Raw genomic sequence first — 461599 nt, forward strand, 5'->3', positions numbered from 1 at the left:
GCGAGCAGCTCAAGAGTTAATAAACTTCAAACAGATGTGACCAACGTGTCAAGACATGAGAAGTACGTGGTATGGATGTTTATAAGTACATTGACAGAAGGCATTCATAAAAGGTTATAAACTGTGGTAATAAGCAACCCATCAACTTGTTTGGACTCTAACATTTGATTAACCATTTATTAAAAGGTGCAGTAATCATTTATAAGCCATAAGTGGGACTGAACGTAAAGTATGACTCCTTTTATGTTAATAGAGGCCTCAAGAATTTCCTCTCCCTTCCTGACATGTTTTGGGTGGTTAAAGGCTAACCCTGGCTGCCAGGTGCCACAGCCCCTCCTTAGTGGTGTGCATTAGCTGGATTCACTCCAGGAGCCTCCCACTCTCCTGACACCCGTGGAGGGGATGTGGGTGTCCACACTACAGGTTTGTCAGGGCCCTGAGATTCTGTTCGAGGAGAGTCCTGAGTTTGTTCTGGCCAGGCTCTGGGTGACCTCCACCTGGAGCCAACCATCCCTTCAGAGACTGGCAGCAGGGAGGGATGGACAGAAAGGTGTTTGCTGCCAGCAGTTCAGTGGGCAGCAAGGGAAGCCTGGCAGCTCCGCAGGAAGAGGAGGGCCATCAGATGCAGGAAGAGCTCAGGCTCTTCTCCCAGGCTTTCCTGGCAGAGCCCAGCATGGGCCCTGCTGCCCACAGGTCCCCACTGGACCCCAAAGGAGGATTTGTGGGGGGACAAGTGATCACCAAGCACTGAGCTGAGCAGAGTGGATCATGAACAGGGAGACTTCAGAGGGGTTAAAACCTCCTGCCTAGAGATTCTGGAGCCCTGGGGTGCCCAGGGGAAAGAGAGAGCACACAGAGAGCTGGGAACCCATTCCCTGCATTCCCCATACAGGAGTCTGTTCAAGCCCCAGGCTTCCAACGCACCAGGATGAGATAAAAATGCCTCCAACACGAAAGCAGCTTCATCCTTCTGTCAACAGGACCCTCCTTTTTTGTTTGCCATCACACTCCTACCCCCAGACATGTCGTGTTTTCCTTCCTGGTGTCTTAACAAAACCTAAACCCGTAATTGCTCCCATTACACAACCAGGAGTGACAGTTTATTAGCAATGCTTCCTGACCTAATTTATACCATTGCCCTCCTGCTTTTCCCTTCACTGTGGGCAAACAGACCTTTAGGCTTTCTGAGAGGAAGTTGAACCCCAGCAGCAATGAGTGCATGGGCCACAGCTCTGGAGCAATCCCATGCCCTCACCTGCCTCAGTTTCACCCAGTTGCACCAAACTGGAGCTCCGTGGTACCACTCAGCTTTGGGGCTTTAGGTTTGGGGTTGCACTGGGCATGGCAACCTTGGATGTTCTGCCCTTCACAGGAAAGCCCAAGAACTCCCTGGCAGGGGGCTTTTTAGAATGTGTGTAGCACTGGATCATTTGGCTGGAGCCAACTTGAATTGCAGGGAACATGTAGAAAATTAATAGGAAGGCTGAGAAATTGATGTGAATATTGCAAAGATTGCACCTTGTTCTGGGCAGGGGAGAGTGGCTGAATCAAACTGCAGATGGGAATGGAGGTGGTGGAATTGTATCCTGCTCCAATTCTGTCTCCAATGACCAGATTTTGGGCTGGCATCTTCATGTCCCAAGCTTGTTGCTGGGCTGGCAGCCCTGAGGAGCTCCATCTTTCCTTCAGGGAAATGCCCCACTATGGTGTAGGATACTGTGCCAGAGATTGATGCACCAGGGAAAGGGCTGGTGCAGAGGGAGGACTGGGCCACTGGTAGCCACCTGCTCAAGGCAAAGGGCTGCTACTTTCTGCCCTGGCCTTGGGGACAGCCAGGGGATATGTGTGTCCCTGCACCCAGGTGATGGTGACACAGCAAAGCAAGAGCCCCAGGGCAGGAGAGTTTACATGGCCACTTGGGAGGTTGTAAATCTTGGCATCACCACTACAACGCAGATCAGGTGGGAAATGGCTCAAAAAGTGACTTTTCTACCTGTGGCACAGCCTGGGCTTTGGGCAGTGCCAGCCTGGATGGACTGTCGGAGCAGCCGATGACTGCCAGCATCACTTCCCTTTTCCTGACCTGTGATGGGACACTCACCACACTGGGTTCTGTCAGTGTTTGCTACCATCCTTTCCAGACCCCTTTTAAGATGAACGAGTTACTTTTAAACCCATACAGCACATTTTTCAGAATGCAGTGGTGAGGCTGCCCCAGAGCTCTGCTGAGGAAAAAGAAATGTCAGGCAAATTCCAGGGATGGTGGCTCCCCCAGATGCTCTCACCAGCCATCCCCTGTTAAAGGCTGGCCACTGGCAGCCCGGCTCTGGCACCATCTCTCCAACTGGCAGCAGAAAGTAAAATGAGACCAAGCCGCATTTTTTCCCCTTGTCCACCCAGCAAACTTTTCAGCTTTTCTGCCAGGTCCTGTCCCCTGGGTCTCGGGGGAAGGAGGGGGAAGAGCGGAGGAGCCTGTCTGGCCGCCAGTCTCCATCATGCTCAGAAAAAAGAATAAGAGAAAATTGTGCTGGATTTTTTTGTTTGGTTGTTTTGGGGTTTTTTTAATATATATGGAGGTTTTGTGGCTTTGACGCAGTTTCCTGAAAATCCTGCCTCATCCTGCCAGGGACTGAGCAAATGCACATCCCAGCCCTCGGCGTTGGGGAGAGAAGGAGGAGAAGCCAGGGAGGGAGAGAAGAAAGCCTTTGCCAAACTGGCCTGACCAGAATGTGACACAAGAGCAGGAAATGAGTCACGCCGGCAGGGCAGCTGCTCCCAGGCATTTGCATAGAAAGAAACCCCACCAAGCAGGGAACTATACCAGCCCTTGTCCGGCTCCCCACGCTCCAGCCCCGCAGCTGCTGGACCCAGCCCCGCACTCAGCAGCACCCCAAGCTCAGCCAAGGTGGTGAGCCCTGGTGCATCATCCTTGCTCCACAGCTGGCTGGCTGCGCACCCCTGGATTTGGCCAGTCAACTTCAAATTGGGCTGTTCCACCCCAGATTTGCTTGAACCAAAGCAGAGCTCCCCTCCAACACCCTGACATGCAGTCCCCCTTGGCCAGCATTCAATATCCACTTTGGCCCATGCTTTAGGCAGAGGAGGAAGGGAGAAAGCCCTTATGCATTTATGCCCCAAGAGGAGCCCCAGTTATGCACCCATTGCACAAGGGTAAGGCTCTCCCACGGGGCCAACAAGGGCATCACCATTCCTGCACCCAGCACACCATTCCAGACCTGTTCCCAGCTTCCAGTGTCAGATGTGGGTGTTGCTGGATCCCACTGCCTGGGGCTGTGCACCAGGCTGCACACCCTACTTCTGGTCCCTTTTTATTAATGTCAGAGGACAGGACGTTTCCCTTGCAGATGCACTACATACACACACATGCATATTCTCCCAAAACGTATCAGGCTGGGAGGATGCCACAGCAGGCAGGTGACAGTATGTGAGGGACAAGAGTGACTCCATGGGATGGCTGGGCACAAGTGGTGCATGTTGGTGGTGTGCTCTGGGCTAGGTCAGCAGGGGATCATGGGGACCTCTGTGTTGTGCCTCTTCCATGGGGCTGTTTCCCTCCCCCTCCACCCCAAACAGGAACAGGGGATGGCCATAAGCAGACAGATTTAGTGTTGGAAACCAGACTGTTGCACCCTGCAATTTCCTTACCTCCTTAAAACCAGCTTTAAAACTTAAATTTCAGTGAAAGCCTTCAGCATGTTAATCACATGGAAGAGAGTGGAGAGAGCATTCTGCATCACACTGAGCCACCCCACCAGCCTGACATGGAAGGAGACAAGGGGAGTGATGGTTTTTCTCTGATTGGTTAATTGAGTTATAAATGACTCAAGAAACACAGCACTTTGTGTTACTTCCAGAGGACTCAAGGCTTCTGGGGAAGGTGCAGGGCAGGGTGCCAGAGCCTTCAGGAGTGTTCCCAAGAGAGGGTGGTGGCAGACAGGGATGGAATCACATTAATAGCCAGCTGCTCTGTTAATCTCTGCAAACACCCTCCCTCTACCATCAACTCAGCAGGGTCTCAAGCCTTAAACACCAAAATGAATTTGGTACCTTGGCTCTGCGGAGCAGCCAAGTTCATCCCTGCTCCCAGGGACATCATCTGTACCAGGCAATGCCACCTCAATGCCAGATACTAGTGACAAGTGCCTGAGCATCCTGGCTCTGCAGGGCTCAGAGAGATGCTGAGACTTTACTGGGGAGTCAGGGGGCAGGCAGTGGTCTTTCCAGAGCAGGACTAAGGGCTGCTGAAGGGAGACCTCTGTCAAAGAGGAATGATGGCCTCGCAGTGTCTGGGAAAACTGAGGCTTGGAGGAAGTTGAGGGAGGTACACGAGGACTCAGCTACAAACCATCTCTGTGGCCTCTTGGCATGGTCTGGGACACCCACACCAAGATCCTGGTGGAGGGGAGAATAAAGCATGGGCAGGCTTTCTGCAGCTGGCTCCTGCTGGTGTTCATCAGCCACCCAGCACTGTCAGGAAGGTGTTTGGGAGCTGTGTAGGCAGAGGGGGCCCTGCCTACAGCCTTCCTCCAGGCAGCTCCTGCTGGTTGTGGAAGAGCTGCAATGCCCAGCCTGGCTTTGGGGCTTCCCTTGCAAAGGGAGTTTCTCTGGCATGAGCAGAGAGGTGGCATCATCCAGATGTGGGTATGATGACAGAACGCCAGTCCCAGGACAGAGGGATTCCCAGCCAGGATTAGGGTGCCTCTTTCAGTTTGGCTAATCCCCATCCCATCCACCTTCCACTTTAAAGTACTGGCAAATACCAACCAGCTTCCCCAGCACAGCCACAGTGGGAGTACAGAGGGCCTGGGACACCCCTGAAGAAGAGCCCTGTGCTGGCTGGGGTGGGGATGGTGGCTGTCACTGAAGGCTGTCTGGTGCTGTGTGTGTTTATAAAGAAGTGAGAGTCATGAATAGTTTTGCACTGACTTTTCAAGGAGAGGTTTGCCTCCACACAGCCTCCGCCAGTCGGCTGCGGTTCTGACACATCTCACACTGCCCTGCCCAGCTCCCACCAGTCCTGGCTGCCCTGGAGGAGAGGTACAGCCCACGGGCTTTGAGGCCTGGCAGAGGAATTGATGGCAAACCGCTCCCTTTTCAGGAATCGGCGTTTGAGCCCCAGGAGCTCTGGAGTGGGTGTGCACGAGTGGAGGGGGGTGGCCGAGGGGTGATACAGGGTGAGCCCCAGTCCTGCAGCAGAAGCCGTCACTGTCTCCTTATCAGAGTGTCTCTGCCTACACACGAGGGGTTCCTGCAAAACACAGTGCGGGAAGACCTGGATAATCTCTACAGTGGGAGTGGTGTGGAATGCTCATCCCTCTAGCAGGCTGCCCCGGGTGGTCCAAGGCACTGGGGATATAGGGTGCTATAGCAGACACTACTGAGTGGTGTCTCCAGACGTTTTGGTCGGTAGCTTTGAGGCTGCAGATGGGGAATTCCTGCTAAATCCCTCCCAGAGGCAAACTGCCATCAGAGAGCGTCACCCAAGGGTCAGGTTTGGGCCAGATCCCAAAACTGCTGACTGAGCCTTTGTCCTCTTGCCACTCCACCACAAACCTGACTGTGGACCCTGAGCATTTTTTGATGTAAATACTTTGTTTTGAGCCATTGACATTCTCGCCAGTGGGAAATGGATTTACACCAGCAATGTGCTTTATTCCCAGCGGCTTGGCACATATGGCAGGGGTTAGATATACAGTGTCCCACGAAACAGCTGCAGAAACATTTGGTGGGAGAGCTGTTAACAGAGACACCTCTGTGCCCCAAGCTCTGGCATAAGGTGCTGGGGCTGCCGGTTTGGGAAAGACCCCAGGGGACAAACGGCTGCTGCTCTGCACAGGGAGGAAACGCACCTAAATGGTCCTGTGCAAAGTAACAGCCCATCTAGAAGCCAGCCAAGAGGGCATAGGAGGCTCTTGAGGGCACTTTTCCCAGAATATTCTAAGTTGTAAGGGACCCACGATGATCATCGAATCAAGCTCTTGGCCTGCACAAGACATCTTCAAGAATTAAACACCCTCAGTGCATCTGAGCATGTTTTCCAAATGCTTCTTGAACTCAGGCAGGCTTGGTGGTATGACCACTTCTTTTGGGAGCCTGTTTCAGTGCCCAGCCAGAACCTTTTTCTAATATCCAGCCTCAATGTCCCGTGACACAACTTCAGGCCATTTCCTCGGGTGCTATCCCTGGTTATCACAGAGAAGAGATCAGTGCCCACCCGTCCTGTTCCCCTCGAGAGGAAGTTGTATACAGCAATGAGGACGGTGCCCAGCACCAGCTGTGACTCAGATGTGCACTGGTTCCTGGGCAATCACCCTTTTTACGGACTGGCACCCTGAACAGCGCTGGCCGTGAAGGGATGCTGTTGGCCAGGCAAGGCGGCCCTACGGCCGATGTAGTGTCCACACGGGACATCGCACCCTCGGCCCCCGCGAAAGCAGCGCGGAGGTGTCGGGCCCCACCGCCGGCCGTGTCCCCTTTACGGCGGCGCGGGGCGGGGCGGGGCGGGGGCGGTGCCCGGTGACGCGCGGGGCGGTCCCGCGGCCGGGGCGGGGCCGCTCCCGTCGCAGCACAGCGGCAGCTCCGAGGCGGCGGCGGCAGCGCCCGGCGAGACCGACCGGCACCGGCGCCTCCGCTCCGCCCCCCCACCCCGGCCGGCTCCCGAGCGGGGCGGGGCGCTCCCGTCCGCACCCCTTTCCCCGGTTGATCGATCCCTGCGGCCGCCGCCCCCATGCCCGCCCCGCCCGCCCCCCGCCGCCGCCGCCCCGGCCCCCCGCGCCGGAGCTGAGCCCGAGGCGCCGCCCCCCCTTCCCCTCCCCGCTGCGGGGATCCGCGCCCCCACCCGCCTCTCTCCTCGTTCCCCCCCCCCCGGCCGCGGCCGCCTCCCCGGGGGCGGCGGGAGGAAGCCGGGGCGTGGGGCTCCGGCGCCCAGGGCGACCCCAAGATGGCTGGAGGCGGCGGGGGCGGGCTCGGGGGGCTGTGCTGAGCGGCCCCGCCGGGACGGGACGGCTCGGCTCGGGCTCGCCTGGCCCCGCAGCCCCTCCGCAGAGCCTCGCTGGCCAGGCGGAGGAGGCGGCTCCCGGGAGAGGGGTTTTTCTGGTGACTTTATTTATAATTTCTTTTTTTTTAAAATACCCTTTTTTATTTCCTGGTTTGTTGTTTGGGGGGGTTTTTTGTTGTTGTTTTGTTGGGGTTTTTTTTAAATTTTATTTTTAACGCGCTCCCGGTCTCCGTTCTCAGCCGGGCAGCTCAAGATGGCTGAGAGCTGACTCGGCTCTCCCGGAACCGCTCGCTCCGGCCGGCTCCTCCCGGCTGCCCGCCGCCGCCTCGCCCCTTCCCGGCGGGGCCGCGCCCGGCAAGGCAGCGCTCCGCCGCCGGCTCGGGCACCGGCCGTGCCCAAAGCATTGTTACCGTCGGGGGCTTGCGACCCCCGCGCCCGCCATGAGAGTGGGCTAGCACCGACCCCCCCGGGCGCCTTTTTCCCCCCAGCCGTGGTGGAAAGTGGGAGCAGGTTGATTTGGGGTGCGCGGGGCTCCGAACCCCCCGTGGCAAAGCCCGTCCCCTCTCCCATCCTTCTCCGGGAGCGTTGGAGGAGCTGGGCGGGCTGTGCTGGGCTGGGGTTTGCTCTGAATGACCGAGCTCTCCCATTCAAGACCTCGCAATCTCGAAGCAGGCGAGAGGGCTTTTTTTTCTTCTCTCCTTTTTTTTTTTTTTTTCCTGTCTTGTCTTTTTTCCCCTCTTTCTTTTTTTTTCCCCTGCTGCTCCTCCGATTTAGAAGCAAATCTCGGGGGCCGCAGAGAGAATTCGTTTTTCCGCCATCGTCATCGTCGCTATTATTATTATTTTTTTAATCTTCCTCCTTTTCCCGTTTTGGATCTTAACCCTTTGATCTGTTTCCTTTAAAAGACTCTGATTCCCAACTCCCATCAGGGGGAGAGGGAGGAGAAATACAGGGAAAGGAAAAAAAAAGCCCGAGCGAGTCGCTGCCCTCAGCTGTTGGCCAGGTTTGGTGGGGGACAAAAGTCCCTTTAAAATATTGAATGTCAGTTGCAAACCTAAGAAAAGAAAAATCTGATCCGGAGTGCTAAATTTAGGAGCTTTATATGGAACTTGGACTCTGCTGCTGGATTTTGTATGGATTTTTTTCAACCTTTGGTAAGTTTCAGTTCACCTTCTGGGGTAAAAAGGAGCAAATGGCTTTTAGGGGTGGTTAGGACTTTGGGCTGTAAGTCCAGTAGGATCGCGTTGGGATTTTTTTAACCGTTTGCGTTGTTTTTTTAACAAAGCGATGGGGACGTTGCATTTTCTTGCCGGATATTCCTAGAGTGCTGCTCTGTGGTTTATTTTATCCCCGATTTTAAAATCTGTTGCGGTTTATTATTTATGGTGCGTGCTGCGGGGAGGGGGGAGCTTGTCCGTTCACCGTCAGCCTTCCCCTTTCAGGGAGGACAGACCCCGGCGTCCGCCTCTAGACCGCACTGAGCGACCGAAGCGGCTGGGGGGAAGCGTCGACAGAGCTGCCGGCAGAGATGGCCGAGAATTGGAAAAACTGCTTCGAAGAGGAGCTCATCTGCCCCATTTGCCTGCACGTCTTTGTGGAGCCAGTCCAGCTGCCCTGCAAGCACAACTTCTGCCGGGGCTGCATCGGGGAGGCGTGGGCCAAGGAGTCGGGCTTGGTGCGGTGCCCGGAGTGCAACCAGGCCTACAACCAGAAGCCCAACCTGGAGAAGAACCTGAAGCTCACCAACATCGTGGAGAAGTTCAACTCCCTCAACCTGGAGAAGCCCCCCTCAGTCCTGCACTGCGTCTTCTGCCGCCGGGGCCCGCCGCTGCCTGCCCAGAAGATCTGTTTGAGGTGCGAGGCTCCGTGCTGCCAGTCCCACGTCCAGACCCACCTGCAGCAGCCCTCCACGGCCCGGGGACATCTCCTGGTGGAGGCAGAGGATGTGCGGGCCTGGAGCTGCCCCCAGCACAACGCCTACCGCCTGTACCACTGCGAGGCCGAGCAGGTGGCCGTCTGCCAGTTCTGCTGCTACTACAGCGGGGCCCACCAGGGACACTCGGTCTGCGACGTGGAGATCCGCCGCAATGAGATCCGGGTGAGTCCAACCATCCTGGACACCCGGGTTTGCCCTGCTTGGGGACCACCCAGCCACCCTCTTCCCTGCCATGTCTGTTCCCCTGTGTTTGTGTAGGACCTACACAAAATCCATCCTGGCACTACTTCTCCTTCCGCTCGGGGTTCCCCCGTGGCAGACATGTTGGGTGGCCTCCCAGCCAAGCTGTGACGGAGCCCGTGGGCGCCGGGGGGGTTCCTCAGGAAAGGTGTCTGTGCTGGGAGGCCTTTGTAGCTGGTGAGCTGTGGAACCTACGGTCCATTAGGTGTGCGCTCTGCAGGGAAGGGTTGTGGTCTTGGGCCAGGAGTGTTTGGAGGGGCCATCTGCCAGGTTTGTGCTGGGCTATGCAGCTATTTCGAGGAAGGCAGAAGAGCTGCCTGCATCCGAGGTCGAGTCACCCCAAAACTGGGCTTCCTGGGAGGACAAAGCGGCTGCAGGAGCGGACCCTGTCCATTGTAAGGCCTGTGAATGTCAAACTGCCTGCTCTTCCCACTGCCTCCCACTGGGGCCGGTGGCCGCCATCCTCTTCCCCCCTGGCAATGGAAGAGCTTCGTGTCAGAGACCCGTGACGTGTCAGAGACCCGTGACGTCTCACTGGTGGGGATTCAGTCTTGGGGTTTGGCCAAATAATGTGATTTTTATTAGGGGACACAGGGCTGCCCCTCTCCCTAGAGCAGCTTGGGCTGTTCAGCTGGATTCGAGGGAAAGCGGGTCTGTATTTTGCTCTTGGCCAGGCCATCTGGCAGGAGCTTTCACCCCTGGCTCCCCACCCTCCAGTTCCTGGCGGGCATTTACCAGCCCTGCGGCCAGCCCTGCCGTGACCCTTCTACCACCTTCCCCCTTTTCAGGGCGGCCCGTCCGCTCCCCCTCCGACCCTTCGAAAGAGGCTCGGCGCTTGTCTGCCGAATAAATATTTAACAATGAATTGAATGGTGATTACTGTAAAATGGGGATGATTTCCTGTGTATTTTAATGTTGCCAAAATGAGTCACCATTTAGCAATAAAGAAAAAAAGAAGTCATAAATAAAAATTGCAGTATAATTACTTTCCAATTGGATGGCCAGGCCTGGGAGTGGGGCGGGGGGGGGGGAGTGCAGCTCTGTGTAGAGGGGAACTAGCCTGAGCTCACAGGGAGGTTATTTTCCTCCCCAGGTTTTTTGGGGGAAAACCAGGGACCTCCGCAGAGGTGCCAGCAGCTCCGCCACACACGCTGGAAGGGGAAAGACCCAGTCAGTCTTTTGGAGAAGCGCTTTTCTGCTTCTATTTATAGGGAGTCATTTTGGTTTCCCTCTGCCAGGGTGGGGAGCCACCTCGGGAGGGCTGTGCAGGGCTGGGATGGGGCTCGCATGTGCATCTCCCAGGAGCCTTAGCCAGGGACCAAAACTATTTTTCCAGGTCCTTTTCCAGGACACTTTGATCTCATTTATTCCCGCTCTTGCTGCATGTTTTTTTTTGTTGTTGCTGCCGTTGTTATGGCTGGATGTTCGCCGCTTCTTGCGGATGCACGCTGCTAATGACCTGGCAGAAATCTGCCACCAGCTAGGCTGGATTTTGGCCCTGGCTTGAAATTTTAGGATATGTGGCCAGACACCAAAAGTGTTAGACGGCTGTATCGTTGAGCCACGGAATTATTTTCTGACCTTGGCCAAATCCCTCGGTACCTCCATCGCCGCGTTATCTTAATTTCCTTTCTCTGTGATGATAAGCTTGTCTCTTCCCGCTGGGCGCGTGGCTTGGTTGGGTGCACGGAGTCTGGGTCAATGAAGGACAGCGCCAAGCTGGGGGACGGTGTGCCCAGAGGATCCCCCGTATAGCTGAAGCAGTTCTTCCATGAAGTGGCTGGGGTAGGGATGAGACCCTGGGAAAAACACCCAGCAGGTTGCCAGCCCTTGCTCCATGGCCATGGCTGGGTCTCCGGCTGAAAGCTGCCCGTCGCCAGCCAGCAAGGAAGGTGGCCTCGTCGGCTCCCGAATTAAGGTGCATGAGCTCAGCTGGTGACGGCTTCCCGCCTGCGGGAGCCGGGCCCGGGATTCCTGGCTGCTTGCTCACCCTGCAGCAGCGGTGAGCCGCACTTGGAGCATCCCAGGAAAGATGGACTGGGACTGGGGGGCAGATGAGTAACGCTGGGCTTGGGAGGTCCGGGGGAGGCCCCATTGTGAGAGGTTTGTTCCATGCGTGGCTTGTGTTCAGAAAGCCGTTAATTGAGAAATGAGTCAAAGTTGGGAGGATCAGAGCCCTGACCTTGGTGTGGGGGACTCGCAAGTGTGGGGGTTGCAACGTCGACTCGCTGTGGAGGGGGTGGCCCCCATGGCCAGGAGGAGAGACCGGAGCCTGCAGACGTGCTCCCCATAAACTCTGCTTTTTTAGTATTTATTCCTCTGCCTGTGCTGCCAACCCACCTCGAAGGGCACCTTACCCCTGGTTGCAGACCATTTTGAAGGGGAAGGGGGGCTCAAAACTCCTTGGGGACAGCACCAGTGCTTTGTCAGCTGAGCTGGCAGCTGGGGCAGAAGTGCTCCGGCTGGGTGAAGGAGGCTGGAGATGGGTGTCTGCTGGAGGAAAGGGGGTGTCTGTGCAGTGTCTGCCTGAAGTGGAACATGGGCCTGGTGGGTTTGGGAGAAGGAACCGCGTTCAGCGTTAGGTGCTGCACAAACCCGCAGAGCCCTGGCTCTGAACTCCACGGTGCAACTGTAATACAAACAGTAAATAAAATATGTGGTTAATCTTTCTTTCGTGGGCGTATAAAGCGCTTACCTCCCCTTCCCCCCGTGAGATGTTTTCTCCTTTGTTTCCTGTTTTTGTAGCGCTTAAAGAGGAGAGGGGGGGAAGAAAAGCCAACAAGGCACCCTCTTTTCCTTTTTTTTTTTCTTTTTTGCTTCTTGTCATTTTGTTTGTGTCAAGGTCGCAAAATGAAACATTTTTTCTTCCATCTTTGCCTTTGCTGCCCCAGCCACGTGCCTCCCGCCTGCACGGGGGAACCTGCTTCTAAGGCTGAAAAAGAAAGTTGCTCCAGTGCGAGGTTGATGTGTTGCTTTTTATTTTTTTCTCCATCCAGAAAGGGGAAAAATACATTGCTGGGGTTGGAGTTTGGGTAAGAAGTCAGCAGAGACTCACTTGCAGGGTATTACCGTGGTTGCCCTATCTTTGTGTGGGACATGGCTGGTTGAGGCCAGGTACATCTGAGCTTGCTCAGAGGTTTCCCAGCTGCCTTTCCTCAGCTAGAGGTGCTACCAGTGGAAACGGGCTTGGGTAGAGAGGCTCTGCTTCTGTTTTATTTTGGGGGAAGGAGATATATTTCCCCCCTTCCTAGCTTCCTAGAAATCCCTTCACATTCTGAAGATTTCTGGTAGCTTTGAACATTAAGGGGGAGAAAATACGTTGTGGTGCTGAGACCTGGAGGAAAACATTGGGAATCTTCCTGCAGGTGTGTAGGAATGGCATCCGGCATTGTCCATGGAGCAGTGCATGTTCAGCAAATCCAGGGGGACAGGGACTGGGCTGCCGAGTCCCTCTGCAACTCAGTGGATTTGGGCTTTCTTTCTTGGCAGCACCCCACATAAGGGCAACTCACATGCTTTCTAAATTATGAGAATGAGGAAAGGTGAGTGCTTGGTAGCACAGGAAGAGATGGATCTCAAGTCTCTACCAGAAACTGTGTTTCTTTGCCAGCTTTGGCCACCACCAAGTCTCACGTGGCATCCACATGCTGCCATCTATGCCAGGGATGTTTCAGTGTGGGACCAAGGGAGTCCCACCGGTGGTGAAGCTTGGTATCAGCTTCACTGCCAGCCTTCTGGCATCAACTGCTCTAGGTTGTTTTACTCTGAAACAGGTTTGGTAACTTGTGATGGACTGGATTTTTACAGGCTTACTTATTTTCCAGATGACTTGTTTATGAGGAGCACAGCACGCAGCTCACTGCAGGCATTGTGAGTGCAAGTGCCCAAGTGCTTGAGTGCTAATTTAGCTCTCGTGGCTGTAGGTGGTGTGGCTGGTGCCTGGCAGGCATTTACTGTGGCACTCTGAGCATACCTGGGTCCCCAGACAACTTTTGCAGCAGGTCCTACAAAGCAGGAGTTGTGCAGCTTCTCCCTGCGCCCTCCATCTGAACTTCCACCAGCACCCCAGAGCTGAACTGCCAGCCCAGCCCAAGGGTTAGGTCAGCCTAACCCAGGTCTCTCCTTCCCTGGCTTTGCTTATGCCCTGATTCCTGCCCAGAGGCCTCAGGAATATGGCACTGTGCTCCTGAATGTGGCTGATCATTGTGCCTTGGGATGCTGTCAGTTGGTCAAGCTGCCATGATGAGCACTGACTTCTTAAGCCTTGGGCAGTGGCAGAAATCCCAGTATCCACCTAGCCTGGCTTCCTAGCTCTGTGCCACTCAGCACATCGATCTGTCAGGCTTTGCTGCTCTATGTTGTCAGGGGCAGCAGATTTCAGTTCAAGATGTAGCAGCCCAAGCTGCCCTGGAGAGGTCTGGGGGGGCTGAGCCTCCCGTCTGCAAACCCCTCTGGGTTTGCTGGCCAAGCAGCAGTGGATATCTTGGCAGTCCCAGATCTTTGGCTGAACTGGAGCAGTCTCCTGCCTCCGCAGGGTTTGGATTAAGGGCTTTTCCCCGCTGCTTTCCTGCTAAGCTTGAGCATTTTCTGTGCCCTTAGCCCGTCAGGTTGCCAGTGGTTGGTTCCTCCAGACCTGCAGCTGCAAGTCTTTTATGTAGAGTCAATCCCAGAAGTGACAGCAGAGATGGAGTATGGTGGGAGGCAGCCTGGTGGGTTGAGTGGGAAGGAGGAGACTTGTGTGGAGGGGATAGCCTTGGTAAAGGAGTAGGACAGGGGCTGCTGTGGAGAATGCTCTCTTCCCATAGGGGACAATGCAGTCGGGATGGGAGCTGTCGGAGAGTGAGGTGGAAAGAGGTGGGAAAGGAAAAGTTCCCCTGAAGACCTTGAGCTCCTTTGCAAGGAATAGCAACAAAATGTAGCCCAGGCTTACACAGACCCTGCTCACCAGACTGCCCTGGCTTACCTAGAGCTTCCCACCTTGAAGCTCTCCCTCAGCAGTGACTTCAAGTGAGCCCCTGTGACGGAGGATTTGTGGTCTGGTTTCTGAACTAAAGAGGTCTAAGCCCAGCTTGTCTGGTGATGAGGGCATAATGAACTTAGCCCAGACCCTTGTTTAATCTAAATCTATCATATGATACTTATGTGAGCATCATGTGTCTGCTGGCATGGAGGTGATCAGCCTGCCGTTCTCCTCAAGCCCATGAACATGATGGAGAGGGAGAAGTAGGAGTGACATGAACTGCAGTGGGACACCCTGGACTTCTCTCCACTCCTCGGCCTCGTGCCTCACACGTGGAAGTCTGGGTGAGCCCTTCAAGGAATGCGCAAGTCCCAGGACTGTCCTTCCCTTGTCCCATCCCCTTGCTCTAACAAAGCACTGTTCTCAGGGTCTCCCTTGTGCTCATCCGGGCCTGGTCCTGCCAGAGGGGCATCCACAGCCTCTCTGCTGCTTTGGTCTTTGCCTCTGGAGCCAGAGTTGCCTCTGTCCCCATCCGAGCTGGAGGAGCAGAAGAGGGTCTGGCGAAGGGGGTGGGAGGAGAAGGCAGATTTCCATGTCTCACAAAGGGCACAAGCGATCAGATTCGTGCAACTGCCCAAGAATAAAGAGGCTCTTACAGTGCTGGCTGCCCTGACCTCTCTCCTCTGTGCTCCAGAGGACAGTGTGTGACCACACAGGGATTTCTTAGCTGTACTTGGGAGGCGGGCAGCAGGTTTTCTATCCCCAGATCTGTCTGCAGCTTGCCTTGCAGCATATTGGCCTATTTTTTGCTCATTACCTATCTGTTTACTGGAAGTCTTGGTACATGGTGATAATTTCTTCTTTTCTTCTCTTTAATTTCATGTAATTGTTTTGGGTTTTTTTTTCAATCTGACACTGAAATGGGGCTGAGAGCAGCACTGCTTCCAGAGCAGGGACAAAAGTAACCAGGAAACACAGGGCAAGAGAGGAGGGATCGACACCGAAACAATGAAATAGCCAAGCAAGGAAAGACTGAATGCTCAATAGCACAAGCCTTTGCAGAAATGCCTGGCTAGTGCAGCATTTTATAATCAGCTTCTGTGCAGGGCTGGCCTGCAACAGTAGTGTGATGGGGGAGGAATGCTTTGAATTAGCTGGATGCCAGAATTAATTCTGTCAGAATTCAAATGTACATGTATGTACGGATTTATAAATAAACACTTGGAGCAGGATTCTGCTTTGCCACGCAGGCTCTGGGGCAGAATCTGGTCTGGCCTGGCTTTTTTGCTTTTTAAAAAAATAAAATGCTATGGATCTGGGATAGGTTCTGGTGACTTTGTCAACTTCTTATATTTATCAACAGCCCATAGGCTGAGGAAATGCTGGTTGGGTTGAAGTAAGGGGGCTGGCACAGAGAACTCAGAGCTGCTGAGCTTGCTTGCAGTGATAGCCAGCTTTCTGCAATGAACCTCTGTTTGCTGGAAGAGAAGGTGAGGCACATGCTGGGGGACTGAAGATGTGAAATGTGCAGGACCAGGGATGTCCTGTCCTTCCCTTTTCTCCACGGAAGGACAGAGGCAGCCACCCCTCCTTTTCCTGGGAGAGCTACAACCAGCATACTTGGGAATGGGAGCAAGAGATATCTGGTCCCAAATACGGAGGAAGGGATGGTTATTCACAGGCATGAGACTCTGGATGCACGCAAAAGTTTGTACATATGTCCCCCAGATGAACTCGGGGAAGAGGTTCCCAGTCCCAGATCCTTTCTGATAAGGACAGCTTCAGCCTGTTCTCACCAGGGCATCGTGGTTGTCCCTCTTGTGTCTTGTGATTCACTTGTGATGGTAACATGAGCAGAAGTTCCCAGCTCAGCACAGTGTCCTGCACTCTGCAGCGGTGCCGTTGCACTCCAAGCACAGTCCAAGTCATCCGTTTGCTGGGGTGATGTACCAGAACTGTTAAAAAAATACACATTAATTAATTACATTTCTCTGTTTCTTCTCTTCCCCCTACCTGTCCTTTTTCAGTTTCTTGCTGTGTGGATGCTTTGATGGGGGGGCTGTCTCTGGAGTGGGCTGGGGAGAGCTGAGCTGTGGATGGCTCCAGATGAGGCAGTTGGCAGGGAGTGATGTTCCGGATGGCTGTGTCTCTCTGAAATATGAGTAAACATTGTCAGAGCAGCCGACTGTGTGATCTGGGGCTTCGGGAGGGCTGATCTGCCTTTTCTTCCCTCCACCCATCTCTCCCTCTTTGGATCCCCCATTTGTTCAGCATCATCCAGTTCTCCTCTCCCTGCCTGGGTGACCTGGAAGTTTCATCCTAGAGCTGTAGCTTCGGAGAAAGGGAAGGAAAATCCCACATGTCCTAATGGAGGCAGTGTTTTCCCTTGCCATACGACAGCTTAATCTAAACCCTAATTTGAGCCAGTTATTGTGTGGCTTTAAAACCCCATCCCCTGGAAGCTAGTCTCCCACTCCCTTCCCTCTCAGTCAATGCTGGTGGTGGAGCTCCAGGGTTTGGTGCTGGGCCACACGCAGACACAGATCGATCACACTGGGGGGTGGGTTGATATTTCTGTGGCAATGGTTTTTATTGCTGGTTGCGGTTGTTGGGTTGTTGGTAAGTCAGGGGGGTTGGCGTGCACTGTAATGGGCTTGTGCGTGTGGCAAGGGGAGAGAAAGGGTAATGTGATTGCATCCTTCTGCTCATTATCCTCCTGCTAGAAGGGGGGGCTGCATCGCTCTCCCCGTCTGAATCCATGTGGAGCTGCCGCCTCTGCGCTGGGAGCAGGTTTTCCCTGCAGGTGAACTCCTCTGCGCTCAGACAAAGGGCTGGGGGTGCCGGTGCCTCCCTTTGTTCTTTTCCTGTCCTGGTGCACCCGCCTCTGATGGCAAAAAGCCCCTTGAAGCGTGCCTCTCAAATGGATGGAGCGGAATAAATGTGCTGCGAGGTCTCTGTCCCCCTCCCAGACCCTTTGGGGAGAGTGCGGGGGCGGGTGCTGCGCTCCCCCTTCCCTCTGGTATTGTGCTAGCCCCTTAGTGATGGGGGTGGCCAGATCCAGGAGGGAATTACTGCAGCTCTCCTGCCACAGCTGCACTGTTGTGGCTGGGTAGCTGAGGCCTGTGAGCTCTGCTTTGGTCAGAGGTAGTTTGGTTGTAGGGGGTGGGGACAGAGCCTGCCCCCATCAAGGGAATGGGAGCACATCTGGGGGCTATTTTCCTGCCTCTGCCTGCTGGCAATCCTGCCCAGCAGGGCATCTGGGCAGGGAACTGGAAATAGTGCCTGATGTGAAGACCACCCCTTTCCAAACACATCTCCCGAGCATGTAAGCCCAGCAGGTAAAGCCAAGGCCTGTCCTCCAGCTAAAGAATTTGTAGCTTTCTACTTAGAACAGGGGAGAAAAGGATCATTTTAATCTCTGCAACAACCTAAAGTCTGGATGGGGAAGTCAAGGTATTACCCTAAATTAGAGATAAGCAGAGGTGGGGAGACCTGCTAGGACTCAGGAGGTCCATGGCAGTGTGGGGAAGCAATCCTGGAGACTGGAACTTTCTTTGCTGATGTCCTTGTAGAACGTGGACCCTGCTAGCTGCCCCCATCCAGGCACTTCCTCCCCTGCTCCTCCCCAAGGCTGATTCCTGCTACAATCTATGAATGCACATGGTATTAATCTCCATTTACCAAAGTACTTTTCAGCAATATGATAAATGAAAACAAGGTGAAGAACAAAAACTAAACCTTCCTCTCTCTATGCATTAAAACTGCCCACTGGAGCCTTCCTCAGGAAATACTCCTGCTTCCCAAAACATAAGAGCTGGTTTCACAGGGACAGGAGGCATCTGAAAAGCCAGCCTGCATGTATGTGCTGCATCCAGTAACTGTTGACAAAGGCATTTGAGGAAAATCTTGTGCTTCTCAAACAGTGGGGGCTGGGAGTGTGTGTGAGTTTGGGTGGAGGATGGAGGTACCAGGAGAAAGGGAGCCCTTCATCCCGTCTCTGCTGGGTCTGGTGGAGGGGGCAGGCACTGACGTTTTGAAGGTCAAGCAGAAGTCACGAGCTGGCCATGTGGCAGCTGTGCTGGCTGGCAGGTAAGGGGAAGCCAGCACAAAACCACGATAGCCACCTGGTTTTTCTGTGGGTACAATCTCACCAGGGAATGAGGAGCTACTGTTGTTGGTCCTTTCTGCTCTAGAAAATGGCAGTGGGTCACAGCTAGAAATGGCTTCTCTGGTTGTACACTGACTGCTGGTGCTGCTCCCCCAGTCCCTGTGCAGTTCTCAGCACATCCTATAGCATTTGTGTCTCCACCGCATCCTCTTTGAAAGAGGATAATGAAACTGAAAGGGGGAAGCAGGGCACACTAGAGGCACCTTGGAGTGCCAAGCTTGAGAAAGCAGTGCTGGTCTGCTAGAGACCTGAGGAGCTGGATTTTTGAGTCTGAAAATGAAATGCCAGGTAGGCAGAGAGTGAAAGACACCTTATGTGAGGATGGAAGCTGAGTGTCAAATATGGCTCACGTGAATCAGCAGGACTGGAGTTGTGCAGAGCAGCTCCCCATGCTCCCTGGGAGGATGGAGCTGACTGGGGTCCGAGCTGTCAAGCTCTGATGGCCGAGTCAAATCTGAAAGATAAATGATACTTCAGGGGCCTAAGATCAATAATGTCAAAGGCTGATCCGTAATCAGGTGAGATTAAAAACCAATGACAGGCCTTCTCCTAGGAGCAGAACTCAGCACGTTGAAGGAGAGCAGCAGGGTTTGCTACTTTACAGTTATTCCCTGGTGGTACCCACATCCAAAATCCACCTTCCCTGGCTGCCCTCTGCAATATCAGTGATTTCTCTTTTCAATCAACATCGACCACATCCTGCAGGTCCCCTGCAGCCGAGTCCTCTTCACTGGTCCCTGTGCAGCTGGTCCAGAGTGCTCCTGTCCTTGAGAGAGTGGCTGAGTTGGAGACAAAAGCAATGTCATCTGGTACTGGCCACCAGCCTCTTTCACTGCCTGGGGGTGAGCTGGGACTACAGGAGGTAGAGGAGGAGAGGAGATGCTGAAGCAGGAGGTCATATTGATGCTGTGGGTACCATGATATGCTGTGGTTTGTAAAGATGCTTGGCTTTGCAGAGCATACTGGGGAGAGGAGTTTGAGAAATGAGAGTTGCTGATTACTCTTGCCTTTGATCCTCAATATGTTACTTTTATCTGTATTTATCAATTAATGGGTACCATAAGTATTTAGCCACCCATGAGCAGGAGACAGGTTGGGGTGCATGCTTGGGCTGATTTTGGGGGTGCTGATGTTCGATCTTGTCATAGAAGTGGTTTTTCTCCTGGTTGAATGCTAAGCAGGGAGCTGTGTCCCCCGGTTGGCAACAGCCACAGCCTGGCATGGAGGAAATGGAACTGATTCATTTGCAGGAGCAAATTAAAGTAAACTTGAGTCCCTTTATTTCAGTGCATTCTTAAAGAGGTACACAGGGTACAGGGCAGGGATATATTGTGGCTCTTGTGAAGGGTGCTAGGAAATACGATGTTGCCTCTCTTTCCCGGGTGCAGGGGCAATTGAAGTAGAAGGGGCCATGTTGTCTCCTGCTGCTGCTCCTTTTACGCACACAAGGAGCTGTAGATGCCGTTTGCCTTTGCCCCGGGCTCTTCTTCCCCTTCCTCCCCACTCCCCCACCCCTTCCCCGCCAGGAAGCCTGGCCTTTGTGTGAAGTGATGCCTCCTGACATCAGCCAGGCTCACGATTTCCTCCGCAGCGGGGAGGGTGAGCGGGCAAGGAGAGGGGTGCCACGTTCCCCAGAGGGTGACGTATGGTCTGGTCTTGCTGGAGCACAGGGTGACAGCACTCCCGGGGTGGCTGTGTGCCCATCTGGGATGTTGTGAGGAGGTGGCTGTCCCCAGCCTTACTGGTATGGTGATTCGGTGGAGCTTTTCCCGCTTGTGCTGTTCTGCCTGAAAACACCACGCCAGCGTGTTGCTTTTTGCTGCCTAAAACTCTGCTTCAGTGGCATCTTTATGGGACCCCTCGAGGGATGCGTTGTTCGGCTTTATGTAGCTGAAGTTTGACCAGCACTGGATGCAGCATCTTGCTCTGGGGTTGGCATCGCAGTGCCGTGGAGGGGCTCAACAGCAAGGCAGGAGCAGGCCTGATGTCTCCTGCAGGTCAGAGCTGCACCGGAGCTCTGGGAGCATCCTTCTGTCCATGCAGACACGTCACCTCAGAAAGGACAGGTTGCAGGTCAGCTGCAAGGCAATTTGCGGGATGTGCACTCCTGGCTTCTCCTTGGAAAGGGGCTAGTGCAACACATGGGAATTGGCCAAGTGCCTGCCAACAAGAAGCTGGCTGGCTGGCACCTTGCCAGGAGTTTGGGGGCCTTGCATCACTTTAATTTGAGATGTGTTTACTGGGGATGGCATTTTGCAGCTGGCTGGCTGGAAACTACAGGTCCCAGCATGCTCCCTCACGTGTCCCCCAGAGGGAGTGTGGTACCACGGGGATCTTTGTCTCCGTGCTTGCCACTTTGGGGTTTTGCTGTAACTGGGAAGGGCTCTGATTCAGCATCGTTGGGCAGAGCGAGGCTGCAAGACATGGGACTGGTTTTTGCCTTCTGTTTTCCTATCCTTCTGCCACCCACTTGCTCAATGCAAGACCAGGTTGGCCTTTTTATGTCACCAGGCTGGGGAGGGGATCTGGTCCTATTCTTACTCATTTGCAACGTAAATATTTTGGTCCCGAGTACGTTGCTGGGAGCTGGGTGTCACGTTGAGGAGCATGATTCATTCATGCTGTTGCTGCTCGGAGCACAATGAGGCAGCCTTGGGACCGGTCCCAAAGATTTCCTGTGATCGCGGCTGGTGGGGAATTTGGGACGTCACGTTCGAGTAAGTCAGACCCCTTTTTGCACAATTCCTGCAAGCCAGGAGTACTGTGCCTGGTATATTTGGGATTTGCCGTCCCCAAAGTGTGTTTGTTGGGGGTGGCTTGCATTTCCACAGGGAGAAATAATGAAGAGTAAGGCTGAGCTCCAGTTCTTGACTTCTCCAGCTGCTTGCGTGCAGAAAGAGTTGCAGGGTGTAGGGCTTTGTGTCTGGTTCCAGCCAGCCTAAGAAATAAAGGTACAAAGCAATGCAAGTTGAAAACCTGCTTCACATCAAGGAGACTCAAGGTAGAGTTTCTCCAGTGGGCCAGAGCATTCCTGTGTGTTTTAGAGAGATGTGGGACAACCTGGGGTGAGATGCTGGGCAGATGGGCTGGAGCAGTGGAAGATGCCCCTCCATCCCATGCTTCCGCTGGTGATGCTGTGCTGCCAGAAGGGACCTTTCCTGTCCCACTTCGGTCACTGATGCAGGAGGGGCTGCACCCTCCACCCCAGGACTGGTTGCCTCTGTCCCCCCATGTGTCACTTTGTCCTCCCGATGCCGCTGAGAGCCAGGTGTGGGCAGCGCCTGGATTTGTTCTGGCATCCTTCGTTAGACAGTGTTTGTTCATGCTGCATTTTTCTTTTTGCTGGCTTGTTTGGACACGCACTGGTACATTCACGGCACTCAGGCAGTAACGTGAGTCTCTTTCCCATTAGGAAAGGGGCCAGGATTTGGGGGGGCTGGGAGGGTGGCTTAAGCAGTAGTTTTTGAGATATTTCCTTCTGCTGCCACACCCTGCGTGAAAGAGCAATATCCGCGGCTTCAGCTGCTATCGCAAGGCTCTGAACGTCTCTCTTTTAATATAGATTGGTATCATTTTGCATTTTAAAGTAAAAACACGCTGCAAGCTGCAGACAGCTGTCGGTTGGCAGCTTTGTTTGAACATCTGGTATTGCTGGGCTGCTGTTCAGCGTGATCTAACTATGGGATTCATAAAGATTATAATCCGGGCTTTCAGATTCTCAACAACCACCTCACCAAAAAAAAAATTGGGAAGAGAAAAAACCCAGCAGGGAGGCAGTGGAGGGTGCTTGGTGTTCAGCAGACTGTGGTCCTGGTCACTGGAGTGGATGGACTCACTCTACGTTTCCTTGGCTGCCCACAGGTGCTGACAGGCTGCTTCCAGCCTGCAAAATGCCAGGCACTGGGGAGCTGTAGAAGTGCAAAGTCTTTTTTCCCCTTCTGTTTTTTCCAGCTTGTGTGCTGAATCTGGTCTCATACTCCTCTGGGTGGTGTCTGGCGCTGGTGAGCTGAAGCAGCAGATTCTGCTGTGGCTTTTGGTAGATGTTTGTAACAGTTGTCTGCAGCAACAGGACTTGGTTTCTTTTTCTTTAAGTAAATGATGGAGGAGCCAAGGCTCACAGTAAACGTCTTGGCATGTCAAAACCTCATTTCCAAAAGAAATTGAGTCCACTTTTCTTGAAGCAACTGAAAGGTTGAGATAGCCACCTCTGTAAGCCCCATCCATCCTTCTGCGAGTCAGGCACTTTCCTTGGCACCTTGGAGAATTAAGCGACCTCTAAGCCCCTAACGAGTTTTATAAATCTTGTTAGTTGATCTGCATTTTTGCAAAGCTCTTTGAATCCAGCCTATTGGCGCATAAGTCACCTTGACTTTCTTCAAGGCTTTGACTCCCAATTCACTTTCAGCTCCATTTGTCAGTTGGAGGTGCACAAAAACGTCCTCCTTATCTTTATTAGAGAAAAAAAAAAAGCTGCCTGGAGAAATGTAGCTGCACTTTAGTTGGTGCAGGCCAGTAATAGAGGTGCATATAAACCTGTTCTGCCCTTGTTTGTGTTGATTTAACTTACCAGTACAAATTAAAATAGCCTTGAGCGGTTGGAAGTTTAACTAGATCAGTTGGGAGGGAAAAAAATAAAATCATGTCCTTTGAATCAAAGGAGCGTTTTCTTTCTAGTGCTGCCTGAGTCTGGAGAGGTGCTTTGTGCAGCTGGATCCCTTGTCTTTGGCTCACCAAATGAGACACTGATGGGGCATGTGGCTGCAGGTCATTGCCAATGGTCTCATGGCCAGGACATGGGTGCACATGGGTATTGCTGCTGCTGCTCTGCTCCTCAGAGGTATCTGAGTTCCCTGCAAAACCTGTTTATGCTTCCAGATCCTTGTGCCAGGCTCCCTGCAGAGCAGAAGCTAGAAATCAGGGGGGTGGGAAGCCAAAGGAGCTGTTGTTCAGAGCTCAGGGCTTCCTGTGGCAGGACTCAGCCTGGTGAGTGCAGAATGGAGGTCTGGGCAGGGGAGAGGCTGCTCAGCCTGCACTGGGAGCAAGGCTGGCTGTGTTTCACCCCTGCAGGGAGAAGGCTCTGAGATCACACAGGCCAGCTGGATCTTGAATCCAAGATGTTTATTTGGAAGGGGGAGTGAGGGTTTCTCAATTTTGCAGGGCTTGCAGATGGGGGTAGGTTTGCTGCCAAGCAATAGGATGGGTCTTTGCAGGATGGCTCCTTTGTAAGGCAAACCATCCCCCCAGCCACAGTTTGGGGACAACTGGCTGAGTCCCTGAGATTTTGTCACATTAGGAAGATCTTAGAATTCAATAGAGCTAGACAAGACTGGGACAGCAGCAGATCGAGGCAGGATTGGGGGTGCTGCCAAAGCCTATTGAATTTTTTATGGGGGATACGGGAGGAGCAACTGAGAAATGATATGTCAGAGCAATAGGGCTTGTGTGAGAGGCAAGACTTTGTGATTCAGCTGAGTTTCAGCACTGAGTGATCTCCCTTTGCTGCCCAGACTGCCACCACTAGAGCTGGCAGAGTACTTCTGAGAGCCAGCTGGGGGAGATGATCCCACCAAAGACAGACTGCTCTTTTTTTTCTGGATGAATTTTTTATCTGTATCTGTGGTTGGGAAGGGGCAGATGTATGAAAACAGACATGAGAGAGAAAATTATGGTAGGGCCCCCCTAATGTCCATATAAATTGATTGAGGCATTTGAGAAACCACAAGCACAGAGTGTGCTGAAGGCAGAAAGGGCAGGACTTATTACGTGATCTTTTAGGCTCTGAAAAACTGTGAAATCTGGTGAATCCCACTCAATACAGCCACAGGCCCCAGATTTTATTTTCTGGCACGGTGGAGATGAAGCACAAGGCAGACTGGTCATGGGGAGCAGTTGTGCTCCAGGTGTTGGTGTCAGTCTGAACTCCCAAGTGGCTGGAAACAGTTGCTCAAGGCACTTGGTGTCTGAAACGTTCTGGATGTCACAAACCCCTGCACTTTCCCTACAGTGTCCCAGTGTTGGTGCTCCTGAGTTGGTTACTGGACTGCTGGCCAGTGTTCACACCCAAGCCTGGGTGGGGATCTCTTCTCCCTCCCTTCCCAGCAAAAAGAAAATAAATTTCTTGAGTTCCTCACTGCCCTGAGGGCCTGGTCACGCCTGCAGCCCCAGCCCTCAGAGGTGGTCTTTCCATCTTGCTCCTGCACCACCCAAATGCATCTGCTGTCCCTGTGGCATTGGGACACGGCGCGGGAGCATTTTCACCAATGGGGTGCTGTGTCTCCTGCCGGATACAGGGCAGGAATTGGCTCTACTGGCCAAAGGCACGGTCACAAATTAGGTTCCCTAAGGCTCAGCTTTGGGACCAGTCTTGTTTAATATTAGGAAAGCTCTACAGAGAGATCTGGACAGGCTGAATCAATGGGCCAAGGCCAGTTGTATGAGGTTCAGCAAAGTGAAGCACTGGATCCTGCACTTGGATCACAACAACCCCACACAGTGCTACAGGCTGGAGCACAGAGTGGCTGGAAAGCTGCCTAGCAGAAACAGGGAATCATGACCCAGCAGTTGTCCAGGTGGCCACGAAGAAGAAGGCCAGTGGCATCCTGGCTTGTATAGCAGTGCCATGGCAAGCAGGACCAGGACTGTGATCATCCCCCTGTAGTCAGCACAGTATCTCAAATCCCATGTTCAGTTTTGGACTCCTTGCTACAAGAAAAATAATTGAGGTGCTGGAGCAAGTCCAGAGGAGGGCAACAGAGCTCATGAAGGGCCTGGAGCACAAGTCCTGTGAGGAGTGGCTGAGGGAGCTGGGGGTGTTTAGCCTGGAGAAAAGGAGGCTCAAAGAGACCTTACCACTCTACAACTGCCTGAAAGGAGAGTGTAGCAAGGTGGGGCTGGGCCTCTTCTCCCAGACAACAAGTGACAAGGACAAACCTCAAGCTGCACTAGGGAGGGTTCATGTTGGGCATCAGGAAGAATTTCTTCACTAAAAGGGAATGCCCAGGGAGGTTGTGGAGTCACCATCCCTGGAAGTGTTCAAGAAATGACTGGACATGGCCATTAGTGCTAATGGTTTAGTCGACAAGATGGTGTTCAGTCATAGGTTGAACTCAAAGATCTTGGAGGTGTTTTCCAATCTTAATGATTTTATGATTCTATGATTCTATGATTCTATCACCAAGGCTCATCTTTGTCCTGTGGAGCCAGCAGCATCAGTCATGACTCGCTGCATGCTCGGCATGCAAATTAGCTTCTTGTCCTGGTATTTGTCTTCCTGGTGCATTTCCAGCTCCTTTTTTCCTCTTCTGCACATGTTGTGAATGAGTCTTGAGCCTCATGTCTGGCAGAAGCAGTTTGCCCTGCTTTCACTGCCTCTTGTTGTGCTTTGCATGGAGGGAGCCTCTGTTTTGAGGAGTACATCACCCAACTGGACACCCAGTATGAGGAAGGCTCCTTCCTTCGGGACTTTCAGGGCTGCTGCTAGAGAGGTGGTGTGTCTCCAGCCACTAGCCTCGTCTCTCTGCTCCTTAATCTCCCTTATCCTCCTTTTCCTCTGGAAGCAAATCTTCATCCCTACTCCAAGGACACTGACAACAGCGGCAGCTGGGCCAAGGCTTGAAGTTGGAGTCCAAAAACTGTGGGTAGAGCCTCAGCCTCTTTACTCCATTTGTGTGAGAGGCACAGCATGAAGTAACCCCTGTGGCTGTGATGAGCAGGGGGATGCACAGAGGCCCAGGAAGGTGAATGAGCCTCCTGAAGGTCGCTTCCTGACACAGAATAGCTCCCCATTTCCTGGCCTCCAGAAATCCTGCTGCTGGTCCCATGCAACACAATACCATGTATTTTCTCCTTATTACCGAGTTCTTCCTTTCTGCTGGGAAGGAGCTGGCCCAGGCTCAGGCACTGGCACAACCCTGTGGTGGTCCAGGATCTGCTGTGGTACAGGGATGTGCAGGGAAGCGTGGTCTGCCATGCACACTGTCCTGGGATGCTCCTTGAGCCAGGTCCAACCCGGTTCTGCTAAGCAGTCATGAGTCATGGCTCCATGGGAGCATCCAGCTGCAATGTGCCAGTTGTGCTGCAGGGATGCCTTGTGCTGGGTGGGCACAGGAGGTGGGACATGGGGCTGTGCCTGTGGGTTAGCCAGTGGAGATGGGACATGGGTCTAAGCCTGATGTTTTTTTCTCTAGGGAAGGCTCAGAGGCCAGGCAGCATCTCACAGGGTGATGTGGACAAGCAGGAGGCATCTTCACCCACTCCAGCATGGGAACAGGATGAAGAGCTGCTCTTGAAAGAGGCACTGTACATCCTGTTCCCCCAAGCTGGCACTGATTATTTGGCCTTCAGCCCTTTTCTACAGAGCACCAGCTCTCCTGGTGCTCAGGGGTCCCTCAGGGCTGGAGGGGGGGGGGGTCTCTTTGGTGCCTGTTTACTGCATGGCTGCTGCTTCCATCCCTTCCTAGCAAGGGCAGCTATTAATATCCCAGGCTGTTCCTCCCCTCTTCCTTCCCCTGTTGAGGATAAACCAGCCTGATCTCTGCACAGGGAGCACCGTGAGAAAAGCCAAAGCCTGGGGCACTGTGTGTGCTCCGGGCTGGCCAGAGGAGGCAAGACCTCGTGCTCTGGCTGGAGACCTTCCTTTCTGCCTGGTGCTTACTGTAAATGTGTGCAAGATGAAACCCCAACCAGAAAGCATTTCCTTCCTGCCCCTTTAAGTGGATCAGCCTCCTGCAAGTGTTGTGAGGGCTGTGGGGAGTTTGAAGGAGCTGGTTTTGCCTGGGTCTGGTCAGCAGGAGGCCACCAGCAGGGTGAGAGGGATGCTCCAGGGGGTTTGGGCTGTGGCAGCACATAGTGCATGATCTCATGATTTGAGATCTTGTTTTGGGGGGCACTATGGTGCTGTGCCCCAGATGTGCACAGTGTCGAGGTTCTGATGTGTTAGCAGGTGGGGTGACACTTTCAGGAGGGATGAAAATAGCTCATTGCGTAGGTTTTTCTCAGAAAACAGCCCAGCTGACAGTGGAGCGAGGCTGGGGAGAGGGAAGCCTGTGTGTGGGAGGCCTGGGGAGGGGAAAGGTTGCACTCGCCTCCTTGGTCCAGGGCTTTTGGTGCATTAAAATTCAGTCACTGTGACTTCAGGCCCGTCTCCAGCAACGTGCTGGGACATGTGTCTCAATGGGGGCTCTTGATCCCAGTCCCTGGGCTGAGCTGCAGGTGTCTGGAGCCATTCCCACAACAGGCATCTGCCCTTTGTGGCTTCCTCACTCCGGTTCCACCTTCCTCCTCCTCCTCACCCTTCCTGCCCCTCATGCTCCAAGCTGCTCCCTCCGTTCTGGCTTTCCGGTGACTGCAAACAATGTCCTTATTCACTCAGTGGCTGGGATTTGGCGGCGAGGGGAAGGCCTGGGAGCAGAGGAGGAGGAAGGAGAGAGGCAGAGAAGTGAGTGTGCCTGTCCTGGGCCAGCTGTCCAGCTGTGGTTAAAGGTGCTCTGTGGTGCAGTCTGCCTCTCTGCTCCCCCAGTTTCCTATGGGAATGAGGGCTGTGCACTCCTGCGGTTTGTCCACCTGCCCTGCTGTAGTACCCTCCAAACCCACAGGCAGTTTCAGCTGAGTTTATTGGGGATTAGCATCCTGCAAGCATCCCACAGGTCAGTGTGTGGGCACTCGGTTGCTCTTGCAAGGTGAATGGCCCTGAAGGATGCACAGTGCATATTAGACATCAGAGAAGCTGCACAGGCTCCATTTGCCCTATGAACACAGTAAGGCTTTTCACTGCTCCAGCTCTTGTTTAAAACCACAGCAGCTCAGCAGGTCATGGGGCACCGCTCTGCCTCTGGTGAAGCTGCCAGGCTCCTTCCTGATGCTGCTGGGAGTTGGGCAGGGGCTGGTGAGCACTCGAGCCCCCAGGGAAGGGGTCCCAGAGGCTCTCCCCTGCCAGCTCTCCCTGGAAGGCACACAAGGGCCCTGACCAGCGTCAGAGAACACAAGACCTTGGGGCATGTCATGGGATTTTGCTGCCCAGTGCTGGCCCCAGGGCAATGGGCTTCTGAGGGCTGCAAAGGGAGGATGAGGGGAGTGCTGAGCCTCAGGCAGGGCAGGGCTATAATCTACTGTTACTGTGGGCTCAGCAGTGACCACTGGCTTAGCTCTGCCCTTTGGGAGAGGATAGCGTTGAGACCAGCCTAAGACAAGTCAGGGGAGACATCTTGCCCACAGATTGCTCCCTGCCTGAGAGGTCTTGGGTGGGTGTGAGCCCCTTCCTACGCGCCAGTGCCCCCATTTACAGTGGAGGTTTTCCCAGCTAGTTGAGCTGCACCTGTGTGTGTAACACATCTGAGGCTTGTGGTGCTGCAGCCATGCAGTGGCTCTCGGATGAGAAGCATAGATGCCCTTTATCATCAGAGCTGTTAAACTCTTTATTATTATCTTCCTGTCTTGTGGCTGCAGGCATTTAATGTTGCAGAAGTTCTCTGTTGGGACTGCCTTGTCCCCCAGCAGACAAATCCCCTTGCTCTGCCTGGCAGGGTGGATATGTCCCATGCTGGGGCAGCCACTGAGTTCAGCACATAGTCTGTGGGGACTGAGCAGGAGGTGCAGTAAGGTGCAGGCAGGTGAGTGTGGTTTCCTTGGTGGTGGTTTCCTCCCAGCAAGTGCTGTGGGTAGCAATGGTCAGCAAAGCCTTCCCCCAGCACAATCCCACGGGGACCAGCTGTGTGCATCCTCTCTGCAACAAGAACTTGCAGTGCTTGCTTTGCTTCCTGCAGAGATGTCCCTCTAAGTAGTGCTTCACTTCCAGTGTACGACCTTGGTACCCCAAACCCATCTGACTTGCCACAATGGCTGCTCAGGAATCACCCTCCTGTGCCTGCACAGGAGGAGTGCACCTTTGCTCCTGAAGGGACATGAATGATAACGTCCCCTCCTTTGTCCTTCCACCTTTGGTGGTTCAGCTTCCTTGCTGATTGATGCCCATGGCATGTTTGTGAGCTCCCTGTATGGGCTCAGCTCTACTGTACCCACACTTCATTTTTTTCCATGAGGAGGGGGGAGATTATGTTCATCTCCTGCATAATAAGCTGGTGTCCATGAACTAACCCTGTCTCACTGGGGCCTACCAGGGTCACGGTGGACCAGCTACTTACCCAGCCACCGATTAATTTATTAATTAATGAGATGAATTCACTCTCAGCTGGTGTTGGAATAAGAAGCATTTTTAGCATGTGTTTCGCAAACTGGCGACGTGTCTCAGAAAAGGCAAACTGGGATCAGAGTTGCTCACAGCCTGGGAAGGGTGCCTGTATGGAGGGAGCCTCGGCTCTCCCAGCATCAAGGTCATGCATGAAATATGAGAAATTACCCCGAGAAATTCTGATCCTGGAGGAGGAGGAGTTCATGACTTCAGAAATGCCAGATTTGGGAGGGGATGGAAGGGGAAGGGATATATTTTCCTTTTCAAAATACTTAAGGAATTCAGCCTGTGCTGCATAGACAGTGAGATTTTGCCCCTCGGTGCCAGAAGGGGTAGTTCATACCCGTGTGTCTTGTTAAGGTTTTGTTGCCATGGGTGAAAAGCCCTCCCATTCCACTGCAATCCCAGGCACGTACAGTTTTTAACTCACCCTAAAATCAGGAGAGTGGCTCAAATATAAGGTTTAAAGAAACCACTGCATGTCCTCTATTCTCTCTGATTTCTGTGGCTTTAGGTTGGATTTTGATCACTTTTTCCAGTTGTGAGGGTATATTAAATTAACTTATATGTATGAAAAGTTATTTTTACATATGTTTATATGTATATTTCTGATTTCACATAATTGCATGATTCCTGGAGTGGAGCAGTCTGAGGTTTGTTACAAAACACAGAGGTTGGCAGCTCTGCCACGGCAGCTGCAGGGCGGTGGTACGTGCATGTCTGGGGCTGTTCGGCCCCTCCCTCGGGGGTCCCTCACACCAGTGGGGCTGGCAGGGTGGCCTCTGCCTGCCTGGCATCTGCCACTGATAGGAAACCCTGCTTTCCCTGCAAGAGCATCCTGGCAGCACTGGGGGGAAGGGCAGTGCTGCCTCGGGTATGTCAGATACCTGATGGGTACGATGGAGTGGAATGGGGATTTGGCCTCTGTGCCCAGCGAGCTGTCAGCCTCGGATCCTGTCCTGTGTTTTTTACCCACTCCTGTCCCAGCTGGCAGACAGGGAAGTCATGCAGAGGATTGGGCTGCTCCTGGGGGCCCGGCTAGACTTGGCTGTCCTGCTGGTGGGCTGGTGTGGGATGGGTCTGGATGTCCGGTGGAGATGGCAAATCTGTGTCAGGGAGGGAGGCGGAGGGAAGGGCTCGGTGCAAAGCTTGCTGTGTCCTTTGGCTGCCCAGAGTGGGGCGTGAGCAGCTCAGCCTGCGCTGCACGACCTGCCCAACTCCCACAGTCAACTGGCCTCCTGCAAACAGCAATATTGGAAAGGCGGATTTCTCTGGAGCCCAGGAGCAGGCTTGTTTTCTTCCACTTCTCAGTCTGCCTGCATGGGGCTGTTGTCTACCTGCTCAACAGTTCTCCCTGAAGAACTTGGTGCTTGACCCAAAACCCTGTCCGAGCCCCTAGAGTAGGACACAGTTCCTGCCTGCACCCTTGGTTCTCCAAAGTTCAAGCAGGTGGTGTTGCACTTACTCTCCACTGTGTTAAACCTGGGAGTGGACTGCAGCCTCCTGATGCTGCAGCAGTACAAATAACAACCATTTTACAATGAAAAAAAGGAGATTTTTAATATATGCCTCAAATCTTTCTCCACGTGGATGCTTCCAGTGGTGCCCTTGGATGCTGCAGGCCCCTGCGTTTCTTTTCTGTATGCACATGCAGCAAATGTCCCCCTGTGGGCTGGGGGTCTGCATTGCTGTGACTGCCCCTCGGCCCTGTTTCAGTGGATGTGCTGTCTGTGTGTCTGTCTGCATGTGCCTGGATGGGTGCACATGCGTGGGCCCCAGGCATGCATGTGGAGTGTGCCTGTGAGTGGGAAGCTGGGTTTTTTTAGCTCCTCGTTATTATTAGTGGTAGGAGCCCAGTGACAGTAAGGCTGGAGGTGCCCGAGACCTTAAGAAAAACAACAGGAGGGAGGAGGCTTCGCATTCCTGCTCCTGAATTGAGTCGGAGGTGACAGCCTTTCCCTGCAATGCAATTAATCCCGGCAGTGCCTCTGCCACCCTCCCCCTCCCGCCTCGTCCAGGAATTAATTACTTGATTATAAATTCCCGAGTGGCAGTTTATAATAGCAATAATCCCCTCGAAATTCATTCTTGCTGCCGGTTTCTTTCTATCTCGCCCCCGTCGTTGAGTCTCTAACACCACATCTCTGTGCCAGGCGAAGCCGTTCTCCTCACTCCACTGGCGTCCTGGCTTTTCCCCCAGTAAACATGAAGGGTGAATATTTTGAGTTGTTTTAGAGGGGTGTTTTGGGAAGCCCTGCTCCTGCTCACAGGGATGGCAGTGGATTTCTCATGGTTGGGAAGCATGCAGGAGCGAGGCGCTGGCACTGATATCTGGGGATAAGGTTTTGTCCCAGATATTCGGTGGATGGCCCAGGCCCAGCCCCAAGGAGTGGGGCTGGGGGCTGGCAGTGTGGCGGGGGGAGGCTCCGTTCCTCCTCACTCTGTCCCTCCAGATTACACTGACGCTGGCTCTGGGGCTTGTCAGGGAGGGCAGGGAAGGGAGAAAGGATTTGGTGTGGCGTATGGGAGCGCGAGGGAGGTGGTGATGTCTCGCAGGAGCCCGCTGGTGATGGGTGATGGGCCTCAAAATGGTGCTGCCTTAGTGGGGGATGAACCTCTCTGTGTCCCCCCCACAGTCTCCAGGGCTTGGCCCTGACCCAACCCCACTGACCGGGCTGCAGAAATGTTACTTGAGGTGCTGTCCCCATCCAGGGGACCCAACCCAGCCAATAACACAGCCCAGCATACGCAGCTCCTCTGCCGTTTCCGCCATGGAAATAACCGGGTTTCCAGCTCCACAAACTCCGGGGCTTTCAGCCTGCCAGTGGCATCCTGCTGGGAAAAAGCACCATCCCTCCTGAACCACGTGGGCAGAGCCAGTGTGGGCAGCACTGATGCACACGTGGCCGCTGGGCTCTGACAATGCTGCTTTCCCCTATCTCTGCAGAAGATGCTGATGAAGCAGCAGGACCGCCTGGAAGAGCGGGAGCAGGACATCGAGGAGCAGCTCTACAAGCTGGAATCGGACAAGCGGCTGGTCGAGGTAACCAGTCCTTCACCCTGCTACAGCCAGTCCCGGGGACTGTCACCCTATGGCATAATGGGGACAAACTCCTGGAACATAGGGACCAGGTGGGCAAGGAGGAAGGCAGACATGCAGGGGAGGAGTAGCTGAACAGACTTCCTGCCTCCATTTCAGTGTTGTCAGTCATCATTTTGGGAGACAAAATGTGCTTGGAGCTGCTCTGCGGCCTCATGGGTCCTGGGTTGAGTTGGGATGTGAGGAACAAGGCTGTCCTTAAATATCAGATGGCCTATCCTGTCCTCAGCTCAGCTCAGCACAGCCTTTCTCAGGAAGGGAGTGCTTATGGTCCTTAAAGCCCTTTGGCCTCCCAGAGCATGAAGGGAAAGGCTCTGGAACATGGAGTATATCCAGCCTGGGGTGGGGTTGGAGATGAGGATGAAGATGGGGATTGGTGGGATTTTTCAGGGGAGCACACTTCTGTTGGTGGTGTGGCAGGTTGTTCCTTGGCATTGGGTCTCTGGAGCTGATCCCCACACAGGCCCCAGGGAGTGCATCAAGGAATCTGCTGATCCAATCAAACCTTCAGTGTCTGTGTTGGGTCTCTGGCACATAGAAGTCCCATGTGGTAGTTGACAGCAGGGTTTGAGGTGTCTGAGCGTTGCAGGAGAGCAGAGCTACTTTCAGTTTGCATCCTTGGGACTCCACTGCAGCTTCGGATCAGCAGAGTGCAGCTTTCAGGTTGCATTTTCCACTGCTGAGAAAGGACCCAGGTGTCCTGGGACATCATGGAAGAGGTCAGAGGGCCTGACCCTGCTCCTCCCCCCAGGAGAAGGTGAGCCAGCTGAAGGATGAGGTGCGCCTGCAGTACGAGAAGATGCACCAGATATTGGATGAGGACCTGAGGAAGACCATGGAGATCCTGGACAAGGCCCAGGCCAAGTTCTGCAACGAGAACGCAGCCCAGGTTCTGCACCTCAATGAGCGCATGCAGGAGGCCAAGAAGCTCCTCAGCTCTGTTCAGGTCATGTTCGACAAAACTGAGGATATCAACTTCATGAAGGTAAGACAAGCTGCCCTTGCCAGGGTGGGATGAGGGGCTGTGGAGAGGTTTGGTTGTGTGAGAAGAATTGGGTAGGTGTGGGGTGTGGTGGGGAGCAGGATGGGGACATTAGCAGGGCTGGCTGATGCCTCCAGAGTGCTCAGCAGTGGAAGAAGTCAAGAAGTGGGGCAGGCTCAGTGCTGGCCTCAAATGAGGAGGTGCCACAGCTGGAGATGGGGCTGGAGCTGCCCATGCAGGGGGAAAGAGGGCTCAGTGCCCATGGTCAGACTGTCCCCTCCCGGGCGGCCATGGAAGCTGGCACTGAAAAGGGGGCATGGCTGCCATGGCAGGGATTTGCCTTACTGACCAGAGCTTCTCCTTCCACTTCTAGAACACCAAGTCTGTGAAAATCTTAATGGACAGGTAAGCACAGCGGGACAGACGTGTTTGGGGGAAAGGGCGTGCTCATGTCCACAGGGGTGGCAGCAGCACAATATCCAGAGGAAGACCAGGGCCAGGGATGCTACAGGGTTTGGGAGAGGCATGTGCCATGCTCAGCTTCTCCCTCTCTCTGGGAGGATGAAAAAATCCCCTCGTGCAGCCATTGAATCAGGTCCTCCCCATGGACTAGGGGAACCTCAGTGTTATGCTTGTGAAAGAGCAGAGGATGGGACCAGCTGGGCTGGGGTACAGGGCTCTGTCCAGCTCCGCTGAGCAGAGACAGGGCAGGGGGTTAAAGCTAGCACTAGCAGAGCAGAGGTGAGCTGGGATGGCCGTGCAGTGGGGACATGGACTGCAGAAGGTGTGCCCTGGCAGGGGATGTTCAAGCAAAACTGGACAGGGAAGGTCCTGCCTGTCAGAGACAGCCAGCTTACTTCTGTCCTCTATCCTAGGGAGGGGGTTTGGCTCCAGGAGGGTGTGGGGGGAGAAGCTGTTCCTCTCCTGAGTCTACCTTGTAACTCATGCCACTCTGCCTGCCATCCCCAACAGGACTCAGAACTGTACAGGTGGCAGCCTGCCTCCACCCAAAATCGGCCACCTCAACTCCAAACTCTTCCTGAATGAGATCGCCAAGAAGGAGAAGCAGCTGAGAAAGTTGCTGGAAGGTGAGTGAAACCTGAGGGGTGCAGGGGTATGGAACCTCACTACATCCTGTATCCATAGCTGGCTGTCCTGCAGATCCCAGTACAAAACGGTGGGGAGAGCTCTTTGGGGCAGGGACCCCTTGGAGCCCCTCTGCAGTCAGCAGGGGTGTGGAGAGCCACAAAGCCAATTCCCTCTCCCCAGCCAGACTCTCCAGAGCATTTTCCTTGTCTTGTGAATTGACTGTGTTCTGGGGTTACACAAAACCCTGAAATGCAGAGCTTTTGGGGAATTGACCATTGCCAGGAAAAGTCAGTGAAAACATGGGGGTCAGCATGTGGGCACTGACAGCCAAGAGCTGGCGGGGTCCTGCAGCCTCCAGCCAATGCCTGGGAGCAAACCACGTCCTGTGAAGGCTTCCTAGTCCTCTCCTTGGGGAATTCGTGTTTATCCCCTAGGCTGTCCCACTCTGCTCCTGTTAGCTGTTAGCTCCTGTTATGTTCGTGAGCTGTTTGCAGAGCAGTGCCCCGGGCTGCTCTGAGCCCACTGGCAAGGGCCCAGAACTGAATCTGCAAGTCCACCTGCACAGGGCTGTGTGTGTGGTTTGCCACTGATGGGGCGGGCTGGGGGACCCTCCACACACGTGGGGCTGGAACGCAGGTCTTTGGGCTCCACTGCTGCTTCACATCAGCAACTGGAGCACCCTGGAGCTGTGCCATGCTGCTCTTAATACAATCCCCCTCTCCTGTTCCCCTCCACAGGTCCTCTGAGCACCCCCGTCCCCTTCCTGCAGAGTATCCCCATGTACCCCTGCACCGTCAGCAACTCCGGCGCGGAGAAGCGCAAGCACTCCACCGCCTTCCCCGAGGGCAGCTTCCTCGAGCCATCGTCCGGGACTGTGGCGAGCCAGTACATGAGCCAGGGCGCTTCGGCTGGCGAGGGGCAGTCCGCACAAGCCATGGTGCCTTGTAGCTCCACACAGCACATAGTTGGACTTCCTAGCGGCCCGCAGCCGGTGCACTCGGGCTCCGTCTTCAACCCATCTCACTACTCCAACACCACGTCATCTCAGCAGTCCGTGCTCTCCCAGTACGGCGGGCGCAAAATCCTCGTCTGCTCCGTGGATAACTGTTACTGTTCCTCGGTGTCCAACCACAGCGGGCACCAGCCCTACCCCCGCTCGGGGCACTTCCCCTGGACAGTCTCGTCGCAGGAGTACTCGCACCCGCTGCCGCCCGCCCCCGCCGTGCCCCAGTCGCTCCCGGGACTTGCCGTGAGGGAATGGATTGACGCATCCCAGCAGCACGGGCGGCAGGATTTCTATAGGGTCTATGGCCAGCCATCGGCCAAACACTACGTCACCAGTTAACCATCACACTCTCCGGAGAGTCCTGTTCGATGACGTGTTCAGAGAGAAAAGTCTGGTTTGGTTTGGCTTTTCTTTGGGTTTTTTTTTTCCCCCCTTTTAAATCAAACCCGATTTTTTCCCTGCCTCGCGCCCCTCCAGGATTTTGGGGAGGGTTGTTCTATCATATTTCTTTTTTTTTTTTTTTTTAATCCTTTAAAAATGAAATAATATTTTTTTTCATTTTAATGCCTTTTTTTAATTTAATTTTGGAAGTCCTTCCTGCCCCTCGCTGGGTAAACACGAGGGAGAAATTACCGAGAAGAAATTGATGGGGATTTCAGTCGGACATCTGGGTCTGTGCTTTGTGCTCTTCCTCACTTCTCTCTGCCTTTGGAAAACTTCAGAAGGGACAATGGCACCTTCTCTCTTTCTATTTCTCCGAGTTCATTTTTTCTGGTTTGGTTCAGTTTTTCCCCTTTCCCAACCCCTTTCTTTCCCTTTTTAAAAAGAAAAAAAAGAGAAAAAATCTATCATTGATTCAGTATGAAATGATACTTGTAGATTTTGGGTTTGTTACTTTTTTTTTTTAAAGGCTGATTTTTTTTTTTGTGTTACAAGGCCACTTCTCATGCATATTGGCATTTTTTTCCTTCTTTCAGAGATTTGTAAATACACAATGGCAGGAAATTTAATGCACAAAAAAAAAGGGAAAAGAAACTTTACAAAAAACCACAAATAAATAAATAAAAAAAAAAAATCTGTTCTAGTTTTCAGGAGGGGAAGCGTGACCGAAACGCACTCCCCTCCTGCATATCGCTGATGCAACTTCCTGTAACAAGCACTTTGTATAAAAAAAAGTGGACTTCCTGCTATAAGGCACAGGTATTTATTCTGTAACCGATTTTAGACATACACACACACACACACACACACACACACACACGCAAAATATTCAAATAAATGTGATCACTTAGTGCAAATGCCTCGCTCTGCTGCAGCTCTTCCCCCGGGAACGCCAGCTCCGGCGGGAGGCTCCAACCTGCTTTTGGAAGGAAACGCTCCCCAGTCCCGCAGGGGTGCGGGTGATCACGGGGGTTTTCCAGAGGGGCTCTTCGGAAGGAGCAGCTCGGCAGTGGGGCGGCAGTGGGGTCCCCACCAGCACCCATCCCATGTCCCAGCCCCGTGGGAAGGCGTGCTGGAGATGTGGCTCTCCACCAGCTCCCTCCCAGGCAGCAAGGATGTGAGTCAGGCACAGAGCCGGCCAGGCCGCATCCTGCCCCTGAGCTCCAGAACAATCCCCATTGTGGGATGGGGACTGGGTTGGGGACAGCAGCTTTCCTGACTCTGCCAGCATCCACCATTCCAGCCATACTGCTGCCCTGGCACCCAGCACTTGAGCCTTCATCCCCACCTAAAGCCCCACTGCTTCCTGGGGCTTTGTGCATGCTGGCAGCACCCTGGGCTGGTTTAGGGACCCTCTGTGCTCAGTCAAGGCTGGGAAGGGCAAGGAAGAACCCTTTGTCCAGGACATGCAATGGGGCTGTGGGCTGGCCTGGCTGAGGCTGTGCAGGGGCAATCTTTATCTGAGGAAAATGAGGCTGATGTCATAAAGCAGAGCAGCGTCCGAGAGGCAAGAGGGGTTTTCCACTGCTCTCTTTGGGTTCAGCTTGCTTTATTTTTTTCTTGGTTGCAAAACATCCTTAGTTTAGTTCCAGTTTGGATTCCCCCTGTGCCATTTTAGTGGGAACTGGGAAGGGGAGAAAGTCTCAGTGAGCTGAAGCAGGGGAACAGTGGGTTCGAGGGAGGGAGACCCTCTCACTAACCCCCCATTCCATTCCAGCAGAGGTGGAAGCACAACCTTGGACAACTTCCCAGGCAGTGTTGGGTTGGGGAACCAGCACCTCCTGCCCCTACATGTTCTTTTACACCCAGGCCACAGAGCCTGGCACCTCAGCCCTGCTGTCCTGCTGAGTTCTTCCCAACTCTGTCCTGCTCAGGCTCTTCAGGAAACCCCCAGTTCATTGGGATATTTGGAGGTTTGCTTCTCAGTCAAAAGCAAAGCACTCCAGTGTGGCAGGCGGGAGCAGGATGCTCTCTACCTCACAGGGATCCCATGATCTCTCCCCTCCATGTTCACAGGGCTGGCTGCTGGGGGGTAAAGAAGAGCCCCGGGGTGATGGGGATACCGGAGACATGAGTAACGTCCCTCCCTGTGGAGGAGGGTCCCCGATGCACAGCCCGGGCCACCCCCATCCCAGGGTACTCCCCAGCCATGGCCCCTATGTTTGGTGCCTCTAGGTTTGACTTCCCAGCTGTACTCCTCCTCATCATCATCTTCCTCCTTGGCACAGCTGCCTTCTCCTGTGACAGCAGCAGCTGCCAGCCCGGGCATTAAAGCACCTGTCACCACCAACTGATGGGGGGACACAGGCACAGCCCCCACCCTGCAGGGTGACCCCCAAAGATTAGGACTCTCCCCACCATGGGCCACTCTCACTCCATGTTTTCACTGGAGGGACCAGCCCCAAAGGAGTGGATGCCCATGCAGAGCAGAGGGGCCACAGCCCCTCCCTTGCCCCCCCATCCAGGAAGAATCCCCTGGTGGTCCTGGGTGCCCCAGCTTCCAGGACCACCAGTGCCATCCAGCCCCACGTGCTGCTGGTGGTGAGGAGGAAAGCAATGGCCCCATGGGGTCACCCCATGGAGCAGGAGGAGGAATGTGTGCCCATGGCCCTGTTGGGATATTGGTGTCTTGGGAGGGGAAGCGCTGATGCTCGGGTGCACAGCGAGGTTTTATTGATGGATGGCTCTGTCCGGGGGATGGGGAGAGCAGGGGGAGAGAGGCACATCCATAAACAGCTCGAGTTGTGAATGGAAAGAGACGGATTAGGAGCCAGGTGAAAACATGTCACACGGCGGAAAGAAAAATGAGCAGCTGGGCCAGACCAAATTGGTGTCTGATGAAGGACGTGGGGCCTGGTGGAAAAAGGATCCTGGGGCTGGCGGTGCTGCACGGGGGAGGCTGATGGGGAACAGCTGGAGCTGGACACGCACATCTGGTGGAGCAGGGTGAGGGGAGAGGCAATGGCTGCTGTAACCACTGTGCCACTGGCCACTGCACTCAGGGCACAGGGCTGTGGCTCAGCCCTTGGACCGGCACGGCAAGAGGGGCTGATGATTCAATTTCAGGGTGATCCTGGGAAAGGGAGCACAGCCCCATGGCCCAGCCCTCATCAGGGATTTACCTGGTGGGGTTCAGACTCTCCTGTGCCAAGGGGTCCCCAGGTAGAGGAGCCACTGCCTCTTCCCCCATTTGCATACATGTAAATAAGCAATCAACATAATGAGTGTGAATGCAAACCAGGCTTTCAGTTTGCAACCAAGTCCTATTTTTAACCTTGGAAAAGGGTTTCAGCAGGAAGCTGCAGGTCCTGTCCTGGTATCCCTCAGCACATCCGTCCATGTGGGTGCTCATGCTGATCCTTCACCCCAAACAGCCACCACTGGGTCAGTGCCTGTTGCACTCTGTTCCCATTACCAAAGCAAACAGAAATCCCACATCTTTGTGGAAAGCTGGACCACACCACATCACACCCTGCCTTGCAGGAGCCTTTTCAGGCAGCTCTCCCACCCACTGAGCCCCAGGTCCTGCTTCCAGCCAGGGCGTGCACCCCAGGAATGCCCTCGGCACCTTGGGAGTGAAAGCCCCATGCTTAAACATGAGGGTATATTTAGACAGTGTCAATTTAAGTTTGCACATCAACCTTATAAATATGAAAGCCCATCTCCATGAGATGTTTAAGATAACTCATCAGCCCTTGGAAAATATGCAGGAATATTAATTAGCCAGATTTGGGTATTATCTCATAATGAATAAATTAAGAGACTCGCTGCCTAAGATGAACCACTGGTGTTCCATTGGGTTTTGTTGCTTTCTTTTAAGAAAAGTGTGTTTCTAAGATAATTCACTCATTTTAACCCAGGCTGGCACTGAGGCTCAGAGGATGCAGCCATGCCAGGGCCAACCAGGGTGGGACACAGCAGACTACTCCTTTCCTGAAGGGACCCTAAAAGCTGCTGTTTTACACCCCCTGGTTTGGCCCCAGCTGGCTGCATTGCCTCTGGACACAGAGGGACAAGGACAGGGTTAGAATCCTGCCCCAGCTGCAGCAGCACTAGGCCCAAGATGGAGGCAGAAAATGCAGCTCATTTCTCAAAAAACTTATTTTTGCTTCTTCCCTTCCTGCCCTCAATCCTCACCTCCTGCCCTCCTGCTCTGTTCCCCTGGCTGCTTCACTCCCTCCAGCTGGGCCAGGATAGGAACTTCCCAGTTGCTGTAGAAACCCAGATGAAGGACACACTTCAAACAAAAATGCCAAACAAGAAATGGCTTTGTGTGCGCCCGGATGGCCGCTTTTCCTTGCCAGGATGCGGTGGCTTTGAGGCCCTTCTCTGGGGCACCCTGTGTGGTCGGGGAGGGCTGTAGGGACAGGCTCCCTCACAGCCCCAAAAGTTTGTGTTAAGCAGTGAACAGAGGCTGGGGGTCACTGGAGATTGCACTTCAAAGGTGTCCATCACCCATGGAATGCTGCAGTGCAGTCACTGGGGTTTTGACATCCCTGCCAGCTCTAGCACCATCTCCCCCTCTGATCTTACAGCTAAGACACCCCTGGGACACCAAGGGACACCACCACCTGATTTGCAAGATTTTGGGGTGGTGGAGCAGTTTCCAGCTGGTGGGAAGAGCCTCGGGGCTGAGAAGGGGACAGCCAGGCAGAGGATGCGGACACCAGCACAAGCCTCAAGGTGCAGGTTGGAATGGCCTAGGCGGTGGGCCAGGAGGCAGAGCCATGTCCCGTGGGCACAGGGAAGTGTTATGGAGGAGCAGGGTCGGGATGGACCAGCCAGCAGCGGCTGTGGGCCGGAGCCGTGCCGGGCTGGGCCGGAGCCGTGCCGGGCTGGGCCGGAGCCGTGCCGGGCCCCCCCGGCGCGTGGCGGCTGGCGGGGCCGGGGCGGCGCGTGGGTGCGGGGCGCTGCCGGCTGCCGGAGCTGCCATTGTTTGCCTTCAATCAAGATGTTTCAGGCAGAATCAAAAGCACCAACTGGGGAAATCATCATCACAAAAAATCTTGCGCCTGCAAAATAGGTCAAGTAAGACTCCAAAGAGAGAGAGCGTCTGATCTGCATTGCAAGGAAGAATAGCAACAGCTGTGATCTCCAGTATATATGGATGGGCTGGGGGGGGATAAATATATATATCCATGCATATGTATAACCGCTTACAGCTGTTGGGCCGTATGTTCATTAGGGCCAACTGTTTTGGAGGCAGAGGGATCAGCGCTAATCGGGAAAGGGAGTTTATCATCACATTCAGAGGCAAAAGTGTCAGGAGCAACTGCGGCCCCCCCGCCCCGCAGCCCACACCAGCTGTGCCGCCTGAATGCACCCAATTCAGAGCCCCTCCCAACCCCCCCGGGCTGTGAGAGCTGCGGCTCCTGCCCCAGCTCCCAAAGCAGCCGCCAGCCAGGCCCAGCTCTCTGCCCAGTCACAGGCCCAAGCGCTGTCCCCAGGTGCAGAGGGGTTGCCGCGCCTGTTTCCCCATTCCCCAGACCAGCTCTGCAAGCACACGCCACCGACCCGGCCCCTTCGCTTATCCCTTCCTGTCTCTGGCCTCACAGGTGCCAGCTATAAAAATGAACCCAAAATACATATAAATCCTCCTGTCTGACATCAGGGAGGGTGATGGAGCCAGGGCAGGACAGCTGGCTCAGCCACCCCAAGACGCTGGGCTTTGTCTGGTCAGTTGGGACCCAGCTGTCGCAGGCTGGGGACAGCAGTGTCCCAGCCCACAATGATGCTCTCGGCAGGGGGGATCCACTGTCTCCAACAGTGTCCCCCCTCGGCACCCAATCTCCTGCCCGAGAAGCATTAAAGCTTGCAGGCTGTGGCTCCTATTGGTAGCATAAATGTTGCGAAGCCAAGCAGCAAGGACAACTTGTATTTAAAAATATCTCTCATTCAGGTGATTTACTTGCAGGGCGTTCCTGCCAGCTCCTAATGCAGCTCAGACTTGGGGCCCAACCCACGTGCCAGCTCCCCTTCCTCCAGGTTTATTTACTTGGGGCTGTGTTTGGCTGCCCGGCTGTGCCGCCCCGAGGGCTGCAGCTCAGAGGCGTGTTGTCACGTTACAAGCAGAGGGGCTCCTTCCAACCCTTCCTCTTCTGAATGTGATTTTTTTTTTTCCTTTTCCCATTAAAAATGATACAGATATCCATCTCGGTCAGGCAGCTACATAGGAAATCCAGAGGGGTACCCCCCCACACCCTGTGCTGTTTCCAGCAAGCCTTTGACAGCGTCCCCCAGCACGGGCACAGCCTGACCACGGCTTTACAAGAGTTTTGCTTCCAATCGGTGCGGGGAAGGGAAATAAGTGAACAGATTGCAATAAAAAATCCAACAAGCCCAATTTCAGCCAACTGAGCCCGAAGCTGCCATTTCGACAGGAGCCAATCACGAGGCTGCGGTGCGAGCTTGTTTCCACTTAAACAAAACAGAATAAAATGAAAAAAGCTTCAGCCAGCGCCTGGGTGGGTGCCCGGGTGGGTGGGCTGGAGCACAGCCGTGGCCATCGGTCCAGCTGCCCCACTCCGACGGGTCCCAGCAGAGCAGGCCGGGCTGGGGGATGCCAACGCGGCTAGAACGCGGAGGCTGAAATATCCGGCTCTGCAGCCACAGACCACTTCTCTGTGCTGATAAAGGCTGGCGTCCGGGGGTGCGAGGCCGTAAACAGGGAAATACTGGTCAAAGAGGAACAAAAATCTCAGTGTTTTTTTCTCCTGCAGGCTGCAGATTATTATTTTCCTTTTTTTTTTTTTTTTCTCCTCCCCACACCCAATCCGCTCAGTTCCTTGTCCTTACGGGAGCACTAAATTCATCATGTGGATGTGAAGCGGGGCTTGTGCGGGGAAGGGACCCGCGGTTGGCTCGAGCAGACGCATGCAAGGTCACACGCAGCCTCCCCATAAATTACCGCGTCCCACCGTAAACAGCAACAGGAGAGGGGAAGCGCAGCCGCTTCGGGGGCCGGGGGCCGCAGGGGCCAATACATAACGTTGTGACAAGTCAAACAACTCTCAGGGTGTTCACTTGCCAGAGAAATATTTTTCACATCCAATCCATTAGGCAAACAAGATGAAAAAGTATTTCCTAGTTCGCTGAAAAAATACCAGGACTGAGTATAAAGTGTGCCTTAAAAAAAAAGAGAAAGGAAATTAAGTGTGACCATCTATAATGTTTTTTTTCCAGTGGCTCTGACAGCCTTCCAGGCATCCTGACTGTGCAGGGAGCTCATGCTTTAAAGAGTTCTAACAGTTTCTCGCTTTTTGGCCCATCTGGGTGTTGCAGGAACAGTAATGAGTCAGATTAGTTGGAAAGCAACAGATTTGCTTCCCTCCCTCCTAACCCCCTCCCAACCCCACTGCACTGAACCAGACCTAAATAGTTTGCTGCTTTCCTTTTTCCCCTTCCCTTTTCCTGCCAGGTCAGCGGAGAATGTGTTTCATGACATGCTTTTTTTAACCTGCAACACAATTTTCGAAAAAAGAAGATCCTCCCAGAGTTTCCCTTTCTCGCTGGCTGACTTCTCTGATAATTTTGGAATAGTGAAAATCCAAAGGAAAAAGGCTTCTTCAGCAGTTTTGATTGCTTCTAGTAACCATTTGTGGTGGGATGACAGGAGCAATGGAAGAGCAGCTTTGCAGCCTGACTGGGGGCTCCTTGTGAAGAGACAGTCCTGTCAGAAGATGAACCTGCTGAAGAAAAAAGGATCACCCCCAAACACCACTTGTATTTCTACTAAATTTTAATTTATTTCTTTTTCTTTTTTTTTTTTTTTTTTTGTGACAAAGACATCTAAATTATACACTGAATAACAACAAGACCAGATATTGCAAATATCCCTTTTTGGTGAAATACAAAAAGGGAACATAAAAGAGCGAGCTTGCGTGGACCTGGCTGGCCCAGGGAATGCAACAGCCATCACTTTTTGATTTTGGAGAAGAGCATGATGGAGTGGGCTGGTCTCCGCCCAGTACACTTCATAAAAAGAGTCTGGTGACCAGTTACAGTTTTGACAGAGAGAGAAGTCATTAACGTGCAAGAAATGTTACAGGTAGTGGGAAAAATGGGAGAAGGTTGCAAGAGGCTTTGGGAAGCATTCTCCAAGGGCAGGAGAGACAGTCTCCAGCAAAGCTGCAGTGCAGGACATGGCCACAGCTGGGGGAGGACATGAATCCCCCACACCCAGCACTCGTGGTCAGAGCAGGAGCTTGGACTCAGATTTTCTGACTTGCCCTTGGAGAATTTCACTTCTCCAGCACCTCTCCCCTCCAGGGAACACAATGGTGCAAGAGAGGCTCCTTTCATCTCTCGCAAAGGTAGAACCAGATTTAATGATGTGAAAGTGAAGCACGGGAGGGGAATTAACCCCTGTGACAAACATCCCGAGGTCTGTCTGTCACTCGGAGCCTTTAAATCATGGCTGGGTTTCTTTCTACCAGAGGGGCTCTGGTTCAGCCGTGAGTCACCACGGCGGGGTGGGGTTTAACGGGCTGTGGTATGCGGGAGGTCAGGAAAGAGGAACACAGCGGTCCCTTCTGGCTTTAAAAATCCAGAATTGATGCGACGTGTGGCAGAGCTCCACCCATACCAATGAGACGCTTGGTTCCCCCAGCCTCACTTTAAAGGAGGGTGAAGCTGACAGCGCTGGAAGGACGGAGCCCTGCGTGTGCCACTGCCATAAACCAGGGCGGGGCTGAAGGGCTGCCAGAGGGGCAGGGGCTGCATTGATGGGTGGCAGGCGTTTCTGGCTGGCCCCAGACGCTTGTCCAGGTGGTTTTTAGCCAGGTGCTGATCAGGGCAGAGAGCCCTGCAGAGGCCATAGCACATATAAATACATTCAGATAAGGAGCAGCAAGTAAACAGAACCTCAAATCCTTATACATTTTCACCAGGTTGCACAGAGAAACGTTTACAATACAATGAACATTTGCAGCCATCACTGCAGGATGATATACTTAAGACATGGTCATTTAAACCCCTCACCTCCATCCTCCCAGCACAGCTCACTCTATCACAGTCTTCCTCTCTTACCACCTAGCACAGGAAAACCAAATTAACTACCGGGTTACAGGTGACACTGGCAGGTACCGATGCACACAACCAATATGTGTGGCTACAAGCAAACATAACAAATGAGCCAGCAAATGTTTCTGGATCCTGAGTTCAATAAGGCAATTTTTCCTTCCCAACTAAAGTGATAGGAAAATTACTACATATTTATTTTATACACATTTCCAAGTTTAACCAGCATGAGACTTAAAAAAAATACATTACTCTCCTGGATGCTTTTCAGCCCCAGGAAGCCAACTGTGGCACTGGTGGAGTGTCACAGACTAGGTTTGCCACTGCTAAAAGAGTAGGGAGCCAGAAAGCACCAACTCAAGTCATTTGCAAGTGTGAAAGATCAATGCCTGAGCCCCAAAGGGTACTTTACCCTGCCTTGCCTGGGCGAGAGGAGAGATACCCAAGCATTTCCCTCTGCATCTGGTAAGCAATGTAGGCAAATCCAAAGCTTGGGGACTATCTGTCACAAAGCTCTGCCACTCAGCCAGCACAAGCCTGCCCACAGGAAAGGGTTGCAATTCTTTACATTGCTTACATCAGGCAAATGCATTATTTGCAAGGAAAAGGTGATGCTGGGATGAATTTCTCCTTCTTGGACTGACCCAGGAATATGCCATGCTCAAATGTGCAGTGTTCCCGATAAGCCTGCGCAGCTGGGGAGTTACCGAGCAAGCTGCATTTAAATGAACATCTCATCTTATGACTCCTTAGTCAATCCATGCAAAGCCGGAGCTGTGTCACTTTGTGTCATTAGCGATTGCTTAACAGCTCACTTGAGTCCACTCTTCCCCCCCACCCCGCTCCCCAGTCGTCTGGTTTTTAAAGCAAGGCTCTGCTATTCCGGCATGCGTGTCCTGCCTCCCTGCTGGAGACAGATGCACTAGCAGGGTGCTGACTCACGGACGCAGGCAGATTAAAGTTGGATTGCTAAAGCAGTTGCTGTCCCAGCTGTCCCTGTGCCCCCAGCCACAGCAAAGACAGCTGAACTACACACAGATCATGCCTGAACTGCTACTGTACATCCTGATGTATGGGGGGACCGGGAATGAGCCCCAGATGATTTTAATATGCCAAGCTGTAACACGTAGGCGGCCAGGGGCTGCTTCAAGTACAGTGCAGATGTTTGTGCCGTGAGCTAGAGATGTCCAGCGGAAGGGAGGAAAAAAGAGCTGGGAGCTCCAGGGGTGTCAGCCGTCTGCCTGGGTCCATGAGTCAACTCGCTGACGCGTGGTAAAGCCACATGCTTTAGTACATGCAGCTTTCCCCATCCTGCGCGACCGCCCGTCTCCAAGAGGTGGAAGGGGTAATGCAGTCCCCAGTCATTCTCTGGCCTTCCGCAGGCAGGCAGCAAACAAAGCTGGCAAGCAGGGCAGTGGGATTATTTTACCATCTGTGCGTTAGAAACTGGCCCAGGAGTCACCAAGCTCACTTCATGCAGGACATGGCTATTTTGGCGTGCTAATCGCTCCCGTTCCCTTGTCAGTTTGGGGCTAGATTTGAACTGGGGAGGAGGAGGTGGAAATCACATTCTCTTTCCTGTTTCAGCAACTGTGTCCTTTTAAAGGGAAAGCAGTCCAGGGAAGAATGAATACTCGTTTTACAGAGCACTTCCCATCTGCTGTTCACCAGGATGCTCACCCTCCACCCGGGCACCAGGCTGGGGCACCTCAGGCCTTGGACAGCTAGCCTGCCATGGGGCAGTCCCCCAAGTCCCTGGAGGCACCAAGCAAGGCATGCTGAGGTGGTGGGGTAGGAGAATACATTTTGCACATTTCAAAGAAGGAAACCTGGGACCTGATATCTCATTCTAGAAAGTAATCATGGACTTAATTGCATTTTCCTGCAGAGTTGCCTTAACATCAAGGGAAAATCAACAGGGATTGTTCAACATCAAGACTAATCTCACATATGGAACTTATTGAACAGAGGAACAACGATTTTGCTGGCTCAAGGTGAAATGCTGGGCTAAATTCTCCTTCAGCTGCGAGAAAAGCCCTAGGCACACTCATCCTGCATTATGCCAACTGTAAAGAGCTTCAATTATACACATATAACCCTTCTCTCCCTTCTACAGCGGTGTCGCAATGCAACAGTGCCTCGTTATCATCAAACTCTTCTTTTATGGCTATAGGAATATGTGGAAGTCTTCTACCCTTGTTACACAAATGACTCCTTAGCAGCTTTATTTTAAGAATCTACCCACAACTGGTAACACAACTGCATTTTATCTGTCACTGAGGGGAAGCTGTGACTGACGCCCGAGCCTGTCCTCAGCAACTACGCATATTAGGGCAGCTCCTATGCATCTAAGCCACTACTGTAACTCACCACTCCCTCTGCTCCACACTGAATCCGTCTTGCTTCTGCTTACAAACTTGCTTGCTAATCAGACATTTAATACTATTTAAGCATAAGGAGGAAATATGTAATTCCTTTATTGGGATAAAAAAAATTATACTAAATAGCAGGTCAAGTTCCAAATCCAGCAGTAGGTTTAAACCGATGTTGCTCCCTTTTTTCTCTTTTTTTTTTTTTTTAACAGCTGTAGCTGTGCACAGATGGAAAAACATTTGGTCAGAAAGCAGCAAATTAGTGTTTTCAGGCTAGAATTCTGCTCCCACCGCTCCTCCATTTCCATGCAGCTCAGAACGCTTTACTTCTTCTTAGCACTGACATTTTTGCACACCCAGTTCATGCCGTCCTTCAGACAGAGAAAGGTAATGTTAGTCAAGCAACGGGAGGAGGAATTCCCCCAAGCCCACCCCACCACCATTCTGCAAGCACCGTGTTCTGCCTCCTTATCGACCCCCTGCCTGCCCTTCTGTCTCCAAAACCACTGTGGGTTAAAAAAATAAGTGCTTCGTTGCTTGGTAGATGTTGTCACACAGAGGTTATTAAATCTTTCATCTGACCATAAAAAAGTATCATCATCTCATCACGTTGCTATGTGTAGGTCCTTCGAGGAAGGATCACTTTGCAGTCAAGGTACGTCAGTGGCAGATGAAGGCTCAGTTCCAGGTTTGGCTACAGATGATTTGTGTAACCTCGGGCAAGTCATCTTATCTTAGAGACTGGATTTTAGGGGACTGTTTGTTATACAGTCAGCCCCCTGTTAAGAAAACAGCTCTAATTCTCTGCTCATCTGCAAGCCTTGAAATCCAGATCCATGAAAGTCACTGCAATAACCAAACCCTGCTCCTCAGGGCCCCCACAGAAAATGGTCCCCAGGGATCCCACAGGGGTTCGGTGAGAAGCTATGTGGCCATGTTTTTAAGAGGCTGATATACTCTTTAAGGTATCTCTTTAAAAATGTGTGGATGACTTCTCTGGCCAGTGCCAGCAGGATGGCAACACTTGTGCCGTGAATACCCGATTTGTGAGTTTATTGCTGAGATCCTAGAATGGGATATGCTATTGAAAGCCAAAGCAACACTTCATCTGCTCCTGTCACTTATATGTTAGGAGACGTGCACAATAGAGTGCAAGAAGCGCAGTCTCCTCATATTTGTGTCCCATCAAATCCCTTACCTCTATCCTGCCTATGAGGTGTCTCTCCCAAAGGCAAAAGGTAGGGTTTGGGGGATGAGAGGGGAGCAGCACGTCTTTGTGTTTGGAAGTCGGGCAAATGTCAACTCAGAGTTCAGAGTAGAGGGATTTCACTGTATTATGTTCAGTGGTCATTTTTGTATCATTATAACAACAACCTTAGTTAGACCGTAAGAAAGGTCAGTGCTTTTGGGCAAACATCACTGCGAGCCCCACAGCAGCAGTATTTCTGGTTTCCTATACCCTTGTTGCCAGACTGCCAAAAGACTGCCAAGGACCTCAACTTCCCCAAGGACAGATAGCCCAAGGCAAAGTATGGCAGGCCCTTAGGGTGAGCTGACACTCACTACCATGCCTCTATGTTGTCCCTCAGTCACAAAGATGATGGCCATGTCAGAGGGGAGCTAAAGAGTTAAGAGAGAAGAGAGGGAGTCCTCAGGGCTTAATCAAAAGCAGAGAGGTTCTCACTTGAAAATACCAATTCACCTTGATAACTGCGCTATGTGACACTTCTTATCTGAAGGGGAGCAGCAACTTTTGAAATCAGTCCTTGTTGCTGTGTTAAATAAAGAATAAGTGAGCCCAGTTTGTGCTGGGGTGCACATGAGGTCCTACACTAATAACACTTCTAACTCTAACCTTGGGGAGGGTTGGTGTCTCCAGTTTCATTTATTTATCTCCCCAGCAGAGATCAGTGTAAAACAAATTGTCTGAAATCCTCAGAGCAAATGGGAAAAGATGAGCGGTAGATTCATTTTAAGGCCTGGTAGCTTTGTGTCTTCCCCTTTCAATAACACTGATAACGTAGGTGTAAAACATGTAATGCCTTAAGCAATCAATAGCATGGTTTAAAGCTTATCACTTTAGAGAGAGAGGGAGCGAGTGATTCCCAGCATGAGGAATGCCAGGGCTTAACAATGGGGCTAGAAGGAGAGGTGTCAAGCCTTTGACTTGATTGTGTGCTTTAGAAATCTGCATGATTGCCTGCAAAGAGTAAAAATAAATAAATAACTAAAAATGCTCCCACAATGATTTCAGCTTCCCCTGCCTCGGAAGCAATAATCACATTTGCACACATCATGGCATACAAGGCAAGCAGAGCTCCTCATTCAATTTGAATGTAGGTTTATTTGCTGAACCAGAACAGCTGAGACAGCTTAAAGTAATAAATATCAGCTGACACCCTCTGCTATTCAGCACAGTAATCCCAGAAACAATACATCACTGCAAAACAACAAACATGCATCCTATCTTCTACCTAATCTGACCACAACCTGAATTCACAGTGATTAAAACTCTGCCTCTGCTGCCATTGGGGAGCTCGGCAAGGGGAAAGGCAGACCATTGCAGCACCAGCGCAGCGAGGGTCATAAAGCAGAGTTTATGATGGGATTTACCATGGCTGGGAGCCTGGCTGCATGAAGCATTTAACGAGGGCAAAAGAATGACATAGCAAAATGCAAGAGGAAAGGTGAACTCCAAACACGCTTGAAATACGTAAGTAGGTCACCAAACTTTTAAAGCAGGAATAGATTTTTAAAACTCTCTTTGGCATGAGTAAATTGACAGGAAAAATCACATTTAATTGTAAATATCCCCCTGCCTGAGAGTGATAAAAGGAAAATTAACATGTTCAGCTGTATCAGAAAGGTGTATGTGAGATGCCTTCCTCAGCTATGTCTGCAGCTTCTGGTGCAATTTTTTTTTTTTTTTTGGGGGGAGGGGGGTTGGGGGGGGGTTGTTCTGCAGTGTCCCCAGATGCTTTGGAGAATACCAAACACAATGGAAAGCAGAAAAACCTAAAAGGTACATTTGCAGTTTTTCTGCCTATGGTGTGAAGCAGGACAGAGCATTGATAAGATAGAGAAATCCAGGGAAGCTGCTACAAACACAAAGAGCTGCAATGGGAAAGGCACATGGGAAGGAGTAAAGAGTGCTTGAAAGAGTCAAGTCCTCAAGGAGTCAACTGTTGTCATCCTTTGTCCCTGCACACTCTGTCCCTGTATCTGCATGTTTAAAAGATGGTACTGTGAAGAAAGTATAATCCCTACAGTAACATTTAGATCTTGACAGATGTCCTTGTGCTGTTTTGTTGAGACACAGAGACATTGGCAGGTACTCTGAGGATCGAGGCGGATACAATATTAGTATTCCAGCCTCAAGTCAACCCTGGGAAAACTTAGCCAGGGAAAGATTTCAGATCTTTCAGCTTTGCTTCTCTTACCTCCTTAACAAGCAGCTAGTAAACTTTACTAAAGCAAAGAGAAAGAACCCCAGGGAAGAGGATAAAGTTCCTTGCAGAGAAATGCTGCTCACACAACCCCGCCTTGCTGCAGTCCCATCTGCTATTGTGCCAAGGGAGTTGTACTCCAGCGTCCTTTGGGAAAATACTGGTAGAGCCTTCCCTGGGAGAAATAAAAAGTCCTGCTTAAGATTAGCCCACTGCTTGCTCATTCTCTGCATTATCAGCTTTGAGGCTATGGGAGTGAAGTAATCTGACTTCAAACACAGTGAACAAGTCCTTTCCACCCCATAAAAAGCCTCGCAATTTCTGCTCCCCTGCAAGCCCGGGATCAGGCAAGGCTACAAACTTGTGACCCCTAATGTGACCTTAAGGACAGAAAAGCTTAATCCTTTCATGTAATCCTCTGTCTGCCATAACAAATTGGGTCAGGCAAGTGCAAAATTCTCCATCTCTAGCATTTTTGGTATGCGTTATTTTAACTGTCACTTTCTTCTCCCTCTGCACAGCCAGGACTGTGTCTTCATTATCTGTCATTTCCTTGCACCTCCAGTGATCATATAGGCTGGCTCTTCCAGGCTCCTGCCAGTACATTATCCATTGGTTTTTGCTTGGGTGAAAGCTTAGTTTCTCGTCCTCTGAGACCTTGTATCCCCGATGCAATACTCTAGACTCCCTCCTTAGCCTACTTAAAAATCAGAAGACACTGCGCTGTAATCTGGAAACATGGCTGCTTTTCCTCAACATGCACATGCTCTGCCTGCCCCAGGAGAGGTGCCATCATCAAAACTGGTTTTAAATCACATTTACAAATATCTCCAGAACCTTGTTAAAATGTAGAAGATCCCCATCCAGCCTGTCTTGGCTAAGACTAAACCTAAACTCTGCAGATACCACATTGGCAGGGATAGTCCTGCTCTGAATCTTGCTCTTATGGAAGTGTTGAATTGCAGTGTAGACATAACTTAGGTATCGGGCTTCATTCTCAACTGTGTTGAAACAGTCAGGGAGGAGACAGAGGCTCAGCCCTTCCCACAGTCCTTTGGGCCAGATGGGCTTTGGCATAAATTAGAAAAGTTTAGTGGCTACTCTCAGTTTCACTGGCTTTTAATGGTCTCCAGAGGGTCATTATGTTTGGGAGACTTTGGACACAATACGCTGCATCATCAGTCTGGAGGACAGTTCCTCAGGGCAGGCTGAACTCCTGTGGACTTGATTGGAGAATCTTGCTTCAGACAAGAAACAAGCTGCAGAGCACACATTGGTCCCAAGCCTTGAGTCATATTAAATATCACACCCTGGCCCCTAAATAACACCTCAGAAAGAGAGGAGGCAGCAAAGCAGAGAGGTCCTGTTTGCTTTCATACCACCCTGGCTGGCCAGGGTGGAATGTACACAGCTTCTGCACACCAAGAGCTACAATTTGAGATCTGGTACCAAATACAACCCCAAGAGAGCCTACATGGCACCAGAGAGTCACTGTGAGGCAACAGCTTCCTTATGTTCCTCTGCAGACGTCAGTAATCACCTCCCTCACTTGCTGTACTCTGTGCCAGGGTCTCAGTGTAGGTTGGTCAGGACTCCGTTCCAGAAGCAGAGCTCAGATGGCTGTGGCAAGGAGAAAAGGCTTTCCTGCTTCTTAACTGGGGCTGAGGATAAGATCAGACCCAAGCAGACATTTTGCTTGAAAAAGCCTCGATGGCACCATGAAGTCTGATTAACAAGACAAGTGCTGCCCACAGTTATAGTCAGGAGGTAATGAAGTCTTCAGCTGGCACAACAGGGACTGCCAGCTGGCATCCAGAGACACTACATGGAGTTTCCAGTTAACCTAGTCACCTCTCTTCTGAGCCTGCTCAGGACAGTGCTAGGCCCCTTTTCCAGAGTCCCTAATGGTTAATTTTAAAAGAGAAGATGACTATATAGATTCCCCCCTTAATTAACAGTTTTATTAAATAACCCATTTCAAATAATAGTTAAATTCTCTAAATTTATATCATTCCATTAAACATAATCTAATCTCATTAACCTTGAAATCCCCAGTCTTAACTACCCAGTTCTATACACAATGGTGATAGCAGCTAAACTAATTAAATGACCTTCAAACTATTCCTCCTTCATGTATTGGCATTATTTATCTTTGCTCATTGCTCTTCTTTCAAGCTATCACAAACATCTACCCATATGAACTCTGTTCCTGCATGTGCTCACTACAAGATATGCCACCACTCTTCCTTGCAAAATTCGCCAGCAATGTCTCCAATTCTACTCCAGCTAATACATTCCATCACCTGCAATGGTTGGTGTGCTTGTTCCTTGGCTTTCGTTCTTGAACACCTGATGCTTCCTTCCCTGTCTTCATTTATTTTGCTGCCACTCATCATCATTTCTCAAATAAGTCCTTAAAGCAATGACCTGAGATTTAATGACACATGGAAAGCTCCTGTTCTGAGCCTCTGGTATCTGTGGCCCTGGTGTACCACAATCCTCAAAAACATATTTCTTAATCTCACTCTTTAAACAAGTTCTTTGATTCTCCTAAAGTTTGACTTAATATCTCAAGATTGAAGACACCATTTTTTCCTAGGCTGATCCGAGTTTAGTTTAAAAACCATCTCCCCAAACATTTTGTTCAATTTGCAAGGAAAGGGAGTGCTTGACATTCTTGCTGTCTGATTTGACAAGGCTGAAGTTATGGTTGAAGAGAAATATAGAGGCTCTTCTTCTATAAGCTATAGAGAGTTTGCAACTTTCCTGACTTTTCCGCAATAATAATTTATAGAATAAGCTGCAGTATTTAGGGCAATGAGAGTGACTACAACAAAGTGGGATGTTATCTGGCCTGCATCTAAACTAATTTGTCTAGATAAGCATGATGATACATAGGCCTGCAAATACTTTTATTTAGTTCTGGTCTTCTATTTTCTGGAAGTGAATGCAGAAGCAGATTTCATTTCCCTGGCAGAGCGTATTGGGCTGAGTATTTTACACTACTGGATAATTAGGGATGTGCTGTGCTTCAGAGAGGAGGCACAGTAAGAAGGTGCTGTCAATAGAGAAGTGTGCAGCCCAATCCAGAGAGCCCACAAATCTGCCTGAGAAGGAAGCACATTTCCAAGCTCAGGAACAGAAAGTGACACTTTTCATAATTTACTTCTTCCACATCCAACACACATCTCTTCAATTTCACCTGTCTCTTAACTGCACCATTGCAGCTGGAGAGCTCCCTTGGACTTGCATAACTTAGAAAAAGACCTGAAGGGGGGAGGAAGGTGACCTATGTTTGCCTGAAATCCTGTCAACTGCAGCCTCGTTTTCCTGGTCAGATTTCCTTGGATTGGAAACTTCAGAGCAAAGATTAGAGATGAAGCCGTTCACAACACTGTTTACAACATAGCTGAATTTGCAGCTTAGCTAACTAAAGGCCCTTTAGAGAACACCACCTACTACATTCAGGTTTAAAAATCAGGTTGAGAATTTTAAATCAGAACTGCTGTACTGGATCAGACCAATGGTTCATCCAGGCCAGCATCCTCTTTCTGGCTGCCAGGGGAAAGACCATGTAGGAACAGGATGTGCCTTACTCTGTTCTTCCCTCCCAGTTCATGGCCCAAGCTGTTCCTCAGTCAAAAGCTGCCTCTAGATCTTAGTGGTCAGTGATTGCCTGCACATCCCTCCTTCAGAAATTTATTTTTCTGATACCTCTTTTTTTTCCTGATACCTTTGATCTCCTCAACATCCTGTGCCAATGAGATCCAGAATTTAATCATACAACTTGCAAAGAAGCACTTATTTTTATTTCTTTTAAACCATTTTCTGATTATTTCATTAGGAACGCTTTTCCTCTAGCAATGTAAAAATAGCATACAGTCTTTTTTATACCTTGTTTTATAAATCCTGAAGATGTTCCTACTCTTTGTCCTCTCTCTCTTCCAAACTGCTAGTCCTAATTTATTTATTATCCCTGTATACAGATGCCATGCTGTGCTGCTGATCATTCCTGACAGAGGATCCTCAAATCTCTCCCAATTCTAAGCAGATACATGGACCATATATTTTTCTGATTAGGGTAGTTAGGAGTCTAGAAGAGGTTACCTAGAGAAGATGTGGAATTTCATGCTTAGAGTCACTTATAACTTGACTGGACAAGACTCTCAGCAACCTTCTCTAGACTCACAGCTATCCCTGCTTTAAACATGAAATTGGTCTAAAGATCCTCTGAAGACCCTTGTACCTAATTTTTGTTGGACTTCATGATTCTATTACTACTAAAACCTTTTTAAATGTTGCAGAGGCAGAAATTGAGGTCATGTTCAAGGTATGGGCTCACAATGATTTTAAACTACTAAAAAGATGTTTCTTGTTTGCTTTCTTGTAATTGTCTAGCATTTGAATTTTCCTCTCTGGCCTTTGACGAGCTCTGTTCCCAAGGATCTGCTTCTGAGTAATGGCAGCTAATTTTGAGTCCATAGTCGTATGTGTATAATTAGGATTGTTGTTTCTCATGTGCATTATTTTGCACTTGTCAACACTGAATTTCATCTGCCATTTTACTGCCCACTCAGCATGGAGGGCTGCTTCTGTGACTCTTCACACTCAGCTTGAGATCTGACTATCCTGAACTGCTCAGTAGCATCTGCAAATAAGGTTTTACAGAAACTGCAGTGAAGATAAATGTCTTCACCATTCTGTTTCTTTAAATATCAGTGAAGGGAGTACTCAGATTTCAAGCTCTGCAAATACTTCATTAATTCAGGAAAGCCTAAGAGTGAAATAAACAAACCTAGGTCCCATTTACATTACAAAGAGCTACTATACTGCAGGAACTGACTACAGCACAGGAGCCCAAAACACAACTATTACAGTTCAGTAAAGGGACACAGTGCAGACCCCTCAGTGTGTTTTTGCTGCCCCACATGTTAACATTAGAAGTGGTCATTGCTCTATGTGCAACTCTTGCAATTCTCTGGATCAGAAAAATTGATCAGTTTTTCTCCCTGGTGCCTTAGTTTTAGTAAAATGCCAAATGACATCAGTAGCAAAGGTAAATCAGATTTCTAGAGTGCACACTCGTACCAGTCAAAGGGTTAATAGTAAAAGACGATTTGTTTTGCGAGAATGATTAACCTGACAGCAGTCTCTTTAAAAGAAATCAATGTCTTCATCTGGGCCAGCTAAGGGCTCCTGAGTGGGGAGGCACCCACTCTCCCCTTTACCAGGGATGGAGAGATCTCAAGGGCTCACAGCTCTCCCTTCCCTTTGCACATGACCCAAGACACGCACCCCCCACCCTGCGTTTTGCACTGCAAGGCTTTGGCTGTGCCGACCCCCATCGGTGAGGCAGCTGGTCCAGCCCCACCCTGCAGATCAACAATCTCTTACAGATGGCCTGCTGGCACAGCAAGCTTTCTGCAGAGCCTCACCTGTACTCCCTCTCCCGAAAGAGCTGAACAAGACTGGATCTGCCAGACTCTGTCCCGGATTGTGTGTAGGTTCAGTCCCTCGGCAATCTCCGAAGCAGGGGCAGCAGTCAGCAAATCTTGCTTGTTAGCAAATATGAGCACCGGGACTCCACTAAGCTTTTCTTCATCCAAAAGCTCAGCAAGCTCCTGTATCATTTACAAGAGAGTGGGGTGGGGGGGAAGATGGTGAGAGGGAAGGGAAGAAAACCTTCAACCACCAGTGCTTGTCTCTAATTAGAAATATATTTAGGGCAAATGCTAGAAGAGTGTGTTCCAGTGAAACCTAGAGCTTATTATAAGAGAGCAAAAATGTATACAATCATCTCTGCCCAAGGTTCAAAAGCTATTTCTTCCAATTACAGGTTAGAAAAATCTTCATTTTGGTCTGAAATTAGCAGTTGCCTTAAAGGCTACAACTCTGTGTTTTACTAGTCTCTGATCCCAGGAGACCAAAACTCATGAAACAGCAAAAAAAACCATGTAAATTGCCAGTATGAGGAATCTGTCTTAAGTTATTGCCTGACTGACATTTGTACCTGAGCAACCGTTGACACTGGCCCTGATATTTTTGCTAATCAATCATGAATTTCAAGGGGTTGTTTGAAGTCTTAATCACTGCAACTTAAACAGGAGAGGACTTCCCCACCCCTACCACCCTCCCATAATGGAAATCTCCCACAGGAAAGTGCTGATGCTTTGGAAGGCATTGGTTAGCTGAAGACAAGCTAGATCAGCCTTAATAGCTGTATTTTAGCTCCATATGCACAGCACACATTGGGGGCATCTTAAAAAATGGGTTTGTTCATTCAAAACCAGTTGACTCAAAAAGATTTTTTGAATAGCTCAAATCTGAATCTGCAGTGGATCAATGGTGGCTGAAATACTTCATGTCTAGGTTGTGCAATGGTCCCATGTGAAACCAGCACTCAGTCTCAAGTCACTTCCCTATGGGAACATACAACAAACTCAGCAGAATGTGAACCTGTAGGGACTGCTGGCATTGCAGACAGATGAGTACAGAAGATTTTTGTGGCCTCCTTATTTAGCTGGAAAGGTCTCATGCATTCAGATAATGTTCTAACATCTTTTATCCACTGAATAGAAACTTCTGGATTAAACAAGTGTACTCAGAGAAATGCTAAACTGCATTGGAAATACAACTCCATCCCCTCAAGAGCAATATTTGGTTTGGAAGCCAGGATGAGAGGATGGAGTTATAAACAGAACTGGATGGGAATTTTTCAACAAAATAGGTCTTTCATCTGACAGAGCTGATTTATTGAAACCAAAAGTGTTCGTGGAAATATGAGGAGGGGTCTAGGCTGACTCTGCCTGACTCAGGCAAGTGATCTAAGCTGCTGCTTCCTTTCCATCTCTTTTGCCCAATGAATATTTAATTACTGATATAAACTGAAATAGCTCCAGCAGGGGAAAGATTCTCTCACCCCTAGAACAACCGACAGTTCTGCTGTTGGGGTGTGTCCATGAGACTTGAGAGGCAAAAGATCAAGTCTCTCCTTCAAATCAGACAGAACAGAAGGCTTTAATCTACATCTTCCATTTCTGTGAAGTAAATCTATTGCCGGCTATTTTGGGATGCCGTCACTTTCTGAATTTTACACAACAAAGTTTAAAAATCCTATTTTTGTTTCAACCTAAAACAAAAAATGTTACAAAATATCAGAACTTTGCAAAATGGAAATCTTATTTTCTGGCCAGTATTAGTTAGAAAGTTCTTAGCTTTTTTTTTCAATTACATCCAAAAGATGATCAAGTCAATATGATTTCCATTTCAGCTTTGTAAATAAGAAAATAGGATTCCTCAGGGTTTTGGTTTGGCAAGGTTTAAAGGACTTAGAGAAGTTTGTGCTTTCAGTATTAGGCTCCATTTCCTATTATTGTATAACTTTAATGAACACTGTTCTATTTAAACAGAATTAGGCTACCTATTTTCCTTGTTTCACATCTACCAAAATAATCTGTATTGATGTTGAAAGGCAAGTCTCTTGAAATGCAAATTTTCTTCATAAACAACAAAATCCTCTTCCTAACTTTTGTGAGCAAGGGGCACTCAGAAGCACTGAGTTACTTCAAAGGAAGCTGGGCATAAGTAACTTACCTGACCTGTTTCTTCAAACCTCTTCCTATCTGCACTGTCAATGACATAGATCTGAAAAAAGAAATTACAGGAAAAGTTACTCTTCCCAGAAGACACTCTTCACGGTAGCACGTGATTAAGTGAGCTGAACCTACTAATTAGCTTTTGGGCACAAAGATCATTGCTATTATTTGCAGCAAGTGTTGACAAAACTTCATGATGTTCTGAAAGGAGAGGAACCACCTCTTTTAATACTAGGGGAGTGGACAACCATGTGAGTAGAGTCAGAAAGGAGTTGGCAGCAGTACTGGGCATGCTGTCACCATCTCCATAGCACATATTATCTGAAGAGAACAGGAGACTGCTGGTATTGTTTCAGACTTATTGTTACAAGTCGAAACTGAGCATAGGAGGGCAAAACCTGGGGAGCCAGACATGGCCTTTCATCCCAGCCAAGTGTACAAACACTGGCCTGGTGTGACTGTGCCGTGCTGCCCTCTAGCATCACGTCCTCAATAAGCCACCAAGGCACACAATGGTACTCAGGGGACACATGAATGTGTTGGGGACATTGAGTTTGTCTCCATCAGGCCATCCTACTGCAGCTTCCTGGAGAGGATGGTTGGGTATGAGGGCTGGATTCAGCCTGCAAGACTCCATCTTCAGCTGCCGTCTGAAAAAATGGGGAACCTCAGTACAACATGCAGGCAAGAATAGACTGGTATCCATTTTTCATTGCTTGATACGTGAAGGTTTTTGAAGAAGGATGCTGGGACAGCAGACAGGGACAGGACTGGTAACAAACACTGAGCATTTTGCTTCCAGTCGCTGCCATTCCCCATCAGTAGTGATTGAAGCTGCTAGCATGTCATCTGCATGCTCTTTGGTGGCTTACAGGGAGCAAGTGTCAGCCTGGTTTTCAGGGAATAGATGAGCACAGCACCCTGCCATCAAGATAAATGGCATCCTTGCAGGCAGTCTCAGCACAAGACTCCATGCTTTCAGGATAATTTCGACCAAATAGTAGGGGGAGGGAAGATCTCTAGCAGCAATATCTATTAAACTATAGGCACTCTCTTAATGAGCAGCATTTGAGTTGTTTGAAATGGGACCAAACACGCAGCAGGAGAATCTGTATGCGAGGCCTGAGGAGGTAACCCAGCAACCTCCCAGCCGCTCTGCAGATCACTTGGGGGCTGATGTGCACTGACAGAGGCTGGGGGACACGCGGCAGGGTGGACGCAGCTGTGTGGGGATGCGTCAGCAGAGCACGCACCCGGTGCCACGTGATGGGGAGCAGCCCGTGGGCACGGTGTGACACACAGCCCTCTCCCTGCAATGTGATCTCAAGCACGTGCACCAATACTGGATCAGCTGCACACGTCCTCCCCACCCCTACCAAGCATCCACCCCTATGCATCCATTTGGAATAGGAAATACAGACCAAAAGAAAGGAAGAAGCTGCAGGGCTCGCAGTTCTGCTCTGGGGTGAGACTGGACTGTCATCTGTGCTCCCTCGGGACAACTCTGGGGAAGTCCACAACACATGAATGCAATGCTCAAGTGTTGCTTGTGAACTGAAAGGTGGCACCTTCCATACTACGGTGCTTCTCTAACTGGCAAGGAATAGCTCTGGGTCCCATCCAGCCAGGCTTTCTCCTGCACCGCTTATTCCCCACTAGGGAGCTGTTTTGCAAGATGAGAACTAGAGACAACAGTGCTTGGGGCAAAAGCCACAAAAGCACAGCACAGAGAAAGTAAAGTATGTGCCGAGTGCCTGCTTCCAAACCAGCAAGCACTGTGCCAAATAGCTGCAGGTGCCTGTCTGAATATGCAATCAGCCAGATATCCACACCTTATTTGCCTGCATTAAGCTTCCAAATATCACAGGTGTGTGATGCAAGACCAAGCTCTCATTCAAAGGCACCTGCATGGATTTGAATTTGTAATTACTTCCTGCTTTTTAATACTCTTTAGAGGGTCCTTTCTGTTTTATGCAATACAGTTTAGGAGAAGAGAGAAGCAGGGGGTCCTGGGAACTGTAGTGTATCTCATGTCCAACCTCCTTTTATGGCCAAGGCCACACAAGAGCCTGTTTTTGGCTGTGGTGCTTCGTTAACAGAGTTTGCAAATTTGAACACCATATTGGAGAATGGAGATTTGAGAAAGAAATTCCTGTAAAGGTGGGTACCTCCTTTGAGAAACAAGCCAAAACACAACCTGGAATAAATGGGTTGGGCAGAAATTGCAAGTGATAGGACTAGATTAAGAAATAGCATGAGGGCTAAGTTGGCTCAATTTATAAATGCACAATCTGCACCAGGTTTGTCAGAGGGTAAAATTACTGGCTAAAACAGGGGTGGGGACTGGCAGAAGACAGAGCGAGCCATCAGCATATACGTGATCCCAGTTTTGGTGTGTATGGAAATAGCAAAGCACTGCCCCAACATGCCAACATCTCCCACTTTGGGACTGGGTGTCAGCATGAAGTGCAGCTAGGGGAACTCAAGTCCATCTGTGCAGAAGCTATTTCTCTGAATTCACACTGTTGCTTCCCCCAGACTGATTCTGCTTCTATCCACCCATTTTCTTACTCACATGAAAATAAGGGGTTTCTCTGTACATTGCTTTAACTGGGGTGAGAGAGGGGCGGGAAAACAACTGCTTTCATCTCCTTCAGTCCTCAAATTCATCTTTATTACTGCACCTCCCATGCAGCACACACTGGGAAAGGTGGAAGCTTACAGGCCAATGTAGCTCATTGTCTTTGCCAGCAGAGCCTTCCAGATATTGTTTTGTGGTTGCACAGCCTCTGCAGCCTGAGCACCTGCCACAGCAGGCAGAGATCCCAACGCTGCTGCTTTGCAGGGCTGACCTTGATCTGCACACTTACCGCCTCCCCACCACACACAGCGCCAGAGCCTGGGCTCAGTGGGCACAGTCACCTCACAGTCACACCATGTCTCTGTCCTCAACAGCCACAGAGGAGCACAGTGTGTGTCCTGCTTGTTTCTCAAACCCAGATCTTACCCCATGGAAAATCTCACAGCTCCTTTCTGCAAAAGCAATCCACTGGGTTTATGCAGTGGTGGCTGTCCTCGAACTTTAGATTCCAAATAAACGGTCAAAAATGAAGATTGGCAAAAGAGAGTATCAAGGGTTTATTAGTCACATTTAAATAACAGCTTCATTTGGACAATGTTTTCTAAGCCTGCAGGCACAGCCAGGCCTTTCAGGACTGGACACGAGCCTTGGTGAACAATGCTATTCCTGCTTGCACTGATCCTTCCGTGCAAGTGCACTGAAACTCCTGACACGTTACTGAGTATGTGTGTGACAGGAGGGAGGAATGGCGTCTTTCTAAGAGAGCTTCCCACTTTCCCATGGGAGCCTGCAGACCTTGGCTTTTCTCTGTTCCCACAGGCAATATTGCTTGGGGCAGAGAGAGGCCTGAAGCCCCCAGTCTGCCTTCATCCTGGCATATGTGGCTGCATGCTAGAGGTGATCTTTGAAACTAACCAAGGCAGCACCTGGAGGGTCCCAGGGCAATATGCTCTGGCATAGAAAAACAAAGGTCTTGCACTGTAAATATAATTGTAGTCATCTGTAGCTAATTGTAAGGTAATTACAGCTCAGTTGTCAAAACCATTAAAAGACAGTCTTATGATTAAAGGAGCAAAAGAAAAGACAATGGGTCTTTCTGTGTCCCTCAGTCAGAAGCTTTCCTATCTGATGCCAGACAGAGCATTTAATTCTTATGCGTCAGTTTCCTCACCTATAAAACAAGGGCACCATACTGACCTACCTCTACACATGATGCTTAAGTCACTAATGCCCATGACGGGCCTTCAGACTCTCCAGTGAAAGGAGCTATAGATGGGTAAAGTACATGTTATTAATGTTCTTTCATTTGAAAGAGACTGAGATGAGAGGAAAGGAACTGGCTATAAACAGCACCATCCTGTGAAAGTAAAAACATGCAACTGAATGATTTCTGCAAACATAACTGTATTTTTCTTACTGCACTCAACCAATCTTGCCATTTAGCTCAGAATAACTCCTGTTACAATGGCAATGGTGTTGCTGAGGGCTGGGACATTACATTACTTGTTTCTGAATTTCTGGCTGAAACCTTGGAAAGCCATTGCATGAACACAGCATTCAGCTGCAGCCAATACTCACAAGGATATCAGTGTTTTCAAAATAGTTCCTCCAGTATGGTCTGATCTTCCTCTGTCCACCTATGTCCCATACATTCAGTTTGAAGCCTTGAGACTGTACACTTTTGATGTTGAAGCCCTGGAAAGAGCAGAAACAAAGCCACATAGAGCATAAACCTGAATGGCTGGAGCATGTTCGTAGCCAGACATTAACACCTTATATATCCCATGCCTGCAATGTGCAGTGAGATGGGGTGGGCAGCCACAAAGATGGATCAGCTGTGGGAGAGGTCCCAGCATAAGCAGCCGCTAAACCATCAGTTTGTCAATGTTCTTGGGTCAAGGGTTGATGCTGTCACAGCTATGGAGACATATGATGCAGTTGGTACCCTGAGAGGGCTCAGCAGGGTGGGTGCAGGAAGAGGTGGGAGAGCTGCAGATAAGGAGAAAACAAGGGCACTGTGAGAAGCAGGATTGAGCTTGTGAAAGCTGAGTAGACAGTCAGAACTAATATGAAGCAAGAGGTCTCAGCTCAATTCGACACGACACAGCTAATGCTGGGCTTAAAAGAGCAACAGCTGCACGTCTGAAGGGTCCATTTCATCAATTAGGGCACCAACTGAAAGTGCATTCAAGTAGAAAAACAGGATGTGGCGTGGGCTGGCAGTGTGCTGCCACACCACCCAGGGACCAAGGCTTGGAATTAGGGTGCCAGAGCTGGGAGCTCTGGGAGGCAGCTACAGGGTGGGGGGAAGCATCTCCCATAGCTCTCTAGCAACCTCCTCTGGAGCAATGCTGCAGTGCTGCTGACGGGAGCCATCACTCTCCTCCATCCCCAAAGCTCAACAAAAGGGCATGAGAGACATTAGGGAGGAGCACTGGTATATGCAGAACCCTTGGAGCTGGTTGGGTGAAAGATGCAAAGAGACAAGGGTTTGTCCAGTGCTGCAGCATCCACTCTACATGTCCCCTGTTTGGCAAGGACAACAGGAACAAAGTCACATCCATGCAACCCTAGCATGACTCAAAAGCCTTTTGCAGAACTCCACAGCACTCATCCACTTTTGCACTACCTGACCGATCTGGTCTGAAGCTCTCTGGCTCCTTCAGCAAGCCTCGTCTTAGGCAGAAAAGATACAAACTTAATGGTGCACCAGGCTCCAGTTGCTCCCCCTTTTACTGAAAGACTGATGAATCATTAATGCTTTGTGTAAGGTGGCAGGTGGGACCACAGGAACTCCCTCAAGAAGGAAAGGCTTTCCTCACCTGTGTTGGGGTGATGTGGCTGATGTCCTCTGATGCCAGCTGTTTCAGGAGTGTGGTCTTGCCTGCATTATCCAGTCCCAAGAGGAGGATTCTCACCTCCTGGTCTGGGGTGCTTTTTAGTTTGCGTAGGATTGACAGTAAACCCTAAACGCACAAGAAAGACCACAGCTGTTATTTCCTCAACTCTCGCCCTCCATTGTCATGCCCTCCTCCCTCGAAAAAGATTCTGTCTGATAGTGAGTCCCAAGACACCCTGAATATCTTTCTGCAGTCCCTATTCCCATTTCGTTTCTTACTCCTCCCTTTGCCCCTATTTTCTTCCACCTCAGAATATCAACAAGGTCTCAGACAGCACAAATGTCATGCAGTGGGGTGCACTGCTGGCTGCACTGCTCTTGTCACACAGCTGTTTGGCATTCCCTGTACCAGGGAGACAGTGTCTACGTGCAGAAGCTGCAGACCAAGTCTTTGCAAGCTCTTCATTACCTTTATCAGAGGGAAAACTCCATTAATTTGATCTGCCTCCTACATAACTGCAGGTTTCTATGTACCTGACATTGGTTCTTCTCATAGTAACTCCCTGGTCATCTCAAACCCCATTTATCTGTCTAAAACACGCTGAACCCATGGGGCACGTGCAGTTCTGATTCTCAGGATGTAGCACTTAACAACTGTCTCAGATCACCACACATCCTCGCTAAGAAAAGCACAGTGGATTCCAGTCATTAGCCAGGCTCAGCTCTCTGAGCTGACAGTATCACTCAGGATTAGGAAACAGAATATGCAGGTCAGCTCATTTACAACCATGCACCTTACAGCAGCACACCCAAGCTTTTGTCAGTGCCACCAGTCAGAGACCAGCACCTCTCTAAAATGGCTGAAAAAATATTCTGGATCCTGGCACATAACCAAGAGATCCAAATCACCCCACTTCCACCTGCCTCTCACTGCCCAGCCTACCCAGAGGAGAGGGATAGTTCCAGCCAAGCGGACAGGAACAGGCTGTGACACCAAGAACGCGTGGGTGTCTCTTTTGGGCACACTGCCACGCTGCTCTGCAGCCCCTGCATGTCAGGGACCCCTCCTCAGAGCCCAAGCAGCACACATCACACTGAGATCCTGCCTGGAGACATAGGTGCTCTTGCTACTAATTCATCTGAGAAAATCCAGGAAAAAAATACACCTACAGCCCATTCTGAAGCCCTCAGCGTTCCTGTTCTGTCTCTCCCAGATAATTCCCTTGTTGAAGCCCACTAACACCAACAGCCAGGAAGAAAGTTCAAATATCAGCAGAAACCTAAGCCCATGGGGCCCATATCTCAAGCCTTTTTGTTCTCCCAATAGCAAAATGGAGACAATGCTTCTTGTCGACCTGCAAGGGTGTAATCAGTTAAATGTCTTGAAGTGCTTTGTTGCTATGAGGAACTAAACCCTCTAAATATTCCTGCTGAGAGCCAAGGACTATTTGAGCCTTGAAGGTTGCTCCCGATCCCCTCCAGATCACAGCAATCAGAAACTTGTCCTCAAGATAAAGAGCTGCACGTCGCAGTACAACTGTCACCGCTGCAACGCATCCCCCGTCTCCAGCAGTGTCCTTCTGCCCACTCGGGGAGAGCCCAGCCTCCGCCATTCAGCAAATGCTGCTTCCAACTGCTCACCTCACTCCCAGGTGGGAGTGCTTTGGAAAGGACTCAGCACTACAGGTTGTGATGCTAAAGCTTTTAGTAATGCTCAGAGATTCAAATGCATGTGACATCTGATCCATCTCTGTGAGCATTTTCCATTTCAGAGTAATTTATTTGGTTTCTGTTAAATTATCAGCTACAGCTCAAAATACATGTGTAGTGTGTAAGAAACAGGGAGGAGAGAAGGAACTTAGTAAAACTGGGTTCTAAAGGTATCTGTAGAAAGCTGCAGGATTGCCACTGTTGCTGTGCTTTTAAAAAGCACTGTGGAAAGCTGAGGTTCAGAAATTCAGAGCTTGTGCAAGCAATAGCAAAACTGCAGTCTTACTGCCCAATAAGCAGGCTCAAGATATCTCCTATTTCATAGGTGACGGGCAGGTAAAAAACTGGGAATCCGGGCCCTGTTCAAGAGCTGTGAATTGGAAATGGGGTCTGCTTGGTAGAGTGCCATGCCTGCTCGGTACAGGCAGAGGCACAGGCACAGTAAATCCCCAAACAGCCTTTAGTTGAAGTGTACAGGTCTGTTACACCACATGCTGGGCCCTTAGGGCCAGATGTTCACAGCTGGCTCTCACCCATGGGCCCATGGCTAATGAATTTGAAGGGCTGTGTTCAGTGCAGCCAGTCACTGCAAGCCCTGCCAGCCCAACAGCTCATCTCCCTGGCCGCAGTGCCCAACCCATGTTCTGCCCTGATGATGGTCTGTACTTCCACACGTCCGAGGCAAGAGAAAAGGAACAGCAACAAAAATACCTCTACTGGTTACTTGTTTATATGCATGTCCTAAGTGCCCTTGACATCATTAAAAAGCACAAGTTAACTGCATGACTAGCAACACATTTTCTTTTCACCTGCCGTCAAATTTACAGTCGTGTTTGTTGGCTTGTAAATCCGTGGATTTCAGCTCAGTGTGGACAGACTCCACAGGAGCAGGAACTCTAAAATTCACACATTCTCCTTCCCTTCTAGGGTAACACTGAATTTCCCATTCTTATAGACCCGACCCAAAGCCAATGTACATCAGCCAAAGCACTACTGCCGACTTTGGAGAGCTCTGAATCAGGCCCTATTATTTTAGTTTATTGCTCACAGTTAAAAAAAGAAGCTGTTGAAATGCTAATCCTATTCACAGCTCCACTTGCTAAGAGCAGAGCAGTGTATCCCAGAGCAGATCAGGATTAGGTGCCTTTATATTTCAGAATTCAACTCCAAAATACTGAGCGCAAAGAAATGTATTACAAAGTATTTCTTATCTACCACGGAGCAATTCTCATGGGTCGGGAAGAGGAACAGTTGTAAATGTTAATAGAGCTTCTCCCATTGTAGATGGATGCTATTTCTGGGCTAGTATGACAGCCTATGAGAAAACGATCAGCATCGTTCCATATTCTACTCAAGTGACACTGCTGCATGGCTGATCACAGGATTATCGCGGGTAGCCAATAGAAGAGAAGATATATATAGAAATAAAAGTATTCTCTAAGGTATAAAGTAAGCTGATTTAAAAGGCTGGAAGACAAGCAAGCCAACATAGAGAAGTGGACTTTATTTCAGTAGCTGCCGGCATAGGTTACATGGTCAGTATATACAACTTAAATCAAGAGCCAAATAATAGTATTGGTTCCTGTGACTGTTACTATTTTGTAAACAGTATTTAAAATGTGAATCCAGGATTCTCCCTGTAGTTAGCAAAGATTTAAAACTAAGGAAAGCCATGCCTAGATTGGTTTCTCATTTTTTTCTTTTTAATTTTTTTAACTGGCCTTATGAGAACACTGGCTAGAAAGACAGAAGGCATTTCCTGACAGCTTAGTAGACTGGAAAAAATAACTCAGCAGAGTTCCCTGCTGCATGCCACCACTATGTGGGACAAGCAGCCCCTGTTATACACACACACTGATGGACAAGCACTCCTCTGCTGGCAAACACAATGCTGAAACTAACAGACTAAGGACAGTCAGAAAGCAATGCCTTCGTATTGATGGGAGATGTCAGGTAGAAAGCCATGAAATGGGAAGATCTGGTGCAAAGGGGATGCACAGAAGCAACAGAAGGAACAGATTTTTGAAGCAGGGCAGGTAACAAATGTCTCATGCTGGGACTTAGCCAGTAGCAAGAAGGGAGGATTCCCAGGATGCCTGCATGGCAGCCACGCCAGGGGCATTCGCTCACTGGAGTGGTCCAGGGTGAGAAGCAGGACAAGTCTTGAGCAGGCCAGGGTAGACATGAGCTGGCTGAGGAGCCGCAGAGACACCTCACAGGAGTGTAAGGGCAACGTATCAGCTGCACAAAACTAGGCAGACTGCGGCATCTGTAACAGAGAAGGGAACTGCAGATGCTGCTCAGATAATGAACAGCACAGCATGGCAGCATGTGCAGCCTTTGGAGAAGGGCAGCCAGAGAGAGCAACCTCAAGGCTGGGCACAGTCAGCCAGCAACGATTTCTTGGTCACCTCTGGGTTAAGCAAACTATGTCTTATATCAGATTGGCTTGTTTAAAAACATCTTTGTCCTTGGTGGAGAGGGTTTTCTTTACAAGCACCACGAGGAGACAGACTGATGGGGTCAGCACGAGGAGACTGTATTTTCCAGACAGTGAGCGGGGACATAGAATAAGAAAAGGAGACTCCTGACAATTACTCTGAAATCAGAGTGGGGCATTAAATTTGGAGATGCAGCTAAATGGGTAAGAGCACTCATAAACACATCGAGCATGAAAGAAAAGCTAACCATCTTATTAGCATCCTTCAGAAAACAGGGATGTGTGGTTTTATGAAAGTATATTATTGCTAGGTTTAAAATACCTACCAAATTATCAAAGGACTTTCAATTATAGCTGCATGCAGTAATCCTATTCTCTCTCTCTCAAAAAAAAAATCCTACATATATAAAAATACAGTGACATTTATAGTCCTAGCTAAGGGTTTTGTGGGTTTATTCAGTTTTAAATCCATACTGTATATGGGTCTCTTGAACTAGTTGATGCATGTAACTACATCCTGTACCACAGAAGCCACTGAAAGGAAGATTCACTTTACAGGCCAAAGCAAAAATTGTTTTGGGACAAACAGAGCATTGAGATAATCTGTTTAAGTATTGTATCAGATTGGCAGTATAAAACCATAATGAAAGAACAATTTTCCCTTGTACTGAGGGCTGGATACACGGGGCATGGATAAAAAGCGTGGCCTGCAAGCTGCTGCAAAGCACAGTTGATTCTTATTAGGAAAGAGAAGTAAATGTATTCTGTTTGACTTTATTAGCCACAAAGCTCAGATAATGAATTTAAAATAAAACCACCCTCAGTCACCACCAATTGCTTATCTACTAGATGTGGATATTTAGGTAGAATCAATTCACTTCACCAAGATGCAATACAGCCACAAAGCTCAGCAGCTCAGCCTGCCATTACGACCGCATCTCCCCCATCTCTACACCCCTGCAGAGATGCCCTCTTCCCCACTAGTGCAACCACAAATCACTTGTATTTATCCTCAAGACTCATCTCAGCCAAACACATTTGCCATTGCGATTACAACTCAGGTCTCCCCACAGCTCCCCAGCACTGCTGAGCTCTATTCTCAAACTCTGTGACTTTCCTACAACCGTGGGAGAAACTTCACAAAATACCCATAAAACCAGCCCATGATTCTTCTGCTAATTCCTTCTCTGCCACACCTACAATCCTTGATGAGGTTTAGGCAGCAAACATGTCAAGTTCAAACCTGTCTTGGATTCTACTTATTCGTATCAGTTGGTTATCTCTCACTCCAGACAGACCATATTTCCACGGCATGGGAGCACCTCCGTGCTCTGCCGGCACAGCACCTAGCACAGCTTTGGGCACCAATTTATTCACTTTCAATTAAACAATATGGTAGCAGTTCACTATTTTTGAGGAGTAAGTTAGAGGATACATGTGACGATTTAAGAAAGTCACACAGGAGGAGCTGACACAGGGAAGGACGAGGGGCTTAGCTGAGCCAAATATCCTGCCTTGCACAGTGGATATGAGGCTACATTTGTCATCCAGGGTGCAATCCTGAACACACAGAGCTGGAGGAGGGGAGTCCTTCCTGACAACTGCACTGATTAGCTGGTGCCCTGAAGAATGACGTCTGATTACCTTTATCTTCGGCTGCAGAACTGCAAATGTCACTAATGGTCATAAAATCATCCAGTCTTTTTCAAAATACAACCGAAGTAAATTAATCTATTGAGCACAGTTTATTCAATACTTCTTACTCTGGCAAAACTCCCAAAAAATCATTTGCTTGCTGCATGTCTCCACCATATGGTGTCATTCAATGCAGACTTTTTTCCTGCATTGAAATCCAAAATTTAATGGAGTCAAGTCACCTACAGAGTTTTTCCAGCTCAAACCTACTAATATAGTTTTCTGTCAAAGAGGTCACACAGCACTTTCCAGTTTGATACATAAACCAATACCAGCATGAATCCTCCTTTCATAATTAAAATCAAACTCCTCTGGTTTCAGCAGGTTTGAAAGAAGTATTTTGCCCTGTGCAGAGAAGAGCCAATGCCCAGCATTGGACAATGTCAGCAGTCTCTGTCTGGTTTCAGAACTTCAAGGTCTTGGCCAGTAACTGATATACTCTCCTATCTGCAGGTGATGTCTCATATCAACCTCTCAGCAATCAGTAAAATAAACCAAAAAACATGACATTGAACTGTACTGAAAACTAAAGCAATGAAACACATAATCCTTGAAAGCATTTTTTTATGGGGCCATCTTTTAAATACAGCCTTACTGCCAAGGAACAAGGGACAAAAGAAAGAATTTCTTAGGTATGAGGTACACCTAGAGCAGGCAAGACACAGATGCTGATTTTCCTAGAAACATGAGCTCAAGACCAGGAGAAAGATGCCTGGCTATGCATTTAGCTATGCTGGTATTTTATCCTCTTCACCAGATGTGCTTTATGTCAGCTAGACACACTGTGACTCAGTTTCCTCAACTATAAAACAGGGCCACACTTTGACGAATCTGGTTTTGACACAATGATGTCATCTTCAATCAATGGTTTTAGAAAAACACTGGCCATCCTCTGGCCCCAGCATCTATCAATAACATACCATGTCTTTTGGTAAAGATTGTTATTACAGTGACAAGGAAGCCACAAGCTGTGCTTCACACAGAATTTCCTAAACTTTGGAAAGCAGCATATCCTTTCATGTAGCAGCCTCCCTTTGCCCTTGCCATGCACCCACTGCAGATGCTGCTTAACGGTGCCAAAGACTCCAGCACTACACATCTCTCATGCTTTGCAGTTTTATGGCTCATCCTTCCCTCCGTGCTCCAACTACGACCTTCCACCAACCCTGCCCCACAGCTGTGAGAAATGCTGGTTCTGCTCTGCAGAAGAAGACACTTCCCCTCTGTACTTACTCACTTGGATGAACACTGAAATAATTTAAACCTCAGCATTAACCCTCTTATCACTGGAGCTGGAGCAACCAGTTGTTGAGGGGAGTTTAAGGGCTTCCCAGTGCAATCAGGACATGGCAGGAACATGCTCAGGGGCAGTTACCACAGCTCAGATGACAAGCAGTAAATTGTTACATCAAGCTGTCTGGATGATTTCTGACTGCTGACCCACACCCCCAGGCTTCCATAGCTGCTTTGGATATATTTGCTGCTGTTTCAGAGTTTCTACCACAAATGATTATTCTGTTTTAGTGAAAGTTGAGAATCTAGAGATAGTGCATTGCTCTCCAGTCCTCTGCCCAGTCCAGCCAGCCCACCAGGCACCCCAAAGTGCCACCCACCCTGCCTGAGAGGCTATAATTCAAAAAACAATTTCAAGAAATGGAAAATAGACAAAGAGGCAGTAAAATGTATCAAATAACATGAACACTGGAGAACACTCAGTCCATCCTCTCCGCACACAAAGAGCCAGGATAAGAGCAGCCAGATCCCAGACTACACCAGTTTATCAGGACATCATAGGGCAAGAGCAGATCTGGCAGCTGCAAGCCAAATGTGTCCCACAAAGCACTGTACTGCTGAAGGCAGCTGCTCTCATCTTTACAGCAGATGTCCATCCTGTGATGGCTTTGGTGTTTGGTGTGACATGCCCCATCACCAATTCATCTAAAGTAGAGAAGATCCCACAGGCTTTATCTCAACTTCCTTTTCTGTGGCCCAGCAGGTAGGGATGCAGCCAGAATTAACCCATCGAAGACGACAAGCTGCCTTTGGTGCTCTTGCTTACACCTCCTCCCACGCATGAATCCCTCTACTTGCATGAATCCAACTTGTGTCCACAGGGGTCCTGGACAAAATAAGGCTCTGCCCTTGGGAAAGCTCCTTCCCCATTGCTATTTCCTTCTGCTTGTTCTCTCTCCTCATGCAGCGTCCTCATGAGTGGCTCCACATCCACGGCAACTCTCTCTCACTACCCCTCACCCACAGCTCCAACCCCTCCTTCCTGTCATCGCTGCACTTTGCCAGCATCCCACTTGTCTCACCCCAACCACTCTGGCATCTAAACCCAAATTGTTTCCAACACCTGGATGACCCTGGTCCATCATCCCATCTCCTTCCAACCTCAGTTTAGACTGCACTACACCCTCACCACCTCTCCTGTCTCCCAGCATTGCCCTCCACCCAAGACACCCATTTTTTCCTTCAGTCCATGTTGCTACCTCTCAAACAATTTCTTTCTTTCTCCAACACTTCTTCTCTCCCTAGGATCTTTCTTTCTCTCATCAACATAAAACTCTACTTCCAGTCTTTCCCACAGTTTATTCTTATTTCTTCTTTTCAACCCAGACTATACCTCATCTTGCAAGCCCATGGCAGAAAACCCCAGAGCACATAACATCCCAGCAAACTATCCTAGCCAGCCAACTATTGACAGAGTTTTCCCACTGACTCACCAGACTGTCCATCCCACCCAGCTGGCAGTTTTCTTTCAGTCCCTTTGTCCTGGCCATCTCTGAACACCTAACCCCTTCATCCAGTCTCTCTCTGCCATGATTGAACTCCCCTTCTAAGTCTAAAAACCAGCCCTTCACCTTCAGCAAGCTATCTTCTAGCTCCCTCAATTCCTATAGCCAGAATTCAAGTCCTAGAGTGGCCTCCTCCCACCTTGGCTGGGCTGTCCAGTGCCCCTTTAGAGTCACATCTGCTCTTAGACTCTTCACAATCTCTGAACACTGCCTTCTATCCTTGCCTGGCCCTTCCATTACTCCTTCCCTCCTCAGGCCACTGCCATCCTGGTTCCCAGCCCTCCCAAGCAGCCACCCCTCCATCACACCTTCCACACCTTGACTGAATCAATTCCAAGCACACCGATTGCATCCCAGTGAAGACCCCCCCCACAGATCTTGAGCCTCCCAGCCTCTGTCTAGACCTGATTCACAGAATCAAAAAATCAATTCGATTGGAAAAGACCTCTGAGATTACCAAGTCACACTTATGACCAAACACTTAGATGTCAACTAGAGCATGGTACCAAGTGCCATGACCAACCTTTCCAATCCTTCCCTAAACACCTCCAGGGATGGTGACTCCATCATCTCTCTGGGTAGCCCTTCTGTGAAGAAATTCTTCCTAATGACCACTCTGAGCCTCCCCTAGCACCGCTCGAGGCTATTTTCTCCTGTCCTGTCATTTGGGTCACGTCTATCTGGGAGAAGAGGCCAATCCTCACCTGTCTACCACCTCCTTTCAGGTAGCTGGAGAATGATAAGGTCATACCTGAGTTTCCTCTTCTTCAGACTACACAATCCCAGCTCCCTCAGCCACTCTTCACAGGACTTGTGCTCCAGGCCCTTCACCTTTTTTGTTGCCTTTTTTGGTACACAATCGTCTTTTCTGTGTCCCCCATAACGTCTGTATACTGCCAGGGCCCCAACCTCAGCCAGGGTCTTCCACGGCTGGAGGCCTCAACCGTACCCTATTCTCATCCCTTCGTATGGGTGCCCAAATCTGCACAGCCCCAGGCCCCCGTGCCCGACTGGACACCCCAGGTGGGCACTCGGACTCCGGCTGGCCCCATCCCTGGGTGAGTGTCACGCAATCACAGGATGGCTCAGGCTGCAAAGGACCACAGTCAGTCATCTGGTCATCCTTGAGCACATGGCACAAGATGATGTCCAGATGGTTATGGAATATCTCCAGTGAGGGAGACTCCACAAACTCTCTTGGCAATCTGTTCCGGTGTGTGGTCACCCGCACAGCAAAGTTCTTTCGCGTACTCAGGTGGAATTTCCTGTACATCAGCTCGTTTCCTCCTGTCCTATTGCCCGACAGCACCGAGCAGAGCCCGGCTCCGTCCTCCTGGTTCCATGGCCTTGGCACCCCCTCTCATGGCCCAAGGCCTGCCCGTGCCTGCCATGAGCCCGGCCGGGCCCGACAGACCCTCCGGCCCCCACCACCGCACGCTCCGCGGGGGGATCGTCCGAGGCCTCACGCACCCCCGGCCCCCCTGGTCCCCGCCTCGGCCCGCCCCGCTCCGCTGGCCCCGGCCCCGCTCACCCCCACCCCGCTCACCATCCTCGGCGCGGCCCGGGGTTACCATGGGCAACTGCGTCACACCCACCCCGCGCGCCGACGTGCCCGCGCCGGGGGAGGAGCCAGGAGTGGGGCCCGCCCATAGACCGCGCATGCGCACGAGGGGCCCCCTTCCGGCCAGGTGGGCGCGGCCGCTCGGGGCTCTGTGGTTGGCTGAGGGCGGCCACGCGCCGGAGCGCGGGGGCGGGTGAGCGACACGTGGGCGGGAGGCGGGAGAGGGGCCCGGGACCGCAGGTGGGACACGTGGGGACGCGACGGGACGGGCAGGGCAGCGGCGGGGGTGTGCCGGGCCGTGCCGAGCCGTGCCGAGCTGACATAAACCGTGACCGAGCCGCGCTAGAGGTCTGCCGGGGGCTGTGTCGTGCCGGGCCGAGCCTGGGGTGTGCCGAGCTATGCTGTGCCGTACAGAGAAGGGCAAGGAAATTGGTGAAGGGTCTGGAGCTCAAGTCTTATGAACAGTGGCTGAGCTAGGAGTGTTTAACCTGGAGAAAAGGCTCAGGGAGAACTTATTGCTGTCTACAACTACCTTTGAAATGAGCTTGTAGCCAGGTGGGAGTGGGCCTCTTTTCCCAGGAAACCAGCGACAGGACGAGAGAATATAGTCTGAAGCTGTGCCAGGGGAGGTTCAAGTTTGACATTAGTAAGAATTTATACTGGAAAGAACTGCCGAGGGAGGTGGTGGAGTCACTGTCCTTGGAGGTATTTGAGGAACGACTGAACATGGCACTTGGTGCCATGCTGTAATTGACATGGTGGTGTTTGGTTATAGGTTGGACTCAAATGATCTCAGAAGTGTTTCCCCACCTAATTCATTCTGTGGTTCTGTGCTGTGCAACAGTGGGCATGTGGTGCAGCACCCTGGGGAGCACGCAGGGCAATGCCATGGCAGTGCAGAGCAACATTAGGGGGATGTGCAGGATGATGCCGTGGGGGGCACAGCACAGTGTGGGGGTGCTGTGCTCTGCACACGTGGGGGCTACAGAGTAGTGCCCCTGTAGGAGTGCCTGCAGGGCAGCCTCGTGGAGGGTTGAGCTGGGCCCTACGGTGCTGTGCAGCACCATACTACCCCAAGGAGAAGGTGCCAGGTGCTGTGGGGTGCAGCACAAGTAGGGCGACCCCAGGCAAGCAGGGTGATGTGTGAAGGAGCAGCCTGACTGCAGTGTTCTGCCGACAGCAGGAGTGCAGGGGCCTCTTGGGCTCAGGGTTGCTGAAAGTCCAGTTGTCCTGTTAAACATAAACCTGCCATGGCTCTCACCCAGATAACTGCTCCTGTAGCCGTGGCAGGCGTGCACTTGATGAGCAAGCAAGGCAGGATCCTACTAAGCAGCCGTTTCCCCCTGCCCAGACCTGTGCCAAGATGGCCACAGTTTCCCTTGGCTTCAACATCGACTCCCCACGCTGGGACCAGAGCACCTTTGTGGGGCGCCTGAAGCACTTCCTCAACATCACCGACCCTCGGACAGTGCTCGTGCCGGAGGAGGAGCTGGACTGGGCTAAGGCCCTGGTGGAGGGCTGCAGGTGAGGGGCAGGGGTACAGATGGGGCAGGTGCCATCCCTGTGTTCATGGCCATCCCAACCACTGTGCAGTGTTGCTGAGGGATGGAGGCAGTCATTCTCAAGCAGGTATGCTGCGATGTAACATCTGTTGGAGGTAATTCTGGGGGGAGTTTCCCAGGCTTCTCCCAGGAGCCTCAAGCTGTGACATGCATCCTTCTGAGGAGATGTTTCCCCTGCCTTTCATGTGGTGCCTGGAACTCTGTGCTTCGGCAGTGCTGGGTGCTGACAGGTCTGTGCAGCTTCCCCTGATAGGCTTTGGGCTTGCAGGGCCGGGCTGGTGCCACCAGGAAGCACCCAGGAGCAGCTGCTCTATGCCAAGAAGCTATACGACTCAGCCTTCCACCCTGACAGCGGTGAGAAGATGAACCTCATTGGGAGGATGTCCTTCCAGGTGCCGGGGGGCATGGCCATCACTGGCTGCATGCTCCAGTTCTATCGGTGAGCTCCTGGGTACACCAGGTTGGGGACACAGCCCTGACAACCCCCAACCCCTCTCAAAGTCCCCAGTGGCCAGAGCACGGTCAGTTTACCTCCTCTGGGGCTGGGTGCTGCCCAATGCATGTTCATGGCTGCTGTGCTTGCCTGTGTCCTGTGGTCAGGCCCAGTGTCTCTGGGCTCTGTCTCCAGCACCCAGCCTGTGGTAGAACCATCACAGATCCTCTTGGCATGGGTGGGGATGGTCTCACCTCACCCTGAGTTCAGCTGAGTTCTTCCAAGAGCCCCTGTAACAATTAATACAATCAAATCCTACTTGGCTTCTGCTCTTGTGGCCCATAGCAGTCTTTCAAACTGAGGACCAAATGTGCCCCTTGGCCAGGCTGCTTCAGTATCCCCAGCCCCTGCTGACAGCTCTCTGCATTTCTCTTCTCCACCCCCCTGCATTCCAAAGCATGCTTAGACCCACATCTCCCTATGTCCCTTCCTGCCCCATGTCAGTGTCCCTGGGACACCATTAGAAATCCAGGTACCCTCATTCCCCAGAGCCACTTCTGTCCCTGTGTGTCCCCTCCTTGCTGCTCACTTTGATAAAGGCTTATCTCAGCCCAGCAGAGGATGGATGCCACCCTGCTGAGAGCTGTGTCTCCCACCCCTGCCCAAATGCCTTGCAGGACTGGGCCTCCCCTTCCTATGTTCCCCAGGGCAACCAGAACTCTTGGGACCATTTCCCAGCTCCGCTACTGGCTTGTCACTTTGCCACAGTTCCTCAGTTTCCCTTTGGAGACACTATGATGAGTGGATTGCAGGCATCTTGGCTGTCTCCCTTCCAAGTCTGGCCATGGGCACAGGCCAGGTGTCCCTGACAGCCCTCAGGTGCCCTCCTGGTCCCTTCCCTCTGCAGGACGGTGCCTGCTGTGGTTTTCTGGCAGTGGGTGAACCAGTCATTCAATGCCTTTGTCAACTACACCAACCGCAATGCTGCCTCCCCCATCTCTCTGAGGTGAGCAGGCCCCACAGGATGGAGTGTGTCCATTTGAAGCACTCTGTAGAATCCCCCTATGCCGTGCCTTGGGCACAGAAGGAATAGGGCTGAGTCAGAGTTGGTGATTCTGTTGTCTCCCTTCTTTGAAATTGCTGTCCAGGCAAATCGGGGTGGCTTATGTCACGGCCACCAGTGCAGCCCTGGCCACTGCAGTGGGACTCAACCTCTACACCAAGGTATGCCAGGCCAGGGCCAGCTGGGGCAGCTGGGCACATCTTGCTCTCCTGTGCTGATGCCAGCCTGTTTCCCGCAGCGAGCCCCCCCCTTGCTGGCCCGCTGGGTCCCCTTTGCAGCTGTGGCTGCTGCCAACTGTGTCAATATCCCCATGATGCGGCAACAGTAAGTGTCACGTGTGGCTGGGGCGCTTGAGGGACCCAGCTCGCTCCAAAGGAAAGCTGGTGGCAGCCGGGCTCCTGGGCTGCCTGGCCTCCCTGCCTTGGATTCCCATCCTGGGAACTGGAGGGAGGTGAACTGGGGTCTGTGCATCTGCAGTGCTGTGTCTGTGCTGGAGGGTGCTGGGTGGGATGGCTCAGCTTCCACCTAGAGCAGGAGGGGGATTTTTGGTTGAGGATAGCTGTTCTGGAATCTGTGCTGGAAGATCCCTCAGACCCAAAGATCTCCTGCATGTCGTGGAAGAACCCCAGTCCATGGTATCCTAATGCTGGGACACCCCAGATGGGGTCCTTGTGGTGACCTGTGGCTGCTGCTTGGGATTCCCCACAAGTCCCAGCACAAGGAGCTCGGATGCTGTGTGAGGGACTGTGCCCTGGCTCAGACAGACAGTGTCTGTCCCTAGCACGGCCAGATCCTGCTCACAGCTGTGCCCTGAAGATGGCAGCATCGGCTGGGCTGGGGACCGCGGTGCCCCGGGATGCTGGAGCCCCGTGCCCTGGGGGCATCTGGGGCTGCTGTGCATAGAGGACTCCCCTGGCACCCACTCACCCAACTGCTGTGTCCTCATGCTTTCTCCACTCACGGCTGCCTGTCCCCTTCAGGGAGATCATCAATGGGATCACAGTGACAGATGAGAACAACAACGAGCTTGGCCGCTCCAGGGTGAGTCTGAGGATGTGGATACAGGTTGGGGCACAGCACAACCAGGGCTCACCTGCTGATTTTCCTTGCAGAGGGCGGCAGTGAAGGGCATTGCGCAGGTTGTGTTCTCCAGGATCACCATGGCAGCACCGGGCATGAGTGAGTGTGGGGCAGGAGGGTGTGCAACTGAACTGGGGACTCTCCAGGACCCACCACCTTGCCCTCCCCTGCTTCAGTTTCCTTCGTGAAGAAGAGGGAGGGTGACCATGCATCCCTGCACATTTGCTCTTCTCATCCAGCCATTCCCATCAGAGGCCCCCAGCCCCCTCCATGCCAAACCACAGCCCAGGAGACAGGGGTTGCTCCTATGGCAGTTTGGCCCTACAGGGATGCATCTCGTGCTCTCTGGCCCTAGCCCCTCACCCTGCAGCCTAGCACCCCCTCTGCTCCTTAGACCCTTGACATGCTGCAAGCCAAGAAGGAAGCACAGGAGCATGAGGAGCACAGACCATGCTGCCCAGGTGATGGATATGTGGGTTCTTGTGTCAGGTTCTTGCTGTCAGCAAACACCCAGTAGCTCCCAGCATAACTAGCTGCTGCCATGGCCTCCAGGTGGGTGGTCCTGCTGGGACAGCCCTGCAGGCTGGCTAGCAGGATAGCTGTTCTGGGATCTGGGCTGACCTTTGCTCTCTGTGCCTAGTTATTTTGCCTGTCATCATGGAGCGGCTGGAGAAATTCACCTTCATGCAGGTGAGTGCATGTTTCTCCTGCCAGTGAGTTCTGTGGTGCCCCAGCCCTGCTTCCCAGCTGCTGATATGCTTGGGATCAAATGGGAAGTTGCAGACCCTGGCTTGCTTTGCTCCCTACTTCAGTCATTGATACACCAATGGCCTCTCAAGTGGGGGAGGCTATGGGAGGGTGGCAAAGTTTGGTGCACACCAGAGGTGTTGGGCATTCAGCCCTACTGAGGGGAGAAGTCTGCCCACTGTGTGAGTGGGTCTTGTGGTGAGGCCAGGGACTCATTCCTGGTTGTTCTCTTGCAGCGGATCCGGGTTCTCCATGGGCCTCTGCAGGTGCTGCTGTGCGGGGGCTTGTAAGTATCTCACTGCTCAATCCCCTGTGAGTGCCTAAAGTATGGCTCCAAAGGGATGCTTGAAAAATACCTCTTTCCCAGAGGAGACTGCAAAGCTGGTTACCTTTCACCTTTGGCTTTCTGCAGTTATTGGGAGTCATGGGGTGTGAACCCCTCTTGGGATGAAATCCCTGTGGCTGGAGGGCAAACAGGCTGAGATCCCCAAGACTAAAGCTCTGCTCTTCTCTGTCCCACAGCCTCCTGTTCATGGTGCCAGCAGCCTGTGCTCTCTTCCCTCAGCGATGGTACCTGTTCCACTGTTTCCCACTCCTTCATGGGATCTCGGGAGCCTTCCTCCTCCCCTAGTTCTTCTCTGCCCATCCCAGGAGAAGCATGATGGGCACCCATCCTTCAACCCAAGGCAGTGCCTGCCTGTACATGCAGGTGCCCAGGGCATCGAGAGCATGTGCCTCCCCTGCTCTATGAGCTCTGTGCTGGGAGCAACAGGACACCCAGCTCCATGGGCAGCTCTCTGCCTTCCAGCACTGGGAGGGAAGGGTGGTGGGTCCTGCCATGAGCCTGCAAGATTCTTGGGACTGCAGAGACCTCAGATGGCAATGGGGAAGGAGGGTGGCTTGACTGGTAGTTGGGGAGGAGGATCATGGCTCTCAGTGTGCATCCCCTCTCTCCACAGCTCCCTTGCACTGGCTGACCTTGAGCCAGAGCTGCGTGACAGTATTGTGGCCAAGCACGGGGACAAAGTGCCATATGTCTATTTTAACAAAGGACTGTGAATGGAGACTACCTCAGGAGCCGTCACACCTCTCTGGCCTCCTGCCACTACCAGTCCCACGACCCCTGAGCAGAGGCACAGCCCAGCACAGTCCAGCCCAGATCTGCTTCCCCACCCAGCACCTTCTCTGCAGCTTTTTTCCACTGTAGAATCAAGATCTGACTCTGTGTGTCCAGCTTGCAGCACTTTGGCTTGTCCTGAGCCATCTCCATCTGCTGCTGGCCATGTCCCAGCCATCCCATGTCCCTCTTGCCCTGAGGGATGCCAGTATTTCCTGTGCCTTCCTTTGGTCCAGACTCTCTGGGCCTCACTGGGTTTGGCCCCATGAGGCTCTCTCCCTTGGGGCTCAGAGCATAGTTCTACCTCCAAAAGCAGATATCCTGCCATTGTACCAGCAACCAAACCACATTCCTGCCTTAAACCACTACAATAGCCTCTTCCCAAGAGCTGGATCATGTCTTGGCAGGTGTGAAGGGACCTGTTCTCTCTGCACCATGAGAGTGACCATCCCAAAGTGCAGAGACCAATGCTTGGACTATACATTCCTTGCTCTCAGGTTCAGGTCCTATTCACTCTTTGATTGCCACAATCCAGAAAAGAAATAGCTAATTGTTTTTAGCTCTAATTTTTTCATTCCTCTGAGCACTGTCACCCTTGTCCTACATCTCTGGTTCCCACAGTAGAATCATGAAACTGCAGCTTTAGGGGACAATTGTCTCTGTCCCCTCTTTGATTTGGGGAAGACACAAAAATCACAGAATTGTTAGGGTTGGAAGGACCTCTGGAGGTTGTCTATTCCAGCATGCCCCTGCTGAGGCAGGGTTACTGGAGCGGGTTACACAGGAATGTATCCATGTGAGTTTTGAGTATCTCCAGAGAGGGGAAACCACAGCCTGCCTGGGCAGCCTGTTCCAGTGCTTTGCCACCCACAAGGTAAAGAATTTCTTCCTCGTGTTGAGGTGGAACTTCCTGTGGTTTAGTTTGTGGCCATTGCTCCCTGTCCTGTTGCTGAGCACCCCTGAAAAGAGCCGGGCACCATGCCCATGACACCTGCCTTTGAGACATTTACATGCATTGATGAGATCCCTCTGAGTCTTCCCTTCTCCAGACTGAACAGGCCTGGCTATCAAAGTCTCTCCTCATAAGAGATGCTCCAAAGCCTTCATCATCTTTGTGGCTTTCCACTGAACACTCTCCAGTAGCTCCTCTTTCTCGTCACAGAACTATCAAGGCATTAACACAGGCTCTGAATAGCAGCACTGCAAACAACAGAGGAAGGTTGAAAAATAAATGCAGTGATTTTTAAAATACAGCTGTGAGTTGTGCTTCTGGCTGGTCTCTGTATCTAGTTCTCTGGACTGGGCTGGTATGTGGGTCTCATGCTTGCCCTGGAAGGGAAAGGTGTGGGCTTTGTGACCCACCAAGCATCAGGGTGAGGGTGAGCAAAGGAGCCAGGAGAAGGAGGAAGAGTGTAATGGGTGGCATGAGCTCTGAAACCCTTGGGAATTCAATGGCAATCTTCCCCAAGAGGTTCTTGGGTCTGCAAAGTCCCATGGCAAGTGACAAAAGGTGATAGTGTGGGCTCACAGTGACACTCATCTTCTTGTGGGGCTTGGGAGGATGTCGCTGGGTGACCCCTTCTACACCCATGGGTGCTGTTTATCTTCATGGCCAGGCAGAGTTTCATGATGCTATCTTGGATCTGCCATGAGGCCTCTCCCACCCCAAAGGAGAGCAACTTGAATTTGCTGCAGCCTAGTTTAGGGGAGAAAGGAGCCCAAGTCCTGGACTAAAGTCCCTGCTTTTGATCAGCTGTATCCAGGCTCTCTTTTGCTGATGAACATCCCTTGGTGGGACAAGTGCGTTTCTAACAAAGCCACATGAAGTGGCTTCTCTGAAAGCCCCATGGCCCAGTGGATGATCCATATTCCTTCCTCCAGTTAGGGATACATGTCGGATCTCTAGGGCGGCAGCATTCTCACATCAGCCACGTGCCTGAGTACAGACACATTACCCACTCTGCTCCTTCAGAGAGAGCAGCCAAACCCGAAAGGCACTTCACTACAGTCCTAATCTGTATCCACAGCAGGTTTGCTTCTGTCAAAGCTGCAAAAGGCAAAGGATAATGTCTCCAACCACATGTAGCTACTGCTAGAAAACTGTAAAAGAGCTCTGAAATAATTAATAGCAGAGCAGAAAGTAGGAAAACATGTTCAAACTTGTATATCTGTTCCCTGGGCATTATTAGATCTCTTGTTAAAGCACAATTAAAGTAATAGATAAGCACATGAAATGAAACACATGTCACTCCTGTTGGGAATGGAGAGAAGCCACAAGGAAATATCTCTGCTCTCTGCTTTTCTTAAGCTCCTTAGCTCATGCTGCTCTTGTCCTACACCCAAAACAGCTGTGAGGACTTTTAGAAAAGTACCTGTAACAGTCTTTTGGGTCCAAGGTGCCTCTGGCATACTTGGGATCATGGCTATGTTTGTAAAATTATGTGCTGTAGCATCCCAAAACTGCCCTTTCCCTGTTCTTGTTGTTCACCCTTCCTGCCTCGGTAGTTTGGAGGGGTCCTGGCAGGGCGGGGAGCTCTGTGGCCAGCGATTCTGGGGCAGCAGCCACACGAAGCCAAGCTTGGGACGATGGCAGCAAAGCCTCAGCTGTTTGGCCACTCCTTTTTTCCTGTCCCCAGCCGTACTAGAGGGGCAATGGAGCACAGAGACCCCCTGAAGTGCTACTGCCATCTCACATTAGCTTTTCCCCTGCCCTGGGGAGCGGGACATGGTGCAGTTTATTGCTTATGGACTGAGTAAGAGGTTTGCTCTGGGCTTGTAGAATTTCTGAGCCATCTTCAAGACAGACCTTCCCTCCCACCTCCCTGAGCTTATAGCAGTGGATTTCTTCTTCAGATCGACATGGATTTATGCCAGTTGACAGTTCAGCTCAGCAGGGTTTCTCGGTTTCTAGCTTGTAGCTGGAATCTCCCCCTGAGGATTCAAGTAATCTCAACAGCTCACATCATTCTGGACATGGTCACTGTGCCTGCCAGCCCTCCCCAAAACCACAATAAGTCCACAACCTGCCTTGGTCTCACTGAGGAGCAGAGGATTTGCTGCCAAGCTGTGGCCAGCCTGGCCTCCGCTTCCCATTGCAACAGGAAGGAAACCTCATTGCAAAGAGTCAGAGCCAGACGTATCCCTGCTTGGGAAGAGCAGCAAGTGTTAATTGCTCTCCAACAATGAGTCATACCTGATCTGGGCTTGTCCTGTGCTCCCGTGAACTCCATGCCTTTTCCCTGCTGTGCCTCTAATTTCAGGGCTAGTTGGGAACAGGAATAAAGCTCCTTCAATAACTGTGTGTGGCGGAAATGTCAGTGTTCCAGCATGTTTACGACCTCACTTCAAATGGCAACCACACCAAAGATGTCACGTTGGTCTGCAGCAGAGCCTGAACAGAGGCTGGGGAGGCTGCTGGGTTCCCTTAAGCACTGGCAATGCCAGCAGGAGGGCTTGGCCAAGGGCCAGTGGAGGCCGGGATTTGGCTGCCACAGGAAGAGGAGCGAGCATGATGAAGGTGTGATGGGTGAACGGCTGCTGGCCCACATTAGGCAGCCCGTGGGTGAGCTGATCTGGATAGAAGAAAGACAGGGCAGGAGATGAGCTGCTAAATCAATTATTTTTCTCTGGCCTTTCTCAATATGTTATCTGAGCATCTGATGAACCTCATCATGCCAATCTGGCACCTAGGCTGTCTGGCATGCTGGTAGTGGCAGTGTAGAAACCCTCTGATACTGCCCCAGAAACATGGACTGTCTCTCCCGAGCTGTGAATCAATATCAGGTGCTGATGCCCCCACTCCTGCTGGGTGTGTGCACGATCACTGTGTGGGGACATGCTGGGACACAGCGGCAGTGGGAGATCCCTTCTCCATACTGCTTTTGTCTCCCAACGGTGCCGGCACCAACACATTGCTATCCACTGGACACCTTGAGTTCAGTGCCACGCTGCTGCTGCCATGCCACACCCCCTCCATGCCGCACTTCCCGGTGTGCCCGAGGTCCGGGAGGGCTGTGGGGTTTGGGACAATGTGGGTGCTCTGGGGAGGAACGAGGCTGAGCAGGGGTCATGCTGAGCAGGAGTAACCTGCTGAATGGAGGATGAGTGCCTGGCGGCCACAGGGAGGCTGTGGCTGTGGAGGAGGATGTCTGTGAACCCCCTTTTCGCCCAGTTGTGCTGACAGGGCTCCATTGCGGTTGTGTGTGTATGTGTCTGCAGCCCCCTCGCTCCTCTCCAGCCAGTTCCGCCACTCACAACATGGCGGCCGGAGTGAGACCGCAGGCTCCATCCCCGCGGTGCCACACTCAAGATGGCCGCTCCCTGTTCGCAGGCCCCGCCCCTCCCGGTTTTGCCCTAAGCGACATCGTGCTGAATCAATGGCAAGCCGAAAGCCGCGTCGGCCGCCCAATAGACGAGTGCTGAGGGCGGGTCCGGGCGCGGGGTGCCCCTGGGCTCCCGTCCCGGGCCGCAGTCGGGCCGGGGAGGCGGGAGCGGGGGGTGGGGGGGATGGCGAGGAGGCTCCGCGCCGCCATGGCCCTGCTGCTGCTCCAGGCCCTGCCCGAGGGGCTGCCCGCCGGCGCGGAGCCCGCCCAGGTACGGGGGGGCCGCTCGGAGGGGTCTGGGGTCGCGCCGTGCCTGCCGAGGGGCCGCGTTCCTGGGAAAGGGGGCGGCTGTGAGTGCGGGGGCTGCGCCGGCCCTCAGGTGTGCACACCTGGCAGAGTGTACATGAGGTGCCAGGGGGAAGAGGCGTTTGGGGGCCCGCCTAAGGTTTGGAGAGCCCCGTCACCTGAGTGGAGCTGGAGGAGATGCAGAGCCCTGGGTCTGGGGGTTCCTGTGTGCCGTGCGGATGGAGAGCTGGTGTAGGGATCCAGGCACGGGTGGCAGTGCCGCTTGCAGGGGCTTTGTGCGGCAGAGTGGCTGCAGGACTAAGGAGAAAGGTGTTTGACTGGACACCGAGGGAAAGGTGGCTGTAGTGAGGGCGGGAGGCTGGAGCTGGCAGGTGCGCAGGGGCCTGCGGGTGGAGGTGCAGGTGTCTTTTGGGGGTGGTGACAGGGAGCAAGGTGACCTGTGAGGGGACAGGGTGAAGGAGGTTTGGAGTGAGCTGGAGGGTGGCAGTGCAGCAGCTGGCCAGAAGACGTGGGTCAGCAGGAAAGTGGGATTTGTGTGGTGCTGCCCAGAACAGGTGAGCTGGTCTTCCTGTGGCAGGAACAGTAGAGAAGGTTCGATGCAAACCTGTGGGCAGCGGGAAGGAAGAGGGAGCGTGTTTCAGCTGGGATGAGGGGAACCAGGCCCTGTCTTTGTAGGCTCTGACCACCCGGTTACTACTTTTGTCATGCCTGGAAAGGGTTTTAATGAAGTTGGCTCCCTCTTTTTTATCCTTTTACTCTGTTTCCTGTCTCTGGTGCAATATGTACTGTTCACATCTCCAGTGGTGGTCTTGAGTCCAGCAGTGTAGACACCTGTAACTTCTCCTATCTTGATATGTATGTTCAGTGACACTCACCAAGGACTGCACTTGGCCAAGCAACCTGTGCACGACCTGGATCTTAATGGCTCATGGAGTCAGCATGTCTTTTTCACCCTGTGGAGAGCATGGATGGAATATGATGACTTCTGGTTTGATATGTTGTATTCTGTATAAAGTACAAATTGCAGTTTGCATTTGTTGAAGGTCAGAGATAGTGAGATGCTGATCTGTGACTGTAGGTCACAGGTGCCATGGGGTGCATTGTGCTTAATGTCACAGGGATGCAGATGGATGTGTCCTTCTGGAAGGCGTCCACTAAAATACTTCTCAATACTTCTGCAGAAGAAGGAGGTGAGGAGTTTGTCTATGATTACAGATGTTATGCCTCTTTTGAATTCTGTTCTTCTTTTCAAGGTGTTGAGAGCACCAGATCTACTTTAAAAGCTGTGTTTTTTGCTGTCAGTAGAGCCATCCCAAATCCCCTTCAGCCACAGTGAGGCTAAGGCTTGGCTGTTGCTTCCCTACGGAGCCATTTGCAGGATTGTGTTGAACTGTGTGTTTTCCACATTGTCTCAACTGCCTTTAATAGCTGGAAGTCCTGGTGCTTGCTCCATTTCACCTGCAGACCGAGGTACATAAACTAAACGTACAGAAGCACATCTCAGAACCATTTTGCTCTCTGGTTGTTGTGGTACCCAGCTGTGAGCAGTGGTCAGGTGGTAGGATTATCTGTATGGTAGCTGTGAGTCTCTACAACCCTATACATGCTAATAAAAATGTCATACCTGCTCTGAAGACTGTGCAAGATGCTCCCTGCCTCAAGCAGTTTATACATTAGTCAAACGAATAGGAAGTAGAAAAGGCGAGTGTGGAAGCAATTGTATCTCTGGATTGCATGTGGAATAGTGGCATTTGTGACTTGTAGATATATTCTCTAGTCAGTGCACCAGAAATAATCCTAAAATAATATGTCTTGAGTGGTACAATACACGAGAGTGGGGGAGAACAGCTTTGGCTGCCTACGTTTTCTTTAAGAGCACTTGGATAGAGATGCATCTTTTACTCATTTCCTTTCCATAGTTTGTCTATATAAAACTCTCACAGCTTTTTTTAGATCTTAAATGTATACTCTGTCTGTCAAAAGGCTGGTGTTACCTCACTGCACACTAGAGATTGACAGCTGCCCACTCAAAAACCAGAGTGGTAATGTAGGATCTTGAGAAATTAGAATGTAACAAAACTTCATCTGCTTTGGTGTTGCCTTAGAGCCTGATTTCATCACAGTCAGTTCATAGAGAAGATCTGCAGCAGGGCAGTGCTGGACTTGGAAGATCTCTACACCAAAGGTTCTTGTGTTTCTAACTGAAACCCTGATAGCATTTGTCTCTTGTCCTCTCCCGAGTGCTGTTGCCCTTGCTGCCTCCGGTGACTTCTGCCTACTTCTATATACCTTGCAGACATTTGCTATGTCCTGATTGCCTCTGCTGTCAGGGAGAGCTTCTTGCTCAGGGTCTGTGTCCCCTTGCCTGGAAGCACTGTATCACAGACCTGGTGGTCTACGGCTGGGCTGCAAGAAATGTGTCCTTTAAATAATTCAGGAGGTGGAGCTGTACTGCCTAGCACTGAACAAACATTCAGGAGAACACACTGTGCTCTGCAGGAATGTCTGATTTTTCAGGTTAAAATAAGTCCAGGCTGCCCAGGATCATCAAAGACCTTTCTTCTAACTAAGGTGGATTGCTGAGAAAATTATAAGCTATTATATTATCTTCTATGCAGAGTTCAAGTTTATCTGTCTCCACGACTATTCATTGCAGTTTCACTTGTAATCGGAGTGCAAAACTTTGTTAACTCGAGTGGAAGCATTTATTAACAGATTACAGGCTGAAGTATTCCAATTATGTTGTAATAAAATCAGGATAAACATCACAGGAAGAAGAAATCGAGCCATGTTCAGTAGCAGCTGTAGAAGCAGAGTCATAGCACACCTCAGCTATGTGCTAGCTCTCGGTTTGAGGAAGAAGGAAATAAGAAATTAATATATTTCAAATGAACTGGATAAAATTTGTAATGAAAAACTTCAAACATTAATTATTTTTCTATCGTAGTTTGTCTCCACAGGGCAGAATAAAGGTTATTTGACTGTCTCAACTATCTATCTGCTTCCCATGCCTGCAGCTTAATTATCACATAGTTTTCTCAACTGTTGTTTTCTTTAAAAAGAGATTTAAGTGAATGTTAACTATGTGACAAGTCTGTGGAATCCATCTTTCTCTAATAAGGTGGTTTTGAGCCAAATCAGGCAGAAGCATATTCTTCTTAAAGACCGATTCCATCCCAAATTAAAAAGTTTGCTTGAAGTTTGCTTGTGACTTGTGGCATGATTCATCATATGTGACAAAGAGGACAGATCCTTGCTTTAAGGAATAACTCGGCGTGACAGTCACTGTGGCTAACACCTCTGTAACACAGAGTTTCTGTCCAAGGCTGTGACCACAGCTCTGATTGCACCAATGTGGAGTTACCACGCTTCATCCAAGGCTTTGGCTGGATTCACGCCCTTTCGGAGCATCACTTCAGGTAGTCTGAACTGAACAGCAAAGTTTCAATTCTCATGTAACAGGCTCCTCATCTCTAAGTTTAAAGCAACGTTTTTGATTGAGGTAAAGGTAATTAGTTCCAACTGTACTTCCATGTCTCCTGAAATGCCTCAGGTTCCTTCAGGAGGAGAGCTGCTTGTGTAACCATAGGATGTATTTTGCCTGCCATATCTTTGTGACTCTTAGTTTTTAGGCTTGCTAATATCCACAATTTTGGCAGGAGGCAGCAGAGATCAAAGTACGTGGTGTACTTGCTCAGAACGGGAACTTCTAAATAACTGCAGGCTGCGTTAAGGACTGCTTTTTCTGTGATGATTATACCAGTGTGAACTCTGGTATTTCAACTGTATAGCAAGCTTTCCTGCTGATTAAATTTTGTTTGAGAGTGGCACTCATAATTACACAAAATGCTGTAAGACTTTCAACTTGCATCTCTGCAGCTGGGCAGCAGATGGAAAGCCTGGTCTGAAAATGTCCAGGGAACCCTGCGGAGGAGAGTGGCAGATTTCTTCATCGAAGTCAAGGCATCTCTGTGACTGAGACCTGTCATTGTATTCTGAGAAATTCCCTGCCACCCTGCAAATATTAGTTAAAATATATATATAGCACCTCTTTAAGAATGAACTTGGGCAACTGTTGCAGAGTTGTGGGGTGCCAGAAGGGAACTTGGAAGGTTTAATCTGCCGGAGTTGTTTTGCTGTGGTTGGAGGTGTTTCCATCCTCCCAGCCTGTTGGGCCAGGTCAGCCCATCTGGCTAGTGGGAGCATCCAGTACTGCGTGTCCCTGAGCACTGGCTCTGCTGTATGAGGTGCTGCTCTGCAGCAGGGACCCTGCCCAAAGTGGTGATCTGCCATCGGCCCGTTAGGGAGGCAGAGGATGGATGCATTCAGTGTTTGGCCACATTTCAACAGTAGTTATTCAGACCTGGCTAAAACACCCACTGAACCCTCCTCCCTTTGATTCCCAGAAGGCTGCTCCTCTAAGCACCTTCAACAGCTGCTTTTCTGCTGGCAAAATGGAAACTCTGCTCTTTTATATGTCTCTGTCAGCCTGTATGAACTTGGTATTATGTTGACGTTCACCTTCATCTTTCTGTGGTTTTAGAAAGGCACTAATATTGATAATAGTTGTGTTTCTTTATGACCCTCCATATGGCTATCCTCTGAGGTAATGGGCAATATATTTAACAAATGCAAATTGCCCACCTTTTATTTTTGCCTTTTTTTTTTCCCTTTAAGTCACATTGGGAGGATTGGCAGGATTGAACAGACTTTTGCTTGTGGCAAAAAGCTGTTGTTGGGCTAATGATCCTGTGGCCTATTTCTCCATGCAGTGCTGTCACTGATGTGCCCTGTGGTTGTGGCTGTGCCTATGTAAAGGTTTTCTGGTTAGGCAAGTCCAGCAGTTTCAGTAATGCCGACCTGCACACGGCCTTTCATTCTCCTGACAACATGTACCTGGTACCAGGTTTGAGGATATTCCTCTGGTCTGAGCTGCCCTGCTTTACAGGGTAAGAATCTGCACTTTCTGGTTAGCTGTTTAGGAATCCTCTGAGCTTATTAATGTGTGTAACCAATGACTTTATGGCTCTTACACAGTCCTGTCTTGCATTTGTTTCAGCGGGTTCATGAATCCAAGACAAGCAGGCAAGCTGTGCTGCTGTTTTTGCAGTGTGGGGGAAAGGACTCAGCATATCAGAGATCTTAAAAGCTGTCTCTGAGGCAGGGCTGGTGACAATCCTGGAAGGGCCATTAGTCATGGCAAGCAGAGATGCTCATTGCACGTACCAGGACAACCTGATTGTGCCAGTTTTGGTCTGTCCTTCTGAGTCAGAAAAGAGCTCAGGGTGAGGGATGGTGTTATTGTTTGAGTTCATTGAGGGATGCTGACAGGGAAGTTTGGTCCCTCATTCCCCCTGCTGTCCTGTGTGAATAGAAAGCTCACAGCTAAGAAGAGACATTTTGAGATGCCAGCGCTTGCTGGGTGCTGTGGCAATGGAGCTCTGATAGGTGATTGTGTGGCTTTGCCTGTGAAGAGTGCACGTAACAAACGTGCCTGAAATAACAGCTGGCTGGAGAGGACAGGCTTGCCAAGCAGGAATTGCATGCCCCTACCTTGCTTGTTAAAAGAAGTGTGTTGGTGTGGCAGTCACAAATGAAATTTTTTCCATGGTTTCAGCAGCAGATGCTGTTTGACTGCAAAGGAAAGCTCAAGGTGCTGCAGAGACCTCCTGTTTATCTGCTTGGACAAGGAAAAGCTTGCTTCTTCTCTAATGATGTGATTATCAGTGGGATCACCACCTCTAGTATTATTTTTAGATGATAGCTGTGGTCTGTGCAGTGGCTTTTGGAACTGCAACAGAGCAGTTTGCATGCAGGGGTTTGCTAGGTGCAAAGTGAGGTAGGTGATGGTGGCAGACTGATGCAGCAGGACAAACCATTTAATGCTAATGCTCCTTGGCATGCTGTGCCCTGAACAACACCTGCAAAGAGAAGAGAGAGACTGTATTTTGTGTGGAGGCAGCTTGTGGTGCTGCTTGTTTGCAGGCCTTCTCTGCTGAGCCAGTATCCATCCACCTGGCATCATGCAAGGTTGGTCCAAACTGGCTAGAGGAAAAAAGGATGTGAGAACTGGGTTGTGTAGGAGATTCAGATGCAATTTTCTGACAGTTCCTTCTTCCCAAGCACTTTTATACTGGCATATTGTAAACCAAATCCAAACACTGACAGTGCACAGGAATCTTATAAGGAAGTGGCTGAGAGATCCTCAGTGCAGATTCCAAGGGGACAGAGCTTTGGCCAGCAGCATTTTAAATGTCATCTTGCTGACAATGGGTTGCAGAGTTGTAGGTGGATATGGCAAGCAACTACCAGGACTGACAAGTTGCGGGATGCTATATTTAGGGAAGAGACAATTTATATTTATATTTAGGGAAGAGACAACAAGGACCTTTCCTTTTCTCTTAGAGGATCAAGACCTTGTGTTCCTGACTGCAGTCTTTAGGACTAGTAGAGGAAAGAGTGAACCTCAAGAAAAGAAAGATTTGCTAGCAATAAAGAAGAGGATTCTCCCATCTTTCCTCTTCTTCATTACTATGAGGTGGAAGTTTGTTACTTGTAATGGTGATGTGTTTTTATTTCATCTCTAGTTTCGGTATGTGCAAGGCAGTAATAAAAATTTCAGAGGCAATTCGAGCGGAGGTCCATGGGGTTTGGTTTTTTGTGTTTGGGTTTGGTTTTTTTGTGTTTTGGTTTGGGGGTTTTTTTGTTTGTTTTGTTGCTTGTGGGGATTTATTTTTGAGATCTGGGAAGGAACATGGGAAAAGCAGAAACTAACCCTCTCTTGGCTCTACTTCAGGCTGAGGGAGCTTGTCAAGATACTGGCATTTGCTAAATGTCCTGGAGAGGGAGAGAGAGTGACTTGAGCAGGAAAATGGATTTTGTTAATGAAAGAAGATAATTCACGGAAGAAGGTGAGCTTTATGTAGTTATCAGTGTCCATCTCCCCATCCATTTTGAAGCTACTGATCAACTTGAATGAAATTTGATAGGAAGATGCATAAAATTTCAACAGAATTCTTGAAAACAGAGAGGCATAGAGACACCTTAAAAAACCAAACAAACAGGGAATCACTGAGTGAGAAGCTACACTAGTGAGCTTATTAGCAGTGGGAAATTTGTGAGTTGGGTTGACTGACTTGATACATGCCCTACCTCTTACCCAGAGCCTCTGTTGGCACTCACAGTTTGTGAGCCTGCAAAGTCAGTCAGCCTTGTGAAACACACTTATGGGAGGTTAGCTCCAGTGGTTACAGAGCTACTTTTATTTTTCATTTTGTCTCCCATTGGCTGAAGAGCAAATTGAAGTTGAAAAGGTTGATAAGCTGTGGAAACAGCTATGAAGAGTGTGTTTTGCCAGGAATCTGACCAGCCATCCTGAGGTTTCCCTGTGTAAAAGATGTCAAGTGTTCCTTTGGAAGCAGGGAAGACACTTGACCATTAATGACTGCCTGCAGACAGTGCAAAGGCTTTTTTGTGAGCAGAACTGATTCACTCTTTTCTCTTGTCCAGCATGCAAATATGACCAGCAAGTCAAGTACTGATGTCCACAAGACACCTTCTTTTTAACTTATTGTGGAATCGGAGCTCATAATCAAGACAGTCTCAGATAATGCTTCCAGTCAAACAATGGTGTAATTGTGACAGCCACACCAGAGGCCTGGTAAAGAAAGAGTGCAAAATAGGCAGAAGTCATCTTCCTTGCTAAGTTCTGTATTCTTTACTCTTTGTAATAAGCTTTTTGTTTGTTTACACTGTATAAGGAGTTGCTTGTTTTTTAAAAAAAACTCTTTCTCTGTTTGGGATCCTCTTTAAATCCCAGGTGGTGGATGACTGCCAGCAGGAACCCACGGGAACTGCATGTCTTCTGTCTCCAGCAGAAGATCAGGCCATCCTGTTGCATAAATTATCCTCTGTGACAGCCATTCCATTGGTGGTGGGCAGAAAATCTCCCCCACAGGGCTAGCAGTCGGTAAAAGCACCTTTTAGAGCTGAGCTAAGCAAGAATTTGGAGTAACTGCTGTGGAATGAAAGGGTTAATTGGGGGCTGAGATCAGAATGAGCCAGGAGGTAAGGGAAGGACTGGAGGAGGTGGTGGGCATAGTACAGAGGTGTTGTAAACGCTGAACAAAACCTTTGAAGAAGGCAGAGTCTTCAAGGCCACAACACTGGGCTGACTTCATCCTGGGCTGACTTCATCACATCCTGTATATCAATTGTAACTGTAAAATTACCAAACTTGCCTCTCTTCTTGGGAGAAGGAAAGAATTTTCTTCAGATAGGATCTGAAAGACCTTTACTCTGCTAGGAATGCATGTAACTACCTGAATGCATGTGAAAGTCGTGACTCATGTCTGGGTCCCCTGTGTGATGAATTCCTCCTTTTCTTAGTCGTTGCCTCATTTGTTGTTTGCAGACTGCTTTTCAAACAGTGAATGCTGAAGAGGTGGAGGAGGGTTATACCTGTGTTGCCTTGTCTTCAAATTACCTTGTCGTTTTGACTTCTGTCTTTTCAGAAGAACTTCACAAACAGCTTGCATTTGACTCTCCAACCTCCTGTGATCTGCAGCTTAGCTAAAACAGGCTTGTAGACATTTGTCATTGCCGATTGTCTCCATTTACTGACGCTTAGCACTTGGACTCCAACAGAGCTTATCTTCAAATCGCTGTGTCAAGAACAAGAGCTCTTCTTTTCCCCAACTATTTTCCTAGCTATATTGTTTTATTTTTATCTCATTGTTTTGCTCCTTTTCCTACTCATCTCACATACTTTGTTATTAATATCACTCTCATGTTTGTGGCTTATTGTTTTTACTGAGTTTCTTGCTTTTCTGTTCTCTGTATCTCTATTTTCCAGAGTCTGTGATGATGCTAAACCAGTGGTTAGGCTGTCAAAGCAAGAGTTGAGAAATTTTTCTCCTCAGACCTATTTTGTGCTCTTAGGCCCATCATTTCACTGCAAAGTCCAAAGATCATCCTGCCAAAGATGAATTCAGGAGGTCTAGAGCAATTGTTTTCTGTTCTAAAACTTGCAGTCTGATTTCTCTACTTGGACTAGCTGGAGAAGCAGTCCTCCTTTATTTTCAGCATGATACATATTTTTTGAGAAGCATTACGCCAGGAAAACTTTAGTTTAAGAGCCAGACGAATCTGTTGTTGCCTTGTTTCACCTTTGCTGGCATGTAACTTCAGGCTGGTATGAACTGTAAGAGCTTGCTGTATTGCTGGTATGGATGAGACACAGCCTAATCTCCTTTTTTCAAAGCCTTTAATAGAGCAGATAAACTTTGGGGAACACAAAGTGTGACAGTGATGGTTTCTTGTCTGTGTTATGTTATCTAACAGTATAGAACCAAAACTCTTCTTGCTGTAATCCTACTCTAAAAGATTTTAGAAGTGCAACCAAAGGATTAAATGCATTCAGTGTGTCCTAATAAAACAGGACTAAATCTGTGTATGCAAGGCAGTGAACAGTTTGGCTTTGGCTGGAAAATGTAGAGGTCTTCAGGGGAGGAAAGCAGCACTAGACAAGATGTTTACAGTGACCTGGCTGGGTGGTGTGGGCCCCTTGCATCTTGATCTTTTGGAACCAAACAAATGGAGGCTGTATTTGTGTGTACGAAGCTGTGTACCTTGCATGAGTGTAATCTGTAGGCTGGCTGAGTGCTGCTGTTGATGTCCCTTTATCATTACACAGAAAAAGTTAATTTTACAATTCTGGAAACCTCAAGTTCTAGTGGCACTTCACAAGCTGGGACAGACTCTGAAATGAATGACCCTAGATTTTGTTTATTTGTATTCTTGTGCTGAGAGTTCTTATTATCAGTGGCTCTTCTCTTGCACAGGCACTGCCTGCAGCAGTCCTTCTGAAGGCATTTTCCTTTAGGACAGGGTGCAAGGTAAAACTTGCTTATGATTTCAACTAGTCTCTAATTAAAGATCTGGTCTTTAAACATACTTCTTTTATCTGGTTCAACCCAATAACCGGTTCATTTACTCGTCTTGCACTGCTTCTGTGTTGGTCAGCTTTTTCCCTGTCCTGGCAGCAGACATCTTGCATATGCTTCAGTCATGAGGGCTCTTGAGGGTGAAGTGTCTTGCTGTTTACTTAACTGAAAAGATTAGTGCAAAGGTAAACAATGGGGAAAAAATAGATTTTTTTTTTTGATTTAGCTGTTGTTGTTTGTCTTGGTTTTTTTAGGGTGAAATTATAAATATTATTAGAAATATTTTTTAAAAGCTCCAATATATGCTCCCTTTGACACACAAGTAGTTTTGCAAGAACTCTTCAGTGGTGATCCTGGCTTAGCACATGATATTAAGAAAGTAATTTCACATTTCTCATCTACAATGGTGACATTAAAATGGCACATGTACTATGAACTGTATTTTTTGTATCAAAATACCAGGGGATTGTGTGGGTTGTATAAATACTGTGTCATTTTCTTCTTCAGCTGGATGTCTGGGTGGAAGCTTTCAGGTCTAAATTATTAATTGTTAACTAAGAAACACTTGCTTTTCTTCTGCAAGGTTTTGGTCCGAAGGTTTTTAATGCCCTCAAGTACTATGGTCAAACTTTATCTAATTGTCAAGATACAGTTTTATTGTTCTTGGCTTCTTCTGTACTTGAGTGGAGACTGTTCTTCTATTTATCTGGAAAGCATTAGTGTAAATAATCAACATGTGAAGACAGATGAGGATTGAGCTTTAGTGCCCCTCACGAATTGCATGTGCTCTGTTTACTGCATGGAAAACAATTAGTTCAAGTGAAAGCTTTTCCTTCTTTGCAGATGAGTTAATTGGTTCTGAAGCAAAGTCCAAACATGGAATTTTTGTATCTTATTTCCCCTTGGAGACAACAGCACGCAGAGCTGGAGATTTGGAACCAAAGCAGCAGGTTCAGTGAGCAGTGCAGTGGGAGAAGCTCGAACTGGCTGAAATGCAAATGTAGAATCTGAAAAGGGAGTGTAGAACCCAAACTGGCAGTGCAAACTGTTTTTACAGCTGCATTTTGGCTTCTGGATGCTTAGTACAGGGTAGTCTCTTTTCTAGGCTTTTGGACTTCATATCAAAATGTTCAGATGGCCATGAACCATGAGCCTGCCATGCATACCTTGGGAGTGAAAGGGGGGAGGGAGTCTGGAGCAGGTTGCCAGCAGACCCTGATCATTGTGAGATGCTCTTGGGCTGGGCAGGCAGAGGAATGACTTCCAATTGCCCATGAGTTGTCCTGGATGTCATCAGGAAAGCTTGCCTTGCTTTCTTTGGTGCCAGGAATTTGACTGTCCAGCTGCTGGGAGGGCTCAGACATCTGTGTTAAGTTCTTTACAGGATGAGATACCCAACCTTTCTGCAACGAGTAAGATCATCTGATGTGTCTAAGGAGGTTATTTTATATGTGCACACTGAAATGACATCCTTAATTTCCAAAGAAGCGTGTGTCTTGCACTCTTCCTATTTTACATTTCACTTTTCATTTGGTGATGAAATGAGCATTCTAGTTTAACTTGCTAGTTCTTTAGTGCTAACCTGTCTTCTCCCCAAGTGTGTGGACTTTCCATGGAGTAGAAGTCTTTCAGATAATCCTTGTCCTTCTGCAAAGAGGGAGCAGGCTATTTCTGTGTGGGTGGTGGGTGTTCGTTCTTGCATTTATTGCTGTCATTAAAGTGAGAGCTTGTTCATTCTGTGTCAATAACACCTTTGATCCTCTTATATAAAGGGAACACTGGGTGTCCTGCAGAAAAGACCTCTTTAAAGTGCCTTGCAATGTTATGCTTCTACATGATGGTTAATAAAAGTTCATAAATCCATGCTGCACTGGAGACCAAGTACAGTTCTCTGTATTGTATTCTGCAGCACACACGATTTATTCTCAGCTGATTGACCTCATGTGGACTTGTGCATGTGTAAGTAGCAGCTAAAATCAGTGGTCTGAGCACTAATCTGCAAGTTGCAGACAGTAGGTTATTTAGTGAGAATGCTCCACAAGCCTCTTGCTGCAGCATTTTCATTCAAAAAGGTCAGTTCCATGAGTTTGTGCACAGCTGAATTTAATGTTCTTTCTCAGCAAGGCAGGCCACACTGGAGAGTGCATAATTGTAATAAATACAACTTTGTTCTCAGCTGAAAAATCCATCTGAAATAAATTTTTCCAGCCCTTCCAAGAAATGCTTTTAGTAAGATAAATAAAAGCAATTCTTGCCGATTTTACATTCATTCAGCAGGAATGTTGGTGGGTGTAGGGTGCCTCCACTTAAGCCACTCATCACAGTGCCTTCTGGGCTCAGTCATATTCAATAGCTGGCTAAGGATAGCACTTGCAAATTGGGTTTCTCACAAACCAATTAAACCCAAGTTCATTATTTCTTACTTGGTTTGAATCCTGGTTATTATTTTGAGTAAAATTGTTCTTAGCAACAAGTACAGAGAGTTCAGTTGCACTCTCAACTCAGAAAAACTTTAAACAATGCTTTGATAGGTACATCTGGTTTTTGGGATATGCATGTATTTTATACAAGCTTTTGTGGCTTATTTTCTGGTTGGCACTTCTGTGTAGTCAAAGAAGATTTGTTTTCTTCTGTGTTCCGTTTCGCAACAGTGGAAATACTGAAAATGTCTCAGCCTAAATATGGAAGGAAAACTAGGAGTTGTTCTTTTCCTCCAAAACTTCTAAGCAAGTACGTTAAAAAAATCCCCTCTTTGCTTTCATCTTTCAAAAGACTAAGCAGAGTGTGAAATGTCCTATCTTATCTTTCTTTTGTTTTTTTTTAATCTAGGTATAGCAAAGAGCTCTGCTAGTTGATTGGCATACTGCTACTGGTAGAAGCTGAATTTTTGCATAGTTCTGAGTTCATGTTCGGGTCTTGTTACCTTTGAGGTTTCAGAGGGGCTCTGCAGGATGGTCCTTAAATATCTTTTTGCTTTCCCTGCAGAGACTTTAGATAAGCAGTTTCCAAACTCCTCCACTCAAAGCTACGACAACGTTTAGTTTAGGAGCTACCTGGTTCCCAGTTGTTCCTACTATTGTACAGCTGGTTGCTGCTGCAAGGTCACCCTTCTGCAGGACTCTGCTGGGATCTATGAGACTGCAAGGGAGAAAAGACTCACATGGCAGTGTCAGTCGTAAATGAAAGGTAACACAGTCATTCTGCTCTTGTCCTGAATTTTGACAGCCCTCTGCTGTGCTGCTTGGGATGAACTAGCTGCAAGTAAGCTGTGGTACCTGGTATCTATCTTGTCCTATTTTCTTTTCACTTTGGAGAGAGGGAAGCATGGAGGCCTTTCTAAAGAAAAGAAGAGCCTGATATCTAGGAAAGAAGAGACTGTTGACTGCAAAGGGAGAAAGCAGAGGGAGGTGACTGAAATCTGAGTACTCTAACTTCATTAAATGCAAGTGATAGTCCTGGACCTGATGATATGGGGTGGAAACTCGAATTTACTTTCATTCACCTTCTGTGTGCTAAATTAGATAGTCATCTCTCAATGACTTGGTATCTCTTCAAGCACCACTGGATTTCCATTGACATCAGAGAATGATCCAAGGGGAAATATGCTCTCTCTTGCTAGACTGGACTTGTACCTTATGGTCACATCCATTTAACATCGATTGGGAGCAGTTTTAGTCAGCACTTAGATCATGATGGTCTGCCTTTTTTTCTCAATGTATTGTTTTCTCTCCTTGCTTGTCTACTTTATTCCACTGCCTTCCTTCTCCTGGTGCAAGTCTTTGTATTCTCTGTTTTTATCTGTTGAAGCCATCAGGACTTGAATACTTGGTACTTGCTAATGAAGCTTGCTTGTCAGTGAGAAGGCATGGGAAGCTCACTTAAACTAGGATCTGTCCAGGCACCTTGACCCTATGGGCAGACATGGTTTATTTTAGAAAGATTGTCTTAAGTTAGAAAATTAGCTTGCTTTCAAAATGAAAACACACATTGATCAAAACTTGAATTTCATGTGGGTTGTGTAAACATGTAATTTGGGTTGGATCTGGGCACTGGAAAATATGTGACACTATAGTCCAGGAAGTTCCAGTGCAAGAAACATGGGGAACTTCAGAAAGTCACATTAACTGTCTCCTTGGGGAAGTGCCTCAGAAATCCTGACCTCTGTGTTTCTGCCGTGTGTGACGCCAGTGGAGATGATCACTTGAGCAGTTGCAACATTCTTGTATACATGAGTTTGAATGACATTATGAACTGTGGAAGGAATAATGCTGTGCTTCCCAAATCGCTCTGCAGAGACTCTCCCTGCCCCTGCAATGAGCTTTATCATTAAAGCACAGTCTGCTCCCATCAATGCCATGTTTCCTATGGTCAAATCACAGAAACCTTTTTCTAGAGGTCCATGCACTTGAATTTCTAGGGGAGATGGCTGTGGTGCTCTCTGAAACCTCTGCTCTTTGCCAAGCCACCATCCAGTGTGTGAGGTTTTGGGCTGACACAGATATCCTGTTCCTATTCTCATCCACTAAAGGTTTCCTGTGTAAGATGTTAGTTTTACTCTCCTCTTTATCAACCCTGACAAAAGTTGTTATTTAAATGTTGCTCAATATTTTCAACATGATTTTGGGATGACTGCTAATTCCTTCAATGCCTTGTTTTGTTTTAGAATTTCTAATCCTATTTTTGATGACTAAGTTCAGTTGCGTGGTTTCCCCAGCAAGGATTAGGGTTTACTGCTATAGGTACGTCATCCTGCCTTTGAAGCTGCTTGCTCATGCTTTCCTTGGCAAGCTCTGGCAGATGTGCTTGGGAACAACAGAGATGGTATCTTTTCGAAGCTGTAGAAGGGTTAATTGGAGCATGTTTATGAAATCAAGTTGCTCACCCTTACAAGCTTTTACTGTGATCTTTTTGAATGCTTTTGTAATTTATATTACATTTTTCTTTCCTTTCTTGAAGCTATTTTAATGCTATGTGTGATATTGTAAAAATTACCTGTGATAAGTACCTTTTCTTGGCAAATCCTTGATTGCACACCTCTTGGATGCCAACTGGAGAACGTGACTGTCTTCATGTGGATGGCCTCACAGTTTGGTGTTTTGGGATGGCTGAAGGATTGTAGAGCAGCTGAAGCACATCTATAGTTCCAAACCCAAGCAAAGGACTTTCCTCCTCCAGCAGGCAGATTGCTGTTTGTACAGATGCTTCTTCTCAAGAGTCTTTTTGTAGGATTGGTCACACTTGTGACTGAGTTTGCATATGTGATGGGGAGAGGGGCTGATGGGCTATTCATGGGAGTATTATTTTTCGTCAGGGAGATTAAAGATATTGCTATTGATGAGGAGATGGCTTTGCAGATTCTCCAGTGAAATGGAGCACCTGCATATATGCAGTACTTTTTGAAAAATGTTACACAGCATCTGCTCTCTGCTGGGAATTGTTAATTGTGCTTTTGGCTCTATCTGCCTCACTGGCACATGTACCATTGTGAAATTTTTACAGCCAAATAAAATATCAGAGAATGGTTCTCTTCAAGAGGGATCTGATAGCTGTTGCCTCTGAAACCAGGTGAGAAGCATGTGCTTGCCTCACTGGGACCTGCTCTTACCTGCACTGCCATAGCACCAGGATATTGATGCAAGGCTCCTGGATTGCAAAGAGCCTGGATAATTCTGGTAGGGTAGATGTTACAACGCCAGGCTCTGCAGATGTACATGATGCAGTTGAACAGAATGTGAAAACCTTAGTTTCTAGTAAGTTGTCTCAAAGTGGATTTATTTGTGCATTTTCATAATAAATGTGTCTTCATTTTTAGTAAATTTCTAAAGCCATGACAGAGACTGTTGGGATTTGTTGTGTTTACTCCAGCGATTGTCCAGCAGTGAATGCAGAACTTTGCAAGTACTGGCTTTTGGTACAAATTCATGCGTTGTAATTTGTAATACCAGGATCTTCTAGAAACACAGAGGAATCAAGCGACTGTTATTTTTATTTTCTTGCATGTTAAAATTGTACAAATGTAGACTGTTACTTCTGAAGATTTCATTTCTTCCCAAGGAAGTATCATCTCCTGGGATTTAAGTATTTGCTGATGCAAATCTCTGTGATCACAGTTAAAGAACTGAGTGTCACATCATTAGGTCACCAGTTCAAATCTAGCCCAAAGAGGTAATGGGGATTTTTATACCCCTAATGCCTTTCATCAGGATTTATGTTTACTTGTTAAACTAAAATTGGAGCATCTGCTATTCAAAATTATGGTTCAAGTGGAAAATAAACACTAGAAGCCATTCTTTCTATAGCAGAAAATCCTGCTTGACTTGTGTATCTGTATATGCTTGTCAGCACACATGGAGGTTTAGCAGGAATAAAGGTTGTAGAGAAATGGATGCTTTTAGTCAAGTCTAGTATTTTTGGTATGCTTTTCTATGACTTTTTAATTGAAAGAGCTTTTGAATAAAATATAGGAGGATACAGACTTTGAAGGCAAAGAGATTTTGAAATTGAAAATGCAGTGGAAGAGTATTTTGAATGGCAACTGAAACATTTTGGATGAAGTATTTCTGAAATTCTTCCAGGCAGCTGCTCTTCTAAAGAATGATGGTTGGTGGATTGGTTGGTTTGCTTTTTTTTTTTTTTTCCTTTCTTTCTTGTTTGTTGCTTCTAGCATTCATGTCAGAATCATTGTACAAAGCTGCAGTGCTAAATCTGACCTCTAAATTCAGGTTTCTGGTCAAGAAGTGTGGAGTGTAACATCTGGTAACATTCAGTGTAGAGCAACATCTGGTACTTGTGATAACACATTGGACTGTACCTTAGCCAGGCTGCAGAGAGCTTCAAGGGTTCAGTTCAGGCACACAAACCCTTACAGCTTCACGACCCCTCTTTGTTGAGTTGTTATGCTGAAGTTGGGAAATCTTGCAGTCTCTTTGAGATGTGTTGGGATATGGAAAGCCTCACTAATCCCTGCAGTCAGGGGCTGACCTCTTGTGTGCTGCGATCTGCTTGCAACCACCTCTTTCTTCCAACCTTTTCCAGAATGTTTCCTGAACACTCTGTGGCTTGTTTCAGGGACCAGCTTGGCAACATTATCAGGAATCAATAGCTGGAGTCCTTCAGGAAAGAAGTTGAAGATGCTGAAGTGTGAATTCTGGTGTCCTGGTTATTAGAATCGGTTAGCAGAGACATCAAGATGTGAAAGCCAGTACAAGTGTTCTTTTTCTTTGTGCTCCTGAGTTGAGAAATTAGGATTTGAGCTGGCTTCCCCACCCCGAAGGCTGTTGCATAGCTTTCCATGCATCTCATGCCATGGGAGATCATTGGTAATTTTTGTCAGTATTTTGAGGTACAAAGAGCAGGTTGTGAGATGTGGAGACAGAAAAATTAGATAATTAATGGCATGGAAATAAAATTGCCTGTAGAACTTGAGTCATCACTGTGGCACTTTGTTATGAGAGTTCCAGTCCTGTGAGTCTGGAATATATGTTTTCATGTATGGTAACTCTGTAAAGAGTCTTCAGTCATTTGAAGGTCTAAGTTCTTGGCACTTTGGGAGAAATTATGAGATCGTTCATTTTCTATCCTGATACCACTTATTGCTACCATATTGCTGGTTATCTCAGAGGCTGTTGACAATGTATTTATGGCTTCCTACTTTGAATATTCAGTTACAATCAAGAATGTCAGAAGCATTGAGTACATGTTTTTGCATCTCTTTTGATGCTGATTTTATAAAGGTAGTGTTGAAGTTCTGTGTTAGCAAAGGAATACCAACCACTAAACTATTTCTGTCGGTATTTTAAATCTTTACTTTTTGGCTTGTAGCTGATATCAGCCAGAAATGATGCATGGCTAGGAATTTTTCTAAATTATCATCTATCTTTTTGCTGGAGACCAAAAGAGGAAAGTTACTGAAGTGGAAAGAAAACTTTTTTTTAAAGTCATGAGTCATGAGAGGATTGGCAAGTTGCAAGGGAAAATTTAAATCTGGTGTTTGCTTACTGTAGTTAACAATGAAATCCTCATTTACAGAAAATTACTAGAGTGAATTATGCTTTCAGTCTCCTTGATACTGTGGAAGAATAAAAGAAAATAGAGTTTTCTTGGTTTTTGAATTTATTTTTAATATAGATATTTGGTATAGGACATGGGTAAATAAAAGGAAGATGCTTCTTTTTCTGACAGTTCTCCAAAGATTAACCCTAAAAATATGGTCATCATCAACAATTACTAGTTTTCTTAAACAGTATGATTTTGTATTTGTTTTCCCTTATTACATGCAAGTAACTAAATCACAGAATGTCCTCTTCTGAAACCTGTGAGCCTTTAAGAGTTATGGCTGTTTTGAATATGTATACAAATATTAATACACTGAACTAGTATGATGAAAATAAAACACGTCAAATCTTCTGTGCAATGAAAAGTAATAGGTGTTCTCTATAAACATTAATGACTTACTTTGTTTCCGATAGAGTAAATTCTGTTCTTATTCTTCTAGTAGAAAAAGAAAGTATAGAAAACAGTGAGTTTGCCAGACCGGAAGCCCAGTACTGTTTGAGAATGGATGACTAGTTATTTGGAATCCCAGTTATGTTTTGTGTAGAGGCCATAATTTGTCTTGCACAAGAAACCTAGCTATTGTTAAAAAAAAAAAAAAAGTGTTACCTGTCTTTTTGAAAATAGATGAAATAGATTGCAGAAGAACATTTTTGTCAATGATAAGTAATCATAAACTTAGGAGGAGTGAAGGCATCGAGTACAGCTGAGCAAGACTGCAGAAAATACAGACAGAACCTCTTTCCCCTTGCTTTTCAGGCTGTGAGTAGGACCAGAGAACACCTTTCTTAAGGGTGGAGCAGGCTTTTCCATTCCCTTTGTGTGTGCAGTTTCTTCATGTAAGTCTTGGTGCCTGGCTTTCATGACACAGACTGGGGGCCACATGGAGTGAAGCTGCAGGTTGTCACCAGCGCACAGCCACAGCTCTTGCACTCCTGGTGACAGAGGAGTGTTTAGATATTAGTGGGATTTGATGTAGGTCAAATCGAACATGAGAATTTCAAGGTGTCCCCGGGCAGATTTTTGTCATGTTGCCAGATGTGCTTTACTGAAATGTTGCATGTAATGAGCAACCTTTTGTGATTGCATTGATCAAGATAGTACCTTGGGTGTGTTCCTCATCCAAGGGGAAAAGTGAGGTCAGTGAGAATTAATGTTGTGCTGCAGCTTAGACTGGAAAAGAGGTACTTTGGTATCCTGGGAGGAATAAGTCTCGGACCTTCTGCTGTGGGGCATTCAGTCTAACATGGCATCTTAATGTTCTGTGGCAGATGACTTTTCCTGCATTCCTTGTTGGGCTGCCCTACTTGTTCAAGTGATGACCAGCTCTGTACTTTATCCTCTGCTTTTTCCTCTGGCAGGCAGTCCTTTCTGTTGTCCTGGTAAGTATGCTCCAGCGTTGCCTGCCATCTCCTTTTGGCTCAGAATTAGCTGCTGTGCTCCTTGTAGATGTGGTCACGGGTCCCACCCTTCAGAAAACTGGAAGCCATCTTTTAAGTCACCTCCACAAGCTTTTTGAATGTGATGCATAGCATGGAGAGCCATTTGGATGTTGGTCTTTCAGATATTTGGATATTGTGGTGGGAATGAAGGCAACCAGAAAAGCAACCGGCAGGAAAATCCTTCTGTCAGCTACAGCTGCTAGTAGCCCTAGAGGAATAAAACTGAGATGTTAACTCCTCCACCTTTCAGGTTAGATCTGCTTGTTTGTTCAATGAGTGACGAGTATTATGTCTCAGAACATGTGCAGAAGTGGGATGGCTACATGTAGGGCTCTCAAAAACTCAGAGAAGCTGATGTTGGCATGCTCATATTCTATACTGACACAGTGACATTGCTGGTAAATTGATGGCAAAACATAAAATCTTCTCTTTTTCTGTGCTCTTCACAGTTTGACACTCCGTAGAAAGTTTATCTCTGATCAAAGGATATTAACAAAATCTTTATCTTCTTGGTTTTACAAACTTGGCTTAAAAATTCTCTACTTCAAACTTGGCAAACATTGCCTTAGTATGCAAACAGTGAGGATGGGATAGGGGAAATCACTTGGCTGTTGAAAAGCTACATATGTGAAAGTCACATGGAGGTTTCAGTGTTTTATTTATAATTCTGCAAAGGCCTCTTTTTATTTGAAAAATAGGAGAGACCAAATAGTGCATCTGGAAAGCAAACAGCTAGATTCTTCCATGAGTATTTTCAACACAAATAGTAACTTCACAGATTGTGACACTCTCATTTCCTTAAATACTTGTTTTCAGCCTTCAAGATGTATAACTGGTAAAGTAACATTGTGAAGAAAACTGTAACTCCTGCAGCATCTGGCTTTTAAAATTCTAATTGTGGAGCCTCAGGAGATGCTTTGTTTTAATTTAGTAAATACATACTGAATTTCTAGGAAGGTAACTTGATTTGCAATAAGCATACCCAGTGAGAACCATATGCTTTTCATGTTTGTCTTTTATTGAAGGATTAGAGTATTTATTTCAAAATCTTTTTCAGAAGAATACTAGTTTAAACATTACCATTAAGTAATATTTAAGTATCTTTTGCTCTTTCAGATTTGGCTGTATATGTGAAGAGACATTTCCAAACACAAGTCCTTGGAAGGATTTTATTAGTTAATAATGCAACCATGAGTTTTATGTCAGCTTGATTTTAAGCAGTGTTTTGCTGATGCCAGTATAAGATAACTGTATTATGTGAAACTGCTTGAACAGAGCTAAAGGAGCAATAAAAGTGATCTGCCCAGGAGGCTTTAGCATTCTCCCTCTGCTCAGATTGCTGAACATGACTAAGTCTTTGCAGAATGACATCTAAGGTTACACTTGGAATCATTAGGTTATAAACAGTCCATAAAATGTTTTACATACTTCATGTTAATATTCCTCTGAAGATCAAGGTTCCCTGGGGAGAAATGAGAATATGCACCAAAAACATTCTCAGTCTTGAGGTTTATCCACAACTTCCCGGATCACTAAAGATCAGCTGTCTCATGAAGACATTATTGCAGAACAAATTTTGATGCTGCTCTGCGTGTTTATATATGGGGGGAATCTACTGGGTAGATCCCGTTCATGTTTTTGCTGACTGGCTGAGTTGTAAATTACATTTGAAGATCTTTCTAATTCTAATTTGGTAGATTTATATGAACCTTCATGTTCAAGAATATTTTTTAGCCCTAGGCTGTGTTGGGAAAAATACATGGTAAAAGTGTTCAGATCTTGACAGAATGTCTGAATTTGTGCTGTTGAATAGATAGGGGGTTTCTTTCATTTCTGTTCATTCCTAGTAAGGCTTAGAGGCTTTGGGGATGAGTTCTTGACCTTTCTTGAAGATTCCAGAGTACCTCTGAGAGATCTGACCCACTGCGTTTGTTTTGCCAAAAATAAATCTGTCTCTAATGTGAAAAAATGGTTGTTCCTAGATACAATCCAAGTAAAGCTGGGTCTATGGGGGGACTGTTGAACTTGGGAAAACAGTCTGGTCTTCTGTTCTGGATTTAGTGTTGACTGCTGATAGTGAATGTTTGGCATGAACAGTGGTGCAGCAGCCTATGCTCCTTGCCTATGTGGTCAGCTGACCTAGGGCAACACTGAAATTAAACAAAACCTCCAGACCTCCAACTTGTTCTTCAGAAACGAATCTAATTTCATATTCCACTATTATTTTGTGAAATACTGGGATTTATAGACCTGGCAGAATGGCTCTGGCAGAGCTATCACATTACAGCAAGATCTGGGCTCTCAGTCAAACCCCTGACTTAAGTGGCATTTCTCATACCTAAGGACGCAACTCACGAGGGATGTCCTTGGCATCTGCATGCATCAAAATTTCTTCCAGGTCATCCAAATGAGAGCAAAGAGTGGAGGACTTGAAGAAGAATCTCGTGAGAACTGCTGTAAGTGTCAGACACTCCTAAGCTAGCTGCAGTTCATGGACTGTAGGAGCCACTAGTGCATCTTTCTCCTCTTGGGAAGTTTAGGAAGAAGAATTTTCCATATGTGTGTTGAGTTTTTGGAGGCGTGGCTGTTCCTCGGGGTAGTTCGAAAGCTGTCTGCAGACAATTCAACAGCATCACTTTATGCTAATGAGGGTTGTGTTTCCTCCAGCCTGCCTTGAAAAGGGAAGTAGAAAGGCTCGGCTGTGCAGAGCTACAGGACTGCAGAGCATAAAACAGCTCAGAGACTTTTCTGTAACAGAACAGCTCAAGAGTAAACTAGCTGCATGTATGAGAATTAACCCTTGTCCCGTGTGCTTTGTCTGATAGCAAAGCTGCTTGATTTGTCTGTTATGGATCTGGTTTCCAACCTGAATCCTTCAAGCATCTCTGAAAGTCTCTTTTGGTGCATGGTGGATGCACTGAATGCCACTGGTTCTGCTGGCTTGCTTTGGCAAGTGACAGTTCCATTTCACTAATAGGTTTTTACACTTAGAAAAGATGGGTTTAGCTTTTTCGATTTTGCCTTGCTTTGAATTTCCCAAGAATTTTGGGACATTTTTGATGATCACTTATTTTCCTCACGGTGACTTCAAGTCAGTGTGAGCTCAGACTGCAATAGATTGTGCTCTATGTGTTGACACTCTTCAAAGATAAAACCATGCTGTCAGTTTATGCTGAATTCTTTCCACAAATGGGGTATATGTGGTAAAAGTTCTTAACATTTTTCTTTTTCATGCCAGACCTGCATTTGAAAAGGATTTTGAAATTTATTATCATATTCATTATATTTTGTTGATGTTAAAACCATCTACTAAATCCAGCCATCTAAAACTGAAGGGACAGTAAAGACTTAATTGATGGTATAATTTACCTTTGGTGTAAAAATTGTATTGCAGCTAGTAAGGAACACACAAAGGCTTAGGAAAAGGTTCTGCAAAACAGTGTTAGATATAAAAAAAAAGGAAAAAGAAAGGAATTGATCTAAAATGTAATGAGTGAAGCGAGTGCACAATAACTCAGTAACTGATATAGACTGAAAGGGTTTGCAGCTCCTTTGGTTCTTGAAGGAAAAAAACCCAAAGAGTGCACAAACTGCTGGCTGTAAATCTACACATATGACAATAAATACTAAATGTATAGGGGGTTAGATTAAAGGAAAAAAATAAGGAAAATTTAGAAAATGATGAAGTGCTTCAGTCTCTACTGAAGTACCAGAATAAATCCCTGAAGGTTTTATAAGCATCTCTAAGGCAACAGGAAATGAGCAGTGTGGATTTATCAGGAACAACCTCATGGGAGGAGGCTGATGAATTTAATTTGGTTAATTCAATGGATGTTTTACAGCCCAGCCCGAGTGAGGCAGCACATTGCTTATGGGATACTGAGTGAGGATCTGTGTTCAGGAGGGTCCATTAAGTGATGAATATTTGCTAAGAAGTGTCTGTGGTGGTGACTGGGATCCTGGAGGGATTTGTTCTGCCTCTATGCCAACAGTTTGGGAGACAAAGAGAAAACACTTGAGATGCAGATGGAAGATTGTGTGTGTTTTTTAAAACAGAAGAACAACTTGAAGAAATAGCCTGAAGCCTATTTCACATTTCCGCAATTAAAAATTCAGAGTACTTAGCAATGGAAAAAAGTGAAATAGTCTGGGATTTTGGACCAGAAATTGAATGCAGTTCTTTCAGTAAAAAACTCACCAAATCTTTAACAGAGTAGAATTGTCCTATACAGGTATTTTGTAATAATCTACACTAGTAAGTGATATGCAGCATTTTGGATCCCACATTTTAAGATGGGTTTAAATTTCAGACTGAGAAAACCAGTAAAACTGTGATTTAATCCTTGAAGTCTAGGAAATAAAGACTTCTTTTGTCTTCTGGAAGCAGCTTACAGAGGAATAGAACAATTTTTCAGGTGAGCTAAGTTAAGAGGATCACTGTGATCAGTCATCTTGTTTTTAGTGGAGGAGAAAAAAACTACTGCCTTATCTTGCACTAAGGCCTGAGTTAATGGGAAAGAACATCCTTATGTTTAAAGGGCATCGAGCACAGGAACACATCCCGTGTTGAGGTAGCGGGTACACTAGTGATTGCAGTTGCCTTAAGAATAGGTTAGAGAAATGTTGATATTTTGGGTGCAACGAATCATTCCCAGAGCAGTTTGACAGCCTGGTGCCTCTGGGTTTGCCTCTTTGATTTTCAAGCAGCCCTGACTTTTGAAGCCTGTGTTAAGGAACAAGTGCTGAAAGGACGACAAGTCTGATGGTCAGTCTGTAATTAAATCCATAACTAAATTCTGCTCACAAATGTTGCTGTCTGTCCCCAAGTTCTTTATGTATTTTTACCTGGAAGATGTCTTTTCAGTAGTCTAATGAGTTTACAAGGTGCAGGCTGGGACTCTGAAATTAAATTGGTGGTTAGTTTTCTCACTTGTTTCCAGGAAACAACCCAGGAAGGGGTGTCTTGGTGCTCCAAAGGAGATGTTCAGAATTTGTACTCCCCTTCGGGGGGAAATACTACTGTAAGAGCCTGTGATTATGTCAGAAGTATTCCTAAAAGTTGAAGATATTCCTTGTCTTAGAGTTTCTTCATTCAATACTCACTCACAGGGCTGTGAGCTTTCTGAGTGCTGAGGGTGATACATATTGTTCACCTTTTGGGGAAGAAAAGGTTTTGCTGGTTTGGGGGTTGTTTTGAAGTTTTTCTGGGGTTTTAAAAATTTACTGTTTTACTGTAGTCGCTCTAATTAGCACCAACTATTTTCCTGTAAAAATGTAGGATGTCAACCAGGTTTTGATCTGGTTTGATTTTTTTATACTGGTGCATACAGACTATTTGGTTTATGCTATGGGAGAATTGCAAAAGAAGCAATGGTTGCAGGAGTAAAAGGTCATTGTTTTTGTGATATAGAGCACATGCATGTCTGGGAGCCAGGCCTGAGCAAGGAGAAAAAACAAGTGTTTGGTCTTCTCTCTTTTCCTGCAGCCTGCAACCTTGCTGCAGAGAAGTGCATGAAAGAAAGAGGTAAAACCGTGTGGCTCATCTGGTCCTCCTGCTCTGCGCAGCCTGGGGAGTGTTCACTTTATCTGCCAGTGGAATAACAAGCGCTAATGGAAAATGTAGCAGTTTGAATAAGATAATGCCCATAAAGGCAGGCTATAGTTATCAACGTTTCTTCCCAAAATAAAGCTCAATTAAGGTTTTAATTACTACACTCTGGAATAAGCTTATACACACGTTTTGCATACACCTAAGGGGAAAAATCCTACAGATAGCAGGAAGGGGAATAAGACCCCAGGGTGTTAGTGGTATCTGCCCTTGAAAGGACAAAGCCACCTGGCCAGCAGGTTTGTCACTGAAATTTAGAAACTGGCTGTGATTCCGGGTGCCACCAGTGCCTTTAATGCTTAAGCAAAGTGCAAACTGCGTAATGCCAGGGCCGGTGCTGAAAGGCGACACCGGGACATCGCTTCCTCCCAGCTGCCTGCTCCTTACGTAACTTGGGGCTTCCCGGGGCAGCGGGATGGGCTGAGCCCCACAGGAAATACTTGGGTAGCCGGTGGCAGTTCTGCTAGGCGTAGAAAAAATAGCGATTAATTGTATTCTGAATCCAATGGTTGTCGTTCCTCAGGCGTTGTCCCGGTTCTGTGGTATGGGAAAATAGCCGCAGAGAGAGAAAATGAAGCAGGATGGTGAAGCTGGTGATGGGAGGCACTGAATTGTTGCCCCATACACTTGGTTTGAACCAGTTTCATCTGCACCTGGAAACCAACATCTGTCAGCTCAGGTTCATGTACAACATGTTTTCTGAGGGCCCCCTCAAAACATCTGCTCTCTGCTTGGCAGAGCAGCAAAGTGTGTGGCCTTTGGGGGAGCTTTTCTTGTTTTCCTGGTAAAGATGTTGGTCAAAACAGAACCCGTTCTGTAATAGGAGAGAGATTAGGCTTTAAGGTATTTTGTATTTATTCTCTTAAACAGATACAGGTAAACTCAACTTGAACCTGCCCTTAACCATACACAATGCTGATTTTTTCCTTACTTTTGTTTACTCATTTTTTTCTTCCAAGTGCTTGGAGAGATCATAAGCAATGCAGTAATTCAAGTTAGAGGAGACAATCTTTTGTTTAAAATGAGACTTTCTGAAGTGTTTTTTCTGTAAAAGTTGCATTTTCAAGCAAGTTTTTAACAGTGGTGTTTAAGACTGAATAGCTCTCATAGTTTTGTTTAGAGATTTAAAAGTGATGTCTTTAATACTGTTTTGCTGTGATCTTTTAAATGCTTGTGGTATTGAGCTTTCTTATTAGTTAAACTTGTGATTTCCTTTCATTCTTCATTTTGGTTGTATGAAGAAATATGTGATCTTCAGTGCCCTTCATTTTGGAAGAGGAGAAGTCTTTGTGCTAGTCAGACCACCATGCCATGTGGAGGGGCTTTCCTCATGCTTGTGCCACAAACTCCAAGCCTCAGCCTGCTTGTAGTCATATGTGAGAGTTTGTGTTTCTGCTAGACAACAGAAATCTTGCAAAACTCCAGGTACTTCACAGCTCATTGGGTTAATTGAGAGATTTTAAATTTTGAGAATACCATATTGTGATAGTCTTGTATTTTCTAAGAGGAGGAAGATTACAGTTAAACCAATTGTTTGTAGTTTGAGTAGTGCAAACCCAGTCTCCTGCAAACCAGAATCTGTTTATCAGTGATGTAGGTAGCACAGCAGGGCCTGGAATGCAAAGTCCAGGGAGGTTCTTGAGGGTGCCCATACGTAGAGAGCAATTGAAGGACATTTGCCTCAGCCTATGCAACATTGCTCTGCAGTGTAACTTTACCAAACCATAATATCCTGCAGTGTGCTCAGAAGGAGGTGGCTGCTGATGCCTTCTTTTCTTTTTTTTCCTGAAAGATTTCCCAGAAAATCTGTTCCTCCAAAGAAGAGTTCAAGCCATGTAGAAGTGGTGTTCTGCTGGAGAAACGTAATCTCATTAAGTTCTCAGAACTTAATGAAAGAACCTCTTTCTTGTAAAACAAGCTGGGATTTGAGAGGAGCTTTTCTAAACTTCTTCAAGATGTAAACTTGTGCTCAGGAAAGGCCAACAAACTTAAGAGAGATCTGGCCAGACTATATGCATAACAGATCCTCCCAGCAAAGTCTTATGTGATGATAAAGCCTTTTTAACCAATTGTTTACCTCTTGTCAGGTTAACCAATGCACTGTTCCTGAAGCAAGAGCTGAGTATCTTTGGGCAATGAGATGCCCATTTGACACTGTTTCTGAGCAAGCCGTGAGGTTTAGATTTATAAGAAAAGCAACAGAGGTTAACATCAAATTAGCAGGGATACCATCACTTCAAATCACAGGCATCTGCATGTGTGATTGCCTATCATGTCTGCTATCTGTTCATATCTCTGTGGGTGTTTCCCATAACCAACATGCCTGTGCATCATGTGTGGGACTGGATTTTATCTGAATATTGGCTTTTCACATAGTGGCACTTTGTGAGAGTGCAAAAAGGGCAAAGGGCAATTAACTTGCTTGGATTTTGTCTTCTTGCTCATGGTAATGTAGCGCAATTTGGCTGATCCCTGACCTTGTGCACTCCAGACTTCTGTCGTAAGTATATCTTGGTAATAAAATATCATGTAGCCACCCTTATCTTCAACAGATTTTGTTTTTGTGGTCGGTTCTTTATAAACACATTGGCAGGCTCTGAGAGTTCATGCCCTGCCATATCTGCAGCAGGCCTTGGCCTATGTAGTTGGGCCCAACAGCAGCAATGCTGCATCCCAGATAATTGCTTCATGTATAAAAGTATCTTTCTCTTCCAGGATCTCTAAGTTAAGACTGTCTGCTGTATGATTGCCTATTGACTTAGCCTATGATGAAAAAACCCATCTTCTAGGACCCCAGAAGGCATTTAGAGCAGTGCTATGCCATGGAATCTAGAGGCAGCAGAAGAGTAAGGAAGATGAAAACCTTAAAGTCAGTTCTAGTCACCCCAGCACTAGTGTTGTTAGTTTTGGCAAATCCTGTCTCAACAGTAAAGCCAGCTGCCATTTTGGCATCAACACAGACAGACTTGGCATGATCCCCTCTGGCATCAAAAAAATGCTTCGTGGGAGCTGGCACCAAAGCTGTGAAACAAGGGTAAGTAAGGCCCAAGGGAAACGCCAAGCAGACATGAGATGAGCACTAAAAATAGTGAGTTGCTGTCATTTGTAGAGAAATGAAATAGCACTTGTAAGAGTAGGGCATCCAAGATCTCCATCAAGGTTGTGCTGGTAAGCATCTTTGGGGACAATGCACGTCTGTGATGATGTGTCCAAAGGGCACACACGGGCTGTATTTTTGGTACCCACGTGGTGCGAGACTCTAAAACTAGAACAGACGCTTACCGTCTTGATTCTGTGCTTAGGGGATCCTGTTACTGTCTGCAGACTCTGCCTTCTTCCCTGTCTGGAGCAGATTGTCTTCTCTTGAGCCATTACCAAAGTCCTATTTGCATACATGGGCATCAGGAAGACAAGAGCTGTAGTGCCAAAAAGCAAGGAGCCAAGCTGGTGTCCCTGTACCACCCCAGATACACTTGCCCTCCTGAGACGGTCTCATCAAATATTTAACAGCTGAACTCCCCACTCCCTCCTCCTGCTCCCCCTCCCAGAAGGCTTAGAGAAAGCTGAGTAGGCTTTACTGTGACTTCATTACCCACTCCAGACTAAAAGTGAAGCCTGACATCTTCATTTGAGCATCTCAGGTGCCCAAAAACCTGGGAATGCTAAAGGGGCAGAATCAACCCTATCTGTTTTGAAGTACTTAGTGTCACTTCTCAATAGGGCATTTTCAACCCTTTAGTCCCTCTGTGCCTCAGTGAAGAAGGACTTTGAAGCTTTTTAAAACCTTTGGGCTTGGATGGCAGTTGTGGGTGTTGAAGGAGTGGTCATACAAAAATAGATGATTCACACAGACCTTGGCATTACAGTTGCACTGGTTTTGCCACAGCTCCATTGCTGTGAAGAAATGCACCCTGAACCTGTGGCTGCCATTTTCTGCTTCCTGGGGAAACAGCAGTGGGAACAATGTCACTGAGGGCTGGAAACCTCAAGCTACACTTACAAAAAACTATTGTGGTCTCAGAGAAGAGCCTGGGCTTTTCATTGCCACCACTCTCCCATCAGCTGAACAGCAGAGTGGGTAGGAGTGTCTGAACAGCCTGGATGTGGTTGCTTTTATCTCTTCTGTCAGATGGGTGTTGGAGAGGACTCCTTTTGGGTATGTCCTCCACAACCACCCCTTGTCTGCTCCCTGCCCTTTCCTTGAGAGCCCGTAGGATAGCTTAATACAGAAGGCAGCTTCAGAGGAGGGATTGCTTGCTGTATAAAAGTGCAAAGGGAAGTGCTTTACTGTTGGCATTTCTTCACCCACAAAGGAGCAGTGAAGAGGAGGGCAGGGTCTCACTGAAATAACAGATGATGGAGTGGGTAGTGGCTTCCTCTGTGCTGCATACTACTTGAGTTCAGGGCTTACACATGGCTTTTGGGTGGAGATGTGGCACATTTGTACTTGTCTCCTTGGCTGACAGTTGCTGTTTGGGATTCAGTTGGAATCGAGAGTCAGTTGGAATCAAGCATGAGCTGTTGCTGTTGGGGCTCTCGGTAACACGGAGAATATTTTGAAGTGCACAGTCTCATCCTCCCTGGTTAGCCAATTACTCAGAGAGAAAGATAGATAACACCAGTGAGGTTGAAATGCACTGTCTCTACTTGCTTGACCTACTAAGCTGCAAAAGTTTTCTGCAATTCTGAATCACTGAGCTGACAGAAGTGCCAGCCTGTGGGGAAGAAGCACAGCTTCTCACCACTGCAAGTCCTTGTGCTTTGTTGCACATTAAAATTTATTGATCCATCAGACTGGTTGCAGTGCTTGGTCACACGCCAGTTCCAACATGCATGGTGTCTCTTCCTGAAATGATTCTTTGCTTTCTCCTACAAAGATTAAGACAAGATTAAGTTTGGCCTGAAAAATAGTAAATGCCATGACTCCAGTGTTCTTGTTTTGTAGTGGAAGTGTATGTGGATTAGGGGACCCACTTTACCCCACTCCTAAACAATACAGTAATACTAGACAGAGTGAAAGGCTTGTTTTGGGCCACTCGTCCCCTGAGCAAAAGAGTAGATATTCTAGATCCTGCAGGTACCGGGAAGTTACCAGCCTGACCTCCTCTTCTTGGTCCTCTGGAATTTGTTGATGGCATTCTTGGTAGGCGGTGCCAATGCTGTATGTTACATGAACCCGGGACACCTGGTCCTCACACTGGAAAGTCATCATGTTCTTGTAATGGTATCATTCGGGTGGGGAAGTTGCCTTCACTCTTCAGGGATCTGCAAGTGCACAGATGGGCAGACAGAAATGGTTTGTAGGCAGATTTAGCATTGCATTACTGTTCCAAGATTGGTGATCTCCCAGTGTCTCATGCTAGTTTTGCTGGCAAAGAAGTCCCTTTAGAATATATGCTATCAAGGCAGATAGAGCTTGTTGTTCCTGGATATTGTCTTACTCTAGAGAAACAGAGATCTGCTTTTACACCTTTCTGTATGTTTCTTTCCTTTTTCGTTTCTTTTTTCTCCAAGCCATCTCCAGGAAAGGAAAAGATAAAGTCACCTTCGTTGAGGTTGCTTTCTTCACAATGTGTTTTGAGTGCATGCCAGGTCTGTGAAGTCTCAGTCCTAGCACCCAGAGCTGCAGGCTGGCTAACAAGAACGGATAGCTGGTGCTCCAGAAACCCTTCTCTTACCAATGTGAAAATAACAGACTGCACTGGGGCAAAAGGAAGAATAATTAGACAAAATTGTTCCAACTTTATGGTCAGCCTATGTATGTAGCTGCAGAACTATGGTATTAAAGTTTAATACAGATGATATTACATATCATCTGTATTTACTGTTCAAAACCTCTCTCTGCCTAGGATTGTAATAGTGGAGCAACTGAGAGCAGCCTCATGCTTCAAGCCTGACAGGTTTGAGGTGCACAGCATCAATTTCTGTTGCAATCGTGTTATCATAACTAGATCTCCTCAGGGTGTATCAAAATGAGTACTGTACCATGTTTGGTTACCAGACCTGCTTGCAAGCATCTCCCATCAAACATGGATAGCCCAAACAACTTCCATCATGTGCTTCACTTCCATGTTGTATCTGAGTATTGGCCTGTGAAGGTACTGAGCAGCTTCCTTTGCTGGACATTTGGGGCAGATGCCATGTTGTGGAGCAGTATTACAGACTGGTAATGCCTAGAGGCCTTTATTTCCTCTTTTCTGGTAGAAATCTGATGAAGAAGCAAATTTTGAAAGTAATGTAGATCCCATATTCTGTCCTGACATTAGTCCTGACTTTTCAGAGCCCTCAAGAGAGTCATCTACTGAGGAACTGTGTGAACAAACACACAAAACTTGTGTTGGTTTTGTTCATTATATCTTGGATAGATGCACTTTTGTGTAGCCTTTGCAGATCTTAAATTCCAGGTTTGTATAAAAGAAGTGAACCCATGCTGAGCCTGCCTTAGAGCTGCTCTTGCTTTCATTAAAATAATTATTATCTCAGCTCTGGTTTCCCCCAAGCAGAGAGCAGTAGAAAATTAGAAGGGTTTTGGAAATGGGCAATGAGCAGCTGAAGGCTTTGGGAAAAAACTTTACATTAAGAGGATAGAGAAGATTGATATCTTTTATAAGAAGATAGCTAACAGGTACAGAGTAATGAACGGGTGAGAAGATGGATGAGGACTTCTGTTACCACCTGCTAATAATATGAAAGTCAAATTAGAAGGTGGTGAATTCATTCTTGATGAAAGAAACTATTTTTTCACGACCACCATCTGTGAAATTCACTGTCCCCAGGCAGAGCTTTGGGGCAAAAACTTACGAACTTAAAAAAAGAGGAGGGGGTAAAAGAGTACCAGTTGGTATATACAAAGCAATTGTAATGATTAGGAGAACCTAGGTATTTTGCGAAGGTTCTAAGGGTGTTGATCAGACTTTTATAAGGGTATGAGCTACCTTGTCCAGCTCTTTTTTTTTTTTTTTTTTTTCTGTCCCTCTACAGGGTTTTTTTCCGTAGTCGTCTATAGCAGAGTTGTGGAGCATGTTACTGGCCGCTGTCACTCAGGGACTGCAAGAGAGGGTGGCTGCTCCTGCTGCAGTCGAATGTGGTAATGCCTGCTTGCAAACCACCTTTTTTGTGTCAGTCTTTCCAGGATTGCTAAATTCACACATAAATTAGGATGCTTTTGCTTTTCTGCCAAGTGACTGCTTTTGATAGTCCTTCACAACTTGTCTTAGATCTGGAATGACGCTTTGCCTTTTGAGTGTGTGCTGGGACAGAGGCGGGTGGTTAAAGTTAGATTCCTTCTGACAGTAGGGATTTAGAAACTGCTGCATTGGCTCAGCCCTGGGTTCTGCCTAGTCCAGAGCTCTGGATAGCAACAGCCAAAATCAGATGTTTCAAAGGCCACTGCGAGGCCACAGAACAGATTACTAAAACAGAAAGCTGCCCTTTTATATCACTGGTGTTTGGCCATAGAATTGGAAAAGCAAAGGTTGAGAGTTTGTTTGATCTAAGAGCACAAAAACTGGAAAATCCCATTGCCTGGCTGATGCTAGTTAACGCTGATGTTTTGTATCCTCCAGGAAATTGCTTTCTGGCTTGTTTTCTCTTAGGAAAATCAGAGATGTGCTTACCCTTAAACAGCATTTTTGGATGGTGCTTTTAAGTTGGTGTAAAAATAAGTAATGCTTGTGTGTAGTCTCACAGCCCAGTTGTGGAGAGGACACACAGAATGGGGTTCTCATTTGGGAAATCACTCTGGGCTGGACTGAGAGGAGGAAGCAGTGGTGGTTATGGGGTGGTTGTAATATGTGTAGAATGGATGTCTTTTTCTGACACTGCTGAAATCTGTCTAGCTGTTGGGTGGCAAGTGGTGTCTGTTCTGCTTTTGCCTTTTTTTGTTGTTGTTTTGTTTTTGTTCCTTCTTTAATTTTTTTCTCCTATTTCAAATTAGCATTTGCAAGAATTTTATGTGATTTCTCTCTCTATTCTGAAGTACTGAAATTACTATTAAAGCTGCTACTAAAAAAGGCATTCAGTGAACTCACTATGGAAAAAAGTATATTCCATTCCTTGTCATATATTTTAATGTGTTGGGCTCCAAAGCCAGAGAGGCCAAAAGCCAGGGGAGTTTGTCCTCTGTCAAATATCCATGGAACTGCTGCTGGGGCATATGGGAGTGGCGATGGTGTCCCAGTCCCCCCCCTCCCCCCAGACAGACGAGGACAGCTGCTGATTAAAGAGAAGAAGGAAAAAAAGATGTTGCTGAACTTTCAAAGTGGAGGTAGAAAAGGGAGTTAAATTTAGATTACCTTCTGCAGTGTCATCTTCTACACCACTGTGGAACTTGCTGTACTCCTTGCTTGGGGGAGGACAAACAAGACATGCCATCCTGGGCACCAGATGATAAATTTGTTTATAAGGCTTAATTGCCCCTTGGCATGAAAATGTGAAATGAGCTCAAGTAGAATGAGAAACCTTTTGACAGAGCTAGTCAGATTTTCCTTGGGGAGAAGTGGATTTGAAACTCTTCCTATCACCTGTCTGATGCTGGAGGGGTCCAATCCTGATCCTTCTGAAATCAGGGAAGTTGTTGCTGTTTCTTTAGAGGGACAGCTGTTATCTGGAGGGGCTGGGAATTGAACAATGCTGTGAGTCAGAAAAAGTGGAACTGTGGTGGCAGGCAGAAGGTGGCATGGAAGTGCTTTGGATCTGTGAAGACTACACCCAGGGTCTGGAGGTACTTGGAGAAACCATGGTGGTGGCTTCTAGGACTCCAGTGCTGTCCAGCAGGCAGCATCAAACTTACTTTTCTTCTCAGAAATAGATTAACTGCCTATTTTTGCTTAGCGACATTTAATAATCGCCACACTGTTGTCTCATGACAACATTTTCAGTAAATTGCCCTCCATTGCAGCATCCCTTTAGCAGGGAGGAGAGCATTTTTGCACTTCTGTTCCACCTGGGCCCCTTGACAGGTCCCATTTGGCCTGGTGTCACCCCGCAGCTGAGCAGTCTTAAGGTTCAGGGCTGCCTTTTTTTTTTCTTTTTTTCTTTTTTCTTTTATTTTCTTTTTTCTTTTTTTTTTTTTTAATGTGGTGCGACGCGTTTATTTTGTTCGTGTTGAGGGTTTGTGTGTGTGCGTTTTTGTGCTGGGAGGTTGTTTTTAATTTTAATTTTTTGTTTGGTTTTGGTTTTGTTTTGTTTTTTGGGGAGTTTTTTTTTTTTTTTTTTCAGAACTGCCCGACCTGATGTCATTTCCCTATTGCAAACACCCCGGCTGGGCTGCGTCTGAGATATGTCACAGGGAGTGGGAGGAGGAGGAGGGGGAGCCAGCGAGTGCGTGCAGTGTCCCAGGACCCTGTTTATTTAGCATTCCCAGCTGAGGAAGCCCTGGTTTAAATAAGATCGGAGGAGCGGGCTGCCCACAGCAGATGAAGAAATGGTTGCTGTGGGGCTTTAAATTCCTGCCTTCCCATGTGCTGGCGTGGAGGATGAGCCTGCAGAATGCCTTTCCTCCTGGGTCTCAGACAGGTAACCAACCGGCTTAAGTGCGGTGGGAGCTGCTTGCTCAGGTGGAGGATGTGACTGATTACTTTTATTTTTATTTCCCTCACCTCTAAGATACGATTTCTGACTTTCCCAAAACGGAACTGTACAATCAGCACTTCCCCACCCGTGGTGTGTGAGCAGAGAGCACAGTTGTGCGAGAGACGCTTTTTATTAGCAAGGAAGGGGCAAAACTGAGAGCCAGAGATAGAAACTTCCTTGTTGTTGTTGGAGGCTTTGCAGCAGGGAGGCTCTTTGTGTCGTGCTCCTGTGCAGTTTTTGTTCGGTTGGGTTTTAGGGTGCTTTCCACAGTCCTTAAAATGGAATTGCATTTGCATTTCTTAAAAACATGCCAAACTTTGAACTGTTTTCTTGTACAGGCATTATTTTGTATGTAAAACTGTGGATTCTTAAAAAAAGAAGAAAAAAAACACCCCAGAAAATACCCAGAAAGGGTATTTATATATAAGTGTGTTTGTGTGTGTGTGTCTCATCTCTAACAAAAGTCACCAAATGGAAAGTGGCAACACGCTGTGACCCACAGCTTGGTGATTTTTAAATTGTTTTGAGAGTTTGAGCTTGAACAAGAAACTTGTTATAATTTAATAGTTGGTAATATCGAGTGGAATGAGAAATGGTAGCAACTGCCCAGCTGCTCTCTGCTGGAGGAGGTGCCAACTATGTGTTCCTAGGCTAGGGAGAGCAAACCCTTTTTTTGGTTTGAGAGGCACGTCTGTAAGGGAATCTAACTGTAAACTCTTTCCAGCACTGCTGTGATCTGTAATCCACAATAAATAAATACTGAATGATACCAGAGTGCTGCTTGCAGTTTCTAATTTAGAATTAAGAAGTCGAAATTGGACCATAACATACTTTAAACTACCTACTTTCAGTTGTTTAGCACCGCTAAAAGACTTCAACATGCTGCTGAGTAAACAGTGCTGTCTCTTTTTTTCTTATCAGTTCGGTTTTGGTGAAATGCAGCTCTCTCCCCACCCCCACACCCCCCATCCGAAAACAGTTTTACATAAGAAACTACCTCTAGCACAATGACCTTCTGTGATTGGTGCAATAGCTATAAATAATAGTTCACTTGTTAGCACTCAGGCAAAGAGATTTGCCTTAAAAACTCAGAACTGAACCAGAGGGGGAAATTCAGGCACAAAGGCTGAATAACTTTTTAGGTAACTCTCAAACTGCAGTGAGATGTAGCTGCCTCAAATGCTGGGATTGCTTCAGACTCACGGGTATGTTTTTCTCTAAAGTTCCTGTTTTTAAAGAATTCATTTTGTTTTAGAGATGTGTTCAGTGCAGTTGGGGTGCTGCATAAGGTGTAAAAGTAGAAGTTAGGTGTAATTTGGCTTCATTTGCTGGAACAGTGAACATCTGGTTGTCTCAGTGGATGGATGGTACTTTTTTCTCTGCTGGTAACTTTTTGGCATTAATAGAGGCATTTACAGGAAGCAGGAAAAAAGGTGTTGCCTCAAGAACACAAGAGCAAAGTTCTTGACTATTTTTATCCACTGATAAAGGATATAGTGAGAAATAACTACTTGAACTTTTCTTAGTTTTAATAATAATTTTTAGTCTTAAAAAATTAAATCTAAGTATTTGTAATTGTGTTCTTCATGCAAATACTATTCAGTAGTTTCTTTTTCCAAGGGTTTTTGCTGAACAGTGCTCTTTAATTGAAAGTGTGGGAAGAATTCAGGAACATCTCATCACCTCCATTGTTTTTTGTTTTGTACTTGGTTCATTTGGACTGTAAACAGTTGGCTGTCTGGGATGCCCTTTGTTGTTCTCACTTCAGCACAAGGGATGCTGATCCTGGGCTACAAGCTCAGGGCAGAGGTGCTGAGTGGGGTGCCCTCCCATGAGCTGTGTGATGAGGATGGAAGGATCAGAGGGAGACCTTTGGCTCCCCAGGACCAGCACCCTGTGCTCTGCACCCCTGGACTGCACTGAGCAGCTACTTTCCTTGGATCTGCCTTCATTTTTTTTGGAGCCAGCAGCATTATAGCATTACAGATGGACCTGGTAAAAGTAAGGTGTCTGGTTGATTTTGGGGTTTTTTTATTGTTGCAGTAGGGATGATATTTCAATGCCTAAAAAGCTAGGTCAGCACTATCTGACATCAGTGCAATGTAGGTGTTTAAACTCCCATCCAAGGAAACATGATTGTAGAGGATCTCTGCTTTTAGTTTTAGGAGAGCACCTCCTCCTAAATGTGGAGGTGGAAGCTTGAAGACATTCACCTAGTTCACTGCATAAATAAATTAAATTTAAAAAAAAAAAGAAGTTATTGGATTCCAAACCTTTTCAGTTTTAATTTTAACTGCTTGAGGTTTTCGTCATGGTCTTCTGTTTGGTGGTTTAAACCAACAAAATGCAAGATGGCCTCCGCAGAGCTGTGATTTCCTAGAAGTGTAGAAGTGTGTATCTTTAATGTGAGAGGGCTGAGGAGTGCAGCTGGGAAGCTTCTAGCAAGGGGTGAGGAAGTAAACATATTAAAACGCGAATGTGAAGTTGTTGGAATCTGAAATTGAAACTTGCAATAAACAAAAATGAAACCAGCTCTTATTGAAATATATCAAAGTGTTCATGATCTGTGAAAGGATAGTGTCCCTTTAAAGATAGTTGGAGTATTTCTTCAGCATAAATGGATGCAACAAAGCAATTTATTCCTCAGATAAAGGTTAATAAAACCTTGGAGGTTCTGCATCTGCTGGGGGTGAGGATGGGTCTGCTATGGCTGATTAATCATGGTGATCTAAATATAATTCTCCTGATGCTGGCATTAGCGAAGCAATAAATGCTGTGGATTAGAATTCCCATTTTGGAGATCTTTATTGAGCCTGAGACAGCTCAGAGGCATCATTCCTCCCCCACTTACTGTACTTTTAAGTGTTTGGATATTTGCACTTACTACACTTTTTTTTCCACATTCAGCAAAACAACATTTTTGGTGGTGACTTCTGAAGAAGCGTCCAGACTTGATTTATTTCCTGGCCTCAGCTGTCTGTCATAAGGCAGGCTTACAGGAATCTGTCCCCTGTTGTGCTGGCAGGGCCTGGCACGTGAGGTTCCCGTAACTCCCAGCACTCAAAGCCACTTTCATCTTCTGCAATCTTACGTGGTTTTGTTAAACTGAACCCACCAAAGACATGACACTTGGCAGATGGTGGATTTTTGCTGTTATGTTCCAAAGGACTTAACAGGTGTAATGTTTGTGTAGACAGGAGATACCTGGAGGTGCAGGCTCAGCCACACTGGTGTCTGTGGGTCCTGAGTTGCCCTGGTGATCCAGGGTTCGCCAGCAGTTCTGCCTGTCCTTGCTGTGATCCCACTTGCTGTCCTCTGAAAGGATCTAGTGAGTTTTTATTTAATATTAAATGTGATTAGGAACTGGGGGGCTGCTGGCAAATCAGGAATTGTAGTAAACTCTGTGATTGGACATTCCAGCCCAGTATTTTCAGTAGCAATTTTAACATACTACCACTTGAGTGCCTTATCTGACAGAGATCATTTTCTTTGGTAGCTCTGTGTTTGCATTCTCATGAGCTGTTGCTGATGCACTTCGCTAACCAACACTAGTGATAGTCTGATATGTGGGATTGAGTAACAGCCAAGTGGGAACTAATAAATAGTGGATATCAAATAGTTGTTTCTGACATATTTAATATACTGACAACCACTTCCATTCTGTTACTCAGAATGCTTAAAGAATATATGTGGTTCAAATACTAATTGTGAGTTACTCAAATACATACTTCAGTATATTTTTCTGAGGATAGTGTCACTTAAATCTATCCTGCTTGTTATGGGTGCGGCTGGATACTGAGAGCAAGGGACTGCTGCCTGCGATTAATGAGATTAGTGAAATAACTAGGTCAGGATTTTGATTTATTATTAAATAGATGCTTATTACCAAAGTCCCTATGAGAGCTGTGAAACCAGAAGGTCTGGAGTGGTCACAGGTTGAGCCCAAGTCCTGTTAAAACCAGTTGTATCTTGCCCTTCAGCAGATGCCGTTTTGGCAGTCTCCCTTCACCCTGTTGCTGGGGCTTTTCTCTGAGTCCCTTTGTCTGCCTCTTATTCAGATCTTTACTCACCCCTGTCATCCTGTTGTTATTCTCTATCTCTTCCTGTTAAAATAGTAATTTGCTGCATAGTGCCTTCACAAATGCTGTAGTGAAGTTTGGAAAAATTAGGGAATTAGAGTAGGTCAAAAAAACTGATGATCCTAGGAGACAGGAATGGCCTATAAACTGCTGTAAGTAAATGCAAGTCACATTTCCAAGTGTTTCCCAGGATATTACCAATGTTAGGATGAATGGATACTCTCCCAGTTTGAATGAGACATAGAGGCCATATAAAGGTGCTCATATTTAGGGTAATGAAGTCTGGATTTCTGTGGAAAGAGGAGACAGCAAAAAGCTAAAATGGTTATTAGATTTCATGATACTGGCCACTGCTGGTTTTGGTTACCTGATTAATGCCAACTGAGGACTCAACTTTTGTAGGTGGTTTGCTGCCAACTATGCACTTCTGAGTGTGGGCTGTGGTGTTTGTTGCTGCGGTTGCACATATTAATTTTCAGCTTGGAAAAGAGCCATGCTGGTCTGGAATTTGCTCATCTTCGTCTTTCTCCCTTCTGACTTAGCAGTATGTGCCCAGGTTAACTGCTGACTTTTGAGAGTAGAAAAGAGAGAAGTGCCTTTTGATCCTTTTATGGTGATGGAACTCAACTGTCAATCAGTTATTTCCCTTCATTTCCAGCATTGGCTTCATACACGATAAATCCTTACAGATTTACAACTATTAAACCCAACCATTTGCTACTAAAAACCTTTACAAAAGTAGGGTAAGGAGGTCTCTTCCATCTTTCCTTGCAACGAGGAGCAGCTTAGTCAACCTACAGACCTTCATGAATGGCTCATGTCTTGATTGTGCCCCAGATTTTGACCTTTAATTTGTCACAGAGACCTCCAGTAAAGGTCTAATACTAAATTGGAACATGAAGAGAATAATTGGCTTTTTTTCCTTGGCACTGACATTATTGTTTGCTGTGGCTTCAGATGTGACAACATACAGCACTGCCTTGAGTTCTCTTATATCTACTACTGCTGGATATTTTAAGTACTATTTGTAAAAGCATTTGATGGCAAAAGTGGACTACTACAGAGTTGTGGAGTTGCCAGTATGGTTGTGAGTTTATCACAAATGCCATATATCGACAAGAAAATAAGTTAAAAAAAAATCTTATTCAGTGTTGCTTTATAAAGTTTATGACATGTGAAAACTAATTCAAAATGCCACATCTTGATACAAAGAGACTCTCAAAATGCACCAGGTGAGGTCTTCCCAGCTCAGCCAGTTTCATGACAAAGAGCCTTTACTGCATATCACATATTCTTTGTGTTGGACTGGACTGAGGGTGACCCCAGGCTCCACGTCTGCAGAGTGTTCTCCCAAAAGCTCCTGGCTTTTGTTTGTCACACACTGAGTGATTCCAGTTTCTTGGACCAGCTTTTAAGATGATACCAGGAGGCAGTGATGCACATGCAGCCTAGGGTACATACTGATTTAAAGGACAAAGTGAGTCCCCTGAAACTAGCTGGGAATCTCCTAGGCTTTGCAGGTGGGAGATAATGGATGGCATGTTCTGGCTTCTTAGATGTGAAACAAGACTATTCTGCTCTAATGGAGCTGAATGCTCTTTGAGAGCAGAACCATGTAGATCCTGCTTAGTAATCCTGCCTGGAGGCATCTACAGTTAGCTGAACAAAGGCTGGGGGGAAGGGATGTGCTTGCTTGCCTGGACAACAAGAAAACGAGACTCTCCTTCAGCAGGGAAGCCCACTCTGGAATGTAATAGCCACTGGCTATTGGGGAAGAAAGTGCTTTTGGAAAGAAACCCCCTCCCCCTTCCTTGTTTTCCTAAGGCTACCTTAAAAATACTCCAAAACCCTTCTGTAATTGTTCAATAAAAACTCCATGCTGGTAAGAATGGCTAAAAATTACCATTACAAGTGCTGCTCGCAATGGAAATTAAAAACAAAGCCACATGAATAAAATTTGAGTGGTCCAACTTTACTTCTATGAGAGTTTTTTCCACCATATGTTTTTTCCTTATCTATCAAATTACTCTTTCAGCCCTGTGTCTTGTCTATGCCTCTTAGTGTGAAAAAGGAAATAGCATGCTTTCATAGCACAAGTGCTTGAGATATTGTTTCCAGGAGACATTTAGACTCTAGATAACTGTACTGCTGATATATCTTAAGTAGTTAGTTTGGCAGCCTATGACACAAAGAATGCATGGGAGAAGGAAGTAGAAATAATAAAATGCTGCTGGTATGAAAAGTGCAGCCTGATATTTAAATAGAAATTGAAGTCAGATCAAAGAGCTCGGAAGTAGGTAGAAATTTCCTAGCAAAGAATGTCACAGTCTCTGTCATGGCCAGGGTGGCTCTACATAACCTCTTCCTTGACTTGCAAAAAAGGAACAAACTGTACAGTGGCTCAGTTTTTCAGAGAAATGAGTCTTGACTTAAAAGAGGAAAGCAGACTGAAACACTTATTCCAAAGGAGTCACCTGGTAACATATCCCAAAACAATGCTCTCCTTGTGCTGGAATCTTTCCCTACTAGAGTTCTCTTTGTGAAGACCTGTTGCCTTTACCTTTTATCTCTTTCCCTGTGGCTGCATAACCCAGTATTAGAGCTAGCCATGCTCTGAGCAGTAGTAGGACCATGTGACCTGCTGGGATCCTTTCCAAACCAAATTATTCCTTGATTCTGTGAAACCATTTGGAAACATGGGTGACAGTTCTGGGTCTGACATGTGGCCCCCAAGTCTGACTGCTCCATGTTCCCAAAAGGCTGTTGGTGGCTGGGCTGGCAGAGGGCTGCAGAAAGGCTCCAAAATTAGCTGCTTGGACTTGAGGAGCATGGCTGATGGTTGGCACTGCAAGGGCTTCAGAACCCCTGGCTGTTCTGAACTGGGAGAGCTGAAAGCCAACCGTGGGACTATTTGAAGGTACAAGCACGAGTGCATTAGCAGGGAGGAGCATTATCTTGTTCAGTGTGTAAAGAAGCTCTGGACAGTAAAAATTAAACACTGCTCTAGATGGGAAGCAGGATGTTACTTGAGACTTGAGACTCCAGGAACAACCTGCAGAACACCATCCTAGCTGCTCAGGATCCTCTGTTGAGAATGTACTGACCCACCTGTTGGCCAGTTGGGTTAACAAGGAGCAGCCCTGCACATAAGCATGTGTGGAAAAGTAATTTCAAATATAATGAGGTTGGCAAGAGTGAGTCAGTAAGTTCAAATAAAAGGATAGTGTAATGAAAGTCTCTGAAATAGGACTGCTGCAAGTTTTTAAGTGGGAAGAATATAGTTGAAGATGTTACAAGTTGCTGCTGCCCAAAGACACTGGTTTGTTCCTTCTTGCTACTCTTTGAAGCAGGCAACACTGAATGGATAATATTTTTGGGGAGTAAACCAGAAGTAGTTAAGGATGGATCAAGTGTGATGATGCAGAGGAGATCATGAAATGGCACTGTGAGGCTCTGGTTTTTTACCAGCTCCCATGTGATTCATTTACTGGTTTAACAGGTCACATTGATCTTTATGTGTCACAACCACAAACCTCAGCCAGTCATTCTCTGACTTGAGCATTATCAACAAGATTGCAATTTTGCAATGGTATATTAATTTCTCAATTCTCTTCATATGAGAGCCAAAATCTATGCTGTTCGTCAGTTACATTTGCTCTGCAACGCCAACAAAAATGAGGAAAAATGTAAATAAACTATTAAGAGCAGATAAGAGAATAGATGTGTCCTATTTCTAGTTCTTTTGCTGGTTGAAATTACAGGTTTTGGAGTGAATACCATGCTTGAAGCAGAAAATGCTGTGCTAGCTCAGCAATGTCTCCTAATAGTTGCCACCAATTAGAGATGGAAGCACTTCCTTACCATATAGGAAAATTATGTTTCTACTGTTGGCATGCCAGCATCTCAGGACAAGAACCAAATGTTTGCTTTAGCTGCCTTTAGTATATTCATCTCTTCCTGAAAAATAGAGGCAGGTACCCCTCCAACTTGTTGCCTCTGTGGGTGAGTTTTAAAGGTGCTTTTTAGAGCCTTTTGTGGAAATCATGATATCCATGGAATGTAGGGAAGCAGGACATCATATGCTGAGTTGTGTTTGCTGAATTGTGCCCTCACATGATGAAAACCCTTTCAAAAGTAGGTGTGACTTCTTGGGAGAAAAGTGGCAGCATGGGGTCCTTCCTGTTGAGCCTCAGATAGCAGGAGGTTGTTGTGCTTTTAGAAGTTACGTGGCTGCTGTAATTTGGGTGCTCAGGTGAGAGACCTGTGTTGGGGAGATGTGGCTCCAGCCAGGGTGCTGTGTGGTGGGAAAGTGCTGGTGCCCCTGCAGGTCCCCAAATACACTGAAAACTTAGTGAAGGACTCTTCTTCGTTGAAGCTGCTGCCTCACATCACTTGTTCAATGAGGTGGTTCAACATTTGAAATGCACTTGGTATTTGCATGTGTGGCTCCATAGAGGTTTGTCAGAAGTGTGGACATGGTGCACTCACATAGAAAAGAAGAACAGTGCAGTTCAGCCTGTCCTGGGATCCACAGATGTGCATCCCTGTCGCCTGCTGGTGGGGTTTTGTTGGGCTTTTGTAGGTTGGTGTTTTCTTATTTGCAAGTTGATACTTCCAAAATTATTTTTTTCAACACAGCTTTCAGTATAACCCTACCCACGTTTTAGTTTCCTTGTAATGAATTTCAAGTGAAAGAAAGTGAAAATAAAAACTTTGTTACAGTGGTTTTAATTAAGGTATGTTAGTTTCTTAAACTCCGTTGAGTTCTTTGAACTCCCAGGTTGCTGCAAAACTTATTAGAGGATGTACAAACCACAGTAAAATCCTTTTGCTTTCTTGTATTTTGTACTTTTTCCCAGCCTTGTTTTCAGACTAGCAGGAAAACATGGGCTTCTGGGAAGTGATGCAGCCTGTGGGGAACTGACACCTCACACCACAGACCTTTTCCATGTTAGGTGTCTTGAGGACCCACTGGGTGATACACTACAGCTGATTTGGCTCTGCTTCTGGACTGCTTTGCTATTCCAGGAAGAAGTTTTACAGGAATGCTGATCTTACATAAAGCACATGGCTAATTACAAAGGAATCATTTTAGATAGGAATCTTGTAGGAACATATTGTAATTATCATTTAGATCTAAATGAATCCAAGCAGTCTTTTCTCAAATTATAACGTTCCCTTTATGAATGCTTTTCCTCCACTTGGCATTCAGCCCTAGTAATACGGTGATATTGTGTACAATGTGGAACAAATGTCATATCTTTTAAGAGAATGCCTGGCTCCCAAAATGTGGTAACTTTTAGTGGAAAAGGAGAGGGATGATGAGACAACAGCACTGACTAGATGCTAAAACAGTGTAACTCATGGGTTTGAGATATGGGGATTTTCTTCTGAGTGGTCTTTTGTGTTTTTTGGTGGTCCTTAGATGTCTTTTCACCTTCTTATATATTTTAGAGTTTCCAAAGACCATAACTTGTACTTTTCAAATGCTTTCAGATCATTGAGTAAAACATTTGCAATAGATACTGACAAAGCATCTTAAAAGTGTGTCTGTTTAATTTTAGGACAAGGAAACCTGCATGGGTGTCAACAATCAAAGTTACATATGTGAAACGGGCCACTGTTGTGGACAATCCCAGTGTTGCAACTACTACTATGAACTCTGGTGTAAGTCCTTCCGTTTTGTATGGCTTCCCTTCCTAATCTGCATGGCTCTCATACCATACTGCAGGTCTGGCTTGTGTCCCATGGGGTTTTATATTCAGCCCTTGTTGTGCATTGCCATTGCATTTCACTGCAGCACAATCCAGAGCTGATGTGATATGACCAGGAAATAGGATTGTCACAGTGAGTGCCTTCTCAGGAGTAATGGGTCATCCTGCCACTGTTGTTTGCTCTTCTCAGTGATTTGGGTACTCAAGATGGCATTATACAGGACTGAGGAAACTAGCTTGAGGGAGAAATTCTATACACAGAACACCAGAGCTTGACACACTCAAACAAGGAATTAATTCAGCGTTTTTCATCTTGTTGGTTTGGTTCTTTGCAAGCACAACAGGTTTAAATCTGTTACATCTTTTTAAAGATGTCCTTTCAAGGTGGATGGCCAGGGTGCTTATTTCTCTTTAGGACTGTTCAGAGTCTTTGCATAGAGAGAGTATTGGGTAAATCCTGTGGGTTTGAATGCTGTGCTTTGAGGAACACACATTGCCCATTGCAACCCCTCTTATCTCCTCTTTCCCAAAATGTGAGATGTAAAAATATCCAAGTTTCCAGTGAATGGTTGAGTGACTGTACCTGCTGAGTCCCCTTAGATGGCAGCAGGCAGGTCAAAGCAGAAGGTCAGCAAAATTTGATTAAGATATATGGAAAAATGGAAAGTTGACAGCATAAGAAAGTAATGAATGCTGAAGTTCAAGGAGAACTTAAGCTTTTTCAATCTGATAGTGTCTTCTTTCTTGAGGAGGAACACAAAAGGTTGAACATTGATGTTGTACTGCCCCGAGCCTAGGCTGGCAGGGCATCTCTGCTCCTGGAATTTGGAAATGTGGTGCTCCGAACATTGTACCCCTACACTGGAGAGTGGAGATGCTTTCTTACCACACCCAATGGTATCTTCTAGTTTTTATGCAACTGTGCTTTCTACTTAATCCCTCTGTTGTGCCCGGTTTCACTTTCCCATAGTAGCTTGTGTGTGGAAATGTGTTATACATACAAAGACTCACTTAACTTGGATCCAAGGACAGGAATAGCTGACACCTCATCCTTTGGTCTAGAAACATGCTTTTACTTCTCAAATTAGCCAGTGAAGTATGAAGGATGTGGTTATATACTGAACAGGACTTTATAGTAAGCATCTTCAAGACACACTGTGCTCAGACTCCAGCACCTGCTGTGTCGATACTAATGGCAGGATTTTAATATATTGCAGACCTTTTACAGCAGACTTATTTTCCAAAATGTCCAAACAGTTCAATAATCAATTCAGGATAGGGGGCCAGGGGCAGCTCCAGAGACCATAGCAGGCTGAGAAACAGACATGAATATATTGGAGCCTTGGAGTGCCTGGATCAGATTGTAGCAGTCAGCAGCACAGGCAGGACAGATGGCAGGAATTTGTTCAGACTGGAGGGGGATGCACGGACAGAGCAGAGTGGGGAAGGTCAAACCCGGTTTTGCGTTTGTGTGGGTGGGAATGTAGAGGAAGATGCTTGTGTGCAAAGGCTTACAGGCTCCTTGGCAAGCAGGATCTAAATTGAGCAGCAGCATGTAGTGCAGCTGCACACTGGAGCTGGTGGCACAGTCACCATTATTTCTCCCATGGACATCTTCAAAGAGAGGCCTATTTGAATTGCATACAAACAGTCTGGTCCAAGCAATAACCCCCTGCAATTTTAATGGGATGGTTTAGCTGTCTTCGTGCTCTTAGTATGGCACAGACTTCTGTGCTTGGCAGTGCCTGGCTGCATCATAAAAGTTCTTGGAAGGAAAAATCAGATTTTGTTAGAAGGATGCAGAATATTAAAGGCTTCTTTTTAGAGTAGACTCACAAGTCACACTGAGATCATGGAATAACCATGTTGGTCTCACACACTGATGGATGGTTCCTTGGGAGAGATAGAAGGAATGTGAACACACAGAAACCTGCCTCACAGAGAGCATCGTGTACCACACCAAAATGAGGGGAGTAATTCAAACATGAGACCTGTTTTCTGGGCATTTGCAAATTCAGGCAAACATCCAACACTGATTTAAAATCAGTTAATGTTTTCAAAGCTTGCTTTGCCATTATGAATGGTAGGAAAAAAGTTTCCTTTGGATGGGAAGGAGTCATAGAGGGAGCACATCCTTTAAATGTGAACTCATATTTTAGAGCTTGTGAGCTTAGCTGCTCCTCAGGAGTTTTGGAGTATCTTTGATAGGTAGATATGTTGAGGCACTCTGAAGGCCTTCAAGGTGAAAAGTGGTGATAGTAAATGCAAGTAGTTTTAATATGAGCAGCGGTGAGTGACTGCGTTTTTGCTTGGGAACAGATTAGCTTTTTAAAAGTTAATAATAACTTCTGGTTAATGAACAGTTAACATAGCAGTACCTTTTAAGTATGGCTTCATAGTTGTTCTGTTTTGATTTTAACCAGCATATGCATGTACTGAAGTAGCTTTTGAGAAGTTTTTGCTTCTCTTGACCTTCTCAGACCACCAGTGTGTGTTTCAGACTTTGATGTGCATGAAAACAGACCTTGCTAGTCCTGCTGAATTAAATCTTGGATTTATCTACCACCACAGCTTTGTGGGAAGAAGAAGCAGAGGAGGGTGGCATTTGAAATGGAAAAGAAAACTAGCTTTGCTGGAGACATGCATTCTGAAACATGATCCTGTTTTGTGGCTACTTGGAATTTTTCCTGTAAAAAGGACCTTTTTTTCCTGTTTAGGAATTTGAGGGAAGTTTGTCTTTGAAAATGGCTGATCTCAGCAATTCTAGGCAGCAAGAAAGATTGTGGTAATTTTAAACCAGTCGTTGAGGGTAGTGGAATAGGATGTAAAATCAAGGTATTATTTTGTTAAAGGGTGGAGTGGAGGAATGGAGAATATGATATGCCAAGCAGGTGGACAGCCTATGTTTAAAATTAGATAACAGCCCAGTTCAGATTCCCCACCCATCTCTTATTAAAAAAAAAAACAACAAAAAAACCAGTGCTGCCTTGCCAAATAACAAAGCTATATTCAGATGTATAGATAGAAGTCTAATAACTATGTAAAGGTAGCTGGTAACATGGTGGAAGAAAAGCTGCATTATGTCTTTTAATTTTCTTGGAACATAATAATAAAAAATAAAACGGAAAAATTTACTGATGCGTTTCCTCACATAGGGAAAGATGTTTGGATGGTGGATGAGCTGGATCAGCATTTTAATTGAACAATTTATTTTGGTTCCCCAGAGAACGCATGGTCCCCAAGGGGGAGAATGGTAGCAGCCAGTGGATTTTGCTTCCCAACAGTTTTTATTTAGGTCTCTATGATGTGATTGTGATTTGCTGGAGTTTTCCAGTGTTGGCCTTTTTCCAGGCCTGACAGGTGTCTTATTGCTTAAACATTTTCAAAATACAGGAGAGAAGGTAATCGAGGAACGCAGTTCCTGTGTTTTGCAGGCTAAGAAGTAAGGCTCAGAGGTTCTGGATTTTCCCAGGTTTAGGAGTATAATGTGGACTGAACACTAAATCCAGATCTCCTGACATCCATCCTCATGTCTCTCCTTGCCTTTGGAATCATTAAATGATTCCAGAGGCTCTGAACACAGCAAGCAAAGCTGTAAAAAGTGCATTTAATTGTGTGGTTGGAAAAATAGTACTCTGTGCTTCAGGAATCATGGGGCATGGAAACAGGCAGCTGCTCACTGCTTGCAAAAAGCTGCAGGATTTAGAAGTTCGAGGGCTTAGGTGGTATTGGGTCATTTAGCTACTGTACAGCAACCCAGCATTGGCAATGAGTGAATGTTCTTATATTGCTTGTGCTTATTTTGTTTCATTGTCTTTTTTAGCAGTGATACTGAGCCGCTCTGTTTCTGAAAGAAAGAAAAAAAGATCTTGAATGTTTAGGTCCTAGTGGAAGGGTTGTACAGGAAAAAACGTTCTGTTTGCAAGCAGCACGGTCAATATTTTTGCTGATTTTGAACATTCTGCTCATCTCTGCACGCTTCCCCTTGGAATCACTAGACAGCTCTTTTCCCAAAAAGCATGCTGCCAGAAAATTCTGGCAAGGATCCGGTTAGCTGCTAAAACTAAAGCAACTGCTGTACCATGTACATATTCCAGGAGGTCAGCTTTATAATAGGAATTCATGTCCAAGAGTTTGCTGCAGTCTTCAAAACACTCAGTCAGACAATGGTCCAGTGCCATGTTTTCATCCTTATCCCATGTTGTCTTATCTCACATTCTTTTTCAAAGAGAGATTTTTGCTGTTCCTTGCCTTTTACTCAGCCTTCTACGTGGTTGTACTCGCTTCTCTTTCCTAGGTGTCTCAAACTCCCCTTGGGCTGTTCCTGCTCAGCTATGCTGCAGCAAATAACCCTGCCATGACAGAGCCTCACCAAGAGTATAGGGCAAACAACAGATGTCACAACCACACAGAAACTCGTAATAAGTAGGGTCACTGAGGGAGTTATTTCCTGATTTCCTTGGACTTCTTGTAGCCTAATCCAGGCAGCCAAATCACCTTAAGTTTGTTTTGGTCTGGCTCAGTAAAATTCCCAGGTCCAAAGCAGAAGGCAAGCTGTCTGGCATAACATAGCTATACAGATACTGACTTTTGCCCTATGTGGCTGCTTCTACCTGTGCTGTGTTAAACAGCGTGGAAAAGCAGGAGAACATCCTGGTGTTGTTTCACCCCCTGCCCTACATACCTCCAACCCAGCTTGTCACAAGTACCCCTAGATCTGTTGTTCCCAGGTGTTTCAGGACATGGTCTCAGCTGGATGTTCACTCAGGTCTCTGTTACTGTTCAACGTGCATTTTACCAACATAGATCTCCTGGGAGGGACTGGACTTAGAAATGTATCATCTGGGGCATGGGAGCAATTGCCCTTGGAAGGCTCCCTCCCTGGGAGAGAGGCATAAAAACAGTGTCTGCAGATTTACTGCCTCACGTTGACTCTCATTGCACGATAGGCAAAGGATTTTTCTGAAACTTGTGTTTATCTTATCTCTTTATGGTGGGTGTACCATATGTAGTGGGCACTATTCTGAAAACTAAAAACCAGTTGCAGTTAAAGTGCATCTCTTTTGTTACTAAGCTTGGGAGCAAGCGAGCAGGAGTTGGAGATGTCTTCAGCTTTTTTCTTTTGCCATTGTACTCTACAAATATTCAGTAAGTTTTTCCTGCAGTGAGGTCAGGCTGGGACTGCAGTTCCAATAACTTAAACTAACATAAAACTGTCACTGAAAGTCACAGTCTTTCTCTTGCTGTTGCTGCTGTGTTTGCCAAACAAGTTTCAACCTGCTCTGGTTCCCTCAAACCAGTTCAGACCACATTTGCGCACAACTTTGTGCCGGCACAAGAAGAGGTGGAGGAAGCAGCAGGAGGTGTGGTTGAGACAGGCAGGAGAGGATCACGTCATTCAGCAGCTTCTTTTATTCCTTCTTCAAATGTTCATGAGCCTATGGCCTGGATCCTTCATCTGGCATTCTTGAGCAGCGGTGTTGGCTCATGCCTGCAGTGCCAGAAGATGATGTGACCTCTCTGCCAAAGGACATGATTAAACCCAAGGGCATCCAGGTTGTGGTACCAAGTAAATTTCTCTTCCTTTTTTTGATTATAGTGTTGGCCCTGCGAAAGACAATTTTTATCCAGCCATGACTGACTGTGAAGCCACCATTTGGGACATTTCTTAGTCAATGAAATTGTCCCACTTCTCCTTCTGTTCAGAACCAGCTCTCATGGAGTCAAAGCTATTACCCAGATGTTTGTCAGGCAGACACAAAGGCACTTTGCAGTATGTTTTGGCTTGCTTTTAGGGGATTTCCTGCCAACAGAGCCATGGCATTTGCCCAAGTTTACCATGAACTTGAGGGCAAATTTCTCTGTTCATACCCTTGGAACGCTCCAGAAAACATTTTCCATTTTGCACAGGATAAAAGGAGCTTCCCTCAACGGCATTGCTGATGGCAACATCCCAGGCAGCAAACACAGTACAGCATCAAAGCAAACATTGCTCCCTTCTTTCTTATGAAAAAGGAGTGCTCTGGTTTTTTAATTCTTAAACTGTTTTATTCTTACTTATTTCGAAGTTTGAGCAGAACTATGGTTAGTCTCCTATAAGGGGTTTTCTTGAAGCTTTAAGCATGTTGTTTCACAGCTGGTAGGAAACATCTCTGGAGTATGACCATGTGATGGGTCTCCCTTTCCCAAGAATGTTGTAAATGTAGCAGCCTTCTCTTTCTTCAGTATTTCCTCTGGTTGTGAGGGATGGCTTTCAACCATCTAATTCCATTCCCAGGTGTTTCTGCAGCTCCTATCTGACTTCCTGAGCTTTGTGCTTGTGAGAGGCTTACATCTGAGCTTACAGATTGGTGCTGCTTCTTTTACTTTTATGAAAGGTTTTGGTGCTCTGGCAGGGAATTCTCTTGACAATAATCAGCTCCTTGGCTGTGTCTGTTTCACCTTTGCTTGCATCATTATCCACCTGTAGGCATCACCAGTGAATTTAGCAAAAAGTAGAGCAGTGTTTCACAGGACTCAGTTGTTTTTGGGCTGGAAAGTGTTGCAACTTCTGACTCTTCCATAAAAACCAAGAGCAAGTCTGAAATTGCCTTCGAGCTTAGTGGTCTCCTGTTGCCTGTTTTACCAGGTACCAGACTGGTACTTTGCTTCTGCTCAGGCTGTCCATCAGAAGTTGTATTTCCAAAGTCACTGGTTTTTATCTGTCATGCTGTCCTCAGATTGCCACAAGCTTTTGTTCCCAGTGGTCACTGCCAGGTCGCTGTGGAAAATACTCTCAAATCAGACATTTTATGGCAAATTTGGCTCAGAATGTGTCTCCCAACCATTTTTCCTTTTCCAGTGAGTGCAGTGGTAGCTCAACACAATGCTGCTGAAAAAATTACCCATTTGGGAAGAAGGTACATCTTGAAGAGCAAGAGGAGGGCATTTGGCAACAGTGAAGGCTTTTGGGGACATTGAAGACAATCAGCAGCTCAGTTTTACTTGGCTTTTAGCAGCTTCTTAACGCCAAACTTTAGTTGCTTCTATACCTCTTACCCATTTTCAGCACAATTGGTGAATAGGCAGAATTGGTACCTGTTTTTACCCCGAAGGAGGTGTTAGTGTGTGCTGCTGTGCCTGGCTCCTGTGTTTCCTGCTCCTGTAGTGTTGTCTTTGGGTGAATTTGCAGTTACCCTCCTGCCAAATGAGCTGCTGGCTGCATAGGCCAGTGCTCTGCTCGGCTCACCTCCCTGCTGCTGGTTTAAAGCCAAGCCCCACCAGGTGTACAAATGCACAACTCAGCCATGAACATCTTCACTGTTTACTCCATACTTTTAGACATAATATTTACAATTGCACTTGGCCTTGGAGCATAGCTTTATTCCAAATAAATGACCATACTATATATTTTCTAGGCTTTTGCAATTTTCTGTTCTGCAGCCAAAACTACAGCTGTGCCCAAACTCCTGGCAAGGAGTGTTGTGGAGCTTTTTATGGAGGCCCTGAACTCCCAGCACCGTGCTAGGCTTGCAACCAGAGCTGCACCCAGTCCTTTTCCCAGCACTGGCACCTCTGCCCAAGTGGCACCCAGGAAGCCCCTCGTGTGCCTTAGCTCCCATGGGTGTTCCATCCTGTTGTTTCTGATGTACTGGGGGCTTTCCAGCCCTTTGGTGCAGATGTGCTGTTGGGTGACAAGGTGGGGAGACAGCTGTTAAAGAGGGTGCCAGAGGCCAGGCCATCAAATGGCTCTGGTGGGCACATGCTGCTCATCTCCTGTGATCATCCAGGCAAGTCCTCCAGGCTTGTGCTGAGTCCTCCATCCAGGCTCATGCTGAGTCAGGGGTTGAGTAATTCCTAGAAGCTCTAGGAAGTGTCAGCGGTTAATGAAACCAGGCAATAATGTGGTATTAGTGGGTTCTTTTTCTGGAAGTTCTCATGAAAAACAGCAGATCTCATCCGCTCGCATTTGCGAGCGTGCTCAGACCCTTTACAGGAGAATGAAGGTGTTGTTCCTGGCACAGAGGCCAGATTGCAATCCTCTAAATTATGGTGTGTTTACTTAAATGCCACCTGCGGTTTCAGTAGGATCCAACATTAATTTATTATCCTAAGCTGTTGTATGTTGTTACTGCGTGTTGTTAACAGAGTTGCCACACCTTCCCAGGAATGGCTGAGCTTACTCTGACCCCTAGTCTGAGCTTGTGCATCAGGTTGTGTGCAAAGCACTTTGGGACTTTTTCTTTGGGATGGGTAGAGAAGTTTTCTAAAGGAATACTTCTTTAATCTTCTGGATGTGGGCTTGGGTGGGAGCAGTTATTCCCTGCAGAAATATTTGGCCGCTACAGCTGAGATTGCTTAACAGTGGCAGCTCTCCAGGACATCTTAACTAATTAAGTGCTGCTTGCTACCATTGTATCTAGACTCCTTGGGAAAGGACATGATCAAATGTGTTAAAAAGCATCTGTTTTCATAAGTGTCACTAAAATCCCTGGATAGCTGGGTGTAATTTTCCATTGTTATTGAACTCATGATCATGGACTGCTCTTCGAAAATAAGGAGTACTTAGAAGATGAACTGCAGGCCTGCCTCAGTGCATGGTGGCATGCTGTGCCAATGACCTGGTTTTGATGAGTGTATTCTTACTTCCTCAGCAAGCAAGAGCCAAGGGACCTTCTCTTAGCGAGAAATAAAGTGTATTTATTGCTGAGAGTCTTCAGACTGTGAGACAGTTGAAGTATTGCATTTATGTACCAAGATTTTGGCAGTGATAGAGGCTACAGGAATGGTTGCAAATGTTTGGCTTTGGAGGGAAGGGTGGACTGGATCAATCCTTTTAGTTTATATAAAAAGGCTTTTTTTAGAAACAAGAGGGTATTTGGAGGTCAGTGGCCACATTCTCATTTTGGTTTGGGAAGTGCAGAGAGCATCTTGATTACTTTGTCCTTCGCTTCTCTGCAGTGAAGATCACAGGCTCGTCTCTGATCGTCGTGGTACAGCTGAGCAGGCTGGCCAGAGAAACTACCCAGGAACCTTCATTTTCAGCCAAGAAAAAAGAAAGGGGAGGGGGGAATATGTAACACCTTCGTTTGACAGCAGGTTTTGATAAGTTTGGTGGTAAGGCAGGTTCCAGTTGATTCGGGAAACAGATTGCATAAGGCAGGAGAGAGATTTCAGTTTACTATGCCAAAATACATGAGGAATTTGGGTTACGACACAGGGAGGTGAAAGTCCCCACTCAAAATGCTCAGAGACGTGATATGGCACATCCAGTTCACCTACAAAGAGCCCAGTGCAGGTCTCTGAGATGGATGATGCAATTGATTGCCCTTTGTCCTGAGCCAGAGCAATAGTCCTTTCATTCTTCAAATTCCTAAACTGTTCACCTTTCCCCACCTAGCTCTTAGCAGAGAAATTAGCAGGGGATACTGAAAATATCAAGGAATTGTAAAGGCATGACTAGAGGTTTTTAGTGGAGAGAGAAGAGCAGTTTGATACCACAAGATAGACTGGCCATCCTGAAAATGGGCTGTGGCATTAGGAATCTCCATTTTGACTGCTTGGGAGTAGTGAAGAGTGGCAGAGCTGTTACAGAAAGAAAAACAGTGTTGTGATCTCTAGCGAGGAGTGGCTGCCAAGCCTATGTGTTTTTAAAGAAGAGCTGTCCCAGTATCTTTAGATGCAAAAACTGAGCTTAAAAGAGATAGAGCATGCAGAGACTACGGGTAGGTCGAACTGTGGTCTGCAGTTGCCGGAGACAAAAGCCTAATCTGGAATGAATGTTCCAGCTTTTTGAAGTGTGTCTCGGAAACATTTAGTAGTGCATGCAAGTGAGAAATTGGTAGAAAGGAAGAGTTATTCCACATGTTGGAGGGCGTGGGTAAAATTCAGGAAGTGGTCTTTTAAAATTCCCTTTTAAGGAGCAGTGTACATATGGTACAACAGTGCACAGGAACCAGCCATGACCACAAACAGAGCAGAAGTTAGGTTTCTTGAGGATTCAGAGAGGGAGGCTAGTTTAATTTAATTTTGGATAATTTAAGACTTTGAATACAAAAATAAGTTTTAAAAATATTTTGAGACATTTATGAAAAAAGAGCATGTTTTTGTTAAACATAACAATGAAGGATTTGGGCTGGAAATTAAAGAGCAGTGCAAACAAAAGCAAAACATAGCGCTTGGGGTTTTTCTCTTCTTCTGTGGTCAATCTGCAGAGTGTCTTTTGTGTCTTGATTGTTATTTTCAAACCGAAGTGGCTGTGGGAGGCAAGCTCAATGCTATTCACAGCTCTGCTCATTTTTGGCTAGAAGAAATGGTAACCAAAGGGTAGGAGCAATGGAGGGGGGAGCCCTGTCTCCATATTTGGTTCTTCTCCAGAGTTGTACCTATTGAACATGATTCACATTGTACCAAAGTGTGTTCAGAGTTACTCATTTCTGGCAAGGCTGTTGGAGTGGCAGTGTCCCACACAGGCAGGAAGGTCAGTGTTGAAGCCTCCTGGCCTAACACATATTTCTGCCTTCAGAGCAATGCAGGTTCAGATCCAGGCTTTCAGATGATCTTCTCCATTGGCTTCTTGGGGTTTCCTGGGTTTGGATGCAGCTGTCACACAATGGCTAACACTTGCTCTCCTCTGCTGCAGGGTTTTGGCTGGTGTGGACCATCATCATCATCCTCAGCTGCTGTTGTGTTTGCCATCACCGCCGCACCAAGCACCGCCTCCAGGCGCAGCAGCGGCAGCACGAGATCAACCTGATCGCTTACCGGGAGGCCCATAACTACTCAGCCCTGCCCTTTTATTTCCGTATGTACCTCACCCTGCAGTGCCTGGAGACTGTGGGGAGCATGGCAGCAGCGAGTTTCCCGCGTTAGGTGGAAGGAGGGAGCAGTAATTGGGGTCAGCAAGAGGCTGTGGGCAGCTTTGCTGCCTAACCATGGTGTGCAGAGAGAAGATGGTGTTGGATGCATTTGAGCCCTCTTGAGTCTGGAGTTGGACCACACCAACTACAGCACCTTCACACCACCCCTGAGTGTGGTGATTCCCTGGGTGTTCTTCTGCAAAGGTTCTTAAAATACCTCATTCAGGACTTTGTGGATATTCCTCCTTTCCAGAGCGGACTTGCTGCTGGTGGGACTGAGGTGTGGGAAGTGACTTCACAAAATTTGATCACACAGACTGGGAGAAAGTGGAGTCTCGGCAGAGACTCTGCTGGCTCCCACCCTGTGCTGTGGTTCCCAGGCCACACTACTGGTGAGCAGCCCTAGGACTTTGCATGAAGGAGCTGTTGCCTACAACTCAGGGAAAGTACAATCACTTTGTGCTCTCCTTAGTTCTGCTGTGCTGTGCTAGAACAGTAAGTCCTCTTCTGACTGGAGGTACCACAGCTGAGTTTCCTGACAGACTGTTGAATTGTGTGTATGAACTTGCTTTTTTTTTTTAAACTCTGGCAGTCACCTCAGAAATCATCCCCAACAGCCTTTTCCTCCCCAGCCCCAGGGATATGCAAATGCACATGGAAAATTGCAGTGCTATCCTTAAATGTTTTCCAGTGTTTAAGTACATTCTGTCTATATAGACTATTTTGTTGCCTCTTAAGAAATAAACAAAATTTTTCATGGGTTTGAAAGGCTGTAAGTACAATAAGCCAAACTCTTTTGCCAGTACTGTCAATTTATTCTGACTGCACCAGAAGAATTGAATCCAGCATTAAAACAGCAACCAAAAGCCAGATCTCCAAGTTCCAACTGCTCAAGTCTCTTCATATTTGCACAGTACTTTATGAGACGAAATCTTTGCTCTTGAAAGTGAAAATTTGGCTGAGAAGGTAGTGTTGGAGAAGGTTGGGGAGTTGTTCTCTCCAGTCAACAGGCCATCCCCCAGTGTTGTTTATGGGGCTGTGTTGGGGTACATAGTCCAGGGAGGTTTGCCTGGTAGGTATAGAGGGAGCCAGGAGATCAGGCTGCTGTTCCCAGTTGTGTCCATCTCCTCCTGTAATGGTGCCCTCCTCTGCTTTGTTTGCTGCTTCTCTGACACATGATACGCCTCATCTGGGACAAGTTCTCGCACCCTTTTGTAGAGCCTGTTGTGCTGTTCAGTGGGAAGGTGCTGGCAGGTGACAATTGCCATACTGACCTGTATTAGTGACTCGTTTCCTGAGACAAGCTGCTCCTGAAATAACTTCTTCTCCTTGCCTCCCACTTCCAGGGTTTTTGCCAAACTATCTGCTACCTCCCTATGAGGAAGTGGTGAACCGACCGCCGACCCCCCCGCCCCCGTACAGTGCCTTACATCAGCAGTGTGTCCCAGCAGGCAGCAGTAGCACAATCCCGGACACGCCCAGAGCCCTGCAGACAGCACAGAGCAGCTCTGCAGCACCCAGCAGCAATAACAGCAGTACTGACAGCACCGGGGCGCCCGGCCACGGGGACCCCGAGCCCTCCACCACCGTGCTGGGCGAGAGAGCCGTCGCCAAAATGCAAAGCATGGAGCCCTGCAGTACCAGCACAGGAGCCGAGCTGGTGGAGAGGGCCGGTCCCGATAAGGATACGGAGTGCAAGGAGGAACTGCTGAAAGGTTACAGCTCTGAGAGCTTAGAGCAGAGCAGTGCCATTCCCGACGCCAAGGACAAGACGCCGGGCAGGCAGCGCCGTTTCACCGGCGACTCGGGCATAGAAGTGTGCGTTTGCAACCGGGGTCATCACGACGACGACCTCAAGGAGTTTGACGGGCTCATCGATGACGCTCTGGACGGGCCCCTGGACTTCTGCGACAGCTGCAGCGGCCGTCCCCACGGGGATGAGGAGGAAGGGCTTTTCAGTGCCACGGAGGAGCAGCACCGCGAACACAGCCACCACCACCTGCCCCGGCAGCCGGTGTGTGTACTCTTGAACACAATAAATGAGCAGGACTCTCCAAACTCTTGTACCAATAACTCTCCCAGCTAAGGCGGTGGAGTGGAAGGGAGAATCGGGGGAAAAAAAACAAATAAAAATGGAATAAGAGGATTAAAACTTTAACAGGAGGAAAAGGTGATACAACCTTCTTTTTTTTGTTTATTTTTCTTTCTCCCCTCCAATATAATATGGGGACTAGACCTCGAAGGCCCAGCTTGTGGGGGACGGGTCACTCTGGGTTTTGTTAATTGTATCTGCCCTGCTCCATGGAGCAGGGACTGATGTTTCTCAATGAGACCTTCTTAAAAATGGAATTTTTCCAATGGTGATTTTGGTGATGGTTATTAAGAGTTTGTTGGTTTTAGTTTTTTGAAACACTGCTTTATCTTGCAATCAATAAAACTCAGCAAATCTCACCCTGGGAGGATACCAGATCACCATAAGGCTTCAACCTCCAGGTGTCTTCCCAGAAGCGAGCAGCTTCTGACAGTGCCGGCAGTCAGTAGCCCAAGAGTTCTGGTTTGATATAGTGCTCTTGAGGCATTGGGGATTTCTTTTCATCTTTTTTCCTTTTTTTTTTTTTTTTTTCTTTCCTGATGTTAAGTTTCTCTGAAGCTGGTGAATGCCCAAACACATCAGCCCTATAATCTCTGGTGCTTCAGTGTTTAAGACAGCAGGTAGGAAATTTCCCACTTGAAGCTGGTGACTGAAGGACCAGTTTCTTCGAGGAGTGTTAGTCTACCTTAGGCAGTTTGAAAAGAAAGGGTTTGCAGAAATTTGCCTTTATGTGTCATTTTAAAATGCAAGTGTGTTCCTTCAATGCCTCCAAGAGCACAGTTAGCAGTAGAATCCAGGCAGCTGGGCTGCCTTCCAAGTACTGTGGTCTCCGAATGACCTTTTCCTGGTGTGCTGCAAAAGGGCTTGGCTTTATTTTTGTCCTTTTTTTGCACCCCGATAGCAGCACACTGGAGTTCAGATGACAAAAGAACAGGGCTCTCCTTGGCCAGCGTGCCTTCAAGCTTTAGTGATGCATGTTGAACAAATGGAGACGAGAGCTCCGTCCATTGCAAAAGGGATGATTTACCTTGTAGATGTGGAAGACCTGTGCAGTATTTTTTTTTATCCAAAAGTTTGGTGCGATTCTAATGATGACCACTAAAAGAAATGAATGTCTGTTTTCTTTCTCTTTCTTTTCGGTTTTTTTTTATGGTGGCAACTGGCTACTGTATAATGTCTGTGAGCGTGTGTGTATGACTGCAATCCATGCATGCGAGTCCTACTGGTAATATGAAAACCTGCTGTAAGACTGCAAGAAAATTTACTGTAGCTTTGCTTTAATAAACAGTAGAGATTTTTGTTAGTAACAACCTGAAGGAAGAAAAAAATTTAAAAAAAGGAAGAGCTGAAACTAACATTCCCTAGAGTGCTCGTGTTGGAAGAGAGCACAGTTCAGACTATGTAACTTGTTCTCGGGATTTCTCCCCGTCCATTTTATAATTGTGGTCGTCCAAGTCATTACTGTTATGGGGAAAAAAATCATTGAAACCTGAACTTGGACATACTCAGATCTGATTGATTGAAAACCAAAATCAGTTTTAACTAAGGTGGAAACCAAAATATAATGCCTTTTCTGATAACTTGTCCATGTGTATGTGTATCATTTTGTGAGCTAAGAACAAGATCTGTCTTTAGTTTGTGGATTTGTTTTGTTATTCTACCTGGAGATGTGTTGGCTGGCTACAGAGCAAGGGAAGTGGTGCTCATGCCAGCGTTTTACCTCCACGTTTGAGGAGAGCACTCTTACCTTACAGGGTTTGGAAGAATCTCCTTCGCCCATCACAGCCTTTCTCTTCCCTCAGAACAGTTGATAAAGACAGCTCTTCAGTTTGTGACATGAAGGGCTTTGATTTGGATTCAAGAGACCTCATTCCTGGATGTCTGGAGCCTGGATACTTGGGTGAGTGGTAACAGAGAGGCTGTGTGTGCCCCAGAGCCCAACTACCTGGGGGCTGGTCACTTCCAGCTGTGTATGCTGACCACATACATCTTTTGAGAAGACATTTAAAGATCCCCAGTGCCACCCCCAGGAATTCGGTACGTATTGGCACCCAGTTTTGTTCCTCGCACCACAGAGGAAGCTAAAAAGTCACATAAGTCTGTAAGGAATGGGGTTTACTGTTCTAAGTCCTGAGGATTGCCCTGTGTCAGTGAGGAACCCTTAGCCAACATTTCTGTGGCACAAGGAATCTCCATATTTGCTTTCCAGCCATCACATCAAGGGCGCGGGAATCCTCTGGACATGAAGGTAAGTACCAGTAAGCCAAAGCTAATGTTTCTAATTTTAAAAAGTCAGGGAGAAGCAGTGATGTGCCTTTTATGACTCCTGGAGGTTTTTTTGGGCATTTAGAGGCCATAAAGAAAGAAGTGGGGCACAAACCATATTTCATCAGCTCACAAGTGCCTGAGGAGCTGGACTGTTAATGGCTTTCAGTGCTTCAGGATTTTAGACCTGCAGCCAAGGGTCAGCTGGTATGGGGAGAAGGAGTGGTGCAGGGCAAGACGTGCACAGGTGAGCTCCTTGAATATACCCTGACTGGTGCCTCTTCAGGCAGGCAGAGGACTCTCAAAGTTCCAGCTTTGGAGCTTTAGAAAGGAGCTTGACCCTCACATGTATCCCTGTGTAGGAAGCCAACATGGCCCAAAGAGAGCTCTTCTCCAAATGCACACTGTGTAAAATGCAGGAGGTGTGAGGACACAGGCAGATGTGCATCTCCTGCACTGGAGCACCAAACCCCCCCCATTCCCAGCTATAAGGGGTGTTTTATTGGGAGTCATGAATAAGTAATTTCAAAACTGAGTTGCAATAACGCAGCAGGTTTGACAGCAAATTAGTGTCAATCTAGTGCTGGGTGTTCTGCTTTACAATGTGCTCTAGGTGTGGCTGCCTGTACTCCTTGAAGTCTGTTTTTGCTGGAGTCCATGGCAGTGTGGAGCTGCTTACACAGAATGTTTTTGGCCACTGAGACTGGCTCCAAGGGCAAGGGCCCAGCAGGTGTCCTGGTGGGCTGGGCTTGTGTTGCCTGGGGAAGGTGAAGAGCACAGTGTGGTGGCTCAGCGAGAGCGTCCCCTGGGCACAGCGGGAGCTCCTGGGATCAGTAGGTACTGCAGCATCTCCTTGATGTTCCCAAGGGACTCTGCAGCTCTGCAATGATGCAAGCACCGGTGTGATCTTCCTGCCACGTATCATTGCATGTTTGTACAACCCTGTGGATGGGTGTTAGCTGAAGATGGAGGAGGAGGGAATTGTATCTTGATGCTTACTGGCAGCCTGCTCTCAGAACTTTGCCTGCCTAACTGGAGGCTAAGGAAAGCCGAGGTGCAGTTAAGCCTCTCTGTTACACAGTCATTAAAAGCTTTCTGGGGCAGGAAGCCTGGAGAAAAGCAGAATGAGCAACTCCACTGCCAGGGTGAGGCTGTTCGCCGAGCGATGGGAGTTTTGGGCTCCCTGGGCACCCTTCACCACCCGGGGATGTGAGTCAGGGGTTCTGAGTTCCTGCTCTGCACAGCCTGGGCTCCCACAGCCGTATCTCCTGTGGTTCTCTGCATGCCCTGGCTGGGCTCATCCCAGCCTGACCTGCTCCCGGCAGTTTGGCAGGGAGCTGTGGCACAGCTCTCGTGAATAAACTCCTTTGCTGGTCCTGAATGTGGTACTCCCCAAAGGCTGCTGCTTCCTGGCCCCCCCAACCACTTGTGCACCCATCCCAGGAAGGCTTTTGCAGCTCTTTTCTCCTTTTTTTCGTTGGTTTGTATAGGAAAAGCCTGGACCAGGCCGGGAGAGGGTGCAGACAAACAGCCCCTGGCTCAAGCAAGCCCCACAGCATCCCACAGTGGGCAGCTTGGGAAGGCCAGGATGAGTTGCCTGTTCGTCAGAGCTGGTTCCCCCATCCTTGCAGCACAGATCTGTTTTTATCAGATGGGATGGGTGCCCGCTGCGGGGCCGTCGCGACGGTGGTGCAAGCGCTGCAGTCTCTGTGCCGGGGGGGTCACAAGCTGCCGGCTTCTTTCTCGGTTTGTTTTCGACCAGCAAACAGCTGTGTCCTGAGGTCTGTGCTTACTCAGCTCTCCCGGCACCATGCCCGCTGCAGAGCCCGCAGGTATTCCAAGCGTCTCCTGCTGGGCTGGCCGTCACTCTCCGGCACAGCCCAGGGTCAGCTGGTGTCTGGTGCAAAGAGAAGCCTCAAACTTGGAGGCCTTCTGAGCTGAACCCTGTGGCGCAGCTGGGTCAGCCAAGAGCTATGGGGGTGGCTGCGCCCCTCAAAATGAATTTGTGCCATGGAAAGGCTCAGGCTTGCTCTGCCCAGTGCCCTCAGCAAGCTGCACATCTGGTTCATAGTGTATTCCGCCCTTACAGACCCCCTTTTTCCTCAGGGAGCTGGAGCCAGTGGCCCAGGTGAAGCTTTCTGGTGGAGCCAGAGGTTTGGGTGCAGCAGCACAGCCCCGGAGCAGCTGTCAGGATAGAAATACCAGCCGGGTGATTCAGCAGTGCCTCTGCCCGATCCCAGAGCAGGGAGCAGCTATGCCGGGGGCTGTTTACCAGCTCACTAAGTGCCAGGCAGCTGGTTCTGAGCACTGAATCTGCCCAGCAGCATCTTCTCCCCGCAGGAAGGAGGTGGGCTGAATGGGGGGCAAGACACCCTGCAGCAGGGCCTAGCTTGGGGTGCTGAGATTTGCAGCACATGCTGGTCCCCCAGCACAGGACAGCACATACCAGCCCTGGAAATGGGGAAAGTGGATTGCAAGAGGCTGTGGCTGGAGACATTCTCCAGGTTGGAAACATCCCTGTTTCAAAGGTCCCATTTCTGTCCCAAGGTGCATGCTGGTTGTTAGCACTTGTGTGAGTGCATTGGCAAACAGCAAGGTGTCAGCCCTGTGTTGATTCTGTTGATTCCCTTACCAAGAGCAAAATCAAATGGCTTGGCAAAGGGGCACAAATGTGCTGGAGGTCCTGTTGATGCTCCTGGAGGCATCACAATGCGACAGGAGACTGGAGTGGAGCCTTCCTGCAACTGACAGGATCTGGGGCAGGGGAAGGACAAGGTTGCATGGAGGTCCCAATCCCCAGGGAAGCCCAGAGCATCATGTTTTCCCAAAGCCCATTCTTAGTCCCGTCCCCCTTCACCCATACAGTTTCCGTGTGTTGTAGCAGAAGTGGAGGGATTGGACACCCAGTGGCACCCCTGGTGTGATGGAAACAGGCAGGAAAGCAGGAAGGTATGTGGCGTCCAGCCCTTAGAAGCCATCAGAGACTCTGTGCAGCAGCAGTGAGGCTGGGCTCCTGCTGTGCTCCCTCTGCCCAGCTTTTGGTGGGTCAGCTGCTCAAATTAGCTTGGGGATTGCCCTTGGGACAGGTATGTGCGTGGCAGTTCTTCCTCCAGCTCCTCCCTACCACCCTGAGTCCCCAGGGAAATGGACCGGGAGGGGAGAGGATGCTCCCGGTGCTGTGCCAGGCTGCAAATGCAGTGCCATCATCATCACCTTCATGCCACAGGCTGACAGGACCCGTTTGGCATCGGATGCTGGTGTGAAGGGGCTGCATGAAAGCCAGGTGCTGGGGGTTTGAAATAATTCATACACACTGAGCAGGAGGTTCAGTGGTGGGGAAGTTTATGTCTGTTTTCCTGCCTGCTAGCAAGAGAGAGGGTAGGGAAAAAATGAGGGGATGTGCAGGGCTGAGGTGTCAAATTGTGCTTGGGCTCTGTGGGGCTTTCCCCTCTGCCTTGGCTGCTTTCCCTCCAGGGGCCCTGAGCCATAGCTGTGCAACTATTTAGTTAAATATTAAGAGGTCAAGTAATAGAGAACCAGAAACCTAATTACACGCTGCCCTCCATGGCACAGTAGTTTTTGGCAAAAGCAAAGCAAACACGGCCCCTTGCGTTACAGGAAGGTTGTGCTGCTGCTGCTGCTGCTGGAGCGATTGCCAAAATCCAGCCAGACAGTGAGTGCTCAGGACAGTGAACAGGCAGGAGCTGCCATGCTGCTGCAGAGAGGCCACAGGCTCCCAGCTGAGCACAGTGCTCCCAGCAAGTTGTGGGGTCACCATACATCTCACACTTAACCCTGCCCTTCATCTCCTGCCCAAAAAAATAGCTGGAGCCATGCTGTGTTGGGAATAGCTTTATCTGGACAACCCCCCAGCCACGGGGCAGCCTCTGTGGTCCCACCCCCCAACCCCCCTGCCTGGGATCCAGGGCTCCTCTCCATCATGAGGCCACTCTCCAGGCCTCCCTCAGCCTGGCCTTCACCTGAAACTTCTGCACCTGCAGCACCACACCAAACTTGCCCTCCAGCGAGGGCAGGGGCTGGTCCTCAGGGCACTCGAGTGTGAACCTCTGCAGCACCCAGGCCAGGAAGAGGAAGAGCTCCATCTTGGCCAGAACTTTTCCCAGGCAGACACGGATCCCAGCTCCAAAGGGGAGGTAGCTGGGTGAGGGCGAATGGATGTGCTGGCCCCGCTCATCCAGGAAGCGGCCTGCAAGGGAAAGGGGCACCACTGGCATCAGCAGGGTAATGCCTTCCTTCTGCCTGAGACCTGCCCAAGTTCATTGCACATGTGTTCCTCCCAGGAGTGCAGGAGCAGAGAGGTGCAAATGCCCCAGACAGGCAAGAGCAGCATCCAACCTCCCAGCACCAAGCTTCCCCCAGGGCTCAGCTTCTCCTGCTGCACCCATCCAGCCATCCCCTGGCCCAGGAGAGGATGGGGATCACACAACCCACCAGGATTGAACTCCTCAGGCTTGTCCCACTCCTTCTCGTCGTGGTGCACTGACCAGAGGTTGATGATGACCCTGGCACCCTTGGGGATGGAGTATTCCCCAATGCTGCAAAGTGGACACAGAGTGAAGCAGTGGCTCCCTCCCCACAGTCTCTACCCATGAACTGGATGTACCCCAGGGAGGTCTCACCTGGTGTCAGTGAGGGACACATGTGGGATGAGCAGGGGGGACACGGGCCGGATGCGCAGCACTTCACTGATGGTGGCCTCCAGGTAGGGCAGCAGTGGGCGGTCGCTGAGGTGGGGGTGACGCACCAGGCCAATCTTGTGGTCCATTTCCTCCTGGATCTTCCTCTGGATCTGGGAGGAAAACAAAGACCAGTGTGAGAGCCCAGGGAGCAGAGTGCCCTGTGCACAGCAGAGTACACCCAGCATCATCAGCATGTCCTGTCAGGTTGTGTGGGGCAGAAGTGCCTACAGCCTGATACTGCTTATCTGCAGAGCCTGAGTTCTCTTTTGGCACCTGCCTTCCCCAAAGCCCCATGACATCCCTGGAGGGATACTGGAGGGAACCCAAGCCCCCACTGTAGGGTGCAGACCCTACCTCAGGGTAGTGGAGCAGGTAGAGCACAGCCCATTTGAGCACAGTCGTGGTGGTCTCCACACCAGCCCCAAAGATGTCCCCCACCGTCATGAGGAGGTGGTCGTCAGTCAGCTCCAGCCCTGGCTCTGGAGGGCTGCTGTTCTCAGCACTGAGTCTCACTTGCAGGAGGGCATCCATGAGGTCCTTAACGGTGTCTCCACAGAAAGCTTCCTGCCGAAGGACATGCATGAGCCCAGCTGTCCTGGGCACAGTGTCCACCACCCCAGCTCCAGCATCTCCCTGTCCTAGCCCTGCTGGCACCTTGTGTTCAGTGAATTTCTGCTGGAGCAGCTGGTCCCGGACCTGGAGGCATTTCTTCAGCAGGGCCAGGTCCTTGTTGGGAAATATCTGAGGGAGAAAAGCACATTGCAATAGGCTTTACCTCCAGCCCCTGCAGGCTGGAGGGCACTCTGTGCCCACCAGTGTACTGGCTCTTGTGGGTCACCAGGACAGAGACTCTCCTAACGCAGGGGGCTCCTACATGACACATCCCAGCTCCTTCCTCTCATCTGAGGTGAGAAGAATGGGCAGTGCCCATGTCCCTGCTCACCTGGAGCCAGGGGAAGATGTCCACCAAGCTCTCCTTGGCCACGGTGTCCACGATACCCTGGCTGTACTCCAGCATAGCCTCGAACTCGGGGTCCCCACGCCGGTATGAGGAGTTGAAGCAGAGGGAGCAGACCACATTGGTGACAGCCCGTGTGAGCTCGGGGGCCATGTCCAGGGCCGTGTCCTGCACAGCACTGAGTGTCTCGCACAGGGATGCAGCCTCCCGGCAGACTGGTGTGGAGGAGAGGCAGGCCAGAGGGTGATGAGGGAGTGATGATTAAGTCAATGGGGTGAAAGGGGAAGCTGGGAGCTGGAAGGAGCAATCCCCTGCTCATTCAGGGTGTGCAGCCTGCAGAGGGCACCCCCCAGACAGGGCTGGGCTCTGAGGGGCTGGGATGGGCAGAAGGGACAATGCTGGGTGCTGGGGAGGAGCAGAGAGAATGGAGATGTGCAAGGATGTTCTCCTGGGTGGAGTGGGGAGCTGGTTCCATGCCTCAGTTTCCCCATCTGTGAGTGAGTGGAACTAAAGTTCAGGGTAGAAAACACATGGAGAGGTGTTGGTAAAGTACAGGGATATAAGGAGGGGGACAGAGCCCTTGCCTGGCAAGCTGAGGAGATACCAGGGGGCATGGGCTGATCCACTCTCTTTCCTTGGTTCTCAGGGAATCAGGGCACTTAAGAAGAAAAAGTACAGTGTGGGAGGGAACCACAGCTGGGAGGGAGCCTGAGGATGGAGGGAGGCACTTACTGATCCTCTCGAGGGCGAGCGAGCCCTCCCCGAACATGGAGAGAGCAGTGTGCACCAGCTTGCGCTGGAACTTCCAGAGGGGCCCGTAGCTGGCGAAGGCGATGTCCTTGCCCCCCCGGGACAGCAGGTCCGTGGTCACCTGAGGGACAGGCAGTCCCAGGGTCACTCTGCTGCAGGGCAGCACCATGGGGCATGGATGATCATCTCACCCCATCCCAGAAATGATCCAAGGGGATACAGATTAATGCAGGCAGGCAAAGCACATTTTGTGAGCTTTGTTTTCCCCCTGCCAAGGACTGATAAATAAGTTTGGGGACAGATGTGAAGGTTAGGGGCTCTAGGATGCCCAGGAAACTTAAGAGATGCAGGGAACTTGGTAGTACCCGAACCCACATTCCCGTGCCCCAGGGATGCAGCCAGCTGCAGGAAAAACAGGCACCCTTGGGATGGAGGATGACAGGGCTCGCCCTGGGAAACAGGGTCTGGAGGGACTGCCCTGCCCTTGGCTTGCTGCAGGCAGGATGGGGATGGAACATGGACCCTGCTGCGTGCCTGTGTCTTTCTTGGGAGCGTCCCCCGCCTCACCCCACACCACAGTGGGAAGGGATCCCCAAAACCTGCTGCCGACTCACGGTGCGGGGCCGTCCTGCGAAGTCTTTGCCCTTCTTCAGCAACACCTCCCTTGCGTGCCGGTAGCTGTTCACCACCACCACATAGTGGGAGCCCATCCAGAGGGCGTAGAGGCTGCCGTAGTGTCCCTGCAGGCGCCACAGCCGCAGGTGGAGCTGGGGGTGCCCGGCCAGCTGCAGCAGGCTCCCCACCAGCGGCAGGGCTGGCAGACTCCGTGGGCGCCCCAAACCCGTCCCTGTGGCCATCGCCAGGGTGTCCCGCCGGCGGGCCAGCCCCCAGGTGCAGAGCAGGGCCAGGCCCAGCAGCAGGGCACCCAGCAGCGGCATGGCGGGCCCGGCTGTGGGCTGCAGCGCGCGGGGGGCCCTTATAGCGGCTGCAGGGTCGTCTCCTTGACTCTGAGGCGGGCTCGGCTCCTTATCGGGGGACAAGGAGGGGGGAGCCGGGCGCTGGGCCCGTGGCCAGCTCTGCAGCTGTGGGCACATGGCGGGGGGCGAGGGCAGCAGGGCCACGGCCACCCTGGGTGGCCATGGGGGAGCTGCTTCCAGTGCGCTGGGGGCCAGGGGATACCCAGGGTCGGATCCGTCCTTGGGGTTCCATCCCTAGGGCCCTGTGGTGGGCCAGGGCTGTGGGGACAGCTGAGCCCTCGAGGTTTGTCCTGGGTGCTGTGAGCACAGCTGGAGGGGTCTGACAGGGAACTGGAATCCATCCCCAGCCTGGGAGCGCCTCGACAGATCCGAGAGGGAATGGGCAGCACTAGAAATGCTGATAAGCCCGGAGCATCCCTGATAATCAGCTCGTGTCAGTGCTGGGAGACAAGGGTAACACTTGACTGCTGGGCAGCCTTCGGCAATGCTGGTCAGCCCCTGGTACCATTGGTCAGCGCTGGTCACTACAGGGGAAGTACTGGCCAGGGCTGAGAAACCCTGGGCAGCGCTGGTCAGTGCTGGGCAGCCCTGGGTAGTGCTGAGAAACCCTGGGGAGCGCTGGTCAGCCTTGGTCTGTGCTTGTCAGTGCTGGGCAGCCTGTGGGTGTGCGTGCCCGAGGCGATGAGGTGTCCTGGGGGAGTCCTTTGGGAACAGAAACTCCTCCCGGCAGTGTCCCCGACCACCACGGACTCTGCGCCTTCCCGAGTCTTCAGACCCTCGGCGCTCGCCGTAGCGGCTCCCGGGGGTAGGCGGTGCGGACTGCGGGCGAGGTAAGATGGCGGCGGGGGGCGCGGCGGATGCCCAGGCGCGATTTGGCCACTCGGTGAAGGGGCTCCTGACCGAGAAGGTGACGAGCTGCGGCACCGACGTGATCGCTCTCACTAAGCAGGTGCTGAAGGGCTCCCGTAGCGCCGAGGTGAGCGGCGGGTGCTGGCAGGCGGCCGATTACAGGTCCGGAGCGGAGCTGGAAGCGGGGAGGGCGGCGCAATGCATGCTGGGAGCTGTAGTCTGGGGAGAGGACACATCGTCTTGTCTGGGCAGGGACAGGGACAGCGGGACAGGGATGCGGGCACGGCTGGGCACTCCTCGGGACTTCGGCGGTGACAGGCGGGAGGGTGAGTGCCAGCTCTCCAGGGTGACAGGTGGGAGTGGTGCCTCAGGCGCTCCCTATGGATGTGCTGTCACGGCACCGCGGTGATCCCCGCACGGTGTCACCCCGAGTGTCATCTTGCCAGCCATCACGGGGGCCTCGGGAAACGCAAAGCTGCAGTGTCTCAGACTGGTCTGTCTGTTTGTCTTGTAGCTCCTGGGTCAAGCTGCAAGAAACATGGTGATGCAAGAAGATGCCATCTTGCACTCGGAAGATGTGAGCTGTGTTCTTGTGCTCGAGCAGCAATGTGTCTAGGGACGGGAGGAGAGGAGGGTGGTAAGAAGAGTTTGCAGCCGTGCTACCGGAGCCCTGGAGGGAAATACATGACTTCAGGCAGCAGGACTGGTGGCCAGAATAATTTAGTGCTTTCTCAGACTCATTGTCACTGAACTCCCGGTGTCTTGTAGGCTGGCCAGTCCTCAAGCTGTGCCCTCTCTGACAGAAATCTTGGGGGACTGTGGCTGAAACAAAGCCCACAGTGTCTCTGCCTGTTACTGGGAAAGGAGAGGAAAGTGTGCCACTGCTGACACATACCAGTCGGGATGTTTTGGAGGCAGTGCAACAATACAGTGGTGGCTGTGCTGGAGGAACTCCCCGGAGCATTAGGACAGCTTGCACTGTGATTTCTGTGGACATTCATTCTTTTTGTGGACATTCATTCATTGTTTTGTTCTCCACAGAGTTTAAGAAAAATGGCCATAATAACTACTCATCTACAGTACCAGTAAGTAGGGGACACCAGTAAGTACGTCTTTTCTCTTGGGGACTGAGTGGATCCTTCAGTCCTTCTATGTTCTCCAGAGAGACTTTGCATGAAGCCACCACCTTAGACTGATCTCTCTTTTTCAGTTCTTCAAAGCTGAGCAGGTCCTGGAGCTGGAATTTTCCAGCCCTCTTCAGGCTGTTTTGGGGTGGGAGCTGAAATTTTTGCCTCCTATTTGCCATCCAGTGTGTCTCCCATGAGTGTGTATGATGCACCTGGGACTAAGAAGAAGCCAGTGCTGCTTCTATCCCCCAGAACTTAATCCAAAAACACCCTGGAGTTTTAGCCTCTTGAGCCCTTGTCCAACATAACATAAACCACGACTGAGATTTTGTTTTTCTAATTCTCTTTTTGTCTTTCCTTTTCTCTTCTAGGCAAGAAGCAATTCAAAAGAAGTGAGTTCTGGGAAGACCTGGGGAACATGCTTGTAGGGATGGAAAGGGGAAGGTGATGGAGTTGGATGGGGGAAAGCAGAATGGAAAGGTTTTTGCAGCTGCCTTCGAGGCAGATGCTGGCCAAGCAGGATAACGCTTCAGTATTGTGAAGAGATGGGAATTTGAGTGAAGAGATGGAATTCATGCCAAGACTTCCTTTTGTTTCACTGATGTGATAGAGCATGTGAGGCTGCTTGTGAGAGGAGATGAGGATGGTGGGAGCAGAGCTGTGTACAGCAGGGTGCATGAAGTGAGGTTTACTTTGTGGGGACACGGGGTGGGGTGGGAGACACCAGAGTTTCTCCTTGCTGTAGTGTCAGCTCTAGAACTGCTCTGGTCCGTTGGGCACAGGTAGCACAGCACAGTCTGGGAGCAGATCTCACCATGAATCTCCTCTTGCTTGGTGCCTAGTGTGGAGCGCTCATCAAACCTTCAGGACCAGCTGAGTCACTTGCTGAAATGAAGGGAAGCCAAAGGCATGAGGAAATCTTGACCAGCACTGAGGGAGTGAAGCGTCCTCTCCCCTCCAGCCCCTGGGCTCAGAACTATATCTGGACGATGCTGGATGTGAGCTGGGATATGTGCAGAGTCTCTGTTTTATGGGCATGTGGCCCCTCCTGTGTGCCTGCATCCACACCTCTGCTCCAGAATGCTCACCCATGCACCTGCACCTGGCTGAAACAAACTTCCCTGAAATTTTGCTCCTCCCAATAATTCCTGTGTCTGCTTACTTCCCATGTAGCGTGAGGTGCTCAGCCCACACCAGCACGTTTGGCAAGAAATGCAGAGTTGAGGCATGGCGTTTAAATGCAGGTGCCTGCAGTTTGCCACTGGGCTGTATTTAGCCACAGAGGAGGCACAGAGTGCAGTTTATTTAGGGCATTTTAATCAGTGCGAGCTGCAAGTGCCTGAGTGCATGAGAGGTGCTTCAGTGTAGGCTGAGGTGCCAGTCCCAGCACAGGATTACTGAAACAAGGAATCTAAGCACACACATCTGCCAGTGGCCTAGCTGGACGTGGTTTGGCCATCATCCTCCTCAGAGGTTATCATACTTTCCTCTCTACCAGAGTTTGGAACATCATTGCTTTGCCAGCCCATATGTGCTGCATTCAGCCTTCAGCTGCATTCCTTTTCCTGGGCTGCTGCTTCAGCTTCTGATGAAGCAGCCTTGGCTGTGGTGTATGTTTGTATCTGGTTGGGAACATATCCAAAGCCCGTCTGGGAAGCAGGCAGGGGAGCATCACAAGCTGTTGTGCTCAGTTCTCTTCTGCTCTCTTGAAGACTAGTGACCTGTTCACATCCAGGAACAACTATAAATACTGTGTCTTGTTTTTGGTAAGTCACTTAATCTGGAGCACTTGAAGTGCACGGGAAGCACTTGTTTCCTTGAGTGTGGTTTTCACCAGCTGATAGGAGCAGACAGGCTGAGAGCTGACACTGGCCTGCCACATTCCTTTTGGAATGCTGCTGGAGTTTGGCTCCTGTGCTGCAGAGCCTTCTTGGGCTAGATTTCACCATCTCTGCCAGTATTTTTGCCTTGGGTGACATTCTGACCCCAGCTTTGCAGGTGCACTTTGTGAATGAGAGTTTTCCCTGTGACTTTCTTGCTGGGAATAAAAGCTATCCTGAACACCACCAAACTGCAGCAGTCTGTCCTGGATTCTGTTGCTGGTGGTCCCTGTGCATCAGGGAGACTGTTTAGGGTGGTGGGTCTCTGCCTCCCACGATCCCCCATTCCATTTCAGCTCGAAGGGCTTTACAGAGGCAGTGTGACCTTGCTGCAGGTGGCTGGTCCCTTCCAAGGCCCTGTCCTCAGAAGCTGCAGCAGTCCTGTGGCATTAAATTTGCATCTCCCTGCCTTTGGAGCAAGCAGAGACAGGGCTGCACTGTGGAGGTGCAGAGCTGTTGGGGAGCAGGCAGCAGGGTGGGTTTTGGGGGTGTGGGTGCAGCAAGAACCATGAATGATGGCAGTGTGCTCACCATGGGAGTGGGGCCAGCAGCCCTCGCTGTGCCTGTGTCCTGCAGGGCCATGTGCCAGGGGCCTGGGCAGGCAGGAGCTGGTGCCAGGGCGGAAGCCAGGCCCAGGCAGTGTGGGATGCTGGGACAGCAGAGGGTATTGGGGAGGAGCGTGGCCAAGGCTGGGCAGAGTCCAACTGAGGCGCTGCAGCTGGAGGCAGTAAGACAGCCCAGGGCCTCTGCCGGGGGTGCTAGAGCTGTCCTTGGGACCAAGAGCTCTCTGCAAAGTAGCGGGGGGGAGGGATTTACCCTACAGAGATGCTTTGGGGGCTCATCTCTCCAGGACAGCTGGGCCTGGGTTTTTTTTGGAGTGGGGGGATGTTGTCAGATGCCCCCTGGAGCATCCTATTAGACTGCAAATTTGGGGGGGTTCTCAGGGTTCTGCTGGGGAAGAGCAAAAAGTACTCTGGTATCTGGGGGAAAAGGGGGATTCAGAGCTCTTGGGAGTGGTGCCCATCTCTGTGGTGTCAGTCACCAGCCCCACATTCCCGTTGCAGTGGCAACTCCCTGCGGAGAGCAGATCCACCAGGAGGTGCAGGTGAGGGGCGCGGATGGGAACTGGTGGAGGGATAGGGCAGTTCGGCAGGGGGTGTGTGCCTGGGCTGTGCCAGAGTTCCTGCTTCTATTAGAGGATAAAGCTTGTTTCAGGGCCCAGATGAAAATGCCAGGTGCAGTTGGCAGCTTTGCTCCTGTTCCACACAGGGATGGAGGGCTGAGCAACATGGCATTTCCCTGCCCTTGCTCTCTGCACCCTTCTCAGCCAGGGAAATGGTGCTGCGTCTGCAAAGTTACTGAAAATTGGAATTAAATTCCCTCCTGCACAAACACATCAGTGCGTGTGAGCTAAGGGAGCTGGGAAGGATGAGGGCAAAGGGATGCCTGATCTTAGTGTAGTTTTTGGCTGGGTGGAAACGAGACTGCCAGTGCCAGAGGACATGTGGGCATGTGCAGGCCGAGTGCAGGCATGGCCCCCATGTTTTAGAGCATGGGGAACTCCCAGGGCTCAACTTGGCACAGTTTAGTGGCTTCTGTCCTTCTCATCTCAGGATTACTATGGCAAAGAGCTGCAGAAGTCAGAGGATCTCAAAACCAATGCGTGCATCACCTCAGCCAGGCCCCTTCCCAAGATGGTGAGAGATGCTCTGGAGCACATCCATGAGGAGGTGGTGGCCAGGTAAATCCCAGGTTCTCTCCTCCACTGCCACACCCCATGGGCTGCAGCCCCTTCTCGGCTGTGCCACGGGACACCTCCACCCAGCTGAACTCAGCATCCACCCAGGTACTATGGCTGTGGTCTGGTGATCCCTGAGTGCCTGTCATCATGCCGCGTTCTGGACCTGGGCAGTGGCAGCGGCAGGGACTGCTACGTGCTGAGCCAGCTGGTTGGAGAGCAGGGCCACGTCACCGGGATAGATATGACCGAGGGCCAAGTACGGCACTGATCTGCAGCTCCCCCTCATCCTCCCAGCAGCTCCCCCACGACATTCCCTTCCTTCTGCCAGGTAGAGGTGGCGAAGAAACACATTGCCTACCACATGGATAAGTTTGGCTACCGAAAGCCAAATGTGGAATTCTTCCATGGTTACATGGAGAAGCTGGGTGATGCCGGACTGGCTGACGAGAGCTACGATATTATCATGTAGGTGCCGTGCAGGGCACAGTCACCCCCACTCCTGCTGCTTCCTGGGGCTGTGGGCTGGGTCTGCATCCCAATGGGTCACCTGCTTCAGAAGCACGTGTTAGGAAAAGGGAAATCCCAAGCCAGAGTCTGGGCTAGAGTCTGGGAATATAAACTGCCCTTTTCATGGTCAAATTGGTGTTTCCAAGCCCTTTGTGAAGCGATGGGATACACAGCAGCTGGTGGTGCTAAGTGTGCAAGAGGGTGCAAATAAGCCTTGGTCTCGTCCTCCACAGCTCCAACTGTGTGATCAACCTTGCCCCTGACAAGAGGACTGTGCTGCGGGAGGCCTTCCGTGTGCTGAAGGTGACGGTGGGCTGGTGCCTGTGGCAGCAAAGCAGGCTTGGGGTAGCCCTGTTGTTGGAGTGCCACTGAGAAGCAGCAAATGGGATCCAGCAAGGCGGGGATGCAGGATGGGGTCAGGGGAGGGCATCTCTGCTGAGGGTCCCAAACAGGGTAGGAATAGGGGGTTCCCCATTCTCCCTGCCCTTTTTGTTCCTTTGCTTCCTGAGGTCTCCCTTCACTCCTTGCTGCCTTACAGCCCGGGGGAGAGATGTACTTCAGTGACATCTACGCCAGCCAGCGCTTGAGCGAGACCATCCGGAAGCACCGGGTGCTGTGGGGTGCGTAGGGCTGTGGGATGGGGGTGACATGGCATGGGGGGACTGGACCTTTGCCTCCATCCCCCATGTCTATGATGTCCTGTGCCAGGTGAATGCCTGGCAGGAGCCCTGTACTGGAAAGATCTGTACAGCATTGCTGAGGAGGTGGGGTTCAGCCCCCCATGCCTGGTCACCGCCAGCCCCATCACCATTGGCAACAAGGAGCTGGAGGCCATCGTCGGTGAGGATCCAGCCAGGGCGTGTCAGCTCTGGGAAGCTGTGGAAAGTTCTGCTGGGATCTCAACCCAGGTGTTCAGTGCTCAAGCCACCAACCTCTCCTTTGTAGGCGACTGCCGCTTTGTTTCTGCAACTTTCCGCCTGTTCAAGGTGCCGGGTGGCAGCTGGGCCGGGCCAGGACAGGTCATCTACAATGGTGGGATTCTGGGGCACGAGCGAGAGCTGGTGTTTGATGCCAACTTCACCTTCAAGGTTTGGGGAGGCATGCTGGGGCTCTGTAGGGAAGAGTTAAAGCCGATAAAGCTGCTACTCAGCAGCATCCTCTGTGATCTGGGGGGCACACTTCGGTGGAGGGGATGGTGGGTGGGAGCCAAGGGGCTGTGTAAACCCAAGGGAGTGCAAATGTAGTGGAAAGGGAGAGAGATGTATGCACTTCTTTGTGGTAAAGGTAGAAGCAGGACATCCATGGTGGCTTCCCAGAATGGTTTGATGCCTGATGCTTGGGTTTTGTGGGTGTTTCTTCAGGTTTTGGGCCAAGACGTGCTCCTCCTTTCACTCTCCCCATCATCTGGCTGAGTGGCTGGAGTCCCCTGGGACACATATCCAGGACCCCAGGCCTGCAACTATTCCTCTATGCCCCCAGGAAGGAGAGGTGGTGGATGTGGATGCTGAGATGGCTGCGATCTTACAGAGCTCCAGATTTGCAGATGAGTTCCTGATCCGAGCTGGCAGAGCCAACACTGCAGCACTGCAGGGCTGCTGTTCCAAGGGAGTGAAGGTTGGTAGAGGGCAGCTCCGTGGCTGGGTTGAGGAATTGGGACATGGGTGACCCACGCCATCAGAGTTGCTATGGGGTATCAGAAGGGCTGTGGCATGATACCAAGACACCTGAGTCCTTCTGGGCCAGGCAGGAGTTCATGCAACACCAAGAGTGATGCCTGGTGCCTGAGTCGAGACAAATTGTACCCCTACCCAAATTGGAGCCCTCCAAAGAGAAGTCTACTCTAACCACCCCAGCATGTCCATGTGGACTGGTGAGGCTGACAGCTGGACTTCCCTGAGGTCTCCCCTGAGGGAATGGCTGTACACAGCCTGCCCCAGGGACATGATGGCCCATCCCCACAGTTTCTTCCTGCCCATTGCTCTCCCGCCTGCTGATGGAAGAGCAGATTGGCCCTGGTTGCCAACCCTGACCCTGCAGCACAAAGCATTCTATCTGCTGGAAGCCTCTCTCTTCTCCTTGGTGGTCTCTCTAGCCTGTAGTTGGGCCAGGAGAGACAAGGGAGATAACACCCTGCAGCTGTGTATCCCTGAAATACAGCCTTGTACTTAGGAAGGAGAGATTTTCTCAGGTCTCTGTCCAAGCAGGAGGCATTTCTCAGATAAAAGCAGAGCCAAAGTCCCAGACAAGCTCTTGGCTTCTTCCTTGCCGCAGGGAAAAGCAGCTGGAGTGACCCAGGAGCTGCCCCCTATGATAGCTAAGGAAGGTCTGCTTGGGTTGCTCTGCTGACAAGGTTTGAGCCAGGTGCCTCTTGCTTCCCACTGGCCAGATCCTGCCCGGGGTTTTTCTCTGTCCTTCAGGAGAAGATCCGTGATCCCTTCCAGCTGCTGGAGCGACTGACAGCCCCAGGTCCTGCCTGCTGTCCTGGTGGCACTTGTGGTCCCCCAGAGTGCTGATCAGTGGCAGGTGGTGTCCCCACACCAGTGTTGGAAGTCAGCGGGGCGAGAGGACATGGCTCCAATAACATCTTCCACCAGAGAGCAAATACATGTCTGAGCTCAAAGGCTGTGTGCTTGTATCTGCCACAGGGCTGTGGGTGCTGTGGGTTGTGCCTGGTTGCATTGAGGACCTGTCCTGTGGGTCCCCTCACTGTGGGGCTAGCAGTGGCTGCTGGCTTGGGTGCACAGGCAAGGACAGTCTCTGTCTCGCTGCCCTGCAGCCTGTTCCAGGAGATGGGGATTTCTCTCTCTTTCCCTGTGCAGCATCAGAGATTTCTGTTTTCCCCTGGACTCCATTTAGTTGTAAAGCCCCAAGTCCCCTGTAGGCATCACACCTGCAGTGTTTTGCAGGGAAATAGAGCAATTCTGAAAAAGCAGAAACACATCCAGCTGCATCCCACAGCAGGCAAAGAGCAAGGTGAAAGGGCTTTTAGGCTGTGGTGGGAGGTGATGGGCTGCATTCCTGCTGTCCAGCATGAATCCTACAGGACCTGGCCTGCACAAGGTGTTTGGGAAAGGCTGAAGGCTGCTGAACAGCTAAACTTAGAAATAAGGGACCATTTCCACCCCTCGTCACCCAGTGATTTTCCAGGAGGGACCAAATTTACTATCTCTGATATTTAAGCATCATTTTGCTGTGGCATGGGGCAAGTTAAGAAGCAAAGCCCAATAAAAATTGGGTTCAAAAAGAAACAGGGATCAGTGTCAAGGATGCTCTGCTGTAGCAGTGGCAGAGGAGGGTCCAGGTGTTCAGGACACCTGAAATTGTTCTGAAATTGTGTGGAATGACCTCACCGATGGGACCTTGGGAGGAAGAAGCTGTTTAATACACACACCCCACCCCAGTCCTCTTCCTAGATTACTTACAAAGACTTTATCCAAATCCCCAAACATTTCATCCTGGGAGGTTTGCAGCAATTAGGTCTTGCTATCAAAGACAGCCTTCCCAGTGGGAGAGCAGGTGGAGCAGGGGGGATCCTACCTGCAAATCCCTTCATTAAAAAGACATGAGTCCCTGGCGTGGCCTTTCAACTTGCCTGGGAAGAGCTGCACCCACAGCGAGATCCCCGCTCTGTGCATATAGAAAAAGGCCACAGCTCAAATGTCACTGCATTTGCATAGCACTATGTTTTTCCCAAATTCTCAGCATGTCAGGGAGGAAGCAGCTAAGAGAACTCGACTTTGATGTGGCTCATTAGAGGTCCTCACCTGGCTGTGGATGCAGTGATGTCCTCTCTGCCTGGCTTTACTTGTGCATGCACAGCCTTGGGGTTTTCAGCCCCCAGTGTATGAAAAGAGGAGGTCCTGCAGCTCCTTCCCATGTGAGGAATCCCAACATGATCTGTCCAACACCCCAGTCTGTGCATTTTGGTGATTATAGAGATGGCCCAAATCTTGTTCCCCTAGTGTGAAGCTCTGCAGCACTGGTGTCCTCACTCGGTAGGCAGAGAGGGTGTTGTGATGGCAGTAGCCAGAGGTTGTGATGGTCTGATTCACTCCGAGGGAAAAGGGAAGGAATTCCTGAGTCCCTGCTAACCCTGTGATTAGCAGGGTGTCACTTAGGTTCAGGGACACCTGTCACCTTCTTAGGGGAGCAAACCGGAACTCCCTTAGGATAAGTTGAATGAGCCCAGGAAAGATTGGTGACTACAGCCCCAAAACACTGTGCTCTGCTCCACCCTGTATTGGGTTGCCCTGCACAATTTATTCTTCCATTTTCCAAGCACTTAAAGAGCAGGGAGGCTGTTTTACCTCCTCTAAAGGGTGTCAGCCACCACAAGCCACATTGGTTGCTCCCATGGCTGTTCGTCTCTGGCTGTCCAGGATGCTGAACTGTTTCCTGGCTCCCTCATCCCTGACGGACATGGAGCAATGATGGCCGGGTGTGGGGTGTGTGTTGCCTCAGCTGAGATTGCGGCACAGCAGCCGAGCCTTGGAACCAGCCGGGCTCTCAGGGCGGTGTTACGGCACACGGTAATTTACAGGTGCTTTCATGAATCGGGGCTCCTGGCCCTCCATGCATCCCTGAACTGAGGATGAGCGCAGCGGGACAACTGGGGCGGCTCTGGACGTCCTCAGCGGCTGCGCCAAACCCCCCGGCACGGGGCGGCGGAGCAGAGCAGAGGTAAGGGAGGAGCGCGGCCCGTCCGTATTCAGTATTTAGTGGTTAATTCCGCTCTCACAGGCGCGACACAACCGAGGAGGGGGCAGAGGGTGCCCGGGGGCCGCAGTGCGACAGCTCCATTTCTGAACGCCGCACGGTACTGCACCGGCGGCGGCTGGGGGGACGGGCACGGCTGAGAGAGCCGCCCCCGCCGCAGCACATCCCGGCGGGAGGCACCGGGATGCGCCCCGTCGGGCCGGGCCTGCGAGGCGCGGCGGGGCCGCCAGGGGGCGCTGCGCGACCGCCGACGGGGGCGACGCGTGGACACGGGGCGGCGCTCCCGGGCCGCTGAAGGGGACGAGAGGCGCGGCGGGTCCGAGGGGAGCGGCGGTCGCCGTGGGCCGGGCGGGAGAGGAGGAGGAAGCGGGATCGCCCGGCCCGTTCCGGCCGCCCGTTGCCTCGGCGCGGGCGCTCCCGGGGCCGCTCCTGCCGAGCGCCGCGCACGCCGGCCGCACAGCACCCCCATTGGTCGCGCCCCCCGTAAGGCTCCGCCCCCTTCGGCCCTTAGCGCCGTCGCCATTGGCCACGGCCGCACAGCCGGCCCCGCCCCCGCGCGCCCGGCGTACACACCGGAGTCACGCGCCCCCGGGGCCGGGGAGAGGGCGGGGCGCGGCGGGGGCGTGACCTGTCTCTGATTGGCGAGCAGGCGGGCGCTGATTGGCGACGCCGGGCCGAGGCCCCTCCCCCTCACGGCGGGCGGGGCGGGGCGGGGCGGGCGCGGGTAGAGGCGGCGCTGGTCGGCCCGGCCCGGCAGTCGCCGCCCGTCGGGTCCCGCGGGCAGCCGAGCCCGCGCCTCGCCCGCCGCGCCCACCACCGCCGCCGTCGGGGGAGCCGGGGCACGCCGCAGGCGCCGCGCGGTGATGCGGGGCCGCGGCGGCGCCGAGCCCTGACTAAAGATGGCCGCGCTGCCCGGTGGGAACATGGCGGGGGGCGGCCGGGGGGCGCGGGTGCTGCTCTTGCTGCTGCTCGGCGGCTGCCTGGGCCGGCGGCCCCCGGCCGCCGCTGCTGCCGCGCCGCCCGCCGCCGTCGTGCCCCCGCCGGCAGCGGAGGAGACGGTGATCATCGGCCTGCGGCTGGAGGACACGGACGACGTCTCCTTCATGGAGGGGGGCGCGCTGCGGGTGAGCGAACGGACGCGGGTGAAGCTGCGGGTCTACGGGCAGAACATCAACAACGAGACGTGGTCGCGCATCGCCTTCACGGAGCACGAGCGGCGGCGGGGCGGGCGGGCGGCGGCGGGGCCGGCGGGGCGCGGCGGTGGCGGGAGCGGCGGCGGGTCGGCGGGCGGCAGTGGGGCCCCGCAGCGCTGCGGCATCCGCACCTCGGACATCATCATCCTGCCGCACATCGTGCTCAACCGCCGCACCTCGGGCATCATCGAGATCGAGATTAAGCCCCTGCGCAAAACGGAGAAGAGCAAGTCTTACTACCTGTGCACCTCCGTCTCGGCCCCCGCCGCCGCCGCCCTGGGGCCCGGGGCTCCCGGAGGGCTGGCAGGCGCCGAGGGCCCGGCGGGACCCCCGCCCTGGGGTGAGACCACTTGGATCTACCATGACGGCGAGGACACCAAGATGATCGTGGGCGAGGAGAAGAAGTTCCTGCTGCCCTTCTGGCTGCAGGTCATCTTCATCTCGCTCCTCCTGTGCCTCTCGGGCATGTTCAGTGGCCTCAACCTGGGCCTGATGGCCCTGGACCCCATGGAACTGCGCATCGTGCAGAACTGTGGCACGGACAAAGAGAAGAACTACGCCAAGCGCATCGAGCCTGTGCGGCGTCAGGGCAACTACCTGCTGTGCTCCCTCCTGCTGGGCAATGTCCTGGTCAACACCACGCTTACCATCCTGCTGGATGACATTGCCGGCTCTGGGCTGGTGGCCGTGGTGGTCTCCACCATCGGTATCGTCATCTTCGGCGAGATCGTGCCGCAGGCTATTTGCTCTCGGCACGGCCTGGCCGTGGGCGCCAACACCATCTTCCTCACCAAGTTTTTCATGATGATGACCTTCCCGGCCTCCTACCCTGTCAGCAAGTTGCTGGACTGTGTCCTGGGCCAGGAGATCGGCACGGTCTATAACCGTGAGAAGTTGTTGGAGATGCTGCGGGTCACCGACCCTTATAATGATCTAGTCAAGGAGGAGCTCAACATTATCCAAGGAGCCCTGGAACTGCGCACCAAGACTGTGGAGGACGTGATGACTCCCCTCCGAGACTGCTTTATGATCGCTGCCGAGGCTGTGCTCGACTTCAACACTATGTCCGAGATCATGGAGAGCGGTTACACCCGCATCCCTGTGTTCGAGGGCGACCGCTCCAACATCGTGGACTTGCTCTTCGTTAAGGACCTGGCTTTTGTGGACCCCGATGACTGCACGCCACTCAAGACCATCACCCGCTTCTACAACCACCCACTGCATTTTGTCTTCAATGACACCAAGCTCGATGCCATGCTGGAGGAGTTCAAGAAAGGTGGGCTCGTGCCAGTGGCAGGTGTGGGGTGGGGAGGTGCTGCTCGGTGGTGGTCAGCATCCACCTGCTTGCAGCAAGGGATCTCCTCAGGGAGCTTTGGGTTCCTGCTCACAGAAGGCTGTGGGAAAGTGCATTCTGGGCTGCGAGTGACGGGTATTTAGGTATCTGCCAGATCCGCTCCTTCCCTGGGCCAGAAAGCTGATCCACGGCTGGGATGTGCCCCCAGCCTTTTTTCCTCCACTGCACTGGGATGTGTGTGTGGGCATGGTGCCAAGCAAGGTTGTTTTCCTTCTTGCTTTTTCCACTCATCTGTCTGTTATAGTGAGAACCACTGACGGGAATCTGCGCCTATTCCTTGGCTGTGTCTTCTCTGTGCTTTTTCAGCTGGCCTGATGGGGAGGAGTGGGTGGGCTGCTTGGGTGCCTTTCAGGCTCAGTGCACACACGTGCTGAGATAAACAAGGCGCTTTAGCTCCATTCATAGGCTCAGCCAGACGACCTCAGCTCTCTGCTCGTGTTCCAGTTACTTTGATTGACACTTTGATCTTGTAACTCAAATAATTTCAGTGTCTTCAAATATATTCCAAAGCACCTGCTGGTGCTGCACTTCAGAGTTACAGCTCTTTTTCCCCAGGCTACCCTGTGCTTCAGGACCACAGGCTCACCGGAGATGTGACCCTTTCTACTTCTCTGGTGTAGCTTGTGTATCAGAACGGGACTGAGGCTTTCTGCCTCAATCTCTTGATTGTAGGTGGTGCTGACTTGACAAGTGCATCTTAATTCTAGTTAGAAGCTGTTGCTTATGAGAAAGGGAAAAACATCTTTTTTTTTTTTTTTTAAATCTGTTCCTTTCTGCAAGCCAAATAATAATGCTCTGTGGCCTGTGCAGGAGGGGGCTTTTAAAGTGGTTGTGAAGTTGAGAAATTTCAGACCGTTTGGATGTGTGGACTCCTGTGCTGGAAAAAGGCTATTTGGAGTGCCACCAGACTGTTCCTACCCAGGGAGATCTGATCAAATCACCACGGAACAGCTCGGTTCCTGGGGTTGATTTGCTTGAGAGAGGAAATCTAATAGGGAATATTTGAGCTTACCTTTTATTAACTGCCTAAGTTACCTTGGAAAAAACCTTTGTGCATTGATGAATGTTCTTTACAGGTAAGTTTAAATTATGACTGAAGTTTCAGTTGCTATTTTGTCCACATGCTAAGCTCTTGTGTCATGGCATTAGATCTTCTTCATCCTGCTTAACTCAGTTTTGGGGATTTGGAGGGTTACCTTATCTTTATTTCATCTTTGTAGGTAGAAGACGGACATACTCCTTCTTTTTACTGATCAGTGCAGCAGTGGTTATCTTTATCTCTTTCAGCCTATGTGTAGAGATGGGGAAGTCTTACTTGGTTTTGAAGGTGTTGAAGGAGAGATGAGGGAGAGCCTCCCTCAGCTGTGGTTTCTATGCTGCAGGATCTGCAGCTTGGATGTGGGAAACTCAACGATGTCAACTGTTGGCTGGTTAAGGTGAATTTTGCTGTATATGTGAGTAAAGTGTGGTGGTTCTTCCCCTCTGTCCCTGTTGTTCAGACTCCAGATAGCACAATAGGGTTCTTAGCCTGTAGTGAGACTTGTGGGTGTTCTCTAGTTCTGTATGCAGCAATGTGTCTGAAGAAATGCATGTTATGTTCGTAGTTTATTTCCCTGGTCTGAAAGGATGGAATGCACTCCTGTGTGTTAGCATAGCAGTCCTTTTATTTAACAGCTGGGAGAATTAGTTATGTGCTTTAATCCGGCGAGAGTGGCTAAGCCAAATTCCTCCTTAGAGTTCCTAAAACTGGTGCTTAAAATAGGCTGCTTAAAAATTCTCCTGGGTGGCTTGGAAGGTGCAGACTGGAGATCACTTTCCCTGGTAGCCAGTCTCTTGCCTGTGCTAGGAAACATCCAGTAGCACAAGTTCAGGATGATCTCCTAACGTGTGTGTTCCCTCCTGAGATTGCTGAGTCCTAGAATAGTCTCTGTAGTTGGGAATTAATTCAGACTAGTTTGAGCATACTTAAATGTTTACTCCAGAGTCACTATGCTGGTTGGTCTGTATGGGCAAGCCCTGTGTTAGGATCAGCTTTGTCCTAACTGGTTTCTCTTTAAAAAGTGCAGATATAGTGGAAATAAGTGGCTTCCTTTGTGTCCTTTGAAATGAATGTAAATAACTGATAGCTGGCTTGATCTGGCATAGCGCACTGTCTTTTGCAAGAGCTCTTCCAGCTTTCTTCTTCAGAGCAGCCTTGCCAAATTCCCATGAGAATGTACAAATTAAGGGTGAGAATCAAATTGCATGTTGCTTTCCAGTAGAGTGTTGGAAATAAAGAAGTTTACAGTTTTTAATCATTCCCTTCCCATCACATTGATCTTCTGCCACAGCCGTCTTGCTTCAAAACTCCTAAGTGTGTCCTTTTTGATACCCAGGCCTCTGCTACCACTGTCGGGTGCAACAGGCTGCTCATGTGATAGTGCTGTCAGTTAATACAGTTATTTGAGGAGAAAGGATGGGGTTTTTTCTTGTAAGTTTGGCAATTAGCTGAGTAGGTGGGGTTTTGAAACTCATATTTTCAGCAGAAGCAAAGCCTTCTTAACCTGAATGTGGAATGGAGGTTTACAAAGAGGCAGTTAAAAGCCAAACACAGCGGGATATATGTCCTTATACTGTTGCAGAAGATGAAATTGGTAATTCTCTGGTTGTTCTAGTGCTTAGGCTGAACAGCTGGAGGATTTGGGGGTGGGCCTATCATTAGCATTATTTGATCACAATTGCAAAATAGGTATCTGTTTCAATTTCATGCTGCCAGGCAAGAAACTTAATTTTAAGAGAGCTTCAGCACATTCCCACCCCCTTGCTGCTCTAATCTCCTAAAGTGTGAATAAACATGATTCCTGAAGCAGTCCACAAACAAGCTTCTCCTTTAAAAAGCACAGTTTACTTGAAAATAAATAAGTAGCTTTTGAAATAGGTGTGATTTTTCTGTTCTAAAAACAGACCTTAAACTTCTACAGAGCTGTCAAATCCACCTGTGTACAGGTTGAGCAGACTGAGTACTTAACTTAAATTCAGTCATTCAAATTTAATGCAAGGGAGTCTAAGGTACCTTTTCTACTGGCCTAGGAAAGGACCTGCCTGACTTTGCTCAGAGCAAAGAGGTATCTCATTTGAAATGAGTTCACTCCCAGCTGATCCAATATTGGCCATTGCTATAAAGTGGAGCAAGGCGTTACCTGTTCCAGGACTTATTTGTGTTGTGGTTCCAATTCTGCAGCAGGGATTGATTGAGCCACAGAGTCATTTTTGGAAAGAAGATGATGAACAGTCTCCACTGATCTTTTTCTTTTCGACATGTGTGTGGATCTGCTTTTTAAATTTTTTTTCCCTTGTTTTCTGTTGCTTTTTGACAGTCTCCCTAGGTCTCTGCTTAAATGCTCTCTGGCACTTGCTCTTGGTGTTTTTCACAGGCAGATCTCTGTCTGTGTGATCCTAAATCCAAAGCATTCTATTTCTAGCTTCCTGTCTGCTGGAGCTACAAAAATTCAGCTTGAAAAGCCTCATGTTGTAATACTAATATTTCAAGATTGGCCCACTTTCCGCCAGCCATTCTACAGCTGTGTTCCTGGTGGCCTGGATGGCTTTGGAGGGCAGCAGTTTCTCAGTTGGAGTCCTCCTTATCTGGGGACTTTGAGACAAATGTTTTGATCTTATTTATATCTGTTTCCACTATTATTTTATACTACAGATCAGAGCTTAATAACCTGTTGTAAAGAAGCCACAGTAACTGTGTGGCAGTTCTGAGCTCTCATTTTCTGAATCACATGGCAGCCTTGAGAAAACTCTTAGATTCCTTATTAAAATCATTGCCAACTGGACCTTAAAAGACTTTTTATTTCTAAAAACGTTGTCAGATTTAGCTTGATGATACTTTGTTCAGGCTCTGTTGGTCTTGTGTTGTCAGGTATTAGTAGCACGTATGTTTGGTGGTTGATTTAGAGTGGACATTGGGGAAAAATGTTGTCCATTTCTTTCCTAGTTCCTCCTCCCCCTTGAAAGAAAACCAGGTCCTAGCAGCCTGAAACATAAACCCCTGACTTTTGAGTGTAGAGAATACCTAGACCTACTTTTCTTTTGAGCACATAGATCCTCTTTTGGAAACAGGTAGGATAGCAAGTAATTTGTAGCCCAGGGATCCAAAGTTCTCCATTACTATTGTTGGTTTAAGGGTTTTTTCTTTTATTAGGCCACTTGGTCTGAGGGGCTTTTCTTTGTTATTAGGGCATTTATCTTTCTGGTGCAGCTCTAATCCAGGTTTGTAGGTGGCTTCTTTCCTGATTCCTTTCAAGTTTTATGACCTGCTGAATCTGAGTCCAGTCTTCCCTTGAGTAGCTTTGACTTAGTAGGTCTGAATGCTCACTTTCTAGTTTATCCAGCAGGTTGTCTGTCTCCTGGGCACTTTTTCCGTGTAACCCTGTGACTGCAGCATTACGAGAAACTGGAAGAAACTACATAAATCCTTTCTAGGATTATGAAAGGCACGTAAAACTTCTTGGAAAACAATATCGTTTTCAAGGCTGCTTAGCTAATAAAAGGCACCTCCTCTGATCCTTTTGGGGAAATTCATATAACAGAGAGAATGTTGAGGAGGTCCAGTGTGGAGACTTTTCTGTGTGAAGAGAGTAGGGGAGTGGTAGGTGGGAAGGAATTTGCCGCCAAGAAACAGAAGTCTTAGCATGCTATGCCTGCAGATTTATTCCCTGAACAAAAATTGCACGTGGGGGTGGGGGTTGCCTCGTGACAAACTGTTCCTTGGCTGTCTGACAGCGCAGCACCCGCAGGTACTGCACTGCCAAGAGCTTTGCTGGCCTTGCAGAGCTCCTGGGGGATGCGTGCTCGTTCCAGCGGAGAGCAGCGGATGTGGGTTACTGCAGGCAGCCCTCCTGCTGGTATGCTGAGGGAGAGGCTCCAAGGGGAATGCATCAGGGAGCAGCTCCAGTTCTTCCTGGGCTCCCTGCTGGGACCATTTTATGGGGACCAGGAGAAGAGAGGCTACTAGGAGAGCAGCCTTGGTGAGGAGCCCAGCTGTGGAGTCCTCCTGCTGCTGAGAGTTGGAAGAAACGTATTTCAGGTGGCTGGCAGGGAGAGCAGGAAGTGAATTAAATGGCTTGAGCAATAGAAGTTTGAGTTTGATGCCTGTGTTGAATATGATCCTTTGATTGCTTTTTAACCAATTTGACATTTGACAAACACAAGAAGCTGCCTTTTTCTCCCCTCAGCTGTTTGCTCAGTTAGCAAATGCTTTCCTGTGTTGAAGCTGGTGGGAGTGAATTCTACCACAAGTGAGCCATGCTCCTATCTGCTTTCTCTGTGCCTGTTATCTGTAATAGGCACAGATGTAAACTTCAGGTCAGTCTGTTCAGCCAAGGATTTCACAGCCAGTTTTGGAGCAGGATAGACCAAAGAGGCAGAATATCAACTTCTGAGAAAATTCATTAGTGTAGGAAACTGATCAGGTAGTTTAACCATCAGTGTCCTTCCAGGTCTGAGATTTTTTCCGAGTTTCATTTTTTTCTCTGCTGACATGAGGTTCTGAGGAGCAGAACATTTTCTCAGTGAACTTCAGTTGACTCTGAGGGCATAAGAACAATAACAGCGAATCCTCTGCAGTAGGTCATTTCTGACAATGGCTGGGGCTGCTTAGAGAAAGTATTAGAAAAGAGCCAATTTATTTTGTTCCCCACGGAAGCTTACTGATCTCATCAGGCTGTGATTCAGGAAGTTCTGTGACTAAAGATACTGTCTTTATTAAATAGCCCTAGATGCTTATTTCTCTCTGTGAGCAAGTCTAATCAACACTAAACCTTTGTCAGCTCTTGCACAGAAACATCAGTAGTGGGTGTCTCCTTCTGTAGCTGTGTAGTGCTAGTGGCAGAGAGAGGTGAATCTAGAAGTACATTTCTGATTGTCAGTTCTGTATGAAGCCATCCAAATGAAGGTTTTGTTTTGTCATGCTATGGTATCACTGTAGCTGGTAATTTAGGAAATGAGGGTGTGAGCCACCTCATACTTCATATGTGTTATGAGCCTGAGTGTCCTCCCTGTTTTATTGAAGGAATCATTAAAATGGGGGGAAGTATTGTGGGGGTTATTAGGCAGCTTAACTTGGACCATCAGTGCCATTGGACTGTGACAAGATCTACTCATCTTCTTGGTGTTGTCTGGTGTCAGATTTTTGTCTTGCTCACTTGGAGGGCACACATCCTAGTGCACAGGGGTTAAGACCTGGAGGATTCGATGTCTCAATACTTAACCTCTTTTAGACATTTAATGTCTGCTCAATATTAAGAGTCCTCAGTCAGTCTTGCAGCAGCTTAATCAGGATCAAGTAGGACAAGAGAGAAAGCAGCGGCCAAGCAGTGCTGAGTGAGTCTGTAGACCACCAAGCTGTGCTTTTTTCATTAATACTTAACAAGAGCTCACTTTTGCATTTGCTTATGTGCCTCTACAGAGCTGTAGTGCAATTGCCAGTCTAGGTAGGCCAATGGCACTTCTACTGTTGAGTCCCTTCCAATTTCACTAATGGAGCTTGTAAAACTAGCCCTCAACATAGAGTACTCTGAACCATACCCCAGTGAGTGCAACCTGGCACTCTTGTTAATTTGACAAGGTCCTGAATTACAGCCTACCAGCTACAAATAGGAGTGTAAATACTTGGTGCTAATGAGCTGCTGCCCACAGCACATGGCTAACAGTCCATACCAGGTGGTTAATCCAGCCTGGCTCCTACCAAGGTCACTGAGTCATTTCAGGACTATCAAGCAATGAGGTTTTGTTTCACTTTTTACCAATATATAGTAATAGAAAATGAGACACATAAATCTGTCATTAACCTTCTTCTGGAGGAATGTACCTTTTCCCTTGGCTAAGAAATCTGCATGGCCTAATAGTTGGTAGAATAAGCTGTACTGGGAATAAACAAGGGCTAGGTGTGATGATATACAAAGCCTCTGTGAGAAGGACATGGAAAGAAAGACTGGTTAAAGAACTATAGGGGGAAGAGATGACCTCATCACTTTCAGGTAGGTGGTCTTACAGAGAGGTAGATGTAGGGAAGAGAAAGGAATAGCTTGGAACAGGTGAGGTGTTCCTATAGTGTTCTAAATAGCTTTTTGTACAACACGGAGTAATAAAGTTCTGATTCTGTAAAACATGTTGTTATGAGTTGAGGCAGAGGAACTGAAGTTTACCCAGAGCTTCTTAAAGAAACCCCCAATTGCAAAACCAAACACCAACAAGAAACCCACCAAAACCCCCTCTAATGTTATGACTCCAAGATACCAAACCATACAGTCTTTCACTAAGTGGGCTTAAAAAAAACAGGTTCCTATTTGACACTCCAGCCTGAAACACAAAGTTGCAATAGCGGAAGGAGAGATGGCAGTGGCATCCATCATGCTTGGAGAGGAACTGAATGTTCTTTTGACTTGTCACTGGAGTTGCATGTACCAAATGTTCTTAACACAGTGGGCAGGTCAGCTTGTCTTTGCATTCTTGGTTCTCAATAATTATGAAACTTTGATTTCCTAAAAATTGTCTCCATTAACTCTTTCCCCTTTTTTTTTTTTATCCTCTTTTACTTGAAAGTGTTTTCCCTGTTTGTGGCTTTGTCAGTAGTAACTCTGAAGGGTCATAGGTAGGGACCCTTGGGAATTTTTGAACCATTGTTACTGTGTTTTCTGTTAAAATTGTCTGGGAGCCTTCCAGAGTTTGGGTAGACAGTTTTCATTGAAGTGAAGAATAGCTTCTAGGATTTTCCACACTTCCAAGCTGTCTGTGGGGCATCATATAGGTTGTTTGCCTTTGAGGATTGGGTTGTTGTAGTACACAGCCTGTAATGCCAGAGGTGTTTCTTTGTCTGGAAAGAATGCCAGAGGTGTTTCCGTCTGTTGGCTGGCCTGTTGAAATTGGGATTCTTACACGGGTGTTTGTGGTTGTTTTTGTGATTTAAAAGCATGACTCAGACTTGAAATTCACCTACTGGTTATGATACCTTCTTGAAAGGACAAGTGAAAGAATACTAGAAAAACAACTTGTCTTGTAAACAACTTGTCTTAAAATATCCAAGCCCAAGATTAAACAAAAAACTCAAAGCAAAGAAAGCTTATGTGGTTGGGATTTATTTGTGTCTCTTTACATTGAAGCATTTCACTTATGAATAGTTTGGTATAATAATTTCAGTGTTTGTGAAACAAGAGCCCTTCTCATCAAGAAATTGTATTTTGAAGGACAGAGTAAGTGTGATACCTGTCATTATGGGAGCTGAAACCTGATGGTTGTGGAGGCTGCAGGAGTTTACAAGTTAACAGGACTCAGCTGCAGTTACTAATTAACTGGGCAAGAGCTTTGCTCCAGCCAAAGGCACTGGGGCCCAGAGATGAACGCATACATTCAGCACAAAAGACCTGTATAGTTTTGTTTTCTGTAGTGCTTTCTGTTGGGGTTACACCATTCTTCTGCTGGCAGTCCCAAAAGGAGCCACTCTTTAAATGAGAGTGGTGTGGTAACATTGCTCTCTGCAGGGTGAACTGTGCCCTCAGACTGGGCTCCTACTTCCTCGAGGTTCTTTCCCACAGCAAGTGTGAATGAAAGTTGGGGTTTTCTTTACAGTGAGTTTTTTTTATGGTGGTATAATCTCTTATATGGATGTGACAGAGCCTTTGGTGACAGCTGATCTTTGTGAAGGTGAACAAGGCTTTCTTTTCCCCATTTGTCCAGGGGTAATAAGAGCAACAAAAATGCAGATTCTGCCTTGGTTGGATACCCTGCTGCCAACAAACAGTTTTAGGAAGGATCTTGCCATTTCTGGTTTTCTTCCAGGACTCCACCTCCAGCTTTCAGAAGATTGTCCTGCCTACCCTTTGCACTGGGGGGTTCAAAGTGCAGCCTGCAGGACCCCTTTCCATGCAGCAGTTATGTGAGGACAAGGACGATCAGTTGCCTGCTTTTATTGCTTGTGAATTGCTTGTCAGCAATTTCTAGGTTCCTACAAATAAGAAGAAAAATCTGCCAGTGTGAACTTGTTCTTGATAAAAATTTACAATCTGGCATTGAAAGTAGGTGTGGCTGTGGGTTTTAGGCAAGCTGCAGGCTTAGTTCTTCCTATCTTACCTGGGACATCTTTCCATTGGAAGGAAGAACAGCTCTTACAGTTACAATTCCCATACATAGCAAGTGCAGGCAGGGACTTTCAGCTGATATTACAGGGCATCTAGTAAAGAGGCTACAGTTCAATTTTTTTTTTTTTTTTACTTGTTAAAGTAGGCCAGAATTGCAAATTAGAATTATTCAGTACCTCTAACTTGAACTCCAAGGGGTATCACTAAGTTTTTGATTCAAGGTGGATAAATTCATGTGATATATTTTGCCCTGTGAATTTGTATGGGGATTTTTTTCCCCCTGCTGTGTAACTGAGGTATGTGTACAGATAAGCTTTTTGGGTTTTTGACTTTAAGATTTTATTTAAATATCTTGATGCAGTGTGTGGGGATTGGGTGAGGAAGGATCTCTCAAATTACCTTGAAGACTCACTGCATTACGTCTTTCTTCTCCTCTAGCAGAACAGAGAAATAAGAGATGCCTCACTGGAAGCTGGGGCAGTGGACCTGTGAGTACCTCACCATGTAGACTACATGGTTGTAGAGGTTTGGGATTTATGCTGTTTTTCAGATGTGATCTGTTCTTGTTGTGTGCTGGTTCCCTACCCCCATGGGGAATAACTTTTATCTTCTTGTTGATGTTCTAATTTGCCTGGAGCTTTTTGGAGTGGTTAGGTTTGAAAACACTAATTTCAAAACAGTGAATTTCAAGAACTTCACACTGCTCACAGGGAGTATTTTTTTTTCCTTCTCTTACTGTTGAAGGATTGCTTATACTATGTGGATGGGATTTCTCTTAGAGAAATCAAGATCCCTGTCCAAATTATTGCCTGTATCTCTCTCAATAAAAATACTGTACAGTGCACTTCAGACACAATGTCAGCTACTAAAGGCTTGAATGCTCATTTGCAAGAGAAATGTGAGACTTGCTTATATGTCATGTAGAGGAAAGGCAGTTTCTGCTCCTTCTGTACAAGTGTGTTTGTGTTTTCCTGTGACCCTTACAGGGATCACAGCAAGCCTAAAGCTCTGATCCCATATGATGGACCTAGCCTTTCCATCATAATCAGGACTGACAGTTTTCTGGATCTTTCTGTTCGTTTGACAAAGGCCCAGAGGGGATTTGTGATCCCTATACGAAACTGCTTTACCAGTAGTATGCTAGTTTAATTCAGCTTGCATTGTGTTGTCTGAAGGCTCCCAAGGAGAGCCTGGAAATGGAGAAGTTGCACAGTTTACCCTGTAGGCACTGTTGGTGGAGGGTGAAGCTTCCCAGTGTGGGAATCCCCTGAGGTTTGAGCTTGAGGAAGGCATCTGTGGCAGTGCAAAAACTTAATTACCCACTGGATATAGGCTCCAAGAACTACAGCAATCTGTTGCTTGATGCCAGAGTTGAACCTGTGAATACAGTTGTAGTGTGTGCAGTCAACGAGCAAGCAAGTAGCTTTCTTTTTTTCCTGCTTTCTTCAATGCCCCTGGGGTTAAGGGTGGGGATGAAGGTTTCCCTGTGCTGTGTGATGCACCACGGATGGGAATCCCAGTCTCTGCTCCTCCTCTCTGCATGGGAACACTTGCTGTGCATGGGATGAGAGGTCTACCAGGAGAGCTCTGATGTCAATGGCTCTATTCTAATAATGTTGTTTTTTCTTTCCAGAGCAGCTGCTTTGAATTTTCCAGTCTTTGCTGTAATCTTTGAACAAGCTTTGTTTTATTATGAGAGAGACACTGCAGAAGTGTGTGGGGTAGAGTGAAGACACGCATACATTTTAGTGTTGAGGGCATTTTCGTTTCTGATTCCTGGCCTGGAAACTGGATTTAATCTTGTTGCTTGCCTGCTGTTTGAATGTGGTCCAATGGTAAGAGGCTTTAATACATTTCTTCTTTGCAAATCATCAACCTCACATCTTCCAGTAAAGGAAAGAATTTGGGAGTATAGCTTCCAAGATTATAAGCCTTCTCAGTCCTATGCGATGCACAGGCTCCAACCAAAAAGTTCCAAGGAAAATACTCAGGGAGAAGTTGTCTAGCTGCAATTTCTGATGGTTTTGTGTTTAAACTATTTGGCTTTCCAGAGACATCAGTACATGCTTTTTTTCAGACAGATATGCAGCCATCCTGGAGCTAATAACTATGTGGACTATCTTAATCCATGCATGTCTTAGAGAAATTAAGAAAATATCTCATACCAAATTTGTATGGATGATGCTCTGTCGTTTGCCATTGTTCCCACTACCTGATTGATCTCTATCTGGAAACACACTTGAAAGTATTGGAGGCTGTTTCTAGGTACCCTGTTTTTTACTTGAATGCATCTCCTGATCAAAAGGAAGTTGAGTGCCTTGAGCAGTGCTTGAAAGGTTTAAAGGAGGATGCTGAGCAAAGAGCCACCATGAAGAAGCTGGTAGGCTTGGGGATTTTAGTGATGTCTGGGTCTGTTTCCTTTGAAAAGCATGGGGACAGCAGTGTCCTGTTTTTAGAGTGAACGTTTAGGAGGGAATGAAATGCTTTAAGCTCCCAAGATTCTTTTGAGAAATGAGATTATTTTAACCATCCTCTCCAGTGCTGAATTGGTAGTTGTGACAAGGAATGAGTGTGTGCTGTGATTAAAATGTACTCTCACAGTTAGAGGCAGCATGTAGTTCCTGGGAGGAAAAACTCTTGCTGTGGTAATGCTTGTGAACAATTCTCCTAACAAAAGGAATTCTCATCTCAGTGTTTTCTGTGACTTTGAGGATGACTGGGACATCAAAAAAAAACCCTTTAAGATAAGGCTAGATGCAAAAGTTCTTACAAATAGGAAAAATTTTTTTTTGGATGTTTTTGTTTTTTAAATCCTAGTAAAACTGAGACTTAACTTTCCTATTCCTGCATTTTTTTCTTCGTAATGAAAAAATGACCCAAGAAAATCAAGGCCATAACTGCTTCAAGTGAGTTGAGAGCTGGGCGAGGATAAAGTGATGAGTTTTATCTTTTGGACTTCCTAGCACTGTCCAAAGTTATAGTTGATGGTGATGCCTTCTTCTGCTTCAATTACTTTGCTATAGAATAAGGACTCATTTTTATCCCTTTCCCTTACATCAAATTAATTGGTTTTGTGGGAGCCAGTATGTTTCAGCTTGTCTACTGTAATTTAGGTTCTATAATAGGAGTTTGGTTTAATGTTCATGTAATAACTCCTGCCCTGAGTTCCTTGGCTGTCAATGTCTTCAGCATTTTCACTCTCCTTTTTCAAATCAATGTGTAGTTCTTCTGGCACTATTTTTTGGCAGTAGATGAGGAAAGATAGAAAGAGACTAGGTAATAGATGAGATGAGGCCATCCACTAGCAAGTGTGTAGAGACAGTTAAGGTGAATGTCCCATGGTTAGGGCTCTGTTCTGTGCAGCTTTATGGCTACTAAAATTGCTGCTGCAGAGTTCCTTGTTGGTGCTTTCTTACCTCTTACTGACACAGAGTCGTTTGATATGTTGTTTTTTTTCTCTTTACTGTGTCAGAGATGCCTTTTATCCTTTGCTGCTTGACTTTTGCTTTCAGACAGTTTTAAACTAATGTCCAATTTAGGATTAATTCTGTACTAAATATTTCTCTGTCTTTCTGGGCTGAAAACCTAGTAGGCAAGTCTTTAAGTGACAAACCTGTTAGTGCTTAAATTCCTCATGAACCAGAAAGTCTTGAGCTCTTAATCCTGGTGCCACTGGAGAGTTGTTCTTGCACCATGGGCAGGTCAGTTATACCAGAGGATAACACTGCACTGTTCCTCACTGCCACCCATTCCAAGCAATGTTCAGCAACTGGCTGAGAGGGATGCAGTGACACAGATCCAAGTCTATTCTCAGTGCTGGTGAATCCTATTCATTTGGGATAAAAAGGATGGCTTAGTTGGGCAGTTCCTTTTTTCCATGTGGGGTGATGTGATGTGGGGAAAGCACAGCCCAATGCGTATTTTTCAACAGTTAAGGTGGTGTGCAAGACTTCTCCTTGTGATGGTCCAGCTCTGCTCTAGGGTGGTGCAGGCAGGCTCCTCCATATGCCACTCAGTGTGTCCTGCTGTTCCCGAGGGTGTTGACAGACTGGGTTCTGTCACTGCTCTGGTGGTTTTTCCCTAGGGTGGTATTACCTCCATGACACAGAATTGGAAGGAGCTGTGTCCTGATGATACCATTATCACTCTGTCTCTTTATTGTCTCTCACCATTGGTGACTGATGTCTGATTAAAGTGTCTGTTAGTGCAGAAGCTTGTGGTTGACTCATAATCCAGGGCACCATTTTTTTTCTGGCATGAAGAGATGTGCTGTGCTTGTGATCATAATGACCTGGCTCTTTATTGTTTTCTTTGACATAGGAGATAGGAATAAGAGGGAGGAGCTGAGAATTTTCCTGCTTGTCCCATTCAGAAAATGGATGTGACTGGGACAGTGAAGGCTTGATCCATTTTCTCATCCCTTTCCCAGGAGTTTGGCTTGTGCAGGGAAGGTTGGGACAGGGATTAGTTCATTCTTGTTGGTGATAAGATGGTATGATTAAATATGTTGGCTCCCTCATGAACCAGAAAGTCTTGAGCTCTTAATCCTGGTGCCACTGGAGAGTTGTTCTTGCACCATGGGCAGGTCAGTTATACCAGAGGATAACACTGCGTTGTTCCTCACTGTCACCCATTCCAAGGAGTCTTCAGCAAGCTGGCTGAGAGGGACTTTTTGACTCACTAAATGAAGAGGTGAGTCAATGATAATCTTCAGTAAAGTGCAAATTCAGAAGTGTCATTGAAACAAGTTACTACCAAAAGTAACAGAAGTAGATTTCTAGTTTTAGATAAAAATTTTTTTTTCCTTAATTTTTAATCCCTTTGTGTTGGAACAGGGAGCCAAAAGGAGTGATGGTGAGACTAGGTAGGGCAGCCTTTACAGGCAAGGAGATGGGAGTGTTGCAACCTTTGAGTTGTTAACCTTTTGAAGTGGCATGGGGTAGATGTCTCATTACCCTCGCCTCAACACAGGCACGTTTTATCTGTGACATACCAAGCAAATTGCCTTTTGCCTCAGAGATGGTGCAGGGCTGTTAAACCTGTTTGGCTTCGAGGCAGTCATTCTGTGGATTCTCTTTATCTGCCCCTGTGAGGGTCAGGAGGCCTGCAGAGGCCACCCTCCTCTTCCAGGTCTGGTGCCTGCTCTGCAGGACCAGCCCTTGAGGCAAAATCTCCTGTGTTGGGTGAAGTTTTTTAGTAAGTGCTTTCAAAAATAGCATTAGATGGTCCCTCCAGGGTCAGATGAGGGAGCTGCAATGCTTGGAGGAAATCTGCAGCCTCAGTTAGACAAACCATGGGCTGCTTTGCCCAAGTATGATGTTTAAAGATCTAACTAGAGAAATTGTATGTTAAACTAGGTTTGCAGTTTGATTTTAAATTTGATGCTGAATTCTGGTAGCCAATTGTCATCTTTTTTCTTATTTCCCTATCAGAATAAGCTGTTTTTAACATAAATGACTAACTGCATTAGTGTCAGTCAAAATGTTAATTTCAGCATGAAGAAACAATTGATCTGAATCGTGATCACTGCCAAAATGCATCTGTGGGTACATGTTTCTTAGTATGTCACATGTCTATAGCAGGTGGCAATAATACTGAACAAAGTGGTGAGCATTTCTGTTTGCTTTTTTTTTTCCTCCCAGCTATTGCAAACTCCTGTGAGATTGCTGAGACAAGCCAGTATATAGGGGTGGTTGAGGAGAATCCAGAAGCCCTGGGAAGAGAGGGAAAGTAAGAAAACTGCAATTGTTCAATGCATGGGAGAAGTTTAAAGTGTAAAATACAGAAACTTAAAACTATCCTAAAAAAAAAGGGTAAAATCTAGTGATGAGAGTAATCATTAAAGTGTCTGACCTCCCTCTGCTGCACTTGTCACAGCTAACACGTTCCTGCCTTGCTGTTTGTGCTTGACTGTGTTTTTGGCATGTCTCTGTGATCCATTTAATGTTACCAAAGCAGGTACCCCATAGACACAAGCAAAAGAGCTTGCTTCTTACTGTTCCACCAAAGGATAGGACTCATTGCCAAGGGGATGGTTCATTTAGCAGAGCAACTGAACTAAAAGTATGGAAATTTTCAGGGTTGTCACTTATAACTCTTCCTTTTGGATATTTTCTGTGTTATGGACACAGCTTTTGACTGTGGGCATTGATCTATTGGGAATTGACTTGTGCTAAGTTTAATGTATGGGAATCTCATAATGCAGGTAACTGCTTGTTAGGGGAAGTTGAGCTAGACTTCAACCTGTAGAGGGTTATTGACTTGATCTTTAATCTGTCAGCTCATTCTTCACTCCTCTTCTCTGTTTGGATGTTGTAGTTTTGAGATGTTTTTGGAAAGAGTACTGGGAAAACTTGCAAACATTTTTCAAACAAAAGATGGTTTGTCTTCATGGCTGGGAGGGTTCATTTGGACACTTGTGCTGAATTTTTTTTTTTTTGTTTGGAAAACTGAAGTTCTTAGAAGTTAGATGGCCTTGGCTTTCTTTGTTCTTTCCTCTGTCTCAGACATCTGTATCTGCTCTCTCACCGAGCTCTTTATCTTACTTGGCTTTTCTGTGGATGCCTGGAGGCCTTGGCTCACATTCTCAAGAGTGTCCACTGGTTCAAGAAGCCATTGCTGCTATCAAATTACCTTGACAGCTGTTGTCCCATTTCATATTTGCCATCCCCTCCCCCTGGCTCCCTTGTGATTTTTGGCAGAAGCTGTGGCTATTGAGCAATAAAACTTGGATCTGAGAATCATGTTGCTGGTGGGAAAATGAGGTGAGAGCATACTAGTTAATGCCTTGCAACTTGACTTCTTGCTGATGTATAATCAGTAGCATCTTTATTTGAAAACAAAACCTACCACTAGCTACTCTGTTTGTGGATTGAGTGGATGGTTCATTTACTGCTCATCTGGAGTTGAGCCATAGGTGCTGGTCTCTTAAAATAGCACACTCTATACCAAGATGTTTATGACCAGACAAGCTCTTGATTTGGAGTCCTTGACAAGTGCCTACGCTTAAGGATTGCAGAACTTGGATGTTCGTGTTAATCAAAGTAAACCATAAGGGCACAACATCTTCATCTTATTTTTATCCATTCTGCCTGTATGTAACCTGGAACAGAATTCCTGTGGTGCTGTGTAGTACATATTAGAGATGGCCCTTTATGGTCTTGCTTGGATTTGAATTATTAAAATACAGTTTTAACGTTTGTGGGCTCTCCTCTTGTGTGTGTTTGGGGATTTAATTGCCATTTGCTAAATGCAACACAAAACACTTTTGACAACTGATGGAAATGGTGATGATCTTGGGGCCAACCATCATAAGAGAGCTGCCATCTCTGCAAACCTCTCTTTTCAAGATGTTTTGTGTTTCATTTGTCAGTTATTTGAAAAGTTGGCTGATGCATGGCATGCTTTAATCTCTGCTGATCATTCCTCTTGTCCCTGTTGGAACATGTCAGCAACTAAATTTTGTGTAACATACTGGCAAAATTAGGAAGGAAGGAGAAGATCTTTAATTTGGAAAGATGACTGTCAGAAAACAATTAATGTATCCGGAACACTCAGATGAGAAGAATGCATATAGGAAAAACATATGAAAAATTCTTGTGCTTGCAATGTGTTTGATTTACTTGCTGATAACATCAGTGTGAAATGTAAAGCTTGTAAAAGGCTGGATCAGAGCAGCCTTAGTGCTTGTCTTACAGCTCCTAAATTGCTGTGCCAAAGTCAGAAGACTCAACTCCTACTGAAACATCTGCTGCCCTGTTTTTTAGTGTCTGGGGAGAAGGGTACTTGAAACAATTGGTGGCTGGCTCTGCTGTGTCTGAGTGAAACCATGAGTTTGGAGTGGCTGTAGGTGTGAGGGCTGGGGCCTTGGTGCTCCATCATGGTCAGAGCCAGTGGATTGTGGCTCATGATATGCTCCCAGCATCTCATGTGCTATGGAGTCCTCTGGGCCTGAAGAATGGCTGGGCTTGTAGTGGGTTCAGCTGTGAAGTCGTGGGGGGGAAGCTCAGAAAGCAAGGGGTTGAAGAAGATGTCCTCTGATTTTGGAAGATTGCAGTTACATCAATACCCCCTGGAAAAGGAGCAGAAATAAAGTAGAGAATGGATTACATCTAGATGAAAAAAAGCATGACGCTGTAATGTTTGAGTTGCAGGGTGGGATGCATGGATTTTCTGTTGACATGTGGGGAAATAACATTTTACTGACTATCCTTTCCCCCCCCCGAGCGAAAACAAACACTCATAACGCCTCAGTTTGGTGCAAAACTTGATTTAAGCAGGGTTTTGTTTGGTTTTTTTGGTTGGTGGTTTTTGTTTTTTTTTTTTTTATGGGAAACAGTGGCAATTTATCCTCCCTGCCCCACATTCCTGGCTATCCTGGCATTCAGCATAGGTTTAAATAAGATGCTCCTTGGCCTGATCTCCCCATGGAGGTTTCAGAAAGCGCTGGAAGGCTTGAGCTTCCTGCGATCCCTGGCATGTCTTCCGTTACGCAGCTACGGTTATTGTAGCAGTAGGGGACTTGTTAGTTTTCCAAGTGCAGTTCCCAGCCAACGTGTCCGCTCTGCGGTGTGGACTCCTGCATGTTCAGTGTTAAAATAGTTCTATAGCTTTCAGGCATCTTGCATTTCAAATATGGGTGGAGAAGCAAGTGTTGGCCTTTAAGGCAGGGGTTTCAAAGCTTTCTGATATCAAAGGCCATGTTGACAACTTGGCAAGCACTTGTGGGCCCAAGTGTGTTAGATCTTTAGGATAGGAGCTGACTTGCTGCAGGCATTGGAAAGGATGTTTTGCATTGTTTAAATGTATTGTCAGGTGTATTGTGTCCTTTCTCTACAGTGTGTCTGCTGAAATCTCTCCTCCTTTTGTGCTAGGCTCAGCTCACTTTCCCAGTAGCCAGGGAAGGGGTTAATTTGCTGTTACAACTCACTCCAGCTTGTCTCTTGCTGTCCAGTGTCTTCTCCCTAAAACTGCTCGTGTGGGGAATCCCATCTCAGGAGCCCTCCGCTGTAGCAGCTCTGGGTGGAAGGAGTGTTTGGGGAAAGCTGGCAGGTCACAGGGTGGGAGGATGCATCTCAGCTGTGAACCCTTTCAGCCCTCTCCTGGGTGTGGGAAGCAGGTAGCGTCCTGCAAACTTAGGAAAGCAGCTGGTTCTGGCAGGGCAGAGCTTGTCTATCCTGGTCAAGGTCTCAGAGGTCTTACCAGGTTACTTGCTGCTTGTTGACTGTTTGAAATACCAGCATGTGTCGCTTCCGCTCTGCTCTTGTGCTTCCCAGCCTCGCTGAGCTGCAGCTCTGCCTCCTTGCGTTGGGTGCATTACCTGCCTTGGTTTGCTGTGGGATTTGAGCATCTTTGGGTGCTAGACGAACACTCTATGAGTGCTTACTGCACCGTGCTTGCATGTATAAGAAGCTTAATTTTCACTTCCTATGTGAGGCAAGTGAACTGCAGAGGACAGTGCAACAGCACAATGCAGAAAGATAAGTTCAGTGCATGGAGACATGCCAAAACTTTTCTTACCTCAGCCCTGTTGCAGGCAGTGTGGCTTTGAGGTGTGGAGTGCAACCAGGTGAATTGTTTGAATCCTTATGTGGCTCATGGATGGAACCTGTGTCCCACACTGAGCTCTCGCCGCATGGCTGGCTGGAAGGAGCAGAGCTGGCACGGATGTTTCAGCTTTTAAATGCAGTCACAGGCTTTGGTCCGAGGTGGAAAGGTACTTTAAGTGCTACATTGTTTTGCATGAAAGACTAAACAACAAATCTGTAGCAGTGTGGAGGAGAAGCCAGTTTTCCTAACTCCTGGTCATGTGCTTTCACCACAAAGACCCTGTTTCTTCTTTTACTTAACTGAAGAATTCCATTAGATCAAAAGCTAGTTAAGGAAAATAGAGCCCCATGTGGTCCTGTGTGGTTACTTAGGCAAGTGCTATTTTTAGGAATCCCAGTTGAGTAAGCCCTGGCTCTTACTGATGTTAAAATCCATGGAAGTAAAATTAAAACTTCTATCTTCATCTCAGCTGCATGTAGGCCACTAGGCCCCAGCCATCCGGGTTTTTTTTTTTCCCCTCACTTGTGCCTCCCCCAGCACATTCCCTGCCTTGCGGGGATTTTTGCCTTTCCAAGTGAGAGTTAATCAGTTCTTTGGGCGTGGGAGACTTGGAATAAGGCAGGTAGGAAGTAACGAGTTGTTCCCCTTGCTAATGAGCACTTGCCCTCCAGTCCAAGGGTTCAGCCTAAATCTGCTCAGCTTCTCCTCACTTCAGCTTTTGTGTCCCAGTTTCACTGATCTGCAGATGCTTCTTGCCCTTACCAAGAGCAGAGAGCCCACCAACAGCAAAATGTTCTTCCTTTGTGGTGCTGCTGAAGAATACTTTTTGCTCACAGAGTTTTGTACACAGACCTGCCTGATAACATTTGGGATGGTGGGCATTGATAGAAGTAATACAGTTTGTTCTTGAATAAAGGCATAAGAATACAGTTTCTTTTCCGGAAACAGTTACCTGATGGTGACCAGATACCTCTTCATGACTTCATGCCCCAGCTTGCAACATGCAGAGGTTTCATTGACTGTTTTTGTCAGTATTCTGGGCAGAAAAGTAGCAGAGAGGTAAGGCAGGAAAAAGAAGCTAAACGCTGGGGAGGCTTTGGCTGTGTGGCACCAGGAGAAGCCTGCTGAATCTTTTTGAACTGGCTGAAAAGGCTGAAAACTGCAAGCACCACTATATTTGATTAATGCTGTTTGCACAAATTATTTTCCATAATTTCTTTTATCTAAAAAGTGTGAGGAAAACACTCTGTCACAATTTTAATGCCCTTTTTAAGAACCTGGAGATGTAACGAACTCTTGATTCAGAAGTGAAAGTGAAAAGTGTTTTGAGTTTGAGAAGACCCTGTGTTGGTTGATAATTTTCTCCAGGTTGCATGATCTCTTTTTGAAGAGCCCTTTGTTTAAAAACAACAGCAAGAGCAACGAAAAAACTTCTGAAGTCTTGTGTCAGAGCTAAATTCACTTCATTACTGGAATGTATGGAGAAGAAGCAGCAATATTCTGTGAAAAATTTGGGATCCTTTTAAATGCTGAGCAAGTAACTGCTGACCTTTTGAGCCTGGTTGACATGAACTACTTGCTAATGTTTCATGTCAGGATGGGAAACTAGTCAGGAATGATATTTGTCTGTGTTGGCATAAATGCAGTTAGATGGGCAATTTTTTCGTAATGCTTCAGTTTTCTCCCTTTTGAGACCTGGCTTGAGTTTGGCCAGCAGAAGTGTGATTTTCCTGGTACAAATTCCATGTTCCCTTGGGTGCCCCAAGTATGTGTGATGTGTACAGAGGCCACAGGTGATTTGAACTGAAGCAATTCCCTAAAACAGCACCAGGAAAGTATTAGTCTCAGAATAGTTGTGGATCAAAACATCCTTGATTGTGCTTAGAGTATGGCATGTACAGAGCCACACTGCTGTGTCCTGGGTAGTATGGATATGGCTGTGTCAATAGATAAGGCTCAGGGATATTTAGCAGATACATAAAGATTTGTTGGCTAAATTATTCCTTTTCCTCATGTGTCATCAGCTCTTTTCAGGAGCTGTGACAGTCAATCACTTCCATAGGGCAAAAGGGTCATCAGATCAGAATGTGAAATTCTCACATGCAGAAGAGAGGTTCTTGTGACTGTTGGGGATTGTACTTGGGACCCCCTTTCATGCTGGGAGCCTTAAGTCTCTTCCAGGATACCAACTTCCCACTGTTTGCTTCATGTCCTGTAATGCTTATTATAATACTCTTATCTATAAAACAGTTCTACCTAAACTCAGCTTTTTGCTGAGTACTTGTTCACAGAACCCTCAAAAGGAGGATGTGGTTAACTGTTCCTCAAGGCTAGAGTAGTTTTCTGTCTGGAGAGTTTGGGGGCTTTATGACTTCCTATCAAAGAATGGAAACACAAGTACATAATCCTCAATTCTTTGAAAAATATGGAGTAGTTAATGCTTGACTGCCCTTCACGTGGTCTGGGGATCAGAAGCAGCATCAGTATGTCAACTGCTGCAAAGATCAGCTGGACAAAGCTATAGGATTGTGAGCCAGGAATTTTTGTCATAAAATATTGATCCCTTACCTTATGGAAAAGGAAATTGAGGTAACGTGTTGTTACTACAGAGTCTCCTTGCTGCAGCTTAGCTAAAGAACAGACCACTGCCACACTGCAGAATGGAATTAAGGGATGTGATGTTCTACAGTGACAGCCACTGAACTGACTGGCAAGATGTGACATCGAGTAAAGTGAACATGCATAATGCTTCTCACTTTCGTCCTTGCAACTGAAGATGAAGACATGCATTTCTGATGTTTTCAGTTTGTCAAACAAACTAGTTTTGTAAATGTGCCTCTACCCCTGCCCTCAGCCTCACACTTTCTGGCACTGCAATGAATGACCTTGCTGGCTAGCCTGCAAGTCAGTTTTGTTGTGCATTTTGCTTCCCTCCCCAGTGTTGTTTCCCTAATAGTATTTTCCAGTGATTTGATGTTTTTTTTCTTAATTATTCTTCGATATCCAAATCCTGTATTTAGTGTGTTAAGTTTGGGTGTGTTTTCACCTGAAAATCCTACTGGGAAATGGGGTGATCTCAGTGTGCATAGTAGGGTGTCTTTACTTTTAAAAAAGATCCTATTTTAAGGACTTCTCTCTTGCAAGAGGCAAGAGAGAACTGCGTTTTCAGAGCAGTTAAATCCCAATAGTGTTTTAAAATTATTTTCTTTTGGCAGAAGTGTGTTTTGGTTGTTGTTTTTTTTCTTTTTTTTAAACAGCTGTAGAGTATTAACATGTAGTGTTTCAAAGCAGAGTGAATGCAAAAGGTGACTGAATAGAGATGTGTAGGAGCAGTGGTGTTGATTCTGTTCATATTTGATGCCAGCCAAAGTGAGTGGAGAGGGTTAGTCCCCAAAAAGTTGCCTTTGGTTGATAGCTTGGCTAATCTTACTTTGCTGTTGTCCTGTTTCCCTGCTGTGGGAAGGGAGTGACTGTGCTGCTTCTGAGAGTTTCAGGGGTATGAGAAGGTGTGCAGAAGAAGGGCTCTGCAAGAAGCTAGCAAAGAGCAGCTCAGCAGCAAGGGTTTAGGTCTTGCACAACCACCTATTGGGTAAAGCACCTACAGGTCTTATTCCTCAGCAGAAGAAATAGTGAATATTAAGCAGAGAAGACTGTGTTAAGAATTAAAACGTTAAAAAAGATTGCTTTGCTTAGCTGTGTGCAGGGAGAGCTGACTCACACCAACCTGTGTTACAGCCTGCTTTGAGTAGAGCAGTTGGAAAACTGTGTCACTTCAGCCCAAGAGAACTGTAAGAACAGAAGTGTGGTAATATATTAAAATTACATCAAAGGCTCTGGGAGATTTTAATGAGATCAGCCCCATATTTATTTTCATGGTTAGGAACAGAAATAACTGAATCATGTCATGGAAATATTCTGGAATGAGGAGATGTAACAGCCAAGACTGTCTGTAAGCTGGTCAAAGGATTTGTTAACTCCAGGCAGGCTGCTTTACTTTTAGGGTAGTGAGAACCTGCAGACAGAGGATTTAGGCAGAGTAGAGACTTGGCCAAGGTCCCAAAATGTGAAAATCAGGTGAGCATGGCAGAGTGCTCTTTGCATCAGCAGCAGGGCTATATTCTCTCTTTACCATTCTCTCTATTAGCTTGGACTTCCAGGATGGATGGATACGGTGGGCTGGAGATAATTCTGGGAGTGGTTAGGCCCCAGCTCCGTGTGCCAGGCTGCTGCAGGGATAGCTTACCCCAGCTCACCTCAGCTCCCAGGGCAGCTCTCAGCTCAGGTTTTCCTTTGCAGATAACCAAAGGGGCTGCAGTGGGGTAGCACTGCCAGTTGTTTCAAGGCCTACATTTTCAAGGGTGCTTCATATTGCAGGGGAATTGGAGCTTTTGTTGCAGCCCCCAGAGGGTGTCGGGGACCACTGCCAGCTTATCATCTTCTTCTGTCTTCCTTCTCCCACTCTAGCTCTTGGCAAAGCTCTAGGCCTGTTGGTACTCATGTGCCTGTCGTATGTTCAGGGTGCTGCAGGACATCTGTTGCTGAGCTGAAGGTGTACAACTTTATGTGCATGTGTCAGCAAACCTTTCCTAATGGTTGAGTTGGAGAAGATTTCTGCACATTCACTTGCTTTCCTCTGCTTTCTTGGGGCCATGTATGCCACTGCTAGTACTGCATGCACTGTGTATTTGAACAAGCAGGAACCTAAATATTTTCTCCAGGTTTTGCTGAAGGAAAGAGATTTTTCTTTTTTAAATGGCACGCTTTTTTTTTTTTATTCTCTTTGCCTATAATGAAGGGAAATGTTACTCTGCTGGCCTGAGGTTTGTTGGAAGCAGGGCTGCCGCCTGTGTGTGGCTGTGATAGGGATGAGCATACCTGCTCTGGCACTGGGCTCCAGCTGTAAGGTTACTCTGCAGCCTGTGGGAATTATCTTTGTATGGAATTTCAATGGCAGCAAAGGCTTTAGGCACTGGAGCTTGGGTCTTACCCTTGTAGTTTTGGGGAAATGCATCAGCTCCCATTGGACTGGATGATGGATGCATCTCAGAGCAGGGAAGCCACAGACTGAATCAGCAATGAATGGCATTTGCACCTCCCAAATTAGTGTTGAGACACTGGTGGCTTGCAAAGATTTAGATGGCTAGGCTGGAACAGTCTAGTCTTCCCATTTTTAAGACAGGTAAGAGTATGAGAAATAGAGTCCTGGTAAAGTGGAAACCACTTCTGTTTTCCGGGTGACTAAGCTAGGAAGCCTTCAGGAAGATTACTTCTTAGGAAGAATTTTTAAGGTCCTGTTTGGAGAAAAAAAAGTTCAGTTTTTTCTCTGGCATTGTATTATTGTCGTTCCACTGATTTTAGAGTTGAGCCTCCATGGTACCTGAAAAACTATCTCTTTTTGATAGCTAACAATATTCTCGGAAGATTTACTTGGTTTTCCTGCCTCAGTCTGAAATGCACTTCCTGTTGCCTTCAGCCACATAGCATCTGCCATACTAACATTGTATTTTCTCCAGAGCGAATTATATTCTGAAACTCAGTAAAGGCACAGAAGAGTTGCATGTAGTGACAAGTCCTTTTATAAATAAATAGAGAAGTTGCATTTAAATAGTCCTTCAGAACTTTGGTTTTTTATATGTCAGGAAGATGCATATAATTTAGGGGGGGGGGCAGAGGTCAACATAGCTTTTCAACAAGTAGATAGCCAAAGAGAATGCAGAAATTTGTCTTTAGCCTTGGTTAAGTCAATGGAGAAAGTCTAAATATGTTATTCCTATTTATTTTAATCTTCTCTCCCTTTTGGGGGGGATATCACCTCAAGTGAATTTTAAAAGGAAAGCAACGAAATTCTGTCTCTGAAGTAACTGCTCATGGCATAATGCTTCTATTCTTCCAAAAGGCAACTTTCTTAGAAAACTAAGTCAACCAAATGTTAAAACTCAATATTATTCTGCAATGCTTCATAGTGTAACTTGGTTGTCTGCATCCACCATAAACTTGTGGTTCAGTCACTTTTAAGGTCTCAGTGGACTTATCTTGTGTATCTGATAGTGGTACTTTTCTTTAGGCATGTGGCATGTTAAGAAGGCTTGAGACAATTCTCTGATCTCTTTCTCATGCCAGAAGTGATACCTGATGTTGGTCCTGCTATGCTTTGTAATGGCTAACATTATACACTGAATTATACCTCATTGGGCTCTATATTGCCTGGGAGAGGGCCTGGGATACCTGTCAGTCCATAAGCATTTAGGTCAGTGTAAAAAGAATAAATGACAGACACTCTGCCAGAGAATGAGTAAATATGGGGAGAAAGGAAGGAACCTTTTTGAAATGTGACTTGGCTCTAAGTGCTACAAATCTTTAGGTACCCATTTTCTGTGGACTTTGAAGGGAGCAGTGCATCCTGAAGTGGGTTTGATACTAAGATGTTTTTGTGGAGCAGTGTTAGCCCAGGTCCTGGTCTTGTACATAGCCACGGAAGAGAATTCCCTCTGAGGACTGGATTATCTTTCTTTTGCCTTCTTCAGATGCAGACACTGTTAGACATTGTAGTCGGACCCTGAAACATTACTTTAATCTGACTCATGTCCAAGAGGAGATGCTTTTCAATTTCAAAAATGTTTTAATTGCCTTCCATATTGTCCTTTTTTGGCTTAAAGGGAGTATTTAAACATATGACTGCCAAAGACAGAGTCTCCAGGCTCTTCGAAGTAGAGCATGAAGGTTTTCTTAATGCTGAAGATGCTGTGTTACACTTTGATAGAGCACAGTAAAATGTAACTGCCTGAGATGAGCAGTTGCTTCATTGTGCATGACAGAGCAAATCAATTTTCCTCCCATTGCTTTTCCTCTTGGAAGATAACATGCCAAAATAGTCAGTACCCTGTACTGTGAATATTCTGGGATAGACAGATTGTTCACTGAAGTTAGTGGGTTTTTTCCTTTCAAATTTTTTTTTCTCTCCTCCAATAATAAATAATTTTGTCTTTGGAAGTCTTAGCACAGGATTTCAGATATCATAAAAATGTATTGTGGGTTTATTCCTTTACTAAAATATTTTTATTGGCTTTTTTCTCTCAGCTCAAATATTTTCTTGAATTTGGGAATCCAATAGTAAGTGTGGCTGCTCAAAAAGGTTTAAGGTTGTTGTGGAGAAGGTTTGGCACAGCCATGTATGTTCTGTCTGTAAAGAGTATCTTCTGGAAAACAGAGGTCTTCCTCATTTTCTAACTTGACAGGATTATACAGTGATATAGATTATTAAAAGTTGTGGTGGACTGGCAAACATAATGTTCCTCAAGGAGAGAGAAATGAGATGCAAATCACTTCAGTCTGTCAAATTTTGCACTGTAGAAAGAGCAATGCAATCTAACATGAGTCACTGTGAGTTGTAAACAGAGGTAATTTGAGTATGGAAGCTATCAGTGCATGCTGAAGAAAACAGGAAATTTTCTGAGTTTTGTGGATGTGCAGGGCTATGCAGAGCAGCATTTCTGCAGGTGATGGTGTTTGGTTTTCTCCATCGTCCAGCCTACCAGGGAAGGTATTGGGTTTCCAGGAAGGGTTGAGTATTTGGTACTTGGAAGACTGGCTCTCTATGAGGGGTTGTTTTGAACAGCCAAGAGAGCACCTGAAAAATAGGAGCCATAGAATGAGAAGGGACATTCTTGAAATCTGAGAAGTTAACTTGGCTGGTGGTACAGCTACCTGCCTGTGTAATTCTGGTTGGCTGGGATTTTGGGTGTTGTGGTTTTGTTTTGTTTTGGGTTTTTTTCATCCCTTCCTAAAATAGCCCTGTTTGTGCTATTGAAAAAGGATGAAATAATAAATCTTCCTCACAAACAACTTCTTGCTTTACCTGTGGTAGACACCAGTTTGACTGCAGCACAAAGTTAGGGAAGTGATCTGAAATTCTCATAAAAAAAAAAAAGCATGATCAAGAATATTATTGAATTAAACTTTGAGTTATGAGAAGGTACAACCTAAAATCTGACAGTTTGAGTAATTGTCACATAGCTACTCATAAAGGCTCCTATTTAACAGTAACTTTCCTGGATGGCCAAAGTGCTACTGTCTATGCCTGCAGATGTCAGATTTGTAATAATGAAATCAGAACCAGGTGTGTCACAGGTGTTGGGACCTTAAAGTAACGCATTCAAGGCGTTGTCTTGGATTGTTCTGTAAGACATATTGCATAACTGAGAGTGAAAATGGTGCATAGGAGATGATGGACAAAGGGATTTTTTTTTATGTGTTGACCACTCTGGGTTTTGATGTGTTTGTAAAAGATCTGCAGCTGAAGGCAGAGCCACTAGTGATCTGCAAGCACAAAAGAGACTGGTGGTTAAGATACATTTAATCTGTGCTGGCTCTCTGGGCCTAGTAGGCTACAGGATGCTGTTGGCTCTCTGATGAAGAACCTCGGATGAATTTCAAACAAATCTCAGAGATTCTGTGAAGGCTTCAGCCTAAATGATGCATGCTTAACAAAGAAATTAAAACCAACTGGACTTCAAGGACTAGAATCTGGTGTGTTACAATGATGCTGCATATTCTGATATTATTAGATCTGCTGAAAAGGGGCAAAGTGAATAATGCAGGAGTTGAAGTGTCTTAGTAAAAATATGTCTCTTGAACACTGTCTTATTGGTCTTTCGATAGTTGACTTGCTAAATGTGTTAAATGATAGCATTTCAGTCACACTTTTTTTCCTAGATTGAGGTAAGGGGAGAGGCATCACTTGGTTTTCTTGGTGTATGAGGTTTCATAGAGACTCTTTTTAGATGAAAATGAAAACATGCCTAAACATGAGATGAAAAGATGTTACAGAATGTGACATCTTTTTAGTGATGCCTTTGTGGTCAAAATAACAGCAGCCAGTGGTGCAGCAAAGGACAATCTCTGCTACCTCCACAAAACTGAAAAACTGAGACATCAGTCAAGTGACTTATCTCAACATAAAGCTTACTTTAAAAAACTTCCACTTTCGCAGGTTATTGCCAAGTGTCTGTTTTGAAATACCTGAAGCCAGCAAAACTGCTGGAATTGACTATGGACTAGTTAGCCCAAAGTGAAGGCAAAGCATGCATGTGTATTGTCCAGTCAGGCTGATGGTGTTCTGGTCTCCCTTTGTGATGCTTTGTCCTTGTAACCCAGTTGGAAGATTTCTGGTGGAAAGAGATCCCAGTGCCCTGTCTGTTCAGTTAGCTTATCAACATAATCTTTTAATGTTGCCTTCACCAGAGAAGGACCAGCACAGAATGAGGATAAAAGCTGCTCACCATTTGTTTTATCTGTAGCCATTAATTAGAAACTGATGAAAGAAATAGACTTTGTTTCAAGGCTGATTCATTCTTCATAATTCAGGCATCCTGAATACAGAAACACTGCTGCTCTATAGCCAAGTAGAGCACACAACAGAAACTCACATAGCTGGATTTGTTCACCCAGTGACTGAGGATTTATACAAATTATTTAGATGCTGTGCTTCTGGTTGCTTGTAAACAGAGGCTCTTGCAGGCATTTTGAGGGTTCATGCTTTATGTATTTGCATGCCTTAACCCTCCAAATGGCTGGTGGTATAACTGTGTGCTTAGAGCCTTGGGGGTTTCTAAGTGACTTTTACTATTTATTACAAATTACTTTTCCTAAATCAAAATAATTTTGAATCCTAAGGGTGAGGGAGGAGATGAACACATTAGTGCAATATGGTTTGCATCTTATTGAGGTGTGTTGATAAGACTTCTGCTGAGCTCTCTGGTGTGTAAGGAAGGGATTGAGTATGTGTCTTTCCCCACTGGTATGCCTTGTCTAAGAGTAGCAGTCGTTGTATTGAAAGTCTGCTTTGTGTGTGTCCACAGATCAGTCACGGTGAGGATAACTCCATCATGTGCTCTCTAATTACAGTGATGCATTCAATATTTTCCATCCCTTTGTAGCCATATAGGAGGGGAAAGTAGACAGTCTGTCTGACAGTAAAGGAAACTCAGGCTTGGAAACTCAGCATGGCATTATCATGGCATCCTCTGTGGCTCATCTGCTTTCAGCCCTGACTTCTCTCTCACCATTTGCCTGCTACCATTGCACCCCGGATTTAGTTGATGAAAAGTATTTGTAGTGGAATGAGGCAGAAGTGTGAAATTACCTTCTGTGTCCGCATGAAAGCCACTGAATTTCCGGGCTGTGTTCTCTTCCTGCAGTGTGGGGCCTCTGGACTTCTGAGTTCAACCAGTCTGGAAGGATGTTTTTTACTGCTGGGTGTCAGAATTCTTCTGGAGAGGTTAGATTGAGAGAGATCAGAGGATATCCTATGAGGATGCAGACACAATCTAGTCTGATAAAACATTATCTGAAAGAGACGTAACCTGTTATCCTGGGGAGCCTGTCTGTTTTTACAGGCTAGAGAATGGGTGCAGCTACTGTAAATGTGGATTTTGAAGATAAATAACTAGACTTGATACTTGCATGGGTTATATATTGATTCTGTTTCACTTTCCTCACAGAGATACCCTTAACCCTAATACTTGTTCCAGTTCTGGTCCCAGGGGCACTTCACAGAAGTTTTTCATGTCTATGAAAAATATAAAAGCAAAGCCAGGAAAGATGTGGTTTCTTTAAATTGAGGATAGTCCCCCAACAACCATTACTCTCAGCAGTCATGGTCTCATTGCTGCTTCTTGACCTGAGCAGAAGCAAATACTGATCTCTCTTAGACTAACATACCACCTGCACAGCACTCAGCAGTTCCCAATACACCCTTGCAACAAAGCCTGCTGCTGCCAGATTGCTGAACCCTGTCAAAAGTTAAGTGTGATCAATTCAGTTGGGTAATTCCTACTGGAAGACTTTGAATCAGATGGGGGTTCTTCAGGATGCCTGAAATAATCTCTGCTTATATTTCCTCTAATTTTTTATAGCAGCATTAGGAGCCTCTTGGAATATGATTCTCATCTAATTCACTTCTGTGCCTCTTTCTAAGACTAGATAAGGGAGCACAGAAACTGGCACAATGTCATAGAACAGTTTGGGTTGGAAGAGGCCTTTAAAGATAATCTAGTCCAACCACCCTGTAATGAGCAGGGACATTACCTTTGTTTAGCTGTGCTGATACATTTTTTAAAAGTATGTATTGAACTTTACTTTTCATAGCCATTAACTCTGTCCTTTCTAAGGGCATCCATTGGGGTACTTGGTGGTCACAGACATCCATGTCTGCTCTCCTGCTCCTCCTAGTGCAGGGATACAGCCAGAGGGGACCATGGCCTGCAGAACCACTTGCTGGTTCAGGCAGAAATCTAACTCATTGGTTCTCCTTCAGGATACTTTCATAAAGGTGCTTTGCTGGGTAAGCAAAATGTTTTTCTGAATAGGCATTTATCCAGTAAGCACCCAAAGCCACGATGCAGAGAGTACTGTGCTGTGGCAAACAGTCCTGGAGGTCAAGGATGTTCTTTGGGTGGATACATTGACAACTCTGGGCCTGCAGATTCAGCAACTGTAGTGAATTCAAGTGGTCACCATAATGTGGCAGGAAAACTAAGCACAGAACAGAAATACAACTTTTATTGGGCTAGCATAGAACAGCAATGTGATTTAAGGGGGAAAAAACTCCTTTTCCTCTCCTTTGAGTCTCCTGTTATTTTATCTGTGTGGTCTCAGTAGTGCAGAACATGATTGAGGATTAGAGAAACTGTACACCAATGATTCCTTCTCAGGCCATTGAGGAGGAACTAAATCCTTCTAGGGCTTATAAGCAAAGCAGCATTGAGCAGTGTCCTCTTCTTATTTCATGTTGGTGGCTAGTATAAGTTTAGCTGGCCTATGAGGGTGGATGGGAGATGTCACCTAGTATACAACTTTGAGTTGACAACCCCGTGGGAACTGGAGCTTCTTACAATGGAGGAAGACTAGTGGGAAGCTTTATTGGATGCTGTTGATGTCACTGAGAGGGCAGGGTCTCTTTCTTGGCAGGAAGCATGTGTTTGACCTTTCACAAAGCTGTGGTCTTCATGCTGGTCATTAATTCCATTCCTTTTAAGGCAGTGGCGAGATTATCTTGATGTCTGAACCTTCCTTGGCTCCTGCCGGATAGCGCTGACCTGGGTGTAGTCTGGAGCCTGTTAGTCTGACTGTAACTATCTTCCCCTGGCAGTCCATCGAGACCCAGTGTCTGTTCTTGTATTGTTTGCTCTTGTCAGCTGTCTCTGTAGCTGTCAGGTTGTGTTGACACACCTTTCCTCTTCTCTTAGGTGATCCCCACAGACCAGTGTTGAGTAACCCTTCTGCCCTGAGACTGTCTGACGCCATGGTACTTTCAATATTTGAAACTCAAAGAGGTGCATAAGCTAGACCCGTCACTAACCTGTTCCCTCTCCTCTGTTTTGTACAGGTGTGCTCTAAAATTCATCCTCCATAAGCTCTGAAAACTCCTCTGTTAGATGTGGTGTATTCCTTGGTGTACTTGGCCATCCAGGGAGGATTAGTGTGCTTCTCTTGTCCTGTGTTGGAATGAGTCTTACTTGGAAACAGATCAAGTGAGTTGTGCATGTAGAGAAGATGGAAATTGGGTTGAACCCTATTGTCAGGGAAAACCATTTTTTCTTTTCCTCTGAGCCATTGGCATTCAACTGTCCCTTTTGCAGCAGCAATGTCTGCATAGTTCTGCCATGATCCCTTTACCCCCAGCATTTGAACAAAATGATAGGAGGTCAAGCCTCTGGGGTGGGTTGACAGAGGTGACAAAACCTGTCACCAAGACAAGCCTGTTTTGTTCAGATGACATGCAACAGTCCCTTGAAATGACCATGGTACTGCAGCGCCCCTTGCTGTGAGGGGAATCTTCTTTTGGTTTTTTTCCTATTTGAAAGATTATCTCTTGGTATTTGGAATATTCCCAGACCTTCAATGTATTGTCTTCTGCATATAATTATGTGATAACAGTAACAGTTAACACTGCTTCCTCAGAAATTGACCTCTGCAGGGTCTGAGTGAGGGTGAAAGTGCATTTTGCATGTTTGCATCCTGTACAGTGCAAGTAGCTTCTCATATGACTTAAACAGCCAAGTGGCAAAGTGGAGGTTCAGAGTACAGCTTGCCCCTTTCACAGCAATTGATGTCTGTAAGAAATGTTTAGAAATTACTTTAAACTTAAGCAAAAAGTTCCTGATATGGAAAAAGGTACTTGCCCCTCTCTCATGGCAAATACTCGGAATCTTGCTCCTTTGGGGCATGATTATTTAGTCATTGCTAGAAATTCTTTGGCAACTGTAAAATGGTGTAGCATTGCAGGTGTCATGGCTAGAATTAGGAAGAAGCACATCTATTAAATTGTTACCATTCTGGAAAGCAGCTCAGCAGCCTGCTTTGCAAGTACTGACCCTACTGACTTCACTGTCCTTATAGAATAAGTTCAAAGCTGATAACATGGATGCTGACTCTGAGTTCCACAGAGATGACTCGGACCTGACTTCAATAAATCATCAGATAAAATTGATATAGTGGCTATAAATAAACACAAATACATTCTACTTAAAACAGGAATTCAGAATTTGAATCCAATTCCTTATCTTGAAGCTTTGCCAATATCCTAGGTAAGTCTAAACAGAAATGTTAATAAATATTGCAGGTATAAATTGACTTTAATCCTGGGTACAAAATGGACTATTGAAGGGGGGAAAAAGCAAGTTGCAGGAACTTGGAGGTTACTTAGAAGACATCTGCTTATTGGAGAGGTGGAAAATTACTGTGAGGATATTCAGCTTTGGTATTCTAAGGTGCATGTGCTGTATTTGGGGCAGGTTATTAGGGAACCATCATATGCTCAAGGGTTTTCATGGAGTTACATGTGCAAATAATAAATCCATCCATGGAAATGACAGGCCTTAATCCTGCCCCCAGACTTGCACAGCCAGTCAGGCCTCCCATAGGAATAAAGAAGGTGCTCTTGATCTGCAGACTTCATAATCTTCAGCTAAAACTATCTGAAGTGTCTCACTACTCGAGGTTTTGTAGTCAGTCGACTGCCTCTTCATTTATAAAACATGGCAAGTAACTAACTCACCTTTTCTCTTTTATTTGGAAACAAAGTGCAGCATGTAACTTGTGCCTTGTATAGCATGCAACCGTGTGTCTTAATTTTTGGTGAGTATTGTTTAAAATCAGGCCTCTGCCAAGCAGTTACAAACTTTTTTCTTTGCCAAAACCACTGAACTCCATAGACAGCCTTCAAGCAGCTCGTCAGCCACTGATTCTTCCTGGTATAAAATATGTTGACTAATGAAGTTAAGCTGAGGAAAAAAGAAACTAACTGAAATTAGGAATTCTACTGGAATTCTACTTAAGAATAACAAGGAATTTTTTTTTGGCTTGTCTTACCTGTTTTGTTATAAGAGAACAGTATCAAATCCGTAGCAATGTCACCAATTTGCTAGACTTGATCATCTACTTTACATGATCTGCAAGCAGAGCAAGAAGTCACTCAAAAGCAAAGCAGTCTTAAGTGATGACTTCTGCATAGTATCTGTGATGTTAAAGAATGAGTTCATGTAATAGTTACGTTAGAGCTCAGAATGGAAAAGGTCTGGCAGTCAGCTCTGCAGGTTAAGGATGCATCTCCTTAGCTTACACCCTCACTATTGATAAGGAATAAGCAGGGAAAACTGACCCTCTTTAACTATTTATTCCTGCTCTTTATCTTATAAGACTTCTTTGTGGCAACACTCTGGACTTACTGCTCAGTGAAACATTGCCTGCAGGCTTGTGTTGTGTAGGAAGGTAGGGGAGGGAGAAAACCTAATGTATTCAACTCTGTAAGACATTCTCCAGATGATTGAACAGCTTGTCTTCATCAGCTTTTCCAAATTGCCCTGGTGCTTCAGTGGTAAGGTCAGTACTAAGGACCGGAAAAGTGCTGATGAACATATTAAGATTTGCATCTATTCTAAGCCCTTTGGAATAAGGGAAGCTTCTCTCTGCTTCCAATTTTCTGCTCTTTCAAACCACTTGGAGGGAGTTGTCAGCCATGTAGTCATGTTTAGAACTGGGCTAGGGTCATGTTCATGGTTATATTCTGTTGGGGCAACTTGCGAATTAACCCTGCTTTGATATCCCACATCAAATAGGAGAGCATATTTCAGGCCTTTCTGAACACAAGTACAGCAAAGCTCCTTGCCTTCTTTTTCACTAGGGCTGAAAATCTGCAGTGACAGAAGCCTGTCCCATAACAAGGTCGTGTTGTGTTTCTGGCAGCTGGTAGACTGGCTCTTTTGGCCTCTCCTAAGAGTCTGGCGATGGCTAAATTTTTGTCTGACTTGAAGGAATCAATACTGATATTGTTTGAAGACTGTGCACAAGAGGAAGGAGTTGATGCATCTTCACCCTGATGCTTCTGGACTGATTTCACATCAGACATGTAGGTTCTGAATGCAGCTGGTGTGGGAGCTGTGTTAGAATGCTCTGTAGCCTTGCTGAAAAGGAGTTTTTAATTTTACACTTGTGAAATTTTCATGCTCCTGAGAAGTAAAAACAACACTTTTTTTCACTGGATAATGACCAACAAGCTTGTGTGGATATTAAGTCTTACTCTGAAGGGAACATAGCAATGCTGTGTCTTAAGCAAGAGTTACCACCTGCTCTTCTCCCTCCATTCCCACAAATTCCTCTTCTCGTAGAGAATTAGATCTGGTCACAATGCATGGAAGCCTTTTAGTCATAACTAAAGTGCTGCAGTGGCAATTTCTGTTGTGGCTGTCCAAGCTTATGCCATTTTGACCACCCAACTCTCAAAACACTTACATGTGAATCCTCCAAAACACTTAGAGCAGTTCATCTTCATAAAGCAATGGCTATTGATTAAAAGAAAACGAAGTCTGAATGTACCAGTGAACAAGATTAACTTTTTAAATTTCAGAAGTGGTTTTTTTTAAAGGGGGGGGAATTTGAGTCAGTCAACTTATATTGTGCTTAAGGATCTATTTTTAAACAGAAATAGCCACATTAGTATTCGTTACTCACATCTGGTCTGTTGTCTCTGTTTTGTGCCCAAACATAGCAGCTTGTTCTTGTGAATTGCTTGAATTTTGCAAGAGCGAACTGTGGCTGACTTTTTTTTTTTCCTGACTCCTTTTCTTCATCCAGCAAATACTCAGCAACAGCACCAAAGTACAAATCAGACCCCTCAGAAAAGCACTGCTTCTTTACAGCTTGGCAGCAGTGATACACAAACCAGCAGGAAAATAAAGATGACCTTTGAGATTTGATGCTAATAGAGCATTGTCCTGACCTTGTAATCCCAAATTTCAGAACAAATACCTCTAGTCAGCCTCATTGTTAATTGACACAATTGCTGCTGGTGTGATCTAGCAGTAATAATCGTCTCATGATGGGTTGGAACATCTCTGCTGCCATCCCTGCTAATTGGGGCTGGGTGAGCAGAGCACACCACAGGGATGTGCTGCCCAGCAGAGCGTGTCCCAGCACTGACAGCTGCTCCTGGGTGATAAGAACACTTCACTTTTCTTGGTACCAAAATTGCTGAAAGGCACAGTCCAAGGGGTAGATGATCCTGTTGAATTTTCTCTTTGTAGGTTGACTGCATAGTAACATAAACACAACAGCTGTTAGTATCTGCAAGCAGTGTGTTGAAACTTCTATCCATATTGATTTTTATAAACCAAATTATGTTCTCGTTATGTGTGCTGAGCTTCCAGCAAGGCATGCCATGCAGCTGCTTGGCTTATTGATCCCAGTCACAGCCTGATGGGAGCAGACTTCCCTAGTGTACAGGCAGCAGCTAAACTTGTGCCACATACCTGGGTAATGAAGTTTCTAACTTTGTCAGATCTCTTATGGAGAAGTCTCAGTAAGTAGACAAAGTTCTACCTGGTTGCTGATTTAAGAGCCATGTTGGCACTTCTATTTTTAAATCTAAAAGACTTCAAATAGTAGAAAACTTACTGTACTATCTGCTGGGGCTGTAAAGAAACTTGGTGTGTGAGAGAAACTGAGGAAAAATATGTCTGGAAATCTTTGTTATACTTCTGGTACAGTAGCTGCATCTGGCCTTTCTGCCCCTGGAAAATGAACTTTAAGAGTCCTTTAAAAAAAATCTGTAGCTCTCAAATCAGCTTGTTCTTCCTGGAAAAGGCAGCATTTAGATCGAGTGTGTGTGTTGCACAGCACCTCTGGGTGTATCCTGCTGCTGCTGCCAGCCTGACCACAGGTGATGGCTGCACTGGACGTCTCCAGTTTTCCGTGAGACACCTGGGTGTGTGTTTTTTGTGTTTTGTTTCATTTTTCCTGCTTTGGCTGTCTTGTCTCTTCATCTTCCTTTGTGTTGTACAGGGGAGCAAGATGTTTTATTTTCGAGGGGAAAGGAAAGGGGAAGGGGCAGAACTGAGGTTGGTTTATCAAAAAGTAGCCAGAGTGTTCAAGCTTTGCCACCATTGCACTATTTGCTGTGCCTGGTTGCATTCCCACAGCTTAACTGAGACTGTGGCGCTTTTATTAGTAATTAGCTCGTTGTGGCTTTAGGGCTTTCAGACACGAGTAGTTGTTTTCATTGGGGGTATTAATTATGAATCACAAACCTGTAAACAGCTATAGCCAAGAATGTGCACGTTTGCAGATATGACTGTTTTGCTGTTCAGCCCTGGGTTAGCTCTGCACTGCCCTCATTGTTGTTGCAGAGAAGTGTATGGAAAACATGTTTTTAACCTCCTAGATGCTATTGAATTCCTGCATAGCAGTCTGTAAAACTGTGGGAAAAACGGCCTGCTCATTTGTTTTCTAAGCAATCTGATTTAAATATGATGGTTTGAATGGATTGAAGCAAGGACTTTGAGAGCCCACTTCTCCAAAGGCCCTGCTTTAAGATCTTCTTATAAATACACTTAAAATTATGTGATTTTAATCTTCTGGAGGAGGAGGGAAAAAGAGTGTTTACACTTGGCAGTCTTACCAGCCTGGCGTTACTGATGCTGACTTTATTTCCAGTGTTGTTTTCCTGATTTGCTGCAGGCAGTTCTTGACTAAGAAATCAGACTAAATTATCTGTCGAACTTGATAACAAGACTTCCTTTTAATTCAGTGTGGCTTAATTTCTTGTCTTTAATGTGGGATGAACTTGCTCACTACTCAAAGATGTAGGATCCATATATACCAGGAGTCTTGGATGGTTCCTGTGGGTGGTCAGATTTAGAAAGAGTGGATGGCAGGGACTGGGGTGAGAGTTCTAATAGAGATGAAGACATACCTGCATTTCTGCGGTGGAAATGTGACCCACGTGGTCAGATTTCTACTGCACCTCAAATAACCCAAGCCATGATAACTGCTTTTTATAATTCTCTGGCCATGAATTATGAGAAGGCAAGAACTATTTCAGTGCATGTTTGAGTTGTTGTCATCTGACAAATGCTGCTATCTGGGGAAGAACAGTACTGCCCTTTGCTAGCTCTTCCTTCATCACTAGAAAAGCTGCATCTTCCTTTGTTAGACCCTGCTTCATGTGCAGTCCGTGAGAAAGTCTGTACTAGATTTAGGTTTTGAGGGACACCAGAAGACTTATTTGTGGTGCTAGGCTTACATTTTTTCCAACAGATTCCCTTCTCCCTCCACTTGGTCTTCTCTTGTTTTTTACTAAGAACTCTCCCAGTACCTGTGTAAGAAAAAAAAAAACCCCAAACTAAAACAAATCTGACCTTGACAAATTTTGTAGAGGTAATAAAAACTGAATCATAAGCTGGCTTTTGAGAAGTAATTTTCTTGGATAGATTATTGAAATGCTTTCATTATCTTTTCTTTAAATATATTTCCTAGTGGGTTTAGGAGGAAACACAATGTGTGCTACCTAATTTGGGGTTTATTGCAAAGTATTTCTCTGGTTTGCATTTATGTGAAAGGCTAGGGTAAGGTGTTTTTATCCAGTTTTCTCTCCTCCCCTTCCAAGTTAAGAAACAGATGGCCTGATCTGTGTAATGCTTTAAGTGTTGGAATTGGCATCAGTGTCTTCTTAAGAATTATTTTTAAAAAAACAAAATCCAGGAAGCATAGTCTCTCTGCTCAGTGTGAAAGCTGGTCTGTACAAAAATAGCAGGCTCACAATATATGACTGGGATGATTCCCCTGACCTAAATAAGGAAAATTATTACCTGATATTTGGAATGTGGCTTTGGTTCCAGCATTTCCCCCTGCTGTCAGGCAGTACTTGTACCTACCTTCTCCTGCCCTGCCCCTCAGCACACACTTCTCAGCAGTGTTGCAGCTTCAAATGTCTGAGTACATCTAAGTCCTGGCTGTTATTTGAATGGCAAGGTTTTTGTTGAAAGTGGGGCTGACTTGATAGGTACACATGCACCAGGAAGGAAACTTATAGAGAGTTGTTGATGATGGAAGATAATCTAGGTATAGAGGGCCAACCACGATTTTTAATTAAGCCTAAAGATTTGTTTGTTTTTAAGTAAATATTTCCTGAGTATAAAGATAAGGTTATTGCTATTCTTAAACATGGGCAGTTGATTAATTGTTCTTCACAACGTGATGGAGCCCAAGCCCAGCAGAGCATAGATTTTTATTGTTTTCTATAATAAGTATATTGATCTCTATGAGTGATATTGTTGGTGAGGAAGAAATTATCAAAACTGAAATCTGTTTAACACTTGTTAGGTTTTACTGGTGTTGTCTTCTCAGATAATGAGATTCTAGATTGGATCTCAGAATCAAATCAAGCTTTCTCTGTGCAGGGTAGCCAAGGAGCATTTCTGTTATGAAACAGGCATAATTACTGTGGTGAAGAGAAAGGAGTTAATGATAACAGATCCTAAAACAGTGTGCTCTGATAAACAGTGAAGATGTTGAGCAGATCCTGGTGAAATATCTTGGGAGTGGCCTTTGTTTGCATTTGAATTATGATTCTTGGTAGTCTTTGTGGATGTGTTCATTGCTTTTGAGTGAAATTGCTGTCACACTTCTAATTTTTACTGAATTTTTAAAACCTTGATTCAGCTTCATATTGCTGTATGGAAATGTTTGACCCAAGTTGGCCAGTGACTAGCCAACAAAATACATTTTGAGCCTTCATTTGCTCTTACCATTTTCATACACTATGAAAAGAACAGGAAAAATTCTATGGGCTAATTTCTGCTAGTAGCCAGACATCACCAGTAGCCTATGAACTGAATTGTTGGGGGCTGGAGGAACATCCATTGGAAGCTGCTGACTGCTTGCTGTGTGCTTCTCTTCCCCTGACATCTGCTGTTGGCCCTGGGGAGAGAAGAGTTTTTGGGTTGGTGCAGTCTTTGATCACATTCCTTACAGCTATTTCTACAGAAAACCCATCCAGCTCTGCTGATGCTGTGGGCATAACTCTGCTCTGTTACTGTGGATTGGCAGTGGTGCTGTGTGCTCCTTAAACAAGGCTGCGATGGTGGTGCAGGTGGAAAAGAGGGATGGTTTGCTCATTGTTGCATTGCTGCCTTTCTCAAGGAGAACACGGGAAGATTACACAACTGGAGCAGTGTTAGCTGCTTTCTGTCCCTTAGGATGCCTCTTTAGCCTACTAATCACCATAGTTTGTCACTCCCTTCTCATTGCCATCTGTGGACAGCTGTCTTGCTGCAGCTCCTTCATCTGTTGGCATTTCCTTAAACAAGGAGCTCTGTGGAAAAGTGTTCATTTTATTGCAGCCTCCTTTAAAAAAGGGATCTTTGGCACATTTCTTGCTGAAGGCAAGCAGTTGTTGAGCAGAGTGAAAGTTGTTTGATCTTAGTTCTGTTACAATATGTGCTGCCCTGAGATGTTAGGCTCAGAGCAACACTGGCTTTTGTTTCTTGTGGCAGGTCTACACAGGCAGCTCACCTAGGGGATAAATAACATCCTAATTGCAACAGAGCTTGACCCCTGGGCAGAAGTGGTGCTGGCTGCCTTGTGTCACTTCGAGGGAAGAGTTTCTATATAGGCATTTACCCAGCGGAGTTAATGAGCTGTGAACACGCACCTCCCCTGATAGTTCACTGCTTGTGTCACCGCAGCTCTGTTGCTCTTGTGTTCGTCCTAACTTCCTCAACTCTCCTATCTTTGGGATCACATCTGCGCCACTATTCCACTTCTTTGTCTATCTAAGTGATCATACTTGTTTGCAAGAAACACAGATTTTGGTGTGACTCAAAGTCAGTTGTAAAAATTTTTGGTTTACGTGCGAGAAATCCCTCTTAGTCAGGCAAGCAAACTTTTACCAGAGTTTCAGACATTCTGTAGGTCTAATTTTGTCACTCTCACTTTAGGATAGTAAGTCATTAGTAAGTCTTGCTGAAACCTGAAATAACTTTGCTGAAGGTACTTAATGCAGATGTTTATCTGCTATTATAGTTCAGGCCTAGTGGTGATGGTCATCCACAGTGATGTGTGCTTACATATGTGGAGGCTTTCAAATGATCATCAGATCTCTGGTATTTTGAAGGCCTCTTTGTGCAATTTTACGGACTGTGGTGTTTTGCACAGGAATTTGTCTTTGGGGGCATAAGGCTTTTGTGTAGTTTTTGGGGTTTTTTTGCAGATAGGTTAGTAATGAGAAGACACTTAAGGGGCCAGGGAATAGCTTTTCCAGTGGAACTAGTATGTTCTAATGAATCTTGTTCATGGAGTGTACTTTAATCTCATCAAGCATAACTAGCAGGTCTGGTTTGGCAAAATGAACTATTCTGCCAAGTCTTTGAAGTCACTAATGTTTTTTTCCCTTCTCTTAATGAACCCCATTACACTTTCCATAGTCTGACTGTGCATTTGGTCAGGCTGCAGTGCCAAAGGGAACAGGGAAATGCATCAGCCATTGTGGAATAGCAGGACCCAGAGTCATCTAGGATCCAGGAAAGGCATGATCGAAACCAAGAATGCTTAGGAAAAGACGAAGATTTTAGGAGCAGATCCTCTGTGAAGGCTCAGAAGGAGATAGAGGTGTTTTGGGTTTTTTTTTTTTGTCTGTGTCCTGAATTAAGTATATGACATTAACTTTCAAGGAATGATGAACTTGAGAGGTCTTTAATTTTACAGTCAATGCGAACTTTTCACTGAGTCTTTTGGTGTGGACCAAAGATGAACCATGAAATTCTTTAGCAGGACAGGCTCAGCTTTTATTCTGTTTTGGTGGAGAAGTGGTTCTTGTGTGAAGGCTTTTGCTGTGGAAGTTCATAGCTCTTTTCTAATAGGGAAGTTTTAAGAGTGTCTCTATCTAATTAGCCAAAACACTTTAATCCTCCTGCCAGACTACCTGCAGGTAAGCCTTCAAGCAAAGTACGTGTTGAATTTCAGCTGGGAGTAGGTGTTTGGAAAAATTAAGACGATAAAGCAAATATGATACATTGTTCTAATATACCAAAAACTTATTCCCTTCCTCCTCTTGTTCTCCAGACCTTCATTTTGGCTCTCACTTACTGTTTGGATTGTGCTATGTTTTTGCAGAATTGCTAATTAATTCTCTAGTTGAATTTACACCACCGTGACTCTTAAGTACCTTAATGGGAGCTACTGTTATCTCTACAACAGAGGAAAGATTCTTTCCCTCTCAGCCCACCCAAATATTTGAGTTCTTTTAGGAGGGCATCACAGCTGTTCAAATTTCAGTGGAAAGGTGCAGTGCTACAACAGTTTCTACTTAATTTCCATAGGAGCTACTTTCTAATGCTAATTTCACGCTTGATAAATACGGTCCCCTGTTGCCTAGGCAGCAAGTTACGGCACAAATGTTCATTATTGCACTGCTGGTTAATGAGTCTCTAGTGTTCTGAAGAAATTAGAGCCAGAATTAAGTGGGTTTACTCACTTTAATCTTAAGTCACCCCCAGCCTAAGAAACCAATCTGCAAAATGTTTCCAGTTAGATGTAGTACCCAAGTGCAATAGTGACTGAGAAAGCAGAAGAACTCTCAGAAGTGTTTGGTACAGCGCCACCAGAGTAAATGCACTCTTCTACCTTGGTTGTTCTCTTCAAGGTCTGCTGGTTTACAAGGATGTCTTTGCTCTGAGCAATAAAATATGTAAAATTCTACAGCTGAGATACCAGAAATACACTTCTTGTCAAGGTTTGTAGCCTTTCTTAGTGTTGTCTAGCTTGGCCCAGCGAGCCTGACAGTCTCTAAGCAATTTCAGTCATATTTTGGTGTGCTGACAGAGCTTTGTGTCCTGTCATTCCCAAATTTACTGCAAAACAGATTAGGGCATACTTGATTTAATGTCTTGAGGCAACAGTAATATTTTCCGATATGAATGTGTCAAAGTAGCTTTTGCCAGTAGCTGGTTTTGCACCAAGTTCTCCATTTCCTTTTTTTTAGAAGATCTAATTTGTAAAGATTTGTTGAAGTTGATTCAGTTCACATGTAATTAAGACAAGAATTCCTTGGTGTTCAGTTGGTTGAGAGTGGGCTCTGCTTGTTGACCTTTTCTTTGGTGACTCAGCATGGAGAACTCAACACTTCCCTGCCAGGCAGAGACCATTGTTAACTTCTATCTCATTATTATTTTTCATTTAAAAGCTAATTTGCTCTTTTGCCTTCAATCCCTGTCATACACATTATTCCAACTGTTAAATAATATGAAAGTTTGTCTTTGGCAGGCTGCACATGTCATCTTGCCTTGGGAAATCAAAGGGGAAGATTACATAACAGCTGACAGTGAATTTGGCTCCAGAATGTCATTAAACTAATGAACACTGAGTTTTCTTTCCCAGCCACAATATTCTTGAGTTCAAAACTAAAAAGTCTTTTAATGTGTGATCTAGAGTGCATGTAGGTGAGCTGCAAAACTTCAGGAGCTTTCTGATCCTACACTATAAACCAGAGCATAATCTTTGGTTTAAGAACTGGAACTACAATCCAGACATATGGAAGTTAGTTGTTCGTAAGTGAATTTAGAATAATTTAATTTTCTTTTTCTGTCTCTAAAGTTACAGATCCCTAAATTTGATGTGGGCTGGTATTTGCTCTCTGAAGGACTCCCATAATGTCTATTTGAATGCAAGAAAACATTGTCTTTATTTGTGCAAAGCTTTAAAAAAGAATTTAGGAAGAAGAAAGGCCTGGTACATCCACTTGCTTATTACATGCTTTTAAAAACTCACAAAGACCTTACAATGAAATTCTGTTGCTGGCATATGTGTATTAATTGAAACATAAAGCTTTGGCCTAGAATTGCTAAATTCGCCTTTTTATCGTTAGAGATGCTTAATGCTTCTGTAAAATTAAAAGAAGGGAAACAATCACTTTCATTTGGTTTAAAAGCATAGTTTTGGGTGAAGCAACAGTTTACCACGTCTTAGAAGTTTTCCATTGATATTTATTGAAATAATGTATTTGACTGCACATATAGCTGGGGCTACAAGATCATAGCTCTGTTTGTTTGCTGCGTTAGAAGTGCTGTAACTGCTGTAACATCAATACAAGTCAGAACTCAATTTTGTACAAAAAAAAAAATTCTTGCAGTGCTCTGTTGATTCTTGACGTGTTTGAAAGTCTGCAGTGGGCAGGAATTTCCAAATCAGAAGAGGATATAATAGGATGCATGGGTGTGCACTGCTGTGTGCAGGATGCTGTTTGCTGTAATGCACTTGATTACTCCTGCTTAAGAGAAGAATCTTGTTTAACACATAAGTCATGTTATAATTTTTGTTGCTGTCTATTATGAGAGAGAATACTCAGTGCATTTAGAGGCATTTTCTCTTTTTGAATATATGAGAACAAAATTGAGATTCTGGTACTTAAAATGAACCTGTTCTGAAGCAAGCCACATGCCTGATATGAATAGCGATGATGCCATGGAACAGGTCCATTAACCTACGAGTCTGAGTAGTCTCTAATGTGAGAGATTTGGATCTTCATGTCTGTGCATTTCAACAACTCTCATATGAACAGAGAGTAACTTTGTTTGAAGTGGGGCCCTTGTTACTTAGCTCAGACTTCAGACTTTTCTTACATAGCAGATAAGTCTATTTTGCAAACTAATTAGGATCTCAGGGCAGATGAGATGCTTGAAACTGCTACACTTACATGTATACTGGCTAGTGATGCCCAGATATCAAGGGCAGATAATGGAAAGTACTAAATAAAATAGTGTCATCAAGGATAACCAGATTCGTTAAAAACAACTGGACATTTTAATTTGGGTAAGAAGCCTGATGGAAAAATGTAGCCTATATGTAAGTCACAATCATTGTAAGAATCTGTGTATTTATTTTTGGATGATGGGGTAATTTTCTTTAAAATGTACCGTCTTTTCTCTTAAAGCTGTGGCAAATTTTTCAGGTTTCCTATAGCCGTGCCTATTTGTTGATCTCATGGTGCCTTTGAATTTGGATTGAATTTCTTTCCATAGAACTTGTCCCCATTCCTGTTTCTCCATCGAGAAACTGTTGTTTTGTGCAGGATCAAGGCAAGTGACTAATGTTCTCTGAAAATCTATTCAGAATCTGCTTAAAATTAAGAGCAAAATAAGCAGCACATGCTCCTTTTGGATAACTTGGTGCTTGCAGGCTTGTGCTGTACAGGCAGAGTGGGTCAAGCTGGAAATGGGAATTACAACTGAAAAATAGATGGTCATATTTACTCAGTGTTTAAACCTGCAATAAATCTTTTTTACTGTTCTGCTTGCTTTGTATGCATAGCCTACCCTGCTCAGTATTCAGAGGCAAAAAGTGTATTAACATTTAATATAAAATGCTTCAATCTGGACATAGTGTACAAGGTGCTTGCTAAGTGTACAAAATGTTTTGTTCAGTGTTCAGGGCCACTGCCACAGGGAGAACAATTCCAAGTATACAAAAGCAGTGTGTTAAGCTGTGATAGGCTCCTCAGCCACCACCAGCACCAGGTTAGTGAGTCCGGGTGGCTGGATGAAGTTGGGTGGAGTCAAAGTCACGTCTTGGTGTCTTTGCTGAGGTGTTCCCAGGTTGCACTGTGTGTGCAGTCATACATCTCACTACACCTTCTCTGCCTCCAGGCACCTGTGGCTGCAGCTTTCCAGCGGCAAAAGCAGCATCCTTGTATTTATCAGCATTCAGCTGACTTATTTTCCTTGAATCCATCCAGTTTATTCTTTTAACTCATTTAACTTTATCTCCTCAGTATCCTGAGACACTCTCATCCATGGCTTTGGTGTATGTGGCTGCCTACCTCCTTCATTGTTTTGACCTTTTTGCTTTATTTTAAAAACATGAGAAGAATAGGAGTACATTTGGAAAAGCATTTAGGAAGGCAGGATTTGAAGGTAATCTAAAGTGCTATCTTGGCTCAAGGTAGGTTCAGCCTGCAGCTAGTACAGTGCCTGCTTCTTTAGACTTCTGTACTGGCCAGCCAGAATACCTTGTTAATCTGTTCTATTACCACCAGATGTGGGGAGAATACTATTTTAGAAATAATTGTAAGCTGTGCTTTAAACAAATATCCAAATGTGGGTAGTTTCAGTGTCTTAAGTAATTAGTTACCATCGTTGTACTGATTCAGTCTATGTGTAGTTACGTGACAATCCTTGACTTGTCTGGCTGAATTCCTGTTTACCTCCCCACTTACTAAATGAACATTTATTTTCTGAAAAGAAAATAAGCATTATCACTCTTTCTATTTATTTCCTTCCCCTCCTTTTCCCTTATCTTTTAATATCAATGTTCGTTAATGGTGTGCATTGATTTAAAAATTCTTCTCCCTGCTTAGTCATGTATTTTCATTGTATTCCTCTAGGACTTCGTGACTTGTCTTTAAAAATGCAGACCATAAGACCATAGTTGAAGGGAGTATGACACAACCTATAACAAGGTTTAGCTATGTATTGTTTGACAGATGATGAGTTATTTTTATACTAACAGTTACAGAGAGAGCTAAGCTGACTTTCCTTGGGCTAATCTTAAAAACCCAAAATACAGGAGATTCCTTGTGCTGAGATTTTCCTGACTGCCATAGGCCTGAAGCTATCAAGTCCTGTCTACTTGTGCTAATCTGCTGCTCTACTTAAGCTAACAAGCTGCAGGGTCTTGCAGATCTGTCCTGGGCTGAGTTGTCACTGTAGCCTGTTTTCTGCTTTAGACATGCTCTTTGCATGTGCCCGATGGATACTTCCAGTCCTATATAGGATCTGCAGCTGGGAGTGTGGTGTTGTAGGGCTTGTCTCTTGGCTGGAAGCAGATGGCGATGATAATTTGCCTTTTTCCCTTGTCTTTTTCTCCCAAGACTTTCTGTTTTGGTGTAGTTTTCTGATAAACTTCAAAGTAATGACAAGTTTAGTAATTTATGGTTGTTTTCAATCTCCAAAGGGCCCTCCTCTACTTCCCATCTTGTAGAGTTAAGAGCAAACTTTCTGTGAGTGTTATCAAGTTCATTTGGCTCTTGCTTTGCCTGGCACCATTCTACATTTTTCAGGGTGATGCTTAGTAGCTTTGAAACCAGAGCAAGCTCTTGCTTTGACCATTTTTGCTGTGGTTTTTATACCCAAGCTGCATTATTGTCAGGGCAACTTAAATTATGTCTCATCTTTCTATCTGGAAATACTCTTCTGGTGAAAGTTGACACTGACTGTTTTATCTAGGTTTTCTGAAGAAACACATTCTATCCATTATGGATGTCTGCCTTTTTTTTTTTTAATTTTAAATATACTGTGCTCTTTGTGCTTTTATTGCTCACCTTCTCTAGTGTTGTCCCTAAATGATATGGGCGATCCGAGGATACTTTGACCTCTGAGCAACCTTTTCCTTCTCTGTGGATTTTGAATGTGTTCTTTGTAGTAATTCTGCTGTCAGGATGTTATTTCATCCTCTGGCAGCTACTGCAACATTAACTATGTAAACTTCTTTCAGTGTCAGAGACACATGGGCACTGAATGCAGAAAGGAGAGGTCTCAGGTGCTTGTAAAAGAAAGGTGATGCTTGGCTGCTGCATAAGCCAGGTTATATTTCAGTAGGAAAACTTGCCTTGGACCAGATAAGTTCTGATATCTCTTGAGCTATTTCTGAGGCACCATCTGACCACAGTACCTCTCCAGTGCATGTTGTTCTCAGGCAATTGAGAGCTCCCCTGATTTGATGTGTGTACTTGTTCTGCTGCTGCTAGGCTCATTACCTGGCATCTGAGAGCCACACTGAAGGGATTGATAAAGTCAAACCATCCATGAGGGCACCTTTGTGTTTATTACAGCAGCAAGGGTCAGTTTACCTAGAATAAAGTATTGTGCTGTAAAGGTACAGGATGAAGGTAATGCCTGCCTTGACTCCTCAGGATGCAGTCTCGGAGGTCAGTAATGTTTGACACCATAGCTACAAGGAGGCTTTTTGGGAGTAATGGTTTTCAAAATTAGGGATGATGGAGGCCCATGAAGATTGGTTATGTGAGAAAAGAGCAGACAAGCAAAGATGAGGATGCTGCATTCAGTTAAAGTAGAAGAAAACACGAAGGTGTCTGAATTGCTCAGCTGCTTTCTGGCTCTGTTTAGCTTCTCTCTGCAGTGTCCTGTGGCTGGGAGAAGATGACAGGACAGCCTGATGTCTTATATGGAGCTGTAAGTCGGTTTCACTTGTCTCATTCAGAGTCCAATGATAGCTGGAGTGAGATGCACAATGCTCCAATGCAGAGACACTCAGGTCTGTGGTCTGTCTGGGCTAAATGTGCAGTACCAGGGACAGCTTTCAGTGCAAGCATCTGATCTCATTTTGCACAAAGGGTCACGTACATCTCACCCAACTAGGCTCTGAACCTCATGTGGCACCTAACCTGGCTTTACTGTGCCTCAGGTCTTGCAAGCATGATTTTTTGGTGATAATACAAGGCTTGAAAGATGTCTGGAGCAGACTCTTTAGTAACTATTTGTGCAAAAGAATACAGACTGGACTATAACCAACCTTCTCATTCTGGTCATTCCATTTCCAGAAGTAGGTTAGAAGTAGGCTGGAATGAATGTGTGCCTTGTCCAGTTCCTCCCCTCTTTTGCAGGGAGAAACTCTGAGAGGGAGGGCATGAGATTGCTGGAGCTTGTTAACTTCATGAGGGGAGGATCTGACCTCATTGCTACCTCATCATGGGGAAAAAACAATATAGCAAATTTAGTGACCCTCTGGAAGGAAATTGGATTTTTCTGTCTAGAACTGTGCTGAGGTTGTGGCTCTGCCTTGCTTCTGCCAAATAAGCTCAGGATAACTAATGAACTTGAGCAGAAACCTGCCTGCAGGAGCTGCAGCACTTCTTGTATTTTACTGTTAATATTAGATTGCTTTTTGCAGCTCTTCCCTTTCAGAGGTCTTGTTGCCATTTCTATTCTGTTTCCTACACCTTTTATTTTTCCTTGCATTTTCTCTTCTCTAACCCTTCCTTTTATATACCTCTGTTTGAGGTTTTTCAGTTTGCCAGTGCCTTATTTCTGTCTTGTGAACTTATTCCTTTCTGCATGTTGCCTGCGTCTGTGTGCCTTTGTGCTGTACAGTGCTGATAACAGTGGGACAGGCAGAAAAAAAACAACTCTGGAGCTGTAACTGTGGTGCTTAAAAAGCTGAGGTCTCATGTTCTCCTAACATAGAACCAGGTCGGTATCCCTCCCTCCCTCCCTCCATTATCCTGGTCCAAGACATCCCCTTTTCCCCTCCCCTGCCCAGTGCAGCTGTGATCCGGTGGGTGAGCAGGGCTGTGTGATGCTGCAGGGGGGAGTTCCTGTGGCAGCTGTCGTGTGGCCAAATGAACAGAAATCTAGCTTGGTGGAGGAGTAAAACCTAGTCATCTTAGAAGGATCACAGTCCCAGTTTAGGGGCTACAGGTATGTTCTACAGCACAAGAATTTAACAATAATGACTAGAAATCCCTGAAATATGCAATTTCGACTATAATTGCTTGTGGTTCCTCTAGCTTTTGTGGAGAACTGCCATTTGACAGCAGCTGTTTTCCATGGAGAAGTCCTGATGTGTATTCAGGGAAAAGCATCTCCTGTTGCAAGCTCTCTACTGGTTTGAATCACCTGAATCACCCAGGATTTCAGAGGGAGAAGTCTCGACAGTGTTTGTGCTATCTGTAAGTGATTTTATGAGCTCAGATACTTGGGAAATGGGGGAAGCATGGCAAGTGCAGCAGAGCTGTCTCAGGAGGCTGCTCACTCCTCTTCCCTGCTGCCTTGGTGCCACTGCAGTGACACAAGAGTGTGCTGACGCAGAACTGGTGGCCAAATGCTTCTTTCCCTTGCTCTAGTATTAATCAGCTGTAAGTTGTGGCTGCAGACCATAGTCCCTGCTCCAGCTTGATCAATGAACAGCTTTCAGGTAGGGACTGCCAGAAGAGAGATAAAAAGAGAGTTACAGGGAAGAGGCGTGGAGAGAAATTCCTGTGCTTTCCTTTTTCCTCAAGGTTTGTGACTGTCTGGACCCACAAGCCACCAAATGCAAATGTTCCCAATCTACTGAATCCCTTTAGGAGGGGAGGAAAAGAAGAGATGACTTCTTTCCATGGTGAAGGGGTACCATGGCTTGGGAATGCTGCTGTGTCCCAGAGAATGCAAACCTGAGCAGTGCCTATCCAGCTTACCTTCCTGCTGCCTGTGAGAAGGGAGTCTGGCCTGTCAATAATAGCATTAGAGTCACTTTATTAAAAAAAAATAGTTTGGGGGGTTTTAAATGCTAATTGTCTGTTAGTTTCCAGCTAATTGCTTTCTATAGTATTATGGATGTTAGCTGTGAAAGGTTGGAAGAAAAACTCCTGACTCCATCTTCTTAGCATCTTGGTCTGGAATTGCTTAAGTGGTTTTGGTGCTACAGTTTCCAAACTGCAAAATTAGGCTTATCCTCATTGTCACGAGTTCTCTATTTTATCCAATGCCTTTTGTTTTTGTCATGCAAAAACCAAATCACTATTCAGTTTAACTGAAATACAGGAGATAAACAGCACAGATGGTGGCATAAGTCAGGTCTTGGACTAGCTGAATTTTAAATGTTACAGAGATACAATTTGAAAACTTTTCATAATAGATAAAAATAAAACAGAAATCCCACTCACCACGGACTTACTGCATCTGATCAAACATTGCTGATCAGAGAGTGAAAATGGTGAATATCCAAAGGACCTGCTGAAGTTGTGTGATCTAGTCTGGCTGCTTTATCGTCCTCTTACACTCTGGCATATTGGGTGCTTTATCTGGACCCCATGTCCTATAAGGGAGACATTGCACTCTCTGGAGCTGTGGATTTTGCATGTGGGGAAAGATGTGCTGGAAGGACAGGTGAGGGTTTGTGTGTTTTACTGTAATTTTGCCTTCACAATATGCATTTGAATGAGTGCTTAGAAGTGTCCTGAAAAGGCATAGAGGGTCATCAATGGCAGTTGCACGGGATGGATGTGGAGAGCATTGAAGGCTTGATCTGGTGAATATTCTACTGAAACTGCTGTCTTGAACCTCCCTGGAATAAATACTTGATGTGAACAGCACCTTACACTTAAGGTTATCAGTTTCCACTTCTCTGTGGTGTTGGGTGGCTGTCCTGTGGCAGTCTCTGTAACCATACAACATGATAATTCCTAACTCCTTAGGCTTGCTGTGTGTAAGAGTGAATGTTTGAGTGGGCTCTCTGCTTGTGCCCAGGGCTGGATTTGACTGGCCTCTGGAGGAACAGCACGACCTGGTGCTTACACCCGTGTCAGGGGGAACAGGAGTGTGTGCTGCAGGAGGAGGTGCTGAGGCAGAGGCTTGAACTTCAGTCCTGCCATCCTCATGTCTGTGAACCTTGTCCCTAATTATAACCCGAAAACCATAATGTGAAAAGGCTGTACAATCAGCCTTTTTGTCCTGGTCTGTGCCTGATAGATTGAAATTAAGGTACTGGTAAATGGGAAACCATCTCTGCAGCTGGGTTCTGACCCTGTCAGACATGCTTATACTCACTCTGGTTCTTTCTCAGAGCTTCTAGTAAGTGCAATATTGGAGGCTTCTTTCAGCCTTAAAATAAAACCTTGACTTAAGGGAAAACTTTGCATCCTAATTGTGTTTTCTGATTAGTCTCGGCAATAAATATGTTAGAGACTGCTCTCCCAGTGTTCAGGGCACACAGCAGCCCCAAACTGCCTCCTTCAGCCTTGGTGACTCATACAGAAAGGCCAATTCCCAAGATTTCAGTCTCTTGATGTCCTTAGAAAACCCCTTAGGTCAGTGGCCACCCACACAATCCAGTAGCCAAATGAAAATTGAATTCATTATAAAAAGATTCTGTTGCTGAAAGGCCAACAGCAGACTAAGGGGTTTCTTGGAAATGTGTTTCATACCTGTTCCATTAGTAGCCTGTCTATTTAGCCTTCTCAGGACTCTGAAATTCAGGCCAAAAAAGGAGCACAGTGTTCCAAGAAAATGAAGGAAATTGGGCAATGCTGATTGCTGATATATGCTACTGTCTCTCTGGAGGTCCTTTTGATCATGATAAAAAGGTAGGAATTTTTTTAATCAGCTTTACTTTTTGTAAATCTTCAGACTTAATTCTTTTTCCTCTGCCAGTCTAATTGCAAAAATAATAACAGCTCTTTTGATGGATCCTGCGTGATTCTTCTGCTTCAGGTAGTCTGATGCTCTCTGATATTTTGAAAATACTCCGAATGTTTATAATTGCAGAATTGAAGAGAATTCAGTACACAAAATGAATATGGAAATGAGTCCATAGTTTGATAACTGGTGGTTCATTTGAGAGGCAATGGAGAGCAGGCAGTTGCCTACAGGAACTATGGGCTTAGGTGGTATCCAAACAGATGCTAAACCTTTCCTGTTCAGGAAAGAGGTGGTGGCAGAGGAGTGTGATACGTGTTGGCATATGGAGCTTAGTGAAGTAATGTAGGGATTTTTGATAAGGGCTGGAGGAACAGCCTGCAGGTCTTCTTGGTAGCTGTTTTGGCTCATAACTTTTTGCTGGTTCACTGATCATGTAACTATTCACTCTCCTTCCCCATCTTAGAAACTTACTCCTGTGTTTGTAAAATATTTCTACATATGTACATTGATGCTGTCCTACTGTTTTTTCACATTTTGGGGTTTGTCTTATCTGCCTACTGCAATGCCATAACACAGAATTATTTTGCACAGCTTGCTGCTCTAAGTGATACTTCTTCATTTCATTCTTTGGTGGCTGCAGCAAATTTTTGAGAGTGCTGTCTGGATTGTGGTTTTTTTGTTTTACCCTTTTCCCTTTTTTCCCCAAGAAATCTTTTAACATGTGTTCCTGACAGTTATTAATAGAATTATAGAATGCCCTGGGTTGGAAGGCACCTAAAAATCATTTAGTTCCAACCCCTCTGTTATGGACTGGGATACTTTTCAATAGACCAGGTTGCTCAGAGCTCCATCCAGCCTTGAACACTTCCAGGTATGGAGCATCTACGGGTTCTCTGGGCAGCCTCTTCCAGTGTCACCACCCTGAGACTAAAGACTTTTTTCCTAATATCTTATCTAAACTACTGTCTTTGAGTTTGAAGCCATTTCCCCTTGTCCTGTTACCCCAGACCCTTGTAAATAGTCCCTCTCCATCTTTCTTTTGGGCTCCCTTCAGATTCTAGAAGGCTGCAATTAGGTCACCCTGAAGCCTTTTCTTTTCTGGGCTGAGCATTCCCAATTTTCTCAGCCTTTCCTCGTAGGAGAGGTGCTTCATCACTCTGATAATCTCAGTGGCTTCCTCTAGACGTGCTCCAACATAGTCCTTGTCCTTCCTGTGTTGGGACCCCACAGCTGGATGCAGCACTGCAGGTGGGGTCTCACCAGAGTGGAGTAAGGGGCAGAATCCCTCCATGGTGCTTTGGATGCAGCCCAGAACATGGTTGGTTTCTGGGCTGAGTGCACATGGCTGGCTTGTGTCCAGCCTGTCACCCACAGCACCCCCAGCTCCTTCTGGGCAGGGCTCCTTTCCAGGTCCCTTTGGATGGCATCCCGTCCTTAGGTGTGTCAACTGCACCTCTCAACTTGGGGTCATCTGCAAATCTACTGAAGGAGCACTTGATCCCTTCATGTGTGCCATTAATGAAGATATTAAATAGCACTGGTACCAATACAGACCCCTGAAGGACACTGCTTGCCTCTGATGTCCATCAGAACTCTGAGCTGTTGATCACTGTCCTCTTTTGTAATGTTCCTTTATGGACAGCTTCCCCTCTCAATAGCAACCTGTTCTGGTTAGTTTTGACAGGTTAGAGGCAAAACCTTGTTGGTTTTCTGGGCAGTCTCCTGACAGGGTGAGGCTGTTTTCTAGCGAACAGCCCAGCTGGACACAGGCTCTACAGGCAGGAATTAACAGTGCTCATTTAACAGTGTTAAAGATCACTTTCCTTTACTGACTATCTCATACTGCTTCTGGCTGTTGCATCTTTCAGGAGGAGGATGAAGCCCATTGTGCTCTGAAGGGCTAATGGGTTTGATCTGTGAATAGTAAATTCTGGGGATTAGTGGATGGGTTAAGTCCCACTACTCAGCCCAATCACCTCTAATCTTATTACAGTGCTCAGCTGATTAAAATCAATGGTGATTCTAACGGGGATACAGCTTTACCTAACCCATTTGCAGGTCTTCATTGACACAGTTTTGGAAGCTGCCCTGTGCTGTGTGATTCACTTTGTTGCCCTGTACCTTACACAGTTGAACCTTTCAAGAACTTAGTGTGTAAGCGTCACTAATAATAGTATTTAATTGACTGGAACAGGGCTTGGATTTTACCCTTCTACCTTCCTGTAATAAAATCCTTGTTAATCGGAATATGTTCCCATGGTTTCTCTTGAAAACTTAAAATCCTTGAAAAAAGAGGAAGTAAGTGTATTTGTTATGGGGGAGAAACTTGCTGGCTTGCCCAAAATCAGTGCATCTAGAAGATTAATGCATTTAAATAGCAAATGAAACACTGCCTGTGTTTACTCTCTTCTGTTACTAATAACCCTGGGATATGACTGATCCGATTGGTGCCACGTCCATCAGGAGAAAGTCCCAGTGCTAAATAGTGCAGTGGATGTGACAGCCTGTTAATGCTACATCGTTACCTGGGGACAAATAATCCCTTGGATAGCCTGGAAGCTTTCAAGCACCTGTGCAGCCTTGAAGATTTTCTTGGTTTTGTTACTTCTGCAAGCTTGTGGATGCTGCTCAGTGAAGGTCTGTGCTCAGGTGAATTGGTATTGGTGCACTGAGAAGACAGAAGAACATGGGTTTGGAGGAGACTTATCTGGGATCATAGAAGCATAGAATGATTTGGGTTGGAAAGGACCTTGAAGATCATTCTGTTCCATCCCCTTGCCATAGGCAGAGTCACCTTCCTCTACACCAGGTTGCTTCTGGCCCCATTCAGTCTGGTCTTAAACACTTCTAGGGATGGGGTATCCATAACTTCTCTGGGCAGCCTGTTCCAGTGCCTCACCACCCTCTGAGTAAAGAATTTCTTCTTAACATCTAAACTAAATCTCTCCTCTTTTAAACTATTCCTCCTTATCCTATCACTGTCTGCTTTTGTAGGAAGCCTCCCCCTCCTTTTATAGAAGCCCACTTTAAGTACTGGAAGGCCTCAATGAGGGGTCCCTGGAGCCTCCAATTCTCCATGGTGAATAACCCCAATGATGATGAGCTAGCTGCAGAGTGGAAATAGAGTTTGGATCCCCTGACTCCTATGCTTCATTCCAATTTCTGGACCATCCACTCATTTTTTTTTTTTTATGGCTCAAGGCTGGGCTCATACATGCAGTCACTTTAATGCTGTAGAGCTCAGCTGTTTGGGAATTTTAACTATGGCTGATATCCACCTCCCACTTAATTTCCAAAAAAGTTAATGGAGTTACACATTCCAGTCTTTGTAGCCAGAGCTTGGTTTCCTGCAAGCTGCCTGGCTGCTGGGAACAGGGGTCCATGTGCTGCCCAGCCTTTCAGGAATGGGAAAGGATTCTTCCCTGAGTCAGAACTTCTCTGGGGTTGTGTAAAAATTAAATTTTGATTTGTAGGGACCATCACTCGTGATGCAGGAAAAAAAATACATTTTTCCAAAAAAAGCCCCTGAAAATCTCTCAAGGGTCAGTGCCATATCTCAGTATTGGATATTGCCCTGTTGCAATCATATTCCTGGAATGCTCTGCCACCTTTTGGCCCCACTAAGACTTTTCATTTCAGTGTTGAGAGCTGAGGGTAACAGAAGAGATACTACACACTTTCAGGGTGGGTGGGACTAAAATAGAACCTTTTCTGCCCTTCCTTTTCACCCTGAGAAACCCAGCCCTCTTTGAGAGGTCAGACAAGTCAATGTCTGCCTATTGAAACTTCTGCTGGAGAGAGACCAAGGGTGTTGAATGCCATCTTCTTATCTTTCATTCTACATCAAATGTTTTCAATGTTGTAAATCGCTACCACCTTCTCCACATCACCTCTGCCCATTAACTCTGTTCCCTTCTTGAAGTGGGCTGTGGATGTCTGTACATCAGCCTGTGTGTAGCTGTGCCTCATGTCCCTTCTGCAGCAGAACTGAGTGGGGCATGTTAGGATTCTGAGTTTTTTTATAAGCTTTAACTTGTCTCAATTCAGACGGATGCTGAATCTTACCAGTCACCCTGTGTGCCCAGCAGTTGTGTCCGTGTGTGTGTGTGTGTGCATGCCCATATGTTGTATATGATCTTACATATACACTAAGGGTCTTTTCATGAAGGGTTAAACATTTATTTGTGAATTTAAAAATTAAATTCAGTGCAAGAATTACTGCTGTCTTCCACCTTTGTATAGCCTAAAATCCCCAGGCATTGAGGAACAAGTAGCTTTCTTCTGGCTGATAAAGAAGAATCAGTTTTGCAATGATATAACTAACTCATGCCTTGCTCTGTGCAGTGATAGTATTGTGGAGAAGCTGCTGGTGAAGCGAATTTTAGGGCACTGCAGTCAGAATTATGGCAGTCAGGTATAAAAGTGACCCTTCCCATACAAGTAAGTTGTGTTTGAACTTGGATTTCCTAATTCCAAGGAGACGTCTGTTGCAAGCATTAGAGGAGGACCCTGGACAACTTCACCATGTCCCTTGTACCTTAGAAGATTATATTAATCAAAGAATTTGGTGCCAGAACTCACTTTTCTGCCAACTGCTAATTGCTGGGCACTTTGCAGCAGTGATCGCAGGGAGTTGTTGCCCACTGGGGTTTCTCCATTGTTTCTCCCAGAAGCTGACGTAAAATTAACCAAGGTACTGAGAATGAGGGCAGCATGCTTGGGAGAGAGGGGGGAATTATGCAAAAACCTGGCAGATTTTTTAGAGAAGAGGGATCAAACTAAGGAGCTTTACCAACACGAAGCAGTGTTGGGGTCACTGACCTCTGCCAAGATGTATGCCAAGTCTGTGGCTGGCTGCTGGCCTGTTGTATTGTTCTGATGGATTTTTCTATATAAAGCACTTTTTCATTAAAGAATATTTGTATTGCATTCAGCTCAGGCTGCATAAATATCTATTATTTAAAAAATACTGAAACTCGAATCTTTCATGTTGTACTTAGTAGGATTTTTGATCGTGATCCAACCTATTCAAATAGTGGTAGCTGTCTTAATGAGACCTACACTCATTAAATAGTCCATGTATCCTGCTGAAGTTTTAAAGTCATCAACTGAATTTGTAGAGGTCACTGGCTGAACACTCAGAAACAGAACTTGTTTGAAGTAGTAAAGCAACTCTTGATGACCATGACATCATAGGAGACTATATAAAGGAATACAGAGAAGCTATTTTGATTTCTGAATTTTAATGACTAAATGAAATCAAGTTGGGAGTTGAAAAAGCAGGGTAAAAAAGTAAGAGAAGTCCATCCATGAATAAAAGAGTAGGACTGAGATGATGGCATCTGCTAGTTCCAAGAGCTGATTATCATATGCTTCAGACAAGTTCCTTCCCTGCAGACAAAATCTCCTCTTTGATGCAACAGTTTTAAAATGTAAATCATGTCCAGGTGAATTTAAACATTTAAAGGCTATTTATCTGATGTAGTTAAAACATGAATTATTAAAATAAGCTTAAATGTTGTAATCTTTTGCATGTAAATTCAAGTCTGCTTTCTTTCCAGTTTGATACAAATTTTAAGTTTAAAAAACCCATACAGTTAGCACCATTTCATAACACAAGAAGTCATCAGGAGGAGTAAGGTGTGCTTATCTTGTTCCTTAAACAGATGTGTTCTGTGTGATCACTGAACCATCTGGTTCAGGACACTGGGAAACAGAGATGGATGGTTGCTCAGCCTGTCCTGTTGGCTGTCCCTGTTGCTAAATCTGAAACCACAGCTAGAGGTCTCCCAGTAATTTTAAAGGTCCAGGATGTTTGGATGTTTTTAACGCCACCCAGGCTGGTAGCAAATACTGTGCATCTATGACAGAGAACCATCTGTGTTTCTTTAGTTTGAGGAGAATGGAGTTTCAGTTCCTGAGGTTCTTAATAGGAATTTTCATTCTAAGTTAGATACCTCTTTTTCCCTGTCTGAAGTTCTGTCTAATTAGAGTGGCTGATGCCTTGTGAATTACTGAAGCCAGAGCCACTGCTCTGCAGTCTCTGAATGCAGCTCCAAAATCCTGGTTTCAAAATAGGATGAAGCATTAGTCTCAAACTGTAACAGTTCATAAAGTACCTGCTAAAATCTTGATCTGCTCAAACTGTGAAGCCAAAGAAAATAAGATGCTGTGTAACAGGTCCTTATTTTAAGGACTGATGTGTTTTTTTCATTACCTGAAGCACTTTAAATGATCCTGAAGAGCACTGCTACTTTTCCAAGTTTATCCTACATCTCTGAGGAGACCCCTCTGGACAATCTCTTCTGTTATTTCTCTTTGCAGGGAGGAAAAGTTTGGAAATTGTGGTTCCACACTGGGTTGTGCCTGCTTGCTGTGTTTTGGTTCTCAGTGGATTAGATGAATGCTGTATTGTAGAGCATGGGATTACTGTGTGGGTGCCTTGGAGGAATATTTGTGCTCTATTAATGCGTGTTTACATCTTGCAGAATGAGCTGCTAGCTTTTCTGGCTGTGGGCATCCATGTTTCACGCTGGGGATATGATATCTGGAAGACCCTAAACAAAAAAGCCACACCAATGCTCTGAAATCTTTTAATTTGTTCAATCTCCTTTGGGGTCTTGGCTTGCAAATTTAGGGGTGTTGAGCATTAGAATCATGCGTTGGAACCAAAGCCTAAACTACTGCTGTTATTCCATAGGACATGTATAAGTAAAACTTTCTTTCTCCTCACTGGGCCTTGACCAGATGCTGCTGCTGTAAGAGCCTGTAAGGACTGCATCTTTGCTCTCTTATCTGTTGTTCCTGACTTGCCTGAAACAAACCTGTAAGCTCCTTTCTTTTCTTTACTTGCTGCCTCCATTCAAAATTTTGTCCACAAAAAAAAAAAAAAAAATTGCCTAGAGGCACGAGTATAAGTGCCCTTTAAATAATTTTCTTCCCGGTGACACCAAAGCAACATGTCTGCAGCTTTTTCTACTCCTTTTCCTGTGTGCTGTCAGACCCATAGCACTCTGCTTTGTCATGGGGTAAGAATGTGTAGAGGTCAGTCACTGCATCCCAGCTGAGGAGCAGGGGACTTCCAGCTCTGGGAACGCAGCTTCCTTAGGCACTCTGACACGCCTTTAGTAACCAGCTCATTAAAATCGGGGAGAGCAAGTACATGGTGGGATTTTGACACGTAAGATTGATGTAACGAAATTCACAAATAAGTGCCCATTCCTGTGGTCAGTTGTGTATTTAATTACTGAAAGGACAGCCTGTTTAGCAGGAAAAAACGGGGTTTGGAATTGTAATATTTTTCCAAATTTCTTTTGCAGTGTATGTACTTCCTCCCCATTCTGGGGGATTCCACACTGGAGCTTTTTTACTGAAAGCATTGAGTGTGTTGTGAGTGCTTATGTTGTTTCAAACGTGTATCTGTACAGCAAGTCAATACATCTGTTGGGTAAAAACGGCCCCATGTTTATTTCTTAATTTTAATGAAACAAAGACTGGTAAATTAAAGAACTTTCATGACTGAAGACAACACAGAAAACTGCTGGTAAAGACTGCTTACTGCTGAAAGCCTGTCTTGTTGCACAAGGTTAATTTCTCACTTATATATCCCTGTTTGGGTGTTTTGGAAATGCTGCAGAACTCATAACTTCGGTGAAGTTTAGTGATGAAAACTCTTTTTCCGTTTTACAAAAAGATCTCATTTTCCAGGCTTCCCAACAAATCTTGAATGTTCCCCAGATCTATGAAAATGATGGATCCCATGAGTTGAATGAAAACATTAGTTAATAAAATCGGATTAAAGTTGATTTAAAACAGGACCCTGTAATTAGGAAATTCTTGCAGAGTTGGGTGAACTTGTCATTGTAACATCCTCAGGCTACAAGCAGGGTTTGACAGCCCTGCTGGGACAGAATTTGAAGTTGTTAAGCTTTACTAAAACAGTTGTTTTTCTGACAGCTCAACAAATTACATCCATAAAAGGCAGCATGTACAGATAGATATTGTGGACTGTCCTGACTGTGGTCTGCTTGGCACTGTTTTTGTGATCACCTGTTATATAATCCCTGTTTGAAACTCGTTCTCCTCTGTGGATGGAAGGAAGTGAAGGGCCCTACTTTTGTATTCCAAGGTACCCTTTTGCTTCCAAGGAGACAAACTACTCATGGAGTAAAGTTGGGAAGTACTGCTAGACTACTGTCCAGTGTCTTTCTCTAGATGGAATTAAAAGGATATCAAAGGAACAGTCAGGAGATACAAACATCTATTTTCATAAACCTATTGCAGCTGAAATTAGAATGTAGTCACCCATACGTACTTTCAGTAGACATAGTGCCACTAATTTGTTCCTCCTCTCAATATTAAGAGTTCTTACAAAGAAATAAAAAGGCTAAGGTTAGTAATGACAAGTTCTTCATTTAAAGAAAGGCATAAGAAAAGAAACCTCAGTGACGCAAAATTCTTTCAGAGCTGATGTAGAGCCCCCACTGTTAAAATGAAGGTCTTAATGCAGCTTTAATGGAGCAGAAAGAAATTCTTTAAGAGTGGTTTTGAGTAAGAAGATCAATGCCAAATGCATTATTGGACTTTATGAGCTGCTTGAATCTTTAAGGTGCTCTGAAAGGGAAAAGCATGATACAAGGTTAGTCAAAATTACTTGAGAAAGTGCTGCCTTGCTGAAATGTGTTCATTATGTTCCTCAGCTTCCCTTTGAAATTCTTGGTGCTTTACATTCCAAGGTATGCAATGGTTTGGTTTGGGTTTCTTTTTATGGGCTGCAGGAAGATGTGTTGGAAGTTACAGCATGATTTATTTTGGGTGTCCATACAAGGGTATATCCTGCTATGGTGCTGTCAGCTTTTGGCACAGGAGATCAGGGCTTGGGGCTAATGTGCATAGTCAACATGCAAATAACAGCAGTGAGAATGCACTGGTGAGAATGCAGTTATAGCCCCAGTGAGCTCCCTCTGTCTACACTCTTTTGGGAAATAAAAATGCTGTTTTCAGTCTTGCATGATGTAAGTCTCAAGCTTGTACTCAACAGATCCTAGCACCATCTGTTGTCAAGACACCTCTTGATGGCAAGAGTGAGACAAAAAACCTGCCCCAGTAGCCTGCATTTCTGTCAGCTTGGTTATACCAATATCACTGTCTGTAGGCTGTAAACTGAGTCAGGGGATAGAATTGGATTTAAAAAATTATTCCCCTCTAATGGTTATTTTTGAGTGTTGTTCATTCCCCATGCCCCTCCACAGCTCCCGGTACAGGAGCAGCAGCAGGGCCATTGGCACTCCTCTTGCCAGGAAAGCTGATATGCAGAGCACTTCTGTCTCATTAAATGACATAGCCTCTATTGATGCCTGTCACTCACTGCACAATCCTTCAGCTTTGAATTTTATAGCATAAATCCTTGCTGTCACAGCTAAAGGATGAGGGGTGAAAGCTAGAAGCAGACTCTTACAGCTTAATCAATGATGCAGCCCTGTGGGGGCAATCAAGCTGTCAGTGTGTCACAGTGGGTCTTCTGTACTGGGTCACATCACCCTTAGGCATCTGGAAAGAGCTGGGCTGGTGCAGCAGGTGGTCATGGTTCATGCACATATTGCTGTTCCCTGGTGCAGGCTCCTGGAAGTGATGTTTTCTTCTTCTTTCACTCTTTTTCCTTAGACAACTTTTTGGAGGGGAAAACTGCAGTTACCTGAGGGGCAATTGTGAAAGTGGCTATGATGTGCTAAGGAAGGTGGAAGAGGCAGCAAGGACAGGGCACACAGGAGTATGACAGATTTGTTACTCTCTGGTAACTAAATGGGGCAGGGAAGATGCTGTACTAGGGTGTGATTCTGATCACTGTTAAACCCCTGGCAGATAAGGAACTAAGGACTGCACTATTTAGAGCCATTGATGGACAGCAAGAGCTAAACCGGCTTTTCAGAGCTTTTATGAAGGGAAGTTGGGTTTTACAAGCAACAAATTATTGGTGGTAAGCAGCAACAGAATAAAAGGGATTACTTATATGGCTCTGTAACTAGTTATAGCATCAGAGGTAAAGATGAAATGATTGGTTTTCTTAATGAAGAGGAGGTGTTAGTGCAGTTTCCTGTTTGTCTGAGCTGAGAATTTTAATCTAATCAGGTGCAGTGAAAACCAGAATCTGACAGAAATGCAGAAAGCCTTTGTGATGGCGAGTGTTCAACTGTAAGATTAAATACCTTGAGGGAAAATGTGGAGTCAGAAGCAAATAAATATGGCATCTGAGTCAGTGATGTATTGGAGCTGAGAGAGTTGAACTCTGAAGTTACTAGAAAGGTAGATATGGCCTCTGGTGAGAGGGAATTGGTCTTGCAACACAGTAGGTACTTAGAGAAATCTTGGAAATGGCTCAGTTTCTGAACAGAATTTAGGCTTAAACCTGGGGTGGTGCTGCTATTCAGCAAATCTCAATGCCAACAAGGAGTAGAGGGGCCCATACTGAGACTGTGGTCTGTGCATAGACATTGACAAGCACTTAGGGAAAGTGAACCCTTTAAATAAACTGGTCTGCAAGCTTGGTATCTTCCCCAGAGTTTATTCAAGAAACAGCTTTCTGCAGCTTTGCACTCAGTTGTTAATTGCATGAGATCATCCTCTACCCACTCAGGGCCACGAGAATGCGCTTTCTGTTAAAGAGGCACAGTTTTTTTGGTATAAGCTGAAATAACAGGTTTTGGATTTGATAATTTCTGAGAAGCAACTTTCACATCTGGGGGGGGAATGCAGAGCACTTCTAGCTCCATCACTTCAAGAATCTGTTATCCATATATGACTCTCACCAGCTGTAGCTGGTGATCCTGCCTGCTGCCTTTGGATTACCAGTGTGAGTGTGGGGACGGAGAAAAGAAGGAATTTAAAGCTTGCCTTGTTTAGCCTAGCTAAACAAAGGACAAAAATCAATATATTTGTTCTCTGTAATGAATAAGAAGGCTAGACCTGAGAAAAGAGAAGAGCCGAGTAAAGAACAATGTTAGAGCAAGAATGAATTAGTCTAAAGTGGCTATGGATGTATTTCTGCTGGAGGTGTGGGGAAGGTTCTTTCACCCTTACAGCAGTCAGGTCTGGAATGGCATGGCAGTCAGTCATGGGAACAAGATCACAGCAAGATGGTGCTTATAAAAAGGGCTGTAAAGCAATTTGTCTATAGCAAATGCCACATAACTCATCCAGTCCTGCTACTGTGTGAAAAGGTAAGATAAAAGTTCTAAATAGTGTTTAGACCAGTGTTAGCATCTTGGAAAATGGGGAGTAGAAAATAGATTTTACTGAGGGGATGAGCTGCATACCCAGTTAAACCTCCCAGACAAACACAACCTCATTAGGGCTATGCTTGACTGCATATTCATTTGTGGCATTTGTGATTAAATGCTTAGGAAGACAAGACTCTTTTAGTATTCCCTGGTGAGCATTTGGTTCAGGCATTATGGTTTTGATGGAAAAGCAGCTGTTGACCAACAGTTAATTTAGCTGTATTGCGAAAGAAAGAGCTGATCACAAGCAGTTGATAACAAACTAAAAGAAGAGGATAAGCTCCAATCACTCCTACCAAGGAGGAGCTGGGAAATGCTTTCACTTCCTCCTCCTCTACTACCTGCTCATAAGCTCCTAGCTGGGAACAAACACATTTTTTGCTGAGGCTCAGGATCCTGGCTAAGTGAATAGCCTGTCGTGTCTAATTATTCTTTAAGAACTAGGATGAAATTTGGGCAAACTGAAGGTGATGAGACACAAATATGTAGGGTAGTCAGCTGCTGTGAAGCATTCAATTACAATGCCTTTGGGGAATTTGATTGGAATAGATTTTTGTATTCTATAATGTGTGTGGTATTGCTTTATTAAGTGCAGTTATTATTTGGCCCCTGACCAGTGTTGCTAAAGCTTCTTAAAAGAAGTGGTAGGCTGTGATGCTGCTACCAGGAGATCTATAGATGTAAATGTAACTTTATACCATGTCTTTAGATTTTTTGAAATTGAGCAGGGTTATTTCTGATCAAGAATACTCTCAGAGCAGTGAAGGTAGAATGAGCATTCCCCCTCATTTTACTCTCTGTATAGGGTCGCAAGTTTAGCCAGTGCTGATGTTGCAGACACAATGCTGATAGAATTCTTTTCTAGTGATTGAAACTGAGGTTCTGATTGCAATTTGTAGGCGTTCTGTTAATCCTAACCACATACTCTTCTCATTTTTATCATAATTTTCTTTTGTAGTTTCAGTAGATGGTAATCTTATTTTCATTTCATAATGATGTGGTACACAGCCTAGACAGACACCATTCAAGAAACTTTTGCCTTTGATGTAGCTACAGATAAAAATACTATCATCAGGAGTATTTAAGTGCCTGTGATGCCCTGATATTCAACGAAGTAGGGCCATCTCTAAGGGTCCCTTTAGTACTTTCTGAATTTAATTTTCTTTTCAGGGTCTCGAACTCAACACTTAAAGGCCTTGGCCATCATTATTCTCTTTGGAAAGTTGCAGGAATTCTCTATGTGCATCTAAGGGCGAAGTTTCACCCTTCACTAATGAGAATCAAAAAGAAAAGGATTTCAGTAGTTATGGTAGGCTGCGATTAAATACTTACCACATAAATCTGTGCAGCTCAGAGGCAATAAAATCAAGAAGCAGCCGGTGAAATATAAATATACTATAGATTGAATTTGTTGCTAATATTCATGAGCCTGTTTGAGCCAAGTGCTTTTTTCCCTTTATGCATGCCTTGGGAAGTGCCGAAGCAATGAGTTATTCCTCTTACCAAGAGCAAAGGGTAACATCTACCCCTGTATTTTCTAGTCAGTGTGTTTTTATTGGATGTAAAACAGTTGCAGAGAAAGTAATAGAAATACCACATGACTGAGAAAAAGGATTCTGCAGATTTTATTGCATTCATCCAATTACTGACATTGCAGCCCTGACTGTAAATCTTTGGACACAGACTGGCGTCTTGTGAGGTTTCTCAGTTGCCTCCCTTAGGAATTGCCAGACAAGGTCATAACCGAGGTCTGTTCAACCCACCATCCTATCTTCAACAGTGGTGGGGACCAAATGCTTCAGGGAAACGTGGAGCAAGGATTTCTATGTGTTAGGACTCATTTTCATATTAGATCTCGTCCTGGTCTACAGTATAGAAGATTGGATGTACAAAGCATTATGATCTCTCAATGTTTGATGCTGCTGATCCTCCTCAAAAGACCTTCTGGATGAGAAAGTGGGAACCTTGGAGGACACTCAGCTCCTCTTTGGTGACTCAGCACGAATCTAAAATGTTTTGAGCTTATTTTTCCTGAAGGGGTATTTTGGATAGTGGTACAGTGCCATCTGTAGGGAAGTAGTTAAAGAAGCACAGAAAGACATAAACTGGAGTGACTGTGTAAGAATACAGATGGTAAAGGATATGTCCACCTGCTTCCCATTCAGCCACTGTACACTATATTATATACACGCTTGTATTTTAGTGGGAATAAGCTACACTTGTGCACCCATTAGGCTCAGTGCTGCTTGTTGGCCCCAGGATACCCCATGTATGAAAGTCTGACAGCCAACCTAAACTAAACCAAAAAGTGAGCAGAAGCTGAAGAGTTTATAAATGGGGCTGAAAGTTCTAAGTACCCGGAGTTTCAGTAGTATTTTCTTGTGTAGTTGATTTAAGTGAAATACTGGTGTAGCAAAAATGTAACTTCTCTGCCTGGGTTCTGGTGTGAGTTTAGCAAAAGCATGTAAGTACTCATGAAAATCCATAGATGTGCTTTGCATAGACTGGCAAAAAAACAGGATTATGGCTTTAAATATCCCTCGCATGGCCATGCAGTGCTGGTGATACAGTCTATGACATTGCCTCTGTAGTTGAGCCTGAGCACAACCCACACATTTCTTTGATTCCCTTTGCAGGTCCATGCTGAGTGGGCACCTGAAGGCTGTTTCTAAGAATTTGAGGGGTATAATAACCCAGGGGAGCAAGTTTCACTTGATGCTGCTGGGACAAATATAGATGATGCTAAATGAAGAGGAATGCAGGCTGAGATTATCTGCAACATGGGAAATAAAAATTGCTTTGCAATCATAAGTGACAAAGTTTCTCTTTCAAGAATATCAGCCACCTAAAGAACTTCACCTTTCACCTCCAATATGTATGTATGTAGGAAGGTTAAGATGGTACTTCCCAGACAACGTGCCTGTTTTTTTTTCATTTGCTCAGATGTCATCTCTCTTTTCCAGTTGTCTTTATATGTGAGGTTCTGAAAACGCATGTCAGATATTACCCTTGTATCTCACAGATTTGTTCTAACAAGAATTATGCAACTTTTCAGGCAAGCCCTTCAGACTCCTGACTGTAGGCATATGAAGTGTTGGTATAGAGATTTAAAAACATTTAAAATGTTCTTTTGGTCCCAGTGTGCTAAGCAGTGTCTTAAATGCTAAATGCCCTCATCACTTTGAGAGAGGGCTCTTAACAAGGGCTGGCAAATGACAAGAGGGAACTTGCCATCTTAATCTGGGTGCCCAGTGTAGCTGTAAAGAGGCTGCAGAGTAGACTCTGTGGTCTGCAGCAGAACCAAAGCATTTCAGGCTGTGTGCCTGCCTGATTAAATGCAATTACTCTTAGTACTGAAATGGCATTTCCCATGCTGAGGATGGAGTTAAGTACCTGCACAGGTGCTGCCTGGACCTCAGGTTTCCTGGCTCTCCAATGTTTGATGTGTTGGAAATGGCAGTGCTTCCCCCTTGCTTGACTCCTGCTCTCTGTCCCTTGGACCTGCACTGAACTGGCACATTTTGTCATGACTGAATAGCATGTTCTCTTGCCTGACATTCCTGGAGCATTGGAGGTGGTTTTAGACAAGTTTCTTTCAGAGCCCATAAATACTTTCTCGTGGATCCTGTGAGGTAGTTGAATGTTTGTTTTTCCAGACCTCTACAGGATCAGCTGAAGGCAATAGCTCTTCATTTCCTTTTCATTTATCCTAAGGTCCCTGATAGTGGATTCTTCCAAGGGAGGAGTTTTGCACCTTGTATATATGCAGAGTAGTGTTCTGAAGGAAGCAGTTGAGTGAAAACCTTTACTCCCCAAGTAGAAGGGACAAAACATTAGGTAGGAGCTCTTTGGATGGGAATGCAGGGCTCTTTCTGTTGACAGAAGTCTGCTTATGCTTTGATTCAGTTTCTTCAGGAGAAAGAGGAAAACTGTCAGCTTCCAGGAAAGTAAAAGGCATTTTCTAGCTATTCTTTTGATGCTTGAGATTACCCAAAAGTTACTGCTCTGACAAGGGTGCCTGCAATATTGTTAACGCAAAACTGCATTTTAGTGAGGTCTTGATGTTGAGCAGTTGGGAATATGCAAGCCATGCTGAATGATTCTGTCTTCTATCTTAGTTAAAAAACAGCTTAGAAATTCTATTTTAAAGCATTGATGATTCTGTGTTTTAATGACAAATCTCACAAAGTTAGGTTCAAACCAACAAGTCGATATTTAAATAGACTATTTTTTGAAAGCCAGATTTGAAGGTAACTTGGGATCTGCTTGGGAAAAGGGTTTTTCTTCTCTGTTACCGAGTCACACCTACCAATTTTCTTGTTGATGGGATGTTTTATAAATGAGTGTTTTGGAAGAGAGGGTCAGGAAAGTGTCAGCTTAAGGTTTATGATGGAAACCCAGTGACATCTTGGCTCTGGAGGGACTCTGCTGTTCTTCACAGTGAGATTCAAGGAGTGTAGATTCCCTGGTGGGTCAGGGAGAGTGGGCTTCAGCATCCCTCACCTGAGACTGAGCACGGGGTGGGCTGCAAAGGGAGGGTGCACCTGCAGATGTGGACGGGGTGGAGTCCTCTGGCTGGAAGGTCACTGACTTCTTCTCGGAGGCTGCGTGACCGCTGGGAGCAGAACAGCCGTGAGCTCTGAAGCCTCAATGCCTACGGAGATGGGGGAAAAAAAAAGTAGTGCACCCTGACGCCAGCAGTGCAAGACTAAATGGCTGTGAATGGAACAACTTACCAGCAACATTTTCCATTTGCAGCTCCATGTTGAGGTAATTAGTCCAAATGAACTCAAACTGCTGGAAAACTGCAAGAGCAATGGAAAATAAAAAGGTCACTATGCATTGCAGGGGTTAAACAGCTGGACTTGAATACTTGCAGTGCTCTCTGCATTAAGGGGAAAACTGCAGTCATTCAGTAGGTCTAATAACTCACAAAATAACTTCTGAGATGCTTATAACTTTTGTGTGCTTCTCTTAATTTCATTGCTTGAATCAGAATTGTTTATACTTCTCCATAAGTTTGCCTTTAGCTTCATGGCTGGTGAAAATTCGTCAGGGAAGAGTTCAGTCTACCCAATAATTATGCATGTTAGGTCCTGGTTTCAACAACCATGCCAAAAGTAACAAACAGCACAGTGGCCCCTCTTCAGCACCCTCTTCCCACCAGCCTCATGGCAAATAACTCTATTTTTAAAATAGTTTAAAATATTTTCTAAAAAGAGGACAAAGCAGTATGTGTAAGTTGAAATTTTCCATTATTTTTTTTCTCAAAGATTACTTCTTTAAAATGCCAAAATTGTGAATTTTTGCTTTGAAATTCTGTTTTGGCTTAGTTAGAAATCTGGTATTTAGTGCTGGTAAGGTGAACAGGGGAACATGTGTAGATGGGTATGTCCTGAGTGTATTTTTCCTGAGTGTAGAGTGTTTCCCACGGAGGAGACTAAGCTCACAGTTATCAGTTGATGCTGTTGCTTTCTGAAACTAAGAAGAGGATTAGAGTAAAGAGGCTTTCAGTAACTGAGCATAATTGCACTAGAGCCCTTCATAGTAGAAATAGAAAACTGCTGATGAGAAGTCCTGAGGGGATAGGAAGGGATATTGGATTGGGAAAGCAAACTTATATGTGCACATACTCTTGCTTAAAATCTGATTCTCTCTTAAGTCTACTGAAAGGAAAGTGTGAGCATTTGTATTGTTTCACCTACTGTGCTGTTGCTCTCACACAGACTGGAGCCTTTGCTTTGCTATCTCTGTTTACCTGGGGATGTGTTATTTTTAGAGAAGTGGAGAGCTCCTGGTTTTGTCCATTTGATAATTCTTTCCTTTGTTTAATTTCTGTCTGTCCTTTAATCCAGTGCAACTGTTTTTACCACTGTAGATGTGTTCTTTACCATGAGCAGCTCTACAGTTTTCAGCCTGAGTACTGAAGACATTAGAAGCGAAGAAGTGATCTACAAGCCCTCAAGTAGAGCCCTCTCTTCCTTTGTGTCCTCTCACCCCTCTTCAGTTCACATTTGTTGCTAGGAGGTGGAGTTTGCACCTTGTCTGTGCCTTGGTTCCCCCCCTCCCAACATGTGATAGGCTTGTGACAAGCAGTTCTGATCATTTCCAGTGAGGGATTATAAGGAGAGCAAATTCATATGCATATTCAATTTCATAGAAACATGGAGGAAAAAATCGGGGGCTGTATCTATAGTCCTGTTAGAGACAAGTGAGCCACGACAGATTTCTCATCACCTCTTGAGTGTTCTTACAGCCCTAAGGCTCCTCTTACAGGGAGGTGTTTCTCCCTGAAAATTTACCAAAAAAATGGAGCCAGAGCCAATGGTGGTGGTTTGAACTGTATTTCCAAGGGGCTCTCTCTCAATAGTATGGGTTTTCTCTCAGAAGGTCTTGTTCTAAATTACTTCTGGCAGCTGCAGCTACTCATAAGTCAGAGAGTCCTTAATGTGTTGTAGTTGATCTTTCAGCTTGTTAGAGAACAAGGACTTGCATCCTTGCTGCTTGCAACAGAGCAATTGATAACCACTTGATACATGTCTGGTGCTCCCAGATACTAATATAATACAGAAAATTCTTGGTAATGGTTAATTGCAAGCTTACTACGTGCCCTTCTTTGAAGGAACAGTAATAAAAAAATAGCGTTCTTGTATGTGTAAAGTCATCAATTTGAAATATGGTTGGTTGCATCTGTATGTGTATTCCTACTCTTGGGTCCTCTTCATATTTTTATGATTTAAATATAAAATTATTTTTTGTGTGTGTTGTTGTGTCCCACCGTGGCCACCCCAGTACTTTTCCATACCTATTCTAGTGGTGAGTCAAAATGGTGATCTTTTTTTTTCCAGATGAGGCAGAACCCAAAACTTCTGTTTTTCTTTTTTTCCCAACACTTTGAGAAATGTCATTTGTTGAGGTGGGGAAAAATGTTTTGTGTCTACTAACAAGTAAGATGTGAGACTGAGTGAGTGAAAGTTCTTTTAGGAAAACAGTTGAATCTTATACTGACTTAAGTGTGATAAGAAGGCTTATCTCTGCATGCTTGAGAAGCCACAGCAGGTCCGGGGACTTCTCTTACCACATTTGCATTAGTAAGGGGCTGTTCCATCACTCTGTGTAAACTAAACCACCGTGACTGACCAACTCTTCTTGCAAGAGGGATCTGTACACTCCTGCCTTTGAGTTCATGCTCATGCTGGTACAAGTTGGGATGGTGAATGAGCAGTCCTGCAGGGCACATGTCACACATGCAGTCCTTTTACCTCTGTGAATTTGTATCTGGGCAGGGAGTGAGACATCACCGTTCAAGGACATCAGTGTGGCTACAGTGCAGTGTATCATTTCCCTTCATTCAAACCTTCTCTGCCTAGAGAGTTGCAAAGAGAAATATTGGAAAATTTAAAAAACAAAAAGCATATTTCTGCATAATTTTGGGTAATCTGGCTGATAACAATTACTTTCTCAGGTGGGATTTTCTAACATTTTCTTGTTTGAGTTTAGTGGATGTGCCAAATTTTAGCTACTCTGTTATGGAGGAGAGAGTATCTCTGCCTCTTCTTCAGTAATCTCATTCAGTGAAGTTTGATTTGTTTGGTTTGCTAACCTAGTGCTGTTACACAGGACTTGCACTTCATAGAGCAAAAGCTCAACAGAGGGATTAATGAACTGGGAGGATCCCGGGGCTGGCTAGCTATCAGTGACATGTTTGTAATTCCTTCTCTCTCTTTACTTGAAAATCCTACAATGGGCTGTGAATCCATGTATGAGCAATGTCCAGGAATATGTTGAAGGGGGGTAAAGCAGAAATCTCTTGCCTTTCATTTTAGGCTATTGAGTTCCCTTCTGTGTTGTCCTCTTCAGAACTAGCAGGCTAAATCCTTATACTTGGCATGATGTTTGTCAAAACCCCCATACACAATCTCTTCTTCCTGCAGATCCAACTCTTCTGAGAGATAGTCCCTTATCATAGAAGAGTCTGGCTTGGGACGTTTAAAGGTCATGTAGTCCATGTAGCTAAAGAGCACAGCAAACACCAAATTTCCTGCCTGCCCAATGTCCTTCCTGCCAAGCAATGATCTTGCATTGGAGTGGAGCAGGGATGGTTCACTGGAGAGCCCCTGTAGTGAGGCTTGTGCAGCTTTCAGTCTGGTACTCTGTGTGCTGGGGCCTTCTCCCATCAGGAGCCACAGGTCACATTCCTCCCCAGCTCTTACTCTAAAGCAGGGGGCTTTGTTCGCCAAATAAGTGTTTTCAGGCAGGAAGGAATGTTTTATGGAGGGGATTTACCTGTTAGTGGATTAGGCTATCCCAGAGTCAGTGGCCTTGCCAGCTCCAAAGAACCTGCCCACTGCTGCCTACTTTGAAAGCTTTTCTCTCTTGCCTCTCTTGCAACCACACTCTGCAGGACTCTGCTGCTAGTGGGAAATTTGCTTGTTTCCCCAAAGTCTTTAGCAGGTAAGCCTAGGAAGGGTGCTGATCAGGACTGCTGTTTTCAGGGATGTTATATCTTCTGGATGGGAGACCAGAGCCTAGCTTCAACAAGACTTTAGAGCACGTTGTCAAATCTTAAGTTGTCCCAGGACCCCTGAATGACTAACCATCAATTAACTCTGACCTCTTGTGGTTTCAAAATCTGCATCCAAATGCTGTGGTTGGACTCTGTCTCAAACCCCTGACCACAGTTGCTATTTTTGAGCAGGGATGGAAGGCTGTGATCTTCTGGAACTCATTAGCTTTCCCCATAGCCGCTCTGCCCAGCTCCTTCCCCATCCATCAGAGACATTGCTGTGTTAGCGTGGACAGCTCATCCTGTTCATCCCTGTTGTGGCACAGCGGGGCTGTAGCTTGAGATGCCTCTGCTGCCTTTGTGTGGTGCTAAAGCCTCTCCAAGTGGGCTCATTGACTTAGGAAGCAACTTCCAAGCCCAAACTGCCTGGTCTTGGCGTTCTCTTCATTTACTGTGGCTTGCCCTTCCTCTTCTGTTCATGTTTTTGTTTTTCTTGGGAACATCCAGTGGTGTGTTTGACCTCCTATGGGTCAGGGTAGAGCTACAGGCGTTCCTGTAGCTCCTTGCTCAGCAGTCTGGCTGCCCACACCATGCTTGTTTTCCCATGGCAGCTGACCACCTGCTGATGTCCAGCTCAGCCTCTCCACCGTCCGACGGCTTGGCAGAAACCCCAGGGGCTTTAGCTCTCCTTACAAAGCGCTAACTTGATTATTGGACTTGGGATTAAAATAAAGGCTCTGGGAGCACAGCACAGATCACAGTGTTAGTCCACTGAGATGTGTGCCTATCAGCAGGGGTGTGTTTCCTTTGGGTTTCATATTGGATTAGAAATGCTTTCTTTTGGGGGCCAGATTGTCATTCTCAGACACCATAGTCAGTCTTACTATCAGCTGATGAAGACTGAATGTCTAAAGGAAGTCCCAGAAATAGATGCGTCTGTTTCCAAAACAAAACCTTTTGGTCCAGAGAAAAGATACCTGCCTCTTGGGAAAGAGGAGAAAACTCCCATCTCTCCTACTTGTCTGTGCTCAAGGTCTCTTGTCCTTTGTCTTTGACTTATTTCCCATCGCTTATCATTTACTAGAAAAACATTCCAGCATCTGTGCAATGCTAGACCACCAAAAAAGATGAAGAGATGGATGCACTGCTGCTTCTCTATTTATAGGAAGAGAGAGATGAACCAAAAATGAGATGGGAAAATTCAAATCTTTAAATACTCTGGGAGAAATGGATGGAAAAAGGGCTGCTTTCATTGTTCACATGGTCCAGGAGACTTTCTCGTGAATAGCTTGGCATAACACCATGGGCAGCTCACTCATATGACCAGGGAGATTTCTGTGTACAAACCCCTCTCTTGTTTTGATGTATCTTACTTGCTTCAGCAAGTAACTGCTACAGCAGTTGTACCTTCTTGTCCTAGCCTGTTCTTAATTTCCATCTTTCTATGCTCATCCTCCAGAGTAACTCACATACCACTGTTACTGATTGTTTCACTCATATTCATGCTCTTCGTTCTACCTTAGTTTTGCACATTTTCATTCCAGTCATAATTTCATAGTCCCTTAAACATGGAATATATTCCATATCTCCTTTGAGAACAGCAGAATTCTCTAAGACATCTTTTTTTCCTGTCAGATCAGTGAAATCTCTCTCGAGCCTACTTTCTTGCTCTGTTTCCCCTTGCCATTTTTGAAATTATTTCCAGGAGTACCACAGTCTTCTCTTAGACCTTCTCTGCTAGTCAAGTTTTGCTATCCCTGGTGTTTGGAAAAACACATCATCTCCTGTATTCGATGGAGACATTGCTTTAGTATTTGCTTGCAGATCAATGGTTGCTCTAGATTAAAGATTTGGACCTCATGCTCTCTGCTCTGCCATCAGAGGTGTTGGCTCAGACCCATTGCAAGGGAAGAAGGAAGTGTTTTCAGTCTGGGCTTTTGAAAGGGTGTTTCGTGGCAAGGTGTTTAAGTGGGAGGTGTAAGGGGAGAGTGTGATGTAGCCTTGAATGAATGCAGTGAGGAATTTAAGGCACATGAAGAAGGGTGGGAACCTTGTCATTGCAGGTGAATGCAGGGTGGCCAAGAGCTTCCCATTTGTTCTTGGACCGTTTTAAGTGTCTTTCCCCTGCACATCTAAGGCAGCATCAACCTCAGCTGTGCTCTGTGTCACAGGCTCTTTGACACTGCTTCTTTTGCTCATAAAACCTTTCCTAGCATTGGCTGCAAAGCCTTCCCTCAGATCTCATCTCTTGTGATTCTGGCAGGAAGCTCCCATTTCGCAATGGCCACGCCACCAGGCCAGCTTGCTGATATTTATATCTAGTGGAATGGCACATGTGATGAAACACATCAGTGCTTGAAACAATCATACTCTCCCTGCCATCATCTTCTTGCTCTTTCCACCAACTGCTCCCTTGCTCCCAGTGAGGCTGGGGAATGCTGGTCTCTCTCCTTCTTGCATTGCTAGGGCTCCCATGTGGATTACTGTACAGGAGCAGGCAAATTACTGGGTACTCTAATGAGCTGGGGCAGAGATGGTGGTTTGAGCACTGATTCAAATGCTCCCACAGTGGAAATAACATGAATCTAACTTGTAATTCTCAGAGTTCCTCCCCTCCATTCTCCTTCTGTGATATTTTGTTTCTGTTGATAATTCTCTAAATGCTGCCTTTAACAAAACCACTGTCTCCAGTCCCTGATTTCAGTTTCGTCTTTCCTTAGAAACACACTGGTGTGGGATCCAGCACTCAGTGTCCCTCTCAGGGTTGTAATTGCTCTCCCTTTCTGCCCAGGCTCTCTGGTGATCAGCACTCCATGCTCTCTTTGGCCTGCAGCTCCTCTACTCTTGAGTTTCATCATTTGACCACTCCATGATGATTGGTCTCCATGTTCATCATGTAACCTCAAGCTAAAGTCACAAGGAAGATTATCTTTATTGTTCAGGGACCTGTAACAATTTGATTTCAGGCTTTTATGTCTTGATTATTGTGTACTGTAAAGATGATTGCTTAATATTTTCCAGAAAATTATGCAGTGTGGTGAATTTATTTTTTTTAGCTTGCTTCCAAGGACTATTTCAGATGTCTCAATAAAAGGTATCTTAAAAACAAGAAACCTTTTTTCAGTAGAGCGCTCAGTGTTACAGGGTTCTGCATTCCCACTGAGCATTTTTAGCAGTCCATAAATTGAAAAAGGTTGAAGACCATTGTTGCAGTCAATTTGGCAAGTCATTTTCTTTGAGCTGTTACACTGCATAAATATTTTACTGTCCTGCCAAGAGCTGTTGTTCTGCCAGACATGTCATCATCTCAATGAATAATAGATCTGAGCTCCTGATCACTTGTGGTCCTAAAAGAACTTGGCGTTCCTGTGAAGCTGAGTAGATGTGCAGTTCCTGGTCCCAGGATCTAGAACTATTCTTATTCTATGGTCACCACACTGATCTAGTCTTGGAGAGTGCTACCATTGCATTGTATCCTGAATAGCTGAACCTATTATATAATTAATAATTTCCAGCCATCAAGGAGGTGATAATGCTGTGAAGTGGGACAGAGATCTGTAAAGTTTTGGTAAGAAAACCCTGACATGTTACTGCTTCATTTGCACAGTTGAGTTTTATTCATCCTCAGTCCTACTGGCTTTTACAATTATTTGATGCAACAGCAGTTACAGGGGAAGAGAGAAGACAACATCAACAGCTTTTTGGTAAGAAGGGGATCCAGTTGTCATGGAAATAAGCAGGTGAGATGCCACAAGCCTTTAAAGATGGAAAGAAATATTGTAATTTCTGTAAAGCCATCTGCCACTCCTGCTGCATGCAACTATTGCCTGAGTCCCTTCACTAAGCTCCACGAATAGTGTTTTACATTAGTTTAATTTAGGAAAAAACCTTGATCTGCTAATTGTTTAGGTAATGCAAGTGTTCTTTTTATTCATGGTAGTTCTTGTGGAACCAATACAAAAGTGTGTGACCTTTATTGCTGAAAACTCTCCTTCTTACCAGGGTTTTGTACTCGTCAAGGAGTGCATTCAAGCAGGCGGTTTGGGCTCTGTTCAAACAGGCTCTTGTGACAGTTTCAAGTGCTGAAGTAGGTAGGATAGTGCTTGAGCAGATGTGATGAGATGGGTTTGAGAGCGAGGGTATTCTTCATCCATTTTACTAATTCCCCTGGGGGCATGGAAAAAGTATTTAGATTTTATCTCTTTTAAAAGATATCTCTCATATTTTCTGCTTTCGTTTCCCTCAGTTTAAAACACTGAAATGGATTAGTCAATTTTACATTAATCTTCTGGTTGAATGCAAGAAATGGGGTGTTTGGGACACAAAACCATGAAGGAATAATTAGAGAGTAGAAGTCAAACCTTTCAGACTTGTGTAAATAAGTCTTGACGAACTTTTGTCACCTTCATGTAATTACCAAAGTACATTTTTTTTCACACAGATAGGGCATTACAGTGTGGAGCACTCTCAGAAGGGCAACACTTGTGCTAGTCATTTAAAATGCTTTCTCTTAGGGAAGCTGATGGTCTTCTGTTCCCCAGAAGATGAGCTTTAGAAGAGCACCCCGGGAAGACCTGTTTGTGTCTCTCTTGTGGTTCATGATAGATTTTATTGGAATGCTGGAGGGGAAAAAAAAAAAGGAAAAGAGTGAACTAGATGTCTCTTCAGTGAGAGCGTCTTGGACTTGTCTCCTCGTTTGTTTATTTTGTTGTGTATTTCTTGTGTCAGAGAAGTTCTCAAGGGAATTTACCGTTCAGCATTTCATGCAGAGATTATCATAAATCCAAGAAGTTTTTTTCTGCTTTGTGTACTTTATGGCAAAGCTCCCTGGAACTTTAATTCTTTTTGTTGTTGTTGTTGTTGTGTGTGACTTCGGTTCCCTGAACTAATATTAGTTATACAGTGAGGAGACATCTATATATAAACATGAAGTTTTGTATGTTTCCATATATACTCATGTTTCTATATATAAGCAAAATCCTTTCATAGGAATATTTAAAAATATGTGTCACATTTTGTTGTGTATTTTATGGTGGGAAAGTGTAATCGGAAAAAATGCATTTAGATCTTGTGGGACAGTAAGGTAAAATAGCTACTTGTGTGAACCAGATCTTTTTTTAGACGCAGGGACTACAGAAATAGCCAAGTGATAGCCCCTCTGTGAACTCCAAATGCATTTCCTTTTGCCAGGGCTCACTGGTCTGTTTGTCTAACCCTTGTAAGGACAGGGATGCAGTGACTGTGGCCAGGACAGGGATCTTCACAAATGAACCTGCTGTATGTTGAGATGCAGAGCACTCTTAGATAATACATAATCCCTAATATTTAGACTAAATGTGTATTTGAGCTCTACTCAGAAATACGTGGTGTTTCAACTAAATTGTGCGTGGTACAAGGTTGGGGTTTATATAATAATTTTTATTCATGGCTTTCTAGTAAATTTGTTTGGGTTTTGTTTTTTGCTATTGTGAAGGAATGACAACCTCTTCCTGCAAGTGGAAATTGTACCAATATTTTGAAGTTTGTTGTCTTCTGTCGTTTGGTGACTGGCATAGGGTCTGCACCGCTACTGCTGTGAAGGAGGCTGCTTGAGGGGATTAGTGGAGGTTTTTTTGTCTGGTTGTTTTGACTTGGTTTGGTTGGCATTTTGTGTAGTTTATTTTTAATCAGTTTGTTGTTTATTTTTTCCCTTACCTGTCTTAGTCCTCCATAGCTTTAAAAGTAATTGATTTACAGAAGTCGGTAATACCATGTTTCTGTAAGTTTCATGAAAATGTGATTTGTGGGTAAGACAGGAGATTTTGCCTATTGCTCCCTCTGAGGTAGAGATGAGAGCTCAGCCCTGACCTGTTCTGTGCAGGCATCATCACCTGGCTCTAGCTACATTTGTGGAGGGATCTTTCTTGAACAAACAGAAGATGCAGGAAGAAACTCAAGGGCTGCAGACCCCGAGAAAAGGTCTGGCTGAGAATCTTTAGTTTTCCAAATTCTAGTGTCCCAGTCTCTGGATATTTTCCTGTGAACCACATACAGTGACAGACATCCGTTCTGCTGTTGTTAATATGCTCCATAAATACTGTTGTTTATACAATAGATTTAATTGCAAGTCCTCAGAGCCTAGTAGACTGGTTTTCTGGTTGGGATTTGTGCTGCTGTGGCGTACCCAGCAGTTACAGAAGATAACAGTGCAGCATGTGTATTGTATGTTGCGTGACCTCGTTGTCCATGTCTCTTCTAGCAGAAGTTTGAGCTGTTTTACTTTAGCATTTATTGGGATGTAGAAGAATTCAGCCTAATCCTAGCTAAAAATAAACAAATGCGAGGCAGAAGTCACGGCAGTAGGACACTGTTTCTCTGAGGCCATTTCCATGGTCAGAGTGTTGTTTTAGGGGTGCTGGTATTGCATTCTCAGTGTGGGCATAGTTTCATGGGCCAACCTGTCCAGATTGCTTGAGTTTTAATTCACCCTCTGCCCTCACAGGGGATGCTAAACTGCCCTATACCAGTGAGTTCAACCATGGTAATTGAGGTTGTCTCCAAACCTAGTGGAGTTGTGCTTCACTGTAACTCTTGTGAGTGTTGCAGGAGTTGTTGAGTACATCACATGAATGGATAGAAACTGTATGCATCAAATGATTCACACAGACACTTGTGAGCCCTTGCTGTCCTGAGATACCTGGATGCTTTTACACGGTGTTAGAGCTTAGACAGCTCTAAGTATTGGGCCTAAGCAAAATCAAAGAGATACTGTAACATGCACATTTACAAACAAAGGTGAACAGTCTTAAAAAGACAGTAGAGATCTGTCCCTTGTCAGAGGAGGTTAAATGAAGAAATGTTCTGCTTAGATCAATAACCCCATTCCCTATGACACATTACGCCACAAAGCTTGTTCTGGAGTAAAATTGTCAAAATAAACAGTCTCAGAAGTCAGGGATATTAAAGCTGGTATTTAGGTTATTTGCAAGCAAATACATTGAGATTATTTTTGGATGGGGCTTAGATAATGATAAAGACTTCTGCAGAATAATAAAGAAAACAGGACTGTCTCTACTGCATCTTCTCTGAGCTAAGCATCATGAAAGAAATACTATTCTCATAGAATTCCTGTTATGTCACTAAAATATTACAGCTCTTCACTTCATGTAAATATTTGACAGAGAGAATTTGAATAATATTGTAATGTAGGTGTGAGTCACATGTCATGCCCTGTCATCAATACCCAGCAGTTGGAAAACTGATCCTGATTTAGTCTTCTGGGGCAACAGAACTCTTCATCACAGCAAAAATAGCAAGTGGCAAGTTCACAAATTCAATCTCTCTAAGACTCCTTTTTCTCCTCTTAATTTATCTCCAGTGTCTTGCTCAGGGACAAGGTTCTCGCTTCACCTTATCTCCAGTTCTCTCCAGTGGCTGTTGCTGATGGAGCAGGGCTTTGCTGTCTTATCTGAGAGGTTTCCTTCCTCCTTCAAGAGCTCTGGACAAACACAGCCGGTATACCAGAGGGCTATGCAGGGTGGCCCAAAAAATCATGAATTAGATGGTTGTTCACAAATGGAAACTTAAAGAAGTTTTTGTATCAAGTCAGTAATTAAAAGTATTAATAGCATAATTGCCACAGAGATTGATCTTTGAAGTTCCCATTTCCCAGTTCTGTAGTACCATTTTTCAGGAAATCAATTTTGCCTTATGTGGTTGAAAGATGATGTTGTATTACTAATTCACTTGAAAATCTTACATTTATGAGTAATTGATAACTCCTCGGAGCAAAGCCTGGCAATTTACATCTGTTCTTGGAAAAGAGTAAGAATGCATTCAAATGTACCATCAGGATTATCATTCTTTCAAACAAGGCAGTTTTCTGTAATCTTTCCTTTTCCTGGGGATGATGAGTCAGCAGTGAACCAATTCTTTCAGCTTCTTTGTGTGATGGGCTTTAAAAGTAACACAAGATCTACTTAAATCCTTAGGAAAATGCAAAATTAGGGGCTTCCCCCTTCTCTGTATATTATTGTATCATTATTTTGCAAAAAAACCTGCAGTTTGCAGACATTTAGATATCTGCGATACCCAGTTCTGAAAGCACAGGTGCTTTTCTGTCCTTCTGCTTTGGTGTCAGACAATTCCAGTATGTCTTTGGATGGTTTAAATTACTTCCTCCTCCCTCAATATCCGTAACAGTTGCTGTGTATGTGTTCTTGATGAAGAGGTATGGATCTGAATCCAGCTATGTCATTAGCTAAAATTGCACCAAAGCAAAGTGAAAATGTGACCTATGAAAGCTTAATCAGTTGCTCCTGTGAAGTTCTCGGTTCTGTAACTTTGTGTCTTGGCACTTTTCTACATTTAGCTGTGCCATACCTTTCATTTTTAAGTCACTTTAAAGCCAGAGGATATTCCCTGTTCTTGAACTTGCTGGCAGTGTAAAGCAGTTTTGTGGCGGCTCTTCTTGCAGCGCTGCCCAATGGGACCTGACCCAAACCAGAAGCCAGTGGGCAAAGGTGGCCGTGTTTCCTGTGCCTGCAGGTTGCTGCAGTGTCCTTGGTGCTCTGCTGCGTGGCTCAGGAGTTGCTCTGTAATGGCAGTGTGTGAATCCCTGTGCCTGTGTTGCGTTCCAGAGAAGCGAATGTGCAGTGTCAGAGCTCACGTGGCCCCGCTCCTGCGCTCGTGCAAAGTCAAGGTCACTGGCACTGGTTGTGTTTTAGGGCTCTGTTTATCCCACAGCTTCGGGCACTGTGGCAGTGCACACACCTAAATGCTCTTGGGCTTGTACCCTGCTGGATGAAGGTGGTGTCACCAATTGAGAAAATTAACAGGGTAGCTTTTCGTTAATCTTCCCCTGGCTTCTGCCAACTATAAATTTGAAAGCCTTGCACTGAGCTTGAAAAATCCGAGGGCACCATCGACCAGGCTGGGTTTGGAGCTGCTGGAATTGCAAACTGCATGTGATATAAATGGCCTGAAGTAAAACAAGTCATTAAAATAGAATATTAATGAACTAAGATGCTGGTAACACAAGAACCCTTTTAAATTTATATCCTAAATAGTGAACTAAAAGTGAACTATAGGAGTTGATTATGATAATTTAAAAAAAAAGGAGAGTATATCCAGCCCCCAATTCCTTTCATGACCCACAGTCCCAAGATGCTGCTCTTCCTTTTCAGCTCATGCTCTTTGCTCTCAGCATGGTTTAGGTCCTTATGTAAGCATGCTGGCCTCAGCTAACCTTCTCCTAATGTTCAAACATGTTTCTGTTGTGCCTTCTAGTACTTTACCTTTGTCGGATTTAAAATCCCATGGTGTAGATGCCAAAATCTAGCAGCTTCCCTGAATTATACCCAATCTGTTCTAGGAATTGAGGGAGGCAGGATTAGTGGATGGATTAGATCAGTAGGATTTTTGGCTGCAGTGATAGAGAACAAGGCTGTTTTTTCTGTCAGTTGTTATGCTTTGGTTACCTGAACATCAAAGTCATCTGAGTTAATTGTTGTTTTGGATTGACTTCTGTTTTTGTTGCTCATAAACATACATCTCTTGATGTTCTTAGTGGATTAACTCTTGGTTTGTGGTAGCAGCCTGTTGGACTGGAGGAGACTAAGGAGGTGACAGATTCTCTCCTGAGCCCTTATACAAAGGGCTCAAGAAATTGTCGCCCCTAGGGGAAAGCAGAGGAAGTTGGGATGGGACAAGCCATAGCAGCAATGCAAAGCTGCAGGAGGAGATGCTGAACAGCGCTCATTGCTGTGGATCCCAGGCTGAAGGATACATCTCTCAAAGGATTCAGCATCCAGCCAGCAGCCAGGCTCCACCGATGCCAGAATCCAGGACCTCTTCTCTCCATCTGCTGGACTGAGGTCTGGGGATGACCAGGAGCGTGGAGCTCAGCAAACCCAAGGTTTTGCACTCCCTCTGCTGGCTGCACTTCTGTCAGCCAGTGCCTGCTCTTCATCCCTGAAGGAATGCTGAAATCAGTGGGACAATCTTGAACAAACAGGGAAGTAATAAAATTAGCATGGTTCCTTTTTAGGGTGCTTGAACACTAAAAAAAATTCCTTGTTGATCATGTTGTGGAGGTGTGAGTCAGTAAGGAGATGCATTTCTTTCACTTCTTTCCTAAAGGTCATTACTTGCCTTGGGAAGTGGGGGCACAGGGGAAATCACATCAGCATAAGTGACACTTTAGTATTTTTTGAATCCATTGTGGAAGACTTGAACCGTGACCAAGAATGACTTCAATATTCTGTTTGCTTGCCTTAAATTTTATCTGTACTTTTTTGTTCTGTGTCAGTCCAAATAGTCCTAGGCCTCTCTCCAGATCCAGTATTTTCTCTTCTTGTTGCCACCTCTTCTTTCAACTTTATTTTGCTGCACTTCTGAAGTGGTTCCTTAATTTTGTTTTTAAACTTCCACTCTGTTTCTCGTCTCAAGCCACCAGTGTCCTGGTGTCACAACCTTGAACTCAGGTTAGAGCCTCAGACTGGTGTCCAAAAATACTTTGGTTTTGGGAGAGGTTTCTTTCTCAAGTGTTAGGTTTTCCTTCTCTTCCTCTCCTACTTTAGGTCCAGTGGATACTTCTCTAAGACAGAAAAATGCTTCTAGTTCTGGGAAGCAGCTTATGTTTGTTCATTTACTAGGCTGAACTCAGAGTTCTGGCCAGCACTGACAGCAGCCCAGCTGGTGATGTGCATTTTACATCCTCGTGGTCCCTGGTTTTTGTTAACCCCAGCTATACTCAGCATAAATTTCCTACTGCAAAAGCACTGCCTGACTGGGAAGCATTGCCATGCTGTTCATGCTAAGGGAGTCATTAGTAATGTTCAAGGAGTTTCTGAAACTTTTTCACTCCACTTTTCAATTTTTTTGTCATGCCTGCCTACACTTTGTAATAGTTTTCCCTAAATATTCTCACGTCTGATTCTTCCCTAAGAGTTCTGTTTTGACAGCAGAGCTCTGAGTTGAAATTACCTTTTTTCCTTATACTCAAGTTATTTCTGGTTCCCAGCTAATTTCTTTTACTCCTGCACCTATGGAGACTTCCCAGCTTCTGATCCGAGTTGGTTGCCAGGTTCAGTTCAGTTGCAGATAAAGCTGCAGCATTCTAGAGCTGTGCTCTCATGTTTAGAAGCAGCAGCAAAGCAAATTAAGTTTGTTAGTGTGTGTCTCACCAAGGTCCTACCAGAAGGGATTGAAGGGAAGGCAGCAGCAGTTGAGTTGCAGTGCCTACACTGACTGATAGGCTGGTGTAAATGGAAAATGTTAGCTCATCTCTCCTTCCATCTGCCACAGGGCACTGGAGGATTACTGAGTCCTTTCTAGGAGCTTTGTCCAGTCAAGTTTTCAAAGTTGCAAGTTACTGAGCTTCTGTCGTTTCCCTTGGGAAAGTATTCCTTACAAATACAATTCACTGTCAGGAAGTCATTCTGAAACTCTCCCTGATTTTTTTGCTTTTTTTTGGTGTCCTCCCACTAAATGGACTTTAACACAAAGAGTCTATTTAAAGTGCTACTTTTTTATTTTCCTGTGAAGGCTGCTGCAGTTTCTAGTTAATGTTTGTACGAGTTTGAGCTCTCTGGTTTAAAGGAGAATCACTGTATTCCCAATGGTTGTGCTGCTACTTTCACTCATTTCCTTTGAGGGTCTGGATGATTTTTCATGTGGCTCTATTAAAGGAACTGTTAGTTATCAGGTTCCCTTCCCAAATATATATTAAAAATTATATGTTTTACTGCTGAAAAGAGCAGGATCTAAAAAGCCTAGTCTCAACCTAGATTATGTTTTTGCAGAAGTTTTGGGTTTCTCTTGATTCTGTGAATGGTGGTGTGTTATGAACCCAATGACAGTGTGCACCAGTTTGTGTGTGTGTGTTTGGAGAAAGTAGCAGTCTGGTTACCCCATTAAAAATAATCAAAGTGAAAAAGCAAACAGCATGAATACAAATTTCTGCTAATAGAAGGGAGATTTAATGTCCTTGAACTGCTGGTGCAGAAAAGAAATTTTGGAAAACACTTTTTACTTCGGTATAATTGCTTGCAAGCCAGGGCTACTCCAGAGGGAGTTATTTTTAATGGATAAATTATACAACACATTTTAAAATTGATTGTTTTGAATAATGTGTTGTTGAACCTGTGAATCTCACTAACAGACCAGTGTTTACCTTTCTACAAATCAGTCAAAACAAAAACAGTCCCATAAGTAAGCAAATTCAAGGGCAGCTAAACACCACCTGGGATTTTTCTCCATGTCATTGAAGGCATATTAAACAGGCTATGGCTTAATGTTCCAGGGCACTAACCAACAGCAATCACATTACTGGTTTTAACAAAAATGGAGACTAGCCTGATTCTTGTTTTACCACAAACTGACTTAATAAGAATCTTCTGTTTTATAAATGTCTACCATAGCTTTGATTTAACACTGATTTTTCTTTTTAATTTTTTTTAAAGGAGACCAGGGGCCTTTAGTGAAACCTGCTGCTTGCAGGGGTGAAATAACACCTAAAAATCTTCCCAGTTACTGAGTTCATAAACCTCCTTTGGCAGAAATAGAGGCCTTTCAAGTTGCCTACTTATTGTGTAAACTTACACACATCAATGCAGATTATGGCTCGTTGCTCAGAGCCCCCAAGTTACACCTTTGGTGTTGGATCACTCATTCCTGGGAACCTGTGTTTACTCTAAAGCTATGGCAGCAGTATTCTAATTTTCTGCAGCAGTCTGGCTAGTAGTATAATTTTGCTATTACATTTGGTCACATACAAGGCCAGATTGTGGCACTCCAGATCAATTAAACTCGCTGTCTTTGTATATCCTTATGTACTGAAAGTTGTGCAATTTTTTTAGGAATTCAGGATTGAAAATTCAGCAATGAAGTTTGGCCTGGGATTTCAGTCAGACCTCCCTTCCAAGTCTCTTAAAATCACTGGATAATTTAGGTAGGGACTTTTGGAGGTCATCTGGTCCAACCCCCTCTTTGGAGCAGGCCACCTTTGAAGCTGGCTCAGGTCACTGAGTTTTGAATGCCTCCAAAGTTGGAGATTTCACTGCCCCTCTGGGCCCCTGTTTCAGTGTTTGACCACCCTCGTGAGGAGCAAGTTTTCATTATTTAAGGAGAGTCTCCATGTTTGAAATTTGTGTTTATTGTCTTTTGTCCCATCAGTATCTAGCTGAAAGGACTCTAGTTTTGTGTCTTCTGTAGCCTACTGTGAGGTACAGAAACACTTCTAAGTCCTTTCTTTTAGCATTTTCTTTGCAATACTCAACCAATGCAGTGCCTTCTGCTTTTCCTTGCACATCATGGGCTCCAGCCCCAGCCCATCTTAGGATCCATCCACCAAAACAGTTTCAGTTTCTTGATGTCTTTCTTGTACTGGAGAACCCCAAACTGAATTCCAGTGCTACAGGTGTGGTTTCACAGGTGTCAGATAGAGAGGAATAATCCATTCCCTTGACCTGCCAGCTGCAGATGTGCTGATGTCAGCACACAGTTCCTTTTCATTGCTGCAGGGACACGCTGCTGACTCCTGTATTGTGTTCACCCAGCCAGTACCAGCACATGAGGTGGTTTTGTACCGGGTTTGTGACTGTGAATTTGCATTTATTGAGCTCCATGATGTGTCTGTCATCCCATTTCTTCTACCCATGTGCCTGTGGGGAAGTGACATGTCAGAGTGGGGTGGGTACAGCTCCATCCAAATGGCAAAACTCTTTATGAGTCAAGATCCTGTGACTGACCAGAGCAGATCTTGAAAAGAGATGTTTTAATTTCTGGTTTGAACTGCATGACAGTGTTCTTGAGGTCCCTGCTCTAGATGTATAAATGTCTCAAGATCAAAGGGAGAATTTTCCCCTACGATATATTTTCCAAGAAATTGTCATGGTACAGTAAGAGAATGAGTATTTCAGGCATTTCTTTCTTCCATTTCTGTTCTGTGTGGTCAGTAAATCACATGGATTCCCCGGAGCTCATTCTAGTTCACTTACTCATGCGGATTTAACTAAGCATCTTCATGTTTCTTAATTAGCTTAATAAATTAATCAGAAGTTCTACAGAGCAAAATCTAAGCTGAGCAGCAGAGTTTTAAGCAATGGGATGAGACTGGATTTATGTTTACCAAAACTGCTTGGTGCTTTAGTTGTCTGTGAAGGTAACTGAGATTAACGTTTGTGTCAACTGGTGCCTTGAGCCCTGTACAGGTATCAGCTCCACACAGCCCTTGGTGGTGTCACTGTCACTGTACAGGGGGGAAGCTGAGGCAGAAAGCAAATGCTGCCTGCCTGTGTCCACAGAGGAGCTGTGGGTCACACATCATGTGTCTGCCTTTGTTGGCAGACCTGGCAGTTTTGGAGCTGCCCACTTGCTAAATCTCATTGTATCAACATTTAAAACAAGGGATTAAAGAAGCATTAATGTTATCTACAAAGTGTGGTTAGAGTACAGAACTCCCCATACACCTGTTCTCTCTATTTAATTTCTGTTTTGCTCTCAAAGCCCTAGGAATATTATATGCAGTCCAGATTTTCTTATCTGCTGGATGTTTACTTTTTTCAGCCCCTTACAGGATCTGTACTGTATGTCTTTAGCAGTGGAAAATACAAGCTGAAACCACTCATTTTCAGTTGAATAAAATAGTATGACAATTGCCAGTGGCCTGATAAAGTCTTTGAATAAAGCTGTAGCCAATTTCTGTTTCAAACACTCAGAGGAGTCATTATTTTACTTACAGGCCACTTTTACAGTTGAGCACATGCTGTGTTGTGCTCTTTTACTATGTATAAAGAGGTCTTTGCACTCCTAGCTTTTCCCTTAGCCTTTTATGTCTTGATTATTTCCATGCGTGCAGGGTATTTTCAGTCTTCTGTGGTGAGAGGGCAGCCAGTCTGGGAATGCATCTTCATAACATCTCCATCACCACCTCTGATGTGTGTTCCACTGTCTGCTGATTTCCTGCAAGTTATTGGATCTGGGTCCAAATTATCTTGCAAAGACACAAGAAATGTAATTTTCGGATCTGGTCTGTTTCATCAAATAATTTCCTAAGCATTGGAGTCAATAGAAAGGAAGGAGAAAACATGGGAGCAAAAGGCAGCCTTTTAGGGGCAGCTTATTTGGCTTAAATTCATCTGACCCCAGCAAAGTGTTGGGTTGATGAAAGTCTGGAACAGGAAAACTTGACAGTCAGGAGGGAAGAAAGGTTAGTATGACCATATGTGTGGATAATTTATCTCTTCTTGGCAGATAAATTCTCTGTAACATGTAGTTTATTTAATAATGAGCATAGAACTGAGAATTGATGCTACCCACCAAAATCCAGTCATGATGTTTCGATGTCCTTGATACTTTGGGTGATAAGTAAAAAACCCTTAAAATCAGAGATTATGGCAGGACCAGAAAGAAGTGTTTCTGGCTTTCTTTTTCATTGTAGAAAGTGCAAAATGTCTGATACCTCTCCAAATTGCCTGTCTTATCACCTCACTTTGCTTAAGAGAGCAGATGCTGGTACAGATTTTGGTCACTCATCTCACATTAGGTGCTATTGCTTGGATCAGAGTCCTGCAGCTGCTACATGGGGAGAACATAACATATTTTAATAATGCTGAATTCTTGGTGGGGACCACTCTGATGGGAAGGGCCTGCAATTTGTTTTGTGGATGAAACTTGTGCACAACTTCCCATTGTATTCCAGCCTCTCAGGTCCTTCCCCAATCCTATTTTCATAAATCTCAGATGTTGCTTGTAGATGTGTTCAGGACTCCACTGTTAGAAAGATTGTTCCTTTCAAAATTTCAAATTTCATCAGTTGGTTCAGCATTACCATAGGCAGTGCAGAAATGGAGGAAAAGGCTGGAATTTGATGATTTTGATCAAAGCTGAAACATGAGTTGATAGCATTGTCTTTTGGCATTTTTGTTTGACTGGTTTGTTTTGTTTTTTTTTTAATTTAACTCACCCGAACATATCTTACCACTTACTAATATGTGAGAACAGATATCCTGAGGAATTGGCACCTGAATAAGCATGTGCTAATGAGCTGCTGTGGTCTGTGATAGAAACGGTTCTTGAAGGAGCCTTGTCTTTTTACTTGAAAGCAAATATACTAATATCTCAGCAGGCACTGGGAAATAAAGCAGAATATTTGTTTTGTCTGTGTATTTTTTTTCTTTTGTGCTGCAGTTCTTATTTTACATTGTTATGTTGAAAGGATATAATTGGAGTAATATATTACAGGGCAATTGCAGTAATAATAGTGCTTAAATCTTTCATGTTTTTATGAAATCACTTTAATGCTGTTCATTGAGTAGTAGAAAGAGCTGGAAGTCTTGCAAGGAATGCAGAGAAATAAAACCCATAAAACCTGGCACAGTAAAAGACTTTCAGTACAATACGAATGCTGATACTTTAAAAATCACAAATCATCTTTCTATTAATTCACTGTAGAATAAGGTCTCCTCAAGATAAGACTCAGCAGTGCTGTGTAGTTGGTATTTAAAGTATGTCCATCTGCATCTAAACGAGTAGCTCCAAGACAATCAGATTATGCAGTAGTTACTTTGGTGAGAATATCGCCTAAGTGGAATGGAAACTTCATTTTGAGTCTAATATTAGACCCTGCTTTGGAAAATTCCTTTTAAATGATCACAAGCTGGGAATAGCAAAAGAATTTAACTTTCGACAGACAGCATTCACCAAGAATTTGTTTTTAACTGCTTATGTTGGGTCCCTGGGAAAGCAGATGTGAAAACTTACCAAAGTGAATTGACTTGACCTGATGCAATGTTTATATCAGTAGTTGATAAGTTTTCCTCCCTCGTCTAATTTGTTCGGGATATTTTCATTCTTTAAGCATGAGTAAGTCTGGGTTGGAATAGTTTGAATGCTTGTTAGTCTAATAATCTGAATCTTAAAACAGGCAGACATTATTGCCTATAAAGGGGTCTAAGCAAAGTTGAACTATTTTGGGGATAAGTATACTTTTTGAGACCAGCAAAAAAGAGTGTGAGATGTTGTTTATTACTTCCTGATAGTTCAGAAAGCATATTGATGTCTGTATATTTGTACTGCAAAATGCCACTTATATTTGGTGGACCCTTCGAATGAATGTTGTTATTTATGCAGCTTTACAAAGGGCTGGTTTTTCAGTGGTAGCTGGAGAAACTGGCAACCAAAGGTATCAAGGCCAATTTGAAGGGTCATAATGATGGTATTCTTACCATCATCATTCCTATGGCAGAAAAGACTTTAGGAATTCACTGTGAATGATGCACAGCTCAGGAATCTTTAGAACTACTGCTAGATCTCCTCTTTGCTTTTCTCTTCGTTGATCAGACAGTTGCTTTGAATATTTTAATTCATTACTTCCTAAATAAGGTGTCATCAACCCATATGGAGAATACAGAAATAAATTATTTTTGAGTAAGAGAGGGGAAAAAGAAGAGCTGAGGGATGGGGCTGACTTCTCCCTAGCTCTGTCCTGTCCCTATGCTTCTCTGGTTTGGTCATTGTTGCTGATTTTTCCAGGCTTGAGGAAAACATCTGTGGGATCTCACTGTAAAAGAGAGCTCCAGCCTGGCCTTCCTCTGCCAGTGCATGAGACAAGAAGCAGAACAACAAAATAATATGATGAATTCAGTGCCAGGGTGACAGTTTTGCATGGAAAGACATTAGAGCAAGAAGACTGAAATCTTTAGCTCTCTTTTAGGGCATAAGGTGGATTTATGTCATGCAGGAATGTGTATCTCAGGAATGAGATTGTGATTTTAAGCATCTGTTAAACTTTGCCTCTTTTTTCATAAAGCCTGACACCAGCCTTTTTGTCTTTTTATTTATACCTGCATGTCTCTACTTCTGCTATAATTTCTGATCCTTCAGAAATTTCTAAAATGTCTAAATTTCTGATCTGTCTCCTTGCAGGCAAGTCTCATCTGGCTATAGTGCAAAGAGTAAACAATGAAGGAGAAGGTGATCCCTTTTATGAAGTCCTGGGAATTGTCACTTTAGAAGATGTGATTGAAGAGATCATCAAGTCTGAAATTCTGGATGAAACAGATCTATACAGTGAGTAGAAATATTTGCAATTTGTTTATAAATGAGAAGAAAGACTCCATCTAGCAGCAATTTTATTTATAGCTGGTTTTTGAGAGATGTTATGTTGCTGATTTAAAATCTCAGTAGTCAAATTGTTGAGGAAGTTTCCTGAACAAAATGACCTGCAGATCCCTCAGGTGTTCAAAGTAATTTTTGTTTCTGCAGCATGGGAACCTCCTTCCCTTTAGGCTGTGTTAATTCAGAAGCAGGACAAGTTTCTTTATTTGATCCTTTTACCAGGAAGGTTTACACATGCAACAATCTGCTCTCTCCTGCCAGCTATTCACCACTGAGGTTTGTTAAACTTTTCATTGCAGTGCTCATGATCTCCCACATTTTCCCCTCTTGTCCCTCTGGCTCAGGGACCTGTAGTCCATGTACTACCATAGTTCAGCAAGAGGCAGGCAAATGCCATGCCTCAAGGAAGAGGAATGGGGTCTCTTAAGAATATCTGTCACGCACTGAGAAATCTTGAGAATGGAAAGTCTTCCTCAGGGCTGAAAACCAGCCTGTCCTAAATGCCTTCTCTTTTTATTACTCAGCACAGCTCCTTCTTTCTTTGTGTTAATGTCTCTTGAGGGAGATGATGCTGCAGGTCAACCATTACCTGGGACTTGAGAGATCTGGACCCTTTTCTTTCCCATATTAAAGCTTGGCCAGTTGCCCAAAGTGTCTGTTTCTCCCCCCATCTGCACAATCTGGCCTGTGCATACAGGACTTCCTTTCAGTCATTCTTCATCTGTCTTATCTGTGGTTTGATCACTTGCTGGCAGATGCTATTTTTCACTATGTGTTTGTGTGCAGCACAAGGATGTCTCCAGATTCTATTATAATAGAAATAATAATTTTAAGTATCTCCAACACTGTTCAGCTTTCCTTTGATTTCTTTCTCTTTCCTGATGGAAGGGATTGGAATGTTTCTACAGCGTTTTTTCAGGCCAACCCAAGCATCTTCTATCCTCCCTCCAAGCCAAATGCCCAATGAGCACTTTATACTGTGGGATAGACTTACTTGTTTTTGCCCGAAATGCTTTCAGTACCTAGTCAGTATTTTATGAGTATTTATGTACCCAAATGTTCATGTAAATCACAGTTGTGTTTCACCGTGTGCTGAACAGTCTAATTACTATGTAAATCACAGAAGTCCAGTTAGTATTGATTTCTTTTAATACCTTCACAAATGAATTGTTGGGCTAATCAGTTACAACATAATGCTTTTGCAGGCTGAATTCAAGCTTCCTTTTATACTCCAAAAAGATCCTAGATTCATCTACCTTTGAGATATTTACATGTGTCTATGAGGGAAGACACTGCATATGCTTTCAATTTCCCCCCCACCTTGTTTATTAAGAAAAAACACATAGATCATGCTATGTTGTTCTTCAGGACAAAAAAAGCTTTGCCCATTAATAGGATGTTAGAGGGCAAGGAAACAAGAATTTAATTTTAATTTTACTGCCTGAAGGCTTCCTATATTAACAAAATAGAGCTGGTGAACATTGAGTTCACTTGAAACTCTCCTTCCTGGGATAATTTTTTACTATTGAAAATTCCTCATTCAGAACAGGAAGGAAGCTTCCTAGGCTTCCTGGAGGTTGCAGGAAATTTCAGGAGGTGGCTCCTGCTAAGTACCATGAAGAGCTTCAAATTTCTTTATTAAGCACTGGAGATTATTCCACTGTTTAGACTGAAGGATACTGTAGCAGTAAAGGAGAGAGCAGAATTCCCAAGAAGCTGTGAGGATCACAGGAAGTGTGAGAGAGTTTGGGCAGCCAACCTCCAGTTGGTTTGGTGATGAGAACATGTATGAGAACATGAGTTTACTGAAGGTACTTCATTGTCCATGATCAGCTAAGGCAGGTTATTTTTGGTATTGGTTTCACAGTGTCACTGTTAGTAACCCCACCTCTGATTCTGTTCAGTATTATAGATGTCTGGCTTGCTCAGCTCAGAACAAGTCAGCTTGAAACCCTTGGACTGGTTTGCTCTGTACTAGGTGTTTACTTTAAAAAAGAGCTTTTGAAAAATTCTGGCAGCATTATTACACTTTGTTCTGAAGTTTTAAAAATGTTTTGTTTTGCTTTGATGGAAACTTGAAATACGATGAAATGGCTGACCTTGTTGTTGGAGCTGTGCCTTTCTGTTGTTTCCATGAAAAAACATTTGAATTGTGTTAAAGTGGCAGCAATCGTATATTTACAGTTTTTGCTGAAAACTGCTTTCACTGCTGAACTCTGCAGCTGAATTTCTGGAGGGTGCCAAATAAATGTGTGGTATGTCTTCACGTGGCTCTATTCTGCTGTCACTTGCAGAGATGTTGGGAGCAAGGAGAAGAGACAGCAGGAAAAATTGTTAAATATATCTGACCCATCAACATTTGGGTAGACTGATTACTTCTGAGGATGAAACTTTGAGGATACTGAAGGGGTGGAGAGATGATGTTTCTGTCATGGCACATGACACAATTCAGCCCATGTTATGTTGAAGAGCTGCCAGTGTGTTTGGCTCTTAGTACTGGAAAGTTGTAGCATTTTTTCGTGGTTGGCACACTACAGGAATCTGTCCTGTGCTGCCATGGCTCTATTATGGTGGGAGAGCATTTCTCAGCTTTCTCAGATGCCCAAGAGAGAAAGCTGTATGTTCTGTGTTAGACTGCACAGACTGTTTGTTCATTCTTCTGGTCCAGGTTTGTCTGGTGGGCTGTCTTATTTAGCTCTTTCTACTTGAAGATGAGTTTCATCATCTTTTTGTCTTGTCTGGAGGTCACTGCAGATGTCTTCTCTGTCACAAAGACAAAAAGCACAGGAGGAGAACAAGGACTTTACCCAGCAATTGCCTAGGTGCATTTGCAGTGCCTGTCAACCTGCCTGCCTTTCCAGCTGAATGGGTGATATGAGGTTTGAACTGCCTGTTCTGTAGCTGTTTCCAGTTCATGCAGGCTCCTTCGAGGAAATTCATGCAATAATTCATCATGTTATGCATCATGCATCAACGTTTAGGATTATTACAAGAGGTATCATAACTTTAATTTTGTTTTGACCACTCATCCTCTGGAGTTCTCTCCCTCAGCCCAGAGTTCATGGTCCAGCTTGTTGCCTATGATATGAAGAAGTCTAAATATTCCCAGAACCTACTGAAGATGTTTGCAATATTTGTAGGTCTCTCACCAGAAGCTGTAGTGAGAGAATCCCTTATGCATCTCATTGTTCGTGTTGCAGAACCAGTGTCCCAGCACTCTGTAAGCAGAGATCACTGCAGCAGACCAAGATAACTTCACTGCCCACATCTCCATCTCACTTACCAGAGAAAGGACACACAGGAAATACCTGGTTCAGATTCAGTTACATCGGTCACAATCCAGTCCTTGGTTCTTATGTCTTACAAGAAGCTCAAAAGTTGTTTGGATAACAAAGAACAATTTAAGATCATCCCTTGCAAAAATAAGCCAAGATAATGGCTTTAAGTCATGTGGCTCTGCTATAACCATGTAACATTTTTCTTCAGGGAAGATTTTTGGATAAGCTGCCAAGACAAAAATTGGAGTTGAAATTGCCCATCATTTGAGTTAGAGCCTAGGTCTCTTACCTTGATGATCTTTCTGTTATGGACAGAAAGATTTAGAGCATCTTCCCACTGTGTGATGCTGGTCTTGTTTACATGTACCAGTAGTGCAGTGTGAAGCCTGCAGTGTTACAGCACTTTCAAAGGAAAAGCACAGCTATTTCCCTATCCCAGGGCCAACACTTGTACTTGTGATTTTTGCCTCCCTGAAGAGAGCAATGATGGAGCTCCTTGTGAGAAAACACCTCAGATACAGTGCTTTAAAAATAACATTCTCTTAGCTTTTCAGGAAAAGCAGTTTCTATTCTTCTGATCTCTTACAAGAGATAGGACCTAGTGAGAGCTTCTAGGTGACTTTTTTCCAATTAGTTTTCCATTGCTTTGGTATGTATCTGTCCTTTAGCTTCAAGTACAGATAAGGTGTGTCTCCAACTATATTCCTAAGGCAGGGATTGTTTTTAGACTGTAGCCACTCCCTTCAGTGGTTTCTATTCCTGCTTTTAAAAGGAACTGCAATCTCTGATGTAGTCCAAGTCTTGGGTAAAGTACTGCTAGGGTAAGAGGCTTCTGCTTTCAAAGAAGAAAAAGGGCATGGGTCATCATTGTTCTTCTGCATGTGCCTGGGAACAAGTATCTCAAACTTTCTGATTTGCACTGCTCAGAGAATACACTCGATATATCTCAAATAGATAAATTATTGTCAGTACAGTATTGCTGTTAAGTCTGTGATAGTTCTCTAGTGGAGGCATGTTGCTGGGAAGTGAGGATGTACTCATGTCTAAAAGACTAGGTGACTTGAGAAAATTTAGAAGCCTGTAAATTACGGGTATTGTGCATTTCCAGGCCTCGGACTCAGCCACTCTGAGCCTGATGTCATCTGTAGCATGTATTTGGACTTGTAAAGGGCTCCAGATCTCAGTGGCTTCCAGTGCATCGCTTTAATCATCTTTGAATGTATAACTCAAAATCTGAACAAGTACCTGGGAGTATGTGCAATTTCAAAGTGTCAGCTTCACCTATGCCTCTTTGTGTGCCTGCCCATATCCTGTGCTGTGAATCTGTGTGCCTGTGGTCCCTCAGAAGCCCAGTCATGTTACACCAGTTGACTAAGTGGCTGATAGACAAGCAGCTGCAGGATCTTCCTCCTCAAAGGCCCTAGAACCTAAGCCATGTCTCATCTCTGAGGGGCTCACAGGAATTGGCTCAACACTGTGGAGCTCAGAGCCGTCTGATAGTATTCTGCTGCTTACAGCCACTGCCACCCTACATGTGGTGTCACCAGGGAAGTGCAGCACCCTGCCGTCTGAGCAGAGCCTCTTCTCCCTGGAACTGATGTATATCATACCCCACCATACCCATTAGCTGTCCACTTACCTGTTTCCTAAACATTTTTGGGGCATCAGCTTAGGGGGTGGATGGTAATTCCTGGGTTGCCTGTGTCTCTTTCATGTTGCCTTTCATAAATGGAAAATCCTTACTACAGAGCCTGTTTTAAGACGCAGATAAACCAACTGGCAAGTTTTTAGCTGAATAAAAGAGTCCAGGATCACTAGCAGACAAATACCCATATCTGAACTTCTGAAGCTATTCTGTACTTTATTCTGGCTTCAATACCTGTAAAGTGGCCAGAGATTCCCACCTCCAGGCTGTACACCTTGCCAGCTTTTTGCTGAGGTTTGGACAGGGCAAAAGAGACTGCATGTACCAAACATTGGGAATACTTCAGTCAAAGGCATGCAGATTTTGCCACAGCTCTGCAGAGTCACTGAAGCCAATGGTGCAGCAAAAGAAATAAGTCACTGTCTATTTCCTCTGTGTACGTGCAGGGAATTTTCTGAGGAATGTATATGTAGAAAATAAGTATCACAGCTATGCTTGTAAAACAACACCTTTTGATGTTTAGTAGTACTGAGCAGGACTTCTCCCCACCTGAAGTGTAACATGCAGAGCTGCTCTGCAGTCAGGTGTTTGCAAGTAGAGACTTTCCCCTGACCAAGGTGACAGAGATGTGACAGAGGCTGGGTTGCTTGGCTGTGCAGGACATTGCCCCGTGGCCACACAACTCCTGGTTGTCTGTGGTTTGGGCTGTGTGATGCTGAGCTGGGCTTTGCAGAGGGGTCTGCCTGCACCGTGTGGCCACCATGGCTGACTCTGGCCAGCGCGGTTCGTGTTGGACCTCGTTCTAACAGAAATCGCTTCCTTCCTTTCTTCTCCCACCCTCCCTTCCCCAGCTGATAACAAGACGAAAAAGAAAGTAGCTCATCGGGACAGGAAGCAGGACTTCTCTGCCTTCAAGCAGACAGACAGCGAGATGAAGGTTAAAATATCACCGCAGCTCCTCCTGGCAATGCACCGGTTCCTGGCAACAGGCAAGTGCGGGTTATCTCTGTGTGATCGTGCCAGAGCCTCGGAGGCAGTTTGTCAGCAAAGGCCGGTGAGGTGGGTGGGACAGTACAGGCGGGAAGGGAGGCTGGATTGTGGGGTGACAAATAATGCCACTGTTGTGTTTTTCTTTTTAAATTCTCTCCTCTCCTGTGTTCAGTGTCGGCATGAACCCTCTGAGACATATACCAGGGGTGGACCAGTAACTTTAAATTGGTCTGAAAGGTAAGGATGAATGCCAAGTGCCGCACTGCATGTCTAGAGTCCGTCAGATTAACGACTAGCAAGTACACCCCATTAGGAAGAGCTCAGGGAACAAACCAAAGAGGACTCGATACCACTGGCCAGCTGGCTGTAATTGCACTCTGGCGCCTTCTCCAGAAAGAGATGCTGGACTTTTTGCAGGAAGGTCTAAACCTGTTCCATGAGACTTTATGACTCCAAGTGAAAAACTCTCCTGACACATTTAATTCAGACTGCACAGGTGGTTGAACTGTACTCTTTAAAATGGATTTCTGTCTGGCTTGTGTGACCTCCGTTGATGACTTCAGAGGTTTCAGAGGACAGTTGTCTCCATCCCAGAACACCTTGATGTTTTAGCCCTTGAGTGGGCAGTCTGGCAGAGAGACCAGGGCCTTGAATGGTTTCTTGCGGCTGGTATTGCCTTTCGTCATAAACTCGATCCTTTCACCTCAGAGATGAGGCCTTTAAACAGGAGAGCTTGTGGAAAAATGCCTTCCTATTGCTTGTGCTGTCTCTCTTTGACATATAAAGACTTGCCACGTGCAGGCCTTTCAGACGGTCATCTTTCGCTGCTGTGTTCAACGTAAATTCGTGGGTGGAAATTATAAAGTTACTTTGTCTGAAGTTTGCCAGCTCCACTTGGAAGTTAGTACTTCCCCTCCTCTAAGATGCAGTAACTGCCTGCCTAGATGCTCCTAGTCTGTCTTCATGCTTTATTTTACCTCTGTGACTTGAAAGAAATATGTCCATGATCGGTTATCACATCTCAGCTGAGGGGCAGTAATTCCTTAGAAGGCTCGGACTCCTACGGCTCATGTGCACATGAGCGTATCCTTGGTGAAAGGAAGCAGTTCAACAGGAAGATGTGGATTTAACAGCAAGCAAGGCGTTGTTCATGTAGTGTACAAGATTCCATGGAGTTCCATAAACACCTGCTCAACAGACATAGTCTTACAGTGCTGCTTCTCTACTTGTTTTGTGGATGGAAGGATTGTGTAGCTTAAATACAGGTCTGTCGGTGAAGCCACTGCTAAAAAAGATGGAAGCTACAGTTCTGCTTTCTCTGTTCTAAATTGAGAATAGTTTCTTTAGCAGATGATGGGTTGTTAATGGTCCTGTTATGAAATGAGGTGTTGGGAAGGCTTGTCAATTTGCATGTGTAATTCTCATCGTCCCTGGCTTACCCACACAAGGATGAGCTTTTCTGCTTCAAACAGCTCCTGTTGGAAACACCGAAGATCAAGTGGATAGGGATTGTATTCTGTGTGCCAGGCATTAATCCCACATGGTTTGAATTGACCTGTACTTCTCTCACTTTGAGTAACTCTTCCCATATGAGCCATGGCAGCCTCTGTTGTGTCTGATTTGTGTAGAACATCTCTCTAAAGCAACTTTTTAGGCCCCAAGTAGTAATTAATTATTTTTTTATTTTAATCAAGTGCAATAAATTCAGTGACTTTAATAGCTTTTAGGGAAGGAAAAAACAATTTCAAAGGTTCTCTGTGCCCCAACAGTAAAACTCTTCTATTTATACAACTCTGTGACTCAGAACTCTCAAGAGGGCAAGACCATCTTTTTCTTTTCCCTTTCAGATGAAGACATGATTTTTGGTTGTTTTGAAAAATACTTCAGTAATGGAAGTTGAGGTGTTACTGTGTTTTTTCCCCTCCTTTTACAAATCTAACAGTCTCAAAAGACAGGAAACCTGCAATTCCATAATGGATCTCTCTGCATCTATGTGTCTTTTATAGACAAATGCTTATTAACGAGTATTGCTAACTTCTTGACAGGCATCCGAGATGTAATGCAAAGTTGTATCTTGTGTTATAGAAGTAGAAGCATTTGGTCCATCCCAGATGTCAGAGAAGATCCTTCTCAGGCTGCTAAAACATCCCAACGTCATCCAGGAGCTGAAATACGATGAGAAGAACAAGAAAGCCCCGGAACACTACCTCTACCAGAGAAACAAGCCCGTCGACTACTTTGTTCTCATTTTACAGGTCAGACATGTGATTGTGTAGATACGTGCAAAACCTTTTATCTCCTGATATAGCCCCCTCTATACCTGTTCCAGTTGTTGAAGTTTGTCTTCTTTCAAACACAGGAGGGGAACTATGGCTCCTGGGAACTGCTCCTGCCTCCTTTATGACCTTGCCAACCTTGAAGAGTTCACTCAGTTGCTTTCACCCTCAGTTAAGGCAGCTGTGAAGGATAGAAAGCACTTCCCACTTTCAGTCGTCTACCAAAAGTTACTTACTCTTTCAGTGTCCCGAGGATAGACAGTGCAAAAGAATCCCCATTGGCATTGCTTGGAAAATGGGGTGCAGAAAATGCCACTTCATAGGAATTTGGCCAGCATACTTTATCTGCTGTGCCTTTTCCTTTTGCAAAAGGAGGTGTGGGGAGTTTGATGGTTTAGAGAAATGACATTTTTCTGTGAAGTTTTGAAGTCTGTACCTGAGGTGTAGTGAGAAGCACAAGTTTCAGTGGGGGCCTTGTGCCATCTACTGAACTGATGTCACCTCCTGCTACAGCCTGGCAGAATGCAGACCCTGGGAGCCCTGCCATCCAAGCCTTTATCCTGCCCTGAGATCCCTGCACTGCTGTGACTTTTAGATTGGAGCCCTGGGTGGTGCGTGAGGACTGTGTTCTGTGTGTTCTGTGTAGGATTGCTTCCAGTGCTGGCATCTCCCAGGTTTTTTTATCAGTCAGGAATGGTTGAATGGTTTAGGTAAAGCTTTACACAGAAATTTCGTTTCTATCTAGCACCATTTAAACAGGAATAGTCCTTTCAGAGAGATTTTGCTGGAAATGTTCTTCTCTGTCCTGCACAAATGAAAATCAGTTTTGGTTGTAAAAGCACAGGCATTGTAGCTGAAATTTTAGCACACAACTTGAAATCTTAACATGGCCTTTAAAATAGAAAAGGGGAGGGCACGAGTTTAAACACTCTGTGATAAACAGCTGTGAGAGCACTGGGATATTATATTCTTATGTTTAAAAATTCCTTTATTTTTCCAAGAGTTTGAGTAGCCACTGGTAGCTCTTTAACTGTTCTTTCTTGCATGCTGGACTGAAATATTCCAACGGCAAGATAATCCTCCTGATGTAATGCTGCAAAGATGCAAATGGAGGACATGGGGATACAAAAGAACAATCAGTTCTTTCTGAGCTATTTTGCAATCAATAAGTATTTAGCAAACACAACATGCCAGGTCTATAATGTATTTGGAAAAGTGGGTGTTGCAGTAAATACATACTACAAAAATGGTAACAAAGTTGGTTCTGACAGGATTAAGAGGGGATAAATACTCTGCTTTTTTATTTAAATGGATTTGGACTTATTCTCTTACATAGAGGGACCAAGAATGCCTTCACAGTAAATGCATGCCAGTAAACAATTAAATGTATATTCTTCTTGTGTGTAACCAGTCTTTGGGTGACAAAGTGGTACCTTTTGGAAGGCTTATAATGAAGAAATAAGCTACTTTTGTGTTGTAGAGTGAAATTGGTTTTAAAAGAGATTTATATAAAGCTGTTGCTTGTGATAGCAGGAAAGTAGATGTGTGAGCTGGGCACTCTCTTCCTGCTAGGCAGATTTTGTGTTTTGTGTTTTTTCTCATCTGAGACAGATAAATTGACTTAGTATTGGGGCTCATGCAGGTTGAGTTCATTATCACCTTTTTCTGCCCTTGTCCAGTACTGTAAATTTAAAGGCATGATTATTTATTTTTGATGGGGCTTAATGAAATAAACACTTAGAAATAAATTCTACCTTTTGGCCTCATTTTCACCCAATTGTGTTCAGATGATGTTCAGTCTTCTTAGTACATCTGGGATGGGCAGTCTGTCTCCCCTTCCCAACCTTGCCAGAGGAAAAGAATTGCAGGTAATTATGTTGTTTGCCTAAAATTCCAAATTTTGTGTTGTTCAGCCTGAAAGCTGGATGAGATCTCTTCTGTGTTCAGTGATGTGCTGTGAGTCTCAGTGCAGTAATGATGGATGGACATGAAAAACACGCCCCACTAAAAAGACAATTATTTTTGTCTACTTGTGTACCAGAGTGACTGGGATGTTTTACAGCTATGTTCGATGTGAGTTCTGTTCGGGAGTCCTGTGTAGGACATAATTTTATACATTTGGTTGAGCCCACATCAGAAACAGATGTACTTGCATGGTAGTGTAGTTTTGTACAGCTTGGGAAGCACTGAGTGTCTTTTGTAGGCAAGACTCTGCAAAAGAGCAGGATCTTAATGGTGCTGGAATCTGTAAAACTGCTGGAAATCAAGAGCAAAGTAGCCCCAAGGCTGCTCCTTCAGGGATAAGGGCGTTATTTCTGTGGGAATCTCATCGGTGTAGGCAGCCAGCCTCCTCACACATTATCTCCCATCTCCCTTCCTGTGTTTTTCTTAGAGGGAGTTCTGTGTCAATGTGAGCTGTGCCCCAGGATGTCTAGGTGCTTGAAGATCCCAGATGACTGTGCTACATTTAAGCTTGTTGTGCTACTGCAGGAATATTTTTTCACTTTGCAGTAAAGGAAAACATCCTGGCAACACTTGGAGCAGGGCAATAGTAACAACCCAAAGCTTTGTGGTGATCCTGATCCTGCTCCTCTGCAGAGACTTATGCTGGCCACAAGGCATCAAAGACCAGGCTAGCTCTGGGCACAAATGCCTGTTGCCTTTCAGGGTCTGTGCCTGTTCAGGCTTTGTTACAAACTGCAGGGACCGTGACACTGCTTAGGGATGTCAGGCAAAACTACCTTTCAGGGCTCAAGTCTGATCTTGTGCCTTGAGACCCATGGTCCCTTTTAATTGCAGCTGTCTCTCCTTTTCCTTAACAGGGGAAAGTGGAAGTGGAGGCTGGGAAAGAGGGGATGAAGTTTGAAGCTGGTGCTTTTTCCTACTATGGGGTGATGGCCCTCACAGCATCACCAGGTATGTCCTCTTATCTTCTGCTTCTGGAACAGTCTGAGCTCCTGCACAGGTCTGCCTAGCTGTGTCTGTGGGGCTGATGGGATTGGCACCTCCTTGCCAGCACAGCCTGCCACAGTGTCCCTGGGGGCACTGGCCAGTGGCAACGCTGGCACTGACTGCAGAACCCAGCAATTGGCAATGGTTTGCCAGCTCCCAGAGCGAGTGTTGACTTTAGCGAGGGATGTGGTTGGTACTGGTGGAAAGCTTTGTAGTTTTGCTCGTGGCAGAGTAACAGGGAGTGAATTAACGGGAATAAATAATTAGTGGCAGAGGGACATCTAGTGGTGCTTGGAGCAACCGCCCGGTTAGATTGGGGATGGTTCTTTAGCAGTCTGTGCCTAAAGCTGTCTCAAGAGAAAGGATGGAGCAGTGCCAGGAAAGCAATTGCTCCTGTTCAGCTTGTGTGAAAATGTACCTGAGAAATCAGTAAGGGGGAAGAGGTGGTGTCTAAGGGTGACACCAGCACACAAGTGGTAGCCACATGAGCCACCACCTTGCTGGCACAGGTCAGGGAATTCTCATATAATCCACCAAGAGTTGGCTCCAATGCTACATTTCAGCATTTGGTGATGTATTTTACTGCCAGAAGTGTTACCACTTAGATCTTGACCTCAGCTGGAAATGTACAGCCCTGCTGGGTGAGCTGGGGCACTGGAGCTGGTGTTGGCCTTCTGCTGACACAAAGCCACTTTTTCAGCTCCAGGGAGAGATTTTTCTCATGCTGAAATTGTGTCCTGTCACAGCAGGGTTTACATTCCACTTGAGAAGCAGCTTGTGTTAACTGTACACTCAAGAGTGCTCTCTTTACATGTGTGCACCTGTGTGTATGTACACTATCAAATGGTGGTGGAATGGAAGTGGTTTTGTGAGTTATGAGTGTAACCTTGTTAGACTCTACAATCAGCAGCTGTTCTCTGGACCTCTGTGAGCTCACTTCTACAGGCAAGAATAATTCCTTAATTATGTGCACTTTAATTTGGTCAGTAGCTTTTACTTTTTGAGACTTGAGAAATTTTAAAGCATGCAGAGCACTAGTTGGATTTTATCTCAGTAATAGCAGCTATGTTCATGAGGAATTGGGACCTGTGTACAACTGCATCATACCCTCAGCTTCTACAATATGGGCCAGGCATGGAGCCAGGGTGATCAGGCATGGTCACTTCTACCAGCCTTACACTTGGAAATCACCTGTGGCATCTCTGTTTTGCCAGCATTGTTCAGTTTGAATGTTTACATGTGTTGTTGAGTTTTGGGGTTGGTGGGGGTTTTTTTGTTTTTTTTTTTTGTTTTGTTTTTAATGTTCCTAACCCTCCTCACAACCATGCCAGTTGCCCCAAGTCCTATCAGGTCAAATGGTCTCCTCTTTGTGTGCCCCGAAATCCATCTTTAATTTTGCCATGTCGCACTTAAGAAGATGCTCTGTTGTAAAGTAATCTTGGCCATTCTTGAATTTGCCTTCAATTGGTTGGCTTTGTTCTGTTTTTTTTACCTGCAGCAAATCCTTCAGTTTGTTGGTTTTGCCTCCAGGTTCCAGGAATTTATTTTATTATGTCTTGTGGCATCCTGAGATTTCTATTGAGATGAGCTCATAAAAATAAGTTCCTGTTGCTCTGTGTAGACAGGAAAGCTCAGGGAAAGTATAAGTTATTGTGGAATGACATAAAACTACTCCTCTTCTGTGTGTCCCAAATAAACTATACATACTTGCTCTCCCCACCTGGAAGATGAAATCACTAACAGGAGAGTAAAACACTAAAACCAAACAACAACAACAACAAAAAAACTCCACAAACAAAACCACAGAAAATAAACAAACAAACAAAAAAAAGAAAATAGTGAAGCTTTTTTCTTTAACTACAGCTGGGGAAGGATTTGCAGTAATGGTGAGCAGTACAATACCCATCTCAACAGGGATGAGCTTGGAGAATCACGGCCTTGCTTGATATTTTACTGGAAACTATGAAGTATCTTTTGGTTTTATTTCTGTTATTTGACTCCCATAAGGAAGAACACTTCTGAATGTTTTCTGGCTTGTTTTGATTCTTACTTTCCAGGCTGGAGTGGGCACCCCTGCTCCTTTTGAACTATTTCAAAACACGAGTGTACCTTGATGGACTGCTTGGTACTGGATAATAATTTAAAATAGCAATGAAAATTATTCACTTCAGTCCAATTCCTTGGTCTTGTTTTTTGGTTTATTTGATTGTAGATTTTGGTTTTGCTTTTGTTTTAACCCTTTGCTTTTTCACAGTTCATTTGCAGTTCTGGTTTTAGTTCATCAGTTTGTCAGCTGGCTCCTTCCCCTGTCGAATGTGGATAGCTGCCACCTTTCTGGTCGTGATCTCATCCTTTTTCTCTCCCTCTTCTAGTTCCCTTGTCCCTGTCTCGTACCTTTGTTGTCAGCAGAACAGAGTTGTTAGCAGCAGGTTCTCCAGGTAAATCTGCATGCTTCTATTTTCACCATTCTTGTGACTGCCCTGATGCCATGAAAAGTCAGCTGCAGTCTGTATTTGTCTGACCCCTTTGCTCGTTAGGGAGAAGTCCAGCACAGAGTTGTGCCTCACAGGTAGGTATCCTGAACTTTTGTTTATGATAACTGGTCAGTTATCAAAATGGGAAGAACTAAAAACATGTTTAAGAAAATGTATCTGGTAATGTGTGCTTGTTCTTTTTTCTCATATGAACGCTGGTGGAAAAGCAAAAGGGGAGTTTTTTTAGAAGAATGTATTCTCCCCCAAACTGAGGCATAAAGAATTCTGAGGAAAATGTGTTTGGCAGAGGAGAATGCCTGCTGCTAAACTGCCATAAAAGGAAAACTTATTTTAAAAAAGTATTCTATATTCTCTTATGGGTAAATTCTATGGTTTGTATACAGTCTGGTCATTTCAATTCCTGGAAAGCTTTGAGCTTTCTCTCAGTGAGGTTAATACCAGGGACTGGCACAGTGATCTGCTGAGTGGATGGATTTGCAGTGGAATGCACAAGAAGGTTAGGAGGATTTTCTGGTTCCTGTTGTGCTTAAGACATTTCCTTACTGTATCACCAAGTTGACTGGCACAGAAATTCTTTTAGAGAGCAGAGACCAAGAAGGGAACAAACTGGGCCAAAAAGAGCTCTGAGACGTGGTTGAAAGATTGTTGATTGGGAAGCATCAAGAACTGATCTTTGCAGACACTGCATGCATGGAGTGGTTGGGAAAAACTCAAACCCATCAAGAAAGTCTGTCAGAAGAGCAGAATCCTAAAATAGTTTGGGCCACAGTGAGCATATGTCTTCCTTTTGAAGTTTTTTCTGGTTTTTTTCAGTCCTTCTTCAGAACTAAAAGCAAACAAGATAATGATATGCATATTTAAGTGAAACATCTCTTAAACATTAATACATCTCATGCATTTTATACACTTTCACCATCTGCTTTCTGTATTTCACCCTCTTTCTTTAACTTTAGAAAATATATTTCATCGTTGGTCCCTAAGTTATCTTCATGCACATTCTGAGCAAAATATAGGTTGTTGCCTTGCAGGGGATTTTTTCCTGCCTCGTTAAAGTTTCTTGCTGCTAAACACCAAAGAAGGGGGAGAAATTTAATCTTTCTTTAGTTGAAGTACCTGATGGTTCTCCTTTAAGCTTGGCAACCTTTATTATCTTTCTTGGCTTGGTTCTTTTGTTTTGCCAGGTCTTCTTTTTTTACTTTTATTTTTCCTTTTCCATTCTACAAATAGATACACGCTTTGCACAGGTTGTTTCCAGTATAAATGCCAAACATACTTTCATAGCTTTTTCCCCAGTTAAATTTAAAAAAATTACAAATATAACAAGGGGAAATAATAGTGAGAACAATCTCCTTTGTAAGGAACTGATAGTGGAAGCCTGGTCACTGTGGCAATGTGGTTCCAGTTTTGATGAAACACAGACCTTTTGTGGGGTGCTTATGAAAATAATCCTGTTGTTTAAACACAAATTCATAATACACTTGTACTGATGTCCTTTTTGTGGCTTGTGCTCTTTATCCCCTTTATAGAAAGGTGAGGAGTGTGGGAAAAGCTGGGTAGAGAAGCTCTAACATGGACTTGCCTGGTGTTTGTCATCTGTTCTTTCTGTACCTTTGCTCTTCATTATCTTCTCCTTCCCTGAACTAAATGAGATCCAGAAATCATGTTGTTTCCCTCACATTTTCAGAAATCATACCTTTTTGTTCTGTCCTTTTGTGTCACCTCTCCCTTTTTCTTTTCTTATAATGCTTTGCCATGTTGGTCTATATCCTTTGCTTTTTATTGGTAATGTACTATAAGGTCCCTGGTGGAAGGAAAAGGCAGATGCAAGTCACACTAGTGTAAAGTTGTTCCAGATGGAAGCCTTTATCCCAAGCAGCAATGATGCTGTTATTGTCACACCGAGCCATATTTTGTGTATACAGAGAGGTGGGAAAGAGGACAAATTCATTCAGCCTTTACAGTTCCTTGTTCTCTAGTGGGGTTTTCAGCATCAAGCCCTGTGTGCAGGTAGAGTTTCTGCTCCTGGCAGCAGTTATTGCAGTCTGCTGTGGCTTTCAAGTTGGCACAGAGGAAAACCTTGCAAGGCTCCGAGTGCTTCCCCCTAAGCCTGCACTTGGTGTTGCCATAGGGTCCTGCACTAATTCCATAGTGCAGAAATGGTGGGGAAATTATCAAGTTGCCAGAACCTGTATTTTTTTGTCCCCCTTTTTAAAATTGCAAGAAAGACAAAATCAGAAGTATTTTAAATAGGGAATAAGAATCAGGGCAATTCTGTATTCTAAAGTGTTAGGTTTAGGAAAGGCTGGATTCTGACATGTGGAACAGGCTGTGTCATTTGATCAAGGAGATATTATATTTCTAGTGATTAAGTGGCAGAGGTAGGGTTAAATTTAAGGGAGGTTGTTGGGATTTTTAAGAAATAAAATTATATGTAGAAAAGTCTTCAAAAAAGAATTTGAAAAGCTTGTAAGGATATTTTTGTGGATTTGCTCAAAGAGACTTTGTATCTTAAGACTATATGAAAATGATCTTTCAGCTTGAGAATGGGGATCATGTGGTGAGTAGCATAGTTTACATCAAGTTTGAGTTTGGGCTGGCTGAATGAGTTTTAAGTGCATTAAGATCCAAAAATTCTCTCATCCTAAAGATAGTTCTTTGATCAGTATGTACTGTGTGTGTGCCCAGGGAGCAGCCCTTCTGCAGGAGGGCTTGGAATCTCTCTTAGGATGTCTTTCTGCCCCCCTATCTTCTGGGTCGCTGTGTGGGTGGAGGCCACAGATGCAGAATGTCTGTGCTGTCCCAAAAGCACGTTTCTTTTAGATAGACTGTGTCCAGTCACACTCACAGGGGACAGCTGCAAGGTCTTCAAGTGAAACCCTGCAGGACTTAAAGGACAGTGCTGGAAAATGATGTCTGTGTTGTTTTCCTTTCCTGGACATATTTTTCTGTCTAGTGTGGACTATTTTGCCTGTGTCACTGGCTGGCATGTACTATATAGAGTTTGTTTTCCTTCATTGAGGTTTGGCCACTTCAAGCACTGAGAGGAAATGTTGAAGTAATTGTCATGTGCACTGCACTCTAGTCCACTGAGGACTCTGTTACTCCTACTGAAAATATCTGCTTTAGCTCCGGGAAAAAGGCATATGTAGGTATCAGACGAAATAAAAGGGGATAAAATTCAGCTGGGATTGACTGTGGATGAAAGTAACAATGATTAAGACAAAAAATATATTAAGCATAGTCTGACTATCAAGATCTCCTGTAAGGGAGCCTTGGGAAGTTCCTTTCTGTGGTGGTTTCTGCTCATCAGCTGAAGCACTGTGTTCTCAGGGCATGTCTGTTGCAGCATAAACAACTACAGGTTTGTTTAGGGCATGCTTAGTGATGCTGGCTACTAGCTCTGGACTGAAAATGTACCATTTTTCAGGATAATTTGGTTGTTTAGCCACATATCTACTTATGAATTGATTAAGCATTTGCAGTTGATTTGTGCTACATCACCATTTATTATGTCCCTTTGAAACTGATGACTTTAAAAGTTTTCTACTTGATTTAAGAGATCTCTTGCTCTTGCCTGTTTCTTAGCTGAAAACAAGTCTCCACCTCGGCCCTGTGGCTTGAATCACTCAGACTCTTTAAACCGGAGCGATCGCATCGACGCAGTAACCCCGACGTTAGGGAGCAGCAACAACCAGCTGAATGCATCCTTCCTCCAAGTGTATGTTCCAGACTACTCAGTGAAAGCCCTCACAGACATTCAGTTTGTCAAGGTAGGAAAAAAGCTAGAAAGGCCCTGCTGGAAAGTCGGGTTTGGCTGGTAGGATGGAGAGCCTGGGGAAGGGAATTCCCTCTAAATTCCTCAGTGAGTAAATAGCATTATGAAAGCAGCTGTTTAAAAATTACTTTAAACTACTTTTTTTCCAATACCTGCTGTCCACTGATTTGTCTTCACTGTTCTTCTCATTTGGACTTGTAAGTAGGTTGGTCACATAATTTTCTGGATTTCAGGTCCTTTGAGGAAATATTTTAGAAAATAACCTCTGCTTTTAGTCAAATCTATCCTTGTGAAGCTTTTGGACCCATCTGAAATGGAGACCCTTCATTATCAGACACTGTCCTTTTCTAAAGGATGAGACATTTACTGTTGGTTGCAGTTTTTATTCACTTCTGATTTTGGTTTCAGTTTGGGGTTCTTGATCTTACTTTCCGACTTGCCATCCTTCTTCTGCTTGGAGAAGTCTTGGACATTTCTCTTTATCTTAACTTCACATGTGTTAGGCTCATGTCTCATACTACCAGTGAGTTGCTGCATGAAATACAGCTCTGTCCCCAGCATGGTGCATCCCACGCTGAAATGTGTGCGAGTCCTGTGGGAGAGGAAATGTAGTTGAGCTGAGGAACAGCTAATGCTGGCAGCAATTCCAGCCCAGCTGGGAGTCCAGGAAGCTGATGTCCCATGGCCAGAAGTTGACATTGATGCTTTTCTTAAATTAAGTGCATGTTCACAGTTTGTTTGTATGCAATTCAAGTGATTTGTGAAGTTAACTTCTGTTAGTTAATTCAATGTCAAGAATGTGGAATAGGGTAGACAAACTAGAATGCTTAACTGAGTATTCCATATCCAAATTTTAAAAGGAGAGTAAAGTCTTGCTTTGAGATGCAAGTGTACTGGTCAATGGTTCAATCCTTCAAAGATTATATCAGTAGATACTTATCACTGGGCAAGTGATTCTCACTACAGATTTCAATGGCTAATCTGCTGTACAGAGCAGCTGCTCTCACCCTAGGCTGGTTTATGTGGAGTCCTTCCAAATCTCACTGTGTTCATACTGAGGCTAATGAATGTTAATGAAACTGTCCTGGTATCTCTACAGTCAGACTTGCACACCTCTTCTTGCATCCCTCTGCTTTACATGTAGGTCAGAGTACTCAACATTACTGTTTTCACTGTGCCATATGGTCATTCATTCAATTAATACCTTGTAAAACTACTCATGCATGTTTGGATTTTGCTTTTGGAATTGTAACCAGGTCCATCTGACTCTGTCCATTTCCAGTCCCTCTTCTTGTGCTGCTACTGAAATTTTTGGTTTTCTAAAAGTCATTTCATCTCTTCCACCTTCCTGCCTGCCAAGATCACTCACTGCTGTGGGCTCATGGGGCTGCCAGTGCACGTGTGTCTTGCTGCCTGTCCTGGCTGAGAAGGTTGACCTGGAGGAGTTCACAGGGCTGGTTGCTTGTGGCTCCAAGAGGAATTCTGCCCTCCACCACCACATGCAGATATGTGGGGCTTCCCTGTCCCTGGGGCATCGTGGGTAGTGACACTCTGTGCTCTAGGCCAGCTCCTGTCATCACTGTTCTGCTGAGTGCAGACAGCTCTTGCAGAGACCAGTGGAAAACTTCATGGGTTGCTAATTTGGACTCATCTCTGTGGGCATACCAGTGTTTTCTAGAATCAAATGTCTTTATGTATAAGGCTGTAGCTCCTGCTGTGTTTGCTGGCCTAGACAAGAGCAGCAATGCTTGTACTCTATACTTGTACTACAGAGCTGGCTTGACTCTATAGGGACACTTAGAGCCTCACCAGGAGCTCACTGAAGTTGGGAGAAAGACTTCACTGATCTCTGGTTCTGGTCCTAAAGGTATGCATGGTTAGAGGGAAATGGAGGTCTGATTTAAAAATCTCTGCATAGGAATAAGTGCCTGCCTTTGAACAGCATGGTGATTGCACAGCACTGTTCTTCCACCCTCCCTGGAAATGTCACCATGCTGTGGGTGTTGAGCTGGGATGCTCTAGGCTTGCAAAGCACAGGGATGTTTTATGGAAACAGGTAAAGAGGGGTTGAAGTGTGGTCATCTGGAAGGGGAGGAAACTTTGTCTTCTCAGTGTGCTCCACAGGAGACATTAGAAGTGTGACTGACTTTTTTTGTTTCTTCCCTGTTCTTGGAGCAGATCTCAAGACAGCAGTACCAAAATGCCCTGATGGCATCCCGGATGGACAAAACACCTCAGTCCTCGGACAGTGAAAACACTAAAATCGAACTGACTCTTACGGAGCTGCACGATGGTTTGCCAGACGAGACAGCAAACCTGCTGAACGAACAGAACTGTGTGACTCACAACAAGCCCAACCACAGTATGCACAGTGAAGGAGCCATCTAGGAGCTGACTCCCCACAACCCACCCATCCCATCTCCTCAGCAGGACCAGCCCTCGCTCCTTGCTGCCTCCTCCCCGAGTGTGAACACCGCTAGTGCGTGCTTGCAACACTGCTGCATCCAGTGTTCTGAGACCAAAGACTTTTGCGTCCGTTCTGGGAGCAGAAGAGGAAGAAACAGGAAGAAAGGAGCAAAGAGCAAGAGAGACTAAAGACCCAAACGTAATTTGGGAATGGTGAGCCACCCTTGAGAACAATGAAAATTCTTCTTGCAAAGTAGAATTATGTTTATTTTTTATCTGTACTTTTGATCCTTATTGGGTTTTTCCTCCTCAAACACATATGGGGAAGTTTAAAAGCTCCTCCATTATTTTTTCAAGAGAGATCATGTTTTTAAAAAGTATTTTGCAGAGTTTTAAATTGTTTCTGTCCCTCATGAACCTCAAATGGGCTCTGTCATGGTTTTGTAAAATGGCTCCAAATGTCCTTAGGCCTCTTCTCACCCCTGTGTGGTCCTTTTTGTTGCCCTGTTGAAAAAGTTAGTAACTGGTACTTGTATGTTATTTGTGTCCTAAGAATGAGCAAGCTTCAATTAACCTCTGGTTTCAGCCACCTGGAGGACCAAGACATGAGGATTATTACATTCTTGCAGTTAATTTTCAGGGAAGGAGTGGTTACTTTGGTATTTAATAATGTTTCAAATTTCAGAAGGTTTCTTTGTTAAACAGGCAAAAGCATTGTTACACTTACAGTTTTGTAACCTCCAAAACCTTTGTGTATGTTGAAGATGATACTGGGGGGAAGGAATTAATTAGCAAAATTGCAGTCTGGTGAAATGAAAGCTGGGTATGATATTCCATAGTGAAGTAACTGGGTGATTTTTCATTGATGTTCTGACAATTGCATGGTGAAGTATTGTGTGCACCGTGAGACGCCGAGTCTTTAAACACTGCCGTGCTGTGTGTGCACCGTTACCTTGGCCAGAGCAGATGGTCCAGCCTTTACTAAGTATCAGAACATCAGTGCCTGTCCCCCCTGTAATCTCTAATATTAACACAGAAGTTGCTGCTACAGTTACACCCAAAGTACATGCTCCAGGTGACATTAAACCTCTGCCAGTGCAAGGATGGGCGCTGCTGAGGAGCCAGAACCATCCTCTCCTCTCCAAGAGCTGACAAAACTTTCCAGACGCGAGTGTATTGCACTTCAGGGATTCAGAGAGGTTCATTTCCAGGCTGTTCCCAGCCACATTCATTCCTTTGAGTGGATTTAGTGCATTTCCTTCTCTCTTGCCCCTTTTAACAGCCATTGTAGGGATTACCAAGGTAGCAGAGCAGAGAGCCTCCCAGCCGTCTGCCACCAGTGCAGGGCAACACCTGCCTTGGGCAGCAGAAACCAATTCCTCCACCCCAAAAACCTTGATGCAGAGTCAGTATCAGCAAGAGGCATCCTATGGTGGTTGAGCATCACCCATTTCCACAGATGGAGTCCAGGTCCTCAAATTAAAAACAAGAAAGTTGTCCCCTTCAGTCCTCTCCCCTTCCAATGCTGTCTCAAACAAAATGTGAACATTGTCCTCAGTATCTGGATTGATAAATCAGGCTTTGTGGTTTCTCTGTTTCAAGACCCTGCTATGACCCCTGGCTATGTAGCATTTCCCTTTCTTTATGCATGGATGATCTCTTTGGGGATACTCAAAGAAGCCCCCAGCCCCAAATGCAGCTTCCAGAGCTCTCTGTGCCTGCAGGCCTGCCCCTCCTCTCCTGCTCACGGGCTGTGAAAGGCACTTGCTGCAAGTTCCTGTGGTCCATCTGTGTGCTTGGTGGCTGGAAAGGTGCAATATTCCATTGCAGGATCTCCCTGTGGGAATTGGAGTGTGTGTGGTGTCAGAACCAATTGGGTTTGCCTCTCTCCCTCCTCCTCCTCTCTTTTCCAGCTTCAGAAAGCAGCCCTAATTTTTGCTGTCCACCCTGGTGGGAGCCACCCATGAGGATGAAGTCCCTGCAAAGGACACAGAAATTGCACAGTGTCCAACTTGTGCACCCAGTGAGGAGGAAAGAGGCCCTCCAAAGCCTTGCTCTCACATGTAGCTTTTTGACTTTTTCCCATCTAAAAGTGTTTCCTTAGCCTCCATCCCACCCTTGCTCTGATGTGCACCAGCCCAGCACTGCTGAGAGCACACGGCTTGGTGGCAGCATGGGCTGGCCTAAGCCTTGTGCCTTCCCAGAGAGCTGCCAATATTGCACCTTTCTCACGGAGCAAAATGTCCAGATGTTACAGCGTTTGCAGTTTTTATCTAGTGTTGCTGAATGTAAAAGTTTGTTTGACACGGTGGTGAACTTGAGATGCAGTATCCGTTTTGTCAAACCTGCCAAAGGAGGGAAGGCTCAAGGCAGTTCTTTCCAGGATGAGGTTGCTCGCTGGATCTGACTTCTGCTTCTTATGGCAGGTTAAGGATTTGTTTCAATGTCTGTTTCCCTTTTTAAAAAAAAAAAAAAAGAAAAATGCAAAAAAAAAAAAGCGTCAATTTTTCCAACCAAAGCCATGTGATCCCAAAGCAAATACCTCCTGCTTCTGCCCATGCTGCACTGTTCCAAAATTTGCAGGCAATTTTTTGCATGACTGTTTTTCATCATTTGTACAGATCAAATAATGGAAAGTGAAGTAATTTCACTTAATTTCCATAAAAAACAGTTGATTATAGATGTGTTTCATATGGAAAATACATACCTGACCCAGAAGGGTTAGGAGCTGCTACTACTAATTAGCTTGAAGAACAAAGCATGGTCTTCTCCCTGGAGGGGAAAAAAATCCAGTCTCCCTGTTCTCAGGGTATTTACAGTTTTACTGTTTAACAAATGCAAGGGGTTCCCAGCTCTCCTGATGGGAACCATCACAGCAGAGGAGCCCCGTGCCCAGCTCAGGATTCCTCTGAGCCTCGGGACGGCTTTTGCTGCTGTCGGGCTTGGCTCTCCTGACTGCAGTGGCGGGGCCGTGGTACCTGATCCGTGTCCTTGCAGGGGTGTCCTGCCCGAGCAGATCTGCCCCCTCTGCCTCGTGGGGCACTTGGGTGCCGTGCTGCAGGGCTGTGGGTACACAGGGCCGGTCACCACAGCGCAGGGCACCAGCTGGTGGCTTTGGGAATCGTTGGACTTGACCTCAGACCTTGGCCAGGCTTTGACTTGTAGAAAGGATACTGCATCTTCCTATGTCAACTCCTGCTGCTGCCTTTGTTCCCCTTGCCCGTCTGCCTCTGGGTGCAGGCAGCAGGGTGGATGATGGCCTGTTGGCCGGGGGAGGCTTGGAGGGCATCTAGCCATGGTTTCTACTGTCAATACAATTTTGCACAAGAGTTCTTTGAAGTGAGGTTTTCAACACTAATATCTTAAATGCACAACTGTGAATTATATCTTTTACACTCCTGTTGGTTGAATTTCCTTTAAATGAAATGAACCTGAATCTGTTGTAACTATGATTTATTTTTTTAAATTCTGTGTATTGCCAAATCTTTGTAAAGAGTGAAGGAATGTTCTTGCTTTCCAGTGAGAATCTTTCTCCAAATGAGACTGACTCTGGTGATGTGGAGATCATATGAAGCACATTAGTTCTGAGAGGAGAGGGGCTCGTGGAGTGCTTAGCCTCAGCCACTCTGTGCAGCAAGCTCAGACCCTTCAGAGTTTATAAAGTGCTGCTTGTTTGATTCCCAGCTTGTCCACTCCCTGAAATCCCGGTGCAGCTGGAGACTGCTGCCCTGGAGGAGCTCTGGTTAGGTTATCCCACAGTGGAATGAGGAATGCTGGCGCAGGGTGTCTGGGCTGGCTGGTTTGGCAGGAAAAGGTGCTTCCCCCATCTAGATGTATCAGGAGAGAGGAAGCTCCACAGGGCAGATCCTTCTGCTCCAAACCTGTATTATGTGTAGTTCCCTCTCACATTGTTTTTGTCCCTGTAAGTTCCTGCTTCAGACTGAGCAGGAATGGGATGATGCTGAGACCTGTGTGGGGGCAGCTGGAGCTGGCTGCTGAAGGTGTGCAGTTCTTGGGCCTGTTGGAAGAAGGGTTAGCCACTCATTCACATTGTGCTCGCTTTTCTGTTCCTCCTCTCTTCTCCTGGACTTACTTCCCTTTTCCTCACCACTGGGGGCTTTTTTGTTTGTTTTTCTTCTTTTCTTTAAGTGCCTTTTTGTGTGGGTGGAGCTGGCAAGAGTAGGAGTCTCAGAATAAAGCTCTTTGTACTCGGACCTGGAGAAAGCTCAGGGCTAGCAGTGCGAGTTGCCCCGATGGCCCACACACATCAGCCACTGCTGCTTCTCAGCCTTCAGGGCCCAGCTTTGATGAGGATGAGATTTGGCACTGGTGGTGTCAGGCTCTGGTTCAAATCAGCCCAAAGAAAACCAAAGAGGCAGCTTTGTGTGAGGGACTGCTTGGGCAGCAGTGGTGCTTCCTGTGATCTCTGCAGAGCTCAGCCAAGGGGTTGTGGGGGTGCCCATGGCAAAGAGCTGCTTATGCATTTATCATAAGCATCCTACACGATGGGGAACACGGCCACATTTTCCAGGACCCCTTGGAACTTGCAGCTTCCTTGTGCAGAATAACATTCTCTTTAGAAGTTATTCCCACATGAGAGATGTACCATATTTTATACAATATCTAATACACACATCTGTGGTTTTAAATCTAGTACCTGTGTACCAATTGTCAAGTTACCTAGTGTCTGGATTACCAACAGAAAACTGGGGCTGGGGGTGGGAAAGGATGCTGCAGAGTACCTCTTGTGATGCTGACTTGAGGCTTCATTCCAAAGGTGCCCACCCAACATTGAGGGGTCCCTGTGTCCACGCTGTGCCCTGTCCCAAGGCAAGAACCCTGGCTGTGGTGTGGTACAGCCCCAGATGTGCTGCCTGTCCCACCACCTGGCTCTACACTGGGGCTCTGCATAGACCCAAAGAAGTACCAGTTCCCTGGATACTGAGGGTTGGTTTGACCCAGCAGTGAAAAGATGAGCTTAACCAACACAATCAGGGATCTTTCCATGGCACGAATGGGAGAGCAGCCTTCATCTGACTTAGCCAGCAGGCAGGACAGGCTCTGCATCACAGACTGGGCTGGGCAGCCACTCTCATCTCTGCACTGCTGTTACACTTGGTCCATCAGCTGCAGGTCTCTTGTTGGTGTGATGTCTGTGGTGATTCTGGCCTCGCTCCCATGTGTGGGCAGCAGAGGGGACCTGGACATCCATGGCTTCCTGCAGACCCCCCTCAACAATCCTGCTTGGTGTCTTCCTCTTGTCCTGGAGCCTGGCTTCATGCTGGGTTATGTTCCTCTGGGTTCAGTCTCAGGGCTGCATCCAGATGAGATGCTGTTGCTGTGGGTCCAAGGCAGTACAGCTAAGCTTTTCTATCTGCTTTTTTTCCTGAGCTTTAGGGATGGGAAAGGGTTGCTGGAAATCTGGCTCCAGCCAGTGGCATGGTACAGGTGGCAGATGGAGTTGTTTGGTAGGCTGGTAGCACTGAATTCAGTCAAAGTGACGCTTTCTTGTTGTTGTCCTGAGGTCAGACTCTATATCAATTCTCCACGATGGAAATACGGTACTCAAAGCTGCTGGTCTGTCTCCAGCTGAAAAACATCATTCTCCTCTCAGGTTTTGCCTTTGGGCTCTATTTTCCTCTGAGCAGGGCTGATCACTAGGATCCTGCAGTGGATGGTGCCCTGGCTGCTCTTGCTCATTAAGTGTAGATTTCTGAGTAAGGAAGTGCTTGGTGTTTGATCCTTCCCCAGAAGCAGAAGTTTGGCTGGACTTGGCAGAAGTGGCCTGTCGTGGAACTGGGCTATAGGTTTGTCAGCTGTTGTAAGCCTGAAACATGCAAAGGCTGCAGGTGGCTCCAGTGTTCCAGAGGTGGATTTGATTTCTTTGTTGTTCTCTCCTCCAGAAAGCAGTGTGGCAGTTGGTTGGTAGCAGGATTTGCTGGGGAGGAAGGGCTTGTCCCAGCATTCGGTGCTTGGTGTAGCAGTCCAGCATCCTTTCTCAACTGTTTGCTGATCACAGAGCTTTATCATAGGAGGTGATGTTTTATCCTCTGGGCATCACTGTTGAACCAAATCCTTCCAAATAAAAGTGAAAAACTAGTTGGTGTCAGGTGCCTTTAGTTGGAAGTGCCAATATGGAATGCATGTCCCAAAGATTACTGTGGGGGGTGTGAGGGAGTCCTGATGAGCTCCTCTTCTCAGAAGTGACAGACTGGCCAGGCCAAGATCAGCTCTAGTATCATTCCTGCTTTAAAATCTCAGGTCCAGCAGGCTGGGCTGGGCTGGGCTGGCTTGGCTGGCAGGTTTTCACCCAGGGTACGTGCTCTGTCCTTCTGCATTGTGCTGGCTTGGATTCAGCAGTGTGGCTTCTGTGACAGCTGTGTTCACACTGGCCACAGCTGCTCCTCTGCTCCACTCACCGGCCTTTAGCTGAGGGTTCAGGAAGGTGAGAAGGAGGGGCAGCAGTCAGGAACAGGCCATGCTGCAGCCATTCTGTCTTCATTTCTCACATTGAGCGTAGGAGATGCTGTCCAAGGGACTCTGCCTTCCTCGGAGATCACGTGGAATTTGGTGAGTGGAAACCCACCAGGATCCCAGCAGCAGTGCTGTGATCCCATTTGATCCATGATCTCCTGAGCACAAGGATGGTTCAGGGTCAGGCCCTGCTGAGGGACTTCAGAGTTTTTGGCATATTTTTTCTCCAGCAGAGCCAGCCTTGACTCCTGAATCACCAGGCAGGTGCCTGGATGCCAAACACAGTGACTCTGAAACCCCAAATACTTGATGTGTGTTCCTGGAAGCCCTGAGCAGCTGGTGCTCAGCAGCCAGAGGTCTCACACCAAACCTTTCTCCTTCCTGGCTGCCCTGAGCCCTGTCCTGGTTGCTGCTGGCTTGGCCTTGGTCCCCCCATTCCAGAGCATGGTGGCTCTCCCTTTGCAGTGCATTTTCATGGCTGTCTGATCCCACTCCAGCCAGCTCTTCCCTGTGTCTTATTTGCCATCATATGTGGTCTTTACGAATTGTATCATATTGTACATGACTTCGGGTTTCCAGAGTTGTAGTATTCTGACTACAGTATTTCCGTGTGTGTACATAAACCTGAATAAGCACAACTGAAATCCTGAATGAAGTGTATACGTTTCATATACTGATTGTCATACAAATTAATTTTATAATTATTCCAATTTTGTTGTAGATTTCCAATCTTTCCTATTTATTTTGTACCAGATTTATTTGTATATTTTGTGATTTTGTTTTAAAGCATTTTGTTTATTTCTATTCTTTTTAGATAAATGATGATTTTTTTTTTCTGTTGAACATTCCAGTTTATGCATTTTTCCCTCCTCTATGCTCCCCTCTCATTTCCAAGGGGCAGATTTTGGCATGTGGGTGGTGGGCTGATGTCTGTGATCCTGTACCCAGATCTCTGCTACATTTAACAGTCTTTAATCTCCACTTCAGCTGCCAAGAGCCACAGAGAGGCCAGATCTTGTTCCTCTAGAGGCAGGTGTTGCTCTTCGCTTTGGTGGGTCTGGGCCTGTAAGTCCTCAAACTGGGGAGGGCTGTGCTGGTGGCTTTGCTGATCAGGGGCTGGCTGGGAAGCTGGTGGCAATGGCAAGCAGCTGACTTTTTGAAGTTCCCTCAAGGGTGAGGGTCTTTTTCTTTCAGTAATAAAAACCCCTTATTTACAACCTGCTCTCCATAGGTCATGTTTGTCTCGAAGTGTAGATGGCGTCTGTGGGTTGTGCGTGCTCCTGCCAGGCGGGGCGTGACGGGGTCTCCAGTGAGGGATGTGCCTGGGGACAACGGCAGCTCCATGGGACGGGTGAAGTTTGGAGGAGTGAGTCAATCCATCCCCCTGCACTTGGGTGCTGCTGCCTTCTCCCCTTATGCTGGGGTTTTGGCAGTGGAGCCGTGTGGAGCCTGCAGGAACAGAGACATTTCTGAGCAGGAGAGCAAGCCTGTGCTTAGTCCCTTGCCCACCATCACCTCCAGCTCACACTGGTGGAGGAACAGCCCCTTTCCTGTGTGTCAGATACAGCCCTGCCATGTGCCCATACTGTGCTTCTGCCATCCCTCAGCCCCTCTCCTTCTCACAGCTCTTCCACCCAGCTGCTCTCCCTGCACCATGCTCAGCTCTTGAGCTGCCAAGCCCTGGGCTGGCAAAATGGGCAGCACAGCTCAAACCATGTGGGGATTTTTGCTGCACTCAGTGCAGCCTCTGTCCCTACTTCTGTGCTGCAGGATGGCTCCCCATGATGGACAGAGTGGCAGGTCCTTGAGGACTCCTGTTCCCTGTGTGTGCCTGTCCTTGGCAGCAGGTGGAGGATGGTGGGATGCTACAAGCACGACATGAGTAGAATTAATGGGGAGGGCAACTTCGGGGCTGGCTCTGGTGGTAATGAGCAGTAGGAAGGAGGAGCAGGATAGAGAGAGCCCAGGACTTCTGGAAGGGAGGGTGTAAGAGAGCAGATCCTTTCAGGGAGGTGGAATGGGTTTTGGCTGCTAGGTCCAGGCCGCTGTAGCAGCAGTGCCCAAAGCTGTACCCAGGGCTCTGTGTCCTCAAGGCTCCAGCAGTACCTCCTGCCATGGCCAGGCTCTGCAGCCTAGTGCCCCACAGGGCTGCTGTCCTGGAGGGAAAGTGCCCTTGTGCAGATCCAGGGTAGAGCAGTGGCTCTGCAGTTACAGAATTTCTTTATTGGTGTTTGCTGTGCTGGGGCTTCAGGCCGGAGGTTGGAATGGCTGCTGCTCAGGGACTGGCACAGAGCTTTGCACCCTCCATCACAGTCAGGCATATCCTGGTACCGAGCTGGGCTTTGCTGTGCTGGGTGAGGAGGTGCCATAAAGGAAAAGGAGCTGGGAGCAGCTCTGATAGCTGTGACCTGGTCAGAAGTGGCAGTGCCCAGCCCTGGTGTCTGCAGGCCTGTGGCTAAGAGCCTTGGGTTCCTGGCGCTGGTAGGTTTGGTTCATGCAGCCCCTGTGAGCCCTCTCAGGCTCTATGGAGCAGAGAAGGTGGTGGGGAAAGTGGAACAAACCTGAAATCAGGTCAGTGAAAGCTCGGGGGAGATCTGTTCCCCCCATGCTTGCCTTGCTTCCACAAGGCTTTTGCTGCAGGAGAGAGAATACTGCTGGCAGGCAAAACCAAAGCATGTCTGTCCCTGGGCTGGGGGACAGGTTGGAGAGAGAGCAGCAGGAGCTTTCCCTGAGGCCCTGCAGAGTGATTGGTGACACAGGCACTGCCAGGTCACCAGCTTCTGGTTCAGATCAGCCATGGGCTGAGGAAGGTGTAGGCTGGAAACTTGAGCTGTGACTGTGTCTGCAGTGCCAGCCAGGGCAAGAAGCTTCACCCTGGCTCTTGGTCTGTGGTTACCTCAAGTTCATGGAGAAGCCAGGATGGATAGGATAGTACAAGGCCAGGCAGAGCCTGTGTGTCTGTCAGGCTTTGCCCGACATTTTCCCACCATGAAGTGAGGGTCAAATACTTTCCATTGCTCCAGCCTTGAAGACTCTTCTCCCCAATCTCAGTCAGAAATAGCCCTGGGCTGGGAGTGAGCTATTTGTGGTGACCGATTGGGAAGGAGGAATGCATGGAGCTCCCCAGACCTCCCTTTCTGCGCCACATGCCTCCCCCAGCTGCTGAGCTAAAGCTTAAAAAATTCAAGTAGCTATACTTGGAGAAACAAAGTTTAAACATAGCTGAGCCCAGCATGGCCTTTGGTGAAAGGGCTCGGGAACAGCTCCCTGGAACCCTTCCTGCAGCCAGCCTCACTGTGGGTACAAGTTAGCTCCTCTCCAGACCCCAAAACTGAGGCGTCAGGGACTCAGTGCTCTGGAGTTTTCAGCAAGCCCTTAAGTGTCGAGTGTTGGCCACCAGCTGTTGCCATTTTATCATTCCTTTTCTGTGTGGCACTTTGGACCCTGGTCCTGAATATCCTTCTGTGGTGGTGCTGATGGGGGGACCTCCTCAGGTCTGGTTTGGTTGATGGTGAGGAGTTTGTTCGTAGGGAGGGTTGAGCTCAGCAATGCCTGGGGTTGCCTGTCTTAGCTGGGCACAGCCTTGTGTGGCTGTGTGGGTGGCAGCCTTCCTTAGGTATTCTTGTCTATTTAAACAGTTTTGCAGCTCCTGGTGAGCACAGGCCATGCTGTGCCTTGCTGCCACCCTGGCCATGTGTCTTGCAGGGGCAGGAAATGGTCCTTGGTAATGTCTGTGGAAAACAGCCCTGGCAAGACACAGTGCTGGAGGTAGTGGCAATGTAGGGATGTTCCCCTCCCCACCATGAAAAAGCCCCTTCTCACTCTCTGTGTCCAAGACAAAATGTTTCTCTGCCCTCCCCATGCTTTCCTGGCTGATGCAGATGGTGATGACAGAAGCCTCATGCCCCACCATTGCTTCCTGGGGCAATATGAGGACCTTACAGCAAAATCCACTTCCATTGCTCCTCAGTGCTTCACATGACCAGTTCCCAAAGATGCTCTCACTGTTCCCCAGTTGCCCATCCTGTTGGAACCCCATAGACCAGTCTCATCTCTTCCCACCAACTCCAGCACAGCCCTCATCGTCTCAGCAACACACCACAAAGCACCAGGCACTTCTTAGAAACATCATTTATTGACTTGAACAACTGCCACTGGAGCAGCATTTTCCTGCTCAGATGTTGGTGATGTGGTTTTTCTTCTTTTATTCTCTACTAAGGTACTTCAAAATGAAAAAAATTAAATGAGTTTATGGTACTGAAACAACAGTCAAATTCATTACAAGAGGGCCCTCGTTGTAATCCCTTTGCAGCGAACGGCAGAGGCTGGAGTAAGGGAGGCTGCACCCATGACTCAGAGGAAAACCACAGGGCACTGCTGCCCAGCTGTATGCCAGTTCCATGCCTTCCCTGGGCTGGCTTTCAGGCACAAGGACTACCTGCCCATCCCTGGACACCCCCGGTCCCCACACAGCAGCCGTCCCCCTCCTTGGCCAGGGACGCAGCCTTGCCCACCCCGGCCGGCGATGAGGCTCCGCTTGCTCCGCACCAGACCAAAGACCAGGGCAGCTGCTGGACGGCCGGGAGCTTCCCACTCCCACCCTGGGGCTGGCCCTTGGCCATGTGCTGTTTCCTAGTTAAGGGCAGGCCTATGAGGCCTGCAGCCCCCTGGCACAACAGGCGCTTTTACTCCAGATGGTGGCTGGGGTTGGTTTTGGGATGCTTCACTTAAAGTTGAGAGGACAGAAAGGTCAGGAGGAACACAGAGTAACTAATGTAATGCTAAAGCAGCAGCTTCAGGCTCCTGGGTTAATATTTACTGCTGAAACTGGAGGAGTTGAGAACAGAGTGTGCAGCTCAAATGTTTGAGAAATGCCCTGGAAATTATGTATCACATGCCAATGGTGAAAGAGCTTGGAGACACTGGGAGAGGGTAACAAGCAGCTACAAGGTGAAACGGGTATTGCAGCAGATGTGCAAGAGCTGGAATCTCACTGCCAACCATGATGGCTGGAGGAGTCAGACCACTTACATAGAGAAACCCACATCAACAGAAGGTAAACTGAGTGCTGGAAGGCACAACACCACCCTGGCTAACATGGGGAGGGGGGATTACGTAACCCAGGAGCAGAGGATTAAGGGCAGCAACCTAACAGGCAGCAGGATTTGGATTATTTTGTCTCCTGCAGGGCCCAGCACATCCTGTCTGCTCCACAGAGAATGTAACAAATGCCAAAAACCGTTCACAGGACACTGCTCAAATGAAAACCAAGTGAAACATATCATAGGAAAGGCAGAAACATGCAGCATCCCAAAATGTAATGGGAGTAGCATGACAGCACAGGCGGGCAGTCCAATCTGAATGCACCACCCAGTTAGAATCTATCAGCTTTTTGAACCGTCTGCAAAACTGAAAACAAGGGTCTCCTCCTAATTAGTGTTAATTTGTTAGAAGTTTCCAAATACTTTCAAAATGTGCCTTTGCAAGAATCACACCCCCCAACCCATCAAACCAAGGGCCCCAACAACAGAATCCATTCCTGATCACTGCTAGAGTCATGGTTTATCTTCAGAAATACTTGTTTTTTTCCTTCTTATTCCTCTTCCTCCTCTTCCTCCTCCTCTTCCTCTTCCTCATCATCATCTTCATCGTGGCAATGTGTGATTTCCTGAGGTGCCTGGGGGAAGAGGTTGGGTGGTTTGATCTCACTGATGGAACGGGTCAGTTGGTGCCGCTTGTAGTCGGAATCTTTGAAATCCACCGAGGTGCGATTGCGTGTGGCCATCGGTGACTCCTTCTCATTGATGTCGACGTGCGTGTGCTCTACTGTGGACTCGTGTGGCATCTGCACATGGAACAGAGAGAGGAGGTCACAAGGGGTGTCCCAGTCCCAGGCTGCTGAGACACATGGAGAGCAAACCTCAGAATGTGACCATTTGGTCTACAGTCCATCAAATGTCATCAAACCCTCCAAGGTGCTGTTGCGTCCTGTGGAAGTGATAATGGACACATTATCACTTTAGGGACCCCTGCTCACCTCCCTGAGATTGCAACTCACCAGAACGTGGGCAGCTCTGAAGAGGTAGCTGAAGGGGTAGTAGAGGAGGTTGATGAAGGAGGCTGCATAGAGGTCAGCGTAGCGCATCACCTGGCTGGCAAACAGTGTCTGCCGAGAGCCGCTGCGGAAGAGGCTCCCCATCATCCCATAGCACATATCCATGTCGTGGGTCACTTTCTATGGGGAAAGGACAGGTTAGATCCTGGGCCAGGCAGGCAGCACCTCAGAGCCACAACACTGAGGCAGAGCGCCCTGAGGGCTGGGGGCTATGTGAGACCTGCAAGGATCTCCAGCAAGGCTTTCTGTGCTTGTATCCCGTGACATCAGAGCACAGCTGAGCCCCAGGTAACAGAAAGGAAGGTGGCAGCAGGCTCAGGGCCAGCACTGCCCTAAGCTGGCACCCCAGGGCTGGCTGAACCAGAGGCTGCAGCAGTGAGCACCCTCAGCCAGTGCTGCTTGTGGGCGTAAGGAAAGGGACCCTATTCCAGACCAGGCTGCCTTTCAGGAGAGCCAGTGACACCAGAGAGCTGAGACAAAGTGGCTTTGCCAAGCCTGCTGTGCCCACCCAAAGGCAGAGCAAAACATTTCAGGACTGAGCAGTGGGGTTGGGTTGTTAAGCCCTTTGGGATCCAGAAGGATGAAAAGGGATTTTGATGATTGGTACCTTAATGCGTCTCTGGATGGAGCTGATGTCGGGGCGTTCATTGCTGCTACTGTCCAGATGCCTAGTTACAGGCGAGAAGGTAAATACATGGTGTGAAAAGTCTTTCAGAACCAGATGCTGTGGGATGGGGCTCAGGGGAGGGAGGCTGGTCTGGAGGGGAAGGTTGGTCTCGTGGGCAGAGCCCAGGCCCGAGTCAAGACTCCAGCAGCAGTGCCATTAACCCAACCCCAAGGTTTTGTCATTGCTGCTCATTAGCTGGGAGAGGCAGCAGGAAAGTTGTTTGAACACTCACTTGTACAGCTCAGCCAAGAAAATGTCCAGACTCTGCAGCTCTTCAAAAAGGGCTGGAAAATCCAGAAAAGAAAGGGGAAAAGGGTAAGTTTAAACTGTTGAAATGAGAAGTGCTGAAAGTGAACTTACTCCCCTGCCCACTCCCCTCGCATGGCAGCAGAGGGGCACTGGAGCAGGGACACTGTGGACGCATCTCATGGCAGGGAGAGGAGTCAATCACATTCTGTGCCATGGGAAGAACTTTGGGCTTGCTTTCGGGTTGGCCCTTTTGTTTTCGAGGCTGAACCTTTGCAGCTCTCACCAAAGCCTTCCAACCAGCCATGGGGCAACTTGCATAACCCCCAGCCCTATTTACACACCAAAGGGCAAACCTGGGAGAAAAGCAGGAGCGCTGGAGGATGGGAAACACACAGCACTTTGGCGGCAGAGCAGCAGAGGGAGTGGGAGGAACGAGGAGGAAGCAGCTGGTGAATAGGGACTCCCTGCAGATGGGAGAGCAGTCATGGCTCAGGCATTACAGGGAGAATAACCCAGGTATTGTCAGATATTTTTTAACATAGAAGCCAAAGCCACAGCTCCAAATGTGAACAGGGGGAGGAGGTTCTGAGGTTATTGATGAGGAACAGCTCAACCCCACCCAGCTGCAGCTTCTCCCGTGGTCAAGGCAGCACTTGGCTGATTACACAAATAGCCTGAGAAAGAGCACAGGAAAGGCCTGGGACCCCAAGGCCAGCCCACAGAGAGGCACCCCAGCTCCTGCCACCAGCATCCAGACCCAGTGAAAAGGGCCAAAAGGAGAAGTGGCAAGCCAGGGTGATCTCTCCCCTGCACCCCTAAGCCCTGGCGATCTCAGGGGTGCAGCATCAGACAAGCAAGAGCAAAGCCTGGCCAGGGGCTTGCCCGGCTCCTGACCGCTTTTGTCTGTCCAGACGTGCAGCTCCTGCGCCAGCTCGGGGATCACCAGGAAGGTCCGCCAGCCCTGGCGTTTCTTGGATTTGAGGATGTCTCCAAAGATATGGTCTCCGATGTACAAGATATCCTTCCCTTTGGCCCCCAGCAGGTCACAGACTGTGTCCGAAGAGCCTGAGAGAGGAATGGCATGGCTCAGAACAGTGAGCCAGAACAGGTGCATTTTCCTCCCAGAAACCTCCATCGCTTGACCATGGCTGTCCTGGACACTGCTCACCTGCCTGGGAGTTCACCCAGAAGAAGCTTTTGCCTATGCACACCCCTACATGAAAGGCAGCAACAGAAGCCTTGCTGCATCCCCTACCATATGAGAGTAATGGAGCCTTGGGTGTCACGGACAGCTCTGTAGCCACCCACTGTCCTTCCCTGGCTTGGCAGAACCTTCCAAGCGTGTTCACACTGGTGGCAGCACCTTTAAGTACAGCTGGGGACACTGCACTGGGCCAGCTGCAGCCACCCCTCCACCACAAGCCCTGCAGGCATTTCCCACACCCTCTCTGGCAAGGAAGAAAACGACATTTGAGGAGGAATGGGCCCATCTCTTCCCTGCACTGTGCAGCTCTGATCACGGAGATCTTCTGCTGCAGTGTGCAGAGGGCACAAAACAATGCACTTTGGGAAGCACAACCTTGCCTGGCTCAAGTTCGCTCACAGCTGGAGTGGCTGAAGGTCAGAGCCACTCCACACAACAAGAAGGGCTCCTGCCTCACCTCCCGAGTACACAATGCCGTGCTGCAGTGGGCCAGTGTAAGTACCAATCTTCAGCTTCCCGGTCACCTGTGGAAGGAGGTGTTGTGTTAGTGCTGAACTGCTGATGGTCTGGATCCTTTCTATATTGATACCATTGATACATCACTCTTTGTCTGTCTGTCTCACTCCCAAGCAGCCCAGAGGTGGCTTTCCTACTGCCACCTGCAGTATGTTAGGGAAGCCAGCAAAGCCTTGAGGATCATGATGGGGTTGCTCAGGAATCACTAAGAGGAAATTCCAGCCCACAACCTCTAGAGTGGGTCCTGTCCAAATGCTGCATTGTTCATTGTCCCTGAGAGATGCCATAGAGAAGGTGCAGGAGCCCTTCCAGCCACGGAGGAACCTTCCACTGACCACTCACCGTGTCCACTTGCCGGAGCACAGTGCCTTCCCCAAAGAAGAGGGGTTTTCGTGCATCCACCAGGATCAGGTCGAAGTAGGACTGCCATGGCCGATGGGCACTCCCAGGCTACAAAGGCAAAAACAAACCCCAGAATCAGGCATGACACAAAAAATCACAGAGAGTTTAACTGGAATGCCACTGTCCATATCCATAACCTTGTGACACCGCTGGTCCATCAAAATCCCTCAGCTCATGCCTCTTGTGGGACAATGCTGGGTTGCCAGCACCATCTCCTAAAGCATTCCCCTTTTGCCACAAGCCCATCCTAACCCAGTCCAAGCAGTGGGGGCTGAGGACATGGTGTGAGACAGGAGAACAGCACTGAACATCCCTGTCAGGGCACAGCTGCCATGTAAAAAGATGCTGTAAATGACACCCTGCCACTGTTCCTGAAGGTGACATCCTGCACAGATCCAGACACATGCAACTCCATGGCTTCACCTTACAAGGCCATGCTGTACTTTTGCCAAGAGTGGGAAAATGCCTGGACTCTATTCCACAGAGCATGGCTTTGAATCACAGCCCTGCCCAAAGGATACTGAGCCCTTTCTGCTCCATGCTTCACACTTTATGAGATCAAGACCACAGCAAGGGGCTTCTTTAGCTATCAGTTGTGGTGAGTGTCTACAGTCTCAAATTTCCCTCCTGGCTGCCTTCTGCTTTTAATGCAGTGTGAGAACACATCTTTTGAACATGAGATAGCCTCTCACTGGGAGACTGAAAGAGCAGTATAAATTTGTATCATAAACCTTTCTCCAAAAGTTGCAGGGCTGAGTTTTGACCTCAGAAAAACAAACAAAAAAAAAGCATGATTAAAATTTTTGAGTTATGATAATTAAGGCACAATCAACCATAAATGTTTCTGCTGTTTTATTAAACTACTTCCTTTCCATCATGGCTCTTTTTGACAACATCTAAACCACTCTGCATTATTTCTAAGAAATCTGGCTACAAAATGCCACAGTTGAAATGTTTTATCACTGAAATAATGTTATCATTAGCACAGATTATCATTTGAGACCAGATGATACCCCTTTTCCCTTTGTTATATTGTATTTGCTTTGATCCCATTCAAACAGGACACAAAACAGCAAGTGCATTTTAACCAGATTAAAGCAACTAATCCCATGCAGAGGATGAAGCAGGATTAAAATGCTTTCTAGCTACACAGATAATTAGGCACATCAGTGTCTACTGCAACTGCAGTCTAGAATTCACATACCTTTGGTCCATGTGGAAAGTCAAACAAGTAAGTCATAATTTTCTAAAAGAGAGAAATAAAGTATTCAAATACGTGCTTTTAAACATGCATTTGTGTAGTTTATAAAAGCATACTTTTCTGATTTTTATCTTTCGGATTACAGAACTTTATTTTTAGAATTTACACAGAAGTCAGCATAAGATTTGTAGACAAAATGAATGGAACAGGACAATGATTGGAATCAAACCAGTAGTTTTTATAATCAAATAACACAGTTGGGTTATTTGAAAATTCATTATCAGAAAACTGCACACTGCTTCAGGAATATCTTGCAACGCTTTAAAATGGCATATAAATCTTTGGATTAGCAGTGTTGCCAACATCCTGATATTCACCTGGAGCTGAAAGTAACCGTGTTTATTTATCAGCTTAGCAGACAGCCCCTTCTGGGTCTCAGACCTCTCCAGGATCTTGGTTTGGTGACCTGTCTGTACTCAGACTATTTATCTCACTTGAAAGGGAAAGTCTGCATTTTGAAGGATGCTAAAAACCAAAACTGAGTATCACTTTCCCTTACAGCCTTTAAATTGCTGAGGAACTGAGTGAAGCACAGAGGAACTTAAACCAGGCCTGTACTAACTCAGTGCTAGAACCAGGACAGCAAAAGATGACTCAAGACTTCATCTGCATCCACCACTAACCCTTCCTACACCTAGATTAGAAAACACACTCTTCTCCACCACATGTCCCATCAAAACCCATCCAAACGACTGGCTGGCTTATGCTCATTCCATGATATACCAACCCAGCAATTCGAGCAGCACTTACATCTGTGTATTTATAGTCGCTGTTTGTGACGAGAAACACCTTCCCCACTTCATTCATGCGGCTGAGCAGCAGTGGCAGCTTCCCCTGGAAGCCAAGGGGAACATCCAAGTCACATACAAAAGTTACAGACATTTATCATGGGAAAAACACTCAACTATGATCCCACCAGACAAAAACAAGGCAAATCAAACCATCGAGCAAGCAAACTCACGTGTTGTGCACTGGCCAGAGCCAGGACAGCTGCTGATCCATCCAGGTAACCCCTCCAGAGCACAGCCCAGGGGAGGAAGGCGAGGGGGAAGGGCTCAGCAGGGCTGCAGTGCCTTTGCCAACCACAGTGCCAGGCACCCTGTGCTGCTCCCACCGATCTGCTCCAGCTCCAAGTCCGTTCCCGAAATGGGCCCAGAGGCAGGTGAAATCTGAGCTCACGAGCCACAAGTTGGAATGCATTATAATTCCAACCTCAAATTAGGGAGAATTTATTCCTGGGGCTATTTTTATTGAATCTGAAATCTCAGTCCATTGCCAAAATAGCTGATTACCTCACTGAACACTTACCTAAGAATTCTGTAGGCGTGTAACTAGAAACAAGGTTAACTGCTTTAAAGTGATAATCTACCAGAGAGCTCATCTAAACTAAAAAATACTTACTCCATAAGTGGTCCAGAGGGGCCTTGCACACTGAAGAGGTGGCAGGAGTAAGGGAACCACTGCAGCTTGCTCAATTAGATGTGCTGAATACACATTTTGGGATTATCAAGAGACCAGCCACTGGTGAGTCTTTCAGGATCTTTCCCTCAGTCTCTCATGGCTAAGTGTAACTTTTTTGTCATGTGGCTAAAAAGATGCTCTACTGTTGCTTTTTATAGAGAGGTTTGCTTAGGCAAAAAAACATGGGCAGGGAACACAGTTGCTTTCACCACTGAAAGAAACAACATGAGCTTTGCCAGTGTGTTCACCTTGATAATATTTCCTCTGGCTTTTGTATTTTATGTATAAAACTATGCACATAAATACAAAATCATATGGATCACTGGCTCAGAATAAAGGCTGCATCTGAACTTTCCACTTTGTCTTTGGTTATTACAATAGAAATCACAGCCTTATCCGTTTTGTGATTTAGTAAAGCAAATCAGCATGTTTATTTCTTGCCTGCTTAGTCAGTACTGAATGTCACATAGCACAAGTAAAGTAACTTCACACTTACATCTTTCACCACATACTTCTCCAGATTCTCAAGGGTCTTTTCCTTAAGTGATCCCTGAAATAGAAACAACATAACCCAGTGAGGTCATGGAAACTTATGATGTAAGAGACAACAAAGTAATGCCAACTTTCACACTTTAAAATGCTGTGAAAGTACAAACCAGGGCGAATCTGAACCAGTGATTCTAGAGATGAGAGGCTTTGAGTAGCAGGGACCATCACAAACTCTGTGATCCATCGATTCCCTCACCATGGTAAATAATCCACTTCAACAGCATTTTAACCCTTTCAGAAGGGAATACAATAGAAACAAACAAAAAATAGATTTGCCATACCAAACAAGACAGTTAATGATCTGTCTCCAAACTGACCATAATGCTTTAATCAAAGGCCAACTCCAACATGTATCACACAACACTGCATAAGGAAAGAAAAATAGATTCCTGACTTCTGCATGGGTAAAAGGACCACCACAAGTACAACTGTGAGCAGAGTTCTCCTGTGATTGTTCTCCATCCCACCCAACAGACTGCTTGCATGAAGGAGAACAAGAAAATCAGGTCTTTAACCATAAGTTAATGCTCACAAAATTATATTCTAAATTTGTGCACAAGTGTGTGCAGAAGATGAAATGCTTCTCTCTAATTAGAGAACAGCTGATCTATTTTTCTCTTTAATGCCAGTACTTTTTAGACAACATAGGATAGTGCCAATGTAAACATTGGCAGAACTTGCAGTAGAATACTGCTTTAATAATTAGGACAATGTACAAGTTGTGGTCTTGAAGTGCAAATACCCTCGTGGCATCACACTCTAAAACCCATGAATTACAGTACAAAAATGAAATTTGGGTACAAGGAAGCCAAGCAGATATATTCCCTTACTAGGAGGGCAGTTGAGATCTTGTCTTACTCGCCCACAACTGCAATCTATTGTTTGCTCGCTAGGCGGCAAAGCAGGGCCCTTGTCCAGAGCAGAGAGAACATCTGAACTCGGGAGTGACAAACCAGCCCCTCCAACCCCGTTACAATCACACGGAGTTCTTGCAGTCACCTTGTAATGAACCCAGTCAACAGCATCTCTGACATCCTGGAACATACTCCTGAAGGACATGAAGAGGTCTCCATCCTTAAATCCTGTTTCACAGCTGTGAGGAGACAGAAGAGACATTCTAGCAGCCAGTCACACCAGGTAAGAAGCATACCAAGAAGTTAGACAGTTCAAAATGCTGTTTGCAGCTTGTATTTTCATCTTACCATCATGGTTTCTTATCTGCTACTTTACTGCAGCTCAGACTTGAAAGAAGGTTACAACCACAGTTTAACAGGAGCTGTGTGTTACCCAGGAATGTCTGTGCCTCCACAGCAGTACTACAGCTTTCTGTGACTGTAACTCTTACTTTTCACCCACAATACAAGAAGATAAAAAGACTGCAGAAAATTGCAAAAATGCTGTTTGCAGCATTCAAGAGAAGATGAATGAAAAGAGGGAATAAACAGAGTGGTGCTCCTTCTCCCTCTTTCTAGCACTAAAGAAAGGAGAGTCCTGGAAATCAACTAAATGTAATGCTGCTAAGAAGAGGAACTTCTATGTTGAACACTTATAATTAACATTAGAAATTACAAGATACTCTGGAGGTATCTTTGAGACAGCATGACAGCTTGCATCAGAAGAAATCAAGAAGGATTACACAGAGCTGTATTTATTATGACAGCAATCATCGTGCCTCTTCTGAGAAAAGGTACTTCACCTGATGGACTGCTAGCATAAACAGTTCCTCTGCTCCCAGGTGAAATCACATTAAAACTTTGCCTTCCACTCAAATATATGCAAAGATGACCCACCACATGAGATGATGAGCAGCCCAGCAGCATCACATTTGCCAGTTCAAACCACAGCTTGTTTTCATGCTTATATGTTTTTGAAAGCAGTAAATGCTCAGGCTGCACAAACAGCCTTTTATACTACACTGAGCACTTCACCTCTAATGTGCAATGTCCTTTATTGCAACATCAAGCACTTGTGGTAACAGGCTGAGGAAATTCAGCCTTCCAGTTACCAGGCTCCAACGGACACAGGTTCAAAATGAACTGAATGGTGCCTGTAATCACCTTGTAAAAAGTATGCAGTCCTAGAAGCTGCCCCAAATACCAATGTCAGTCAGTATGTTGGTACTGCTGTACCCTGTGAAGGAAGCCTTCATAACCGGCCTCTGCTGCACACACAGATCAACTTAGCACCACAAAATTATACGAGGTCCACCAAAACCACTTGAGGGGCCTCCACTGATATTAAGAGCAGCTCCATCTGTGCTGTATTGCTCTTGTATAAAATAATAACAATCTTAGTGTTCCATCATCATCTCAAAGTGGAAGGAATACAAACCTCGTGTACCGGTCACAGTTAGTAAAGAAATCCACCAGGCAAGCCAGCAGGTAGGTCTCTGCAAGAAAGCAGAGTGAGATTTTTAAGACAAGGATAACATCATACAGCCAGCTAACTTTAGACCTTGTGCCCAAAGGAAGAAAATTCATGTAAAAAAAACCCAAACAGAGAAGCAGAGTACGACATCAGCAAAGCTTTATTGACTCAAAAAGCACAGAAAGAGGCCTGTGTTGGCTCACATCACTCACCTGGTAGATTGAATAATGTGTTCAAAATGTAAAACCTATCTGTGTCATCCCTCTGGATAAATTTATTTGGATATTGCTCCCGTGTTTCAGGCCTGAGAATAAAAAAAGAGGAGAAGAGTGAAACCACAAAACATAATGAAGATAAAATGTGCTGACCTGCAAAATGGAATTGTAGCAGGGTCCACTAACCAAAGTCTGCTGTGCTTTAATCAACACCCAGCTTCCCCACATGCACTGTTGGCACAAGAGCAGAAATGCATCCAGGGGTGTTCCCTGGGCCATGCTGACTCCAGCAGAGACAGGACAAAGCTCTAATTGCTGAGCCAGCAAACTGAGCAGAGCCCACACAGGGACTCAGAGTGGTCCAGAGTCCACAGGTCAACCTTAAGCCCCATGCTGCCAGCTAGGAAGATGCTTTAAATCATCTGCACTTTCATCGTTTGCTTATCTTAAACTCTCCCCCATTTTCCATGTGTTGCTCTCCACTCTCCCAGCAGATTTTAGCCAGGGGCATGCAGGGCTCTGCTGAAGGCTTGCTTGGGGCAATTCATCAGCAGGGTGGCAATGACCGAACTCATATCATTATTCTGGTCTCCTTAACTTCTGGAGCTACTAAAGATCATTTTATGCTCAAAGAGGAACTTGAGTGCACATATAAGGGCTTTTTTCTAATTTTTGGAGTCCTGATGCAAGGACTTAGAGGCCTGCAATAACAAGGTTTGTCATCCTGAAGCCCCTGAGCTTGCCTTGTCTTCCATTCATACGCCCTTGCAGAAGCAATGTGGAAAGAGGGATTTGCTGGGACTCACCAGGAACATGGCACTGCAGTCCTTTCTGCTTCCTAAAGCACCTTCTCTGGGACAAGAAACACAAGCAGCCAGGGAAGGCTGCAGGAAACGGCGTGCAATGCTCAGTTCTGACACCCTCAAAGGTCAGAAACACAAAGGGGTAGAGCAAGACTGCTCCTACCCCAAGCCAGCTCAGGCCCTCACACTTTCTTAGCAATGGCTGTGGAGCTGACAGTCTCATGGGGCACAGGTCCACATGCAATGGATTTGTCTTGACTGACAAGCTGCTGATGTTAAACTGTGGCAGGACAGGTGAACAACCCTTGAATGATCCCATCAGCTCTTCCCCACAGCACACGTTCCTCTATTCCTAGCAAGCTATGGATGTGCCTGCAGTGGCACAGCCCTTTCCCTTGTAAACATCAGGGCTGTTGCTGTACCTGAGACCCTCAATTCATCCACATCCTGGAGCTGTAGGAACACCAACACAGCTTCTGCTGTTAGCAGAGTCCCTGCAACTCCATATACAATGGGTGCCCTGAGGATCGCTGACACAATAGAGTGTATTAAGTGAAAAAGAACAGCCAAGAGTCTGCACTCACCCTCTGAGGAAATTAAAGCCATGTGCACATACTAGGAGGTTCCCATAGGCATCAACTTTCAGCAAATTTCCATAGTGGGTGTCAAACACCAGGCCTCTGTTAAGAAAGCAATTTAGGATGTGAAAAGCAAGTGCATTAAGGGGTGACCATTTTAACAGCAGCTAGAACAGCCCTAGAACACTTTTGCTCACTTGGCATGGGGCATCAGAACAGAGCTGGTGTTATGATGCAGATGGGGTCCCTACTGTCCCTTTTAGCTGGCAGCAGGTGAGCAACCAGAGCCCAGCATGGCCAGGCAGGAGAGACACCTGACCTACTCCCCATGGCCCCTGAAGTGTTTAACCCAAGAGGCTCAGCTGTGCATCTACCAGTGAGCTGTGGGCTCTTCCACAGGGTCACAAACCTGACACCCTTGTGGGGCTGCAGGGAACAGTGAGGTGTGATAAAGGAATTTCTCTCTGCTTTTTCATGGCTCTGTCACAGACATTACCAGATGGGGCGTGTAACCACGGCACAATGCTTTGGACATGCCCAGTTCTGACTCTGACAGAATTCTGTCTCATTTATCTAGCAGCTTGCATCTGGAGAACACAGCCTTCCCACAAAGACATCCCTTCTGTCCCCTTCCTGGGATGGAGGTAGTCGATTTAACAGAGCTCTCATCACAGGTTTGCGAGGGCTGCGCTTGTTACAGGCAGGGGCACAGCCAGCAGCAACTCTTGATGTAAAACATGCTGAGAGGAGGGAAAGAAGGAGGCTGCCAGACTGAAACTGGAACAAACCAACAGACCCTCTGGTCCAGTCTTTTGTAAAGAAACTCCAAAGCAGTCAAAGAAGCAAAATCCAGCAAAGGCACAAGTGGAAAGAACTTGAAGGTGCAGAACTAGATCAAACGCTGTTCAAAACGAACAATGCCCTTTTTTATCTCTCCCACCAAAAGACAAAATATAGAATTAATAACTTTGCACCATCAACTTAGTGCAAAGTCATAAAATCAGTAAGTTACTAAATCAAATGCTTTTGACGTTTGACTCATCTTGACAAAAGAACTGGATTGGTCCCACTTCTATTCTTGTTTACTGTCAGCTTAATTTTCAGGATGTCTTATGCACAACGACACTGCTAATTAAAATCATTAAAGAAAAATGTTCTGAGACATCCCGGCAGCCTCTTAGACAGTAATGTCTCCTTCTCCCCCTGATTCTGATTTCACTCCCAATCCAATTGTGTCTCTGCTGTCTTTGCTTTGAAGGGCTATTTTTGGACCATGTTTTCAGAAGGGTTCTTTTATTGCACACTCCTTCATTGCTGGCAAGGGTTCATGTGAGCAAAGGCCCCTCACATACTGGATTAGTCTTTTCCCTTTCCCATGATGTGTGGCCAGACACTGGCTTCACATCCACAACTGAAAACCTGGCCTCACATGTCTCCTGTGAACTTCACGGAACAAGTATTGGAGGCCTCGAGCAGGCAGGGTCAGTATCTGTTAGTCATTTACCTGGTAGGGAATGCAGGATCATACACAAAATTGAGCAGCTCATGAGGGTATCCAATGGAAACTAATCTTTCTACGGTCAGGTCAAATCCAAGAGATTCGTATTCAGGGGATTTATACACTGTACCAAGATGAGATTTCAGTTAGAAAATTTGAAAACAGCTAGGGGGTTAAACAAGAAGGCAATTAAAAGTAATATACCCATTCTCCCTCCTCCCTCCTCCACATACCATTCTCTCCTTGGATGCCTGAGGTCCCCCAGCCCAGAGCAGGGCAGAATTAGCTCCTGCCCCAGGGCTGCAGTGAAGCAGAGCTGCAGTTTGAATTTCAGCAGCAGAGTGCACCAGAAGAAATATCCATCAGTTTATCATAGCTCTCTGCATCAGGAAGAATGTATTTCAAACAGCAGCTCCTCTCTCTGCAGTCCCGTTAGGCAGATGCATGAACACTCCCTGTTCCATCTGCTCCAACAGGGCTTGGTTTGCTGTGTTTTTTGCAAAGCCGATAAAGAAACCAATAAATTGTGGGAGCATATGTATTGGAGGTCATCACTTCTGTGCTACTGTTACTGCTCTGGATACAATCTCAGGGGAATTAATGTTTGCTGCAGACTAAATTAGCATGAAGGTAGAGCTGTCAAGTTAACATATGATTTGTTTGTTAATAACACCATGTGGTACTGCAAAAAATCTGTTCATTATTACCCTTGTGCATCAAAATGCTACTTTTTTAAGCAAGCTCACTGCTCTCACATGTCAGAGGAGCTGCTCATCTGGGACACACATCTTCCCTTCACTCCATGCAAAAGAAATGGACTTGTTCAACTAAGTCATTCCTACCATGCGGCCTCGCTTCTTCCTGCAAATGACCTTCCCATGTACTGAAAATGTAACTGTTTAATCAGATCATTAAATTACATCTAAAAGGCAATCAGGACAGATGGAAATCACAGGGTTTCTCTGGCAGCATATTTACCCTCGCTGCATGTCTGCAGAAGCCCAGAAGATAAGGGGCTAATGTGCATGTTTCAAACACTGAGACAGCTGGACAGTCCTGAAGCTGACCAAGGATTGTTGGTAATAACAGCCAGGGATTGTGGTAATAACATGTTGTGAGAAAGAACAGGATGTGGCTGGAGAAGGGGGTTATGTGGAGGTAAGAGCAGCACTTTTCTGGGGTAAATGTCCTTGTTCTGGCTCCCAGAGATAAGCACAGCACAGGTCAAGTGAAGAAATGGGGTCGAGAAGTGGGCATGGACTTTATGGGGGAGATCAAGACCACCTAAGACCCTCTGATCCATTTTCTGAAAGGTCTGGAAGAATGGAGTGCACATGGTAACTAATTTCCATAGAAAGCAAGAGCCCTGTTTTCAAGGTTGGGAAAACTCATCTAGGAAAAGATACCCCCACAAAGCCCAGGCGTGCGTGTGCCCCAGGACACTGGACCCCATCAGTGCTGCTGCCAGGACTGCTGATCTCTTTTTCTCTCTTTCTTCCTTTCTCTCTCTCTTCCCCTCTTTAATCTTTTTCTCTCTTCCCTTTTACCCTACCCCTTTATCCAAATCTCACTGCTGTGTGCTTATACTAAAAGGTCAGGGATTAACATACTAATTTTCATGTCAAGTGTAATTTACTAATAAAACTTTGTAAGCTTCTGTGGACCCTCTGACTTTTGTTGTTCCTTTCAACCATGAGCATCTACAAATCCTGGGTGCTCCCTTGCACTTAGAAGTGAAACACCATAATGTTGCTGTCTTAAACTGGTCCTAAGGTAAATAAATACAACCCTTGACTGCAGTGAGGGTTACCATGGGTTCAATGGGTCCAACTGCCTCCAATGCTTGAATATTTCAAATTTAGCTGAAAATGTGCCAAGTTACACAGTAAACTCATAAGAGGATAGACTGCTTTTCCTGAAAGAGATCTAACACATCTGTGAGCCTCATGATATATATTAATACACATTGTCTATACTGCCCAGTAATCACCAGCATATATATACACAGTGGGATACAGAAGTTTAATCTGAGAGGGGAAATAAAATATATAAAATACTAAGAAAAATATCAAAAGGCAAAGATTTTAGATGAAACAAGACTGTCAGAAAACTGAGATCACAGTACCCATGACAGAGGGCTTCTGTTCCTCTTAATAACCTAAAAAGCACCAGAATCCCAAGAGTTAATGTTCCCCATTAAGCTAACAGCATTAAAAATGTAATAAGCAAACCTGTACCAGTCTTACACAGATAAGTAAAATCAGTAAAGCAGTTATCAAAATCTCCAAGCAATATTATACCAATGGCAAACATCAACAACATGATACAACATTCAATGCACGTAGTCTTTTCTATCCTTTAGGAAAGGAAGGATTGATTGACCTATAGATAGGAATAAGCAATCAAACAGTACAGCTAATGAAGAAAGCAGTGACTGACAAGGCAATTCTGGGGAGTGAGCTAGAGCTGGAGGGAGCAATAGGCAGTTAGGTGATGAACAAAATTGTGAGAGTGACACCAGAGCATCATCTGGAACAAGGAATTCCTCTGTTTCAGGACAGTAAAGGCACTTCCCAGGGAAAACTCTTGTAAGTACACGTGCACATATTCTCAGAATGTGAAAGCTCTGCAAAGCTCCCTGTTAGGAGAAACAGACTCCAATCCCCAGCTCTGTCCATGAAGCTGCTGCACTCCTCCTTCTTAGCCTCCTGGGAAATTGACCATGCTACCAACTTAATCCATAATACATCACTTCCAAACAAAACACTTCTCCAAGGAAACCTTGGTCTTTCTGAACTCACCAACCATGGTGATGCAGCCCAGACAGGAACCTGGGCAGGAGCACACTGGCATCCCCTCTGGACAAGGAGAAGTGATTCATCAACAGCTCCAGCAGAGCCTTTCCAGGGAAATTGTAGGGCTTTTTGATGAGCAATCTGTTTTAAGTCTCCACCAGGGAACAGCTGTGTGGGACACAAGGTCAGCTGCTCACAAAATATCCTCACTCAATTTCTTTCTGCATTTGCCTCTCCATCTTAGGAAATCACCACAGAACTCCTTTTAACTCTCCAAGAAAACAAGCTGAAGCACCATTAAGAAAAAGGAATCAACCTCAGCCTCCATCATCCCAAGTCTCTGATGAGGCAGTACATTAATTAGGATTAATCTACATGTTTCTTTAGGGGGGACAGTTATTCCCCTTACCTCTCAAGCCCTAGATTTTGCTTCCTTGATGTCTCTTTGAATAAAATTAAACTATTAGCTCATTCATGCCTCAGATCCCATCTCTCTATTTTTCTTCTACTCCACAATATCTGGAAAATGAGAGCCTTCTCCTTGACACATGAACTAAACAGAGACACAGGAAACTGGATTTGTGAAAGGGACAATAAATGTTCTCTAGTTACCAGCATACTTACTGTTCCAGATAAACTTTCCTTTAATTAGACACACAGCTGGGAATGAGAGCTCCCTGAGCCCTCCCTGACAGCATCCTACACCACAGCACTGGCTGCATCAACTGGAGCCACAATCCCCTGACATTTCTCACAAGCCTATTTGAGTAACTGGAGCTTCCTCTGGGCAAACAACAATCCACCTCTTCAGATGAAGAATGGACAGGCTGACATCACTGCAACTGTGTGGCAGCACATTTGGGGAAGATGCCCCAATTACAGGTGTTTCTCCATTATTTCAATATTGTACTCAGGGCTGGTTGTTCTCTCTCACGTCTTCAGGCAGCCGTGAGGAAACAGAGTAGAGAGGACGGATCAATACTTTTTTTTTCTGCAGCTGCAAGATGAAAACATGGTTTTAAACTTTGCTGGAATATCTCCTCCTTCAGACCTGGTTGCTGAATCCTGGTACCTCTGATGGAGATAGTTTGTGTGTCATGGCAACGTCATGAACTCAGCTATTTGCCATCCCATGCCCAGCTCTTTCACCCAGCTGAGAAGGGCCCAGTCTTTGAGCATTCCCAGCTCTGTGACAGGGGAGGAGGCAGAGCCACAAACACATTTTTACACTGTCGTTGCCCAGAACACATGGGATGACAGTAAAACCAAAGCACGTGCTACAACTTGTTCTGATTTATTTTTTTTACTGCTTGATGGCCATGTCTCTGCCACAAAGGCAAGTCTCCAGCTCCAGAGGAATTGTTATTTTAATAGTACTGTTCCAACACAGGCAAATGCTACAGCAGCACAGGGCAATCAGCACCCAGTGCTCATGGATTATGCAACCAGGGTGGAAAGAAAACAACTGAAGTTTTTTAAAAAACAGAAGCCAACTTCCTCTTAATACCATTACTTGGCTTATCAATAGACCATTAAAAGGTAAAAAGCAGTACCCCAGAGTGAACACTGCAAGCCTTCAGGTCTGTGATGAGTGAGGGCATCCCTGACTGACACAGGACGTGCTAGGAGGGAAGCTGGTCTGGAATGAGCAGGGGTTGTGCAGTAAGGTATGCAATTCTCATGCATTTGTGTGGTTGTGTTTACCTTTGCTGCCAAGACACATACAGTTACAATTTTATAGCCTTCCTGAAAAGGAAAAAAAAAATAAAGAAAAAAAAAAAAATTCTCTACAGAGGCTCCTGCTTATGCAAAATGCTGCTGCCAGGATTTTAACTCACATGAGGCAGATGCAGATTCAGAGTGTCACTCCAGGCTTGACGGAGTTACACTGGGCTCCCCTGTTAAAGAAAAAAATCAGACTGATTTTAAAACTGCAACAGCTCTGTGCCATGTGGGACTGTGTCTGCTGGAGCTCCGTCCTCTGGCAAGCTCAGAAGCTGGCCTGGCAGTTATTCCAAATACACTTACAACTGATTTATAGAAGAGGCACAGTTGGTAATCGTGCATCCTGCAGGCAAAATTCTGTCCTCATATCCACAAAGCAGTCTTACATCATCAGCTCAGGGATAATTAGGAGAAAGGGGCTACAAGCACATTGCCCAAGTGATACAAATCCTCCATGTTCCTCTCGGACACAGAGCAACTAATTCAAGAAAAGGTCTAGTGCTCTTTTTGGGGCTTTGCTGTTGTGGTCCACTCCTCAGTCAGTGGTAAATTACTCCTTTCAGGACATTCTCTCTCACACCATACAATGCCTGCACGAGTCAATGCAGGATACTTGGGAGACTGAGTCAGGAGCTACTCTGGGAACCTGAGAATAGAATTTTGCCCTACACCTTGAAGGTGCTCCCAGTGAGAGCCTCGCACACCGGGTCAGTCTGTGGTGCATGTCTGCATTTAAATGTACACTTGGACACGACTTTGCTTGGGCTTTCATGGGCAAAGCACCGCAGGATAAACCAGCACCAAACCTGCACAGAGCTGCACTGCAGTGCTCCCACTGGCAAGCACACACAGGGAGAACACCAGAGATATTTTGCAACTTACAGGTATGCACGGAGTAATCAAGAATTATCTTTGAGATCCAATTTGCACTAAATACAAAGCTGAACTGGTTGGAATGATGTTGCAAAAATGACCCACAGAAGTATGCAGACCTCCTGGAAGGCTTCTCTGAAAATAAACGCTTAAAGCCTGTTTTGTTTCAAAATGAATAGCTGGGGAAGGCTGAAGTGCATGTGATGGCTCTGTTAAGCTGTGGAGGAGAGAAAGCCCTTTAGGGGCTGCTGGTATCTTCCCTTGTTTCTCCTACACACACAAATTCAGGCAGGGGAGCTTCTCATTGAAGATATAACACGGTTTGTTCCAGGGCTTGCCAACACTTCTTGCAGGGTACACATGGATCTTGGGAGAGAAGCAGGAGTTGAAGCTAAAATAATCACCCCTTTCTGCACTGCTACAGTTGTCTCCCATTTGTGAGATTTGTGTCTCAAACTGCACACCTCCAAGCAGTCCTGCCTGCCATTTTATTTCCAATCACTATGGATTTGGTATTGGTAAAAGCCCTGAATTTGGAACAGTGACAATACACTGATTTCCCATATCACCAAGGCAGCTTTGAGAAAGCAGCTCCCCTTCGCCAGAACCCTCATTTAGGAAATGAAAAACAAGCTCAGGAGGTTGCTGCAACAAAAGCCTGCAGGGAGAGCAGCTTCTCTAGGCAGAGAGGCAGAGCCAGGACCACTACATGATGACCTGAAGTATCATTTGCACTTCCTCTGGTTTTTCCCCATCTGTTACTCCCTTATGACACCCTACCACCTCCTGAAGGAGTTTCATCCCTTCCATCTGCAGTTCCTCACCTGCCTTTCCTCCCAGCTGGAAGGCAAGAGCAGCCCAGGGAAAGGTGCTTGTGATGTCCCCCAAAACAAACCCACATTGTCAGGGCACTGCAGGGGAGCAGCTGCTTCCCGCAGGTGGTGCATCCCTGCTCTGATCCCTTGGGCACACACTGTCTCAACTCCTTCCTCAGGCAGGTGCTGAGAGGACTGTGCTGTTGACTTTCAGGTGTCCAGATAAGATCAGTATTTCTTAAACTAGAGGTGATGACCTCCTCCAAAAGGGTTGCAAAAAGCTCTACCAAATACTCAATCTCCACAGATGTTACCCACTCTCTGGTGGTCACACAAAGACAGATAAACCAAAATGTAGACAGATAATATACAGGGTTTCACCTTTTCTCTGAAGCACAGGAAATGCAGCCCAACTACTTTGTGTTAAGTCTTGATGAAATGAAAGTAAATAACTAAAAACAGTTTTTTTCAGTTGCTGCTTGTTCTCTAGTGAGTAAGGCATGCAAATCAGGCAGTTAGGGACATACATGGGCAGGTGGAGAGCTGGTATCCAGAGTTACATGTCTCAGGCACAACATGCATAATTAGGCTTGAACAAATATATTTCTGAAATTACACAAACCTGACTTAAAGAGCAGGGTCAAAATGTTGCTCTGAATTGCACCACAATTAAGTAATGTGTAGTGGGTTTGGTTCGCCAAATATGCAAGTATGTATTAGGAATAGATTTATATCAGTGTTGTACTGACAAAAATTGCTTAGTTAAAGCCTTGAGGACTGAGATCCCCTTTTACAAACCCATTCCCTGTAACAGTACGAATATCTATGTATCCTGCCTCAACAATGTCTATCAAATGAGATCCTAGTGTCTCAGAACAGGATAGATCTATCCACAGAGCTCTCCATTCTGCCAGTATCTCCTCTGCACATGGCCCCAAAGCCAGGCACTTAGTGTCCACCACACTGTGTCTGTGACAGTCACCCCTTCACAACAACCACACCACTGGCTATTTCACACAAACTCCAAATACTCATCCCCTGGCACTTCTGATCACCTGACCTGTAACTCCAGCTGAGAATCCAGAGGGAATCAGCCAGTGACCAGTTCTGGAGGTGTCTGGGACACTGGACTTAATTAAAAACCAAACCCCACTGAAATAACAATACCAATTAAATATACTTCTAAATATTGGGCAAGCATTTCACATACTGCCATAGTATGAGGAAAGTCTGTCTCAGCTGTGGGACCAGAGTTTGCAGATCCCCAGAAGTAACCAAGTAATGAGGAATGCTATCTGACTTCTACACACTGACCCTCCTTTCAGGGTATCTTATCTTCAAAATTTGTTACAGAGCAATGCCACTTTTCATACACAAGTGGAAAAGAGGAGGATTTCTGCTCCAGCATGTGTTACAGGGCCTTTTCTAACCAGGCAGGTATTGTCAGGCACTGCCACTGAAATGTAACAAAAGGGGAATGCTAAGGTTTCTCAAGCTATGCTGCTCTCCATGTTAAAATAATTCATTACTTACACAGGAAGGAATCTGAAATGTCATGTTTAAGTTTCACACCTGGCTGTTAACTACCCTCAGTTTTGACAGTGCAGTCAGACTGCTCAGCTCTGATGAGAGCCCAGACTCACGCTTGGCTTGCACAGCCTGGCAGGGTGCTGTCACTTTGCACTGGAAATAAAGCTGAGGATTTTCTTTCCCATGAGAAATAGAAACCCTGCAGAGGTACCTGTACTGTGGGGCGCTCTGTAGAAACACTAAGCTGGCTTGGCAATCCCAGGAATGGGGGATAAGCACAGACCTCCAGATCCCCTTGCCTTGCATCTCTCTTTCCAATGACACATCAAGTGTTACCTCCAACTCCTGCCACAGCCACTTGAAAGCATTTTACTTCACAACATATTCACGGGACATGAAGGGAAAAACACTCCTATTTAAAGCTCTGGTGTGTCCAGCAGCAGTTTGGGTCATCTCTGCCCAGATAAACATGTGCCCTGTGTGCAGGCAATGGAGTTGAGCACCTTCGTGCTGTGCTGGCCTGGGAGCTCAGTGCCTGTAAACAAACTGACAAAGTGGAAACGTGCCTGTTTGCAACCACAAGAAATCCCAAATGAAACCCATGGGACGACTCATATGTTTTCAGTTAGGAACATGGTGAACTTCTGACTTGCCATTTGTTTATGAACTCAGCTGAACTGTGACCATAAAGGGTTTGTCTACAGTCAAAATGAGTTGAAAAGCAATTAGGAACAGACTCCAGTCCTCTTGACTCCTGGGGTTTGATTTTAAGCACTAAACCATATATAAAAATGCACAGTACTATGGAAAGCAGAATTACAGCACTTAAGCCTATATTTAAATTGACTTTTCACAATACCAAACAAACTGAGTAGCAATTTATTATCTGAATTTTTAATTTCTCAGTCCAAATGAGAAGAAACTGCTGCTATATTGAGTATAATTTTTCACTTACCTGTAGTAACCTTTTCAAACACAGAAGTGACCTGTGCAGTAAGACAAAGCCTAGCTTTAAAGCACAATATTTAATGTGCCTTTTCTATTTCACTAAAATTTATGTATTTATAGTTATCAGCAAACAATACCTTGACAAAACCTCCAGGTGCATCCCAGAATAGTTTTCTATGCTTAACACATAAGATGCTCTGCCCTGTGTGAGCAGCCATATCTTGCACAGCACCTTCGTGCCCACAGATGTTTTTGACAGTAAATCTGATAACAGAAACTAAGGCAAGAGTCACTAATCATCAGAGGGTTGAATCTTTTGGATGTGAGCTTCACTGGCTGCACAGCACCCTTTTCTGATGATGCCAAACACGGGGCTCTGGGTGGAAAGCAGAGCTCCCCTACAGAGCAGCACCAGGGCTCTGCAGTCCCCAGCCACAGCAGAGCCCATAAAGCAGCGATGCACCCGCTGCAGCTTAACAGCAGTGGAAAATTCCTTACCTCTAATGCTCCTGCAAACATCCCCAAGTGCACAGCACAGCTTTCAGCTCTAAAACCTCTAACCTGGAACTGTATCAGCTCCTCTTCTTCTGCTGTGCATGCTAACAGGGTGTGTAAAGACAGGATTTGTTGTTACTTCAAGGACTGAGACAGCACTGTATGTGCAGCCTGGCTGTGATTTGCTGGGTCTATACTTCAGGTTGTTTCTAGTGCTGCATTTTTATTTGTATTAAAAACAAGTGTTGTCAAGTATCATCAGCTTTAACTCTCCCCAAAGTAGGCTTATTAGTGCTCTCATTGGTAAATTCCAGATATTTTTAGCTCTCTGCTGCTGCACTTTGTTTGCCTTCGATGTAACAAAGATTTGGGTTGTTTGAATATGCCTCAGAGGCTGGCAGAGCGGAGCTTAGTGTTGGAAAGATTTCTTCTGCTGAATAAAAATGAATGGCTTGAGGTAAGAACAGCAGCACTGAGGTCACATTGTGCATGTTGAGAGAAGCAACTCAGACAGACTTTGTATTTCAAGGAAACTTCAGTTTGTCTATTTTAATAGTTGGTACAACTTTCCTTTGCACTGGATTAATATTTTTAAAATTACTACAGAGCCACCTGTTCTTTCACAGGAAATTTTTAGTTTCCCTGACACAAGAGAATGCTTTTTGTGCTTAACAAATGGCCCTCACAATTTACCTCTCTCAGATACAGCCCACTGTGAGTTATAATCCCATATTGGAAATATCCCTGCATTTCCATGGAAACAAACTATTGTGCCAAAATATGGGCTTAGTTCTTCAATAAAGACTTATGAACAGTGAAGAAATAGTTGCTTGGGCTTCAGGTTCAAACATAATTTGCTAGCATCTAGAAATAAGAAGCAAATTACTTAAAGGCCTAGTAGCATTAATACAATATATCTAAGGCATTTTTCAGGTTTATCAGTGTCCAAACAGATCCAGCCTCTTATTTTTCTCCATATTCACTGAAGAGAGTGAGCCTCCAAGGCTACACATTTGTTTAACAGCATGCACCTGGGCTTAGATGCAGTACAAGTGCCCATGCTGGCAAGAAGCCACATACAGAAGATTTTCTGTACTGCTAAAATAAGGCATTCACAAAGCAATGGCACACATGTGATCTCAGAGTTAAAGCCTTCTGTACTCTCAGCTTTGGTTCCTCCTACAGAGTAAGCTGTTTGAGTCATCACAAGGGTATTTGCAACTTAATAGTACTTCTGTTGTGCTATTAAGATTACTAGATAAGGGGGTCGATCAGATTGAAAAATGCCTCCCTATTTTCATCGTCTGGCGAGACGAGAGCCTGCTTTGGTATACTAACAGCCTGCTGACCCAGCTTGGTGTTATCATCATGTTTTTAAGAGCAAGAAAACAGAATATAGCAGCTTTTGAAACTTTTCTTACACTGTGAAGACTTTTTCTTTCGGCAGCTTCTGTTTATCACTCTGCTTCTTCAAGAATCCACAGACAGCAGATTAGCAGTTTGTCAGTCAGTGATTTACTAGGACACAGCAGCAACACATGCTTTCTCCACTCCTCATTCCCAATGCCAGCATGTGAGATCCCACAGCTCCAGATCTCATTTGCTCATTACACAGCTTTAAATGGTCAGGCTCTGAAGAGCAGCAACACAAAGCGAGCAGGCACAATAACCACTGCACTGGTATTTGGAAAGACATCCAGCTCAAAGCATACTCGGAACAATTTGGCTTCTCCATCTGCCTTTAGCTTTAAAACACCAATGGCTAAACCAGCCTCTGAAATCTGCAAAATCTGCACCTGTCAAACTGGCAATGTGCAAATGTGAAAAGGCAGACAGCAGATGTGTAACAGTCAGGCCATCTCCCGGTCCTGGCTAGGAGAGTTGGAAGGCTTCTCCTGCACATCTACCAATTCCTTTCTCCAGTCACCACATTTCTGTATGACACAAAGAACTGCATTATCCAGCAAACTGGGAAAAAAGCAAAATTGTTTAGTATCTCCCCAAAAGAGCCTCAAAGCCTGTAGTCCTTACAGCACGATGAAACTAAAGGCAATCATTTAACCTAAGCAGGAGAGCCGTTAGAACATTTGCATTAGAGTTCACCACTAATAAACAGACAATAACAGCACCTGAACTGACATTCAGATATGCTGTAGTTGTTGACATTACAAGCTCAGTAGTTTATTCACAAGTATTCAGTTCAATCTTTCATGTATTTATAATTTGTTTTTCATTTGTGCAACCCAGAAATTTTTTCATACAAGGTACAAATTCATGAGTCACACTTCTCCGTTGTGCAAACTGAAACACAGAAACCTGATAGACTCAGCTACAGTAAAAACAGTAGATGGACTGAAGAACCAGTTCTCAATTCTGCCATCACCTTTTCTCCCAGATCACACGCAGCAACAATGCAGTTCTACCTTCTGGCTGAATGTATCTTTTCCAGAGTCAACAGGTAAAGAAATGCATTTAAAAATAAGACAAGTGTGTGAAAAGTTTTCTTCTTGCAAATTGCAAGGATGGCTTTGACATGAACACTTACCTGAGGAAAGGGCAAAACCTGTTTATGCATGCTGCACTTTGGATTGAGTTGGGAAAGACTAAAGCTGTCTTTCCCATATCTTTTCCCATGTGATGAGAAGGGAAATGCTACAAGCTGAAAGCATAAGCAATTTTGCAATAAAATCTTTGCAGTGCACCAAACCTTGGCATTAAATTGGCAACGTTTCCAGGACACAAGCCACATTCCAATCAGGTTATGTTGCATTAATCACATTTGCACACAATAAAGCCAGTATTTTTCAAGCCTCATTTCCCCTCCTTTTTTATTGAAACCGTTTTCAGCAGCCATTGATAATTTCATTATCAATTTCTGGAGAACATAGAAGCAGCAATGAATTAAGCACAGGAAAAGCATTCCAAATGAAAGCATCCTGTCTACTGATATTACCTCTTATCTACTTCAGAGACAGAAGATAAAACTTTCAACAAGGCCGTAACTTTTGGAGAAGAACAGTAGTCACAGAGGAATCTTTTCAAGCACAATTGAGTTTGTAATTCTTATTATCCCTCTCCATCTGCCAATGGCCCAGTGTGAAATTACAGGCAGTTTGGGAACCCCACTGCTTTAGCTCTGCTCCTGTCAAGGAACATCTATCCATCACCTTGTGCAGCCCGTCCCATTTAAGAGCTGGTAATGCCAAGGCCTCCTGTATTATTTGGATCCAGATCTAGTAATTAAGTGTAGCTCACACTGAGTAGGAAGCAGCCAAATAAAATGTTGTGTGAAACCGATCTCTCTCTGCTGCATTTCCAATGGGTGTCACCAACTCCTCAGGCTCATGTGAGTGCCACAGTGAAGACTTTCCACTGACATACCTTTATTTTACTTTCTGCATTTACCAGTAAACACAAAACAGAGAAGGCTTTGAATCTTTTGGATTGCATGCAACATTTTCCTTTACCAAAGCACAGGCAGTTTTGACAGTACTGGTGAAAAAAGGCAGGCAGACCAGAATTGTTACTAACTGTTGATCTTCTGGCTGGATGAATAAGCAGAGATTAATCATGCAGATAATAAATGAAACTACTATTTAGCAAACAAAAAATAACTAATAAAGGATCTTAAATCTCTCAAATTTAAACAGGAATTGTTCAATAATTCTCAGTTCTGCCCTGACAACAAATTCAGCCCTGGGTGTAATGCCATGGCTTCCCAAGGAGCCAGGGCACCGTAGGGAACTGGCAGGGCCCGCTCCCAGGCTGGCAGGCAGCAAGGTCAGAGGCAGGGAATGAAGGGCTGCATAACATCACAGAAACTTGTCTTAACCTCCACCAACAGCAAGGGCTGAAATAGCTGATGACTCTTGCTTATGTCAACTGCTGCAGCACTTTAAACAGCAACTACTTAACGAAGCACACAAACCACAGTCAACCCCTGCTGTTCTTCCTGCTCCTTCCACTTGCCTCCCAGTAACACCTAGCCTTAAAAAGTGTTATTTTATGCACTAAATGTGATTCCCAAACAGACTGAATAGGAAGGTGACAGTCAGTTTAACACAGATTTCTGTGCCTCTAGTATTAGTGTATTCAGAACATTAACCTCGGGAGATTTGGGAGTTTCCACACATGTAAGAGATCTTATTCACCCCATAAGAATACAACAACAATCCTTTATGGGAAAACAAGAAATCTAAAACCTATGAGAGTTATTTCAATTTGCTTTCATTTTATTTTCCCAGAAGTCAAAATTAATTCTAGATGTAATCACCATGATTACAAATTCAGCTATTTAAGGTCCATAATTTCTCGGAAGAAAAAGCTAAAACGTTCAGGCTCTTCTACACAAAAAGACTTTGTTTGCCCAACCCAACCATTAACAGTATTTCTCAACCCTATGCAAGGAAAGAGACAAGCACAAGCAGGGAACACAGGAGCTATTTACAAAAATTCGAAGTTTAACCCAGTTTTGGCTTGAAAGCAAACAAAACCTCTGTGGAAATGCTGTATCAGACAGCCTCGGATTCTTTTAAATTCTGAGTTAAGTGGTTCTTTAATGTAATAACTCGAAGAAATACTACTCTATAAAATAACACATGAAATTGTACTTTATGTGTAATGTAAGATGATGATACTAAAACTGCTCTCAGCTGACATTCTCAGACATGCTGGTAGAAGAAGACGATCACTGCAGCGTGTGCATGGTAGCTGTTACTATAGACTTCAAAATGGAAATGCCATGTCCCTTCCAAAATTAATATTATTCTAGACAGAAAAGATGGTTATGGTAAGTAGATCTGTGTCCTTATATTCATAAGGTGCAAGAATAAAACTGTCTCAAGGTTCTAAAGTTCAAAATACATTAAATGCTTCTGACTTTTCTGGTACTGAACCACCTCCTAAGGAAGACTTTTGGCACTACCAGTGGTCATTGATTTGGAAAGAAGATGAGACAGGAGTACTTCTTTACAAGAGAGGTAATTCAATGTGTATCAAAATAATAATTCTTCTGAGCTGGCAAATGTATGACTCCCATCAGTCTATTTCTGATGTGAAAGTACACAACAGAAGGGGATGTCACATACAGATTTTGGCAGGGTCAATGACTCTGCCTGCCTTAAGTTTTCAATAGGAAGATTGTGCTTGGGATATTTTAAAAAACTTCACAGAAAAGTGGCCTAGCGATGTCTGAAAGTACAAATGCAGAAAACTAGATGATACTGGCTAATGATACTGGAGAGGCTTCTGTTTTTCCCTTGGCCTATTTACGTGTTTTGAATGGTCTCCAAAAGGCTTCTGCTCAGCATGCACCATCTGCTATGCAGATACCATTTCCAGATGTTAAATTACACATAAACTGGCTTTCCACATTGTTTTTTTTTCTTTCTTTTTTTACTCAAGACAAGTAGCATCTCCATGTGAAAGAGTGGGTAAAGGATAATATGAGTAATCAGAAAATACAACAGGGTCTCATGAATGCACTGATTATAGCATATTACTGTAATACTTCACTTGTCCCACTTCATTATCATTTCCAATTAATTTATTATAATTGTAATCATATTCTAACACTGCACTCCTTAAAGACTCTGCAGTGGATAAGTATTTTTTCTTGTATTCAAGCTATAAATAGCTAATAGTGGTCAGAAAATAAAAGCCCACATAGAGAGGAAAGGATGACTCTAAGACATAAGTAAATAAACAGGTAATTTCAAAGATTAATTTCCAGTTTGAGTGGAAAAAAGGGAAATAGTACTTACCAGTCATAATGTTTTTGATCTGCAAAAGGCTTTCCAACCTAATCACATTCTCACAACTGCTAGTGAAATGATCTGCAACTATTATCTCTGTTGTACCATGGAAGAAGTCACAGGACAGCAGCTTACTCCAGAGGGGTCCAGATTTTCAGTTTTCTGCTCAGACCACTTCCCCTTTCTTTTTCTGCCTCACACCCTGTCACTCAACTCCTCCAAAGGCACTGACTTTGCCTGCTTAACTGGAGCACTGTAGTCTTTCAGCTTTGGAATCCCCATATTTTTATGTCCCCGGTACTGCTTTAGGATGCTTGAAACATTCACATTTTTTCCTTTCATCAAATTAAGCATAATTTTGTGGATAATAAAACATTTGCTCTATGTTTACAGGAACAAGGAACATTTGAGTAAAATGAACAGTGCTGAAGTTCTCTTTCTGTCAGGATGAAAATTAGCAACAAACTTCATGCTCCACACCAGCCCCACTGGGATCACCTGGGTCCTTGGAAAGTGCTGTCCCTTCCTTTGCAAAAAGTACAGAAGTTGTTTTTCTGTTACTGAAGTGAAACCCACAACTTTTTCTTTTCCTTTTTTTAAGCATTTATTCTTGAACAACTGTTTTTCATGCACCCCTTAAAAGCACTGCTGTAAAACTGTCACAGCTGGGAAGCACAAACAGAAAGCAGGTGCCTGCAGTCACATCCAGCACAGATTAACAATGATACATTTCATTACTTAAAAAGTGGCAAGAACTTTAAACAGATGTATCAATAAGGTGTGGAACAACCAAACCTTTCCATATGTAACAACTTCCTTGTAGAAAAAAGAACACATGGAACTGATCTAAATATAAACTACAATTACCTGCCACGGTCTCCAAAACTGCTCCTTGCAGTTGAACCATGAGCTATGGAAACCTTTCTGCCCTTCACTTAGCCTCTGACCCCCACTCTGAACCTCACACTGTCCCCAGCCACATTACTCATCTCTCGTTGCTTCCCAGTACACAGTAACCAGATGACCACAGCTAACATGCTGCATTAACCTATTATTAGGTGACCCTGACACTCTACCTCACATTTTCTCAGTTCATATACACAACAACTTTATTAATGGTGATAGGAACTTTTTATCCATAACCTTGGAAGTGGTAAAGAGGAAGAAGTCAGGATGATACATGACATCCTCAGTTACAGCCTGTGTGATGCTATAACGTAGGAAAGTGCAAGTGAGCTTTTTATCTTTTCCTTCCTTAAAATGCATAACATGAAAGTCTGACTATGAAGAAAATGTAGCTTTATTTCCTCTCATCAAAAGTCTCAGGGAACTTGCCTGTTGAGTATCTGAAAGATGGAGAAGTCATGCAAACAATTTTATGAAACTAAAAGATCTTATGCAACCTCCCAAAGCTTATCTGTCACAAAGAATGGGCAAAGCTCTATGAATTAACTTGTTCAGCTGACACAAGGCACTCCTCCTGCCATGCCTCTTCTTGAAATGGGTCACTGATGTGGCTAACCCAAAAAGGGGAAAGAGGAAAACCTATTCAAAAATTACTCTCCCAGGACACAGGAGAACCTACTGGCCAAAGGTGTAGCCTGCTACGTACAACAAGGATGAAAGAAATAATCTTGTTACTCAAAGTCAAGCATGCACTAGGGGTATTGTCAAAATACAGTGGAATCTAAGGAAGCAGACTTATTAAGCTTTGGTTTTCTCAACACCCATAATCACTTGAAACTGTACCAAACTAACATGGCTTGTGACCAAATACAGCTTGCAGATTAAAAATTTAAGGGAAACTCCTAAAATGAAATTGCAACGAATAGTGAAAGATACATTTACTAATTGAAGCAGCACCTGTTAACTGGTGCTCAATCAGCTTTTTGCTGTTCTTTGCTCAGCAAGAAACAATATTTCAAACCAAGTCAGTGTTCAAAAAACTTAAGAAGATACTCACCAGCAAGTGTATAGTCCATATCAAAACCAAAGCACTTTATTTTTTCCATGGCTAAACTTCTGTTTACAAAGACCCTGAAAAGAGAGAAGAAATATCACCAGAGGTACGAGCATTTTCAAAATACTCACGTTTTAGAACAAACACATTCTGCCACTCTCAGGATGTCTGGCTTCCATAGGTAAAAATCAGCAAATATACCTAAAAACAGAGTCAAGTTTCATTTTTTGCAAGTTCTCCTGAAGCAAAGCCATGACTTTGTGGAATTATTCTAATTATTGGTATGCTGTCCAAAGACATACACGCATGCATGCACACACACACATGGCCTTCCATGTGACCTTCAAAAATTCCTAAGAATACAAGTGAAAAACTCCTGAAGCAGAATTCAGACCTCAAAGGATATGAAACTGGACACAGTAGATGCAAAGCAATAAAATTTGTTTTATTAAAACAAATTGTTGGTAAGAGGTAAGAAGGAAAATAAAATAATATTTCTATGAATAAATTCACAGCATTTGCTTCCTCTTTGAAACTAGACCTGGAAATTCAAAGGAAACCCAAACAGATTCATTTTCACATTTTCACCAATACCATTAAAAACATTTAAAAAGCTCTGAAAAAAGCAATTGAGAAAAATTTTCATACACAAGATATGCCATTTCTATTGTGAAATTTTTTATTTATAACTCCTCTGAAACTTGGCAGCTACTATTTTGTAAATTCCACTTTTACCATTAATGCTTATTACAAAGAGACTCTAGGCTGAATACTTCCAGGACCTTTTAGATGACAACATTAATACATGATATCCAATTTAGTTCAAGTAAATAACATAGTAAAGAAATAGGTCAGAGAATACAACAAAAGCTTTTCTTGCTTCCTGTTCCAACTACGACAGTAACTAAGCTGCTTATGTTTCCCCAGAACTTTAAATCATAAAGCAGATCTGTAATTCAACAGGACTTCTTTCCACTGCCTTATCTGAACTTTAAAAATGAGAGTCAGAACTGGTCTGCGGGAGGGAAGCCGAGCTTTTCAACACCCATCTCAGACCGAAATCGCATCCGCTGCTCGAGCTGTGATGCCAAGACGAAATTCTCCCATATGAGAAAAGTCCCAGAGCCTTCACTTGTACTCTGATTTCAGCATGTGAAAATTCTCCAAATATTTAGTAAGTGCACTGCCCTCAGCGCAGAGATTATCCTCTTAAGGATAATTACTCCGCTCTTAAGACGCGGAATGGGCAGCGCTGCCGGGCCGGAGGCGCGGCTCGGGGACAGCGAGACACAACGGAGACGGCAAGCGCAGAGCTGAGCGCTCCTGCGTTCGGAAAAGCTGGGAAAGATGGAACGAGCCCCGCGGAGAGGCTGCTCCTACACTGGGAAAGCTGGAGGAGCCCCGTGGAGGTTCTGTTCCTACACTGGGAAAGCTGGAGGAGCCCCGCACAGGTTCTGCTCCGCACGCACCTTGGGGCAGGTGCGGGCACAACGCGCCCGTCCCGCCGGCCCTGCCAATCCGCCACAGCCCGGATCCGAACAGCAAAGCTCCCTCCAGGCTGCTGCGCTGTCCTCTTACCTCATCTCTCACCGACGTGCTCCTTGTTCAGCTCGCAGCAGCCTGATTCATCTACTTGTCTGAATCATATTACAGAATTCCTTTAAAGCTTCCCTGGTACCCATGCAATTTTGCTTGGATCTGATTTGACTTCAGAAGATCATTATGCCTGAACCAATCCTTAAAATACTGTATATCTTCTTGGACAGTGTTCTAGAAAACACATCTGTGGCTAATTTAACCAGTCACTGGATATTGTTGTTGTTCCACAGAAATCCACTTGGAATACAGTTTCTCTGGCAATAGTACACTTTCCCCCTAACCTTGCACACTCTCTCTGGGAGTCACTGTTTCCTGGCAAAGTGCCTGCCTTTGACAATGGGGCTTGTCACTAAGGGGCCTCGGAGGTTATAGATGACCCTCTTTTCTAATAGATTTAAGTACTACCTAAAGAAGACAAAGTGATAGGATGAACACTGGAAACTGGTTAAGAAATGCCTTTTGGAAATATGAGATGGGCTCCTAACTCACTAAAATTCTCTCCTGAAATAGCTGGCTTTTGAGTAGGTGGAGCAAATTATCTGAATCTGCAATCTGAATCCGTGTTTGTCTTTTAACATCGAGACAGTTCTGATTTACAAGAGACCAAGGAGAAGCAGTATTTAGTACTAAATACAGTCTGATACTTTGTATAATGCATATGATTACGTGCTGCTGCTGTCAGGAAACATTATTCATTAGCTAATTCAAGCATATAATTTCTGATCCCATGTTTGTGCAGCTTGTTTCTGAGAATGCAGAGCTTTAAGAAGGAATAACATCCCTCTAGGAGACATAAGCAACATTTTTGGTCTAACCTGCACAGTCCAGTTTTGCTCTTGCCTTTAGGCTTAATCCCTGCAGCACAGTTTTCTGACTGCCTTTACAGGACATGAGCAAGAAGGGAAATTTAAAGATCACAAGACCATTTCAGAATTGCAACATTTGGTAAGTTTCCCAAATGAGGACAAAACCCCCAAGTACTCAGACACAGCTGAATGCACTCAGAAAAAGGGTAATATGACAGTGCCTGTGAAAGGCAGAAACAAGGGAGCTGTGACCCAAGGGATCTGTTCCAGTCCAGCCTGCTGTGTTTAGATGATGATGACACCAAACTGACCAAAAGATGGAAAGATCTCTAAACTGATAGATTGTCACCCCTTGTTTTTCTAGCATTTAGAAACTGAACCCAAAACCAGTATACCTTGTGACTGAAGATCTGGAAAAGTTTTCTGAACAAAACCAATAGCACCTATTAGTATATTTTTGTTTCAAAATAAGTCTTCTGACTGAAACGTGAACATTACCATAGCAGTACCCTTTGGTAACAGCTGGTGAAGATGCCTCTTTCTCCACTAATTTGCACTTATTGCCTATGACCTATAAACTGCACTGGCAGGGTCTAATCACACCCCAGCCTGGCAGATTGCAAAGCATCCTACCAACTGATCTGATGTGGTAATTACTTCACCGACCAGTGCTGGAGTGAGACAGAGCAAATATTAAAAAAAGCTAAAGAAGGCTATTACACAACATGTTCAGGACAGGAAATGAGAACACTTCAATCAATTTAAACTTGCATAAGCCTTGGCAGATTAAATGCAGACTAAACAGTGGCAAAAAGAAAAAAAAAAAAAGGACCATTTTCACTTCTCTTGTGAAGGCACAGCTAGATGTTGCTTTCTTTTGTAGGCACTCGGGACCTCAATTTTAAATCCTGATAAAGAAATCTCCCATGAACAGTGCTCCCCTAGGCACAAGGGAGTAAGTAGCTTTTTACAAATACTTATTCCAGAAACTGACTGGCTTAATTCGTGGTTTTACTCAAAGTAGTAAATATCTGCAGTGTCCTAGAAACTAAAATTAAAAGCTGAGATTAAATGTCTTGTACAGTTTCTGGCAAGAACCAGGTGCTTCTCAGAAGCTGCAGACTTTGCCTATTTCAAAGCTGTTCTCAAATTCTAAGTGAAGGTGCACTCAGCCTGACTACAAGAATACCAATTAAATCATAGCATCACAGAATGGTCTGGGGTCAGAAGGGACTTGAAGGATCATCACATTCCAAGTCCCTGCCACGGGAAGGGACATCTTCCAACAGATCAGGTGTCTCCAGGCTCCATGCAACCTGACATTTTATCTGTTAGCTACAAAAAGGTAACATCTCCTCAGAACAAATGCTATAGAGACATTACAAGAGTTGTTTTTAATGACTATAAAGCAAGAGCAACTGAGGGCCCTAAGAACCTCAGGCACCTGAGGGAAAAGATCTTCTGGTCATGAAAGGAAAGGATGAAATAAGTTTTTTACAGCTCATCCAGATGAACAAAATCAAAGAAGCTTCCAGATTACAAACAGTAGAAATAATGTCAGAATAAGACGAAAACTATAATGATCTAACATTTTTAGGCAAGGAAGTTTTAATGTAGAATAATTTCTCCACTTGCCAGAATCAGAAGAAATCATACTCTCCCTTCCCCTGAATTTGTTTTTTTCCATTTAGAAAATAGGCACTTTAACTGGAAGCACTAGAGTTAAAATTTAAGCTGATCTAAAAACTTAACAGCCCTGGGCAGTAAGACAAAACAAACTGCAGGCACAGCATGAGAACACCCTCTGCATTCCTTGTGCTGAGGCAGAGGTGAGTATTGCCTAAAACCAGCTCCACATCTGGCTGCACCCAGAGCATCTTCTTAAACAAGACACTGCCTTTCTCTTGCCTTCATTCTTTCCTCCTGATGAAAACCCAAGGTTTACATTTCTGCTCTAAGGAATACCCCCGTGAGTCTCCTGCATTTTGGACTCCCAGTGCAGTGTGGCTGGAGTGACACGAGGTGTGGAACCTGTGGGGAAGGTATTCAGGGACCATATTCCAGCTCCATGGGATCCCTAAGCACAGCTGGGATTGGGGGAACAGCACCTGGACTTGTTCTGGCACAGATCTCCACCTCTGGAAAAACAGACTTGAGGAGCTGTTTCAGGGAAACCTCAAAGCATGTCTCCTCTCAAATGAGTTCTTCCTCAGAGATTAAACCCTGCAGCTTGGCCACAGCAGAAGGCTCTCAATGACAACAGTATTTATTTTCTTTTTGAGCTCTACAGATTGTGCTGGGTAAGAGAAAAATATGTTATATTGCAAGGAAGAAGGAACTGCTGAGCATGCAGCAGGGGAATCACACAGTCCTGATAGCCACAACTCTGCAATTCATAGTGCTTTATATTTGTACAAGAGAACTGATCTTGGTTTTGTTACTGTTCTTGTCAATCAATTTTGAAGTAGGAACCTAAATCCCAACTCTTCTCAAGTAACACTGGAGAAATGGCTTTATTTTATTTGCACAAAATCTCTAAATAATTGTGTGCCCTTGTGCCCTGAATGAAATTTGCATATATAATAGTCTATTATGCATACATAATAGTCTTGTAGTTTACAAAAATAATCAAAATGCACAAAACTTTACAATTAAGGAGGAACATGGCTCACAATTCCTCATAGCGAGGAAATGAAAATGAACAATGTGAGGCAAGGTTTCTGGAACAGAGCACTTTGTAATAATTTTCCAAATGTGTCTAGAAATACCTTGCAGCAATTAGCATTTTTCTGGGCAGTATGTTTCACTGGAAATTAAATAAATACAAAGAAGATTGCAACACTGCTGAGTGGAACAGCAAATACAGTGGGAGCTGGCTAAGCATGACCTACATGTGTGTTTAAAAAAGCCTGTGGTGGACAATTGGGCTTGAGCCAACCACAAAACAGGGCCTAACTAGCCAGAAGGCTCAGATTCCCGCTTACTCAGGGTTTAGGAACTTCGGTTAATCTTTACTTTATGAACAACTTCCATTTTTTAATAAGCTAGAAGAGTTAAAAAGAAATAATGGGAACTAAATGGATTAGCTTTTAATAGTCTCCCACGCCCAAGTTCCCCGTGGCCTCTTTAGAAAGGCAAATAATGAAATAAACATCCCTCTACTGTTATGACAACTCAGTGTTCTCAGTATGACTGGCTAGTCCCCAGATGTGCTCTGCTTGGGGACTTGTGTCACTGCATGACATTACAGTTCTGGTCACAGGTGACTTCCACCAGCAGCAGCAAACTCCCCCACTGACCTTATTTATCTGGTACAAAGCATGTGAGCAATCTAAAGAAGACACTACCATATCATCAAAATGTCTCATCTTTGGATGCTGGATGTTTTGGTAGCTGCCTTAGAGAAGAAATAAACTGCTTTAAATTTTTAGAACCAATGAAATTGGTTCTTTTGCTAAGTCCTGCCTCTTTATTTTTAATTATACCATTTTGGTTTTATTTTTTAATTCTAGATTTTTTGAGTTATATTTTTTATTCCTTCTTCAACCAAAGATGAATATTCTGAATATTTGTAATTGCATTTAGAGACAGTATTTGCACTTGAGATAACTTTAGGGGATGAAATAGTATCAGACAGAGGAAACAAAAGAAAGGCATAAAAATTTCCTGGCCACTTCTAGTAACATTTCCAACACCAAGTCCCATAATTTCACAAATCTAACTGTCCTTGCACAGTTATAGTGACATAAAACTGGAAAATCCAGTAACTGACTGGAACTTCAAAGCATGATGAGGCTGTATCCAGAAACACAACTACGAGCACTTCCCTCTGAAATTCCACAGGAATCAGATGCAAAGAGATAGCATTGCCCATTTCTGTTTTCATTGTTTGGGTTTTCTTTCCAGGCAACAGCAAAGTGCAAAGAAGCTCACATATGGATTCCATCCCAAAATAACACTTGTCTGCTCCCTGAAACTATTAAAGCTAAGGATCATGGGACATTTACAATATAATTTCTTTATAATTATTTTGGTAAGTGGTGTGCTTTTTTATAAGCTCACCCATTCTGCAGACTTGACACGCCCTCTCCCTCCTCCAGTGTCTAAAGCACTAAAACAAAACAGAGAGAGCCACACTGTGCTGCCCTCTGTCACACACAGGTCCCAGGAGGCTGCTCAGACACACCAGGACAGACCACGGCCAGCAGAGCCTCCAGAGCTGCCCAGTACATGGAAACACCACGCATGGCCTGTCCAAATGTGTTTCATGAAAAGAGCACTTTCAGACTGGTAAAGTCAATTAATTAATCATTTTGAAGCAACTTTAAATACAGCCAACTAAACAGATGAACAGTTTCAAGTCTCACAGCCTTGTTTATACAACATTTCCACCTGTTTGCAATCACTGATGATCCAGTAACAATTAAGTGAAGAAACAAGATTAGCAGTGAATAGCCCAGAGTCTACAAATTTGAACAAGCTAAAGTACATCTTTAATCCATGAAATCAAAACAACCAATTGTCAATCCTTTTGCTTTGTCATTATTAAAGTATATACTGTTTTTTAATCCAGAATCTCAGTCTTTAGTAACAGCTAAAATCACTTATATCATCACCATAAGGTGCTCTGAAAACAAACTGAAGTACAAAACTATGAAGCAACTTATTTAATACTCTATCAGCAGTCAGTAGGAGAACTAAGATTAGGAATCATGATGACACATGCCCTGCACTAGCCAGTAAACAAAGAGAGCAAGAAAAAACCCCAATAATTCAAACAACAACAGAAGCCCCACATTCAGGATGAGAAGTCTCAAATTATTCTGATGCAAAATGGTAGAAGCATCCCAAAGTCAGTATGTTTAACAAAAAAGGCCATTTCAGCCTTACTGCTCTGTTAAGCCAAAACCACAGATAAATAAATATAAGTGCAAATACCTGTTTCCTGGATCTTGGTAACTGTCAGTAACAAGAGTGGATGGAACACCAACTTTTTCCATTATTTGCTTTAACTAGATGGGGTTGCTATTTAAACCCTAAAGAGCTATGTGAGATAATCCAGAGGGTGCCTAGATGTGCTCACTCCAAGTTAAAAAATAGACACTAGGGCAATTTGGTGGCTCAGAGTCAACCTAGTTCTTGCCTAATTACAATCACATTAAATGACAGCACTCCTCCAGCACAAATGATCTAGTGATTATCCTCTACCCGGAAAAGTCAACAAGCAGCACACGAGGGAGGTGGCCTCACAAAGCACACACACCAAGGAAAAGCCTCCCAAGAGCGACACATCCATTTTATTTCCGAATTAAAATCTGTGTTGCCAATAGCACAGTAATGCAGTATCCTCTTACCAGTGACCTCTGCTAGAGAATGAGCAACATGTAGCTTGCATATTAATTCATCTTCAGAGCTCACCTCCAACAGGCGCCAGCAGTGTTGTGTAACAAGGTCTGACAGCAACACCAGCTAACCAATAGCTTTGTTAAAATTGTCAGAAATTCCTTGAAGATAAAACCCCACCAATTCTCCTCCCCAACGGATTTTTCCAATTCTGTATCTACTAAAATTTGATTCTGAACCTTCTTGCCCATGGCATTCAGATATGACTATGATATAGTCATCATACTCTGAGTCAGTATGCACTGCACCAGTTAAACCAGTCTCAACTGGGACTTCTGCCAACAATTATTATATGTTGAACATCATCCATCAAATATGATACAATTAGAAATGCAGCACCTGAAAAAACACATTCCAAGTAAGAATGACCACTGTAAACTGTGACTATTAGAGTGGCATCTTCAGAGGTAATTTTTAAAATTTTTTAAAAGTTTCATGGCCACGAGAACATTTATATATATTTATTTTTAATGTAAACTATTTTGCTTTTGGAAGCTTTCACTCTTATTTCATCTGAATTCTTTCATCTGCATTCAAGCATATCAAATATGGTGTACCTCATGAGAACAAGAATGTTAAATTGATTGGTCTAAGTATCTCCACTGGTATTTAAGTAAGCATGAAGCAAACAGTGAAACAAGTTTTTTAAATTTCACACTTCAGAAAACTAAGCATGCCTAGCAGCATTTAGAAAATCTGCTGAATGAGTCTGAGTTCAACTAGGCTTTCACCATAGGTAACAAAAGCTAGTTTACTTATGCTCATCTGTAAATGTGGCACAGCTGCCTAGCTCCTCCAGCCTTTCAGATTGGGTCCACAAAATAACTTTGACCAGCTTTAAGGTAACAAAAGTATAATAGGTTTAAATTCAATGTTCTAATTGGTATTGCTTCTAAGTCACTTTAGATTCATGTTTTCAATAATTTTTCCTTTAGCTGCTGGAGTAAGAAAAAAAAAAGAGTCCGAAAAAAAAAGACTGAAAGAAAAAGAGAAGAAGAAAGAAAAGAATCTTGACAATGACACTTTGTATTTTCTATTTCTGTTTTTTCATAACATTTGCAGTGCTTCAGCAATATCCAAGAGTCAGAGCATACCTGAATCTTAGTGAAACAAATTTACATCCTGCAACTCATGGCTGTGACCAGCACCTGTATTCTGCATCTGAAGCATTAATAAAACACTAAAAAATATAATATCAAACACCAAGGTGAAATAACTTCAGTCATACACTATCATGTTAAGTTTGCACTTTTTAAAGTAGCATCACATCTGTTAATACCACGACCATGAAAAGTACCAGAAATAGAAATCTGACAACATTGCTTCTGGAATGAGGTTGTTTCAGATTCTCACAATACTGGATTATCAAAATAACTCCCATGAAACTGGTATACCAAAGCCATTAATAGCACAGATTTATACTACAGTCTTGGCATCAGGTTCTCTCATTCTCTCCCATTCCCTCCCTCTCTCTCTCTTTGAAAGAGGATAGCAATTCCAAAACAATATGTGCCTCCCCTTAATGTATTTCCAATGTTGTGCTTTCCATTAAAATCTGAGATGCTAGCAGCATTCCTGCTTGGTATGTTTTGCATAAGACATTTCTAGATGCTAAAAACAGGTATCTAAACTTTACCACAGACTAATTTTGGGCTACCAGATCTCAGCTCCTAGTGGGAAACCCTTTTTTACATGACTGTACTCCCATATTCCATAAGGAAATTCTTTCTGAAAGTAAGGATTTCTTACACAAGTAAGGGTAAACATGATGAGGATTTGAATGTATGAGCTCTTAAAGACAAGCACGCCTTCCTTTGGATCCTGTACAACATTTAGCAAACTGTCAGCACTTAACCACAACAAATGTTAAGGAAATACTTAGAAAAAAATATAGGCATTACTCTGACTTGATTTCCATCAATCTGAATCAGGAGTAACACAGCTAAAGTTTTAAATAAATTTATGACACAAAGGTAAACCTGTCAATGACTGCAAAAAGGTGAAGATTTTTTGACAGGCAATGGTATAAAATCCCTCTCTTCTTACATGCTATATATAGTTACATTCATTAAATGCTTCCACATCTGACAAACCAGCTGACAAGAGAGATTCAAATAATGCCACCACTTAAGACTTGTTGCTCAAACATATTCACTGGAAATTGGAAAGCTTCAGAAATGCAACACAGGATCCATTACTTAGCCCTGGACACTGCAACCTGCACAACCTGGCAAATCATATGATGAATTAAGGCATTTTTCTCAAATTAGATTCCACTTGGAGAATCAAAAGATATCTAACAGTTCCAAACCACTTCCCCAGAAATACCACCAATGTGAATCACAAATGCAACATGGTATTTAAGCCTGAGGTTGAAAAGCTTGACTTCTTTTTCTGTTTCTACATCAGACACACATTTCCCCTTCTGCTGAATATCCTCTGATTATCACACTGTATGACTTCTCAAAATAACCAAGCTAAACTTTGAAGATACACCTCCCACAAACAGAATACTGACAATTACTAGATGCTGCTGTTTTTAACTCTGTAGCAGTCCAGACATCTGATAAGGATACAGACTTCGTCTTTTATGCCCTATGCTTGGAACCTTGAGAGCTGTGGACTAAATTCTTGGCTCAACCAAACCTCCAATGTGATCTTGTGAAAACAACCTAGTGCCTGCACTTTGATTCCCAAACTATAAACTAAGAGTGATAACATTTGAAATCTATCTTCTTTACTTACTGTAATTGTTTTACAGCAAAGATGGTTTTAGGTACACCTAATAGTGAAAAGGCTGGGCCCTTACCTAGTGCTCCTGCGTGCTCCTGTGGTCACACAGTCACACTAGGTGTAATTCTCAAACTATTTCTGACCCCATTTGATTTCCTCCTTATTCATATTTGTGCATTGCAGTGTCTAAGGCTCTGCTTTCCCAGTGTGCACTGCAATAATTATTATAAAACCTCTGCCACTGAGTATTTATTGACTTGAAAGCTTCTATCCAAAATCTGACTTTGATTAATCTTTGCAATAAGAAGCATATCCTCTCCCGCTCTAGTATATGTATCTCAACTCAGCTGTTTGCAAACTCCTGCAGGCCAATACTGTGCTATCTCCTAAGCTCTCTTCTACCAACACTTCCACGCAGAAGATAAGAACAACCTTCCTGTTTTACTAACAAACAAAAAAAGAACCCCAAGAGATGTGGGGTTTATGTTTATTTTGGAGCTTACCGGTGATAGGCTTCCCGGCGGTATTTCTTCAGAGCGTGCCCATCCATGTTTGCAGGGAGATCTGCTGCATTCTGAAGTCTGTCGCTCCATGAGGTTGTCATCTTCAAATGCTTACTTCTTTCTGAAAGAGATAGAAAAGCTTGCTTAAGTTCAAGGTTTGTTTTGCCAGAAAATTGTCTGTTTCCTGGTATGAAGGAATTCCTGTGCCACTCAGGAAGTCCTGAGAAGTACCCAGTGGAATGACCTGAGTATGCAGGTCAAGTAAGATACTGCTCTTTGAGATGTTAAAACAGCGAGCTGGGAAGGCTGTTCTACATGGCTGCAAAGATATTCCTATCCATTGTGGTGAAAATGCATTTACAAACAGAGACTGCTGGATCTCAGGAAACTGGAGTTTTTGAACTCTCTGTGCTTCCAGGCAGACTCCCTGGAAAACACTACACTGGACCTATAACCTTGGAAAAGACTTGTAAATATAAAAAATGAGTTAGAAATCACAAATGTGTAGTAGATTAGATGTGTGTATTTTCACTGGGTGATGGGTTTTAAATTTGAGGTTTTTACAGTATAGTGGTAGTTAGGAGACAAGATGGAAAATTTTAGGTAGTGTCTTTCTTTCTATTCATCTTCTTCTCTTCCTTCTTCTTCACGGAACTTAGGTAATTTCCTTTAGATTGATCAGTTGAAAGTCACTCTAAGGGTCATAGGAATCTATTATTGGGTCAAAAGTATAAATAATATAAGCATTAAACTTTTATTAGTCTGTTTAGCTTTAAAAAGCCTTGAAACAGGCTCAACTTAGAGCCATTTTTCCTACTTCTAGCAAAGAGCTAGAAGTGCTGCTATGCTTTCTGTAAATTTTGATAAGATATAATAAACATCCAAGTCCAAACACAAAAAACTGGCTCGATTGCCTTTCTAATAATCCTGGCTCCAAACAGAAACAAACGAGACTAATGACAAACCACTAATTAGTGGTGCAAAAGCTCAGCACACTCTTACAAGAGACCTTATTTTCATTGCTGAAAAGGGGTATTTTTGATGCTAAAGTTACCAATATGCATTAGCTGTAGGTGATGGAAAACTCTTTAATACATGAGATAAATTCAGCAGTGTAAACCGTACAAGCCCCACTGGGACTGACCTTGCCACTTTTACCACAGAGTGAAAACAAAGAGCCTTGTCCCTGGCCATTTGATCTCTAAGCAAAGACAGAGCTTCAAACTGATGCTAAATTAGCAGAAACAATTGGAAGGAAAGTAGAAAGATGATCCTTTGTCCTCTGCAGGTCACACACATTCAGGCAGAGCAAGAATGCGCTGCAAACCTGTAACATGAGCGATGCAAATATTCACCAGCAGATCTTCACAAACATGAGCACCCCTTCTCAAGTGCTGGCTGTGACAACCAAACCACAGACAGTCTCATCAGGAGGGTCCTGCTGTGAAGAAAGAGGGGCACCTTTCCCAATTTTGTTATTAGCACACTGGGGCAATCCTGCTTGCCTGCTCCTCCAGCCAGACACATGTGCTGCTGCATTCCCTGGCACAAGGTGGGGTTATGAAGCAGCCCCACGGTGGCTCAGTTCAGCTCACCAGTCCAAGTCCTCCTCTATCAAAATCAACTGACCAAAGGTGAGGAAAGGCTAGTACTCCCCACTGGTCAGCTGAAAACCAGGCTGAACCAGCTCAACCTGCCACAATGCTGTCATTAGAGCTGGTGGGGAGAACAGGGTGGAACACACAACCCACAGTGATACCAAATTGGGTATTACATGAAACCACATTCTTGTGTAACCCACACAACTGCACTGCAGGCCTTGGCTCGTTTGCTCTTTTTAAAAGAAACAAAACCACCCACAAACTACATGGGTAATGATACAGCAACTACATCTGGACACCTCTAAAATATGACTGCATTCATTCTACAGAAAGAAATTTAATGATTCCACCAAAGCAGAGAGCAGAACAAGTGTTCAATCCAGCACTAGAAGTCACAGCACTCTGTGTCACAGGCATACTCCTCAAGGAAATCTGTATAACTTTTTCATTTTAAATTCTATTAAAGAGCAACAGTTCCAATTGTCACAGCACTTCTTAGTATATTTATGTACTAGCTGCTGGTCATAAACATCAAACAGAGAGCAAACAGCTTGTCTGTAAAAAATACGTTCCTCCTCCTCTTCCAGCATTCTGTGCTTGTCTCCAAATCACTAGAACCAAGGTTTACAAATGCATCTTCTGCCACATCCTAAAGGTCACCAAATTCAGGCCCTGGCAGGCAGCCCAAGAGACTGCATGCCATTGCTGAGAGCTCTCCCCCTGAATTCCCTGCAACACACCCAGGAGAGGAGGTCACCACAGCGAGGGGGTGACAGGCCATTCCAGCCAGCCACAACTTCCACAACAGGGCATGCAGGGAGAATCAGCTTCCAAAATAGCCCCAGCCACAGCCATCAAGGGCTTTACAAGTAATTACCAGCTATCTATTTAAGCTGTACCCAAAGGTAGACAGAAGGCAGCACAGGACACAGAACTCAATACCCTCAAGCACCGACCTGTTCCCATTTCACTGGGAAGGCAGGGCACTGCCTGCAGCAAGGCTCCTCTGGGACAGCAAGGGCTGCTCAGGAGAGGAGCAGTGTCCCTGCAAGGTTCACACACTCAACCAAGACATGCAGCAGAGGGAGTGATCTGGTAAGACCTCAAGACAGCGACCTACAGAAAGGGCTTGTGCTCTCTGAGTGTGGAAAAGCATCTACCCCATGGACATTTTAAGATGGTCCAGATCATCACCACCTTGGCCTGTTTTAGCCTAGAGCTCCAGATTCAGATCTGAGAGACATACTGAAGGCCTCCAAAAGGCACGTTAAAAAGCTCTGAAAAAACCTGTTGCATGGCTGGCCTTAGATAGCTCTGGGTCTAGTCTTCCAGAGAAGTCCAAATCTAAGCTCCTGCTGTTTAGAAGGGGTACACCACCCAGCCAGGCACATATCAAGATTCAAAGATTTACACCCACAGACTATGCCAGAGACACTGTGTTCTGCCAGCCTCTTCCCATTTCTTCTGCTTCCCATCACCACAACACCACAGCAGATGCTGACACAGGTACTAAGCCAGGACTGCTTCCAGAGGCCATCCATGCCAGACATCTGACAGCATACACTGACAGTATCCTACAAAACACCCTAAAATCCAGATAGCAGAAGAATTTTAGTAGGCTACCTTTATAATATCCATTCTAAAATAAGGAATCAGTGAAGCAGTTTGAGCTCCTGTGTATTGAAAACCCTCCTCTACAGTACAAGAAATCAGACAGCATCATTTTTTGTGTGTTGGGATTCAAAAAGCTGAGACTTGAGGAAACCACAAAAATCAGAGTTTCCATAATTAAGAAAAGAAGGTCTGAATTATTTTAATAATCTAGCAGTATTTTGCTGTAGATGCAATCAACGCAGTTTGCAGGCAGGATAAAGTTTGTAGACAGAGGCAGTATCTTTTATTATTCCAACTGGTATGGCTGGAAAAAACAGACAGGCTCTTGGGTACACAAGCCTATGTGAGTTTTCAAATTCTAAAGGTTCCTCTAATGAAAAATATTATCTCTACCTTCAGGCTTTGCCCTGATTTATTAAAATATTTCTTCTAATGTTCACACAGCATTAAGTAGCAAAAAAATATGCTACAGGTTTCTATTACACATATTCAAAGGCAGGCTTTCAGCTTAGCAGGCTCCATTGACACTGTGACAACAGCTTGCTGCCATGAAACAAAACAGTGACAACTGACAAAATATATTGTGAGGGATCTTTGCCACCTGAAAGTCTTACTCATGCAAAAAGCCTCATGGACTTCACTGAAATTATTCTATGCTTCAAAGGCACAAAAATAAGCCTGCTTGCATGGGTAAGAAACCTGGGACCTGGTCCCTGAATGCAAATTCCCTCTTCCAAAAAAAAAAAAGAGAGAAAAACAAGAAGGATAGAATCACTCCATACACTTGTAAGCCACTGGAATAAACATCTAAGAGAGCAGGCAGACAGCCGGGCAGGATTCTCAACTCCAAGCAGCTGAAATATGATGCATCTTTCTTTAGTTACAAATCTATTTTTGCAATCAATAATCTGTAAATAGTTTCATATAAAAATAGAAATCTTTACATAGATAAAGCATGTCAGAACACATCCACATAATTTATTGCAAACATGCTCCTTGCTTGTGCTGTCTTAATTAAGCATCTGATAGCATTTATGGTACAGGATTCCTTTTGAAAAGGTATTTAAATCTCAACTGCAAAGTTTTGATACAGTTGTTGCCTAGCACGTATGTTTTGGTCCAAAAGAACATTAAATTTTTAGCATGTATTTTGAATTAAATCTATTTGTCAGATTTTAGATGGTTTAAAGTATTATCCATACTGTATTTTTTCAAATATTCATATAAATTAAATAAAATGTTCCAAAGGATTTCCCTTCAAATTTTACTGTTACTTTTAAAATATTTTTGGGCAGCAAATAGTTAGAAATTTCTGCACCTGATAATATCTGACATGTTCATGCTAAATGCACTGACTGCCTCTCTTTTTTTTCTGAGTTCATCTTGACACTTTGATGATGCAATGCCAAATCAGAGACACACACACTAAAACACAGAGATGAACAAAACTCTGGTGACAATCCCACGATTTTCTGGAGATTCTCCGAGAGCTTATACAGCTGGAAACAAAAGCATCCCTAACTAAAGCCAAGGTTGTAGCGTACTCACACTGACTCACCGTGCACTGCATCTGCCTCTCCTCACGTGTTCTGCCTCAAGAATCATTAATACCTTGGCAGCACAGCCCACACACGTACGTGCACAGTGGAAAGCGAATGGAGGGAAAAGCATCACACCCAATGCTCATTCCTTAGGAGCTCTGTGTCTAGCCAGAGGCTGTGGGAGTACAGACGAGTCTCGTGACGCCCTTGCCAAGCCTGGAGCAGCTCCTGGCTCCCCACTGCAGCACTGCTCCACCTCGAAGTGTTTTGTGAGGTCTTAGCAAGGGAGGAGAGAACCATCCTAAAATCCTGAGGACCAGAAAAAGCAAAGGGAGCAGGAATAGGGCTGGCTTATTCGTGTCAAATTCCTGGTCTGGGTCATGACACAGCCTCACGAACAGGGGAGGGGAAGGGAAAAGCGATCTTTTCTGCAGCTTAGAGGACCATCCATGTCAGGGTGGTTAGGAAAAGCGAGTGATTCACTTTCTAGGAGCATTCCACTAGAAGGGCAGAAGTAGCTTGCATCTTGCTCAGGCTAGACACTTGGGACAGCAAGCACTGAAGGAGGTGAAATCCACACAGGTTAGCATTGCGCCTCCTCCATCCTCTGGGATGAAAAGGGGCCAGGACTGCGCCATCCCCCTCAATGGCACCTCCCAGTGCCACTGTGTGCCTAGCAGGGGCTAGGCAGGCTCCTGGCCTCACCATTCTCACACCTGCAGTCCCGTTCACCATAATACATACATAATACAGGCAAGGCAAAAGTGCTGTCCCCATTTTTCAGCTAAGGATAGCAAGACACAGAGAAGGTAGTACCACAGAGCAAATGGGAATCAAATGCAGAAGCACTAATTCCTCAGTCCCTGTGCTAAAAGTCAGAGCTCCTAGTGCTGTCAGGATGAATCACAGATACACTGCATGTTCCTAGCACAGTATACTTTAACACAAACTCAAATTTCAATACTTAGCATCAACTGGCAAACACAGAGAGGTCAGCCTGTACTTCTGCGTGACAGAAGCCACAGAGCAGCAGGCTTCTGATGGGCTCCAAGAGACAGGGATTGCATGGATGCCAAATGATGCTCTGATTTTATTCTGAACTGCAGCCCTAGACACTAGCTCTGTTAGTTCACAAAGCTCCTTCCCTACCCTCACAGCCCTGGGATGACAATTCAAACCACTCTTGTCTTTTACTGCCAACACTTCTTCTTGATGGCCAAAGGACAACTGTTTCCAAAAAGTGTTTTTAATTAGCGATGCTTTTGGAAAATTACTGTGTCCATGACTTGAGAGATAAGCAGTGATGCTTGTAAATTATCTAAACCAGAAAACTGATTTTTTTTTTCTCCCTTCCTTGTGCCTAAAGTTAAGTTCTTCACTTGAAGATCCTCCATTTCAGTGTGGTTGACTATCTGACAGCAAGGCTTCACGTTCATTATGGCAGGATGGGCAAAACACATCCTTCATATTAGAATATTAAATTACTTCCAAGACACACTTCAAAGAGTACTCTCATCTTAATGGTAATTAAGGTTGGCTTTAAGCAGGATAATTCTGTATACTGATTGTAGGGTATTAAAGAGGTAGAGAGTTGCTGTTAAGAGCCTGTTAAGGTTAACCACAGACATGTGTAGTCAGTTTACAGGTGCCGCTTGTGGTATCCAAAGACCCACTGGATTACATTAGATTGATAACACTCTCCTTGCTCCATGAATCATACTAAACCTCCCAGCCTACAATCTCTAACGTTGGCTCTGACTCTTCCTACAGGAAGGGGATAGCAGTTACTCTTGGACGCCACCACAGCACTTACATCATGAAGCTGCTTTTTCAAGAGCATGCTTTCAGTGAAATTGGTAAAGCATTCCAGTCATAGGTTCATCTGACTATGGTCTGACTGACAGACAATGGTATCTCATGGACTATTTCTGAATAGGTAAAATATAAGAAAGGAGAATTCTACTCATCCCATTTATTATGGGATTTGATCTCGTTTTAGGTTGAACTTTATCTCCGTTTTAAAGCCAGATGCTAAAGTAATGTCCGTGTATCAAATACGTTATAAAATATATTTAACATAGCCCTACTTATTTTACACAGATTTTTTTAATCAGAATATTTCTACTGACAAGCATACCTATAGAGTGACTGTGCAACTCCTGGACCTCCAGCAATACTCCAGGACCCAAATGAATTAAACACATTAGACTAAAACTCAGAAATACATTAATCTGGAGTTTCTTCTTGAGTCCATCCATTTCTATCCAAGGAGTTCTATTCTTTCAGGAATTCCAAACAGCACTAGTTCATTAAAATATTTTAAGTATTATTTAATTATCATCAACATTATGCATGATTAGAATAGAATTTGGAAAATGATGAAATCTGCAGTGCAATTCTGCAGAGCAAACTTCAAACCTGACCCTTTCTGAGTACCATGAGACCATCCATTCTCTTCATCTATCTGCAAATTAGTTTAATGCCTTGAAACAGGAACTCCATTCTCCAGTGAGCTAACAGGCATATTTTCTACATTCCATATAGCTTGTGCTTCCCACTATCTCTTCCAGACCTAGCATATTAGTTATTTCCAATTTACTGCTTCTTACACAAAGAGCTTGTCAGGGGTAATGGTATTTCTCCACTTCTCTAACTCTAGTGTGCTCCATTCTTGCAGCACTAGAAAAAAAAAAGAAGGACAAGGACCATACTTAAGGAATGTGAGACTTGATCCAGAAGCACAAGAGCTATGCCACAGAGAAGAATTAGCAAACGTGAACTCTCAAAGAAATGCTGCAGCTGCAGGTCAAATATGATCCTTAGATGTACAAGACTACCAAGCAGGACTCCATTGTCTCTCTCTGCCACTGACACAAACTCTGCTGGAAAACTGTCTTCAGCCAGCTTGCCTTCATTCAAAATGACACTGATTATACTGAGAAAGCAATAAAGCTGGGAGAGAGAGTAAGGCTGGAGTGGAAGGCTGCCAGTGTACAGAGAGTAGCTCTGCAGGTGATTTGAAAATGGTCTAGAAGCATTTGCACACAGGCAAGCAGCCTGACTGTGGAGGGCTCCCAGACTAGCAATGACAGAACAAGACCCCGTGACTGGAAGTTAAATAAATCAAACACCACCAAAATATGAACAGAGAGGAGAGTTAGCAAATTTCTGAAATACTTTTTCCATCATGAGAGGGCTCTAAATGTAAAGTGTGGGGGTGTTTCAATCAGCCCTTTTTTTAACAGAGTCAAGAATTAATGCAGAAAAGTCAAATGGTCTGAGCTATACAGCAGGGCAGTCAAACAGAGTATCATGCCTCAGAAGACTCTTCCTCACCTTATACCCCAATGCCTCAGTGGATATAAGGCTGAGGCACAATCAGTATTCAAAAGAAACCTCCAGAGAGTGGTTTCACATGGACAGAAGGTGAATGGATAAACAAAGGCTCTTCAGAGTCAACACCAATATAAACCATGCACCCTGATGGCTCTGGAAAACTCTCTTTTCCTTGGGAAAAGGCCTTCAGCAGCCTGCAGCAACCTCTGCCACGGAGGTTCCCAAACTCCTGTCCAATTGAACACCTACCAAAGGCAAGCACAGACCCGGCTACAAAGATGTTCTCACTACCTTTTGTTTCCAGCTGTTAAATTCCAGCAAGAAACACGTAACATAATTCAAACATTTTACTCACATTGTTTATCCTGTAAGCAATTGCTGTAGTTGCCCAGAATCCTGAAAGATTAAAAACTAGAGGTGAATGTGATCCCTTTGCTGTAATACAGCTCACCCTACAGAAATTATTTATAGTATATTTATTTTAAACTATTTATCAGTGTTCCCATATATTTGCTTTAGCTGAAAAATTGTGCAGTAAACTTTGGTGCCAATGCCCACCACAACAGGAATTCAATGTTTGAATGATACCTGCAAATACTATCTTTGCTACACAGATGAAGCCTGACAGCGTGCCAGCCAAGCTGTAGGTTAACATAAAGATCACAAAAGGCAGAAATGTCAGCATGGAAGTATACACACTGAGTTCTGCAAATCAGAAAAGGAAGTCAAGATAATTTTTTTTTTATTCCAACTCTTTTTTTTTACATCAGAACAATGTGCTGGCAAGAACAGACAAATGTAATCCTCGGTACTCAGCAGGCAGAGCACTTCTCCCCATTCTCAAAGGAAACTGCCAGTTTCTTTTCCCTTCCCTTGTCATCCCTAAGTAGTATCACTGATGCTCAGCCTGTTCAAGGGTCTATTCCTAACTCAGGACAGCTGAACACCGTGTGAGTCACAGTTCCCAAAGGGACGAACAAGATGAGATGTGCCATCCCCAGAGAGAGAACTGGAAAGCCATCTCACCACATACCAATTTCAAACCAAGGAGCAACTGCCACTCTAACCTGCTATTAAGGATCATACAACAGTAGCTCTTTCAGCAGCAGATCAGAGTGTTTCAAAACAATGATGCTTTTCATTAGATTCCACTGTGTTTCGGGAAGCAAACACAGACCTAACAGGCCTTTCCAGAAGCATGGGAGCAACTGACAAAGTATTTGAGATGCACAAGCGGGCTCAGTGGCACAGTCATTCTGAGAGCATGCAACCAGGACAGCTTGGATAATGCAAACAGCCAAAAGTTCACTTCATCTACTGAACACGGAAGCTGAGGGAGGACATTTTTATTGTCTTCCCTTACTGACTGAGCTTACTGGTAAAAAAACCCTTGTCTCTGAAGACCACATCCCTGCTTCATTAATATTTTATGGGAAAAGCAAAGATAGTGAAACTTCATTTTAGCTTTTTTCTAGTCTTTAAAAAGAAGAAGGATGATTTTTTAAAAGACATTTGAACTCTCTTCATTGCAGGTTGGGCCCTCTCTACACATTTATGGGCTACACAAAAAGATGTGACAGCAGAATCAGAATTTGAACCATCTCTTCAGGCTGGAAATATGAACTCACATCTCCCTCCAGCCTCAGCAGAAAGCATTCCCTGCTCAGCCCCAGTGAAGAGAGCCAACTGGCTGGTCAGCCTGAGTCCCAGGGCTCTAGACACAACACTTGCCAAGGGACATGCTGCTGAGTAAAGAACTGGGGAACACTGGCTCCTCCCTCATTAAAAAAAGGGATTGTAAAAAAGCACTGAGATCAACAGCTGAAAACAATCCAATAATTCTGAGAACTGCTCTGTCAAAACCAGTGAGAACTTTCTTTCCTTGCTAGGAGTTTTCTTTTCCAGTGCCATTCCCTTCTCCTCCCAGCTTCTTTAAGGAAAAAGCTGACCAAATGCTCATATACTAACCTGGTCTCTCTTCTTTTTGAGAACTTACCCAACAATAAGAGATAGATCTTCAACAAATAAACCCATCTTTCAAAAAAACAGGTAACTGTGGAACTATGCCAGACATAGAATAATATCCAGCAAAGCAAGTGACTTCATACACAAAAGTCAGCCAATTTTCAACTTGCTATTTTTTCACAAACCCCAAACCAAAATAATGAAACTCTGCAGCTGTAAAGGGCACTGTGAATATAAATACAGAGATAATTTAGTAAGGAGGATCCTGATTCTCTGCTATCCTAATTTATGGGGCTTCAGACACATACTAGCCTAATACAGACTTCCTGCTTTCATCCATAATAATGGTTACCCATCTCCCTTCCAAGAAGCCTTGCCTGAGGCTGATCCAGCCTTCCAGGTAAGAACAGTCTGTGTGTAGGCTCAGCTCATCAAAATCCACCCTGGGATAGCTCTCATACTCTCCTCAAGTGCTCACAAAGCACAGAAGTACAACCTCCTCCTGCTCTGTGCTCCTCCTAGTTGAGTACCTACAGGTACCCCTGCCCTGCAACCTGTGACACACAAAAGTCCTCTTTCTTCCCAAATCAGAGGCTGGTACCTAGCACTCACCATGCAGCTCACAAGGCTCACCCAAAGCCTACCCTGCATTCTGTTCTCAGCAGGCAGCAGGTCCCTGCTGACATGAAACAAGCCACACAGACCTACCAGCCCAGCAAGCACAAAGATGTAAAATCGGGGAACGTGAGGATGGTACATGCTTTGAAGTGCTCTTAACATATGAAGTTCTCCTCCTCCCATAAAGAGAACAATTCATTACTTTTCTGACCTGTTTTTTTAATCAGAGGCAAATATAGTAATTATAGTCTGCCTGATTACAAATGAAATTACAAATCTGTCCTAAGGGCACAATACTGTCCCCACCTAGATGCTATCAGCTCCCAAATCTCATTTAATCTTGACAGATGAGTAACATTGAGGCACCACTACAGGAAACTCTACAAGTAAATTAATTTTACAAACACTTTCTTCAGTATACACAAGCTCTTCCAAAACACTGCTGATTTGTACAGCTTTTGTTAGGCATCCTGTGACTAAATTAATCAGTAAAATAACTGAACATCTATGATGACTTGTGCTCTTGCTAGGTTTCTGGCTTCTCTTTGATAACCTAACTGACTCAGCTTTATCAAGTGATTCCAAAGACCTACATTAAACCGTTTTCCAACTGAATCAAGCTCTTTTCTTTGGAAACTTCTTATTATCTGTCCAAGCAAAACACAAACCACTTAGTTAATTTGGGGAAACAGCCACCTTTCCATGGGCCATTCAATTCCCCAGGTTTTAATATTAAATCAGTCCTGCTGACAGAAGAGACTGTTCCCTGGCAGGAGCAGAGGAGGACACAGGGTGTTGTCTCTGCATTTGTCTCAGCATAAGCAGTTCTCAGAAGGAACACCATGAAGTGACAGATCTACTTCATCAGCTGCAAACTGGAAGAAACCTGCCAGCCTGAAGGGTGAGAGAACATTAACAAACAACTAAGAAGGCATCATTAGCACATCACCTGAGCTGAGAGTTCCCAACACTGAATCTTCCCTCTGGCCAGGACTTCTCTCTTCAGGGAGTCTCAAGTATCCTGTCGATGTAAACTTGCAGATACATTCAACAGGGCAGTCTTGTCCTGCTGCAGATGAGCAAACAGCTTGGATCCCCTGGGTTCTGAGACACCTTTAAAAATATCTGTCCCTAGCAGAGCAATATGAAAAGCCCTGATTCACCCAGGACTTATTTTTCAGTGTATTACCTGACCTGCTGTAGCCACTAAAAAAAAAGAGCTGACCACACGCCCAGCCAGCACAAAGCCTCCTGGGCAGCCACAGAAATGCCTCCTCCTAATTGCTTTCAAATCAGCAAATGAAAAACTCCCAGCCTTGCTTTGAGCGTCACAACATGAGAACACAGTTCTCTACATGTTCTAACCTTTCCAATATTTGTTCCTGACCCCACCAGCACTCATTGATTTATGAGGCCTCACAGTGCGTTTTATTACTGTCTTTGTTAATATCTACTCTCTACATGTCTGTGAAGAAAAATGTGGTAGATGAGTAAAACACTGTTAGTTTTTCATCATCTGTTCCCTCCTGATTGCTCAAGTTCAGCAAGCAGAGTATTTTGGCCTTGGCTCACAAAACTGCCAGTGCAATATTGAAAGAGAAGTTAAAACACATGTAAAACGAGAGGTTAAGAACCTACCTAATCTCTTATCACATAAAAAAAATAAATAAAGGAAAGGTTAGATTGCAAATGTGTTATTAACTAATTCTTAGAAAGGCTACAGAGTTATTTTGATCACATGTGAAAAAGTCCCCAAATTACTGAAAGCTATAGATGGACACTCCATCTCAGATCACAGCAAGTAACTCTTTCCAATTTGTATAAATTTGCTCATAAAATATCACACACATCTGCTGACGATTCCAGGAATGACATTTTAAACATACTTACTCCCTATAAAGTGATTCTATTCCAATAGCACTATAAGGACAAATCTAATAAACAACAGAACATGTGCAAGACACATTCTGCTCAGAATGTCTGCAGTCACCAAGTGGTTAAGGGTACATGGAAGCTAATGCCTTCTAGAGGCTAAAATCACATAATTAACTTAAAAGGACTCAGCAGAAGATCATCTGGTATACCAGTCACTGCTTAGGAGAGACACTTTTGGAAGAGCACGCATTTTCAGATAGAGAAGATGAGGTCTATCTCTACTTACCTGAACCACTCACAGCTCTAGACAAAAATGCTCATTTTTATCCTTTTTCCCTAGCAGAGCTCTACCCAGCCCTGAATGCTTAAGTCTTGCTTTTAATTACAGGTAGAATACAGCGATCTGCTGACCACTTCTTCCTTCAGAGAGACCTGGCTCACGCGTTTGCATTTTCCTTTAGTCTATGCGTTATATTCCTTTTCTTTTTTTTTAGACAAAGGTAAGCAATGGGGAAATGCAGCATTCCCAAACACTGAAAGACTCGAGACAGGCGGTTTTGCTGACCTGCCCTTAAACATCACTGATGCACTGACTGATACTTGCAGCATGAAGTGGAAAATGAAATTTGACTCCTACCTCAGTTTCCAAACAACAGAACTAACAGATGATTTAGCAGTCTGGCTTGCTTCTATGCTAAATTCCTCTTTGCAGCTTCACTCAGCCACTGGTATTCAATGATGAGAAAGCTACAGGAACTGAACTGGAAGAGCAGTTTCCAGGGTCAGTCTCAAGTTAACTGATGCTCAGAACACCTGCAATTTATGGTCAACAGATCTTTTTTTTTTTTAGGGAATGAACTCATCCTGACCTAAAGAACACACTGAGAGTAACACTATAAAAGTGGAACTGAACAAGCAATGAAAAAGAAACAATTACACAGCTATTATAGGCATCTATTCTTAAAAACTCTCAGGGAATACTGCATAGGGTGTCAGAAAGGACATGATTTAAGTAGGATAATTGGGACCAAATTTTACAGCCCTTTCCTATGACTTCAAAGGCCATCTACATCTTTGCATAATCTTGAAATGGAATTGTTTTGTAACATCTAAAAAGATCAGCGAGAAACATTTGAAATACCTTTGCCAACATGTTTAGCTGTTCCTTTGGGGGTAAAAAAAAGGTATCTTGGAGACAGAGAAAGCAAACAAAATCAACATTAAAAGATTATTTATTTTTGATCGCAACTGTTCTATTTAATGACTTCCAAAATTACCTATGCTGCCTGCCCTTTGGTAGCACTTATTCTTAGATGTTGTTATTGGTAATTGCAGTGTTATGATTACAAAGCTCTGGCATAAACCTCAGGACCTCTTCTGGGTTTCTAAGAGCAGAATATTCACATGCTCTTCTCTGACCTCATGTTCCTAATTATTCACTGTGCTTGCCTATATGTAACTCACCACCAACTGAATCAACCCAAACACCAGCAGATTTCAGCTAGTCTAGAGAATTCTGGGGCCTTTATGCTAAACCATCTTCAGTCTTTTGAACTTACCTTCCTTTCCAGGTTTCTTTACAAAATGACTACAAAGTTTCTCTTGTTATACACCATGGCCAGACACCCTGCATTTGATGCAAATACCAAAAGGAGCATGGTCCAAGCAGTCAAGCATAAACTGATTCCCATCCACAGCTAACATTCTCCAAAGGAGATAAGGAATACTGATTTCAGCAGCAAACACTGCCTGAACAGCTAAACACTTCCTCTTGAACCCAGTGGACACAGCAGTGCAGGCAGCAGCTGCTGCCAGGGAAAAGGCAGCAACTCACACAAGAGAGGGAAAACCCATCCAGAAGGTCTCACAATCCAGATATGGCCACCACAACTGCCAAAACTGGACCATACCAGCTGGAAAATATTTTGGGGAAGTGCACCTTCCCGGAAGGTTCAGTGAGAAGTTGCTTCCTGAAAATCTAGGAAGAACGTACCTTAAGAGTTTTCTCTATTATGCCAATGTTAACAGGGAGAACTACAAGGCCTGGGTCAAAGCCAGCTAATCCAAAGGCCTGCTCTTAAATACACAGTGGAAAACCACTCTACTTTAGAGCCTCCTGGAGAAACATATACAGGAAATCTCTGTTTTACTCCTTCCTCTGAACCAACTGTGCCAAGCAAGGTTCAACGGTAATCTTGTAGTAACCACATAAGCAAAATAGCAAGTCTTTGACAATATCTGAAACACAGTTAGGAGCTGTGAATACTTTATAACTAAATTAAGCTAAGTTTGGACCACATAATGACTTCAAGGAGCTTTTGTTTTCAAATAAATCACTTGTGGTGAAAAGAGCCAGAATGGCAGTTACAGCAACCACAACTGCCTTCTTATTTACGGCTGGGTACAACAGGAGCTGCACTAGAGTACACTGCTTCTGCACATCTGTTTCTACTAACTTCACTTTTGGGCCACCTTCCAATCTCAGAAGAATCACATCTCCTTAGACCTCCCTTTCTTCTTCCATCCACCTACAGAAGCTCTGCCCACACATTTTTCAGTTTCAAAAGAGAAACCAATAGGTTTCAGTCCCAGCATAAAGGTGTCTCATTACTGTGGCTCCTGTTCTCCACATCTGACGGGCTCACACCTTTGCAGAACTTAAGTCAGTTTGAGCTGGAATGATGCACAGGGTAAGAACCCACTAGTTTTCTTCCTCGGTTGTTAAGAGAAGCATGCAGAAGATCACAGTGGGGTCTCCAACCTCCCCAGTTTACTCAGAACGGCGTCTCTAGTGAAACCACCAAAAAAAGGCTGACTGTGCCGGTAAATCCCACAGCAGGTATTCATGCCCAGAGGATGATGAATTAAGGTCACTAGCAAGCCACAAGTTTAACCTCTACCATGCTGTACCAGACTTGAAAAAGTGACAGGACTAAGAGTTCTGGTACATAGCCACTCACTACTCCTATGTCTGGGGACCCAGTTGTCCAGGAAATAAATCTGCTTTTGATTTTATAGTATGGTGCACACACTGTTACACATTCAGGTAATAGTAAAGATTCAACACAGACTGCCGTGGGTTTTTTAAGCTGAATTACTCAGGCTCCCTCCTTGATCTCATACTGCCATATAAAAAATGTATTTTTCCAATTATGGCTTCATACAGGCAGGTCTCCCCAGCACCTTTTTAGCCCTGCAAACACATGCATGAGACTTAGTAACTACATTTATGTAGGCAGGTTTAGATTATCAGCTGCTTACAGTGGCTACCTTTAAGACCGATGCAATTTTTTCCAGATGCTGCTTAAGGTCTGTTTACCATACATAAAGTTCTATTTATTGTATGTGCTGGATTCTCTCTGCAGTTGTGTTAAAGAAGCAGATTCATGTTATACACATGATCTCTGTGTAGAGTGCAAAGTCTCAGGTTTTAGGAACCATTCCAGTTAATAAGTCATCATGATTAAAAAACAAAATACAGCTCATTGCTACAAGCATCATAATCATGACACATAGTAATTTCTTTAATAGCACAAAACAGACATTTTAAAATAGGAAATATTTATATCAATCTGTTCTTCGAAGATACTCATAAAGAATAAGATTCAGCACAGAATAGCCAACTCTTGAAGACTTGGATTGTGGCCATTTCAAATAAAATTCAAATTATAGTTGTGCTGCTGACACTAAATAAATAAAATTTTTAAAGCAGATGCAGTACAGACAATAAGTGAGGAATTCCCATACACTGACTTGGAAATATCTCTTTCCAAATACATCCCAAAGAGCCAGGCAAGGCTTCCCCTCCCGGGCACATTCTGTTCAGTTTTCTCTCCTATTATTCTCACTGCTGAAGAAGCCACAGCTGTTTTATATCAAGACACCCAGTGTTTGTGGGCCTGGTGCAGGGCAGGCACTGCGAGCTCATCCCAAGGCACATCACTCAGGCTGTGTCCTGCTGGGTACAGCACTATCCTCAGTTTCCCTTGGTAGAGCCAGAGTGCCCTGCTCTCTTCATGGCTTTACACAGGATGCCATGTATTTCTTATCCTGAGGTGTCTTTCAAAGGAGAGAAGACAAGGAACAGGTCTGTGGAACAGCGAGCCAGTTCCTATGACAACTTTCCACTGCAGCCTGGCTAGAGACCATTAATCCACTTTCCCCAGGCCAAGCAGCTTCTCCGTGGTAACGCTGCTTTGTGTAGGATTGTCACCAGTGCCCAAGCAAATGGCAAATTCCAGGGTACTGACCCCACCCAGACTCCCTAATTCAAAATTCCCACAAAATGATGGGCTCGCTGAGTGCAACTGCATGGCCGCACTACTGTCTCTTGCTCAAGATTTTCAGGAAAGAGCTGTGGTCAGCCTTTCTTCCTGCACCTCCTCTCAAGTCTGTATCTATAATTCCTGAAGGATTCAAAGGTTGCAGAGTCTCTCAGCTTGTCCTGGAGCACCAAACCTGCTCTGCAGCCAGCCTGCGCCATCCCCAGATAACAGCTCACCCACCCACCTATCACTTTTCAACAAGCATTATTTTATTAAGCTGAACTGCAAGTAAGAGTTATGATGTGATTAAATAAAGTTGTTTTTTCAATAAGCATAATTTAAACATATTCTAAGAGTTTGCTTCCTTTCTACTTCCAATGCAAAATAATAATATACCTGTATATTTTTGAAGGAAATAAAACACTCCTTTCAGTGTTCCCCAAAAAGCACAATACCACGTTTACCAGTAAACACCATATTAAGCGTTCTGTTAAGAAAAAAAAATCCCCTGAAAGTTAAAAAAAGTCTAGGATAAATATTTCTAGTGATTTTAAGAAGGGTCTATTAGCTTTCTCTTCAAGTTATATTAGGAATAAAACATGACAAGGAGTGACAGTTCTAGGGGGGGATATTATTATCATCATCGTTGTGACGATTAAAAATTGTCTACAAACTAGAAATTTGCCTGGGAAAGTTTCAGCCTGCGTCTGATTTTCACTAGCGTATATCCTAGAATCATCCCATAACACTACTGCTACCAGTGCAAATATACTAACAGGCTGCTAATTTCAAACCTCAGCTGAAAACATCTCTCTCATTCTTACAGCTTTTCTCCCCATTTCTCTCTGCAATTGTACTTAATTCAATGGAGCGTTCTAAACACAGTTCGGTGGTGCATTAGCCATACAATTTGTTTGAATGACGCTGTACAGAGTAAAGGTTGTATTGTGCTATATAATGAAACCACGTCTATGCTTGAACAAATCCCAACTGCTGTTAATCAAACCAGCAAGTTCCTGAACGATCTTTTGGACACTGGATTAATGGCAATAGATTATTTTAAATAGCAGTTCTACTCTAAAATATGTTTAGGTTGACACAGGCTGACAGGGACAGTAACAGACTTCCTGAGCTAAGCTGATTGATTTGCATGTAAAATACTGAGGTGCTTGCTCAGTGCTGGAACTACCAAATCAGCACTTGAATCGAAGATAAAAAAGCAGTTTTTCGTTTCGTTTCTGGTTTTCAGTGAAATCACACAGCACCTGAAAGGACTTAAAAATCTTCATATATTCAGTTAAATCACTAGTGACAAATGAGTATTTGGATCAACACATTTCAGTTGGTGACAATGTTACTCTGAACTGATAGGGAGACGTTTCTAAGTGACTACTTAGGGAGCATTTTGCAATCTTTGACCAATAAATCTTACAGATCTAAAAAAAAAAATATTTTAGAACATGAGTGATTATGGCTTGGGAGGAATGCTCTCAAGACCACATCAAAGAGGAGCCTTAGCATTCAGCTTGGCAGCCTTTAGAAACATTAGCAAGGGAATAAACTTCAGGGTTTCATAATCTCAGTGGTTCCAGGAATTTTCAAAACTGTCTGTGCTACAAGAAGCAGTACTGTCATATTAAGTCATATGGTCTATCAGAGAACCAGTGTAGGTTTGTTTCCACCACACATTTTGCAACGTTATTTTTGGCATGCAAGGAGGGATTTAAAAAAAAGAGCAAGCAAAATGCGAGGAAAGCAATCTTGCACTGGTTTGTTTTATTTATTTATTTATTTACGTGGTGCCTCGGTCCTGGCTTTGGGTTATCAGCTCCAGCCTGACGCAGCCGGACTGCCAAGAGCAAGTCAAACGGAACGGAGCGGGAGCGGTGACAGCGAAGCCTCGCCCCGACCCAAGGCTGCCCGGGACCGCGCTGCTCCCTCCGCGCCCAGGGACGCGGCAGCGCCGCTCGCCGCCTCCCCGGCCGGGCGGCGGCCGCCCCGGGGGGACCTGCGGGCGGGAAGGCGCCGCCGGGACCCTCCGGTCCACGTGGGGCGGAAGGAAAGCGGAAACGGAGGCACAGGGTGCCGGCCCCGGCCCTGCTCGCACACACCGTATCGGGGGCTCGGGCGGCGGAGCGGGCACGGAATCGCCGCCCTGCCGCGGGCGGGGGCAGCTCGGGGGGCTGAGGCACGGCGAGGGGCTGCCCTGCCCGGGGCGGGACGGGGCGGCGGCTGCTGCAAGGGCAGGGCAGAGCGGCGGCGGGCGCTGCCCCGGGGGTCTCTCCGCGCCGCCGCGGCCGCGGGCTCGGCACCCCCTCACCGGGGCGCGCGCCCGAGGGAGGGGGAGCTGCCCTCCCCCGCCACCCGCCCCGGCGGTCCCCAGCGCGCCCCCGCCCCGCGCGCGCCCCCGCCCCCCGCGCGTTCCCCGCACCCGCCGCGCGCGTCCGCGGCCGCTCTCACCTCCCGCCGCGCTCGGGTGGAACTGCCCCGCACCAACTGCCGCAGCGCCCGCGCCGCCCGCACTGCGCAGGCGCCGCCCGCGCCCCGCCCCGCCCCGCCCCGCCCCGGCCGCCGGCAGGGAGCGCCGACAGTGTGCGAGCCCCGTGCCCGCCGCACAGCCCGCGGCCCAGGGACCGTCGGCAAAGTGCGAGAGCGGCAGCCGCTGCAGGGGCGGCGGCGGCGGCGGCCGCGAGGATGAGGGGGAGTCTGGAGCGTCCCCGTGTGAGGATACACTGCGGGAGCTCGGCCTGTTCGGTCTGGAGAAGAGAGATTGAGAGCGGATCTCATTAATGCATGTAAATGTCTCAAAAGTGAGTGCCAAGAAAATACTGCCCGGCTCTTTTCAGTGGTGCCCAGCGACAGGATGAGGAGCAATGGCCGTGAGCTAAACCACAAGAAATTCCACCTCAATATGAGTCACAGAACCACAAAATGGATCTGGTTGGAAGGGACCACAGTGGATTGTCTGCTCCAACCTCTCACTCTAGCAGGGTTATCCGAGACATGGACCAGGATTGTGTCCAGAGGGTTCTTGAACACCCTTTGTGAGGGAGACTCCACATCCTCTCTGTACCTGTACCAATGCGTGTTCACCCACACAGCACAGAAGTTCTTCCTCATGTTCAGATGGAACTTCCTGTGTATCAACTTCTACTCATTGCCTCTTGTCCTATTGTCCAACACCACTGAGCAGAGGCTGGGTCCATCATCCTGACACCATCCCTTCAGATATTTGTACACATTAATGAGGTCCCATCTCAGTTGCCTTTTCTCGAGGCTCAACAGGCCTCAGGCTTTCCTCATAAGAGGTGCTCCAGATCTGTGACCTTCTCTGATGAGGACAATCTTTATGCTGAGGGTGGCAGAGCATTGAACAGGCTGCCCAAGGAGGTTATGGAGTCTTCCTCATTGAAGATATTCAAAACCCATTCAGATATGTCCCTGTGTCACATAGTCTGGGTGACCCTGCCTTGTCAGGGGGGTTGGACTGGAAGATCTCCAGAGATCTGTTCCAACCCTAACAATTCTGTGATTCAATGTGGCAACTCACAGAACAACCACATAGCCCCTCCTCAGCAGCTTCCTCCAGGGCCTGGCATGGCTCCAGACAAAATCTCTCGGCCTGCACCTCCCTGGCCTGCCTGAGCTCCCACAGTTCTGTCAGCCAGCCTCAGTGTTGCTGTGAGCCACATAATGCTCATTTTCAAAGTCTCTTACAAGGCTACTTTGTGTTAGTTTGCCATTGAATTACAATACCTTGAGCAAGGAGCTTATGGAAGTACAGGCTTCAGTATCAAATAAAAACTTAGTCACTCTATTTTGACATCGGTTCCCCATGCTGCACAATGTTTATTTATTTTTAAACTGAGAGAGCCAGGGGTTCAGTTAAAATGATGTGATTAATAATTGATACTTTGGGGAGTGTGTCTGCAGCGTGGGCTGGGACAAGGTTGGGGTTGGTGTGTGCCCCATCTGCTGTCAGGAGGGTGATGAGGAGGTCCCCAAGCATCTCGGGTGGCAGAGGGTGATGACTGGGGGCTTGGGGGACAGTGACAACAGCAATGGGCAGGTGTGTCCCATCCCAGTCTATCGTGAGCACAGACTATATCCCTCATACCTCCAGGCATGGCCATTAGGTTGGACAGGCTGAGGGGATCATTGTGCAGAGCAGAAACTGCCCTGTGACCCATGCTGGGTCAGCACAGCCACAAAAACTGCAGAGCAAAACAATCATCCCCAGAAAAACAAGCCTCCCTTTTTCTGTCTGTTTGTCCTGACCCCGGAAGGCTAGAAAAGGCCTCACATTGGGATTCTGGCACCTCAGGTTGATCCCTGCCAGTGACAAGGGTGATGGCAGCCATCCATCTACCCCACCTCATCCAGGCCCATGCTGCTGTGCCAAGCCACTGAAACACTCATTCAATCTCTTTCCCGTGCCTCAGTGGTAGTCAGAGGCTGGGAATGCCTGTCTCACTCTGGCAGCAGGTCTTCTGTCCCCACTTCCATGATGTTTCTTTTATCTCCCCATGGACTCGCTCAGCATTTTGTATTGCCCTCTACCCTGCTCCAGGTGATAAGGCTCTGCCACCACCCTCTGGCACAGGGACAGGCAGCTGGGCAGAGTTTTGCTGACTTGGATGCACTTGGCCCATTGTACCTCCCCAGGCTCTGGCAGCCTTGCTCCATCCCCTTCCAAGGGGAAATACCCAATGGCAGCAGGACTACTAGTTCTGGCTGTAGCAAAGCCCATTTTCGGTGCCAAGCCTCTGGCGAGGAGGCACTGCCTGCCAGGGAAGCTCAGCCTGTACTTCTCAATACCCTGGGACATTTCACAGCACCTGCACTGGGCCCCCAAGCAAGAGTTTTCCCTTGGAGATGCAGCCACCTGTATTTGTCATTTCCATGCATCCTCATGGCAAGCCCCTCCTGAAAAGTCTGTCTGTGCATCTTTCCAACACATAACCCCAGAGAGTTACTGAAGCCAAGAAGGATGACTAAAAATGTGAAATGGCATTTCTGTGAATGAAAATTAAATAGACGAAAACCTTTCATACTAGGAAAGAGGTGAAGTGGGATAAGGCAGAGGCCTGAAAAATTCTGCACTGGGAGGTGGGTGGGGAGAAACCATATCCCAGCTCTTCTACTGTGTCCCACAAGGCAGGGACATGGAATGAAATTAGCTTGCAGCCACTCTGAAAAATGAAAAAAGATGTTTTTTCATAGAGTGCATTATCAGACTGTGGATTACAGAGCACAATGGCATGCAGGACGTGAACTTGCACTGATTAGATAAGGGCCAGCAAACAGGGATATGACTTCTGTCTGGGAAGCCCTAGAGCTGCAGACAGACAGAACCAGAAAAGTTATACCAAAGAAGCATTAATCTCCCACTGTGAACTCCTGAGTTAGAGGGATCCAGTACAACCATCTTCCTATTTTTATTAGTGTGTTTGTGTGTGTGCAATTAAGCAAATGCATCGATCCTCCTTACATGAGTGTTTACCACTTTCATGTTTTCTCCCTGACTTTGCTGCCCTGAGACAAAGAGCTCTCCCTCCTGCCACAGACCCACCTATGCCACAGGAGATCTGGCAGCAGCCTCCTGGAAGACACAGGGATCTGCCTTTTTCTCTCTGTTGGCAATCATTTCCGTCTCATGAAGCTGCTGTGGTGAGGCTGGGTGGTGAATCAGCTCCCCAGAGCACTAGTTTCATGGGCTGTGCTGGCCAGGAGGTGTGTGTCCCATTGCTGTGTGTGCACAGCTCAGAATATGGCTTTTTCCTGTGACTCACAAGCCCAGGCAGATTGCAGCTCAGGAGATAAGTGGTTTAATGAGCCTCGTCAGCAGGCAGATGCTGTGCAGAGAGTATCACAGAGCTTTAAGGAGTCCTTCTGCTGTCTCACATACAAGACTTGATGTTTGAAGTAACTAGAAGGTATGGAATGGTCCTGGGAAATTTAATCCCTAATACAACCCGTCGTTGTTTCATTGGTGCAAAATTTTTAATTATGGGACTGTTTCTCTGGTTTTCTACTTGTTTTCTAGCCTTATAAAATTCCTCCTGGTGCCATGTGCCTCTGTGTCCCAACAGTTACTCAAGTGTCAAGGTTTCCTGATGCTGAACACATCACAGGCACTGCTCTGCTTTTGGTTTGTGCCCACTTGTCCAGCTTGTCATCTCTCAGGTCTGACATGCCAGTGTACAGCTTTTCTCCAGCTATTGAGTCACAGCCTTGTTCTGCAGGACAGCAGTGATCACTGTAATGTACTGACTCTGACCCCTTGTACTCATTCAGCCACGTGGTTCCAGCACAGGTCTGGTACCAGTCTCAACTGTTTCATGCAGCCTCCTTCTGGGTGTGTAGAATGATGTCAGAGCACCTTGACCCATTGGGAAACAAAGAGATTATCCCAGAGTCTTTCCCCGTGGAAGTCAGCAGTTCTACTACCTTGTAGTCCATGTGCTGGAGGAGACTGTGACACTCCCAACTCAGCTGTTAGGGTACATATGTATGGCAGTGCTAAAACAGCATAGGTGAGGGTGGCAGTGTAAGCTGCACTCCACTTTTCTGTGACAAAGAGAACCACAGAAGCCTCTATCATCAGTAATAAGCATCAGAGCAAAGTCATCAAAGCAATGCCATGCACATAACTAAGTAGAGCTGGAAACTTCTCAGTTCTGTGATCAGTAGTAAACCCCTGACTTAGGACACTGTAGTGCAAAGTAGGAGATATTGAGGAAATGTTAAAGCGCACTCGTGTGTGAGGAGTATGTGAAATACCTAGGGGAAAAAAACAGACCAAGGAGAGGATTTCTACCCTGACAGTGTGAGCTAGGCAGCCCAGGCCACAACAAGCCTTAGCAGCCCCACCTGTGCCAAGGCCCTCTGCCTGGGATGTTCTGCCATCAAAACGTGAGCTGCTTGGATTATGCAAGTGTACAGCTCACGCTGCAGCTGCACATTGAGCTACCTGCACTGAAGGTATTGCTCAACCACAGCAACAGCTGTTTTGGAAGTCACAGCTTTCTCCAATGCCAGCCCTGGCTTGTTTGTCCTCCCTGCTCATTTGCTGGAGCTCCCTCATGCTGTCCTCTTGTCACCTGTGAGGACAAACAGGGATGAGTGGAGTAGAGGAACGGGGTATCAGTGTAGATCTCTGTGGCACAGAGATGCACAACAGGGGACAGGATCCAAATATTTGCTCATTTCACTATGTTTCTCTCACTTAGATAACAATTAAGTTGTCTTTCCATCTCATAGCTGTATTTTGTGCTGCTGCTCCCAGAAACCAGTCACTTCTCCCTGATCTCTTGGAAGTCCTACACTGGGGTGCAGGCACTGCACTTGGCCTGGAGGTGGGGTGTGCATGTACCCCCCTTCTTGTCAGTGATGCAGTCCTGGGTACTACCAGCAAACTGTAGCCAGTGGGAGGGCCCAGCCCGCTTGCCTGGGCGGTAGAGAAATGGAAGTGTTTCACCTCCTGGAAAACAACCTCAAGGCAAAATCCTCCCTATGTATCACCTGTGATACATCTGGATTGACCATTATCAGACTTTGTCCTGGTCACACCCTCCTCCAGGTGTATTCCAGGGAACTCCAGGGAACTCTGCACCCTAACAGCCCCCGTCAACATCCCACAGCCATAGGCATCCTGATCCTTATCAGAGAAGAGGGTCTGGAACCAACCCCCCCCAGGGCACCTTCAGCCCATATACAGATGTGCAGCACAGGTTCCCTTGAGCACTGGAGGGGACAGCTGGGTATACCCCAGCAAGAGTGATCTGTGTATGTGTGTGCGCACTTGTGTGTCTGTCTTGTGTCTCTCTGGGTGAGAGACAAGTAAAGCCTGCTTGACTCTCTCTCTCCACCTGCCTATTTCTGTCCGCTTCCTTCTGTCTCTCTTCCTTTCTGCGTCTCCTTGCCAGTGTATCTGTTTGTCTCTCTGAACAAAGGCTGCTTGTCCCTTTGTCTTTCTGGCTCCGAGCATGTGGGTGTGTTGTGTCTTACTGTGAATGCGCCTGACCCTTTTCACATGCCTGTACATCCATCTGTCTCTTTGTGTGTGTGTACGACCTTGTCTATATGCCTGTGCATGTTTACATGCTCCTTCTGCTTCCGTATGTCCTGTTTCCCCACATACATCCCCCCATCCATCCCTCTGTCCGTCCGTCCATCCATCCATCCGTCCTTCTATCCGTCCACCCCGCCTCGTGCCCCGCCCGCTGCCACAGCCCTTTTCAGCACCGCGGCGCACGGACAGCTCCTGCCGCCTCCTGCCGCGGCGGCACCGCACCGCACCGCACCGCACCGCACCGCACCGCACCGAGCCCCCTCCCTGCGGGAGCGCTCCGCCCCGCGCCCCCTTCGCTCCACGCCGCGCTCCGCCCCGCCGTACATAAGCGCTGACACCACCGCCGGTCCCACTCCGCCGCCATGAGCTATAGCACGGAGCCGGCGGCGCTGGCCGCCTCCTACCGCCACCTCTTCTCGGAGACCCCGCGGCGCCCCGAGATGCCGGCGGGCCGGTGGGCGCGCCCGGGTGCGGAGCCGGAGGCGGTGAGGGAGCGCGGAGTGGAGCCGCGGCGGGCGCGGGGCAGCGAAAAGGAGCAGCTGCAGGGCCTCAACGAGCGCTTCGCCGGGTACATTGAGCGGGTGCGGGCGTTGGAGGAGCGGAACCAGGCGCTGGCGGCAGAGCTGGCGGCGCTGCGGCAGCGCTCGGACGAGCCGCGCCGGCTGGGGCAGCTGCTGGGCGGGGAGCTGCGCGCCCTGCGCGCCCGGCTGGAGGAGGCGCACGGGGAGCGGGCGCAGGCGGCGCTGGAGCGGGCGCGCCTGGCCGAGGAGACGCAGCGGCTGCGGGCGCGCTGCGAGGAGGAGGCGCGGAGCCGCGCCGAGGCGGAGCGGGCGCTGCGCTCCCGGCAGCAGGCGGCCGAAGTGGCCTCCCGCGCCAGCGCCGATCTGGAGAGGCGGGCGGCGGCTCTGCAGGAGGAGCTGGCTGCGCTGCGAAGCGCCCACGCCGAGCATCTCGCCGAGCTGGGTGCCGCGCTCCCGGCCGCTGCCCCGCCGCCGGCCCAGCGGCCCGACCTGGCCGCGGCGCTGCGGGAGCTGCGCTCTCAATACGAGGCGCTGGCGGCCCGCAACCTGCAGGCGGCCGAGGACTGGTACCGCGCCCGCTGCGCCCGCCTGCACGAGCGGGCGGCCCGCAGCCAGGAGGCCGTGCGCGCCAGCCGCAGGGAGGCCGGCGAGTGCCGCCGCCAGCTCCAGGCTCGCCTGGTGGAGATGGAGAGCCTGCGCGGCGCTCACCAGTCCCTGGAGAGGCAGCTGCAGGAGCTGGAGGAGCGGCACAACGCCGAGGCCGCCGGCCTGCAGGTGAGCCGGGTGCGCCGGGAATCATCACCGTCCTCACTGTCCCCTCCCCTGGCACCGGGCAGCACCGGGCAGCGGGCAGCACCGAGCATTCTCCTTCCGGTCCACCGCACCAGTCGGCACCTGCATCCCACCAGCCGCCCCCTGTAATGTGTAGTACCGGGAATCTCATCCCACGCAGCCACCGGGCACGGTGCCGCACCGGTACCCGTGACCCCGCACTCTCTCTCCCCTGGTCCTGTGCAGCGCTGAGCATCTCCGCGGCCTGCGAAGTGCCGCAGCGCAGCTGTGTCCCCTGCAGCAGCCCCTCCCGCAGTTCTGTGCAGCGCTGGACACCCCGGCCTCATGCAGTGCCGCCCCCACCCCGCATCGCTCAGCACCATCGCCTGCGCTGTCCCGATCAATGCCGCGCTACACAAAACACCCCCAGCACGGAACGGCACCCACCCTTCCTGCCTTGCGCAGCTCCCACCCATGCAGGCAGTGCCCCTGCAGCGCTGCGCAGCACCAGGCATGCCTGCAGCCTTCCCACTCCCCAGCATTGTGCCTCTCTGCCCTGTACACAGATCCTGCCCTACCACGGCATTGCCTGTTGCCTTCACCCTTTATCCAGAGGCAAAACCCCACAGGGCAGATTTCGGGGAAGCAGGCATGGACACCCCCTCCAACACTCCCTTCCTGCAGGGGAAATCCCTGCACACGGTAGTTTGGGGCAACGATCTGTCCCTGCCCTGTCACTTAAGGATCAGGTCCAAAATTGCCTGCACATTGTTGTGGGTAATTCCTCGAAGCTGTCTGCCCAGGCTTGGCCCTTTGCCCTGTGGCCTGGCTCTTGGCACCTGCACTGCAGAAATTGGTGCTCTGCAAAGGTTAAGTCTGGACTTGCAGGCAGATCCCAGCATCTTTTATGTTTATGGAAAGACTCATGTAAGGCAGACAGTGAGTGCTCCATATCTCTTATTCCATTATTGTAGTATTGCCACGTTTTCTTGCTACAGGGAAATGTTCATGATTTATAATAAAATGAATCATGAGATTGTTCCATTATATGGCAGTTAAATGATCTGTGATTTCTAAATCAAGCCGTTTCCTTTTAAATACTAAAATAACTGCCTTTAATCATACCTGGAGAGCCTAAGTTATGCCTTGTCATTCCCAAGGCCAGATTTTGCCAGGCACTCGAGAATTTGTGTCTTAGTTCCAAGCTGCTTGCAAGCTTCCTGAATAGCTGAGGTGGTCTTCAACAATTTTTGTGGAAACAGGCAATATAAAATATTTTCTATAGTGAAAAAATTATTACGCAGTAATCTTCTTAAATACTCTTGATGCCATGTGAAAGAGGGGTCCTGGGAGCAACCTGTCAGTTGGGAAAAAAATCAAGCAACTGGATTAAACAGCACCATAATCGAAATTGCTTTAGTGACAGCATGGCAGTGCTTTCCTGTATGACCCTCAAGACCTGTTTTATGTGTAGCAATACTTAAAAGTGTTTTGAGCAATGTGCATATGTAGCAGCTAAGTAATTTCCCTGGCTGCAAACAGTGAAAAAGGTTGGAAGTGTGTCTTAAAAAATGATATTCCTATTGTCTGAGCTTTTTAAATGATCCTGCTAAAGCAGGTACATGTCTATAATTGTGGGCTGCTCAGTCAAATCTGAACCATGCAAGAGTTTTTTGTTAGGGGACAAGTTTGCAGTGATGTGAGGAGGGGGTTTTTATCCTACCAGCTGGTAGAGCTGGAGTGTGGAAGAGAGGTGCAGACCAGGAACAAGGACAATCAGTTTTGAAAGAGCTTTTTGTTCATGTGGACTACAGGCAGAGGGAAGAAGGCTGGAGGCATAAAGTCACAGCAGCAAGAGTGGAGCTGTCCCAGGGTGGGGATCACCTCAAGTCATGCCTTCCAGCCCTGGCTCAGTGCAGCAGCAATCTGTCTGCATCAGAACAGAGGCTTTAACCTGTACAGCAGCAGCAGCCGTGCATGTTCTGGGGCTTTTCAGCTGATGCCCCAATGATCTCCTCAGAGACAGAGTTTCCTGCAGATGTTTTGCTGTGGAAAATGGTCGAGGAGCACAGGCCAAAGCAGGGACCACAAGGATGGCTCCTAAATGTCCTGCAAGGCTGGTTGTGCCCAGCTAATCCAACTGTGACATGCTCCATGCTGCATTCAGGATGAGCTCCTACTCCAAGGGGCTCTGCTCCAGTGGGTCCCGCTGCATCAGGGTCAGCACAGCTCCCTGCTCTTTGGGCAGCTCCACATGCCATGACTGCCTCTGCACTGTCCATGAGGAAGGTTAGGCAGGAGAGGAAGCTGCAGACATGATAGGAATGGGAAGGGTACAAGATGAGGATGATGTGACAGGACAAAGAGCGTTTGCTGGAACAAAGGATCTGGAAGCAATTGCAAAGGCCTGACTCCGGGAGGAGGTGCAGGAGAGTGGAGGTTGGCAGTGGCCATTGCAGGGATCTGTAGGAAGGGCTGCATCGTGGCTTAAGTGCTAACTGCTGACTCATTCCTGTTCCAAATCACGCTCCTCTGGTGGCACAGTGGGGCAGCTGGCAGCGGGAAACCTGACTGGGGAAAGGTTTCACTGCTTTCAAGCTGCTGCTTAGATACCTAGATGCATGTGGGGAAAATACAGACTGCTTGTTTTCTGAGAAAAAAAAATAGAAGAAAAGATTCCTTTGTTAGCAGGAATTCTGGCCTTCCAGTCCTCCACATTCACAGTAGAACTGATTATAAGGGACAAAAGGCAGGGAAAAGCTGACAGGAAAGATGCTAGAAGGACACCATTGTCCAGCTGAGCACTCTGACTCTTGCAGGGCAAGCTCCTGTCTCTGTAACCTCCCCAGATCCCTGCATTTAGAATTCCCCACTCCAGGGCTCTGAGGCATTTTCCCAAGGTGACAGACTTCCCCACCTTGGGGACACCTTGCAGCAGCACCTCTCTTTCCAGCTCCTGGAAGCATGTCCCAACCCTTCTTAAGCCCTGCAGATCCAGACTGCAGCCTTTCTTCTCTGCTGCTGCAGTGTGAGGTGCTTTCACTTGTCTTGTTGAGCCACTGCCTCTACTTTGATGATGTTTAAGCCCAAAACTTCCCTCTGTAGCAGCCTGCCTTGTCCCTCACAGGACTGGGGGTCCTACCACCATGCACTATTTGCCCATCTCACACACCCTGCTGCAGATGAGAAACTACATAAATCCATCAATGGCTAAAAACCTCCCCCACTGCACCTGCTCACAAGCCATGCCTAGTGCTTTGCCTGTTTCTTCATCCCTGCTAGCATGAGGTTTCATGGTCCCAAGCTCTGGTGGGATGTGCCATCAATTGCCCATTGCAACTTCCCTGTCTCTACAATGGGCAAAGCAGAGTGGGAATGTGGAAGAAGTCCCTGTTACAAAATACAGAGCTGAGCACCCTTGCCTTTGCAGGACACCATTGGACAGCTGGAGGATGACCTGCGAAACACCAAAAATGAGATGGCTCGGCACTTGAGGGAGTACCAAGACCTGCTCAACGTCAAGATGGCCCTTGATATTGAGATAGCTGCCTACAGGTAAGGCTGCTCTATTCCTGCTCTACCTGGACATTTCCCAAACCCAATCCCCTGACCCCACTAAGCTGACGTATTTTCAAGGGCCCAGAAAATACCTGAGTATTTTCAAGGAGCACCACAAGCATGTTGTTCATCTCTGCTGCCTGGATGTGCCATACTCCTGCCTGGGGAGCAGCCACGGCTCCATGTCCAGCTGTGAACCAGATCCCTCAGCCATCCCAGAAGCAATATTTTTTAATGGGGTTGGAAATTTGTCTCTCTTGCAAAGTTAAAAGTAAATGCAATAGGCTGTGCTTCAGGTATTTATTTTCCTGGTGTTTCTGGGGAGGAAAGAAGGGAGAAAGTTGCTCTCATGTACCCCATATTGCAAGTCTTCCAGAAATGTTTGACCAAAATATGATTTTGAATCAGTTTCATGGTGCAGTGTGCCCTGTGGGGATGGCTTGGACTTGCCTGCAGGGCACAACTTGCTCTCAAGTTTTGCAGATGTTTCACATCCCCATACTAACCTCTTCCCTTGTGATGTGCTTTCAGGAAGCTGCTGGAGGGAGAGGAGACCCTCTTCAACATGGGAAGCAGCGGCCTTCCATCACTCAGTTCTCTTCCTAGCCCCACTTACTCCTTCCAGCCAAGGAGCTTTAGTTCCTCTACTCTATCCTTCAAAGAGGAGGAGCAAGGAGAGGTTATTAAAGTGACCTCTAAAGTATCATCCAGCAGGGCTGAGGTGATTGAGGGGACCATAACCTCTGTCAAGAAAAGAGGGAGGTTAAACCTGCATGGAGGAATCCTTGCAAATGCAAAGATGTAACCATCAGGACCCTGTTCACAAACATTTGAGGGGGAACAGTCTCCACTCGGCCTTGAAATTGCTCCTCTGGGCACAAAGCTGCACTGGGCTCGCAGGAAGCTTCCCTTGAGAACACATAACCCCTCTGGGGACACCCAGGGATGGCTTCCTTGCGGGTCCTGCCACACAGAGGCCGAGCTTGGCACATTGCTCCCTTTTAAATGGGGTAGGGGCACACAGGACAGGTAGCTAGAGATGCATGTTGGTCATTGTGGTGGTGGCACTCGGAGCACACTCCCTCTCTCCTGCGGCGGACAAGGGGCAGCCAGCTGGGAATGCTGCTGAGCCAGCTCCCTGGGGAGGGGGGGAAACAACTCAACATGTTTACTGTAACTAGTTTCAAGGCTACATACCTTCATCAACTATCCAAATCCATGTACAGCTAAAATCTTCCCCACTCCTCAAACTGTAGCCATCCACTTTTAATCCTAGAAGCACAGAATTAGTCATACTGGACTGTAACCACACTTGACATCTGATCTCAGCCACGTATGTTTGGAACTATAAGGAATGTTAATTTTTCTTTGTACTGACAAATCTTGTTTTCTGACAGCACTAGTCAAGTCAGGCACATGGGGTTTATAAGCAGCAGGCACAGGGCAGGGAACTGCTACATTGGCGGTGAAGGCACCTCCATGCTGTGGGGTGCAGCACCTCACGTGGTATCACTGTCCCCAAATAGGAGGGACAGTTTGTTTGGCTGCACAGTCTTCACATGAAAACCCTGTGCCCAGATTAGCATTGTGTCCCAGCCAGCACTGGGAAGCAGCAGGACTCCTGAACACCAGCCTGCAAAGCATCCTTGTCTCCGCTCTAACTGTTCCAACGTGTGCCAAATTTGATCTAGGATTTAATAACCATAGGTTTCCTTCAATGCCTTAAATTGCCAGCGATCGCTTTTGCAAGAGCCGGAGACTCCGCGTGTTGTGTGTCAGTGCCCTGGCAGGGTTATCATCACCAGACCTTGCTGCCCTTGCAGTGCTGCCAGAGTAGTTCCTGGAACCAGCAAATTGTTTGCTCGCACTCTTTCCTCTTCTATTGTAAGGCACAAGTTAATAATTAAAAAAGAAATAGTTGTGTGGATCAAACCAAGCTGTTCTGTCGTCTTTGCTGCTGCGTCATCTTGGGAACACACCTTGGTGTCTGGCCCTCAGCTGGTTCAGTGTCCAGCAGTCCCTCTGGAGCCCTGCAAAGAGTTGGGGTTGGGGTACAGCTGCCAAACCTTCCTGCTGGGCTTGCAAGGTAAGGCTGGACCCACCCATGGCAGTGGGGCACGTCTGGGGCTCACCCCAGGTGCCTGTCGTGGTGGCCCCGCTGTGTAGAAGAGTTCATGGCCAGCTGGCTGAGGGATCAATGTCTGCTATGGCCGAGTGCGCCCTCATTTGCTCAGAAAATGAACTCTGAGGCTGTGATTTGCATCACACCCCTGACAGTTCAGTCCCAAGGTACCTGTCACTTCCTCTCCACGTTGCCTGCATGCTCAGGGGTTAGAAAAAGCGTCGTGCTTTGCACAACTGACGATAAAGTGATTTACACAAGAGCAGATGAAGAGCAGGGGGTGCACCCACCTTCCAAGTAAACTCAGCAGTCACAGATGCTGTGACCAGCTGTGGCTTATGTTTGGAAGATGCACACATTCTGCTTGAGATGTGCCTGTTGAGGGAAAAAGCACAGACAGCTTCCTGCTGGGTGGCCCTGCCAGAGCACACTGTCCTGTTGCCTTTCCATTCCTGTTTTGTTAGACCACGTCGTGGCAATCTGCCCCAGAGCCTCAGGAACACAGTGTGACAGTCACAGGCTTTGCCACCAGAGCTGCAGGCCAGGAGCAGCACACCTTGATCCTGATAACCTCAGGGATCATGCCCTGTCACTGTGGGGTGACAACCTCTGGAAGGGCAGTCCTGCAGGTGGGTGAAGCAAGGGGCATTTTCCAGAGGCAGGGAAGGGCATGGCTGGAGCAGTGCAGCTCACCAGCAGACCCCAGCAAAACAGCACAGAGCAACTTGGGGTGCCCAGGCAGAGCCTGGGGGAGCCAGCACCTGCAGAGTTAAGTCCAAGGCACTGGCACATAAAACAAGATCAAGAAATGCCCAAATATCTCCTGGCTCAGCTGTCAGTTAGGAAAGGCAAACACACAGCATTTCTCGTAGTCCATAGGGAAATAAAAAAGCAGATGTAACTGTGCAGCTAATGAAATATATTCTGAATCTCAAACACTCTCCAGTGCTGCTGCTTTCTGCCCCTTGAGCATAAGCAGCCTGACCCGTCCTTTGTTCCCAGCACAATCTTCAGTCAGAATTCCTGCTTGCTCAGCTAGCTGGATGCTAATAATGAAGCTGGGAATTTTACTTTGGTGATATCCGTGTAAAGGGACTGCCAGTGGTGTATCAGGACGGAGGAGTTATGGGAAGGACAAGAAACTATTTTAGAAAATGGTTGCAGTGCAAGGGCCAGCCTGGAGATTTCCTGCATTTCTGGAACTCTGCAGCAGTTTGGTGCTGTCTCATAGTGTTAAACTCCAGAGGTGATAGAGGGGCAACAAGGCAGGGAGACCCATGTCTACACTCTCATTTTCTTTATGAGAAGAAAAATGACAGCAAAGACGGACAGGCCTGGCTGAACATGTTGCCAATACTGACCTCTGACTTTCTCCATCCAGGCTTCCTTTTCCACTGCTGTCTTCTTCAGAGTGGCTCCTTTAACCTGCCTGCTTATATGCACCAGAAGGCTTCTACAGTGAAGCCATAAGCTGGAACAGGACAATAAATCCTCCTCTGTGGTCCCATCTTTCTAACTGAGTAAAACACCCAGGCTGCTAGAGGGAAAGAGTGAGTCACGCTGCAGATGTTGAAAGATTTATACCTCTATAAAACCTCGACCTCTTGGATAAAAGGCAGCTGTGGACACAGACTGCACTATCAGCTCAGGAAGCAGCAGAGCACAGCTATTTCTCCATGATACTGCATTTCCTTCATCTTTATGCTGGGGACAACTTGAGCTTCCACACAATCAGACAAATTCTCACCACTGAACTGGCTGCTTGTTTTTTCCCTGGATGTAGGTGCTGGCCCATGCAGAGGAGATGTAGAGCTCCTTGAAAACAAAGTTTCTGCACACGGAGAAGTTTTGCTAATGATGCTTATCTAGACACTGCAATTCATTAAAAAGTAAGCCAAAGAAAAAGCATCCAAAGGAAAAAATAAAACCACAAACCCCAAACGTTTTCCTTTGGCAGGAACGCAAACATCTCCTTTTCCAGACTGAGGAAGAATGCTGTCATTCAGCAAGAAGGAATCAATAAGCAATTCAGAGCAAAGTCTCTTCCGGCACCTTTGGCTGGATCCAGCCAACTCTGTCTCTGCCAGCTCTTGGCACAGACACCTCTTTAAGGAAAAGAGCTTCTTCCTGCAGAGAGTGACCCACACAGAGCCCTACACCAGCAGCCAAACAGATGTTTCTGAATGATCAAATGTCCCCATTGCTGGGGTCTGACACTAAGAAGCACAGTTTATGTCAAAATAGCACTAGCAATGCCAGCTCATTCATGCAAGACTTCACAGGCCTATGGGAATAAGGATCACTTGGCAAATGCAGCACAAAGTGCAAACAGGGCACTGCTTGGGGTGAGGTGGGAGAATTTTCATTGACCTTGGTCTGTTTCAGTGCTTCCAGCTGAACCAAAAGGCTGCAGAGCTAGGGGGAAGGGGGAAAGCACTCCTACAGATTGTGCAGGGGTCTTCATCCAAAACCCAGCTCAAACAGAGGTGAGCCTGCAATTCTATGACAAGCAATTACATCCTTCTTAAAGACATTGTGCTGGCCAGAACTGACATAGAGCATAACATGAAAAAGGAACAGCGTCCATGATAAACATCTGCTTAGACAGAAGGGAAATACCCACAAAATGTCAGAGTGCAATTCCAGAGACCCAGGTACACATTCACTTGCTGATGGCAGCAAAGCTCTTGAGGTGCTGTATCAGTTCTGAAACAACAGAAGCCCAAAGTCCATTCCGACCACAGCAGCCTCAGTCTGCTCCTTTGCCTTTGAATCGAGGCAGCTGCTGCGTGCCTGCATGCCAGAGAGCACAAGGAAAAACAACTTCTTGGCTCTTCAATGTCCAGAGCAGTCCTGTAAATGCTCTGACAGACATGCAGTCATTCCCTGAGATGATGCACATGCATACCAAATGTGATCTTTAAGAAAAAGCTGTTTGGAGATGTCATTTGGAAAAGCTGAGATCAGACTGAAAAACATGGTTTGTACTGAGGCTCAGAACATCATTAGGTTTAAGTAAATTTTCAATGGAAATGCAAAACAAAAAATAAAACAAAAAAACCCCCACAACATCCTAAGCCCCAGATATGACACCTCATTAGTAAATTCCTAGTCACCAATGAGACCTGAGAGATGTATGTATAAGAATGCCTGAAGCAAACCAAAATGATTCAGCAAGCCAAAACATTTAGGCTAGATTCTTAAGGAAGCAAAGATTATAGGATCATACTGTTACTCCATGTCCTCTTTAACCCCCACATCCTCCCGTGATCATTTCTTATGCTCATCAGCTTAACTTCAGCCACATTTGAGAGCACTGGAAATCTCAAAGATACCAAACCCCTCTCAGTTTCACGGTGTCAGGTATGCAGGTGAAACATCCTCATGGACTGAAGTTGAGCTTCCCCTGCTGGACACCAGAAAGTCGGTTCAGAGGATTCTCACAGGAACACACAATTTTCCTCAATCTTTGCCAAGTCTCCACCACCCACTTTTCTACTGTTAATGTTTCCTTTGGAAGAAAACTGACATTTTAAGCTTTCATTTCCAAATAGACGTTTTTACCACACAATTAGAAAGTGCAAGCTCTCTTCCACTTTGGGAAACATTTCTTCTGCAGATCACTGCCATATTTGACACAAATACACTGTTTTACATTTAATCCAAACCCAGTAAATATGGCAATACAGCTCCAACAAGAATTCTGCAGTTGCAGGGCAGCCAATCAATATTGCATTTAGTCTCAGATCCGATTACTATTTCTCTCTCAAAAATAATAAAATTTGACTTGTCCAGTGATTAAACCTGTATCTATGGCAACGTTCTGAAACCTCAGTCAATGTAAATATTTATTTGGCTCATTCAACAAGGGTCTCTTAAAGATGACATGGTAAAATTCCATTTGTGGCTACCTTGCTTCTCTTTCTGCTGAACTAATTAGTGTTACAGAAGAACCACGAGGTAGAAAAACCAAATAAAAAGCAGAAGTGAAGGGAATGCACCATTTGCAACACTTCGCCATTTCTCAGCAGGTATTTATGACAGCCTAAAAGATTTTAAAGAACCTAAACACTCAGGCTGGCCCTTGGTGCATTCTGTTCAGCATATTAAAAGATTCATGGGGACAATGTGACAATCTCTTTAAAAGAAAGTCATGCAATACATAAAAACTTCTTTATCTGTTAATAGTCTTTCTCTCAACTGCAGGAATGAATCCCTCCACTCATTTGTATTGACCACAAATTTCATACTAATGATATTCCACAATGAAAATAAGTAAACCCAGAAATGTCAGGGATGTAATTTTCCTAGTGACTATTAAAAATGTATCAACATAAATCACTGCGCATAAATGATTAATGATTCCCTGAAAACATATCCAACATGGACATAGTATTTGACAAGCTTGAATGGTTTTTCAATAAAACTCTTTGGTTGTTTCACATCTACAGAAATAAGCCTTAAGAGCTCCCCTGGCTCACGTGTGCCACAGTCTGGTGGCAGTGCAGAGCCAGGCTGGGTGCACTGGTGTGTTCAGGATATAAATGACAGCTACACCTGGCCATTGCAGCTCCCCTCTACTTAGAGGGCTCAGCTGCACATTTCACCTGTTTCTTGAACCTTATATTCTTCTTACACTGAACCCGTACTGAACACAAAGCAAACAGGCAGAATGTAAGCAATATGACTCTGCTCACAAGTTAATTGCAGCTTCATTCTGCATTTATAAGAAATCCGGAAACTAAGGCTCATCATCTCCTCTTGCTGGGAATGAGCAGGTCTGTACAGGAACTCAGAATTATGCTCCATTTATAAGCAGTATTTAATAAGGATCTGTATTAGCCATAATGCTGTTAAGGTAATGATAAAGGAAAACCAGAATTATCTCATCAAGTAAAGAAACAATAGTGTCTGTAAAATAATGAATGAGTCCACTCACTTCCAGAGTGAGTTGCCTCACTTGCAGAGCACAAGGCTGGCTCATCTCCCATGAGGGCAGAGATGCCATCCCATAGACGGCCTGTTGTTACAGATGCTCTTCTATCATCAGGACCAAAAGTGTCTGGAGGGAAGCCAAGGTTAAAAGGAGATCAACAGAAATAAAACAGCAGCAGGAGAGCTGAAAGAAGATTGGCACATTTTAAAGCAAGCAGGCTGATTATGCAGGAAACCACAGAGCCTCAGCTCAGCCTTGGCAATAACTAAAGGTCACCCTGCTGCACACGGATGTGCCCCAGGGGACCTGCAGCACTGGAGTGAAGGAACACATCAGTGCCTTCAGGTGAAAGAAAGCAGGATGTTCAGCCAGGAAAACTATGCTAAAAATACACTTTCTGAAGGCAGGTGAGGAAGAAATAGAGAGAAGTGGACAAAAGGGAAATAACAGGTCACTAAGCATTCATGTCAAATTCACCACAGGCTACAGACATTTGATCCTCCTCATTAAGCCCCAGAAAGGGTGAAGAAGGGAGTGTTGGCCTTCTGCATTTTAGCTGGCATGTGATTTATCCTACAGGAAAGTCCTTTGAAGATATCCGGGAGGCCTTTTTTTTTTTTTTGAAAAGCAGAATTTGACACTGACATTGGTGCCAGCGGCAGCACAGCCCTCTTGGGGCCATGCAAGTCAAATGCATCCCAGAATGACATTAATTTGAATTAACTATCAGCTTCTATACAGCTGTTAAACTCTGCACATGAGCCCTTCTGTAGATGTGAGGTTCAAGCCAGGGTTAAGGGTGAATTTGCAATGTAAAATGTGACTATACTGATAAAGACTTTTTAGCACAAAGCCATAAATCTGAAAACAAACCCTGAGTGATAATGGAATAGGCAATATTGAGTATTTGAACCAGATGCCTTGATTCCAGTGGCACAGAAAGAATCAGTTCACAGGGACTCGAGAACAACAGCTATAAACATGAAAGACAGTAATTGAGAGGTGGCTTTCACAAAAAGATGTTCTTGATGAAAAAAGGGGTCCTTTAACTACATAGGATTATTTCTCCTGTATTTCTGTGAAGAAATCATCTTGACTTCTTTACTGAGCTATTTCTCACCAAAATCCTCATTAAAAGGGGAGATTTCATGTTACTCCAGCTAACAATACCACACTTAGCTCCAGTGGAGACTCTGGTATTGAATTACCCTTCACCATTCAGCCTCTTAATTGAAATTTTTCATTCTAACAACCCCAGAGCACATTCAGCAGTTTCACTATCATCCACTATAATTCTGAGCTTACATAGGAAACATGGAATGGAAACACAAGGGCTCAATTTTAAATTGGCTAAAATAAAGTTTATTTTACTGTTACAATATATAATCTTTTATCAACACAACTCACAAAGTGTTTACAAAATAATCTCATTTTCTGCTGCATTTGAAACACTACTTTTATACAAACTTTAAAGGTAAAATAGGAGTTTGTAGCTAAAAAGGCTTTTTGTTACATTTTTAGAAGCATCATGAGAATTACTTCAAACAAAACTTTTTCTTATGGTGCCACCTTCACAGACAAAACAATATTTATTGTAAAGACTGAAGGAGGATTCATGAAAGCTTTCTTTAGAAAAAGGATGCCAGTCTCCTTAGGCTGACAATGAACAAATACATTTGAGCCCTTGCAGCCAGGTGGGAGGGCCAATGGAATCTGGGGATGCATTGGGAAGAGTGTGGTCAGCAGGTCAAGGGAAGTGATCCTACCCCTCTACTCAGCCCTGGAAAGGCCACAGCTGGAGTGCTGTGTCCAGTTCTGGGATCCTCAGTACAGGAAAGACAAGGAGCTCCTGGAGAGGGTCCAGCAGAGGCCACAAGGAGTCGCTCTGCTCCTTAGGGACATTTAAATGCCCCTCGCTGCTCCCGGCAATGTCCCCTCCATGCCTGACTGGCTGCCAAGGCTCCCAGGATGGAGCTTGGGGCTGCTACTCAGGTGTCCCCAAACTCCAGAAACCCCTGTACAGCCCAATCAAACCCTCACCCCTGGACTTAGCGCAGTTGTTGCTGCTGCCTCACCAGCTAACAGAAAGAAAGGAGGACTGAAATAAAAAAGAACTTCTTTACATTGAGGGTGGCAGAGCACCAAGCAGGCTGCCCACGGAGGGTGTGGAGTGTCCCTCTCTGGAGACATTCCAAACCCACCTGGACACATTCCTGTGTCACCTGCTCTGGGTGACCCTGCCTTGGCAGGGAGGTTGGACTGGATGACCTCCACAGGCCCATCCAACCCTAACAATTTTATGGTTCTGTAAACTTAGATGCTTACAAAGGCATCTCTTCCTTTTCCCTGCACTGACTGTAAGGAAGGAGCCTGGTGCCTAACGGAAGCTTTCATGAATCCCCAGACTAATGATGCAGTGTGCAGCAAGACTGTAACACACTGAGCTCTCTCGTCCTTAATGCTGCACAAGACAACATGAAAATCTTAAACAGAAAAAAATTTGAAGTGTTACAGTTGTCACAAAACCTAGTATTTTAACATGTTAAAATTAAAGCCACCTAACATCCTCTGTGAATACGGTAGTAACAGGCAGGTATTACATTACTCAACCCTGGTCTCCACTACAATGCACTAAAACACATTAGAAAGAGTGGAAAAAGTGACCATTTTCACAGCTGCTGTAGAGGTATGTGCTAAAGTGAATGAATTTATGCTCCTGACAATCAAGTTAGTTGATGGATTTTACATAATAGCAGAATCAGGTTGACAGTGATTACTTTATATACAGCAAGCAGGTAGAAAGAGGTGCTACTTTTTTTTCATGCATAGTTTAACCAGCTTACAGCCAGCTCATCTCCATTCAGACTAGAGATGCATGATCCACCATTTGGTATAAAGCCAAACTACCAGCAAATATATTTCCAGTGCAAACAAAATTGTCTTTCTTCAAGAAAAACAACAAATTTAATGCTACTTCTCAAAAAACAATGCTTATGCTGCATCATTTTCTACCTAATTTGGTCTGCGTTTCTGAAGTTTCCTTCCTCTCCCCAAAACACATCCAAAGACAGATGATCACAGTATATATTTTTTAGGCAAATTAGTGTCTCTCCCCCAAAACATATTATACTACTCATTGAAGATCATCCCTGAGAGCACCGTTCTAGCTAGACACTTAGACAGCAAGAAAAATCTCAGAGCTTAGAGGAAAAAAAGGCTGTTCACCCTGTGAAATCTTGTGGTTTTAGAAAGTAAAAAAAAAAAAAAAATTAGCTACTTTGAGCATTTAGTTTCCCTGAGCTGAGTGAAATTTGAAGACAGTAATTTGTAACATGAAGCATAGCAACATCTACAGCTGTACTTACAGAAGCTGCAATTTTTTACAGTGGTAAAGTCAGATGTTACATTACAAGCACACAGCAGTTAGTGGTGGTTCCTTTCACTCGCTTCCTGCCACAGGAAATACGATGGCTTCTTTGGTGAGAAACAGCAGTGAAGAAGCTCCATGACTTGACTCTTTTGCCTTCTGATATTCCAGACACCTTTAAGTTAGTGGAGATACCACCAGGCCATAGTGCAGTACAAGAAGACCGTCCTAGAGAGAAGAAAAAGAAACTGTCTCATCATAGCACTCTCCCTTCTCCACAAGGCATTTCTGTCACCACCTGGTACAACAATTGCTGCATGGCAGGACCCCAGGTACAATCTCACCATTTTATACCTTCCATATGGAGATTGCAACTGTTGAAATTTCAAGGCAAATAACTGCATTCCCCTCACCTCTTTGAGATGGAAAAGGGTGTTAAAAAAAGAGTAAAATCTGGTACTACTACTATATACATTTATTAAGTAATAAATGCATTGGAATAAGAAATCTCTAAATGACAAACGATTAGTTTATTAACTCATGTTTCTCCTCTTCAAAGACTGCTCGACATAATAAAAAATCTCTTTCACCTGTGAAACAGGATACCTCTGACCCATTAGTTTTACTTGTCACTTAATTCACAAGCAGCTGCTGGAAGGCCTAGCAGACCCAGTGGGAATCTGACACTGCATTACACCTATTTATATGGACAGACTTTTAAAAAAGTTCTCTTTTGAAGAGAGAACTGCATTAGTACCAACTGACATGTTAGAAATTTTACTATATTTTGCTTCAGATATTTTTATCTATTAATACACAGGATGTAAGATAATGTATTAGTACCAAGTCACTAACTTTTCTTCATCTTCTCATCCTGATAATAACCAGGAATCCATTGCAAACTCCTGAAAGGATACAGGAAGAGACAGGAGCTTTAACTCACTAGGTGATTATAATAAATTGGGATAGCAGCATTGCCAGGTAGAACAGGTTCTAAGAGGTTACTCAGGAACCTCTGGGTACATAAAAATGTTACACCTTCCCAAAGGTACTTAGTCCTTGTGCCCACTAGTTCTTTCAAAGGAGAAAACAAGACACATTCAAACTTTATTTTTGGAGAAAAAATGTGGTCAAAACCAGTTTTTCCTATTTTCCAGTTTCTTAAAGGAAATAAATATTTATACAAGAAGAAAATGCTACAATGTATTCTTTGATGAATAATTTTGAAACTGTATATTTGGCAGTAGGACATTTAAAGGAAATAGTCCTGTTAAATCCAAGGCCAAACCCACTGCAATTCCTTCTCTATGAAGAGAAGCTGAGAGTTACCCCAGTACTGGCACTTCTTACTCTGTAACTATTCACTTGCAAAGATTACACATTTCTATCAATGTTCAGCTGCTTTCTCTAGATACTGTTATTAAAGGGAAGTGCAAACAGAGAATGAGCTCTCACCGCCCATTACAAATCTCAAGGCTAACTCAGACAGGAACAGAAGAAAAGCAAAGCTCTCCAGTGTCCTCTGACACACATTTGTGACCCTAACCTAAAAAATTGCAAAGGATCCCACCTGTTAAACTCAACTATGAACTTTAGAGTGGAACTGACAGCCCAAAACATCAGAACATACACCTCTTTTGATGTTCTAAGAGCAGCAGCAACAAAAAATGCCCCACTTTCCAAATTCAGTAACCCCACAGCAAAGAGTAAAACACTTCCATAGGAAATGTGTGACAGAAGGCCACAGTAATTAAATTAGAGCACAGCTTTTGCTGCCTAACTCAGGAGACCAAAAAAAAGCACAATAGCATTGGGTCACAAAAAGGTGAGAGCTACAAAGAGACCTTTATAACCTGCCAAACCTCTGTGCCAAGGACATCAAGAAAGCTACTCCTTTTAGCTTTTCCCATGTGTGAGCTCATTATATCCATCAGTGCTGCAGAACTCCGAGAAGCCCAGTTTTAGACAAGTGAAAATAACCAGCAGCTTGGATCAGGTTGCTTTTGTGCAGCAGAGGGGAGGAAGGTAATACAGGGAAGAAGTTATATTCCCATTTACTTAACAACAAGCTTCCTTTCTCAGCTACTTGATCAAACTCCTAATTACAGGCAGATCTCAATGCCTGGTAACAAAAACTGAGCCTTTAAAAGTCTCTGTAAGTGTCTTTGATAATTCCTTGCAGTAAAGCCCACAAGTTTTACATTGTTAAAAAAAAAAAGCAATGTTGTTTCTCATTATATAAGTTCTGTCAGTGAGTTTTTTATGGTTTTGCCCTAAACAGAACTAGAAATCCTACTTTCAGATAATTAGGAAGATTTAACCAACCACTCAATTTCAGAAATGTCAAAATATCTTGACATCTACAAAATATAAACAAGATTTATTCTTGATTATTTTTAGCCTTCTATCAACTACTCAGAAATGAACATGCTAATTGCTTACATTCAACCACTAAAATCAGTTGCCTATTTACTCCAATTAAAACAACCCAATTAGGTTACTATGGGGTCAGTGGTGGGAATATTTATTTTATAATCAGATTACACTTGGTCTTTCCATACTTGTTGGAAGGACACAAGAAGAAGAACTGTGCCTCCAGGAGACTTTAATTTACTCAGGCTCTAAGGCATCACTACACAGTGCTAGTCAGTAGGAAAAAAAAAAAAAGATATACAACACTCAAAATCTTCACAAACAAATTTTAAGAACCATTCAATGTAAGTAAAAGCCACTAAAAACCCCACAGTGATTATGGTTCAGAACAACAACATATGTGATGCTGCACTGCAAATGCTACTGAAGAATGCATGTTAAAATTAATATATTTGCCAAAGAGAAATTTATCTGCATTTTTATAATCACTTTTCCCAGCAAAAAGAATAACTGCTGACATGAATGAACTTGCAAGTGAAAAATGTGACTCGGAATAGCAGCTATTTTTCTCCTCTAACAGTGGTTGTACTCATCTAAATAAAAGAGCCCAATGTTTGTTCCTTCAAATGACTTTCTGTTGCAGAAGTAGCTACTGAAGCTGTTTTCTTTGCATGGAGCATCTACAATGAACCTCAGAAAGCTGCAAATGACAGCAGCAGTTTTGAACAGTGTCTCAGCATCCTGGTGAGAGCTGTTAGGGACATTCCAAGCTCCAATGCTGATTTGGAAAGGCTGGAAAGTTACAAAGGCACAAGATGCCCTTGGAGTTTAATGTAAAATTCATCAAATGTTCCTCTGTACTTGTACTCACTGGCCAGGATAACTGTGTCCCTTATTGTATTTCAGATCCCAGTGAGAAACAAACAACTCTCACCATTTTAGACTTGACCTATCTGTTGGGATATCATTTCATGGGTAATTATCTAAAAATGTTTTCCAAGGTTTTTTTAATCCTAGAAATGCATCCTCTTGATTTATTAACAAATATTATAATGTTAGACTAAAGAACATGAAAATATCACAATTATTTCAATATCAAAAAAAGCAACATTCCTACTGTAACTATTTAGCATCCTTGGAGATTGTCTAACAATACGAAGAAAAATTAAAGATGAACCTGGTCTTTCAAATTTCCTGTCGAAAGTGACTATGAAAAAACAAGACTTCACAATAAGTCAAGATGTTTCTTTTCTAATTGTTTGCCCAATAGAGAAGTCTTGAGAGAATTAACTGCTAGCATACTGATTTGGTAATAAATGAGATTTGAAACATCACTGGAGAATGCATTCCAAGACAACTGCTCTCTTTGTGGAGCTGCTGACTGGTATTTTATCACTAAACATCAATCAGGCAGACCCAGTTCTGACAAAAAATTCAAACTGCTGCAGTATTCCTTGAAGTGCTCCCCCAAGAGCATTTCTCATACATGAAAAGCTTTCCTGCTAAGCTCAAGTCTAAAGCCATACATGTGACTATACCCTTGGATTGAGAAATTTATTATCTCCATGCCATTTACTGAAGCTTTTAGTAGAGGGCACTTCCATCACTATGTGCTGATTGCTGAATTTACTTACTCATAGTGCTAGAAACAAGTTTGTTACCAGTACCCACTTCTTCCCAGTTTCTATCCCCTGCTCCCCAAACTGGATTAGGTTATGTTTTCATTTCTTCTTCATGCTATTATAAAACAGCTAAGACATCAGGTGTGGCATTTACTCCCTTCAACTGCAGAAACAGTACAATCTTTACAGATTTTAATGTCTGCCAACACTAACGTGAGCCAACTCCCTTCACCCTGACTCTGGGACTCTTCCTAATGATTCAAATCAGGTACAAGTGATGCAAAATCCAAGAGATCTCAAAATCAGCTTTTCACTTCCTGCCCCCAACACAGAAGCCTTCCTGCAGCATAAGAAAGCCCAGCAGGAACTTTAAATGTAAATGTTTGTGCATGTGTGTGCACAAACAAGTGAAGAAAGCTGATTTTGCTACTATTTAGCCCTTCTGCTATCTGCTAAGATTGCTTTCCAAATAAAATACCAATCTAATCCTTTTTCTTCCCACTGTATTAAATATTAACTTTTCAGACTTCCAAGTTTAGACTAAGATACAACTTACCAGATGTCACAATTTTGCATCTCTCTTACTATGCACTTGGCAAAATACTTCATTGTTTTTGCAGTACTTCTAAAATGGTGTAATCCTTTAAAGATACTTTGAAAATATTCATAAAGAATTTTTAAAAATTCTTATTTGCAAAGCCAGCAACAGTAAAGACAGTAAGTTATCAACAAGAAATAGCTGGCCACACACTCATGCTGTGACCAGACCAATACAAGATGCATCAAGCACATTTACTGCATTCATTACCCTCTATCTTTGGCTTGTATTTTTTAAGCAAGTTTATTCTCCTGACCTAGGCACAAGGATAGCCTTATTTGGGAATTGTCCTCTGATGTCCCACAGAGATGCAATTGCCAGAGAGGAAAAACAAGCAACGTTAACTGAAAGAATAGCTGGTACATTTTTTTAAAGGTAAGACAGCAACTTGAGGGGGAAAAAAAATCCCAAAACAAAACCCAACACAAATCCCTCATATCCAGAACATCGTGAGACCAAGAACATGGTACACTTGTCAACTCTACTCACAAGATAAAGACGATTTTGCATAAACTGGAGAGATTTTTCTAAGTGACTTCTTCAGACAAGTTGGTGCTACCCGAGAGCTTAAGAGAAGTTTTCTGTTTTGAAACAGAAAACCTGGAACCAAGCCCCAGCTGCCACCTACCTGTACTGCACTCTCTCCTATGACTTGTCGAATTTCCCTCAGTGTCTGGTAGTGCTCCAGCAGGTGATCACCACATATTATATCCACCTGTGAGAAAACACAAGTATGGTTAAGTCCAGCTTGCCTTTGGAGTAGCAAAACAGTATCCAAGCCCTTTCAATTTTATTAGCAGAGTTCAATGCTAGCATGTTAGACACTAAAGCCATCTTTACCTCTATTGTCCAAATGCATTTAGCATTCACAACACTACTGCACTGCCCTAATGCCTTTCATGGCCCTGTCCTGGGCTCACTGCTCAACAGAGAGGACAGTTTGTTGTTTCACTCAGTTTCGTGTGTCCACTGAAAGAAATTATTTAGTAATAGCTGTGATGAATTTAATGAGAATTTAGATAATGTATTAAAATGATCACACAAACATCTGGCATAATTCATCAGTTGCAAAGGAGGGAAACTTGTTTGCTCCACCAACAAAAAAAGAGCCATTGCCACCCTCATTCTTATCTTGAGGGAGAAAACACGTGACTAATTCCACTTAATACTGTGGAAGAAGTGCCTTTACAGAAAAGAGCATCTTGGTGCATGCCATTGTCAGCAGTTACATCACAGTCCTCCTTCAGCATGCACTCAGTCAGTATTCCTGGGGTGCAGCTGCAGGGCATACTCAGCAGTTCCATGCATTGTCCTCGACTGCAGCTGAAATCTGTCAGTGGTGCCTGCAATTCCATGGGAGGCACTTTTGTTTAGTAACTGCCCACAAAACCAATAATTTTGTGGAACACACAAACCTTTATCAGGTATTTTAAATTCCTTGCCCTGATTATTATGAAAAATAGGCTTCTCAATAAAGTTACCATGGATTTACTGTGCATAATGTAAATCCAGTCTCTTAATGTTCCAAATTAGAGCAGCTAACACAGCATTGTTTTTCTCTCTCAACTGAAGCTTGCTTACATTTTCCTTATGAGCAATTTCTAGACAAGGAAATGAGAGTGCTCTCACTCGTGAATTGACAAGAACTCAAAATTGAAGATAAAAGCATTGACAATGAGCAGTCCCACAGCTTTCTGCAAGGGAACTGCCTAAGCTCTGCCCCTGCAGGAGTTGAGGAGCACACTGCAATATCATGACGTATTGTCTTATAGAGCCAATTTCCACCCCAGGATGTGCTCTGTGCTGCAGCTATTCCACTCCCCCAGATTTATCTTCTTCTACAGGCTGACCCACTCACTCTCTCCTGTTCTTCAGGGGAAGATTTAGTAAGATTCACGCTGGCAGACCACATTGTTCTGAGACTTGGGAATGCAGGAATTCTACTCCCCAGAGGTTCAGAAAGGACAAATTTACTGCACCACCTGTATTGTATGAGAATGATGCAGAATACTCTTTTCATGTTTGATTCTTAATGTGCAGAAAATGTAAACTGCCTAGTAGTACTTCTGCTTTTAGCTTCCAGGAGGAAGCCAGGAAGTAAAAATCTGTGTGGACTAATTGTAAATACTGATCAGCTATTGATCCATATATACTCATATATTTAACATCAACATTTGATGTATTTAACACAGCACTTGAAAAATATATTTCTTTTCCTTTTGGAAAACTGTCAGCAGTTCTTTCTGCTATCTTTCATGCATTCTTAACCTCTACAGTTATTACTTCAGGAAGACAAACATTACTGCTTTGCTTTCCAGAGATAGGAGTTTAATTACTTTTGCTTTATAAGCTTACTTCTACAATTTTTATAGCATAGGGCACTGAAAACTCAATCTTGCTCCCAATGAAACATAACACATAAATGTTTTATATATGCTACAGAAATAGAAAATCTAATCTGTTTGACCAATACAGGATGCAAACAGACAGTTGCAGCTGCTGACGATCTCTCAAAGCAGAATTAGAATGCTTGTTTGAAAGTACACTGTTGTACCTGCTGCTCCAGTTTCAAATGACAGTCATTAAAGAGCCAGTATCTAATAATACATTTAGAAGAATTTTTCACATCTACTGTATTAGAGTTCTCTGAATACAAATGCTTAATCTTTTAATTCCAGCACCAAAGCCTGGAATATTGCCTGCTAATTCTTATGCTATCATTCATTATACAAGGACAAGAGAATAAAACATACGATGGAAAAAAAACCCCTCAGGTCAGTGCAAAAATAAGTTGTGAAATGTGTCTCAGAGGAATCCTTGTGTCATACAGGAATTAATATGTTCCATTACAAAAGAGGCACCGGCACCACAAGTTCTATGTATTTACTAAAATTTCAAATGACTGGTAAAATTGAAGCCAACTAGTACTGATTGCCTGACACAGCAATAACTGTAGCTTGACATTTTGTTGAAAGGAAGCATAAAGGTGGATCTGCTGAATACTCAGTCACTTCTGTTAAAATTCTTATTAAAATAAAATACGTTTTCCATTATGCCATTTCTTTTCTTTTGGTAGCATGTCTGCTATTATAGCTATTTCTCTAAAAGCCACCATAACATACAATTATAAATTCTTGCTCACTAGGTAAGACAGAAATAAAAATAGAAAAAGTTCATGCAAGGAACACTGCACATAAGACTCATCTCAAGGGAGAATTTGGCCCAGAAAGCAGCAGGCTTCAATCAGTATTTTCTATACCAACTCATATAACCCAGGGAAGGACAAGGAAAACACAAACATGAGATGAGTATTTGGGCTAGTTATTCAAAAAGCTGTTAGAACTTCCCATTTCCTCTAGCTGCTGTTTATTTTCCAGAGTTCCTGGATGCTTTTATTTCAGGGTCTAAGACTGGCATAAAGAAATTGCATCAACAACTATACCATGTATGAGCACAGAGTGCTTTCTTCCAGTCTCCCCCAGGACTGTAGTTCACACACTTTTAGGAATGCACATCTGGTTACAGTACATTAATGAATTCTGAGCAGCTGAGCTGCAAATCTTTCAGCAGTGTCTCTCATCCCTTACAGAAGAAATAGCAGGAAGGAATACTGTTGCTGCAGGAGGAGCTCAAAGGAAATCATGCTCTAAAGAAAACTTCAGATGCCAAAGAAAAGAGTCTACTGGGTTCCAAACACCGCAACCTGCATTTAGCTCCTATCAGATGTTACCTACTTAGCTATTACTGCCAATTCCAGTTTCTAAAATATTATTTTCAACCTCTCCCAACAAATTCCAACAAGAATACTCAAGAGAGACTTTGTAATTAGAAGTATACATAAACACATACAGAAAACTAATTGTTGCCCAAAGCATAGAGTTGAAAACAAAGCATCAGAAAGAGTAAACTACAGTCTGCCAGCTCGAGTGGTAGATAAAAAAAATGAAGCCTTAACCTTCAGATAAACTAGGGAATTCAAATCATAATCCATTTGCAAATGTAAATACAGGAGGCTGAAAGTAATTTGAAGCCTCACAGTAGGAAAAAAAGAACAAAGACAGTCGCTTCAAAACTGCGTTTTAGAGTTTTATATATACTGCTACACATGAGCCAGATGGCTTATTTCACATTTTCATTAACCTAAATCCATTGCACTTGTGCAGGTCAATAAAGAAGAACAAGTATTAGCTTATATTCCACACGAAAAGATTAAGTCAGAGATGTCCAAGCAGAGCCAGGAGTTCAGGGGGTGGGTAACACACCTTCTATCACTTGGTCATCAAATCAGCTCTAACAGGGAATGACTGAAACATTCTCAAAGAGAATTAAGTGGAATTACTTTTGCAGACTGTCAAAGTAAGCTGATATTCAGTAGGAACTGACTGCACTCTCAGAACAACCACACCTAGTATCCTTATGAGAAGTTTCAACAACAAAACCAAAAATGCAATTGATATACTGAGGAGATGAAGGAGGAAACCCTCTGTGCCTTCCTTACAATCAAATCTTTCGAAGTCCCAAGCAAGACACAATTCAACACTATTTAAATAAATTTTCTGTAGGTAAACGTAGTAAAAAGTACTGCAAATGTTGTGCATTTTAGCTCAGTATGTCTGAGATACAAGTTTCTGAAAGAAACTTCCAAGCTTCCCAAGGAAATCAAATTCTTGGACTCCTGTCCCAAGTTAAACAAACCAAACTCAAGACGTTTTACATAAAACCGGATTATTTTAGGTAATGAATAGAGTTGGAAATTAAGACTAAAGAAGTAATATCAAAAGGAAGAGCTCGTTGTCCACAGTTAGTATCTATTTCTTTTTAACATACTTTGGGGAAGCTGCAGTCCTTAACACTTCCAAATACCTAGAGCAAACTAAAAAAAGCAGCAAAGAATCTTCTACATTTAAATTCTCTGCACATATTGTTTGTAACCTAGTGTCTAAATGCTTCTCCTTGTGCTAATTCAGAATCAGGTTCTCCTTAATTTTGTTTTACAGTTTATTACCTATACTAGGAAGCTGGAGTAAGACATGATTCATTAGGCTAATTAATCTTCAATGACTTATCTGACATCTCTTTCACTTTCTGCATGTTCACCAACAAACCATCAGCTCCAGTTCTGTGTACTGCCATGAAAAGGTAACAGCTCACTACATACAATCCTTTAATCTTAGCCCCCATATGACAAAGAAATGATCACTCAGGCTAGAAAAAAATACTTCCACCTTCATTTCCTAAATTTCCAATTTTTTAAAAAATGAGCCTGGATATCTTCAAGACAGCAGTCATGACTTGGGGCATAAAAATCAACTACATGTTTCTAATGATCAAAAAAAAATACTTGCTGAAAAGAAAAAAAATGGACCACATCACTTAAGATGAGAAAAAAAGGCAGCCAAGGCATCTGTCTGTAGAAGAAAGAAGATTTATCATTTCCTCCAGGCAGGCAGGGCTTGCATAGAAGAGACCAAGGATTAGAACCAGCCAATGATTGTGCCTTACACCACGATGGCAAACGAGACACTAGCAGAGATGGGAGTGACTGGCTCAGCATCAAGCAACATCTTGATAAAGGAAGTCTATGAAATCATCAGCTTTTGAGATGTAGTAACATTGACCCACTAGTAGGGGATTGTATCCGTCTGGCAAAGTCCAAGTAGAAAGAAAGTAAATTCTCAAGTTCTCCAACAGATGATTTAAAGATTTTACAATCTGAAAGACACCCAACACACAGGCTCGGGCTGATTTTGAAAGATGGACACCTGCAGATTCCAAGATAGATGTTCAGTACTCCTGAAAATTGAAATTCTGATGTACTATTTAAGAAAATCCAAACATCCAAAACAATTCCTTCCCCTCAAATAAACAACAACTAAATAATGCAAGAAGTTTCTCCAGCCTCATTCTGAGGATACTTTTATTTGTTTAGAATATCAAGTCACCACCATGTAAAAGCTATAGACTCTCACTGAGAGGAAACCAGCAAATGAAAATACATTAATTCTTCTGAATGATGAATAATTCATATCTGATTTGCTTTGTCACCACTGGAAAGGTAAGCAGCATGAATACTCATTACTAAGGCACACAGTCCTACAGCTATTGCTGTAAGAAAACAGCCCTGACTCCAAACCCAGCACTAAACTTCTCCCATTTGCCTATTCACATCAGCATCAGCTTGACCTTTCAGGAATTGACAGCTTTAAGAATTATTTACAAATATAGACATTATTTTATATATATATGTATAATATTATTACATACATATATTATATATGCAATATAATGTATATTACAGAACTCTTGCACTTTCCCAACTGAATGGCTGCTGAAATACACTGAAGAACCAGAAACTGGTTTTGACTTCAGTTCCTCTCAAAATGGTTGAGAAAACTAAAACTAAGCTAAATCCTTTTGTACCATATTCTGCTCCATTGAATTCTTATTTGGAGGAAAGTGTCTGTATTTGCATTCATACCTTTTATTTCAACACATCCATAACGTAATTCTTTCTTATGTTTGCCTCCAGTTAAATTTTACTATTATTCAACTTAAACCTGTCAGCCTTTGCATGCTCCCACATTCTCACTTTCCTGCCTAGTTTTACCTTTGAAACAGCAGAATCTCTTGGCTTTGAATTTTATTCGCTGAAATTTTACAAGGCACTTCAGAAATTCTGTCCAATTAGTACAGTAGTGTGAAAATCTGAACAGGTTGCAAATGAGTTAGAAGAGTTGTTCCTTGCAGATCACAACGTTGCAAACAATTAAATTTTTACTCCTTGCTGTATAAAAAACTCTAACATTACTTCTAGAATCTACAATAATTGAAACGGAGCAATGGAAATCTCTGTCCAAAGCACAGACAACCTGTGACTGTTACAGCAAGTGACATACCTGACAAGCAGGGTCTAGGTCCATTTTTCTTCTGAGGAATTTCTCCACATGTCCAATCGTTGCCTCCCCGGAAACACGCACAAACTTCTTTTCCAAAGGCTGCACAGAATAAACAAAGATTAAAAGTTAAAGGTTTTGGCACTAATCCTCCTAAACTCCAAACTCAAGCAACAATTCAATAACAGGGAAAAATAGCTTACATTTTTGAACCCTTCTCTGATCTACATGCAGATTACCTCATGAGGAATGGACTAAATACACATTAAGACTCCAGACGCTGTTTAAACATTTAAAAATAATAAGCAACTGATAATTTTTTAAATTTTTTATACAGCCCTATGTTCTGTGTGGCCCAAAAACCTCAGGATAAACAAGGCAGAAAGAAGGGCAAATATGAGACAGGAAGGAGAGGAGGTGATACTGAAGATGAAAAATGATGAAAAAATATTGTGAAATATGAGGATAAAAAGAAGAAAAAAATGCTGGGTAGGTGTGACATTATACAACAATAAGTTTGAAATACACTGTAATATAAGATTGGTAATTACTATTCTGAGGAATGCTCCAGCTGCACTCAGTATAAGAAAACCAAACTAAATTAAATATACTCAGGATATAATTATTTCTGAAGTAAACTGTACGACAAAAATTTAATCACATTTGTACCTTAAAATTCCCTGTGCCTTCATTAGCTCTGAAAAAACAAAAGAGTAAATAGTCAACATTGCTAAGATTATCAGTTATTAATATCTTCAAGATCTTTATTATAAAAGTGACTTATCGATTTATGAATCTTGCATATCCAAGTTATTTTCCAAATTCAGGCTCTTCCTTTCATTAAATTGCTATGCATAAATAATATTGGACTGAATTTGTATCTTTTTCTCCTACCCTTTATTTTTCTGCTCAATTTTTCTCGTGAATTCAGCTATTTATGATGTTAAGGTTTGTAACGTGAATAAAAACCAATGCAGTTTAAAGCCTTTTTTAAACACAACATAACACTACTTTCCATAGGAGTAGGTTGCAATATTGATGCTTCTTAAACATCCATACTTCATGATCCTTGATATTTCAAACCCTAACAGACAGTACCTAAGAAGTTACTGACAGAACACACCCTACAGGGCTCTCTGGGCAACGTGCTGACCTTCCAAACTGTTCATATGACAATATTAATGCTAATGCTATCTAGGATCTCAGAAAAGCACCATGTGTTTCTCTGGAATGTGAAATACATACAAAGGTGGCAAATAATCAGATTTCCAGTTGGGTTCAGCCAAGGTTCAGCCTGAGCATGTGATCTACCATTGATCACCTATACTCCACATCTCCTTGTAGTGCAATGTGTAAATTTCTCAGTTAATTAAGGCCAATACATGACATTTCATTATTCTTGCACTGCATTAGCAAGTATGTATATATGAGAAAGGAAACAGTGCAGTATTTTCATTGCACTGGAGATGGCAAAAAATCAAACATTGCCATAAATCAGCTGATCATTTGCTATAGCAAACAAATGTAACACTTGTGCAGACCATACATTAACATGGCACTTCAAGTTACTGTGATTGAGTATCTCTAAATACGTACCAGGTATCAGACAGAGCTAAGAAAATCTGTCATGAACAAAGAAACAAACATAAAAAAGCTTTTCCACTACAGCTGTCATTTTATTTGATACAGTTCCACAGCCAGAGGTGACTACATTACAGACTGTAGAGACACAATGTAGACAGTCAGACTTTCAAAGTAACAATTTCTTCTGGCTGGTCCAATCTATTCCAAGTTTTCTTTATCCAAAATGCTTTATTAATCTCTCATTGCCAAGATAATCTCTTGGATTTTGATCATATAAATTAGCAAAGGTTAAAAAAGTCACTAAGATAAAATGTGGATGGTGTTAAACCATCATCTTTTCTTGTTAGAAACATTCTGTGCTTCCCTCCATATAAATAACAAAACCACAGTGGACAGTTCCACATGGTATAGACGGTATTTGCACAGTATTACATTCTTTGCTGACAATGCCGGACATTTAAAATAAAGCTACCAAAAAACCAAATATAACAGATTCAAAAGTCATCTTGTTTCTCAGGCAGATACAAGTTTACCAGTTTGAGATCTAAACTGATTTCTGGAAGTCAGGCACGAAGAAAATGAACACTGAAACTAAGGCAGGAACGTGGATTCACAATGTTAAAAACGTGCTATTATTTGAAAGCCACTGATTGCTTCCTCCGACCACATCCAGCATTAACGGTGCTGCCACCTACAGGGATCAGACACTGGAACAGACAGAGACTTCTCTGTTCACTTTACTGAGACTGTATGACTTTGTTAAAAACAAAACACATCTATATTAAAAAACTATACTTCCTAGGAAGCTACTTTTATAGGAAGACACATCTTAAAACACTGAATTATCTGCATAATCTACCTGTGCACGCACTGGCTGTCACTACTGCACTGTAAGTTAAAACTGGCTCCCCACTACTATTTGAGATGGAAGAAATGCACATTTAATAAAAACCAAGAGCCAGTTAATGGTCCATCACATGCCAGCAGCACCCTCATGTCAGTCAGCTGCTCTTACATGTGGCCACAACTCACCCAATAAACTCGAGAAGTATGGAAATGTCAAGTTCTGGTGGGATCCGGAACACTGAGCCCAGAACTTTTCGAGGTCGTCCTCTGCTCGGTGGAACTGGCTGTGGGACAGCTAAAATATTCAAGTAGCCAAAATGCAAAGAAAACTTGAAATAAAAGCAACATAAGATACTAACATGCACTGAGCAAAATAGAATAGCTCCCCAAGTAAAAAAGCCCATGCAATTCAGCTTCTTTATTACTAAATCAGCTCTTCCTACATTCTCTGCTGTGTATATGAATCAGAATTTTGATAGTTTTCAGCACAGCACTCTCCAGAGTTTTGTTTGATAGGAAGACACAAAATAATTAGAATAATTCCCCCACTGTTTAGCAGACTTTGAAACTCTCATTTTTACTCCTTTGTAATGTCTATTACTTATTAACAGCCAGAAAATAACATTAATACACATTTTAGATGTATTTCCTGGTTGTAAGCAAAATATGTAGTTTAAAATAATTCAACCATGATCAGGGTTTAAGTGTTGATTCATCTATTTTTGTAATCTAAGATCTGTGACAAGTTGTAATTTCCAGATAAGTAAGAATTCCGTATTTCCAGTAGTACCTCCATCTTCAGTTGTGAACTAATATTTTAAAGAAAGCCCTTAAGAATAAATTACAGTAAGTATTTCCTTAATAGTGTTTCTTAAAGTGATTACAGCTCACCTGGTTTGGGCACTTCTAATCCTCTTTCTTTATAGAAGTCATGCATTTGTTTTTTCTCTCCTGAAAAAAACGCACAACACAGATTGAAACGTTTCAGATGCTGAGAACAGACATTCTCATTGACCAATTTTCAATGGTTAGAGCAGTAAAAGCTTTCCACTGTTCATACAGACCTTTACCATCACTAGTATTTCATGAGGCTAAGATACTTAAGAAACCCAGAATAAAATTTTGTTATTCTAAAATCAAAATTCTACGTAAATTCTAAATCGTTTCTGAAGTGTATTCTAATGTAAATTCTAAAATGTTACAGTAAAATCTGGGAATAAATCAGAGAAACTGGCCATAAATAATACTGAAATAGCTGCAAGAACTAGTATCCTTCTGGATGTCATGTTTCATGACACGACAGGGTATTTTATAGCATGTTCACATACAGCGCAGTACTTTTATCCTATATTTATATATACACATATACTTTTATGTATACATATATTTTTGACATATATGTCCATGGTATACAAAGCTACACCAGCTATAGTCCATACATATCCACTAGATTGTATATCTCACTCAGCACACCCAGGGGTGCTGTGCAGGATCATTGGCTCCCAAAGCTGAAGATAAATGAGATGAGACAGTAAACACATCTAAAATCACACAAGTAAATACGGCAATAAGGAAAAATTAAAAGCAATTGAGAGAATCAGTCCTGGCATTTTTTTTCTACTGAGCCAGGTGAACTTTTTATACAGAATGATATGATATAGTTCTACTAAAGTAAGAGGAATGACTATGAAATATTATCTGTATGTTTATATGGATACAGTGATAGTTGTGTTTCACGAGATAAGGTACACACCACTACCACAATAGCATTAGCAGCCAGAAAGATGCCAGTTAATTAATTACAACTTATAAGCAAACATCACAAAACTATTTTAAAGAGTACAGAGTAGAAACAACGTTTTGAATTACTGTTTTCTGTTCTTTTCAATCTCTAGATAGCAATATAACAAAGAAAGGGACTTACTTTCCTCCAGATTGACAACTAATTTATAGACTATATCCTGCAGCTGTCGGTCCAGTCTATGAAACAGGAAAAAAAATTAGAAAAAGACTTTGGTGCAAGACAAAATGGTTTCAGTAAACTGTAACATAGATGCCAAATACAACATTGAAATGGGATGTAGATGAAGTGACAGAGCAGCAATTTGACATCCACCTCACATCTCTCTAAATACTCATCTTCCATACTCATACAGCAGAGCTCCAACAGAAGCCATATAAAGTTTAAAGCACCACTCTTAATGAACAGTTTAAGAAACTAAAACTCAATTTTTGGAGTTAATAAATATACCATGCCAAAAAGTCTTCATCTTAAAAGGAAATCAAAGCAAATAGTTAAGTGTTTGTATCACCTGTAACAATGAGCAAATGCATAAAAATACCCAGGGCAGGGTAAAAAACCCTAGAAATGGATACAAATTAGATAAAACAATGAAAAGAGTATTTTTATCTTAATTATGGTGGTGAAACTTATACTAGTGAAGAACATAATGTGTTTCTTGTAACCATTCCTTTGTTTCAAATAGGAAAGCACTACAAGTCTGTAAAACAAAACATTTAAAAGCAAGTAGCAAATCTATAAAAATGGGACAAATTCATTACCTGATATTATAGAGGGGCTGTGTCTGATGTACAACAATATTGCACTTTGGACATCTGTTGCTATAGTAGAAGTGTCTCACAATGCAGCTTTTACAAACTGTAAAGAAAAGAAACCCCGTAGGGGTCACATGTCCATTACACAGTGCCATCTGTTCAGGCAAAAGGGGTAAATACACCCAGACTTCCCGTACAAAATTTGTCAGAGACAAAATGAAGTCACTGAATACCCCTAATCCAATGGATGTATGGCTGAGTGTTCAATGCGTATGTAGAACGTGAGTAGAACTAAAGCAGAATATTGACTGCTGAAAAGCACTCTACAAGCACTTTCCGTAGAAACAAAGTAAGAAATCACAACTCTGCCATTTTCATTGTGTTTTAGAAGTCCTTTAAAAATTTGGAAAGAAAGCTACTAAGTAGAAATACCTAGAATAAATAACCTACTATCAAGTCAGCTCCCCATCAGCCCGAACAGAGGAACGTTTTCCACAACATTTACCAGGAAAGTTCTAAGACACCACATTATGCTGTCCCTTCTAACAGCTATGCCTCTTTGTAAATCACAAACTGTGCTGAATACTATATACTATAGAACAAACTGGTGAGTAGTGTTCCAAAAAAGGTGAAAAAAAAAGAGAGAAAGTTTTCGCTCCATGCAGTGTGAATGTTTGGGAGATCTAGTAAACCAGGATTCTTGGATTCAGGTATGAACATGGGTGTGGCTAAGAGAGTTAGCTTCACAGTAGGCATTTTATTAGTTTGGAGAGAAAACAGTTCTGTTTGCACTGGGAAAACTGTAGGCACTAGGACCGAGGGGAAAAATAACAAGACAAGCACAATGAAATCAGTTTATTACCCACCTATTTCCATTCATCCGATTATGGACAAACTGTCCCATAGGTGGAGACCACTGCTTTTGTATCTGAACTGGTACTTCCACACAGGTCCTTATGGGGTTTTGTGAATGTACAAGCTCACATCAACAACAGCTTAGGAAACTTTCTAGTCCATTAAAAGCAGAGCCACTCAACTTTCTTTTCTCAGTTATACACTCCAATTCCCAGAGCCTACTTAAAAAAATATTAATAAAATGTATGTAGTGGCCCTGCTTTTGTCTTACTTGGGCATTATCTTTTTCCTTCTTAATATGAAAAGCTGACTTCATGATTGATTGATCTAATAATTTTCTGATGGTCAAAATACCCACAAATATATCTCACTTAAGGAACAGAATAAACACAACACATATTCACTTCGAACAGAGAATTGTTTTTCTGAACTCAGAACATTTCAACAGCTGAACTGGTTTGAATTTACAACTAAATCCTCAGATAGACAAAACTGACAGACACTTACAGGTGTGCAGGCATTCTGTAATAGTTGTAGCATCGATAAAGTAACCTTTGCAGATGGAACACAGGATGTAGGGGGTCAACTCTGCGAGATTTATCATACGCTGCAAAAAAAATTGGTAAGAGTTTGAATACACAAGCTAAGTAATTAAATTCCCTGACTGCAGCTTCCAAAATACCATAGCCTCAAAACCACGGGAAAAAAATGGGATCAATATGTTACAGGAATAGGTTTTCCTAACAGATCAGTTGCTTCTCGTATACAGCTCTTTTCTAAAGACTTTTACCTAGTCTTCTAAACTGAGCTTTTTGACAACAGTAATCCAATTTGTTTCATGAATCATACCTAAAAAAAACTTTAAACAATCATTTTGGGAAAAGTTCTTTTGGATAAACTCTTCTAACAAAATATCACATAGCCAGCAAGCTTGAAGTGGACGGGGTGGCAAACAACATTATTATTTGAAAACGCTCAGCAATGCTCAGTTGGAGTCCCAAATCAAGATGTAGAGAACGTTTGTATGACAAGAGACGGTCATCTCTTGTTTGTACACACAGTTACGGACTATACAAATACACATAGAAGCAAAGGCTGAAATTTCACTGCTTTGAATCCTGGTCATGAAGAACATTTACCAGGAATGCACGCAAGTAGTTCCACAACAGTTTTCCTGGCTGAATAATACTATTTCAAAAAAGAACTAATTTCTTCAATAGAGACGATCTGAGACGTGTCTAAAATAGGTGACACATTAGATTCTTGCGTTTCTTCTCGTCTCAAAGTCCGACTAAAGGGCTTTCTTTCCCTCAATAACATAATTCATTTCGCCCACGTGCCAACGTCTACCACACTCTCAGGCACGCCGAGAGTTTGTAAGAGCTTCACTTAAATAAGAAAGATGAAGTGAATTCGGGTAATAATAAAATAAATAGCAAAAATAATAAAATAGTAAAAATAATTAAAAGTCCATTACCACACGCAGGGCACGCCGGGAGCGGGGCCTGGCGTGCCCCGGGCACCCTCCCGCCCCCTTTACCTCACGGTCGTCGTCCGAGTCGAGCTCTCCGTCATCCGTTCCGAACCGAGCCCTAGTATCGCTCTCCATCTCTTCCTCCTCCTCTTCCACCTCCTCTTCGTCGTCGTCTTCGTCGTCGTCGTCGTCATCGCCGCTGGACTCCGAGCGACCCCGCTCAAACTCGAAGGGGAGGGAGCGCGACCCCGAGCAGCTGGGGGCCCCCTCCATGTCCCGGTCATCATCGGCCGGGCCCTGGCCCTGGCCCTGGCCCTGGCCCGCTCCATCCCCGCCCGACAGCACCGGGACCCCTGATCCGGTGTCTCCCTCCATGTCCACGGACCGGGGCTCGCACGGGTCGCTTCACGGCCTGGGGCGCGTGCGTGGGAACTCCGCGGGGTACGCTGGGAAATGTAGTTCTAAAGAACGCACGGCTGCCTACTGCGCATGCGCTGAGCCACAACCGGATTTTTTTTTTTTTTCCTTAAATTTTCTTTTCCAAGCGACTCGCCAATGAACGCTTAAGTTGTCCCGAAAGACTCTCAATTACACAATACCAGTTTCATTCGAAACAAGGTTTTAATTCTGTAACATAATTAAATTGTTTGGGTTGCAAGGCACATTAGAGATCATCTAGTTCCAACTGCCTGCCATGGGCAGGAACACCTTCCACTAAAACAAATTCCTCAAAGCCCCATCCAACCTGTCCTCGAACATTTCCAGGAGTGGGGCATCCACAGCTTCTATGGGCAATCTGTGCCAGTGCTTCACCACTCTCACAGTAAAGAATTTCTTCCTAATTTAATCCAAACCTGCTTTCTGTCAGTTTAAAGCCATTCTCACTTGTCCTGTCACTACATGCCCTTGTCCAAAGTCCCTCTGCAACTCTTGTAGCCCCTTGAGACACTGGAAGGTGCTGAAAGGTCTCCCTGGCGTCTTTTTTTCTCCAGGCTGAACACTCCCAGCTCTCTAAGCCTTTCGACAAGTATCACTGAATTCCTGTTTAACAGACACGATTAAAATAAGTGGTATTAGAAATAACTGGACCACTCAGTGGCCCAGCCGTAATTACGTTAATTGGGCGCTCGGCCTCTAACGGAACAGAGGGCACACAGTCCCAAGGCCATCCTTGCTCTACTCCAGGGAGCTCCGTGAGCCCCGCAGTGCCCACACAGCCCCTTCCCCTCACACGGCCCCGGCACCGCCGCCCTCACCGCGGCCTCGCTGCCACAAAGCGCTTCCGCAGCGTCGCAAAAAGAAGCCGCGCGTGCCTGTGGGGGCAGCAGCAGCAGTGCCCTTCCTTTGCCCTTACTGTCGTAAGGGCGGTCGCGCCTGGCGGCGGCTGTGCGCCGCCGGCGAATGGAAGGCGGCGCAAGATGGCGGCGCTGCATGAGGAGCCGGCAGAGGTGGCGGCGGTGCAGCCGGACCCCGACGCGGGAACGCCGCCGCCGCCACCCGCGGTGCCTCCCGCCGCCACTCCCGCCGCCGCCCCGGCCGTCACGGCGGAGGGAGAGGTGGCGGGAGGCGGTGGGGATGCAGCACCCGCGAAGCCCGCGGCGCCTGGCCCGGCCGCCTCCCCGGTGGCGTTGGACCGGCAGACGCTTGTGGCTGTACTGCAGTTCCTGCGGCGCAGCAACCTCCGCGAGTCCGAGGAGATCCTACGTCGCGAAGCCCGCCTGCTCGGAGACGACCTGGGTGCCGCCGCCCTCAGCCCCGCCAGCGCCGGGCTCCTGGGGGGCTCCGGCAGCGACGCGGACTCCGGCGAGGCGCTGCTCGGCCGGGCCACCAGCGCTGCCGCCGTCGCCATAGGAGGCAACGTCGCCACTGTCGCGACTTCCAGCCCCGGGGTGGCTGCAGTTGCCGCCGTGCCGCCGGGGAAAGGTGAGTCCCGCGGGGACTGCGGGGTCGGTTCTTCCTCTTGGCAGGAACCCCGGAAAGCGGGGAGCCCGTGTGCTGCTCGCAGCCTCGGGGGCTCTCCGTTATGCTGGGACACAAGGGTCACTGTCAGGTTCTCGGTGCCACCGAGAGTCTACTCTGGCCTTGCGGGAAGTCCCTGGATGTCTCATTTCCCCATACAATCCGTAGAGAACTCCGTATCTCCTGGAGCAAGGCACCAAGGACAGGGTGTATCTTGCATTTGCAGGGAGCGCTGTGAAATGAGAAGCGCTCCCGCTTGTCCTTGTGTCCCATCACAACTGAGAGAGTAGCAGGAACAGGAGGTTTCTTTCCCTTGTAGTTAGTGGGGATTGTCCTGGGTCTGGCCACAGGGATGAGAACAGAGGTCTCAGATATACAGGCTTCGTTTTGGTGAAGGAGCCATGGGATATTTGTAAATGAGGCTTTCTGCGTTTATCAGGTTTCTGAGTACTTGAGATGTCCTTTGGATAATTCAGTTCTAAGTATTGTTAATCAAAGTGTTTTGTGAGGCAGCTCTACTGAATGGCATTTCAGGAGCTGCTAGTCTGAGTCCCAGTGAGTGTACAGCATAAAGTCAGCTTGTTCCTGACATCACCAGACATGATTGTTTTTATATAGAAGAGAAAACAACGGAAGTGTGTAACAACTGCTGTGTAGAACAGAACTGTCAAGAGTGTTAATGTCCGTGCTTTATGATGGTTGTGTGGTGCTCTTGATGAATTTTTCACATAGCCTACTTAAGTTGCTTGTTTACCGGAAGCAAAATGATTATAGTGGGTATGTCTTACATTCTGCTCCTTGTTTAAGAGTTTCTAGCCCTAGCAGTAAAATAACTCATTCTGGTGATGTTAGTGGTTTCTTTCTTTACACTTAAAATCTTGGCTGAATTAGGCACTAAGTGCCTACCGTACAGGCAGCTGTTGGCAGGGAATGTCCAAAAAACTGCTGGAGAGAATTGGCTGCTGGACCAGTGTGCTCTCACTTGTATTGTTTAGACTTGGTGCTGAATGCGCACAGGACGTGTTTTGCTCACCTGACCAGGGGGTTGTGGCCACTGTTTGTTTGCTGGCTCTTCCAGACTGAGCAGCTGTTGTTGTTGGCTGGTGCTTTTGCAGTCGGAGGCGCGGTGGTTGTGGAGGATCAGCCGGATGTGAGTGCCGTGCTGTCGGCCTACAACCAGCAAGGGGACCCGACGCTGTACGAGGAGTACTACAGCGGGTTGAAACACTTCATCGAGTGCTCCCTGGACTGTCATCGGGCAGAACTCTCTCAGCTCTTCTATCCTCTCTTTGTGCACATGTACTTGGAATTGGTCTACAATCAACATGAGAGTGAGGCAAAGTCTTTTTTTGAAAGGTAATTAATTTTCATTTGTACATTTGCATTATTTTATGTTTGCTACTTTGGCTAAATCTGTGAGCTATAGTTGCATGGATTTATATATGTATACGTGCGTGTGTATTATTTTTCGTCTCTAAAGTTGAAGAGATTTGAAGTCTCATGTAACAGTGCCATGGGTTGTAGTAACTGTTCTTAAATTCTTTTCCAATCTCCAGTTAGAAAGATGTGCAAACTACTGAACTGTGCATTGGCAGAGTTTGAACCATTTTAATAGTGTGCTGATGGGCTCCTTGCTGCAAAAGTATCAATTAAGGGATTCTGCATCTTTAGGGAAAGATGGGGTGGGATCAATTTTTAGCACTGGAAGATTTGGGTGAGTTTTTAGCACTGGAAGATTGCACTGAGATGCCAAAATTATGAATGCTATAAATATTTGCTGATATCGTAGTATCACTGAAATTCTTCAAATGACCTTAAAGAAATTAATTTCTGGCTAATCTATAACTTTCTGTACTCTTACTATGTTTCACTTGTTTATCACTTGTGAAGAAAATATTTAATTTGTTTCATGAATTCAGACCAATTATGAAATGCTTCAGTCCAAAAGGATAACTTTATTTCCTTGCAAATGGTTCTGTAAATAGTTAAAAAGTCTCTTGCCACGACTATTATATAACGAGTGACTAAACCTTTTATCATATCTGAAACTGTTTCATTAGATTTCATGGGGATCAGGAGTGCTATTACCAGGATGACCTGCGTGTATTGTCGAGCTTAACCAAAAAAGAACATATGAAAGGTAACGAGACCATGCTGGATTTCCGAACAAGCAAGTTTGTGCTGCGCATTTCCCGTGACTCTTACCAACTCCTGAAGAGGCATCTTCAGGAAAAGCAGAACAATCAGATCTGGAACATTGTTCAGGAGCATCTTTATATTGATATCTTTGATGGAATGCCTCGCAGTAAACAACAGATAGATGCTATGGTTGGAAGCTTGGCTGGGGAGGCAAAACGAGAGGCTAATAAAGCAAAGGTAGGAGACAAAGATTGTTGCACTTTTTACAAATGTCCCTGTTTTTTCAGGGAGATGCCTTAGTATAGACTGACAATCGTAACTCGAGATCTTAAAAGGCAGAATGAACAAAACAAAGGAAGAGAACTGTACAAACAGGTGTTGACAGGAGTAGAGATATCAAGATGTGTTGCTGTCAGGTGGATGAAACTGCTGAACCCTTTTGAGAGACAACCTTGTGTTCAGCCCACTGAACTAAACTTAAACTAACTCAATAATTACTTTGGCATTTAAAAATGGACACCTGACTATTTGGCTTTGCCTTTTTGTACAACACGTAGTAATTTTGACTTGCTACCAGTTGTTACTAGAAGAGCTGTGTGTGCAGTACCACAGTACTATACAAATAAATGAGGTAGGGTGGGGATTCTGCTTTAGGGAAGGGCTAAGGGATGGTGGGAGAACTATCAGTTGTCCAGATCACTTGGCTGGGTAAACCAGAATAACATTCCTTATGAGCTAAGCAGTAATATATGCTGTAGTATTAAACATAGCAGCTTTAAATGGGCAGCTCTGTTGCTTGGAATAGAACATTGACAAGTTACCATTAAAAAGATTAGTTTTCAGTAAGAGCAGCAATTACTGTTTTGTCTTGTGTGGTTTTTTTATTGGCTTGTAGGTTTTCTTTGGATTACTGAAAGAACCAGAATTTGATGTGCCTTTGGATGATGAAGATGAAGAAGGAGAAAATGAGGAAGGAAAGCCAAAGAAGAAAAAACCTAAAAAAGATAATGTAGGGTCAAAAAGTAAAAAACAGGACCCTAATGCTCCTCCCCAAAACAGGTACCAAGGAAATGATGTGTAGAAATGTCTTTAAAACCCAGTCTTGTCAAGCCAAATCTGCATTTCTGTTCACATGGCATTTTTATAATTTTGGCTATTTTGGCTGTACACAGCTTTAGCCATAAGACTTCTAAGGGAGGTAATGGAACCCTTAGCATATAACCCTCTGTCATTGCCCATCAAGTCAATCTAGATGTCCCTTGATGAAATTTGACTTGGTTACCCACTAATATTTTCAGGTCATTCTCAGTTGTTTATCTTGTTCCAGTACCTGTCTGAAATTCTGAAAGCTACTGGCTCTTTCTTATCAGTTAGTCTTCTACATAGTCTTTCAATTTTTATCATTCTTGTTTCTTATTTGAATGCTAAGGTATGGAGTTACATATGAAGGTTTCACTTCTTTGTTTGGATTATCAGTAAGGAAGGTGCTTTTACTTTGTAAAAATATGTGCTTCTTGTGTAGAATTCCTCTGCCAGAACTGAAAGACTCTGACAAGCTGGATAAAGTAATGAATATGAAGGAAGCTGCGAGGCGAGTGCGTCTTGGACCAGAGTGCCTGCCCTCCATCTGTTTCTACACATTCCTTAATGCTTACCAGGTTGGTAAAAGAGTTTGGGTAATAGAGGAAAGGGAATCAAAATTATGAGCATCACACTAAAGAAAAAAGACATAATAGTGTTGGCAAGGGTTATCGGAGTATTTGAATTAAATATTGCCAAGTTTATGTTCCAAAATGCTCAAAATTCTCTTCAAAGACTCCTTAAAATATAAAATTTCCATGTTCTTTGGTTTTGCTTGGATTTTGCTATAATTCCTTCCTTTGCTTTTCATGTTTTCAGTGTTTCCTACAGAATACAGTAGATGTTTTGCACTGGAGTACTGGAATGCAATACTCTGTCACTACTGACTGTACTTCATACATAAAGCTTTATTTTTAATGGGGCAAGAATTTGTGTGTGTTTATCCTACAGTAATTCTCTTTATTTTTGTAAATGAGTCAAATTACTTTTTTAATAGTTCTTAGGATTTTGTAATATTTGCAATGTATCATGAGAGATGCAGTCAATATAACAGCATATTTTGTGTGTAGGGTTTGACTGCAGTGGATATTACAGATGACTCCAGCATGATTGTAGGAGGCTTTGCTGACTCTACTGTCAGAGTGTGGTCCGTGACTCCAAAAAAGCTACGTAGTGTGAAAACAGCTGCAGGTAATTGAGACAATAACACTTAATAGGCCCATACACAACTTCTGACATTTGTGTTCTGCCTGAATAGGGAAGATACCTGTGGCAGGAAAGTTGGCTGCAGTGGTTAGATGCTTCACTTTGAAGAAACAATATCTGCACAGATATATGATTACATCTTACATACTACAATTAGAAACAGCTTTAAAGGAATGAAAAATCTGGTCATGTATATCTGCTATGAGGTGGTCAGTGCACAGAGCTTGGAACTAACAATAACTAGTGTGGAACTAGCCATCGTGCTTCTTAACTGGATGGTAACTACAGGGTGTAATAGTTTGGGTTAGGTGATCTAGGGGAGAAACTAGAAGTAACATGGGGGAAAGGATAGGAGGGAACTCTGAGAAGGTTGGAAAAGAATGTCCTTAGCTAAGCACCTACACAAACTCATGGAAACCAGCCTGCTTTAATTCTGCTATGTATGTAAAATTGTGTTGTGGTTGAAGCTGGATTGTGTGTAAAGACGTGTAAACATTTCTTAATCTTGATATTTAACGGAGATGATATCATGATGACATTTATCTTTGAACTTCTGACAGTTATTCTGATACATGAACTTTGAAATCTTGCAGACCTCAGTCTCATTGACAAAGAATCAGATGATGTCTTGGAGAGGATCATGGATGAGAAAACAGCAAGTGAGTTGAAGATTTTATATGGTCACAGTGGACCTGTCTATGGCACCAGCTTCAGTCCTGATAGGTAAAAGTTTACAAGCTAACTAGTTTGCTTGTCTTCAGTTTTAATTGCATGCTATGAATGAGAACATATTCTTAATGCAGCTTTTTCCAAGTTAAAGCAATTCTTGCTCATGCAGCCTGTAAGAAACTGTAAACGCTCATAAAGTTCAGGGTGTTTAAGCTCTGTCAGCTATTACTGAAATCAACTATAGCTGAGAATACCAGCACTGTTTTGGAGATTTAGAACTTAGATGGCAAAACTGTAGTTTTGCAAACTGTAGTTAAGTTGAGTTCTAACTAACTGATACATAGAGAGGAAAACTACTGCAGCACTGATATAACTTAGAGTGTTGCAAAACTTAAAGTCTCAGTAGCTCATTGTTGGACTTCAAGTTTCTCATATTCTATTGAGACTTTATTTTCAGAATGTATGGAAGAGTATCTATAAAATAAGAGATTTTAAACCTTTGCATAATGATGGGACTCTGGACAGTGGAAAAGAGATTTAAATGTCTCAGGTTTTGCTTGTGTTTAGTCAGGAAACAGCCACCACAGAAACACAGCTGTGTTAAACAAATATAGTCTATAATTATTAATTGAGAATGAGAGCATGATATGAATTCTCTTTCAGGAAATTATGAAATTTTGTTCAGAATTGTAATAGAAGATTTTTTAAAAAATAATATAGTGTAGCAGTTTACTAGTCATTTTTTCATGTAACTGGAATTCCTGAGTAACGACTTCCTCTGTGGTGTGTTTTGGGTTTTTTTTCCTCTCTTGTTCCCCTCAGTATTAAGTGCCATCAGAATTAATCATCAATGCCAAATCATCTCTTTTTTGCATAAGGGCGTAGGTCTGGGTTCTGCTTGAACTGGTTATTGTTGCTTACTGCACTGAAATGCTGATTGATGGGTGACATGCCAAAGCGGTGCTGCTGAGGGGACGCTTCTATCATGGACATCTCACAGTGTTCATGCAATATTTGTACAGCCCCCGTCTGAGTTTGATGTGTCACATGCTATATTTCCTTCTGTGACAGGAACTATCTATTGTCCTGTTCTGAGGATGGCACTGTGAGACTGTGGAGTCTCCAAACGTTCACGTGTTTGGTGGGATATAAAGGACACAATTATCCAGTCTGGGATACACAGTTCTCTCCTTATGGTTATTACTTTGTGTCTGGGGGACACGACAGAGTGGCTCGGTAAGAAACTGCATGTGTTTTTTACTTGTCTGGGTCAGTTTGTGGTGGATCAACCCTGAAAGTCATTAGCTGATATACTCTTGCCTACTCTATTACTTAAAATAAATTTTATGTCAGATAAAATACTGAATAAACATTTTAATGTTGTTTTTCTCTTTTTTCAACACACATTATATTTTCTCATGGGTTTTCTATTTTTCAACACAAATTACATTATCTGATGATTAAAGAGATGATGTCCTCCTAAGTGACTCTCTTATTAGAAGTATTCTCCTTTAATTGTTGAACAACTTGTCAGAATATTCTTTATTTCTCCATTCTGAAAAACATATTTTTCCAAAAAACATCCTGCTAATTCAAGAAACTGGCCCATAAGAAATCACTCCACAATTACGTTTTTTTTCTCATTGTGTAACATATCACAGAATTGTGGAACAGTTTGGGCTGGAGAGGTCCTTTAAAGGCCATCTAGTCCAACAGCCCTGCAATGAGCAGGGACATGTTAAAATAGATCAGGCTGCTCAGAGCCCCATCCAACCTGACCCTGAATGCATCCAGGGATGGGCCATCTCCCACCTCTCTGGGCAACCTGGGTATTTCACTACCCTCCTTGTAAAAAAGGTCTTCCTTATATCTAGACTAAATCTGCCTTCCTTTAGTTTAAAATCATTATCCCTTGCCCTGTTGCAATACGCCCTGAAAAAGGTCTGTCCCCATCTTTCTTCTAATCTCCCTTTAAGTACTGAAAGGCCACAAGGTCTCTCCAGAGCCAACTTTTCTCCAGGCTAAACTGTTATGCTTTCCTCATTGCAGAGGTACTTCAACCCTCTCAGCATTTTTGTGGCTTCCTCTAGAGCTGCTCCAACAGATCCAGAGACTGAACTTCTTTAGGGTTCTTTTATTAATAAAGCTTTTCTTTTCAGTCTGTGGGCAACAGATCACTATCAGCCATTACGGATCTTTGCTGGCCATCTTGCAGATGTGACGTGTACCCGATTTCATCCAAACTCCAACTATATTGCTACAGGCTCAGCAGACAGGACTATAAGGCTCTGGGATGTTTTGAATGGGAATTGTGTAAGAATATTCACTGGACATAAGGTAAAGGCAGATCACTGACAATGTGAAAGTGATTTTATTTCTGTGCTGGGATTCTAAAAAGTTCTGCTCTGTATGCAGCTTGACTGACTGAATGTGAGTAGACTTAATTGTTTTGCTGCCTCCCCATGCCTGTTTTAGGGACCAATTCATTCATTGGCATTTTCTCCTAATGGACGATTCCTGGCTACTGGAGCAACAGATGGAAGAGTTCTGCTGTGGGATATTGGACACGGCCTGATGGTTGGCGAATTGAAAGGACACACTGACACTATCTATGCGCTCAGATTCAGTAGGGATGGGGAGATTTTAGCATCAGGTAAAATTCACCAGGAACAGTGAACTGTCCATTGTATTCCATAATTCTGAAGACAAATGATATAATTGGTTCCTTAAATTGAAAAAGACAAAGTAGAATCACTTACTTAGCAAAACCAGCAAGGACTGGTAACTTTTATGTGTGCATTCAGTAGCCTATATGAGGCTTGCTATAGTCTTCTGCTTTAATTTCTGCTAACTTGCTCCCCAGAACCATTTTTATATACCATTTTATTAATAAAATACTTTAAACTGTGGGGTTTTTTTTCTTCTTAGGTTCAATGGATAACACAGTTCGTCTGTGGGATGCTGTGAAGGCATTTGAAGATTTAGAAACTGATGACTTTACTACAGCCACTGGACACATAAACTTGCCTGAAAATTCACAGGATTTGCTACTGGGCACATACATGACCAAATCAACCCCGGTTGTTCATCTCCATTTCACACGCAGGAACCTGCTGCTGGCTGCGGGAGCCTACAGCTCACAGTAGATCAGGAAGCTGAGACTGACTGTGCCAAGTCGTTGCAGTAGTGACCTCAGGATGTGAGACGAGAGGGAATGTCTTGAACAGAAGGACCCCACGAGTCCATTGCAAGGAGTATGAAACTGTAATTAATGCAAGCAGCGTTTCTCAGTTCTGCTGTTTTATATTTATCTGCAGTTTGAAAATGCTGGAGATTGACAAGACAGGGTGGCTGTAAAAGAAGGAACTGTTCGTGGTGCTTTTGATAGCATAGATATGTACATATGAAGAGCCATCTCTTCCCAGAGGTGGTACTGAGCTCTGCTGGAACTTGTGAAAAGTTAACAGCCTTTATATGTGTTCTCAGATTTTTTTAAAGCACTTAATTTATGGTTAGCAAATGTTTCATCAGTCTCAAACATAAGAAAAACTGTCCATTTTCAGGAAAGAAGAATGTAGTTTGATTCACTGCAGCCTGGTCTGGGCAGCAGGCGTGGTGAGATCACAGCAACAACCAGGGCATTGACGGAGCGGGCCCGACAGCCCGATGCTTGTGGGGAACTGCCACAAAGCTTCATGCACGGTTTTTATGCAGCCAAGTACTAAGTCCTGAAAAGATTTCAAACTCGTGTGCTCTTTTGAGGTCTCAGAAACACAGATCTTGTTACTGTTTTCAAAGGTAGCCAGTGCTGTCAGTGTGATAAGCAACCAGAAGTGCAATGTGAACTTTATTTCCTTTCATACTTTATTGTATGAGAAAATTATAAAAGGGAACTGAGGCACAACTGAAATAGTCACTCTTTAAAAAGTGGACTTAAACCCTTTACTTTGTATTAGATGTAAAAGAATATTAATAACCTGTATCCTTTCTGCATAAGGTTTAACATAAAAAAGCAGTAAAACTAGCCATGAAATTGAAACATAGCAGCATGAAAGGATAAATGCCTGGTCAGCTCGCTTTTGAAAGGCCAACTTATCTGCTGAGTGACTATTCCTATCCACAAGAAGATTGTACTCAATGAGTCCTCCTGGACTACCAATAAAGCTGTGTTTTATTTCTGAAGAAGAGTAAAACATGCAGAACACTGGGAAAATGTCTTTGAACCGAAAACACCACAAACAAAGCCAGGTCCACTGTGGCTTGGGTTTGGGTTGGTTTTTGTTCTTAATCTCTTATGAGATTTGTGCACAGAAATCTGTTTTGTGTTCCTCATTACTTCACAGTAAGGACTTGGACACTTGAACAATCTACTGGCTCTCTACTGAAAATAAAAACAAGACTTGTCATTTCTAAGGTCAAGTAAATGGAGAACTACCTCCTCTTTCATCTCGTCTTACTCTTAGAGTAAAACTATATTACAGGCATTATACATCAAAATAAGGTCTGGAAGATTCACTAGAAAGATCACCTAGACAGTTTCTTCAAAGAAAAAAGGATAAAAATTATTTTGATTTTTTTTTTGTGTGTAATGATACCTCAACAAAATTTCCTAGCTCTCAATATGACCAGTTAGATTTAAGTACAACTTTTGACAGCTTAAAGAAAACACTGCCACATTCTGCCTTTGTATTTTGTACAGTTTTATACTTTTGATATTATAATAAATACTAAAACCACATAGTTCGTGTCTATATGTTACAAGAAGATATTTACCTCCCTTAATGGCTGCAAAGGAAGTGAGAGCAGTTTGTAACTGTGACAACTCTGCTAAGAGAAACAAAGTAATCAGAAATGTTTAGGTTGAGTAGCCATTCCCTGGAAATCTTGTTCTAAAGGAAGGCAACAGGTTGTAGCTCCTGATATTATTACACTCTTACAGCCACCATTCTTTAGTGGGGGAATTGAGTACAGCTGAAGCCATCTATGCAAACACTCAGGAGGCAGAGATGATCAGATTTGTTGAGGCCCAGCATGCACAAAAATGGCTTTAAGAAAAAATGAAGTAGAGAGAGCATCAAGACCCTGTAATTAATTTTTCCATTTTCTCCAGGAGTAATTCCTACTTCCTGCTGTCCTCAGTTTGGGAAGGGTATTTGCACACTTTAGCATGGTTCAACCCCTGCTGCTGGCAGAAGTGTAATATCATCTCCCACATCAGCACTACTGCGACATCTAGGGAATGTACCAGGTCTTAATTGAGCCACGGAAAGACACTGTGGAGAGTGTGATAGATTTTAGTGCTGGAAGGAGGCTGCACACACCTAACTGTGGTAGAGCACCTCCTTTCAGAAGAGACAGGAAGAGTAGGCACTGGACTATTTGGGTCACTGTTTATGAATGTGCAGAGTTACAGGAGCTTAACATCAGCAGGCTAAGCCATTTTCCTTCCCTCTGCAAGAGAAGTCAGTCACAGAAAAAGTTGAAATACCATAACTGGGTCAGCCTCTTTTCAGAGGTTTTCCATCAAAACCAAAGAGGTTCTGTGCAAAATACAGACAACTGAGGCAGAAAATGTCATGGTTTCCATGTAAGCTACTAGCATGGAATGCAAAAAGTGGGAGCAACCAGGTGGCTGCAAACCATGCAAGCTGTGACACAGACATGTGGAGATGCTTGGACCAGCTCCAGGCCCTGTGCAGTGTTATGGCCGTGCAGCTGAGGTCCTTCCTAGGTTACTGCCTGGTGCTCAGAACACCTCAGGATGTGTTACAACAGCAGCAGAGTTAAGATAGTAATGACACAATCAGATGCTCCACCTCTGCTACAAGCAACTATTTTTGACAAAGGAGAAAAAATGAGAAGTACCACGGTTTAGCTTTTTTGGATTATTTCATATTTCCAATAAAACAAGTAATTATTTATATTTTGTTAGCCACAAGAGCTCATCAGCTTGCATTACATTGACACAGATTGGAGGTTCAAACATGCGAGGAACCTGCCAAGAGAAGAAAGGTCAAACATAGCAATTCTTACACAATGTTAACTGAGCATCCCCCTGCCCTAAGCCCAAACTATTTTAGCTACAAGCAGCCAGATTTTAGCACACCCAGGAAGAAGTGACTGATGTCCCCTTAACACACAACAACAATGCTAAAGCTTATTGTTTTATACTCTTTTCTTCAGGCTATGATGACAGCCCATAAATTTTGCCAAAATGCCATTTCAGTGAAAATTCGCTATTTGAAAGTGACTCCAAAATTTTATAACACTTGGTTGTTGCCATACAAGTCCAGTCACTTCTGCATGGGCTTTGAATAATCATGTGTGCAACATACAGAGTTCCATCATATGGTGCTCCTTCACTCTGTTGAAATGAAGGTTTTAACAGACTGCATTAATTCTACTTAGAATTCTAATACAGTCAAGAAATAAGTCCTTAAGTACTACTTCATTATTTCAGTAACCAACAAAGCAGGTTATCCTTATTTTACAGCAAAAGGGCAGAGCAGAGGCACCCAATATTTGTAGACAAAACTTGATGTATCTTGCTGCAACATCCTTCTGTTCCTCCCTCCCTGCATCCCATCCCTAGTCCTATTTACCATGTCAGAAGAACAAGAATACTGTATCCCATACTTTCTGCACTCCCTTTAATAACCCACTTCATTCAGAATGCCCCCAAAGAAGTTGATACTATAGTCTGAGGTTTAAAATGATAAATAGGAAGTCCATGTGCCTGTGTTTATCTCTCATTACACTGTATTGTTGGCAGCTAGTCCTTTGTCACCACTTCCTAACTTGGCACCTGAAGCATTTTAGTCCTGGAGGAACATCAGCTGCTTACCTTTTACTTATCTGTCACAGCAGGAGTTTGCTTCTTAGGCCTAAACTTGAAATACAAGATAAGGAGTGCAACACCTGTGTATGTTGCTATTACATACTGGAAAACAGAAAAGTTAAATTTAGTTTCAGTCTGAGCCCCAGAAAATGCCATTGTACAAGACTACAAAACAAAGAACATAATACATACATTCCTCCTGCCTATGATGGTATAGGAATTGAAGTACTTCTGAAATCCAGTGAACTGGTGTTGAGATCCCGAGTCATGGCCAGCCATGGCTGCTTGTCCTAACAAACAGTACATGACAGTTAATTGATTTAGTCACTTGGACAGGATCAATAGGAAAATCAAACTGATTTCTACACTGAGCTTCATCATTCCATTGTCTACTTCTAAAACTGCTTTCAGGACATTTCACAAGTAGTGGCTATCCAGAGCATTCTCTCTTGAGGAACAAAACAGGTGATAGGAACAGATAAGCAAATAAAGGGTTCACCGCATAATGAAAGCAGAGTGCTTTTTTAATGTTTAGAGATATATTTTTCTGAAGAGGATGTTATGTTTAGGACAAATATTTGCTGCTTTTCTTCCGCCTCCCCCCAAAGGCACCCCACACCCGACACAGTTCCCCAGCCCCACAGACACACACACACCAAACTGCACCCCAGGTGCTGGTGTCACTAACACAGCTCCCGTGTCATCTATCTCTTCTCTAACCCAATCCGTTATCTCTGGCCTATTAACAGGTAAAGCGTTAGCTCAGCTGACTGTGCAATAGTTAAAAAGCTTAACGAAACACCCCCTTTAAGCGTTTGCTACACACTATTGTCAAAGACTTGAGAAGCCAAGGTCATGTTTTCTCGTGCCTAACTGATGCACAAGCCTGGGCAAGAGCCGAGGCGCCCTTTGGAGGACGGGAAGGCAACCCGTGACAACACAAGTCCAGTTCTCCGGAGGAGCCCGGTGCCCTTGCCCGGCTACACTCGCGACCCCGCGCTCGCGTCAGGCCGGAGAAGGAACGCGGCAGCACCTAGGATTCGGAGGGAGCGGCGCCGCAGCTGAAGGTCTCCCACCCGACAGGAACAAGACCCGACTCCGGCCCAGGACCCGACCCCGCCCGGGCCGCCCAGCCGTACCTCGGCCGCTGCCGTCCCAACCGCGCTCTGCCCTTCGTCTCTGCCCTCCCACAAGATGGCGGCCACGGGCGCCGCGCGCAGCCCCCGAGCGCACCGATTGGCTGCGACCCCCGGGGAGCGGCCTGGCCCCGCCCCCTCCCCTCTGTGTGGCTGAGGCGCGGCTCCGTCACTTCCGGCCGCCCTTTGCCCTCCGCCCCGCGCGCCGCTTCCGCCCGGCGCCGCGTGCGCCTCCCGCTGCCGGAACCATCCCGGTCCCCATCCCAGTCCCCATCCCGGTCCCCATCCCGGGAACGCTCCCGATCCTGCACTTCCCGCTGGCAGCGGCCCCAGGCAGGTAAGACGCCAGTCCTGCCCGCTCCAGCAGGGCCGGTTCGGTTGACGGCCGTGGAAGGTGTCTGTGTTCTCTAGCGAGCTCTGAGGTGAAGCGTACCTTGACGAGCTTTCGCTTTATCATGTGCTTCCCATTTAAAGAAGATTTGTATGTCTGATAGGTTGCCTCAAGTTTGACAACATAGGGTTCAGCGCTATTTTTTGTAGAAGTACTGTTGGCTGATAATAAGCAATGGTATAAGTAATGGTGTAAGCGCAATAGTAATATAGTACCAACAACTACTTTTATTTATTATTATTTATTAGTAATAGTAACAAGTGAATTGTGGCCTAATAAGCAAGGTGTTGTTTATTGATTGAAATAGTAAGGTTAAACACCTATTTTATATACATATACTTATGGTTTAGACAAAGAGGTAGCAAGTTATATTAATCATAAATAATTAATTCATAAGTAGCATTCAAGAAGTAAAAATACAGGCCAAACTTATGTAGTGTTTTGCTCACAGCTTTCTCCTTGATAACTGAAGCTGGTAAATTCAGCCACTGAATATAATAAAGACTGGTTTAGGAAACAATAAAGTTAAAGCAATTTTATGAATATATATGTGGTGTATCTCAGTGCCTTAAAAAATACTGTAATACTGTAATACTTCAGTGGAACTGTGCAGTCGTAAAAAGTGTTATGGATGTGCATATTTAGATGGACCATTACAACGCTTCATTGTAGTCAAATCTTAAATCCATTAGGATGTGAGTTTCTGTTTTATCACTGACTAATTAGAGCAGCCATCCAAAGTCTTTCTTATTTTGTGGATAGTTCACTCTTATGTCACCTCAGTATTTGTGAGGAACAAGCACCATAACTGTATGTTTAATTTCTGTTTTGTCATTTGTCCCAGAGCAGTGCAAGCATGGCATCCATGGAAGAAAACTTTCCTCGAGGGGGCATCCAGAAGAAACCTGCAGAGGGAAAAACACCCAAGCCAAAGTTAGAACGGGACAATTTGTTTGATGTACGTTAATTGCATGTTCTGATTAACTTCTCAGAGCTCTTCCACTGTCAGAATTTGAGGGCAACCCTCTCTACCTGTTACTTCTACATTAAACTACAGAAAGTAGTTTATTGGATGTAGTAGTGGATGACATCTGCTGACATCCACCATCCTCCTGATCTCTGAAAGATCCATGATATCTATTACATCTTTAATATGATGACTGAGAAAGTTCAATCCAAATTATTGATCAGGTTGTAGCTTTTAAACTTTCCATAACCATCTTATCCCAAGATGCTGCATGGTGAGCCTGGTGTTACTGGATACAGGCTAAGTTGGTCTTTCTGTGAGTAGAGTGTGGTGCAGATCTCTTCCACCATTCTTTTCCATTCCCAAGGTTCAGCTTTATAAATGATCAGCCCAAAGGAGATACTTGGAACACTTATGTGTAGACAAAGAACAGTTAGCAAGATGGTTCTCTTTTTTTTGTCCAAATCAGCATTTTATTCATGGCAGCAGAGTTCTGCCATAGTGCAAAGTTTGTTTCTTTATCCACTTTTATTTTTTAACCTTCTGTGCTTGTGATCTGCTTTAGGTTCAACATGAAGAAAAATCCCAGAAAAGAAAAAGGAGCCAGAAGGATCAAGGAAAGCAGCAGGAAAGCAAGAAAAAGTTCAAGGCAGACAAACCAGCTGCTGCTAAAGACAATGTTATGAATATTGGACCACTCACAATTGAGGTTAGTGCATAAATGTTTGATTTTGTGTGCCTCTCTTTCTGGGGATACATAAAAATGCATGTTTTTCCTCCCTAAACCTGCCAAATATATCTGTGATCCAGTACAAAACTTAACTGCTTATCCCCTGTTATCACTGACTTGCCAAGATATCCATAGAAAGCTGTTTTTCCTGCTTTCCTAGGTGCTCAGTGAGGGAATGCTGCTCCTTGGCTGTATAAAAGAAGTCAGTGACTACGAGCTCACCATCAGTTTGCCCAACGGCCTCTCTGGATTTGTGCCGGTCACGCAGATCAGCGATGCCTATGGCAAACTGCTGACCAAGCAGGTGGCCCAAGGAGAACTCCTGGAGGTGAGGCCTGGGACTGGGGCTGTGATTTGTGCTTGCAGCTAGAGAGTGTTGTTAGTACCTCAGAACCAGCCCTGAGGTCTTGCTTAGGAGCTGGACATTGCCTAACCTTGGTTTGGAACTGAGTTTTCCAAGCAAGCTTTGCAATTTCCTGGTAACAGCTGACTGCTAGAAAAAAACCAAAATGAAATAATCAGTTACCCTGCCTCTCTGGTGGCTGTGGTGCCTAAGTTTTCCCAAGATGTTGCAGAATGTGGGATTAGCACTACCCCTTTGCTGGTGGTGTTTTACCGTGCTGAAGGGAGAGGCTAGGTTAGGGTCACTGTTGGCTCTGTAGATGTTTCCTTAGCTGCAGTGTCCTGACTCCAGCCCACAACGTGTTTTGAAGCAAAGCCTCTCAGTTTTGCTGACATGACATAGTGTCATCCCTGCCTCTCTATTGAGATACTGGTGTTTGTGGCATTTCCTGCCTGTTACTGTAGTGTTGACAGAGAAACAGGACTTTCCTATGGGATTTTCTTTTCAAAATATGCTGCAGTAACAAATTCTAGCCTTATATTACTTAATATTGTAAAAACTGTATGTTTCTCTGTTGATCATGTTGCTGGGCAGGAGTTGAATTCCCTCCCAGACATGTTTTCTCCAGGGACACTGGTCAGGTGCATCGTGACCAGCATTGAGAAAAGTGATGATGGACGTCGCAGTGTCAAGTTATCGATTGACCCCAAGAAGGTCAACAAAGGCCTGAACTCTACAGCACTAGCAGCAGGCATGGTAAGTTTTCTGGGTCTGTTACAGCCTGTCTGAGCTCTTGCATTTTAGTTTGTCCTTACGTGGGATCAGAACAGTATGTGGAGCTGCTCCCACCATGGAAGAGACCTGTGATCTTGTCTCCAGATTGTAATTTATGAAATTAATTCACTTTATTGTGTTTCAATATGGACAACTTATTTAATTATTTCTTTCTGAGTAGATTTCTTAGTTAATTTTTACAGAGAGAGTAATATATAACATGGCTTGCAGAGGTGCTTGGTTGATTATGTTTTGTCTTTTCAGCTGTATGATTGTTTACACCTGCTATTTTTGAGCATCACAATTCTTTTCCTGCTGGTTTTGAGTTCCTTATGTTCATAACTGGATAAAGGTAGAGTTAAGACCTCACTGCTAGGTGAGCTGTGTAATGAGAAAGAATGTAGTGTTCTTGCTACTGCTCTGAAAAGCTCAGTTCTCTGTCCATACAAAACAAGGAAGTACTTAGGTGGGGAATCTCTTATCATACATTAGTTCTTTGAAGACCTAGGTGTTTCATTATATTACTGAGTTGCAATGCTTTCCTCCTAACAGCTGCTCTCTGGCTCTGTGATGAGTGTGGAAGACCATGGCTACCTCATAGATATTGGTGTCACTGGAACTCATGCTTTCCTGCCTCATCAGAAAGCCAAAACTTACATCAAAGCACTCAAGAAAGGTAAGAAGTATTGCAGGAGGATCTGAGGGGTTAAAATGGATTAAAGTTTATTATATCTGTGGTGTTAGTACACCTTGGTGGGGTTGGGTCAAGGGTGGAGTCTTTGCAGGTAACTGCAAACAGCAGTTTTGTGGCTGGTCTGCAACAAGCCTTTGTGTTTCAGCCTGTGATCTGACAGACTGTGTTCCAAGCCCTACTGGCAGTAAACTTCACTTAGATCTAGAGGGGACTCTGTAAAAGCTTTGGAAAAAGTGGGAGGAAATACTAAATGTTCCTGGTAGAAGTTTTATGCTATGACTTGTCTTTGTAGGGCCTGATTTGAAAATAGGCCAGAACCTCAACTGCCTCGTTGTGGAAGTGAAGAATGAGGGCAGGGTGGTCTGTTTGTCCATTGATCGATCTGAGGTGGCTGCATCCATTGCCACAGAGCGACAGAACTGGACACTCTCTAATTTATTGCCAGGGCTCGTGGTGAAAGCTCGAGTGCAGAAGGTAAGCTCTGGTTTGGGTTTCTTTTGTTGGGTTGGTTTCTTTTGAACGTTGTTGAAGGCAGGAGGCAGGTGAAGCAGAGATGAGAGTTTATGCCCTGGAAAATTTCTGGTTGGTCTCAATTACTTAGCAGTAGCAAACATAATCTGCTAGACACTCTCTTCCACTGCATTTACCTGAGGTCTGATCTCAGTTCTGGTTGTGATGCCCTGAGTATAAATGCTTCAGACTGAAGCTGGTGATGGAGTTTGTTGCAGAACATGATTAATTTTGTGCTTTCTGGCCTTGACTGCTAAAGTATTCAACAGGATAGCAGTAATCTTCAGAGTACACACAGCATTATCAAAAAACTAAAGGATTGTTTTTTCAGCTGAATGTGCAAATCAGAACTGTTAGCAGTTTTTCTGTCTTTTGTGATGTACTTGTTGATTAACGGTGACAGTGCCGTTTTTAGAAATGTGTGAATTGCTCTGTTCTGCATGAAAACAAAGTGCAGAAATTTTTTTGACACCTTTTCGTTCCCCTTCCTAGGTGGTCCCACTTGGGATGAAACTGACATTTCTGTCTTACTTCACTGGCATTGTGGATTTCATGCACATGGACCCAGAAAAATCCATGAGCTATTCTCCAGATCAAGTGGTAAGGAGGGTGGAGGATGCCTAGAGTTATGTTGCTTACAACCTCTCTTATCTTCTCCAACATTTCTGTGGAATTATCTCTGAAATCTTAAGGCTGATAGCTTATCTTTTACTTGAATTACTATTGTGGCTGCTTTAAAGCGAGAAAAGCCATTCCTGGAAGACTAATTTGGGAAGCCTGGAGATTTGCAAGAGATAGAAACGTGACTTGTGTGGTCATGTTCCCTGCTCTGCATTGATACCAGCCTAGTCTGTAAACAACAGACAAAAGCAAAAATCTCTCCTTGGTGAAGCTGTTAGAAGTGAGTGATGTCTTAGTAGCAATACTAGAAAATGTTTGTACATGGACAGAGAGTTCAGGTACCAAGCAGAATGTCTACGAGCATGAGTGAGATGCCTTTGTCCTCTTTTGTTTAACGAGCACACTGTGTTCCCAGGTGAAGGCCTGTGTGCTGTCTGTCCACCCCACGTCGAGGGCGGTGCGGCTCACGCTGCTCCCGCCCTTCCTGCACGCCGGGGGAGCCCCACGCCAGCTCCCCGGGCAGCGCATGGGGGCAGTGCTGGAGGAGGCCACGGTGAAAGCCTTCTACAAACAGTTTGGGGCTGTCTTTGAACTTGATGATGGCACTCTTGCATTTGCACGGGTAAGTGCCAGGCTGGCTGGGGAAGTCCTCCATATCTATCTTAGCCTGCTGGGAAAGGGGGCTAGGAGAGGGTTTTATTTTTTTGCCTTTGTCCTCTTTGTGAGACAATACTATAAAATTAAGACAGCATGCGAGGTGTTTGTCAAATGATACGTCCCCTTGTTTGAATTGAAATGTTGGAGGGTTGTTGTGGAAGAGCTGGTGAAACCTGCACAAAGAGAATATTAGAGGAACAGATTTGTCAGATGCTACCCCTTCAACTGAAGGTGCATATCAGTGCTTCCACTTTCCAAACGCTCACTGGTAACTCCTTTTTTTCTAGTTGAGTCATCTTTCAAAAACCAGAAAATCCTTTAAAATTGGGGCATTTAAGGAAGGTTGCAAACATAAATGTCGGATCATTGACTACAGCCTGATGGATGAGATGTGTATTGTCTCTCTGAAGCAGTGAGTATGATAGACTCTTCCAGAAAACTGATTGAAAAATTAGAAAGGTGTTTGAGAGTGGAAAATATTTTATTGCTTTGCTGGACTGGAACTTGCCATTTGGTGTTTTTGACTTGTATCTATGTTGTGGCACATCAGGTTGTATGGGCATCCTGCAGGTACTCCCCATCCTCTGTGGAATTGGGACACCATCAATATTGTTGGTGAGCTGAGGCACAAGGAGGCTAAATTAGTTCTGCCATGATTGTGTCAGAAGACCATGGCTCGCAGGAAATTGAGCCTTGATCTTGCAGCTCATTTGTATTATAAAGTCCCTCTTATATTTTGTGACTTTATGCAAAGCAGATAATGGGTTCTCTTTTCATGAGGCCGTAACTGTGTGACTATCACCTGGAATAGAGCCTGGTGAAACTCCCTGAACTTTAAGTCCTAAGAGCTGTTTTGGGAGATTGGTCAGTTGGAGTAAAACACAGTTCTGGAATTGTAGAACACTGGGGAGTGTGTGGAATAATGGATATTTGGGACAAGTCAGAGATGAGACTGTCTTGTCTTATCCTGGATTTCCTTCAAGAGGACTGACTGGTCTTCTCTTTGTGTCTCTTCTCTAGTCAGGTCATTGAAGCACGGTTTCTGCAATACCAGGATATCCACACAGGTGATGTGGTGCAGGTGAGCTTCTGAAGGACTCGAGCATGTTATACTTAAAACAGTGATTTTACCAATATGTACTCCTTTTGCTTAATATGTGTGTCCAACTTCTGATCCAGACTAGTGAGATGAAAATGAGAAAAACCTTGTCTTTCAGGACTTGATTCATGGAATGCAATACTCTTCCCATTTTGTTCGATTTTATTCATTATATGGCTAAGGCAATCAGATTTTATCGATGGTCAGTCATTTTTTGTGGCCATGAATACATTTTTAGAAAGACTTGAGTGAAAGAAACTAAAACTTGCCTTCATGTATGAACAATCACAATGAGCTGATGGGCAGAAAATTATTCATTATGATTGTTATGTCTGAGTCATGGCTGTATTAGATATGTCTCTGGAAACAATTCTAGTTTGCTGGCATCAATAGGGATTTTGAAGAAGTAATCTATGCTTAAAGAAAAGAGGTCGTACAACAACCTTATGAAGTATGTCAATGTTAACGGGTCAGATTAGTTGGGCGAAGTGTAATTTGGTCTAAGATTACTTTTTTTTTTTGAGTGTGGTTAGATTTGGTGATTGTAGGTGTTGCAGTGTCTTGGCTGTTTCCTACCTGACCAGTCTGCTTTTCACGCTGAGCTTACCCATTCTTTCCCCTGTTTTGGGTTGTAGGGCAAAGTGCTCTCTCTAAAACCCGTTGGGATGCAGGTGAAAGTGGCTGATGGGATTAGAGGACTTGTGCCATCCCTCCATCTCTCTGATGTGATCCTGAAGCAGCCTGAGAAGAAGTACAACATAGGAGATGAAGTCAAGTGTCGGGTGAGAGCTGCCAAACAGGGTCTTCAGCTGCTTTGTACTCTTCTCTTCTGAGTATTTAGCAGCTGGATTGATCAGACAAGGGCAGACATGCTTTTTTAACCTCTGTACTCCGTTCTTGTAGGTGCTAGAGTGCAATCCTGAAGGAAAGAAGCTGATCCTTACTCTGAAGAAAAGTCTTGTCCAATCAAAGCTTCCAGTCATCTCAAATTATGAAGATGCAAAACCAGGCCTGATCACACATGGTTTTGTAGTGTGTGCAAGGGAGTTTGGCTGCATTGTGAAGTTCTACAATGATGTCAAAGGTCTGGTACCCAAGAATGAGCTGGGCTCAGAACCCATATCTTGTCCAGATAAAGTCTTCTATGAAGGCCAGGTAATCAATGTATCTCTGCCATGTTTTTGAATGTGAAAGGGAAATTTGGAGTTGAGTTGGTTGGTTTCAATTTGGGTTTTCCTGAGGAACCAGCTCCACCAGGAGATATTTATGTCTTTTCACTTTATTACTTAGCTGTGCTCATTTAAACAGGGTAGGCTGTAAAAAGGGCAGCTCTTTGGGTATGTCTGACTTCCCTTTGTTTGTAGGCTCTCTCTGTTCTGCAGGAGAACACAGTCACATCGTAGGTGACTTAGATCTCAGTAGAAGTATGGAGTTCAAGGCTGCTGTTTCTCCTAAGAAGTTAAAACTCTTACCTACAGAATCATAAGGATGATGTTTTCTGCCTCTGTGTTATTGTGGTTATCCTGTTGATTTCAAATTACAGGGCACTTTAGGAACTGCTGTGCTATTCACAGTTCTGGTTTTTGCTGTGGGTGAAGTTACATAGATCTCAACCATCTTCATTATTTTTTCTGGTGCTTTTCTTTGTCTTTTATCCTGTTATTTGTTGGCTGGCTTAGGAGAAAGGTAATGTTCTAGTCAGAATTTCTGACTGGAGATCTGGATTTTATTCTCAACTCTGCTACAGACTTGCTACATATTTTCACAAGCTCATTTAATGGTTATGTACTTCTATTTTCCATCGATATGATCAGAAGGCCATTTGTCTGTGGTTGAACCTGTTAAGTTCTAGCCATTGGCCTGCTGTCCTCAGGTATGGGAGAAAAGTGCACTGTGTATGTATGTCCCTGTCTTGTTTTGTAGGTAGTAGCAAACTGAGGAGAAGGGTCAGCTGAACTTAACTTTGTTTTATACTTTTTTTTTTTCTACAGGTTCTTAAAGTAATGGTCTTAAAATGTGAGCCTCAGCAGGAAAGACTCTTGTTGTCCTTCAGATTACCAAGCAAGCCTGGCCCTGAGGACAAATGGAAATGTACTCCAAAGGAGAAACAGGAAGTAAAATACCAAATAGGAGAGGTATTGAATTCAATGGCTGATTCCTTTTCAGCCTTTTCCTACTAATTTTCCATATGATTTGGTATCACTTTGAACAACTTTGCTTCGACAAATCTGACAGTGATCAAGATACTGTGTAGCTGGGAGGCAACATCAGATCCCCTGCAGCACATCACATCCCCTGTGCATCAAAAGAGACGATTCAAAAACACTTGGAATTTTATATTGCTGTACTTGTTCTCTTTTCAGATAGTTGATGTGAAAATCTCCCAGAAGAAAGATAATGGGTTAGAAGTTTCCATCTTAGAAGATGAAGACAATGTGGTAGCCTGGATCCCTACATTGCACCTCTCTGACTTTGTTGCTACCTCCAAGCTCCTGTGGCAGGGTCTTCAAGAGGGAGATGTCCTGCCCAGAGTTATGTATCTAAGTAACAAGGGAGAGCACATTGTATCCTTTGCCACCTCAACCAGGCAAACAAGGTGTGGGGAAGGGGGTATCTCTCAGGATTCCAAAGTATCTGCAACAAAGATAAGGTTACTGTAGTTGGTGTGAAGTGGAAGTGCCTGTCATGCTAATGATACTTCCAAGAGGCATTATAACTTGTGCTAGAAGTGAGGCTCAGCTGGGGCTAGAATCTCTTCAGAACTAGGTTGTGAGCTGGCTTGTTTTCTCAACCAGTTTCTGGGCTGTTAAACCTATCACAACCTTAAGAAAAATTTTGCTGTTTTTATATCAAAATTCTGAACTGAGTTGTTAGGAAGTTGTTGTTTTCCTACTGTGAAGCATGTATCTTTAATGCCGGGCAGTTTAAGAGACATGAGTTGCTAAATTTTTATGTGGGAAGATCAAGACAGGAATTGGAATTACAGCATTTAGAGCTCCTGTGCTCTCTAACTTGCAGCAAGTGCTTTAGCCCAAGGGTTAGCAGCACTGAGAGATTTGTTTGGCATCGTGCTGCTTTCATTCATCTTTTCCCATTTTTCTTAACTGGTTGTTCAGATCTTGAGTAGAAAGTCTGCAGTGATTTCTGCTGTACAGGAGGAGCAAGTTGTGAGAAGTTTCTCTGAAATCCAGCCTGGCATGCTGTTGACTGGTTATGTGAGGAATGTGATGCCCTTTGGAGTGTTTGTGGAGTTCCCTTTTGGTGTGACAGGACTGGCACCTAAAGTGGTAAGCAATGCCTCCACTTCAGTAAGCAGCATGTATGTGATCAAGCTGCTTGAAACATAGTTTTAGCAAAGGTATAATCACAGGAGGGAGCAGCTGGGCTCCAGGCCCTGCATTTGCACAGCTTCCTGCTGCAGGGTAAAAGGGTTTAGATTTGCCTTTTAAATCACTTCTAAAATAAAATGGAGCACTTCATTCAAGTGAGCTTAAGCTTCAACAAGGATTTCATTTGACCTCAATAATTCATTTTAATTGATGGGTTTTTCTTAGAGTTTGTTAATTTCTGTTATGCATTTACATGAAGTTGTAATTCAAACCCTTCTGAACAGCTCTGTGGGTGGTAGATCAGTACCAGCTGTGCTCAGTAACCTTGCCCTCTGTTTCCTTTGCACAGAGCATGAGTGACAAGTTTGTGACAGATACCAAGGACCACTTTGTGGTGGGACAGACTGTGATTGCAAAGGTGATGAGCATTGATGAGGAGAAGCAGCGTGTGCTTCTCAATCTGAAGGTGTCTGAGTGCAGCTCAGGAGATTCTGCTGCAGAGAGCTTTGCCCTCCTGAATCAATATTTCAAGGAGCTGAAAGAAATCAGGGACCTGTTGAAAAGAGGTAAAAGATTGTAAATGTTCTGTTAAAGGGTGCCAGGTAGAAAAAAAAAGTGCTCTAGAGGAACAAGAAAAGAAAAACATTTAAGTGAAAGAAAGTTTAGTTCAAGCAGACTTCACTTCCCAAAGCAGCTTATTATAAAAAGGATGTGTGTGCAGTGTCTTTCATTGACAAGAGGCTTTTTGCAAGTACAGCTGGAACAAGCCAAAGAAACTGCTCTTTTCATTGAAGTCTGCTAAGCCTCTTGCATTGATTTTAGGTCAAGTGCTTGTGGTAACACAGACACAGTACTCACATGAGGACGAGTTTGTTCAAATAGATTTACCTACATGCATTTACAGGTCCTTCAGCAGAGGTTCTCTCACATGCTGTTTTTCTAGTGTTTTTATCAAATTCTGACTTTGTCTTTTTAGATTCTTCCTATATCTGGTACTTTTTCATGTTTGTTTCCTGTAATTGTGAAGTGACAGGTCTGTTTGTTCTTCTAGTGTTAATCTATTTTACTTTCACTTTTTTCCATATGCAATGTTGGGTGCCAGTGTTTCTATAAGATTGGAAAATATTCTCTCTAAAATTAGGTCCTTAGTGTCACAGAAGGGTTTCTACTTTGATTAACTCTTAGAATTTACTTTGTATTTCTACAAATTCAGGAGCCTAGGCTTTGTTTTCCCTTATGAGGGCAGATGAATGCTTCATGTACCACTGAGTAAATGCGAAAGTTGGTCTTTGTTTTGCAAAGAAACAACATAAGTAAAACTGATTTCCCACTTTTTTTCCCTTTATTTAGGAAAGCCTAGCATTTGTGAGTTGGTGCCTGGGAAGAGGCTGCATCTGGTCGTGCAGGATGTGAGGGAGGATGGCTCAGCACTGTTCAGTGGCAGTTCTGCCACAGGTTGGACTGTAACTGCCACCCGCCACCATTTGGGAGGTGAGGGCCTTTCCTTTGCTTGTGCTGGTTTTCAGTCTTGTACTTTGAAACCTCTCCCAAAATGGATTCTGCTGATGAGGAACTATTAGGGAGAAGTCTGATCAGAGTAGGGATGGCCTTGAAAAGTAGTTAAGTTTCCCAATGTCTTGCTGGCCCATTTGTGTGATTCAGAAAATATGATGTAAACCTCTCTGTGCCTTGTTAAGTTTGTCTCATATTTTAGGCATCTAATTTGTTCTCAAAGATCCTTAGTAGAACCATATTGTATATAGACAAGTATGAATACAAGCTCCAGCTTTCTTTTTTTTTTCTTCTTCCTTTAGAAAGAGCATACTCCAAGGAATATCCATCTGAAATTTGTCCATTTTTCTTGAAAAATCAATGACTTTAAATCAAAAACATAATTAAAAAATTGAAGAAAGGTGTCATATTATGCAAAACCAAACATATACTTGCTGAAATAATGAATAAACCAAGCAGGATAAACCTCTAATTTCAGCAGAAGTATAACCCCAACACTTCTGTGTCAGAAGAGTTTTTTTTTTCCTTTAGCAACAGATACACTGATGATAGTTTTGTGCAAATGTTAGGAAGATCTTTTTCAAAACCTATATTATCTTGACCTTGTCTTTAGTCAGCCTTGTCTTCATTATTTAAGAGTTGTGTCTTCATAAAATCAAGTTAGTTTTTCCAAGAAAGATCAAACTTTTTCCAAATACGAAGCTTTTTTTTTTATTCTCATTTCCAGTAATGTTTGAAGAATCTGTTCTTAAATAAACTTGTTATATGTTTGGTGCTAATTTGGTTCAGGTACAATAGTAATTAAGCAGTCTTTGGTCTTCAGGAATTAAACCTTTCGTGTTTGTCATGTACCACTGTCACAACTCAGAATTCTTCATTGTCATCAGGACATAATCTCCTTATTCTTACCTGTAGACAAAAAAATTGCTCCTGGTGAGAAAAGGAAGGCATTGGTTCTTCATGTGGATGCCCTCACAGCTGAGGTGTATGTTTCTCTTCGGGAAGAACTGCTAAAGCAAAGACCCAAGCGAGTGAGTATGCATTCAGTTTTTGGGTCTGTGTGTTTCTGCTTGTCCTGCAGAACTGTAGGTGATGAATAAATTTCAAGGGAGGCTGTTTCCTCTTAGAACTGTGGGAGGTAGAGTGGAGGGAATCGAGATCTCAGCAGGAGAAGTCACTCTGTCTGTCCATTTCTGTCTAGCGGCTCCGAGAGAACTCCCAGCACTCTGCGGTGGTGCAGCACATCACAGAGCACTTTGCCATCGTGTCTCTGCTGGAAACAGCCCAGCTGGCAGCTGTCCCCATCGCCTGCCACTTCAACGACACCTTCCGCTTCGACTCGGAAAAACTGAGGGTGGGACAGACAATCTCTGTGACCTTAAAAGCAGCGAAGGAGAACCACCACGGAGTCTTGTTAGCAGTACAAGGCCCAGCCAAGAAGAATGTTTTTGTAAGGGTGAGGAACGAGTCGGAGACAGCACTGGAGGAGATGCTTCCTGCTGTGAAACACTCACTCTCCCCGGGGGACACTGTTACTGGTACCATTAAATCTGTCAAACCAACCCACGTCACTGTTGCTATTGATGACAAGCTGACAGGTTCAATCCATGCATCCCGGATTCTGGATGAAGTGCCCATAGGCTCTTTTCCAACTTCTACTCTGAAAACTGGACAGAAAGTGACTGCTCGAGTCATTGGAGGCAGAGATGTGAATACTCACAGGTGGGAAAACTTATACATGATATTGCTTCTGGAGGGATGCAAAGGATGAAACAGTTTGTGTGTCAATTCAGGACATCTAGGCCCTCTGTCAACAGATGCTGTTACAGCTGCCTTTGCTGGAGTAGTTGAGACCTGTGGAAATCAGCTATTATATATATAAACAGCTTTCTGCCTGTGTCACTGTATTGATTTTGAGTATAGATTGCAAGAAAAAAAGATGTCTAAACTCATCCAGTGGAAGCCCTAAATTCAGGTCCCGGGGACTAAGTTTGCTGGGGTATTTTGGTTCCCTAAATTGCTACTGAAATAGTAATAGGAAGAGCTGGAACTGGAAGGCTCTGGTAGTTTTAGAGGGCTTGCTCCTGGGTTTTTTTTGCCAGTGCAGAGGCATTACATGTGGATGACTGGGGCCTGGGGAGATCATGAGAAACTTGGATCCTTTTCCTCTTCTTTAGGTGCCTGCCAATCACCCATCCACACTTCACACAGTCCATTCCAGAGCTCAGCATTCGACCAAGGTAAGTGTTGGCCTCTGTGCTGTCTCCACATGCTTTACAGATCATGTATCCTTGGATGTCCCATTGCTTGTACCTCTCATTCATGGAGGAGCTGGCCATGAGCAAGGGCCTCCACATGTATGCAGTCAGGCAAGACCTCTTACTCTCTCTTTCACACTAACTTGCGTCCTGTAGCTGTGTTAAATATCAGTGCTCTCCTAGCATATGATTTCCTTTGAATGTCCTTTTGGCTTCAGGTTCTGCCAGTCTGGACTCTGTCATGTCTATTCCTGTCAAAAAGATTTCCTCTTATGATCAGGGAAGAATTAATTCCTGGCAGAAAAAATGCAGCTGGGGAGGGGTGAAAGACACAGTGTACTAGCTCCACTAGTACCATATTCCCCTTGGTTTCTAACTTCCATCTTTATCATTAGGACCTAAACTGTTTTACTAATGTCCTCTTCTTTTGCAAACAGTGAAAAAGAAGGGGAATTCACAGCAATGCTGAACCTTAACGAAGAAAATTCCCTCAAGGAACTCTACAATGTTGGGCAGACAGTCACCTGTTTTGTAAAGAAGGTGAGGTCAGAGTCTTCTTAGGAAGTGTGCTGAGGGAGGCAGCAAGTGGGTACTGAAGACTATGGTCTTCATTAACTGTCAGAGTAAATGGAGAGTTAATGGCCCATGGCAACTGCAGTGTCTTACGGGGAAAGCAGAGGAAGGAAACGAAAATTTTTTGATGGAGTAAGGCTGTCTTGTTCTCTTTGACATGCCTGTTTGTTGCCAGCAGGCTCTAGTAAAATGGCCTTGAGTATGCCACCAGCACAAAGTACACTCGCTGCTGATCCCCTGTGTCCACTTGCCTGTGAATCACAGCAGTGTTATGCTTGTAAGAACAGAATCTAACCACCATTTTTACTTGGTGCAGAGGCCAAGGCTGGGTTAGTTCTTTTTAGCCTGAAAAAATTATTGTGAAATTTCTGTCAGGGAAGATTTTTTTTTCCCCAAGGTGTCATGCTGTCTTCTCTGGTTATTTGGTGTCTTTTTAGTATAACATGCTCAAAAATTGGCTGGAGGTAGAAGTTGCCCCCAACATTCGAGGAAGAGTTCCTCACCTGCTGCTGTCTCTGAACACCAAGGTAAGAGGCTGTTACTGTGAGCCACACAGACTTTTTTTTTTCAATATGCTTGGCCACAAGTAATGACTGCAGATACTTCTGCATTTGTGTGAAACCATAACCCAGTGCTCGGCCCTTTAGGCATTGCTGCCCCTTGCTAACTAGCAAGTACTCTGCCTTGAGCTCATTTGGCTTAGGATAGCAGAGCATTTGAGGCAGTGCTGAGCTATCAGTCAACTGCACATCAAAGATATTTATAGAAAGTGTAAAGGTTCATAGGGGAAACACTAGTCAGAGTTGTGCAAAGCTCCTTTTCTGGAAGTAAGTGTAAACGTGTTTCTATTTCAGGTCTTGAAACATCCAGAAAAGACCTTTAAAAATGGCCAGGCAATATCAGCTACAGTGACTGGAACAGATGCCAGCGAAACAAACCTCTGCTTGTCACTCACAGGTATTGTGGAGCCCAAACAGCTGGACCCCATCACATGTGATGCATTATTCAGAGTTGGGCCTGCATTGACCCCTCAGGTGAAGATGTTACACTCCAGAATCAAGCTGTACCTCCCTGTAGAACAGAACTAACTCCTGGGACCCTGACCTAGATGTAGCAGCATCTAGGACAAGTGAGGTCAGACCTCTAGAATAAAGAATCACTTTCCTAGTGTGCAAACCAAAGCCCTTCTCTGAGCCTTTCTGAACATATTCCCTTCTAATCTCAGACATGAGGTGGTACATTTATTAACATTTGTCAGTTGCTCTGGATCTGGAATTGTGCAACTAAGGGACCTTGTCTGGGCTACCAAGGGAAACATGGCTGTGAACAGAGATTGCATAGACTGCACCTTACCAAAAGCTTGTGGGTTTGACATGTGACTAGGCAACTAAAATCAGCTACACTTACTAACCTCTGTTGCTTCATATTTTCAAGCCCCTTATGAAGCCCTTTTCCTCCTTCACCTTTTCCAGGAATTCAGTCACTGGAGCAGGGTACCATCTCTGTAGGCATGGTAATAAAGGTGACTCCACACACTGGTTTGACCATTGCACTGCCGGGTGGGAAGACTGGCAAAGTCAGCATCTTTCACCTGAATGATACTTACACAGAGGATCCTCTGGGGAACTTCAAAGTTGGCAAGATTGTCAGGTCAGTAATTGTCTTCCTTGTTCCTTCAAGCTACAAGGCTTAGAAATACCCTCCTTGGTGACAGGCTTTTCACTGCCTTGAGGTAGTGCCAGACTTTAAGGTCAGTTTGTAGCTAAGAAGTGATGCTGACTTCCTTTATATATGTTTGGGTGAAAGTCATGTATTTTCCATTTATGAAGGAGCCGCTTTTCAGCTGCCTTCATGGACTGTCCTTTTGAGAGTAACTGCTCTGTTAGCTAAGGTGCTGATGGGGCTAAGGGTAGCCAGATATCCCAGCTCTGCAGTGGTTCTGTGGGCTGTTTGGCAATTGAATTGTTTTTACATTTGTAATGCACAAGCAATTGCATTTCCCTGCTTCACATACTTGTTGGGAATGTTGGAGAGGGCAACAGGCCAGGTGATTTCAGGTATAACAATATTTAACTTTTTTGTACTGGCAGTAGAGACTGAGTAAATCAAGTAGATATGTTTCAAAAGTCATTTATCTAGTTTTGTGAACTATTGTGTCATGCTGGTTTTTATTAGACAAAAAGTGCTCCAAGGAACAGAGTGATTTGTTTCTTTTTCTGCTAGTGCAAATATTTATTTTCTACCTGTGGCTTTTTTTAGTGTGTAAAAAAGCTTTCTGTTTTCTCCCCATCCCCTGTGATGCAGGTGTTACATCCTCTCCAATGAGAATGGTAAAATCCAGTTATCTCTCCGGCAATCCCGGTATGTGTCATCCCTCTAGCCTGTTGATCTCCTGCTAGTGAAAAAAAATGATCATGAAATGCAGTTGTTGTTTGTTTGGGAAGATCAGTGAGAAGTGTTAAAAGAACAAGGAATGCATTTTTATAAGGAGTGAGACTTCAGAAAGATTTTTTCCTGTGTGTCAGCAAAACTGAAGGGTCTGACACTTAACATAAAGCTGCTCAGATAGGTTCAGATTTAATTTCTGTTTGTCATAGTTTCTAGGCCTGCCTTATCTTTTTTTGTTTCCTTATTTGGGAAGAAAGTTTTACCACTGAATTTGCAATACAAACATGTTATGTTTCAATGTTCAGCTGCATTTTAACAGTTTTGATTAAATAATAGACTTAGACCTAAATATCTCTTAAAACTGAGCCTCTTGCTTTGTCTTCCTTATGCAACAGAAGTGTGGAATTAAGTATCTTAAAAATAAGTGGGGAAAACACCAAGCAAATGCTGTGCAAAATTTCAGACAGTATTTTACTCTCCTCATTTTCTTAGTGTCAGAGAAAGCCAGGCTGATGTGTTTGGCTTTGTTTGCAGCAGCATGTGTATTCCCTAATACTATGTAGAGCTCTGCAGAGATGCAGGTAGTCCATTAGTGCATTTCAATAAACTGAAGGGTGTCTCTGATCCAGTATGTTTTCCAGAGAGTACTAGCTGTTGTTAATACTGATCTATTTTCTGCTATCCAGAGCAGAATGTGACTTATTCACATGAGTACTTTAACTTCTAACCTCTCTTTTCTTTTAGGCTAAATCCAAAGATAAAGAGTAAAGTGGAGGATATTGAAATAACAAGTATTAAGGATGTTAAAAAAGGCCAGCTAGTGAGAGGCTATGTCAAATCAATCACTCCATCAGGTGTATTCTTTGGGTGAGTAGCCTGAGAAAAGTATTCTGTCAAGTTATGTGTCCTGGAGAACTTATTTTGAGTCTATGATGGTGGAATCTTGTTTCGGGATGGTCTCTGGCATAATGTGGGGTCGCAAAATGAATTTACTCTTGGGAATCAAGATGTCATGGATACTGTCTTGAGCATGTGAAATTAAAGTAGGGAAAGTTAGTGAGACACTTTATAGAACTAGTGGTACCACAAACGCAATTTTTCTTTCCTCGTGCTGTAGAATACTTACTTGTGGTTTTCTTTCTCAGATTGTCCACTTCTCTCCTGGGCCGAATCCTGTTCCAGAATGTTTCCCCATACTTTGTACAGAAACATTCCTTATATGAAAAGTACCTGCCTGAAGGAAAACTGCTCACTGCCAAAGTACTTGGGTAGGTCTAATGTTCTTTAAAATGGACTATGAATTAGAAGAGAGGATGGAAAAAAGGGAGGATAAAAGACAGGAAGATTTGAAAGAGGTTCAGATCCTTGCAGCCTTTGTAAATTCTCTGTTTTTTTTTTTTTCTTATTCTTCTGTCCTATTACTCCTGGTGATACACCACAGGGTAAATAGAAAAGAAAAACATATTGAGCTCTCTCTCCTGCCCAAGGACACTGGGATGCCAAGTGTCTTGCCTGAATCCCTAGGCCTACCACAATATGGAGCAGAAGAAGAGAAAAGAGAGGTAGATAATGAGGAGAAAAGAGAAAAAAGAGAAGAGCCTAAGCTGAAGACAAAGAGAAGAGGAAACGATGAAAGTCTTCAGGTATGGGTATGATTGCTAGAGGACGTGCTGAAGGACTTTGTTGGTTCAAATACTGAAGTGACTGGGAAGATCCCAGTCTCATCCCAGAAGGATGAATTTGATAAATTATACAGATTAGGGAAAAAAAGATTAAATTACGTTGGAGATGACAAAGATCAAAAACCGTTCCTTTTGGGTGGGAGCTAACTGAGATGACAGCCCAGTTGTGTTTCCTGTCCCTTTGGTCTTTGTTCCCTATGTAGGTGATTGTGGGTTTATTCTCCACTGTCTCTCTTAGTGGAGAGAGCACTGGGAGATGCTATGCCAGGGCACTGTCCTCTCTCTGCTGCCAGATTCTTTACTTTGGGATCAGAATTGCCTTTAAGGTCATCAAAGTTGTTGCCCTCCACCACTCATTTCCACTTGTTGCAGGAGGCAAAGCCAAAGAAGAGGAAGATCTGCCCAGCAGATGAAAATGACAGTGGAATTGAGGTGTATTACCGTGAGGAGGAAGAGGATGACCAGGAGGAAGAGGCAGCTAAAAAGAAATCTAAGGTGAGGAGATTGGAGGAGTACCTGGGCCTGAAATAGCTTTCTAGCCCTATTGATATGTGTCAGTTTGACATTAAGATAGTAAGTATTACTTCTGCAGATAAGAGTGACACAGGCTGGTGTTTGTGTCATCTGAAAATGGCTTGAGGTGGATGGAATTTAAATTACCACCCAAAATTACCACCAAAGCTGGTCACAGAATTAATGTTTTTGCTGATGGGCTGTTTGCAAGTACAAGAAGTCAATAGTACTAAATGGAGAGATGCCACAAGCAAAGAGCTGTTGTCTGATCCCAGTTTGAAAACTTAAAATTAAAACCCAGGGCAATTTCTGTCTTCCTCTGAACAGGTAAAGAAGCCTGGTGAAGCTCCCAGGCTGCAAGTTTCCATGGGCTTCACCTGGGATGAAGACAATGCAATGGATATACCTGTGCTGGATCAGAAGGAAGAGAGCTCAGAGAGTGAGGAGGAGGAGGATATGCAGTCCAAGGTACTGTGTAATTGTGTTGTCTGCACAGGAGACACCACACAGTGGCTGTAATATGATGCTTTGGTATTTGCATGTCTGTCTGCCCTGTAGCAAAGCCTTTTAACCCGAGGGAACATCTTTGACAGCTGACATAGAACTTGTTCAGCTATTTTGAACACTGACTTTAGTAGCAGAAACCTCTGCAGCAGAGGAGAAAAAGCCCAATTTTAGCATGACTGCATGAAAAAACAGGTTTTCTCATGTTGACATGTTAAAAAATCAGTATTTAGAGTCAAACAAATGTTTTCATGAACACAAATCTTTTTTATTTAATGTCAGCTCTGTTTTTTACTTTCCTGAGTGTTGTAAATTTACAGAAAAACCTGGAAATAAAAGTCTTCCAAGTTACAATCCTCTTATTTAGCAAAACACCAAAAAGCATAAAAAAAAATCCTCTTTCATGCTATAGCCTTTAGAAGGGTTTTCCAATGGGAGCAATTTAGCAAAATCAGAAACAATCTCATGAACTCCTTTCATGTTTGCTCTTCAGGATTTCCCTTGTCTCTCAAAACTCACTTCTGTAAAGGCAATGCATGGCTGATGCTTTATTGCCCAAGGTAACAAGGCAGAGAACTATGACACTGTGGGTTCCAAATTTAGACCTGAGTCACCCTAGTGATCCAGCAACACGCCCCAGTTGTACATGAGCAGAAATTGTGTTGGATGTTCACAGAGTAAAGGAGGGTGGTGGCGAGTACTGGCCTGGAGGGTAAAGATGGAAGAATGAGAGGGAAGGGCAAAGTGTGGATCCTGCAGCTGGGGTGCCAGACTAGCAAAATATTTGGTCCCTCAATGTGTTTAATTAAAAAAAAAAAGATTTCATGTACTGCTGCTCTTCTTTGAGGTGTGAACTGTGTAAGAAGGGGTGGGGGATGTGTATAATTTTTAACTTCTTTTAAAGAGTTGGCCTCATCTCTTCCTGTGGAAACTGCTTAGCCTTGGACATACTGAGGTCTGGCTTTGCTTTAGCTGGACCTGCCTATTCCCCCATGAAGTGCCTGCCCTTCCTCAGTCCTCCTGTTTTGCTCTTTCAGCTAAAGAAACGAACAAAGAAGGAGAAGGAGCTGGAGAAGCAGAAGGAGGAGAAGGAGCTTTGCAAAGTAGAGGCAGCTCTGATGGACCCAAGTCGGCAGCCCCAGTCAGCAGATGACTTTGACCGCCTGGTGCTGGGCAGTCCCAACAGCTCCATCCTCTGGCTGCAGTACATGGCTTTCCACCTCCAGGCTACAGAGATTGAGAAGGCCAGAGCTGTGGCAGAGAGAGCACTTAAAACAATCAGTTTCAGGTAATAATGGAGCTCTGGTTTTTTTGCCTCAAAGAATAAATCATGACAGGGTAGCTGTGGTGGAAGAACACTGGTAGTATCAGTGTGAGTCTGTGTGTGTGGGGAGACAGAGTCTGTTTCAGTGAGCTCAAAAGGATTAAACGGTAGCAACTGTCAGCTGGCCCTTAGAAGGTCTGGCCTGAGTCACCACCACTGGCCCACAGCTGACCTGCTGCAGGTCATGAGCTTAGGAGCTCTTGAAGGTGTCACTGAGTGCACTGAGCAGTCAGAAGCATTTGGAAGAGCTGTCAGTGATGTCCTTGAATCAAAACATGGAACAAATGGTGAAACTCCTGTTGCTTTTGCCGTAGGGCTGTACCTTAAATCATCTCTACTGCATGGTTAAGTACATTGTGCTTTCTTGACTCTATCTTCTGCTTTTTAATTACAAACAGCAATGATAAAAAACTGTAGTGTGAATCAACTGCTGTGCTCCATTTCAAAACTGATGTTTCAGGGAGCAATATGTCCTTTTTCTTGTCCTGGAGACCTGCTTCAAGTCAGTGAGCCTGTGTAGGGTAGTTTGCAAAAACCTGGTGAAGACTGGCAAAAGGCTGAATATTCTTGTTCACATCTGTTTTCAGGGAAGAACAGGAGAAGCTGAATGTCTGGGTAGCTCTGCTGAACTTGGAAAACATGTATGGTACTGAGGAGACACTGATGAAGGTTTTTGAGAGAGCAGTTCAATACAATGAACCTCTGAAAGTCTTCCAGCATCTGTGTGACATCTATGCCAGTTCTGAGAAGTACAAGGTAAGACAGTGCAAGCAGATCCCTGGCATGTATCCCATTCAGGCATGCCAGTAAACTGCAGATGCCAGCTGAGTAAGCTTCCAGCTGTCAGATGTCAGATGTTGGGCCTGTCCTATTCTTAACTGGAATTAATGGTTATGACTGACAGTGGGCAAGGATGCAATGATGCTTGCTTTTATGTCATAAGTGTTCAGAGATACTCAGCCTAAGAATAAGAGTCTTAAAGTTTCAAGGCTTTGTTATGAATGTGTGATCTAACCCAACTCTGTCCTTCCAGCAAGCAGAAGAATTGTACCAAACAATGCTGAAGCGTTTTCGTCAGGAGAAGTCCGTGTGGCTGAAATATGCCTCTTTCCTCCTGAAGCAAGGCCAGGCTGAAGCTACACACAGGCTTCTGGAGCGTGCTCTCAAGGCTCTGCCCACCAAAGAACGTAAGCTCTCTCTGCCCCAGCCTTTTCGTGGACCTTAATGTAGACAGGGATGGGCTGCTCTCTGATACCTCTGCCTGTGACAGCATTTGTAATAAGTGAAAAGTGCAGCCAGCTGGCTCTCAGGGGAGGGGAACTTTCAAGCTGGATGTCACTGCTAAATGCACCTCTCCTAAAGGCACCAAATAGAATGCTGTGATGCACAAAAGCAAAACACTCAAAGCAAAGGCAGCTTTTAGTTTTACAGCCTTCTAGAAAAGTTCACTTGCCCAGGTTTCTGGGGCTGCCCATGGGTTCTGCATGGTACGTTATGAATATAAAAATAAACCTCTCTCTTCCACAGAGAGTTGAAATGGGAAGTGAACTGTAGAGATGGTGCTGTCTCTGTGCCTGCCTCCGTTCTGTATAATTCTCACTTGTATTTGATCATGTGGAAGAGAGTTCCTGTGATACCCTAACATGTCATTACTTTTTCCAGATGTGGATGTCATTTCAAGGTTTGCACAGCTGGAGTTCCATTCTGGGGACACAGAACATGCCAAGGCCCTCTTTGAGAGCACCCTCAGCAGCTATCCCAAGCGGACAGATGTTTGGTCCATCTACATGGACATCATGATCAAGCATGGCAGCCAGAAGGAAGTACGGTGAGTTGTGGTGCAGCAGGCTGGGAAGGGGCAGAGCACACCTGAAAAGGGCAGAGGTACCCGGCAGTGTGAGACTGTGTAGGGCTTCCCACAGCACAGCAAAAGGGATTTTTTCTTTTTTCCACAAAATTGGGGTGTGGAGGTGCTTATCTGTGATGAGACTGAGGAGACTCCAAAGAGTTCCATAGGGCAGATGGGGACTGATTTGTAAGTTGTGGCCTGCATGACAGAAACTGGAGGCATTGCACTGAGATTCAGCTGTTCCTCTGCAGGGATTGCCTTTTATCTGAAGGTTGAGATCAATCTTGAATAATCAATCTTTGTATCTTGTAATGCCAAAATGGAAAAACATATTTTTCCTTTTTTTTTAACTGAGAGGTGACAAAATGAAGTAATTTTCCACATCCACTTAATGAATGCAAGGTCCAATGCAGTGTCTGGATCTTTGTGTAAGTTGACCAGCAGCCTTAGCATTCTACAAGCCAGTAGAAGGCTTCTGCTTAGAGATTTTGGTCAATTGTCAGGAATCTCTTCAAGCACCAGCATTTCACAGCAATTTCCCCTGAATGTTTCCCCGGACTTTCTGCTCTTTGTTAAAAGACAGGGTACAAGGCTTGTATTGAGTGCTGTCACAAACACAGTGATTTGAATCACTTTGGTTTCTTGCAGAGACATCTTTGAGAGGGTTATACACCTGAGCCTGGCACCAAAGAAGATGAAATTCTTCTTCAAACGCTACCTCGATTATGAGAAGAAATTTGGGACAGCAGAAAGTGTCCTGGCTGTTAAAAGAGCAGCACTTGAGTATGTGGAGACCAAGAGTTCCCTTGCTGACACCTAAGTGTGGTACAAGTGAAAGCAGAGAGACTTGGCTTTTCACGTGTGGAGTTCTGCTGTGACTGTCCATGGACAGTGAGTTTCTGGAGAATATTGGTCTGTGACCAAACCAGCTTGGAAAGAACAAACAATCAAGTGAAAAGATTTGATAAATGTTTGCAGCTTTGTCCAGATGTTACAAATAATCCTGGTCTGTTGATGACATGTTTTTAAATATAGACTGTTTTATAATTGAAAGAAACATCAGCCATACCTGTTTTACTTTCCTGGGTAAATGGTGCAGTTACGGCACGCTGCTTTTAAGTACAGCAAGATCTTATAAATTGATTTTTCTCACTGTTAAGATGTAAGAGAAGATTCCTGTCTTTTGGATGAATTAACACTTCAAAAGATTTATCTCAGGTGCCTTTGTGCTCTAGAAATTGGCAGAGCAACACTGGATTGTGGCATAGTTGAAGATGGAAGGAATCTCTTGATGATAACCTTCAAGCTCCTGCTCAAACAGGGGTCAGCAAGACTAGGTTGCTCAGGTGCACTCCCAGTTTGGTTTTGATTTTCCCAAGAATGGAGACTTCACAACCTCTCTGGGCAGCTATCTGTTGTAACAAGTTGCTAGGGATTAATGACAGAAAAAACAATGATTTTCAGTAGTCATTGTCTCTTAAGAGAAATCACTGAAGTAAAAGACAAAAAGTGTTTTTTCTGTGCTGAAAAAGTTATCCTGATATAACCTTCTACTTGGAAAAAGCCAGGTATTTTGGGTACTTAAGAAAACTGTCACTGATGTCAGTGCCTTATGGTCCATATTCTTACAATTCTGTATTCCTCTAGCTTTCCACTGAGATGTGGATATGATAAGCCACATGTTTTACAGAGGAAGAACTCGAGACAAGGGGAAAACAGGGTATGCGAACAAATGTGATTATCCAGTGTAGACCCCAGCAAGGAGATGCCCAGCTTTGAAATACCAAACTTGAAGAGTCTTACTCAATATAGGTACTGTAAGCTCAAAATCAGAGCTCTGCAGGAACCAGTTCTTCTGCCTTTGTGAATGCCCAGTGTTGGCAAGGCTGGATGATTCAGCATTTTTTCATTCCCAAGTCCTTTGGGATCCAGAAACAAGTCATTTCACTTCTTGCCCCCAGGGAGATCAGGGTGCTGTACTCAGATTTTGCTTAATGGTCTTGTAGTGGAGGAAGCTGATTGCAACATCCAGTAAAAACTGCTGCTTTTTTTAAAGAACACAGCTTCGATGATGGTGGCTCTTTCTCTTAGTTTAATTAGTTGCATAATAGAACACGTAAATAAGCGTTGCAATAGAAACCAAGATCCATCAGAGATATTGTTTCTTCTTCTCTACTGGGGCTATTATAGTCTCTGTAGTAGGTAGGAAAAGTGAAAGACCTGTGTGTAATTCTCTGTACTGGAGGAGCCTGGTTTGAGCCCATCTTGCTGCTGGGAGCTGTGACCTGTGGGTTGCTCTGTGATGGGATTGTTGTTGGTCTTTGGAGGAAGAGCAGGGGGTGTGGGCTTGCAGCTTGTGTGATCCAGCATGCCGGGAAGATAGGCGGCTCAATTTAGCTCTTGGCATTTCAGTGAGAAATCTAACCTGGTTGCTTGTACTTGTATGTAAAACCATGTGGGTTAGTGTTCCTCACCTCAGCATTGTCACTGGGGGACACTGGGTGACAGCAGGGATATTCCCGAGGCTGTCTCAGTGGGGACCACGCTTAGGGTGACAGAGGAGAGGAGAAAAACCAAATCTCTGCAATTGCAAACAAATTTTGGAGTGTAGTGTCTTCTCCACTCCTCACTGACAGCTGTCCACTCAAACATGCCTCTCCAACAAGAGGGAGGGAAAACAGACAAGCTGGACAAGCCCCTAGCCCATCCCAGCACATGGAAAGAGAGTGGATTTAAGGCAGGAGAGAAGGTAGGTAAACAGAACAAAAGATGATTTGTGCTCATGGTTTATTCTTAGGATAAAAATCCATTCTCATCATTATGTGTCTTGCCCCTTTCCTTCAAAGGAGGGAAGGGGAAGAGAAGGAACCAGAGTGGAGGTGGTTCAAACGAATAATTAGGACTATCAAGGACGAAGTCCAGGGAAATAAAGGAAGTAAGAGGAACTCTGTTTTGTTTCAGCAAGGTACCTTGTGTCTGCTGGCTGTGTGGGGGAGGCGTGCACATCTGCATGTTTGCACTCGAGGGCCAGTGAGAAATGCAAATGAACTCCCTTTCATCTCAAGTTAATGCAATTTCATTTAACTTCCATCTGATTATTTCTGTGGATTAGTTGATGGTGAGGCTGAGAGCCAAGCCTTCCCACAAATGCAAAGCAAATCTGTAGAGAGGCTGAACAGGGATCCTGGGATGCCTCGCCCATTCAGCAGTGTTCCAGCCTCTGTGTGAGGGAATAGCCTGCAGCTCTTTCTTGCAAGACACCATGCTTGTCAAAAGATTTTAAAATAATTTTCTCTCCTTTGCTGCAATTGTGTATTCTGATTTACAAGATTTGTGCTACTCACTGCAAAAATAACTAAAAAGCCATGTTAGTAACTTGTAATATGGGGTAATGCTTTAAAACATTCTAGGATCATTTGGATAGGGGAGGATCTGAATCTTTAATAGAAAAAATAAGTTTCCAGTCCTTGACTTCAAAGGGAATTTAAATTATGCCTTTTATGCCCCCCTGAAAAAAACTCAGAAGGCAATGAAAAATAACTCTCATTTAATAATGTATTTCAAATCTTGTGTGTAAGCCCCTCTGAGTTCTGTGGGTTTGAGCTGTTTTTTGAACAATTTAAGGCTTTTTGGTAAATGACACAGTGTAAGAGAAAGTTGTATCTATATCCAAAACAGTTCAAGTAGGAAGAACAAACTTCTCTGTCGTGCCAGCTCTTTATACAGTGTTGTGTACACAGGATTGACCCCTGGGAGAAAAGGGACTGTGCAATGCCAGAGGAGCAGCCTTGAAGCCATAGTCACACAGTGTCATGATGAGGGTAGTAATTTTACACCTTTCTGGTTTTGCTTTCCCAGAGTATGGCCAAGTCCATAAAAGAGACCTTCTGCTCCAGGGGCCAATTAAGGCAATGGAAGGTTTTAGAAAATTCAGTGGTAGATGGGTAGGGAGAGGGCTGCTCCCCCAACCTGTTCCTGCTGTCCCCTTGTTGCTCCAAGGCTGCAGTCCCAGTGCAGCAGATGGGTGAATGTAATGTGCTCTTTGGGCTGGCAGCTTTCTCATCCCCTTCCCCTCTGAGAAAGATGCTCCATTAATACAACTAACTACAGTTACACAGTATATACACTGTATGTATGTTTATATATACATATATGTAAAGCTAATTCTGGTTGAGGTCTTCCTGCAGCTTGTAACCTAAACAAAAGACTCTCATCTGATGGTTGGATGAGAAATACAATGAGATGCAGACAGTGCTGTGGGTACTGATTCCTCTCAATCTCCACCCTGCTACCTTGCCCCAAAGCTGTTCTGCTGATGGTGCCTCCTTTGGGTGTGTAGACTCATGGTGGCGACCATTTGGGTTCATTAGAAATTTCCAGGCACTTTAATAAGAACACAAGGAGTTTGGTCTCTTACCCAAATTTCAACTTGGTAATTACAGAGTGCCTTTCTGAATACCAGGCATATTGGTGATTCCTCCTTCTTTGGTCTCTGTTATTTGGTGTGTGGCTATGTCACTGACCCATTCCTTCCCAGATGCTATTGCATCCTCCTTGCCTCAGGAATTGTCTTTGCTTGCAAAGCAGAATGTAACCAAAAGTATGTATTCTATCACCATCTGTTGAAGCTAGGTGGGGCAGTGATCTTTATCTCCAGGGGAGATATCTTCTGTTAATGGACCATCTGTTAAAACCAGGTAGAGTAGCGTTCTTTAGCTCTTCCACAGCCCATCCTTCCTCCAGGGAGGTATATTCTGTTAATGGGCCACTGAGTCCCACTGCATGACTGATAAAATTACATCATCCCACTGGGAGATGCTTCACCTGGGGGAGGAGCCAAGCATTTTCTACCTAGATAAAATCTGAGATTTGGAACATCAGAGCACCCTTTTTCCACTGAATTCCAGAGGAAAACCAGGCCTTTCCACATCATCACTGGACCTTTGGAGGAAAACTGCACCCTTCTACGGGACCACTGCTTCAACTGAACCACATCTGTCACTGCAGGAGGACGGCAGCCACCATTTAATGGGACTGCTACCAACACCCTGACTGACGGGGTGTCAGGTTGTATTCTGACTCTGTCAGTGTTTTGGGGTTTTTTGCATTACTGTATTTTTATTTTAATTTTCCTAGTAAAGAACTGTTATTCCTATTCCCATATCTTTGCCTGAGAGCTCCTTAATTTCAAAATTATAATAATTTGGAGGGGGGGGGGTACATTTTCTATATCAAAAGAGGCTTGTGCTTTCCTTAGCAGACACCTGTCTTTCAAACCAAGACAGAAATTTACCCACTGCTTCCTTTTGCCTGCAAAAGAAGCCTGTAAAGTCTGTAAAGTGCTCTGGGACCTGCCCAGCATCTGCTCTTTGCTCCCCTGTGTCTCTAGGAACAGCAGTGAGATTGCTGTTTCCAAGGGAGGGGTTCCCCAGCTCAGGGTATTGCTTATCAGTCTCTGCCTTGAGGCTGTTGATTCCTGTTTACCTGCTGAGAGAAGTGATAATCCCGCCAGGAGGAATGTTCCCAGTGCATCCCTCAGCTGAGCACTGATGCAGGCAGTGTGGGGAAGTGGGGTGCACATGTGTCTTAGGAAGCTAAAAACAGCAGTTCGTGGCCTTCTGGGGTTGGCCCATTCCCTTCCACCCCTTTGGCCCATTTGTGGAGGCGGCTGTAGAGGGGAAAGCCCTTGTTCTCTCGGTAGATGTAGACACCTGTGATGGCATTCCACTGGGGGCTCGGCTGGACGCCCTCCACCGGGAACTCCTGCACCAGCTCCTTCTCCTCCTTGTCCAGTGCCACAAAGCCAAAGAATTGTTTCACATTCTTGGCTGCCAGGATCCTGGAGTGGACCTCGGCCGTGCGTCGGAAGAGCTTGTCCTCGTTGGAGCGGTACTGGGCCCAGTAGGCCTCCTGCCGGTAGCTCAGTGGCGAGCAGCAGTGCTTCAGGCACTTGGTGAGGAAAACCAGGACGGCAACGATGCCGAGGAGCAGCCAGCCAAAGAGCTGGGAGAGAAGAGAGAGGCTGTGTTAGGACATGGCAAGGTGGTCTTACCCACTCCCTGTGGCTTTCTCCCTGGAGTGCCTACCTGGGACTCGTATCTCAGCCTCCGTGTCACCTCGTCCCTGAACTTGGTGAGGTTTGCAGGGACATCTCTACAGGGGAACTTGGCCAGCACCTCGGCCCCGTACTCAGCTGGAAACTTGTCCAGGGAGGATGGCTTGACAAACTCGCTGAGGGCACAGATGTAAGCTTCCCCACGCAGCAGCGAGATGACCGACCAAGTGATGGGTGCCACGGATGCTCGGCCCAGGATGGAGCCGAAGAGGAGGAAGGTGGCAGCAGCAGAGAAGTTCTTGACGCCGCGCTTGTGGCACTCGGCCACCAGGTTCCAGGTGTGGTTATTCCACATGACACCAATGAGGAAGAGGGCCAGGGCCGGGACACCGATGGCAGCCAGCCCATAGATGTAGTTGCGGGCAGGGGAGCAGGGGCAGTTGAAGGCAACAACTGAGAAGAGCTCCTCGCTCCCCACTGTGCCCAGGGCCACCAAACCATTGAAAATCATCACATCTTTGCTCTTGAAGAATAAGGAGAGGAAGCGGAAGTTCTCAGCGATGAGGGCAGCCATCTCGTCCGGGGGCTGAGAGGTGTGTGCAGTGGGGAACTGCACCGAGGGACACTCCAGAGGGGGATGAAATGGCCTGGTGCTAGCTGATGTGCAAGGAGCTGTTCCAGGAGCAAGACACCTTCGCTGATGTCCCTTCCTCCCACCAACTGTCCCAGCCTCTGGAGCTGGTTGGTGATACCAGGGATACTTCAAAAAAAGATACTTCACCTAAGCAATGTGTGAAACCTCAGCCATTTTAGTTTCCCACTAAAAAGCCTTCCAAAAGCTTCACTACAGCAAAGATGACAGGTGAGACATCTCTTTCTGTCCCTCTCAATTGCATGTTTGTTGTCTTTCCTTCTGTTTGGTTTTAGTCACCTCCCATGGAGGCAATTATTGTCAGCATCACTGGCAAAGTCTTGATGATCTCCCAAACCTGCAATGAAGGAGGACTCGATGTTACTGGGAAAACTGGACCAGAGCACTAGCACTAGGATGTGTCCCAGGCCTGCCACTGACTCACCCTAGTCAGCCACATGTGGCACACGGGTGCTGGGGTTGTGCTGCTTTGAAGGTGCTCTGTGAACTTTTGTTTCCCTCTTTAGAGCTGATGACTTAATATTTATTAATAGACACAGGTATATGAGGAAGGCAGCAACGGGTAGTGTGAGACATCCCAGCAGATTTGGGAGTGCAGAAATGTGACATAGGAGGCCCAGGCAGGAGCAGCCTTTGCTGAGAAGGGTGAAGGGATGCTTCGGGGCTGTTGCTACCAGCAAGAGAAGTTACTTTTCAGGATAGGAAAGCCTATCCTGATGTCCCAGGATACAAACACCAAATGCTCATAGAGCTGGGATAGCAATTATGTGTGAGCTTTTGCTAGGATTAGGTGTGGCAGGTTGATCTCCCATCCAGCAGCTGATGGACATAATCGCACTCCCTGTCCTGGTCTGCTCAGGAGTCCCAGCTCAGCCTCTTAATTGCTGCCCTGAGACTGAGCCCCTCACTCAACTTGCAGCCTCAGTGCCAGAGATGCTCTTTGGTGCCCTTTGCCTGTGCTTGACCCACCGACAGGGCTGCAGGCACTGATTTTTTTTAAGGGCAGGGAAATAACTGGGGAATGGATCCACACTCTCTGTAGTGATTCCCATTCCTCCATCCCATTTGCAAGCTGGATTCAACTAATTTCTTAGCTGATTTTCCATCAGTGCTACATCCCCACAGGGTTTCTCCTCAGGAAGTCTTAAGCATCTTGCAAGCTTTGGGAACCCTCACCCCCGTGACAAAACTCACTGACCTCAGAGGAACTGCTGTTACCAGGGTTTGCTGGAGACAGGAAGGACCTGGGCACCCAAGTAACCATCTCTGGCAGCTTGCACGGTGCTGGAAGTACTGGCACACATCATCACACATGGGGCTACCTGGAAGCCATGGCCCACAGGGCTGTCCCAAAATCTTCCCTGGGCCACCCCAACTGCTGAGACATTCAGGCAGAAGAGACAAAGATACTTTAATCTTTATCGTCTTTTGCACAAGTCTTGCTCTTACACTGTGCTTTAAACCACTACTCTGCCTCGGTACATCGCTTCCCCAACAAATCCTGGTTTACTCCCTTTCTCAATGGGGCAGGGGTGGGGAACGGAGGCAGAAATTTGGTCTCTGTTCTTTGCTGTGTCTAACCCATGGCAGTCCCTTTAAAATCACATTGTGATATTGATGATTCAAATGTAAACAGCCCTTAATGTATTCCTGCAGCTTCCCAGTTTTCCATATGCAAAACTCCCTTTGCAAAGGAGACAGACCAGCTGAAAACTGCCACCACGTGATCAGGAGCCAGGCCTCCATCTCCATTCTTGGTAGAACTCCACGTTTGCAGCCAGATGCTAAATCCACAAACTTGCTCTAGTTCAAGCATCTGTTGTTAGTTACCCACAAACAGCCCTGATAAACATGGTCCTGTAATCTTCCTGACCGAGCCTGGCAAATGGCAAAGCAAAAATCTGAGGAGCTGGCAAAGAGAAGTATTAGCCATTTAGAGGTTTCCCTTCCTCTGCTTGGTAGTTTTGGTCTGGGAGAGAGGGTTGGGTAGAAGGCAAGGAGAGTTGTTTGCAGTAGGTAAGTTTCTAAGAGCCCCTATTTCTTTCCCTAAAATATATATGAAAGCAAGAAAAAATTAAGTTACTTACTTGAAAAAGTGGTTGAAACCAGTTCTGGAGCCTTCTCAGCACTTCCTGTATTTTTTTTGCTCAGGCTCTGGTCATGAGGGGTTTCCATCAGCACACAGGGCTGTGCAGGAGTTGGGATGCAGCCAAGGCTGGTCTGATGGGCGAAACAAAATCTTTTGAAAACAGCCTTAATACTTTGCAAAGGCTTCAGTTTGAAACGTGCCCTTTTCTGACGGCTTTTGGGAAGCAGGAGGAGGTTCTCAGCCCTGAGCTCTTGGGTGGGGCAAAGAGAGGGCTTGGCTCTGTGCCCGGCTGAGTCACTGGAAAAAGAAGTACATCGTGCTTCTCAGACTCATGATGCAGATGTGCAATGGCTGGCCGGGATGGCTGGGAGTTTGCGTGGAGAACGGCAGCGATGAGGCACCTTGCCAGGGGTGCAGAGAGGAAAGGGTGGGTCCCCCCAGCCTGGGGCTTGGGTGCTGCCCCTATAATCCCCAGGTGACACAGTCATGTCGGTGGGAGCCACATCAAGCAGGCGGGGACAGTGTGGGAGAAGCCCATGGTCCCACGAGAAGGGGCAGAAACTTCTTTAGCACACGGGAGCCGGCTGAGCCTGCGGGACGGCGCCCGCCTGGGTGCGTGTTCGGGGCATCGCAAACTCTGTGGGATGCCCAGTTCCTCTTCCCCCACCCGGGACCGAGCAGGCTGGGGGCTGAGCAGGGCTGGGGGCCGTGTGTGCCGGCCTGGGCACAGCCTGATTTTTGGCGACTGCGGTGCATTCCTGCCTGGCTCACTTTTCCGCTCGCCGCTTCCTCTGCTTGAGCAATGCCTGCGAGGCGGCCTCACTTTCTCTTTGCTCCCTCCTCTCTGCCATCTGTCCCTGCCCAGCCTGTTGCATAGGCCTGAGGCCCCCTTCCTCCCTCCCCACCCCCCTTGCCGTCTTGTCTCCGGGGTTAAACTCAGCCCTCCCCAGAAAATGTCTTCAGCACAGGCAAATCTTCAGCAACACCCACGTTCCCCTCTGCCCCGAGCAAACCTTGGCTCAGCCCAGCGCTGGCAGCTCAGCCCATGGGATTTTTGGATCTTCTTCCTTCTTACCCGCAGATCCGGGGTCCCCGGGCGGGTTTCTGCAGCTCCCAGTTGTTTGGGTGCGGTGCATCCCTCGGCTCTCCCACACCCTCAGTGCTTGCCTGGGGCTTGGTGGGGGCTGTGGGGCTCGCTCCACACTCAGGGCACTGCGACAAACCGGGATCAGCACCGGGACCACAGCCCGGCTGACATCCCAGGGGCTGTATCGGGTTCCCTTGGGAAAGCTCTTCTCCTCCCAAAGGCAATGAGCAACGTCCCCAGATTCCAGCAGGGAGAGGAGAACCTGCCTGATCTATGAAGACTCTGCAACTGCTGGATTGCTGCATGAGGGTAAAGCTCTAATCCTAAAAATCTTAGTTAAAAGCCCAAAAGCTTCTCATTGCAAATGTATCTAGTTGTTTTGGTACCTTAATGGCTATGCCATGGAGCCTGCCATCCCTCTGTGCTGCTCGCCGTTGTGGGGACTCTGAGCATGCCTTTCTCAGCGAGCCACGAACTGCAAATAATAGGAGTAGAAACCACCTTTATCTTTTAATCTCCTTTGCTTTGTAAATCATGTTTTGTGCCTATTAATTTCTGGGCAGGTGTGATAATTAAAGTTTGGGTGTGAAGATTAATGACAAAGCAATGTCACACTCCTTTCTCCTGGGAGTTGGCCAGATTCGGCCTGCCTGTGACTATGGGCTTGCTAAGATGCTCTCCCAGCAGCCAAGAGAATTTCCTCATCATTTTGGTCCTTTGTTCTCTTCTCCCCAAAGCCTCTGTGGAGTTACACACTGATAATTAAAGGTTTATCCAAATGACAGTCACCTAAGCTACTGTCCAGCCATAATAAGTTGTTTGAACAAGAACACCGCAGCAGAAATTTTAAGTGGATAAACATCTCGGAAGGGACATGGCATGGCTAAAACTCATCCCTCAAAAGGTGTTTGCCTTCTGCATATTTGCAATAGAATCATGGCCACTGGGAAACACTCTTCCAGGCTGTGATTTCCATGGTCACCTCAAGGGCCTGCATTCTGTCATCTTCTGTTTCTATGGAAGTGGGCAGCCACCTTGTGTAATGTTGGCAGTGACTTCCCAGCTTCTCCTCTGAGGCCCAGGGCTGGTGGCCATGCACTGGCAAAACACTTCAACTCACACAGCCTCAGCACCTCAGGCTTTATCTGGGGGTTCTTCCAGTCCTTTACATTGCATCCAAGTAAAGAAACACCAACAGCTTTTGTAAATAGCTTTTATAAATCCTGGTGTCTGAGCACAGAGCTTGAATGGTATGCCTGAATTATTTATTTGGCTCCTTAAACAAACACCCAGGTGGCTTTTTAGCAACAATCTTTGTGTCAGGGAGAGATACAGGAAAAATTGTAAGAACAAATCATCCTGAGGCAGATTTGTGGCAGGGTGTTGGCCTGGCCCCCTTTCCACTCCCTGCTGCTGAATTCTAGCTGCTCTCCTTGTCTGGACACTTTCCTCAAGGAGCATCTCTATGGAATCTTCATTTAATGGTACCTGTAACACCAACCAAACTGTTTCTGTCACATGTAGTGGATATGGGATGTCACTTCACTAGCTCATTGCTTTGGTCAAATTTATTTTAAAGCTTGTCTTGGCTTGGAGCTGTGTGTCTGTGGGGATGTAGTGTGTGGAAGGGTAATGTAAGGGGATCTTTTAGGGTTTCACAGCTTGACAGGAGAAAGGGGCACTCCGAGCTTGTTTCCCCACCAGGAGATTTTTAATACTGCCTAAAATTACATGCACTACTCAGTGCTGAGCATGTCATGAAAGAGAGAAAGTTTTGCACATCTGGTAATGTCTGTCTTGGCAACTGCCACAACGCCAACCTGCTGCTCAGTGGTGTGGGACACATGGCACTTCTGGCTGCCACATTGCACCCTTCAGCATCCCTGGGGCTTGTCCATCATGGCCTTGAAAAATTGTCCCTCCTGGCATAAAACTCATTACCTGAATTACTGATGCTGTAGGACTGGATGTGAGAGCAGGTGAGAGCAGATGGGATCACACTGGCACCACTGAGCTTGTTGGGTGCCTGTTCCCCTGCAGCTGCTGTGACACTGGCCCTTGCCTGTGCCCTGGCTTCTTCTGCCCTCTCTGCTGCGCATCTCACAAAAACGTGATTCTGCCTCTGCACAGCTCTGGGCCCTCACACCCAGCTGTAGTAGGCAGCTGTCTCTCTTCGAGGTGCAGAGGGGTGTGGGGGGGGCTGCCCTTCTCCTGCCCAGCCATTTCCCGTGGGGAGGGCAGGTGGGTGGAGGTCCAGTGGGGGCTTGCATCTGTGCCAGCTCTTCAGGGCCATGTTCATGGTGCCCTGGTCAGTGATGCCCAAGAGCTTCTCAGCAGCTTCCCCAGCATCGGCAGGAGCTTTCCTGGACAGGTGGCAGCGAGCAGCCACCAGGTCTGTGCTCATGCCCTCAAAGAACTGCTGGATGCAAACCTTGGCAAAGCTCCTGGCATGCTCTGCACACGTCTCATCGAACAGCTTGCGCTCCATGTCGATGTAGTGGGACCAGTATCTGCTCTTCAGGAACGCAGCCTGGCTGAAGCAAGGCCGAAGCGATCTGACCAAGAAAGCCAGAGTGGTCATCAGCAGCACAAAGCACCAGCCCAGAGCCTGCAGGGATGAAGGGGAACCAGAGCTGTCACAGGCAGGCAGAGCATATGCCCAGCAGAACCCCCCTGGTTCGCAAACATGCCTGACTCCACTTTGGGCTGTTTGACATTTGGCCGTGTTTACACTGCAAAACTGGAAGAGGAGGCCCTACAAACCATTTGCACTGAAATTTTGTTCAGTGCAGCCACATAGGCAGCACCTCTTACTTGTGGAGCTTCAGCAGCCACTGACCATAAATAACACCAGGGCTGAATTCTATGCCCAGCCCTTGGTCTTGCCTCCGATAAGACGGTGTGTCACCTAGGTTTAGGATAGCCTGTGTCCTCTGACTTGTAGTATTGTCCCAGATACTCCCTGGTTTATGCAGCTGTCTAATTCTTTTTCTGAGCTGTTGAACTTAGTAACATCTACTGTGAGTGAGCAGCAGTGAAAGCTCCCCTGTTAATGGGGTCTGACAGGAAGGGTGAGATGAGGGCAGAGCCAGGACCAGTCTGTCTTGTTTACTATCAGCCTTAGCTCAAGCTGCCTCCAGGCTGTACTGACAGAGCTCATGAGGTTCAATCCTCCTGGAAATGCAGCCCCCTAAAAGATCACCCGGGGGGAGATTCTATGTGGGGCCTCTTGTTTTTCAGCTCCTAGTGCTTTCCAATTGGGGTCGGCCCAGGAAAATAGGCTTTGGAGAAGTCCCTGTGGCTCCATTTCTCTTAAAAGGGATAATTATTCCTATGTGCCCTAAGGAGGTCAGGCAGAAGGGCTGCTTATAAATGGGAGTGCATGAGTGACAGGTGCTTCAGACTATCCTGTCTCCAGCATGGCCAGGAGCAGAGGGCTTGAGAGGAATTCAGCACAGGACAAGTGGTTAGTGGCATCTTCATTTGTGGTTCCCTGAGATGGTTAATAAACACACACTGGCTGTTCCCATGCAGCGGCAGAAACAAGTGGCATAGATGGTTATCGGCCCGTTGCTTGCACGTGTTGTAATACGAAGCAAGAGCAACTGATGGGTTATTGAAGAGGGTGACAACCTACCAGCTATTGATCCATCTCAGCCCCTTCTGAGCTTGCTCTGGCTAAACACATGCAGATGGTTTGGCTGTCACTGCTCTGCAGCCCGAGACTGCCCAGGCAGGAGAGGGGGCTAATTATCAGGATGATCTATAGCTATAGCCTCTACACCACACTGGAGGCAAAACTCCACAGAGCTGAGTCTGGACACCTTATACCTCTGTAAAACCACCAGTGTCTCCTGCTGAAGCTTGATTTCAGCAAGGAGATTCTGTCGAGGGAAGAGCTAAGGCTGGCAATGCCTAACCCCAAGCCACCAGTGAGAGCACAGCCATGATGCCTCTTACCTGTGAGATACAGCGCAGGTACCTGACGGCCACTTCGTTGTCAATGAGCTGCTGCCCATTGTAGATCTCCTTGCAGGGGATTCGGGCAAGGACCCGCTGTATCTCCCCCTGGGAGAGGCGGAGGTGGCTGGCATTGCCCAGGCTCTCCACGGGCACCGAGGTGCAGAAGGCACAGGTGATGCACTTGCCATCCAGCAGTGTCACCGACACCCAGACCACGGGGGCGATCATGGCCCGCTGTGCCATGGAGCAGAACATGTAGCGCAGCACAGCCGGGTCCTTCCCCCGCTGGCCCTGTGGCCGCCTCCACTCCTCTGCCAGCATGGAGATGTTGTTGTTCAGCACAAAACCCAGCAGGAACAAGATGAAGGGGGGCACCAGGAGGATGCCCAGCCCATAGGCCAGGTTGTAGTGTGGCAGGCACGGGCAGTTGAAATCAAAGGCTGAATACATCTGGGTGCTGGCAAGGGCCATGATCCCACAGATGCCATTCATGAAGGACTCCTGGTTGGACTGGAAGAACTGGAAGATCATCCGAAACTTGTCCATCTTCACTTGATTACTCCTCCCACCAGGGTCCAAGCTGTGGACTCACTTTATTTAATTCTTTCAGATTTCCTCTTCAAAGATGGCATCACCAAGTTTCTGTGCACTTCACTGTTTAATTCATGCACTCTTACAACACCACTATTTAAAGCAGAAAATTAATTTTTTTTCCTGCTGATTTTGCTGCCTATAAAAGTTTAGAGTTTGCTTCCTCCCACTCTTCTTTGGATTGGGGACGTGGGTTGTTTCTGGTTTACAAAACCTTATTTCATTCTTCTCTACATCCCCATTTATGCAGTCTCCCAGCCACCAGCCCTCTTTGCTGGAGGGTGCAGGTGTTACCATGGCTGTGTCCTCCCCAGAGCACTTTGTGCCCTGGGCAGAGTTGGCTGATTGGCCTCTGTGAACCTGTTTGCAAATGCAGGGGGTGGTTGCTCCTCCCAGGACTGAATGGGACACCCCACCTCTGCAGTGCTGGCAGACACGGAAGAACTGGATTTCAAAGCTTCCCCCTTCCCTCTGTGTGTCTGTCTTGCCTCAGCACCTGAGGCAAACACCTTGCAGGTCTGCCAGACCCTACTTCTGTATCTGCTTCACTGGGAAATACCTCTTCTTTTTTATTTTGCAGAGAGAAGGGAAAAGAAAAGGAAAAGCAGAGGAAGGAGAGGTAACAGTTGGGCCAGGCTTGGCTTCCACAGCACAAATCTAAAAGAAGTGGATGGTGTTGATGGTGTTCTCCTGTGTCTCAGTCCCCAGTTCACAAAGCAGCCTTGGTGCACTCGGTTGCTCCCTCAAGCTGGCCAAAAGATGGGGAATTACTGGGACTCCAAGTGGCTGTAAAACAGAGATGGTGGCAATGGCTCAGTCACTCCTACCTAGGCACCACCTGAGCTGTTGATGTGAGGATCAAGGTACATCCGACTGTGCACCAGAGTGACTGCAATGGTGGCTGGGGGACATGTCACCAGGGGAAGCTGTACATAGGTGAGTGGCACAAGGAAGACACAGGAGAGGTACTTTTCCCCAAGGTTTTGCAGTGTGTCAGTACAGAGGTAGGAAGCCAGACCAGGTGTTTTGACCATTAGTCAGTGCTGCAGGTTCTGAGTCTGCCCCACACCAGTCCCGGGGCTTCAGCTGATTATGCTGAGTTCACCCTGAGATGCCACCGCAGAGGTGAGCACAGAACGTGTGGGTAATACCTGAGCAGTCTTAGCTCTGCCTGCTGTGGAGAGGCTAATTGCATGATCTCATCAAATGGGAAGAGATTTTGCTGCATGAATATAGATGAGGCCTATTGTATTGCTAGCTAAGAGCTCAGACTGGCTTCTCTGTTCACCTGGCAAGTGGCTTTTTGAAGGGCAGTTCACATCAAAGCCTGCGTGAATCAGCCCTGTAAAAAGCTGAGATGTTTTTGATCTCCAGGAAAACCCTGCCTTTTATTAAACATGAATGAAGGGCCTGAGCCTGCTTGGTGTACAGCACTACAGTTCTCACTGAAGCCAATAATAGGTTAGTGGAAATCAAAAAAGAGCCCATAGAAGACAATGCCTGGGTCTTTCTTTCCATGTTAGGAAGGACTTTGTTTTCATGAGCTTCCCAACAGAAAGTTCATTCTGACTGATTTGCAAGGGAAGGCAGAGCTGATGATTCCTCCCAAATCCCAACTTATTTGTGCTCTGGAAACCCTGTCCTGAAAGAGATGGTGCATGCCCTAGTCCCTCTCAGGACCTGATCCTGCACCTGCACACCAAGATGGACTCCCAGGTGTGGAGCTGAGGGGCGTTTTGCATGTCCCAGTCAGTGTAGGATATAGAAAGGAGGGATGTGAAAGCAGTAACAATTCCCATCAGGACAGTTTAGGAAGTGACTGGGGAAGGTGTCTTTGCAGTCACCTCTGCTGTTTCACAGGCTCTTGGTAGGTGAGGAACCCTAAGGATGCCGGATATATCTGCAGGTCAGGCATCACAACAGCCCTGAGAGACAGAGAGCTGCTAAAGTTTGTGAATGACCCTCTCTGCCCCAACTTCCACAGAAGGGTACACATTCTTAATAGAGCTAGTGGGAAGAAACCTCTGGAGATTTTTTGGTCCACTCACCACTCCCTGCAAGAAGCACATTCAGGCTCATATATAAACAGGATGTAAATATTTCCATAGTTGGAGGTGCCATAGACTTTCTGGGAAAGCCTCTCCATCACCCTCAAAATCAATATTTTCTTCTGTTTAAATGGAATTTCCTGCATTTTGTGTCTTTTGCCTCTTGTCCTGTCATGGGGTGCCAGATACCACTTTCCACAAGGGAGAGGAGTTCTTGGGCTTTTGAGGAAACACAGCCGGACACTCAGGGAGGCTGGGAAGAATGAGCACCCATGGCCCCAGCCAACTGGAGCTGCTCCATGACCAGACTAAACTCTTCCAGCAGCATGTGAACCTTTGTAGACCTTCAAAATCTATGGCAGCATCCTTAAACCCTCCTGTTTTCTCCCTCCTGCTACAGATAACAAATCTGTTCCTCTTCCCCTTTTTTGCATTTCGTATTTTGTGGCCACACTGGAATGACTTAAAACCTGAGAACATGGAAAGCAGCATGCAATAGAGCTGCAGACCTCAGCTCTGAGCGTGTTAGGGAAATACCTAATTTGACTAGTATGGAATGGTGAGTCCAAACTGAGCTGCAGCCTCAGATTTTTGATGTCGTGTCTGATAAAAGTAAACCAGAGACACAATTCAAAGTGCTGATTTCAAATAAGAGTTCAGAAGCTCCCTGGATCTAAAGAGCTCCTGAGGAGAAGACCATTGTGTTTTTCCCTGCCAGCATGGGCCACAGCTGGCTCTGTGCACTCTCCTAGCATATCCAAGGGAGCTCAGGGATTCATGTAGATCTGATTTTGCTATGCAAATAAGAAAAGCTCTGCAGCCCATCCCTCTGCACCCTGCAGCTCCTGACTGGACCTGAGTGGGCGAAGGGGTGCAGCTGCTCACGGCTGGGCTATGGAGTTATTTTGCCTCCCAATGTTTTACCCAGTACATCCTCATTCTCTGGCCTGTGCATACAAACATCCTGGGGAGGAGATGACCCACCTGCCAGCAGCTTGACAAGTCAATTTGGGGGATTAATATGCATTTTCATTTTGATCCCTCATTTTGGATTTAGTCCCAATGTGGTGACAAGTTTCTCTGCCCCTATCCCACCCTCTTCTCTCCTTCTGGAAGCCCTGCTTGCTCCACCTATCCATGCACATCCAAGGAGACATCTCTTCTTCACCCCCACCTCCTCCCAGCCCCTCCACATTGCACCTCTCCCTCCAAGAGACAAAATGAGCATCAGTGTGAGATTCAGCCTGGAGGAATAGATGTGTCTGTTCTGGGCTAGTTTGCAGCAAAGACTTTTATGTATCCAGGCAGCAACGCTGGACAGAAGTACCAGTCAAACTGGCACCATGTACAATGGGGGCTGGAAAAGGCAGGTGAGAAAGCAATTATAATTAAAGGCTCAGAGATAAGGCTACATTCAAACAGCTTTGAAACTGCGGATGGAAATACCCAAATAGGTGTTGCAAGGATGAGCTTCTGGATAGGTCAGTTTGTACTCAAATCTAGCAGGGGGGGTGTTTAAAAGCTTCAGACTTCTCAGGTAGAGTCAGTGTCCTTTCCACGGCTTAGCAGCAGTGCTTACAGCAGCTACCTAAACCCCAGCATAACCCCATGGTTGTGTTACCAAAGCCTCCACCTCCTGTTCCTTCTGCAAATCCAATGCAATCCAATCCTTACTCAGAGGTGTCTTCAATTAAAGTTATGCTGCTCCATGAATTTCAGTGTTGCCATATTTAATTTTTAAAATGCTTGAAAGTATTGATGGGTTATTAGAGGAAGGCAAAACAGTTTGGCAGCTGGGCTGGGAGCAGCCAGAGCTCTCAGCAGATGGAAGACATAGGAGGTGGTTTTGCCTTTTTGAGTAAATATGTTGGTGTGGTACTAAAAGAGTTGCCAATTAAATAAATTCTGTGTCATCTCTGATAACAATTTGAATCAGATTTCACTGGAATGGGCAGGAACTCCTCACACCTCTGTGTGTATATGGTTTGTGTATGCAGCCAGATGTTGCTGCTGTGGTTAAATCCTTTCTCAAGCCAGAACACTTTTATCACAGCTGTAAGACGCTGCAAACTCTTTGATATGACAAAAATGCCCCACAGAGCCCTTGGCTGAGAAATGTCATTAATGGTGACTGTATCTGGGACCCTTAGAGCTAGCTGACTTTGAAGGTTTTGCTAGGCATGCCCTGGACTGGAGCCTTTGGGGCTGGAGTTTTGGAGGAAGGTATGACCACCATTGTCATCTGCCTGCTGGTCCTTGCTTTGTGCTGAGGTTTGGCAAGGACAAACTTTCTGTGTCTGCAGGACAAAGCCCCCTTTACACACTGGTGTGTGTGGGGAATTTGGAGTGGGTGCTGGTGTTGTCTGCCCAGGGCAGAGGGGATCTCTCTTGCACCAGGGGATGCCTCTGGTGTGCCTGGCTGACATCCAAGGGAGGTTTCTCATAGTACCACGTTTTCAGAAGTTTGTTCACCTGGTCCTGATCTGTGATGCCCCGGAGAAGATCTTCCTCTCCTTCAGCCCGCTCTCCCTCCCTAGGCAAGCTGAAGCTGTGCAATTTGATCTCTTGCCGCATGCTTTCAAAGAAGTGGAGGATGCATTTGTGAGCAAAGAGCCGGCTGTGCTCACAGCAGGCTTCTTCAAAAATCTTTTTCTCGATGTCAATGTAGTTGCTCCAGTGACGTGCCTGCAGGAGGGTGGCTTGGTTGAAGCAAGGTCTGAGCCAGCGGGCAAGGAAAGCTGCTATGATAAGGATCAACAAAATGCTCCAGCCAAATGCCTGTGTGAGAAGAAAGAAGCAGAGAAATAGGAGCAAGACAGACACAAGGACAGGCACAAGCTCTTTGCCTGTATCAGTGAGACAGGGAGTTTGTGTGGCTGGAGGGGAAATGTGATGTATCTGGACTCCTGTCTTTGATCTGTCCCTGTAGTCCAGCAATTCATACTGCATCCAGAGGGTTGGTGTAATTTCTTCCTAGAGAATATGGGATATTTATCTGTGCATGAATCATTCAGCAAGGATAACTGATTGCAAAGTTGCCTGGAGCAAACAGGCATTTGCTGTGAGCATAGGAGTGCCCCAGGGAAAGGGGACTTTAGTGCTCTCCTTTGGCATTTCCTTATCTCCTGTGATGTTCATCTGCCACCTACATTAACTCCAGGGCTCAGGAGTCCTCACAGCCGTGTGAAGACAGCCCAGACTATGGGCAGCTCCCTTTGATAACAAAGAAGGGCTTGTTTTCAATTATCTTCCACCTGTCCCAATGCCTAACCTGGCACTTCTATACCAAGAGCTGAGGCCAGTAAGGGCTCCACACCCCGTTGTGCCCTGTTCTATTGCTCCTGAGCAAGCTGTTTTGCTCTTGCACTGTCCCTAAAGCTTGAACTGTCCTTGAAACAGTGGGTCCTGTCTGCAGGGTTAGCAGTTAGAAAAATCTTTTGACACTGAACACAACATCTTTTACTACCTGAGTTTAGAAGCTGCTAGTTCTTTTATTAAACCATTCATCATTTCTTTCCTTTTCCCTACCTGACTCAAGATTATCACTTAGGAGAGCAACATTTGGAGGCAAAAAGAGGCACAGAGCAACCTTGCTCTGAGCCTGACCACAATGAAGTGATGGCAAATCAAGGAAGAGCAGGAGCAGATGCCACATGCCTGGTCACCTCACTGACATGAGAGGCTCTGCCAGCAGTGACCCACCTGGGACCAGCAGCGCAGGTACCTGGACACTGCCTTGCGGGACGTGTTGTTCCTCATGAGCTCGTCATCTTTGCAGGGCACCTTGGCCAGCAGCTGCTGCACCTGCACTGTGCTCACGTTGGCAAAGCCCACAAACTTCTCGGGATCCATGGAGCCACTGAAAGCACAGATCAGGCATTTGCCATCCAGGAGGGTGACTATGATCCAGACGACAGGGGCAACCATGGCTCGCTGCATGATGGAGGAGCACATGTACCTGGAGCAGCAGAGAGAGAGGTGAGTGGGTTAATGCTGGGAGCTTTCTCCTCATCCACAACACAAAGGGAGGCAGGCTGTCCTGTACCAAGCAGTCTTTTCAGACCCAGGGAACTGACTCCCAGGGCTGCCCTCAGCATTGCTCCAGCTGATGCTTTTTCTGCTCTGGGATGTCTTTGTTGGTTCTGCCTCTCAGTGAAACCTGCACTAGCACATGGCAGTGCTCTCTGCAGTCAGTGCACAGTTCCCTCATCATGTGCTTGCCTTAACTGTACCCTTATGTCTCCCATGCACAGATCTTTGTCAGCTCTCCCTTGCCTTCCATAGTCACACTTCCTTTTATCATTGGTTTCAATCTGGAAAATCGCCTTTTTATTGCAGCCTTTCTTGCCCCTCTCTGAGCCAAGTGGAATATTATTCTCCTCACCCTTCCACCAGTACAAATTAGTAAAAACTCAGGTGAAGGGAGGGAGACCATGAAGCCTTTGATAAAGAATGAACATGATGAAATTCCACACCTTTTGTATATTTAAAAGCAAATGCATCATCTTTTTGCACATGGAAGCTCCAGGAGACACTCTATGAGTGCATGACAGGGCAGCAGCAATGCAGTTTCCCAGGGTGGCAGCATAAGCCCGGGTGTTGAGGTACTCCTGCTCTCCTTAGCTGGGACGGAATGAGACTGCCTTAATTTCTGCTGTATGTAAATGCATTTACCATACCCCTGCCCCTCTAGAGTCATGGGGACAGGTCTCAGAAGATGAGCTTACAAGAAAATTAATCTACCAGGAGGATCAAAGCTATGGAGAAAGACAGCTAAACAGGAGGTGAGAAGAGGGATGCCATTGCTGCTGCAAACCCCACCTGATGACAGCTAGGTCCTTCTTCCTGCGCCCTGGAGGTCGCCTCCACTCCTCCAGCATCACCAGGGACTGTCTGTTGAGGATGAAGCCACACAGGAAAAGGATGATGGGAGGCACGAACATGATCCCCAAGCCATATGCCATGTTGTACTGGGGCAGGCAGGGGCAGCTGAAGTCAAAGCTGGTGTACATCTTTACACTTGCCAGAGCCAGCAGCCCACAGATCCCATTCATGACAGACTCTGAGCTGGATTGGAAGTACTGGAAGATCATCCGGAAACGATCCATCGTGTTCTTCTGGCCAGGGGTGCTCCTCCTGGGAAATCCTTCTGCTGCCACAGGGCAGGGGATGCAGCTCAGCCCCTCCTTGAGCAGGAGGACGAGGATGGAAGAGAGCTGCTGTGGTAGGGGGAACACCCTGTGCTGGGGCTTCCCCACTGGCACACGGCTCTCACAGGTCTGCCTCTCACCCAGTCCTTGTCTTCTAGGGCAGTTGGTAGCTTTTCTAGTTGAGCTGTTGGATACAGCCTCCAGTAGCCTTTTTTCCTACCTTGTTTTTAATTTTCAGAGCTGTCCTACATGGCAAGCAGTGACAGCCTCTAGCAGTGCCTGGTCCTTCCCTCCAGGGGATGGTAACTCTCTATGGAGAGCCATTGGTGGATGCCTGGGAGCTGCTCTCTCTGCTGACTGAAGCCTGTTGAGTGATCCACCGCCCAGGAGAAACCAGTTAAATCAAATGAGCTCACCTGTGTTTCTGCTGCTGCCCCACTTCTCTTTATGTATCCCCAGCCCTGTGGGGCAGGGGGGAAGGCAAGGAGCACACACCTGGCTCTGAGTGCACTGCATGGCTGCAAGCTCAGATTTCCCTATGGAAATGGGCTGAAAGGACCAACCCTCTAGTCATGAGGATGTTAGAATCTGTAGCTTTCAAATCTTGGAATGGCACCTGGGGGCAAAGGATGCTCTTGGCTATGCATCTCATATATACTGGGATGTCTGTACCATAATGCATCCTTGTCCAAGGCTCTTGCACTGGGGCACTTCTGGCTCCTCATCAGAGGGCACAATGCAATCTGAGCAGCTAGTTCTTTTGTACCATGTGACTAGGTTACCATCTTCATCATAATTTTGTCTCAGAAATTAATTTTATAGATAAATACAACTCATTACCACACAAGGGAGTTCTGGGGGTTTTCCCTGGAATATTGAACATAATTTTTCTCTCCCCAGATTTCCTCTGAAAACACTTTCAGATTTCTTCTCAGCTCAGGTTACCAAATGCATTTAGGAAAGGGGGAGAAAAAAGGGTGTTACTTTTAACTATTTTGTTTAGAAACCGAGGAATTATCTCCACTGAAGTACACTATCTGCCAGCACTGGGGTTTCTGCCCATGCTGTTTCCCACTGCAGGACTGGTTGCCTTGATGGGATCATGTTGAAAGGGATCAGCAGGAAGGAGGTACCTGTAGTTGTTCACAGACACACACAGATGAATCACAGATGAATGTCATCTCCTCCAATCTGAACAGCAACTTGCACAGCTACTTTAATGAAATACATTTGCTCCAACCATAATATTTGTGCTCTCCTTTACCTGTGAGTGAATTGCCTGTTAATGTTCATCCATCAGCAATAAAAACCCCTGGCTAATCAGCTCATGTTTCCATTTTGCCATTATAGGACATCAGGACCCTTCCACATTGCAGTTATAGGGCATCATGACCCCTGGCTGAACTCCATAGCTGATTTTTAGCCAGGGTGCAGCCGGTCTTGGTTCTCAATTGCTTTGATACTCAGTGGATTTCTCATTTAATGGCTTACATTTATGTGCTGACTTGGCTTCAGAAAGTGCTGTGCACTCTCTGTAGAACAATTACTTTAGGAAAATCATTTTACCTTTCCAGCTCTCCTGGGCAAAAACATAGTAAAGGCTAAACATTTCCTTACAGCTCAGGAAAATAAGACGTAAAAAGAGTAGGAAACATCCTCTGGACAGGACAATCTACAAAGGAATTTTACTTCTCCCAAGTGCAGTCTCCTGACCTGGATATTATAGGTCTGTAAAGGATGCCTCAGGGTAATCACTGTGCTCTGCTGTGATTGGGATCTCACCAGTGATTTAGAGCTCAGATATGGAGTTGTTGAACTGTACAAAAAAGGGAATATTCCTTAACTTGCAAAGAAAGACATTCAGACCTTCCTGGGGAAAGAGAGAAAGGCATTGCTGGAGATGGACAAGGGTTCAAAATGTGTCTCAAATCAATGTTTATCACATTTGATTGCTCAGTTCTTAGGGCAAAATGGAGAGGAAACAAGGATTAAAATAATCTATCTCCTCTTCTCCAGCTAGTGGGCCTGCCCCATGTCCCCAGCAGTAGTCACCCTGCTGAGCCTGCTGTGAAGATGCCTGCAGCTCTCTAGGGCACCATCCTCAGAGGAAGGCAGCTCTCCTTGATAGCAAATCTCCAAAACCATGCTGGAAGCTGTTGCTTCTCAGTGCATTTTTTAGAGGGTCAGGTTAAACAACTCTGTGCTTTTACCTCAGCACTGCAGAACACAGTGCAAAGGAGGAGGCCTCCATTCCCTGCCCCTTTATGGGATTAAAATACCAGCTGAAGGCTTTTTGCCTCAGGTAATGGAGAGGGTAGTGGGTACAGATATGAGAAGTCCCTCTGGCTCTGGGGACAAGGATGATTTCATCACCAAAATTTCAATTTGTAATTTTAAATAGGATAAGTTCAGCAGAAAGGTGTGGTTGGTTTTGAACCTGAGCCTGTGATCCAGGAGCAGCACTGATGCTGTGCATGTGTGACTTCAGGGGGTGTGCATACCCACAGCAAGTCCTTATCCATGTGTTTTGGTGGGGAGCAGAGGCCAGCAGTGCAGGTCACACTCCAGTCTTCCTTTCCTCTGCTGGGACTGGACCATCTTTCCCACAAGGAAATCCAGTGTCCAAGAGCAGACATTTCACCCATGCTGAAGCTTGCTCTGCAGGAAACTGGCCTTAGCCAAGAACACTTTTCCCAGCAGTAGGGAAGGACCCGCAGGGCTCCTGCAGGAGCACACATGACCTGTGGCATGGGAGGTGATGGGTTGCCTCACTGGGAAACATTTGCAATTGTTTATAACTGACAAACTATTTAATTACCTGGACTGAATTTTTTTCTGTCCTGAATGTGTGCCTCAGGCAAAATATATTTAGAAAGCTGTTACATGGACTGGTCAACTGCTCCCAAGATGATGTTGGGGCATAATAAAAGAGCACGTGCACATACACACAAAAAAACCACACAAAAAGATAAAAATGTCTTCTTGGCCCTTGTTAAAAATGTGGGGTTGTACAATTGATCTGAAAATGCACAGCAACTCTGACACCCATCTAGAGGCACTGTCCTGCTCTGAGTGGGTGCTGCAGTCAGGGTACTCCCCGAGCAGCACAGGTCACTGAGTTATCACCCCGCTCATTTTTGTGCCTCTGCTGCTGGATGATAAATCAGGATGCAGAACTGGCCCAGCACATTCACAGACTGCAGGACATGGCTATGAAATGAGTTTAGTTCTGAATGTGTCTTTTTTCCCCAGGGTCTTGGCTCATTAATTGCCACATGGGAATGCCACCTCCACAGGGTATTTGGTTAAAACAAGCACTATATGGCCACAAGGAGCAGGTACCAAGCAGTGTGTTCCTTATCCCAGTTTCCCTTTATGGAGTTAAGAGTGGATCCACAGGAACTCTTTCTCTGGATACTGGGAGGGTGAGTAAGTCACTGGTGAAATGTCACATCCCTGTGATGTGGGAGCCCCTATGCTTTCCCAGGTCAGCGTGGGAGGACTGCAGTCCAGCCTCTGTTTTGGGCACCTCTCAGCTGGTGAACTGGAAAACCCATTCCCCCTGGCTCTGTTTATTCAGAGGACAAGGGTTAATGCTTTTTCAAGGCTTAATGGAAATTTGTCACGTTGTGTTTGAGTAAAGGCTATTGCCACTGTAAATGGCCTTTCCCAGCAGCAGTGCCTGCAGACCAGTTTCCTGTTCCTCTGCAGCTTAGGTGAGCCTGTTGCTAACCCTTGTGCCCACAGAGAGACAACCTGAGAGCCTGTCTATGCTTGACCAGCAGGTTGCAACTGAGCTTTATCTTCTGTGGCCTTTTCCAAAACGGCCACAAAAAAAGTTTGGAGGTCCAGTCCCCCACTGGTATCCGAAGACAGCAGAGCAACATGATTGCCTTCTTTTTTCTCCAAATCTGGCAGAGGATTTTAGTCCTCGCTACTTGGAAATCATTCAGCATCCTCAATTTATCACAGCAGAAGTCAACTTCCATTTCAATTGCCCATAAAGATGGACATAGGCAGTATTTCCTCCTATGCAACTTCTGATGGTCACTGGCAGCAGTGACAAATTATACCTTTGTTGGGCATGGGGTAGGGACTACCTCAATCTGTGACTGTGGGTATTTTTGCACAGCTGTGTACTCTGTCCAGGCTAAGCAAATAATGAGTAATGACCATTAAATGATTAATGAGATGCTAGCAAAAATAATGGCAGCATTGTAAAATGTAGTTTGTCTTCACTAATGATATTCTCTGGAGATTAAATACTCCTTTGTTCTGCTTTGTAACTTCATTAAGGCACCAACATGCAGCTGACTGCCTGTGAGGAAATACATGGCTGTTATGCGTTGTTCTTCTTAAGAGCTCATTATATATTGCTGTCCAGGCTATTAGCACTTTGCTTTTTGGCTTACTTAGAAGCCTTATTCCTGATCTCTGCATTATCCCAATCTTGACCTAATTCACACCATTTCTGACTGAGAGGGATTTTTGTAAGGCCGTTTATCTGCTTGGCTTGGAGCTGATGCTGCAGTGACATCATTTGATATAGAGTCTCTTCTCAGCTAAGAGGGAATAAGGTGGAGAGCTAAGAAAGCAGACTGATCTCTAAACATTGCATCTCAGTGATTTTTCAGACTTTTTTCTGGTTTGCTAATGCTCACATATATACTGATGTTTAGCTAGGGGGGGTTGTTTTTTTTTTTTTTTTTTTTTTTTTTTTTTTTTTTTGTGTTTTTTTTTTTTTGTGTTTTTTTTTTTTTTTCCAGACACTCAAAATTAAGCTCCAGCCCTGGGGGATCCACAATTTACAGGATGAAAACCACTGATAACAAACTTTGCTTGAGAGATCAGTTTGTCTTTAGTTTGAAGAGATGTTATTGAGACTGTTTAGGTGTTTAAAAGGAAATGGGAGTTGAAGGACAAAACCCATCTCAGTGCTGTGACTTTGGGCTTCTGCATTTGGATTTAAGGCTGAATCAGTCTTTGTCCAGTGTGACTACTCTAGGAAGCAGACCACATCCTTCAGTATCTGGATTCATGGCTTTTAAGTCAAAATTTCTCTCTACTGTGTTATTAATTCACCAAAACCCCTTAGGTAAGTCATATCTAAAAACTGATGTCACAGATCTTTTGTAAGGAGTGATCCTATATTTCTCTAATTCGTGTGTCAGGAATGGAAAAACCTGTGAAGATAGAGAAATGTATAAATATATAAATTTTGCTCCTTTTTTCCTCCTTTTTTTTTTAACTCGAAGGATTAAGCACAGCTGACTGTGTTTTCCAGCCAGCCATAGGGCTATGAAGCAGAATCCCAGTATCACTGCTGTATCCTGGGGTGCAGGGGCTTTAAAACTGGGGAGTGAAAGCAGTCTGCATTCAGAGGGATTAGAGCGGGGGGGAAGGAAGGAGGGGAGCAGACCAAAGTCTCGGTGAGGAAACAGCTTTTCTTGGTGCCACAAAAAGCGATGCATCGGTCTGAAGCAGAGTGCTTGAGAAGAGCGAGCTGTCCTTGTCCTTAACTTGCAAGGGGACCCGCCACCACAGAGCGGTGCTGCGGCTCCTCGGGGCGCTGCCTTCCGTCCTTCCCTGAGCACTCAGAGACAAGAGGGAGATTTGTCAGGAGTGCCGAGCATCCCTGGAAGCGGTGCCGGGCGGATCAGCACTGCCAGCGCTGCTGTGCTGTGCTCAGAATTCCCGTAGCACCGATGTGATGCTGGAGGCTGGAGCACAGGAGGCATTCAGGATGCTTGGGCTCATCTCGTGTATGTATCTCTACTACAAATCTTCATGAGGTTTTAGCAGACATCAAGCATTTTCTGGGCTGAAAATGTGCTAGAGCAATGTTGAGCCTTTCTTAAGCTGCAAATAAACTGCAGAAGTAACTGAGAGAGAAGTAATCCCACTGTCAGGGCTCGGGGATGGTCAGGATCCACTCCTCTCTGCTGAAAGCCATAGAATCATAGAATATTGCCAGTTGGAAGGGACCCATAAGGGTCATTGAGTCTGACTCCCTGCTTCTCACAGGTTACCTAAAACTAAAACGGGTGTCTCAGAGCATCATCCTTGAACTCTGTCAGGCTTGGTGCCATGGCCACTTCTCTGAGGAGTATATTCTGACTGACAACTCCTTTAGTTCTACTCTGAACCTCCCTGACATCTGCCTCTAGGTATATCTACAAATACAGAGGTACCCATAAAATAGAGCTAGTTACTATGGAGGTTTTTTTTTTTAGACCTTGAAAAAGATTTGCAAAGGGGAAAAAGAACCACAACATTCAGAATGGAATACATGAAAACAGAGTTTCCTAAGAAAATTGAGGTATACATGAAGACAACATAAGCTAAACACTACAGGTATTTTCTTGTTGCAAGAAAACCCAATCTCTCTCCACAGGTATTAAAATTCATCTTGTTTTGGTGTTCCTTGGTGCTCTGAGGCGGGAGACTGATTCTTCCAGTGCCTTGTGTCTCATGTGAAGTGATGGTTAAAACCCCCTGCCTCTGACAGAAGGAAGTATATCAGTATTTAAATTGGTTAGGGTTTGGATTTGGATTTGTTTTAGGTTTCCTTCAGGCACCAGTACTAATCTGAATTTGCCTCAGACAGAAAACTCAGCTCATTGTGGTGTTTCTCTGCAAAACACCCCAGACCAGCATCACTTTCTCATCAGAAGCCTGCAGTCACATCCTTTGACAGGCTCTTTTGCCAACATCCCGGCCCCGGGCAGTGCAGTCACAGGGACGGAGCCGCAGCCGCTCCTCACCCGAGCAGACACCGGGATGGAGCCCGTGGGGAAGCGCTGAGCGCCTCTGACATCTCCCTACCCCTGGCTGCTGCCGCTTTTCTAAAAGCCTTTTCTTCTAGACAGAAATCTCCCTTATTTTGTGGGCTCCTGTGGAGCGGCCATCCTTTTAGGTGGTTTGTTCAAGTGTAGCGATAAAGGATTGTTTAGAAAGAGGACATCTTAATATACCAGGCAAATATCAACATTTTCTCTCATAGCTCTTGTCCTTATTTGGTACAAAAGAGCTTTCTCAAGTATCTGGGGTTCAGTTAACAGCTTAAATATTATGGAAGCTGTGAGAGTTTGTTACCCATTCAATGTGTATACACACACACACATACACACACACACTCTGCTGTCTGGCCATTAGTTCCTCTGCAGAGTAATAGGTGACCTCCGGTCCTAAAAATCCATATTCTGATATAAGAACATAATTTCATTTTCCTACTAATGCCAGGGCCACCTGACCTAAAACACTCATCCTTGAAGCATTTAAAAGCTGGTGCTTCACAGTAGCTGCAATTCATCTTCCAGCAAAATCGGAGTCCTGTTTCACAAAATTGTCTTGTCATCTAGCCCTTGTCTTTATCTGTGTTTATAACCCACCCGCACATCATTAATCTTCCTCTCTGTGTTTATTTATAATATTTGTATGGTTTGGTGTCTTCAGAACACTGTGAACACAAATGCAGTTATCTGCACTTACTCTGACTTTCTCACAGGAAAACAGTATCCTGATTTAACCTTCTCGAGGGGTCTCTCACCAGCAGCAGATATTCTCTGTGATGACAAAACTTGTGGATGGTCTCTGTGGCAGATTTCACTTATGCTTGACCATGATAAATGGGAAATGACGTAGGAATCTCAAAATGTTTAGACTTGAAAATACAGTTTTCCTTTTTCTGCTCAACTCTCATTTCATCTTTCTCACACATTCTGACTTTGGAATTTTTTTCCAAGCTTAAAAGCTCAAGCTCTAACACGTTTTCAGAGGGAAGACTGGAGGAGGAGGTGTCTGCAGGTGGGCACTGCTGGGCTCAGGCAGGTTCCTGTTCACTGCCTCCTGCTACATAATCATGAGGAGTAATTAATGCATGCTCTTAGAAGAGGCAATTCCAAGAGAGCAAAAAACTTCCTCCAAAACAGCAGGTAATCTTAAACTGTAGGGTAAAACCCACCAACCATTCCAGCTACACCACCCCAATCCACTGCCTGACAAGCTCTTGTAAAGAGTTAAGGAGAAAAACGTGCCATCATCAGAGACAGATCGTTCATCATAAAAGAGACTCTACCCTCTCTGTCCTGGTCCTCTGTGCAGAGCACAAAATACCTTTTAAAGACAAGATTATGGACTGCAATTTATTACTTTACTTAATACTAACAATCGTGGACTCAGCAGAAATGGTCTTTTAAGGTACACTGCAATTTTCCATATCCTCTGTTCCAAGCTAAATTCTGATGGCTGCACAGACAGTAATTACCTGCAGTGCCTTGTATTCTGCAGAAGATAATCATCTTCTCGTGCTGCCTTTGGTGACATCCCCAACATCTCTAACTCCTCCCGACTTTCCAAAGCAAATAGCTGGAATCACAGCATGTGGGATGATGGGATCCTGTGGCTTTGTGACATCCACTCCTCTGCTCCTTGAGGTTTATCTGTCATAACAGGACTTTGGGTATGGGCCTTTTCCAAGAGCTCTGGATACCCCTGAATGTTTTGTGTTAAGGCCTCCTGGGGAACTCAGTGTTTTGGCTTTGGTACCACACACAGACTAAATGTACTGTTGTAAATTAATCCCCATCTCTTCACAAGATTTCTCATGGCTATATTCCCCCTCGTGTCTTCCCCTCCCTTCTTGTCTCTAAACCTCATTACATTTTCACTTTTATTTAGCATAGACTATCTCTGCAGAGTAACGTGCTGTAGTGACTCTGAGGGGCAGAACAGAAAGCATTTGGGATCCACATCAGAAACAATGATGGAGTGACAGCATAGGTGAGTGAGGAGATTAATGAGAGTGCTGATCTCTCTCTGGCTTGGTCTCAGCCAGAGTCCTCAGCAGTTAAAGGCTTTCTTGTCACCAATTTCCCAGCCATGAAGCATCACCTTCAGCCCAGCTCTGTGCCTTTGACCTGTTTCTGGTGCTTACCTGCACTTTCCCAGACATCTGGCCTTCCCAGCCTCATTGTCAAGAACCACCCTTGCTCTTTAGAAGTAAATCATCTCTTTGTGATTGAAGATGATTTTGGGGGGAGCCAAGCCAGCACACAGTGGCTGCAAAGCAACCACAAATTGGCTTCTCTGGCCCTGGGTACATGCAGCACCCAAATCTGGCTTCACTCAGATGTTTGCTGGCTTACAGCTATGGCTTTCCACCCTGGGCAGCAGTGCAGAATAGTTAAGCCATATAAGTGTAAGGCAGGGATTGCATTTTGGGTTGTATCACTTTATCACATTCTCAGTCTCTGAATCTGGCATGATTGTTGTTTTATTGCCTGTGTGCTCTGTTAGCTGGAAGTGCACTCTGGAAGTAGACAGAAACATTGCAGCTCTTACTACCAGCTCTTGCTCTTGCTATCGAATTCATTCCTAAAATGAGGATAAATTCCACCATAAAGATTTTTGACTACTGCAAGTGAAGAAGAGAACTGTAAGAATAAAAGCAAAAGAAAAAAATAATAAAAGCAAAAACTTTGGCAATTTGCCTTAACTGCGAGCAAGACTGTAACTAGGGCCTTGACCAGTTCCATTTGTGCAGAAGAAGAATAAATGATGGAACTACAATTCATAAGTATCTACTTTGCCTTTTGGATAAAATTGAAAGGTATCTAAGAAACTCCACTGATGTGGAACTTGCAACTCAGCAAATTCAGACTGGAAGTTGTAGGATTTTAACTGACAGTCATTAAAGCATTGCAAAAATTAGCCTAATAATGTAATAGCTTTTCCTTTGTTTGCAGCCTTAAAATTAAAGGGAAATTTGTTCCCTAAATGTCTCAGAGACACTGAAAATATTGTCAGTAATTCAGAGGCAGAGATGCAAAATTTCCTTTTGAATCCAGTAGCTATAACTCATGCAGAAGCTTTTCGAAGAGATAATAATGTCAGGAACATGTTGTCAGTAAATGAGAGTTGAAAATCTATATCTGCTCATGAAGTGAATAATGATGGGTGCTGCTCATTTACTAGGCTGTGATGCTGCCTGCAGGATTTTGGTGACAGCGTGAACAATGTGAATGGTGCTGTTTGAATTGGAGTATTTATTCATATGGAAAGGGAATATTTAGTCCTTGCATCCCCATTAATCAGAGCCCAGTGACAGTGTCTGATTTCATATTGTGATCTGTTATGCAGACTGGAAATTCTGAGAAAAGAACAGATCTGTCAGCAAGATTATTCAAATAAGTGCTGTTGAGAACTTATGCTCTCCCCTGTTCCTCCCTAGTTTAGTTGAGCATTTCAAGAGAATGGTTTTGAAACTCATTCTAGCTGATCCTGGCTGTTAAACCAAAATGAAGGCTAATAATTGTCTAGGGGGTTAATCCTCACTGCTGGGACCAGATTGTATCCTTAGAAAAAGAAATAGTTGCATCTTATTTGGTGAATGCAGCAGTTCATGACATTCTCCTGGTGGAAGTGCTCTTCATCATGATGCTCTACAAATTGAGTGTCAGTGGAGCTTTGTGATACCAAACTTGACATTTCTGAGTTTGTGCTGGCTGGCTCCCACCATTAGCATAAGGAGCAAAGAGAAATGGTGACTTCAGATGCTACCAGCAAGCTACACATCCAGCAGGGCTCTGTAGAATGGGTAGAGAAAGCGACTGCTGCAGTTTCCAGGTCATCTTTTCGAGATTCAGCCCAATTTCCTTGCAATCTGCCTGGAACTCCCTGTGTGGACCAGGGGGGAATTAATGAGCAGTCAAAGCCTTTCTGGGGACCTCTGAGGGTGGTGTTCAGCTCCAGGATCTACACAGGGTTTGACTGACTTGGATGAGAGCTTGTCAGGAGGACAAGTACTGAACACATCCTATGGCCAGCTTAAGGCTGAGTCAGATATGGGAGGACCATCTTGGTTGGCTCTTTGATACTGTTTGTGTCATTCTGTGTGGTGATGCTGGCTGTGTGTAGGCTCTGCAGACTGTGAAAGACTGGGAAATCAAAACCCAGACGTTTCTTATTGTTTTAAGTTTATCTGGACTGTGAAGATACACTGCTAACCTGGAATCAAAAGTATCTAAAAACTGCACTGACATGGGACTTGCAACTAAGCAAATTCATGGAGAAAGGAAATACCAGTATACCAAAGCTGTTGAATGCTTTTGATAATCTAACCCACCATTTAAGGTACTGACATTTAGGGGTTCAGACTAACATCCTTAACATTCTTAATACACTTCCCTTTTCTTTAACTCATTGCATTTAGTAAATATTTGGGGGTTTTTCCCAATATTCTTCGAGCATGCTGACTCCTCAGCATGATGAAAAGCTGGCTTGCAATGATCTATTTAGAAATCTGGGCACCTCCACTGTTGATTTGTGCAGTAAATTCAATTAAGAGCAAATATTTTGATGCAGAAATAGGATATGAGGTTGGCACTGGCATCTGTCATCAAAGTCTTGATATATCCCTCCTTTAACTTGCACCCATTTAGATCTGCAAAGATCATAGCTTCTTTTTTTAGAAGGCAAATATCCCTCAGAGTCTGTGTTCTGCTACAGTGGACTGTGCCACCTCAGTAGCAATATCCACCATCTTGACAGAAATATGAAAGTGAGACCGAAAGGAGGATCCATTGTCTAAAAAAAGGTTTCAAGGGAGAAATTCCCCAAAAGTTAAGTGAATAGGAACAAAAAGCCCTGCAACACTTGTCAGTCTATGAAGGTAGCAAATTCACTGTAAAATGCTAGGGAGAAATCTCTGGCTCCTGTTGCTGGAAGTAGGGGTTCAGGCTGTCTGACAGCCAGTGGAACTCCAAAGGGAAGATCAAAGTCTTGACTATTAGCTGTGCTAAATTCCTGTTAGATTTCTCTTGTAGATCAAAGGACCCTTTAAACAGGGAGGAGCTGATTCCCCTGGAAATATCCTCTGCTCAGTACTGGCCTTTAATGTAAGCCCCAGCTTAGTGGTGAGATTTGGGCCACTGGGATATGGCACAAATGTGCCCCTTGAAGCTTTCTGCTGTGGGAGGAAGCAGCCTTGGGGTTGCACTGAAATACACTTGGGGCTCAACAGGCCTCAGTTTTCCAGTATGAAGAGCACAATAGACTTGAATTAAAAGGTACTTAAACCATCCTCACAGAGGCATTGCAAGAATATAATTGTACTTTCATGTCAGGGGTCAAAAAATGTGACCAGTAGATGTGGAAGGAATTAATATTTTCTAACCACCTGTTTGTTCTCCCCTGTTTTTCTGGTTTTCAGATAATTGTCTTTGAGAATAGCTCATAACAAATACCTAAATAGCACTTTGCAAAATGGCTGCTGAAATATGTAAAAGCCTTCTCTCATGCGATCCATTGCTGATGAATGGGAGAACTGTAAATGTAAAGGTCAGAAAACAAACAGAATTAATCTAAAGCATCAAGATGGCTGCACAAAGCATTTTTCCCATTCTGCACACTGTACGGCCTGTATATCACAAAAGATGGACACTTCTTTCCTGTCCCACTCATATAGAACAAGTATCTACATTTCTTACATAAGACATGACATGGGATTTAGTTTTCCCAGGGAAAAAGCACAAAATTGGAGAGATTACTTGTCGTGATGGGTTTTTTTGACTGCTGTCTGAGACTAAGCATTTTATGAGGCTTTATATCTACAGATCTTTTTTCCCTTCTTCACTTTTACCTATTATCGCTAGAAGTATCTTTTCATACTCTTCTGGTTTCTGCTATGAAATATGTTGTCCTGTTAGACACAGAAACACACATTTGTTCACCTGTGACTGAGAATCATCTCTTGACATCCTGTTCTAACTCACTAGGCCAAATTTTCTTCTGTCCCATCTGAGTCTTACATCCAGTTTTCAAAAGTTTCCAAGGTGACAGCATTGGGGATAAATGGGTGTAGTGGCTGCAGGGTATTTCATTTTGGGATGATGCATGCCACATCAAGAATGCCTGTTTTATTCAGGAGGTTTAAAATACACAAATTAGGGATTAGCTCAACAATTAGATGCAAAGAATATCTCCCAGATGATCTTTTCTCCCTGCAGCATGCAGTTCTGTGCATTTCATGGATAGGTGTGTCTTTTTCTTTCACATCTATTGAAGTTCTGATGCCAGGCATTTAATTACAGCAATTAAAGCAATAGCTTTGGAGATCCTTCTTCAGTATATAAGGGAAAGAATTAGATTAATGGATATGGGAAGTCAGGAGGGCCCAGTGGATCCAACCTTGCTTGGGAAGGGATGTATGGCATATTTCCATTCTCAGAGCCTTTGATGCTTAAAGTGCCACATTCTCAGTACTCTCACTTGTGTGTCAGTGAGTGGTCCAGGCTGCTGGACCCCATGAGTTTCAAATCCAAAAGGGCCTGGCTAGTGCCCACTCACTGTTTTGTGTTTTATCCCGTGACATTTATTCCCTGGGTCACACTCCTACTCTGAGTATCCTCTCAGAATATGAATTCCGATGTGTTTGCCCACATTTCAGGAAATGGTGGCTCAGGCTTCATCTCTACTCCTGTTCTTCTGATTCCTTATATTATTCTGTGACTGTGATTTCCTGGTTTCTTTTGAAGGCCCTTGAGGGCTCATGTGCCTAGAAGGCACAAATATAGGCTTTAAAAAGGGAATTTTAAACTACATTTGCTTCATTGTTGCACAGTGCTTCAGTGTTAGAGACCTTTGCAAAATACCCAGAGTCCTTAAATGCAAATGCACTCATCTGACCTTGCCCCCTTTGCAGTCTGAAAGCACCCCTGTGTACCCAGCCCAGCATTTGGTTTTCTGCCTAGTTATCATCCAGCACATAGACACTACCCTCCAGCCTCTCCCAAATCCTCCTCCACATCCTGTCTCTGTGGTCTTTCACATATGCCTGAGCTGAACAGCTGCAGCTCATCCTTCCACCCAGCACTCGGGTGGAAAATTGATGGGTGGTTTCGTGACTTTTGTTCCAGGAGCAGATGTGACTGTGTAGAGCCTTTCTCCTCATGTTTGTCCATAATTATAATTACAATGCTAGCTGATACTAACTTCAGATGAAATTAATGGAGTGACTGCATTGTTTCCATTGACTCCTAAGCACAAATTACAAGTTGGAAGTCAGGGGCCCATGCACAAATTCAGAAAGTGGAGAGGAATTTTAAGTCACTTTAAACTCATCCTGCTCTGTCACACAGCATGCTCTGCACCAGGTCCCCATTACCTGGCAAGGCTGGTACCAAGGAATTGTATATCTCTAATTAGCCAATTCAATTGATATCACTAACACACAAGGAAAGTCCTGACTCGCTGTGTGTGTGTGAAAGCCCTGCAGTTTTGTCAAGCTGTTTCAATGCTCCTTGTTGCTAGAGCACAGGAAAAAAGCAAGAACCCAGAATCAGTGTGATCCTGTTTTGTCTATCAAGGGCCCCTGTGATCACAGAGCATATTTCTCACCCTGCTCGACATTTTTTGCAGGAAAAGCTGACAAGTTGGCAAGGACAGCAAGCAGCCCCTCCTTCTCACTCCTTCTCCAACCGATATAAGGAGCAAATTCAAAGACTCTTTGATAAAGTGAACCAAGGTACAATCACAACAAACCCCTGGTGCTGTTCTGCATTCTTCCCCATGGTGTCAGCTGCAGGCTGCTGTGCCAGGCAAATAAAAGCCCACCCCTCATAGTAGCTGAACATGTTGCTAAAGCAGCCCTATAAGGCTTTCTCCTTTCACTGATGAAACTGTGCTTTACCTCAGTTATCCAGGTTGAAAAGGGAGGTAGTTGAGCACAAAATCCACCAGCCATGTGGGGTATAGTTTAATATTCACACTATGGCACCAAGGTTAAATTAGTACCTGGTGTCTAAAACTCAGGATGGATTTGGTAGAAACAAAAAGCATGTGGTCCTTCTGGGAACAAGTTCACCATGTGGTGAGCTATCACACATGGCACAGTTAGCAGCCTGCACTAAGCATGTGAGTGCCTGTCATTTAATGAATAACTGCACAGAATTTTTCCTGTGCATTTACATGGGTGTTCCCTATGACTCCAGTCCAAAACTGGTACCTTTCCTTTCTCAAGATTTCTTTTACACAATGGAAAGATGCCTCCTTCCAATATAATTTGCCTTACATTGACACCTCTCTCTGCCACATTAATCATGGAACTTCCCAGAAAATGACAGTCCTTGCTCAAGATCTCTTGGAATTCAAGGACAGGCAGAGAGAGATTAGAGAAAAGAAATGGAGAAAGAACAGGGGTTTTTTTTGTTATTGTTTGGAGACAATTAGGTTTAACAGGATGGAAGGCATTGTGTGATGTTGAGGTGGAATTGCCCCTCTAAGGGCCATTCTGGTCTTGTGTCACAAATCAAAGAATATTCTGCATTGAAAGGGACCCACAGAGATCATCAAGTCCAATTCTTAAGGGAATGGCCCATACAGAGATTGAACCCACAACCTTGGTGTTATTAGCACCATGTCCTAATCAACTGAGCTCATCTCAGGGACATTTGCTTTCTTTTGGGCTCACTGAAATGAGCTAGCTGAAAATACAGTGTTCATGTTCACAAAGGGTCTAAACAAAGATGTGACTCAGTCCCTGTCCCACCTCTGCTCTTGAGATTCCTGCATGTGGAGGCAGCTGGTGGGACAACATGGGGTCAGAGAGGACTCGATACACCAGAACTGAAGAGAGGGCTCATGTTTGGGCCAGACTCTAACCCCACTCTACCATGGCTTCACTCTGACCAGTGTGGTCATTCTTTTTTACGTCTGAGAGAATGAGAAAGGATGCAAAAAGTGCACATCTCACCCATAGTGCAATCAAAGGCCGGACGGGACAGTAATGATTCTTCACCTGGCTCTGTGCATGACAGATACCAAAAGAAATCCTCATCTGATTTAAACATCATATTTTGGTTGAGATTCTCAATATTTCTTATCAAATCTTGTTATTTAACCTCAGAAATAACCTTCAATTTCTCCTCTGAAACTTAGGTACTTGAGTGGTTTCAGAGAACAGGGGATTCTCTTGGTTTTCTGGTTGAGGAAAATGCAGCAGTAACTGTTTTCAGGGTGAAAATGTTAATATGTGGTCCTTGACCAGGAAGGACTTTTCTCACATTTACTAAGAAGAGGGAAAGTGGAGGGTGGAGACAGATGGATAGATTGGCAAAATCACCTTTTAGAAGAAAGATGAAAATTAAATTTTTGTTCTACAGAAGAAAGGAAAAAGACATTTTACAGCCACGACACAGCTGAATGGAAGAAGCCCTCAGCCTTCAGCATCCACTAAAACCCTAGATGAAGCTTATAACCATGTCTTCAGAGCCTGTAGTCCTCTTTAAAGACAAAGGTAATGTAATTATAAACAACATCAGCTGTGGGTTGATTTTACTGTGGTACTAACTGAACAACTCCAGATCTTGGGTAGTGGCTGTCACAGGATAAATTCCCCCGTAGCCAGGGTGCTGCTGTGGTGAGGACAAGGGGAACCTTCCCATCCTTTATAGTCATGGCTGTTTTTGTGGAGCAACTCAGTGGCTTAGGTGGCTCCAGGATGGGCAGTGAGAAGAGGAGCCAGATATCTGGTAGTGGACAGGTATGGTATTAACAGAACTTTCTCTCTAAAGGCAAGAAAACGAGCCATGTGGGCATGTCTTGGACATGTATGGGTAATTTGTGTCTGTCTGTGGCGCTGGTGCTCTCGGTGATGGAGCTGTGCAGAGGCTCACCTCAGCTCGGAGGGCTGCAGACACACAGGGCAGTCCCAGCTCACGTGGGATGTGTTTGCATCACAGCAGCTTTCAGAGGACACACGTTCAGGCAGTGCCCCATGCTAGTGCTTCACCAGTGTGAGCTCCTGACCCTTCACAGATCTGCCAGTGAAATGTTTCCCTTCACCCCATCTCTACTCTACCCCACTTCCCTGAGCTTGACTGGAACTTTTCACTGCTCTGAGCCCCTGGGCTGAGTAAAGTGGTGGCTGCAGGCACACACACAGCTTGCTAGGTAGGTC

The 461599-nt window shown here is 45.4% G+C and overlaps 17 protein-coding genes across 41 annotated transcripts; 9 read left to right on the forward strand and 8 right to left on the reverse strand.

Annotated features, from left to right (window-relative positions):
- Positions 1-7618: 7618 nt before the first annotated feature.
- TRIM8 (tripartite motif containing 8) lies at positions 7619-36982 on the forward strand. Its single transcript, XM_014883794.2, has 7 exons — positions 7619-8172; positions 8461-9116; positions 32455-32550; positions 33359-33592; positions 33963-33994; positions 34562-34677; positions 35416-36982. The coding sequence occupies exons 2-7, from the start codon at positions 8547-8549 to the stop codon at positions 36021-36023; spliced, it is 1656 nt and encodes a 551-aa protein (XP_014739280.1). The 5' UTR covers positions 7619-8172; positions 8461-8546; the 3' UTR covers positions 36024-36982.
- A 10606-nt stretch (positions 36983-47588) lies between these two features.
- Positions 47589-74276, reverse strand: ARL3 (ARF like GTPase 3). The gene is made up of 6 exons (XM_014883811.2): positions 74166-74276; positions 63960-64103; positions 62716-62832; positions 58555-58605; positions 56397-56582; positions 47589-47886 (listed from the first exon to the last, which is right to left on the reverse strand). The coding sequence occupies exons 1-6, from the start codon at positions 74166-74168 to the stop codon at positions 47839-47841; spliced, it is 549 nt and encodes a 182-aa protein (XP_014739297.1). The 5' UTR covers positions 74169-74276; the 3' UTR covers positions 47589-47838.
- Positions 74277-74284: 8 nt separating this feature from the next.
- Positions 74285-81435, forward strand: SFXN2 (sideroflexin 2). 7 transcript variants are annotated; one of them, XM_088169272.1, is made up of 12 exons: positions 74285-74307; positions 75532-75704; positions 76011-76181; positions 77083-77181; positions 77324-77399; positions 77477-77562; positions 78219-78279; positions 78351-78417; positions 78959-79008; positions 79302-79351; positions 79588-79635; positions 80025-81435. In XM_088169272.1, exons 2-12 carry the CDS (start codon positions 75544-75546, stop codon positions 80122-80124), a joined length of 969 nt encoding a protein of 322 aa, XP_088025398.1. In that variant the 5' UTR covers positions 74285-74307; positions 75532-75543; the 3' UTR covers positions 80125-81435. The 7 variants fall into 7 exon arrangements, 6 of the variants coding, with proteins under 6 accessions (XP_088025398.1, XP_088025397.1, XP_088025394.1 ...); XM_088169271.1 differs by having other exon boundaries at positions 74286-74373; XM_088169268.1 differs by lacking the exon at positions 74285-74307 and adding an exon at positions 74384-74420.
- A 3217-nt stretch (positions 81436-84652) lies between these two features.
- On the forward strand, positions 84653-143732 carry WBP1L (WW domain binding protein 1 like). Of its 12 annotated transcripts, none has more exons than XM_088169273.1 (5): positions 84653-84775; positions 91607-91721; positions 129073-129175; positions 139844-140005; positions 141407-143732. In XM_088169273.1, the coding sequence occupies exons 2-5, from the start codon at positions 91695-91697 to the stop codon at positions 142144-142146; spliced, it is 1032 nt and encodes a 343-aa protein (XP_088025399.1). In that variant the 5' UTR covers positions 84653-84775; positions 91607-91694; the 3' UTR covers positions 142147-143732. The 12 variants fall into 12 exon arrangements, with proteins under 12 accessions (XP_088025399.1, XP_014739270.1, XP_088025401.1 ...); XM_088169275.1 differs by lacking the exon at positions 91607-91721 and adding an exon at positions 116838-116943 and having other exon boundaries at positions 84660-84775; XM_088169282.1 differs by lacking the exons at positions 84653-84775; positions 129073-129175 and adding exons at positions 92320-92779; positions 116838-116943.
- A 4524-nt stretch (positions 143733-148256) lies between these two features.
- On the reverse strand, positions 148257-152444 carry CYP17A1 (cytochrome P450 family 17 subfamily A member 1). The gene is made up of 8 exons (XM_014883760.2): positions 151440-152444; positions 150808-150946; positions 150061-150290; positions 149772-149858; positions 149472-149681; positions 149058-149227; positions 148870-148973; positions 148257-148624 (listed from the first exon to the last, which is right to left on the reverse strand). The coding sequence occupies exons 1-8, from the start codon at positions 151917-151919 to the stop codon at positions 148356-148358; spliced, it is 1689 nt and encodes a 562-aa protein (XP_014739246.2). The 5' UTR covers positions 151920-152444; the 3' UTR covers positions 148257-148355.
- Positions 152445-152586: 142 nt separating this feature from the next.
- Positions 152587-155849, forward strand: BORCS7 (BLOC-1 related complex subunit 7). 2 transcript variants are annotated; one of them, XM_014883825.2, is made up of 5 exons: positions 152587-152778; positions 153166-153228; positions 153693-153736; positions 154150-154170; positions 154621-155849. In XM_014883825.2, the coding sequence occupies exons 1-5, from the start codon at positions 152638-152640 to the stop codon at positions 154670-154672; spliced, it is 321 nt and encodes a 106-aa protein (XP_014739311.1). In that variant the 5' UTR covers positions 152587-152637; the 3' UTR covers positions 154673-155849. The 2 variants fall into 2 exon arrangements, with proteins under 2 accessions (XP_014739311.1, XP_088025410.1); XM_088169284.1 differs by lacking the exon at positions 152587-152778 and adding an exon at positions 152815-152977 and having other exon boundaries at positions 153166-153288.
- A 317-nt stretch (positions 155850-156166) lies between these two features.
- AS3MT (arsenite methyltransferase) lies at positions 156167-160526 on the forward strand. The gene is given in 12 exon segments (XM_088168523.1): positions 156167-156385; positions 156697-156738; positions 156740-156763; positions 157272-157399; positions 157505-157655; positions 157728-157864; positions 158140-158209; positions 158445-158526; positions 158615-158746; positions 158852-158994; positions 159386-159520; positions 160324-160526. Coding segments are annotated over 12 exon segments (1359 nt in total). The 3' UTR covers positions 160420-160526.
- A 2980-nt stretch (positions 160527-163506) lies between these two features.
- On the forward strand, positions 163507-281691 carry CNNM2 (cyclin and CBS domain divalent metal cation transport mediator 2). Of its 2 annotated transcripts, XM_088169285.1 has the most exons (8): positions 163507-165091; positions 253992-254135; positions 259958-260095; positions 262182-262351; positions 265195-265288; positions 267697-267762; positions 271405-271589; positions 273773-281691. In XM_088169285.1, exons 1-8 carry the CDS (start codon positions 163522-163524, stop codon positions 273980-273982), a joined length of 2577 nt encoding a protein of 858 aa, XP_088025411.1. In that variant the 5' UTR covers positions 163507-163521; the 3' UTR covers positions 273983-281691. The 2 variants fall into 2 exon arrangements, with proteins under 2 accessions (XP_088025411.1, XP_014739234.2); XM_014883748.2 differs by lacking the exon at positions 267697-267762.
- A 2899-nt stretch (positions 281692-284590) lies between these two features.
- On the reverse strand, positions 284591-345656 carry NT5C2 (5'-nucleotidase, cytosolic II). 4 transcript variants are annotated; one of them, XM_088169286.1, is made up of 19 exons: positions 345573-345644; positions 326298-326418; positions 315257-315330; positions 298366-298483; positions 296868-296963; positions 295478-295569; positions 295230-295287; positions 293898-293991; positions 292846-292899; positions 291639-291722; positions 290832-290873; positions 289568-289675; positions 289167-289233; positions 288400-288570; positions 287859-287969; positions 287489-287540; positions 287197-287257; positions 286533-286709; positions 284591-286319 (listed from the first exon to the last, which is right to left on the reverse strand). In XM_088169286.1, the coding sequence occupies exons 2-19, from the start codon at positions 326396-326398 to the stop codon at positions 286068-286070; spliced, it is 1812 nt and encodes a 603-aa protein (XP_088025412.1). In that variant the 5' UTR covers positions 326399-326418; positions 345573-345644; the 3' UTR covers positions 284591-286067. The 4 variants fall into 4 exon arrangements, with proteins under 4 accessions (XP_088025412.1, XP_088025413.1, XP_014739253.1 ...); XM_088169287.1 differs by lacking the exon at positions 345573-345644 and adding an exon at positions 337922-338451; XM_014883767.2 differs by lacking the exon at positions 287859-287969 and having other exon boundaries at positions 345573-345656.
- A 5877-nt stretch (positions 345657-351533) lies between these two features.
- INA (internexin neuronal intermediate filament protein alpha) lies at positions 351534-357968 on the forward strand. The gene is made up of 3 exons (XM_014883749.2): positions 351534-352481; positions 355909-356033; positions 356568-357968. Exons 1-3 carry the CDS (start codon positions 351549-351551, stop codon positions 356839-356841), a joined length of 1332 nt encoding a protein of 443 aa, XP_014739235.2. The 5' UTR covers positions 351534-351548; the 3' UTR covers positions 356842-357968.
- Positions 357969-364433: 6465 nt separating this feature from the next.
- Positions 364434-385687, reverse strand: PCGF6 (polycomb group ring finger 6). The gene is made up of 10 exons (XM_014883751.2): positions 385329-385687; positions 384296-384395; positions 382940-383036; positions 382302-382357; positions 381269-381328; positions 380564-380672; positions 378617-378644; positions 377951-378049; positions 371683-371769; positions 364434-366689 (listed from the first exon to the last, which is right to left on the reverse strand). The coding sequence occupies exons 1-10, from the start codon at positions 385635-385637 to the stop codon at positions 366639-366641; spliced, it is 996 nt and encodes a 331-aa protein (XP_014739237.2). The 5' UTR covers positions 385638-385687; the 3' UTR covers positions 364434-366638.
- Positions 385688-386601: 914 nt separating this feature from the next.
- On the forward strand, positions 386602-397053 carry TAF5 (TATA-box binding protein associated factor 5). Its single transcript, XM_014883814.2, has 11 exons — positions 386602-387185; positions 388337-388577; positions 389282-389597; positions 390256-390419; positions 390883-391018; positions 391511-391631; positions 392240-392369; positions 393387-393551; positions 394475-394652; positions 394791-394968; positions 395244-397053. The coding sequence occupies exons 1-11, from the start codon at positions 386681-386683 to the stop codon at positions 395459-395461; spliced, it is 2352 nt and encodes a 783-aa protein (XP_014739300.1). The 5' UTR covers positions 386602-386680; the 3' UTR covers positions 395462-397053.
- Positions 397054-398185: 1132 nt separating this feature from the next.
- Positions 398186-400420, reverse strand: ATP5MK (ATP synthase membrane subunit k). Of its 2 annotated transcripts, none has more exons than XM_088169288.1 (4): positions 400293-400420; positions 399346-399443; positions 399160-399255; positions 398186-398310 (listed from the first exon to the last, which is right to left on the reverse strand). In XM_088169288.1, exons 2-3 carry the CDS (start codon positions 399430-399432, stop codon positions 399163-399165), a joined length of 180 nt encoding a protein of 59 aa, XP_088025414.1. In that variant the 5' UTR covers positions 399433-399443; positions 400293-400420; the 3' UTR covers positions 398186-398310; positions 399160-399162. The 2 variants fall into 2 exon arrangements, with proteins under 2 accessions (XP_088025414.1, XP_014739302.1); XM_014883816.2 differs by having other exon boundaries at positions 400187-400318.
- Positions 400421-400498: 78 nt separating this feature from the next.
- Positions 400499-424064, forward strand: PDCD11 (programmed cell death 11). Of its 2 annotated transcripts, none has more exons than XM_014883807.2 (36): positions 400499-400626; positions 401525-401638; positions 402213-402356; positions 402538-402705; positions 403315-403476; positions 404047-404170; positions 404481-404662; positions 405191-405298; positions 405735-405941; positions 406264-406388; positions 406997-407057; positions 407711-407857; positions 407979-408230; positions 409067-409210; positions 409439-409639; positions 410192-410362; positions 410754-410970; positions 411755-411895; positions 412832-412947; positions 413118-413638; positions 414094-414156; positions 414612-414714; positions 415185-415274; positions 415602-415704; positions 416220-416397; positions 417052-417108; positions 417880-418002; positions 418281-418403; positions 418577-418778; positions 419190-419312; positions 419658-419798; positions 420872-421122; positions 421746-421914; positions 422192-422345; positions 422821-422986; positions 423656-424064. In XM_014883807.2, the coding sequence occupies exons 2-36, from the start codon at positions 401537-401539 to the stop codon at positions 423825-423827; spliced, it is 5511 nt and encodes a 1836-aa protein (XP_014739293.2). In that variant the 5' UTR covers positions 400499-400626; positions 401525-401536; the 3' UTR covers positions 423828-424064. The 2 variants fall into 2 exon arrangements, with proteins under 2 accessions (XP_014739293.2, XP_014739294.2); XM_014883808.2 differs by having other exon boundaries at positions 401530-401638.
- Positions 424065-428467: 4403 nt separating this feature from the next.
- Positions 428468-429831, reverse strand: CALHM2 (calcium homeostasis modulator family member 2). Its single transcript, XM_014883810.2, has 2 exons — positions 429094-429831; positions 428468-429010 (listed from the first exon to the last, which is right to left on the reverse strand). The coding sequence occupies exons 1-2, from the start codon at positions 429634-429636 to the stop codon at positions 428594-428596; spliced, it is 960 nt and encodes a 319-aa protein (XP_014739296.1). The 5' UTR covers positions 429637-429831; the 3' UTR covers positions 428468-428593.
- Positions 429832-435030: 5199 nt separating this feature from the next.
- On the reverse strand, positions 435031-437399 carry CALHM1 (calcium homeostasis modulator 1). The gene is made up of 2 exons (XM_014883752.2): positions 436851-437399; positions 435031-435498 (listed from the first exon to the last, which is right to left on the reverse strand). Exons 1-2 carry the CDS (start codon positions 437397-437399, stop codon positions 435031-435033), a joined length of 1017 nt encoding a protein of 338 aa, XP_014739238.2.
- A 4409-nt stretch (positions 437400-441808) lies between these two features.
- Positions 441809-444600, reverse strand: CALHM3 (calcium homeostasis modulator 3). Its single transcript, XM_014883753.2, has 3 exons — positions 444314-444600; positions 443195-443450; positions 441809-442270 (listed from the first exon to the last, which is right to left on the reverse strand). The coding sequence occupies exons 1-3, from the start codon at positions 444598-444600 to the stop codon at positions 441809-441811; spliced, it is 1005 nt and encodes a 334-aa protein (XP_014739239.1).
- Positions 444601-461599: the final 16999 nt, after the last annotated feature.

This window comes from Sturnus vulgaris, chromosome 8 (assembly GCF_052056855.1).
Source record: "Sturnus vulgaris isolate bStuVul1 chromosome 8, bStuVul1.hap1, whole genome shotgun sequence".
In the NCBI taxonomy this organism is placed as follows: domain Eukaryota; kingdom Metazoa; phylum Chordata; class Aves; order Passeriformes; family Sturnidae; genus Sturnus; species Sturnus vulgaris.

What these genes read in the sequence shown, in the direction of transcription:
- PCGF6 (XM_014883751.2), bottom strand. Translation starts at nt 385,637, where the DNA reads ATGGAGGGAGACACCGGATCAGGGGTCCCGGTGCTGTCGGGCGGGGAT. An exon ending in TACAGAATGCCTGCACACCT is followed by an intron (nt 383,037 to 384,295) that starts GTAAGTGTCTGT and finishes TTTTCTTTACAG; the next exon opens with TTTGTAAAAGCTGCATTGTG. An exon ending in AAGGCACAGGGAATTTTAAG is followed by an intron (nt 378,050 to 378,616) that starts GTACAAATGTGA and finishes TATTCTGTGCAG; the next exon opens with CCTTTGGAAAAGAAGTTTGT.
- CNNM2 (XM_088169285.1), top strand. Translation starts at nt 163,522, where the DNA reads ATGGCCGCGCTGCCCGGTGGGAACATGGCGGGGGGCGGCCGGGGGGCG. An exon ending in GCTGGAGGAGTTCAAGAAAG is followed by an intron (nt 165,092 to 253,991) that starts GTGGGCTCGTGC and finishes GTCTCCTTGCAG; the next exon opens with GCAAGTCTCATCTGGCTATA. An exon ending in CAGACATTCAGTTTGTCAAG is followed by an intron (nt 271,590 to 273,772) that starts GTAGGAAAAAAG and finishes TTCTTGGAGCAG; the next exon opens with ATCTCAAGACAGCAGTACCA.
- SFXN2 (XM_088169272.1), top strand. Translation starts at nt 75,544, where the DNA reads ATGGCCACAGTTTCCCTTGGCTTCAACATCGACTCCCCACGCTGGGAC. An exon ending in AGAAATTCACCTTCATGCAG is followed by an intron (nt 79,009 to 79,301) that starts GTGAGTGCATGT and finishes GTTCTCTTGCAG; the next exon opens with CGGATCCGGGTTCTCCATGG. An exon ending in GCTCTCTTCCCTCAGCGATG is followed by an intron (nt 79,636 to 80,024) that starts GTACCTGTTCCA and finishes CTCTCTCCACAG; the next exon opens with CTCCCTTGCACTGGCTGACC.
- CALHM3 (XM_014883753.2), bottom strand. Translation starts at nt 444,600, where the DNA reads ATGGATCGTTTCCGGATGATCTTCCAGTACTTCCAATCCAGCTCAGAG. An exon ending in AAGGACCTAGCTGTCATCAG is followed by an intron (nt 443,451 to 444,313) that starts GTGGGGTTTGCA and finishes CTGCTGCTCCAG; the next exon opens with GTACATGTGCTCCTCCATCA. An exon ending in ACCTGCGCTGCTGGTCCCAG is followed by an intron (nt 442,271 to 443,194) that starts GTGGGTCACTGC and finishes CTTCTCACACAG; the next exon opens with GCATTTGGCTGGAGCATTTT.
- ARL3 (XM_014883811.2), bottom strand. An exon ending in GGTTTGAAGAAACAGGTCAG is followed by an intron (nt 56,583 to 58,554) that starts GTAAGTTACTTA and finishes TAAATGATACAG; the next exon opens with GAGCTTGCTGAGCTTTTGGA. An exon ending in TTTCGGGAGAGGGAGTACAG is followed by an intron (nt 47,887 to 56,396) that starts GTGAGGCTCTGC and finishes CTCTGTCTGAAG; the next exon opens with GACGGCATGAACTGGGTGTG.
- BORCS7 (XM_088169284.1), top strand. Translation starts at nt 152,854, where the DNA reads ATGCTGGGAGCTGTAGTCTGGGGAGAGGACACATCGTCTTGTCTGGGC. An exon ending in ACTACTCATCTACAGTACCA is followed by an intron (nt 153,737 to 154,149) that starts GTAAGTAGGGGA and finishes TTTCTCTTCTAG; the next exon opens with GCAAGAAGCAATTCAAAAGA. An exon ending in CAAGAAGCAATTCAAAAGAA is followed by an intron (nt 154,171 to 154,620) that starts GTGAGTTCTGGG and finishes CTTGGTGCCTAG; the next exon opens with TGTGGAGCGCTCATCAAACC.
- TRIM8 (XM_014883794.2), top strand. Translation starts at nt 8,547, where the DNA reads ATGGCCGAGAATTGGAAAAACTGCTTCGAAGAGGAGCTCATCTGCCCC. An exon ending in AGGATATCAACTTCATGAAG is followed by an intron (nt 33,593 to 33,962) that starts GTAAGACAAGCT and finishes TTCCACTTCTAG; the next exon opens with AACACCAAGTCTGTGAAAAT. An exon ending in GCTGAGAAAGTTGCTGGAAG is followed by an intron (nt 34,678 to 35,415) that starts GTGAGTGAAACC and finishes TCCCCTCCACAG; the next exon opens with GTCCTCTGAGCACCCCCGTC.
- WBP1L (XM_014883784.2), top strand. Translation starts at nt 84,689, where the DNA reads ATGGCGAGGAGGCTCCGCGCCGCCATGGCCCTGCTGCTGCTCCAGGCC. An exon ending in CCGGCGCGGAGCCCGCCCAG is followed by an intron (nt 84,776 to 129,072) that starts GTACGGGGGGGC and finishes GTTTAATTTTAG; the next exon opens with GACAAGGAAACCTGCATGGG. An exon ending in CTACTACTATGAACTCTGGT is followed by an intron (nt 129,176 to 139,843) that starts GTAAGTCCTTCC and finishes CCTCTGCTGCAG; the next exon opens with GGTTTTGGCTGGTGTGGACC.
- CALHM1 (XM_014883752.2), bottom strand. Translation starts at nt 437,399, where the DNA reads ATGGACAAGTTTCGGATGATCTTCCAGTTCTTCCAGTCCAACCAGGAG. An exon ending in ACCTGCGCTGTATCTCACAG is followed by an intron (nt 435,499 to 436,850) that starts GTAAGAGGCATC and finishes TCATCCCTGCAG; the next exon opens with GCTCTGGGCTGGTGCTTTGT.
- PDCD11 (XM_014883807.2), top strand. Translation starts at nt 401,537, where the DNA reads ATGGCATCCATGGAAGAAAACTTTCCTCGAGGGGGCATCCAGAAGAAA. An exon ending in GAGCTCAGCATTCGACCAAG is followed by an intron (nt 414,157 to 414,611) that starts GTAAGTGTTGGC and finishes TTTTGCAAACAG; the next exon opens with TGAAAAAGAAGGGGAATTCA. An exon ending in TTATCTCTCCGGCAATCCCG is followed by an intron (nt 417,109 to 417,879) that starts GTATGTGTCATC and finishes CTTTTCTTTTAG; the next exon opens with GCTAAATCCAAAGATAAAGA.
- ATP5MK (XM_088169288.1), bottom strand. Translation starts at nt 399,432, where the DNA reads ATGGCTGGCCATGACTCGGGATCTCAACACCAGTTCACTGGATTTCAG. An exon ending in CCATCATAGGCAGGAGGAAT is followed by an intron (nt 399,256 to 399,345) that starts GTATGTATTATG and finishes TCTGTTTTCCAG; the next exon opens with TATGTAATAGCAACATACAC.
- CALHM2 (XM_014883810.2), bottom strand. Translation starts at nt 429,636, where the DNA reads ATGGCTGCCCTCATCGCTGAGAACTTCCGCTTCCTCTCCTTATTCTTC. An exon ending in GGCTGAGATACGAGTCCCAG is followed by an intron (nt 429,011 to 429,093) that starts GTAGGCACTCCA and finishes CTTCTCTCCCAG; the next exon opens with CTCTTTGGCTGGCTGCTCCT.
- TAF5 (XM_014883814.2), top strand. Translation starts at nt 386,681, where the DNA reads ATGGCGGCGCTGCATGAGGAGCCGGCAGAGGTGGCGGCGGTGCAGCCG. An exon ending in TAGTGTGAAAACAGCTGCAG is followed by an intron (nt 391,632 to 392,239) that starts GTAATTGAGACA and finishes GAAATCTTGCAG; the next exon opens with ACCTCAGTCTCATTGACAAA. An exon ending in TGGGGAGATTTTAGCATCAG is followed by an intron (nt 394,969 to 395,243) that starts GTAAAATTCACC and finishes TTTTCTTCTTAG; the next exon opens with GTTCAATGGATAACACAGTT.
- NT5C2 (XM_088169286.1), bottom strand. Translation starts at nt 326,398, where the DNA reads ATGACAACCTCATGGAGCGACAGACTTCAGAATGCAGCAGATCTCCCT. An exon ending in ACTTTCCACATGGACCAAAG is followed by an intron (nt 289,676 to 290,831) that starts GTATGTGAATTC and finishes TTGCCTTTGTAG; the next exon opens with CCTGGGAGTGCCCATCGGCC. An exon ending in CCATCCAGAGACGCATTAAG is followed by an intron (nt 286,710 to 287,196) that starts GTACCAATCATC and finishes CTTTCCCCATAG; the next exon opens with AAAGTGACCCACGACATGGA.
- CYP17A1 (XM_014883760.2), bottom strand. Translation starts at nt 151,919, where the DNA reads ATGTGCCCACAGCTGCAGAGCTGGCCACGGGCCCAGCGCCCGGCTCCC. An exon ending in TCGCAGGACGGCCCCGCACC is followed by an intron (nt 150,947 to 151,439) that starts GTGAGTCGGCAG and finishes CCTGTCCCTCAG; the next exon opens with GTGACCACGGACCTGCTGTC. An exon ending in GCCTGAGGAGTTCAATCCTG is followed by an intron (nt 148,625 to 148,869) that starts GTGGGTTGTGTG and finishes TTTCCCTTGCAG; the next exon opens with GCCGCTTCCTGGATGAGCGG.
- INA (XM_014883749.2), top strand. Translation starts at nt 351,549, where the DNA reads ATGAGCTATAGCACGGAGCCGGCGGCGCTGGCCGCCTCCTACCGCCAC. An exon ending in CCGAGGCCGCCGGCCTGCAG is followed by an intron (nt 352,482 to 355,908) that starts GTGAGCCGGGTG and finishes TTGCCTTTGCAG; the next exon opens with GACACCATTGGACAGCTGGA. An exon ending in ATTGAGATAGCTGCCTACAG is followed by an intron (nt 356,034 to 356,567) that starts GTAAGGCTGCTC and finishes ATGTGCTTTCAG; the next exon opens with GAAGCTGCTGGAGGGAGAGG.